The sequence below is a fragment of the Geotrypetes seraphini genome, chromosome 4 (assembly GCF_902459505.1).
Source record: "Geotrypetes seraphini chromosome 4, aGeoSer1.1, whole genome shotgun sequence".
In the NCBI taxonomy this organism is placed as follows: domain Eukaryota; kingdom Metazoa; phylum Chordata; class Amphibia; order Gymnophiona; family Dermophiidae; genus Geotrypetes; species Geotrypetes seraphini.
Window position 1 is genome coordinate 185,336,690 of NC_047087.1, and position 576,716 is coordinate 185,913,405.

The 576,716-nt window shown below is 43.8% G+C and overlaps 3 protein-coding genes across 7 annotated transcripts; 2 read left to right on the forward strand and 1 right to left on the reverse strand.

The window, feature by feature from the left end:
• Positions 1-272: 272 nt before the first annotated feature.
• SGPL1 (sphingosine-1-phosphate lyase 1) lies at positions 273-205,771 on the forward strand. Of its 2 annotated transcripts, none has more exons than XM_033940957.1 (14): positions 273-609; positions 57,755-57,920; positions 70,279-70,346; positions 101,193-101,340; positions 118,305-118,384; positions 128,920-129,048; positions 135,766-135,854; positions 141,776-141,884; positions 147,541-147,639; positions 150,172-150,318; positions 159,748-159,986; positions 165,052-165,198; positions 191,989-192,109; positions 204,486-205,771. In XM_033940957.1, exons 1-14 carry the CDS (start codon positions 598-600, stop codon positions 204,624-204,626), a joined length of 1,695 nt encoding a protein of 564 aa, XP_033796848.1. In that variant the 5' UTR covers positions 273-597; the 3' UTR covers positions 204,627-205,771. The 2 variants fall into 2 exon arrangements, with proteins under 2 accessions (XP_033796848.1, XP_033796849.1); XM_033940958.1 differs by lacking the exon at positions 273-609 and adding an exon at positions 798-943.
• Positions 205,772-226,321: 20,550 nt separating this feature from the next.
• On the forward strand, positions 226,322-431,496 carry SEC31B (SEC31 homolog B, COPII coat complex component). 4 transcript variants are annotated; one of them, XM_033940950.1, is made up of 26 exons: positions 226,322-226,687; positions 230,483-230,564; positions 234,679-234,802; positions 240,081-240,276; positions 245,119-245,214; positions 255,799-255,939; positions 256,073-256,215; positions 265,945-266,044; positions 268,912-269,073; positions 299,133-299,282; positions 311,350-311,571; positions 313,644-313,718; positions 324,264-324,356; positions 329,678-329,771; positions 330,038-330,216; positions 335,651-335,777; positions 357,239-357,384; positions 363,834-364,007; positions 374,705-374,884; positions 398,963-399,158; positions 406,373-406,717; positions 416,083-416,141; positions 418,851-418,985; positions 422,997-423,113; positions 426,554-426,625; positions 430,762-431,496. In XM_033940950.1, exons 2-26 carry the CDS (start codon positions 230,486-230,488, stop codon positions 430,939-430,941), a joined length of 3,585 nt encoding a protein of 1,194 aa, XP_033796841.1. In that variant the 5' UTR covers positions 226,322-226,687; positions 230,483-230,485; the 3' UTR covers positions 430,942-431,496. The 4 variants fall into 4 exon arrangements, with proteins under 4 accessions (XP_033796841.1, XP_033796840.1, XP_033796839.1 ...); XM_033940949.1 differs by having other exon boundaries at positions 226,325-226,489; positions 416,080-416,141; XM_033940948.1 differs by having other exon boundaries at positions 226,326-226,687; positions 416,080-416,141.
• Positions 431,497-463,756: 32,260 nt separating this feature from the next.
• On the reverse strand, positions 463,757-504,025 carry LOC117359729 (protein Wnt-8b-like). The gene is made up of 10 exons (XM_033942946.1): positions 504,005-504,025; positions 503,430-503,463; positions 502,716-502,769; positions 479,874-480,005; positions 475,115-475,315; positions 473,156-473,160; positions 472,075-472,213; positions 470,469-470,594; positions 465,452-465,594; positions 463,757-464,323 (listed from the first exon to the last, which is right to left on the reverse strand). Exons 1-10 carry the CDS (start codon positions 504,023-504,025, stop codon positions 463,757-463,759), a joined length of 1,422 nt encoding a protein of 473 aa, XP_033798837.1.
• Positions 504,026-576,716: the final 72,691 nt, after the last annotated feature.

Genomic DNA, 576,716 nt, shown 5'->3' on the forward strand with positions numbered 1-576,716 from the left:
AAAAAAGCAAACAGAACCTCAAACAAAATAAAAATTATGTAAATGACATGGGAAAGAATACAAAACGAAAATGTTTGGGCTGCACACTTCGATAAATAACTCCCTGCTGGAGCTGCATAACTGCAGCCCTGAGAAAGGCATACAATACAAGCTTCAGGTGCTGGTATTGTTATTTGCTCGATCAGGTGTCTGGTGTTATAGGTGCTCCCTTTCCTATTTCCCCCCAGGATTACACAAAGCTTTTCTTATTCATCAAGTCTTGGAGTTCTCCTCGGTTTTAGGTTCCCAGAGGGAAGGGAGAAGGCCGCAAAGGAGGGCCTGCGCGCAATTGCTCCCTAGTCCTTGCACAGTCTAGCACCCCCGCCGCGCGTGAAGTGAACGCGCCTACAAGGGAGGCGCGAGAGGCGGGGCGAAAGGAGCTTGCGGCGGGCAGATAGCCGCCAGGAGGAGGGAGATAACGCAGCGTTTCCGGCCGTGATTGCCCAGGACACTGAGTGAGCTTCAACCAACAAAAATCAATCGGGGCAAAGAGTGTGAAAGCTGGCATTAAGCACCAGTGGTTCTCTGTCGCTCGAATTCTCAGGGGCTCCCTGCAAAATGGATCTGTGGGTGAGTGTTAGTTACAGTCCGCTTCTCCCTTCGTTGACCGCTTGGGGTGGGCATCTGTGTCCCTAGGGTTCCTTGAGAGCCGGAGAGATGAGTTGGGAATGAGGGGGGGGTGAAGGGGGATGGCAGTGGTGCGTGCCAGTCATGTGCCCAGAAACTACTCTGAGAGGAGAGTAAGAAAGTGCCAGCGACATTTTGGCAGGGTTTGTGAGGAGAGCCGCTTTTCTCTTTTTTTTTCTGGCGCGGTGAAGCGAAGCGCTGCGGCTGCCTTCGACATGTCTGATGCGGATGGGTAGCGGGACGATCAACCTGTTTTCTTGAATACACTTCCGCCATGGTGAGTCCGGCCCCGGGATCATCTGATCAGGCATCTGCACAGAAACTGCACCAGAGTTCTAGACACAGTTTGCTCTTGTGCAAGAGCTTGATTTAGAAAATGACGGGTTTGAAGATGCTGTAGTTTCCATGCCCCCCATAGTCGTACCGATGAAATACCATCCACTTTTTCTCGGGCTTTTCATTCATCTTTTTTTCTTTTTGGAATTCACTATGTTACTGCTGTTTTTTGTACGATCATGAGATTCTAGTGACGTTGCTTTATTGTAAGTGAATCGAGCTTGTCAAACTCAAAGGCTGATATGGGCCAAATAAGGTTTTAGTTTGTGGGCCGCAAAAAAAGTAAAAACGTCATTTTTTTCATGGAAACTTAGGTTTATTTCGAAAAGTACAGTATAGAAAAAGAATAAGAGCAACCATAAAATTAATGTTTTCTTCCTGACACTTGGTATCTCTTCTCTGCTACTAGTTTTCCTATTTCGGGGGACATTTTGTCCGCAGTGATTACTTTTAAAACTGACCCAAAGTGAATGTTGGTAATTCTGGATCTGATAAGACTTATTTCCTTTCATAAGTGTAAATAACTGCTAGCACCCATAAGTACTTAAAAACATGGAAATAATTTCATATGCAAATTTTTGAGTATTTTTAAACCTGGCTGGCAAATATTTGTAAAATTCTAGCAAGCCAACTTCACTGTATTTTGTCTTCAAATCTGAATTGCACTTGATCTCAATTACTTCCATTTGCATATGATTAAGTACTGAGTCCCAGATTCTGTATCAGTGACAATCTTGACAATTCTTTCTTAGTAGTAGATAAGTATGCAATGTTACAATAATCTAGGAGACTCAGTAGTAAAGATTGGACCAGTTCTTGGCTATCTGCTGTCCCCTGTCTGCTGCCACACAAGGCTAAGGAAAGTGTGGGCTTGTGATCTCTTAAATTTTTGGCAGCACATATCTCGGCTCTTGGTGATATACCATTGTGTTCAGTTAACCTGCCCCCCCCCCCCAAAAAAAAAGGGTTAATTATAAGGCTCATCCCCCTCCCCTTTTACTAAGATGTGGTAGAGGTTTCTACTGCGGTCCAGGGCACTTAGGCATGGATTCTGTTTAGGGCATCCGGTCTCAGAAGCTGCCTAAGCGGCTTTTGAGAATTGCACACGGGCGGCCTATAAAGAATCGCCCTAAGCCGCCTAACCACCACGATTATCTAACTGGTGCCCATTTTACAGGTTCTGGTTAGAGAATCGTGTTGCTGCTGAGCTGATTGTGGCAAGGGAATCGGATCAGTTTAGCCAAGATCAGTTTAGTGGCCGCTGCAGGGATTCCGTACCACCCACGAAGACGGTGAACAGGAGGGATGCCCAGTCCCTCCTGCTGTAATCCCCCCCACGAAGATAATCAGCAAGAGGGATGCCCAGTCCCTCCTGCTAGAACACACCCCGAAGGGCATAATCCCTCCACAGTAGCCCACCCAGCCCACAAAATACCTGATATTAAGTTGGCTGGCTGGATGCTTCCTCCGGCGGGCGGGCCCCCTTTCACTGAATGGCGGACCTACCCCTTCCTGGAGCATCATGGGATGCACTGGGAAGGGGCCTAATGCCCTGATTTTCCCAGGCGCTTGGGAGGGGCCTTAGACACCTGGGCCAACCGGAATCTTAGGCCTCTCTCACAGCATATTCTGGGATGCGCTAGGAGTGGCCTAAGATTCTGATTGGTTAGATCCCGTAGGCCACTCCCATGGGGGATGGTATAAGGGAGTTGACCAATCGGAATCTTAGGCCACTCCCAGCGCATCCTAGAATGCGCTGAGAGAGAGGCCTAAGATTCCGATTGGCCCAAGTACCTAAGGCCCCTCCTATGGGAGGGACCTTAAGCGCCTGGGACAATCAGGGCATTAGGCTCCTCCCCAGTACATCCCATGATGCTTCAGGAAGGGGCAGGCCCGCCATTCAGTGAAGGCGGGCCTGCCGGCCAGCCAGAGGCAGCATCTGTCTATCCAACTTAATATCAGGTATTTTGTGGTCTGGGTGGGGGGGGGTCTGCCCCTCAGGGTGGTATGCTCTTTGGTGGGGGTTCTGGCAGGAAGCACTGGACATCCCTCTTGCCGGGGGATGTCTTTGGGGGTAGCAGCAGGAGGAATTGGGCACGCCTCCTGCTGCTGACATTCATAGGTGGGGGATGTCTTTGCTCGTCCTGGTAGGAGGACTGGGCATCCCTCCTGCTCACCGTCTTCACAGAGAGGTACGGGTTCCCTGCTGCGGCCGCTAAACTGATTGCTGCAGGGAGATTCCTTTGCCATAATCAGTTCAGCGGCTGCGTCTACTTGTAATGTAGGCCAGCATTTTGCTGGTCTATATTTCTGGTGGCTACCGTAGGCCTAGGGAGGTACCTAGGGCTGCCTAAGCTCTCCTAAGGCCTCTTCCTGGTGAAACCATGCCTATTCTTGGGCGAGCTTAGGCGGCTCTACGCACCTCCCTAGGCTCGCGGAGGCATCTGCATTTTAGGCGGCCTGCCTCGGGATGATTTTTTAAAAAACGTGCATCCCAATTGGCTGATAGACAGTGGTAGGCCATCTAAAATCAGGACACCATTTATAGAATTTGCCCCTTAATGCTCTGAGCTAATACCGTGTTTTCCTGAAAATAAGACCTAGCATGATTTTTGGGGTCGATCTTAATATAAGCTCTACCCCTGAAAATAAGCCCAAGTCGCCGTCGGCAGCAGCAGCACTCCCCCGCAACACTTCCACTCCCACCCATCTGAATCCCGACCCAATACCAAAATTCAGCACCTTATAACAAACCGCATTGTCGGCAGCACAGGCCCCATTGCGGCTTTCTCACGCCCGGGCGTTCCTCTGACGCGTTACTGATGACATCAGCAATACGGCAGAGGAACGCCCGGGTGTGAGAAAGCCACAATGGGGCCTGTGCTGCCGATGATGCGGTTTGTTATAAGGTGCTGTATTTCAGGCTCGCAGTCAGGGTTCAGATGGGTGGGAGAGATGAAAGGGTCATCAGGGAGAGGGGGGGTGCGCGGCGGAGATGGGAGGGATTAAAAAATGCTCCACGGGGGGATGGGAGGAAGGGAGGGATATAAGCTGCAAGGGGTTTGCTGCACAAGGGGAGGGAGGCATATAGGCTGCAAGGATTCTGCTGCACAGGGGGATGGGAGGGAGGGGAGAGGGATAGAAAGATACTGCACAAGGGGATGGGAGAGAGGGGAGGAAAGATGCTGCACGTGTGTGGGAGAGAAAGGAAATAGGAAGAATTGAGTGGAGGAGAGGAAGGGAGATATAATCATTGTACAATACATGAAAGAAAATAAGACCTAGTGCCTTTTTTGGGCCCAAAATGAATATGAGTGTCTTATTTTTGGGGAAACATGGTAGGTTCTATAAGCGTTGAAGCATTTAGCGCTCTGGGCTGTGGTAGAAACCTCTTCTGTGCCTTAGTAAAAAGGGGGGGAGGGGACAGTAATATATGTGTTTGGAAGTGTTGCACTCCCTTGGGGCATAGACACTGTTTGTGTTGGATCTTAGCATAAAGGGATTGGCACATTAAATGCAAAGAGTCAGCATATTAAATGCAAACATAAATAATAATAATAACTTTATTCTTCTATACCGCCATAGTCGTGAGACTTCTAGACGGTTTACATTGAAGAGAGCTGGACAGTCAGCGAGTTACAATATGCAGAGATAAGAGAAATACAGCATGCAGAATCTTAAAAAAGGCAGCAAAATACAATATACAGATAGTTAACAGATGTTAGAAATTTTAGTCTTATACGCAGGGGTGGATATGTTTGAAATATTAGAAATTGATTTAGTGTTTTGTGTAGACACTTTTTAGGTGATATTTCTGTCGAATAAGGCAGTTTTTATGGCTTTTCTAAAGGCGTCGTAGGTCAGTCTTGCTCCATTAATGTAGTTGTCTAACCAGTGGTGGTGTTTGTTTGCTTGTTACATAAAAGTTCTATCCAGAAAGGTTTTGTATTTGCAGCCGGTAATGCTTGGGTATGCTAATAGATTGCTGTTTCTGGTTTGTCTTGTAGGGCTGTATAGTACGAAGTGAGGTAGCAGGTAGGTAGGAGCTAGTCCCCAAACCAGCTTGAAACATATGCAAGAGAACTTAAATATTATTCACGCTTCCATTGGCAGCCAGTGAAGCAGTTTGTAGTAGGGGCTAACATGGTCGCTTTTCTTCAATCCAAATATCAAGTGGACCACTGTGTTTTGAACAATTTTAAGTTTCCTCACTGTTTTTTTGGGTATACCCATATAAACGATATTGCAATAGTCCAGTGTAGAAAGCACTAGCGATTGCACTAGTAGTCTAAATGATAATGGGTCAAAGTATTGGGAGATTGCTGGAAGACACCGGACTTGAGAGAGACTTGGGTGTGCTAGTGGATCCATCCATGAAACCATCCGCACAGTGTGCAGCAGCCTCGAAGAAAGCCAACAGGATGCTGGGCATCATCAAGAGGGGCATATCAACCAGGACGTGGGAAGTCATCATGCCGCTGTATCGAGCGATGGTGCGCCCACATCTGGAATACTGCGTTCATATTGGTCTCCGCACCTCAAGAAGGACATGGCAGTTCTTGAGAGAGTCCAAAGGAGGGCAACGAAACTGGTAAGAGGGCTGGAAAACTTCCCATATGCTGAGAGGCTGGATAAACTGGGGCTCTTCTCTCTGGAAAAGAGGAGGCTCAGGGGGGATATGATAGAGACCTTCAAAATACTTAGGGGCATAGAGAGGGTGGACAGGGACAGGTTCTTCAGACTAAAAGGGACGACAGGTACGAGGGGGCACTCAGAGAAACTGAAGGGAGATAGGTTCAAATCAAATGCAAGGAAGTTTTTCTTCACCCAAAGGGTCGTGGACAAATGGAATGCGCTCCCGGAGGAAGTGATCCGGCAGAGTACAGTACAGGGATTCAAACAGGGATTGGACAGATTCCTGAGGGAAAAGGGGATCATGGGGTACTGAGGGAGGTGCTGGGGTGTTGCATAAGTATAGACAGCTCACCAGGTCGTGCAGGTGCAAGGCCGGAGGGTTAGGACATTGATGGGAAGATAGGACTTCGATGAGAAACCTAGGGGGCAAGGGGGCCCCTTCTGGTGATTAAGGCAGGTCATGACCTGTTGGGCCGCCGCGGGGGCGGACTGCTGGGCGGGATGGACCTCTGGTCTGACCCGGCAGAGGCACTGCTTATGTTCTTATTTTTTGATGGTCTTTAACTTCCATAATGTCAGGAAACACTTTTTTACCACTATGTTCGTGTGTTCAATATAATGAAAACAGCTGTTCGCAAAAAAAAGTTTCTCAAACATCGGTTGGTACAGTGTATGGGACCCAGTGACATGCGGTGAGGACTTTCAGGGGATTCAGTGAATCCGCAGCTCTACAACCCTGCTTTTCTGTTTACTTTTTGCTTGATGCAGTTTGATTTGTTGAGTAGGCAGCCTGCTCAAACAGTCAAATTGCATCAAACAAACATTGTCATATGTGTGTGTAATGTGACTCCCAATATTTTTATTGTTTTGGTAATCGGGTAGTCGCAATCTTATTAGGTCTTAGGCATATTAAATGCAAATATAAATGGTCTTATTAGGTCTCAGTGGCGTGCAGTCAGGGGATTCACCCCACCCCCTACAGGCCCTAAGGGCACTGCTCTGAATTTTATTGGTTGAACATGCAACAGGCAGATGCTGCTCAACCAATCAAATTAGTACTGTCAGGGCCTTTGGTGGTGGTGGTGGGGGGGGTGTTTCACAGAATCCCCAGCCCAAGTGCTCTGCTTTTTCTTTTTTTTGGGGGGGGGGAGGGTTACTTTTTGTTTGATGCAATTTGACTGTTTGAGCAGGCTGCCTACTCAACAAATCAAACTGCATCAAGCAAAAAGTAAACAGAAAAACAGGGTTGTAGAGCTGCAGATTCACTGAATCCCCTGAAAGTCCTCACCGCATGTCACTGGGTCCCATACACTGTACCAACCGATGTTTGAGAAACTTTTTTTTGCGAACAGCTGTCTTCATTATATTGGGCTGTTTATGTTGCCTTTACATGAGGGATCTTCAAAAAGTTTCCATACTTTTATTTTTTGAACACCATTTATTAAATAGCTCAAAAACAAATTACATCGCTTTTCCACATAATCACCCTTTTTGCGATACATTTTTCCCAGTGTCCTACTAACTTCTTAATTCCATCAGAAAATAATGGTTTTGGTTGAGTGCGAAAATATGAAACTGCGGAAACTTTTTGAAAAACCCTTGTATCTTGCAGGAAATGTTTGTAATGCTACCTTTTATTTTGAAAGGATTTGGGGAATATTTATAATGTCTGTTGTGATTTAGAATATGATTTAGGACTTTTCTAGCAGTTTGTCATAACATGGGTGAAGAGAAGGTACAGTGACAAGCATTCCATTGCTTCTCACATGTGTATTGTCTTCTGGTTTCTTCTTTGGGTTATCTTTGGTGTGTTAGTGCATTGGCTATGAACTTTGTATATCCTTTTCCCATAATGTTTCTGATATCATTTCGATTTGACTTTGTACTATTTAATATTAATGATGTCTTGACGACACATTGTGTCTTTCTCCCTTTACATTTTATTTTAGGTTTACCTTATTTCCTGTTCTTATGATGTGGGTTGGCACCTCTTCAGGCAGCAGCCATGCAGATTAGTCAGTATTTCTCAGATATTCCTTTCTTTCATTGGGAATTATCTGTTGTTGACTTTTTTTTATTGTTCCTGGGGTCTGAGATTTTTTTTAATGGTCTGATGTAATGGTTCACTGTAACTTTTTTAATGTTATTTAACCACTTTGGTACAGGTTAAGAGTCATAGGCCAGGGATATAAAAATATTTAGAAAAATGTCTTGTCAACAAACAGGAATGAGTCAAGCACACAAGTGGGTGATATCACCCAACAACATAAGAACAGAACAGCTCTCCCTGAACTCAGACCTTTGTGTAGAATTCTGAACATGCTGGTTCTTCTCACATACAGTGGTCTCCTCAAGGCCTCAGTTTTGTTTCTTCCCCTTAGCCAAATGGACATTAACTGCATCAAACAAAAATTCTGAGTGCCTTTGACTTCTGGCTCTCCTTCTTCCTGGAGCCTTCATCCTCGGCGACTTCCATATCTATGTCAATGACCCCTTCAACTGCTACACTTCCCGGTTCCTTGTCCTAACATCCTCATTCAATCTCCAGCTGTGCACCACCACCCCAACACACCAGAATGGGCACTACTTGGACCTGAGAGATAAGGTGAAGCAGACATGTGTGCAGGTGGTATTCTCGTTCATCCTCCCTATCGAGGGTAAAGGCCATGACAGAGAAGCTCGCATCCAGGAGATGAATGTGTGGCTATATGGATGGTGTCGTAGAGCGTTTTGGCTACCTGGACCATGGGATGATTTTCCAAGGGCTGCTGAGTAGGGATGGTGTGCATCTATCAAAGAAGGGAAGAAGTGTTGGCAGCAGGCTGGCTAATCTACTGAAGGGGGCTTTAAACTAGAAGTGATGGGGCAGGGTGATCAAAGTCCTCAGGTGAGTATACGAGCCCTCTGAATACCTCTACACAGATCAGTGTTCTCCCCAGAAAGTTTTTCCAGCCGGGTGGCATGAAAAAGTAGCCGGATGGGGTGGGGCAGAACAGGGAAATTTGGTGGCGGGAAAAATTAAATATGTACTATTTTTATTAGTTAATTATTATTATTTTCCAATGCTCAATATGACTTCCTTTTTTAAGGTTTGACACTTGTGCCAGAATATTTTTATTAAATTTAAGAAGCATCCAATTCTAGAATTGAATAATTAGATATTCACCCTCTTTCAAATGGTATAGAGGTTTAAAAAAGGGAAGTGCGTTAATGAAGTCATTAGGTTCAATCTAGCCATTTATTTCTGCATGAATTTAAACAACTAAAAAAAAAAAAGATAAATATAGCTCATCCAGTCATACAAGAAACTGCTCTACAGCACCTCTAATAATGTTTTGATCACTAGGGGCTCCTTTTACTAAGGTGCGCTAGTGTTTTTAGCGCGCATTACATTGCCATGTGCGCTAACCCTGCGCTATGCGCCAAAAACTAACGCCAGCTCAATGGAGGCGTTGGCGTCTAGCGCCTTGCGTGTGCTAAAACCGCTAGAGCAGCTTAGTAAAAGGAGCCCTAGGTTCCTTCCTGAGGTCTCACTGAGGATATGATGTAGATGCGATCCCCACTTCCAGACCTCTTCCACATAATTTATGGAGAGATGTCACTGAATCTTGAAAGAGACCTGTGTGATTGCACTACAGCAAAATAAAAAAGTAGCAGATAAAGATCAAAGTGAGAGCTAGGGCAAAACAGTTTAGGTAAAGATGCAGGTAATACTTAGCAATGAATTTAAAATATTTTATTTTTATTTGCTTATAATGTCATTTTAAAGCTGCTTAATGTTAATACAACTTTAATTTAATTCTTTATAGTGTGTGTGGGACAACACCTATGTCAACAGTAAAGTTAGAATAGGGTCATTAAATCCAGTGGCGTACCTAGTATATATGACAGCCAGTGCTGATCATTTTTTAACAACCTCCTCTATATAAAAAAAAGTTATTTTTAGTAATAATCCATGAGTCACACAACAAGGGTGCACCTAGGAAAAGGCAACATCTTAAACACTACAGTAAACACTAGAACACCAACACACGCATTGTAAAACTAAACAAGCCAGATCCTGCACAGTCAGTTGATCTTGTACAGTCGATGCTAACAGAAAGCCATGTCCTTTTCATACACACAGAACAGAGATACACCCTCGTCCAATATGGAATAATCACAAACTAAAAATAGAAATATGTAGACAAAAGTTAAATTGAACCAAGAAACCAAACTGTGCATACAATACAACACCACAGAAACAGTGACACGTCCCCTAATACTGTGCAAAATATAAAGACAGATGTAAATTTGAAAAAAACTGCTACATAACAATCACCACTTTACAAATTAACAAATAGAAATAAAACAAATAATGAGAAATAAGAAAATACCATTTTATTGGACTAATCCATTTTTCAATTAGCTTTCAGAGGCCAAATCTTTCTTCAATACAGTACAGTATACTGCTGTTATGGAATCCTTTCCTGACCTGAGGAAAGGGGTTTAGTCTCCAAAAAATTGCCATATTTCCATTTCCTATTTATAAACTTTAATCAATACAATTACAATATTACTTGATTCTATGTAAAGCAACAAAAAAATTTGTTCTACCTTTTGTCGTTTCTGCTTTAATCATCTTCTCTTCGCTCTCTTCTTTCTATTCAGCATTTGTCCTCGCTCCCTTCCATGCAACATCTGTCCTCCCTCTTTGCCCCTTCCACCCAACCTCTGCCCTCTCTCTCTCTCTCTACCTCTTCCATCTACTGTCCACCCTCTGCCCTTTCCATCCAGTGTTTGCCTCTCTCTGTCCCATATGGCATCTTCCCTCTTTCTATCTCCCTTCAATAAACTGTATATTCTGTTCCCTTTCTCTCTTTGTACATGATTCATTTCGGCTTCACCCCTTCTCCATTTTTTTTTGCCTCCACACCCTCCCCTATACTCTGACATCTCTCTCTTCTCCTTTCCTTCCTTCCTTCCCACTCCACCCCATGGTCTGGCATCTCTATCTCCTTCTCTTCTCTCCCTCCATGCCCTGGCATCTTTCTCCTTTCCTTATCTCTCCCTCTCCCAACTTTTTTGGTACCTCCTCTCCTTTCTTTCCCTCTGATCTGGCATTTTATGTCTCTTTAGTTTCCCTTCCCTCCCCAAACCCTGGCATCTCTCTTCTCTCCTTCCTTCTCCCCCCTCCCACTCCATTTTCTGGCATCTATTCTCCTTCCTTTCTCTCCTTCCTTCCTGTCATCTGGTCCTGGCATCTGTCTCCTCCCCTCCCCGGTCTGGTAGCTCCTTTCCTTTCCCTCCCTCTCATGGTCTTGGCATCTCTTTCCTCTCCTCTCCCTTCCCTGGACTTCCTTATCCCCTCCATCGCTGACCTGTCTCCCATCTTAGCTTATAGCTAACTCATGCTCCGGGGCTTTAACGTGTGTGTGCCGGCTTCCCTATTCTTCTCTTTCCCCCCCCCCCCCCCGGACGTAACTTCTGGTTTCATAAGGAAGAGAAGGGAAGCTGGCAAGCACACATTAGAGCCCCGGAGCATGAGTTCAAGTTGCTTGCTGGTGTTTAAAAAAAAAAAAAAAAAAAGTCAGGCTGTGCCGAGTCAGCCCAGGAAATCTCCAAGCCGGTAAGAGGGTTTTTTAAAAAAAATATTGAGCAGCAGGATTCACGATCGAGATGACAGCCGGGCGGTCATCTAAATTAGCCATGCGGAGCGCCCAGCTAAAAGGCCCTAGGGAGAACAATGCGGATTGGAAAAGGGGGTAATGTCTGGAAAGCAGTATATACTAATGCTTGAAGTATGGGAAACAAGATTCTGGATCTAGAAGCTGTGATGGAAGAAGATGTGTTGACGGCCATCTTTTGTGCTTTGAGACACCGGTTATCGTGTTCTTTTTGAAAGCTCATAATCGGAGGTTACACCCTGAGGCAGCATTATATGAAACGCTAGCCATCATTGGTGTTCCGACTGAGCTCATGACCAAAAGATAAGTTTTAAGTCACTTTCGGTGACTGTTTTTTTGAGTCAGTACATCTTTAAAATTTGACCCAGCCATTGAACTTCACTATTTATTTATTTACTTACATATTTATATAACTCCACGGGAGGTTTTTATGCTGATGAGGTTTTCCGCCTGAACACCTTAGCCACTGCTGTGGAGGTGGGAGGGCCCTGTCTGAGGCTTTTCCTTCCCGTAGGGGCTGTTTTAGCTCACATTGTAGTAAATTCTTACTTCCACTAAATCGTTAAGGGAAAGTGTGTATTGCTGAAGGGGGTGCTCCAGGACAGAGTTGAGAAACACTGGTTTAGGGGGTAAAGAATTTATGTGCACGACAGAAGAGGGGACTTGGGTGTGATTGTATGTAATGATCTTAAGGTGGCCAAACAGGTTGAAAAGGTGAAAGCTAGAAGGATGCTAGGGTGCATAGGGAGAAGTATGGCCAGTAGGAAAAAGGAGGTATTGATGCCCCTGTATAAGACTTTGGTGAGACCTCATTTAGAATATTGTGTACAATTCTGGAGGTCGCACCTTCAGAAAGATATAAAAAGGATGTAGTCGGTTCAGAGGAAGGTTACTAAAATGGTATGTGGTCTTCGTCATAAGGCGTATGGGGGACAGACTTAAAGATCTCAGTCTGAATCCTTTGAAGGATTCATCATAAGGTGTGTGGGGACAGACTTAAAGATCTCAATCTGAATATTTTGGAGGAAAGGCGGGAGAGGGGAGATGAGATATAGAGATGTTTAAATACTTACGTGGCATAAATGCGTATGAGCCGAATCTTTCATTTGAAAGGAAGCTCTGGAATGAGAGGGTATAGTCTGAAGTTAAGAAGTGATAGGCTCAGGAGTAATCTAAGGAAATATGTTTTTACAGAAAGGGTGGTAGTTGCATGAAATAGTCTCCCAGTAGAGGTGGTGAAGACAGAGACTGTGTCTGATTTCAAGAAAGCCTGGGATAGGCACTTGGAATCACTTGGAGAGAGGAAGAGATAATGGTTACTGTGGATGGGCAGACTGGATGGGCCATTTGGCCTTTGTTTGCCATCATGTTTCTATGTTTCTAATCCTTCCTCCAACTGCATGTGACCACCAAATTCTGCAATGCCACCCTTCCCCTCTTTGACCATCATCTTGACCATCATCTGTTAATGTTCATAATTTATCACCCCTGTCCCCCAGATCAAGCCAATCTCCATCAACATGTTCAGGAGCTTTCAGGCTATTGACCCTAGAGCTCTCTCCACTGCGTCTCATTCCTCTCCTTAACTACTATATCACAAGACTGCCAACAAAGCTGTTCTCTCCTGCAATACCATCATCTCCTCTGCTCTAGATACCCTTGCTCCTCCAATTTCATGCCCTGTTTGGCATGCCAAACCCCAACCCTGGCTGACCAACTCGCATCCGCTACCTGTAATTCCTGCATTCTGTTGAATATCTTTGGCTTAAAAACCCATGCATCACGCTGACTTCATACACTTCAAAGTCATGCTGACATCTTTCCAGTCTGCCCTTCTCGCTGTCCAAACAAGAAAGCACAGTTACTTACTGGTAAAAGTGTTATCCAGGGACAGCAGGAGAAAGGCTATTCTCACATATGGGTGACGTCATCCGACAGAGCCCCGATGCGGACGCCTCACAAGCAGCCTTGCTTGAAGAAACTAGAAGTTTCGAGTCGCCCGCACCGCAATGTGCGAGTGCCTGCCCACCCAGTGCACAGGGCGCGTCATCCTCAGTTCAGATAGCTAGCAGAGAAGCCAACCAGGGGAGGTGGGTGGGTTGTGAGAATAGCTGGCCTGCTGTCCCTGGATAACACCTGGTACGGTAAGTACTGTGCTTTATCCCAGGACAAGCAGGCAGGTATTTCTCACATAGTGGTGACCTCCAAGCTAACTAGAATGGGAATGGTGGAGTGTTGGCAACTTAGGAGAATAAATTTTGTAATACTGTTTGGCCAAACTGTCCATCCCGTCTGGAGAAAGTATCCAGACAATAGTGAGAAGTGAAGGTATGAACTGAGGACCAAGTAGAAGCCTTGCAAATCTCCTCAATCGGTGTCGATCTGAGGAAAGCTACAGGAAGCGCCATTGCTCTGACTTTATAGGCTGTAACTTTACTGTGAAGTGGTAATCCAGCCTGGGCATAGCAGAAAGAGATACAAGCTGCCATCCAATTAGAGATGGTGCGTTTAGAAATTGGATAGCCCAACTTATTTGGATCAAAAGAGACAAAAAGTTGAGGAGCAGTTCTGTGTGGTTTGGTGCATTCCAAGTAGAAGGCCAAAGCACGCTTACAGTCCAGAGTATGAAGAGCGGATTCTCCAGGTGAGAATGAGGCTTTGGAAAAAAACACTGGAAGTACGATAGATTGGTTGAGATGAAATTCTGAGACCACTTTAGGTAGGATTTCGGATGAGTACGAAGAACCACCTTGTCATGATGGAACACAGTGAATGGTGGATCAGTAACCAAAGCTTGCAGCTCACTGACTCGTGGAGCAGAATGAGGGCAATGAGAAACACCACTTTCCAAGTGAGATATTTCAAATGAGCCTTATCAATTGGTTCAGATGGAGGCTTCATGAGTTGAGAAAGGACAACATTGAGATCCCAAACCACAGGAGCGGTTTGAGAGGAGGTTTGACATTGAAAAGTCCTTCATGAATCTGGAAAATACCGGATGAGCAAGAGGGGTTTTCCCTTCAATAGGCTGATGAAAAGCTGCAATTGCACTGAGATGGACTCGAATGGATATAGACTTGAGTCAGAGTTGGATAGGTGCAAAAATAATCCAAAACAGATGATAAGGAGGAATGTGTGAGGCTCCTTATGATAAGAGAACCACCATGTAGAAAAATCTGGTCCATTTTGGTGATAGCATTGTCTAGTTGTAAGCTTTCTAGAAGCTTCTAAAACATCTCTACAGATTGAGAAAACTGAAAGGTACCAGGCTGTCAGGTGTAGAGACTGCAGGTTGGGATGAAGCAGAGATCCTCGACTCTGTGTAAGCAGAGAAGGATAAACTGGTAGAAGGTATGGTTCCCTGCTTGCTGAGTTGAAGTAGAAGAGAGTACCATGGTTGTCTCGGCCACCGAGGAGCAATTAGAATCATGGTGGCATGATCGTTCTTCAATTTGACTAGAGTCTTGAGAATGAGAGGGAATGGAGGAAATGCGTAGAAGAATAGATTTGTCCATTGTAGGAGAAAAGCATCTGCCTCGAGGTGGTGAGGAGAGTATATCCTGGAGCAGAACTGAGGCAGTTTGAAGTTGTGGGGATCTGCAAAGAGGTCTATCTGAGGCATTCCCCCACTGTGAGAATATGTGATGAAGAGACGAGGAATGGAGAGTCCATTTGTGAGGTTGCAGAAGACGACTCAAGTTGTCCGCCAAGGAATTCTGAGCCCCTTGAATGTAGACAGCTTTGAGGATGAGCTTTTTAATGATGCATTCGATCTTTTACTTACAATTCCATAATTTTTTTTTTCTTTTTTCTTTTAATATATGGAGCAGATTTGGCACTAAATTTTCCCTCCCTTTTGTTCATTCCTTTATTGTTTCTCTTTCTTTCTTTATCAAGCATTGTAACTTTTCCCTATTTTTCCCTCACGATTCACGTTAGTTTAACCACAATGTCACTGTCATTTGTACGTCAGCACCTGATACTTATTTGTAACCTTTTATTATATTGTACATCACTTAGCAAACTAAATAAGTGGTTTATTAAATACAAATAAAAACTTGAAACTTGAAGGTATTGTGACAGATTGCCCAGTCCCAAACTTCCAGAGCTTCTTGACAAAGGGAGGCAGACCCCGTCCTTCCCTGTTTGTTGACATAATACATGGCAACTTGGTTGTCTGTGCAGACGAGGACTACTGTGTCGTGAAGGAGATGTTGAAAAGCATGGAGAGCTTTGAGGATCGCTCCGAGTTCCAACTGATTGATATGGCACTGACAATCCGTACTGGTCCAGAGGCCTTGAGTACGGAGACCATCGAGATGAGCGCCCCAAACGTAGGTCGACGAGTCTGTCGTGAGGACCTTCTGATGAGGGGGTATGTGAAAAATCAAGCCTCTGGAGAGATTGGAAGAGAGCATCCACCAATGGAGAGACTGCTTCAATGAAGGAGTGAGAAAGAGGGTTTGCAAACCTGCGTCCATTGAGATGCCAGGGTCCACTGAGGAATTCTGAGGTGAAGTCTGGCAAAAGGAGTCACATGTACTGTGAGGCCATGTGACCCAGAAGTACCATCATGTGTCTCGCTGAGATGGAAAGAACAGGAAGACACTGTATGACAGAGTTGAAGAAGAGCTTCCAGACTTTGTGGAAGGAATGCTGAATTGGACAGTGTCCAGAGCAGCTCCAATGAAATTGTAGATTCTGAGAGGGTTGAAGTTGAGATTTGGGGAAAATTGATTTCGAATCCCAAACTTTGTAGAAACCAGGTAGTCCGTTGGGTCGCTACAATAACCCCTTGAGAGGTGGAATCTTTGAGCCAGTTGTCGAGGTAGGGAAATACCTGAAGACCATGATTCCGTAGAGCTGCCGCTGCCACAACTAGGCACTTGGTGAACACTGGGAGATGAGGCCAGGCCAAAGGGTAGTACTCTGTATTGAAAATGCAGATTCTCCACCCGAAATCTGAGATACTGACAGGAGGCTGGGTGAATGGGGATGCGAGTATAGGCCTCCTTGAGATCCAGAGAGCATAACCAATCGTTCTGCTCAAGAAGGGGATAGAGAGATGCCAGGGACAAACATGTGAAACTTTTCTTTGACTAAAAATTTGTTGAGAGCCCTGAGATCCAAAATGGGTCGCAGATCGCCCGTCTTCTTCAGAAACAAGGAAGTAACGGGAGTAAAACCCCTGTTCTGCTGTTCCATAGGGAACTGGTTTGATGGCATGGAGATGAAGCAGAGCTTGAGCTTCCTGAAAAAGGAGACCGGTTTGGGACGGAATGGAAGGATACTCTCTTGGAGGAAGCTCTGGAGGAACTTGATTGAAATGAAGAGAGTATCCTTCCCTGATGATGGAAAGGACCCAGAGGTCTGATGTTTATGACCGTCCATCTGTTGTAAAAAAAGATGGAGACGACCTCCTTTAGGTGGAAAAGGAGTCAGAGACAGAACGATGGATGTTATGCTCTGGTGTAAACAGTCAAAAAGGCTGAGAAGCCTTAGGTGGAGCAGAAGGTTGAGGCTTCTGTTGCTTCTGAGGTGGTTGCTTCTTCAAAGGAGGGCGAATGTAAGGCGCTGGCTTTGGAGGAAAACGCCTCTGGTAGATAACAGGAGGACGTGTAGGTCTAGAAGGAGCTGGCTTAGGCTTAGGTCTGACTATAGAGGCAAAAGATTTAGCATGGTCAGACAATTTTTTGGTGGCAGCCTCGATGGACTCATCAAAAAAGTCATTGCCTTCACAAGGGATGTTCGCCAGGCGATCCTGGAGGTTAGAGTCCATGTCTATGGTGCGAAGTCAGGCTAGACGACGCATGGCCACAGAACAAGCCGCTGCTCGGGCAGAGAGCTCAAAGGCATCATAAGATGATTGCAAAAGATGGATACGCAACTGAGAGAAAGAAGCAATGACTTCTTGGAACTCAAAATGCATGCTATCATCTAAGTAACTCAAAAATTTCGGCAGAAGAGACAAAAGAAATTCAAAATAAGTGATAAAATGAAAGTTATAATTGAGGACCTTCGAAGACATCATAGCATTTTGGTAAATGCGGCATCCAAACTTATCCATGGTCTTCCCTTCCCTGCCAGGAGAAACTGTGGCATACACTCTGGAAGGATGGGATCTCTTTAAAGAGGATTCCACAAGCAAGGATTGATGTGACAATTGGGAATTGTCAAAACCTTTATGATGCACTGTTTATATCTGGCATCCAACTTTCCTGGAACTGCTGGAATGGAAAAAGGAGTCTCCATGCATCTAGTAAAAGTCTGATCAAGAAGCTTGTGTAATGGCAGTTTGAGAGACTCAGCCGGAGGTTGAGGAATATGCATGGTCTCGAGGTATTCTTTTGAGTACTTAGAACCAGTCTCTAATGGAACGCTCAAGTCGACAGCCATCTGTCTCAAAAATGAGGAGAAAGATAACTGATCTGCAGTAGCACGGCTTCGAGAAGGACTCAAGGACGTCGAGGCAACTGGAGTCGAAGAAGAAGATGCCTCGACAGGAAACCATGGTACAAAGGAATCGGGAGACTTGGACGAAGCACTGGACATCGGGATATCCTCCAGGGCCGGCATTGGAGACTTGGAACGAGGAGTTGAAGGTCTCGTCAAGGCTGGAGAAGACCGAGGCTTTGAGGAATGATGTCTCGAAGAATGCCTCAAAGCAGGTCTCGAGTGATGTCGAGAACTGTGTCTCGAACTGGATCTCGAAGATCGAGCAGAGGTTGCCTCGGAAGCAGTTGATCGAAGATCTATAGGCGTGGAGGAGCCCTGAAGCAACTTCGAAGACTGGACTTCCCTTGGTAGAATGGGAGGTATCCTGTCGATGCACTTGCACAGACTCTACTCTATGCATTTCGTGCTTGGAAGCCCGACCAGGACACTCACAGAGACTCCGCTCCCTGCATCGAGGGTGGAGGATCAGACCGGGGCACAGGCGGCTCGACCTCGGCGGGAGACTTCTGCATGCCCAGGCTGAAGCAGATTAAGCAGTGTGGTCCTTGTTAGTGAGGACCTTAATAATTTGCCTCCTCCAAAGAGGGCTGGGGGTGTAGCCGGCAAGGAGGGTACCGCGTCTGAAACCGCCCACCTGCCTGGCTGGAGATTCTCGCACAGTGGTGTGAGAGTGTTTTGACGTGGAAGGCTTTCGGAAAGTTTAATCACCGAGTGCGGAACCGAGTGCTAGAGCTATCTGACCTGAGGAGACAGGAGAAGATATGGCAGCTGAGGACGTCGAAGCAAGAGCCGCTCCAAAAGACGAAGATCTGATGAGGCTCGAGGTGGAAGCAGTAGAAGGAGAGGCGTCGACCGGGGCCGATTCCGAAGACACCTTGATGCCGAGAGAGTAGAAGACTCCATCTCGAAGAGGTTATCCACCAGAACGCAACGACGCTTAAAAGCACGAGGCTTAAGTGTTGGCAAGGCAGGCACGAGGTAGGATGATGTTTCGGCCCAAGGCACTTGAGGCAGCGTCCGTGAGGGTCCGTAAGGGAATATCGTGCGCTTGCACTTGCGACACCGTTTGAAACCGGTAACAGGCGGGCATAGACAAAAAGACAGCCGACGCAAAGTCGCGGGCCGCGGCCAAGCGGCCTGTACTGGACGAACGGACGGAAGTAAAAAAAATTTTTTTTTAAAGAAAGAAAAAGACTAACAGCGATTCGTGAGAAAAAAGAAACAACCAAACCGCGGTGAGAGAAGGGCACGAACGATGAAGTTACCTGAGAGAGCCAAAAAGATGGACTTCTCAGCTCCGCGGAAAAACTAAGAACTGAGGAGATGCGCCCTGTGCACTGGGCGAGAAGGCACTCGCGCATGCACGGTGCGGGCGACTCGAGACTTCTAGTTTCGTTCAAGCAAGTCTGCCTTGTGAGGCGTCCGCATCGGGGCTCTGTCAGATGATGTCACCCATATGTGAGAATACCTGCCTGCTTGTCCTGGATAATACTATATACTCACTTAACACCTCTCTAGCTCCAATCCTCGCTGTGTCTTCACCACACTAAACTCCCTACTCAAAGTAACCCTCACCTCCCTTCAAATTACTCTGCAGAATATGGCAGAGGTCTTCTACAATAAGATCCAGAATATTATTCTTGAGCTCTCAACCATGTTGCCTGCCCCTTTCCCTTCTGCTAACCTCCCCTCAACAGCTGCCCCCTTTTCTCCTTCTATGAGGAGGAGAACCGCACTAATTCTCTCATCCTCCAAAACCCACTAGCTCCTCTGATCTGATTCCTACTCGGCGCTATCTCGCCTACTATCATCCCTCCTTTTCTGTCACATCTCAACCTATTGCTCTCCCCCTGCAACTGTCCCTGAGGCCTTCAAACATGTCATCGTCACACCCCCTCCTCGATAAAACCCTCACTGGACCCATGTGCCCCTCCAACTATCGCCCCATTTCCCTCCTCCCCTTCTTATCCAAGTTACTTGAATTTCTGCTGTTTCACACGCCATTGCATGGATTTCCTTTCATACCAAGCTATTCATGATCCGCTTCAGTCAGGCTTTCACCTGCTGCATTCCACAGAAACTGTCTTTCTAAAGTTTCTAAATGAATTGTTCTTGGCCAAATCCAAAGGTGTCTACTCTATCCTTGTCCTTCTCGATATATCTGCCGCCTTGTTACTGTTGATCACTACTTACTCCTCGATACGCTGTTCTCACTGGGATTCCAGGGTTCTGCTCTCACCTGGTTTTCTTCATATTCTCTCCATTGCACCTTCAGTGTATGCATCGGTGGTTGGTGGTTATCCCAGGTCAAGCAGGCAGCATATCCTCCCAGGTGGGTGACGTCATCCATGGAGCCCCGGTAAGGACAGTTTTAAAAGTGTATTGCCACCTTAAGAACTTGAAAAGAGTTTGCGAGCTGCCTGCACACACATGCGTGAGTGCCTTCCCACCTGACACTACTCCTTAGTTTTTAGTTTTCCACAGAGCTAAGAAGTCATGTGTTTTTGAACGTCGTTCAAATTTTTGTTTTTGTCTTTCTGCTCACGTGTCTCCTTTTTTTTTTCTTCTTGTTTTTCTACTTTTCTAGTTTAATTCTTTAAAAGAAAAAAAAAAGCAGAGGACATTTTTTTTTTTGCTGTTTTCACCTTGGGGGCTTTACCCAATGAGGCCGCTTCGTTTCCCTCAGCCATTGATTTCAATTTGGCTGAGGCGTTTTTTTTGTCAATGTCCCGGCCGCTAACTGGTTTAAAAATTATCGCATGTGCCAACGGCAGATTTCCATTACTGACCCACATAGTTGGTGCTTACAGTGCCTTGGACCAGAACACCATGGTGTTCTGCCCTGCAAAAACGTACCATCAAGTATCGAAAGCTCCAACAAGAAAAGTTGTTTGGCACTGGTATGGACACCGAGGAAACGTCGCAGCCTTCCACGTCGAAAGCATCTACTTTAACGTTGGTGTCGGAAGACATTACTCCATCGGGTAAGCCAGCTAAAAAAAATGCCAGCTTCCCAACAGGTCTCGCAGGTCAACATTGCATCGAGTCCCTTGATGTCGATCAAGCGATGACCGCTTTTGCATCTGGCCTCTCCTCCATCGAGGTGTGCATCCTCTTTCAGGTCACCCTCTCTGAGGCCAGACAAGGCACCAATGGTACCGGCAGAATGCTAAATGGTACCGGTGCTCTCGTACCATGAAAAGCTTGAGGTGCTTTTCCAAGTCAGTGACATGTTCAAACTCCTTACTCCAACACTGTCTCCATTGGTACTGGCCCAGCCTGAGCATAAGGCTAACAGATCCTGTGGTACCGATACTGTATCTCCAGTATAGCATCGACGTTCCATGCTCAAGCAAAGCTCATCTGATTGCAGAGCTTGTTCTCCATCACTGTGTCGATCTAGTTCTTCGAGGCATCAACCCCTTCCCAAAGTGCATGAAAAATGTAAACATGTTAGCTGCATCGTCAGCAGGCCAAACATCATTAGTGCAGTAGCTCTGATACATGTCCAGTGCAGAGTCACAGACACAAGGCCTGTTCAGTGCAGATGGTGTTCTCCCAGCCCTGACTTTGCCTAGCCTGTGGCAGATCTTTGTAAAAGCCTGATTCATCAGCCGTGGTTGTTGGTTACAGATGGCGGATGAGTCGTCACCATCAATTTTGCTTCTTCTGGATCAGCCACATTCCTTCCTGCTAAAGATGTTTAATGTATTTGTAAAAGGTTATTGCAAGGACCTGTCAAATGTGCAGTACAAAGAAACCCTGGTACAATACCTTTTTACTCAACAAGTGTAACTCCAGCCCAAAGGGACCTGATCTTCTCAGGATCTTGTAGTTTAGAAGAAAATGTTTGTGCCTGTAAACTATTGTGCTAATAGGTAACTGATCTAGATTAGATTGCATTTTATGCCTTTGAATCTGCATATCTTGTTTAAACCAGTTGGCACCTGATCCCGTTTTACTCTGAAGGAACGTGTCTATGTCCCTGGAGCTTAAAACCAAATTCTGTTTGTGTTCTTGTTGAATTGTAGCTTATATATGCAGGCGTCCCTCAACCTGATGATATCAAGTTTGTTGCTCATAGCAGTGTAATTTACTCTGTTCCTTCTTCTCTTGTTTGTTGTTGAATTTTATTGCTGTATCATCACTTCACATTTTTTCTGATGTTTTTCTTCTGGAATTCCTCTTTTTTCCATCTTCTAGTCTGCTCGTACTGCCTCCCTCCCCCACCCCCCGTTGCTTTCTGTTTTCCATCTTGTATCTTCTCTATCATGGGCTTATTCTTTCTTTTTGTTCAGCCTCCTTGTTGGTAATGCTCGTGGATCCACCCTTAGTCTTTTGTTTATGTTGCTGTGCTTTGTAGGTTGCAGAACAGCACAGAATGTTCTCCTTGTCACTGTATGAGACCTTGTCTGATTTGTGAAATGGATGAGTGCTGGCACATGTGCAGACTTAGAGCTAGCTGTGTCATCCTATAGTGCCAATTTCTTCAATGCTGCAGTTCCTGTTCTTCCATTACTTAGGGTGTTTCTCGGCTTCATGATTTTTCTGAAAGTTTGGTGTGTAAAAAAGATTTCACCTTGTATGTCTCTAGGACCTTGTATGTGCTGATAACATATTGTAAAGTTATAGTTTTCAGAAGTGCCAGTGTAAGTGAAAGACAGTACTGTACTTGATTTTGCAGCAGTCATAAAAAGCTAGAACATCTAATTTGCTGCATGCAAACCAATGGACACAAGTTAGAGGAGGACTACAAGGCGCACACAGTGAACAAAAGCCTATCACAAAATCTTGATTATATTACATTACATTACATTACATTACGGATTTCTATTCCGCTTGTACCTTGCGGTTCTAAGCGGATTACATTGGAAGATAACTGGGCATTTCCAGGAAGTTACATTACATTGGGAGATAGCTGGACATTTCCAGGAAGTTACATTACATTGGAAGATAGCTGGACATTTCCAGGGAAGATACATTGGAGAAAGTTGGACATTTCCATGAAATTACATTGCATTAGAAGGAGTTGGTTTCAAGTTACATAGTGAGGTTTCAGGTTATTTTGTGACATAGAGAAGAAGATTCCAGCATGATGGAATTCATGTTAGGTTAGGTTAACCGAATATGTTTTTTGAATAGTAGTGTTTTTATTTCTTTTCGGAATGCTTTATAGTCTGTTGTTGTAGTCCAATAGGTTGGATATGGAGGGGTCAAGTTTCGCTGCTTTAGTAGCTAGGAGGCTGTCGTATAGTTTTTTGCGTTGGGTACCTTTTAGTGCTGGGTAGGAGAACGGTGTCTGGGTTCTCCTAATTCTGGGTGAAAGGATTCGATTTAGGCGATTGAGGTAGGTAGGCGCAGTTCCATTTATTACTTTGTATAATAGAATGAATAATTTGAATTGGATTCTGGCTTGCATGGGTATATGTAGTTCAGAAAAATACCGCCATTTATATGTTAAAGCTTTTTCTGTGCACTATTTTACTAAAGGTGCTTCAGGCAAGGTACAATAAAAATGCAGTGGTTCAGAGGCATAAACTGCCAATTAAGGCCCCTTTTATCAAGCTGTGTTAGGGTTGGGTTTTTTTTTTTTTTAAATCGCGGACCACTGAGGTAAAAGCTCCGACACTCATATGAGCGTCAAGAGTTTTTACCACATCGGCCAGTGATTTAAAAAAAAAAAAAACCCAACCCTAACACAGCTTGATAAAAGGGGCCTGAAAGGGATTGGGACTTGTATACCACCTTTTTGTAGTTACACAACCACACTCGAAGATATTTACATATATACAGGTACTTATTTTGTACCTGGGGCAATAGAGGATTAAGTGACTTGCCCTGGGTCACAAGGAATAACTAAAATAAATGGCAACTCCAAATTAGGTAATGTATTATTTTCATTCATATACTGGGGCAGACATGGAGGAAGCCACTTCTTGCCCTGGATCAGTAGTATGAAATGTTTCTGCTGAGCTAGATAGACCATTTGTCTGACTCAAAAAGGCTAATTCTTATGTTCTTATGCACTGTTGGTGCCAGCCTTTGTGCTTAGCATTGTGCCAAATGGACATCTCTTTTGGGGTTCAGCAGCTGTAATATTTACAGGCAGGATTTCAAGGTGCACTGGAAGGTTTTTTATTTTTAATCTTATTTAGGCCAGTGGCATCCAAGACAACTAGAAATATTTCTGTATCTTAATGGCACATTTTCGTAGACTAACTTTATTGCTACTTCAGAATGTTCTGTCTCTGTGTTCTGTGTAATAAATAGTACAAAAGGAAGATAGTGTTTTAACCTACGTATATTTCTTTTAACCTGCTTTTAAAGGTAGAACCAACTTCAGGTCCAGTATGAGCAATAGATGACGATACATAAGAGAAACATGATGAGCATTCTGATGACAGCCTTCAAGAAAGGGTGGTGGGGGAGGAGGTTGATGGGTAATCGGAAGATAGCAGCATACATTTATGATTTACAATGTGATAGGAAACCCAGATTCTTGTTAAGCCCTGTCAGGTGAGTGTCTGAATATTTCATTATCTTAACTCCAAAGGTCTTAATGTTCCTGGATTGTTTTAAACTTATCTCTTAGTATTCTGTCCATAAAATGAGGAATGTAAGACCTTTAGAGTTAAGATAATGAAATATTTAGACACCCACCTGGCAGGACTTACCAAGGATCTGGATTTTTCTCTGAGGTACATGAAGAGTAAGATTTAAGTCCCTCCCCCTCTCCTTTGGGCATAGAATGGTAAAACAGCCTTAGTAAATCAGGACCTAAAAGTGCTGTCGTAGGGTAGATCTTGGGAGAGAATCTCTGTACCCTTCCCCCAACTCACTCTTCAGATTTGGTCAGAGACAGTGGGGGGTGGTTTCAGCTAGTGGCTCATATACTCAAAATTTGCTAAGACTTCTCTTGGAGGAAGATGGTGAAGGTATTGCAAGCGAGGTGGTTTAAGAGGTGGGGAGTGAGGTGGTATGAATGGTAGAGGAACCAAGATAGAAGGAGAAAGTCTCTCATCCTGATCCTGGGTCTGTCAGCTCATACCTCCTCCTTACATTGAGCTCTTCTCACTTATTCTTTACACTACTTTTACTGTAGCCCTCTCTGATCTCAATTGCTGTGCTCTCTCCCTCTCTTGGCTACAGGAAGAAGAATTCATAGCAATTTGATACTTCAGGCTAGAGAATGACACGGGGAAAAAATGTGTCCCCCATCTCCACACTGTCCCTGTGAGCTCGTCCCTGCCCCATCCCTGTGAGCTCGGTTCCCCTCTTGTTCCCGCAAACCATCTGATCCCATCCGCACATTTTCCCCATTTCTAATATCTCCCCTCTATATCTGTATACTCCCTCCTGTGTCCGCATTGCCCCCCCCCCCGTGTCCATATACCATCTCCATGTATCTCCCCTTTATGTCTCTGTCCCTATGCCTCAATGCACATAATTCCCCCCATTAAGCTTCCCTTTATGTCTCTGTTCCTATGCCTTGATGCACATAATTCCCCCCCCATGTATCTCCCATTTCCTTAGCAACAGCAGCAGATAATCCAGAGACTAATGGGATAGCACACATCTACCAGCAGGTGGAGATAGAGAAACTGATTAACAGGTGGTCCTATTGGCTGGCATGCCTCTTGTATCTTCAGTATGCTCTTATTTCCCAGCAGGTGATGATCGCTATTCAACTAGCTCCTGAATTCTGGCTGTGACTGGGCAAGGCTATTTCTCCTGTTGAGATTTCTCTTCAGTGAGTTGGTAGTTTAGTTCTCCTGTTGAGGTCGCTCTTCAGTGAGGCAGGGGCGTCCGGCTGAATTGTGCCAGCTTTAGGGGTTACACTTGGGCCCCCCAGGTCCCTGCCTTACCCTCCCTCCAATGATAGAAGGTCTAACTTGGTCTATCTCTATATATTTTTCTTCTTTCCCATCATTTAAAAAAAAAAAAAAAAGGGGGAGACCAAAGTTCTTGTCTGGGTTCTCTGCCCTGCCAGTACTGAACAACCAGCTGCTACAACAGATGTGAGTTGCTCAGCTTTGTGAGTATATTGGCTCTGCCAGTACTGAACAACCCAACACGCTTTCATAAGATTTTTATTGAAGTGAAAAATAAATTAAACTTATTTTCATACAGTTTTTCTAATTAGAGGGTTGTGCTCAGAGACATGGAGGAAAAAGGGGAACGAGTTCCCCCCAAAACCTCAGCACCCAATCATTGCTATACCCTCAGTTAAACAATGAATTACTATTGTGCAAAGCATCAAAAAATAAACATGAACTTATCTGTTAAATAATGTTCTTTGGCCTCGACGTGCCACGTTTCATTATTTCTTCAGGAAGCCAAACAGAAGTTTCAAAAAGCTGCAAAGTCTTTCCTATGGGTGTCAGTCTCTGAAACACAAACCAAAATATAATCAAATTTTAAAGAAAATATAATACTCAAATAGCACTCATAAACACAAGCATTACATTAAATCACTCTTAGCATAATTGGAATAAGGAACAAAAATGGATTTACAAGTTAAACACCCTATCTCCAGTTGGTTTGAACAATGAAATTGAGTGGCAAGCCTTTTTGACATTATAAATTCATTGTCACTTTGTTTTTCATTACTCAGAGCTTTCATTTACAGTGGATTGTAGTTTTAGCGTACTTGCAGTGTTTTCTGCCTGAGAGTGTTTTTTTGTTATCCACTGTGGATATCCTTAGGTGTAGTACACGTTTTTTATGTCATGCGTCATGACGTTTTTTACGGGTTTTTTTACGGGAAGTTTTCCTTCTTAAACCGTCAGCCGGCGTTCCTCCGCTGTTGCGAGCTGACAAGTGAGATTTTTTCCTTAAAACTTTTTGAGCTCTAAATATATTCTTCTGATTATGCTAAGAGCGATTTAATGTAATGCTTGTGTTTTTGAAATTTTTCCAGGTTACCTATAGGCTTGATCTTGAAGGGGAATGGAGGCTGGTTTTCTCTACTTGGTACTGCTTTTAGAATCAGGGCAGGTATTCTGAAATTAACAAAGTTATATAAAAAGCTGGATGGGTCACCTTATTTCTGGCATTCTCAACCCAGCCTTTGGGACAAACCTAACCAGTAATTTTCTACAATGAATATGCAATTCCTTCATTCTGTACAAATCTGTATCATACATTTCATTATGTGTATCCTGAGAACTCCTGACTTATGTAAACCCTGATCCCTTTCCTTAATGTGGCTTAAACAATATGCTTATTTTCTCCCCTCCCCCACCCCTCCCCCTCTCTCCCCCCTCCCCTGGTGCCCTTAGGCAGGATTGAAAAGATCAGAGGAAGAGAAGGTTATGTCACAGCAGCACCACTTTTAAAAAAAATTAAATTTAATACAAAATGGGGTTCATAATCGAAAGCGAAAAACGTCCAAAAACCAGCCTAAGTCGGCACTTAGACCAACATTTCTCAAAAACATCCAAGTGCCGATAATAAAACCGGGTTTTGGACGTATTTTTAAACAACCTAGGCCTTGATAGTGATGCTCAACGTCCAAAGCTAAACGGAGCGTTTCGGGAGGCGTGTCAAGGGCGGGATGTGGGCCTTAGTCGTACAGCATGTATAACCGAAAGTTTAACAACAGAGCCTAGACGGAACTTGGACGTTGTGATTTAGACCATGTAAAACATGGTCTAAGTCACAAAAACCCACCTAAACTCACCAGATAAGCACTTCAAACACATAACACAGACCCCCACACACTACCCCAGTGATCACCAACCCCCCCATAAAAATTATATTCACAACTTTAAATTTCAGCCTCCAGACCATCATCACCTGGCCGCCTGGCATAGGAAAGCCTCGTCGTCCAGCCCAGAGGCAGCTTAAGTCATCTTGGGGGTGGGTTAGGGACCCATAGAGAAGAGGACCCATGCCCATAAGCCCCTGTTTCACTGTATTGATACTTAAACATGTGCACTGCCCTATACACCCCCCAAAACTTTTTTTGACTGGCATATAAGTGGATCCTGCATCCATAAGGGCTATTGGGGTGGTAGAGAAGTGGGTCTAGGGGATTCTGGAGGTGGTTTGGGGGGGCTCACCATCACCTATAAGGGAGCTGTAGTGAGGAGAAGCCATGGCACCCTTTTTGTGAAGTTCACAGTAGTGCCCTGTAAGGTACCCCACTATTTAGGTGCCATGTCTGGGTGTTCAGTCCATCACTTTGCAGACCCCTCCCACGTCCAACAGGTTGGATGTCTCTTTTTGAAAATGTGTCTTAGGCTCTTTTTAACTTTGGACGACTTGCGAGATGGACGTAAACGGACTTAAAACGTCCCTTTCGATTATGCCCCTCCACGTTTTTACACATATGAACAAGCAAATCAGGTAACTCAAAATTCCAAAGGAAATATAAAATAAAAACTCACATACATATTGTGAAACAGTCATGAGAGATAAAGATAAATTAAATCATCACTAGAAATAATATAAAAATAAATATACAGGATAATACAATCCTAATTGTTTAGTGCCTATTACCTATCCAGACCTTTAATAAACCCACCCATTCTTTTGCTGAGAAGATTATATCTTACTTTCTCCTGAAAGAAGATTCTCCAATTGATCAGGTTCAAAATATATATAACTCTTACCTTCAAAGGTGGCTAAACACTCACAAGGAAACTTCAAATAAGATGTTCCACCTTTTGAAATTAGCTGAGGTTTCAGAGCCAAAAAGGCCTTATTTCTCAGCTGAGTCCTTCGAGCTACATCGGGAAACAGTTGAATTTTTTGACCACAAAAGTTAGCATCCTTATTATGAAAATATGCTTTTATTACCAAAGTTTTATCTAAATCAGATAAGAAAGTCACCATTAATGTAGCCCTTTTAGAGATAATATCCTGGAAATCTTCCAGAAACGTGAGATTAGGGGTTTTGGACCACTCAGAACATCAGTGGTTCCTTTAGCACCTACTATTTTAGTCTTTAAGGAAATATAATATATTCTAGAAATCAGTATTTCTCCAGCATTAGGAAGTTCAAGGATATCAGAAAAATACTGTCTCAATAACACTTCAAAGGATAATAAATGAGTCTTAGGAAAGTTAAAAAAATTTAAATTTTTCACCCTAATTTGATTTTACATCATTTCAAGCTTCCTATGAACTAATAAACTATCTTTTATAGCAGATTGACTGGTGGCTTTCAAGTGCCTTATGGTCTTCTCGGCAGCTACCTTGGTGAAGGAACATATTTGGATACATTGTCTCTTAGCATGGTTTCAGTTCTAGAAACAATACCACATTTCTTTTATTGTTCAAATATATTTTATTGAGCTCAACAAGCAAAGAAAGGAAATACACAAGATGAAACATAAACAAGCTTTTGGGAGCAACACTATAAGTTGGTCTTTCGTTTGTACAATTCTCCTAGGAGGGCTTATCTCTCTGGCTTTCGTGAGACAGCGGCCTGTCTTAGATGCCAGGCCCCTGAAGTGAGCTTGGGACATATGTTCTGGACTTGTTCTAATATTCAATATTTTTGGAATGTCATCTTTCATTTTCATTTGGAACATTACAATTCAACAATCACCTTTGTTCTTATTTGGAGCTGTTCACCACATTTCTTTTAAAGATACAGTATATCAGAATCCATAGCTTTAGCTGAAGCCCCAGATTGTGAATCCAATAAGACAACAGGCACGGGTATATGTAAACTCTCGGGGGGAGCTAATTCAGGGACTTATTCCCTTAGTTCCTCCACCAAAGAATATTTAGCTTCTCCATTCCTTATAACCACTTTGATAATGGGAGAAGAAACTAATGGATGGGGGAAGTTGGTCTTCCTCTCATAGTAAAGGAGGGGCCTGATCCTGGAAAGGAGACATTAGATAATTGAGTGTTCTCAGCCATTGAGATTAGATGTTTATCCATCAAGCCTGTTATCTTTTGGGAAGAAGTTTGAAAATAATGTAACTTAGCTTTACGCTTTTCCATCATGAATCCAACAATTCCTCCTTAGATCTCCTCGGGTCTCCAAGAAGTGTGTCCCTTAGGTCATGCCCCTTCGGGCACACCCCAATGGCCATGCGCAGTAACCAGTGCTTGCTTTTGAGTCAGCTGGTAATGATGTCAAGGACTGGCATCCAATCCTGGAGCACAGTTCTTATGGGTAACAGGCAACATTTTAAGCACTCAAGTTCTCTTCGCTTCCAACGCTTTTGTTACCGGCGCTTGCTTTTGAGTCAGCTGGTAATGACGTCTAGGACTGGCGTCCAATCCCGAATAGCAGTTCTTACAGGTAATAGGCAGCACTTTAAGCACTCAAGTTCTCTTCGCCTCCCACAGCAGCACCACTTTGACTTGCTTGCATTTAAAGCAAAGGGGAACAGGCCCTCTTAGCTGGTATTTGATGCCCTCCAAACTTGGGATCCTGGGTGTTGCTTAAGCCTAAATCTGGGCCAACCCCTACCCCCTTTACTAGGTTTCTAAGGAATAAACTTCATTATCTGAGTATCAACCAATAGTAAAGTAAGAAGCTAGGCAGATTAATCTAACTTGAGCTAAACCCTTGCCCCCCAAAATTTTGAAGAATATTGGTTTTCATGGATGAGCGCCTATGTTCTCTCAGCTGAGCACATGAGCAATCACTCATAAATTCTAGTAGCGTTGCTCACAGATCTTACATGGTCACTCATAATACTTGCAAATTTAGAAAATTGTTGATTTTTAGAACTTGTTGCTCACATGAGAAAAATTTGCACGTACCTTAGAGCAGGGGTGCTCAAATGGTCGATCACAATCAACCAGTAGATCGCAAAGGCAATGCGAGTCGATCGCGTTGCCTTTGCAATCTTTTTCTCATGTTGCTTCCCCAAGCCAGGCCTGGCGCATACAAGCGCCGGACTTACAAAACTTCACCTCCAACATCAATTCTGACGTTGGAGAGGAAGTTCTGGGCCAGCCAATCGCTGCCTGGCTGGCCTGGAACTTCCTCCCCGATGTTAGAATTGACGTTGGAAGTGAAGTCTTGTGGGCCTGGCGCTTGTATGCGCCAGGCCTGGCTCGGGGAAGCAGCAGGGAGAAATCACGCTGGTAGCTTGGGGGGTAGGGAAAGAATTGGGGAAGTGGAGAAATTGGCATGATGGCTTGGGAGGTAGGGGGAAAGAGAAAGAAAGGCAGAAATAAAGAGGAGGGGGGGCCAGGGGGAGAGAGAAAGAAAGGCAGAAAGAAAGAAATATTGGCTTTACAGAAAAAGGAAGTGCAACCAGAGATTCATGAAATCACCAGACAAAAAGGTAGGAAAAGTTATTTTTTCAATTTAGTGATCAAAATGTGTCCGTTTTGAGAATTTATATCTGCTGTCTATATTTTGCACTATGGCCCCCTTTTACTAAACCGCAATAGCAGTTTTTAGCACAGGGAGCCTATGAGCATCGAGAGCAGTGCAGGGCATTCAGCGCAGCTTCCTGCGCTAAAAAATGATATCATGGTTTAGTAAAAGGGGAGAGGGTATATTTGTTTATTTTTGTATAGTTGTTACTGAGGTGACATTGCATATTTTATAGTCATCTGCCTTGACCTCTGATAAAAACCCCGAATACAAATAATAATTAACGTTTTCTCTGCGTACATGGTGCTTTGTGTTTTTGACTTGGTCATTTTAAAAGTAGCTCACAAGCCAAAAAAGTGTGGGTACCCATGCCTTAGAGGGAGCATTGAGAAGCGCCATTTAGTGAAGGAAATTACTTTGAAACAACAGCTTATGCCTTAACTGTCAATACTTCTCAGTTTTGATGTTCAGTTTCTGATTTATTCCTTACATTCTATACACCTTTGCTAATATTTCCCATTTGCTCCTTTCCTGCCTGTCCATACATTCTTGCCAGTACATATTGGTTCTGACTCTAATGTCTCTACTCTTGTCATTCTGTTGGGGTTTTATTTTTTAACATTGTTATCCACTCATTAATTCTTGACCTCTGTATCTGTATAAAGTAACTGTAATTCCTCATCTAATTCAGTTTTCTTTAGCAAATGAGACCTAAAAAAAAAATACTAGGAAGAAAAAAAATGACCAAATTCAGAGGACCTGGTTTAGCTCCTGGCTCATATTTTTTTATTTACTAGGCTAGCTGAAGACAACTCAAGGCAGTGTTCATCACCTTTGTCATCACAGTGGGACACCTGCATATTTTGTTTGCTTCTTTGATATCATATATGCATTTCCGAAAACTATTAAAGACATCTCTTTTTGTAAAATTCTTAGGAAAGTAAGGAAGATGATATTTCTTTTGTATTTCATTGTGATGTACAGTCTCTTGATGATTTAAACCGCATCGATCTGGAAGGTATTGCGGTCTAGAAATGTATTTTAATGTAATATAAGATTAGTTCAAGTAATTTTAAAATTTACCCATACAAAATATTTGCATCTGAAATTCTCTCCTTTTTGATGGATTATAGTGTTCTGTTGCCAAAAGGTCAGTGGCATTCTGAGGTGTGGTAAGAATTTAACTGGATTCCTTTGGGTTGTGGCAGAGGCAAAATTAATTGGTTAATCAGTGATGCTGAACACTTGAATATCCGTGGATTTAGTCAAGGAAAATCTTGCCTCACCAATCTAGTGCATTTCTTTTGAAGGGGAGAATGAACACATGGATAAAGACGAGACAGTTGATGTTGTATATTTGGATTTTCAAAAGGCATTTGACAAATGTAACCCCCTTCTTCTCAGACTGGGGTAAAAGATATCCCTCTTGAAATAAGATTTATTTTGTAGTCATGAACACTGAGGGTTAAATTGACACCTTTTCCCATTTAAAAAAAAAAAAAAAAAAAAAAAAATATATATATATATATATATATATATATATATATATATACACACACACACAGTGGAACCTCGGTTTGCGAGTAACCCGGTTTGCGAGTGTTTTGCAAGACGAGCAAAACACTCAGCAAACTTTTGACTCGCAAACTGAGCACTGCCCTGATAAACGAGCACTTACAGTCAAGGAAGCGCTGCTTCGGGGGGTTCTTCTTCCGGCCAGCCTTCCACGTCGGGTGCCTTCCACAGGTTGAAGGACCTCTGTCTGGGCCTGCGCGGCCGGGTGCGTTGTGCGTGTCGTGCGCAGTGTGTGGGTGGGGCGGCGCTCAGCTGCGTGGGATCGGGTGGGGGCTTTCCAGCATGCGAGGGGCATCCGAAGTGGAGGGCTGGCCGGCGGATGGAGGAGGCATCCTTCTAAAGCGGCACTGCGGGGTTCTCCGGCGGAGGCATCCCCCCGAAGCGGCACTGTGGGGTTCTTCTTTGGATGACGGACGGAGGAGACGGCGCTGCAGCACCCGACAGGTACAGACTCCGGATTCTGGAACGAATCGTTGCTGTTGCCACTATTTTCTATGGGGAACTTTTGCTTTGATAAACAAGCATTTTGGATTACGAGCATTCTCCTGGAACGGATTATGCTCATAATCCAAGGTACCACTGTATATGTATATGTGTGTGTATATACATATACTAGTCTTTAAGCCCATTACATTAACGGGTGCTAGAATATATGTCTGTCTGTCTTTCTACCTGCCCCTGTCTTTCTTTCTGTCCTTTGTCTATGTCTCTCTCCCTGCCCCTATCCCACTTCCCTGTGCAGCAGCATTTCCCCCCCCCCCAGCTTTCCTGTGCAGCAACAGCAGCGGTATTTTGCTTTCCCTCCATATCCCTGTGCAGCAGCAGCATCATTTCCCCCTACCCCCCTTTCTCTTCGCACGGTCTGGTCAGCTCCCTGACGCCCCCCCCCCTTCCCTTGCCGCGATATAGCATGCAGAATTAGTTTTAATCTCTGGCCTCCCTGCTCTCCACCTCGATTGTAGGAAAACCGGCCCTACCGGCCGAAGTTTATTTTTAAGTTTAAATGTGCCATGGCGGCCCCTTTCACGATCGCCGCCTGCGTCGGAAGCCTTCTCCGATGCAGTTGCGGCTCTTGAGAGGAGCCGCCGCAGCAGCTTTTTTTTAAGTTCAATCAGTTTTATTGAATTTTAGAAATGTACAGAATACAAAAACAACGAAGAACAAAACTGTGTATTGCAGATATACAAATATATTCATAAATAGTGCAATCACAACTTATACACTGAGCAGGAAACATAACGAAGTATGTAATGCAAACCAGTAGCATGAGGGAAAAGGCATAGAGAGAGGACAAAATGAGAGGCAAAACGGCTATGTAGAACCACAATATGACAGAACAGACGACCACACTTTACTATAAGAATGATAGGAATTAGTCTTTTCTGCAGCTATGAGCTCATATTTCGAGTATAGACATACAGTATTCCACCAAGAGTTATGATGCAAGGTTGAGAAATCTTTCCAATTGGACAAAATGGATTTAAGTGCAATGAGTAATAGACATTTGAGCAATCTAGTTTCATACTTGTCCAATTGATTCTTCTGAAGAGCATCAGCCCCATATATGACGATGGACAAAGAGATCTTTTCCATGATGGGGAGTATCTGACATATGGTGGCCCATACATCGGTCCAAAATGAGGACAGTAAAGAACAGTTAAATATCATGTGATCTAAAGACCCCACTGCTTGCATGCATGACCAACATTTATTCGAAACTGAAGATCCTATTTTCGACAACTTGAGTGGTGTCCAGTATGCTCGATGGTACAGAAATAAAACTGTATGCATAATGTTGGTCGATTTGAAAGCCTTAAACGATGTTAACCATATATTTCCCCAATCACCAGCTTCAACAGGCATTGAGGTGTCTCGGGTCCATATATCATAAAGAACAGTGGATGGTGCAAATTTCCTCTTATGTAGCAATTTATACCAAGCAGAAGCTTGACCCGGTTGAGAGTTGATCAAAGTCGACCATTGTAGGATAGTGGGGAGATCAAATGACAACTTAGTTTTCAGAAGATAAGTCGACACGCAATGTCTCAGTTGTAACCAGTTAAAATGGTGGGTAGAGTCCAATCTATAATTCGCAGAGAAGACAGGATAATCCATAAATGTGTGATCGGAAAGTAACTGTCCAATGGACCAAATACCCTTCTTGCGCCAAGACTTCCACTCCATGTATTGACCCTGAATTTGTAGAAGTGGATTACGCCACAAAGGGGAACTAGTTGTAGAGTTCCAGGGCACAGGAGCAATACTGTCTAACTCTTTCAGGGCTGTTTTTCTAGAGGTCAGGATGATGTTAGCACTGATAGCATTGTTAGCAGAAGTGAAGGGGATATACATTAGTGAATCATTAGGGAGCATGGCGCGTTCCAATTTCAACCATGCAGGTAGTAAGACAGGATCAGAATCACTAAGCCAATGTGACCCTTGTCTACATAAAAAGGCCAGATGATATTCATAGAAACTGGGAAAATTAACCCCTCCATTATCTTTGGTACATTTCAGTTTTTTCAGAGCGATGCGCGGAGTTCCATTCTTCCAGAGGAATTTGACCATAATGGATTCAAATTTCTTGTATGCAGCGAGTGGAAGAAGAAATGGTAACATAGAAAGAACATAAGTAATTTTGGGTGCGTTTTTGTCATATTTAGTTTGTACCCCGAGATGGGCGAGTAGGCATCAATGGTGTGAATAACAGCAGGGAGGGACTCCAATGTAGTGTAAATTTGAATATCATCCGCATAAACAGACAATTTAACGGTTACGTCATTCAGTTGAAATACACTGATGGAGGAGTTAGTTCTAATGGCGATCAACAGAGGTTCCAACGCTATGTTGAATAACAAAGGGGATAGTGGGCAATCCTGCCTGGTACCCCTTGATGGTGAAAACATTTCAGAGAAAACTCCTGTTGATACGAAGTCTACTGAAGCCAAACCAGGCCAGTACCTTAAACATATAGGACCATTCTACCCGGTCAAAGGCCTTTTCAGCATCCAAGGCCATGGCCACATAGGAAGAGTCAGCATGAGAAGCTTGTGAAATGATATGTGAGAACAACCGGGAATTGTTGCTGGCCAGTCTGCCTTTCATGAAGCCATTTTGATCAGTGTGGATTAACTTGGGAAGGATTAGTTGTAATCTGGAAGCCAGTACTTTCGCATAAATTTTAGCGTCCACATTTATTAGAGAGAGTGGACGATAATGCTGAACACATAATGGATCCTTATCCAGCTTCAACAGAACAATGATTACCGCTTCTGTAAAGGATCCCGACGCAGATCCTCGGTCCATAAGATGATTAATATAACTCAACAGTATCGGTAGAATATGTTCTTGGAAGGCCAGGTAAAATTCCACTGATAGGCCATCAAGACCAGGAGCCTTGTTTTTAGCCATCGACTTTAAAGCTTCAGTAAGATCGCTTAGGTCCAGTGGAGAAGACAGAATCTTGTTATCATCGTCATTTAGTTTAGGACCATCCAGAGACAGCAAGTAGTCATCTATTCGTGAGAGAGATGGGGACTCCGTGGTGTAGAGATTTGTATAAAAAGAATGAAATTGATGACAAATATCAGGAGTATTCGTTAGAATCTCATCTGAATCTGATTTAATCGCTGGAATGTTCAACTTTTCAGATTTCAGCTTCAAATAATTAGCCAGCTGATGACCAGCTTTGTTTGAAGTAGCATAGTAATGAGATGCTTGGAGCAGAACCTCAGATGCAGCGATCTTGCTGAGGTGCAGGTTATATTCGTACCGTAGCTTATTCAAGCTGAGTTGAGTAGTCATGTCAGACAGATCAGAAAAATGTAAGGAGTCTAATGATGAGATCTTGGACTCCAACGAACGAAGAAGTTGCTTATGATTTTTTTTCTTACTAGCTGAATAGGAGATGATGATTCCCCGTATAAATGACTTGAAAGCATCCCAGGTGACTTGCCACAAAGTCTCAGTCACCCTGTTGAGAGCGAAATATTCCTGAATGTGAGCAATGATATGTTCCAGAAACAGAGGATGTAATGTAATGTAATTTATTTCTTATATACCGCTACATCCGATCTGCCAGAAGTGTGGAATTGAATCTCCAGGCACCGTGCGGGCTCCTCGGTGCGATGTCCTCTAATGTGAGCGTAATCGAGGTGTGGTCAGAGACTGTGATGGGTTGGATTTCAGCTGTGACAAGCTTTGGTACCAAAGCATAGCTTATTAGAAAAAAATCTATGCGGGAATATGAAGAGTAGGGAGGAGAGAAGAACGTGAACGCCAGGTCATCTTTATGTAGTAGTCTCCATGGATCTACCAGTTTCAGTTGATATAACATATCTTGCAGACAGTGCCAAGATTTAGATTTTTTAAAAGAGGCTTTGGACTTCCTATCAACCACCGGGTTTAAAATCAAGTTGAAATCTCCTCCCAGAATAACAGGTTGAGAACCGACAGTGCTGATGTCATCTGCCAGGACTTCAAAAAAAAGTAGGACAATCCAAATTCGGAGCATATTCATTATAAACATGAATACAAGAGTCACCTATAGCTAGGGAGGTTCTGAGCCAACGGCCTTCAGTATCATGTGAAGAGGAGACAATGCGTAGATCAGGACGTTTACGTATCAAGGTGATGACTCCATTCTTCTTCCCTATGGAAGGCGAAAACAGAGGGACACAGGCCCATTTAGGGGCAACCTTGAGAGCTTCAGCAGCATTGAGATGCGTCTCTTGAAAAAAGGCGATATCTGGGAGAAATTGTTCAGAATATCGCAAGAGTTTGAGCCTCTTCACTGGATTGTTAAACCCTTTCACATTTAAGGAGAAACAATTTAGTGTCATGTGGTTGAGAAAAGAAGGGTATTCAGCAAGTTATCAGGTTTAAAAGAGAAGGTTCAGTGTGCACCACAGTTGACCTGAAGGAAGCCACTAAGTTCCTGCAAAGAAAAATTAAAGTAATTGCACAAAAACAAGTTAAGGAAATCTGCATTAGCACACATAACTGTATTAAAAAACAGACTAACACCATGGGTCAGTGAGCTGGTAGGAGAGGAAAACCTGAACCACACAAACTCCAGCAACTCATATTTGAGTAAAAGAAAACATCATTACAAGAGAACAAATTAGGTCTTTCGGCTGAAAGTATTATGGCAGGTAAAATGAAATAGCAATCACCAAATTGGCAGCTAGAAGCACAAAGTTAGTACAGAAACTGAGAAAAAACAAGAAAATCCATCAGGTTTTATCGATTGTAGTGGGTTTCACACTTTCAATGAAATCAGCTAAATCAGCAGGGTTGAGGAAATCTTTGGTATTGTTGTTAAAGGTGACCCTCAGCCGTGCAGGATATAGCATACCAAACTTGGCCCCCATATTCTTAAGCTGTGGTCTGTATGAGAGTAAAAGTTTCCTCTTTTTAGCTGTTTCTTTGGCCAAATCAGGTAGGAGAAGAATCTTATTACCCTCAAAGGAGATCGGAGAATGCAGCTTGGCATGTTGCATGATTTTTAGTACCTGTTGGTGTCTCAGCAATGTGACCAGGATAGGCCGCGGATATTTTTTTATGAATGGAGTCAGGCTGAGGCAGGCGGAAAGCGCTATCAAAGTCCAGCTTGGTGTCATCATTCATCTTTAGAATTTGGGGAAGGAGGACAGCAAGGAAGTCCACTAAGTCGCAAGCCTCCCTGCCCTCCGGGAGACCCAGTAAACGGAAGCTGGTCCGCGTCTTCCAGGGCACGCTCCAGCACTGCCACTCGAGTGGATTGTTTGATCAGTTTCTTGATCGAGGTTTCTGCTGCACCCGTTCTGGCATCCAGAAGATCGACCCGGGATTGCGCCGCAGCGACGTCTGCTTTTACGGCCGCAACGTCCGATTTCAGGTCGGCAATGTCCTGCTTGGTATCAATAAGGAGCTCTCGAATATAGCAAAGCTCACTCAAGATGGCCGCCGTAGCAGCGTCGTCCGATTTCGCCGCATCAGATTTTGATGGAGATGAGGGCTCCACGCTTTTCCTTTTATTAGGTTTGCCAGAAGCCATGCTAGCGAATTTCAGTCGTAAGTACAAATCAAAATAAATAAAAGTATGATGTTTATTTGGGGCTAATTTGAGGCTGAATCGCTGGAGCTCGTGCACACGGTGACCTAACCCATCGGGCTCGCTAGCGCCCCCCTTGGCAGCAGCTTTTAACTTAAAAGTAAACTTCGGCCGGTAGGGCCTTTTTTCCTACAATCCATTTTGGTGATGGAAGGCTGCGAAAAACACCGGGGTCACCGTTGCTGCTGCCGAGATAAGGAATTGGGGGAGCGGTACCACTTACAAAAGCCTAGAAGAGTCCGTTTGAGAGAAGACGGCGAGGCCAGCGGCAGCACTGCAAAGCGCTTTGCGGGCGGGTGAGCAGGCAAGAGGGAGGAGGGTGAGAAGAAGATGCTGGCAGGTGCGCCTGGTCCCCCCCTCTGAATCAGCGGCAGCAGTGAGGCAGCACTCTGGCAGTGAGTAACGGTGAGGGGGGAGTTGCTCAGTGTTCTGGCCTGCCTCCGTGTTCGAAAATCGAATTCGGTACGGAGGCACACCTCACGGAGCCAGGAATCACAAAGCTCTAAGTGCGCATGCGCGCTTAGAGTTATATTATATACATTACATTTTTTACATTACATTACATCATCGTCATCAGTGACGCGACAGAAGGACTCAACTGCAGGAGAAAGCTGCGAAGCAGCCTGTTTAGCGTGCTGCGGCTGCTAACGCTGGAGGGAGGTTTGTTAAGGTCATGTCACATGGGAGGGAGACATCAGAGAGTCACCGGGGGTTTGGCTGGGAGGGTAGAGAAGCGTCTGCCTCGGGTGCTTCAGGCAGCAGCAGTGGACCCGCCAGAGAGGAAGACCTGAAGCCGGCAAAAGCAATGAATTGTGAATGCTGCTGCCCGATGAAGTTCAAGGAGGAAAGGGAGCAGAGGAGGAGAGAATGGCTTGGAGGGAAGAAGACATGGCAGGGCATGGAGGGCAGACCAAGGGGAAAGGAAGGAGGAGATGCCATATGGAACAGAGAGAGAGGGCGGACACTGGATGGAAAGATAAGAGAGAGTAGTGAATGGAAGGGGCAAGACAAGAGGGTGAACAGTAGATGGAAGGGGTAGAGAGAGGGAGACAAATACTGAATGGAAGTGTGGGGGACAGGGGGAGCAGACGTTGGAAGGAAGTGGAGAGGAGAAAGAAAAAAGGGCACATGCAGGATTGAGGGAAGAGGATAGAGTTAGAAATAAAGGTAGAGAGACAGGGGGGCCAGGGAGAGACACAGACAAAAAGAATGATAGATAGCGTCCAAGGAGAGAGACAAATAAAAAACAAACAAACAGACAGACATCTACTCTAGCACCCATTAATGTAACGGGCTAAAACACTAGTGTATATATGTGTGTGTGTATATATATATATATATATATATATATAAATAAAATATATATATAAAAATAAAAAAATGTAATGTAACCTGGAAATAAAATTGTTAATTAAACCATTAATAAAATAGATATAAAGAAGCACTAAGGACTCTAAATTTAAAATAGAAATAAAATTTAATAAACAAATGCTGTGTAACAAGTCTAGGCAATGAAATCCTTCTTCCACGCGGTATAGCTTTCTTCTTTTCTCAGGTTAGTATATTTGAGGCTTTTTGTCTTTTCTGTGTAGGGGTACCACGTTAGCGCGCTGTTGCTAGCAGACTCTCTCTTCCTGAAATCAACCTACTACTCTAACTAAAACCAAATCAATAAGAAAAGACCCCATCCTAAATCTATTAACCCCACAGATACCTAAAATATTATAAGCTAGAGAAAAAACAAACAAACAGATAATTGATGTTCCCTATACTATTTCCCTCCCCAAAATTTCCTATATATAATCACAAAACTCATCCTTCCTCTAAACATTTCATGCATATAAATCTTTTCTCAAAATCCCAAAAATCTTTACAGAAATTATTTTAGAAAAAGATTTCCAAGGCAGTTTCACAACTTTGCTTCGCTAATAGTCTCTCACAGCATTCCACAGAAATCTGTCACAGGACATCTCATTAAGTTCTCCAGAAATCAGCACCACAGACTTATTACATAGAGACTGAAAATTTCTCTAGAAATCAGGTTTCAAAAGCAGTTCACAACTTTGCTTCACCAGTATTCTCTCACAACATTCCATAGAAATCTGTCACAGGACATCTCATTAACTTCTCCAGAAATCAGCACCACAGATTTGTCACTCGGAGAATCTCTCAAAACATTTCCCAGAAGATTCTCAGACTATTTCTAGCATCAAATAGTTTCACAGATAACACAATTATTCACATCAGCCAGAAAGAAATATTTTCACCCTTAGATAAATTCTAGAATCTATATATCAAACTTCAACTTCAACCAAAACCTCCAATTCCTATTCAAAATTCAATAAAACCAGATATAATTACCTTTCACAAGGCACAGAAACCAAAACACCTCTACACAGAAGCAAGTCACCCTCCCAACTGTCAAATCTGTCTGTTAGAATGTTCAAGCAGCTTTTGCTGATCTCTGCACTAGGACAGCAAACCTGTGCAGGAGATCAGCAACAGAATACCAAAACTGCACCAATATCAAAAATACACAACCCAAACTTCTCAAAATAGGAAAAAAAAACCACAGGTCTTGCATTCCAGATTTTCTTTGCTTTAAACCCTGTTTTTCTCACTCAGATAACTTTTTTAAACTTTTAATCCTGGTTACACAAAGCATCTCATGAAAGACTTCTGAAGAAATTAGAAAGTCATAAGATAGAAGGTAATGTCCTATGGATTAAAAACTGGTTGAAAGACAGAAAACAGAGAGTAGGTTTAAATGGTCAATATTCTCAGTGGAGAAGGGTAAAAAGTTGGGGTCTCTTGGAATCTTGAAAACTTAGCAGTAATTCTGTACCTTGGACAATCTTTAAACAAGGAGAAAAAAGCCTTGGATCCCCGTCTTCAGTCAGAATAAATCTGGCTGAAAGACTAGAAAGGGTAAATACTTCACTGGCTTGTAAAAAAACCTCCTTGTACCACGTTATGTGTAATTTTAGATCTCTAAATTAGCGTGATAAGACAGTAGCTTAGTTTAATACATAGCTCAGCATTGTAAACATAGTCACTAATGCGTGGCTTATGAAAGGATAACAGTTACTTATCTTGTGCGTGCTGAACTCAAAAATTTCTAATCCATAACACTTTGGCTTGGGCAGGGCTGTGCTCAACATCAGGGGTATCTTCCTCCTCCAACGGTGGTGACCAGCGTTTTGCTATTAGCTGCGTCGGGAGGGGGGATGGGAAGAAAGGATGTGTTCTTTGCATATCGGCATGCAACGTCAATGCTTAATTTCAGTGGCAAAGAAGTCCCATCCCCCCTGACGCAGCTAATAGCGAAACGCTGGTCACCATAGTCGGAGGAGGAAGACACCCCGGATGTTGAACACAGCCCTGCACAAGCCAAAGTGTTAAGGATTAGAAATTTTTGGGTTCAGCACGCACAAGATAAGTAGCTGTTACCCTTTCTTAAGCCACGTATTAGTGACTGTTTGCAATGCTGAGCTGTGCATTAAACTAAGCTAGTGTCTTATCACACTAATTTAGAGATCTAAAATTACACATAACGTGGTACAAGGAGGTTTTTTACAAGCCAGTGAGGTGTTTATCCTTTCTAGTCTTTCAGCTAAATTTATTCTGGCTGAAGATGGGGATCTGAGGCTTTTTCCTCCTTGTTTAAAGATAGTCCAAGGTACAGAATTACTGTTAAGTTTTCAAAATTCCAAGAGAATAGAGTTGGTATATTTATTATGTGCGTTGAATAGAACCTACTCTCCTGCATTTTGTTTGATAAATAGTGGGGTTCCCCAGGCTTCTGTGCTGGGATTGCTGCTTTTTAACATATTTATCAATGATCTGGAGATGGGAATAACTGTTGAGAGAATTAAATTTGCTGATGATACAAAGTTGTTCAAAGTTGTTAAATCGCAAGAGGATTGTGAAAAATTGCAAGACAGAGACTGGGCATTAAAATGGCAGATGACGTTTAATGTGAGCAAGTACAAAGTGATGTATGTGGGAAAGAGGAACTTGAACTATTGCTATGTGATGCTGGGTTCTATGTTAGGAGTCATTACCCAGGAAAAGGATCTAGGTGTCATTGTTGAGGATACTTTGAAACCCTCTGCTCAATGTCTGGCGGCTATTTGCTAAGAAAGCAAATAGAATGTTAGAATTTATCAGGAAAGGAATGGAAAACAAAGATGAAAATGTTATTATGCCCTTGTATCGCTCTATGGTACTGCCACACCTCGAATACTGTGTGCAGTTCTGGTCGACGTATCTCAAAAGAGATATAGCAGAATTAGAAAAGGTACAGAGAAGGGTGATAAAAATGATAAAGGGGATGGGACGACTTCCCATGAGGAAAGGCTAAAGCGGCTATGGCTCTTCAGCTTGGAGAAGAGACAGCTCAGGGGTGATATGATAGAGGTCTACTGAGTGGAGTGGAAAGCATAGATGTGAATTGCTTGTTCATTCTTTCCAAAAATACTAGTACTAGGGGGCATGCAATGAAGCTACTAAGTAGTATATTTATATTTAAATCAACCGGAGAAAATATTTCTTTCCACAATGTGTAATTAAACTCTGGAATTTGTTGCTGGAGAATGTGGTGAAATCCAGTTAACTTAGCAGGGTTTAAAAAATGTTTGGATAATTTCCTAAAAGAGAAGTCCATATGCCATTATTGAGATGGCTTGGGGAAATCCACTGCTTTATTCCTAGGATAAGCAGCATAAAATCTATTTTACTACTTGAGATCTAGCTAGGCACTTGGGACCTAGGTTGGTCACTGTTGGAAACAGGATACTGGGCTTGATGGACCTTCGGTCTGTGCCAGTATGACAATTCTTATGTTCTTAGTTTGACTTTACTTCTGCTGAATATCAGCCTCTCAGGATCTGTGTTTGTGGAAGTGTGAAAGTAGCCCTGATATATAGGACTCTGTTGCTGTGATGAGGGGGCTAGGTGATGGGATATAAAATAAGGGAGAATCTTCTGGCAATTGTGAATGAAGTATCATGCTGCCAGCTCTCGGCCCCAGTTCTGATTTTAAGCTTGAGCACAAAATGTATACACCGCCTGAAACCTAGCTGGTTTCCAAAAGAACTTGCAAAAGATAAAAGAAACAGTGAAGTTGCCAGCCCCTGTCTCACCCAGCTTCCCAAATAACCTTACATTTTTTGGGTGACACTATTTCTCTGAGGAGAAGTAGGATACAAATTCATATACGTTGGTGATTTCATCCATCAGAGCCCTGTGCAGGAACTTTCCCAGTCCTGAAGAGAGTTTTTAAGAGTGCTCAGCTTCTTCCTTATGTTTCTGTTACATGATACTTCATCTTTATTTTCTGAGGAGCCAATTGGATATGTTTTGAATCACTGTTGCCTCTGTGTGTGTGTTTTTCTGTAAAGTTTTGTTTCATATACCGTATTTTCACACATATAACGCGTGCGTTATACACGATTTTACAAACCGTGCATAACCTTGCGCGTTATACGCGTGAGCGCGTTGTACAAACTTTTTTTCCATAGTTCCCCCCCCCGACGTCCGTTTCACCCCCCCCCCCCGCAGGACCACTCGCACCCCCACCCCGAAGGACCGCTCGCACACACCCCCACCCCGAAGGACCGCTCGCACGCACTCCCACCCGCACCCCCACCCTGAAGGACTGCTCGCACCCCCACAGCCTCCTGACACCCCCTCCATCATGTAGAAACTCCTACCAGTGTCCTGCTGCTTCCTCTTGGCGGTCCCGGCCCTTCTGTGAGCCCTGCGCCTGCGCTGCTTCCTCTTCCGGCGGTCCCGCCCTTTCTCTGACGTCAAGCCCTCTTGTCCCGCCGACTCCCCGACATGATCGGGGCAAGAGGGAACTCAAGCCCTCTTGCCCCAGCCAACCGCGGCACCCCCAACACGATCGGGGCAAGAGGAAGCTCAAGCCCTCTTGCCCCCCCGACTCCCTGACATGATCGGGGCAAAAGGGAGCTCAAGCCATCTTGCCCCAGCCAACCGCGGCACCCCCGACACGATCGGGGCAAGAGGGAGCTCAAGCCCTCTTGCTCCCCGACTCCCCGACACGATTGGGGCAAGAGGGAGCTCAAGCCCTCTTGCCCCCCGACTCCCCGACACAATTGGGGCAAGAGGGAGCTCAAGCCCTCTTATCCCAGCCAACCGCGGCACCCCCGACACGATCGGGGCAAGAGGAAGCTCAAGCCCTCTTGCCCCCCTGACTCCCCGACACGATCGGGGCAAAAGGGAGCAGAGGAGAGGAGAAGACCAGCACCAGGGTTCCCGTTGTCCCGGCCGAAGAGAGGAGCAGCGTCAGGCCAAGCACAGTAGGGGAAGCGGCGAGAAAGGAAGCAGTAGGCTCGGGGAAGCGGCGAGAGTTCACTCCGCCCACCCCTACCGCATCAGAGGCTGCGCCGGACTCCTCCTTGAAAGGGGAGGAGCCAGCGCGGCACACGCGGCAGAGGAGAGGAGAAGACCAGTGCCAGGGTTCCCGTTGTCCCGGCCGAAGAGAGGAGCAGCGTCGGGCCAAGCACAGCAGGGGAAGCGGCGAGAAAGGAAGCAGTAGGCTTGGGGAAGCGGCGAGAGTGCGCTCCGCCCACCCCCACCGCGTCAGAGGCTATGCCGGACTCCCCCTTGAAAGGGGAGGAGCCAACGGGGCCCAGCCATTCGGCGCGCAGCGAAGGCGAGCGGCAAAGGTGCTCGCCTTAGCGAGAGCGCCTTTGCGAAGGGCCTCAAGAAGGGCCAAGTTACTACACCAAGAACATCAAGAAAGGACTGAAAGGTAAGGAAGAAGCGGGCGCAGAAGGAACAAACAAACACAAGCAACAGTAAGAAAATCTAGAGCAAAGGCAGCACACACAAGACAAAGGTAGCACACACAAGAAGGTAGAACACAGGCAGCACACACAAGAAGAAGGTAGAGTAAAGGCAGAACACACAGGAAGAAGGAAGCACACACAAGAAGAAGGTATTACAAAGGCAGCACACATAGGAAGAATAGGCAGCACACACAAGAAGAAGGCAGGAAGCAGGTGCTGAGGGAAGCAGGCACAGGAGGAACAAACACATAAGCATAAGTAAGGTAAGGTATAGCAAAGGCTGCACACACAGGAAGAAGGCAGGAAGCAGGCACAGAAGAAACACGTAATCTTAACTGTTATCTTAAAGCAGGAATGACAATGGAAGCAGAGGGAAGATGAGCTTTCCAGTGTTCTGCACGGACTGTCATATGTATGACTACCTCCCCTCGGGGAGACAGTCATACGTATGCGGTCGGTGCCAGGAGCTGAAAAGCTTGAAGAAGGAAGTCAAACGACTAGAGGACAAGATACAGGCGCTAGAAGAACTCTACACCATGGAGGACCCAGTCAAGACAGCTGAAGACTTCATGAGAGAGACACATCGAAGAGGAAGTTAGAGAACTCGAGAATTTCATTGAGGAGGCATACAGGAGGAGGGTGGAAGAGGATAAACTTCAGATGAAAGATGAAGATATACCAACACCAACACGGAAGGGAGAACAAGAAGCAGATGACCCCAAAGAAGACACCCACAGAGGAACACCACAAGAGGGGGAGAAATTGGCTAATCGATGCCCAGAAGAGGAAAGAGCGAAGCACACCGGGGACATTGACCTGAGACCGAAGCGAAAATTGAAGAAGGGAAAGTCAGCAATCCTAGTGGGAGACTCGATCCTAAGGCATGTGGACAGCCACATAGCAGGAGGGAGAGAGGATCGACTGGTGACCTGCCTCCCAGGAGCAAGAGCCAAGGACATCGTGGACAAAATTGGGAAGATCCTGGAAGGAGCGGAGACGGAAGAGACCGCAGTGATGATCCACATCGGGACTAATGATGTCAGCAGGAGAGACTACAGAAGGAGCACGCTGATAGAACAGTTCAAGATCCTGGGAATGAAGCTGAAGATGAGGACCCAGAAGATAGCGTTCTTAGAGATCCTACCGGTACCGAGGGCAGATGTGAAAAGGCAGGAGGAACTACAATCAATAAATGCATGGATGAGGAAATGGTGTGAGGAAGAAGGATTCCACTTCGTGAGGAACTGGACAACGTTCTGGGGCAAGAGCAAGCTCTACAGGAGAGATGGACTGCACCTGAGTGCGGAGGGCACAAGACTTCTATCAAACAACGTCAAGAGAGGAATAGAACAGGCTTTAAACTAAGAGGAAGGGGAAAGCCGACAGTCGACCTAGCGTCGATGATTCGGAAGAAGGTATCACGTGATGATACTAAGGGAATGCAAGGCTCGGAAGAAACAACGGACAAATTACAGGAGTCGACTAACCCAGAAGAAGAGGTTAGAAGGAGTGTACCAAAAGAGAAGACATTAAAGACCAAAACACAGGGAAAGGAAATGAAGACACTTAAATGCCAGGATCTAAACTGCATATATACTAATGCAAGGAGCCTAGGAAACAAAATGGGGGAATTGGAAGCCGTGGCCAATGCAGAAGACTTAGACATCATTGGAATCTCTGAAACATGGTGGAATGAGGAAAGCAAATGGGATACAACACTGCCGGGATTTAAGCTCTATCGCCAGGACAGGTCAGGACAGAAAGGAGGTGGAATAGCCCTATACATAAAAGAAACCATACAATCGACAAGAATAGACACAGCAGAGACGACCAACAAGCTGGAATCGCTATGGGTTAAAATACCAGGTAGAAAGGACATGAAATAAAAATGGGCCTATACTATCGTCCACCCAGGCAAACCGGAGATATCGATAAAGAAATGGAAGCCGAGATGAAACAAGAATGCAAAAACGGTTGCACAGTTGTTATGGGAGACTACAACTACCCCGGGATAGACTGGAGTCTTGGAAACTCAAAATGCGCTAGGGAAACAGAATTCCTGGAGGCTACACAAGATTGCTTCATGGAGCAGCTTGTTAGAGAACCGACGAGAGGAAATACCTCTTTGGATCTAATCCTAAATGGGTTAATGGGACCTGCAAAGGAAGTGGAAGTAGTGGGACCGTTGGGAAACAGTGACCATAACATGATTAAGTTCAAGGTTGAAGCAGGAATACCAAAAGGAAAGAGAACCATGGCAACAACTTTCAACTTCAGAAAAGGAAACTATGAAGCAATGAGGAAAATGGTAAGGAAGAAACTTAGGAACACTTCCAAGAAATGGAGGATGGTAGAACATGCCTGGTCTTTTTTCAAGGACACGGTGAGCAAGGCGCAAAATCTGTACATCCCCAGATTCAGAAAGGGGAGCAAAAAGAGTCGAATAAAGGACCCGATATGGATGACTAAAATAGTGAAGGAAGCGATAAGTAATAAGAAAAATTCATTCAGGAGATGGAAAAAGGACAAAACTGAAGGAAACTGGATAGAGCACAGGAAGTATCAAAAACAATGTCACCGTGTGGTTCGAAAAGCCAAAAGAGAGTATGAAGAGAGGTTAGCCAGGGAGGTTCGAAATTTCAAACCATTCTTCAGATATGTTAAAGGGAAACAGCCAGCTAGGGAGGAGGCGGGACCGCTGAATGATGGAGTCAGGAAGGGAGTAGTGAAGGAGGAGAAAGAAGTCGCAGAAAGACTGAACATGTTCTTTTTGTCTGTATTTACGAACGAAAACACAACCAACATACCGGAACCTGAGCAATTCTTCAATGGAAATCAAGCAGAAAAATTAACATTCATGGAAGTGAGCCTTGAAGATGTGCGCAGGCAGATAGATAAACTAAAAATTGACAAATCTCCAGGTCTGGACGGAATCCATCCAAGGGTTCTGAAGGAACTAAAGGAGGAGATAGCAGAACTACTGCAGCAAATATGCAACCTATCCCTGAAAACAGGCGTGATCCCGGAGGATTGGAAGACGGCCAACATCACGCCCATCTTTAAAAAGGGATCAAGAGGTGACCCGGGAAACTACAGACCGGTGAGTCTGACCTCGGTTCCGGGAAAAATGGCGGAAGCACTGATAAAAGAAAACATTGATGATCACTTGGAAAGAAACAAACTTTTGATAACCAGCCAACATGGTTTCTGCAGGGGGAGATCGTGCCTAACCAACTTACTACACTTCTTCGAAGGAATTAACAAACAGATGGACAGAGGTGACCCCATAGACATCATATACCTTGATTTCCAAAAAGCCTTTGACAAGGTGCCTCATGAACGATTACTCCGGAAACTGAAGAACCATGGGGTGGACGGAGACGTACATAGATGGATCAGAAACTGGTTGGCAGGTAGGAAACAAAGGGTAGGGTTGAAGGGCCACTACTCTGACTGGAGGAGGGTCACGAGTGGTGTTCCGCAGGGCTCGGTGCTCGTGCCGCTGTTATTTAATATATTCATAAATGATCTAGAAACAGGGACGAAGTGTGAGATAATAAAATTTGCAGATGACACCAAACTATTTAGGGGAGCTCAGACTAAAGAGGACTGTGAGGAATTGCAAAGAGACTTGAACAAACTAGGGGAATGGGCGACAAAATGGCAAATGAAGTTCAACGTTGAGAAATGTAAAGTATTGCATGTGGGAAGCAGAAACCCGAGGTACAACTATACGATGGGAGGGATGTTATTGAATGAGAGTACCCAAGAGAGGGACTTGGGGATAATGGTGGACAGGTCAATGAAGCCGACGGCACAGTGCGCAGCAGCTGCTAAGAGAGCGAATAGAATGCTAGGTATAATCAAGAAGGGTATTACAACCAGGACAAAAGAAGTTATCCTGCCGCTGTATCGGGCGATGGTGCACCCACACCTGGAATACTGCGTCCAGTTTTGGTCGCCATACCTTAAGAAGGATATGGCGTTACTCGAGAGAGTTCAGAGAAGAGCGGCACGTCTGATAAAAGGGATGGAAAACCTTTCATACGCTGAGAGATTGGAGAAACTGGGTCTCTTTTCCCTGGAGAAGAGGAGACTTAGAGGGGATATGATAGAGACTTATAAGATCATGAGGGGCATAGAGAGAGTAGAGAGGGACAGATTCTTCAAACTTTCAAAAAATAAAAGAACGAGAGGGCATTCAGAAAAGTTGAAAGGGGACAGATTCAATACAAATGCCAGGAAGTTCTTCTTTACCCAATGTGTGGTGGACACTTGGAATGCGCTTCCAGAGGACGTTATAGGGCAGAATACAGTACTGGGATTTAAGAGAGGATTGGACATTTTCCTGCTGGAAAAGGGAATAGAAGGGTATAAATAGAGGATTACTACTCAGGTCCTGGACCTGTTGGGCCGCCGCGTGAGCAGACTGCTGGGCAAGATGGACCTCAGGTCTGACCCAGCAGAGGCATTGCTTATGTTCTTATGTAAGCCCTCTTGCCCCAGCCAACCGCGGCACCCCCGACACGATCGGGGCAAGAGGGAGCTCAAGCCCTCTTGCCCCCCCCCGACTCCCCGACACGATCGGGGCAAAAGGGAGCCCAAGCCCTCTTGCCCCGCCGACTCCCCAACTCCCCGACAATATCGGGCCAGGAGGGAGCCCAACCCTCCTGGCTCTGGCGACCCCCCCCCCCCCGCTAGTTGTTCGGGCCAGGAGGGAGCCCAAGTCCTCCTGGCCCTGGCGACACCCCCCCCCACGCTAGTTGTTTGGGCCAGGAGGGAGCCCAAACCCTCCTGGCCACGGGGGCCCCCTACCCGCACCCTGCACTACATTACGGGCAGGAGGGATCCCAGGCCCTCCTGCACTCGACGCAATCCCCCCAACGACCGCCCCCCCAAGAACCTCCGACCGCCCCCCCCAGCCGACCCGTGACCCCCCTGGCTGACCCCCACGACACCCCCATCCCCCTTCCCCATACCTTTGTGTAGTTAGCCGGACAGACGGGAGCCAAACCCGCCTGTCCGGCAGGCAGCCAATGACGGAATGAGGCCGGATTGGCCCATCCGTCCCAAAGCTCCGCCTACTGGTGGGGCCTAAGGCGCCTGGGCCAATCAGAATAGGCCCGGGAGCCTTAGGTCCCTCCTGGGGGCGGGGCCTGAGGCACATGGGCCCAACCCGACCATGTGCCCAAGGCCCCGCCCCCAGGAGGGGCCTAAGGCTCCCGGGCCTATTCTGGGATCGCCGGAAGAGGAAGCAGCGCAGGGCTCACAGAAGGGCCGGGACCGCCAAGAGGAAGCAGCAGGACACCGTAGGAGCTTCTACATGATGGCGGGGGCGGGAGGCTGTGGGGGTGCGAGCGGTCCTTCAGGGTTCGGGGTGCGGGTGGGAGTGCGTGCAAGCGGTCCTTCGGGGTGGGGGTGCGGGTGCGTGCGAGCGGTCCTTCAGGGTGGGGGTACGAGCGGTCCTGCGGGGGGTGAATCGGACGTCGGGGGGGGGGGGCATCAGGCTTTCAGGGTGGGGACAGGACTTCAAGGGGGAGAGGAGAGTCGGGGTGGCCAGAAGAGAGTCGGGGCGGGCGAAAGGAGAGTCGGGCGGCGACGGGAGAGTCGGGCAGCATGCGCGATATACGGGTGTGCGTTGTATACAATTTTTTTTTAACATATATTTCGGTTTCCCGCGCGCTATACCCGTGTGCGCGTTTTACATGGGTGCGCGTTATCTACGTGAAAATACGGTAAGTCCTGTCAACCTAGTAGTTTTCCTTGGTTAGGCTTTGCTAGCTGTTTCCAGGCCTTTTTTTTAAATTATTTTTTTCTTAACAGTTCCATATAGATCTAATTAGGTCTCGAGTACCCATTCAGGAATTTTTCACCATTAAGTGGTTTTATTTTGCTGTGACCATTTTTCTGAACAATAAACAAGACCTCTAATGCTTCAGAAGAGGTTTCTGATGCAACATGACAGTTCAGTTATGGATATCCATAGTTTTGTTATAGATACACAGGAGTCCATACTGTAGCTGTTGATTCCCATTTCCTGCGATCTGCAGAAGGATATCACTTTAAGAACTTGAAACGCCTCCCCTGTTCCAGTGGAGCACAGCACCCTTCTCAGTTATTCCTTTTGCAAACGAACTCAGAAGATGTGTTTTGTTTTGCTCTGCTCTGCTTTTCGAGAGTTTTTCTGTCAGATTTTGATATTCTTCATGGCTTCGGTGCTCAGAGTTCCCCTGCTCCGGCATACTCTGCTAGGGAAAGGACGCAGCCCCACAAGGGAGGTGCTGCTCCCAGGCTAGTCTCTCAGAGTATCTGTGGAGCCAACCTGCTTTGGGTCCCTTCAGGAGCTTGGGGTCCGTCCCTCTGGGAGCAGCCTACCTGCTGATTTTATCAGAGGATTGAGGCTGTGTGGCGCCTGAATAAAAACCCTAGAGGTATCAGGAAGCTGGCTGTGTAATTTTGCCCCCTGTCATTGCATGAGGAGTCCCGGGGGTGGGAGTCGGTGGTGGTGGTCTGGTCATCCGGCAGGCAGAAGATTTCCTTTGATAGCTGAGGTCTAAGCAATTTCTGAAGCAGAAATCCTTTCCCCTGCAGCCAGGCTGATTTAGACAAACAGGCACCAGAAATCACAGTGAGTACTCTCATTATTCCCTATGGGGAATATCTGGGGAGTCTGGAGTTTTGAGTTTTAGTGATTTCTGGGTTAGTACTTAGTCCCCCTCATCCATAACCCTAAAGTCGCTATTTTTTATTTTTGCATTTGTCTCCAATGGCCTGTTTTTGGTGCAATTTTTTATATGGTACCTATCTTGGATTTTTAGGAATTTGATTTTAAACTCCTTTTTTCTACTTCAAAACCACTTTTGATGGATGCCCCAGAACACGGGAGCAAGAGGCGTGAGCTTTGGGCTCTGCCTCCAGTCAATCCTCCAAAGCCTTGAAATCCCATAAAAATCTGGTCCAAGTGGAAGAGATCCTGCTCTGATGAACTGAGCAGCAATGGGATGAAATGCAAGTGCATGAGGGGGGATGATACAGCTCCTCTTTTCCAATCTGGGGTTGTGCAAGGAGGCTCAGATCCCCTAATGCAAGGCTTCTCAAATTTTTGTCAGCTTTTTTATGGAAAGCCTATTTAATGGGACCAGGAAGCACTATGCTGCCTGCAGGCATGCCTACTCCACCTAAGAGGGATCCTTCCCCATCTCATACTACGCTGGTTCCCAGTGTCAGCAACCCTTCAGAGTAAGACCGGGATGGTTGGAAGTCAACTTTCCATGCCCTTGTTACTGCAGGGTTTTTCTACAATGGTGGATGATTTGGGATCACTTTCAGCGTCCAGTAACCAGGGGGCAGGAGTGGTGGGCGGTTCATAGTGATGATCTCCTTGCATCGCCTTTTCAGGTCAACCTCAGTTTCCCATGTAATTTCTGGCATCCTGTCTAGTGAAGCTCGATGCCCACCTGTCATCCACCTCACAGTGCACCATCATGTGCGGCACTAATATACAGACAAACTTTTTTTCTGGCTCACTCAGATCTTACCTCTTTGGTCACTGACCAGAGGGAGAATCCTGAAGGCTCTCTTAAGGTGGCCAAAGCTATTTTGCAGTTCTGTCCTTTGGCTCCGGACTTCCAGCAGTTGTTTGTCCAGCCGAAGGGACACTCCACAGTAGCGCATGTTACCAAGCACACCTCCCTTCTAGTGAAGGTGGAGTGATGCTGAAGGATGCACAGAACTATAGAATGGCTGTGGTCCTGAAAAGACAGTATGAAGTGCTGGCTTTGGGTATCAAAGCTGCAGCGGCTGCCTCTTTCGTAGTGTGAGCCTGTCATACCAAATTGTGGACTAGTCCCTCAGAGCTTAAGGTCTCCTGTCTCCACATGTTTAAGGAGGGCATGGATTATGTGGCTGATGCTCTTTATAACATCATTAGAGTCCTGGATAAAGTTCAGCTTACTCCATTTCTGCCCGCTGGATGCTCTAGACCAGACAGTGGGTGGGCAACAGCCTCAGAGGCCACACTCAGCAGATTACCCTTCAAGGGGCATATGCTGCTTGGCAAGTTGCTAGACGATCTCATGGCCCTCCCAGATAGTAGGAGCCATTGACCTGCTGGAGGCAATATAGGCAATTTTTCATGTGTCTAGGAGATCTCACCAATTTTCTTTTGGCTACTTCTCTGAGGCCCTTTCAGGGGCCCAGACAGAGATTTGGCAGTTATCAGTGCCAGTAATCCATGGGTTCCTGCAGTGGCTTGCCCTCAAAGAAGCAGCAATGTTGCCAGGAGGACGGCCGATCCTCCTCATATCAGAGGGTGGATGTCGGCATTCAGGGACAAGTGGGAACAGATCTCATCAGACCGCCGGGTGCTGGACATTATCTGGGAAGGGCATGAGATAGAGTTTTATCAGACTCTCCAGGTCTGTTCCTCGACTCTCCAGCTGGACAGCTGGAGAAGGAGGTCAGAGCCCGAACGACTCTGCAACGACTCTTAAACATTCAGTTCCTGAACAAGAATCGGGCTTAGGCAGATACATTTTATACTTCATAGTTCCCAAGAAAGGCACAGAAGATTCTGGATTTGAAGTCTGTAAATGAGGCCCTGAAGGTCTCCCGCTTTCACATGGAAATGGTCTGCGCCCTCATAGCGGCTGTGGCTCTGGGAGAGTTCTTTGCCTTTCTGGATTTGATGGAGGCTATTTTCACAACTTCATCATTTTGGCTCACAGGAGATATCTGAGATTTCATATGCTTTAGCGCCACTTCCAGTTTGTGGCACTCCCCATCGGTTTGACCACAGCTCCATGCACCTTTACCAAGGTGGTGGTGGTTATAGCAGCCCAACTTTGTCAGATGGGGGTCCAGGTGCATCCTTACCTAGAGAATTGGCTGATCAGGGCCCCCTCTCTGGTAGACTCTGGATTTGAAGTCTGTAAATGAGGCCCTGAAGGTCTCCCGCTTTCACATGGAAATGGTCTGCGCCCTCATAGCGGCTGTGGCTCTGGGAGAGTTCTTTGCCTTTCTGGATTTGATGGAGGCTATTTTCACAACTTCACCATTTTGGCTCACAGGAGATATCTGAGATTTCATATGCTTTAGCGCCACTTCCAGTTTGTGGCACTCCCCATCGGTTTGACCACAGCTCCATGCACCTTTACCAAGGTGGTGGTGGTTATAGCAGCCCAACTTTGTCAGATGGGGGTCCAGGTGCATCCTTACCTAGAGAATTGGCTGATCAGGGCCCCCTCTCTGGTAGACTCTGGATTTGAAGTCTGTAAATGAGGCCCTGAAGGTCTCCCGCTTTCACATGGAAATGGTCTGCGCCCTCATAGCGGCTGTGGCTCTGGGAGAGTTCTTTGCCTTTCTGGATTTGATGGAGGCTATTTTCACAACTTCACCATTTTGGCTCACAGGAGATATCTGAGATTTCATATGCTTTAGCGCCACTTCCAGTTTGTGGCACTCCCCATCGGTTTGACCACAGCTCCATGCACCTTTACCAAGGTGGTGGTGGTTATAACAGCCCAACTTTGTCAGATGGGGGTCCAGGTGCATCCTTACCTAGAGAATTGGCTGATCAGGGCCCACTCTCTGGTAGACTGCAAATGTGTGGTTCAGCGAGTGATGAACTCCTTACAAGACTTGGGCTGGATTGTCATCTTTTGAAAAAATTGTCTTCAGCTAACTCGGTGCTTGGATTAGCTGGGAGTCTGCTTCAATATGGCAGAGGGCTATGTCTTTCTTTCCGAAACATGCAAACAGAAGCTCAGGGCGCAGATCCTAGCGATCTTGTCCCTCCAGAGCTCCACGGCCTGGCAGTATCTGCAAGTGTTGGGCTCGATGGCAGCCTCCTTGGAAATGGTGCCCTAGATAAGGGTGCATATGAGCCCTCTCCAGCACTTTCTCTGTCCAGATGGTGCCTTAAGGAGTAATATGAGAACTCCTGCTTTGCAATGAACCTTAGGAGAATCTCTACCCACCATTTTTGAAATTTAGCATGTTCTTCAGAGGATAAAGGTGCTTCCTGTAATACTGCAATGTCTACCTATCTGTTTAATGTTTGCAGAATATTTTGCCTCTTGATTGGAGATGTGACACCTCCAATATTCCAAGAAGGTTTCTGAAGAGAGCACATAAACCCATTAAGTTGTATTCATAAAAATGTTTTAAAGTAATTTCTCTTTGAGGAAGTATTAAGGAGGCTGTACCATGTGGGACCTTGTCGAACACCTTCTGAAAATCCAGATATACAATAATGACCGGGTCACCATTGTCTATCTGCCTGTTTACTCCCTCGAAGAAGTGCAGTAAGTTTGTCAAGCAAGATCTTCCTTTGCTGAAGCTGTGCTGGCTGGTCCTCATCAGATTGTGTCCGTCAAGGTGATCAATGATGCCCCTTAACGCTCTAGCAATTGAGCACTACTTGATATTCCACATTTTAAACAAATTAGACTGGAGATGTAGAGAGATTTGATCTTTATGGCTGTTATGGAATACTCCTCTGAAAGAATTGAGAATGATGGAGTCCCTGAGCATATTGTGAAAGTCTTTAAAAACATATCTGTTTTCACAGGTATTTTTATGAAGCAGAAAAGAGGTACTTAATTTATTGTTCAGGTTTTTTGATTGCTGAATTTGTATTTGTATTATTGAATGTTTTAGAGACACATTTTGTTTTTGCATTTGAAATGCTGAATGTGTTTTTTATATATATGTTGTAAACTGCTCAGATTGTAGATGTGCAGTAAGATAAGAATTTTTTTTTTAAGGGCTTTATTCTAAATAGGTTGTCTACTTTAAGTGCCACTAGGCACCCTAATCTTGTCTAATGATACCTAATTTTTTTTATTTGCTTAATCATGTGGTAATTGACCATGCTGGTTTTCATCCAGTCAAAAACAAAAATCATTAATTAAATAATTTAAGAGTTTGGCGCCAAACTTTTAGGGCACCTAATGATGCCTAAATGGAGGCACCCTCCCCATGCCTAAAGATACCTACCGACCCCTATCTGAAAATGTATGTATGGTTAGGGATAGAGAATAGGCGTCCTTAAATTAGGCATTTAATGTAGGTGCCGGTAAATTGGGTCAATAGAAACCTGGCCTAAAGGAGTGGAACCTACCTTTTAGGACGCCTAGTGATGCTAAAACCACTTTGGCGCTGCTAGGCATGATTCTGTAAATGACGCCTAGCAGTTGATTGGCAATCACGCTGAATGGTGCCTAAAATGTGGCGTCACTAGACACCGTTTATAGAATCTGGACCAAAATGCCCACACAGGTGAAAGCACACTGCAGAATTTAAATTACAGGACTAAAATCTACCCAGATTGTTTGTTTCTATTGACCCAAAAAGGATGGAAAACTTTGTTGAATGAGAGGGCATAGGATAGTAGATGCATAGAATAGTCCCACAGTAGAGGTGGTGGAGATGAATACTGTGCTTAAATTCAAGAAAGCATGGGACAGATACATGGGACTTCTTAGGAAGATTAGGAGATAGTGTATGCTACAAATGGGCATTAGGCCTTTTATCTCCCATCATATTTCTATGTTTAAAATGTAATATTAGACAAAGGAACCTGAGTAAATGCATCACAGTTTTTAAAATATTTCATTTTGTTTAAAGATCAGCAACCTTTCAGTGTGAAATACAATATGTACAATAATAGGGGAAATCAGGCGGAGGAAAGAACTTTCAAATCACTGTAGTAAGTTCTAGACAAATTGTATGGTGGTGGGAGGAATTTTTAAGCTGATTATGTTGTGAGCATGCCATTCCACACTAAGGTAAATATAGAATTGGTTAGACCAGGGGTAGGCAATTCCGGTCCTCGAGAGCCGGAGCCAGGTCAGGTTTTCAGGATATCCACAATGAATATGTATGAGATGGATTTGAATGCACTGCCTCCTTGAGATGCAATTCTATCTTGTGCATGTTTATTGTGGATATCCTGAAAACCTGACCTGGCTCCGGCTCTCGAGGACCGGAATTGCCTACCCCTGGGTTAGACAGACTGGCAACCATGACTAAATCTTGATGGGTTATAGTTAAGGATATTAAACAAAATTTTAAATGATATGGTCAGCCAGTGTTGTTTTATCCGGAAAAGGGGGAGTAGTAATAACATGGTGAAATGTTTTTGTTCCATTAGCAAATTGACTGCTATATTTTACAGTATGTTTGAAGTTGGTATGCTTTTTTGTTTCAACAGAAAACTTTGGAAATCTACAGAGAGATTGGCCTGAAATATCTGTATGAAATAAGGGCATATGTGAATGGTCTTTGCAGTGGGATGGAAGCATGGCAACTTATCACAGTTACCTTTGTAACCACGCTGCTGGCAGTATGGCTTTATGAATTCCTCTTCCAGTCTGAGAGTAAGTATAACTAATTCTAACACAGGCCTTCATATCTAGGATGGAAATATGGGATTATTTTCCCAGCAATAGAAATAATAAAGGCTAAGGAGTAGATAACCAACGGCGCTCAGCATTTTGCTGACCACTGCTAGCATTATCTCTGGATCTGTCATTGAATTTCCAGGTATATAGGGGTAATGAAAGCATAGCTGGTTAACCCCCCTCTCCCTTTTACTAAAGCACAGAAGAGATTTTTAGTGTCAGCCGCCCAACCCACACATCTCATAACCCCAGCAGCGGGAGAGATGCCCATGTCTCCCACCTAACTGACACCCCTCAGCAGTGGAAGAGATGCCCAATCTCTCCCGCTGCCAACCAACACCCCCCCCACCAACTCCCCTCGGCAACGGGAGAGATGCCCAATTGACACCTCCCCCTCGCAGCAGGATAGATGCTCAATCTCTCCCACTTCCAACCAACATGCCCAACTCCCCTTGGAGTTGCCCACACTCTCCTGCTGCCACGCAAACCCCCCTTCACCCCCCCTGGTGATTCAGACAACCCCTGCCCTCTCCCCTTTACATTATTTTCATATGGCTGGCGAGAGGGATGTATACTCCCTCTGGCCCACCTCTTCAAAATGACGGTCCTTTCCCTCCCCAGTGCTTCCTGAGATGCACCAGGGAGGGGCCTGAGGCTCTGATTGGCCCAGGTTGTTTAAGGCCCCTCCTATGGGTGGGGCCATATGCATCTGTGCCAATCGGAGCCTTAGCCTTTTCACAGTCCATATCTCTTCCCTTAGCCTCTTTTCTTACAACCTATCAATGCTGGCACTGCTTTTTCTTTTCCCTGCTTCTCTATCATTTCCTCATTCCTTTCTCAGTGTCTCCCTTAGCACTTCTCCCCCTCTCTATGGTACACTAAAGGCAGTAAGCCTCTCCAGGGTTGCCAGATAGCAAAAAATTTCCAACCAAACTCATGGCAAAAAGTAGCCCAACTTGGAGTGGCTCAAAAATAGTCCAAACAGTTGCCACTGGGAAACCCCTCTAATTACATATACAAATGTTTGTTTATATACTGCACATATTCCAAATAGTCCATAATGGTGTACAAAACACCAAAACCCAAATACAAAACATTCATTCAGGAAAAAACACAATAAAAACAAGCACTTAACGTAAAAGTCTTTCCCAAAATTAAAAGCTCTTAAAATTTCTGGACCTAATGAGTACAAAACAGCAGCAGATTTATTTTACCAGTGTTAAGTTTCAACATGAACACAATAGCCCACCGCTCCATCTTTAGAAAATAGTGAAACCTGTGGAAATTTACCTTTGGATATTGACTCAATATGGACATAGCACCATGAAAAGTTTATGAGTGGATAAAATGGGAAGGGAGGTGTAACCAACAAAGATTGTTCTGGTTGCCCATCAACTGGTTTGGACTTATTTAATTTTCATTGGTTCATCGAGGCACAATGGACCAATCACAAATGACCTCAGAGTCCCTGAGTTCATGTATGGTTGACCTGTTGTGCTGCAGCAGAACCAATGAAAGAAAATTGGGAAGTTTTCCAGCACTGCAGTGTGGAGAGGAGAACTGATGATACAACTAGCAAACCCACCCAAAAAACTAGCCCAAAAAAACCACCATCTTTCAAAGCCCTTTACTTCTCGCCACAGGACTTGAAAACTAGCCCAATTTGGCGAAAAACCTACCCAACTTGCAACACTGAGGCCAGGATTTTAAAAAAACCCGCGTTAAAAAGCGATGGTCTTCTTATGCAGCCATTTCGATACTGAACCTTAAAATCCTGATGCCAACTACTAGGGAGACAACTAATATTATTCTGTGACGAATGAACTTTCTTCACATTAATGTCACAGCTCTATTTCACGTCCATCAATCATTTAAAAGTGAAGTGTACCACCTATTGTCCAATAATTCAGAGTTCAAACACGCCGTGGGGTAACAATGGGACCATCAAAAGTCTGCCGTATCCCTGTCTTACTCCTGCCGTAGTTGAACCAATGGCAGGAGGAATAAAAGTTTATAACTCCGGCGGATTTTAAATACTGTGCAAATTAGTGCAAACTTGTGCAAATCGTGCAATAAAGTGCTTGAATACATGCTAGTTCAATGCCTGGCCCCCCGACTCGAGTTTCGTACTCTTCATCAGGAGGGGACTCTGCATAGACGTTCTGAACCGGGGACAGCACCGGACCAAAGACTGAGATATTCTTAAAAAATCATGTATGCAAATAAGATCGGCCGATAGCAGCAAAGATTTCCTACATTTGCATGTGCCCATCGCATCGCTGATGGGCACATGCGCAGAAGAAAACCTGTAAAAAACCAAAAACACTCTCTTCCGCTGTCCCTGTGTTGTGATGCAGCGGGAGAGATGCCATTTCTCCGCTGCATCACAACACCATTCCCTAACATCCTGGCCACGATCCCCGGCAGCAGGAGAGATGCCCACTCTCTCCTGCTGCACTAAACTATCCGTCCTGACTAGTAGTGACCCCCCCCAATCGCACCCCTCCCCCTTACTGAACAGGGAGATGGACATCCTTACCGCAGCTGCTGCTGCGTTGTCTAAACTGGGTATTCCCCTCCCCAGTGCATCTTGGGATGCACCGAGAAGGGACCTGAGGCTCCGATTGGCCCAGGTTGTTTAAGGCCTCTCCTATGGGAAGAGCTTTAGACAACTTGGGCCAATCAGAGCCTCGGGCCCCTCCCCGGATGCATCAGGAAGGCTCCTAGGGCTCTGATTAGCCCGGATGCCTAAGGCCCCACCTATGGGGTGTCCGGGCCAATCAGAACACTAGGAGCCTCCTGATGCATCCGGGGAGGGGCCTGAGGCTCTGATTGGCCCAAGTTGTTTAAGGCCTCTCCCATAGGAGAGGCCATTCTCCTCTTGTTAAATTCCTTTACCATGCTTGAGAAGACTGTGAGGTTATATAGCTTACCAAGTGAGGACTAAATTAAATGAATTTATTATGCATGACTTGTCCAAACACAAAACCAAATCTGCCCATAATTTATTTTTTTTTAAAGCTTCTGCTTGCTTGCTTTTTTTTTGTGCTATGTATCCGTGCTTGCCTCTGAAGCATATCTGATTAATTTTAGTATATTTTCAAATATTCATTAATTAACTGACCTAATCATATCTACTGTGTTGTGTAGTGCACTTACATCTTTACTTTTAACATCACAAGGATACATTTGTGACTGCAAACAACAGCAGGTATTTTTGTACAAATGTAAGTCATTGTGTGTTTACAATTCCAAATATCACTCCCTCAATGAATTTAACTTTTTTTCCCTCATGAAGTTCATCTCACTTCTATTGATCTGGCCCAGGGGTGGGGAACGAAGACTGCAATCCAGGTATATTTTCGAGATTTCCCCAATGAATATGCACGAGATCTCATGCATATTCATTAGCATTTTGGTTATGGGTCTGAGCACTAAAAGTGTTTTTTTTAACATTTTTAAGTTGGACTGGTGTGTTGTTGTTTTTTTTGGAGGGGGGGTTTCATTATAGAATGTATACAAGCATTGTTGATTGTAGAGAATGGCACGGGGAAAAAAATTTGTCTCCGTTCCTGCAAATTCGGTCCCCATTCCCGTGAGCATGGTACCCGTCTCCGCAAGCTCGGTCCCCATCTCCACAAATCATCTTATTCCTTCTGCACAAGCCTCAAATAGTTTTATACTGAAACTTATGTTATTAAAGTATAAAAAGAAACAATATTCTGTACAATTGTCATTTTATAAATCAGAGCTAGAGGAAGAGATCCTCTGCTGGCAGGGCTTTGTTTATAAATGTTTATCAACACGGCTACAATTCTACTTTATCCTAAAGCAGAAAATAAAAAATATATAATTTTTTTTTTTCTATCTTTGTCGTCTGATTTCTGCTTTCCTCATCTTCTTGTCATTCTCTTCCTTCCATCCACTGTCTGCCTTCTCTCTGTCTCTTCCATATGGCATCTGCTTTATTTATTTATGGCATCTGCAGAAACTGTCTGCTCTCCCTTCCATCTCTCCCTCCCTCTCAATTGGTCTGGCACCCATCTTCTTCCCTCTGCTCCCCCCATGGTTTGGCATCTTCTTCCATTCCCTCTCCCAGGTGGTTTTAAGCATCTCTCTCCTCCTTTCCTCCCCTCAGATCTGTATCTGTTTCCCCAATCCAGCATGTGCCCTTTTTTCTTTACCCAACTTCCATCCAGTATTTGCTCCAGTATGTTCTTACCTTCATTAGTTCTCTCTTCTCATAATGATTATAGTTCATCCCCACCTACCCTTCATGTCTGGTCAGTTTTAAATTAATGTGTATGTATCTTAGCCTTGTACAGTTTTTATTTTGCATTTCGCCTAGAAATTTTTGAATAGGCAAGTATATCAAATTTTAATAAAACTTAAAAACTTGAAACTCTCTCCTCCCCACTTCCCTTCAGTGTCTGTTCCACTCTCTCCCTTCTTCCATCCAGTATCTGTGCCTCCCTATCTCTCCATTTCCCTTCAGTGTCTGTTCTCTCCCCTTTTCCTCCTCTCTCTCTTCATTTCAGTGCCCTTCGTGTGCTCCAGCAGCTCCCCCTCCTGATCACCGTTGTCCTGGCATCTCCCTTCCCCTCACCTTCGCTGGCGATTTTTCAGTTTTCTCTCTCCGAGCAGCCTGAGCCTTTTCACAAGTCGCATGTGTGGCTGCTCTGAAACTTCTCTGATGCAACTTCCTGCTTCCGCCTGGGCGGCTCATATAAGAGAAGAGGTTTCAGGGCAGTTGCGCACACGACTTGTGAAAAGGCTCAGGCCGTTTGGAGAGAAAACTGAAAATTACCAGGGAAGGTGAGGGGAAGAGGGAGGGAGGGAGATGCCTGGACGAGGGGAAGAGATGACTGGACTGTGGCGATCGGGAGGGAGGGTCTGCTGGACTGCGTGATCATGAGGGCTGCTGACCGGGAGGGGTGAAAAGTGAGGCAACATGTGCAAGATAAACAAAATAGAAAATAAAATTATTTTTTCTACCTTTTGTTGTCTGGTCGTTTTGCTTTTGGTTCCAGTTTCTCTTTCAGATTTTGTCTATCTTCTAATTCTCTTTCCAGTGTCTGCTATCCATTTTTTTTCTCCTTTTCTCTCTTGCTCCAGGTCCCTGTCTCCAATATATTGATTTTTCTCTTTCAACTTTTCTCCTTTTTTCTTTTCTGCTTCTGTCCACTCAAATCTCGCCCTCTTTCTCATCCTTCTCCTTATTTAAATTTTCAGCTACCTATCAATTTTCCATCTTCTCTTATTCTGTAGCTCTCCCATTTCCCATCTTAACTTCTTTCCCAGCCTCCTATTATCCCAGGACAAGCAGGCAGCCTATTCTCACATATGGGTGACGTCATCCACGGAGCCCGGATGCGGACAGCCTTGCAAGCAGACTTGCATGTAGAAACATAGAAGTTTCGAGTCAGCTGCACTGCGCATGCGCGAGTGCCTTCCCGCCCAGCGCAGGGTGAGTCTCCTCAGTTCTTAGTTTTCCGTGGAGCCGAGAAGTCTGTCTTTGACACTCTGTGCCAAACTTTTCTTCTTCGTGCCTTCTCTTACCGCAGTTTGTGTTACTTTTCGTTGCGAATCGCTGTGTTATTTTTTTTCTTTCAGTTAAAAAAAAAACAACCAAAACTAAAGACTTTATTTTTTTTTTCTTCGTTCGACTGGTGGGGCAGGCCGCTTGGCCACAGCCTGCGGGCTTCGATTTCGCTGCGGCCATTTTTCCTCCTATGTCCCAGCCAACAACGGCTTCAAGAAGTGTAGCCAGTGCCAACGTGCAATTTCACTCACGGACCCACACCGTTGGTGCCTCAAGTGCCTCGGGCCTGACCATAATCATAAGTCGTGCGAGCGCTGTGCTACTGTTCAATCTCAAACCCTTAAATGTCGTCTGATTTTAGTGGAGAAACTGTTCAGGATGGACTCTTCTGTCACACCTTCGACTTCGAGCGCGGCCTCGGTCCCATCTTCCAACGAGGGTCCTCCTGCTTCCACGACTCCAACATTGAGCCTCATCAGACCTTCCTCATTTGGGACGTCTCTGCCTTCGAGTAAACCTGCTATCTCTTCCCCTGAGCTTCCCTCAGATCAGAAACCTAAGCAGAAGGTTCCGGTGGTGGTCCTCAAGCTTTCCAAGACTTCTAAGTTGAAGCACATCTCCACTGCCACCTTGGAGCCTATAGCCCAGCAAGTGGTCTGGTTTCAGACCATCTTTGCCAGCATATCATCTTTGCCGGCTTCCCTTCAGACCATGTTAGAGCAGCAGTTTGTTCAGTTACTGACCAAATTTGGGCTGACGCTGTCTTCTCTAATCCAGCCTGGGCAATCAGCAGTCTCCCGTGCGGTCGAGCCTCTGCCTATGCCTCGAGCTGAACCTTTACACTCTATGCAAGGAGCAGAGTTTTTGCAAGTGTCTGATCTGGCATCTACGCACTCTATGCAAGGAGTAGATTCTTTGCGAGTGCCTCGACAGAAATCCTCACACTCCATACAAGGAGCAGAGTCTTTGGGAGTGCTTTGAGATTCCTCCATCAAACTTCCTGGGTTTCGATCTACTGCTTCTAGCCCTATCCATTGCCTACTTTCATCTCTAGGGCGAAGTCTCCTCGATCCTCGAGACCTGCTTCCACAGACCACTCTCGTCGTCTATCGAGGCCTTCATCGAGACATCCATCCAGGCATAGGTCTCCTTCCAAAGAGCAACCTTCGTCTAGGCCTCATTCCAGACCTTCCAGCTCTTCCAGACCACGAACTCCTCGATCGAGGTCTCTGCTTCCAAACCTCGAGGACTCAGCTGCTTCCATTACCTCATCCAGTCTCCATATTCTTTTGATGGTCATTTCTCCACCTCGAGGTCCTTGAGTCCCTCTTTGGGCAAGGCTTTGGTGGATCAGCTGCCTTTCTCTGCTTTTTTTCACTAGATGGCTGATGACCTAGAACTTCAATTAGATGCTGGTTCAAAGTACTCTAAGGAGTATCTCGAGGTCATCCATCTCCCTCAACCTCCTGCAGAGACACTTAAGCTTCCTCTTCACAAGCTTTTGTCTCAGACTTTCACACACTGCCTGGAGACTCCTTATAACATTCCTGCTGTTCCAGGCAAATTGGACTCCAGGTATAGAACTCTACATTGTAAAGGATTTGAGAATTTGTAGTTGTCTCACCAATCCCTTCTTGTAGAGTCCTCTTTAAAGAGATCCTATCCTTCCAGAGTCTTTGCTACTGTTCCTCCTGGAAGGGAGGGGAAAATTATTGACAAGTATGGACGTCATCTTTATCAAAATGCTATGATGTCCTCCAAAGTCCTTAATTATAATTTTAACTTCGTTACTTATCTCAAGTTCCTCATTGATCTCCTTCCCAAATTTCTCAATTTCCTGAATACACAGAAGCACTTCGAATTCCAAGAAGTTATTGCTACTCTGTCACAACACAGATTGCACCTTCTTCAATCCTCTTATGATACCTTTGAATTGTCAGCCGGGCCACTGCTTTCTCTGTAGCAATGCACCGCTTGGCCTGGCTTCGCACCATTGACATAGACCCTAATCTTCAGGACCGCCTGGCTAACATCCCTTGTGCAGGCAATGACTTCTTTGATGAATCCATAGAGACAGCCACTAAGAAGTTGTCTGAACACGAAATATCTTTTGCTTCCATTGTCAGACCAAAGCCTAAGCCAGCTCCTGTGAAACTTTCATGCTCTGCTCGAATTTTCCAGAGGCGTTATACTCCAAGGGCGGCTCCTTACAATCGAGTGCATCCCAAGAAACAACAGCAACAGAAACCTCAGCCTTCTGCTGCACCTAAGGCTGCGCAGCCTTTTTTACTGTTTAAAACAGAGCATAACCTCCATCGTTCTGTCTCTGTCCTCTCTTACCCCCATAGAAGGTCATCTCCATCATTTTTATCACCGATGGGAGACCGTTACATCTGACTTCTGGGTGTTGTCAATCAGGGAAGGATACTCTCTTCATTTCACTCAGGTTCCAATAGAGCCTCCTCCAAGAGAGTATCCTTCCAGTCCATACCAGACCACCCTTCTTCAGGGAGCTCAAGTTCTGCTTCGTCTCCGTGCCATCGAACCAGTTCCTTTGGAACAGCAGAACAGGGGGTTTTACTCCCGTTACTTCCTAGTTCTGAAGAAGACGGGTGATCTGCGACCCGTTCTGGATCTCAGGGCTCTCAACAAATTTTTAGTAAAAAAAAAATTTTGCATGTTGTCTCTGGTGTCCCTTTACCCCCTTCTAGATCAGAACAACTGGTTATGCTCTCTGAATCTCAAGGAGACTTATACTCATATTCCCATTCATCCAGCCTCACGTCAATATCTCAGATTTCGGGTGGGGAACCTGCATTACCAATACAGAGTGCTACCCTTTGGCCTGGCTTCATCTCCCAGAGTGTTCACCAAGTGCCGCGTGGTGGTAGCAGCAGCTCTGAGGAACCATGGTCTTCAGGTTTTCCCCTACCTGGACAACTGGCTCATCAAGGATTCAATATCTCAGAGGGTGGTTGTAGCGACTCAAAGGACTACGTGGTTCCTACAAAGCTTTGGATTTGAAATCAACTTTCCCAAATCCCAACTTCAGTCCTCTCAGAATCTACAGCTCATCGGAGCTGTTCTGGACATTATCCAACTAAGAGCATTCCTTCCGCAACAATGTCTGGAGGCTCTTCTTCAACTCTGTCATGCAGTGTCTTCCTGTTCTTCAATCTCAGCGAGACACATGATGGTACTCCTAGGTCACATGACCTCCACAGTACATGTGACTCCTTTTGCCAGACTTCACCTCAGAATTCCTCAGTGGACCCTGGCATCTTAGTGGACGCAGGCTTGCGACCCACTCTCTTGACACATCACAGTCACTCCTTCGTTGAGACAGTCTCTCCGCTGGTGGATGCTCTCTTCCAATCTCTCCTGAGGCATGCTGTTTCAAACGCTCCCTCACCAAAAGGTCCTCACAACAGATTCCTTGACCTACGCTTGGGGGGGGCTCATCTTGATGTTCTCTGTACTCAAGGCCACTGGACCAGTACGGATCGTCGGTGTCACATCAATCTGTTGGAACTCAGAGCGATCTTCAGTGCTTTCAAAGAACATAAGAACATAAGCATTGCCTCTGCCGGGTCTTACCAGGGGTCCATCGTGCCCAGCAGTCTGCTCCCGCGGCGGCCCCCCAGGTCCATGACCTGTAAGTGATCCTTTACCTAAAGCTTTTATTCCCTAATCATTTAATATCCTGTATAGTAATCCTCTATCTATACCCTTCAATCCCCTTCTCCTCCAAGAAATCATCCAATCCCTTTTTGAAACCCAATATCGTACTCTGTCCTATCGCCTCTTCTGGAAGCGCATTCCAGGTGTCTACCACCCTGTGAGTGAAGAAGAACTTCCTAGCTTTTCAACATCTTCACGACCAGGTAGTCCTCATTCGGACGGACAACCAAGTCGCCATGTACTATGTCAACAAACAGGGGGGATGGGATCTCCCTCCTTTTGTCAAGAAGCTCTGAAGGTTTGGGACTGGGCAATCCTCCACAACACCTTCCTCAAAGCTGTCTACATCCAGGGGCAAAAAAGTGTTTGGCAGACAAATTGAGTCGTCTCCTGCAACCTCACGAATGGACACTCAATTCCTCGTCTCTTCATCGCATTTTTTTCACAGTGGAGAACGCCTCAGATAGATCTCTTTGCAGCTGCCCACAAACTGCCGCAGTTCTGCTCCAGGATATATTCTCCTCATCGCCTCGAGGCAGATGCTTTTCTACTGGAATGGACGAATATTTTTCTATATGCATTCCCTCCATTCCCTCTCATTCTCAAGACTCTTATCAAGTTGAAGAACGAGCATGCCACCATGATTCTGATAGCTCCTCGGTGGCCAAGACAACCTTGGTACTCCCTTCTCCTTCAACTCAGCAACAGGGAGCCATACCTTCTACCAGTTTTTCTGTCTCTGCTTACACAGAGTCAAGGATCTCTACATCATCCCAACCTGAGGTCTCTACACTTGGCAGCTTGGTACCTCAACATAACTCCTCTTCAGTTTTCTCAACCTGTAAGAGACGTTTTAGAGGCTTCAAGAAAGCCTGCCACTAGACAATGCTACCACCATAAATGGACTAGATTTTCTACATGGTGCATCTCTCATAATAAGGAACCTCAAGATTCCTCCTTATCTTCTGTTTTAGATTATCTTTTGCACTTATCTACCTCTGGCCTCAAGTCTACATCGATCCGAGTCCATCTCAGTGCAATTGCTGCTTTCCATCAGCCTATTGAAGGGAAACCCCTCTCTGCTCATCCGGTGGTTTCCAGATTTATGAAAGGACTTTTCAATGTCAAACCTTCTCTCAAACCGCCTCCAGTGGTTTGGGATCAAAATGTTGTTCTTGCTCAATTGATAAAGCCTCCATTTCAACCAATGTCTATGGCTCATCTGAAGTATCTCACTTGGAAAGTGGTGTTTCTCATTGCCCTCACATCTGCTCTAAGAGTCAGTGAACTGTTGCTGATCCACCTTTCACAGTTTTCCATCATGACAAGGTGGTCCTCCGTACTCATCCTAAATTCTTACCTAAAGTGGTTTCAGAATTTAATTTCAATCAATCTATTGTACATCCAGTGTTTTTTCCAAGGCCTCATTCTCATCCTGAAGAATCAGTTCTTCATACTCTCGACTGTAAACGTCCTTTGGCCTTCTACTTGAAATGCACCAAACCATACAGAACTGCTCCTCAACTTTTTGTCTCCTTCGATCCAAACAAGTTGGGACATCCAATCTCTAAGCGTACCATTTCCAACTGGATGACTGCTTGTATCTCTTTCTGCTATGCCCAGGCTGGATTACAACTACAGAGTCGAGAAACAGCCCACAAAGTCATAGCAATGGCAGCTTCAGTGGCTTTCCTCAGATCCACACCTATTGAGGAAATTTGCAAAGCTGCTACCTGGTCCTTGGTTCATACTTTCACTTCTCACTATTGTCTGGATGTTTTCTCCAGACGGGATGGCCATTTTGGCCAGAGGGTATTACAAAATTTATTCTCCTAAGTTGCCAACGCTCCCACTATCCCATTCTGGTTAGCTTGGAGGTCACCCATATGTGAGAATAGGCTGCCTGCTTGTCCTGAGATAAAGCGCAGTTACTTACCGTAACAGTTGTTATCCAGGGACAGCAGGCAGCTATTCTAATCTACCCACCTCCCCTGGTTGGCTTCTCTGCTAGCTATCTGAACTGAGGAGACTCGCCCTGCGCTGGGCGGGAAAGCACTCGCACATGTGCAGTGTGGCTGACTCGAAACTTCTACGTTTCTACAAGCAAGTCTGCTTGCGAGGCTGTCCGCATCTGGGCTCCGTGGATGATGTCACCCATATGTGAGAATAGCTTCCTGCTGTCCCTGGATAACAACTGTTACGGTAAGTTACTGTGCTTTTCCTTCTATCTCTCCTCTTGGTCCAACATTTTGCTCCGTCTCTTTTTTGTTGTTCTTCTTCCCTCCCCCCCTTGATGCTGAACAATGAGATGGAAGAAAGAAAAAAAAAAGAGATGCTGCATCTCTCTCTCCCTTCCACCCCCTAACATTTCTCCATCCTCTTCCATTTCCAGATTCAAATTCTCTCCCTTTCTCTTCCCAGCTGCCCCCCCTATCCAATCTCTCCCCCTGTCTACTTGCCTCCCTCCCCCAGGTCCACCATTTCTCCCTTTCTCTTTCCAGTGGTTCTCCCTCTTTCTCCACACTACCCCAGATCCAACCTTTCTCCCTTCATCTCGCTCTCTTCATAGCCCGTCGTGCCTTTCCCTCCGACACCAGTCCGATGTCGCTGCCGGGCCGGGGAATCTGCCAGCCTCGGCGATTCAGGAGTGCTGTGGTTCCTCCTCCTGCTTTTTGCCTCCACGTTCTGTCTCCAATGACGCACAACTTCCTGTTTCGGCCCAGGTGGACGGCGGCGGTCGGAGGGCAGGAGGGGGAGCCATGAACAGCACTGCTGAGTTGCTGCCCAGGCCGGCAGACCTTCTGGTGTGTTGGTCTGGCGCGGAGGGGAGGACATGCTGGGCTCAAAGGAGAAGATCAGGAACATAGTCGCGGGCCACATTAAAAGGCCAGGCGGGCTGGTTTCGGCCTGCAGGCCTTGTGTTTGACACATGTGCTCTAGTTGATAGATTGTACTCCTAGTGAGGCTGTATACATATTCATTGATGAAATTCTGAAAACCCTACTAGATTGAGGCCTTCATTCCCCACCACTTAATAAGGTCAGATGTGCTGCAAGGCTAGAAAACATAAGAATTACTAACCTATTAATTTTTCTTACCTTTCTCTCTTAGGTTTAATTTCAAGATTTAAAATACAATGTATTAAAATATCAAGAAAATTGCCCTTCATTGGTGTTCAGGTAAGAAACGGGATTGTGAGAATTAAGGTATTCCCACTGGAACACTCGCAAAAGATACCCAGGAAAGCAGAAACTGATTTTATTTTACTCTCTTTCAAGAAAGGGTGTCATACATGCAGAATAGGCATATTATACATTATATAGAATAGGTATTTATGCATTATATAGTTAGTTCACATATTTCTGGTCCTTCCTGTCTATGTACCTATTGGTCAGGGTATAGATAGCTAATTTTCAAACAACCTATCAACTGTCACTTTCTGTACTTCTGTTTTCCCAGCCTCTGTTTATTTCTCCTCTTACTCTCATTATCCCAGGACAAGCAGGCAGCCTATTCTCGCATGTGGGTGACGTCAACCACAGAGCCCGGATGCGGACAGCCTCGCAAGAAGACTTGCTTGTAGAAACTCAGAAGTTTTGAGTCTGCCGCACCGTGCATGCGCGAGTGCCTTCCCACCTCAGTTCTCTGTTTATCGCGGAGCCGAGAAGTCCATCTTTGATGCTCTGCTCTGAACTTAGTTCGCTATGTGCCTTCTCTCACCACGGCTCGTGTTTTATTTTCTTATTACCGGGTCGCTGTGCTTTTCTTTCGGCATTGTTAAAAAAAAAAAAGAAACTTAAATTTTTTCGTCGAGTTACAGCGGGACCTGTCGCATGCCCTCAACTTGCAGGCTTCGACTTTGCAGCGGCTATTTTTCCTTCTATATCCCGGCCGGTCACAAGCTTCAAGAAGTGTAGCCAGTGCCAGTGTGCGATCTCCCTCACTGACCCACACCGCTGGTGCCTTCAGTGTCTGGGGCCTGACCATTGCCCGGAGTCATGCGTTCGCTGTGCTACTCTTCAACCTCGAGCTCTCAAACATCGTCGAGTTCAAGTGGAGAAGATTTTCGGTATGAACATCACTACTACACCCTCAACCTCGACATCAGATTCGGTCAGACCTGCTGCGGGTTGTCCTCCTGCCTCCATGACTCCAACATCGACTCTTATCAGACCTTCCTCGTTTGGAGCGTCCTTGACCTCTAGGAAATCTGCCAAGTCTTCTCCTGATCTTCCCTCGGGTCAGATACCTCAGCAGACAGTTTCAGCGGTGGTCCTCAAGCTGCCTAAGCATCATTCCTCCAAGTCGAAGAATACTTCTCTACCATCTCGGAACCTTTAGACTCAGCAAGTAGTCCAGTTTCAGACTCGGATCCACAATTGTAAGCTACTATCCAGACCATTTTGGAGCAAGAATTTATTCAGTTACTGAGCAAATATAGCCCTGCCTCGACTCTGCTTCCTGCAGTCCAGCCTGGGCACTCAGCAGTCTCACAAGAGGTTGAGTCCTTGCCTGTGCCTTGAGCTGAATCTACACACACTATGCAAGGAGTCCAGTCTTTGCGAGTGTTTGGTCTGGAATCTTCACACTCTATGCAAGGAGTCGAGTCTTTGCGAGTGTCTCGTCTGGAATCCTCACACTCTATGCAAGGAGTCGAGTCTTTTGCGAGTGTCTCGTCTGGAATCCTCACACTCTATGCAAGGAGTCGAGTCTTTTGCGAGTGTCTCGTCTGGAATCCTCACACTCTATGCAAGGAGTCGAGTCTTTTGCGAGTGTCTCGTCTGGAATCCTCACACTCTATGCAAGGAGTCGAGTCTTTTGCGAGTGTCTCGTCTGGAATCCTCACACTCTATGCAAGGAGTCGAGTCTTTTGCGAGTGTCTCGTCTGGAATCCTCACACTCTATGCAAGGAGTCGAGTCTTTTGCGAGTGTCTCGTCTGGAATCCTCACACTCTATGCAAGGAGTCGAGTCTTTTGCGAGTGTCTTGTCTGGAATCCTCACACTCCATACAAGGAGCTGAACCTTTGGGAGTGCTTTGAGATTCCTCGATTCAAACCACAGAGTCTAAGGACTTTGATCTATAGCTTCTAACCCTATATCCTCATTTAAAGCATTGCCAGTTTCGAGGCATAGGGCAAAGTCTCCTTGGCCTCGTACCAGACCTGCTTCCAGGCAGCACACTCACCGCTGTTTGAGGGCCTCATCGAGGCGCAGGTCCTCCTCCAGAGAGAGAAGCCTTCCTTGTCCAGGCCTTCCAGCTCTTCAAGGCCTCCAACTCCTCGAGACAGGACACCGATAGCAGAACCTGAGGGCTCAGTTGATTCCAGTGCCTCTCCCCAGTCTGTTTATTCACTTAGATATCAATACTCCAGAGAGGTATCACCTTCATTTTCTACTCGAGGCGCCTCGAGGTCATCGATTCCTTCTCGAGGCCATGCTCTGGTGGATCAATTGTCCATTTCCTCCTTCCTCTGTCAAATGGCTGAGGACCTGGATCTTAAATTCTACTCTGGTTCTAAGTACTTTAAGGAGTATTTAGAGAAAATGAGTTTGCCGCGACCTCCTGTGAGTCTCTCAAACTTCCTCTTAATAGGCTTCTTTCTCAGACTTTCAAACGAAACCTAGAGATGCCTTATGCCATTCCTGCCGTTCCAGTCAAGTTGGAATCGAGGTATAGAACTGGGCATTGCAAGGGCTTTGAGAACTCACAACTATATCATCAGTCCCTTCTTGAGGAATCTTCCTTAAAGAGGAGTCATCCTTCCAGGGTCTATGTTACTATACCTCCTGGTAGAGAGGGCAGGACCATGGACAAGTTTGGCCGTCGTCTTTATCAAAATTTGATGATGGCCTCCAGAGTTTTAAATTATAATTTTATTTTAATACTTATTTCAAATATTTTATTGATATACTCCCTGGTTTTTCTAAAGACCTTAGTCAACACAGGCTTTTAGAGTTCCAGCAAGTCATTGCTATATTGGCACAATTCAGGTTGCACCTTCTTCAGTCATCTTATGATGGCTTTGAACTTTCCTCGAGGGTCATTTTTTTCTCAGTAGCGATGTGCCGCCTTGCCTAGCTTCGCACCATTGATATGGACACCAACATTTGGGATCGTCTGGCCAATATTCCTTATGAAGGCAATGACCTCTTTGATGAATCTACACAGGCCGCCACTCAAGAAGTTGTTTGAGCATGAGAAATCTTTTGTTTCCATCATCAGACCAAAGCCTAAGCCAGCTCCTGTTAAGCTTTCTAGACCTCTTCCATCCTATCAGGCGTTATCCTCCCAGGGCAGCTCCTTACACTCGAGCACCCCCCAAGAAACAACAACAGCAGAAGCAACAGAAATCTCAGCCTTCTGCTACACCAAAGGCTTCTCAGCCTTTTTGACTGTCTCAAACAGCATAATCTCCATCTGTCCTCCCCTCTTCCCATAGGAGGTCGTCTCCATCATTTTTACCATCGATGGGAGACCATTACATCTGACCTGTGGGTGCTGTCAATAATCAGGGATGGATACTCTCTTCATTTTGCTCAGATTCCTCCAGAGCTTCCTCCAAGAGAGTATCCTTCCAATCCATCCCAGACCGCCCTTCTTCTTCAGGAAGCTCAAGCTCTGCTTTGTCTCCGTGCCATCGAGGAAGTTCCTTTGGAACAGCAGAGCAGAGGGTTTTACTCCCGTTACTTCTTAGTTCCGAAGAAGACGGGCGATCTGCGGCCTGTATTGGATCTCAGGGCCCTAAACAAATATTTGGTCAAAGAAAAGTTTCGCATGTTGTCCCTGGCATCCTTATATCCCCTTCTAGATCAGAACGATTGGTTATGTTCTCTAGATCTCAAGGAGGCTTACACTCACATCCCCATTCACCCAGCCTCCCGTCAGTACCTCAGATTTCGGGTGGGGAATCTGCATTTCCAATACAGAGTGCTACCCTTTGGCCTGGCATCATCTCCGAGAATGTTCACCAAGTGCCTGGTGGTGGTTGCAGCAGCTCTGAGGAACCATGGTCTTCAGGTTTTCCCCTACCTGGACAACTGGCTTATCAAGGATTCAACATCTCAGGGAGTTATTGTAGCGACCCAAAGGACTACGTGGTTCCTACAAAGCTTGGGATTTGAAATCAACTTCCCCAAATCCCCCATTCAGTCCTCTCAGAATCTACAGTTTATTGGAGCTGTCCTGGACACTATCCAGCTCAGAGCATTCCTTCCTCAGCAACTTCTGGATACTGCAAAGAATTTAGAAAAATTTTAATCATATCTTCAGATTCACTGATTCAGCAGTATAAAGCAATTCATAATAGAGAATGACACGGTGGTTGTTACCCGCGGCCTTCATGGGGGGGGGAAAGGCCTTCGGTGGGGGAGCCCGAGTGTAGAAGTATACGGAGGGAGGGAGGGAATAATAACAGTTTATATACCGCAGGACCGTGAAGTTCTATGGGGTTTACAATGGTCAAAAGATGTTACAAATTAATTAGAATTAACAAGGTTAGAAGCTAGTTATTAACAGCGCTAGAGATCAGTTATTGTGGGGTAGGATTGTACAGGTTAGTTGCCTAAATACTTCAGGAACAGGTATGTTTTTAGTGTTTCCTAAATTCCCCATAAGTAGTATGTATGAGCAATTGTTCCAGATCTTTAAGAACATAAGAAGTTGCCTCCGCTGAGGCAGATCAGAGGTCCATCTCGCCCAGCGGTCCGCTTTTGCGGCGGCCCATCAGGCCCACTGCCTGAACAGTGGTCTCTGACTAATTTTACCATTTACCTCTAATCCTATCCCTATAACCTTACCTCTACTCTTATCTGTACCCCTCAATCCCTTTGTCCTCCAGGTACCTGTCCCATAATGCCGCTTGATGTGAGAGAAGATGTGGATGGTATTTTTACAAATTTACATCCTTTAACCGGTGGGGAAACAAAATTTGAGTGTGAGCTTCTCTTATGTCTGTTGTTTGAGAAAAAGAAGAGGTCAGTTATATATTTAGGGGCTAAATCGAATAGTGCCTTAAAGCAAAAGGGAGGGAGGGAAGGGGAGGGAAGGGGGGTTCAAAGAGACGTGCATATTCCGGACTTTGAAGGGAAGAAATATTAGGTCTAAAAACAGGAGATGGAGAGATGGTGGACAATGGGATTTAGGGAGGGAAGGAGCAGAAGGGGAAGAAGTTGGACACAAGAGATGGTGTGGAGGGGGGATAGAGGTACTGGATAGGAGGGTAGTTGGAAAAAGAAAGGGAGAGATGGTGAACCCTGGGGTGGTGGGGAAGGAAGGAGAGATGCTGGATGAAAGGGTAGTTGAGAAAAGGTGGATCTGTGGATGGAGACGAAAAAAAGGAAAGATGCTTCCCCCCTTCCCTTTAATTAATTTGTTTTTAATGATGTAATTATTACCTTTCCCCTCAAGCTTTAGGAGGTTACACCTGGGCCCCCCCCAGGTCCCTGCATCACCATCTTCTGGGATACATCTGTTCACCGCAGGTCCCTTTCCCTATCTGCCGTTGTGACTTATTTACTTCTCCTTTCCCACGGTTAAAAAAAAAAAAGGTCACTTATGAGGAGTACCGGCTTTCAACAGCGGTTTTCGTCCTCAACAGCTTAAGCCCCCTTCATGCTAACAGCATGTGTTCCTGCTCCTTTGGTTGCCCTTCATTATTGATTGCGGGTGAGTGTTTCTTTTTCCCTTTCGTGGTGTCAGGTTTTCGATGTGGTTGGCGTTTTTGGCACCTGAAAGATCTGACAAGGGCTCGGTTGAGCATGGCCTAGCTCCACCATAATTCAGGCGGGAAACTAGGCTGTCTTCGCTCCTCTATAGAGGGTTCCGGCAGGAGAGGTATGTGAGCTTTTCCCACGCAGGTGAGCTGAGACCGATTTTTACCTCAGGCATTGGCCGCCATTTTGGTTTGCATGCAACGGCCGCATGGAACACATATTGTCTGCTGTTCACTGAGTTGTTACTGCTGCTTTCCTATGTAGTGTTCCTGCCGGGTTGCTGTGGCAGTTCACTTTTCAAGGCGTACTCGATGTACAGTGGTTGGAACGCTGGATTGGGTACTCTAGGGAGCCGACGATCACCAAGTCTTATCTACCAGCAGTCGGTTTTCAGCACGCTTCAGCGGCGGTTGTACCTGTGCCCTGACCAAGCCGCATAGTTGTCTTGTTATCTAGGTGATTTTCTTCCTCGCAGGGGAGTTACTTACTCTGTTTATACCATCCCTGTAATTCTACCGGGCTGGAAGTTTAATTTTTGTTTTTAATATTCTTCCCTGTTTTGTAAACAAGGGTGGTATTTTTCCTTTCTCCTGTGGAGGTCAGGTGCTGTTTTGGAGTCTGTGTGTGTGTGTTCACAGGTGGCTGGGGATATTTACGTTGTATGCCTGGCCTACTGCATATTCTGCCATTTTACTGATCTGCTCAACTCCTTTTCAGTTGTTGGGCAGGGTGAACCTGTGGCTGACTTTTATGGTACTGTTTATCATAATATGGGCAGGGTCCGGCTATAAGGCCGGTCTAATGTGAAGACTATTGCCTGGTCTGGCCTTGATTGAGCTGCTTTCTTTCAGCTGTGATGTTTGCAGCTTGGAATGATGGATGGCAGCAAATGGCCGGTTGTCCTAGAGTGGGGTACTTTAACCGGGGCACCATGGTGTTGTGTCTCTCAAGTAGATGCATTGCGGTGCTCTGTTTGCTTATTTCTGTTAACACAGTCAATAGACCAGTTTCCACCAGAGGTTGCTCTAATTTAGGGCTTTCTACCAAGCGAATCTTTGGCCGTTTCAGGGGACATGGCTGTTTTCTTGTCCTTGCGGTTGTTGGCAGGGCTGGCTTGTAAAAGTGAGGGATATGTAGCTTTAACATCCTGGCACACCACTTGTCGATTGACGCTAGCAAGTCTGATTGTGTCTATACTATGGGTTAATCTAATCTAATCCTTAGGTTTGTATACCGTATCATCTCCATGTTCGTAGAGCTCGATGCGGTTTACAGTAGGAGAAATAGGAAGGAATTACAACATAGGGTTAGAGGTAGAAGTGTGAAGAAAATTTAGAGGACTTGGGATGCCAAGATACAAGAGTTTCCTTGATTCCTAAGTTGGAGGGAGACTTACATTTTTTGAGAAAAGCCAGGTTTTCAGATGTTTGCGAAAAATTTGGAGAGACCTCAAGTTCCGAAGAGGGGAGGTAAGGTTGTTCCAGAGCTCAGTGATTTTGAAGTGGAGGGAGGTCCCTAGCTTTCCTGTGTGGGAAATGCCTTTTAGCGAGGGGAAGGATAGTTTTAATTTGTGGGAGGATCTGGTGGTATTAGGGTTTGAGGAATTCCAAGAAAGAGGGATAAAGGGAGGGAGGATACCATATAGGATTTTGAAAGTTAAATAGGCACATTTATAGTGGACCCTGGCGATTATCGGAAGCCAGTGGAGCTTGGCCAGGAGCGGGGAGACATGGTCAAATTTACTTTTAGTGAAGATGAGCTTGGCCGCGGCATTCTGAATCCTTTGGAGTCTGTGGAGATTTTTCTTAGTTAGGCTTAAGTAGATAGAGTTGCAATAGTCCAATCTGGAGAGGATGATGGATTGGACAAGGAGGGTAAAATGTTTTTGATGGAAGCAGGATCTAACTTTCCTCAGCATGTGAAGGCTGAAAAAGCATTTTTTTTTACCAAGGATTGGAGGTGGTCATTGAAGGACAATGTGGAATCAATGATGATGCCCAAGACCTTGCTCGAGAACTCAAGCTGCAGAGAGGAGCCAGAGGGTAGTGGGATGGAGGTGGGTAGGTGATCTAGTTTTGGACCGAGCCAAAGAAGTCTTGTTTTGGACTCATTCAATTTCATTTGCACAGGGTTAAGCTTTCCCTTTGGTATTAGTAGATTGAGGCACTGTTTTGGGGGTTCTAATATTTCATGTTTTCTTTCAGACACGTAATCCTTAGGGACTTTGGTGGATCCCTTTGCCCACAATTACCCCGAGCACGCAGAATACCCGGCTTCTGCAGCTGTGCCCACTTAGATTCTCTTTTAAGCTATGTGAGCAAGCTTTTACTATTTCTAGCTCTCGGCACCTTGACGTATACTCTCACCTTTAGTCTTCTACACATGGTTGACGGTGTCTATCTTTCCATAGGGGTTTCTTCTTTATGATTTATGGGGCTATTTTCCTTAGAGTCTTGAAGTAGAGAATGGGTTGTGCCTATGTGCTGGTTTCATATTCTCTAGTTTCAGCATATCACCCTTTCTCTGGCTATATGATACTGCTCCTATATAGACTAATGGGTTCTAGAGCTTAGTCAGGCTACCCTATCAATATGGCGCTGAAATATCACAGCCTCAAGCTGTGGACATGAAAAGTATGCCAAAGAAACCTAACAGAAAACCTGACCGCCTAGCACAGGTGGTGTGACTCTGTGACATGAGAATGTCATCATACGAGAGGAGAAAATAAAAGCACCTGTTGCGGTGTACCATAATACAAATATATGCCTCGATTACATAATACCCCGGATTTCAACTTATTTTGCCATGCTTTGCTTGGTTTTGGGGTGTTCTGTCTTCCTACTTATTCATTGCATTTGTTACCTCCTGTCTTTTGGATAGTTTTCTAGATGTCATGGTTCCCATATAGAGGACTCTGAGTTTGTTTCTTTTCTCTCGCATTGACACAGGTCTCTGTCTTTCTTTGATTCTGACTAGTAGAATGTTCAAGCATGTTAGTCAGGCTGTTTTCACCTCTTGGGGTCTGGCTTTAGGTTCTGTCCTTATCTCGGTATCACCTTTCTATTCTACCCTTTGGGTATTGGGTATACCCTTTGGGTATTGGGTATTCTACCCTTTGGGTATTGGGTTTGGTTGTAACTAGACTCTCTTTTTTTCCTGTGCTTGCAGTTGTTTCTTTCTGGCAGAATTATTTCTCTGTTTGAGTGTCTGGGGCTCAAGCAGCTGCAATTTTGGTTGGTTTGTCGAAGGGAGGCTATGGGAGTTTCATATTCGGGGAGTCTTTATTGAGATATCTGTTACGAGCGCTGGATTTGAACAAAGCATTTGCTACCTTCTTTTTGCTTGTTTGAAGATAAGTGTTTTTTCATTTCTTCTTGACAATTATTACTGTATAAGGAAGGTTTAGGGACTGTGAGTGCTATGATGGTCCCTGTTGTACAACCGGCGCTTGTACTTTTAACGGTACTTTATGCACGGATCGGTTGGTGACTGAGCACTTCACTTATATTAATGAATATTTATTACTATTACACTGCATATTGTGTTTTTTAGATATATATTGGTATTTTCATTAAATTGACTTATTAACACAAGTAATTACTATTTAACTCTTAATATTATTGAGTTTGGTTTGTCTACTAGCCAGTTCTTCAGCAGCCATAGGGGTGCATCTGCACTTGAGCACATGAGGTACAACTGGGATTTAGTGGCTGGCGATGACCTTTTTAGCCTACTGTCTGGGAAACGCTTTCCAGTTCCTCCTTTTCCTATATGTTGCATCTCATATGTCAATCTAGGTGGGTGCCTCGTTTATCCATTTTGGGATACGAAGGGGATTCTCTTGATGTTGAGTCTCATGTGCCAATCTAGGTGTGATGCCTCATTTATCTATTTTAGGATATGAAGGGGATTCTCTTTACGTATCATGTGTACATTTTCACGGAATGCCTGCTGTGCAGGCAGGCACAGGGATATCTAATCTAATTTAATCTAAACCTTAGGTTTGTATACCGCATCATCTCTACATTCGTAAAGCTCGACACAGTTAACAAGAGTTAGGGTAGAAAGGAACTCCAGTGGAGGGAAGAGGCAAAATGAAGAGAAAATTTAGAAGACTAGAATAACCAGAGAGGGAGGAGGAGTTACATTTTTGAGAATAACCAGGTTTTCAGATGTTTACAGAAGAGTTGGAGGGAGCTGATTCCTAAGAGGGGAGGTAAGGTTCCAGAGCTGAGTGATTCTGAAAGGGAGGGAAGAACCTAGTTTTCCTACAAGTGAAACGCCTTTTAGAGAGGGAAAGGAAAGTTTCAGTTTTTTGGGTGGATCTGGCAGAATTGGGGTTAGAGGAGTTCCAAGAAAGAGGAATGAAGGGAGGGAGAATGCCTTGTAGGATCTTGAAAGTGAGGCAGGCACATTTGAAGTGGACTCTGGAGATAATCGGAAGCCAGTGGAGCTTGGATAAAAGCGGTGAGACGTGGTCGAATTTGCTTTTTGCGAAGATAGGTGCTGCATGTAAGATTTTGCTTGTCCTGTCATGTTGCAGGCTTGCACTCCCTAGGCACAGTTGAATGGGGAGGCAGCCACTCTGGATGTTACACATGTCGGTGGCTGTAGCTATTTGTTTTTGATCTGTCTTGGAGATCTTCTTCATGTCATGCTCTACTGGTTCAGTTTGCCATCTTTTTTCCCCGAATACTCTGTTTTTTTCATAATTTTCCATCGCATTAATTGTAGGTTAATGCATTTTGCTCAAATTTTTCTTCACATTGAAACTTGACCTTGTTGGCCTACCCTAGGGGTGGACAGAATAATCCAATCTGAGTTACGTGATGGCTCTTTGGTGAGAGAACACTCAGGTGGTCTGGTGTCTTGCTTAGGTAAAACTCCATTCTCTTTCTCAATCCAGAGGAAGTCACCGCAAACACTGTCACTTTGGCCATCATAAGTGGGGCTGTCGCAAGAAAAATGGGACTGGCCTGAATGGGAGCTGCCGGCCACATAAGGGGAAAAGGAAGATATTGTTATTTCTTCTGCAGCGGTTGGGTTACGTTTATTCTTTCCGTACCTTCCTGGTGGGCTCATCTTTAACGGCACATCTTCTGAACCCTTTTCCACCAAACATGGAATACCGCAGGGATCCATTCTATCACTATTGCTTTTTAACATCTTCTTATCGCCCCTACTGACGATTGGCCAATCCATCTGATTCACCACGTTTGCATATGCGGACGATGTGCATTGCAACTAATTCACCCTATCGACCTTAACAACATAGACGAAGTTGCCTCCATTAATCACAAATTAGAAAAGATAAAAACTTGGTTAGACTTGAATAAACTATCACTTAACATAAACAAATCAAAACTCACGATTTTTCCATTAAAAGAAGGAACATCACTCCAGGCTCCCCTGAAGTTCGATTTGCTCTCTATTAAAACTGTTCCAACGTTAAAATTATTAGGAGTCACCTTCGATTACAAATTCTCTTACCATCCTCACATTAGCACAGTTGTTCAGAAATGCTTTTATCGCCTTAGAATGATACGTTCTCTTGCCAAGTTGCTTGAACCGGCCTCTTTAAACACACTGATCCATTCTTTAGTAATCTCCTGCATAGACTACTGTAACGCCCTTTATAAGGGCATTACAAAAAAGGAAATCAGGGGGCTCCAAATTGTGCAAAATACTGCTATTAAGATTATTTGCGGGGCAAAGAAATACGATCACGTCTCACCTCTTTTGTTCAACGCACATTGGTTACCAGTTGAACATAAAATTAGCTATAAAATCCTACTTCTATCATTCACAACAAAATAAAACAACCAACCTGATTTAATCAACAGACATTTAATTCCTTATAATACATCAAAACCTCTTCGTTCGACATCACAGAATCTCTTCGCTATACCTTCCTTAAAAATGATTAATACATTGCGCTCTAATAATTTTGCCATCACAGCCCCTACTCTTTGGAACTCGATGCCTAATTATTTGCGTAGTGGTGAACTAGACCTAAACTTGAAACTTCATGTTATGTATTTCTGGTCCGTGAGTCTGGATGGGTCTCCATTTTCTCTGAGGTTTGGGTTGATTACCCTTGGTACCAGCATACCTGTTACTATTACAATATTTTATATTGCCCATACTGTAGTGAGGGTGGTAATTGCAGACTTTCTCGATAACATCTAGTTTGTCTCATATGATGGCCTCCTCTGCTGAGCAAGGTTTCTCTGTCTGCATTTTGTCCCTTCATTTCTGTGTATTTTTGCAGCATAGCCGATGTAGGTGGACTATATTCTACCCTCTCACTTCGCCTATGATCTAGTTAGTCCATGCGACTCTACTTGGAACTGAATTTGTTTCTCTCCCATAGTATCACGTATTCACATTTCAGTTGATTTGGTTGCTCTATGTTCCTCCAGCTTTCTTCGTGATTTCTGGAGTCTAGCTTCATTGGGCCTAAGCTGATTGAGGGTGGAGGCTGGCTTTGTCCATGCCTCTTTTGTAGCATTCTGTGTGTAGGGGTTTGAGTCATTTCCTCTCTTAGGTGAGGAGTTCTTCTTACATTTGTTCAGCAATATGACTCTTTTCGGAGTACTATTGGCTTACTACTTTGAGATGGCTCTTCTTTAGGTTGTGATCCTTTTTGTGTTTACAAACTCCATTCCCTAGAACCTTGCAAGGGGAAGGGGATTTGTTATATTGTGCTTTTTCCTGAATATCATGGCTTTCCAATGGGCTCAGGGCATTGCAGGATATGGCGGATTCAATCCTCGGTAGTTTCTTAGATATTCTTAAGAGTTCCGACAGTTTGGTGCTCTGCACTCATTCTATTCGTAGTGGGACATGGCATGGCCGATTTCGGGGGTGGGTGCTGTGGATCACAGGATTTCAGCGAGGCCTGCTGGCTCAGCTAATCGGGGATTACCTTGCTGCAATTAGCTACTTTTAGGTTTTGAAATGTAGGCCTGCATTTTGCTGACCTACATTTCAGACATCTGTTTCGGCTCTAGGGAGAGACGTGTACGGATGCTTAAACTCACCCAAGGCCACTTCCGTTCAAAACCATTCCAATACCTAGGCTTGGGCGAGTTTAGGTGTCCCTATGCATTTTCCTAAACCTACAATAAATGCCTACAGTGTAGGCAGCCTGCCTCAGGTAGCTTTTTGGTTTTTTTTAAACCCAACGTGTCCTAATTGGCTGCCAGATGGCTGCCACTACCTACAATCAGGATGCTCATTTATAGAATCAGCCCCACAGTAAATAAGGTTCATTACTTAGGAATAGTGCACAAATCCCAACAGCAGCATGTGAGATTTTTGATATAATTTCTTTAGCATTGGGACATCGATGTAGAGAATGATACTGGAGCATCAAGGAGGAGGAAGGGTTATTAATAGAAGTCCCCAAGTGAACCTTTGTTTGACACAGATTTACACAGGTTCTTGCTTTCTTCATGTATATGAAGTATCCAGTGTCCTTTTTATACAGTTGATAAGATTTTAGTATCTAGATTAGATAAAATAAGTGAACTATTTAGTTCAGGGCAAAATACAAAGTTACAGGTATGTTCCACGAGATTTACTGAGAGCCAAGCTGGGGCTTTTTCCCATGAGCTACATATTTCAAAGAATGAAAAAATCTGATTTAAAAATGTAACAATTGGACATATTTAAACACAAGCAAACTTTAGGTCTGATGTAGAAAGCTTCCCATACAGTTGCCATAGGTTTAACATTGTTTTACTGTGGGTTAGCAATGCAGAAATGGTTTCAGCGCGGGTGTTAACTCACATGGAAACCTTACTGCATACCACGTTAAAATGAATGTAAAAGTGATTAGCCATTCTGAGGCATGCAAAACAACAAAAGCAAAAAAAGTCTTGGATGCACAGATGATAATAGGAAACATTTCATCAGGACTGGGGCAGCGAAGAAGAGTTGGTTGAGAATAGTGGGTTTCTACCACCATTCTCTCTCTCCCCCCCAACCCAATGACTCTGCCCTATACTTTTTGACATCACCCACCCCTTGTGCTCTAGTGGCTCTCTGATGACCCTCCTACTCACATTTCAGAACATTGTCCCTGGTGTCTAGTGGCATCCTCCCTCCCTTCTCCAGATCCTAACTGCCATATTGTAAGACAGGAGGCAGAAGAGATCCCATTTCCTTTAGTCCAGGACGCCATCTTGAAAAATGGCAGGTCTCTGCCCTGCACAGTACAACCAGCTACAATGTTTGTAGTTCCCTTCTTGTATTTAAACTGTAGATTGTGCACTGCCTTGCTCTGCTACTGTAGTTAAAGGTGGTATAATAAATTTGAATTAAATTAATTTGAGGATGCACTGGGCAGGGTCAGTCAACTATGCTGTATAAGGGAAAAATTCCCTTATGTGGCAAAGTGACCTACCTAGTGCATCGCGCTGCTAGAGGCAGGAGTAAATGTGAAAGGTCACTTTTGGTCAGCCATTAAAACTCAAGAGATGTGAAGAAAGGAACAGGCTTTATTCAGTATATGCAGAATAGACCTCAGAGCACCAATATGGCAGCTTCCGAAGTGCCGAGAAACAGGATGTTCAGTGACTCTTAAATATTTCCTAACTAGATAGCTGCATGCTAACTAAAGTTTCTATTTGCTGTTTTCCTTACATCTCTTACAAGCCTGCATTTATTATTGGGTCAAGGGGTTCGAGGGGTTCTGTTTCTACTGTCCTATGGGGAGCATTTCTATCTTTCTAAGTCTTGCAGTTTCGTTATTACATGTCCAGGAGGGCAAAGTACATATATGGTCATGTTTTTCAGCTTACACAGGATGCAGTTACTGCACATAGCTTTTAATTCAGGCATAATGAAATGAGAGAAGTCTAATAAGTAAAACACAAAGCAGTCTTCAGGTTAAGGAAAAACTCAAGGTCATGACAAGGTCCTTCATTTCCCCTTTTCAGGCTAGCTGACCGAAGGAACAGGCAAGCCTGACAAAGTTCAAGAAGGAGGAGAGGGGTTGAGGGTCTGTGGTAGGGACTGGTTGGTATTTGGATAGGGCCAGAGCCAAAGCAGCAGTAGACCGATGGACAGCAGCATCAACCGTACGGTGCAGCAGCTTCATAATCACAGGGATCAGACAGGGCAGACAGCAAAGTAAGAGAGAGAACAGGGTGGCAATCAATAAGATGGTCTTCAGAAGGTAACCATGAGCCGAAGGTGCTAGAGAGCCAGTCAGCAGTGAGGCCACGCCAGGTTTGGACAGGAACATGAGCCACATTAAGAGTCTGGCCTATAATTTTCAGCAAACTGTATAAACAGATTTCTAGTGTTTACAGGAATATCAATATCTACTTTCATATTTTCATAAAACTGGGAAAACATCACAGAGTGGTAAACAGGGGCACGAGGGCGGGACACAATACGGACATATACTACAGTATCTGGGTCTAGTCCTTTACCATCAATGTAGAATCCCATGCGGCCTCTGGCCTTCTGGACTTGGACATTGGCATTCCAGTTATGTGGGTTAGTGATAGTGAAAACCAGAGGATTGTAATGGCCTGTAGTACCAAGGGGCCAGCGCTAGGACCTAAAGTAAGGGAGGCAGAGGGGGTATAAGGGGAATATTTGTGTGGGTTCTTGTAGGTGGCCCATGAGACACATTCCCACTCAGGACAAGCTCCACCATTAGTGAAAGTTTCCTCATAGGCATTGCTTAAAAGGCATTACAGACAGATATACTTAGCACACTTGGTGTAATAATGCTGCCAATCTAGGGAGCCACACAAAACTGTATTAGGGGCAGTACCATGACCTTGAGCAACATCAAATAACACACATGCATCAAAATACAGAGACACCGGGCAAAATTGGCAAGGTCCGAAGCAAGGGCAGTGCTGAACAGGGTGGAGATATTTTTAAAACCTTGAGAAAGACGAATCCAGGTGACCTGTGAGGTTTGACCAGTGGAAGGATTTTCCTATTGGAATGCAAAAATGTGCTGACTAGAAGGGGCTAATCAACAACAAAAGAAAGCGTCTTTGAGATCCAGTAAAGTAGGTAGCCCTGGGAGGAACTAATCCCAACAGGGTATAGGGATTAGGAACAGTAGGATGAATGTCCTCTACAAGACGGTTGACAGCGCGTAAATCCTGGACAGGGCGGTAATCAGGTGGGTCTCCGGGTTTTAGGACTGGGAGGAGGGGGTGTTTCAGGGTGATTTACAAGGAACCAAAAATCCACAGGCTAGTAACGAGACAGGTGGACATATATTCCCTGGAAGGCAGACTGAGGTATACGATACTGCTTGATAGAGACCGGGTTAGCAGAAGTCTTGAGGGTAATGACAAAGGGTGGGATGTTGCATGCTAGTCAGGGGACCCAGACTCAGCCCAAACAGTCGGATCAAGGTCCTCAAGAAAATCAGGTACAGAAGGAGGGGATTTATCGGCTTTGGGTTCTGATAATAAGGAACAGAGAAGGCTTGGTGAGGGATCAGACGAATGGTTAGATGGGAAGGTGAGGTTTGCAGAGGGGAGGTCCATAGTTAGACCGCCGGAAGAGAGACGAATAGTAGCTCCCAAGCGCTAGAGCAGGTCCCGACTGAGGAAGGGGGACAGGGCAGGAGGGCATGTACACAAAGGATGTGGCACAGATTGGCCGCCATTGCGGACCGAGACAAGTTCAAGGATAGGAACAGAATCAGAGGACCCAGTTGCACCAATAATAGAGATAGATTTGGAAGAACGCTTGCTGAGCAGACGGGTCAGAACAGAATGCTGGGCACCAGTATCGACCAGCATAGAGACGGAGTGGTCCCCTACACGTACATTGACCAAGGGCTCGTGGGAACCAAGTGAGTAAGTCGGGAACAAGTTTCAAGTTTATTAAGATGTGTTATCTACGCAATATCATATATTTAAATGCATACAACAATTTGTTAAAAAAAAAGGGGAGGACAAGACAAGACATTCAATACAAATTATATACATTCTGAAACAAACTGGTACAAAATGCAAGAGGGATGAACTACAATCTTTAAAGAAAGAAAAGAAACATTTAGGGAAAAACGTGGTGGGAGCACATAAAAAAAAGAAGAAGAATTATTTAACAACCTGCTCGAAAGATTGATGGCGATCTACTCATAAGATTGAAAAAGGTCTAAAGGTTTAGTAATTGGTGAGTTTTGCTGTCTATGTTTTGAATGCGTCCTTATACAGAAAGCTTTTTAAGAAGCACTTGAATTTTTCTAAGGAAGGTTCATTACGCAGATATAGTGGTAAATTGTTCCAAAGCTGAGGTGCTATGACCGAGAAAATGATAGATCTCCTGGTCCCTATTATTTTTAAAGAAGGAATAGTTAATAAATGTTGTTGTGTTGATCTAAGTGCCCTAAGTGGAGAATATGGTATCAAAAAACGATCCAGGAATATTGGATTGTTGAATTTTAAAAGTTATTCTATGTGTGACTGGTAGCCAATACGCAGCTTGTAAAAGTGGTGTAACGTGGTCATATTTTTTTTGAATTTATAATAATTTTTATTGCTGTATTTTATTTCATCTGTAGCCTTCTTATTTCTTTATTAGTTCTGCCATGGTATAAAGTATTGCAATAATCTAGCCTAGAAATGATTAATGAGTGGATTAGGATGTTGAGAGCTTCAGGTTTTAAAACTTTTGATAATGATCTGATGAGACATAACTTATAAAAACAATTTTTAACTACTGAACTAATTTGGTTATGACAAGAGAGTTCCTGATCTGGTGTTACACCCAATATTTTTGTTGTAGTTACTATTTGGAGAGGGATGTTATTTAGGAGTATCTGTGATGAAAATTTAAGATAATTTTTCCATGGGAAAAACATTACAGAAGATTTTGTTGCATTTAGGGCCAACATATTGTCCTTGAGCCATTGGTTTATTTGTTTTAACTTGTTATTTATAGTTGTTATCTCCTTTAGGTCTACAGAGTTTAAAGGGTATAGAAGTTGGATGTTGAACAATCCTGAAAGCCCCTGATACTCACTGTGAGCTGGTCTGTCTCAGTTTCAGAGTCAGAGTGGAAGGATGCCAGACCAATAGTAGGTTGGTCCTTAGTTTTAGTCTGGCGGGTACAGGATCTGCTTGGACATTCGTTCTTCCAGTGACCAATCTCCTTGCAATAGGCACACTGATCCCGCTCCAAGTCCTTGCGGGGTCCTGTCCTATCAGGTCGGGACCCAGTTGGTTTTGAGGAATCAGTGGAATATGGGGGACGTTTGGAGGATCGGGGCTCAGAGTTTCTTGGGTACAGGAGGGAAAAGCCAAAAAGGCTTAGTAGAAACTAGGTCTAACTAACTATCTATATATATATAAGGAAATTGGTCAGGATGGCCAGTCATAGGGTGGTTTATTGCAATAAAGACCGGATGGGTTATGGCCTCGTCCAGAGAACCAAAGGGGACCATCCCACACTGAATGTCGGCCATTCTAACTGGCACAGATGAATGAAGGTTGATTTCTTAAGTGTGGCCCCATAATCGGAGCCAAATTCCTTCTCAAAATTAACTAATATTGTATCCAAAGGATCCCCATAAGTAGACTGGCCTCCCCTCATCGTGCAATGGAGGACAAAAACACTTCCCTATATTCCTGGCCCTGCCTGTCTCTGGACTAGGGAAACACAGTACTAACAGGTCCGCACTCGCTTCGTCCACATGGACGTCTCAAACACTCTTTCACAGACAAATACACAGTAACTTCAACTCAGTTGTCACAGACAAATACACAGTAACTTCAACTCAGTTTTTCAATCAGAGAATAACAGGTCTGAGAATCCCTCCCTACTACTTCAACAATTGATCAAATAGTTTACTAAGACAGGGAGAAGAAACAAGGCAGAAGTGATCAATTTCTGAACTTACCAATTCAGTGGCCAACCAGAGAAATAACAGACAAATACCAGGTCCTGCTTTCAACCAGGACCAGAGTAATCAGTTGAGCCGGTCCAAGTCTCGAGTACTACCAATCTCAAGAGGAGATAGCCGGCTTGGCAGACAGGTCAGTTCTCAGACCGGACACGAGTGACCAATCAAGTAGCCGGCGGTCAAAAGACCTTCAAGTCCCTGTTTGGACGCCAAATGAAAGGTCACTTCTGGTCAGCCACAAAAACTCAGAGACGTGAAGAAGGAACAGGCTTTATTCAGCATATGCAGAATAGACCTCAGAGCACCAATATGGCAGCTTCCGAAGTGCTGAGAAACAGGATGTTCAGTGACTCTTAAACATTTCCTAACTAGATAGCTGCATGCTAACTAAAGGTTTCTATTTGCTGTTTTCCTTACATCTCTTACAAGCCTGCATTTATTATTGGGTCAAGGGGTTTGAGGGGTTCTATTTCTACTGTCCTATGGGGAGAATTTCTACCTTTCTAAGCCTTGCAGTTTCGTTATTACATGTCCAGGAGGGCAAAGTACATATATGGTCATGTTTTTCAGCTTACACAGGATGCGGTTACAGCACATAGCTTTTAATTCAGGCATAATGAAATGAGAGAAGTCTGATAAGTAAAACACAAAGCAGTCTTCAGGTTAAGGAAAAACTCAAGGTCATGTCAAGGTCCTTCAAATGAACATTGTTCCTGCCTCTAAAGATATGAAGGGGGGAGGGGTTGAGATGATTTTTTTTTTTTTAGTTGGGCGGTGAGGGTGGGAAGGGGATTACCATAACATTACGGAATTGGGGGGCATTAAGTTTTTTATTAATTTAAAGGAGATCAAATAGCGTTTTTTGAGTTGGGGAGGTTAAGTTATGTGGGGAGGCGGGTTCAGGAAGGGAGGGAGAAGGGCTGATATAGATGCTGGCTACTTGTATAATATTGCTTTTTAAATGTTACTCTTCCTGCTTTTAAATGTTACTCTTCCTTGCCTGGGCAAATCACCACTTAGGCACTGACAGGAAGGGTGACATTTGCAGTGAGCTGCAGGTTATAATACTGATGCAATCTTAATCCAGCAGTAATTTTCATTCTCATTGTTGTAGCATGCCATTACAGTTTTGTATCACTAATTTCACTGTAAACCATGGCTCTGTTCTGATGTTCTTTGTATAGGTCCCTTTAAATGGTATTTCTGCTCCAGTTTCATTTGCTGTTATGGTTTGCTGTTTCCTTTTCAATAATTATTACTGAATGTACAAGTACTTTTTGTTCCTATCTTATATTCTTAAAAATATCACAGTCTACTATTTCTTGCATCCTAATTTGTTTCTGTTGAAATAATAAATGAATGTAACCTTCCCCACTTCCCTGCCTGAGCTTTAAACAAGTTACATGGAGGTTAGTTCTATTAGGGAACACCTGGATTTAGGTGGTAGGAAAGTGCCTGTTTGAAGTCTTTTGTATAAAGATGAATAGTAGTGTAAGTGGCCAAAGATTCACCTGTATTTAAGGCACAGACACAACAGTCATAGAGCTGAAGTAAATGTTGCACCTAGACTGCACATAGAATATAACAGTGTTTTTCAACCTTTTTTGGGCAAAGGCACACTTGTTTCATGAAAAAAATCACGAGGCACACCACCATTAGAAAATGTTAAAAAATTTAACTCTGTGCCTATATTGACTATATATAAAGTAATTCTCTTGAATAGGAATCAAATAAACACAAAGAAAGTATTTTATAATGCTGCCACCGCCACTGGGGAATAGGCTGCCACTGCCGCCATCGGGAACAGGCCGGCACCGAGTTCTCCCTGCTTCTCTTCCCCGCGGGGCCGACCAACTCTCGCCACCCGTCGTCAATTCTAACGTCGGAGAGGACGTTCTAGGCCAGCCAGGCAGCGATTGGCTGGCCCAGAACGTCCTCTCCGACGTCAGAATTGACGCGAGTGGCGAGAGTTGGCCGGCCCCATAGGGAAAAGCAGGGAGAACTTGGTGCCGGCCCGTTCCCGATGGCGGCGGTGGCACTCAAGTGGCTAAAGAGCCGCAGTTTGCCGGCCTAGGGACAACACTGGAGGGTGGCCAGCTGTGCACCACCTTGGGACTTAAACCCGGGGTGGGGCAGACCGCCCCCCCCCAACCCTGGTATGCCACTATCTGTACCTCACTCCCTCCCTATGACCAAAAATTCTCCTTTCTTCTATTCCCCGTGTACACAACCATCTCTTTCCCTCCCTTCCTCTCTCCAAAGTCCATGCCTTCTGTGTCCAAACACTCATTCCCTCACCCACCTCAGCATCTCTTTCCCTCCCTTCCTCTCTCCCAAGTCCATTTCTTCTGTGTCCAAAAACGCATTCCCTCCCCCACCTCAGCATCTCTTTCCCTCCCTTCCTCTCTCCCAAGTCCATTTCTTCTGTGTCCAAAAACGCATTCCCTCCCCCACCTCAGCATCTCTTTCCCTCCCTTCCTCTCTCCCAAGTCCATGCCTTCTGTGTCCAAAAACCCATTCCCTCCCCCACCTCAGCATCTCCTTCCCTCCCTTCCTCTCTCCTAAGTTCATGCCTTGTGTCCAAAACGCACTCCCTCCCCCCTTTTGTGTTCCGTGTTTGCCTCCCAGCCCATCTTTGCAACTTTCTCAGCAAAACGAAGCTCAAGCCGCGAGGCTTGTCTTCTGCTTCCTGCCTGCCCTGCCGCGCACAAATAGCCGAACGGAAGTATTCTCCGACGTCAGCGCTGACGTCGGAGGGCAGGCTTTGCTTAAGCCCTCACTCCGACGTCAGCGCTGACATCGGGGAACGCTTGCGATCGGCTATATGTTAGCTGCAGGGCAGGCAGGAACAGAAGACGAGCCTTGCGGCTCGAGATGTATTGAACTCCGCGGGTCCCCCGTCCAGCTCTCTCCTGTCCACGTGGGGCGGACCGCCCCTCTCCCTAGACTTGTGGTACTGCCCTGATGGCGGCCCTGACCGTATGGCACACCAGGCAACATCTCGCGGCACACTAGTGTGCCACGGAACAGCGGTTGAAAAACACTGGAATATAAAATGTTATGATCTACACGCATAATTCTGTTACATCCATTCCAGATTCCATAAGCAGGTGTTCAATCCCAACCTGCAATCCGGGAGTTGCAGAAATCCAACACTTTTCTGAGCACATGCTCCACCACCTTAGCCTGAGAGCTAGAAAACATATCCAGTTACAATTTCTGCAAGCAATCCGTGCAGAAGTCTTTTGCAGTTGCGTTGCTCTGCTTTTTTTTCTTGTTTCAGTGCCTTGAGACCCCTTTTTGGTGGTCCCCTGTCAGAGGAAATGATTCAGTTCCGCGGTGCCAGACTGGTGCTTCACAAAGAAGCTCTGGTGGATCTGTAGAGCCAACCTTCTGATTGCCACCCTTTCTAAACTTGGGGTTCAGTCCCCTGGGAGTTTGATGGCCCATTGACCTTGTCAAGGGTTTGAAGCACAGGCTGTATGCATTTGGAGGGAAACTCACCCAGGTTTTAAGGCGGAGGCGTGGTGAGGATCCATCGGAGTGGACGTCATAGTCTGTGTCCAGCTGACTGGCAGTCCATAGATCTTCATCTGTGGTTGTTTAGAGAAGTTTCTGAGACAGAAAATCCTTTCTCTCTATTCAGCTGCTGTTAAAAATGCTGACAGAACTGAGTGACACCTTCATTATTTCCTAAGGGAACTTTGGGGGTGGCTGATTGAACTATTTAAAAGTAATTTTTCACAGTTTCTATGGGTAGGGTTCAAGTCCCCCAGACCCCAAATCTCTATTTTTTTATTTTCAAGTTTTGTTTATGTTTGCCGTTTTTGGAACAAATTCGCTGGCTGCAGCCTTCTTGGATTTTTTTTTTTAATGTTATTTAAATTTATTTAAATGTTATTTAAATGTTTATTTAAATGTTATTTAAATTTATAAGTTTTCAACAAATATACAACATAAATTAAACAAATATAACAATAGCTGCATTAATAGTATAGATTGCAAATGAATACATAGCAACCTCGAGAGTTAACAAGGTCATTGGGTACAATAAGTGTCTAAGATGCTCCAGTTTCTAATAAAGGATGATAAATGATTGTGTTTTAATGCTATAATTTCTTCATGCTTCCTATATGCACATAGGTTATTCTGCCATTCATGATAGTTAACATGTTGATTATTCTTCCAATGGAAGATCATACTATACAGAGCCAAAGCTATCATAAAATCAAATAACCTGGAACTAGTGGATGTAATATTAATCTTAGGATTAGACGATTGTAATATAATAATATCATATGATAACAGAACAGATATGGATAATACATTACATATAGTATGACATACTTGAGACCAATATTGTGATAAATTAGTAGAAAAGAAAATCATGTGAGATAATGAGCCTACTGAGTTATTACAAGACCAACAGTTATTGGATGTTTTACGTGGAAGCTTAGCAAGTTTTACAGGAGTCCAGTAAGCATTATGCAAAATAAAATAAGAGGATTGTAACAAGGTTGTAGACAAAGGACGACAAACTGATTTGGACCAAAAAACTTCCCATTGTAATGGGGTCAATTGTAAATCCAGTTGTACATTCCATTTGCAGTTTTAACTTCAAGCTGGGTCTTATTAGCCTAGAGCAGGGGTGCCCAACGCGTCGATCGCGATCGACCGGTAGCTCAGGAAGGCAACGTGAGTCGATCGCAGAGCCCATCCCGGGCTCTGTGATAGACTCGTGTTGCCGTCCCGATCTACTGGGCCTATCAGCCTTCCTCTCCCCAACGTCAAAGACGCCGACGCCGGGCATTAGGCTGTTTTTGTCATTTCGGGGGGGGGGGGGGCGTGGTGGCGTGGCGACAGCAGCAGCAGCCTGAAAAAGAGAAATCATCCTGGCCGGGGTCGGTGTCATGCTCCGGAGCTTCTACAGCCTTCCTATCTCCCTCTCCCTTCTACCTGCTTCCGGCCACACCCCCTGCTCCGCGGCTCTCTTCGGCAACTCAGCAGCAGCGATCGAAACAAGCTTCTGACGTCGGGGCCTACCCTCTGCGAGTCCCGCTTGTTTCAACTTCCTTTTTCCACAAAGGCGGGACTTGTAGAGGGAAGGCCTCGATGTCGGCAGCTTGTCTTGATCACCGCTGCTGACGAGTTGCTTAAGAGAGCCGTGGAGCAGGGTTTTTTTGCCAGGTGCAGGTAGAAGGGAGAGGGCCAGATGCAGGACTCATGGGTGAGGGAGCAGAAGAGAGAGAGAAAGAGAGGGGAGGGAAACAAAAGGAAATATTTCATACTGGGTTGGGCCGGAGTGGAGGGAGGGTGGAAAGATTCTGGCTACAGGGTGCATTAACAAAGGAAAAGGGGGGAAAGCTGAAAATGGAGATAGTGACACAAAGAAGAGAAAGAGTAAGCAGGACCTACTGAATAAGGATAGAGATACAGAGGGGACATGAAGAGGAGGTGAAATAGAGACATAGAAGTAATGCTGAAAAAGTGTGTGTGGGGGGAGATAAAGACATTGAAAGGGCAAATGGTGAACATGGGATAAAGACAAGGACAGAGACAAATGAAGATTCTGAAAAAGTGGTGAGATAGGGATATAGGCGAGATGGACACAAAGAAGGGTGATGCTGGAAAATAGGTGGAATGGTAATTCTGACAGACACAGAAGGGAAATGCTGGATCAAGGAGAGATGGGGCTCAGGCTGGATGGAATGAGGAGAAATGCCTTGTTGGCCCGGAACTTCCTCTCCTATGTCAGAATTGACATCAGGGAGCAGAATGCTGGTCAGCGCGATGCTTCTGCAGGGAAAGCTTGGGACGGCGGTGGCTTGGGGGCTGTTCCCCGATGGCGGTGGCAGCAAACCGAGTGGCTTGGGGGAGGGCACGGAGGGAGAAAGAAAGAAAGGGGGCAGACAGGGAGACAGAAAGAAAGGGGAACAGGGAGACAGAAAGAAAAAGTTGGAGGAGAGAATGAGGTCTGGAGGAGAGGAAACATACAGGAGGCTGAAAGAAAGGAAGAAAGATTGGATGCATAGTCAGAAGAAGAAAGTGCAACCAGAGACTCATGAAATCACCAAACAGCAAAGGTAGGAAAAATGATTTTATTTTCAATTTAGTGATCAAAATGTGTCGGTTTTGAGAATTTATATCTGCTGTCTATATTTTGCACTATGGCTCCCTTTTACTAAACCGCAATAGCGTTTTTTAGCGCAGGGAGTCTATGAGCATTGAGAGCAGCATGAGGCATTCAGCGTAACTCCTTGTGCTAAAACCTACTATTGTGGTTTAGTAAAAAGGGAGGGGGTGTATTTGTCTATTTTTGTATTTTGTTACTGAGGTGACCTCTTTGAAAAAACCCGGAATATGAATAATTAACATTTTCTCTGCCTTTCAGTGTGCTTTGTGTTTTTTTTTAATTTTATTGTTGGTAGATCATTTTGACTTAGTCATTATAAAAGTAGCTCGCAAGCCCATAAAGTGTGGGCACCCCTGGCCTAGAGAATTTGGTATACTTTAGTTGCTGTTTATGCAGATTGGAAAAGAAAAGCACAAATGGAAGTAATATGTGGACATTTAGGGGCTCATAATAAAAAAAAAAGTGGCTTAAATCGATATTTGAATGATCAAAAAGACAGATCATCCAAATACCGATAATCAAAGCTGGTTTTAGACTTATCTAAAACCAGCTTAGGCCTTTTATCCTGCCTCTGAACGCCTAGAGCGAAAAGAGGCGTTTTTAGAGGAGGGAAAAGGGTGGGCCGACCTAGAATTAGTCGTACTGCAAGTATAACCAAAAGTCTTAGAGATCGCCCAGTCAGAACTTATATGTTTTGACTTAGACCAAGTTAAAACAGGTATAAATTCTGAATAGGGACCGCTGAGCTGATTGCAGCTCCCACGATCAGCTTGGCAGCCCCAGTAACCTGCCTAACCCCCACTGCAACGATCACTTCTATTGTGATTCCCCCCCCCCAGACAAAACTACAAACTGGCAGGACGGATTCCAAGCTCTCCTACTGGAAGGCAAACCACCAACCCCCTCCCCCCCGACAATACCAGCAGGAGGGATCCCAAGCCTTCCTGCTGAAGACAGCACCCTGAACCCTCTCCATGAATACCAGTAGGATGGATCCTAAACCCTGCCGGAAGGCGAACCCCTGACCCTCCCTGACAATACCGACAGGAGAGATCCCAAGCCCTCCTGATAAAGACGGCATCCCGAAACCCCCCTAATACTGGCAGGAGGGATCCCAAGCCCTCCTGCCGAAGGCGGCTCCCCCACCTCCCACAAATGCCCCCCCCCCCACTACTCTAGAACCCTCCCAAACTAACCTTTCAGTTGGCTGGACAGATGGATGTCCGGCTGGTAGGCCCACCATCCTTGGAATGGCAGGCCTGCCCCTTCCCAGTGCATTGTGGGATGCACCGGAGAGGGGCCTAGGGCCTGATTGGCTCAGACACCTAAGACCCACCCATAGGAGGGACCTTAGGCAACTGGGCCAACTGGAATTGGCCCAGTTGCCTGAGGCCTCCCTCTATGGGCGGGGCCTTAGGCACAAGGGCCAACCCATCCCATGTGCCTAAGACCCCGCCCATAGGAGGGGCCTCAGGCAACTGGGCCGATTCAGATTGGCCCAGTTATCTAAGCCTCCTCCTATGGGCAGGCCTTAGGCGCCTGAGCCAATCAAGCCCTAGGCCCCTCCCCGGTGCATCCCACAATGCACCGGGAAGGGGCAGGCCCACCATTCTGGGGACCCGTCCATCTGGCCAACTGAAAGGTTAGTGTGGGGCGTTTCTGGGTAGAGGGGGGTCAGGTTAATGGGGGGAGTTTGGGGGGTTTGCGGGGTGTGGAGGGCTTGGGATTTCTCCTGCTAGTATTGTCAGGGGGGGTTGGTCTCCATCCTGCCCGGTATTCACAGGGGGGGGAGTGCCGTCAGGAAGGTTTGGGATCCCTCCTGCCGGTGATCACCTTTTTGTAGGAGGGTGCCAGCAGGAGAAATTAGGCATATCTCCTGCCGCGATCGTTGTGGTGAGGGGGGGAGGGGTCAGCTACAGGATTCTGTAACCGGTATTTTTTTTTTTTTTTTTGACAAACGCCGGTTACAGAATCCTGCTTTTAGGTAAAGGACTGGCCCCTCCCAAGGCTGCCTAAGGAAATCACTGCTGCAGGCAAGTACTGAGAGCTGCTGGAAGGAGAGGAAGCCACTGTTGGAGGCTGGGAAGCTTCTGGATAAAGAGAAAGCTGCTACTGGACCTGGAGGGAGTTAGAAGGAGAGATGCTACTGGGAGGAGAGGAGGGAAAGGGATGGGAAGAGAGTTAATGTTGGATAGGGGGGAGGAGGGAAGGGAGAAGGAAAAAAGGAAGGAAACAACTAGCAGGGAGATGGGAAGGGGGTCAGGGTGGAATGGAGAGATCAGATGAGGGAAAGGGGAGAAAAAGAGGAATGAGAAAGTAGAGAGAGATTGATGCTGGAAAGGGGGTCAGCAGAGAAATGAGAGACATAAACCTCCATCTAGAAGACCACACCTCCAAACAAATTGATGGTATACTCTCTTACCTCAATGCACTATCCTACCAAATTCTTAACCCCCAACCCACGCACGAAAAAGGCCACCAACTTGATATTGCCGCATGCATGACCCAACACTCCCATACACTAGATATCCTCATCTCTAATGGGGCCTGGCACCCCTCCCTCTGGTCAGACCATTACAAATACACCTTCGACATCAATTGGGCTCAAAGCAATAATAAACCCGAACCCCACAAAATTTCCTTCAAAATCCATCAAAAACTCGAACCCACCACATTCTGGGACAAAGCAGACCTCGCAATCATCTCCATAGACCCTAAAGAATTCATATGCCATTGGTGCACCTTAAGCGAAACAATCCTGAATGAGCTAGCCCCAATAAAATCAAAACACAGAATCTGCAGGCCGTCTGACAAATGGTTCGACACCGAACTTCTCCAACTAAAAAGACACTGCAGACATCTCGAAAGAGTCTGAAAAAAAAAAGAACCAAGAACACACCAAAGTAGCATGGAGAAGTCTAATTAAACAATACAAGATCAAACTTAAGGAAAAATGAAAAGCTTACTACTCCAAACTAGTTGGCATCGAAACTCCAGACACAAAAATACTTTTCAAACTAGTAAAAAACCTCACTGATACCAAGCCACTCCTAGCCACACAAGGAAACCACCCACCAAAAGCCACCCAACTAGCAGATCACTATAAAAGCAAGATCGCCAAATCAGATCCACCTTCAATAGCCCACTAATCCACCTTGACGAGATAACAATAAACCCTACAATAGAAGAAGCCATAGCAGCCGACAGGACCTGGACCAACTTCCCAGCAGTACAATGGTCTGACATGAACCGACTCTACAAAAAAATACAGCCAAGCATCATGCGACCTAAACAACTGTCCCTCATATCTGCTTACAAATGCCTCCCCCAAATTTAGAGCCAGCATCATGCAATGGATACAAACCACACTCACGGAAGGTCAATTCCCACAAGAACTAGGAGAGATCATAAAGGTCCAATAGATGCCCCCTCCAACTATAGACCCATCGCTTCAATTCCATTATACGTTAAATTAATAGAAGGTCTAGTTGCACAATACCTCACCAACTTCCTGGAAGACCACAACCTACTTCACCCCTCACAATCAGGGTTCAGAACTAACCATAGCACAGAGACACTACTAGCAACTCTACTAGACTCAGCCCGTCAGCACCTCGGTAAAGGAAGAAGGATGTTGATAATTCAACTCGATCTCTCTGCCGCATTTGACCTGGTAGACCATACCATACTACTTCAGATACTAGAAGCCATAGGGATCTCAGGTGGGGTATACAACTGGTTCCAAGGATTCCTTAAAACAAGAACATACAGAGTAAAGACAAACGACCTTAAATCAGACCCCTGGTCTAACCCCTGTGGAGTACCACAAAGGTCACCACTGTCGCCCACGCTCTTCAACCTCTTCATATCCTCCCTCAGTACCACTCTAGAGACCCTAATAGTAACATCATTCACCTACGCAGACGACATAACCATACTCCTCCCCTTCGACACACCAGATCCCACTTCAATAGACAACTTGAAAAAAACACTAGAAGCAATGGAAAAATGGATGATAGACCACAAATTGAAGTTGAACTCGGACAAAACAAAATTTCTATTACTTGAAAAGGACAAAACCCCATCCATAACAGAATTAGAAATAAATGCCACCAAATACCCCATACAGTCCACTCTCAAAATCCTAGGAGTGACGATAGATAGATGCTGCACAATGCAGGTTCAAATCAACAAGACTACTCAAAAAGCGTTTTTAACCATGCGCAATCTACGAAAAATAAGAAAATTCTTCGAGAAAGAGCAATATAGGATCATAGTCCAATCCCTTGTCCTAGGTCTAGTGGACTACTGCAATATCCTCTACCTACCATGCCCCACAAACTTGATAAAACAACTACAGACTGTACAAAATACAGCCCTCAGACTGATCTATTCACTTGGAAAATTTGACCATATCACCATTGCCTACCTAGACTCACACTGGCTACCTATACGAGCTCAAATTCAATTCAAATTATACTGTTTATTATTCAAAGCAATAAACAATATTGCACCTGCCTACCTAATCTCAAAGATTCAACAACTTCAATCTTGTAATAAGTTTGCGGCCTTTGATGTTGTCCACCACGATATCCTAATTTACCAACTTTCTGATATAGGCACTAATTCCACAGTCTTAGAATGGTTTTCAAAATTTTTACTATCCCGCTCTTACACTGTTAACATGAATGGAACCATGTCTTCTCCTTGGAGACCACTATATGGTGTTCCCCAGGGATCACCCCTGTCCCCTCTTCTTTTCAACATTTATAGGTCTTCTTTGAAATTCTTCCATCTATTTCCCTTTGAAACTCTATTTACATATGCAGATGACATCTTTGTCCTTCTTGAGATAGATTCTAACCTCACCGAAAATATAACAGCTTGCATAACGAAACTGGGCCCTCTCTGTACAAATGAAGCTGAATGAGTCCAAAACAAAACTACTCTGGCTTGGCCCAAAATTAGATGTTACCCACACTCATTCCACTACCTTCTGGTCCCACACTGCAGATTGAATTCTCAAGCAAAGTTTTGGGCATCATTATTGATTCTACACTTTCCTTTAATGATCATCTCAACTCTCTGGTTAAAAAAAAAAAAAAAATTTTTTTTAGTCTTCACATGTTGAGGAAAGTGAGATCCTGCTTCCGCCAACAACATTTTGCTGTCCTTGTACAATCAATCATTCTTTCCAGACTGGACTATTGTAATTCCATCTATCTATGTCTAACCAAGAAAAATCTTCAAAGACTTCAGCGGTCCAGAACACTGCGGCTAGGTTGATCTTCGCAAAAAGCAAATTCGATCATGTTTCCCTGCTTCTGTCAAAACTTCACTGGCTTCCGGTGATTTCTAGGATTTAAATGTACCTGCCTAATTTTCAAGATCCTACATGGCATTCTTCCTCTCTTAATCCCACTATCCTGGAATTCTTCAAGACCCAACACTACCAGATCCGTCCACATACTCAAACTATCTTTCCCCTCGTTAAAAGGTGACATATATGCAGGTAAATTAGGGAAATCCATTTTTTTTTAATTCACTGAGCTTTGGAATAACTTCCCTGCCCCACTGCTGAACCTAGGCTCATTCCAATTATTCCAAAAGCATCTGAAAACCTGGCTTTTCTCCAAAACATAAAGCTATCTATTTAAAATGTAAAGCTAGCTATCTTCTTCATAACCTCTTATTTCTTATTATGTCCTTCCCTCATTTATTGAATTACCTGTAAACCGTATCGAGCTCTATCTTTATGGAGATGATGCGGTATACAAACTTAAAGTTTAGTTTAGAAAACGCTACCAACTTTCTCATTGCCAACTTTTATTATGTATGTAAACTTATAACCTGTTCTGGGCTCTTCTGGGAAGATGGGCTAAAAAAACCGAATAAATGAATAAATGTTTTATTTATTTATGTAAAAAATTTATGAATTGCTTACATCTAAGCGATGTACAAAACATTTTACATCCACAATTTCAAGCACAAACATACATTATAACATGTAGTAAACAAATAAGTCTTCCCCACAAATTTCTTCAATACAGAATTCTTTAAATCTAAAACAAATAACCACAGAGTTAAAGAAAGGCATCCACAAATAATTGTGTTTTTAACATTTTCTTAAGACACATGATCTTTGCATAATCTCATTATACCTGGAATTGAAGTCAAAAGATTCTTACCAGCAAGTGGGAAAATCATTGTTAGATACTCAGCACCAACTTGCAGGTTTTCTTTTCAACCAATGTGACATACTTCCTTTTCATGTACCTTTCCACTAGATCCAGAAGAAGTTGGATAAGGCGGTGGATGACATGATTAGTACAATGTTGTGTTTGAAAGATGGAATAAGCTACGTGAAGGCACTGCCAGCAAAGGGCTTGGAGCAGGCTAAGGTCTTGCAGAAGGTAAAGGAGTATAACTCTCTGGGTAAGTATGGCTATGTACCAACTGCCTAATGTAAGACTTAATAGATTTTGTGTGCTAGGTCAATCGGGCCCTCAGGATTTCATGACCCTGAATGTTTTTCTTTTGTGGTACTGCCAAAAACACAGAGGATTCTGACTCATGATTTGGCTCTCTATAAGCTACAGCAGCCTATACAGGAGCTTGAAGGGAGGAAGTTATCAAGGTGTCTGTCATGCAGTTGAAGGTATGCTTCAAGAAGGTAGACAGCTGGCTTCTGGCAGTGATGTGCAGTAGTGTACCTTTAAGGGATGCTGAACTTTAGTTATTCATAGATAGAATGAGAACAGAGCTTTGGTAATGAGTTCCTAAAAGAGCTTTTGCTAATTTCTGAGATTCACTCCTTTGCCACCGCAACTTCACTGAGAGCAATGATAGGATGAGGAGGTGAGAGTTTTGGGGTTGGCTTTTAGATTCAACAAAGACTTGTTGAGGCCTGGTCTGATGTACACCTGAAGATATATAGTGATTTATGGGGAGAAACATATTTTAGAAAATATGCACTAGCCTCCTCTAACCGTTCTTTTAATGGCCTTTTCTCCCACTTCTTACATTCTACAGCTCAGTGGCTTCTCATATATTGTCTGGCCTAGGGGCCTCCCCTTCTAAATGTCTATGGTCTTCTGCCTCTTAGGCTATAAGTGGTATATAAATACAAATTAATTAATTAATTGTTCTTTCTGGCTTCTGGGCTATATCTTGCTCCTGCTATGGCTACCAAAGCTGTTTCCAGTCTGTAGCCACAGCTGATAATTCTGCTCTGTTGCTGATGCCTTTTCTGCCCTAGCCCCTCTTTTTAGCTTAGGCTAGTACATTATGAGTCTGGCCAGGGATAGCCAGTGCTTTTCGCCTTTCTGGCTTCTCCAGTAGGTGCCAGCTAGTATTTTTCAGGCAAACTGACACACTGGTTTATTCCATCATCTTAGACAGTACTGGTGAGGAGCCAGCTATCTTGGTACTTGTAATTAATTATCAATGACATAGGAAGGTGTAGGAGAGACATCAAATTTAGGCTCTTGGGTAGAAAGCTGAAGAAAAAAAAACAGTTATGGTGGAACCCAATAAAGTGAAAATACAGTAGCAAACTCAGTCCATGATATCATATGACTAACATTGTCAACTCTCAACAATATAACTAGTAACAAAGTACTTTTTGCCCCCCCCCTCCCCATGGTTGGCCCTTATCTAGAGGGATTTAAGTACGTATATGTGTGTAGTAGAGAATGACGTGACAAAATTCATCACCGTCCCCGTGGATAACCGCGGGAAACCATCTTCATGTCATTCTTTAAGGAGAGAGGGAAGAATCAGAGTATGAATGGCCACAACCACTGACCCACAAGCTTTGCTTGGAAGAATGCTGGTGTAGAAGGATTGAGGTTGAAATAGACACTAGAAAATGACATGGGATTATTTCCCACGGTTATCCACGGGGACGGGAACGGTGATGAATTTTGTCACTGTGTCATTCTCTAGTGTGCAGTGTTTTTATTCCTTTTTATTCTTCCCCAAATAAAAGCTTCACACTTTCCAATTGCACATTCCAATCGCACCCTTCAGCTTCATTCATGTCATTTATAGCTGATGGATATAAGCTTTGAAATTTAGCCCCCAACTGCTTTGGCCATCCATATTTTAAACACTTCCATCTTATTCATTACGGTCAGCCGTGCATTATTTGGGGGAGCAGCTTCTTGAACCCATCTCCAGATCACTTTATGTACCAGCAACAAAGCTGTGAGGACAAATATTTTTAACTATTTCAAAGGCAATCTCCCTTGGTCTCCTAAGTCCCAGCTGCTCAACGTTAAGAAACTGTGCAGTCCAATGGATTGCTCACAACTTCCTTCAACACCTGAATTAGAGGCCGACTGAAACTGGGATTCTCGGTTTCAACCAAAACTGAATCAGCAGCTGAAATTTGCTGATTGATTTCAGCTGAAAATGAAAGCAGCACCTCTTCCCTCGTCACAGTAGACAGCATGTCCTCCTGGGCTGCTGGCACTCCCCCGTCCACTCTCCCCCAGGTAGCTTTTCACTGGGTTGCTGTTGCCTTTTCCTCTCATGCCTCTCCCCTCGGCAGAGATAAGATCCTGCTGGGCTGGGCCGGCCAGCCGGCCCACCCTACCTTGCTGGAAGAATTGGTGCTGACAAAGCAACAACCCCCCCCCCCCCAATCACCTGAAGGCCTTCCCTAGGCCTACCTTTAACTGCCCTGATGGTGTAGCTGCCTCTGGGGCAGCAGCTGTCCCAGTTGCTCATGCCCCTGCTGGTTCCTCTATAAAAATGGTTGCTAAGAGTTCCTGCGGTAGCTTTGCAGGTGGTTAGGAGGGGGTGGGGTGGGGTGGAGGAGGGGCGGCTTGGTGAGGCTTGATAGCACTTATTCACTTCTGGCAGGGGGAGTGCCTGGCCTGGTCCAGCAGGATCTGGACTCTGTGGGGAAGGGGAGTGGTATCAGTGACCTGGCATGGGTGGGGAGGGCTGTCTGTTTTCAGCCGAAAATGCACTTGCATTTTTCAGCTGAAACCCAAACTCAGATTTCAGGCTGGTTTCGGTGCCAAAACTGAAATTCAGTCTGCCTCTATCCTGAATGACTGTGGTCTATAGTTCCTGCAAAGCTCTACATTCCAAAAACGAATGTATCCACAACCCCTTTTGTCTCTTGAATTTGTTACATCATCTATCCAAAATCTCATTTGTATTCCCATGGCCTGAGTAATATAGATCCTATACAAGTTTTTAAACAATGTTTCCTCTAAGTAGGCATTTCCATTTCTTCATGCTTTAGTTAAGTCTTATATTGTCATTTTCTAGCATAAGTCCTTGTTCCACTGGGCAGCTAGGCTCTTATAGTGCTTTCCATCTGCCTTGTTGCCCATCCCAGGTTATTACATTTAGGAAGGAGTGTGGCAAAATCTCATCCATTTCTCTAACCTGCAAACTGTTTATTTTCTCTATACGTGGTAATGTGGTGAAATAATGTCAGATTTGCTGTTTTGTTGGACTCTCGTCCTTAGGCATCATATCTTTCTACTAGTTCCTCCTTAACATTTGCAGATTGGCTGATTTGTTGTTTTTTTCATACTTGCGGATATTGCAGTAAATGTTCATTTGGTCTTTGTCACTTACATTTAACTTGCTCAAAGGATGTGAATTCACCTTGCTGAATCTGAATAGATCATACATACGTGCACACCTTTAACAGCCCAGGCTCAAAACTAGGATTCCCAATCGGTGCTAGAAAGGGTGTGATCCTGGGTAACACTATCTGAATTTGTCTCCACTAGTGGAGACTTTCCATGATGGGGTCGTAATAAATGGCAGGTGTGGCACCAGGGTTAAGCAGTAGTCAAAGGATCACAGAGTCTGATCAAAATTTTCCCTGTATCCAAGTTCACATTATGACTACATGACTCTTGCATCCACCTCATAAGTGATAGAATATAATCAAATGCCCTGATTCTCCTGTGATCTTGGAGCTTTACCAATCTAGCCAGACTTATGGGAATTCTTCCTTTTACTTAGAAATTGTCATAGGATACTTTTTATTTGCTTTTTAGCCAAAATGGTGCCATTTGGAGAAGTTATAATTGTTTAGCTGCTCCAAGCAGTGGCATTACTGACCTCCTCTGGCCCTTCCTAAAGTGGGGTAGGGGTGGGACAAAATGGAGCAAGTAAAAATCCTCCTTGGGGTGGAGGGAGTCAACACCTGTGTCTAGTAAAAGGACATTGGGGCACTGTTGAGCACAATGAGAGAGGATTCTGTTGCAGATACACAGGAGTCCATACTTGAGCTGTTGATTCCCCTTTCCTGCAAACTGCAGAAGGATATCTCTTTAAGAATTTGAGAACTCCTCCCCTAATGCACTGGAGCAGTGCACCCTCCTCTGTTATTCCTTTTGCAAGCAAACTCAGGTGTGTTTTGCTCTGCTCTGTTTTTGCTTTATTTTTTTCCCATCAGATTTTTGAAGTTCTTCGCTGCTTCAGTGCTTGCAAATAAGAAGAAACTCATGCAAATTAGACAGCGACGCGATTCATCAACCAAATATTTAAAACCGACTGGGCTGGCCGATCAACCCAAGAAGCGACTGCTGGAGACCAGTCAAAAACGTCTTTCCGACTCTCCAACTCCATAGAAGCCCTGCTCTGCCTCGATCTGTCTCCTGCCTGCTCGCCCCGATCTTCCAGCCCTGCTCTGCACCATGTCTCCTGCCTGCTCACCCTGATCTTCCAGCCCTGCTCTCTGCCCCGAAAACAAGACATGCAGCTCCTGTCTCTGCCCCGATCTTCCAGCCCTGCTTTCTGCCCCGAGCTCCTACTCTCTACTGCCTTCCCTGCAGTGCGAGCCCACGGGTTTAAAGCGGGGCTGCATGCTGCAGTGCAGCCCCACTTTAAACATGCGGGCTTGCACTGCAGGGAAGGCAGCAGAGAGCAGGAGAGTCTGGGTGGCAAGATTGGCTGAAGGGGAGAGCAGGAGAGCCAGCCCATGCGAAGGAAGAAGCTGCTGCCACCGGGGATAACAGGAGGAGAGTCGGGCCCGAAAAAAAACCAAACAGTAAAAAAACCCAAACAAACAGACACAAAATGCATGCGCATACCATCTGCATGGAAAGCAGATGGTTTGCACATGCGCGGGGATCGCACACCAGTGATCCGGGCAGGCAGATGGGGGCGTTCCTCCGATTGCCCCCATCTGCATATTTTTCTTTAGTGAATTCGTCGGACCTGCCCAGATCAGGCCCGGATAGGGCCCAATTGGGCAAGTTAGTGAATCTGGCCCGGGTTCTGAGTTATTCTTGCAAGTGTTTGCTATTCTAATCAAATCTAATCTGAGATTTGAGTTACACTATGCCTAATTAGGTTTAAGGCAACTTACAGTACAATTTAAAGAAATACAGTTTTGTACAGTACATTTAACTTGTTAAATATTTCTTGCTCATTGTTCTATTTTCTAAGTTTCAAAGCAGAGTGGAATGTGTTTCTTCCCTGGTGGTTCCCCATTCCTATCCTTTCTTTTCTTATGTTTCAGTGGAGTTTGATTGCTTTGATACCAACTGAGGAGGGTGCTGTGCTCCACTGCAAAAAGGGAGGAGTTTTCAAGTTCTCAAAGAGATATCTTTCTGCAGTTTGTGGGAAGTGGGAATAAACAGCTCAAGTATGGACTCAAGTGTATCCTAACAGAACCCAAGGTAAGAACCTAATCTGTCAATGCTTACTCTGGGGAGGAGTATATAGAGGAGAGAGGAATATGCTTGGGGAAGGGGGATGAGGAGGAGAGAGAGAATGATGTTTGATCAGGGAAGGGGGTTGGGGGGGGAGAGAGAGAAGGATGTTTGATCAAGAGAGTGGATAGAGAGAGGGGGGAATACTTGATCACAGGAGGAGGATAGGTGAGAGAGACATGCTTACTCCGGGGAGTGGGGATAGGGAAGAGAGACATGCTTGCTATAGGAGGGGGTATTAGGGGGAGAGAATGCTTGCTCTGGGGAGGATAGTGCAGAGAGGTAAACTTATGAGCACAACTGTAAAAGACAGACAAAAGCTTTTTGCATTTTGATTGTTGATTATGTGCTTTGTAGTTCATTAAAAAGAGCTGAAATGTTTACAAGTATTGATTTTGTAGTTCTTGTCAGCTGTATCAAGTGTTATGTGAAGATTTTTATCCTGGTACTGTGTTAAATACTTTTTTTTTCTTTTAATAAAAGATGTTTCAATACATACAGTACTTTTAGTTTTATTACAAGTTGGGGATTGAAAATAAGTGAGTCAGACAAGGAATTTACTACTACTACTACTATTTATTATTTCTATTGCACTACCAGATGCATGTAGCACTATACATTAAACAAGCAAGAGAAGGGTCCCGCTTAAAAGAGCTTACAATCTAATTATGACAGACACATAAGACACAGGACAAAGGGTGAATCAATATATGTTCATGAAGGGAACTATAAAGGAATGTAGAGGTAGAGAGGGTAGGGGCTTCAGGGGAATGAGAAACGGATATAGTGTAGTATAAGTTGGAAGGGTTAGGACCTAAACGCAGCTTTGAAAAAGTGGGCTTTGAGCCTGGGTTTGAATACTGCCAGAGATGGAGCTTGGTGTATTGTTTCAGGCAGGTTGTTCCAGTCAAATGATGCAGCAAAGCAGAAGGGGAAGTCGATATTTGGCATTAGAGGAGAAGGGTACCGACAAGAGCAACTTATCTGAAGAACGGAATTACCGGGGCAGGGTGTAGGGAGAGATAAGAGAGGAGAGATTTTGAAGAGCCGCAGAGTGAGTACATTTGTAGGTCAGTAAGAGGAGTTTGAACTGTATGTGGAAGTGTACAGGGAGCCAATAAAGCGACTTAAGGAGAGGGAGAACATGAGTATAATGACACTGGTGGAATATAAGGTGCGTAGCAGAATTCTTAACAGATTGAAGGGGGGTTATGGGTTAGCGAGAGACCTGCGAGAAACACATTGCAATAATCCAGGTGAGAGGTGATGAGGGCATGGATAATGGTCTTGGCATCGTGTTCAGAAAGGAAACTAGATTTTAGCAAAGTTGTATAGAAAGAAGCAACAAGTTTTGATGGTTTGTTGGATATGCAAAGAGAGGGATAGAGAGCATTATCTACCGAAACAGAGATCATAGGGAGAGGAGGTACAGGTTGAGGAGGGAAGATAAGAAGTTCATCTTGGCCATGTATAACTTTAGATGGTGGTGAGACATTCATGTAGCAGTGTCAGACAGGGAGGTGTAGGCAGATTTATGGGTATAACTAATTAGTGCAACATAAACAAGTCACATGCAACTCTTGTTTCTAGGATATCCCATAACTGCACCCAAGGATTCAGATTTTTGCCAACTTATACGAATATAGAGACCAAAGCTATATGAAATATTTTATTATAGATATAAAAATATAATTCACAAGCCAGCAGTAAATAATAACTAATTATTGTTCACAATATATCTGAATAAATACATATATTTCAGCACACAATTATTATACAGTAATCACTAAGTAAATTGGTAAATATGACTTAATTCTTACACACAATTATAATTCCTTACAATACTAAGTCCTGATAATGGCAGCAATCTATTATAGCTTATCACCAAGGGACCTAACATTCCTATCCATAACCAATACAATTCTAGCTAGCCCAGCTGAAAGAAGAGATAATTCCTTTTCTCACCCTTTAGATTATGCCTCAGCAGATCCGGGAGATGGAATTCTTCTGTTTCCTCAGCGTAGCAGATGATAGAACTTCTTCTGGTTAGAAAAGTCAGTTTGTCACTGGTAAAGCTGTAATATATCTAAGCTAGAGTTCCTTTTGCAATAGAAACCAGATCTGTTTAAAAGACAGTTCTGCATCTTCACTCTCGTCTGAGAGCAGGCCACAGTTCTTATTATTGCGGTGTAGTGTACATAGAAACCTAAGTTTAGATCCGAGCTCCCTCACATCCATACATAGTCTAAATCCTCACAAACACCTTTCTCCTTAGGTCGTGTAAGATGACCCCCCAGGACCAATCAAAGCAGAACAGCAAGAATGAATAGTCGTCTTGTGCAGAGGCCTTGGAAGGCGCCATAGATGATAAGCACAAAACATAGATCATAATGTAGTTTATAACTACTCCAGGTTCACAGGAGCTGGGCATGTACGAATAGGCAGATGTCCTTGACTGGAAACACACAGTTCTTGTAAACACGTCCAGAATGCATCAGGCAGCAAAGATGGTTCAGGCTTGCTTGACATGAGTGAGGCCTAACCTTAGGTGTGAGGCAGGAATCACCCCTACAGAGGCTGAGACTCAGGCCTGGATTGTCGTAGTGGTGATGGTGGTGAACAACACTTTCAAGTAGTTTAGATAAGAAGGGGAAGAGGGAGGGGCAGGTGGAGTACAGTGAGGGTTTCTTGAGGAGCGGTGTAACAATGGCTTCTTTGAAGGCATCGGGTACAGTCCCAGTAGAGAGGAATAGGTTGAGGATATGGCAGATAACAGGGATGATAGTAGGAGAGATGGTGAGCAATAGATGGGAGGGGATAGGGAGGAACAGATGGTAAGTTTGGAGGAGGAGAGAATATGTGCAATTTGCTCCTCTATGAGATCTGTGAAGGAAGAAAAGGTGGCATGGGTTGGCGGGGTGGATGGGAAAAGGGAAAAGCGAAGGCAATTTGGTCGAGAACTCAGTTAATCTTGTTGACCTTGTGATGGAAGTATTCGGCCATGGTCTGGGAAGAAAGTGAAGGAGGAGTCAGAGGTAAAGGCACTTTGAGTAGAGATTTAAGTGTGGCAAAGATGGTGAGAGTTGGATCCAAGAGAATCAGTCAAGCAGGCATAGTAGTCTTGCTTTGCAAGTGAAAAGGCAGATTGGAAGGAGGTCAGCAGGAATTTGAAGTGAACAAAGTCAGTGTGAGCATGAGTTTTTAGCCAGTGATGTTCCGTAGATCGGATGCAGGAATGTAAGTAGTGGATCTTTGAGGTCAGCCAGCACTGGGGTTTGGTGCATCTTATAGGATGTAAAATTGGAGTAGCAAGGGTATTAAGGGCAGAGGAGAAAATAGTATTTTAAGAAGAAACAAATTTGCATAGCATAGTGTTTGAGAAAAGGGGGGGTGGAGATAGTGGCAGAGAGAGTGAAGCCTGAAGTTTCCTGAATGTATTTGTGAGGATCAGTCGGAGGGAGGGGGGGAAGGGAGTTGAGTCGTGAAGATTATCAGATGATGGGCAGAAGAATTGAGGTGGAGAAATTGAGGTGTTAGAGAAGCGGACAAGGTCAAGGTAGTGGCCATTCTGGTGTGTAGGGGTAGTGGAGCACAGCTGAAGACTGAATGAGGATATTAGAGCAAGAAACTTTGAGGAGTAGGAATTAGATCCTCAGCATGAATGTTGAAATCACTAAGGATAAGGGAAGTAGTTGACGGTTCGTGAAGGATGGATCACATCACCCCTTTGTTACAAAAAGCCCACTGGTTGCCTGTTCTATATAGGATTGCATATAAAAATGCCCTCTTGACCTTTAAAACCATGCAAACTAATGCCCCGGCATTCATAGATAAACTACTGATCCCCTATGACTCCCAGAACCTTAAGATCAACTTCTCAGCATTCCCTTAATGTCCCATCCCTAAAGATAATTGGTACTCGTCGTACCCTCATTTTTTCAGTTACCACCCCTTTAATTTGGAACTCTCTCCCTCTATACCTTAGAGCTGAATGAAACTTGCAGAAATTCAAAAGCAGCCTAAAATGCTTGCTTTTTAAAGATGCCTATAACGGATTTTTATACACGTATCTACTCCAGCAATTTTTAACTTTTTCCCTTTTCCTATTGTATTTTCCTTTTATGTATTCTTTCTATAAAATTGTAGTTATTCCCTCTTTTCCCATTGTTTTCAAGTCATAAGTATGTTTGTTTAGTTCGTGTATGTCTTAATTAATTTAAAAATGTTTGTCTCCCAGCTATTTAGTTGTGTATGTCCAATAATTTAAAAATGTTCGTCTCCCAGTTATTTTTAAACACTTTGTACAACGCTTTGTACTTTTGGATAAGCGTTTAATCAAAACTTAAATAAACTATGAAACTATGAGAGCCAGGAGTCAAGATCAGTGAGGAATGAAGAAAGGAATTTATTAGGAGGTCGATAAATAGCCATTATTCAGAGAGGAAGGGGAGCAAATAGACAGATGGAGTGGACTATGAAGGAGGAGAAACAATGAGACTGGGGTAGGAGAAGAGGTTAAAATTTACAGGAAGGGGAGGAAGTGACGTCATCGTGGCTGATGGCAGCCTAGAGCGATAGCTCCGCGGACCCCCGTGCTGATTTCTGCTATCTTCGCGCGATTTTGCGTGCCTGCACTTTTCACTTCCTTCAGCTTGTTTGTAAAGCTGATTTGCTGCATCTCGATGGCGACGCGAAAGAAACAAACGGACATCAAGGCATTCTCCTCACCGTTCCCGAATGGGCCGCCTAAAGCTGGTTCTAAAATGGCGCCCGATCCGACCGCGGCTGCGGAGGGTTCACTTGCTGATGCAGCGTTGCCGACTTTTCAGCTGGAGATGCGTGGCTGGTTCCAAGAACTGAAATCTGAAATCTCTGCGGTTCGGGCTGATATCCATGCTGTTGTTGCTGAGTTAAAACGTGAGGTGGGTGAGATCGGGAGTCGAGTGGGAGAGACAGAGGTTGCAGTGGAGGCACATGGCTCAGAATTAACACAGTTGAGAGGCAGGATTGCAGCGCTGGAGGAGAAAGCTGATGTGAGCACCCTAAAGCTGGAGGATCTGGAGAATCGTTCCAGACGATGCAACCTTCGCTTTCGGGGTGTGCCAGACACTGTTTCTGACTCTCGCTGTATGGAGGTGATTGATCATATATGTATTCAGGCACTAGAGACTGCTGGCTTACCTGTGGAAGTGGGAAAACCATTGCTTGATAGGGCTCATCGCATCCCTGACCCTCGTGATGTGAACCGCCCTCGTGATGTTGTGGCCTGTTTCCATCGCTATATGGATAAGGAACATGTGCTTAGGGCGGTGAGGCGTTCTGGGGGAGCTGTTAAATGGGAAGAAGCGGACATAGATGTTTATCCTGATGTGGCTCCAGCAACCCTGGCCCGCCGTCGCACATATAGAGACTGTACCCGTATACTGCAGGAGCGCAGTGTTCGATATAGATGGATTTATCCTATTGGACTGGCTTTTACACATGCAGGCAAGAACTACACTGCAGTGTCTGTGGCTGATGTTCAATCTCGAATGGTGGAAGCAGGTTTGATGACGGCTTCGGAAATGGCTCCACTGCCTCAGAGGTCACCTATACCCAAATCAGGAAGAGGGCTGGGATGGCAGAGAGTGGCTAGGTCGACTACAACCCGTCGCCCTTTGGAAGTGGCCACGTCTTCATCCCTTTGAACTGTTGTATTTGTGGGATGTGTTCCTGAACTTTTGTGCTGTGTATGTTTCTTCTTATTTTTGCAGTGAGGCTTCTGTCGCGAAGGTTGTTTTTAGGGCTTGTTCTGGGGGTCCCTTTGTGAGCTGTTTCTCTACACTTCCTGTACCGTGGTTACCAGGTGCTTTGGTAGCTGGACCATGTGGGGTGTCGTTGGGGGGTTGGGGGGAGGGGGGGAGTGTTGGTGTTGGGAAGGGTTGTGACCGAGTGCTCTTTTGTGTGGTTGTATGGGAGTATGTTTGTATATTGTTTTTCTTAAGGTTGCGATTGCAGGGGTTGGTTGACTTGGCTGCTTTGGAACATGGTATGGGTTTGGTGATGAAGTGCTTTTTCTTCTCTTGTATAAATGGATAAACTTACTTTGCTGTCTTATAATGTACATGGTTTGAATTCTCCACAAAAGCGACGCTTGTTATTTAAGGAATTGAGCCGCCTGAATAGTGCTGTTGGATTCATTCAGGAGACCCATTTTCAATCTCACTATGAGAAATTGCTTACACACAATAGCTATCCTCATGTTTTCCTTTCCTCTAATAAGATCCGGAAAAAGACTCAGGGGGTGGGTATTTTAATCCATAAACGTGTCCAGGTGGTATTGAGAGAGGTGGTGCGGGATGTTGAAGGCCGCTACATTCTGGTCAAGGCTGAGTTGGATGGCACCTTATATAGTTTACTGAATGTCTATGCCCCAAACGCTGGTCAGGGGGCCTTCTTTACGTTGTTAGAACGTGTGCTGTTGGACCATGTAGAAGGTACTCTCCTTGTAGGTGGAGACTTTAATCTTACCTGCTATCCTCAGGAGGATAATTCCAATTCTTCCATCCGCTATGCTAGAAGTGACAGAAGGGCTTTTTTGCGCTTTCTGCGTCGGCAGGATTTGATAGATGTGTAGCGTTATTTACACCCTGGCGCGCGGGATTACACCTTTTATTCATCAAAACATGATTCGTATACTAGAATTGATATGTGGATGCTGCCTCGTGTTGCTCTACCCCGTGCCCTGGCCTCCAGTATTGAACCCCGTGTGTGGTCTGATCATGCTCCCTTGACTTTGGAGTTACAAGTTGGACTGGTTAGAGGTGGTCGTCGTTTGTGGCGTATGAATGATTCTTTGTTGAAGGATCCCAGTACCTTGACTTTGTTAGAGGCTGATGTTAAGGAGTTTTTTGTTTTTAACGATGTGGCCGGCATTAATGTTGCGATACTATGGGAAAGTTTTAAGGCCACCCTTCGGGGTTGTTGTATTTCGAGAGGGTCGTATCGTAACCAATGTCGAGTTGCTCGTAGATTAGAGCTGGTGTCCCGCCTCCGACGCTTGGAGAATGCTCATAAGAGAGCTCCGTCGGTGGCTGGTGGTGTAGCGCTGACGGAGTGCCGGAGGGATTTACAGGAGCTTGATTTAGAGGGACTGGCTTGGGCCCTACAGAGACGGAAACAACGGTTTTTTGAATGGGGTGGTAGGGCGGGTCGCTTGTTAGCTACACAGATCAGGCAAACTCAGGCGCAACATTCCATCACTCGGATTCGTAATGGGTTGGGACAGCTTTGTGCAGATGATGTGGCCATTCACCAGGCTTTTTTATCTTTCTATCGGACTCTGTACTCTCCGGAGATTGAAGCCACGGAGGGGGAGATAGATGCTTTTCTATCTAATGTAACCTTGCCTTGTTTGGCGGAGGTTGATGCGGAGTGGCTCTCTTCCCCTATTCAACCCGCTGAGGTGGTGGCGGCTATACATCATTTAGCTGCTTCTAAAGCACCGGGTGTTGATGGTTTTTCGCCCCTGTTTTATAAGAAAATGGAGGCCCATATAGTCGCTCCTTTGACTAGACTGTTTAATTCTTTTTTGGAGGGGGATTGTTTGCCGTATTCGTTTCGCCAGGCTGCGGTCTCTCTTCTTCTTAAACCCGGGAGAGATCCCCTCCTTTGTGGGTCCTACCGCCCTATTTCGTTGTTAGGAGTTGATTATAAGCTGTTTACCCGTATTTTGGCAGTCCGGTTGCAACGTTTTTTGCCTTTCCTAGTTCATGGTGATCAATGTGGTTTTATTTCAGGGAGGCAACCTGGTGATAATATTCGAAGAGTGTTAGATCTTATTGGAGTGGCCCATCGAGATTCTGTTCCAGCTGTCTTGTTATCAGTAGACGCTGAAAAAGCCTTTGATAGGGTTTATTGGCCGTTTATGCTAGCAGCTTTAAAGAAGATGGGCATTTCGGGAGCTTTTCTACATTGGGTGACCTTATTATATGCTGCTCCGGAGGCTTGTTTAAGGGTTAATGGAAGATATACTGCTAATTTTATGATTCGTAGAGGAACTAGGCAAGGGTGCCCTTTGTCACCGCTGATTTTTGCGTTGGTTATGGAGCCTTTAGCAGCTGCTATACGTGCGAATGCTGATATTCAAAGGATTGTGGTGGGTGACGAAGAACATAAGATCTTACTGTATGCTGATGATATTTTGTTTACCTTGACCCACCCACATCATTCTTTGACGGAGGTGCTTCGTGTTTTGACTATGTTTGGTGTGGTGGCTGGCTTTAAAATTAACATTGAAAAGTCTGAATTGCTTAATGTTTCCCTTCCGGACTTGTTGGTAACGGACTTACGTGCTAAATTTTCGTTTCGATGGGCGGCTAAATCCATTAAGTACCTTGGTGTGCGTATATCTCGAAGACTATCTGACCTTTTTGAATTGAATTACCCTCCGTTGCTACGAACTGTGTTTGCAGATCTGGATCGCTGGGAAGGATTGAGGTTGTCTTGGATGGGTAGGATTAGTGCTTTGCGTATGAATGTGCTGCCTCGTTTTTTATATTTGTTTTCCTGCCTGCCTCTCTCAATTCCTAAGCGGTTCTTACTTAGGCTACAACGGCGGGCCTTTGCTTATATTTGGACACGTAAGCCTCCTAGGGTGCGGAGGGAACGTATGTATTGGGACAGGTTACATGGGGGAATGGGTGTCCCTGATTTTTCTACATATTATTATGCGTCCCAACTGCAAGGGTTGTTTCATTGGGCATATCCCTCCCAACGCTGGGTTTCTCTGGAACAGGCTCTACAGCCAACCTACCCATTGGCAGCATTGCCTTGGCTGTCTTTTGATATCCTTCGGGATTTGCAGACTGGGACTTCTTATGGGATGGCGTGTACCTTGCAGGCGTGGAGCCGGGTTCGACGAGCTTGGTTCCCACGTCAGCGCTATTTTTATGCTACTCCCATTAGATTTGCCCCTGATTTTTTGCCTGCTAGGGATACTGTGATTTTTCGGCGTTGGGAAATGGAGGGTCTTCGGGTCCTGGGTCAGTTGGTAGTGGGTGGACATCTAGTATCCTTTGCTGCCTTGCAATCTTTATATGACCTCCCCTCAACTGATTTTTTCGCCTATGTACAACTTCGGGATTTTATGGTGAAGAGGGTGATTCCTGAGTGGGAAGGGGCAGACTCTGCTGTCCTTCAAGTTTTTAGAATGGGATTTGGAGTGGGCCTTATTTCACGTCTTTATAAAGCTCTTCTATACACTAGGCCTCAGGCTCGCACATACGAACATCGTTGGGAAATCTTGTTGGGAAAGACCTTTGATTATCAACAATGGGACCGCCTTTATGGTACATTACTAAGAGTTTCTTTAGCGTCCCCCTTAGTTGAGCAGGGGTATAAGATGCTATTTCAGTGGTACCTTACGCCGGAAAAGGTACACCGTTTCTATCATTGTGGAGATGGGCACTGCTGGCGTAACTGTGGGAGTCTGGGCACTTTTGGGCATGTTTGGTGGGATTGTGTTATGATTGTACCTTTTTGGAAGATGGTTCAACAACTGATGATTGATGTGTTACACTTACCCATTCTATTGCGTATGGAAGTATTTTTACTTAACTATCCTTTGGGGAGTTTGGATGTAGATCAGAATCATTTTGTGGCCCTAGTTGCTACGGCGGCTAGACTTACTGTGGCTACATATTGGAAGCGTGCTTCTTTGCCTTCTCGTACTGAACTGTTAAATAAGATTGACCAAATTTACTTGATGTCTAAATTGACTGCTTTAAATAATGATTCCTGTGGTACGTTTCATCGTCAGTGGTCTCGTTATGGCTCCTGGCGGGGTCTTTTTTGAGTTATCCTCTTTTTCATCTTCCTTTGTTTCAGGCTTATGCTGTATCACTCGGTTGGGGGGTGGGGGGGTTATGTTATTTCCTATGGGCAATGTACTTTTGCTGTTGGCATGCTGCCTGTGTACTGTTTTTTCATTTTGTTGAATAAAATATTAAAATATTTATTAAAAAAAAAAAAAAAAAAAAAATTTACAGGAAGGTGAGAGTAGCAGCAGTTATATGGTGGGGAAGGTTTGGTAGAGAGTTGTGGTGTAAGGCTTGGTATAAGTGTGCTTCTTAGATATAAGTAAGAGAGTGAGGATGGATGTCACTGACACATGCTGGTCAGTAGTATTGCAGGCCCATATAGGAAAATGCTTGGTGTCTCTCCTTCAGCTCATTTGGATCCAAAGTGTCCCTTGCGCAAAATCTAGCAAAGAGCATTGCTCTAAGCTGCAGATTTTTCTTATATAGGATATGGTTATTCTAATTTGTCAAAGCTGTGGTGGAATTTTTTTCTGACTCCTAAAATTGTATGAATTAAGCTTAAGCAGTTTATTTGGTGATAATAAAATAGTTTGCTTGCAAATGCCTACAGCAGTAATTACAGCAGGAAGAAAATGATATAGGAAGCAGAGAGACATGCTAACAGTTACCCCTGCTTGTCAGCTCCTAGTTCTCAGATTACAGCTTCCCTTGCAGAAAGAGAAACTTTTGATCCATTCTGAATGAAACTGGCAGGCAATTATTAATAAGCAATACCGTTGCTTTGCATATATTGTCTGGCCTTCGCTGCTCTTTATGATCATTAAATTGGAAACAGGGATGAAGTGCGAAGTTATAAAATTTGCGGATGACACAAAACTCTCCGGTACGGTTAGATCTGTTGAGGAATGTAAAGAACTCCAAAGGGACCTGAACAAACTGAGTGAGTGGGCAAATAAATGGCAGATGAGCTTCAATGTAGAGAAATGTAAAGTCATGCACATAGGGAAAGGAAACCTGATGTACAACTACACAATGGGGGGGATGATATTGGGGGAAAGCAATCTAGAAAAAGACTTGGGGGTTTTGGTGGATAAAACAATGAAACCAGCGGCACAATGTGCAGCGGCCTCAAAAAAGGCGAACAGAATGTTGGGCATTATCAAAAAAGGTATCACTACCAGAACCAAGGAAGTTATCCTCCCGCTGTATAGGGCAATGGTGCGACCGCATCTGGAGTACTGCGTTCAATACTGGTCACCGTACCTTAAAAAGGATATGGCTACACTCGAGAGGGTCCAGAGAAGAGCAACAAAAATGATAAAGGGCATGGAGAACCTTCCTTATGCTGAGAGGCTGGAGAAGCTGGGGCTCTTTTCCCTAGAAAAGCGGAGACTTAGAGGGGATATGATAGAAACTTACAAGATTATGACGGGTATAGAGAAGGTAGAGAGGGACAGATTCTTCAGACTTGCGGGGGCAACAAAAACTAGAGGGCACTCAAAAAAATTGAAGGGAGACAGATTCAGAATAAATGCTAGGAAGTTCTTCACTCAGAGGGTGGTGGACACCTGGAATTCGCTTCCAGAAGAGGTGGTAGAGCAGAGTACGATTTTGGGTTTCAAAATGGGATTGGACGAGTTCCTGAAGGAAAAGGGGATTGAAGGGTACAATTACTATACAGTACAAAATGCTTGGAGCATTAGTTCACTTACAGGTCATTAACCTGGGTGGCCGCCGCGGGAGTGGACTGCTGGGCATGATGGCCCTGTGGTCTGTCTCAGCAGAGGTGATTCTTATGTTCTTATGATTCCTGAATTGCATAACATTGACTGTTAAAATGTTTGCTTGTAAAGTCTGAGGAGAACTTACTAGTTCCTGTTTGTTTGGGGGTTGGTTTTTTTTTCAGGAAATGTGCCATGGGATAATGGAAAGATTTCTGGAGCTGTGTACAGCGGAGAAGAAAGACTTACTGAATTGTTTGTGAAGGTAAATAACACAATGTCCAGTGATGTGGTATAAACCTAGTATATGTGTTTGAACAGTTCTGCATATATTATTAGTGTACTGTATGTAAGCTTATCCCAACTGTTATCAAATATCCATTTTGATAGTCTGACAAAGTGGACTTTAGTCTTCAAAGCTCTTGCTTCACTAAATTGGTTGCTCTGTAAGGTGCCACCTGCTTCTGTCATTTTTGTTTCACCATACTAAATTGGCAAGTCCTCTGAAAATTTTAATAATATTGACGGTGCTTGTTGATAAAATAATATTTGTGATTCTGCTCGGTGAATTTTAATTTTAAACCATTTTTATTGGACTGAATACAACTTAGAGAAAAAATTGAACAATGGAGACACAATAATTCAATATTTTATAATTTTCTTCCCATACTCATTACCCCTGCCCCCCACAAATGTCCCTACTAACAGCCATTTCACCCCCAACAAGCCATAGTAAATGAAACTCTGGAGCACCTGGTCTCTTATTGGCTTCCAAACTAGTAACATCACCAACAGAAAATACCTTCCACTCAATGTGTAGGAGCTGTGTAACCAATAAGGCAAACTCCCAGTCCACACAAAAGTTCCCAGGAAGAGGCCCAAAGCATACAAGTTTCCTAATCATTCAAACAGAAAACCATGTTTTTAGTTGTTTTTTTTTCTTCCTTGTTCCAAGATCTCCTCATCTCAACTCTGCTCAGTGAATTTTAAACCAAGAAGCAGAGAAATTATGGATATATTTCTGAAAGGAGAATATTATAGGTTACTAAGCTCTGAAATAACTTTTTGTGAATCACTATTAAGTTTTATTTTTTATTGTAATTTCAAATATACTGAAAGAAATCCACTTTATACAGAAATCTGACACACACACACACACACACACACAAAATTTAAACAAGAAATAGATTTTATAATCCCTTAAATCATTAGTCATTAGGCACAGTAGTCCACAAAAAAAAATAGATGGGGTCATGATTGAAAAACAGGAGAAGCTGCCTAATAAGAAATAATACTAAACAAAAAAAATTGTGCTTGGTAGGAGTGTTGACCTCACTCCCTAAACCAATATAAACCAGCTTAAAGTCAACTTGAACCATAAGATGGTAATTTCTATTTCAGAAACTACAAAGTTGCAAAGAATCAAAAAAATGCCACCCAAGGAAGTAACCTCTTATCTTATTAAAAGAAGCTTTATTTCCCCCTTTCTTGTGTTGATTTTGATACATTTAGAAACAAGAGAACTTATCATCCTTCTATCTGGGGCAAATTAAAGCCCATAAATGGTCCACCCAGCTTTTTGTTTCTTTTGATCCAAACTGGTTAGAGGTAGCCATCGGTAAACATGCAATTTCTAATTGACTAGCAGATTGCATTTCCTTTTGGAGGTGATGTGAAGGCACAAATTAGCTACACACGAAACAAAAAAAGCTTATTTCACTGCTCTACTCTCCAAGGTCCCAAGCAGATTGAAGGCCATCTTCTCATTAACAAAAACCCTATTCTCCTCATTCCAAGGTCAAATGCATTCCCAGAAAATTAACCTAGACAGCGAATCCCTCTCCACCTTCTTCCATGACAAAATATCAAAGATACACGCAAACCTGGACTCAGAGGCCAAAGCACTCACAAACATCCCAGAGACCACTCAAGACGACAACCCACACAAGACGGAAACCTTGGAACAGTTTCAAACCGATCTCCCGCAACGACCTTAAAACCATAATAAACTCTGTATGCCCCATGACCTCGATCCTGGACCTATGTCCATCCTCTACACTCCTGGATACAAACGAGGTATTCCGGTGGCAAGTCAAATGTGCGCAAGACAAAAGCACGCGTACAATTGCACGAAGACAACTGAGCGCAAGACAATTGCAGACAAAGGCAGTCAGACTTCTCAGACAATGCGACAGCAGTAGTATATGTCAGTGAGCAAGAAGGTACCGGAAGTGCCCCATTGCACCTAGAAACTTAACTCCTTCTGGTGGACAGAAGCTCTCTTGCAAGCTCTCTTGGCCGTACGTGTAGCAACAAGGAAAATGTGCAGGTAGCCTCTCGACCCAGGGGATAGGTATACTGTTTACACAGGCATTCAACACCAAAATTCGGTGATGGGGACCTCCAGGAATGGATCTGATGGCCAGGAATGGATCTGATGGCTTCAGTAGTTAACAGCAAGACATCTTGTTTTTACAAGTAAAGATTTGAATTTGAAAGAGAGGAGTTGGATGCGTTAGTCCAACTGTGGCTGGAGAATGAGCTCTGGTAAGCATTTCCCCCATGGCCCATGCTCAGTTGAGTCATTTTCAGGATTGCGATCCCTCCTGGCTTGGAAGTTCTAGGGCTGCCCTATTGGCCCCGCAGACCATGGTATACAAAACTAGTCCATCTCCAGAGGGATGAAGGCCTCAGACTTTCAAGGATTTTTTCTCTCAAGGACAGGTTCCTAAAAATCTGGAACACTTTGGGTTTACAGCATGGTTCCTGAGCTGACAGCTCTGACAGCCAAGGGTTATTTGGACATGGCCGTTATGTTGCTCAGAGTGAGTTGGAAGCCTATGCTTAAGTCTGGAAGTCCTTTCAGTGCTGGTATGCAGTGAAGGATGTAGAGTCCTGATGAGCTCAGATTTTGGTAGTCCTGGATTTTTTGCAGGAGGGACTTCTGAAGGGGCTGTCAGTAGGTTTTCTAAGAGTGCATGTATCAGGCCTTTCCTATTTCCAAGCTTGGGGGAAAGATGATGATTGGCCTCTCATCCCGATGTTGCCCACTTCATTAAAAGGAGTCTACGGTTGCGCCCTCCAGTGCATATCCTTTTTCTTTCTTGGAACTTTAACATCCGGTTGCAAGGGCTTTGTATTGTTCTGTATGAGCCCTTATAGGAAGCTGGCTTTTTGGATCTTACAGTTTAGACAGTGTTCCTGGTGGCAATTATGTTGGTGAGATGGATTTCCGAGTTAAAAGCTCTTTCCTGCAGGGAGTCATTTGTTAAGATTATGGAAGCTGGGCTTTCCCCAAACATGGTTCTGTGTTTATTATTGAAAGTAGTTTTGGCCTTCCACATCAATTTGGAAGTCCATTTACCCATTTTTCACCCTTTGTGGTCTAAGAAAAATTATTTTGCATTTGCTGGATGTCAAACGAGTGCTTCTTCGGTACCTCAAAGTTATCATTGAGTTTCACCTGTTGGACCACCTTTTTATTCTGACCAGCCATGTCAAGAAAGGGAGGCCAACATCTAAAGCCTCAGTTTCCAGATGGATTAAAATTGCTTATGTGTACTGTGGTAAACAGCCACCGATTGCATTGAAAGCACATTCCACTAGAGGGGTTGCTGCCTCTTGGGTGGAGACTAGGTCTGTCTCACCTGAGGAGATATGTAGAGCAGCTACATGGTCTATCTTTCATACTTTTACTAGGTTCTATAGGGTGTATATAGGAGCCAGGAAAGACACCGCTTTCTGGTCCTCCGTTTTGAAGGTAGGCTCAGTGGCCCTGCCCTAGACTCTGGGAAATGCTTTGGTAAGTCCCTAGCTTTTAGGACCACTAGGAAGAAAGATTAGGTTCTTACTTCGGTAATCTTTTTCTTGTAGATGTGTCTAGTGGTCCTGAAGCCCCGCCCTCTGTATGGGCTTTGCTTACCATATGCCTTAGGATTTGAATAATTTTTCTGTCTCTCAGAGGAGCAATTTCTTAAATGGGTTAGTTTTATTAATACTGTGTCAGGGCATGTAGAATATGATCTTAGTCATTCACATTTATTTATTTATTTTTGTTTTATATCCCATCCTTCCCAACGAGCTCAAAATAGGTTACAAGTATATAGTATATAATGAAATGGGTTGCGTTCCAGGAACACCCGTGAATTTCACAAAACCGCAAATCCAATTTAAGGGGCTGATCTGAGGCAGGAGAGGGCAACTGGGGCGCCGGCAGGTGCTGAAAATAATTTGCTGTATTTTCCCACCGCCTCTTCCTGGTAGTAAAGTCAGGCTACACCAATCAGGAGTTGCTTTGACATGCCAGATAGTGTGTCAAAGCAGCTCCTAATTAGTGTAACCATGACTTTTAGCACAAGGAAGTGGCAGTTGAAAAATACCATGAATTACTGAGTCCGCAATTTGCGAACCGCAAACTCATGGGGGTTTACTGTACTGCTAACATTTGCCATAAAACTTGCATAGTACCAAAGAGAGTGTCCTGGAGCTCATAAGATGTAAACGTAGGCAACTTAATCAGGTGTGTTTGGAAATACTTTTTGTTCAAGTCTGTGGCACCCAAAACATTGGGAAATATTTCAGTATCTTTCTGCCACATTATTTTCATCTTGGACTACATTTCTTGGTACATCAGGGTTTTCTCTCCACACAATTCAGAGTAAGGACTGACACCTCTATGATTAATACAATTACAAGGAGCTCATTAGTATAAAATTAGTACTCCTTGTGATGCATAGAAAGGAGCACCCACCTCTTACCGAGGAAAATTTTCCAGCAAAACTAATCCGTCTCCAGAGGGATGAAGGCCTCAGACTTTCAGTCCAAGTGGATCTTTTCTCTCAGGGACAGGTTCCTGAAAATCCGGAACACTTTGGGTTTACAGCATGGTTCATGAGCTGACAGCCAAGGGTTATTTGGACATGGCCATTGTTATGTTGCACATTGTTATGTCCGCACGCCTATGGTCAGAACGCAGCAATTAGGCACGGGACATACACTCACATAACAGATGCACAACAGGTCTGTCCAAATCACTCTAAAACTTTCCCAGGATCAAACCCACAATCTCAGGGTGCTGAGGCAACCACTAAGCTACTCATTCACACTGTGCAGGACTGTGCTCACAGAGCTCTGGTAAGCAGCAGCAAAAAAACAAAACCAAAAAAATACTTCCAGTAGCAGCTGAAGTCTCTTTTGATATGGCAAGCTCACAAGTCTTTTTCTTTTTATACAGTTAGCAAAGTAAAATAGTTCTTTTATCTAAAATGTCAAGATTAAGAAACTTGCTTAAGATGGGTTGACTGGTGGGGGGAGGTAATTCGCAGATTACCGTATTTTCGCGGATATAACGCGCGCGTTATACGTGATTTTACGTACCGCGCATACCCCTCGCGCGTTATATGCCTGAGCGCGGTATACAAAAGTTTTTAAACATAGTTCCCACCCCGCCCGACGCCCGATTCACCCCCCCAGCAGGACCGCTCGCACCCCCACCCCGAACGACCGCTCGCACGCGCTCCCACCCGCACCCGCATCCACGATCGGAGCAAGAGGGAGCCCAAGCCCTCTTGCCCGGCCGACTCCCCGACGTCCGATACATCCCCCCCCCGGCAGGACCACTCGCACCCTCACCCCGAAGGACCGCCGACTCCCCAACAATATCGGGCCAGGAGGGAGCCCAAACCCTCCTGGCCACGGCGACCCCCTAACCCCACCCCGCACTACATTACGGGCAGGAGGGATCCCAGGCCCTCCTGCCCTCGACGCAAACCCCCCTCCCTCCAACGACCGCCCCCCCCCAAGAACCTCCGCCCGTCCCCCAGCCGACCCGCGACCCCCCTGGCCGACCCCCACGACACCCCCACCCGCCTTCCCCGTACCTTTGTGTAGTTGGGCCAGAAGGGAGCCCAAACCCTCCTGGCCACGGCGACCCCCTAACCCCACCCCGCACTACATTACGGGCAGGAGGGATCCCAGGCCCTCCTGCCCTCGACGCAAACCCCCCTCCCCCCCAGCCGACCCGCGACCCCCCTGGCCGACCCCCACGACCCCCCCACCCCCCTTCCCCGTACCTTTGGAAGTTGGCCGGACAGACGGGAGCCAAACCCGCCTGTCCGGCAGGCAGCCAACGAAGGAATGAGGCCGGATTGGCCCATCCGTCCTAAAGCTCCGCCTACTGGTGGGGCCTAAGGCGCGTGGGCCAATCAGAATAGGCCCTGGAGCCTTAGGTCCCACCTGGGGGCGCGGCCTGAGGCACATGGGCCAAACCCGACCATGTGTCTCAGGCCGCGCCCCCAGGTGGGACCTAAGGCTCCAGGGCCTATTCTGATTGGCCCACGCGCCTTAGGCCCCACCAGTAGGCGGAGCTTTAGGACGGATGGGCCAATCCGGCCTCATTCCTTCGTTGGCTGCCTGCCGGACAGGCGGGTTTGGCTCCCGTCTGTCCGGCCAACTTCCAAAGGTACGGGGAAGGGGGGTGGGGGGGTCGTGGGGGTCGGCCAGGGGGGTCGCGGGTCGGCTGGGGGGGAGGGGGGTTTGCGTCGAGGGCAGGAGGGCCTGGGATCCCTCCTGCCCGTAATGTAGTGCGGGGTGGGGTTAGGGGGTCGCCGTGGCCAGGAGGGTTTGGGCTCCCTTCTGGCCCAACTACACAAAGGTACGGGGAAGGCGGGTGGGGGTGTCGTGGGGGTCGGCCAGGGGGGTCGCGGGTCGGCTGGGGGACGGGCGGAGGTTCTTGGGGGGGGGCGGTCGTTGGGGGGAGGGGGTTTGCGTCGAGGGCAGGAGGGCCTGGGATCCCTCCTGCCCGTAATGTAGTGCGGGGTGGGGTTAGGGGGTCGCCGTGGCCAGGAGGGTTTGGGCTCCCTCCTGGCCCGATATTGTTGGGGAGTCGGCGGTCCTTCGGGGTGAGGGTGCGAGTGGTCCTGCCGGGGGGGGGATGTATCGGACGTCGGGGGGGGCATCAGGCTTTCAGGATGGGGACAGACCTTCAAGGGGGGACAGGACTTCAAGGGAGGACAGTGCACGGAAGTCAGGGGGGTGAACGGAGAGTCGGGACAGCGCACGGAAAGTCAGGGCGGGCGAAAGGAGAGTCGGGCAGCATGCGCGTTATATGCCTGAGCGCGGTATAGAAAAGTTTTTGTACATATCATCGTGATTTCTGCGCGCTTTACCCCTGTGCGCGTTTTACAATGGTGCGCGTTATATCCGCGAAAATACGGTAGATCTTCTGCTTCCTAAGAGCTAGATGCACTGATTGCCTAATGCAGTGTTTTTCAACCTTTTTTGGGCAAAGGCACACTTGTTTCATGAAAAAAATCACGAGGCACACCACCATTAGAAAATGTTAAAAAATTTAACTCTGTGCCTATATTGACTATATATAAAGTAATTCTCTTGAATAGGAATCAAATAAACACAAAGAAAGTATTTTATAATTACTTTATTATGAAATATTAAGTAAACAGAATAGTGAAAAATTATAAAATACTTTATTCAGTGCGAAACCTGGGCCTGTTTGGCTGAACACAAAGCTGATATTCTGGCTGGAATCGAAGAAAGACACACACGTAGCTCTTCGTCAACAGCTCTCAGTCTCTCTCTGTATTTGGTTTTTATAGCATACAAAAATAGACAAATATACCCTCCATCCTTTTTATTAAACCACAATAGCAGTTTTTAGCGCAGGGAGCTGCGCTGAATGCCCAGCGCTGCTCTTGACGCTCATAGGCTCCCTGCGCTAAAAACCACTATTGCGGTTTAGTAAAAGGTGACCATATTGTAAAATATAGACAGCAGATATAAATTCAGAACTGTGCATAGTAAGTGAAGGGAAGTTTTCATCTCTGGGAATTTACCCAGTTAACTATTAAGTTATTTGGGCAAATTCCTTTGAAAACTGTGGTAATACTGCCTCCATTTTGCTAAATTTAAAATAAAATCATTTTTCCTACCTTGTCTGGTGATTTCTGGTTGCACTTTCTTCTTCTGACTGTGTATCCAATCTTTCTTCCCTTCTATCAGCCTGTATGCTTTCTCTCCTCCACACCTCATTCCCTCCCCCAACTTTTTCTTCCTCTCTCCCTGACCTTTCTTTCTTTTTTTCTGTTTCTCTTCTTTCCTTCTGTCTCCCTGCCTGCCCCCTTTCTTTCTTTCTCCCTGCCGTTCCCCAAGCCACTGCCACTGCCGCTGCCATCGGGGAACAGGACCCACCAATGGATAACAGGCCCCAAAGCCGACGCCGACGCATGCTCTCCCTGACGTCAATTCTACAATCAGAGAGGAAGTTCCGCCCAGCCAGGCAGCGATTGGCTGGCCCGAACTTCCTCTCCGACTGCAGAATTGACGTCGGGGAGAAGAAGACTTATCGGCTCGATAGATTAGATCGCCAAGACAAAGTGAGTCCTGGGTGATCGACTCACTTTGCCTTGGCGAGCTACTGGCGCCCCTGCCTCGGGCCCCCTGTCAGCTCCGGGCCCGGCGGCCCTGCGGCACACCAGGCAACATCTCGCGGCACACTAGTGTGCCGCGGAACAGCGGTTGAAAAACACTGGCCTAATGATCGTCTCTAAACCAGTTTGACTGGTTTAGCAATCATCGACCTGTTGGTAACTGTGTTACTGATAGGTTTGCCTGCCTGTCATGCTGATGACCCCCCCCACCAAACAAACGACCCTGGTATTATAATATCAGCAGGAGGGATGCCCACTCCCTCCTGCCACCAGATGCCCCCATCTCCCCAAATCACCTTATACCCCCTCCGAACCTCCCCCGTACATCAAAAATAGATGACAGCAGGAAGGATGCCCTGTCCCTCCTTGCAGGCCCTCCACTCCAAAATGGTGGACCTTCCCCTTCCCAGTGCAGCCTAGGATGCACGGGGAGGGGCCTAAAGCCCTGATTGGCTCAGACATTTAAGGCCTCTCCCAGGGATACAGAGAGAGGAGTCTAAGGCCCTGATTGGCTTGACTGTAGAAAGAAGCATATGTGACTCCACCTGGTTTCAGTAAAGAGACTGTGCATGGTGATCATCATATTTGAGCTTATACCATATTTATGGATATTCCATTCAATGTGGTTTACACTCTAAATAGCACAAATAAGATTGAAAAAAGAATAAAACAGCCAAAGATTATAATTCTAATGGCTGAGTCGAATGCTGAGAGGAGAGCCTATGTGCTGATCCAGCCCATCTAGCTCAATATCCCATTTTCACAGAGGCCAATCCAAGTGGCAAGTACCTGGCAAAAACCCAAATAGTAGCAGCATTCCATGCCACCAATCCAAGGAAGTGGTGACTATCTATCTATTTTTTTTAATGTGGCTCTCCTATTAAGTCTGAATACACATTGGTTGGGAAACACTGACATTTGTAAATTAAGCGGAATGAGCTATAGTCATTGCTTAATTGTAATAATTAATGGCTGCTGAGAGCCCATGTAGTCTGCTGAAAGTCTTTCTATTACTTGTGTTCTTATTATTTTCTAAATCCAAGCTCAAAATGAGTTACATCTTTGCCCAAGAAGGCCTAAAATCTTTTACCTTGAAGTAATGACAGGTGAAATGATTTGCTGAGTTCACAAGGTGTTTTGGTGGGAGAAGTGGAATTTGAACTGGGCTCCCCTAGTTCCTCACCTGCTTGTTCTAACCAACTTGTTTGCTCCTCCACTATCGATTGCATACATAGTTTACTTCCATACTTGGTATGGTGGTATGTGCCTTCTAGAACATTGAGGTTGAGGAATGGCAACTTATAAATTGCAAATGAATCATGCACCCCGTATATACTTGAATATAAGTCGAGACCCCCATTTCCCCCCAAAAGGAGAAAAATGGTTGACTCGAATAAAACATGGGAGCTTAATATTCAAGTGCCATGCCCTGCCAGGATATGCACCCAGTGTCCCCTCCCTCACGTCCTCCCCTGCCAGGTTATGCACTCAGCCCCCCTCCCTGCTAAATTCTGCACCCAGCCCCCTTCCCTCCCTGCCCTGCAAGGCTCTGCACTTAGCCCCCTTCCCTACCAGGCTCTGTATCCAGCCCCCTTCCCTCCCTGCCCTACCAGATTCTAAACCCACCCCCCCTCACTCCCTGCCAGGCTCTGCAACCTATCTCACCTTCCTTCCCTTTACCCTCCTCCCTCTCTAGTTGTCTAGTAGTAGGCCAGGATAGGAGGAATCCCTCCAATGTCCCATCCCAGCCGATACTAACAATTATTTATACTCCCCTCCCCCGCATACCTTTTCCCTGGTGGTCCAGCAGCGTATCCCGTGCTAAGCCTCTCCTACCGATCTCGTGGCTAGCAGCCAGAGCCGGCACGCAGGTGTGAGCCCAGTCCTGTGCTGCTTCCTGAATGGCTGCCGCGAGAACTGGTGAGGGCCATGCAGGAGCTTTGAAAAGCTTGCCCCTGCCTGCCTGCCCGGGTGCGCTGCTGGCTGCTGGCCGTGAGATTGGCAGGAGGGGCTCAGCATGGGATACATCACTGGACCACCAGGGAAAAGGTACGTGTGGGGGGTTGGGGTAAAAAATTGTTAGTATCGGACGGGAGACGGGAGGGATCACTCCTGTCCTGGCCTAACGGCAGGCCTGCAGCAAGTCCGGGAGGGTGTCGGGTGGTCACTGGGTAATGACCTGAATATAGGCCGAGACCCCCATTTTGGGCCATTTTTTTGGCCCAAAAATCTCATCCTATATTTGAGTATATACGGTAATCATTTTCCAAAATGAGTTTTACAGTGTGTTCCTCCAAATGATTTTTGGCCTTCACATTTTCAGACCTGATAATTTTAAACTCTCTTCGTACTATAGGTATATGCAGAGTTTGCCTGGAGCAACCCTCTCCATGTTGAGTTATTTCCGGGGGTACAAAAGATGGAAGCCGAAGTGGTTAGAATGACCTGCACACTCTTTAATGGAGGACCAGAATCCTGTGGATCAGTAAGTAACCAAACAGTAATTAAAAGCTCAGAATTTGATACCATATTTCCTACATCTTTATCAGGGACGCGACTGACAGGTTATAAAATTTTGTTCCATTTTCTTTTGTTTGCAGTGCTATGCCATATGGGTAGCTCTCACAATGTTTTTTTGGTTTGCATGACAGTGATTTACACAAAGATGAAAAGGTGTGAGTATCTGCCCATCCTTTCTGAATGAGAGGATGGAATTGTGGAGATGAGCAGTTGGTATAGATAAGCAAATTGAAAAGCATGTATGGCCTTATGTGCCAGCACAGTAAATGATGGCATAGTGGGTTAATGGTGCAGGACTAGATATTCAGCCTGTGGCAGTAAGTAAGTAAGTGATATAATCAGGCTCGAGGAATGGGCATCAACATGGCAGATGAGGTTCAACGTGAATAAGTGTAAAGTGATGCATGTAGGTAACAAAAATCTCATGCATAAATACAGGATGTCCGGGGTTGTACTTGGAGAGACCTCCCAGGAAAGAGACTTGGGGAGTTATGATCAACAAGTCAATGAAGCCATCCACGCCGATCACAAACAGATCGGAGAAGGTTATCATGCTGCTGTACCAGGCCATGGTGCGCCCTCACCTGGAGTACTGGGTACAGCACTGGTCGCCATACATGAAGAAGTACATGGTACTACTCGAAAGGGTCCAGAGAAGAGCGACTAAGATGGTTAAGGGGCTGGAGGAGTTGCTGTACAGTGAAAGATTAGAGAAACTGGGCCTTTTCTCCCTAGAACAGAGGAGATTGAGAGGGAACATGATCGAAACATTCAAGGTACTGAAGGGAATAGACTCAGTTGATAAGGACAGGTTGTTCACTGTCTTCAAGGTAGGGAAAATGAGAGGGCACTCTCTAAAATTGAAAGGGGATAGATTCCGTATGAACGTAAGGAACTTCTTCTTCACCCAGAGAGTGGTAGAAATCTGGAACGCTCTTCCGGAGTCTGTCATAGGGGAAAACACCCTCCAGGGATTCAAGACATAGTTAGATAAGTTCCTGCTGAACCGGAACGTGCTCAGGTAGGGCTAGTTTCAGGCCATTGATCTTTGATCAGAGGGCCGCCGCGTGAGCGGACTGCTGGGCACGATGGACCACTGGTCTGATCCAGTGGCAGCAATTCTTATGTTCTTATGTTGTATGGTGTTCACAACTGTGGGCTGAATTTGACCTAGATATGTAGTGCCTGGCCAAATTAAGGCTCTGGCACTGAATATTTAGGTCTTGCTTCACTATTGGAAATTATCTAGATACCAGCCAATATTAGGTCCAGGTTCCTGGATAACTAGCCAGGCAAATAAGGACTGTTGTTTTCTGCAGTTGTACTAACTTGGATAGTTATCTGTGCACCAGTACTGAATGTCAGTGGTGTTCTGATAACTTCCTGGTCCGCCCTGGCATTAACTGGAGAGTGCCAGAGTGGTCAGAGCAGAGATTCAACAACACTCTCAGGTTAAGTACCACTGATTATCAGCTCTAGGAATGGTCACCACAGTAATGTTAAAGGTTTTCAATATCATGTACACGGTTTTATAGTTAAGTCAGCATTATGATCTTAGAAGAGGTGCTTGCTATACATGATATGTTGAGATCACCATCTATGTGGTAAAACATTACAAGATGGGCTACTCACTTCCTTCAATATTATGTTATTCAGAGATGTGGGTACATTACTTATAAAGGGATAGCCTGATACAGGGGTTTACCCATGGGCAGGCCTGGGCAGGAAATGGGATGAAGGGGAGAAAAAAGAGGAAGCGAGAGATACTGCAAAGCGGTGGAGAGAGGTAAGTAACAGAAAACATTGCATATGGGATGGAGGGGGAAATTGTTGAGACTTAGGGTTGGATGGGATGGAGAAATGGTGCATGGGGAGAAAGGTAGAAATGTTAGATAGTATGATGGAGACTGGAGAGATATTTGACCCAGGGTACAAGGGAGGGGGAGAGAGATGGTGGATATGGAAGAGAGGCAGAAATATTGAACATGGCAGTAAAAAGGAGAAAGGGAGATAATTCTGCATGGGGGAGGGCAGAAATGTTGGATCTGTGGTGCAAGGGAGGGAGAGAGAGAGATTTTGGACAAGGGTGTATGAGAGAGAGGGAGAGAGACATAGGTGGAGAGGGAAGAAAGAGGTAGATGTTGGATTCAAGAGTAGAAAAGAGTGATGGAGAGATGCCAGCCAGTGGGAGTGAGGGATGAAAGGGGGAGAAATGCTGGACCATGGGAGAGAAGGCAGGAGGGAAGAGAGAAAGGCAGGCTATGAGGGTGGGGAGGAGAGGAAGAGGGAGCAGATACTGAGCTAGGAAGGTAGATGGAGGAAGACACTGGGAATGGTGGAACCCTGTTGGAGAGGCTGGGAGGGGTGGCAAGGAAATGAATGTGTGGAAAGTGGTTACAAACTTCCCTTTTGAAGGTCAGCTGTTCTGAAAGGCTCTTTATATAAAAATAAATTCCAGAGAAAATGCTGTACTAGGCAGTGCTGAGTCTCCTTTAGAGGACTCCAGCTCAAGTCTTTTGGGTTCTGCGGCCTCTGTGCCCATACACTTAGGATGACCACCATTCTGGGGCTCTGAAAGGAATATAGCCCCAGCCAACGGGCTTCCCACCCGTTCATTGGCCCTAGGGATAAAAGGGGAGGCTAAGCTGATCACTGCTGCCCCTTCACGTGCTGCGCTACATTTGATGCAAGGGAACTCTTTGGGTACCCATCCAGTGCAAACCTGGCATAGATTAGAGTCAAAAGAGCCTGAGGACTCCATCCCTGCCAGTTATGAGGTAAAACGAGGTGATTTAGAGCTTCTGGAAAACGTTTTAAAAAGGGGGGAGGAGAATCCAAGATGGCTGACATGGCAGCATTTTGGCATCAAAAATGGCTCTAAAATGCTGAAATAAGATGGAAAAAACTAGTGATTTTAGGATGTTAGAGGTGGAGGAACAGGCAGAAACCTTTTAAATGTAATATTTACAGCCCCCCAACCTCCCCACCTTCGATTTTCCTCATAGGCTGTTATAGCCTTACTCACTGTGCCCTGTATTGGAAATGTGCTGCAGCCTACCTCAGCTCTAAAGGTAGCTGTTATGGGAGAAAAAATCATTGCCTCAAAACTGAATGTCCTCCAGTACTGAATCTTTGGGCTGCCAGTCTGACTAGTGTCTGACTGAGCCTCCATCTTCCAGCAGAGCCCTCTGGTGAATTAGGAGGGATTCAAAAAACAGAGTGGATTCCTTCTTTATCCTAGACAACACAAGCAAGCAGCATATTCTCACATATGGGTGACGTCAACCAAGGAGTCCAGTTCGGACAGTTTGATAAGTGAACTGTCACTTTAAGTTGAAAACCATTGCAACTGCCCACACTGCACATGTGCGAGTGCCTTCCCGTCCAATGCCAGCTCAAGCCCCTTAGTTCTTCATTTTCCATGGCACGAAGTTTGTTTTCATTGAACTCTGTTCAGTTTTTGTTGCCTTCCCACTTTGCATCTTATTTTCTATTCTATGTTTTTCTTTCAAGTTTAGTAATTCAGTTTTGTTTTTGACGGGTTTTCTAAAAAAAAATAAAAGAAATAAAAATGAAAGAAAGTTGCTCCAAACATATTTTGAAAAGCTCTCTATGTTAAAGGAATGCAGAATAATCTGGTGACACGCTCAGCAGATTTCTTCACCCACATCAGTGGACACTTTATTTTCACAACCTGATGTCAGGTGCTCTCTCTTCTGGGGAACTCCTCAGATAAACTCACAATTACACACTTCCTCACTTTGGTTCCAAATGACCCTCTCTTCATCATCTAGAGGTAGATGCCTTTCTTCTGTTTTTCCCAATCTGCAGTCTTTGTGCTTGGCAGCTTGGTAGCTCCTGGGTAGCATCAGCATTTTCTGATCTTCAGATCCTGTCAGAATCATGGGATACATCCAGAAAACTGCCTACATAGCAGTGCTACTCACAGAAGTGGACACGGCTTTTATCGTGGTATACTCTTCATCATCAGGATGCTTCATCCTTCTCCATATATTCAGTGTTGGATTTCCTTCTCCACTTATCCAATTCTGGTCTTAAAACCACTTCAGTCACAGTTCACCTTAGTGCCATCAGTGCTTCCCACATGCCTGTCAATAAAAATTCTCTGACTGCTTATCCTTATGTTCCCAGGGTTATGAAGGGATTTTCAATATCTAACCACCTCTCAAACAGTTTCCACTGGTTTGGGGTCTTACTTTTGTTCTCACCAGACTGATGAAACCTCCATTTCAGCCAGTGTCTTCTACTCATCTCGCCTATCTCACTTTCACAATGATATTTCTTAATTCCCATCACTCATACATGTCGAGTGAGTGAGCATCAAATGTTGGTGTCAGACCCCACCTTTTAAGCTTTCTACCAGGATGCAGTAGTTCTCTGCTCCCATCCTGAATTCCTACTGAATGTAGTCACGGGATTTTGTTGGAATCAATCATTTGTGCTTCCAATTTTTTTCCCCAATCCTCATTCTGACCCTGGAGAAACAGCTCTTCATATCTTACACTGTAAACAAGCCGTGGCTTATCACTTTCAATGAGCTAAGCCACATACAACATCTCAACCGTTTTTCTTCTTTGATCCTCACAGTTTGGGTTGGCCTGTAACCAAGAAAACTTGTTCCACATGGTTGGCAGCCTGTATTGCCTTCTGCTGTGCTCAGGCTGGGCTGCAGCTCGGGGGTCGTGTAACAACATAAGGTACCAGCTATGGCAGCTTTAGTTGCTTTCTTGCATTCCACTCCCACAGATGAAATCTGTAAAGCAGCTACTTGGTCCTCAGTTCGCATCTCACTACTGTCTAGAATCCTTTCCAGATGGAATGGTCAATTCGGCCAAGTAGTATTCCAAAATTTATTCTCTTAATGGCCAACATGCCCTCCATCCCATTGTAGTAAGCTAGGGAGTCCCACATGTGAGAATTTGTTGTCTGCTTGTCCTAGGATAAAGTACAGTTACTTACCGTAACAGGTGTTATCCAGGGACAGCAGGTGATATTCTCACAACCTACCCACCTCCCAGCTTGCTTACGGAATTGAGGTACCACGGGCCTACATCGGGCGGGAAGGCACTCATGCATATACGGTGTGGACAGTCACAAAGTATATTAAAACTTAAAGTGATAGTACATTTTTTATACTGTACGTACCGGGGCTCTATGGAAGATGTCACCCACATGTGAGAATATCTGCTTGCTGTCCCTGGATAACACCTGTTACGGTAAGTAACTGTGCTTTACTTACCATAACAGGTGTTATCTGAGGACAGCAGACAGATATTCTCACATCCCACCCACCTTCCCTGGTTGGCTTCTTCACCTGAACTGATGACCTCACGAACCGGTGTCGGGCTGGAAGGCATTCACGCATGCGTGGTGTGGGCAGTTTTAAAGCTTAAAGTGACAGTTTACTTTTACACTGTCCATACCGGGCTCCGTGGATGATGTCACCCACATGTGAGAATATCTCATATAACCCCCACTTTGAAAAGCCTTCATTGGCTGCCAGTCGAACAAAGAATTCACTGTAAAGTGTTATCTTTGGTTCATCAGATTTTATATCAATCTGCACCCCATTGATTTCAGTTCCTCTGGGAGGAATAGACCAAATTGGGCACTGCGGTCAGAGGGGGGCATGAGATTAATAGCAAAAAGCTGAGAATGTGAGGTATGTGGCTACAAAACTGAAAATGTTTTCTCTTGTGGGTATCTCTCGTTGAAACAAGCTGTCTGGTCACTTGAGAATTACGTATTGATCATTACAGTTATAGGAAACTGCTAAAAACTAAGCTGTTTGTTGATTCATATTTTTAAAACTACTGTATTTTTTGCAGCACTTTTTTTCCACCCAAAAGTAGGTGGAAATCTCAGTGTGTCTTATGAAGCGAAGATACAAAATTTGTACCCCCCCACCCCCCCCATATGTAGACCTGGAAAGGAGCTACGTGAATATTAGGCCCCCTAAGGAAAGCATATATAGTGAAATACAAGCATAAGAATGCTGTTCTGATATTTCAGCCAAAGATCTGCTAAGATAGAAAGCTTGCACTATGCCCCAGAAACCTATTAAGCAACTGCCATAAGTCTTAGTAGCTTGTTATGTAATCAACATGTCACCCTGATCATCCACAGGAAGGCAGGAAATATAAAATTAATTTATTTTAGGAACCGATACAACCGCCTCAGGGTGGGCCATCTTTCAGCCCTTTTACTTTGCTATGATAAACACCAAAACTCTGCTTATCCGTGCTAAATCTCATGTGATGATTCATAGAGGTTAACTTTAGTGCACTTCCTGACACCATAAAAGTGTCAGCCTTCCGGGGGATGCTATCACTGATCCTGTCCTTGCTTGAAGGTAAAAGGGTTTATATGACATTACGACCTTGTAATTTCTGGCTTGTGTAATGTGTCTTTTGTCCATGGACCATATGACTTACGGATTGCATCATGTGACCTATGTAATCAATACCTTTGCTTGTCATTTTTGCCTTCAAGTTTCTCAATAAAAAGAAGCAGATCTGTGTGCTAGAGCGAGCCATTTCTGAATGATAGCCCCAGATCCTAGGCGGTATATACATTTTAAAAATAAATAAATGTGAGAATACCTGCCTGCTGTCCAATATAACACCGGTTATGTTAAGTAACAGTGCTTTTTCTCTTCTAGATGACTTCAGGTGGAACTGAGAGCATTTTGATGGCCTGTAAAACTTACAGAGATCTGGCTTTTAAAAAAGGGATCAAACATCCAGAAATGTAAGTTCTCCCAACCATAATAGCCTTTCATTTTTGAGGAGGGAAGGAGAGAAAGATAGGAAGGGAAGGAAAAACATGGAAAAGTAGATTTTGAGAAGAAAGCTGAAAAATGGAAATTGAATGTTAAGTTAATGCCAAAGATGGATGCAAGGCAGAAAATGAAGGAGAGAAAACAATCAATGGCTAAGAAGGCACTGGAAACATAGTTAAAAGCACAGAAAAAAAAAAGTCACCAGAAAACAAAGATAGGTAAAATGATTTTATTTTCAATATAGTGTCCTCTCCGGCACTCTTCCCTGTTGGCACCCCCTGCTGGCATCTCAGGGCCCATCTGGAGGGCTTCTGCGTATGCACGGATGTCATCATGATGTTATCACGGCGATGTCCGCACACTTCTGGGTGCCTCGAGCCATGGCCACTACCAAGTTCATGTTTTATTAACATTTGATATACCGCTTAAGCATATTACAGATCTAAGCGATATATTCTTCCCCAAGGGACCCTCGGTCACAAGGGGGCACCCGTTCAAACTCAGAGGAGGGAAATTTAATGGTGACACCAGGAAGTATTTCTTTACAGAAAGGGTGGTGGATCAGTGGAACAAACTTCCGGTGCAAGTGGTCAAGGCCACCAGTGTACTCGATTTTAAAAATAAATGGGACATCCACGTGGGATCCCTACGGGGGTCGAGCTAGGGAACTGGGTTATTAGCACTCAGACTTGATGGGGTGGGTCAGAAGAGTGGGCAGACTTGATGGGCTGTAGCCCTTTTCTGCCGTCATCTTTCTATGTTTCTAAGCGGTTTACAATAAAACCGCAGGTACTTAGAACTTCCCTTTGAGAGACATTGACCTAGTATGACTGACATCTCTCTCTCCTTCCTCCCCCCCAGTAGTCCAAAATCTCTCTCCTTTTCTCCCAGTAGTCTGACTGTTAAAGATTATTATTAAATGAATGGATGTATTAGGATGAATCTCCACCAATAAAATATATCACTCTCTGACTTGGAGAAATATATTTTATAAAGAACTTTAATTTGGGGAAAGAATAAGAATATATATATATATCTCTGCCTGTTTCAATCCTATCTCTATAATAATAATGTATTAAGTATAATATATATATTAAAAAGACCAAGATTCAAAACATTTGCAAACAAATTAGAATTTTATTTCTTATAGAGCAGAATTAATTATAAAATCAAGTAGGTAGAGGAAGTGACGTCACGCCACGGGATGGTTGCTTGGGTTGGGATATCCGTCAGGACTGAGTGGTTAAATGTGCATAACAGCGTCCCAAAAAAGTTGCATTGCAGTGAAAAGAGCTTTGATAGATTCCTGAAAGAATGGAGACCAGGAAGAAGCTGGACAAATATAGATTTCTGGTGGTGCCAGGCGATAAATCGGCTGAATTGAATGGAGGAGCACAAGGGGGAGGAAAAAAGAAAATGGTGCCTGCACCTTCGTAATCCGAGGAGGAGGAGATCGCTAGTGAAAATCCTAGCGATGTGGATGTCACACCCCACACACTGCACTCCTGGTTCCGAGAGCTAAAAACGGAGTTAGTAGGAGTTTGCTAGGATTTTAAAACGGCCATGGCGGAACTCCAGTCAGAAGTAGCCGAGTTGGGCGGCCGTGTGTTGGACATGGAGGAACATGTGTCAGGGCTGACTCGGGACATGGCAAAGGTGCGTGCCGAGGCTGAACAGATGGCGTCCACCTTACGGGACTTGCAGAACCAGGTGGAAGATTTGGAGAATCGATCGTGCCGCTGCAACCTAAGGTATCAAAGGCATCCCAGATAAGGAGGAGTACAGAGACTGCGCTTCCCTGGTGTGCAAGATTTGCACGGCTTTGCTGACGGAGGTGGATGGTTCAACACCAGCACAGATTGTTATTGTGAGAGCTCATCGGAGTCTGGGGCCCGCTAGAAGTGCGGGACCTAAGGATGTCATAGTGTGCTTTGCTGTAGGCAGCTAGACGCAAGCAAAAATTCCAGTGGCAAAATGTGTCTGTGGGCAATTTTCAAGATTTAGCATGGGCTATCCTGCAGAAGCGGCACAATTTCAAAGATGTAACTCAATTACTGCAGGCTGAGGGTCACAGATATCATTGGCTCTTTCCCTTTGGGGTCTGGATCACGATTAATGGAAAATCTGAAAAGGTATGTGAAGTGGAGGAAGCTTGGGCAGCCTTGAAAGACCTGGGATGTAAAAATGTGCCGGACCTGCCTGCCTCGGAAGCTAGGAGAGCGGAGAAGAGGCCCACGGGCTTATGGTCCACCGTTGGATGCTCTGGTAAAAGGCCTTTGAAGGACATCACTTGATAGAACTTCTATCTGGCTACCGGGTGGTTTACCATTCAGAACTTTGGTGGTCCGGTGGGACTGTGCAACTCTTGGAGGAGTAGTTGCGACAGACTTTGATCTGTTGGACTGTGGACCTGGAAAATTTTTCATGGGGTGATCCGTAAGGATTGCTAACCAGTAGTTTTATGTTTTCTGGAGGGTTTTTGTATGAGTTTGTATAGTATTGGTTATGTTTACATTCTCAGGTTATGGGGGAACTACGTTTGAGTGAGGTGGGAGTGGGGCAGCTGCTGGTGGGGACCTTGAGCTGCCTTCTGGGGGGGACCTCACCTCTTCATTCTGACTGGTCGGACAGAGAGCCTGTCAGGTTTTTTTTGTTTGCGGGGAGGGAGGGGGAGTTGGAGGGCAGGGGTGTAGGATGGTAAAGGTAGGGGTAGGACTTGCTCTCTTTTGATAGGCTTGTGGAATGTTAATGGCTTAAACAATCTGGAAAAGCGAAGTATAGTTTTACGGGAATTGTATAAAATTAGATGGGATATCTGCTTGCTGCAAGAGACCCATTTAAGGCCCAGGGATGAAAAGTTTTTGCGTACTTCTACATATGATCAGATTTGGGTACACCAGGCACAGGGCCCACAGAGGGTGGGAGGACTAGCTTTTTTGATGCGTAAGGGAGTGGTGGTGGTGGTGGATGCTGAGGGTAAATGTATGGCTAACAGGGGCAGGATTCAAGGGAATTTGCTTACTATCATTAATGTTTATGGGCGTATTTCTGCTCAATCTCAGTATTATTCTGGCCTAACTGATGGCCTTGGTCAGTTTGCTAAGGGGGCTATATATTGTGGTGGGGACTTTAATGTATGCCTGGATCTTTCTTTGTATCATTCCAGAGGAGGTTGGGCCATTCTTGGCAAACATAGTAAAGCTTTTCTACGGTTTATACACCAGTTGGGGCTAGTAGATTGGAGACTTCTTCATGGCACTCAGTGGGACTATTCTCACTTTTCTCATGTGACTCACACATACACCAGAATAGATGGAGTATGGGCCCATTGCAATTTATGGGGAGGAGTTCAATGGGCGGAGATTGGGGGGATTCAGATTTTGGACCATGCTCCTGTGTGGATAGTATGTACGGGATTCAAGGTGCAGGTTGGTAGAAGATTTTGGCGTTTAAATGAATCACTTTTAGGGGACCCCAAAATTTTTCAAGAAGTGAGGGACACTATTCAGGACTATCTTAAGGTGAATGATACTGGAGCCCTGGGGGGACGGTGTACTATGGGATGCATTGAAAGTGGTGCTCAGGTTTTTTTTTTTTTGTTGTTGTTAAATGGGGGGCACATAAAAAATACAAGAGGGCATGGCGATCCATGGGCTTACAGGAGCAGTTGTTGGTTTTGGAATGGCAACATAAAAACGATTCCAACTTTCAGCTCTTTAAGGACCTCCGAAAAACTAGATTGGACCTCAATCAGCTGTAACTTGAGGATTTAGAATTTAAGAAAGCACAACTGAAGCAGGCTTTGTTTGAATCTGGGAATTGATCTAGTGCAATGATGGCTCATTTTTTTTACAAGCGAGTAGGGTATCCACTACTGTGAGGAGTGTACGTAGTGAGGTAGGGGTCTGTTATTGGGCAGATCAAGATATTCACATGTTGTTTGTACAATAGTTAGGCTCTGTACAGCAGGTTCCGTCGGTTAGTGTGGCGGAGAAACAGAAGTTTTTGGATTCAGATAATCTTCCTAAGTTGTCATCTTTGGAGAAGGAGTGTTTAGACTTGCCAGTCACGGAGGGGGAAGTGGTGGGAGTTATTAAACAATTGAAGGGGAGTAAATCTGCAGTGGGAGGGTTGTAACTGGTGTTATTTAATAGAGCAGGGACTGGATGCTTGGAGAATGTGATAACTTTTAACTGCCCAATGTGAGCTGTAAACAGTATATAGGCGATATGAGGTTTTAAGGCATTATGGTCTTAGATATGCTGATTTGTTGGAGGCAAGGGATGGCAAAATGTTTTTGTGCTTAGTTTTATAGTTTATCTGTAGCAGGTTAGTACAGCATGGACAAGGATGCCTGGCGTAGACAAGTGCATTAGACTATGACATCTGTGTTTTGAATGGTGTACAAAGTTGTAACATGGAAGGATGGGCTGTTGAGGGAGACAGAGGAAAAACTGTAAATCCTGAGCATGTTTTTTGAAGGATGTGTTTTGTTGGTTTTTTTTCTGAGTACCATGAATAGAACTAGGGTGCATCTTTCTACTCTGCTACACCTGAATGAACATGTTTTCTCCTTAGTATCCTTTGACTTATTCAAGGAAGGTATTGTTTTCCTGGTATGGTAGTCCTGGGGTTATCGATGCAGTTGCAGTGCTGTAGAGAAACACTTTTCTAGATTATACATCTTATTGTTTGGGGGTGTATTGGGGGAGGCTTATCCTTGCTTTTAAAGTTGGACTTATAAATGTATTCTGCATTATTATTATTTTTATATTAATAGGATTTGTATAATTTTGACATTGGGGAGGAATATTTTAATGGTTGTACAGTAGGGTTGTGTGTACATGAAAAATGAATGGAAGAAATTGCATTACAATTAGTACTATTATAATGGGAGTGTGGTCAGGGACGGAGCTTGGACTGAGTTACTCAGTTGGTATTTGTTAGACTTAGGGGGGTACTTGGCTTGAAGAAGTTGAGAAGCATTGGTCTCTAGGTGACTAGTATGGAGTTCCCTCAGTAAGGGTCCCTTTTACAAAGCCACAGTAGCAATTCTCCCATGGCAAATGCACCAAAGTCCATTCAATTTCTATGGGCTTCAGTGCATTTGCTGTAGCAGAATTGCTATCACAGCTTTGTATAAGGAGCCCTAAGGCAGGAACTACTGTCTCTGTGCTGTGTCTTAAAACACAGATTGCCGGGGATGCAAAACATTAACTGATTCAACATGAGTTTGAAGTTGGTTGAATACCACTCTCAAGTACGGTAGTTTTGAAAGAAATGGAAGGTTTGATACTGGCCAGTAGTTATTCGGAATAAGAGGATCTGCATTACTTTTTATCAAGGGTGGCTTAAAGGCTACTGGAACACTGCCTAAGTGTCAAACCTTAAAAAAGAAAGTCATATTGAGCACTGGAAAATAATTAATAACAATTAACTAATAAAAATAGTGCACATTTAGTGATCTTTTTACTAAGGCGTGCTAGCTGTTTTAGCGCACACTAAACGCTAATGCATCCATATACTATAATGGACACGTTAGCGTTTAGCATGTGTTAAAATGTCTAGCAAGCCTTAGTAAAAGGACCTTTTCATTTTCCCCACCACCAAATTTCCCCATCCTGCCTCACCCGGCTACTTTTTCATGCCATCCGGCTGGAAAAAATTTCTGGGGAGAACACTGCATATATAGAACACCCAGAAACAAGGAAATATGTTTTAGCATGATTACTGAATATGTGATAGTGCTTAATAAGAATATACAACTTTAGATTACAAGGTGGTCTATCTACAGTTCCCTGTACACTAAAATTTCTTAAGGAAAGGAGAGCTCATGCAAGAATGTTTACTTTTTTTGTCTCCATTTTTGTTTTCTTTCATGTCTTTATAGACTGGCTCCAAACAGTGTTCATGCAGCATTTGACAAGGCTGCCCATTATTTTAGGATGAAGCTTGTTCACATTCCACTGGATAAGAAGACAATGCAAGTAGATGTTAAGGTACTGGTGCTGCATGGAGTGGCCAGGAGATAGGGTAACAGAGCTACAGATAATCCACACCTGCATTTTGACACATTAAAATAGAAAGGGACTTAAGGTTTGTATGTTCCCTTCCTGCATAAGTATTTTTGTGTATTTTTCCTGTTATATACTTATTTTATGAGTAGTCTTCCAAATATTCCAATAGCCAAGGAAATATCTTCAATCAACAAGAAAATACAATCCCAGACCGATAGATTCTTAACAATAACTTTTTGCAAATTTAAATATCAGACCTTAGTGATATATCCCATGATCCACCATTTAAGTTTCCATGGCAATCATTATACCTTAATTGTCGTCAGTCCATAAAGAACTTCTTTAAATATAAATATTTTACAAAGCTTTATCTTCAATAAGGTTCATATCTTTAAAAAAATTTCAATTTATAGTAAAATTACTCATCTAGATGTTAGATTATATTGGTCAGGGGCATCTTCCGACATGACAGTCTGACATATTCATCTTCTGGCTGTTTCAAGGAATGTCCCCTGCAAAAGACAAATAACATTATACACTGCTCTAAAATGTCAATTAAAATCACTCTATAAATAGTATCCAACCTTCAACTAACAAAATTGGATTTTTCAGCTGAAATCAATTCAACCTCTCAGTTTAAATCTTGAAATTGAATGGACGTCTTTAGTCTAAACTTGGAGACTGTTCTGTGATTGGTCTACATCAGGGCTGCCCAAGTCTTGTCCTTGAGATCTACTGGCATGCCAGGTTTTCAGGATATCCACAATGAATATGCATGAGAGAGATATTTGCATACCAAGAAGGCAGTGCAGGCAAATCTCTCTCATGCATATTCATTGCGGATATCCTGAAAACCTGTCCTGCCAGTAGATCTCGAGGATCGGACTCGGGCTGCCCTGGCCTACATTATTATTATTTGATTGAATAAATAAGATATACAAACTGCTGCCATCTTTGCAAGGAAAAAAACATGTTTAGAGTATTGGGGTTGATAGTTGAAGGTAGGATACTATTTATAGAGTGATTTTTGTTGACCTTTTAGAGCAGTCAATAAAAAGTTATTTGTCTTTTATAGGGGACATTCCATAAAAGAGCCAGAATCTAAAACTAGATGAATATTTTTACTGTAAATAAATTGAATTTTTTTGAAGATGGAGCCTTTATATTTAAAGAAATTCTTTTTCTTTCTTTTTTATTTATAATTCTTTATTCATTTTTATAACTTACATCAAGTGCATCAAAAAGTATCAACCATTTTAACTTAAATATATCACTTGAAATTCTACAATTCTTCATATTAAATAGAATTATCCCTTTCTAGAAATTCTTTATTTGACCAATGATTAAGGAGGTGTAATGACTCTCATTGAAAACTTAAATGGGGATCCTGGGATATACCACTGAGGTCTATTTAAATTTGTAAAAGATTTTTGATAAGTATTTATCGGCCTGAGATTATATTTTCTTTTTTTATGAGTAGACCATGCCATAAAACATGAGAAGCTAAGAGGTGGCAGTACAGTTGAATGCAGATTTGATCTGTAGAAGAAACAACCTAGCTACTGTTAAAATATACAAATAAAGTGCTGGCACTTTACTTTGGCAGCTACAGTTGCTGAAAACCAGGCCCTGTATCTTAAGTTGTACTAAATATTATTGTGACTTCCATAAATGATTTGTAAACCATAGCATGAGATGGCAATAGCTTCATAAAATCCAAGTGTCTTTGCCTCTCAAACTGTTATAACTACTTTGTGTCAGTTTAAGCTGTATATAACCTTGTCTGCTTTCATGCAAGAGATAGTTCATGAATTTTAAGATTAGACTAGACATATTTCTTTGAGGATAAGTGGATTAATCAAGTTGCACAGCTGTATAATTTGATTGAACTCAGCATTGGATGGATGGAGATTTTCTGATCTTTTTGAAAAAGGCAAAAAAGTATTCCATTAAGCTTGTGCAGCAGCAGTGTATTTCCACAGCTTCCCTCAATTCATTTTTTTTTCTAAATCATACCTGTCAGATGGTATTCTTCCTATAGCTCCTCAGTTTCTCTCCAGAAAAAAAATTACTACTTTATTTTTACTGATTTTAGCTGCAGAAACATTCCTGTAGATGCTCTAGTTAGATTTTAAACTATTTCTTAAGTTTATTTTATTTTTCATGTCTGTTGTGGTTTCCTGCAGAAGGTCTTTTTCAACAACACTTCATTTGTAGACTATCTGGATAAATTTTTCAACTTTTCTTCTTTTTACAAAAGACAAATTTATTTTTATTAATTTTGGATTAACTATTTTCCTTGGTGCCCAAGAAACAGGCCAGTAACTTGAAGTTCTGGCCCAAATCTGGATAGAGGATGTTCATTACTGACTATCGGCAAATCTGATGCAGATGTCTAGGACAAGGCCATGAAGACATCTGCTGTGATATTATGCAAAGTTTTGGCTATGGTGATAGACTCAGGATTTTTTTTTTCTTGCCAGTAAATTAAAGCCAAGCTTCCTAAAGACCAGACACCTCCCCCCAAAAAACAAACAAAAAATCCATGCAGCCAACTGGTTGGCTCCTCCCTCTGACAAGCTTGGGAGTCAAGGAAAAAAAATATTGTTTAAACCGAGTCCAGAGTTTAGAACATTCAAGGAAAGAGTATAAAAGAGCTGGCAGTGAAACCTGTTTAGCAGCTATGCTGAATCGTTGTAGCACTTTAGTGTATGACTCAAAAGCTAATACAATAACAAAATATAATACAATGATTTGCTTTGACGAAAGTGACTGTATCTGGAGCTCAGCTGATGATACAGCAGTGGGAAGGCAAGGAAGTATTGCTCTGCCCTCAGAACTTCCTGGAAAGACCACATTTTTAAAACAACCTTGAATTTAGAAGGCAAGGTTTCCATTCTCAAATGAAGAAACAAGGAATTCCAGAATGATGGGATGAGAAATGCAAGATGGAACAGCATGAACTCTCACAAACACTAGAAAGAGGATGGATAGAAAGCAGGTGGATCTGGGATAAATTAAGTGTCTATGAAGGAATATATTGAATGAACCAGTCAGCTAAATAGGTGGATCAGTATGTAGTGCAGGTGTCTTCAAGGCCCACAACCCAACCTGATTTTCAAGATTTATACAATAATATGCATAAGATCTATTTTCATTCACTATTTTCATTGCATACAAATAGATCTCGTACATATTCATTGTGGAAATCCTGAAAACCAGAATGTTTTATGGACCTTGAAGCCTGGATTTAAGGACCCCTGATGTGGTGCATATTTATAACAAGGATTTTAAATTTATCTGGTAAGTAACTGGAAACTAATGCTGGTGGCAAGCAAGCAAGAGAATAACATTGTTAAACCTGTGAGCACCAGTACTTTGAATCAGTACGTCAGCAACACCAGGAAGGCTTTTATGTGAATGCATTAATATGTCCAATAATTCACAAAAGGCAAGTTTCATATCCAGTAGGTACTGTCTTTTTCGTTCCATAAGACACACTTTTTTTCCACCCAAAAGTGGGTGGAAATGTTGGTGCGTCTTATGCAGCGAAGATTTAAATTTCTACCCCCCCCCCCTGGGTTGGGCCTTTTAAAAACACCCTCAGTACCTTCTTAATCCTTGTTATGCCCATGGCTGGCCAGGGCATGGCAATTGGCCACTTTGGCTATTAGGTGTGAATCTTCATGTCTGCTTGCTTTTTAACTGCAATCCTTGCCTTACTTCTGTGCCAGACATTTAGGCAGCCTTTCCGTGAGAGCAAGTTGTTTATCAACTTGTATCATATCTCTTATACTGTTTCATGTCTTGCCGAGGAAAGTTTCTCATGGTACTGCAAATAGGAAGGGCCTGAACACATTCCATCTGTGATAAGGGAGACACCTATTGTTACTGCAGAAGCAGCAGTGTCTGAGAAAGAAACAGCCTGGTAAAATTCAGCACTTTCTAAGAGTCACATCTTAGAATTTGAATTCAGCCATGGCCCTGGGAACTATGTACTGTACCGACCTATTGATCGCTCAAATTCCCGATCAGGATCAGGCGGAATGTGGCAGACATAGTGAAGTATTCTATTTGGTGTATATAGATATTCTCTGCTTATATCCTGTATATTATCTGATGTCTGTCTGCATTATTTGACATTATCTGATGTTTATGCAATAAAGAATCATATTACTCTGAAGCTTTGTTGGAGGTAACTTCTACATACCCTTGTTAGATAAACACGTGGCAGAACAATCCTTGTCCCTTTTTAAAACACCCCCCGCCCGGTCACGTCCCTCTTCAAATCTCGTCCATTGCCTGGTGGTCATGCGGTGCATCGATCGGCAGGTGCAAGCCCTCCCCCCACCTGGGCTCACGGCTGCCCTCTGAATGGTATTTCAGTGTCGGCCAGCAGGCGCAAGATTTCTGTGCGCCTGCCTGGGCCAGCACCGCTCTCCGAATGGTGCCTTCAGTTCTCGCGAGAACTGAAGGCACCATTCGGAGGACGTCGCTGGCCCAGGCAGGCGGGTGGAAAGCTCACGCCTGCTGGCCGACACTGAAAGCACCATTCAGAGGGCGGCGCTGACACCGCTGGACCACCAGGCAATGGGAGACCTTAAGGAGGTGCAGAACAAGATGGGAAGAGGTGACGCGGGCCCAGGCATGCGGATGGAGGGCTTGTGCCTGCCGGCCGATGAACCGCTGGACTACCAGGCAATGAGGGAGATTTGAAGAGGGACGAGATGGGGGTGGTTTTAAAAAGGGACACAGGTTAAAAAAAGGTACTAGAGGTGTTTTCAAAAGGCCCAACCGGGGGGGGGGGTCTTAAAAATTTATATCTTCGCTACGGGACGGGACAGGGGTTAAAAAAGGTTGTTTTTAATTTTTGTTTCATTGTTCTGCATACTGGAGGTTGCTCCCTGCTTTAGGAGGGGGTGGGGGTTCATGCTGTGGTATTCTTGATTATTGTTCCAGTTTTCTTTGGGACTTGTTTCTGTTTTGGGCTATGCCCTGTTTGTAATTTATTTTGCAAACCAATAAAAAATGTACCATAAAAAAGAGAGGGGGGATTAAAAAAGGTACTGGGGGGCAGGTTACAGGACAGGGCAGTACAGTGGGACAGGGTACAGAGCCTGACAAGGAGTGTAGGGTTGGGTGCAGAGCCTGGCAGGGAGAATTTGTGTGGGGGGGGTTTTCTTGTTTTCCTCTAAATTTAGGGTGCATCTTATGGTCAGGTGCAGCTTATGGAGCGAAAAATATGGTAGGTAACTGATGGTGCAGATCATTTAGATGGTATAAAAGGAAGATCTAACAACTGAGAAGATTTGGGGCCCAAAAGATGGGAGGTATTTAAAAGGACATCCAGAGTGAAAACTTACTCATAGTAGGGTGATGAACACTCTGAATGCAAAGAACTGAAGGAAGCTATGGGTCTGTTACTGTGCAAAACTACTGCACAAGTGCAATGAGAAGATTTTGCCTTTTTCTGGAAAGCGCTAGAAGTTTGACCTAGACTTTGGTCATATAATATTATAATCCACTTGTCTAGCTTGTGAACTTTTCTTTAGATAACATCTGTTATGGGTTAGCACCAGTACCATATTCCCAAGCAATGCTTTGGTTTCACTTTATTTTTCTTTATGCTATTTTTTAGGCAATGGCAAAAGCCATTTCCCAAAATACAGCAATGCTGGTCTGCTCGGCTCCTAATTTTCCTCATGGAATTATCGACCCTATAGAGGATGTCGCAAAGGTATTTACTTTGGAAATGTGTTACTTTAAAATGACCTAAGAAAAGTAGAGGGACATTGTCTTTTCTAGACAGAAGAATTTATATAGGCAATAGATAGGACAAGCTGGGTTTTCTAGGGGAGGGGAGGGTGGTTGGGCGGGGGGTGGAAAAAACCAAAATGAAATTTCTGCACATCACAGCTATCCCTATTCCAAACACTCAAGAAGTTTGCATAAGGGGGTATCATGCATATTAACTGTGGATATCCTAAAAATAAAAACCAACAAGCATGGGATCACCGTAGCATGACTTAAGCATGGGAAAGTTTCCTGTACAGCTTCATGTGTGTGCACATGCACATTTGGAAATGCTATTTTTGTTTTGTTCTGCAGCATTTAAAGTACGGGTAGTTCCCGGATTAAGAACGAGTTACGTTTTTAAAGCTGTTCTTAAGTTGGATTTATATGTAACTCAGAACTTATAGATTTTAAGATTCTTGCTGCTTGCTGGTCTGTTCCCAACTGACGAAAGGGCCAACTGTCCCTACCAGAATTCCGTCTAAAGTACAGTATGCACAACCACACACTGTTCTTAATGTGGTCATGCATCATTCCTGAATCTGCTATAGGAGAAGTGTAGGAATCTATGCCACTGGAAATACTGCCCAGTGAAATGAAATTAAGCCACAACTGCGTTCTTAAGTACGAGTCGTTCTTAAGTCGGGCGTCTGTAACTTGGGGACTGCCTGTACTTTCATTAAGTGTTGAGTATTAGAATGGGATTTATATCTGATTTACATAAGATTCTAATGTGGGAGGTGGCCTTTTAATTTTTCTTTTCTGCTTTGCCTCTTTCTTTCTTCATTCTTCCCTTTAGTTCATTCTGTAGTTTGTATAAATGTGGGGTTTTTTTTAACCTTTTGACTGTCTTCCTGAGAAACTGAATACAAACAAGAAAAGGTGAGAGATATTCCCAGGTGCCTAAAACTTTGCATCTTCCCCTGGCTTAGGCCCCAAAGAACCTCTGTGGGTAGTACTGAGTCTTAAATGAGCTGTCACTCTAGCCTGGCCTGAGGTTGCTCTTTGCCTTCACAGGATAGAAGTTGGAAGAGAAGGGAGGAACCAGAATGAAAACAAAATAAGCAAAACACTAAAAATAGAAAATAGAGGGAAAAAATCCAGCAAAATAAAAGATAAGACAAAAAAGTAAAAATTTAAAAAATCTATAATCTAGACAAAACAATGGCAAAATAAACTATTTAAAAATCTAACCCGAAAAGACAAAAACAACAACAACCCTGAGCAGATATTTTACTGGGAGGTAACTTATTTAGGCTGGTAATCAAGTTTCAAAATATACTTCTATCCCTGCATAAAAGTACAGAGAAATTGAAAATGTACTAAGAATGTGTTAGTTATAGGTATACAACCAAACAAGATGTTCTAAAACAGTTACTTATTAATACAAATAATTGAATGCCATAAAAGTCTAGGGTTTAGTATCCATCATACCTGACGAGTCTTTCTATGAAAGCCACAAGTCTATGAATAAAGACCTATCTTTGTAGGGACTGCTCAGAAGACCTGTCTTACAAAGATAAGTCCTTATTCATAGACTCGTGACTTTCATAGAAAGATTTGTCAGATATGATGGATACTAAACCCTAGACTTTTATGACATTTGATTATTTGTATTACTAAAGTAACCGTTTGGTTGTTTTAGGACATCTCGTTTGCCTCTTCTTGGTTGGTTGTATTGTTATATTTTTGAGGCAGATTGCTTCTTTCTCCTTTTTTTTTTTTAGTTATAGGTATTGTAGGGTCATGAAATGGTTAACTGTTAACCATTTCATGACCCTACAATACCTATAACTAAAATATTGCTATTGTTTAAAATATTGCTCTGGCCTACATAGCTGAAAACAGTGAACAATCTACTGACCTCATCTGCCTAAAATGTATGTCCCTACCTTACCACATTGTAAGCTAAATAGATAAAGAGTTTGAGCCATGATGTACCCTACCCTCCTGTACATGTAACATTTAGAACTGTAAGATTTAGATAAGCAGAGAAATGAGCTAGTTTCCTATAGGACTATAAGTTGTAGCCCTGAACCTATCATAAGTGCTGGCTTAGGACCAGTAATAATTGTAGAAAAGTTATAGAAGTAACAAATGAGAAGTTGTAGTTTTTGCATGTATTAGTTTGCATATGTTTAGTGAAAAGGGCATAAAAGTCCGTGCATTTCCTGATTCTAACACTCTAGTAAGCAGGCTGTTCACTGTACTAGAGTCCGGCATGCTGTAATAAACCTCTTGTACTTTCTTCACACCTCTGACTTTGTGTGTCCAAGTGACCTTTCAGTATGACATACGAGAGTTATAGTTGAAAAAAAATTTCTTCAGGCTTTATGAGTATGCAGTTGCTAGGAGTGGCCAGCAGAAGGTTGTTTTTGTAGGTATGCATGAAGAAACAACTGGGTGGTTTGGGTTTTGTATTTTTCTTAATACTTGTAAGAGTGTCATTTAATTGGAACCTGTCTCTTGATTTCAGTTAGCAGTAAAATATAAGATCCCTTTTCATGTGGATGCTTGCCTAGGTGGTTTCCTCATTGTCTTTATGAAGAAGGCTGGCTTCCCTCTTCAACCATTTGACTTTGGAGTTAAAGGTGTGACAAGTATTTCTGCAGATACACACAAGGTGAGACAGCAAAGTAATCTAGTCTAAGGAAAATATGTAACTTCAGAAAAATTTATATTTAGTTTGGGGATTGCAGAAAATATATTATCCCAGGACAAGCAGGCAGCCTATTCTCAACCTGTGGGTGATGTCATCATGGAGCCCCGATGCAGACAGCCTCGCAAGCAGACTTACTCGAAGAACTTGAAAAAGTTTGCGACTGCCGTACCGCTCATGCGCAAGTGCCTTCCCACCCAGTGCAGGGCGTGTCTCTCCTCAGTTCTCAGTTTTCGTGGAGCCAAGAAGATGTGTTTCGACGCTCTGCGCTAGACTCAGTTCTACTTCATGCCTTCTCTCACCGCGGCTCATATTTTATTTTTTTCAGGGTCGCTGTGTTTCTGTGCGTTTTATTTAAAAAAACAAATTTTTTTTGTGTGTGCCAATGTTGGGCCTACCGCGATCTCAGCCTGCGGGCTCGATTGTGTAGCAGCCTTTTCTAGTCTAGGGCTCCGTCCTGCCTTTTCTCCGGATGTCGAGTTTTGGTACAGCAACTTGGGCGGTGTGACTAGGCCTTTCCATAAGGCCCTTATCCCGACTTTAATCCTGGTTTTGACTAGTCAGGTCTCCTGCGGGGATTCCGTCCTGTACCTCATCCTCGAGTTTACTTCACTTTTTCTTGATTGGAAAGTCCTTGTCCAACTGCTATGCCTTTTTCTGAGGAGCTATTTTCTTTTTTGTCTCCCTCAGATCTCATAGCTCAGCAGCCTCCTCCGACCATGCCACTATTAGAGCACGTGGCTTCAATGCTGCCTGTCTTCAACTTGAGGCTTCATCCTTCCTTGTCTTCGGAGTCTACCTCCGCACGATATGTACCAGTTTCCCTGGTCGCAAAGCCAATTTTGCAGCATATACTTCAGTCCATTCTGCATCAGGAGTTCGGCAACATGCTTACCCACTTTATTCCTGCCTCGACTCTGCTTCCTGCCGTCCAGCCTGGGCACTCAGCAGCATCACATGTAGAGTCTCTAGACTCCCTCGTGCTGAAGTTCCACACACTATACAAGGAGTCGAGTCCTTGAGAGTGCCTCGAGATCACTCTACACACTCTATACAAGGAGTCGAGTCCTTGAGAGTGCCTCGAGATCACTCTACACACTATATACAAGGAGTCGAGTCCTTGAGAGTGCCTCGAGATCACTCTACACACTCTATACAAGGAGTCGAGTCCTTGAGAGTGCCTCGAGATCACTCTACACAAGGAGTCGAGTCCTTGAGAGTGCCTCGAGATCACTCTATACAAGGAGTCGAGTCCTTGAGAGTGCCTCGAGATCACTCTACACAAGGAGTCGAGTCCTTGAGAGTGCCTCGAGATCACTCTATACAAGGAGTCGAGTCCTTAAGAGTGCCTCAAGATCACTCTATACAAGGAGTCGAGTCCTTCAGAGTGCCTTGATCTCTACACTCTATGCACGGACCTTAGTCCTGCAGAGTGATTCAAGACACCTCATCACAAGGTCCTGAATCCTTTTTGGTGTCTCGTCCTCGACTTCCAATTGTTAGCCCTTCTTCCTCACATAAGGCGTTGCCCTTTTCGAGGCATATGGCGAGGTCTCCTTGACATTCATCTTCCAGGTTTGACCTCCCTCGATCATGAGACCATGATTTGAGGTATCGCTCTCCGCATTCTCTGTTGAGGTACACATTGAGCCCCAGGTCCTCCTCTCGAGACAGGTCTCGATTCTGCAGGCATGGAGGCTCTTCAAGGCTTCCACCTTCTTTGTTGAGGCTATCTATTGTGCCTGCGAGGCATTCTGTACATTCTTTTCCTGATTCAGATCTCAGGTTATCAATGCTCCAAGGAGGCTTCTTCCTCGCTCTCAGCGAGGCACAACGGCTCAGTCACAAGCTCCTCCTTCTTCAGACCGGGCTCCTATTCTTCAGGATCCGGACATCTTGTTGCAGTCTGATTCCAAACATTCCAAAATGTATTTGGACGACTCTTGTATGTCTCCTTCTCTCAAGGAGGCTTTCATATTGTTCATTTCTGGTCTTCTTCCTCACACATTCCACGGGCATTTTGAGTCACCATATTCCATTCCTGCTGGGCAGGCGCATTCGGAATCTCAATCCAGGATGGTCCACTGTAAGGCCTTTGGGAAATCTTTTTCTGTGGCCTCTTCTTTAATCAGATCCAGTCCAGTTGATGTTTTTGCCACAGTCCCTCCTGGCAGTGAGAACAAGCCCTTGGACAAGTGTGACCATCATCTCCATCACAAGTTACTAATTTCACGCTGCAATTTGCCCACTTTTCTTTGCACTTTTTATCCTAAGTTGCATATTATGCCTTGCCTCTCTTCTCTGGAATCATTGCCTTCTCAGTGGCAATGTGGTGTCTTGCCGGGCTCCACTTTTTAGTCATGAACCAGCTGCTACCAAAGCATCTGGTCTCTCTTCATTGCCACAGTGATGAATTCTTCATTGTTTTCTCACAGCAACTACCACTGCTTATTTGAGCATGAGCAATTGTTCTTTCTACATTGTCTAAGCCTTCTATGGCCTTCAGACCTACCAGACATTTTTGTTTTTCCTCAGAAGGTGCCTCTTACTCACCTCTTAGTCTTTCCTCTCCCATGGGGGAGTCGTTTTCATTTTTTTTCTGACCATTGGGAGTTCTTTCCATCAGATCTCTGGGTCATCTCTCTGCTCATTGCAGATTATTCTCTCCATTTCAATCAGGGCCACCAGTCCTTTTTTCAGGAGAATATCCTTCCAATCTGTCGCATTGCCACCGTCCATCAAGCATGTTCCTTTATAATGTTAGAGCATAGCAATTTTTTCCCATCCTTCCGTATTCCGAAGGAGTCGTTGAATCTACAACCTATTTTGGATCCAATTCTTTTTTCAGACCACTACTTTCGAATGCTGTCTCGGGCATTCTATTTCCTTCTGACTCAGCTTGCTTCATTCTGTTTTCTGGATCTCACGAGGCTTACATTTCCCCAGCCTCTCGCAGTTCCTCAGATTTGGGTGGGATTAGAGTACTCCCTTCGGCCTGGCTTCATCTCTAGAGTGTTCACCAGGTACCTAGTTGTAGTGGCTGCAGCTCTGTGGAGCTATAGTTTTCAGGTGTTCCTTACCTGGATGACTGGCTCATCACAGTGTCATCTCTCAGGAGGTTTTTTTGTAGAGATCTAATGGACTTCTTCGTACCTACAATGCTGTGGTTCACAGCTCATTTTCCGAAGTCCCAGTTCCACCCCTCTCGGACTCTGCAGTTCATCGGAGCTGTCCTTGGCACTGTGCCACTCAGAGCCTTCCCTCCTCATCAACGTCAGGGGGCTCTTCTTCAACTCTGCTGCAGTGTGTCTTTCCTCACTTCGGTTTCAGCCAGTCACATGATGGTTCTTCCAGGTCACATGGCTTCTGCTGTTCCTTGACTCTTTTTGCCAGATTTCGCCTCAGAATTGCTCAGTGAGCCTTGGTGTCTCAGTGGGCTCAGGCTTTTGACTCCCTCTCAATGCATTACAGTGACTTCTCTGTTGAATCAGTCTCTTCGCTCGTGGATACTTTCTCCCACTTTCTCTAGAGGCTTGCTGTTTCAACTGACCCCTCATTGGCTAGTCTTCATTACAGACTTTTCAAACTCTTCTTGGGGGACTCGTCTTGATGGTCTTCGTCCTCAAGGTCTTTGGTCCACACGGATCGTCCGTGTTACATCAATCACTTGACACTCAGAGCGCTCTTCAATGTTCTCCCTCTTTGCCAAGCAATTCTTCAGATTTGGAATTGGGCAGACCTTCATGACATCTTCCTGACAGCTGTCTACAATCAAGCAGTGTGAAATTGTCTAGTGGCTCCTTTACTCGCCTCTTCTTCATATTTTTTCTCAGTGGGAGACTCTTTTGATGGATCTCTTTGCGTCTCCCCACTATACTGCCTCAGTTCTGCTCCGAGATATACTCTCCTCACCAACTGTAGGCAGATACTTTCTTGCGGGAATGGACGCTTCAGTTCCTCTATGAGTTTCCTCCATTCCTTCTTATGACATTCAACCAGGAACGTGCCACCCTCATTCTAATAGCTCCTCGATGGCCCAGGTACCTTTGGTTCTCCCTTCTCCTTCAACTCAGTAGCAGGGAGCCTTTTCTTCTACCTGTTTTTTCCTCTCTGTTTTCACAGAGTCAAGGGCCTCTCCTTCACTACTTGCAGTCTATGCACTTGAATATCCTACTGTCAGAAATGCACTTGCTTTCTGTTTGATCTACCTCTCATCACAAGGAGCTTCAGTCTACCTCCTTGTGTTCACTTTTAGATTATCTCTTCCACTTCTCTGCCTCAGGTCTCAACTCTTTCATTCGAGTCCATCTCAGTGCAATTGTTGCCTATTGAAGGGAAACCCCTTTTGCCTCATCCTGTGGTTTCCAGATTTATGAAAGTACTTTTCAATGTCAAACCTCCTCCAGTGGTTTGGGATCTCAATGTTGTTCTTGCTCAATTGATGAAGCCTCCTTTTGAACCAATAAATTTGGCTCATCTTCAGTATCTCACTTGGAAAGTTGTTTTTCTCACTGCTCTTATGTCTACTCGCAGGGTCAGTGAGCTCCAAGCTTTAGTAGTGGACCCACCTTTCACAGTATTCCATCATGACAAGGTGCTCCTCCATACTCATCCTAAATTCTTACCTAAAGTGGTTTCAGAATTTCATCTCAATCAATCCATTGTACTTCCAGTGTTTTTTCCAAAGCCTCATTCTTATCCTGGAGAAACAGCTCTTCATACTCTGAACTATAAGTGTGCTTTGGCTTTCTACTTGCAAAGAACTAAGCCACACAGATCTGCTCCTCAACTTTTTGTCTTCTTCAATCCAAACAAGTTGGGACATCCAATTTTCAAGCGCACCATCTCCAAATGGTTAGCGGCTTGCATCTCTTTCTGCTATGCTCAGGCTGGACTGCATCTACAGAGTCGAATCACAGCCCATAAAGTCAGAGCCATGGCAGCTTCAGTAGCTTTCCTTAGATCTACTCCTATTGATGAAATCTGTAAAGCTGCACTTGGTCCTCGGTTCATACCTTCACCTCTCATTATTGTCTGGATGCTTTTTCCAGACGGGATGGCCATTTCGGCCAGGCAGTGTTACAAAATTTATTTTCCTGAATTGCCAACACTCTCACCATCCCATTCTGGTTAGTTTGGAAGTCACCCACATGTGAGAATAAGCTGCCTGCTTGTCCTTGGATAAAGCACAGTTACTTACCGTAACATGTGTTATCCAGGGACAGCAGGCAGCTATTCTTACAACCCACCCACTTCCCCTGGTTGGCTTCTCTGCTAGCTATCTGAAATGAGGAGACGCACGCCCTTGCGTGGGCGGGAAGGCACTCGCACATTCACGGTGCAGCAGTCGCAAACTTTTTAAAAGTTCTTCAAGCAAGTCTGTTTGTGAAGCTGTCTGCATCCGGGCTCCGTGGATGACGTCACCCATGTGTGAGAATAACTGCCTGCTGTCTATGGATAATACCTGTTACGGTAAGTAACTGTGCTTTAGCGTCCCTCCAGACCGGCACAGAACAGATGGGTTTACATTCCTCTGCCAGCAGGTAGAGACTTAAATGCTATGTATGATCTCTTGCGGACATCTGCCAAGTCGATGGCCCTCAGAGTAGCTACTCGCTGCACCCTGTGGCTTTGGGATTGGTCAGCAGATGCGGCTTCTTAAGGCTAAGCTCAGTAAATTTCCTTTTTGGGGTTCTTTCCTCTTTGGAGAGGAGTTGGATAAGTTTGTTCAGACCTTGAGTGACTCTGAGGTGCCTCGGTTTCCAGAGGACTGACCTCGCCAGGCATTGCGGGGTGGCATCACTTGTGGGCATGTGCATGATTTTCGTTTGTATCACCCTGGTCGGGGCTCAGCTTCTTTTCCTTCCAGAGGATGCTTCTTTCAGCACATAAGGTCCTTTTGGGGAGCCCGCCTGGGGGGAAGGGGTTGGGGACTCCGCTGGTGGTGCCTCCTCCACCCATCAGGCCCAATGACTCGCTGCGAGTCCTTCCTTGGTTCCGGTGGGAGCCCGGTTGCAGGAGTTTTACTGGGGATGGGCCAAGCTCACAACGGATCAGTGGGTCCTAGAAGTGATTCAGGACGGCTATGCTCTTGAGTTTTTCCAACCTTTACCAGATCGTTTCCTCTCTTCTCCTTGTCAGGTAACTTGGAAGAAGCAGGCAATTTCTAAGGTTGCTAGACCTCAAATTGGTGGTCCCAGTGCCTCTTCAGGAGATTTGCACCAGCAGGTACTCCATTTACTTTGTGGTACCCAAGAAAGAGGGGTCTTTGCCTCCCTGAAAGTAGTCATGTAGGCTCAGGCCCTCTTCAGGATGCGCTTCTTCTGTGGTGGTTGCCACAGATTCATGATCTGGACTCTCCCGTCTGTCTTTGGGGGTTAGTTCATTACAGCCAGTGCTTGTGGCTACAGTCTTCCAATCTGGTTCAAGAGGTGAGTCTAGATCAGCCCCAGTGGACAGTACTTCTTACAGACGCCAGTCTCCTCAGTTGGGGAGCTCAATGTCTTGGACACTCGGCTCAGGGCAGTTAGTTGCTGGTGGAGGTTTCCTGGTTGATCAATATTCTGGAGACCAGAGCCATTCAGTTGGTGTTATTGGCCTTCCACCATTGCTGGAGGGCAAGTCTGTTTGGGTTCTCTTAGACAATGCCATGGCGGTGGCTTATGTCAATCATCTGGCGGACTTCCTCAGTCGTCATGTACTGGATCCCGGCAAGTGGTGTCTCTGGCTAGAAACTTTTGAGTTGATTGTTCAGTCCTGGGGCAGGCTGGTCATGGACCTCATGGCCACGAGTGTCAACGCCAAAGTGCTGAGGTTCTTCAGTCGGCACAAGGATTGCCAGGTTGAGGGGCTGGATACTCTGGTGTAGCTGACGGTCGGCCTGTTGTATGTCTTTCCTCTGTGGTCTCTGGTGGACAGAGTGCTTCTTCGCATTGCCCAGCACACAGGCCGCATGATCCTGGTGGCTGTGGACTGGTCGAGGCGCCTGTGATATGCAGATCTGGTTCAACTTCTTGTGGCAGATCCTCTTCTGTTACCCCTCTCACCTGATCTTCTGACTTAGGATCCCATTCCCATGTTTGATCCGGGTCCCTTTTGTCTTATGGCTTGGCTCTTAAAAGGAAATGCCTAAGCAAGAAAGGATGTTCAGATAAAGGTGATCTCCACCCTCTTGGATTCTCGGAAACTTTCCATCTCTTGGGCTTATGTGCACATTTGGTGTCTTTGAGGAGTGGTGTTCTGCTCATGATGTGGTTCCCCTTCGCGCATCTTTGCCTCACATCTTGGAGTTTTTGCAGGATGGCCTGGAGCAGGACTTTGCCTGGTCCTCGTTCAGGGCTCAGATTGCGGCTTTGTTGACTTTTTGTGGTCTGTTGCAGGGTTGGCGTTTAGTTTCTTCTCCTGATGTGATTTGATTCTTGAGAGCGGCAAAATTGCTCCAACCTCCAGTTCACTCTTCAGTTCCTTCCTGTGATCTCAATCTGGTTATTTCCATGCACGTTCATCCTCGTTTAGAGCCACTCGGCCCCTGCAAGTTAAAGGACCTTACTCTTAAGGTGGTATTCCTAGTGGCCATTACTTCTGCAAGATGCATTTCTGAACTGCAGGCCTTTTCGTGTAGGCCTCCCTTCTTGGAGTTCTTTAGGGAGCGAGTCGTGCAGCGATCGGTTCCCTGCTTTCTTCCGAAGGTGGTTTCACCTTTTCATATCAACCAGTCCGTGGTCTTTCCGGTCATGGCTAGTTGGGAGGGCTCTTTGGCGCAGAGACAGTTGCACAAACTGGATGTCCGTGGGGTCTTTTGTACTTATGTTCAGTGTACCCATGAGTTCTGTTAGTCAGATTGTCTTTTTGTTCTGTTAGCAGGTCCTCATAAAGGGGGTCAGTACTTCCCAGGCTACGATTGCGTGCTGGATCAAGGAGGCTATCACTTCGGTGTATCTTCTTCAGGAGAAACCTGTTCCAGATTTTCTCAAAGCTCATTCTACTCAGGGTCAGGCGGCCTCTTGGGCTAAGAGTTCTCTTGGGCCTCTGGTGGATATCTGAAAAGTTGCAGTTTGGTCTTCACTCCATCCCTTTGTTTGCCACTACCGTATGTACATTCAGGCATGTCGGGACACGATGTTCCATAATAGGGTTCTTGTGGCGGCCCTTCGGGGGTTACCCATGATGGGTACTGCTTTGGTAACATCCCATCCATTCTGTGCCAGTCTGGAGGGACGCTAAAGAAGGAGAAATTAGGTTCTTACCTGCTAATTTTCTTTCATTTACTCCCTCCAGACTGTCAATTTTATTTGGTGTTTTTCACGAAGAGTACGTGGTGTTCTGCAATATATTTTGTCTTGGTTGTTGGGGAGTGTAATAAGAGCAGCAGCATTTGGTTCGACTGGTTTAGCTCGCGTACTGTGGAGACGTTTTGAAGGTTCTTGTTCTGATCAATATCCAACAGTGTTTTGCAGATCCGATCCGGACATTTAATTTGGCTTCTCCATGTGAGAATGGAGTTGGTTTGTTTCTTGTTTACAGTTCTTAAGTTCTTTGTTCTGCTTGGCTATTTGTCAGACTGATTGTAGATGGGACTGCACAGCCCACTTGTACTAATGCCAAAAGTCAATGTGTCTCGGTCTCCACCTGCTGGCAGAGGAAAGTAAACCCATCCATTCTGTGCTGATCTGGAGGGACTAAAAGAAAGAAAATTAGCAGATAAGAACCTAATTTCTCCTTGTACTATTTGGCCAAATATGAATAATGAAAAATATTCAGCTGAATACAAATAATGAGCATTGAGCTTTAACATAACCAATAACGAAAGAAGCAACGTGAAATTAGAGATCACATGTTTAGTTTAGTAGGATTTAACACAGTAGAGTCCCGGATTATTTGTATTCGAATTTAAATCAATATTTGGCCAAATGCGAATAATGTATTCAGTGCACTATTTGAGGCTGAATCAAATAGAATACGAATATTCTCTACATCCCTAATAAAGATCCAGTATATAAATTACAAATTCATGAATTTGAGGATCCAGTGAAAGCCAAATAGCTAAGTATGGTGTACCAAAGCCTTTAGAGTCCAAGGATATCTGATGTGAAATAAGGCATTTGGATTCTTTTAAATTGCATTTAATATATAGATGTGGCCCTACCATGCCATGTCCAAGGAAATACTGAGTTCTTAGTGGATGGTTTAGCTTCTATGTACCATGTCATGATCTCAGGTCTTCAATCTAAGCATTAGTCATCGCTGTTTGGTCATATTTTGTACATTTTGGTGAATTAAATTTATTGTATCAATAATTTTAAAAAAAAATCGACTTTCTTTGGCACCTGTTGTTTTAGTAGCTAAATTGTAATTATTGTTCAGGATCTCTGATTTTCTTTTTCTTTCTTGCAGTATGGCTATGCTCCAAAAGGCTCATCTGTGATAATGTACAAAAATGAGAAATACAGGCATTACCAGTTCTTTGTTGCTCCTGACTGGCAGGGAGGGATATATGCTTCCCCTACAATTGCAGGCTCACGAGCCGGTGGTATCATTGCAGCATGCTGGGCAACAATGATGCACATAGGGGAAGATGGCTATGTGAAGGCTACAAAGAAGATTATTGAAACAGCACGCTTCATTGATTCAGAGTATGTGTAAAGATCTTTTTCTTTTTCTCTTAATCAAGGATGATATTACATTCCCAAACACTTGGGAAAACTTTTTAATTTATATGTTCAGACCTGCTTAACATGGAGAATCACAGACCTGTAAACAAATTTTGAAAAGGAAACACTTATGATTCTTATGATATGGCATTCTGGATATCAGCCCAAATATAGCGATGTGCAGACTCTCATGGCTGCATGTCTCTTACTTGGACCCAACTGACAAACAGAGACTGGCAGATGTCACTTGCCGTGAAGATAACCTTTTTGGAGAGAAGGTGGAGGAGGTCATAGACCTTATCAAAAAGCATACTGATGCCATTGACACTCTCCCAGTGAATGCCTTCTGCATCCTCCTCATCCAGTAGGTTTCAGGGCAAGTCAAAGTGGGCATCCTACTACTCATATAGGCATAGGTGTGCTCCTTCTTCTTGCCCCTCTCAGCCAGTTCAGCCCCAGTACACTCATTCTCATCAACAGTGTGCTCAGAAGTCCCAGTTACCTCCCAAATCAAAACAAGGGACAAATTTTTGACTGGCTGCAGTCACAGTAACAGTTCTGGATGACCTACTATTGGGGGGGGAGGCTGAGTTTTTTCAAAGAAAGGTGGCCCCTTATAACATCCAACCAGTGGGTTTTACAAATAGTCTGCTGAAGTTACATATAATTGGCGAGAATAACCTCCAGATTGCCCCCTCCAAGAACCACAATGTACAACCCTGGAAACAACAAAGAAATACTTCTAAAAGAACCCTCCACCCTTTTTAGGCCATTGTGATCAAACCCATTCCACTAGGGGAAGAAGGGCTGAGATTTTATTCCAAGTACTTCCTTATTCCAAAAAAAGACAGAGATGATGTGTCCCATCCTAGACCTAAGGACCCTGAACAAATAGCTGGTCAAAGAAATGTTCAGGATGGTTTCCCTTTTTCCCAGATTTTGGGTAGGAGCACATCCCTTCCAGTGCCACATGTTGCTTTGGCCTTTGCGTTAGCTGTCAAGGTCTTTACCAAATGTCTAGCGGTAGTCACAGCATCACTACACAAACTGACTGAATCCTCTGGGAGTCCATTTGTTTCCCTTACCTGAATGATTGGCTGGTGAAGAGCATGTCGAAGGATGGTGCTCAGGAGTCAGTGCAGAGAACAATTCAGTTTAGAGGGAAATACTTTTAAAACCAATAGGAGGCAATATTTTTTCACTCGGAGAATAGTTAAACTCTAGAACACATTGCCAGAGGTTGTGGTAAGAGCAGTTAACGTAGCTGGTTTTAAGAAATGTTTGGATAATTTCCTGGAGGAAAAGTCCATACTGTTGTTGAGACAGACATTTGGGGGGGGAGGGGGAAGCCACTGCTAACCCTGGATTGGTAGCATGGAATGTTGCTACTGTTTAGGTTTTTACCAGGTACTAGTAATGTAATGTAATTTATTTCTTATATACCGCTACATCCGTTAGGTTCTAAGCGGTTTGAAGAAAATATACATTAAGATTATAAATGAGAAGTAAGAAGGTACTTAAAAAATGATTGGCCACCATGAGGACAAGGTACTGGGCTAGATGGACCATTGGTCTGACCCAGTAAGACTATTCTTATGTTTTTATGCTTAGAGCTGCTAGGGTTTGTTTTAAAGTAACCCAAGTTTCATCTGACCCCAATCCAGCAATTGGAAATCATAGACACAATGCAAGGGTAAGCTTTTTTTTTTTTTACTGACATCCTGGGTATTCGATTTCGCATATGCCAGCAGGTCACGGCTCAACAGATGTTGAGGCATCCATAGTTCATGTCACTTCCTTGACACTTCTACACATGAGAAAGCCCAGTGGACCCTAGCTTCCTTCTTTGGTGGGCACTTCAATCCAGTTTGGCTGTGGGACTCTCATTCCAAATTCCTCAGCATCACAAGGTACTGACGATGGGTGCATCCAACATGGGCTGGGGAGCTGTAAAGCAGGGCTGCCCAAATCCGAGATCTACTGGCAGGCCAGGTTTTCAAGATATCCACAATGAATATGTATGAGAGAGATTTGCATACCAAGAAGGCAGTGCAGGCAAATCTTTCTCATGCATATTCATTGTGGATATGCTGAAAGCCTGGCCTGCCAGTAAATCTCGAGGACAGGACTTGGGCAGCCCTGCTCTAAAGTCTCTCAGAGATCAGTTAGTCAATGAAATTGTACAAATTTGAACAGACAACAAAGTTGCAATGTATTACACCAACAAGCAAGGGGGAATGGGGTTCTGCCCTCTGTATCAGGAGGCTGTAAGCATGTGGAACTGGGCTTTCTGAAATGGGATGAGTCTCAGAGCCACATATCTGGCAGGGAAGTATAACAGACCGAGCAGAGTAATGCAATAATATGGACATTACCTTAGAGATCTTCCCAGAGTAGGGCACTCCCTCGATGGATTTCTTTGTCACTCCGTTCAATCAGAGAGTCTCTCTGTACTGTTCCAGGCTCAAATCACTTGACAGACTAGCGCCAGATGCCTTTCTCCTACATTAGGAGACAGGCCTTCTGTATGCATATCTCCCTATACCTCTTATAGGTCATACTTCGCTGAAACTCCATCAGAGTAAGGAAACCATGATTCTCAGTGTCATATCTGGTTCCCTCTTCTTCTGGAACTTTCTTCTGAGGAACCATGGATAATGGACTACTGTCTGACACTCATCACTCAGGATGAGGGGTGTCTTCTACATCCCAACCTTCAGTCTCTCTGGCTCTCACAGCCTGGATGTTGGCTTCCAGGAAAGATTCCACTAAGAAGTGTTATTCTTTTAAATGGAGGAGGTTTGCCATCTTGTATGAGGGCAAGGCCCTAGATCTGTTTTCATGCCCTACACAGAACTTTTTTGATCTAGTCTCAGTACAATTAGGGCTTATCATTCTCATGTGGAAGGTAAGCCCATCCATGTCTGGACTGCCTCTAATTATTCAATTTCATGAGAGATTTGCTTTTGACAAAGCCCCCTATCAAACCTCTGACAGTGTCATGGACCTCAATATCATCCTCAACCAACTGATGAAAGCTTCTTTTGAGCCACTGGATTCCTTTGTACTAAAGTACTTGACCTAGAAGGTTGTGTTTTTGGTGGTAGTTACTTAAAGTTGTAGAGTCAATGAGCTTTAGGCTCTAGTGGTGGATCCATCTTACACTAAGTTCCATCACAAGAGAGTAGTTCTCTGCAGATACCCTCCTTCCTAGGTAGTGTTGGAGTTCCTTCTAAACCAGTCGATTGTCCTGCCAACATTTTTTCCCAAACCTCATGCCCATCCTAGTGAGAGCACTCTGCATACCTTGGACTGCAAGCAAGCCTTTTATACTGAATAGACTAGGCCCTGCAGACAGTCCACTTGGCTTTTTGTATCATTTGACCCCCCAACTAGATGGGATTGCCTTCAATAAATGCATAATTTCCAGTTGACTAGCAGATTGCATCTCTCTTACTTATACCCGGGCTGGGCTCACTGGAGGATCAACTCAAGGCTCATAATGTCAGAGCCATGACTACATCGGTAGCCCACCTCAGTCAGCCTCCATTGAAGAGATATGGAAAGCTGCGATGTGAGCTTCAGTCCACACATTCACATTTCATTATTGCCTTGAACAAGATACTGAGAAGGGAATTCAAGTTTATAAAAGATAGACTTCAGCCCCTTTTCTCTCTTTCTTTTTTTCCTCCTTCAGCCTCTTCACACCTACACGCCCACCCATTCAGGCATATCATTCATTCAGGCAGGACATACCCTTCCTGCTTTCTATTACACACACCCCCTCCAGCCATTTACAAAAGGGCAAACATATTTTCCTTATATAAGCAGCTTTGTAACCAAGTTATGCTCTATATTTTGTAATAATAAGCTTATTCTATATAATATACTTTTTCTGCACCACCTGGCTATTGTCTCATTATTTTACTTCCCACTGTCTGATACCCAGGACCCAAGACTACACATAAGATTACAGATACATGGTGGGACACCATCTCAAGATTTTTAAAGTAATACACACACTTTTTAAGCATCCACACTGGGGCTCCATGGATCTTGTCACCCAAACGTGAGATTATTGGCCTGCTGTCCTCAGAGAACACCTGTTTACAGTCACTACCTCCTGCTGATCACATAAATGCTTTTGAATACTGATTGAATAATTTTCACTAAGATATTTTTCTAGCGAAAAAGCTGCTAGTACACAAATACCAGGTCATTCTTCAGAAATGCACTCAGGGACCCACCCCTCAGTAGCCAGGTTCTTTGCAACCAGCCATAGAATCCATGAAAAGGCAGTACTGAGAACCATGGTTCATTTTTATCAAGTAATAGAGGTGCCAGTATTGAGTACCCCCTCCAAAAAAAGCCCTGGTTGTACATCATTTTTGTCTTGGTTTCCTAAGGGGAAATGGATTCTAATAAAATTATCTTGTCTCTCTGTCCCTGCCCTGACCTCATAACTATTGAACACTATCCCAATTTCATTCATATTGCTGCCACAGATTGTAGTGCGCCCAGTAACCGCTCAGTCCATGTGTTTCATGTGTCTCTCTATACTTGCAATTGCAGTTGTTTTTTTTAACTTTTGATTTCTAGGGGGAGTCCCAGGGAAGTCAGAGTACATTTTGATATGATCAAACTGTCCTCTTGATTAGTGCTTCATCGTATAACTTGACAGAGAGACAACATGATAGACATGTCAACTCTCTTAAGAAGAAAAAGAAATTGTTAGAGGCTAGTTCATATTGTGATGTCATTAAGGATTTTGAAAGCTGCATTGCCATTGGTTAATAGTCTTAACCATGTGCAACTATTTAGACCTAAAAAGGAATATTTGACACTGAAATATTCATGCATTTCTTTGTTTGCAGATTATAAATTAGTTGTACTATCTATAACAGAACAATATATATTAAAGAGTTGTTTTGATTATTGAATAGATTGCTGTAACAAATCCCAAGCAATCACAGAAGCTGACAACTTGAGAGAAAATTTACCTGCCTAAAGAGTTTGTGTTGACGTTTACTTTTTCTTTTTTTCCAAGGTTGCGGAAGACAAAAAATATCTTTGTGTTAGGCAAACCTCAGGTGTCGGTCGTTGCTATTGGGTCTGACTCATTTGATATTTTCCAACTTTCTAATTCATTGAGCACAAAGGGATGGAACCTAAACAACTTGCAGTTCCCATCTAGGTGAGCCTTATATTGATTGTGGACTTATTTCAGTGGTCCAAATTAGTGATGAAATAAGCTCCAGTGAAGGATAAATTGCTTACCTTTTCCTTGACCTATGACCAATGTTATGTTTTTCCAAGGCAGTAATTTAGAGGGGACTTGCTTAAGGAAAAAGTTTACTGAGAAATTATTATGACATTTGCTTTGGATAACTTGTTTACTGATAAATTTATCTTTATTAATTATTGACAAGCCGACCAAAATGGTTTACAATGAACATGCAAGTTATTTAAAAAACAAGAGAATATAAAACATACAAATTACCAATGAACATAAAATAATTCAGGGGTGTGTAGGTTATTGTTCCAAAGGTGTATTCCACCAGCACTAGAAAGTTGAAAAGGCCATAAAAAAGAAATACCGTATATACTCGAAAATAAACTGAGATTTTTGGGCCAAAAAAATGGGGGCCTCAGTATATATATTCGAGTCCACCAGAAAGCTGACACTTTTGTACTCCCTTTACAATGACTGGCACTGCTCTCCTGTATGCCCCCTGGCGACCAGAGCTGTTGTCCTGCAATCTCTCCCACCATGACTGACGCTACTTTTCTGTACGCCCCCTCTCCCCAAAATGACTGTCACTGCTGCCCTATCCTCCACTCTACTCTGCCACCATCGCAGCTTTCTCCTTACTAGTAGAGAATGACACGGAGACAAAATTCATCACCATTCCCGTCCCCGCGAATAACCGCGGGAAATAATCCCATGTCATTTTCTAGTGTCTATTTCAACCTCGGTCCTTCTACACCAGCATTCTTCAAAGCAAAGCTTGCAGGTCAGTGGTTGTGCCCAATTATACTCTGATTCTTTCCCCTCTCCTTAAAGAATGACATGAAGATGGTTTCCCGCAGTTATCTGCGGGGACGGGAACAGTGATGAATTTTGTCACCGTGTTATTCTCTACTTACTAGCTCTGGCACTTAATAAAGACCTCCAGTAGCTGTTCAGCTAAGCCCTCTCTCCACTGACATCAATGCTCTGTCCTGGGCCAATGCATCTGCGCATGCTCAAGACAGCTCCTGCCCTCCTCTGGGAATCTCAGAGAAGGTGGGAACCGGTGGGGTTGGAGACACCTCAAGGGGCTCCAATGCCTGTACGCCTCCTTTTACTGCCCTCAAGCCGCATTTGCTCCTCCACCAAGCAGCGTGTAGCGCTCCAAGCACGCCATCCGTAGCTGACCCAGAAACCTTCCCTCCGATGTCAGAGTTAATGTCAGAGAGAAGGCATCTGGGTCAGCCATGTGATAGTGTCCAAATATCTAAAGGTGAAAAAACCAGTTTGACAAGGCAGTGGCTTCTGCCAGAAGGATGCTGGGCTGTATAAAGAGAGGCGTAACCAGTAGAAGAAGAAGATATTGATGCCCCGTACAGGTCGTTGGTGAGGCCCCACTTGGAGTATTGTGTTCAGTTTTTGGAGACCATATCTGGCGAACGACATAAGAAGACTTGAAGCAGTCCAGAGGAGGGCGACAAAAATGATAGGAGGTTTGCGCCAAAAGACATATGAGAAGAGACTGGAAGCCTAGAATACCCTAGAGAAGTGGTCTCAAACTCGCGGCCTGCCAGCATACTATTTTGAGGCCCTCGATATATTTATCATAATCACAAAAGTAAAATAAAAAAGTTTCTTGATCATATGTCTCTTTAGCTATAAATTACAATTATTATTAAGACTTAGCCAAAAGGAAAGATTTATAAATTATAAAGAGTTTTACCTCATGCAAAATTGTCATTTCTTTAATAAGACATTAACAATTTTTTTTAATGTGGCCCTCCAAGTACCTACAAATCCAAAATGTGGCCCTGCATAGGGTTTGAGTTTGAGATCACTGGGGAGATATGATTCAGATGTTCAAATACTTGAAAAGTATTAACATAGAACAAAATATTTTCCAGAGAAAGGAAAATGGTAAAACCAGAGGACATAATTTGAGGTTGAGGGGGTTGCAGGCTCATTCTTCTTTACAGAGGTGGTGGTCAATGCCTGGAATGCGCTCCCGAGGGAGGTGGTGGAGAGGAAAACAGTGGCAGAGTTCAAAAAAGTGTGGGATGGATCTCTAAGAAAAACCAAGGCCAGTACTGGGCAGACTTGCATAGTCTGTGTCTGTATATGGCCATTAAGTTGATGTGCTGGGGTGGGCATCAACGGCTGTGATAGTTTAGATGGGCTGGAGTGAGCTTTGACGGAGACTTCAGTAGATGGAGCCTAAGCACAATATCGAGAAGAGCTTTGGGTTCTGGCCCAGAAATAGCTAAGAACTAAGAAAAAAGGAAAATTTTAATTAAATCAGTAATTTAAAGACAGGGCAAGGTTGAGCAGACTGGATGTACCATTCGGGTCTTTAACTGCTATAATTTACTATGTTACATGCTGGATCTGGTCTGGGGATTAGGGGGAAGCGAAATAGGTGCTGGGCCCATGTATGGTGGGGGACTGGAGCTGGAGGGGAGAGGTGCTAGATCTACACCTAGGCACTGAAGGGAGGGGATAGAAATGTTGGACCCATGGGAGCGGGGTTGGAGGTAAGGGAGAGAGGTGCAGGATCTGCAGAGAGGAGGAAAGAGAAGGGAAAGAATGAAGCTGAACCAAGAGGATGAAGTTAGAGGGAGTGAAATATTGAACATAGTGGAGGGGGAAGAAAGAGAAAAGGTGAGAAACACATTGTTGTAATAGAGTAAGAGGGGCTGGTCATAGGGAGATATACAAAAAGAGGGGTGATGGTGGGCACGGTTGGAAGCATGGTAACAGGGACACAAAGGGGGAATGCTGCATGGGAGTAGTATATGGATACGGGGGGGGTAATGCCAGACACAGAAAGGTATATGGACACAGAGGGAAGATGGCTTATCATGGGGGAGAATAAGAATGCAGAAGGAAGATGCTGGACTTAGGGGGACATAGGGATATAGAGGTGTGATACTGAACACAGGGGGAGGGATCATAGAATGGTGATGATGATGAAGACAGGGAGATGGGCACAGGGGAAATACTAGAAAGGGATGTATAGGAGACATAGAGAAGGGAGATGTTTGAACATGGGGAACAATACATATACAGAGATAGAAGATGGTTGGTGAGCATGAAGAAAGAAGAAATGTCAACATAACCTAGCATAAAATCAACTTATAGACCGCGTAACCATGAGGATCTATGTGGTTTGCAAAAGATTAATCTTTATTACATATAGAACTCTGAAGAGAAAATTACCCCAAAATCTAGAGACTAGAAAGTCTTCAAATGTCTTCTGAACTCCAAATATGGCATAGATAATAAGAATAGTTGCTTACAATCTTTATCCCAAAGAGCGGCCTGATAACAAAGTATGTTTGTGATATGTTTTAAACTTGCAACCTTCAATGACGGGTAAGTGAAAAAAGCACAGACTTTGCGAGAGTATTTTGGATTGGGGACTGTAAATACATCTAAAAGATATATTGACCTATTATGATTCTATAATAAATACAACCAAACTTAAAGATGATGCGGGCTTCTATGGGTAATCAATGCAATTTGCGATAGAAGAGAAATACGTGATCATATTTTTTTTTTCAAACCATAGATTAATCTCACCGCTGTGTTCTGTATTTTCTATTTTGTGATTTGAATATATCAGATTTGAAATCTGGATCCTGCCAGAGTGGGTGTTAGATATAACTGGGGACCACAAAACCCACTACCAGGCTGTGCTTTCTTCAGCTTGCAGCGGACTTAGGGCTCTCTCTGGCCAGGAGGCAGTTGCCCTAGTTGCACTCCCCTAATACAATTCCTGTCATGTGTAATTTTTGTTTTGCACAATGTAGGTGGAAATGGATCTTTCTACATTACATTAGGGATTTCTATTCCGCCATTACCTTGTGGTTCAAGGTGGCTTACAAAATATTTATAAGCGGAGGTTACAATGGGAGAACAATTGATTTACTAGAGTGGTGTGGCTTCTTGGGGTTTTGGTTTAATTTACTGTATGTTTATCATTTTTGGTCAACTATTATGGATTTGGCATTTGTGTTCTGTGTGTGTGACCAAGGAATTTTCTTAGCATAATTTTTCTATGTAGAATTCAGTAGTAAAATGGTTAGTACTTTTACAATCCCCCTTTATTCCAGGACCAGTGGGTTGTGTATTCATTGCCGCCAGGCACTGTAGGAAGCCTCAGATGATTGAAGTCTTAATTCCTCCCTCTGATAGCATGCCTCCTTGGATACCAGTATTGTCTTCCTACAAGCCAGCCTGTAGGAGATTATCTTTTCTGCTCATGTTTCCTTTGGTAGTTTTCAGTGTTTTCTTTCACAGTTTTGCCCTCATGCTGTGGAGGTTCCCTGCGGAGACATCCTTGCGGCGGGAGATCGCTGACTGTTGGAGAACATCTGCTTCTGGGAGGTTCCCTGCTCTGCAGTAAGCCCCCTGGCCAGCCTCAAATTCAGATCAGGGCTCCAGGATTAGAACATAAGAATTGCCGCTGCTGGGTCAGACCAGTGGTCCATCGTGCCCAGCAGTCCGCTCCCGCGATGGCCCCTAGGTCAAGGACCTGAGCCCTAACTGAGTCTAGTCTTACCTGCGTACGTTCTGGTCTAGCAAGAACTTGTCTAACTTTGTCTTGAATCCCTGGAGGGTGTTTTCCCCCATAACAGTGTTCCAATTTTCTACCACTCTCTGGGTGAAGAAGAACTTCCTTAATTTTGTACAGAATCTATCCCCTTTTAACTTTAGAGAGTGCCCTTGTTCTCTCTACCTTGGAGAGGGTGAACAACCTGTCTTTATCTACTAAGTCTATTCCCTTTCATTATCTTGAATGTTTCAATCATGTCCCCTCTCAGTCTCCTCTTTTCAAGGGAGAAGAGGCCCAGTTTCTCTAATCTCTCAATGTATGGCAAGTCCTCTAGCCCCTTATTTTAGTCACTCTTCTCTGGACCCTTTCGAGTAGTACCGTGTCCTTCTTCAAGTACGGCAACCAGTGCTGGACGCAGTATTCCAGGTTGGGTCGCACCATGGCCCGGTACAGCGGCATGATAACCTTCTCCGATCTGTTTGTGATCTCCTTCTTAATCGTTCCAAGCATTCTGTTCGCCCTTTTCACTGCCACCATGCATTGCGCGGACAGCTTCATCGATTTGTCAACCAGGACAGCTTCATCGATTTGTCAACCAGTACTCTCAAGTCTCTTTCCTGGGGGTCTCTCTGAGTACTGCACCAGACATCCAGTATTCGTGTACAAGATTTTTGTTACTGACATGCATCACCTTACACTTATCCATGTTAAACATCATTTGCCATATCGCAGCCCATTTCTTGAGCGTCTTTGTCCTGTTGCAGGTCTTCGCAATCTTCCTGCGTCTTTACTACTCTGAATAACTTCGTATCATCTGCAAATTTAATCACCTTGCTCGTCGTTCCAGTTTCCTTGTCGTTTATAAATATGTTAAAGAGCACAGGCCCAAGCACCGAGCCCTGCGGCACTCCAATGGTGTCGCTTTTCCAGTCTGAGTATTGTCCATTTACCCCCACTCTCTGTTTCCGATCAGCCAACCAGTTTTTGATCCACGTGAGTATTTCACCCTCAATCCCATGGCTTGCAATTTTTCAAAGTAGTCATTAATGCGGGACCTTGTCAAACGCCTTCTGAAAATCCAGATATACATTGTCGACCGGGTCATCTTTGTCTATCTGCCTGTTAACTCCCTCGAAGAAGTGCAGCAAGTTTGTCAATCAAGATCTTCCTTTGCTGAAGCCGTGCTGGCTGGTCCTCATCAGATTGTGTCCGTCAAGCTGGTCAACGTTGCGGTCCTTATCAGTGCCTCTACCATCTTTCCCAGTATCAAGGTCAGACTCACCGGCCTGTAGTTTCCTGGATCTCCTTCGAACCTTTCTTGAAGATTGGCGTAACATTCACAACTTTCCAGTCTTCCGGAATCCTTTCTGATTTGATCAACAGATTAGTTATTAGTTGAAGCAGTTCAGCTATAACCCCTTTCAGTTCCTTGATTACCCTCGGATGGATGCCATCTGGTCCAGGGGATTTGTCATTTTTAAGCCTGTCAATCTGTCTGCAAACCACTTCTAGACTGACCGTCAACCCAGTCTGTTGCTCGTCTTCATTTCCTAGGTATAGCCTGTCAGCTTCCGGTATGTTGTGTATATCCTCTTCTGTAAACACAGATGCAAAACACGTGTACAGTTTGTCAGCGATGGCTTTGTCCTCTTTTAGCACTCCCTTTATTCTACGGTCGTCCAACGGCCCCACCTCTTCCTTCGCAGGTAGTTTCCCTTTAATGAATCGAAAGAACGGCTTGAAGTTTTTTGCCTCCTTGGCAATTTTTTTCCTCGTAGTCCCTTTTGGCCCCTCTTAACACCTTATGGCACCTGCTTTGATGTTACTTGTGCTTTTTCCAGTTTTCGTCCATTTTTGACCTTTTCCATACTTTAAAAGAAATCTTGTCTCTGATTACTTCTTTCACCGCTACAGTGAGCCATGCCGGTTCCTTGTTCTTTTTCCTCTTGGATCCCTTGTTGATATGCGGTATATATAGATTTTGTGCCTCGGTGACTGTGTCCTTAAAAAGGGACCACACTTGCTCTAGCGTTTTTACAGCATCCTCTTCTTAATCTTCTTCCTCACCATGAGTCTCATCCCTTCGTAATTCCCTTTTCGGAAGTTCAGCGCTTGGCCGTTATTCTGGATCGTTGTTTCGCCCCCGTGTCCAGGTTGAAGCAGACCATATTGTGATCACTGCTTCCAGCATCCCTTCTACATCTTGCGCCGGTCCTCGTAGCCCTAGGTTCGTCCACTAGTGGGTGTAGCGCAGGCTGAGTAGTTCCATGGATGCACGCCCGGGATTGAAGCCGGACTGCGTACCTCAGGGAGGTGTTTACACCATGTGTCCAAGGGTGGCGGAGGTCAGTGGCAGTGGTGGTTGAGCCAGTGGGGCAGGCAGAAGACTTGAAATCCAGCTTTCCAGCTTCTTGAGGCTTTAGATCTTCCTATATGCTATTTCCAGCATTGCTTGTAGCTTCTCTCATACAGCACATGGAATACTGAGTAACATAATGACAGCCAGTTTTAGTGATTTTGTGGGGTCTTCAGGAAGGATTTTGAGGTGGTTTCTTTACATGCCTTACCCCTCTCCACCTCTAAAATCCCCAAATCGTTTTTTAGGGATTCCTGTTCCTTTCCCAGGCTGTTTTATTGGATTTTTCCTGATTTGAATAAAACTATTGTTTTTCATAGTTAGGAGCTTCATTTTTGCTCCAAACCTCGCAGACGGCCTCTCCAGGACAGGATGGATTTATCCCTCTTTGTGGCGGATAGTTGTTGGAGGCGCATTCGTGTTCTACATGCGCTGCAGCCTGCAAGGGGGGTGAGGTTTGCACAGATGCGGTGCCTTCTACCTCCGAGGAGTCCCTGCATGAGCCTTCTGCCCCAATTTCCATGAAAATCGCATCCAGGGGCCCTTAGGAGAGCGCAGATCGACAAAGCACAAGTGCAGTTCCGGAGAAAAGCCTCATAAGTCTTCCAAGCACTCCAAGTCTGAGTCGCACAAGGTGGCTCTCACCGCAGCGGCTCATGATAATGTGTTTGCTGCATCGCATAGCAAAGCACAGGGGCCAGTGATCCTAGTGATTCCCAATTGGCCGAGGTAGCTGTGGTATGTCGACCTAGTTCAGCTACGGCGGGGTTGAAGGCTGCTGTTCCCTTGTCACCCTCGTCTCCTCATGCAAGAGCCGATCACTCTGCAGGACCCGGGGCTATTCTTCTATGGTGATTGCTGTGTTGCTTCATAGCAAACGCAAGTCCACGGTAGCGGCCTATGCAAAAGCTTGGAGGTGCTACCAAGCATGGTGTGACAACTGACATGAGGATCCTTCTTCCTTCTCAGTTCCTCAGGTGCTGGAGTTTCTGCAGGATGGGGTGAAAAAGGGCCTAGCAGTGGCTTCACTACAAGTTCAGATTGCAGGTCCTGCATGGGCTCTGTTGCCTTGAGGGGCACCTTGGTGAGTCATCCGGACATGTCCCATTTTTTACAGGAAGCGGTTCGACTGCGGTCTCCTTTGCACCTCCCTTGTTCCACATGGAATCTGAATCTGGTTCTCCACTCCCTGACTCGCCCACCTTATGAGCCTCTGGAGTAGGCATCCTTGATAGATCTCACTATCAAGATAGTATTCCTTGTGGCTGTCACTTCGACTCAGAGAGTTTCAGAGCTCCAGGCTTTTTCTTGTTTGGATCCTTTACTGTATATTAAGGATTCTGTGGTGCTCTTGCGTAAGATTCCTTCCTTTCTTCTGAAAGTGGTGTCTGTCTTCCATGTGAATCAGTGTTTGTGCCTTCCAGCTCGAAAACCCTGGACTGGGTACTGTGGTCCCTGGATGTGCGCAGGCTTTTGTTGCGGTATTTGGAGGTTACCAACGAGTTTCGTCTCTCAGACCATCTGTTTGTCCTGGTGGGTCCTGCACATAAAGGCAGGCTTACCTCTAAGGCTACCATTTCGAGATGGATTTGAGCAGCCATTCCTGCAGCTTATATGGAAGCAGGAAAAGAAGCTCATTCAACCAGAGGGGTTGCCTCCTCCTGGGCTAAGTCATCGGTTGTGTCTCTGGATGAGATTTTAGGGCACACCTTCACCAAGTTTTACAGGATTGATATGGCGACCAAACAGGTTGCCACTTTTGGTGCCATGGTGTTAACAGCAAGCTCATCAGTCCCACCCTGATGTTTTCAGGACTGCTCTGTTACTTCCCACAGGTCCCGGAATAAAGGAGGATTGTTCAAGAACGAAAGATTAGGTTCTTACCTTTTCTAATCTTTCTTGTAAATCCTCCCTTTATTCCAGGAACCCGCCCTATATCTGTCTGATTCGCTGATTGCCTGCCTTGAGGTACTAGTAAGTTGGATTTAGGTTTCAGACCAGCCTTTATAAGAGTGCCATCTGACAGGATCTAGCACTAAATTTTTTTTTTTTTGGGGGGGCCCTAGTTCAAGTGCCCCCTTTTTCACAGTGCAGGCTGTGTTTACCTATAGCACTGTTTTGTCATTCGGGTTTCTGAGCATGGGGCATTGACGCCATTTGTGAAAGCTTCAGGTTTGAAAATAATTCTACATGCAAAATGACACCAGCGCAAGGTTTTAAAATTATAACCAGGATTTATTGAATTATTGGTTCTATTTTCCCATTATTAGATCAAAAGAATAGCATAATTGCTTACGTTGCGCTCATGGGAGATCATCATCGTGGCCAAAGGCTGGCCTTCTCACAATGGTCTCGTTTTTCTATCTCATTACAGTCTATTATATAACTTTTGGTTTAGTGACATCATCAAGTTTGACGACCAATAACATTTCTCTGGGTGGTCTCAAAGTTTAGACAAAGAAACATTCCTCCATGTTTAAAAGTTAGTCAAAGTTTCAGATGATTTCTGAATTAACATTAACATTCAAAAGAATTCACAATTATTAACATGGTAAATTCTCAGTCCTTCCATGCTGACAAGTTCTGAGCCTTAAAGGAAAAAACAAACTCCTAAGCTGACAGTTTCAAATTGCACAGTCTTACACAGAAATCTTACTCAGGAGGAAAAGGGGGGGTTAAATCCCCCTCTCCTCTTCCTGAAGCGTGTTTATGCTTATAAAACCATTTATATATCCACAATCATATTTTACATTCATGTCACCACATATCACATTCAGGGGCCCCAAACATTCATAATTTCATTCATATCTTGGCCATTCATACTTCATACATTTTATATCTCAGTTTGGAATATGGAATCTAATATGCTTTTTCTAACTGGTCTAAGCACATCTGTTTTCAATTAGAACCACGAGGCTAAAGGCGGGAAGCTGAACAAAGAACAGAAACTATTCACTGGCACAAGATGCTGGCCTAAGACAGGACAGTTATAGCACATACAAAGAACCTCCATGTAATCATGTAATCATGATTTCCACCATGATTTCCACCATGATTTAGTTCAACAGCAAAGTACACAAAAAAAAACACCATTCTTTTCCTTATATTAATCTTTAGTGTGTTTTTTTTCTCTGGCCTTAGCTACATTATATTTAAATGTTTTATTCACCTGTTTTTCGTACGCTTCTATTTGGGCGCAGTCCTTAACTAACACAGATGTTTGTCTAACTAGAATTACCCAGAATCATATGAAAAAACTGGTGCTACAAAAATACTGCACTATCATGCTTCTGACCTCAATATCGTCCCATTAAACAGCACCCCCTGCTGGCCACGAGCCATGCGCCACGACTCAGTCCCCTCTTGAATATTTCTGAATTTATGAAGTAATATTCAGAATTGAGCTCGTGGTCTTATCTGTGGCGCTGGGGTTCACTCTGGGTACGGTTCTTCTCATGGATCAGTGTGTCTGTGCAAGTATATTCTTTTAAATGCCAATTAGATAGCAAAAGCCAGAAAAATGTACTACCTAGGCCTGCAACGGCAGGTGCCTAGAAGATCTTACCCAAAGCTTACTTGAATTCTCTAGTGAGAATGCAAGCAAATCCCATCCACTATTCTAGATAAAACCCATCTAAGTGTACATTTATGTAAGTTGCTGTCTAAACCATATCATATAGGAAACTTACCATTCCAGTGGTAGTTAGACAGTCAGTGTCTGTTCTAGGTGCAAGTACAGTCCTAGAGCAGAGACGTCTGTTGTTTTATTCATAGAGGTATTCATGAAACTCCAGTACTTTTGAAGTTTAAAAGTCAGAAAATTTAGAGAAAGTATAGTTAAAGAGAAATAGAACCCTAGATTTCCCTAAGATAAAGAGAACCTCAGTATTACCTAATTTAATTAGTCCCTATGCTCAAAAGTGTTATGTTATAAAATCTTGGAATTAAATCAATAAAGTGTAAAATAATGCACAGTGTTAAGAAAACCCAAATATATGCTTAATATGGAAATGTACTCATGTGCAGATAATGCATGCACATCAGATATAAGTTTTCTTTTTCTGTGTGTGTTGCAGGAACTCATTTCTCAAATTAAAATCATTAAAAGGACTGATGATATCAGCTGTTAAACCCAATTAAACAATATTGTGGCACTGTGTTACAGCTTAGAAGCTGCCACTGTGTATAGAAATACAGTCATATGAAATAAAATTTAAAATACAGGATACACAAAATATTTTCTGAGAACAATGCATGAAGACAATGATAAAGAAAATACAGTTATTAATACAATATCAGAATAAGTCTATGAAATTATGCAAAAGCATAATTAAAGTTCAGAAGCCTAATTCAAATGAAGTGATTTAAAGTAACATGGTTTAAGATAAAGTCTGTTTTTTCGTTCAAAATTTTTATATGAGTCCAGAAATGTCTTTTGCAAATAATTTTAGCAACTTGTAAGGTCGGAGTCTCTAAATTAATTTCAGTGAAATTTAAATCATGGCTTTAAGAAGTTCATGCTGCAACGTTTTCATAATTCAAGCTTAGCTTTTCTGTAACTGAAAGCTTGGCTTTTCTGTACAACTGAAAGGTAAGCACAGCTCATTAGTTGAAGACAAAGGAACACTGAAATTCCCGCCGAAAATTCAGCATCGGAATTTTTTCTCTGTGTTCTCCACAGCTCTAGTGGTGGAATGTGGTACTGCTGGTCAGTGTAAATCCTGGAAGGAAAGCACATGTTCATTAACAAAAGAACAAAGAAAAAAACACATAGCACTTTATCCCCTCTGCAAACTGTACCAATTCTTGTATTGCAGAGTTACAGTTTCTGTGTTGAATTGTTGAAAGGATTCAAAGAAGGTTCTTAACTGAAACACAAAACATACAGATTAAATAGACTTTTTTCAGGGTCCTGTAGTACCAAAATTGGCCACAGGAAAATTTAAACATGCAGACACATTCTCTACATGGTAAAATTAGACTTTCTTTTTTTCTAACATCAGGGAATTATTCTCAATTCCATATTTTTTTTTAGGTTCCTATCCTGAAGAGCTTACTTGTAAAAAGTAAGCAAAATTTCAATTCCGAATTCATCCACTTACATAAAAGTGTATTATAATTGTTCTTTTCCGGTAACAAGGTTAACAAGCCTTTTGTTTCACATTTATTTCGATTTTCAAAAAATATAGGTACTTAACCTCTATTTTTCTTAATCTTTTTATTTTAAACTTCCCAATTTAATTTTAAAATGCATTTAAATTTAATTACTCCCTAATCATACATTTTGGACAATGCACAAGTTTAAAAATACTTTATAAACCATGCAGGGGTACAAAAATTCATATTCAAAATTAATTTGAACCCTGAGATAAAAATATAAAGGCAGGGATTTTATTTTTCCCTTATGCACACTTGCCTGCTTTTAAGCATGGTATCTGTTTTTTGGAATAAATCTTTTTCTTTTCCACAAAATTATCCTTTCATTGTTGAATACCAAGTCCAGCAGAATTCTTTTCTTTTCTCCCATCTTCCCTATCGAACTTCTCCATATCAGATCCCTTACAATCAGGTCATAATTCATAGCACATCCTTCCTTAACACGTCTCACAAAACTTTCTTCCACATTCTTGTACGTTCGTTCTACAAACTATCTCCCTGCTTTGAAACAGCCAAACATTTAATTTTCTTTTCCTTTTCACTTATGGCAAAATCCACCTTGTTTAAATATCACATTCTGACCCAACATTTCTTTTCTTGCAACACTCTTATAACTCTTTTAAAAAATAAAGGAACAAGGGAAAAATTCAAGCTACATAACGTCTTTTTTTTTTTTTTTCTTGTACAGAGCCCTTAGGCTACAAACAGCTTCTGAAACTCTCCCAAAGTACCTCCATTGTTCCTAACACCGCAGGGATCACTTAGCTATGTAAACTCTGCTTTCCCAATACACTGCAAGCCTTTTTGAACTTAAATCAACATATTCAACTTCTCGACATCAAAACAATTGAATTACATGCTAGTGCTTAGTTGGTAAAGTTATATTCACACTACATAAGCAAATACCTGTTGGAAATCTGTAGCCCTGAGACAAAAGAACTCCATTGCTGTTCCATTCCCTCCCCCTCTTTCCTCACGTGATAGCTCTGTGGAAGGCGAGGGAGGATAAAGGTGGGGGTGAAAATCCCCCATTTGCAGCCCGCTCTTTCAAACAAAGGAACAGCATAGCAAGGGAACGGGAAGCCATTAACTTTATTTTTCTTTTTCCAGAGACAAGAGAAAAAGTTAGGGCAAAGCAAAAAAGACAGAGAGAGACAGAACTGGAGTTTAGAAAGACAAAGCTGAGAAACACAGTTTCTTTTTTCTTTTCAAAGTAGTTACTTCAGATAGGCACTGAAAATGCACAGAGGGAGACAAAGAAGGAGGGGGGGTGCCCTCAGCCCGTTTTTTCAAACAAAAAGACGGGACAGAGGGAAACTTTTCAAAGTCAGATTAAAACAGACAGTTTTCTTTGTCACAGAGAGAAACAAGTTAGTTCAGAGACAAAGCTTAGACACACAGCAGGAAAGAACAAATTTGTTTTTTTCTTCAAACTTAATGACGCATTTTCAAACAAGCAAAAACTTACGTTCACAGAGGAGACCTGCTCAGATGGAAAAATGCCAGCACTGCAAGGTTTTTTCTTTCTTTTCACAACATTCTTTCTGTGTTACTTTTATTTCTAATTTTTTCTTTTTCTTTTTCCATTAATATTTAATTTCCACTAACTTCATATCATTATGTACAGATATATACAAGCATGCATGCTCCTTACTGTTAAATAATTTTTTTTTTTTATTATTATTAATTAATTTTTTTTTTCTTTTTATTATTTTTAAATTTTTTTTTTTTTTATTATTATTTTTTTCTTTAAACAGGCGTAATACTCACAATTTTCCAGTTTTCCGGTCCCGTTTTATCTCTAATTTCCGCCATATTCCTGCGCAGCCAGTCAACCTGTGACCACCTTTTGTTACACAACCATGCGAAATCTCCAGAGCTCCTAGAGTTTCCATGAATAACCTATAAGCTTTTTCAAGACGTCAAATTAGTTAGTTCCCGGGTTTCGGCACCAATTGAGCATGGGGCATTGACGCCATTTGTGAAAGCTTCAGGTTTGAAAATAATTCTACATGCAAAATGACACCAGCGCAAGGTTTTAAAATTATAACCAGGATTTATTGAATTATTGGTTCTATTTTCCCATTATTAGATCAAAAGAATAGCATAATTGCTTACGTTGCGCTCATGGGAGATCATCATCGTGGCCAAAGGCTGGCCTTCTCACAATGGTCTCGTTTTTCTATCTCATTACAGTCTATTATATAACTTTTGGTTTAGTGACATCATCAAGTTTGACGACCAATAACATTTCTCTGGGTGGTCTCAAAGTTTAGACAAAGAAACATTCCTCCATGTTTAAAAGTTAGTCAAAGTTTCAGATGATTTCTGAATTAACATTAACATTCAAAAGAATTCACAATTATTAACATGGTAAATTCTCAGTCCTTCCATGCTGACAAGTTCTGAGCCTTAAAGGAAAAAACAAACTCCTAAGCTGACAGTTTCAAATTGCACAGTCTTACACAGAAATCTTACTCAGGAGGAAAAGGGGGGGTTAAATCCCCCTCTCCTCTTCCTGAAGCGTGTTTATGCTTATAAAACCATTTATATATCCACAATCATATTTTACATTCATGTCACCACATATCACATTCAGGGGCCCCAAACATTCATAATTTCATTCATATCTTGGCCATTCATACTTCATACATTTTATATCTCAGTTTGGAATATGGAATCTAATATGCTTTTTCTAACTGGTCTAAGCACATCTGTTTTCAATTAGAACCACGAGGCTAAAGGCGGGAAGCTGAACAAAGAACAGAAACTATTCACTGGCACAAGATGCTGGCCTAAGACAGGACAGTTATAGCACATACAAAGAACCTCCATGTAATCATGTAATCATGATTTCCACCATGATTTCCACCATGATTTAGTTCAACAGCAAAGTACACAAAAAAAAACACCATTCTTTTCCTTATATTAATCTTTAGTGTGTTTTTTTTCTCTGGCCTTAGCTACATTATATTTAAATGTTTTATTCACCTGTTTTTCGTACGCTTCTATTTGGGCGCAGTCCTTAACTAACACAGATGTTTGTCTAACTAGAATTACCCAGAATCATATGAAAAAACTGGTGCTACAAAAATACTGCACTATCATGCTTCTGACCTCAATATCGTCCCATTAAACAGCACCCCCTGCTGGCCACGAGCCATGCGCCACGACTCAGTTTCCTAATATTTTATACCCTATTTTCTCATTTTCATTGTTTTGCATATGTTAATATGAGCAGAATTGAGTTGTCTGGTGGGGAGTTCCCCGTTCCCCTCTCTCTGTTTCTTATCTTCTGTAGATGTTCCTGGCTGATTTAAGACTGATTGTTATCCAAGGGGCATGCTCCCAGGATATGCTATCAGAGGAAGGAGTTAAGACATCAATCATCTGAGGCTTCCTACAATGCCTGGCGGCAAGGGATGCACAACACACTGGTCCTGGAATAAAGGGAGTATTTACAAGAAGAAGGTTAGCAAAGGTAACAACCTAATCTTTCGTTCTGGTTTCTCAGTAGTAGAGGGGATATTGGTGAGAGGGAAGGGAAGATGGGTTTTTTTGATCCTTGTTCTTTATATTTGTCATTTATAAAATGACAGTTGTAAAAAATATTGTTTCTTTTTATACTTTAATAAAATTATATCAATATTAAATCATAACTATTCAAGGCGTGTGCGGATGAGATCCGCCAGAGATTGCTGGGCAGGGCAGTAACGGGGATATTGCTCACAGAGACGGTCAGTGACAGGGATGGAGCTTGCGGGGACAGGGTGGTGATGGAGACAGAGCTCGTAGGGACGGTGGCTGTTACCCAATGCTAGCCTGCCGAAATGGGGAGAGAAAAATAATGGTCGCCACGGGGACAAGGCCATTCACCACCCCGTGGAGCAGTGAATGGTCTTGTCTCCACAGTGAAGTAAGGGAACGCGTGTGGTCCAGCATCCCCCTCCAACCCAATTGCCACCATCTGGCCATCTCCCTCCCTCCCTTCCCTCACCTTATGTGGCGAATTTCATTTTTCTTTTCCCAGCGGCACGCTTTCAACAAGTTGCGCGTGGCTGCTTGAGTTGAATCTTCTCCTCTGACGCAACTGGAAACAGGAAGTTACATCAGAGGAGAAGATTCAAGCAGAAAATAGGAACACAGAAGGGAGATGGTTTGTGCAGATGGGATCAGATGGTTTGCGGGGATGGGACGGGGACAAGCTCACAGGAATGGGGCGGAGACGGGGACAAATTTATTTTTCTCCGTGTCATTCTCTAGTGACATACAAATCTTTTCCCCTCTTGTTTAGTTCTCTAGAACATAATGGTTTGGGTGGCTTTTATCTTGATGCGATTAGATCACTTTATTGTAACCCGAGGGCTTCCCTTTTGATTAACGGGACCAGGACTGATTCTTTTCCTATTTTTCGAGGTACTCGGCAGGGTTGCCCCCTTTCCCCCTTACTTTTTCTGATTGCTTTGGAATCGTTGGTTTGTACTCTTAGGGGCTTTGCTGCGGTTCAGGGCCTCCGAGTAGGGGGGGGGATCGAGCTGAAGTCTCTTGCTTTTGCCGATGATTTGTTCTTAATCCTCACTCGACCTGAGGTTTCTCTGCCTACTGCGTTAGATCTTCTTTCTGAGTTTGGTTTTTACTCTGGTCTCTCACTTAATTTAGATAAGTCCTTTGCTTTGCCCTCTTCCCCCGGTCTTCGTCACTCTTGGAGGGGGGGTGTTCCCCCTTCGATGGGCTGATTCTTCTTTGAAATATTTGGGAGTGCTCCTTCCTTTAGATTTGTCTGTTTTATATCGCTTGAATGTCGAGCCCTTGTTTCTGGCACTTCAGAATAAGTTGCAGCTTTGGGGAAACCTACCCTTTTCGCTTTTGGGCCGTGTATATTTGTACAATATGCTTATTGTTCCATGTTGGCTCTATGTTTTTCAGGTCCTTCCTTTGTTTCTGACATCTCGGGATGAACGCCGATTAGAACGTATAGTCCAACGATTTCTTTGGCGAGGGAAGAGGCCACGCCTTCCTTACAAACGGGCGGCGACTCCATGGTACAAAGGCGGATTGGGTTTATTGAACCTTCGCTATCTAACTATTGGTTGTGGCATGCGCCACATAAATTATTTTTTCAGAGGGACATCTATATTCACTGCTTCCCACTTGGAACTTTCTTGTTTTCACTATACTCATTTTAGTGCTTATCTCCACTCGCTTACTTCTTCTCAGCCTGAGTCTCTCTCAACGAAGGTGCTACATCGTCCCTTGCGGAAGATTTGGCGCTGGGTCTGTAAGTTTCATTCTCTTTCTGCCTCAGTCACTCCATTTCTACCTATACGTTTTAATCCCTCCTTTTTACCAGGGATTGATGGGTTAAGTTTTGCTCGGTGGGAAACAAGGGGCATTCATTACGTATTTCACCTGGTTGATGATGATGGTAAAATTAAATCCTTCGCCAGATTGAGCGATGAATTTGGTCTCCCACCTACTGATTACTTTGCTTATATGCAGGTTCACCATTATCTTTCTTCGTTGCCTTCCAGATTTTTATAGGCCTCTTGCCATGAATTACTGTCCACGGCATTTACCATTGGTTCCCAACTTTCTGTTCCCCTTAAATTCCATCATCGCCATTTGAAAGATGAGTCCCCCATGTTTGATTTCACCGGCCCGCGAGAGGCTTGGGCTTGGGATCTTGCCATTGCCTTGCCTGATGATGTGATTCACCAAGCTGTCCGTAGATTACCTGCCTTTAGAAAATATACTACCTTTTGGGAGCAACACTATAAGCTGATTTTTCGCTTGTACATCTCTCCCAGGAGGGCGTATCTTTCAGGCTTCCGTGAAACTGATACCTGTCCCCGCTGCCATGTTCCTGATGCAGGCCTAGGTCATATGTTCTGGACTTGTTCTCACATTCGGACCTTTTGGCAAGCTGTTCTTACATTTGTGGAGCGTATTTGGAACATTTCAATTCGATGCTCGCCTTTACTGTTGTTTGGAGTTATCCCTCATTATTGCCCTCGTCCGAGGGGGGCTGCTGCCTTTCTTAAGTGGACTGTCCTTGTTGCCCTGAAGTGTGTTTTACTGAAATGGCTTGAGGGAGAGGCTCCGGATTACTCTATTTGGCGATGCAGAATGATCACTCTCTTGATGTGGGAGCGGCGTGATGTACAGGACCTTTCCTCCCTCCCAGGTCGTACTTTCCAATGTGTCTGGGAACCATTTTGGAATACTATGACTCCAGTGGCTCGTAGCCGTCTGCTTAATAGCTAATTTTTGTCTTTGTTTTGTTTCATGTACCTGATATGCCTGATACCTTGGTTTCTTCTCTGTTTCTGATTGTCACAATGTGAAGGAGGACCCTCCAGGGGAGGGGGGTTTGGGAGGTTGGGTAGGGGGGTCGGGAGGGGTGGTTCAGTTGGGGGGTGGGGTCGTTGCTATGTTTATACCAAAATGTGAGCGTATCTGCTGTTAACTCTGTTTCTCTGGTTGTTGTTTCTATTGAGCTCAATAAAAAATATATTTGAACAAATCTTTTCCCCGCATCATTCTCTACTTACAAGCAGTATCCACTGTGTTGTAATCAAATTTGTATGTGCTCATGAGACGGAATGTAAATGTGGAATTGAAGTTCTCATCATTTGTTAGATATTATCTCCAACCAGTGGTGTAGTGAGGGAGGTTGACTTCTGGGGCAGTGGCACTCGGCATTGCAGCGCGATGCGCCCCACCCCTCCCCTACACACTCTTCCCTGCTGAATGAGGACAGCAGGAGGAAGATGCTGCTCGTGCCTGTGAATATTTAAAGAAGTACAGAAATGCTGGCACCCCTCCCCCCGCAAAGACTGTACCTGGGGGCGGTCCCCCTTCCTACACCACTGTCTAAAACATCTCTCTTATAGTGTCTATTAATGCTGTCCGATTCAGGAAAAAAAATTTTGATTCGATTCAGTCTATTGAATCGATTTTTCAATTCAATTTTCCTGCCCAACTGGGTGGGATTTTATTTTTATTTTTCTTTCAAGCATCCTGGTGGGTTTATTTTATAGTCTCTTCACCCCCTTTGCCATCTCCTACCCACACTGGCGCTGTGGCGTTAACAAAAAAGACTTTTCCTCTCTGTTAAATCCTAGCTCAAATTCATGGTCTAACACCAGCTCTGGCAGGATGCACATTTCAAATCTGACATACTGTAATCACAAAACAGAAAATAAAACTATTTTTTCTATCTTTTGTTGTCTGGTCATTATTCAAATTATGTTGGTCCCAGGCTCTGGTTGTCTTCTGATCAGGGTCTCCTTCTTTCTCTGTGCTAACCATCCATCTTCCAACTGTGTCCTCCCCTTCCATTTCCCTTCCCTCCCCTGGAGGTCTGGCATCTTTCCTTTTTTTCATCTCCATCCCCACAGCTGGACTCCCACCATCTCTCCTGTCAAAGCTCAAGTTTAACAAAGCAATGGGGCCGGACAACCTGCACCCCAGGGTGCTTAGGGAGCTGAGTGATGTCTTGGCGGAGCCACTGTCCGCGCTCTTCAACCTCTCCCTTAGTACAGGCAGCGTCCCGTTGGACTGGAGGACGGCTAACGTCATTCCACTCCACAAGAAAGGCTCAAAGATGGAGACAGCAAACTACAGACCAGTGAGTCTAACATCGATAGTGAGCAAACTAATGGAAACTCTAATCAAACACCAATTAGATAAGATCCTGGATGAGGAGAATCTACGGGATCCCCGACAACATGGATTTACTAAGGGGAGATCCTGCCAATCCAACCTGATCAGCTTCTTTGACTGGGTGACGGGGAAGCTGGATATTGGGGAGTCCCTGGACATCGTGTACCTGGACTTTAGCAAAGCATTCGATAGCGTACCACACCGCAGGTTACTGAGCAAGATGAGTTCTATAGGATTAGGTAACACATTGACGAAATGGGTTGGGAGCTGGCTTGGAGGTAGGCTCCAAAGGGTGGTGGTGAACGGCACCCCCTCCGAAATGACGGAGGTGATTAGTGGAGTACCACAGGGCTCAGTCTTGGGCCCAATCCTATTCAACATCTTTATAAGAGACTTGGCAGAAGGGCTTCGAGGTAAAATAACATTATTCGCCGATGACGCCAAACTGAGTAATGTAGTGGGCAAATGCACAACAGACGAAGATTCAGTGCCCGACAACATGATGCACGACCTACTCCTACTGGAGCGATGGTCTAGGACATGGCAACTCAACTTCAATGCCAAAAAATGCAAAGTTATGCACCTGGGCAGCCAGAATCCATGCAAGTCTTATACCCTTAATGGCGAGATCCTAGCAAAAACGGTAGCAGAACGAGACTTGGGGGTAATCGTCAGTGAGGACATGAAGTCTGCCAATCAAGTGGAGCAGGCTTCGTCCAAGGCAAGACAAATCATGGGCTGCATACGAAGGGGTTTCGTCAGTCGTAAGGCGGAAGTCATTATGCCATTGTATAGATCCATGGTGAGGCCCCACCTGGAATACTGTGTGCAATTCTGGAGGCCGCATTATCGCAAGGATGTGCTGAGACTGGAGTCGGTGCAAAGAATGGCCACCCGGATGGTCTCGGGACTCAAGGATCTACCATACGAAAAACGGCTTGACAAATTACAGCTATACTCGCTCGAGGAGCGCAGAGAGAGGGGGGACATGATCGAGACGTTCAAGTATCTTACGGGCCGCATCGAGGCAGAGGAAGATATCTTCTTTTTCAAGGGTCCCACGACAACAAGAGGGCATCCGTTGAAAATCAGGGGCGGGAAACTACGAGGTGACACCAGGAAATTCTTTTTCACTGAAAGAGTGGTTGATCGCTGGAATAGTCTTCCACTACAGGTGATTGAGGCCAGCAGCGTGCTTGATTTTAAGGCAAAATGGGATCGGCACATGGGATCTATTCACAGGGCAAAAGTAGGGGAGGGACATTAAGGTGGGCAGACTGGATGGGCCGTGGGCCCTTATCTGCCGTCTATTTCTATGTTTCTATGTTTCTCAACTACCCTTCATCCAGCATCTCTCCCTCCTTCCCCACCACCCCACGGTCCACCAGCTCTCCCTTTCTCTTCCTAACTACCCTCCTATCCAGTATCTCTATCCCTTGTGTCCAACTTCTCTCCCTTTCTGTTCCTTACCTCCCTAAATCCCTTTGTCCACCATTTCTCTCCCTCTCCCTGTTTTTAGACCCATTATTTCTTCCCCTCTCCCTCCCCCAGTCCGGTAAATGCACGTTTCTTTGAACCCCCCCTTCCCTTCCTCCATGTACTTCTACACCAGGGCCCCCCTCTCCTGAAAGCCTGCCCCCCCGAAGGCCTGCATGTTCCTCCAGCTTCCCCACTCTTACTTTAAGATAATACAGCAGCCTACAGGATCGCCGGTGCTGAAGCGATCCTTGCAGCTGCCGTCGTCCTCAGCAGCACGTTCCCTCTGCCATGATCCTGCCCCTGATGTCAGAGGAGGGGGCGGGACTGCAGCAGAAGGAACGTGCCACTGAGGACAACAGCAGCTACAAGGATCGCTACAGCACCGGCGATCCTGTAGGCTGCCGTATTATCTTAAAGTAAGAGCGGGGAAGCTGGAGGAACATGCAGACCTTCCCAACTGATCCTCCCCCTTTGACCCCTAAAGCAGGAGTGGCAGTAGATGGCCATCAAGAGGCAGCGCTGCTGCTCCTGCTTTAGGAAGGCACGGGGAGGAGGGTCAGTCACCGAATCGGGAAGCCAATTTTTTTTTTAAAAAATTTTTATTGAGTCGATTCACCTGATTCGAATCGGGAATCAGGCAGCACTAGTGTCTATAACTTTGATTGCCAAATGTCATATACAGCTACACTACTTTATAGTAGCCATTTGCCATAGATAAAACATCTTACATGGGGAAAAGACTTTATAAAGGAAAGGGTAATTTTAAAAGGGTGCCTATGTTGCACATTTTTTATAAAGACAATATGTATAAATATGCCTTTGTAAAAGTCCCAGAAAAGCTGATACATGCTATTGCATCAGCTCTGAAGCAGGAATAATTTGTGTATTAGCTAGTAAGAATTAGTGCGTATGTGTTCATTTTATAAAATACAAAGGTTAAGTGCCGGTTTCATTCCTGTTCTACCCATGCTCTGCCCTCGGAAATACCTACACAGTATTGCATGAATATAGGTGCAGTTAAATATGTGCCTAGGTGAATGTGTAATCCAACATTCTGCATGCTCAGGTTGCTGATAAAATTACTCCAGGGTATATTTGTATCCTAGAGCAAATGCTTCCTACTGTAAATGGACCAGAATTTTCCTACAGCTTATTTTAAAAAATAATTCCACATTTGAGTTATGAAATCGTCTGGGAAAAACAAAGAAAAAGGAAGTTTGATAATATCATGTACAATATTCCCTGCTGTCAGAACAATTGTCTTCTTAGAGGGCAATAGTTCCTGCTACATTTGATCTTTAAACTAACCAGAAGCCCTGTTTAAAAATCAAATTTTACTAAAAATATTGATACTGTTCCAGCCAAAAGGCCAGCTACAGAGACATCCTGGTGGCCTAGCAGCAGCACTGCCAAAAAGGAAACCTGTGGTTTCCTGTTTCTGGTCCTCAGGTCGGCTAGATTTGGGAATTCTTGTTGCCCCAGTTAGTACACAATAGCACCATTTATGAGTAGGATTGAAGACAAATGCATAGTGTTTCAAAAGTAACTCAGGTCTGTGTTTCCTTACTAAGGGATCTCATTGTAATGGCTAGGGATCTAGATAGTGGAGAATGAATTTGAACTTGTGGTTTTGGTAGAGGCAGGCCCCCTCTGATAAAAGACAGTGGTACTTCTAATTTAGAGATCACCTCTTCCCCATCACAAACATATTTGCCAACATTTCAAAATGATTGGGAATACCCAACACAACACAAATTACATAAGAACATAAGAATTGCTGCTGCTGAGTCAGACCAGTGGTCTATCGTGCCCAGCAGTCCACTCCCGCGGCGGCCCTTAGGTCAAAGACCAGTGCCCTAACTGAGTCTAGCCTTACCTGCATACGTTCTGGTTCAGCAAGAACTTGTCTAACTTTGTCCTGAATCCCTGGAGGGTGTTTTCCCCCATAATAGCATTCCAATTTTCTACCACTCTCTGGGTGAAGAAGAACTTCCTTACATTTGTACGGAATCTATCCCCTTTTAACTTTAGAGTGTGCCCTCTCGTTCTCTCTACCTTGAAGAGGGTGAACAACCTGTATTTATCTACTAAGTCTATTCCCTTCATTATCTTGAATGTTTTGATCATGTCCCCTCTCAGTCTCCCCTTTTCAAGGGAGAAGAGGCTCAGTTTCTCTAATCTCTCACTGTACGGCAAGTCCTCCAGCTCCTTAACCATTTTAGTCACTCTTCTGGACCCTTTCAAGTAGTACTGTGTCCTTCCTCATGTACATTGACCAGGTGGAGGCATACCATGGCCCGGTACAGCGGCATGATAACCTTCTCCGATTTGTTTGTGATCCCCTTCTTAAACATTCCTAGCATTCTGTTCGCCCTTTATGCCGCCACCATGCATTGTGTGGATGGCTTCACTGACTTGTCGACCAGTACTCTTTCCTGGGGGGGACTTGTCGACCAGTCTCTTTCCTGGGAGGGTCTCTCTGAGTACTGCACCGGACAACCTGTATTCGTATATAAGATTTTTGTTACTGACATGCATCACCTTACATTTATCCACATTAAACCTCATTTGCCATGTCGAGGCCCATTTCTCGAGCATATTTATATCACGTTGCAAGTCTTTGCAATCCTTCTGTGTTTTCACTACTCTGAATAACTTCGTATCATCTGCAAATTTAATCACCTCGCTCGTCGTACCAATTTCCAGGTCGTTTAAAAAATATGTTGAAGAGCACGGGTCCAAACACCGAACCTTGCAGCACTCCACTTGTGACGCTTTTCCAATCCGAGTATTGTCCATTTACCCCAACTCTTTGTTTCCGATCTGCCAACCAGTTTTTAATCCACATGAGTATTTCACCTTCGATTCCATGGCTCACAATTTTTCGAAGTAGTCGTTCCTGCAAGACCTTGTCAGATGCCTTCTGAAAATACAGATATATACTGTCGACCAGGTCACCTTTGTCTATCTGCCTGTTTACTCCCTCGAAGAAGTACAGTAGGTTCGTCAAGTAAGATCTTCCTTTGCTGAAGTCATGCTAGCTGGTCCTCATCAGATTTTGTCCGTCAAGATGATCAGTGATGCGGTCCTTTATCAGCGCCACTACCATCTTTCCCGGTACGGATGTCAGACTCACCAGTCTGTAGTTTCCCGGATCTCCCCTCAAACCTTTCTTGAAGATCGGCGTAACATTCGCCACTTTCCAATCTTCTGGAATCCTTCCTGATTTGATCAACAGATTGGCTATTTGTTTAAGCAGTTCAGCTATAACCCCTTTCAGTTTCTTGATTACCCTCGGATGGATGCCATCCGGTACCATGGTTTTATCGTTTTTAAGCCTATCAATCTGCCTGCATACCTCTTCCAGACTGATCATCAACCCTATCATTTTTCCATCTTCGTTTCCTGCGTATAGCCTGTCGGCTTCCGGTATGTTGTGTATATCCTCTTCAGTAAATACAGACGCAAAAAATGTGTTCAGTTTGTCGGCGATGGCTTTGTCCTCCTTTAGCACTCCTTTTATTCCATGGTCTTCCAACGGCCCGCACCGCTTCCTTCGCGGGTCGTTTCCCCTTAATATATTGAAAGAACGGCTTGAGGTTTTTTGCTCCTTGGCTATTTTTTACTCGTAGTCTCTCTTGGCCCCTCTTACCGCCTTATGACACCTGCTTTGATGTTGTTTGTGCTTTTTCCTGTTTTCGTCCATTTTTCACCTTTTCCATTCCTTAAATGAAGTCTTCTTGTCTCTGATTGCTTCCTTCACTGCTACAGTGAGCCACACCGGTTTCTTGTTCTTTTGGCAGCGTCCGTTCTACTTCTACACCTTTCGCCGGTCCTCGTAGTCCATTAAGAGTTAAGTCCAGAATTGCATTTCCTCTCGTATTTTCTTTGACAAGTTGTTCCAGGAACCAATTGCCTACAGCATCCAGGAACTTGGTCTCCCTACTGCAGCCGGAGGTGCCTAGGTTCCAGTTTATCCCTGGATAATTGAAGTCACCCATGATAACTGCGTTGCCTCCCTTGAAGTTGCGTTTAATCTCGTCCGTCATTTCTCCATCAGTTTCTTCGGACTGCTCTGGGGTTCGGTAGTAGATGCCGATCTTCATTTCCGTTCCATTTGGCCTGGAATTTTTGCCCATAGAGATTCTACCTTATTTTTTGTTTCCAGCGTGTTCTCTCTGGTAAACTGAATTCCCTCTTTGATGTATAGGGCAATACCCCCACCTTTTTAACCTACTCTGTCTCTGTGGTATAGCTTGTATCCAGGTAGCACAGTGTCCCAGACATTTTCCTCGTTCCACCATGTTTCCGTGATGCCGATGATGTCAAGGTTATCTTTTTGTGCCATAGCTTCCAATTCCCTCATCTTATTCCTTAGGCTCCTTGCGTTTGTGTACATACACTTGAGTTTGCGGCCTGTTACTTTCTTGCGTCCCTTTCGATCCGTCAGGATTTCTGTCTTGACTATGATCCGGTGAGTCATCCCCGCAATCTTCCTGCATGGTATCCTCTGGGTATACTGTTTATTGAACCAGCAACTCTTGGTCTACTGTCGGCTTTCCCCTTCTTCCTAGTTTAAAAACTTCTCAATTTCTCGCTTGATGTTGCTTGCAAGTAGCCTCGTTCCATCTCCGCTGAAGTGGAGTCCATCCTTCCTGTATAGCTTGCTGTTCCCCCCAGAATGTCATCCAGTTGCGCACAAAGTGGAATCCTTCTTCCTCACACCAGCACCTCATCCATGCGTTGACTGCTTGCAGCTCTGTCTGCCTCTTCTCGTTGGCTCTAGGTACCGGCAGAATCTCTGAGAATGCTACCCTCGGCGTTCTGGCCTTCAGCTTCCCTTCTAGCATCTGGAACTGGTCCTTCAGTGCTTCCCTGCTGTAGTTCCTGTTGCTCATGTTGTTTGTCCCCATGTGTATCACCACCGCCATATCTTCCTCTTCCACATTGTTGATGATCCTGTCGATGCAGCTCACTATATCATCTACCACCAACTCAAAGAACTGGCTCTAGTAATCACAAAATGGCAGTGAATGGGGTTATAACTGGATTGGTTACTCAGATGTAGAGAAGATTGATCCTAATGAATGATAACCTTTGTGAAACATTGAGTATTTTATTATAAAAGTTTTAGGAAGTTACTTTGGCTACAGAATGGCATGTGGATCTGGAACAACACCTTAAGTGACCTTATCCTGAACTCTCTAACATACCATTCTTTCAGAAAATTACTAAAAACCCACCTATTCAACAAATTTACCTGATCCCTCAAATCTGCGCTACACCCACCTCATCTTACACATTCCTTTCTCCTACCCTATGCCACCCCATCTCATAACTGTCTATCTACCCCTTCCCTAATCTAATTGATGTTACCTCGCTGTCCTTACAGCACCTTTTATTGTATACCGTCTTGAACTGTAAAGGTATGATGGGATATAAATAAAGCTATTATTATTATTATATTCTTTCACTTCCCATTCATTCTGTGCTTAAAGTAGTTTTGTGACTGGAAAACTGTTATCTTTGTTTCATTCCACAGCATTCACATGTGCATTACCCTGCAGCACATAAAGCCTGGATTTGCAACACAGTTCATAAAAGATGTTCGTGAATCTATAAATGAAATCATGAAGGATCCTAGGGCTAAGACAACTGGCAAGGTACAGATTCTTTGCATTTTCTAAATTAAATATCGATTAATACTGCATCTAAAATAGTTTAGCAGAGAGATCTCAGGTTCATCTTGTATGCTTGTAAGATTTTTAGGAGCTCCACCTACCAGGGCAGGATTTAAAGGTAGGCTAAGTAGGTACATGCCTTAAGCCTGAAGAGTACAGGCGGGCCTGTAGCACTGCCTGCTCTGATGATGTAAGTATACCTGCCTCTGGGCCTGCTCCAGATGTCCAAGTATTTCTTTCATCATTATTCAGTGCAGCAGAACTCAGTCTTCAAAAGGCCATGGGCAGCGGTTCCTACACACTGCCCACAGCTGACCGAGAAGCCTTTCTCTGACACTGGGATTTTACATCAGAGGGAAGGTTTCTGGGTCGGCCTTGGGCAGCCTGTAGATACTGCTACCTGAGGCCTTTTGAAAACCATGAGTTTGGCTGCACTGAATAATGAAGGAAAGAGAAGGTGCTATTGGACTTCTGGACTGGAGCTGAGCCTGGCAGCACACTTTTCCAGGAGTGAGGCCAAGGAGGGGTAGAGGTGAAGAGGAGTGCCCATGTACTTGAGTGCCTAGGGTGGGGGTGGGCAAACTTTTTGACTCGTGGGCCACAATGGGTTCTTAAATTTGATAGAGGGGCCAGACCAAGAGTAGATGGATGAAGTGTTTGTGTGAACTAATATAAATTAAATGTAAATGTCATAACATAAAAGGTTTTGGTTTTTAAAAGGTAACAAAGCATAAAAACGTAAGGCTTATTGTACAAAATGAATGTACATGATCTTCTCTCCCTTCCTGTCCTTCACCCCAATTCTTCCTCTTTCCTTTTTCTCCCCCACATGTGCAGCATCTTTCTTCCTCTCTCACCCTTCCCTCTACAGCATCTTTCTATCCCTCCCATCTATCATGCAGCAGAACCCTTGCCCAGCTTCCATCCTTCCCTCCCTCCTTCCCCTTGTGCAGCCAAACCCTTAAGCACCCGCCCCCGCCACGCAGCCGAACCCCTGCTGACCCTCCATCCTTCCCTCCCATCTGAACACTGCCAACCGTGAGCTCTACATACTTCCCTCCAGAGCAGCTTCAGGCCGGCAGCACTCTAAACAGGCTGCTTCGCGGCCTTCTCTAGTCGGAGCCTTCCATGTGCCATGTTACTGATGACATCATCAGTGATGTGGCAGGGGAAATTCCCCGACGAGAGGAGGCCACGAAGCAGCCTGTTTAGAGTGTTGCCGGTCTGACACTGCTTTGGAGGGAGGTGTGTAGGGCTCATGGTCGGCGGGCCAGATTAAAAAACTAAACGGGCCGTAGTTTGCCCATGTCTGGCCTAGGGCCCAATGAAGAATTAATCCTGCCCTGCCCCCTAGAACAGTGCATTTAGTTTTCTTTTCTTTGTGGAATGAAAAGCATTTCAGTGCTTGGATAAGTTTATGGTGTATCAAGTAAAAGCTGTGAGACCAGTTTGATTCTGATAACCATGTACAGTTGGTGAAAAGGAGATGGAGGAAAAAAATGACAGGAGATGGTCCAAAAAGCTTTATAGGACTTCATGTTTGTTCATGATTTTGATTTTACCATACCACCTTTCATCCTATATAATAAAAAGCTATCCGCGCATGCGCACTCCTATTTGCGTGTTCCGTGCGCTGTAGGTCTGTGGCCACAGGAGTGCGCATGCGCGCCTACCTGTGACAGTACCCGGCACTCTTGGACGCAGGCCTTCCTGCTCTTCAACTCCTCCGAATCAGGGAGACCGCACCACCCGTCGTGGCCTCCCCCGAGGTGAGGCCGAGCTGCGTACTGACCTCTCCGACAGGTCGTGCCGGTGCGACAGCCACGTGTAGGTCTGTCTCTGCAGCAGCTTCAGCACCGAGGTCAGCATCATGGCACGCCAGGCATGTCCTTGCCTCCCCCGCTGCTGGGCTCGGGCTCCTGGGGGCCGGCGGCGCGAGCCGCCTGGCCGGTGCTTAGGCCCCGCTTCCACCCGACACGGCGCCGCCAGACCCGGACAGCTTCACACGAGTAAATAACATTACGGCCCGACACTCACAGACCCGCGGGCAGGGTTGCCATGGAAACCCAGCCGGCATAACAAGGCAGCAAGACCGGTCCTGGAAGAGAAAGGGAAAGTGAGGCAGAAAATGGGTGAGAAAAGGAGAGCAAACCAGTGAGAGGGGGCAAAAGGGGAAAGGGAGGAAGAATGGGAGAAACCCCGGCCAAAACCAAAAATAAAAACAACCACTGCCACAGAGGGGGGAAAGGGACGCTTCCATTTGGGGCAGGGAAGGGTGGGGCTTCTCGGTGGATTAAGAGGCTCCAGGGACATGGGAGAAAAGGGGGCTGGAAGCTGAAAGGAAAAAGATGGGAGAAGAGGGCTGGGGGGGGGCTTAAAAATGAATTTGGAGCTGGGGCTGAAAATAGGGGACATGTGAGGGAAGGAGGCTTTAACAGGCTTAAACACTAGAGGGGATCAGGAGCGACATGCACAGCAGGGGCTTAGAGGGCAAGAGAGCTGCAGTTGGAGAGACTGAGGAAGGGAATGTTCAGATAAAGAACAGAGACTGAAGAAGGAATAAAATTAAAAAAAAGAGACACCTACAGGGAAACACAGGATCAGGAGCATACAGAGAAAACAGAAGTTTGAAGGAATCAGGAACATATACAAAAAGGAGAGCAGAGACCCCTGCAAGAAGAGAAAAAGAGCAAAGAGACTGGGGATGAGAAAGAGAGCCGAGATGCTTGCAGGGAGAAAAAGCTAGGCAGTAATGTTACAGCTTGACAGTGCAGAGTGAGGAAGAAAGCAGAGACAGCGCTACACAGGGAAATGGAGGGAGGAAAGAGACAGAAAGAAAAAGACAGACAGACATATATTCTAGCACCCGTTAATGTAACGGGCTTAACAACTAGTACCAATATAATGAAACAATTTACAATCAGAAAGAAAGGAAAACAGAGAAGCAAAAAGAAGACCAATAGGATAGATAGTACTGCTCATTGTTTGCAAACTTTATTCTTTGTTCTTTTTATAAACTGGTTGTCAGGATATTGTCAGATGCAGAAAACAGTGTGATAAAATCAGGTCATCAGCTGCACACACAATGGAGGAAACCAGGGGAAAAAAGTTATAAGGCATATTTTCAAAGCACTTAGACTTACAACATTACATAATAATTCTATAATTTCCCCACTTGAGCACTGTGTATAGATGCACCTTCTTGTCCAATTTTTCTGTCTTAACTAGATTGTAAGCCCTTTTGAGAAGGGATTGTCTCTTCTATGTTTTGATGTACAGCGCTGTGCAACATAGTAAATGATAGCAGATAAAGACCTGAATGGTCCATCTGGTCTGCACCAGCAGAAAGAGAGGAGGAAGGAAGACCAGACCAGACCAGTGTCCCTCCTCTTTACTGGCGATCCACTCCCCCAAGTGCCGCTGCCGAGAAGAGGCCTGCCCACCTACTCCAGGCCTTCCAGCAGCCCAAGGGACAAAGCAACACCCATACACCACATTCATTAGCAGAGAGAGGAGTAAGAAGACCAGACCAGCGTCTCTCCACCGGCGATCCATTCCCCCATGTTCCGGTTGCCAAGAAGGAGCCTGCCCACCAACTCTGGGCCTCCCAGCAACCCATAAAGGGCTGCATGTCAGGTGGGCCTCTACCGCTAGCAGGCCATGCCAAAGGGTCCTTTGTGTAGCTCTTCGTGTGGATCAAGAGGACAGGGAGTAAAAATATAAATACAGTGTTCCCTCGGTCATTTGCGGTCGGCGGCTCACAGTCCTGGTCATTTGCAGTATTTTCCAACCATGAACTGCCAACCAGGAGAGGACAGCTGGAGAGGCAGGAGATAGCAGCTGAAGTGCCAGTGAGTGAAGGAAATCGCTCGCTGTATGCTCCGACCGCCTCTTCCTGCACTAAAGTCGGGCCTTACCATTCAGGAACTGCTTTGACATGCAGCATTAGTGCAGGAAGAGGCAATCGGAGCATACAGCGAGTGATTTCCTTCACTCGCCGGCACTCCGGTTGCTCTCTCCTGCCTTTCCCGCTGCCCTCTCTAGTCTCCCCCACGAAAAACCGTATTTGCGGTTTAACAAGATTCGCAGGGGTTCCTGGAACGGAACCCCCGCGAATATTGGGGGGGGAGTACTGTAGTAGTTAATTGATTTTACAATAGAAGTATGTGCTAGAAAGGATTGTTTGTAGTAATCTTTCAAAACCTGTAATTATAGTGCTCCCTAGAACAAATAGTCCTGTAGATGTTTGTGCAAAATTGATGGCTTAAAGTATATTGTTTACTAGGTGTAACATTGACTATAGCTAGCCTACATGGACCTCACACAAACTACCTCAGACTAGCAGAGCACTATGCCTAAATCCCCCCAGAAACTTTACCAACCAACAGAACCATAGATAGTTAGATTAAGTCCAACAAACAGGAAAATTATGTGCTTTCCCATCCCAGTAATTACAGGTCAGGGTAGATATGGGAAGCTAGAGAACATCACCCACACGAATACAACAAAAACTAGGACCAACTACCTTCGAAAGATCCCCACAAGACCCCAGACATGCATATTATCTGCTGCTTTGGTCAATGCCAGATCAGTGAATAACAAAGATGTTATAGTAACAGATGCCTTTATAGATCAAATGGGATACTTTTCTGATCACTGAAACATAGGTAAAAGACAATGATGGTGCTACCCTGGGTACACTATAGCCCCCAAGCTAACAAGCACTTGCTTGCTCCTGCCCAAATAAAAAAGGTGGAGGGGTAGCTGCCATTATTAAATTTGGCACAAATTCTCGACTCATTGATTCGGTAGTACTACTTGCCCTGGAATGCATATCTTCTAAATAGGGCATGACAAGAAAATTATCTTTGTACTAATCTACCAGGCACCCCACTCATCTGGAACAACTATTGTCTATCGTCAGTAAGCTGGTGATATCTTATAAACAGATAATAGTCCTAGGAGATTTAAACTTTCAAGACTATCCTGAAGTTATGGGAGCTTTGCTGGACTTTACGACAACACTTATCAGACCTAGGCTTTTCCCAGCTGGTGAGCTCACCCACACATTCCTCTGGTAACATACTAGACCTGATTTTCAGCCTAGATTTTCTTCTGCAAGACCAAAAATCAGCCAAATGCACAAATATCCCAGTACCATGATCAGACCACCACCTTATCATATTTGATCTACCAACTAGAGTTAAACCGACCAGGATCAAGGAAAAATCCAGGGTCAATCCTGATTTGGTCAATCTGAGTCATTTTCTCTTGGCATTGCCAAACTGATTAAAGATCTGGAACCTCTTGGAAACTCCCTAGAAGAAACAGCCTAAACTTGGCATAAAGGAGTTCAAGCTTGTTACAAAACACTGGCAAAAGCTAAGAAAATCAAACTCCACATCAAAAATCATTCCCCATGGATCACCGAAAATCTGAGGATGAAGCAGAGAGGTAAGAAAAGCCAAAAAAAGCTAAGAAGACAAATCCCTTTGGAAAAATCTCCTAGATGACTACAAACCGACTATCCTTGAGACCAAAAAGCATAGTTACTTACCATAACAGGTGTTATCCGGGGACAGCAGGCAGATATTCACACATATGGGTGACGTCTGAAAAGTGAACTATCACTTTAAATTTTAAGAGCTTTGTGACTACCCGCATGCGCATGACAACTGCCTTCCCGTTCGAAGAGGCTCGTGGTACCTCAGTTCTGTAAGCAAGCTAAAAAGCCAACCAGGGGCGCTGGTTGGGATGTGAAAATATCTGTCTTCTGTTCCCCACTAACACCTGTTACGGTAACTGTGCTTTATCCTAGGACAAGCAGACAGCATATTTACACATATGGGACTGAGTTGCTTACTGCAATGGGATGGAAGGAGAGTTGGCCATTAAGAAAATAAATATGGGGAGGGGGCTTGGCTTGGCTACAATACAAGATGGATGGGTGATTCTACAGCTCTTCCCTCAGCAGCACTATTCAGCTCATTTGTCAGTAAAAGAGGTCCAATTTCCGCTCTTAAAGTGAATAATTTGCTTATTAAAATCTTCTGCAGCAAGTATGGCTTCTGGAAGACAGATCAGATTAGAGACAGCATTTGGTGCGGGGGCACAGCTAAACCGGCCCCACCAACTCCATCAAAAGTGCCTCTCCCTAAAGATACCTCAGAAATGTTTGAACAAGTGATAATGGAGCTGAAATCTATAAGAGAACTGCTTCAAGACAATACTACTAAGCTAAATATAGTACAAGAAGAAGTCACACTCTCTTTCAGCAGTTGAAGATATGTGATGCCAGGACTGAGAAGTTGGCAGATGCTAATAACAGAAATAGGAGGAACAATATCAGAATATTGGGGCTCCCAGAAAGGGTAGAGGGCTCAGATGCTATATCTTTTTTAGATAATTTCTTACCTAAATTGCTCTCCCTCAATCTCTAGTATCTGTTAGAAATAGAAAGAGCAAATCCTATTCCATCACATGCATCTACCAGGCAAAACAATCCCAAGCCCATAATATTCAGGGTGCTTTGTTTTCAGCAGGCTTTGGACATTTTAACTACTGCTAAACAAAGTAAGTCGCTGAAATGGCAAGAAAAGAAAATCCATCTTCTGCCTGATTTCGCTAAAGCTACTGCTGGCTTGAGGAAGCAGTTTCTGCTTCTCCAACCTCAGCTGCAGCAGTTGGGAGCTAAGTATGGGCTGCTGTATCCAGCAGTTATGAAGATAACATTTAACAACAAAACTAGTCACTATGATGATCCGATCAAACTGCAGGAATACATTAATCAGCACTTAGATCCAATGACATAGGAAAGAAACAAGGAATGATTTATTCTATAAACTTTTATTTAACTTGGCTTTTCTTATGGCCATTATATAAACTTTTGGACATGGAGTGGATTTGAATTTATTAGAATTTAGTCCTTTTTCTTTTTTTTTTTTTTATTCTTTAACGAAGGTGTTTGGTGGAAGTTTTAATAGATTGAATGAGAGCCAGTGAAAAACGAAATAGTAAGTGAAGGATCGGAACTTTTTTTTATGTAAACAAAGTGGAGACGCCTGCTATAGTAACTGTGGCTGTGTGTGGCAGGTGAGCTTTCAGTTTGAATCGGGCTGCAGTGCTGCTGAAGAGGTATGGACTTTGGTGACAGGGAGAGGTGGGAGGGTAGAGGTGCTTGAGAGTGGGCGAGATGCTCCGAAGTTGCTGAAGGGGTAAGAAGATCTCGCCGTGATGGCAATTTAGTAAAAGGGGGCCATAGTGCAAAATATAGATAGCAGATATAAATTCTCAAAACGGACTCATTTTGATCACTAAATTGAAAATAAAATCATTTTTCCTACCTTTTTGTCTGGTGATTTCATGAGTCTCTAGTTGCACTTCCTTCTTCTGTAAATCCAATATTTCTTTCTTTCTGCCCCTCCCCTTTTCTTTCTCTCTCCCCCTGCCTGCCTTTCTTTCTCTCTCCCTCTGCCCCCCCAAGCCATCACACCGATTTCTCCACTTCCCTGATTATTTTTCTCTCTCCCTGCCGCCCCCCCTCCCCCTAAGCCACCATGCCAATTTCTCCCTACTTCCCCAAGTCAGGCCTGGCGCGTACAAGCGACAGGCCCACAAGCCTTCACTTCCGACATCCATTTAGAAGTTGGAAAGGAAGTTCCAGGCCAGCCAGGCAGCGATTAGCTGGCCCAGAAATTCCTCTCCGACATCAGAATTGACGTCAGAGGCGAAGTCTTGTGGGTCCAGCGCTTGTACACACCTGGCCTGGCACGGGGAGGCAGGAAGAATAAGATCACAAAGGCAACGCGATCGACTCGCGTTGCCTTTGCGATCTACTGGTCGATTGCGATCGACCATTTGGGCACCCCTAATATAGAGCATCAGCTACATAATCCACAGTAGATAAAAGTAGCTGAGGAGGAGGTTCATCTCCCTCACTCTCCAAAGTATGCTGCTGAGGCAGTTTTGACTCCCAAAGCCACTGCCTCGAAAAGTTTCCTGAGAACAACATCCAGTTGGCAGTCCTGCATATCCTTGAGTACCACACTGCCTTCGCTCGGAAGAGAGGTGCTCTTAGTAACCTGTGCAACCCAAGGAATCTACTTTAGGCTGGCTAAAAAGTTGCTGACACTCCTGTGCAATAGGATACAGCCTTGACATGGCTCTCACTACTTTAAGAGATCCTTCAGGAGAATCCCACTGCTCCGAAATCAAGACATTAATGTCTGGATGCCAGAGAAACACAGAGGACTGAACCCTCACTCCACACATGAGGGAGGAGGTGGTAGAAGGAGCTAGCTGTGTGTCCAAATTCAGCTCATACAGAGACTCTGAAATGAGATCCGGTAAAGCAGTAAACTTTTGCACAGAATGTCACAGAATGGTCACTATTTCTAGGCTCCCAAAACAGAAAAGGCTGCCCTAATGTGTTAGCTGCCCTTTTCGTCAGCTGAGCATGCAGAGGAGAGGTTAAGCTGGCTGCTCCCACCTCTCCGGTCCATGCAGTGCTTCATGTGACGCAATCCTGGCATGCATCTGGGATATAAGAGGTCAAGGATTCCATCCCAACCAGTTTTGATGCAAAAATTAGAGTTTTGGAAGTGCACGGAACTTTCTTTTTTTTTTTTTTTTCTTTTCAAAAAATCAATCCAAGATGGCCGCCATCAAGATTTTCGTGCCTAAAATCACTCAAATAACTGACTTAAAGTTTTAAAAAAACAAAAACACAAAATGCCAAATTTAGGATTTTTGAGGAGGAAGGAGCATGTAGGAACTCTCAAAAACCTGATTTTCAACCCCCCACCCCCACCCCGATTCTCCTCAGTGGCTGTAAAAGCCTTACTCACTGTTTTAACCTCTAAGCTCATTTTATTTGTTTATGAATTGTAATTAAACCTGTCTTCCTCTTATGTCCTGTAGGGTCATATTTTTAACAATTGTGTGGGGGTTTGTTTGTTTTTCTTGTCCTGATTTTATTATTTGTAAATCGCATTGGATTAAGATATTGCGATCAAATCAAATTTTTAAAGAAACTTGAAACCTGTGCTGGCAATGTGCTGCAGTCTACCTCAGCTCTTTACAGTAGCTGAAAAGGAGAAGAATCATTGCCTCATGCTGAAAATTCCTCTTCAATGCTGATCTTGGGCTGCCAGCCACACAGTGTCTGACCACACCCCTACTGGCCAACGGATGCGCTACCAGAAAGAGGGATGGGAAAAATGCAGCTGGCATCCTGCAAGACACAACTGAGCCTAACAGCCTGCATTCAAACCCCTGCTAAGCAGTAGGTGAGGGAAGGTAAGCGGTGATGGTCCCGAGCTCCAAAATACTTGTGCAGGCTAGCCAACTGGTACCACCAGGGATTGGCTTGTCAGCTGCAGACTGAGCTGAAACTATAGGCGCTAAGCTCTGAACACTTGAAAACACCAAATAAAATAAGAAAAAGGAGAGAGAGGAACAGAAACACTCCTTCCGACTTGCGTGCAGAAGAGAAAACTGCAGGTGGCAGTAGAGTGCCCGGTGATGTAGGGTGGTCACAGAAAATATCCGGAGTGGATTTCTTCTGCTTATAGCTCGCATCTATGGGGAGATAACCCACTTGTCCAGAATGACACACCTATTGCACTGAAAAGCGCATAAACCTGTACAGTTCATACAGCTTCTTGTTTCCTTTGACATCAATAAGATGGGGACAGTCAATGGTAAATGCACTCTATCCCAGTTGCCTAGCAGACTATTTCCTACACTTATGTTCATGATGGGCTGACTCTTGCTGATTATGTCATGGCTCATGTTGTCAGAGCAGCGGCTGTATCAGTAGCCAACTTGAAGTCAGCCTGCAACATGATTTTCCATCTATACCAGGGGTGTCAAAGTCCCTCCTCAAGGGCCGCAATCCAGTTGGGTTTTCAGGATTTCCCCAATAAATGTGCATGAGATCTATTAGCATACAATGAAAGCAGTGCATTCAAATAGATCTCATGCATATTCTTTGGGGAAATCCTGAAAACCTGACTGGATTGTACCCCTTGAGGAGGAACTTTGACACCCCTGATTTATACATTTCCATCTTATTGCTGTTAGAGCAAGGTTCCCAGTGTGGCCATCTCTTTGGTCAATCAGAATTTTTTTTAGGGTCTAGAATCCAACTGCATCCCCCTTGGCCTTTCTTTTTTTTTTTTTTTCTATTCCAGGCTATTTACAAAAAACAAGTATTTAGAAAAACTTTTTGTTCTAGGCCTTAGCATGTTGCAGGTATTGTTTCGACCTTATCCCCCCTATTTGCATTTTGACTATTTATTTATTTATTTATTTATTTTTTATATATATATATATATATACAGTTATAACTTTTTTTATAATTTTTATTTTTTATTATTGTAAACCGACCAGATATTTGTGATGGTTGGTATATCAAAATATTAATAAACTTGAAACTTTAAGAACGGCCCGATAGTTAGGGATTCCCATTTATACAAATCTGATGTCCTGCACATCCTTAGAGAAAGCATAGTTACTTACCTGTAGTGAGTGCTCTCTAAGGACAGCAGGACACACATTCACAAATCCCGCCTCTCTCTCCTAGGAGTTGTATACTATTAACTTTCTAATAGAGTGGCTGGTCCTGTGTGGTGAGGGTAGGGGAAAGGCATGAGCAAATGCATGGTAGAGTTTCCAGAAACTTCTAGAAAAGCAGGCTCTGTAGGATGATGTCACCCATCCCATGTGAATGTGTCCTCCTGTCTTTGGGGAACATCTGCTACATTTTATTGAAGGACATTAATTTGGTGTTGCTAGTTTTGACAAGTTTCATGTTAATTTGATATACTGCCTATCAGTAAGTCTAAGCGGTTTACTGTAGATTTAAAATAAATATACAGTGGTACCTCGGTTTACGAGTGCACCGGTTTGTGAGTGTTTTGCAAGACGAGCAAAACATTTGCAAAATCAGTGCCTCGGAAACCGAGCATGGCTCGATTTACGAGCGCCCTCCCCCCCCCGCAATCCGGCACCCTCCCCCCACGATCCGGCATCCCCTCCGACGCGATTGGGCAACCCCCCGCCACGATCCGGCACCCCACCCAACGCGATTGGGCAACCCCCCGCCACGATCCGGCACCCCCCCCCCCGACATTATTGGGCACCCCCCTGCTGCTTCTTACCCTCATCTGGGCACCGGCATGTCCTGTGCTTGATGCCGGTGCCCGAAAATCGGCTTCCTCTTCTGCTGGGCCTTGAGCATCTGAGCATGCTCAAGGCCCAGCAGAAGAGGAGGCCGATTTTCGGCACATCAAGCACAGGACATGCCGGTGCCCAGATGAGGGTAAGAAGCGGCGGGGGAGTGCCTAATCACATCAAGGGGGGGGTGCCCAATCGCGTCAGGCGGGAGGGTGCCGGATCGGGGAGGGGTGCCGGATCGTGGGGGGAGCAATGCGGGTTCTCGTGGGGGGGGGGGGGCGAACGCATCAAAACGAGTTTCCATTATTTCCTATGGGAAAACTCGCATTGATAAACGAGCATTTTGGATTACGAGCATGCTCCTGGAATGGATTATGCTCGTAATCCAAGGTACCACTGTATAATAAAAAGGTATTAAAAACAGACAAAAATGTATAATATATTCTTAAAAAAAAGGAAAACACAGATGGGAAAGAAATAAATTGAGGGCTCCTTTTACGAAGATGTGCTAAGCGTTTTAGCGCCCACACCGGATTAGCGCATGGTAGCCGAAAATCTACCGCCTGCTCAAAAGGAGGCGGTAGTGGCTAGCGCGCGCAGCAATTTAGCACACGCTATTCCGCGCATTAAGGCCCTAACGTGCTTTCGTAAAAGGAGCCCTGAATGTTTCTTGTTTGCTATCATTGACTAAATCCTCAGACATTGCAAGCGTCTTTAAATATGAATGTTTTAAGATTTGCTTTGAATTTTGGTATTAGAGTTTTCTTGTCTAAGTTGATTGGGTAAAGCATTCCACAAAGTTGGTGTAGTTACAGAAAAGATAGTTTTACGCGTGATGTAAACGATGACAGGTTGATGGGATTGAGAGGAAATTTTGTTGAGTGGAGAAGAGTGATCTAGAAGTAGTATAAAGAAGTAGCAATCTATCGATAAATACTGGGAAGTGTTCTAATTTTGCTTTGAAAGTGAGAAGATTTTGAATGTTGTATGGTGAGATATGGGAAGCCAGTGAGTGTCTTTTAAAAGCGGGGTAACATCCTTATATATCATTTTTACAGCTGTAAGCTGAAGTCTTCTGATTTCTTTTTGAGTAATACCTTGATAAAGAATTACAGTACCTTGGTATACCACTTCCTCAGTCTTTCGCTGTGTAGTAATTTTTGTTTTCCTTCAATTCCAGGGTGCAATCTATGGCATGGCACAGTGTATTCCTGACAGATCCATGGTGACAGAGGTTGTTCAATGTTACTTGGACTGCCTCTACAGAACAGATGATGCTTCAAATAATAAGCACTTGAATAGTCCTCCTGTACCCCCCTAATGCTGCTTGACTTCAGTGCCTTACTCTTAACAGTGCTAAAGTCCTGTTCCAAGGCATTCTTTTAAAGAGGGAAGGGACTCGCTTTTAAAGCTGCTCTGTTATTCCTGTGGTTTTAACGTGCAAAAGGCAAGAACCCTGACATCCTGATCATTCTGTGTTATCTCCTGGTTTAACCTGTTCTTCCACTGGACATTTGCATGGTTGAATCTTGTGAATTTATCTAGCCCAATCAGAAGAGCAATAATAAGATCTTAAATATATTTTGTAGCTTAAGCTTTAATTGTTGTCTGTCTTGCCAACTCTGCTGTAGGTAGCCAGTGTGTAACCTCTGAGTTACTAGAGGCTGCAGTCAGATTTTTTTTTTCCAAACTTTAGAGCTCTTGACTCTGGTTTGTTGAATTGGTTATACAGTACAATATGTTTAAGAACTGAGCACTAAGACACCCTGATTTTGTGAATATTGATTTGTTGTTAAACCGAGAGACAACATTTCTGCTCTGGTCCAAGGGATATAAGAAAATTGAATGATCTTACTGCCAAGGATTTTGCTTCTCTTCTGCTTAAATAGCTTTACATTATCTCAGTAGATTTGGTGAAAATCCTTGTTACTTCTGGTACAACTACTTAAAGTCATAGAAAGCACAAGGTACTAACCTAAAAAGTCAGAGTTGATTTCTGATGACAAAACTAGCTTTATTTTTCTAGATTTCTATTCAAGGTTTCTTTAAAAGTCATGAAAATATAGTTTTCTTTTTAAATGGGTCTATTTTTAACACAGTAGAAGTAATCTAAAATAAGAAATGCTCTCTTTATCAACATAAAACTAGTGACCCCTATATGCAGTAGTGCTGCTATGTCATAAAATGTTGAGAAAAAATTGATGGAATTTGCCAATGAATAAGATAAAGCTCTGTAAAGGAATTGGTGCCTACCAGGTACCCAGTTATAGAATTACCTCCTCTGTTTCCAGCTTCACTCACCTGAACTATAAAATAAAGCTGCACAGAGTAAAAACATCAAATAGCAATGCTCTGTCAATTAAAACCATACAAAAAACAGTGGTAACGGACAATGAATACTCTGCGTAGGGTCACTGGTGTAAAAGAGTCTTGTTTATTCCAATAAAAGGGCATATAAAAACTATGGACCCGACACAGCACTGTGTTTCGGCAAATCAAAAACACCTGCATCAGGGGTCACTGTGATATTGTAATCCACAACCAGCAAGTCCTTTGTCAGTACAAGGCTGGATGAAACAAACACAGAAAGTTGAACATTGCTGCAAAGTTTGCTTTTCATTTAAGTTGTTGCCTTGGGAGCAGTCATATTTGAAGGAATATCAGTGTTGTTGCCTTGGGAGCAGTCATATTTGGAGGAATATCAGTGTTACAAATTACCTTATGTGGGCTAAGATACCACCCCTCTCCCATACTGATAGTAACCCTGCTCTGCAAGAACAGCCTAAAGAAAATATATACTGTATACTCGAATATAAGCTGATCTGAGTATAAGACGTGGTACCCTTTCCCCCAAAAAAAGGAGGACAAAAAGGTTGACCCAACTATAAGATGGGGGTGTGTGTTAATATTCATGTGCCCTCCCTCCCCTGCAGCCCCCCTCCCTCCCTGCTAGGCTTTCCACCTTGTCTCCCTGCCCTGTACTCTGTCCCCCCTCGCTCCTGATGTCTTGCAGGTCTCCACTGGACCTGCCGTATGACATGCTGGGCTGGAACAGGAACGATCCCTTCTGTCTCAGTGGACTCTGCCAATGTTTTTACCTCCCTCCTGCCTCCCCCCACATACCTTTTTGAATCTCCAGTGGTCCAGTGGTGTATCGTACAGGAGTGAGCTTTCCACACTCCTACCCCATGATGAGCCCTCCCTGAATGGCCACCTCAAGTTCTCATGGCCCAGCAGTGTACCAAGCATGAGCGATCTTTCAGCACAGAGCTGAAGCGAGGAAAGCTTGCTCCTGGCCGGTACACCGCTGGACCACCAGGGATTCAAAAAGGTATGAGGGGGAGGCGAGAGGGAGGTAAAAAAAAAAATAGAGTCGGAGCATCCCTCCTGTCTCTGCCAACCCCACCAAGCCATATGGCAGGCCCTGCGGAGGCCTACAAGTTCAGGAGGGAGGGCTAGTGGGTGATGACCTGAATATAAGCTGAGACCCCCATCTTTTAGGGCCATTTTTTTGACCCCAAAATCTCGGTTTATATTTGAGTATATACAGTATGCCTTAAAGTTCTTTGGTAGAATCGCGACGTGAAGCTGATGATATGTTCCATTCCAAAGAAGAGGGGTGAAAATATAAAATCCATTCTCTGGGTACCATACAATCAAGATATGCCTGAAAAGGAGAAAGTACAGTCAGAATGGAGCACATCAGATTTCACCTAGAGGAAGTAACTTATTGAACAAAGCAAGCTGACTTGTATGAAGAACATTAAAATTTTGGTCATAGTTTTTAAATTGAACTCTGTAGAAAAACAATAATTAGGAGTAGTCACATAAATACTTTTTTAAAAAATAAACTGATAAAATGCTGGTTAAGAATGATTAATATTTGTTTTGTATACCTTTTAGTGTTACTGCATACAGAGAAGGTACAGCTCTTTTCAACCATGCTGTTATTACAGAATCAGGTTAAATCTACCTCCCCTGAGTTATTTGTGCATTTAAAAATTCACTGTGGTGCCCATATATGTAGGCAACATTTTTCTGTTTCATTTTAATGTTGCAATGTTTTTTTTTCTTAAAAATAATTTAAAAGGAGTAATTCTGTAATTGCCATTCATGAAAGTGAAAATAATTTGCGAACCAACTAAAAACATCTGTATTCAGTGGTATAGCCAGAAAGCAATTTTTTAGTGGGCCAACTGGTCAGATGGGCAGGCACTAGAGAAACACCTGCCACATGATACACCCATGCCTCAACCCTAGCCCTTTTCCAATAACTTCAAGGAGGGTAGCAGTGCAAGCTTCAGTGGCTGAAGGCCAGGTTGACGGCTAAGAGAATTACAAGAGGCAGTGCACTTCATTCCCCATTAAGCCACTGTCCACCAACATACATATGCTTCCCCCAAGTATTCTACATCCAAAGAAGTTCCTGGCCTTTCCCCAACAATGGATGCACAGAGAACACAAAATGCCAAATACAGAATAAGTGACCACAAACCATACACATAAAACCACAAGAAGCTAGACCTTGCATGTAGTACACTACCAGAGAAATAGAAAGAGATGTTTTTCCTCCTATACTGTGCAAAATATAAAATAATACATGCCAGGGATGGTGTTAGGAGAGTGCAAATAGGGCAACTGCTCTTGGTCCCCTGATTAGAGAGAGCCCCCAAGCCTGCTGGAAGCTGAACAAGGTACAGCCTGGTAGTAAGTTTTGGGGTCCCATCCCAGATTTCTGCCCTGGGCCCCAGCCATGTCTAGCATTGGCTTTTGCAGGATGCACATTTCAATTCTGAAATAGAAAATAGAAAATTACAAATTTTTTCTACCTTTTGTTATCTGGTCATTTTAATTTTTCCAATCAAGTCCTAGGTTCTGGTTTCTATTTCCCTCACTCACCAAGGTCTCCTGCCATTTGACATGTCTTCTCTCTCCATGTCTACTGTCTTTCATTTTCAGCTTCTCCTTTTCTCTCTGTCACTATATGTCCCTGTCCAGCTTCTCTCCTCTCTTCCTCCCCTGAGCATTGGAGTCTCCAGCCATTTTCAATGCACCCATAGTTGACCCAAAAAGTTTCTCGTATTGCAACTTCCTAGCTTTAAGTGACTTCTTCTGTAATTCTGAGCAAAGTGTGCAGGATGGCTCGGTGTTTGGGCCCGAGGCACTGGACACACCAAATATGTACCTGAAACGGTCCTGTGGCCCCCAAGTGCACCATTTGAAATCACTAGGAACCTTGGACACTGTAGGAAAAATAGCTGATGTGAGATCAAGGACTCTATGGTCCGGGAAGGTTGAATAAATAAAAATCCAAAAAATGTGGATGCTAACAGATGAAAATCAGGCTGACAAAAGCCTGAAGGCTCGAAGAAGAAATTCAATAAAAACTGAAAATTTTTATACCAAATAAAAGAAAATAACTAAAAAAATATGACTAAACGGAAGGGGGGGAAAAAAAAAGAAATGAGAAGGCACAAAAAAACACAAGTTTGACGCACCTAGAGAAACTCTTAAGAAACAGCTCAGAACTAATAGTCCTGCAAGCCAGGTGGGAAGGCACCTGAGCATGCTGTACTGGTGGTTTTAAAGTGACAGTGCACTTTTTGACTGTCCGTGCCAGAGCTCCATGGATGACATCACCCACATGTGAGAATATGCTGGCTGCTTGTGCTCAAATAACGCCTACTACAGGTCTTTTGCTTTTTTAGTCAAATTACAATTAAACCCCGTCCTTTACTAACCCGGCAGCGGCAGTAACTGCTTTAACGCTCATAGAATTTGGCTGAGATGGAATTGCCACATCCACCAAAGGACACCATGAGACTGTTTCAAGTAGTCTTGAAAAAGACCTTTAGTAACGTACTGAAAAAAGTACTGACAGCCAGACTTTTAAAGAAACTTGTCAAGGAACTCTCAGTGAATCTCGGATTCAGAGATCAGCTGGACTCTCCGGTATGCAGCAAACTGTTGGGAACCCAACTAAGAGCTGCCTATGGTGGTCTACCAACATCGGGCTGTCAACTCAGATGCTTAAAAGACAACTTGCATCTACCACCTACTAAGCCAGGAGTGGAGGAGTAGTGGCAGATGAGCTGCTCTTGGAGTCTGTTGAGTCTGAATGGGATTTATTTTGTATTACCTTTCTTTTGTAGGGTTGCCTAATTTTGTCCTTTCTTTTGTTTTCTACTTTTTTATTTATGCCTTGATACTATATTTTGTAGTTTCTTTGTTCAACCTTTTTAAATGGCTTTTTGTATCTACAGTACACTTCTCTTCATCTCTTTAGTAAAGCACGGTTACTTACCATAACAGTTGTTATCCAGGGACAGCAGGCAGATATTCTCAACATGTGGGTGACGTCATCCACGGAGCCCCGTAGCGGACAGCCTCGCAATCAGATTTGCTTGTAGAACTTTCAAAGAGTTTGCGAGTGCTGCACCACCGAACATAGTTCGTGCGTCTCCTGTGAGGTACCTCAGTTCAGATAGCTAGCTAAGAAGCCTACTTTGACTTTGCATCATTCAGATTGTTAGTACAATCACTAATCTTAAGCTCCCTGGACTACTGCAACATAATCTACCTAGGATCCCAGAAAAAAAACATAAAAAGACTGAGAATGATCCAAAACACAGCGTTAAGACTAATCTTAGAACTGAAAAAGTTTGACCATATCACCCCATATTTCAAAAAACTCCACTGGCTACCGATTGAAGCCAGAATTATCTTCAAGTTCGGGTGCCTATGTTACAAGACACTCTTCGGCACCTCACCCACCTACCTCCTGAGACACTTGTCCTACAGGTTAAACCCCGCCTCTCTCGTAAACCATTACTATTCGCTTTCCCGAACCCCAAGGGATGCCAGTTCAAAAGATTCCTGGATAGAACTCTATCCTTCCAAGCAGGCATCTGGAACAACACCCTAAGTGACCTCCTCCTGAACTCCCCAACATACCAATGTTTCAGAAAAGCTCTGAAAACCCACCTATTCGACAAATTCATCTGAATTTCCAACTTCCTCCCAATGACTAAACCCCTAACATGCCCCCCTCTTTCTTTCTTTACCTTGCTCCCCTCCATCTATCCACACCCCAAACCCATGCGGTATTGTTACGATATGCCTGTACTCTCTACAAACTTGTAACTGAACCAATACCATGTAATCAAGCTGTTTGCTTCAACCGTCTTGAACTGAAAAGGTATGACAGGAAATAAATAAAGCTATTATTATTGTTTTGCTTCTCGCTGTGCTGGGCAAAGGAAGGCTCTTTTTTTATGTTGAGTTGTAACTGACCTACATCACATGTGCTTAACATGTCTGGCCCCTGTCCATAAGTTCTCTCTGTTTTCTTTGTTAATGTAGAGGAGAATCTAGAAAAGTTATGAAGACCTGCATATGAGACTTTATGGTATGCAGAAGTCCATTCTATCAAAATCAGCATTCAAGGCATCAATCCCCATGACTTCAGGAGCTTCACTGGCCACTGATGACTCACCAACATCAAGGAGGTCTCCTCCTGCCTTGATGTTGGGTGCCAGTAGAGGCCATTTGGGCTGAATATCATAGGACCATGTACTCCAAGGTCCTGTGAGGATTCAGTATCATCCTTGGCACTTAGGGACCACAAAGCTAGGCAGTGAGTGAAGGTGAAGAAGCATCTGCATTGATCCTCTTCGAACTATGCTGCCAGGATCTCTGGGGCACCAGCATTGCTGGTATCTGAGAAGCATTGGCACCTTGAAGACTGCTTCCTCTCCATGGCGGTGGTGCCTATGCACTAGTCTCCACGAAGCCAGGGCCCCACCACAGATTCAGCTCCAACATCTTTGAAGGCTGTCTCTATACTGGCACCAGCCCCACATTTACCAATGCCTGCCCTTGAGGAGTGGCTCCGAGTCATGTTTGGATGCACCCCAGCTTCTCCTCTCTCTTGGCTTCTTTCAGTTTCACCCAGTAGACCTTTCGGCACTCCTCTTCTAGTTTTTTTTTTTAATATTTCAGGAATGCCAACTCTTTTGCCTTTATTTTCTCTGCCATTAGTTTGGAGAACTATATCGGTTTCCTTTTTTTCTTGTTTTTATTTAATTTCTTCACATAAATGTCTGTAGCCATTTTTTTTTTTTTTTTTGCTACTTTCAGCTTAGACCACTGTTTTTCCACTTCTCTTATGTCCTCCCATCCTAACAGCTCTTTCTTCAGGTACTCTCCCATTTTATTAAAGTCTGTACGTTTGACATCTAGGACTTTAAGTATCGTGCGGCCATCCTCCACTTTACCAGTTATATCAAACCAAAATGTTTGATGATCGCTACTTCCCAGGTGAGCACCCACTCGAACATTAGAGATACTTTCTCCATTTGTGAGGACCAGATCCAATTTTGCTTTTTCCCTCGTGGGTTCTGTCACTATTTGAGCAGAGCCTCTTGAAAGGCATCCACAATCTCCCTACTTCTTTCCAATTCTGCAGACGGAACATTCCAGTCCACATCCGGCAGGTTGAAATCTCCCAACAGCAGCACCTCCTCTTTACTTCCAAACTTTTGGATATCCACAAACAGACGGTGATGGAGTTCAAAAAAGTGTGGGATGAACACAGAGGATCTAGAATCAGAAAATAATAGTAAATATTGAACTAAGGCCAGTACTGGGCAGACTTGCACAGTATGTGTCTGTATATGGCCTTTTGGTCAAGGATGGGCTGGAGAGGGCTTCAATGGCTGGGAGGGTGTAGATGGAGTGATGTTTGACAGAGACTTCAGAAGTTGGAACCCATGCACAGAACCAGGTAGAGCTTTGGATTCTTGCCCAGAAATAGCTAAGAAGAAAAAATTTCAATTGAATCAGGTTGGGTCTTTATCTGCCGTCATCTTCTATGTCAAGACATAGGGAAGGATTAATTTGTCAAGGGCCCCTAGGCACACAAGTCAACTGGTCACCTGCCCCACCCCACTCCCTACCCCTCTCTGTTATTTTATTGAACAAAAAACTTTCTTCATGTCAGTAAACTATACTGCTGTTACAGTATCCCTGCCCTGACCTGAGGAAAGGAGTTATGGTCTCTGAATTACTAAAAAATGTATTAAAATTAGTGCAATAAACAGGATCACCTTATTTCCATTTTCTATTAATAAACTATTATTAACACAGCTACAATAATACTTTATCCTAAAGCAAAAATAAATAAAACAAATAGAATTGTTTTTTCTACCTTTGTCTGATTTCTGCTTTCCTCATCTCATCATTCTCTTCCTTCCATCCACTGTCTGCTTTCTCTCTGCATCTTCCATATGTCATCTGCTCTCTTTCTATGCCTCTTCCAGAAACTGTCTGCCTCTCACTTCAATCTATCCCCCCTCCCCCCATTGGTGTGGCATCTGTCTTCCCATCTATCTCTCCCTCCCAGCAGATTTTAGCATCTCTCTATCCTCCTTTCCTCCCCTCAGATCTGGTATCTGTCTCCTTCCTCCTAGGTCTGGTATGTCTCCTTCCCTTCCCTTGCTCTGGCATTTCTCTGTCCACGCTCTTCCTCCTGTTCTTCTCTGGTCTTCTTTCTCAATTTTATTGTCTGCCTCTGTCTAAATTCTTTCTTACTATTCAATCCTCAATTTCCCTCTTTCATTGTGTCTACCTATAGCTTGCCATCTCTTTCCCTCACCCCTTCTATTATCTAACTCTATCCTCTTCCCCCAATCTAGCATGTGCCCTTTTTTTTCTCCTCCCTACTTCCTTCCAGGGTCTACTCCCCTCTCTCACCCCCCTTCCATTCAGTGTCTCTCCCCCCTATCCCCTACACTTCCATTCAGCATCTGTCCCCCTTCTCTTTACCCCTTCCATCTACTGTCCACCCTCTCTCTCGCCCCTTCCATTCACTGGCCTTTCCATCCAATGTCCGCTCTCTCTCTCTCTCTCTCTTCCATATGGCATCTTCCCTCTTTCTATGTCCCTTCAATAAACTGTCCTGTGCCCCTTCTCTCCTTTGACTAAACAACACAATAGTTCAAGTAAAATTTTCTGTGAGATTATAACCCAAACTTCAGACTGGGAGGGATATGTACTTTCTTACCCCTCCTAACTCTCTTCACAGTACATGATACAACGTTTATAGATCCTCAGAAGTACCACCTAGCACTCATACAAATTCATTGTGTCAGGCTATTTCCTCACCGGATCTTCCATACTTTGCTAATAAATTTATAAATACTTTTTTCCACCTTAGTATATAAATAGTTTAAATACTTAGCTTAAAAATTGCAGTCATGCTTTCAGGGATTTATACTGCCAACATGTTTCACCCGAAGGGGTTTTATCAAGGCACCATATGCCTAATAAAATCAAAAAACGTTTTAGTGTTCACATGTCTAAACTATGTTATTGTGTTAGACTTAATTTACTACCATATCCCACCACTGTGGGAACACTTTTTACAGATGTCTCTTATATAGAAATGCACAAAGACATTCAAACTAGAGAATGGCACAGTGATAGTTATGCCAAAATGGTGGTGGGGGGGAGAAATGCTCACTGCGGGCACGGGGACAAGGCCATCCACCGCCCCGTGGAGCGGTGAATGGCCTTGTCCCCGCAGTTAAGGGAGGGAAGGCGCGCGGTCACCAATCGCATGCAGCCCCCTCCCTTCCTACAGCCAAATCTATCTCCTTCCTTCCCCCTTACCTTCACGGCGCTTTAGTAAAGAAACTTACTGAAGCCGGCGAAGCCTGCCTGCCTGCAGTTGCATATGTGTGGGCGGAAGCTTCTCCTCTGATGCAACCATAAGTTGCATCAGAGGAGAAGCTTCCGCCCACATACATGTGACTGCAGACAGGTAGGCTTTGCCGGCTTCAGTAAGTTTCTTTACTAAAACGAGGCGAAGGTAAGGGGGAGGGAGATTCTCGGGCCGCTGAAGGGCGGGAGGTGGCGAGAGGGAAGGGTTTGTGCTGCGGGGACAGGGCGCTGAAGGGGACGGCAGGGACAGGGCAGTGAAGGGGACGGTGGTCCGGGGACGTGACAGGGACAGATTTTTTCCCCCATGTCATTCTCTAATTCAAACCTTTCAGCTTATCTTTCTAAAGCATAACGCCGCTGTAACCGACCACTGAATAGTTAATTCAAAATGACCGTGGCTTGTTCCTGCCTCTCTTTAATACACTCACCCAGCCTGGACTGCTGATGATGACATCATCATAGGTGCAGCACCAGCATTTAGAACAGGGAAGGGAAAACTGACTTAGAAAAACTTGATTACAAAGTATTATATTATGCCCTCCATAACAACTTGCCCCAGGACATTAAAATCCCGAGTTATTTTAACCTGAGACTCACCCAGCTGAAACCTTTCATATCAATGTAGTCCATTTGAGTTCCAAATTTAGCCCCGAAGGGATCACCGTATTGAGCCAGTAGATCCATCTTTGTTCAATAAAGTTAAATTTTTCTTCCCAGTTGCCACCCACCCTCCCTTCTTGTAAATGTTCAATTATTCTCCATTGTAACTGGTCTACTGTATGCTGGTATTATCTAGTGTTGGACTAGAGGAGCTTGAAGAGCTCCTGTATTAATACGAGATTTATGTTCGTTTAATCGAATCTGAATGGGTCTTTTGGTGCAGCCAACATACATCAATGAAAAAGGGCAAATGATGACATATAACTACTTGTTTTACAAGTAATCATATTGCGAGCTTTAATGATCCATTTAGTTTGGGGGTCTTGCCATTGGGGTCCCTCTATAGTCATGTCACACCACTGGCAAAGCTGACATTTTGAATGTACTCCATTTGCATCCCCCTCCCTTCTCTTTTGTTCCAGGACCTGTCTTATAGACCTCCCTTTGGTAAAAGCAAAAACAGGGGGGCTCGCTAAACCCCCTCAATGACTGTACAATGTGCCAATGATCTTTAATAAGAGAATAATCAGTTTAGTGGCATCTGAATATGATAAAACACATATCAGTCTTTTGTCTTCCAGCATGTGATGACTGGAGGAAGACCTCTCTTTTAGCAATAGTTCACTTGCATATCTGGCCCGTATGTACGCTCTTTGAATAACTTTTTCAGGATATCCCCTTGCTCGAAAGCGTTCCTGCATTTCACCTGCCACTATCTTGAACTCCTTGATTGTAGAACATACTCTTCAAGCTCTCAGAAACTGACTAATAGGAAGACTATATTTTAATTTGTATGGATGAAAACTAGAAAAATGTAGGCAGATATTACGGGCAACCGGTTTTCTGTAGAGAGTGGTGTCCATTTGGTTCCCAGATTTACTGATCAGGATATCCAGAAATTCAATACTATCTTTACTATATGTACTGTAAAATCGGATTTCTGGTGTTAATCCACTGTATGAATCCCTCCAATTCCTGTACAGTGCCATTTCATAAAAAGAAAACATCATCCAGGAAGCGTCTCCAAAGAGAAGTGTGAGTTTAGAAATCTAATGAAGGGTATATCTCCTGTTCTTCAAATTTCCCCACATATAGGGTGGCCACTGAGGGAGCTAACGTAGCTCCCATTGCCACCCCTTGGGTCTGCTGGTAAAACACCCCTTCATAAATAAACTAGTTTTCACAAATCACCCATTTTGCCAGCTTGACCAAAAATTCAGTAGAGATCCTTTGTTCCCCATGTCTTGCCCATAAAACCTCCTCTATTATCTGGAGCCCCTTCCTAGGGGATCTTTGTATCTAGGGAAACCACATCCAAAGTGACCAACCATGTGCTTTCAGAAACATTAGTATCCTCTAAAAATAATATCAAGAGATGAGAGGAGTCCTTTAGAAAGGACCATACTTTCATTGCTCCATCTTTCAGAAAAACATCAAGGAATTTTGACAGGGGTTCAAGTAAACTATCCCTAGTGTTGACAATAGGTCTCCTTGGTGGTCTTACCAGACTTTTATGAATTTTTGGCACAAATTGGATTCTTGGCATCCTAGAAAACTTTTCCAACAAAAATCTATATTTTTTCGCTGTTAGGTGGCCTCCTTCATAATAGTGTGCAATGTAATCAAAAATTTCTTTCATCAACCTCATTCCAGGGTCCTCAGAGCATACTCGATATGCTTCCTGATCGTTTAATTGGTGGAGTGCTTCTGTCTGGTACTCGGCCTTGTCTAAGATGACTGTGGCTCCCCCTTTATTGGACTTATTGATAATCATACCATCCATTGCTATCAATTGGATTAGTGCCTGAAGATGGACATAAGACAGATTATAATCACATTTAGTCCTTCTGTAATTTTTCTCCAGCTGGGTAATGCCTGTTAGCCCAGATCACGAAAAGTCATTAAAGCCGAGTCAATGGGACCCGGGGAGATCCAGCTCGAATTCCTTTTACATATTGAAGGGTCCTCCTGATGTTCCACATCACAATTTTCTTGAAAGAATATTTTAATCTGGAGTTTTCTGATAAATTTATGGATTGCAATCTTTAAACGGGAAAAATCTGAATAATCCTGTATCACAAATCCCAAGCTAAGCTGCAATACCTCCATTTGGGACTGAGTAAGTTGGGTGGTGGAGATATTAACTACCAGATAATTTATTTGGTCTTCACTCCTCTGCTCCAGGGCACTCCCCGGGTTCTGGATCTGGATCGGGCTCCCCGCTGGTCCTCGTCCCCCGACACCTTGGCTGAGGAGGCATCCGTAGATTCACCGCTTGTAGCTTCTGACTCATCTGAAGTAGCTCCAAACACTACTCGTTTCTTTGTAATATTAATAATGATCTTTTTGTTCCGTGTATATACTTTCCCCATCTGGTAGTCGCGCTCATCACGATTCATTTCAGCTTCACCCCCTCTCCATTTTTCTGTCTCCACCCCTTCCCCTATGCTCTGGCATCTCTCTTCTCCTTTCCTTCCCACTCAACCCCATGGCCTGGCATCTCTCTCCTTTCTGTTTATCCCTCCCCCTCCATGCTCTGGCATCTCCTTTTCTTCCTTTCCCTCTGGTCTGGCATAAGTCTCCTTAGTTTCCATTCACCACCCCACCCCCCCTCCCCCCATGCCCTGGCATCTTTATGCTCTCCTATGAATCCCTCCTCCATTATCTGGCATTTTCTCTCCCTCCCTCCTTTCTTGCCCCTGGTCTGGCATCTGTCCCCTTCCATGGTCTGGTATCGCCTTTCCTTCCCCTCCATGGGCTGGTATCTTCTTTCCTTCCCCTCCCTCCCATGGACTTGGCATCTCTCTTCTCCTTTCCCTTCCCTGGTCTTCCTTATCCCTCCTTCCCTCTCTCCCCAATTGGGTGCAGTAGCATTTATCCCCCTCCCCTCCCACTTCCTGGTGAGGTGATATCAGCTTCCCTCCCTTACACTCCCTCCTTGCCCTCTTGCCTACCGTCCGCAAGTGAACTGAACCCAGGCCACGGGACTCTACACTGCGCATGACAGCTTCCCTTCGCGTTCAAAACAGGAAGTTACATCATTCCTGTTTCAGACGAGAAGGGAAGCCAGCATGCGCAGTGTTAGGACCCCCTCCCACCTAGGTTCAGTTTGCTCTAACACTGCATGTGCCGGCTTCCCTTCTCCTCCCTCCCCTTCATGACGTAAAGAGAAGGGAAGCCAGTGCATGCAGTGTTAGAGCGAACTGAACCTAGGTGCGGGGGCCCTTAACACTGTGCACGCCGGCTTCCCTTATCGTCCGAAACAAGAATGATGTAATTTTCTGTTTTGGACAAGAAAGGAAGCCGGTACGCGCAGTGTTAGAGCCCCGCGGCCTGGGTTCAGTTCGCTTGCGGGCAGTGGGTAAGAGGGCAGAGAGGGAGTGGAAGGGAGGGAAGCTGACCTCACCAGGCAGATGAGGGCCCATTTCCTCCCCCCTAACGCCAGCCCTGGGGCACCCCTGATATTTTCGGGCCCAAGGCATGTGCCTACTGGGCCTACCCTTTAATCCTGCCCTGTCAAGACAGCAAAGGCTGCAGCACTGACTGTGGTATTGCTCCAGCCCATCATGGAGTCCCATGCTCTGTTGAGCGTTCATTGACATCAGAGCCATCACCAATTGATGCAGTGCTCCTTTCAGACCATCAAGGTCAGAACCAACCCTGGAGTCCAGGAAGGGGCTGTTGCCTAGTGCTTTTTCATTCATCCAGTGGGCTGAGGTTGGCACAGACTCAGACATCCCACAAGGAATACTTTGCTGAGTCAGAGCTGGTCCTCTCCTAATTTGAAAAACATATTTCTATAAAAAGTAGGCACTTAGTCCAAAACGCCTACCTCAAAGGGGGAATAGTTAGGGGTTGATAATGGGTGTGTTCTTGAGTTAGGCTACTTGAGTTCTCAACCAGGCTGCTTCCCCTCCCTCCATCTGCCCCTTCTGTTATCCTCCCCTCAATACCTGCCACCCTTTCATCTTTCTCTGAGATCACTAAAGAGGAAACCACACATCTGTCATCCTCCAATCCGATTCCCACTCACCTACTTGGCGCTATCTCACCCTCTGTCATCCCTCCTAACTGTCAAATCTTCAATCTATCGCTCTTCACTGCAACTGTCCCTGTTGCCTTTAAAACATGCTGTTGTCACTTCCCTCCTCAAAATACCTTAGTGGCTTGCACTATAGGGCTTTGTAAAAAAGGGGGAAGATGTATGTGTTGGGGTGAGGTGGGAGAGTTTGAGTTCATAAGATGCAGAAAAGGATGTTTTCTCATCCTGGGGCTGAAATACAGCCTTTAACCAGATAATAGAGCACCATGCTCAGAATCACTTAAGACTGTGGCTGTACTTCACATTTTAATAAGCAGAAATATATTCAGTCATGGTAACTGACTTTAGTTGAGTATTTGCTCAGTTGATTTTTTTTTTAACTATTAACACTCAACTGCACTGAGGAAATAAAATATAAAACTGCCCTGGCTTAAGCCCATATCTAATTGAAACTACAGGTTTATTTTCTTAAATTATGGACGGCCAAGAGTGTTTCTGAAAACTATATCTACCTGCTTGCTGGGTTAATAGAACGTGCAGATACCACACTAAACCCAGCAACTAAAAACAGGAGAAAGGAATGCTCATATAACTCATCATCTGTTAACTGAAACAATTTGACAAGAATCTGTGGATTAACTTGAACGTGCAATGAATCAAGTAGCTCAAGACATCCAGAACCTGCTCATTCTTAAGAACAGCCATACTGAGTCCCATTGGTCCATCTAGCCCAATTTCCTGTTTCCAGCAGTGACCAACACAAGTCACAATATCTGGCAGAAACCCAAATAATAACAACGTTCCAGGGAAAACAGTGACTTCCCCATGTCTGTCTCAATAGCAGACTATGGACTTTTCCAGATAGGAACTTGTCCAAACCTTTCTTAAACCCAGCTACATTAATCACTGTAACCATGTCCTCCTGTAACAAGTTCCAGAGTAGAGAATGACACGGGGAAAAAAATCTGTCACGGCCCCGGCCCACCGCCCTGTCCCCGCCATTCCCTTCACTGCCCCGTCACCGTCCTTGTCATCCCCTTCACCGCCCCGTCACCATCACTGCCATCCCATTCACCGCCCCATCACCGTCCTCGCAGCATCCATATAAGCCTTAGTACTGCAATATTTAGCTTATTCCTTTCTTATAAATCAAAGTTCTGGCTGCTGAACTAGAGAAAGAGATGTTCAGCTGGCAGGGCTTTGTTTATAAATTTTTATCAACACAACTAATATACTACTTTATCCTAAAGCAAAAAATAAATAAATAGAATTTTTTTTTTCTACCTTTGTTGCCTGGTTTCTGTTTTCCACATCTTCTCATTCAATTCCTTCCATCCACTGCGTCTTCCATTTGCTGTTACTGTGCCTCTCCCTTCACACCCCCCCCCCCCAATTGGTCTAGCACCCATCTTCTTCCCTCCGCTCCCCCATAGTCTGGCATCTGTCTTCTTCCCTTCCAGCGTCTTCTCCCCACTCTGTCTTCCACATTTCCCTTCAGGGTCTGTTCCTCTCTACCCTCTTTCAATGTCTGTTCTATTCCTTTCTACCACCACCCTTCCCTCCCTCCTTCACCATCTGTTCCTTTCTACCACCCTTCAGCTCCTCTTGCGTGGCTTATCTATCTACCTCCCTCCTTATTTTCATGGCACGTTACAATGTAATTTGTGCAAGCCGCTGGAGCCTGCGAGCTCGGTCCCTGTCCCATCCCCACAAACCATCTCGCTTCTGTGTTCCTATTTTCCCCATTTCTAATATCTCCCCTATGTATCTGGCATTGCCTCCCCCCCGTGTCCATATACCATCCCCATGGCATGTCCCCTTTATGTCTCTGTCCCTATGCCCCATGCACATAATTTCCCCTCTTTCTGTTAGGAAGGTAACAGAAAGAGGGGAAATTATGTGCATGGGGCATAGGGACAGAGACATAAAGGGGACATGCCATGGGGATGGTATATGGGGGCGGGGGGAGGCAATGCCAGATACATAGGGGAGATATTAGAAATGGGGAAAATAGGAACACAGAAGCGAGATGGTTTGTGGGGATGGGACAGGGACCGAGCTCGCAGGCTCCAGCGGCTCCTTCCTGTGTCCAGATTTCCCCTATCTTCCTCTTCCATAGCAGTGTGTCTCTCCTTTTCAACCCCATCTAGCTTCTCTCCCTCTTTCTTCCCGCCCCCCCCCCCCCCCTGCTTCCAGCATCTGGCTCACTTGCCTGTCCTCCCCTTTCTTTCCTGCTGTGGGTTTCTTTCTTTCCCTCTTCATCCCCTTGGCCTAGAGTCTTTTTCCCTTTCACTCCCTCCTTCCTAGTTTGAGTCGGGAACACACGCGATTGCACGGTCCAGCAGTCCCCACCCGCCCGATCGCAGCGTTTAGCCAGCTCCCTCCCTCCACCTCACCTTATATGCTGTTTGCCGGCTTTCTTTTTCCCAAACCGCACACGTTCAAAAAGACGCGCATGCGCGGCTGCGCGAGTTGATCAATCTTCTCCTCTCCTGCAACTTCCTGTTTCCGGTTGCGTTAGAGGAGAAGAAGGACCGCGCGATCCTTGATGCCTCACTGCGGAGACAGCAATCCCCGCAGAGACTACTAATTTTCTTTCCCCGTTTTGGCAGGTTACCTGCAGCTACTCGCGGCTAGCCGCGGGTAACAACCACCGTGTCATTCTCTATTCCAGAGCTTAAGGGGCTCATGATCGAAACTTAAACATGTCTAAAAACCCACCCAAGTCGGCATTTGGATGACCTAAAAGACAGGTCATCCAAATACCAATAAACTGAATGCGTAAATGTTTCCCTTTTTTTTTTTTTTAGTTTAGATAAGTTTTTATTCTTTTTTTTTAACTTTTACTACATAATATTGTAAACCGTTTAGATGCCTGTATGATTAACGGTATATCAAAAATAAAGAAACTTGAAACTTGACTTTTTAGGTCTCCGAATGCTGCTATGCACCCAGAGCTGAAAGGGGTGTATCTGGAGGAGTGGTTAGGGCAGGATGTGGGCCGACCTAGACTTAGTTGTCCTGCAGGGATAACCGAATGTTTCACGAGACTTCCTGGACGAAACTTATACGTTGTGACTTAGATGATGTAAAAGCAAGTATAAGGGGCAAAAAGGTATCCAAAGTAACTAGATAACCACTGCAGAGACAACGTAAAGACCCACACACACTCTCCCAGTGACCATACTGCCACAAATATCAGAATAAAAAATAGTACATGCCTGTCTCCAGAACATCGACACTTGCTATAGGAAAGCCTAATAGAGCTGCATACAAGTGTCTTAAATAATCTGAGGGGTGGGCTACTGAACCATAGAGAGGAGGACCCAGGCCCATAAGCCACTCTAACCACTACATTCATGGTGGAAAATGTGAGCCCACCAAAACCCTACTGTACTGCCATATGGGTGGCACCTGCAGCCATAAGGGCTATTGGGGTTGTAGACAGGTGTGTGTGGTGCAGTGGTCTCAAACCCTTTGCAGGGCTACATTTTGGATTTGTAGGTACTTGGAGGGACTCAGAAAAAATAGTTGTCTTATTAAAGAAATGACAATTTTGCATGAGGTAAAACTCTTTATAATTTATAAATCTTTCCTTTTGGCTAAGTCTTAATAATAATATTGTAATTTATAGCTAAAGAGACATATGATCAAGAAACTACTGTGATTATGATAAACATACCGAGGGCCTCAAAATAGTACTTTGCGGGCCGCAAGTTTGAGACCACTAGTCTAGTGTGTGCTTTTGGGGGGGGGGGCTCATCAGATCCTATAAGGGAGTTCTGGTGAGATGTTTATGTGGCACTCTTTTTGTGAAGTTCATAGCATTGCCTTATAAGGTACCCCACTGCTCTGTTGCCATGTCTGGGTGGCCAATCCATCACAATGCTGGCCCTCTCCCACGTTCAAATGGTCTTGTTCTGGGCATTTATGAGAATGCAACATGCAAAAATACAGAGGCATTATTCCCATTCTCCTGCGTAGTGACCAAGTGTAAAATTGTTTCAACTAGGAAAGATTTAAAGACTGTATACTTATACTTAAATTATTCTAATGGGGACACAGTAAGGAAAGAAATCCCAGAACTTACCTTTTGTTTATTGATTCAAGTTTCAAGTTTTATTATGATTTTATATACCGCCTATCAAGGTTATCTAAGCGGTTTTACAATCAGGTACTCAAGCATTTTCCCTAGCTGTCCCGGTGGGCTCACAATCTATCTAACGTACCTGGGGCTACAGAGGACTAAGTGACTTGCCCAGGGTCACAAGGAGCAGCACGGGGTTTGAACCCACAACCCCAGGGTGCTGAGGCTGTAGCTTCAACCACTGCACCACACACTGGTCCCCTCTTTCCCATTAATAGAGAGAATCCATTTATACAACATACTTTGTATCCTATATAATAAAACGCTAGCCGCGCATGGGCACCCCTATCGGCGTGCTTCCATGATCAGTAGGTCTGTGGCTGCAGGAGTGCGCATGCGCGAATCCCCAGCACCTACCTACACTCGCCTGAAGGACTGGACCCCAGCGCTGGACATCCTGCTCTCCGGTCAGCTCCTCTCACGAGCTGCACCAGCGTTGGAGAAGGCTTCCGATGCTGGCAGGGATCGAGAGGAGCCGTGGCGACACCTCAAGGGGCGGGAAGGGAAGCGCCAAAAAAAGACTCCAGCCGCTACTTTCTTCGCGGTCCCGACTCCAAACGCCGATTCAAGCAGCGTGTGCAGCACTCTACACATGCTGCTTCGGGGCCTTCTACTGCCCTGATTTGCTCTGCTGCGTCTCTGATGATGTCATCAGGGATGTGCCAGAGTAAATCAGGGCAGTAGAAGGCCCCGAAGCAGCGTGTGTAGAGTGCTGCACACGCTGCTGGAGTCGCAGGTTTGTCGGCAAAGGGGAGCAGGAGACCCCATACCCTAAATCAGATTTCCCTTTGCCCCATTTCCCACCAGCTCAGCTTGATCCCAAGTACAATACCAAAAGGCTACTACTAGGGGTCAAGAAATACTACTTTGAAAGTGACAGTCTATGAAGTAGGAACAACTATGGATCACTTTTTAACCCTCCCCCCCTCCCAAAGGGCAAGAGAGCTGCAATTGGACAGACTGAGGAAGGGAATGTTCAGATGAAGAAGAGCTGAGACTGAAGAAGGAAAGAAAATTGAAGAGACTGAGGTAGGAAATGTTCAGAGAAAGAAGAGCTGAGACTGAAGAAGGAAAAAAATAGGAATAAATACCTACAGGGAAACACAAGATCAGGAGCATACAGAGAAAAAAATACAGCATAGAGGTTTGCAGGAATAAGGAACACATAGAGAAAGTAGAGCAGAGACCCCTGCAAGAAGAGAAAAAGAACAAAGAGATTGGGGATGAGAAAGAGAGCAGACATGCTTGCAGGAGAAAAAGCGAGGCAGTAATGTTACAGCTGGAGAGTGCAAAGTGAGGAAGAAAACAGAGACAGTGCTACACAGGGAAATGGAGGGGGAGAGAGACAGAAAGAAAAAAAGACACACATATATTCTAGCACCCGTTAATGTAACGGGCTTAAAGACTAGTTATATATAGTTTTATAAATATTTAATTCATTCAAATTGCAGATAAAATAAACATATATATCTATGCAATATCCAGTGGACTAAAATAATAATATAATAAAAATGACACAAAAAACTCTTAATAATCCACACTTCTAAGAATACAAACACAATCCTCAATGCAAGCACGATCATCAGTAAGAACAAAAATTCAAACAAACAAAACTTATCTGAAACAGATCGCAAAATCAGTGATGAGTCCAATGTTCATTAAAGTTCTAATCCAAATAGAAGTGGGAGATGAGTAAATCTCAGTCAAAGGAAACAAATTAGATCCAACTGGAGCAACTTAAATCCACGTGCTCACACATCCCAAAGCAGTTAAAGATGACAAGTGCAAGTTCATTGTGTTAATAATACAAATTTATGCATAATCAGTTCATAACGTATTTGACTCCCTTAACACGAGTCGTGTTTCGAACATCTCTTTGTCAAGAGGGAAAAAATCACTGAAGAATGAAAAGCACATAGAAATACATAATCATGCTTGCATTGAGGATTGTTCTTGTATTCTTAGAAGTGTGGATTATATATATATATATGATACAAAGTCTGTTGTATAAATTGATTCTCTCTATTAATGAATTTTTCGCTTGAGTATCCTATTTTTGAATTATTGTCTCTTATTTTTAACCTCTTTTCCATACCACAACTACTACTATTTATCACTTATGTAGCACTGAAAGGCCACAGCACTGTACATTTTGATATTCAATATACAGTCCCTGCTCAGAAGAGCTTACAATCTTACTTGGACGGACAGGCAGACATGAGGATGTAGAATCCAAGGTGAGAAGAGTTAGGAGTTGAAGGCAGTCTCAAAGAGGTGGGCTTTGTTTTTTTAAATTATTAATTTTATTTGTAAATTTTTCAAAATATAAATAACAAGCACAATAACCACAAATAGCTGCTATATTACAATGTTCAAATATCTATAAACAATTAGAGTTCACAAAAGGAATAGGAATATAGTATTATCATGTTAAGAATGAGTACAGTATGTATGCATCCAAGACTCCCCATGTTTTGATAAAAGTGGCAAATAATTATGTTTTAAGGCTATAACTTCTTCATATTTTCTAAAAGCACATTGAACACCATTCGTGAAAAGAAACACTGATTATTTTCCCAATAAACTGCAATGATGTGTGGAAAGCTTTTAACTTGAACACTGCCAGAGACATAGGGATAGGGATTCGGGCAGTTTGTTCCAGGCATAAGCCACACAGCAAGATGGGATGAAGTCTGGAGCTGGAAGAGCATCCGCATATTGATTTCATAAACCTGGTTTTGTTTTGCTTCGTGATATTGGATTTTGTTAGCCCGTGAGGAAGAAAGATGCAGGCTTAGCATGAAAAATAGGAGGGCACAGATGGATTGCGCTGGCATTGCTGATCGTTTCAAACAAATCTCAGCAGCCTTCCTTTACTTTTTTTTCTCCTAGGCTGCCCTGAAGAACTGAAACCACCGCATTAACCCTTTCAGGACCAAGGGACATATTTGTCCCATAACTTTAAAATCCTATAAATTTTGATTGGGATAGTCTACAGTTCTAAATTTGATATGTACGGATTCCATATGATACTGCCTTTATGTAAACAAACTGGTTCCGACATTCATTCATTAGCGTCGTTGCCAGATTGACGAGAAGATTCACTTGCCACACTGTCCATAAGCCAGAAGTGTGATTTTTTAAATAAAAATAATGATATTTCACAAAAAAAATCAATTTTTTGGCATCTGCAAGCCCTTTTTACCATAAAAATGTCGTCAAAACCACAAAAATTGGCCTACGATCCTTATGGTCCTGAAAGGGTTAACAAACTCTACAAGAACCGGGAACAAGAAGATTAGTTCCCTGCTAACACGGAGGACATTTTTAAGACGAACACCACCGAACAAGAAATTGCATTGCAACCAGGAACAAGAAAGATTGGTTCCTTGCTAAGATAGATACTTTGAAAGAGGATCACCGTTGAATAACAAACCGTACTGCAACAAGGAACTACTAGACAGTTCCCTGTTAAGGCGGGGAACACATTTAAGAGGACGCCGCTGACAGGAAGAAGTTAAAAATAAAACCCAGAGGGGGAGCGACCTGTGATAGAGAGGAGCAAAGAAAAACAAAACTGCGGAGCATAGAGGAATTGTGATCAAGGAGTGTGGTAAGAAGATTTCCAGTGTAACTTAAGCCGGGAGGAGAGCTGAAAGAATAGTACCAGATGCTGTAGGAGGAAAAGAAATCATGTACCTGTATGCACTCGATGAAATCGGAGGTGGGGTGTGATTGTAATCCTTGCTGCTGGGGATACAGGTTCAAAATCGGGGACTTCTAATAACTCTGGGATTGGATTTACTCATAGGTAAGGATTATAAACGGTAGCAACTGCCTGAGTTACTGTGCGCTAGTTTAAGAAACACTGACCACTTAGGACATTAATCTTAGAGGCTAGCTTGTATGCTGGTTAAAAGTACAACAGAATGAAGTTAGCTTAATTCTACAAGATTCTTTTTTTTAATGCCTGTTTAATTGAAAAATAAGCGCTTGCTACTTCCTTTCAAAGTGTTTTGGTAGATCCTACGTTTTCCTTAAAAATTATTTCTGTCTTTTACATAAGAATTATATCTGCCAATTTTGGATTTGAAACAGGTGAGTGGGGTATGGATTCTAAGGTTTCAGATGGAGCCTTTAAAGTTGGTGATAGTGAATCTTCATGATGTCTAGCAGTTACAAATTGAGTTCATGCCAGATATTTATGACTTGGGTTGGCCACTGGAAACAGGATACTGGGCTAGATGTACCAGTGGTCTGACCCAGTATGGCTGTTTTTATGTTTTTGTTTTATCTGGTTTAGACCCAAGATCTATCAAGACCAGTTTCTTGTTTTAGCAATGGCCAATCTATACTATAAAGATCTTACATCCCACAATTTTTCAACAAAGATTCAATGCGGCTAACAAAAGACTTTGTACAGCGATTAACAATAAGGAACAGTTAATGAGGCAATAAAGACAACAAATGAGATCAAAAGTACCTGATGGGTTAAAAAAAAAAAAAATCCATACTACTTATCTCCAGAATAAGTAGCAGCATTTCCTAAATCTGCCTGGTTAATAATGTACTTTTCCTCCAGGAATTTGTCCAAACCATTATTAAATCCAGCTATACTAACTGCTTACATCACTTGACAACAAAATCCAGAGTTTAAACACAGAAATATAGAAAAATGATGACAGATAAAGACTATATGGCTGTCCAGTCTGCCTATCTGTGTCATATACTATTCCTTACTCTCTCTTAAAGATCATATACCTGTCCCAAGATTTCTTGAATTCAGTTACAGTTTTTGTTTTCACCATATCCACTGGAAAGCCATCCTATATAATAAAATCCTAGCTGCGCATGTGCACTTATACCTGCGTGCTTCTCTGCTCTCTGATCCGTGAGATGTAGGTCCGTGGCTGCAGGAGTTCGCATGCGCTAGTCCCCAGCCTTACAGCATCTACTTACACTCATCGGCAGGACTGGCCACCAGCACTGGACTTCCTGCTCTCCAAAAGATCGCGGTGTCGGCTCCTCTCATGATCCGCACCTGCGTCGGAGAAGGCTTCCGACGCTGGCGGGGATTGAGAGGAGCTGCCGTGACAACTTTAAAACTTTAAAAAAAAATTAGCCCAGAGCAGGCCAGACTGCGGGGCGGGCAGGGAAGCGCCAACAAAAAAGACTACAGCCGCGAGCCGCTCAACGGGACCAGGCAGGCAGGCAGGCATTCAAGCAAGGGAGGGCAACACAATTTTTTTAAAAAAGTAACGTGCAGGAAGAAGCTGGACCTGCCTGCAAGGAACGCAATAAGGGAAGGGGAGCCCTTGGAGCAGGCTAGACCGTGGGAAGGGAAGGGGGAGGGGCCAAAAGGAGCAGGCCACATTGTGGTAAGAGTAGGGAAGGGAGGTGGGGGAAAATGCTGCTACTGGAGGGGAAGGGAAATACCACTGCTGCACAGGGAAGTGGGGGGGGGGGAAGGGAAATGCTGTTGCTTCTGCACAGGGAAATGCAGGGAAAAAATTACAGACAGCAGGAGGGAGGGAGACAGAAAGAAAGGAAGAAAGACATAGGGGCAGGGAGAGGGACAGAAAGACAGAGAAAGGGGGCCAGGGAGAGAGAGAGACAGTGGGAGGGAGAGAGAGAGAAAGAAAGAAAGACAGACAGACAGACATATATTCTAGCACCTGTTAATGTAACAGGCTTCAAGACTAGTGAAGAAATATTTTATCAGGTTACTTCAAGGTCTATCCTCTTTTACTTTCATCCTAGGTCAGTGATCGGCAAACCGCGGCTCGTGAGCCGTATGTAGCTCTTTAGCCACTTGAGTGCAGCTCTGCTAGAGCAGTGTTCTTCAATCGCTGGTCCGCGCAGGGCCGGCGAGATCGACGCGTTGAAATTTCCTGCCGATCCACGCAGGGCCATCGAGATCATGAGGAGCCTCCGACAGTGGCTTTCTCCCCTCCCAACATCTCTCATACTTGCCAGCGCAGCAATTTACTTAGGCAGTCTTGGGGCTTTTGCTGAGTTGTGGCCGCCTCTGATGATGCAACTTCCTCTTTCATCAGAGGTGGCGTGACCCATCAAAGGACCCAAGGTTGCCTTAGTGAATCGCTGTGCTGGCAAGTACTGAAAGCTGCTAGGAGGGGAGAAAGCTATTGTCGGAGGCTGAGAAGCTGCTGGACAAGGGAAAATAAAGGGACAGCTCAAGGGAGGTAGAAGGAGAGATACTGCTGGAAGGGGAGGAGTAAAAAGGAAGGAAACAGCAGGGAGATTAGAGGAGGGGAAAGAGTCAGGGTGGAATGGAGAGATCAGATGAGAGAAAGTGAAGAGACTGAGAAATAAGAAAGTAGAGAGAGATTGATGCTGGGTAGGGGGTCAGCAGAGAAATAAGGAGAGGGAAAAAGATGCTAGATCTGATGTAGGAGAGATAAAAATGAAGAGAGCAGTGTAGCTGGAATTAATCATGTAAAAAGGAGAGAGGGGTGAGAGCTGGTTGGAAAGGGGTATAGAAAGAAGGCAGATACCATATGGAAGGGGGAGAGGGAAGACAGTAGATGGAAGGGGCAGACTGGATTCAAGAGACAGAGAGGGCAGACCCTGGAAGGAAGAGAGTGAAAAGAAGATGAAAGCAGAAACCAGAGACAAAAAAGGTAGAAAAAAAATAATTTTATTTCTATTTTGTGATTAGAATATATCAGATTTGAAATATATATCCTGCCAGAGCTGGTGTTAGACATAATTGCGGACTGCAAAGCCCAGGCAATGCTTCTTTAGCTTCCAGTTGGCTTAGGGCTCTCTCTGACCAGGGGGCAGTTGTGGCCTTGTTGCATTCCCCTAACACTATTCCTGTCATGTGTGACTGCGGTATTCTGTTAGCATGATATTTCTGTGTAGCATTCTGTAATAATTTGGCTTATTCAGTTTTCTTGATAGTAGAGGGAATATATGTGAAGGGGAGGGGAGACAGGGGTTTTGTTGATCCTTGCTCTGTATTATTTGTATTTATAAAATGACAGTTGTACAGAATATTGTTTCTTTTTAACCTAACGGATGTAGCGGTATATAAGAAATAAATTACATTACATTACATTTAATTAAAATACGTTCAATATTAAATCATAACTGAGGCTTGTGTGGATGGGATCAGATGGTTTGCAGGTCTGAGCTCGCGGAGATGGGGTGGAAACGGGTTTTTTAATTTCAGTCTTAGTAGTTTGCTGGTCATTAGTAAAAGGACCCTTATGTTTGGATTATTTTTATGACTGACTTAAATTTTCTAGAATTCTTATCTTTTTTACATTTTATCCTGAGGAAGGGGGTTTTAACTCGCAAAAACTAGTCATAAAACATATTGAGAGTCCAATAAAAAGGTTTTACCTTGTAATGACTTCTTGAGGGAGGGGAGGGAAGAGGGGAGGAAGTGTTTGTTTGTTTTTATTAATCTTCAAAAGGGTACCAACATAGCAACCACTTTTAATTTGTATCTGAGAAATGTTTAGGTCATTTGTATTTTTAGGATGCCTGTTGCTTCGAGCATTGTTATCAGACTTCAAGTTCTCAATTTCAACACACAAATGCTTCAGTTATTTGTTTCTTTTTTTTTTTTGTAATACAGAAGATGAAGCTGAAGGAAATTGAGCGAGCAGCTGTTCAAGTTTGGAGTCCAGCAAGCCACTATCCACTGTACCTAGCAACAGGTATTGTAAGCCATTTATTTAAATAACACTATCTAAAGCCATATTTTCAATGTGCTGCTGGAGAAAAAAAAACCTGAACAAGAAATGGAAATGTATAGAATTGAGCGCACTCGCATTATTTGCTCATCTCTTTTCCTTCAGTTTTGCAAAACTTAAGATCTTGTAAGGAGAAGAAAATTGGTGAGACTCTGCAACTGCAGTGAAAGCATTTCTCTTTTTTTTTTTTTAAATAAATCTTTATTCGTTTTCAAAAATTACAACAAGTGTACAATAATCCATCAGAAATATATTACTTAATCACTTGACAATCTTATTTGTAATCTTCCAAATACATAAATATAAAAGAATCCCACCCCTCCCTCCCATATACTAATAATTAACAATTATCAATTATTATCATTCATACTCCCACCCTCTCTCTATCTTGTCTAATACTGAGGTGTTTAAGATGTCTGATCATTAGAATAAATAATCAATGGCCCCCAAATCTTTTTAAACTTATTATAATTACCTTGTTGTATAGCAAGCATTTCTCTAATTGAAGTGGATGGAATGTACTTTGTGACAAAGCTGGTTCAACAGGTTTATCTGTTTTGTAATTTAAGAGTAAGAAATTTCCAACAATCTTTCATCTAAAAGTGTATCATTAAAGCAATATCCCAGTACCAATCTTTAGGGCTCCTTTTACGAAGGTGCGCTAGCGTTTTTAGCACACGCACCGGATTAACGCGCTAGCCGAAAAAAATACCGCCTGCTCAAGAGGAGGCGGTAGCAGCATGCGGCATTTTAGCGCACACTATTCCACGCGTTAAAGCCCTAACACGCCTTCGTAAAAGGAGCCCTTAGTTTAGTTTATTCATTTGATAATGATGCCTTTTTGCAGAAAAAAAATAGCTTACATATCGAGATATAAAATTTGAAAATAGAATAACACCAACTGACTAAAGAGGGTAGGAAAGAGATAAAAACTAAATTACAATTAATTGAGAGGAGCTATAGGGAAATTAAATTCAGAATTGCAAACTAGGCAAACATAATAGAAAAAGTTATGCTAGGCTGTAATAGAATCAAGTTTTAAGACATCTGTTAGAGTAGGTGCAGTTTGTCCATAGGTTATGAGGGATAGAATTCCAGAGCAAAAGAGTCTGATAGCTGAAGATAGTATGACAAGTGGGGGAAGGGATTTGATATACAGTATTCTCCCAATATTCACGGGGGTTCCGTTCCAAGAACCCCCGCAAATCTTGAAAAACCACGAATATGATTTTTAGTGGGGGAGGCAGGAGAGGGCAACCGGAGAGGCAGGAGAGAGCAGCCAGAGCGCCAGCGAGTGAAGGAATTCACTCGCGGTATGCTCCGACCGCCTCTTCCTGCACTAATGTTGGGGCCTCACCAATCAGGAGCTGCTTTGACACACAGCTCCTGATTGGTGAGGCCCAACTTTAGTGCAGGAAGAGGCAGTCAGGGCAAACCGTGAGTGATTTCTTTCACTCGCAGGTGCTCCAGCTGCTCTTTCCTGCCCAGTCATTTGCGGTCAGAAAATTCCGCGAATGACTGAGACCGTGAATCGTCGACCGAGAATGACCGAGGGAGCACTGTACTGCCTTTCTGTGTAGTCTCGGTGAGTTCTAGAGGGAGGCATAAGTGTGAGAGGTCAAATTTAGAAGAAATTGAGCAGTGAGTTAGAAATAAGGATTAGGATCAGCTAGATGTTTAGAAGAATCCTGGAAAGGAAAGTTTTTTTTTTTTTTGAACTTTAAATTTTATCCAGTAGGTAAAGGGAAGCCAGTGATCAAATTTTAAGCGTTGTACACAAATTTAATGGTAGTTGCACCAACTAAGAACCAGTGAGTATAAAAGCAGCTTGAGTTGCGTTTCTCCCAAAATAGGTGCAGTGAGTGAATGTTGCAGAGAATGAAAATATTTCTTTAAGGAGGACATTCATAAGTGACAGTAATCTAGAATGACCATAGTTTTATTTTTCTTCAAAGAGTTTAGATGCCTAAGATAGAAGGGGCTAATGCAGGGGCTAATCTATAAAGCTTCAAATTTTTGCTGATACAGTTTATTTAGAGAACTAGTTTGCAACAAAACCAGAAAAAAATTAAGTTTTAAAAGATTGGAGACTCTAGGCTGAGTATGTACCACTAACTAGAGTAGATGTTAATTAGCACAGAAGTATCTGCGCTCCATGGGTAGTTTTGGATTTCATTCCTGTCCCTTGACTTTTTTATTTCTTTGGTTGTTCCTTGTTCGGTTATGGTTGCAGCACTTACATGCACTTCAGACATAACCTGAAAGCCCATTTAGTTCTTAATAGAACACTGATCTATGTATCCTATATAATAAAAGACTAAGCGCACATGCGCACTTAGGATTTCGTGTTGCCTGCCGCTGTGGTGTGTGATCTGTGGCAGCCAACCCAGCGGCAGGGAACATTCTGGCCACTCCCCTCCTCCCGCCCTCACTCACCCTGGAAGCTAGGCAAGCTCTCTCCCTGCCCGCGTCCTCGGCAGGGAACACACCTCAGCCCTCACTCGCTGCCGTCGCTGCTGCTGCTGATCCTCCTGTAAAGAGCAGCCTGCGATGGTGGCCTCGCAGGCCGCTCTCCAACACGATCCCGTGTGTCAGAGGGAACGTGCTACCGAGGCTGGAGAGCGGCCTGCGAGGTTCGCTAAAGCCGGCCACCATCGCAGGCTGCTCTTTACAGGAGGATCAGCAGCGTGAGAGGAGCCGCCGCCAGCACTTTTAAAGCTTAAAACAAAAACCTTCGGCCGCAGCAGGCCAGCCTGCGGGAAGGGAAGGGGGAGGGGCCGAACGGAGCAGGCCAGATCGCAGGGAGGGGCCGAATGGAGCAGGACAGCTCAGGTAAGAGAAGGGAATTGCTTCACAGGGACCTGGAGAAGGGAAATATCACTGCTGCTTCTGCAAAGGAAAGTGGGGGGGGGGGAGAGAAGGGAATGGGGGGTGGGGGAAAATGCTGCTACTACTTCACAGGGATCTGGAGGGGAAGGGAAATATCACTGCTGCTTCTGCAAAGGAAAGTGGGGGGGGAAGAGAAGGGTATGGGGGGTGGGGAAAATGCTGCTACTACTTCACAGGGACCTGGAGGGGAAGGGAAATACCGCTGCTGCTTCTGCAAAGGAAAGTGGTGGTGGGGGGGAGAGAGACAGAAAGAAATACAGACAGACAAAGGAGGCCAGGGAGAGAGACAGACAGAAATAAAGACAGACAGGGGATCAGAGAGACAGACAGACCAGACAAAGGGTGCCAGGGAGAAAGAGAGAAAATTAGCAGGAGGGAGAGAGACAGGAAGAAAGAGACATAAATAAAGAAAGACAGACAGGCATATATTCTAGCACCTGTTAATGTAACGGGCTTAAACACTAGTCTATGTATATTTCCCCAACTCTGCCTAGCCTTTAGATCACTGTTCTTGCACTATGTGGGGCTCTAGGTTCCTGTGGAACTTAGTAAGTCCAAGAGCTTTGAAAATACACTTCTGTGCTGCTTTTGTTCACCCTTCAGATAATTCTGTTAACCACATTGAACTACCAGGTGTATAGTGGTATATAAATAAAGGGGTCCTTTTATCAAGCGCGTAATACCGCGCGTTAAACCGTCTAGCCGCTAACGCCTGCATTGAGCAGGCATTAGTTTTTTAGCCGGCCGCGGGGGTTAGCGCGTGATGAAATGTCTGACGCGCTAACCTCGCTAGCGCAGCTTGATAAAAGGACCCCAAAATGTTATGTTATGGAGCATTCACTTTCTGAGTGGAAGCTAATATACACCATGATGCTGATGCTGGTTGACATGAGCAGCACTGGATGCTACTTAGAGGAAGGCTTCCTGGTGCCATTTAGTGGAAACCAGTGATCTGTTCTGGTTTTTCTCTTCCCTAGCACCCACAAGTCAAAAATTGACACTTTTTTTTTTTTTTTTACTTTATTAGTAAGACGAGTTTCAGGTATAGCAGGGTTCTGTGAATTTTGACTCTGATTGTCTTAGAAAAAGACCTTTAAGAAAATGTAAAAAATATGTATACTTTCCTCTCTGAGACAAAAAACTAGTGCTTTCTGATGTTATCCTTTCCTTTTCTGTACTCTTTACTTAGGTACATCAGCCCAGCAATTGGATGCCTCCTTCAGTACCAGTGCCGCCCTAGAGATCTTTGAAGTGGATTTTGGGGATCCTTATCTAGACACAAGGCATAGAGGAAGCCTTCCATCAGCGAGCAGGTACAAAGCCCATGTGTCTTCTAAGTTTGTTGGTTGGTGGCTTCGATGCTACTTGTCTAACTGTCCTAACTTAGTGGTATGCCTTATTGCATTTTTTAGCTTTTTTGCATAGCTGTTTTCACCTTCCCTGAGTAAATCTTCTTTTCTGTCAAGCTGTTTTTCTGCTTTGTAAAAAAATGGTCAAAAGAGTTGTTCTAAAGGCAGCAATTTATGCAACAGATCCTTTTCTTTGTATTAAATCAATGAAAACCAGTTACAGGATGGTCTGCTAGTCAGTGCCAGGGTATAAATATCTAAATGATTAGCCAATTAGATTACTGGACTGACTGATTTACTGTTCTAACTCTTATCTATTCTGCAGTTGTGCTTTTAAGCAGTGGATTCTTCACAGAAACATTCCACTGTCTGAGATATGGAAGGGCATTTTCTTCTAAAGCTGTTTAACAAAAGCCAGAAATAAAATGAGGGGGTACTAGTCAGCTCGCGGTGGTAAGTGATTTCAAAACTGCTTCCAGCCGCGGGCTGAACTAACCCTGAATATTCAATACCAGGGCATATACAGCTCCTGGCATTGAATATCAGGGTATGGGCACTAACCCAGAAGTTTACCGAGCACAGACTGATATTCAGATCATTGCTTGATTAACTTGGCGCATAAAGTTAGGGAAGTCTTTTTGCAGTACTGATTTCATCCACTTAGCTCAAGTTTTTCTTGTAAATAAAAGTGGCTAAAACTAGTCTTACTTGCAAGGAAGCTCTACTTCCTATGCTCGAAAGGGTTCTTTGGAACTTCTGTTGATTTAGGAGTAGCAGTCACCGTGAACCCTATTCAGAAGCATTACAAGGAGCTCATTAATATTTAAATGCACATTCCTTGTAATGCTCAAAAGGGTAAAGAAGGGCATGTCCACCTCTTACCGGGGATTTTTTTTTTTTTGGCAGGTCTGGAGCTGCCGTAGCTATTGTGTTTGTATGTATGAGTATATGTCCTGTGTCTGTGCCTGACACACACACTTGCACAACACACTCGGAAGAACAGCTTTAAAAAGAAAAAAAATTACACAGTTGAGTAGGCAGCCCTGCCCTTGCTCTGCCGGCTCATCTGAATTGTGATCAGCTTAGGCTGCAAGGGAAACCCTGAACAGCTAAGCTGGCAGGACTCATCAGAGCCACTGAGCTCAGCTGATCACAGCTCTGCTCCCCCTTTGCTGCCTCAGCTGATCAGCTGCTCCAGTGAGTCCTGCCAGCTCAGCTGATTGCGGTTCCAAAGCCCCAATCAGCTGATCTGCTGGGGGAGAGCAGCAGCAGCAGGAGAAGGAAGAAATCCTGACAGAGGGGATAGAGGAAGGATCAGGCACTAGGCACAGTTCCTTTTTTTAGCAGACTGCTCTGCACAATTAGTATAAGTTTATAAATATATCAGGTTGCAAATATGTAGATACGTACTTAAATTGTAATAGGTCAAACTGAGTACTATATACTGAGGTTCAAGGTTTTATCCTTAGACAAGCAGGCAGCATATTCTCACATGTGGGTGACACCATCCATGGAGCTGCGGTATGGACAGTGGAAAGCGTAGTATCACTTTAAGCTTTATCAAGCTTTTAGACTGCCCGCACTGCACGTGTGTGTATGCCTTCCTGCCCGATGTCGGCTTGCGAGGTCGTCAGTTTTTCATTTTCCATAGAGTGAAGAAAACGTATCTTTTTTGTTTCTCTGTCGAGTTGCCTTCCTGTTTCTCTTTTATTTAAATCTTTTCAAGGATTTTAAGTTTGTCTTCTACTGCTTTTCTTCAAAATTCAGCAAACTAATACTCCACTATTCTTACATCAATATTTAATACCATATTCCCCAGCTAGATCTCTAAGATCAACAGATCAGCATTTACTGATCATTCCGTCATTGAAAGTAATAGGCACCAGAAGAACTACAATCTTTTCTATCTTGGGACCCCAGCTTTGGAACAAGCTACCAACCTATTTACGTGCTGAAAGATCTTTAGGTAAATTTAAAAGCAAACTAAAAAGTTACCTATTCAAGGATGCATATGAGTCTTAGATTAGATAATTTTCTATCTTGGGACCCCAGCTTTGGAACAAGCTACCAATCTATTTACGCGTTGAAAGCTCTTTAGATAAATTTAAAAGCAAACTAAAAAGTTACCTATTCATGGATGCATATGAGTCTTAGATTAGATCATTTTCTTTTTAGATCAAGTCTTATCTTTAAATTTTCTAATAACCCGTCAGATGTTGTCCTTCCCTAAATGTTTTTCTAAATCCTTTTTTTTTTTTAACAATTGTAGTTTATCCCTCCCTTCCTTATGTATCATTAATTAATTATGGATATGATTGTATGTTCATTGTTTTAAATGGTTTTATTTGTCCCCTCAATTTATTATTGATACTGCGTTTATATCAAAATTTTAATAAACTTGACAAAGAAAAGTAGAAACGGAAAAGAAATTTTGGAATTTCCTCAAACTTCTTTTACTTAGCGGCCTTCACACAAATTTCAATTCTGCCTTTCTCTGTGATAATCGATGGATTTTCAGCTTTGTTTCTACTCCAACCCGGCTTGCCCTTTCTGACCGTATCTGGCTCTGTGGCTATAGATTGGAAGAAGGAAAACACTATTGATTAATGTCAAAAGTTGTTGGGTTTTTTTCTTATTATTTATTTCCACATATAGATCTGGAATCGGACTTCCAGTGACTGGGACTGGCTGGTACCAGAGGACATCGATGCTTCCATCTGTGATATATTAGCATCGTGTTTCCTTGATCAATGCAGCTGCATCACAGCTGACAGAGCCCTGCCATTAAGCATCGAGTCCTCTTGATGAATGGCCTTTGGGGCGATAAAGGTTGTCATTTCTGAAATGCATCACCTTTTCAGGCACTCGCGCTTCGATGCTTCTGATACTTTTAATACCATTGATGTTACATCCTCATGGTACTTCCTTAACGATGGACATCGATGCTGATTAAGACTTCATGCTGTTCTACATCGGTGCTATTTCTATGCTGGAAAGGCATATCCAACAAAGGTACTTTTCCACCATTGATACCCATTCAGTAAGGTATCGGTACATGATCTGAGATTGCTGGAGGTTGACTGTAGACTAATCTCTACTTCACTGTCAACAACCTCATCGATGCCAATCAGTCTGAGCACAGTTCTTATAAGGCGAAAGGTACTGCTTTGGAGTCTATCCTCAAACGTCACTCTACTTAGTATCAATGTTCTTCAAGTCATCATTGATGTCATCTTTAGAGCATCGGTATGTATCTGTGGGTACAGTGCTGCATATGGGTGTACATCGTCAAGGCACAACTCCACATTGACTTTGGTGTCGTCCTTCTGTGCAAGTTGTGTTGCTTACTAGGTGTGCATCATCTTTGAGGTGTCCCACCCCTCGACACCCTGCGGCACCATTGATAACCGCTTAGTCTCGGGTATCGGTGCAGGATATTTGTTCCAGGATTGATGACTTTCTCCACTGCTTCACATCGGTTATATCGCTATGTCCTGCTTACTTTTGACAGAGCATCACATCAGCTGCAGTTTGAGGGACTGTTCCTTTTCATCGGAGTGGTACCGAACACACAAATTATTGACACCGTCCATGATTCTCTTCATTGGAACATTGATCACCAGTAAAACCAGTAGATGTTCTTCACATTGAGGCTCTGCATGACACAGCATTCCATCTCTAGTTTCTTATTTTCCTGTGAGCTCCGCTGCGCAGACTCGCATAAGAAGGGAATTTGATGTTTTTTCACAGATGGCAACGCTACTTATCTTGTAGCATCATTCTGGGCCCAAAAGACATCAACGTTTTGTTCACGTTGATGATGATCTTCCACATACGACTTCAATCATCTTCAAAGCATCTTCATATTCAATTCAGGAAGGCAGAGAGGATGGTCTGCACATGCGTCTGAATCGCTCTGCAGCGATCCGTGCGATCGCTTGTGGGCATGTGGCTGATCAGATCGTTTGCATGGGGACACTTTAGTGAATCGGTCACCTGGCAAGACTCGGACATGGATCGCCCACGGATCGAATTGGAAAGGTGAGTTTAGTGAATCTAGGCCTATCTTCCTTATTCCATCCTTCTCCTCTTTCTACCTTCTCTCTGTAAGTCGCCTTGAGCCTGCATAGGTAAGCACGACACACAAATAGAAGATTAGATTAGATTTTTAAAAAGTAAGAAGACAAGCAGTGTTTACTTTTGTGCTTATGCACTATCAATGGACTTTCTCTATATTAACCATTGAAGCAGATTGGTTCTCTCCTTTACCTTCAAAGCAGGACCAACCAGGTTTTGTTTGTTTGGTTTTTTTGGTTTGTTTTTTTACTGAAACAAGCCCTCCACTGTACCATCAATGTAACATTGCGGGGATGATGAAAAATTTGTCCCTGTGTCATTCTCTAGCAGAGAGCTTCCTGTTTGAGTTCTGTTATCTCCTTTTTTCTCCTCTTCACACTAGGAGAATGAACAGGCTCATTCTCACCCTTTTAACTCCTTCCATCTAGATTTATATCTAAAAGATCACCAACTCCGTTTTTCCATAACATTTTTAAAACTTGTTGGAACATAATAATTTAATCGAAAGAGAGCTTTTATCCAGAAGAAATGTTTGAAGTGTACAATTGGTATTTCACAACAGCAAAAATAGTTGAACAGTAAGGAACTTTTTTTAAAAAAAATCACAAATTATTGTTGTGTAACTGTTTTTCAAGCTTTTCAAGCTTATGTTTTTTAGGAAATAACCCTTCACTAAGGTTTGCTTCCAAAGATTTAACCTCCTCCAAATGATTTTGAAGTGTCCATATATTAAATAGCTCTAGACTTCAGTGCAATTATTTTAATTACTCTCTCCCTAGTGAACTAATCTTATTGTGGCAGACAACCAAACACAGCTGACTCAATTTTAGCTATCAGTCTTTACAATTCCAAATGGATAACTTCCTAAAGGAGTTACACCATCAAACCAATTCCTGGTTCCAAAGTACCTGAGAGAGACACTGTTATGAGGGCTAATCTAGCCATGGTGTTATCCAGTCTTCAAATAGCTGTAATGTGTGCTACTCTTTGGTATTGGACTTTGGATGACATAAATAGAGGTAGCCATCACATCTGTTGTTTAGTAAGGTTTGAACAGTAAGCTGAGGCTGTATGGGATTCAAAGGTTTCTATGTGGGATGACAGGACTTTGCAGTAACATTAAATTTGTGCACAAGTGCTGAGATGGGTTCCTTTTTCTCTTTAGGTTTCACAAGCTGATCTGGGGGAGCTTTGGAGTGGGGCCCTCTGATTTCTCAGGGGTGATTGTAGGTGGAGGGGATAATGGAGTGATAACTTTGTACAGTGCATCCCAGATCCTAACTTCAGGGAAAGAGCCTGTGATTGGACAGAGTCAGAAGCACACAGGTCCCGTGAGAGCTCTTGACTTGAATCCTTTTCAGGTACAGCATGAGTTCATTGTTTAAAGAATGTGCACCACTAACCATAAAGAGGTCCTGTCTCACTGGGGTAGGGGGGCATTGATTTGAAATAATAGAAATATAAGATGCCTAAGTGTTTAGTATATGGTGGTGGTGGTCATTGTTCCTCAGTATTCAGTCTTAGCAGGAAATCACTTTTTCATTAATTGTGCTTAAAACAGCAGTACTGTAATGATGATCAATTTTTGTGTTAGAAGACAAATAGTATATTAAAGCTAGAACACACATTATAATGTTCCTGCTAGAGATGATCCTCAAAATATCCACTGTTTTCTAGACCCAGTTCATCCTAAATGTTTATTTCTAGACTTTCATTTTGTTTTGTCCTAAGACTACATAGCATATTTTTTTTAATAAAGTTTTTTGGAAGAGACTTATGCACCTCTTTTGTGAGTATCCCCTCAAGATTTGAAACCTGTACTTGCAAGATCTTTATACTGTAGATATATTATAGTGGCAATGATATTGTTTTTGATGCCTGTTGACATGGCAACACTGCCTTTTCCAAGGACAAGCAGGATTAATCAGCCACAAGAAGTTACATCTGATGGCACTGATGCAGAACTTCCCAAACTTTTAGCTAATGTGATCCCATTTTAATGCTAGAAAAAGTCACACAACCCTCCAGATGGTGATCAATATAAATTAGCAGGGGGGAGGGTTTCCCTCCTCAAATACCTCTCTCCAATCTGAGCTGATCCTTTCTCATGGTAGTCCTATTAGGTTTCAATTTGCTGATTTTGAGTTTACCTTGTGAATTATATTTGGTCATTTTACTACTATGCTGTTAACAAAATTGTAAGATTTATGTTAAACTGTACCTGCTGTATACAGTGTTCCCCCCCATGAATTTGCAGTTCATGAATCGCAGACTCACTAATTCACGGTATGCTCCGACCACCTCTTCCTGTACTAAAGTCGGGCTACACCAATCAGGAGCTGCATGTCAAAGCAGCTCCTGATTGGTGTAGCCTTACTTTAGTAACAGGAAGAGGTGGTTGGAGCATACTGCGAGTGATTTTCTGCATCCGCTGGCACTCCAGCTGCCCTCTCCTGCCTTTTGACAGGCACACAGCTGCTGCTCCTCCATCATCTCTCAGCCCATTCCCTCTCGCGCTTCTTCAGCTAAATTGCTCATGCAACAACTCCTCATGTGTGCCTCAGTAGATCTTCCATTATAGCTAAACATTCTCCAGCAGAACCCTTTTCCATAACTTCTTTCAAGCTAATTCCACCCTCAAAAGCTTCCTCCAAGAGTTCCATATTTAAACCCCCCACCCATGGTATTATTTTCCTTTTGAAACCTAAATCTGGAGACAGATTACAATTGGTAGGAAGAGAGGACAGGCTGACAGGGGCAGCGAGTCTTCTCTTGCATAGGCTACAGCTACTCTCCTCCAGCTGATTCTGCACTCAACAGTGATCTGCAAATAGTAGTAGTAGTAGGGTTACCAGATTTTCCAGAACTACAATCCGGACTTATGGCCCCACCCCCAGGCTCGCCCAGTTCCGCCAGTCACGCCCCGCCCCGCCCCCTGAACCTGTTAATTTGTCAGGAGGGCATCTGCACATGCGCTGGTGTGACACGATTACATTGCACGGATACAAGTGATGTCACCGCGTTGCATCTGCCCATGCGCAGATGCCTTCCCGACGTCACTCCTGGCTGGAAGCTTTTCAAAACCCGGACAAAGTGCCAGGCTTTGAAAAGCTGTCCGGACGCCCGGACATATACTCTAGAAGGAGGAAATGTTCGGGAAAATCCAGACGTCTGGTAACCCTAAGTAGCATTATTAATGAAATCAGGAAAGGGGATATAAGCCAGTGCAAGCTTTCAGGCCATTTGTCCTTGCAGGTTTTCTATTACTACAGAATCCATGTGAGTGGAATTACTGCAGGGCCTGTGTAAACCTGCTGGTTGACAAGCCCCATGTTAACTACCAGTAGTAATGCTGCTGGCTCCCGAACGGTTCTGCTGTGTGAAACACTTGGGATGATAGAACGTTCATATGGGGTCTCATTTGGGGGTGGCAACCCTCAAATTGAGTAGCCCTGTTCAACATAGCTGTGGAAAAGATTTCTAGACAATTTATTTTTAATATTCCACATATCCTACAGTTCTATGCAGATTACAAATTATTCAGGTACTAAATCATTTTTTCTCTATCTAATGTACCTGGGGCACTGGGGGATTAAGTGACTTGCCCATGGTCACAAGGAGCAATGCGGGATTTTGAACCCACAACCCCAGGGTGTTGGGGCTGTAGTTCTAACCACTGCACCACACACTCCCTTTGCTCAGCCTCAATAGGTTTTCCCTAAATTTCTTATCTTCAAACAAAAATTATACCCTTCCCTTCTCCCTGTCCTTGATCAAACACCTCTCCCTCAAACGCATACCTCTCTCTACCCCCTATCAATTGCATGCCTTTCCTTCTCCAGTGCCCCCCTAGTGACCACAGTTATGAAATTAACACATGGTGGGCTCAAACACAAAGAAAGATTTCTTCCCTTAAAAGTGCTGCTGATTCTTCGCATAGGCTGTCAACAGTGGAAGCAATGTGAATATTGGTACAAGCGAGAGTTCAAGTTTTCAAGTTTTATTAGGATTTTATATACCGCCTATCAAGGTTATCTAAGCGGTTTTACAATCATGTACTCAAGCATTTTCCCTATCTGTCTCCGTGGGCTCACAATCTATCTAATCATCAGGCATTCCCCTAGTCTGCAAGGCACTGTGGAGAAGGAGCTCATTTATCGGCTTGTTTCGTGTCTAGTCCGCTTGTAGAGACTTCAGACCTTCTCTTTACAGCTTTTGAATACTACCATTGCATTTGTCATCCCGTTAGTGTCTATTTAAAATGATTTTCAGTAATCCCTTATTACTTTTGTCCTTCTGTGGTTCTATTTTTTTCTACTTTGCTGATGACAGAGACTTTGGCTCGGTCCCTGACGTTGGCCTCAGCCCTTGGGTGACACAGTTCCTGTTCACTGGCAAAGGTCCAGTGCAATCTCTGCATGCTAGAAATCTCGCAAGACTATGGCTGGTCACGGCTATGGGAGCGTGATGATCTCATTTTGACACATTCTACAACCCAGAATGGCACAATTCAGCGTGGCTGTTTCAGTATGGCTGTGGTGAAACATCCCACGATGAACTGGTCGCAATGAATCGTTCCATTCTGGCATCTACCATCTTTTCTGTAAAAAAGTACTTCCTGATGTTAATTTTTAAGTTTCCCTCCTTGCAATTTCATTTTCATGTCCCTTAGGTCTATTGCCTTTCCATCTGTGCAAATGTTTCCATGCTATGTTTCAAGAATTTAAATGTCTATATCTTCTCTATCCCTCCTCTTCTTCAAGGTATACATATTTAAGTCTTCAATTCTCTCTTCAAATTTATTTAGTATTTATATACCACTTATAACCTAAGTGGTTTACATTCAAGTATTCAAGCATTTTCCCTATCTATCCCAATGGGCTCACACTCTACCTAATGTACCTGGGGCAATGGAAGATTAAGTGACTTGCCCAGGGTCACAAGGAGCAGCGTGGGATTTGAACCCACAACCTCATCTTTTGATACAGGCCACATAACATTTTGGTCACTCACTTTCATGTGAATGGTTTGGAGTCAGGTGTTGAAACTGGATGTGTTAATACACTCATTTCCCTTACCATAATAAGAAAATATGTTTAGTTAGTTTGTTCTCTGAAGCCTCTGAGGGGTTGAATAGTTTTCACCCTACAAAAGTTGTCTCTTCTGTCCATTGGCAGCAGTGTTGCTGCAGTTCTGTTGTTGGAAAGTAGTTCTTAACTAGGTTTTCCTACATGTATGGCAGACTAATCCTGTTCTTTCTCGGAGAAAAGAACATTATTTATCTGTAGCCGATATAATGTAGCTGATAATCTTGTAGACAACAGGTTATCCTGCATACTCCCCTTCCATGCAAGGCGTTGGCTTGCTTAAGCTTGAAATGATTGAGCGCACCTTTTAGGTTTTTCCTGAGCTGTGTATTCTGTGTTGGCATGGACAGATGACATCACCCACTTGTGTGCCAGCTTATCCTTCTTGTCTGAGATACAGGTAAGCAACTTCGTGTTTCCTGTATCTAGGATAGAGGAAGTGGCTACGAAAGAAAACGCTTTCAAAAACAGCACGTTTCCTCTTCCTCCCCAAATAAAAGAAAATTCAGCCATAGGGGAAAAATGGTGTGTATTCCAACTTCTTATTGATGCAATTTATTAAAATATGTAGGTAGTACTGCTTCTTTAGTACTGTACCATTATATTCTATACAGTTTTTAAAATATGTGTATATACTGTGGTATAATCACATTTTCCTTCATGCTTAGGAGATTCCAGGTGAACTGAGTGAGTCTGACTTCTAAACATCCCTCACCTTCTCCTAAATACACTCTTTCTTTTGTAAATGTCAAGGACCTTCTCAGTAATCCAGCAATTGACTGGTTCTGGGTTTATGTCATTAATAATTGTACATTTTGAAAGAAAAACTAGTAAAAGCTGTCAACATGGAGGGATGCAATTTTATGGTGAACGCTGTGATTGGGACACAGCTTTTGAGCTGGTGCTCGGAAACCACTGCCCTTCAATATGGTATGGATATTAAGTCCGTTGGGATTCATTCTTAGCATTATTGCTTCCCTCCTCTCTTTAGATATGTGTACTTGATCTTGTAAGTCTTTAAAATGACATACATTGTTTTCATTTTGTTCCATTTGACAGCTTCTAGATCAAAATATTTGCTTTTTTTGTTTCTGTAACTGCTATTTATTTTCCTAGAGTAATCTTCTGGTCTCTGGTGCCAATGACTCTGAGATTTACATCTGGGACTTGAATAACTTCAGTGTGCCAATGACCCCAGGAACTAAATCCCAGGTAAACTGCACTCTTATCCTAACATTCACACTTTCTTTATGTATCAAGCTTTCTTGTGTGGCTTGCATTGCGTTAACAAAAGCAATCGAGGTTGAGCTTTCCCATTTAGAGTGTCTGCTGGGATGCATACATCCAATGCGTCCTGTCCTTAGGATTACATAGTTGTCTGGAATGTGACATATGTAATGGGGAAATTCTGGGAACTACCATGTTTTCTGATGATGATCTACATTCAGTGACTTGATATGTATTGGTGAGTTTATGGTTAGATTCCAGGTGACAGATGTCTGTCTATAAGGCTAAGTACTGTCCTTATGCTTAGGATTAGCATAAGTTTACAGACTCACAGGGGCATTTATAACCCAAACAATATTTTTTTCTCATTTTTAATTGTGCTGTCAGAAGATATGAATGAGGCACATTAGAACAGTGAGTGTGAAAAGCTTCTACTGATGCTGCATATGCTGGTTCAGCTCTGTGATGGTTCAGTGAATATGGACATTGTAACTATTTCCTTTGCATCTTCATTACTTCCACTACTACTAATAATAAGAACATAAGAATTGCCGCTCCTGGGTCAGACCAGTGGTCCATCGTGCCCAGCAGTCCGTTCCCAGGGCGGCTCTTAGGTCAAAGACCAGTGTCCTAACTGAGTCTAGCTTTTCCTGCGTACATTCTGGTTCAGCAGGAAATTGTCTAACTTTGTCTTGAATCCCTGGAGGGTGTTTTCCCCTATAACAGCCTCCAGAAGTGTGTTCCAGTTTTCCACCACTCTCTGTGTGAAGAAGAACTTCCTTACGTTTGTACGGAATCTATCCCCTTTTAACTTTAGAGAGTGCACTCTCGTTCTCCCTACCTTGGAGAGGGTAAACAAACTGTCTTTATCTACTAAGTCTATTCCCTTTATTATCTTCAATTTTTGATCATGTCCCCTCTCAGTCTCCTCTTTTCAAGGGTGAAGAGGCCCATTTCTCTAATCTTTCACTTTACGGCAACTCCTACAGCCCCTTAACTATTTTAGTTGCTCTTCTCTGGACCCTTTCGAGTAGTATTGTGTCCATCTTCATGTACAGCGACCAGTGCTGGACGCAGTATTCCAGATGGGGGCGTACCATGGCCCGGTACAGTGGCATGCTAACCTCCGACCACAAAGCAAATGAGGAAGACAACAAGGCAGCAGAAAAGGATACCGTGGAAGAAACAGTAGATACTGCTAAGCTTAAAAAGTCCAAGAAGGTAACACAAAGGGAACTCAAATGTATGTATACGAATGCTAAAAGTTTGGGAAACAAAATGGGAGAGTTAGAAGCAATAGCAAAAAACGATGAACTGGAAATCTTTGGCATAACAGAAACATGGTGGAATGACGAAAACAAATGGGACACAGTACTACAGGGATACAAACTGTACAGAAAAGATAGAGTGGGGCAGAAAGGTGGAGGTATTGCCCTATATGTTCGGGAAGGATTAGAATCCGTGAGAGAGACTATGGCGGAAGAGAAAGAGAAGCTGGAATCTCTCTGGATCAGGATTCAGACAACGATGCTGACATAAAGATTGGCCTTTACTACCGACCGCCGGGACAGAGGGAGGAGACAGACTCGGAAATGATAGAGGAAATTAAACAAGAATGTAAGACAGGTAATGTCATAATCTTGGGGAATTTCAGTTTCCCGGGGATAGACTGGGACCTGGGAACCTCCAACTGTGGCAAGGAGGCAAAGTGCCTGGAAGTGCTAGGGGACTGATTCCTGGAACAGATGGTAGGAGAGCCGACGAGAGGAAACGTCACCTTGGACTTGGTCCTAAATGGCATTTCGGGTCCGGCAAAGGAAGTAGAAGTCACGGTTCCGCTGGGGACGAGCAATCACAACATGATCAACTTCAAACTTGATGTTGGGAAAGGGAAAGGTACCAAAACCTTAACCACGACTTTAAACTTTAAAAGGGAAGATACGACAGCTTGAGAGCCATGGTGAAAAAACAGATCAAGAAAAAGATGGGCAAAGTCATAACGGTGGAACAGGCATGGTCCCTACTGAAAAATACTATCACGGAAGCACAAAGCCTCTACATTCCGCGGATGTCCAAAGTAAAGAAAACCAAAGGCAAAAGAGAGCCGGCATGGCTTACCAAAGAGGTGAAGGAAGCCATAAATGAAAAGAAAGACTCCTTTAAGACGTGGAAATGCACGAAAACATCCAAAGCTTGGAACAAACATAGAGATGATCAGAAAAAATGTCACAAGGCGGTGAGGGTTGCCAAAAAGGTCTACGAGGAGAAAATAGCGCGAGAGGCAAAAAATTTCAAGCCTTTTTTTAGATACATAAAAGGGAAAAAACCGCATGGGAGGCGGTGAGACCGCTGGATGACCTGGGGGGAAAAGGGTGCATCAAGGATGACAAACAAATTGCAGACAGACTGAATTCCTTCTTTGCGTCTTGTCTTTACAAAGGAAGACACTGCAACAATACCTGACACAGTGAAAGTGTTCAAGGGAGTCATACAGGACAGCCTCACCACAGTAGAAGTGGACTTGGACCAGATTTACCACCAGATCAACAAACTTAAAAGTGATAAATCTTCTGGACCAGAAGGAATTCATCCGAGAGTCCTAAAAGAATTGAAATTTGAAATCGGAGAACTATTGCAAAAACTTGCCAACCTGTCAATCAAAACAGGACAGACACCGGACGACTGAAAGATAGCGAACGTCACACCGATATTTAAAAAAGGATTGCGAGGAGTGTCAGGCAACTACAGACCTGTGAGTCTCACGACTGTCCCTGGAAAGATGGTTGAGGTGCTGATCAAAGATAGCATAGTCTGGCACCTAGACACACACGACCTGATGAGAGCCAGTCAATATGGATTCAGGAAAGAGAAATCGTGTTTGACGAACCTACTTCAATTTTTTGAGACAGTGAATAGACAAATTGATAGTGGAGAACCAGTGGATATTGTATACTTGGGACTTTCAGAAAGCGTTTGACAAGGTTCCACATGTAAGACTTCTCAGGAAATTACAAGGCCATGGAATAGAGGGAGATATACTAAGATGGATAGGCAAATGGCTAGAGAACAGAAAACGAGAGTGGGCATAAATGGGAAGTTCTTAGAATGGGAAAAAGTGACTAGCGGTGTACCCCACGGCTCGGTACTTGGACCCATCTTATTTAATATTTTCATAAATGACCTGAAAGAAGGAATATCCAGTGAAATCATCAAGTTTGCAGACGACACAAAGCTATGCCAGGCAATCAGATCGCAGAAGGACAGCGAGGCACTCCAGAGTGACTTGAATCAATTGGAGAAGTGGGCAAATTAATTTTAATGTGGAAAAATGCAAAGTGATGCATTTAGGCAGAAAAAATAAAGATCACAAGTATAGTATGTCAGGTGTAACTCTGGGAAAGACCGAACAGGAAAAGCACCTGGGTGTACTGATAGATAGGACCATGAAACCGTCGGCGCAATGTGCTGCGGCGGCGAAGAAAGAAAATAGAATGCTAGGCATGATAAAGAAGGGAATTACGAGTAGATCAGAAAAAGTTATAATACCGCTCTACAGAGCCATGGTCAGACCGAACCTGGAATACTGTGTCCAGCATTGGTCTCCCATACCTAAAGAAGGATATAAAACTGCTAGAGAGGGTGCAGAGACGAGCAACGAAGCTAGTGAAAGGTATGGAGAACCTGGACTACGAGGAACGACTTAGGAGATTGGGGTTGTTCTCCCTTGAGAAGAGGAGATAGCGAGGGGATCTGATCGAGGCTTTCAAAATACTGAAAGGATTTGACAAAATGGAGCAGGGAAAGCAGTTATTTACAATGTCCAATGTGACACGGACAAGAGGACATAGACTGAAGCTAAGAGGGGACAGGTCCAGGATGAATATCAGGAAGTTCTGTTTCACGCAGCGAGTGGTGGACACCTGGAATGCTCTCCCAGAGGAAGTAATTGCAGAATCCACTGTTCTAGGATTTAAGAGTAAACTAGATGCACATCTTCTTAAGAGTGGCATAGAGTGATACAGGTAAGGGTAAATTAGATGCACATCTCCCTTGAGAAGCATACAGTGATATGGGGACTAAAACTATGCCAGAGTAGACCTGGCGGGGCTTCCACGTGTGCGGATCACCGGACTTGATGGACCCAGGGTCTGATCCGGAGATGGCAATTCTTATGTTCTTATGTTCGTGATCCCCTTCTTAGTCATTCCTAGCATTCTGTTTGCCCTTTTTGCCTCCGCCGTGCATTGCGCGAATGGCTTCATTGACTTGTCGACCAGTACTCCCAAGTTTCTTTTCTGGGGGGGTCTCTCAGAGTACTGCACTGGACATCCTGTATTCGTGTATAAGATTTTTGTTACCGACATGCATTATCTTACACTTATCCATGTTAAAACCTCATTTGCCATGTCACGGCCCATTTCTCGAGCGTGTTTATGTCACGTTGCAGGTCTTCGCAATCCTTCTGTGTCTTCACTACTCTGAATAACTTCGTATCGTCTGCAAATTTTATCACTTCGCTCATCGTACCAATTTCCATGTTGTTTATAAATATGTTGAAGAGCACGAGTCCAAGCGTCGAACCCTGCAGCACTCCACTCGTGATGCTTTTCCAGTCCGAGTATTGTCCATTTACCCCCACTCTCTGTTTCCTATCCACCAACCAGTTTTTAATCCACGTGAGTATTTCACCCTCTTCCGTGGCTCGCAATTTTTCAAAGTAGTCGTTCATGCGGGACCTTGTCGAAAGCCTTCTGAAAATCCAGATATACAATGTCGACCGAGTCACCCTTGTCTATCTGCCTGTTAACTCCCTTGAATAAGCGCAGCAAGTTCGTCAAGCAAGATCTTCCTTTGCTGAAGCCGTGCTGGCTGGTTCTCATCAGATTGTGTCTGTTAAGTTGGTCCATGATACGGTCCTTTATCAGCACCTCTACCATCTTTCCCAGTACTGAGGTCTGTAGTTTCCCGGATCTCCTCTCGAACCTTTCTTGAAGATCGGCGTAACATTTGCCACTTTCCAGTCTTCCAGAATCCTTCCTGATTTGATCTACAGATTGGTTATTAGTTGAAGCAATTCAGCTATTACCCCTTTCAGTTCCTTGATTACCCTCAGATGGATGCCATTCAGTCCAGGGGATCTATCATTTTTAAGCCTATCAATCTGCCTGCATACTTCTAGAGTGACCGTGCCAGTGTGGATAGGAAAGGGCAAATGGGGTGGGGTTGGGTGAAAAGGTTATAAAATAAACCCACCAGGATGTTTGATAATAACACCCAATTGGGCAGGAAAATCGAATCGAAAAATAGGCTGAATCAAATCAAATTTTTTTTTCCTGAATCGGGCAGCACTAGTATTCAGTTCTCACTGCAGCTTCTTGATTTTCATATAGGCTCTCTATCAGCTGAGTTATTTGTTTGGGTATTCCCATTTGCACTAGAGTTCTCTATATTTTATTTTGATCCACACAGTCAGAAGCTTTGCTTTAGTTTTGGGGGGGTTTGGTATTCTGTGCTCTTCTCCAATATCAATGTAACATTGGCAATAACGTCTCTTGTTACTTGACCTTTTCTAAAATCAGCCTGAACTTCGGGTAGATCTTGCTCAACATATGATTGGAGTCTATGTTTTATTTTCAGCAATATTTTGCTGGCATATGGAATTAATGCAGTTGTTCTATAGTTGTTACAGTCCTTGGCATTATCTTTTTTCGGTATAGGTGTGAACAGTGATCTTCTGGCCATGTATTTTCTTCCAAATCTGTTGACATAATTGAGTTAGGGCCATGATAGCACCTTCTGAGCCTTTTATTAATTCAATTGGAATACCGTCGATACCAGGTGACTTGTTTTTCGATGAAGCCTGCTGTGGTGATTCCACCCAGAGATGATGGCCAGGAGGATGCCACTCCTCAGAGTCTTGGATGATCTTGACAACAGATGCCAACCTTTACAGCTGGGGAGGTCATTGCAAGGGTTATCCAGTACAAGGAAAATGGTTGCCCTCTCAAAAATAGTCAATCAGTTGGCTACAGCTGAGAGCCATCTACCTAGTGCTTCAGATGCTGGAAAGAAGTCTCAAAGTAAGGTGTTCAGGGTCTTCTCAGACAATGTTACAGTGGTGGCCTATGTAAACAAGCAGGGAAGCACCAAAAGTGCCCCCCCCCCATAACATTAGAAGATCACAGGTTATTTCGTTGAATGGAAGTTCACCTACAGTCTCTATCAGCAGCTCATGTTGCAGGAGTGGACAATGTTCAAGCCAACTATCTGAGCTGGCAAACCCAGTATTCCAGGGTGTGGTCCCTATCCCAGAGAATGACAGCATTGTACGCTGCTGGTTTGTGGCCAACTTTTGATCTCACGGCAACAGCAGCTAACAAGAAAGCAGTAAGGGTCTTCAGCCAAAGATATGAATCCGGAAGTGCAGGCATGGACAACTTGGTGCAATAATGACCCAAGATAGACCTGTTGTATGTTTTTCCTCAATGGCCCTGTTACATGGATCTAGTGTGACTACAAAGGGACAGTAGCCTCAAGCTACCTCTGCATCCCACTCAGTTGCCAAATGAACCATTTCAGGAAGCATCACTCATAGACCTTGCCATTTTTAGGGGTAATTGCATTGACCAGAAGAGTCTCTGAGCTGCAGGCCTTGTCCTGCAGAGGCTGTTTCTCAGGTTTAGTGACATGGGAATATCAGTATGCACAGTGCCATCCTTTTTGCCACAGATCATTTCGCTTTTCCATGTAAATCAAAAAGTGTGCCTGCCCTCATTCAGACTGATGGGGTTCAAGAAGGAGGACATGACCTTGCAGTTGTTGGATGTCAAACAGATCCTTCTATGATATCTTGAAGTGATCAATGAGTTTCGTCTGACCGATCATCTGTTTGTCTTGATGAACCCCAGCCAGCTTCTAAGGTGTCCATTTCCAGATGGATTCGCATGGCCATATCTGCAGCGTACATCGGGAGTGGACAGTGATCCCTGATATCACTGAAAGCGCACTCGACTAGGGGATGTAGCAGCTTCCTGGGCAGAATCTCAGGCATTTCCACCTAAGCAGATTTACAGGGTAGCAACATGGTCTAAATGTAACACATTTACGAAGTTCTATAGGGTTGATATGGCGGCTCACCTGGACACTGCTTTGGGTCCTCAGTGCTGGCAGCAGACTTATCTGGCACGCCAAGGACTCTAGGTGGGCCATATGCTTAGATAAGTCCCAACTGTTTAGGATCTCTACACCCATTGCACTGGAAAGAAAGATTAGGTTTGTACTTCAATAATCTTCTTTTTTGTAGGCTGATGTATGTAGAGGTCCTGAAAGCCGCCTGTTAGTATTTCTTTCGCCTGCTTGTAATATCCAGAACGATGCTACAATACAGTAGACAATCTGCCTCAGTCAAGTATGTCTTTAAGAGATTGCATTAAACTATTTTAGCAGGGTTACAAAGTGAAGAGGTTTCTGTAATTCAGGAGCCAAACAAGAGTTGACATAAAATGCCTTAATTGTTAGGTCAGGTTGCTCTCAAGTAGGTGGCTTGTTTGAATCACCTTGTTTTTAAGTTCTAATTTTTCTGTCACATGTGTTAAGCATGTTACTTACAGAGCAAAACAGAACTTAATTTTTGGGGGGAGCTTCCCTGTTTCCCCTCCTTTCTGTTTCGATGATATTAGGTTGCTTTGGTAGAAACAAGCTACAGCACAGCTCACTGGGGAAGGAGGCGGAGCCAAAGAAAATGATTGCTGCTTTCTGCAAAAACACACAGGGGTCACTACCCAACTGTTCATTACCCCTGCACCCATCTACAAGAGAGAAGATTATCGAGGTAAGAACCTAATCTTTCTAATCAATAATCACAACACATAATAAGAGTGGTTTAACTTCTGATGGTCCTTCTGATATACAAAATATGTATTCATTTAGAAAATATACATTTACCAGAAGTTAAAAGAGGTTATGAATTAAGTTATCAACACGTCTGTGGAGTCGGTACAACAAACCTTTGACTCAACTGTGATGTCTCTATTTGTCTGATGTTAAACTTAACTCGGACTCCTATTGGAATTGAATTTTAAATCCTTTTGTTCTGGAGTACTAATAAATATAAGTTATATCAGTACTTTAGATTCAGGAAAAAAATATGTACCATATATACTCAAATATAAACCCATCCAAATATAAATCAAGGTCACCTTCCCCCTACCCCAAAAAAAGGGAGGAAAAAGATTGTTTCAAATATAAACCGAACTTGTGGCTAGAGAATGACACGGGGAAAAAATTTGTCCCCGTCACCGGCCGACTATCCTCTGCACCTGAATCTAAGGCTATATGCTACCATTCTGTAATGGAACCTGGGAGCCCATTCACTGCTATAGAATAGGCGTTCCCTGTACAGTCTCAGGGTGCCTACGAGGAAGAACCCACTTGGAAAATTGCCCCTTATTTTTTAAGGATTATAAAAATAGAAGCAATAATATGAAAAACAAAACCCAGCCTTAAAACAGGCTGAATTAATTTGTGAACCATTATTTAAAGGATACTCAGAAAAAAATATTGTTTTCCCTTAACTTAAATGAAATAAACATATTCCTATCCATCATTTGACTATAGCTAAGGGCAAAAGAACCTCATAGAGCTGCAGTGAAATAGAAAAGTGATTTTGTTTTACTGTAATCTCTGCATTAAGTAGATTTGCACACCCCAAGCTCCTTAAATCTTGATGCACTTCTAGCTTTTCCTGTATCAGACTTTGCAAGATTAATAAATTATTAATAAATAAATAAACAGTTAAAGGATGAAAAAAAAAAAAAGCCTATAAAGTTCAAATCACAGCTTGACTAAACTCAAACTTTTTTGATTTCATTCTTCCTGGCTGACCACAATAAACACCAAGGTTGGGGAAGGGGTAAAACGCGGACCTCACAGACCTGACGGACCTCGCAGATCTAAACCTGTACCGCCTTAAAAATCTGAGGTCCGTGTCGGTCCGTGTCCGTGGCGAGAGCAAGCAGAATCAGGTCCGATGTCCGTGCGTTTTTTTTTTTCCCTCAAATGGTATACCACTACACTTGCTGCTTTTACTTTCTTCGGGCCTTCCTCGTTGCCGGGACCTGCCTACTTTCTGTTTCCGCGAAGGCAGGACCCGGCAGCAAGGAAGGCCCGAAGCAAGTAAAAGCAGCAAGTTGTAAGCTTCCCTCCGGGGCTCTATTGTGTGCATGCTGGCTTCCCTTCTCTTCCCTCCGAAACCAGAAGTAGCGTCCCGGGGGGGAGGGGGGGAAGAGAAGGGAAGCCGGCACGCACACGATAGAGCCCCGGCCCGGAGGGAAGCTTACAACTTGCTGCTTTTACTTGCTTCGGGCCTTCCTCGCTGCCGGGTCCTGCCTTCGCGGAAACAGAAAGTAGGCAGGATCCAACAACGAGGAAGGCCCAAAGCAAGTAAAAGCATGCTGGCAAAAAAAGGCAGGCATCAAACAAAATTTTCGGCGGCGAGTTAGCACAGGAAGGAGCATCGGCGGCAGCAGCAGGATTAGCTGGGTGGTCATCTAAATCAGCCGGGGAGAACACTTACTTGTACCTGACGAAGTGAAACGAGTGAATCCAAGCGAGGCAGCGACTGCAAACAAAATTCAAATCCTGGGCTCGGCTCCGAAATCCAATCGCTACTGCTGCGCTACAACCCATTAAATATCAGGTGTGGCAGTAGCGATTGGTCCTCTTCTTTGAGCAAAAAGAACTGACCAATGAAGAGCCTGTATATTAGGGGGCAGAGTCAATGCGGCAACGTGCAAGTCGGGTTGAGGAGACAGACCACGCGGAGACAAACATGGCCGCTGGAAAAAATCTGACACCCGGTCCCGAACCAAAGACTCACGGTGAAGACAAGGTAAATAACGGTACATAGAAGGGGGTACATTTGCCTGCGGGGACAAATCTTTTCACCGTTTTTGCGGGCGGTGAAAACTTTTGTCCACGTGTCTGCGGCGATTTGGCTATGGAGTCTCCATAGCCCGCAGCCAAACCGCAGCCACGCCGCGGCTCCCTGCGGGGATCGCTCCCCGTGTCATTCTCTACTTGTGGCAGTCTCGCAAGGTTACTGTGGGAACTCGCATCGGCCATTTTGAGTAGTGAGATCTCACAGGGCAGAGCATAGGAGGATTGCTCTTGCCCTGACTTGCCACTGGATCAATAGGGCTTAAGGTAGGTCTAGGGAGAGGCCCATGATGGGTCTGAGAGGAGGAGGACTCAAATATAAACAAAGACCCGCATTTTGGGGCCATTTCTTTGGTGCAAAAATCTAGTTATATTTGAGTATATAAAATTTGCCTTTAAAAAAAAATAATAATAATTTTGAAGCTGTAATTAGTTCTAACTCCACCCAAAATTGCTTCTACTTAAACTTCACAGCCCTGGTTATTAAGTCTGATCTTTTGTGGGTTCTTAGTTCTGAGTGCTTCAATTTTGCATTAGAGTGTTTAGCTGCTATCCCTTGTCAAGAGGGAGTAAGAGAAATCCCTAGATTGTAAAGTTGCCTTGTACTACACCCTTCCACTTCTCACTTTGCAGCCTCTAGAGGACATCAGTGTGGTATCTTGGAACAGTCAAGTACAGCACATCCTGTCTTCAGTACACACCAGTGGGAAGGCCGTGTTGTGGGATCTTCGGAAGAATGAACCCATTATCAAAATTGGTGACCACAGCAACAAGGTGAGCAAAGTGCAAATAAATGGGAAAGGAAGCGAGCATGGTTTGGGGAAAGGGGATTAGGGGAAGCTGGAGCACAGTATCAGGGGATGGAATAACAGTGTAATTTTTTTCTTTTGCTTTCCTGCATTGGTAGATGCATTGCTCAGGAATGATGTGGCACCCAGAAGTAGCCACCCAGTTGGTGCTTTCTTCTGAAGATGATCGCATGCCAGTTATTCAACTGTGGGACTTGAGATTTGCCACCTCTCCTCTGAAGGTGCTGGAGAATCATACAAGGTAAATTTTTAGCTACTGTTTTTACAGGTAGAAATGTGGCCCTTTTTTGTCATAACATTAGGGAACCCTTCAGTAATGGGGGGGGGGGGGGTGAATGATGATGAAGAACTGAAAAATTTTAGGTTTGGTTTCCGTTATGAAATTTATAGTATGCAGGCTGGGAACACATAAATAGGTGTGGGTAAGCAGCATGTTGGGTTAGACACAAGTGGTCAGGTTCTGAGGAGATAGATATATAGTAGAAAATGTGAAAAGGAGATGGCCATGTATCTTTGCAAGATACATTTTGCCCAAAGCAAACTGACCAATGTTTTCACATATCAAAATAGTTAAAGTTTCACAGATATAATAATAATAAATGATATTCAGATCACTTAAGTAAGGATCCGGAGTTGGTGATGAGTCTTGAAACATCAATTGCTTTTTTTCACACATTTCATAGAGTCAGAAGAAGGCAGGAGGTTCCATACCATTCAAAATAGTTGCATGTGGACTTGAGCATTGCTTCCAAGGTATAGATGCTGTAGATACCAGAGATTCAGTTGATGATCAACAGCAACCTCCAAAGAACAGTAGAGGACATCCAGGATCCTGCAGAATTAAACTCAGTGCTCTCTTCAGTGGTTTATGAGACTGAGTTGGATAGGAAGATTGCCAGTGTTTGCTTGATATATCAACAATGTCCAAGTCCAAGCACTGAACTTTGTTCAGAGGATCAGGTGATACTTCTCAGTATGAGGTTGACATGAGACATCTTGCTGCACAGGTTACTGAGTTCTGAAAGGGAAATGTCTCTTTCTAATTCTATAATCTCTCTTGGTCTGAGTCCCAAGGATTCAAGTATTAGACTAATGGTCTTCAGTTCTGGAGCTGGCTTTTTCTTAGGTGTATTTAGAATCCATTGTCTTGGACTGTCAAGTCTGAAGAATCCAAGGCCCTTCTTACCTGTCAAAGGAATACTTTTCTGAAGTATAACATTCAGTTGACTTTGCATCAGTGCTCTCTCTATCCCATTTGGGCTGCAAAAATCAGAGGAAGTGGTATAGTTTAGGGGGTGAAGAATTTTTGTGCAGAGAAGAGGAGCAAGACTTGGGTGTGATAGTATGTGATGATCTTAAGGTGGCCAAACAAGTTGAAAAGGTGATGACGAAAACTAGAAGGATGCTAGGGTGCATAGAGAGAGGTATGGCAAGTTTGGAAAAAAAGAGGTATTGATGCCGCTGTATATGACTCTGGTGGTAGATGGCATGGAATAGGCTCCTGGTAGAAGTGGTGGAGACAGACTGTGTGAATTCAAGAAAGTGTGGGATAGGCACTTGGGATCTGTTAGGAAAAGTAGGATATAGTAGATTCTGCAGATGGGCAGACAGGATGGGCCATTTGGCCTTTAACTGTTGTCATGTTTCTATGATTAGGTATGTTTCCACCTGAAGATGCATCTTAATTTGATATTCAAGTTGCAGATTGAGAATGATGCCAGGCCATCTCTCTTTTTTGAATGCCCCTAAATAGCTGGTGGCTGAGACTGTTCACTCTTCTTTTCTAGGATGTATTCAGTATAATGTGGGAGACCACACATTTCCTACTGAGAAACGGACACATGTTAAGGTTGCTAGGGACTGGAAGAATTTGTTGGCACACAAGAGCATGGTAATCTAATCTGCTGTGAAAAAGGACAAGAAGTTTCTGGATCGTCTTCTAATACCATATTCTCCAGTTAGGACACTTAGATCAACAGAACAGCATCTGCTGACTATCCCCTCTTTAAAAGTAATAGGCACTTAGGAGATCTACTATTTTTTCAGTTATAGCACCCCAGATCTGGAACAACTTACCAATTTATTTACATGGTGAATCCGCACTAGAAAAATTTAAAAGCTCTTTAAAAAGTTACTTGTACAGTGGTGCCTCACACAACGAACTTAATTGGTTCCAGGAGCAAGTTTGTTATGTGAAACGTTCGTTATGTGAAACGCGTTTTCCCATAGGAATACATGTAAAAAAAAATAATTCGTTCTGCAGCATAAAATATGCTAAGATGACATAAAAAAGATAAATTTTTGGTTATTATTTTTATTTAGATACATCTAAAAACATAATTGTTTTTTAAAACAACACACATTTTTTAAATTTAAAGACAGACTAAGTAGAGTCTAATTTTACAGTGAGAGGGCAGAGTCTCAGCGGCAAAAACTGGGACTTAACTGTTCATTTTTTTTTTTTTTCTACCGTGTTTCCCCGATGATAAGGCAGGGCCATCAAATAAGACAGCCCCCCCTTTTTAGAAAAAAATGTAAAATAAGGCACCCCCCCGCAAATAAGCCACCCACCGATACCTGCGCTTACCCGAATCGGGTGGTACGGTGGGTGACTCCGTGTAGTCCCTGGCACCCCCGACACGATCGGGGCAAGAGGGAGCTCAAGCCCTCTTGCCCCCCCGACTCCCCGACACGATCGGGGCAAGAGGGAGCTCAAGCCCTCTTGCCCCCCCGACTCCCCGACACGATCGGGGCAAGAGGGAGCTCAAGCCCTCTTGCCCCCCCCGACTCCCCGACACGATCGGGGCAAGAGGGAGCTCAAGCCCTCTTGCCCCCCCGACTCCCCGACACGATCGGGGCAAGAGGGAGCTCAAGCCCTCTTGCCCCCCCGACTCCCCGACACGATCGGGGCAAAAGGGAGCCCAAGCCCTCTTGCCCCGCCGATTCCCCAACTCCCCGACAATATCGGGCCAGGAGGGAGCCCAAGTCCTCCTGGCCACGGCGACCCCCTAACCCCACCCTGCACTACATTACGGGCAGGAGGGATCCCAGGCCCTCCTGCCCTCGACGCAAACCCCCCCTCCCCCCAACGACCGACCCCCCCCCCAAGAACCTCCGACCGACCCCCAGCCGACCCGCGACCCCCCTGGCCGACCCCCACGACACCCCCAACCCCCTTCCCCGTACCTTTCTGTAGTTGGCCGGACAGACGGGAGCCAAACCCGCCTGTCCGGCAGGCAGCCATCGACGGAATGAGGCCGGATTGGCCCATCCGTCCCAAAGCTCCGCCTACTGGTGGGGCCTAAGGCGCCTGGGCCAATCAGAATAGGCCCGGGAGCCTTAGGTCCCTCCTGGGGGCAGGGCCTGAGGCACATGGTCGGGTTGGGCCCATGTGCCTCAGGCCCCGCCCCCAGGAGGGACCTAAGGCTCCCGGGCCTATTCTGATTGGCCCAGGCGCCTTAGGCCCCACCAGTAGGCGGAGCTTTGGGACGGATGGGCCAATCCGGCCTCATTCCGTCGATGGCTGCCTGCCGGACAGGCGGGTTTGGCTCCCGTCTGTCCGGCCAACTACAGAAAGGTACGGGGAAGGGGGTTGGGGGTGTCGTGGGGGTCGGCCAGGGGGGTCGCGGGTCGGCTGGGGGTCGGTCGGAGGTTCTTGGGGGGGGGCGGTCGTTGGGGGGAGGGGGGGTTTGCGTCGAGGGCAGGAGGGCCTGGGATCCCTCCTGCCCGTAATGTAGTGCAGGGTGGGGTTAGGGGGTCGCCGTGGCCAGGAGGACTTGGGCTCCCTCCTGGCCCGATATTGTCGGGGAGTTGGGGAATCGGCGGGGCAAGAGGGCTTGGGCTCCCTTTTGCCCCGATCGTGTCGGGGAATCGGCGGGGCAAGAGGGCTTGGGCTCCCTTTTGCCCCGATCGTGTCGGGGAGTCGGGGGGGCAAGAGAGCTTGAGCTCCCTCTTGCCCCGATCGTGTCGGGGAGTCGGGGGGGCAAGAGGGCTTGAGCTCCCTCTTGCCCCGATCGTGTCGGGGAGTCGGGGGGGGCAAGAGGGAACCAGGCGGAGAGAGGGCAGTTAAGCGCAGTGCCTGCGCGGAAGGATGCAGCTCGGGCGACTTCGTTGTGTGAAACGAAGTTCGTTGTACGGATCAAGACATAAAGTTCTTTGTGCGCAGCGTTCGCTGTGCGAGGCGTCCGTTATGCGAGGCACCACTGTATAAGAATGCATTTGAGACATAGATAGCATAATTCATCTATCATTAATGCTTATGCTCTAATCAGACTTTACGTATAGGTCGCAATCTCCTTTACCTTCTCCTCTAGGCTTAGCCATGCTTTCAAGATTATTTCTATTACCCTCCAGATGTTTTTCCCTAAATGTATCTCTATTTTCTTTAAATTTTGTAGTTCACCCTCCTTTCCTTTTGTACTGGTAATTATTTGTACGTATACACTGTACGTTTATTTGTTTAAAATTGTTTTATTGTTTGTCTCCTAATTTTAAACTGTCATACACATTGAAGTATTTGACATTGCATGTGCAACAAATTTTTAATAAACTTGAAACCTAAATTTTGATACACTCCTGGATGGAACTTTTTCTGAAAAAGCATTTTTAGAATGATTGTTCAAAAAAGCGTTCAGACAAACACTTTTTTAGGTTCAAAATTTTTCTTGGAGGCTAGAATTGTCATAGCTGTTTCACTGCATGGGAGAATGCAGCAATTTTTCTGCGAGGTATCTCTGATTTGCAAAGAAGACATAAGCAGCCCAGCTAAAGAGGCTTGGACTTATTCCTGAAAAGAGAAACATTCCATCTGGTTACCCTGGGCTCTTTAATTCCCTTCCTGAATGAAGGAAACTGTCTGTTCGTCTGTCTGTTTGCTCTCTGCGAATCTAAAGGAGATGCACATTCACATAGAGATGCCTCAGGTGCTCAGTTTTTTTGTCAAAGTATAGCACCTCTAGTACTGTAAACTGTTTTTTGGTGTAACCCTAGCATGCCTGGTAAGTTAAAAATATCTTGCATATCTGCGCAGACTGAGGACTGTTTGGCCTGATATTCAAAACAATTTAAATGGTCAGGAGAGGCCTTTGATATTCAACCCTTAAGTTTCAAGTCAAATTTCAAGTTTATTAAAATAATTTTTAGACCGCTTATTCGAGTTTCTAAGCGGTTGACAGTGTAAAATTACATAAAAACGAGTTATAAAATAACAATAAAACACAAAATGGGAGATACAGACTAACGTCTTAACATACAGACCGCTTTGATCAAAAACATGCAAAATGAAATAATAGGATAGTGGGAGAGAACTACAATTGATATAGGAAAGGAGAAACATTAAAGGATAAAACAATAGGTTAGGATAGAAATGACAATTGATTAAAAATTTAAAAAAAAAAAACAAATTTTTTTTTTTTTAAACTTTGCCCTTAAAAGGACAGTTGTTAACCAAAGGCGTCTTGGAACAAAAATGTCTTTAGTTTTGATTTAAATTGTTTTATATCGGATTCATAGCGCAGGTGGTTAGGCAGCGAATTCCATAGAGTGGGAGCAGTGACCGCAAAGTTATTGGAACGCAGTGTATTTATCAATTTTAAAGAGGGTATGACTAAAAGATTCTGAGAAGTTGAGCGGAGAAATCTTGATGTATTATGCGGAATTAAAAGTCTGTTAATAAAATCCGGTTGATTATTTATTTTTGTTGTAAATGTTAAAAGTAAAATTTTATAGCTAATTCTATGTTCCACTGGTAACCAGTGAGCATTGAACAGCTAAGGCTGTGGAAGCACATTTGTGGTTTGCAGCAGTACATATAGATGATCACATAAAAAGCACTTCTGTCTTTGAGGTTCCTCATTGCTATTTAAGTGCTGAATATTGCATTTAACTGGCTTTGTTTTAGTTGGCACTTGGAGAATGTGTTTAACACAGAATATGGTAATAGAATCCACTTGTGTTTATGGTGTTGCACTAACTTAAGAGAGTTCTCGTGCTTTTCTGATTAATTTTGATTCTGTCATGAAATGTATCTCTTTGAGGAGTTAAATTTTAGACTTAGACTTTCTGGTTATCTATGCAGGAAATAAATGTAAAAGTGTCCAGAATGCATGTAGATAAAAATGTTTGGCCTGATATTGATTTTTCCCCTCAGTATCCTGTGAAGATACTGAGGGGAAAAATGGCTGGGAAGAAACAATGGATAAATTGCAGGAATCGACTAACCCAGAAGAGGTTACAATGTTTACAGCAAAAGAAAAGAAATTAAGGACCGAAGCACAGGGAAAGGAAAGGAGGACAACAAAATACCAAGATCTAAATTGCATATATGCTAATGCAAGGAGCCTAAGAAACAAAATGGGGGAACTAGAAGCCGTGGTCGATGCAGAAGACATCGACATCATTGGAATCTCTGAAACATGGTGGAATGAGGAAAGCAAATGGGATACAGCACTGCCGGGATACAAGCTCTATCACCAGGACAGGGCAGGACAAAAAGGAGGTGTAATAGCCCTGTACATAAAAGAAAGCATACAATCCACAAGAATGGACACAGCAGAGACGACCAACAAGATGGAATCTCTATGAGTTAAAATACCGGGAAGGAAAGGGCCTGAAATAAAGATGGGCCTATATTATCGCCCACCTGGGCAAACCGGAGATATCGATGAGGAAATGGAAGCCGAGATGAAGCGAGAATGCAAAAGTGGCAACATGGTTGTTATGGGAGACTTCAACTACCCCGGGATAGACTGGAGGCTTGGAAGCTCGAAATGCGCTAGGGAGACAAAATTCCTGGAAGCCACACAAGATTGCTTCATGGAGCAGCTTGTTAGAGAACCGACGAGAGGAAATGCCACTCTGGATCTAATCCTAAATGGGTTAAGAGGACCTGCAAAGGACGTTGAACTAGTGGGGACGTTGGGAAACAGCGATCATAATATGATCAAGTTCAAGGTTGAGGTAGGAGTATCAAAAGGCAAGAGATCCATAGCGACAACCTTTAACTTCAAGAAAGGAAACTACAAAGCAATGAGGGAATTGGTAAGGAAGAAACTTAGGAGCACTTCCAAAACATGGCTAACGGTAAATCATGCCTGGTCCTTCTTCAGGGACATGGTGAACGAGGTGCAAAATCTGTATATCCCCAGATTCAGGAAGGGGTGCAAAAAGAATCAAACAAAAGACCCGGCGTGGATAACCAAAACAGTGAAGGAAGCGATAGGCAATAAGAAAAATTCATTCAAGAAATGGAAAAAGGACAAATCTGAGGGGAACTGGAAAGAGCACAAGAAGTATCAAAAAGAATGTCACCGTGAGGTTCGGAAAGCTAAAAGAGAGTATGAAGAAAGGCTAGCCAGGGAAGCAAGAAATTTCAAACCGTTCTTCAGATATGTTAAAGGGAAGCAGCCAGCTAGAGAGGAAGTGGGACCGCTAGACGACGGAGACAGGAAGGGAGTAGTGAAGGAGGAGAAGATAGTGGCAGAAAGGCTTAACATGTTCTTCTCGTCTGTATTTACTAACGAAAACACGTCCAACATGCCGGAACCTGAGCAATTCTTCAACGGAAGTCAAGCAGAAAAATTAACATTCATAGAAGTGAGCATTGAGGACGTTCGCAGGCAGATAGAAAAACTAAAAACTGACAAATCCCCGGGTCCGGATGGCATACATCCAAGGGTTCTGAAGGAATTAAAGGAGGAGATAGCGGAACTACTGCAGCAAATTTGCAACTTATCCCTGAAAACAGGCGAGATCCCGGAGGATTGGAAGATAGCCAACGTTACGCCCATCTTTAAAAAGGGATCAAGAGGTGATCCGGGAAACTACAGGCCAGTGAGCCTGACTTCAGTTCCTGGGAAAATGGCAGAAGCACTGATAAAAGAAAGCATTGATCAACATTTTGAAAAGCACGAACTTCTGATAGCCAGCCAGCATGGTTTCTGCAAGGGACGATCGTGCCAAACAAACTTATTGCACTTCTTTGAAGGGATTAACAAACAGATGGACAAAGGAGACCCCATTGACATCATATATCTAGATTTCCAAAAAGCCTTTGACAAGGTGCCCCATGAACGCCTACTCCGGAAACTAAAGAACCATGGGGTGGAAGGAGACGTACATAGATGGATCAGAAACTGGTTGGAGGGTAGAAAACAAAGGGTAGGAGTGAAGGGCCACTACTCCGATTGGAGGAGGGTCACGAGTGGGGTCCCGCAGGGCTCGGTGCTCGGGCCGCTACTATTTAATATCTTCATAAATGATCTAGAAACAGGGACGAAGTGCGAGATAATAAAATTTGCGGATGACACTAAACTATTTAATGGAGCTCGGACTACAGAGGAATGTGAAGAATTGCAAAGGGACTTGAACAAACTAGAAGATTGGGCGACGAGATGGCAGATGGAAGTTCAACGTTGAGAAATGTAAGGTATTACATGTGGGGAGCAGAAACTCGAGGTACAACTATACAATGGGAGAGATATTATGGAATAAGAGTACCCAGGAAAGGGACTTGGGGGTATTGGTGGACATGACAATGAAGCCGACAGCACAGTGTGCAGCGGCCGCTAAGAGAGCGAATAGAATGCTTGGTATAATCAAAAAGGGTATTACAGCCAGAACGAAAGAGATTATCCTGCCGTTGTATCGGGCAATGGTGCGCCCGCATTTGGAGTACTGCATCCAATATTGGTCGCCGTACCTTAAGAAGGATATGGCGTTGTTCGAGAGGGTTCAGAGGAGAGCGACGCGTCTGATAAAAGGGATGGAAAACCTGTCATATGCTGAGAGATTGGAGAAGCTGGGTCTCTTCTCCCTGGAGAAGAGGAGACTTAGAGGGGATATGATAGAGACTTATAAGATCATGAAGGGCATAGAGAGAGTAGAGAGGGACAGATTCTTCAAACTTTCGAATAATAAAAGAACAAGAGGGCACTCGGAAAAGTTGATAGGAGACAGATTCAAAACAAATACTAGGAAGTTCTTTTTTACCCAACGTGTGGTGGACACCTGGAATGCGCTTCCAGAGGACGTGATTGGGCAGAGTACGGTACTGGGGTTCAAGAAAGGATTAGACAAATTCCTACTGGAAAAGAGGATAGAGGGGTATAGATAGAAGATTACTGCACAGGTCCTGGACCTGCTGGGCCACCGCGTGAGCGGACTGCTGGGCACGATGGACCTCAGGTCTCACCCAGCAGAGGCATTTCTTATGTTCTTATGAGCTGGTAGTGATCAGCAATTTGCTATCTGCCACTGGCATTTAAACCCAAAAATTCAATGCCAGGTCATGTCCAGGGCTTCTGGAGCCAGCTAACCCATAGCTGGTTAAATGCTATATTCAGCACTAACCACATAAAGATAGGACTGGTTAAATGCTATATTCAGCACTAACCACATAAAGATAGGACTGATTTTATTTATGTGGTTCTATATATGCAGTTAACCTAGTCAGTTAAGTGCTGAATATTGGCACCAAATGTCGACTCTGGCCCTGTAATGTCCCCAAAATAGCCAGTTTTCAGTTTGGTGCTAAGAGGCTATTTTCAGTGGTTAAGTGCCACTGAAAATTAGTGGTTAGCCCCCAAACAAGTGATTTAACCAGCCAGGAGCCATTTTAATGGCTGGTTAAATTGCTTTCACTATCAACCTTGTAATACGTATCTTGAGTGCTCTTTATTTTTTTAATGATTTCTGAACTCCTTCGCAGACATTCCTATGGTTCATTTATTGGATCTTCTCAGCTTCTCACCACACCTTTTTTTTTAGAATTGACCTGGCCTCTTTCCCAGACTACTGCATGCTTCATAATTCTGGTCCACAGTGCTTGGCAGTGAATCTAGTTTTCTCTGGCCAAATTGCATATTGGTACTTTTGCGCCACTAGTTAAATGTTGAAATTTGTTTTCTATTGATTATTCCTTTAAGTGGGAAGGGAACCAATAATGAATAACATTTTTTCTGACCTCTTTCAGAGGAGTTCTGTCTATTTCATGGTGTCGGGCAGACCCAGAGCTGTTGCTCAGCAGTGCAAAAGACAACCGTATTCTATGCTGGAACCCCTGCAGTGGAGAGGTAGGTAGCAGGTTCCTCTGGAGTGCACTGAGAAGGGTCTGGACCTATTGGTATGCAAGAAAATACATGTGGCTTGACAGAACATTCCAGCCCAGATCACAGTAACAGCTCCATAAACATAGCTGGGATCTAGCATCAGCATTCATTCACAAGTATCAGGAGATTTTTTTTTTCTCCCATATTTTCTGTTTCTTCCCTTTCGATGATAACTGAAAAGCTTCATTGATGCCATTCTATCCCTTTGGCAAAATGTTGTTATTGTTTTTCTTGTTATCTCCTTACATAGAAACATAACGGCAGATAAAGGCCAAATGGTCCCTCTAGTCTGCTCATCCACAGTAACCATTATCTCTTTTTTTCTCTGAGAGATCCCACCTGCCTATCCGAGGCCCTCTTGAATTCAGACACAGTCTCTGTTTCCACCACCTCCTCCGGGAGATTGTTCCACACATCTACCATCCTTTCCGTAACAATGTATTTCCTCAGATTATTCCGGAGCCTCAACTTCATGTTATGCCCTCTCATTGCAGAATTTCCTTTCAACTGAAAGAGACTTGACTCATGCACATTTATATTATGTAGGTATTTAAACAACTATATCATATCTCCCCTCTCCCGCCTTTCCTCCAAAGTATACAGATTGAGATCTTTAAGTTTGTCCCCATAACTCTTATCACGAAGACCACACACCATTTTAGTAACCTTCCTCTGGACCAACTCCATCCTTTTTTATATCTTTTTGAAGGTGCAGCCTCCAGAATTGTACACAATATTCTAAATTAGGTCTCTCACCAGGGACAGAGACATCGATACCTCCTTTTTCTACTGGCCATAGCTCTCCCTATGCAACTTAGCATCCTTCTAGCTTTTGCTGTCACCTTTTCAACCTGTTTGGCCACCTTAAGATCATCACATACAATCACACCCAAGTCCCGCTCTTCCGTCATGCACAATTACGGCACGATGAACGACAATGGCAAAAATATATAAGACAGGGGTTTTGAAAGAAAAATTAAAACAGGAAAAACAATTCTACAATAAGAAATTAAAGGAAATTAAAAACAAATTCTTTAATGAATTAATTTGATCTAGTGAACATGATACTAAAAAATTATATTCCATCTTTTATTCATTGACGAGCAATAAAAATTCTAACCTAACTAAAATGATGCCTTCCCCAGATGTCCTGGAATAATTTTTTTAAAAGAAAATTATCCCAGGACAAACAGGCAGCATATTCTTGACTGATGGGTGACGGCACCGACGGAGCCCCAGTACGGACAATTTTAGAGTGATTGCACTCTAAGAACTTAGAAAGTTCTAGTTAGGCCGCACCGCACTTGCGCAAGTGCCTTCCCGCCCGACGGAGGCGCGCGGTCCCCAATTTCTTAATTTCCGCGGAGCTAAGAAGACGCGTTTTTTTTCAACAGCCGTTGAAAACCTCTTTTCACCTTCCCGCTCGCGCGGTTTTTGTCTTGGAAGACTTTCTTCTTCATTTTCTTTAGTTTTTCTTTTTAAAAAAAAATCTTTATTTTCTTTTTTCGGATTCGCCCCGGCGGGGCCTGTTGCCATCATCGAAGCCTCGGCTTTCGATTTGGCAGAGGCCGTCTTTACTTTCATGCCCCCTCAGCCGGGATTCAAAAAGGAGGTATCTGGGATTCTCCGCTGACCCAGAAAGCTTCCCTCCGACATCAGCTCTGACATCGGAGGGAAGCCTTCCAAGTCGGCTTCAGCGAAGGGGGGAATGCAGCTGGAGGGCAAGAAGGAGGGCATGATATCCCCAGTTGGACAGCCCTGAAGGATGGAACTTGGATCCTCTGCTGACCCAGAAGGCTTCCCTCTGACATCGTAAGGAAGCCTTCTGGGTCCACTTCAGCAGAAGGGGCAATGCAGGTAGAGGACACGAAAGCGGGCATGGGATCCCATTAAGAAGGAAGGGGACAGCAGTGCCACGTACCCATGCGGGTACACATATTTCATGTTGAGAAACTCTGTTTTAGAGGACATTTCAAAATCTTTCTAAATTCCCTGAATATCCTGGGATGTTTGTCCTCTGGCCCCATAGCTTTGTCCACTTTCAGTTTTTCAAATTTCAAGGTACCTGCCGGCACCAATAGGCACCTAAGTTAAGTGAAAAAATGTAGTTTAAAACACTATTTTAAAACATTTCAAGGCACCTGCCGGCACCCATAAAAATGGTGCCAGACTCATACCTCCGAAGGTGCCTACCAGCACCTAACACAACTGCAGGCATGGCTTACGCCAGAAGTGACGTTGGGAACCAGTGGGCACTTCCTGAAGCGTGATTCACATCAAAGATAGGTGCTGGAAATGTGGGCCTTAAAAACCCTGGCCTATATGTCTGGAGCCTATCTTTACTGGAGATGCAATTCTCTAAATCGTGCCATTGCATGATTGACACACAATCAGTGGCCATTTTTAAGGCGGCCACCAACAGCGGTATCGTTTAGAGAATCTGGGCCTAAGTGCATAATTAAGCTATGAAATTTGTTTGAAGATTCTGTGGTCAAGGCATTTTGGTATAGCTGAGATGAATTGGGGTTTGGAGAAATTCCTGGAGATAGCTTCCATAATAAACCAGGTAGACTTGGGGAGGTACCTCTTATTTCCAGGCATAGCAACAAGATACCACTGTTAAAGGAAAGATGAGCTTGATGGTGCATCTTAAGGTCTTATTCTTTTATCCTAGGCATTGATTTTGCCTTCTTTCTCTTAATATACCCCAAATTATTCCTGCTATTGTTCTGTGTTTGCTATACCTAGTAGGTTTGTCTAATGATCAAAGATAATATGTGTAATGTTTTAATTGTGGGGTTTTTTCCAAATTATTTTGTCTCCTTTGTTAGGTGGTTTATGAATTGCCCACAGGGAGCCAGTGGTGTTTTGATGTTCAGTGGTGCCCCCGTTACCCATCTGTGTTCTCTGCTGCTTCATTTGATGGCTGGATCAATGTTTATTCTGTTATGGGTGGAAATTTGGACACTCATCAGCAGAACCAGTGTGACAAGGTACAGCTATGTATGGCTTAAGGAATCTAGAAAATATATGTTAAAAGAATTCAGGAGAATTTTCAGGGAAGCAATATATAATTTGTGGTGGGTATTTGTGTAATATGGCATGAGTACAAGAGGTAGAGCTGCCGTGTGTGCCCTTGTGCATATGAGATAGAGTTTGCAAGAGGACGGATCCTTAGAAGAGTAGCCTAATTGTTAGTGAAGTGAGTTGAGACCCTGAGGCACTGGGTTAATTTACCACTGCAACTTCTTGTGACACTTGGCAAGTCTCTTAAGCCCCCTCCCCCCACACCTCAATTGCCGCAGGTACAAAAAATGCCTTAGATTGTGAGCCCACCAGGGACAGAGAAAGTACTTCCATATAACACGTACAGTGCTGCATTTGTATAGTACTGGGGTAGGCAATTCCTGTCCTCCAGAGCCACAGGCAGGTCAGGTTTTCAGGATATCCATAATAAATATGCATGAGATGGATTTGCATCTCAAGGAGGCAGTGCATGGAAATCCATCTCATACATATTCATTGTGGATATCCTGAAAACCTGACCTGCCTGTGGCTCTCAGGGACCGTAATTGCCTACCCCTGGTCTAGTAGCACTGTAGAAATGATTAGTGTTTGTAGTAGTGCCCACTACAAATGCTATTCCTGGATTATGCGCAAAACACAGGGGAAACAAATCCACAACAGATAGAATAATAGGGACAAGTGGAATTGTCCAATAAGAAAAGGTGCAATGAATAAAGATGTCTTTCAACTCATCTGAATAATCAGGTAATCCTTTATTCTTCCAAAAATACTCGACCCGACATGTACATGTTTCGGCCCTACGGCCTGCGTCAGGAGTCTATAGGCAATGTATAAAATCATATGAACATATATAAAACCATATAAACTATGTATTAACACATTCAAATTACTAAAAATATATTATAAAAGAAACAGCAATATTAATTAACCAATGCACATAACCATATATTTTAATACACCAAACATAAAAAAGTATAAATAACTTATATCATATAAATGTATCATCTAAAAAAACATATATAAATTTAAAATAAACCATAAATAAACAAATAACAACAAAACAATCAATCAATGCATCAATGTATTTTCTGGAGTAAAAAAATAACAACAACAATAAGCCAAAAAACAAATCAATATGTTTAAACACTATATACTCAATAACCATAAACTAATGAAAGTGTATCTACATACTGAAAATATATAAAATATATTAAAAAATATTATAATAAAATCACTAAAAGAGCAGATATCAATATTAAAAAAGGATGTAATTAAACCAAAGACAACTAACCCAGCAGACGTCAATATTAAAAAGGATATAAATAACTAGAATAATAGTAATAAGAACACTGCAGTACCTTAGAGATCTTTGGGTATGAAATAACCTGGTGTATGGACCACTCTAGAAAACTGTATTTATCTAAAAATGGAAAAGGTACATCTACTGAAAGATAGAACAAAAAAATATATATATATATAAACTATACCGTTATAAAATTGAAAAAAGGAGTGAAACATAAATCTATGGTGCCACAATTCAATATACAAAAATCACAGAGATGAAAAAACATTTGTCAAAACATCGTTGTATGAATGCTGGCACATCCAGTTGAAAAACGCATAGATAAAGTGACTATAGTGCCACAGCCCAACGGTGCTGTGAGTAAAAAGCAAATAAAAACACAGTGAAAGTGGCTAAAGTGCCACAACCCGATCGTAACTGTGATTGAAAATCAAAGGCAAATAAAAAGCACAGTTGAGGATAATACAAAAAATATATATAAAAAATGGTGACTATAATACCCCAAACGCTACTGAAGATAAAACTAAAAAGGCAAAGTAGCAAACGATACTAAAAATAAAGTAGCAAACGATACTAAAAATAAAAAGCAAGGTAGAAAATGAAGATAAAAAAGGAACGCTTACCAAGACGCCGTCATACGAATGCTGGCTGTAAAGTAAAATTGAAAATTGTGCAGGTCGCAAAAAGGCAGTGAATAAAAAGCGGAAAAAACGTGATGACGTCAGAAACGTGATGACGTCATCAGTATCTAAAGAGAAACGTGCCATGAAGCAAAAAGATGTAAAAAAGAGGTAAAAAACGGTAGGAAAATAGAACATAAAAAGAGAAACACAAATACAAATCAATGTAAGAACATAAGAAAAAATATATATATTTAAAAAATGACAAAAGTGCTCAAACATAAGAAAAAATGAAAATAAAAATAAAAACAGATAAAAATGAAAAATGGCAAAATATAAAGAATAAAAGAATAAAAACAATAAAAATAATAATAAAATTGCAAATATACTCATCATAAAAAAAATATATATATAGGGGGCTCACATACAAGATCTCAAATCTAATTCCATGTTAAGACCTTGTGGACTGATGGTATTAAAATTGTGTATAAAGCGTTGTTCCTCCTTTATAAGGAAATTGTCCGAATTACCACCTCTCCATCTGGTTTTAACAACTTTTAAAACAAAAAACTTTAAATCCGTAATGCAGTGTCCTTTATCGTACCAATGTTCAACAATCGGAGCAGATTGTACATTTCTGCTAATACAGCTCCTATGTTCAATTAATCTAGTTTTAATCATACGTTTTGTTTTTCCAATGTACCATTTATTGCAAGGACAAATGATAGCATAAATCACTTGTGATGTCTGACAATCACTATATTCTGTCAAATTTATTTTGACCCCCGTCACTGGATGTTCATAACCAGTCACCGTCATACTATGCTTACATACAGAACAATGTCCGCAAGGTATGTGTCCTACGGGACCTTCACTAACAACTGGGGATCCTGGTAACGCAGATGGTACTAAAATGTCCCTTAAATTTCTATTTCTTGAATATGCTATTACTGGTTTGATCCTTTCAAAACAAGCATGGGGCTGTAAAATGTGCCAATTTTTTCTAATGATATACTGAATATCACTAGAGAGGTATGAAAACCTCAAAGTACATACCAATTCAGGTTTTGATCTAACTGCAGCTTGATGTAACAGGTCATCTCTATGTTTTGTAAGAGCTTTTTGATAACATTCATCAACGCACTTTTCAGGATATCCCCTGGCTATAAAATTGTATCGCATAGCCATTTTTAGGAAAGACACTGATAGGAACTCCTATCTTCATTTTACAAGTTTTCACAATAGGAGTCTTAAGAAGAATCTTCCTTTTTCACAGTTTTTAAGATTACGTAGACTTTGCACAGACATTGAAGAGTTTGAAAAACAGGCACCGGCTATGCGATACAATTTTATAGCCAGGGGATATCCTGAAAAGTGCGTTGATGAATGTTATCAAAAAGCTCTTACAAAACATAGAGATGACCTGTTACATCAAGCTGCAGTTAGATCAAAACCTGAATTGGTATGTACTTTGAGGTTTTCATACCTCTCTAGTGATATTCAGTATATCATTAGAAAAAATTGGCACATTTTACAGCCCCATGCTTGTTTTGAAAGGATCAAACCAGTAATAGCATATTCAAGAAATAGAAATTTAAGGGACATTTTAGTACCATCTGCGTTACCAGGATCCCCAGTTGTTAGTGAAGGTCCCGTAGGACACATACCTTGCGGACATTGTTCTGTATGTAAGCATAGTATGACGGTGACTGGTTATGAACATCCAGTGACGGGGGTCAAAATAAATTTGACAGAATATAGTGATTGTCAGACATCACAAGTGATTTATGCTATCATTTGTCCTTGCAATAAATGGTACATTGGAAAAACAAAACGTATGATTAAAACTAGATTAATTGAACATAGGAGCTGTATTAGCAGAAATGTACAATCTGCTCCGATTGTTGAACATTGGTACGATAAAGGACACTGCATTACGGATTTAAAGTTTTTTGTTTTAAAAGTTGTTAAAACCAGATGGAGAGGTGGTAATTCGGACAATTTCCTTATAAAGGAGGAACAACGCTTTATACACAATTTTAATACCATCAGTCCACAAGGTCTTAACATGGAATTAGATTTGAGATCTTGTATGTGAGCCCCCTATATATATATATTTTTTATGATGAGTATATTTGCAATTTTATTATTATTTTTATTGTTTTTATTCTTTTATTCTTTATATTTTGCCATTTTTCATTTTTATCTGTTTTTATTTTTATTTTCATTTTTTCTTATGTTTGAGCACTTTTGTCATTTTTTAAATATATATATTTTTTCTTATGTTCTTACATTGATTTGTATTTGTGTTTCTCTTTTTATGTTCTATTTTCCTACCGTTTTTTACCTCTTTTTTACATCTTTTTGCTTCATGGCACGTTTCTCTTTAGATACTGATGACGTCATCACGTTTCTGACGTCATCACGTTTTTTCCGCTTTTTATTCACTGCCTTTTTGCGACCTGCACAATTTTCAATTTTACTTTACAGCCAGCATTCGTATGACGGCGTCTTGGTAAGCGTTCCTTTTTTATCTTCATTTTCTACCTTGCTTTTTATTTTTAGTATCGTTTGCTACTTTATTTTTAGTATCGTTTGCTACTTTGCCTTTTTAGTTTTATCTTCAGTAGCGTTTGGGGTATTATAGTCACCATTTTTTATATATATTTTTTGTATTATCCTCAACTGTGCTTTTTATTTGCCTTTGATTTTCAATCACAGTTACGATCGGGTTGTGGCACTTTAGCCACTTTCACTGTGTTTTTATTTGCTTTTTACTCACAGCACCGTTGGGCTGTGGCACTATAGTCACTTTATCTATGCGTTTTTCAACTGGATGTGCCAGCATTCATACAACGATGTTTTGACAAATGTTTTTTCATCTCTGTGATTTTTGTATATTGAATTGTGGCACCATAGATTTATGTTTCACTCCTTTTTTCAATTTTATAACGGTATAGTTTATATATATATATATTTTTTTGTTCTATCTTTCAGTAGATGTACCTTTTCCATTTTTAGATAAATACAGTTTTCTAGAGTGGTCCATACACCAGGTTATTTCATACCCAAAGATCTCTAAGGTACTGCAGTGTTCTTATTACTATTATTCTAGTTATTTATATCCTTTTTAATATTGACGTCTGCTGGGTTAGTTGTCTTTGGTTTAATTACATCCTTTTTTAATATTGATATCTGCTCTTTTAGTGATTTTATTATAATATTTTTTAATATATTTTATATATTTTCAGTATGTAGATACACTTTCATTAGTTTATGGTTATTGAGTATATAGTGTTTAAACATATTGATTTGTTTTTTGGCTTATTGTTGTTGTTATTTTTTTACTCCAGAAAATACATTGATGCATTGATTGATTGTTTTGTTGTTATTTGTTTATTTATGGTTTATTTTAAATTTATATATGTTTTTTTAGATGATACATTTATATGATATAAGTTATTTATACTTTTTTATGTTTGGTGTATTAAAATATATGGTTACGTGCATTGGTTAATTAATATTGCTGTTTCTTTTATAATATATTTTTAGTAATTTGAATGTGTTAATACATAGTTTATATGGTTTTATATATGTTCATATGATTTTATACATTGCCTATAGACTCCTGACGCAGGCCGTAGGGCCGAAACATGTACATGTCGGGTCGAGTATTTTTGGAAGAATAAAGGATTACCTGATTATTCAGATGAGTTGAAAGACATCTTTATTCATTGCACCTTTTCTTATTGGACAATTCCACTTGTCCCTATTATTCCTGGATTATGACCATAGTCACAGGGGCAAAACCTTGTTATATTCTTACCACTTTAAGAGCTGGTACCTGGTACTGTTGAATTTCAGTTTTAAAGAAGAGTTAATGATCCATGATATTAGATCGTGATCAGATCTAATAGTATAACCAAAGTCCTTTCCAAAATCCATTCATTTAGTACAGAACCTTCACTGAGGAGAAAATTTTAAAGTTAGAGATCCACTCCAGATGCTTGTGAACAAGGCTGAAATTGATAAGATACTAATCTGAATCTCATAGTTAATATCTCGTCTAAAATGTATGTATCTATATCTATTCATTTATTTTTATTTATTAATGTTTTATGAATAAAACATTCAAATCATCATGAAAGCAAAGGAAATAAGAAATATAACATATTTTTCCATCAAGTAAAACTAGAATTAGATGTATAAACCTTAGTCCACAATAGGAGGGACTGCCGGGGTACAAGCTCTACAGGAGGGACAGGACACACAAGAAGGGGGGAAGCATAGCAATATATATAAAGGACTCTATCTACTCGGTCGGGATAGATATGGCAAAGAAGGCAGAGGGGCTGGAATCGCTATGGGTCAAATTGCCGGGAAACAAGGGTGCAGTCATAAAACTGGGGCTATACTATCGCCCACCTGGTACACCGGAAGGAGTCGGACACGACTTGGAAGCTGAACTGAGACAAGAATGCAGGACTGGAAGTGTAACAGTGATGGGGGACTTCAACTACCCGGGGATTGACTGGAGTATGGGTCACTCCAACTGCACTAGGGAAACAGGATTTGTAGAAGCTGTGAGGGACTGCTTCATGGAGCAACTAGTCAGGGAACCGACGCGAGGGAGTGCTACTCTTGACCTAATCCTAAACGGATTAGGGGGGCCTGCAAGAGGGGTAGAAGTGGGAGGACCACTAGGCAACAGTGACCACAACGCGATCAGATTCACATTAGAAAGGGGGACACCCACAGGAAGGAGGACCGCAACGACTGCGCTCAATTTCAGGAAAGGGAACTATGTTGCTATGAGGGAAATGGTGGGGAGGAAGCTCAGAAACATCCTTAGGATGGAGACTGTAGGAAGCGCCTGGACCCTATTCAGGGACACCCTGCAGGAAGCACAAAGAAAGTACGTCCCCAGTTTCAGAAAAGGCGGCAAGAACAAGCGGTCAAAGGACCCGGTTTGGATCTCAACAGAAGTAAAGAGGGCAATAAATGACAAAAAAGTATCCTTCCGGCGATGGAAAAAGGACCCAACGGAGGAAAATCACCAGGCGCACAGGAAATGCCAAAAGGAATGCCACCGAGAGGTTAGAAAAGCAAAAGGGAAATATGAAGAGGGGCTGGCCAGGGAGGCGAAAAACTTCAAGGCATTCTTCAGTTACGTAAAGGGGAAGCGACCAGCGAGAGAGGAGGTGGGGCCGTTGGACGATGGGGATAGAAAGGGAGTGATTAAGGAGGATAAACAGGTAGCTGAGAGGTTGAACACGTTCTTCTCGTCGGTTTTCACGAGAGAAGACACATCTAATATACCGGACTCAGAGGAACTCATGAGCGGGGAACAGGCTGAAAAATTGGAACACATAGAGGTAAGTAAGGAGGATGTCCTCAAACAGATAGACAGGTTAAAATGCGGCAAATCGCCGGGCCCGGACGGGATCCACCCAAGGGTTCTGAAGGAACTAAGACAAGAAATAGCGGGCACAATCCAGCATGTTTGCAACCTATCCTTGAAAACTGGAGAGGTACCAGAGGACTGGAAATTGGCGAATGTCACACCTATCTTCAAGAAGGGATCGAGGGGTGACCCCGGGAACTACAGGCCGGTGAGCCTGACTTCAATTACAGGGAAGATGGTGGAAGCTATGATCAAGGACAGTATTTGCGAGCACATCGAGAGAAATGGCCTACTGAGAACAAGCCAGCATGGATTCTGTAAGGGAAGGTCATGCTTAACGAACCTTCTGTACTTCTTCGAGGGAATAAGCAGTCGGGTGGACAATGGGGAACCTATAGACATCATTTACCTCGATTTTCAAAAGGCTTTCGACAAGGTGCCACATGAAAGGCTGCTTAGGAAGCTGTGGAACCACGGGGTTGGAGGGGATGTGCACAGATGGATCAAGCACTGGTTGTCGGGTAGACTGCAAAGGGTCGGAGTTAAGGGCCAATATTCTGAATGGCAGGGAGTCACGAGCGGTGTGCCACAGGGATCGGTGCTGGGGCCGTTACTCTTCAACATATTTATCAATGACCTGGAAAAGGAGGCAAAGTGCGAGGTTATAAAATTTGCAGACGATACCAAATTGTGCGGTAGAGTTAGGTCCAGGGAGGAGTGTGAGGACCTGCAAAGGGACCTGGACAAGCTGGAAGACTGGGCAAACAAATGGCAAATGCGCTTTAACGTGGAAAAATGCAAGGTCATGCATATAGGGAAAAAGAACCCGTTGTTCAACTACAAATTGGGGGGGGCATTGTTGGGAGACAGCAGACTTGAGAGAGACTTGGGTGTACTGGTGGATGCATCACTGAAGCCATCTGCACAGTGCGCAGCAGCCTCGAAAAAAGCCAACAGGATGCTGGGCATCATAAAGAGGGGCATAACAACCAGGACGCGGGAAGTCATCATGCCATTGTATCGAGCGATGGTGCGTCCACATCTGGAATACTGCGTTCAGTACTGGTCGCCGCACCTCAAGAAGGACATGGCGGTACTTGAGAGAGTCCAAAGGAGAGCAACGAAACTGGTAAAGGGGCTGGAACACTGCCCATACGCCGAGAGATTAGATAGGCTGGGGCTCTTCTCTCTGGAAAAAAGGAGGCTCAGGGGAGATATGATAGAGACCTTCAAGATCATGAGGGGCATAGAGAGGGTGGATAGGGACAGATTCTTCAGACTGAAGGGGACAACAAGTACGAGGGGGCATTCGGAGAAACTGAAGGGAGATAGGTTCAAAACAAATGCAAGGAAGTTTTTTTTCACCCAAAGGGTCGTGGACACATGGAATGCGCTACCGGAGGAAGTGATCAGGCAGAGTACGGTACAGGGATTCAAACAGGGATTGGACGGATTCCTGAGGGATAAAGGGATCGTGGGATACTGAGAGAGATGCTGGGATGTAACACAGGTATAGAAAGCTAACCAGGTAATAAGTATAGAAACCCAACAGGTCGTACATGTGCAAGACCGGAGGGTTAGGACTACGATGGGAAGATAGGACTTAAATGAGAAACCAAGGTGGCAAGGGAGCCCCTTCTGGTGATGCAGACAGGTCGTGACCTGTTTGGGCCGCCGCGGGAGCGGACTGCCGGGCAGGATGGACCTATGGTCTGACCCGGCGGAGGCACTGCTTATGTTCTTATGCATAGAAAATAAAATATATTATCCCAGGACAAGCAGGCAGCATATTCTCACATATGGGTGATGTCATCCACGGAGCCTAGTACGGACAGTATGAAAAGTGTACTGTAACTTTTTAAGTTTTAAGAAACTTCACGACTGCCGGCACAGTGCCTGCACGGGTGCCTTCCCGCCAGATGCCCACTCGCGGTACCTTAGTTCTTCATTTTCTGCAGAGCGAAGAAGTCTCTTTTGGACTGACTCTGTCAGTCAACGCTGCCTTCCTGCTTTTGCGAGTTTTCTCTTTTTGATTTTCTTTTATTTTATTTAACTATTCAAAAAAAAAAAACCCCCAGGAAAAAACTACTTTTATTTTGTTTTAGTCATCAAGCTTCGGCCCTTCAGTTGTTTTTTCCTCAGCGAGTTTTTTTTTTGTTTTTGTTTTTGTTTCATCATTGAATTCAATCTCGCTGATGAGATTTTCCCCATGTCCAAGCCTGCGATGGAGTTTAAAAAATGCTGTAGATGTTGGGAGTCAATCACTGATCCTCATAGTTGGTGTATTCAATGTTTAGGCCCTGACCACCAAATAGAGTCTTGTATTTGGTGTTCCACCCTGAAAAAGCTCTCCATTAAAGCCCATCAGATTCAGCAGGAGAATCTTTTTGGCTCAAGAATGGCCAGAATTTCAGAGCCATCGTTATTGATACCTCCTGCATTGACATTGGCGTCAGGGAGTCTCTTTTCACCGAGGAAGTCCACTTCTAAGGATTCTACTTCCCAACAAGTGTGAAAGGTCTCTACAGCATTGAGTCTCTTGATGCAGGCCACTTATCGACACCATCGTTCTACATCGCAGGTTGGCTCCTCTTCTAGATGTGCAACCTCGTCAAGGTCATCCTTTCCGAGACGACCTGCTGCACCCAAGGTACCGGCAGATGAGCCTTCAGTACCGGTGCATGCTGCTCCACAGTTGTCGCAGGCTTTGGCATTGAGTTCCTTGATGCGGGCCACAAGACGATGCGGATCTTCCAGTTGTCTCTCCTATATGGTGTGCATCTCATGTGGATAAAGGTGAGCTGGTTGATAAACCGCCTAGAACTCACCGGGTATGGCGGTATATAAGAATAAAATTATTATTATTATTATTATTATAATATAGTGTGTCTAGATTTTCAGAAAGCTTTTGATAAAGTTCCTCACGAGAGGCTCCTGAGAAAATTAAAGTGTCATGGGATAGGTGGCAAAGTTCAGTTGTGGATTAGGAATTGGTTATCGGATAGAAAACAGAGGGTAGGGTTAAATGGTCATTTTTTTTCAATAGAGGAGAGTAAACAGTGGAGTGTCGCAGGGGTCTTTACTGGGACTGGTGCTATTTAACTTATTTATAAATGATCTGGAAATTGGAACGACAAGTGATGTGATTAAATTTGCAGATGACACTAAACTGTTCAAAATTGTTAAAACGCATGCAGATTATGAAAAATTTCAGGTGAAACTTAGGAAATTAGAAGACTAAGCATCCAAATGGCAGATGAAATTTAATGTGGACAAATGCAAAGTGATGCACATTGGGAAGAATAACCTGAATCACAGTTGCCAGATGCAAGGGTCCACCTTCGGGATTAGTGCCCAAGAAAAGGATCTGGGTGTCATCATAGACACTACGATGAAACCTTCTGCCCAATGTGTGGCGGCGGCCAAAAAACAAACAGGATGCTAGGAATTATTAAAAAGAGGGATGGTTAACAAGACTGAGTGTTATAATGCCCCTGTATCACTCCTTGGTGCGACCTCATCTAGAGTATTGCGTTCAATTTTGGTCTCCTTATCTCAAGAAAGATATAGTGGCACTAGAAAAGGTTCAAAGAAGAGTGACCAAAATAGTAAAGGGGATGGAACTCCTCTCGTATGAGGAAAGTCTAAAATGGTTAGGGCTCTTCAGCTTGGAAAAGAGACGGCTGAGGGGAGATATGATTGAAGTTTACAAAATCCCGAGTGGAGTAGAATGGGTACAAGTGGATCAATTTTTCACTCCATCAAAAATTACAAAGACTAGGGGATACTCAATGAAGTTACAGGGAAATACTTTTATTATCCCAGGACAAGCAGGCATGATATTCTCACATGTGGGTGACGTCATCTACGGAGCCCCGATGCGGAAGCATTTTCAAGCAAACTTGATTGAAGATTTAAGTTTGCTCTGCTGCTCCACGCATGCGTGCCTTCCTGCTCCACTAGGGGGTGCATCCCCTCGTGGTCTCCAGTTCAAAATTTTCCGCTGAGCCTAGAAGTCGTGTTTTTTCAGGCTCTGCCCCAACTGCCTTCTAGCACCGCAATTTTTCTTGATTTTCATAGTTTAAGTCGCTGTGCGCGAAATTTTTTCTTCTTCAACTTGATTCCTGCTTCGTTTGACCGACCCGGAGGCTTCCGGGTCCCCATGGCCGCGTGGCTACTCGAGCCGCGGCCACTTTCGATTCTATGTCCTGGCCTTTGACCGGCTTTAAAAAGTGCACCCGGTGCGAGCGGCTTCTTTCCATCACAGACCCGCATCGCCGGTGCATCCTCTGCCTGGGGGCCGCTCATCCAACCGACTCCTGTCCCCAGTGCGCTACTTTCCAGAACCGGGCCCTCCGTTGAAGGAAAGCCCGCATGGCGGATCTTTTCGCCCCAGACCAACCTTCTACCTCGGCCTCGAGGTCGGCCCCGGCCTCGGCCCCAGCCTTGACCTCGGCCCCGAATACCTTGGTATCACCTCGAGACTCGACTCCGAAGTCCTCGGGACAACAGAAAGCCTCGGCTCCGGGTAAGTCCCTTCTTCAGGTTCTGTACCAGCGAAGAAACCAACCTCGGGGACACCGGCGACGCATGGCGGAAGTCCCATGCTTACAGCCCCGACGAAGCCCTCCAAGCCTTCGGGCCGTGCCTCCACCACACGGGAATACTCTGATACGAGGTCGCCCCCGGTGGAGTGCACCGAGGCAGGGGACATGCCTTCGATGCTGTCCGTGCCCGTCTTCCAGCAATGATCTCGTCGGAGCTGTCCGCTGCAATGGCCCATCTACAACCAGCCTCTGCCTCGACCTCGACCCCGCATGTGTCAGACCAGCCTGAGCCTCGCGTCGAGCCACCTCGGGGAAAAGTGCGCAAACTTCGCCGCATCTCATCCTCCTCGGACTCCTCGCTGAGGCACCCGAGGCGCTCTCCCTCCACAGACCGCCACAGGGCAAAACGTCGGGCTAAACCAACAGAAACCTCGAACCGCCGTACCTCTAAGAAGGCCCGGGGTTCCCCCACTCTACGAGGCCGTTCACCTACACCTCGTACGGGACCGCTGAAGGTGGCAGAGTTATCACTCTCCAACCCACGTATCCTCCGAACTCCCCCTCGGACCGGGGCTCCGATCCGAGGTTTCGGGCTTTCACCAAGGGAGTCCGGGTCGAGGTCACCGATTCGATATCGATCGGTACCCCGAACCCCGGCATCGTCTCTGAGGGGCTCCTCAAGACGTCGGAGATCCACGACCCCGGAACACTTTCACAGTACTTCCCCGGTCTCGGAGCTTGGATCGGAACAGGAACCTCGCTACTCGAGGGAAGCCTCCCCTTCCTTCTCCACCCAACGGAGGTCTCATTCACCGACCCCCCCACGGGGCCTCGGGAACATCCCGACCATCCTTCTCACGCTTTGTCCAGGACATGGGCCACGCTTTGAATTTAGACCTCCAGTCCGACTCCAGATACTCTAAAGAGTACCTAGCGGAACTGGATATGCCATCACTACCCAGAGAGTCCCTTCGCTTACCGCCTAACCCGATACTCCAACAGGCTCTCTTCAGGAACCTGGAGACCCCCTATATGGTCACAGCCGTGCCCTCCAAAATGGAGACCAAGTACCGTACAGTACCCTTTCCGGGATTTGAACAACCACAGCTCTCCCACCAGTCGCTGTTAGTAGAATCCTCCTTAAAAAAGGCTCACCCCTCCCGGGTCTCAGCGGCAGTCCCCCCAGGCCGAGAAGGCCGAACCCTAGACAAGTTCGACAGGAGACTATATCAAAATGCGATGATGGCATTGTCATATTGAAATTGGGACATTAGACCATCTTTTATTCTTTTGTCCATTTATCCTATCATTCTGAAAATCAATTTGGCCCCAAATTAATAGAATGTTAGAAAATCCGGTAGCCTTGACATATGATACTATATTATTTGGAACAACCATGAGAGCAAAAAGCCAAATTTCATCAAGTAATAACAAACTTTTATTTATTTTAACTGGAATTGCAATACAACAAATCACATCCAATTGGAAACAACATGATAGATTGAATTATATGTTCTGGTGGAATTCGGTATGCCACATATACAAAATGGAACTCGCTATTGCAACACACAAAGGATACATGAATAAATTTCAAAAAATATGGGGACCATTAACAGATTTCTGTAAGGAATGATAATTTTTCCTATAAATAAAATTTGGAAATATCTGAAGACCGTTAACATGATTTCTCTAATGAAAAATCAACTTTTCCCATGATAAGATATTTGAAAAAAGGGGAACGGGGTGGGCTTTTTAATTTTGATTATTACATACTAAATTAATATTTAAAGAATATACAATAAAGTTGATTTATGTATTACTGGTTGGGAAGGAGGGAGGGATAGGGGATTATTATATTAATGTTAAAATTGATATTAATATATGAGTTAGTCAAGTGTGTATTCAAGTTTCTATTGAGTTTATTTGTAACACTTGTTGTAACACAAAAAATGAATAAAGATTTAAATATAAAAAAAATGCGATGATGGCCTCTAGGGTGCAAAGCTACACTTTTACCTTCACATCCTACCTCAAACACCTCATTGGACTACTGAGAGCCTTTGAGACTGACCTACCGGCCTCCTGCCAAGGAGCCTTTAGCCTGCTTTTGGAATCCCTCTCCAACCTACGCCTCCATCTATTCCACGCGGCCTACGATGGCTTCGAACTCTCCTCCAGAGAGGCAGCGTTTGCTATCGCCATGCGCCGACTAGCTTGGCTACGCCTGGTCGACATGGACCCCAACTTACAGGACCGGTTGGCTAACCTCCTCTGCGTGGGAAAAGAACTGTTCGATGACATTATCGAGGCTGCTACAAAACGCCTCTCCGAACACAAACGCTCGTTTGCCTCCCTCGTCCGACAAAAGCCCAAACCGCCCGCGTCCAGGCCGTATAGGGCCCCTCTGCGCCGCTACCCACAAAAATCCACTCCTGCCTTCTCGCGGCCTCCACCCAGGCGTCTGCAAGCCCACCACTGGGCCATGCCCAAGTCCCAACCGCCTGCGACTACCAAACCATGCCCGTCCTTTTGACGGGATACGCGGAAGGGGGCGGGCCCCCTCCGCCATAGTCCCAGGCCTCCTTCCCATTGGGGGTCGCCTCAAAGCCTTTTACCCTCGCTGGGAACAAGTCATGTCGGACGCATGGGTCCTTGGCGTGATCTCATCAGGATACTCTCTCAACTTTCAGATCATTCCTCCGGAAAACCCCCCAAGGAATTGCCCTCCCAACCGGACGCAGCTACCCCTACTCCTCTCCGAAGCTCGAGACCTGCTTCGCCTGAGAGCAGTGGAGGAGGTTCCCCCCGACCAACAGGGGAAGGGCTTCTACTCCCGTTACTTCCTGGTACCGAAAAAAACGGGAGACTTACGCCCAATACTAGACTTGAGACGCCTCAACAAATTTCTGATACGAGAAAAATTTCGGATGCTTTCCCTACAGACCCTCTACCCCCTGATCGACGAGGGCGACTGGCTCTGCTCCCTCGATCTGAAGGAGGCGTACACACATGTCCCAGTGCACCTCGCTCACCGCAAGTTCTTGCGTTTTCAGGTAGGGGACTGGCACCTACAATACCGTGTCCTTCCCTTCGGCCTAGCATCGTCACCTCGGGTCTTCACCAAGTGCCTCGTGGTGGTCGCAGCAACCTTACGCTCCCAGGGCCTCCAGGTATTCCCCTACCTGGACGACTGGCTGATCAAAGCCCCGTCCAGGGAAGCGGTTATCTCAGCGACCCAACAGACTATTACCTACCTACAAAGTCTGGGGTTCGAGATAAACTTCCCCAAATCCCAACTACGCCCCTCCCAGTCCCTACAGTTCATTGGGGCCACGCTGGACACGGTTCGCCTCCATTCCTTCCTCCCCCCTCCGCGTCTAGAGGCATTAGTAAGCCTGAGTCGAAGGTTTTCCCTGCTGACCTCGGTATCAGCTCGGCAGATGATGACTCTTCTGGGCCACATGGCCTCCACCGTCCACGTCACACCCTTCGTCCGCCTCCATCTGAGAATTCCTCAATGGACCCTGGCCTCTCAATGGCGTCAAGACCGGGACCCGATCGACCGCCCCGTGACAGTGACGCCTTCTTTGCAACGATCGCTCCGCTGGTGGGCTGACTCTTCAAATCTTTCCAAAGGTTTGCTCTTCCTCACCCCACCCCACAGCAAGATACTCACCACGGACTCGTCGGAGTACGCTTGGGGAGCCCATCTGGACGGCCTACGCACTCAAGGGATGTGGTCAGTAGAAGACCGTCGCTGCCACATCAACGTGCTAGAGCTTCGGGCCATCTATCTCGCAGCTGTAGCTTTACAACATCTGCTCCACGACCGAGTGGTTCTCATCCGAACCGACAACCAGGTAGCAATGTACTACATAAACAAACAAGGGGGAACAGGGTCTTGGTCCCTTTGCCGGGAAGCCCTGCGCCTCTGGAAATGGGCAATCTCCAACAACACCTTCCTTCGAGCGGTGTACATACAAGGAGAACAAAACTGTCTGGCGGACAGACTCAGCCGCCTCCTCCAGCCACACGAGTGGTCACTGCACTCTCAGATCCTACGACAGGTGTTCGAAAAGTGGGGGACGCCTCAAATAGATCTATTCGCATCCCCCCACAACCACAAGCTGCCTCTCTTCTGCTCCCGGATGTACTCCCCGGACCGGCTCGAGGCCGACGCCTTCCTCCTCGACTGGGAGGGAAGGTTCCTATACGCGTTCCCGCCGTTTCCTCTGATACTACGGACGCTTGTCCACCTGAAATCAGTACAAACCACCCTGATCCTGATTGCTCCTCGCTGGCCACGCAAGCCTTGGTTTTCCCTTCTACTTCAACTCAGTGTCAGAGATCCACTGCCTCTGCCTCTGTTTCCCTCTCTACTATCACAGGGTCAGGGTTCGCTGTTACATCCCAATCTTCAATCTCTTCATGTGAATGCTTGGTTTCTCTCCCCCTGACTGCTCTCCCCGTGTCTCAATCAGTCAAGGAGATATTAGAGGCCTCTAGAAAGACCTCGACGAGAACCTGCTACTCACAAAAGTGGACCAGATTCTCAACCTGGTGCTCCTCCCACAGCCAGGACCCGGTGTCGGTCCCTGTCCCTCTGGTCCTTGACTATTTACTTCAATTATCTCATTCCGGCCTAAAGACCAACTCCATTCGAGTACACCTCAGTGCGATTGCGGCTTTTCATCAGCCCCTGGAAGGGAAAGCCCTCTCGCTCCATCCCTTAGTCTCTCGCTTCATGAAGGGTCTTCTGAATGTCCACCCTCCTCTCAAACCCCCTCCGGTGGTTTAGGACCTCAACGTGGTTCTGGCTCAACTAATGAAACCTCCATTTGAGCCCCTAGACAAATGCCATCCAAAATTCCTCACTTGGAAGGTAATTTTCCTGCTTGCGCTCACTTCCGCTCGGTGGGTTAGTGAGTTACAGGCTCTGGTAGCGGACCCACCCTTCACGGTATTCCATCACGACAAGGTGGTACTCCGCACCCATCCAAAGTTCTTGCCTAAAGTAGTGTCTGATTTTCACCTCAATCAGTCCATTGTCTTACCTGTGTTTTTTCCCAAGCCCCACTCTCACCCCGGAGAGGTGGCGCTCCATACTCTTGACTGTAAGAGAGCGTTGGCCTTTTACCTTCAACGTACTCAGTCACACCGGAAAGTCCCACAATTGTTTTTGTCCTTCGACTCAAACCGGTTAGGTCACCCAGTCTCCAAGCGCACCTTGTCCAACTGGTTGGCCGACTGCATCTCCTTCTGCTACGCTCAGGCTGGTCTCACGCTGCATGGTCGAGTAACAGGACACAAGGTCCGAGCGATGGCAGCCTCCGTAGCATTCCTCAGGTCCACACCTATTGAGGAAATCTGCAAGGCTGCCACGTGGTCTTCGGTTCATACCTTCACCTCCCACTACTGTCTGGACTCGCTGTCCAGGAGCGATGGCCGGTTCGGCCAATCGGTTTTACGAAATCTATTTGCTTAAATTGCCAACTTCCCTCCATCCCTTTTCAGTCAGCTTGGAGGTCACCCACATGTGAGATTATCATGCCTGCTTGTCCTGGGATAAAGCACAGTTACTTACCGTAACAGGTGTTATCCAGGGACAGCAGGCATATATTCTCACAACCCGCCCACCTCCCCGAGGTTGGCTTCTTTGCTAATTAAGTGAACTGGAGACCACGAGGGAATGCACCCCCTAGTGGAGCAGAAAGGCACGCATGCGTGGAGCAGCAGAGCAAACTTAAATCTTCAATCAAGTTTGCTTGAAAATGCTTCCGCATCGGGGCTCCGTAGATGACGTCACCCACATGTGAGAATATATGCCTGCTGTCCCTGGATAACACCTGTTACGGTAAGTAACTGTGCTAAACCAATAGGAGGAAATTTTTTTTCACTCAGAGAATAGTTAAGCTCTGAAACGCATTACCAGAGGTTGTAGTAAGAGCATAGCTGGTTTTAAGAAAGGTTTGAACAATATCCTAGAGGAAAGACATAGGGGAAGCCACTGCTTGCCTTGTATTGGTAGCATGGAATATTGCTATTCCTTGGGTTTTGACCAGGTACTAGTGACCTGGATTGGCCACTGTGAGAACGGGCTACTGGGCTTGATGGACCCTTGGTCTGACCCAGTAAGGCTATTCTTAGTGTTAATCCTCAATACCAAATAGGGAGTCGGCCCCTTGACTCGAGTTTCGCTAAAAACAATCTTCCTCAGGAGGGGATGCTGAAATATAAAAATAAAACCAATAGCTATGTTAATAAAACCTATTTGTGCATATCCAAGTGCTCCACCACCCACTTGATTTATCCAATACTCTCTTATCACAATCCTATCATAATTATTAACAACAAAACCTTTTTACCTCTAGTTTGGCCTGTAATCCCTAGGAGACTAACAAACTGTTGTCTATTTTTCACAGTCTGTACTCATTCTTCACACTCATTTTATACACTCGCTTCACTCTCATTTCTAAAGAACTCTGATGTCATCATCCCTCCTGTTGTTCAATTGGCTCCCACTTCCTTCACTGTGCCCCATTGGCCAAACAGTACCGGCTCCACAAATCTCACAATTGAAACCATTCAATCTTGGCGTTGAGGCCTCTGGAGCACAGCATTTGCCTTCAGCTCTCAGTACTTGCCTGCAGCAGCGATTCACTTAGGCAGCCTTGGGGCTTTTGCTGAATTGCGGCCTGCCTCTGATGATGCAACTTCCTCTTTCTTCAGAGGCAGGTGCGACCCATCAAAGAACCCAAGGCTGCCTAAGTGAATCGTTGTTGCAGACAAGTATTGAGAGCTGCTGAGAGGGCAGCAGAGGGAAGGGGAGGAAGCCACTGTTGGAAATAACAGCACCACAATGCTCAACACCAGGACTGGAGAAGAAAATGTGGAAAAAAAGGAAAGAAAAGAAGCTATTAATAACTTATTTAATAGCTTGCCTATCAAGGTTTGCACTTGCTCTCAGGTTAGTGTGATGTCTAAATGCCTTGTCAACCACCCAAAAATATAAAACCATCTTAAAATAGCTAACAGGCTTAGGGACCATCTTTCAATTAAAATAATGAATATATATATTTTTTTTAAAAGACCCTAATAGAAAGCTGCAAAGCTCTGTATCTCTTGCAAATGGAGCACCAAGGCAGATAAATAGCTGTAAAAATCATTTTAAACTAAAAACATACTAACCTGCCATTCCATACATAAAATTCATAAGAATATAACTAAAGCTAAAGGAAATTAACAAAATCTATGTGAAAAAGCACTTTATTAGAAACAGTATGGCAGATCAGTGAAAACAATGCAGACATAGTTTATAGCAGTGTTCATAAACCGCCGGTCCACAAAATAATTATTTTATTTCCGTCGGTCCATAGGTGTAAAAAGGTTGAAGAACACTGCTCTAAAATACCTAACTTGGAAAGTGGCGTTCTTAGTAGCAGTTAATCAAGAAGGGTATTACAACCAGAACGAAATAAGTTATCCTGCCGCTGTATCGGGCAATGGTGCGTCCACATCTTGAGTACTGCGTCCAGTATTGGTCACCGTACCTTACTTACGTTACTCGAGAGAGTTCAAAGGAGAGCGACACGACTGATTAAGGGGATGAAAAGCCTTTCATACGCTGAGAGATTGGAAAAACTGGGACTCTTTTCCCTGGAAAAGAGAAGATTAAGATGGGATATGATAGAGACTTACAAGATCATGAAGGGCTTAGAGAGAGTAGAGAGGGACAGATTCTTCAAACTTTCAGAAAATAAAAAAACAAGAGGGCATTCGGAAAAGTTGAAAGGGGACAAATTAAAAACAAATGCTAGGAAGTTCTTCTTTACACAACATGTGGTGGACACCTGGAATGCAATTCCAGAGGACGTTACAGGGCAGAGTACGGTACTGGGATTTAAAAAAGAATTGGATAAATTCCTGCTGGAAAAGGGGATAGAGGGGTATACCGTATTTTCACGCAAATAACACGCACCCGTATAAAATGCGCACACGTGTATAGCGCGCAGAAATCACGATGATAAGCACAAAAACTTTGGTATAACGCGCTCACGATTATACCGCGCATGCTGCCCGACTCTCCGTTCACCCCCCTGACTTCCGTGCACTGCCCCGCCTCTCCGTGCGCTGTCCCGACTCTCCGTTCACCCCCCCCTGACTTCCATGCACTGCCCCGACTTTCCGTGCGCTGTCCCGACTCTCCGTTCACCCCCCCCTGACTTCCGTGCACTGCCCTGAATTTCCGTGCGCTGTCCCGACTCTCCGTTCACCCCCCCTGACTTCCGTGCACTGCCCCGCCTCTCCGTGCGCTGTCCCGACTCTCCGTTCACCCCCCCCTGACTTCCGTGCACTGCCCCGCCTCTCCGTGCGCTGTCCCGACTCTCCGTTCACCCCCCCCCTGACTTCCGTGCACTGTCCCCCCTTGAAGGTCTGTCCCCATCCTGAAAGCCTGATGCCCCCCCCCCGACGTCCGATACATCCCTCCCCCCGAAGGACCGCCGACTCCCCAACAATATCGGGCCAGGAGGGAGCCCAAATCCTCCTGGCCACGGCGACCCCCTAACCCCACCCCGCACTACATTACGGGCAGGAGGGATCCCAGGCCCTCCTGCCCTCGACGCAAACCCCCCCCCCCCCCACGACCGCCCCCCCCCCCAAGAACCTCCGACCGCCCCCCCAGCCGACCCGCGACTCCCCCTGGCGACCCCCACGACCCCCCCACCCCCCTTCCCCGTACCTTTGGTAGTTGGGCCAGAAGGGAGCCCAAACCCTCCTGGCCACGGCGACCCCCTAACCCCACCCCGCACTACATTACGGGCAGGAGGGATCCCAGGCCCTCCTGCCCTCGACGCAAACCCCCCTCCCCCCCATCGACCGCCCCCCCCAAGAACCTCCGACCGCCCCCCCAGCCGACCCGCGACCCCCCTGGCGACCCCCACGACCCCCCCACCCCCCTTCCCCGTACCTTTGGTAGTTGGCCGGACAGACGGGAGCCAAACCTGCCTGTCCGGCAGGCAGCCAACGAAGGAATGAGGCCGGATTGGCCCATCCGTCCTAAAGCTCCGCCTACTGGTGGGGCCTAAGGCGCGTGGGCCAATCAGAATAGGCCCTGGAGCCTTAGGTCCCACCTGGGGGCGCGGCCTGAGGCACATGGTCGGGTTGGGCCCATGTGCCTCAGGCCGCGCCCCCAGGTGGGACCTAAGGCTCCAGGGCCTATTCTGATTGGCCCACGCGCCTTAGGCCCCACCAGTAGGCGGAGCTTTAGGACGGATGGGCCAATCCGGCCTCATTCCTTCGTTGGCTGCCTGCCGGACAGGCGGGTTTGGCTCCCGTCTGTCCGGCCAACTTCCAAAGGTACGGGGAAGGGGGGTGGGGGGGTCGTGGGGGTCGGCCAGGGGGGTCGCGGGTCGGCTGGGGGGGCGGTCGGAGGTTCTTGGGGGGGGGGACGGTCGTTGGGGGGGAGGGGGGTTTGCGTCGAGGGCAGGAGGGCCTGGGATCCCTCCTGCCCGTAATGTAGTGCGGGGTGGGGTTAGGGGGTCGCCGTGGCCAGGAGGGTTTGGGCTCCCTTCTGGCCCGATATTGTCGGGAAGTCGGCGGTCCTTCGGGGTGGGGGTGCGAGTGGTCCTGCCGGGGGGGGGGATGTATCGGACGTCGGGGAGTCGGCCGGGCAAGAGGGCTTGGGCTCCCTCTTGCTCCGATCGTGGATGCGGGTGCGGGTGGGAGCGCGTGCGAGTGGTCGTTCGGGGTGGGGGTGCGAGTGGTCCTGCTGGGGGGGTGAATCGGGCGTCGGGCGGGGTGGGAACTATGTTTGAAAACTTTCGTATACCGCGCTCACGCATATATCGCGCGAGGGGTATGCGCGGTAGGTAAAAACGCGTATAACGCGCGCGTTATATGCGTGAAAATACGGTAGATAGAAATTTACTGCACAGGTCCTGGACCTGTTGGGCCGCCGCGTGAGCGGACTGCTGGGCGCGATGGACCTCAGGTCTGACCCAGCGGAGGCATTTCTTATGTTCTTATGTTCAGTCAAGTAAGTGAACTTCAAGCTGTTGTGGCAGATCTGCCTTACACTAGGTTCTTTCATGACAGGATTGTCCTCCGGACCCACCCTAAATTCCTAAGTCATGCACTCATACTGGAGAAGCAGCACTCTGCACCTTGGACTGCAAGTGTGTTTAGGTGTATTTTCTGGAACATACTAAACCTCATAGGAAGCCCTCTCAGCTTTTTGTATCCTTTGACCCTAACAGATTGGGAATTCCCATCGCCGAGCATACCATCTTGAATTGGCTGGCTGACTGTATTTCTTTCACTTTTATGCTCAGTCTAGGCTGAACCTTCATGGCCATGTTACTGCTCATAATGTAAGGGCTTCAGAAGTCCACATTTGCTCTGCCTCCACTGAAGAAATTTGCAAGGTGGCAACATGGTTCTCTATCCACACCTTTACTGCACAGTAGTGCTGCCCGATTCACGATTCAAATCGATTCACTGATTTGAATCAAGTAATCGATTCGAATAGATTCAATTTTTTAAAAAAAATTGGCCTCCCGATTCAATGAACGACTCTTCCCCCGTGCCTTCCTAAAGCAGGAGCTGCAGCACTGCCTCTTGCTGGCCGTCCACTGCCGCTCCTGCTTGAGAGGGGAGGGTCAGTCAGAAAAGCCTCCCCCAGCTTCCCCGCTCTTATCTTTAGCCTAATACAGCAGCCTGTAGGATCGCTAGTGCCATAGCGATCTCTGCAGCTGCCCGTCGTCCTCATGGCAGGGGGGCAGGCCTTTGCGGGGGAAGCAGGTCCTCGCAGCGGAGAGCAGGCTGAAGAGTGCTTTCACGGAAGGGGGGCAGGCCTTTGCGGGGGGAGCAGGTCTTCACGGCGGGGAGCAGGCATTCACGGTAGGAGGCAGGTCTGTGCAGAGGGAGGAGGAGGAAGGAGTAAGGGAGGGGAGGGGAGAGGAGATGCCAGACCTCCCAGGGCGTGGTGAAGTGAAAGGAAGATAGAGACCGAACCAAAAAGAGGGGGAGGAAAGCAAAGGAGAGGTGCTGGACTAAAGGAAAGGAGAGAGGGAGAATAAATGCAAGACCACAAGGGGAAGGGTACAAGAGGGACAGATACTGCTCCAAAATAGGTGGGCAGGATGCAGGATGGCAGGAGAGATAATAGGAGAAAGCCTGTACCTGGGGAAGGGGATATAGGAAGTAAGGAAGAGAGCAAGAAGAAGCAGGATATGGGGAGAGATGGGCATGGAGGGAGCATAGGAACAGAGATACAAGGGGGACAGTACTGGAGAGGAGAATAGGGGCATGGACACAGAAGAGAGATGCTGGATGAAAGAGTAGTTGAGAAAAGGAGAGATGGTGGATCTGTGGATGGTGGGGTCCATTGCTGCAGCTGCGGGGGGATAGAGATGAACAAAAGGAAAGATGCCAGACCTCCGGGGGAAGAAAGGGAAACAGAAGGGGTGGACAGAGATGGAAGATGGATGGTTAGCACGGAGAAAGAAGAAAGAAGGAGAGCCTGATCAGAAGACAACCAGACCAACACGGTACCAAAATGATTTGAAAAATGATCAGACAACAAAAGGTAGGAAAAATAATTTTATTTTCTGTTTTGTGATTACAATATGTCAGATTTGAAATGTGTATCCTTCCAGAGCTGGTGTTGGACCATTAATGTGAGCTAGGATTTAACAGAGAGAGGAAAAATATTTTTTGTTTGTAGGAGAGGGCAAAGGGAGTAAAGAGGCTATAAAATAAACCCACCAGGATGTTTGGGAAAAAAAACCACCCAGTTGGGCAGGAAAATCAAATTGAAAAATCGATTCAATAGGCTGAATTGAATCAAATTTTTTTCCCCTAAATTGGGCAGCACTACTGCACAGTAATGTCTGGAACAAGCAATCCTACAAAATCTGTCCTTTTTTCATCAAGCTCTTTTTCTACTTCATTTACCAACTTGATTTAAAAATGTGTGAGCCTGGTAGCTAGCGAGTCCCATATATATTCACACCCATTTCTCCTCCCCTTGGAGTTGTCATCTTAGATTTCTTCCTGTACTGCTGGACCGGCGCTCAAGCGTCAAACAGGAAGGCACCTATGCATGCACAGTGGGGGCACTGCCCAAAGATTTGAACTGACAGTATACTTTCAATGTCTGCACCAGGCTCCATTAGATGATACCGCCCATATGTGGGAATATATGCCTGCTGTCCTTGGAGAACACCTGCTTACAGTTAAATTTCTTTTGCTTTTTTTTTTTTTTTTAGAAGATGCTGTTGATCAATCTCTACCTATGCCAGAAAGGCAGCGATAACTGAATATGCATACAGACAAAAAACTTACACTTTTAATCTAGAGACTTGTAAGCAATATGTAGGCATTCCATGTAAAGGGATGGATGTTCTTGTTATCCTCTGATAGGCTGCAAGCTTCCAAGGGCCTTTTCAGTGGTTCAGCTTCAGGAAATTTGTAGAATTTGTCATATCTGAAAATAACCATGCAGGCTATTTTCTTTATGCAAATATGTTATGCCTTTAAGATTGAATGACCCAAGGAATCAACAAAAATATGCAATACTTTTTTGCTTTTGTGTTTTGCATATTTTATTCAAGCAAAAAGCTTTCTTCCCTTGACCCCAGTGTATCCTTTGTGAGTCACCTTCAAATTCAGCTACCACTACCTCTCAGCTGTGTACATTACCTTCCATTGGCAAAGATGGGAGAACGTTTGTCACCCTTGCTCTTGGTTAAAATTACAGAGCCAGTATCTTCTATTGTGGTGTTCCTTTTACACTTGAATATAGAGGATTGAGAAAGTGGTATAACTTGAGAACAGAACAAAATAAAAATAGGTTATTAGGCCTGATATTCAGCTCTCGGCAGGCCATAGCTTGTAAGTAGCTCACAGCCACAGGCTAAATTAACCTTAGGTATTCAGTTCTGGGGCATGTCTTGCCTTCAGTACCCAGCTTGGAATATCCCTAGTACCTCTCCTACCTAGTTAAACCCCATTAAATGTTTACCCCAATGTCTATTGCATTTAGTTTTTTGTTTGTTTGTTTTTTATTTCTTTATTCATTTTATAATTCACAACAAGTGTACAGCCAAATATTAAACAATATATAAGACAATAACACTTGAAAATCCACCATATTATACAACAGAAAAAGAAATATCTCCCATCCCCCATCCACATCCCTATACATCAAAAGAAAAACCACAGGAGTATATTGTCTTATCATTCATATGTAATATTAATAAAAATCCAAACCCCTCCTCCCCATTCCATATGCAAAAATTAAAATTGGGAAAAGTGTAAATCATTCATTATAATAATTTAAAAATGGTCCCCACACATCCTTGAATTTCTTATATCCCTTCTGAACTGCTAACGCTCTTTCCATTTTAAACACATGACACACTGAATTCCACCAAAAGCAATAGTTTAGCTTTGTACAATCTTTCCAGTTATATGTTATTTGTTGAATGGCAACCCCTGTCAATATCATTAACAGCTTATTATTATTTGCAGATATTTGAGGCTTAGCTCTCATCAACATGCCAAATATAATTGTGTCATATGATAAAGCTACATAATTTTCCATTAATTGATTTATTTGATCCCAAATAGAGAACCAAAAATTTTTAATGAAACCAAACTTCTTATACAATCCCACTTTATTCTGGGACCAGTGGGTTATTTCCATCTACCCGCCAGGACTTTGTAGGAAGCCTCAAACTTCAGAGACTTAAACCCCAGCCCCTCTTACCTCATCACTGTCCCTGTAAGCATCAGTTTTCCTTCCTACAAGCTAGGCTGTAGGAGCTTGTCTTTCCTGCTCGTGTTTTATTTTGTGTAATTTCGGTCTTTACGTTCGCGGTTTTGACCCTCGTGCTGCTGAGATTCACTGCAGGGACAGCTTTGACTGTGGGAGATTGCAGACCTTTAGAAAAGTCTGCTTCTAGAAGGTTCCCTGCTTGTCAGTAAGCCCTCTGGACAGCATGCACATCAGATCAGGGCTCAGGGACCATGCCCTTGGGAGCTTGCTCACCCCAGCTTCGTCCGCTAGTGGGTTGAGCGCAGGCTGTGTAGTTCTGTGGAGGCACACCCAGGATTGGAGCCAGACTACGTTACTCTGCCAGGCTTCTCCATGATGTGTCTGAGGGTGGTGGAGGACAGGCTGGTAGGGTAGTCATAAGACTCGGAGTCCAGCTTGCCAGCTGTTAGAAGCAGAAGATCTCGTCAGCTCTGTCTGCAGAGTTTTCCAGTCAGTACATGGTTCTGTGAGTAAAAGGGGTTTTAGGTGGTTTTCCTGCATGCTCTACCCCCCCCCCCTACCCTTAAAATCCTAAAATTGCCGTTTTTGAGGGTTCTCTGTGGTTTTCCTGGGCTATTTTTAGTTAAAATGGGCACCCTCGGTGGCTATCTTGGATCTTTTCCTGATTTGATTTTAAAGTTAGTTTTTATACTTGCCAGCTTTGTTTTTGAAAGAAAACCACATAGATGACCTCTCCAGGGCAGGATGTCATGGATTCATGCCTCATTTGCAGTGGATGGCTATAGGATGCATAGTCATGTTCCATGTGCAACTCAGCCAGCGAGGGGTGGGAGGCTTGCCTGAATTTGCTGCCTTTGACCTCCAAAGAGGGTCTTCTAGCACCTTCTGTTCTGACTCATGAGAAAATAGCATTAGGGGTCCTGGGGAGTGCGCAGGTGATGCAGCGATGAAACACAAGCAAGTCTCGGGAATCCTCCAAATAGTCCAAAACTGGTATGCAGGTGTCAGCTCCCACCGTGGAGAATGGGTTTTCCCCAGATTTTATTAATATGCTTTATCAGGCATACTTGGTTAAAAAGTCTCTGCCCATTTCCCTTCCACCGGCCTTTGTGCTGGTCACAGGAACCCCTGCTCCTGTGGACCAAGGTCTTTTCTCATGCCTCTCCTTGGAAGTGCTGACAGGTAAAGCTGGTAGTACCCGCAGTTGTGCCATATACCCTTTCCATACCTCTGCTTTCACAGGGGGGCACTGCGGATGTACTGGATCCGGATCAGTGCGGGAGCCCCTGATTTGGGGAGGATCACACTGTGCACATATTTTTCAAGCACATGCATCTTGTGGATTTGATCTCTGAATATCTCCAGGAATTAAAGCTACAGTCTGAGCAACCTGTCACTGAAGAATGTTCGCTCATGATTGACCAGAGGCCATAATTCTCCTCTTTTCCTGATCATCCTGACCTCGTTTGGGTTCTTACAGACATCTGGGAGACTCCTGAGGGTCCCTTGAAATGTGCTCAGTCCATGGCATGGTTTTTCCCATAGCAGATGCCTTTAACAAGCGCTTTACTTCCCCAATGGTGGATTCATCTTTTGCGCAGGTCACCAAACGCATGTCTCTTCCCAGTGATGGGGGAGTGGTCCTGAAGGATGTTCAGGACTGACATGTGGATTTTGTCTTTAAGTATCTATTTGATTTTAAAGTTTGCTGGTGTTAAGGGTGGCATCAGCTTCCTCTTTCATGGCCCAGGCATGTTATTCCGAGCTGTGCCATGATCCTGACACTGTGGTGCTTCGTGACTTGGATTTCATAATCTCAGGAGTGGATTATATGGCTGATGCCTTGTATGACATCTTGAAAGTCTTTACTAAGCTTTCTGCCTATTCTGTTTCGGCTCGCAGGATTCTTTGAATCTGACAGTGATCTAGTGATTCATCTTCTAAAGCAACCTTGAGCCGGTTGCCCTTTAAGGAACAACTTCTGTTCAATCAGGGTCTGGATGACCTTATGGCACAGAACAGCCTTGCCTGGTGGCTGCGACCCCTCAGGGGCCTTCCCCTCTGGATATTGGATTGGGTGATTCTGTCTATGGATGTGAGTCTCAAAGGCTGGGGAATAGTATGTATGACCATCCCTGTTCAGGGCCAGTGGGTTCCCTCAGAGCGCAAGTGGTCAAATCAATCACCTGGTGCTTTGGGCAATTCAGCTGGCTCTCCTGCACTTCGAGGGTCATCTCTGTCATCGATCAGTCCACATTTTCTCAGACAATGCCATGGCTGAGGCTTAAGTCAGTCAGCAGAGGGGTATGAGAAGTCTATCCCTGAATGTGGAGACTCAGCTTCTCTTCTGGTGGGCAGAGCGACACAGTGGCAGGAGTGGATAACATTCAAGCAGATTTTCTCAGTTGTCAGACTCTAGACCCCGTGGTCTTTGCTTCAAAGAGCATTCTATTACATAGTAGATCAGTGGGGGCATCCCACGCTTCTATATGTCTTCCCTCTGTGACCTATAATAGGGCTTGCAACCCATGGAGGTTTGGTGATCTTGGTCACACCCAATTGGCCGAGGTGGCCATAGTATGCCAACCTGTTTCGGATCCAGCAGGATCAGAGGCTCCGGCTACCTTGTCATTCTCGCCTCCTCACACAGGGTCCAATTATGATGAAGAATCCAGCCCACTTTGATCTTACGGCATGGCTCTTGAGTTAGCAGCCTTAACTAGCCATGGCTATTCTTCAGCTGTGATTACCATGTTGCTTTACAAGAAAAAGAAATCCACCATGGCTGCCTATGCGAAGGCTTGGAGATGTTATCAGGTCTGATGCTTTCTGAGGCAGGTGGACTCTTCTGTTCCATCGGTTCCTTGTGTCCTGGAGTTTCTTCAGGATGGCCTGAAGAAGGGCCTAGCGGTAGCTTCTCTCCGGGTGCAGATTGCTGGTCTTTTGTGTTTGGGCCCTCCTCTGAGGGGCTCATTGGCCACTCATCCGGACGTGGCCTATTTTCTACAGAGTGCTCTGCGATTTAGGCCTCAGTTGTGCCTTCCCTGGTTCTTTGGCTCATCCGCCATATGAGCCTCTTGAGCAGGCATCCCTTATGGATCTTGCGATCAAGATGGTCTTCCTGGTGGCTATTACCTCATCCCGTAGGATTTCAAAGCTTCAAGCTCTCTCATGCCGGGATCCTTTTCTGCGTATTACAAATTCAAGTATGATGTTGTGCATTGTTCCTTTCTTCCCAAAGTGGTTTCCACTTTCCATGTGAATCAGGACGTTCAGCTTCCTGCTTTGGCTTCCTCTGGTTTGAGGGAACATGACCGGATGTTGTGGTCATTGGACATGCGTAGAATCTTATTGCAGTACCTGGAGGTCACCAACAAGTTTCGCTTCTCTGACCACCTGTTTTTTTCTGGTGAGTCCTGCCCATAGGGCCAGCTTCTAAGGCTACCATTTCTAGGTGGATCTGTATGACCATTTCTGTGGCTTATGTGGCAGATGTAAAGAAGTGCCCTCTCATGGTGCAGGCTCATTTTACCAGAAGTATTTCATCCTCTTGGGCAGTCATCGGCTGTTTCTCTGGACAAAATTTTCAGGGCCGCTACTTGGTCCTCCTTGCATACATTCACCAAGTTTTACAGGATCGATGTGACAGCCAACCAGAATTCTGCTTTTGGTGTTTCTGTTTTGGCAGAGGGCACAGTGGGCTCATCAGTCCCACCCTGAGTTTTTGGGACTGCTCTGTTACATCCCACTGGTCCCGGAATAAAGTGGGATTGTACAAAAACGAAAGATTAGGTTCTTACCTTTGCTAATTTTCTTTTTTGTAAATCCACACTTTATTCTAGAAACTTGCCTTAAACCTTGCTGATTTGCCGATTGTCTGCCTTTCCAAGTACCGGTAAGCTGGATTTCTGTTTTCTGACCAGCCTTTATAAGTGTGCCATCAGAATGGGTTTAGCACTTAGTTTAGGGGGGTCCCTAGTTCAGGCGCTCCCTTCTGACAGTGCAGGCTGTGTCTCCTGTTAGCACCATTTTGTCATTCAATGACCTGTTCTCTCGTTTTTCATTGTTGTATTTGTTGCTATGAACAGAATAGACTTATTTGTCAGGAAGTGCCCCCATTCCCCTTGCTCTCTTTTTCTTATCCTCTACAGATGTTCCTGGCTGCTTTAAGGACTAACTGATGCTTACAGTGACGGTGATGAGGTAAGAGGGGGAGGGATTTGAGTCTCTGAAGTTTGAGGCTTCCTACAAAGTCCTGGCAGATAGAAGGAAATAACCCACTGGTCCCAGAATAAAGTGTATATTTACAAGAAAGAAGATTAGCAAAGGTAAGAACCTAATCTTTTGGTCTCATATTTTGAACAATTTCAGATTTCTGCATCTTTTAACAATTTGGACCCATTTGGAACAGGACAGCTGCTTCCTCCTTTGCAGGTACCACAGCAGGTCCAGGCCACAGTGATCCCACCAGTGATGAAGCCTCCACGTTGGATTTGCAGACCTGTAGGAGTTTCATTTGCTGTAAGTGGATCTCTTATGAACATTATTATTTTGGAATTTTTCATTTTCAATACAGTGAAGATGAGCGAATTCTCATTGTCATTCTTTGAAAGTTTCTGAATGAGCTTCCTTATTAAGTATAGACCCATAGGAATAGTTAACTAAGAGTTGCTTGTAATGAAGTGGCATTAATAGTAGAGGCTGAAACTATAATGGGCTTGACAAAGGCATCAGTTAAATGGAGGATCTTTTTTTTTTTTTTAGTTCAAAATATTTTTATTGATTTTATAGGTATAAAATAAACAACAATAGGCTTCCGAGAAAGCCCAACAAGAAAAAGAAGTGACAGCTCCTTTCGTGTATATCACCACAATAAGATAATATATCGGTAACAAACATATAAGCATCAAATAATACAATACAGTCTTCTAGCCACAATAAATAGCAAGACAGAGAAGTTGGTAGGGCAATGGATGTGCATAGGAAACCATAATTTAAGCAAATATAGAAAACATATAGCTACAAAAGCTATGTAAAACCAATTATCATAAATGTTGAAGGGGCCACTAATGAGTCCTGAGAATGCAGTAGATAGTAAACACCAATTAGAAATGCAATTGAGTAAATCAATTAGATGAATGATATTATGCTGGTAAAGGTCTAATAGATATTAGTTCAAAGGTCTTGAGTGCAGTACTCCAATAGTATCGACCATGTTTTATTATAAGTGGATAGTGATTTAGAGCGTTCTGCCAAATGTCGTTCATATTTAACATGAAGACAAACCGAATTCCACCAATGAGTGAAGCTGAGATTAGAAAAGTCTTTCCAATTTTGCAAAATTAATTGAATAGCTAGAAATAACAAAAGGGTCAAAAGGCGGTCATGATACAAAGATAAAGGTGAGGATAGTGCTGAGGATCCCAGAATTAACACATCTAATGTAAAGGGTTCATTAATAAGAAAAATTTTGGTAATCACATTCCAAACAGAGGACCAAAAAATCTGTAAATGGGGACAATCACATATTATATGTCGTAGAGAGCCTTCTGAGGATTTACAAGTCCAACAGGAGCTATCTGAGGACCTCTTGATTTTGGCTGTTTTGGAAGGAGTCCAGAAGGCTCGATGGAATAGAAAAATTGTGGATTGTCTATGGGAGGCAGAGTGGAGCGATTTAAAAATTCTGGTCCACAGTTCCTTCCAAATATGATCAGTTAATGGAGACTGCAACACCATATCCCATTTAGTCAGGGAAGCTGGGATTGCAGAGAAACATTTAGAATGCATAAATTTGTACCAATTAGATGATTGGCCTTTGGAGGCAGTGAAGGAAAGAGCCAGAGAGTGTAATTCTGAGGTGGTATGAAGAGATGCTGTGGAAGGGTACCTTGCAGTAAGACAATGGTGGAGTTGAATCCATTTGAAATATTGAGAAGGAGGAATTTTAAATTTGGCCATGATATCTGAAAAAGTGATCCATTTGTCATTATGCAATAGATGGGAAATATGCCAAATTCCATGCTGATGCCAAGTTTTCCATATGATCACCGCATTGTCTATCTTAAGTTTGGGGTTATGCCAGATTGGTGCAAAAACTGAGTCTATCAATTTCTTGTTTGAGAGGGAGTCAATATGGTTGTGAGGTAGATAGGCCGCTGTCTAGGCCTACCTCGAATGAGACCTCGAACACTATATACTGGCTTCAATAAGTATATATTTATTTAATCATTCAATAACAGCTTACAAGAATAGATCATATAGTATATAGTGTAACAGAAGGTGTTACAGAAGGTGACCTCTAGGCCTAGAGGTCCTCTGATGTCTGTTCTGACCTCTGGCTCCTAAAGGCCTGGTTTTTATACATTTCTTAGTGGCCAACACCACGTTGGTTTACATCACATGATACATCCTTATTGGCTATTTACTTCCTAACTACATTCATTTATTGGCTATTCTTACCTACGTCATGTTACATGTCTACTCTGTTTTCCGTAAAGTCTACCTTTTCCCCGAAATGCCTGTTTCCCCACCATATTAGTATTTCCGAGCACAAGCCCCCCTCCCAACTTTAAACATCTCCGATACTTTCTATTAGATGATATTTCTTGTGAATTCTCTCTTCTGAGAATTCTGTCTTCTGACCACGGTCTGTTTATCTCTTCATGGTATCTGGCTGGGTGGGCCTTGGTGTAAAACCACAGCTAGCCCACAACCTCAGGACCTGTTGCTTTTTCTCTAGTTTTATTCCTACAGTAGCTAATTGAACTCATAAAACAGCGTATTTCTCCATCTTTACATGCTCTTCAGTTAATGGTGAAATATCTTTCCATAGTTAATCTACTGTTTCTATCATCTGCAGAGATAGATAAGGTAGATGTCAGTTGCAGGGGTTGAGGGCAGTTTTTCTGTAAAGAGAAAAGTGATCTTTGTCTTTATCCCATCCCCCTTCACCTGTCCAATGCCAGGACTTATCTCGGGATGTATCTCACTTCACCTGGCCAATGCCAGGACTTTATCGGGATCAGAGCTTCCATGCTCTATCCTTCTCCCTCTCTCATCCCCTCTTCAAAGCCCCTCCAGGTGGCTTTGACCCCTGTTCATTCGGTGAGGAGTTAGTTTGTATCAGAAACTGTTCATTAAGGGCCGGGGCTATGTGCTAGGAACTACCCATGGAAAAGGAAAGAGACAAGTACCCACCCTTGCTATGCTATCGAGGACAGAGCAGTATAACATGTCGCAGTGTACTTATTGCTTATAATACTAGGCTAAGCAGTCAATGATTCAGATTTTTGTGTAAAGCAGAAATCATGTAAGCATTTGAATGCTGCATTAAAATTTATACCTGCCGGGCTGTGATAAAAACATCAGCATAAATTACTGATGTAGCGGGGATAGGTGGTGACTCGTGGGAGGGGAAATCAGCTGCTGGTGTTTCATAGGGAGGTACATTAAAAATCAGCCAATTCAAGATTATCAAAAATGTTGTGTATGGGTCTGTGTAGGGGACTCTATTTCAACATTTGGGATAGTTCGGGCAACCAGGCATCTGCAGGGGTTCATAATTTAACCTGATACATTTTAATATATACTCTCTTTATGGCTTCATCCTGTTATGAGCATATTACATCCAAAAGGGATGGCGGGATAAATTAACAAGTTAGATTATTTCCATGCTCTTCCAAAACAGCTGGGATCAGTGCAGACTCGGCTGGGTCCAGACGCCAGGGGTGAAAGTCCAGGTAACCACATCAAATCTTAGGTCATCATCCTTCAGCTGGGCTCATCATTTCTTCTTCACTGCAGTTCTCCTCAGCTTAGCAGCAAGAAAGAGAATGGAAAGAATCCAACTGGAGGGGAAAATAACTAGGGAGCTATTGTGGGAGTCAAAACAGGATGAAAATGCATAAAGTCACAATCAAGAAAAGCACATGAACTTGCAATAGGGCTGTTAGAAATAATTATGAACACATGAAAATATATATATGTACTAATACTGCATGAGTCCATAAAAGAGTTAAAGTGCAAATTAATAAGTCCATAATTAAAGCTGTAAAAGTTCAAGGTCATAAAGGTCATCCCGTCTTTGGTAGCAACAGTCAGGAAGTCTTCGCTGGTAAGTCTCGGCATTTATCCAGTTTCTTCTCCGGTAGCAAGATCCTTCCGTTGGGGCTCATCCGTCATCGGGGTTTCCTACGGCCGAACATCTTTCTTCCAACGATGATATTTCAAATAGCATTAGTCCATAATTATGCAAATAAGTCCTTAATAGACATTAAAAGGATGTAAACACGGATTCTCATGTAGCATACAGCTTCCTTTGATAGGCAATTGTCTTTGTGTAGTGATCCATAATTAATAAGGCAAAAATATCTGTACTGTATATATCATTTAACTTGTTTCCAACAATACCTGAGCAATATTACTAACAGGATAAGTACAGCGTTAAAAAAATGACATACAAAAGAAAACAAAAACTTATCTGCTTTAATTCAGATAGGCTAAGGTCTAATATATGTATTGGCTGAATTATATTTGTCAGCCTAAGGGAGTTATAGTTACAATGGCATATGATGTTCAAAGGACAGGAGTAATATGCTAAACATAAATATGAATTAGCAAAGAGTCAAACCCAAGCAAAAGGATGGCTAAGATATAGCCTTAAACATATTAACACCTAGGTTATATTGAAACATACTAAAATAAAGAGGATAAACCCTAAAAATTAAAATAAAATAGGATTTATGGGAAAAATGTCCTTCCCATGGGATTCTATTAAATCATGGGTTCAATTTTGTTTCTTTCACTAATATTCTGAATGTCAATCAGCAAAAAGACCTAAACTACAGTATTTTGAATTCCAATCAATAGGACTGGATATTTCCTTCACCAACTTATTAGAAAAGTTCTTAAACAACAGTTAGAACCATTTTTTTTTTTTTTTATAATAAAGCCAAACGCTAATTGCATTGTGTTAAACCAAAAAGTATTTCTGCGTGTATCAGAGAATATGTAAGAAAAAGAAGAAGTAACATTTCTTTTACAAGTTCCAAGAAAAGGCAGAGAGAGAAAAACTGCTAGAAGTTTGTTTTTTTTTTTTCCCTAAACTGTTATGATAAGTAAAGGAACAATAATTTCCCTTTTATATTGCTGTTAACCGTGCAATGGGTTAACAGTACAGTACATGAAGAAAGCAGAAGTTACTTTCGCTTCGGTGTGTTAGCATGACATTAATTAATATTACCATTTGGGATAGAAGCGGATCATAAGAACCCTATGCAATATGTTCCAGCTATTGTAGAGACATGAGTAATGAAAAAACAAAAAGAAAATAGCAACTAATAATTTCAAGTTAAAGAAATAGAGCACTACATTTCCCAGTGTCCTTAAACATAGACACATCAACCAGGAAGTAGCTCGATATGTTTGTGTAACGGGAAAAAAAGAAGAAGAAGCATAACTCCTTTCTTAAACTTTGATCACAGACAAAGAATAAGGTTTGAAATGGTTGTGGTGAGTAGTAAAAAATTAAATCTTCTTTCATTATATTGGTAATTATAGTGAGCGCTCATAAATGGAAATTCACTCGTATTTCCATAAACACTGAAGTTGACACAGGGCACAATACAACAGATAATGACTCATAGTAACATAAAAGACTGTAACACTGAAAAATAGACAGACATTAATTGCTAGCAAGTATTAAAGGAGACCCCCTCTTGTATAATTTATTTCATTTTATTTCTATTTAGAGTATTAGCTTTAGGTGTTCTCTTCGAGTGCACTGTAGTTTTTCCTAACTCTAGAAAACAAATGATCGTTAGTAATGGGAAAAAGTGAGGTGATGGGAAACGCCCATAATAAAAATCCCAGACCTAGAAAGACAAAGGGTGCATTTATTTTTATATTGTCAGTTATACTTAATGCCTGTCAGTTATTTGGTTAGACATAAACACTTGTCACGAAACCTTCCTATCTACGTACACTATCTCTATATATCTATTGACTTTCGATATTTGTCTCACATCCCTTCTTTCCAATACTGTTTGTATTTATATATAAAAACAATAGTGATCCAAACATTTCTGTAATTTCGTTCTTCTCTTTGTCAAAAACAATCCTTTATAATCCAGCAAACTTATATGAAATAAATAATTGTTTAATGAAAGCTTATGGTAACATTGAAACGCAGTCAAAAATATATACTTCCTCTTTCAGTCTCATTCACTCTCATCCCCCTCACCTCCCCATTTTTTTTTTTTTTTTTCTCTGGTTCGTGACCACAAAAGAACAGGAAACAAAAACTCACGAGAGCAATGCTTTCGCTGTCTCACAAAGCGCCATATGTTACACAGGTCAGTACACAAGCGACAGCTAGCATAAACGGAAGAATAAAGGAAGCCTGTAGACAGCATGACAAGCTGAAAATATTACAGTAAAACACAGACTCAGAGCTATGCCAAGGCGAGAAGACCCCTCTTGTTAGTAGCAAAGAAATAAACCCATAAAAACAGAACTAAGAAGCCAAAACCCATACAGAATAGTGGCCATACATGATAAAACTAGACGCAATAGGAATTTCAGGTAAAGTTCATAACTGGTTCCAAGGCTTCCTTAAAACTAGAACATACAGAGTCAAATCTAAAGACATTCTATCAGAACCATGGTCCAATCCATGTGGAGTACCACAAGGCTCTCCCCTCTCTCCCACACTTTTCAACCTATTCATATCCTCCCTAGGCACCACCCTAGACACCCAAAATATTACTTCTTTCAGCTACGCAGACGACATAACCATCCTCCTTCCATTCGACATACACAACCCAATCTCCACAGAACGCCTGAAAACTACATTAGAAACAGTGGATAAATGGATGACAGATCACAAGTTGAAGTTGAACTCTGACAAAACCAAATTCTTATTACTAGAGAAGGACAAAAAACCATCCCTAACAGAACTGGAAGTAAACTCAATCAAGTACCCTATACAGAACTCCCTTAAAATCCTAGGAATACATTTAGACAGATGCTGCACAATGCAAACACAAATCCTAAAAGTCACCCAAAAAGCATTCTTCACAATGCGAAATTTAAGAAAAATCAGGAAATTCTTTAACAAAGACCAATTCAGAATCATTGTCCAATCCCTTGTGCTAAGTATTGTCGACTAGTGCAACAGCCTCTACCTACCTTGCCCGACCAACACAATAAAAAACTACAGACCATCCAGAACACAGCCCTCAGACTCATATACTCACTCAGCAAATACGACCACATTACCAATGCATACCTAGAATCTCACTGGCTACCAATAAAAGCAAGAACACAATTCAAACTCTACTGTCTCATTTTCAAAGTAACCCATGGCACGGCACCCAATTACCTAATTAATCGTTTCCATCACTATCAACCACCAAGAAGAAGGAGAACACAGAACCTTTTCACCTATCCACCACTCAACGGAACTTGTCGTAAGAAACTATACGACAACCTCCTGGGGACACAGGCAGCAAAAATAGACTCTGACATCTCAAAATTACTGACCAAAACAACAGACATAAAAGAGTTCCGCAAAGAAATAAAAAACACTACTGTTCAAAAAAATATCTCCCATCACTCTAACCACCACCCAATGAGTTCCCAACCAACGACTTCGGAAACACCCATCTATACTATCTCTTTGTCTGTGACCTAAAATGTAATGTAACTCTTCTACTGTACACCCGATTTAAACGATCGAGTTGCCATGTATCACCTCTGCAAAATACACTATCTTCTGTTATATGTAATAACTTATATGACAAGTATTATCTTCTGAGAACTTGAAGTATCATAACTCTTTACTGTTACTGTAATATACTCCTATCCTGAAATGTAATTCTACTGGAAATGTCCAGATATCTTCTATAATGTAATCCGCCTAGAACCGCAAGGCACAGGCGGAATAGAAATCCCTAATGTAATGTAATGTAATAATACTACATCATAAGGGGCTAGGTAACACAAAGCACAATACAGAGAAGAGGTGTATACTTTCGGCTCAACAATGGTAGGAAATATGGGGGCAAAAGGAGGAACAGGATTGTCTAAGCAACCGCTTAACAGAAGATCCAACGGGAACAGACAAGAGAAAGAGAAGCTAGGGCCAGGGGCACAAGACAAATAACTCTGGCTAGCACTGGCAGCCAGAGAAGTATAAGACAAGGGGATTCCTAAGGTCAGCAAGAGCAGGGGGCGAAATCAGACATAGCGGGCTCCGAGACAAAAACACTACTTAAGCACAGTTTCCTGGAAAGTGGGGGAAGGTGGGGAACGGGGTGCATTGCTGTTGAATAGTTTCACAGATATCATCTAATGCCTGAGAGAAAGTGGCCCACGGGACAGGGGAGTAACGACCAGTATGTGTTGTAAGAGTGCGATCTGCTTGCCATTGCACTTGGTGTGCAACGGAAGGTGGAAAGATAGGACTAGGGTTAAGAGTATATGCTGCGGAGAGCAAAGGGGCAGTGAACAGTGGCAGAGAGCAATACAAACAGGAGGACTGAGACGCTAGCATAAAAAGCGGAGAAGCAGGAGAAGAAGGGGGCGGGAGACTGCAGGAGCAGGCAACATGGGAGAAATAAACAATATATCCAACTACAAAGTGTACAAACTAATGAGCCTAAAAATAAAACTAATAAGAATACTTACAAAATGATGCAATGTGATCACAGAAGAGCAGGTACCTTCGTAGCAATAACTCAGGTGTGGCCAGAGACCACAGAAACAGCATAACCACCAGTCAAAGCTGGTTCAACAGTCACACCATAACAGTGATAGTTTGATATAGCAGAGGAAATGTCAGGCGTGGCCCAAGACCACAAGAAATAAAGAAAAGAATTTAACCAGCAATCGAATCAGTGTCTGTACCCAAAAAGAAAAATTAAGGAGAGTAAAAAAAGCATATAACGGAAGTGTTAGTGGGTGACCACACAGCTGCGCTGAGACTATACCTAAACACTGGCTACACGACCCACCGGTAATTGATTAACTGCTAATTACCTACGTATATATACATCAACTACGCCCTAAACTAGAGGCTGACTACACAACCCGCTAACCATTCTGACTCCTATCCTATTCTGACTCCTATCCTAACCTATGGACTGACTACCACCCACCAGTCATAAACATATATACATCCTAATTCCTTAACTATTCCTAAGCTATGGACTGGCTACCACCCACCAATCAATTCTTAAACAATTCCTAAACTATGGACTGGCTACCACCCACCAGCCTAACTATATATACATCTATCCTAATTCTTAAACAATTAATTTTAGACTGACTATCCAACCTGCCAGTCTATACAGGACCCGTAGGACAGCTAGGGATGGTAGCCCGGTCCCAGGTGAATAGACATGAAATCCTGCACCAGGGTCCGGGATAGTCCAAAGCTGACGCCACAGGGCCTGTGTAACGACAAACAAACAGGATTAGTAAAAAAAAAAGAGAAAGCAGTGTTTAAGGCAGACCACATTCCATTGCTGGCTTTAAACTAGAAAAAGAAAGAAAAAAAACCGCATAAAAGGGGAAGTAAAATAACACAGCAAATCTGCAAGAAAATAAGGAAGTTTAGGTAGAGACACTGCATAAGTACAAGCAGGCAACCCAGAAACACACTTGTGGCCAAAAGTAATGGAGAGGCAATCTGACAAGCAGAGTATAGGCCTTCAATCCAGAGAGGTCTCTAAAAGGGGCATGTTCCCTTTATTTCAACGTCGGGGTTCACCACTGAGGTAGATAGGCCGCTGTCTAGGCCTACCTCGAATGAGACCTCGAACACTATATACTGGCTTCAATAAGTATATATTTATTTAATCATTCAATAACAGCTTACAAGAATAGATCATATAGTATATAGTGTAACAGAAGGTGTTACAGAAGGTGACCTCTAGGCCTAGAGGTCCTCTGATGTCTGTTCTGACCTCTGGCTCCTAAAGGCCTGGTTTTTATACATTTCTTAGTGGCCAACACCACGTTGGTTTACATCACATGATACATCCTTATTGGCTATTTACTTCCTAACTACATTCATTTATTGGCTATTCTTACCTACGTCATGTTACATGTCTACTCTGTTTTCCGTAAAGTCTACCTTTTCCCCGAAATGCCTGTTTCCCCACCATATTAGTATTTCCGAGCACAAGCCCCCCTCCCAACTTTAAACATCTCCGATACTTTCTATTAGATGATATTTCTTGTGAATTCTCTCTTCTGAGAATTCTGTCTTCTGACCACGGTCTGTTTATCTCTTCATGGTATCTGGCTGGGTGGGCCTTGGTGTAAAACCACAGCTAGCCCACAACCTCAGGACCTGTTGCTTTTTCTCTAGTTTTATTCCTACAGTAGCTAATTGAACTCATAAAACAGCGTATTTCTCCATCTTTACATGCTCTTCAGTTAATGGTGAAATATCTTTCCATAGTTAATCTACTGTTTCTATCATCTGCAGAGATAGATAAGGTAGATGTCAGTTGCAGGGGTTGAGGGCAGTTTTTCTGTAAAGAGAAAAGTGATCTTTGTCTTTATCCCATCCCCCTTCACCTGTCCAATGCCAGGACTTATCTCGGGATGTATCTCACTTCACCTGGCCAATGCCAGGACTTTATCGGGATCAGAGCTTCCATGCTCTATCCTTCTCCCTCTCTCATTTGAGCGACTGCCACGTACTCAACAATATTGGGTTTTGTTTTGCCAACTGGGGAAGAGGGATAGCAGGAGCATGATGCAAAATATAAGAATCAACGATAGCAAACTCCAAAGGTAATCAAGTAGGAGCCATACGCATAGACTCCAAATTCAGCCATAAGGAGCCCTGAGACATCAAAAATGCATAGTGATATTCGCGAAAGCTGGGAAAATTGACCCCACCCTGCTCCTTTGAACATTTCAATTTACAGAGTGCAATCCGAGGCTGCTTGCCTTGCCATAAAAAGGAAGAGAGTAATTGTTCAATGCGAGAATAGACCGAATGGGGAAAAAGAAAGGGGAGCATACTAAGAATGTAATTGATTTTAGGAGTGATCATCATGCGTATTGTAGATAGTCTACCCCACCAGGAAAGATTAAGGGGGGACCATCTAGAGGTGCAAGAACGAATAATAGAGAAGATATAGTCTGAATTAAGTCGTGAAGTGGATTCAATAGAGGGCCCAAAATACAGACCGAGATATTTGATCTTGGAGGGGGACCAGATGAAACCGTATTGGGAGGAGTCAGATTGAATGTCGATACAATTCAACGGCAACAGTTCAGATTTATTGACGTTCAATTTGTATCCAGAAACAGCTGAAAAGCGGTCAATTTGTTCAAGAACAAAGAGGAGAGACTCCGGAGTGACGTAGAGAAGAACATCATCAGCATACGCCGATAGTTTGACTGAAAAGTCATTATAGTGGAAGCCATCAATCCGAGAATCATTCCTAATGGCAGATAAAAGTGGTTCAAGGGCAAGATTGAAGAGTAAGGGAGATAGGGGACAGCCCTGCCTCGTGCCACAGGACGGAGAAAAGGGTTGTGAAAGATGTCCATTGATCATAATACGTGTTGTCGGGTGAGAGTACAGAACTTTAATCATAGATAAGAAGGAATCAGGGAAGCCATACCAACGAAGGACATGAAAGAGGGCCATTCAAGACGATCAAAGGCTTTTTCGGCATCTAGGGCCATAAATTAAGAGTCTTTCTGAATGAGATGTGGAATGATGGATAATATGAGACAATAGTCGGGTATTATTAGAAGAGTAACGATTATTTAGAAAACCAGATTGATCTGGAGAAATGAGAAGAGGGAGAACAGATTGTAGACTGAAGACGAGGATCTTGGCAAAAATTGGAGGATCTTTAATAGCAAAAAAGTGAAGAGCTGATGTATGACCTAGAAGCACATGTTTAATATTCAAGAATGATTCCATGAGAAGTGTTGGGGTTTCCAGAATAAATGGCAAGATGAGTTACTGTATATGAAAATGTTTTTCTTGGTGGAAAATAGTAAGCAACCATGTTATAGTACTAATTAAAAGTAGACATGCTTAGATTGTGAGCCTACTAGGGACAGAGAAGGCACCTGTATATAATATATCTAAACCGCTTTGATTGTACCACATAAAAGGTGACATATCAAATCCCAGTCCCTTTCCCTAATAACTTAGGTTTGCTGTTATCTGGGTAAGTATATCAAGTTGGTGCTTGGAAAGGCCAGAGGAGGCTGGGTATTCAGGTTTCTGTCATACAAATATTGGTAGATAACAAGGGTCCAGCCTGGTATGAAGAGCTAAAGTAATAGCAATTGACATATTCTAGCCAAAATTCCTATTAGAGTCTCACCTTATGGCATAAAAGAGGGATGAAAGTTTCTGAACAGCCTAGAATTTGGGAAAGCTTATTCGATTGGCATATATTAAATGATCCATGATGTAAGATGCCTATTTTGGGAGGAAAAACAAAGCAGTTTAATATGGTATTTAGTTATTCCCTAGTAGTAATAGTATGTGTACTTGTTTAGATTAACAATAATCACATTCTTTTTTTATCTTGCATCTCAGTTTGGAGGGAAATTGGTCACTTTTGGCTTCTTAAGGAACAAACCACAGGAACTCTCTCAGTTCCAAGTGTTCATCAGCCAAGTCACCACTGAGAAGGACTTCCTTGTACAATCAAGGGAGCTACAGACAGCCCTAGCATCAGGAAATCTGCTTCCCTACTGCCAAAGCAAGGTTGAGAACTCAGAGCTACAATCTGAAAAGAATATATGGAACTTTTTGAAGGTATGGTAAAGTTCTGTCAGTTTTTTAGTCTGGGTAGTTGGACACATACTGTATAAGTTTCCATACTTATACCAGTATCTCGTCTGATATCATTTATCCAGTGTCTCAACCATGGTTCTTAGCTCTGCCCTCTGTATCACTTCCAAATGCATTTAATTTCTGTTGCAGCTACTTCAGTCCCTGTCTTCCTGTTTGCTGCCTCAACATCTTACTACTAAACTTTTTAATAATTTAAACTGTTTCTAAAACTACTGAGACATTCAACCATCCCACGTTTCTTGATAGGGTTTACAACTGTGACCCTACTATGTAAGTTACCCATCTTTCTTGGAAGCTTGAAGTAGCTTCTATTAGCTTGTATTCTACCCCTTCTGGCATGCTAAATTGCCATGTGACTAAGCAAACACTCAAGCCTCCTTCCATACTTCTTCTTTCTGTTAACCCCTTCCTACCATTTCCATTGCGTTCTGTAAATGTCCCCAAGCATGCATAACTTCACTTCTGTTCTGAAGCATTCTATTATGTTCTCCTTTGATAAGTAGGAAGATGCAGATATGTTTGATGATGTTATGGATCAGGTGTGTGCTGCCCTTCTCTAACTCAGTGAACTCCTTTATGCAGTTCCTCAAGCATGTGCCAGTATTCCTACACTGGCAGTTGCTGCTTCTCCTCTTCCTCTGGACAATTCTGTGCTAAGGGTAGCTAGAGTCACAAACAGGCCTGAGCTGATAAATTGTGCATAAGAACATAAAAATAGCCTTACTGGGTCAGACCAATGGTCCATCTAGCCCAATATCCTGTTGTCACGGAGGCCAATCCAAGTCACAAGTACCTGGCAAAAACCCAGATAGCAGCAGCAGACTATGGACTTTTCCTCCAGGAATTTGTCCAAACCTTTCTTAAACCAGCCACATTAACTGCTCTTACCACATGCTCTGGTAACACGTTCCAGAGCTTAACTATTCTCTGAGTGAAAAAATATTTTCTCCTATTGGTTTTAAAAGTATTCTCTAAATTTGAGTGTCCCCTAGTCTTTGTAAATCCTGACGCAGTAAAAAAAAAAAAAAATCAATCCACTTGTATCTGTTCTACACCACTCAGGATTTTGTAGACTTCAGTCATGTGTCCCCTTAGCCGTCTCTTTTCCAAGCTGAATAGCCCTAACCTTTTTAGTATGTCCTCATATGAGAGGAATTCCATCCCCTTTATCATCTTGGTCGCTCTTCTTTGAACTTTTTCTAGTGCTGCTATATCTTTTTTGTGATAAGGAGACTAGAACTGAACGCAATACTCAAGGCGAGGTCGCACCATTGAGCAATACAGAGGCATCATAACATTTTAGTCTTTTTAATCAGCCCTTTTCTAATAATTTCTATCATCCTGTTGCCTTCTTGGCCATCACTGCACATTGGGTGGAAGGCTTCAGCGTATTGTCTATGATGACCCCCAATCCTTTTCTTGAGCACTGACCCCCAAGGTGGTCCCTTGCATCCGATAACTATGATTTGGATTATTCTTCCCAATGTGCATCACTTTGCATTTGTCCATATTGAATTTCATCTGCCATTTGGGCGCCCAGTCTTCCAATTTCCTTAGGTCTACCTGCAGTTTTTCACAGTCTGCGTTCATCTACAGCTTTTCATCTCGCTCTCTCTGGTCCATTTCCCTTCTCCATGTCAAACATCTCCTTTTTCCTTCCTTTCCCCTATCTTCCTTTTTTTCTTCTTTTCCTGCTGCTGCCACATTATTTCTGTCCTTTACCCGAGGTTGCTACTGCTGCAAAAGAAAACTGTATGGCAATGGCCCTTCAGGCACCCATATGTGCTCATAAAGTCCAACTCGCCTCTGATACAAACTTGTTGGAAGGGGCAAGCATGGCAGGCCTCAAGTGCATGCGTGTACTCGAACACCTGCTAACAGCAGCTTAAGTGCTAGAGTGTTGCTGTCCTGTTGGTATCATGTGCCTCCCCACTCCCCTTGCTGGTAGGCCTGGCCCATTTCAAAAGCCAAACAACATATATGCTTTCTTCACTTATCTCTTAAAATAGCTTTTTTTTGTTAAATGTTTTCAGGTAAATTTTGAGCATGATGCAAGAATTAAGTTTCTGAAACTGCTTGGATACAGCAAGGAGCAGCTGAATAAGAAGGTAAATTTATTTTCACTTTGTGTGGGTATGTTGGGGTTTTTTTTTCTTTTTTTCTTTTCATTTTAGTTCATACATTTTATAAACTATTTTGTTTTCACTGTTCTTGTAGTCAGAGCTCATGCACTGGCAAAGCGCAGCTTCTATTTTACTAGCTCTTTTAACATTTCAGTACTCAAGCGTAAGAGAAGGATCTTTAACTTTTCATACCTGATTTGGTATACTAGCCTATGTGATCCTTGCATGTGCCTGATCAGTTAGATCACAATAATTTCTGCATTAACTAATACAGAAGGGTGTAAGGAATGGACTGATTTTCACCTTACAGTTTAAATGGTGGAGGTCTGGAACACTCTCCGGGGGCTGTTATAGGGAAAGCACCCTTCAGGGATTCAAGACAGGGTTGGATAAGTTCCTACTGGAACAGAACATAGGCAAGTAAGGCTAGACTCAAATAGGGCACTGGTCTTTGACCTAAGGGCCGCCACGTGAGCGGACTGCTGGGCACGATGGACCACTGGTCTGACCCAGTAGCGGCAAATCTTATGTTCTTATCTCAATGGCTGTACCATTAATGTGCATCAAAACACTTTTTCTCTATTAATGCTTGGGAACACTGATTCCAATTCAGTTAACACAACACAATACAGTAGACATCTGGGGACTTCTGAAATACTGAGGAGCCTCAAAATTAAGACAAAAACCTGAAAATAAACTGAGAGCAGATTAGAAAAACACCTTCAACTTGTGTATAGAAGGAGAAATGGAGAAGTAACAGCACAGTGCAGAGATAGAAGAGGCGCAGTTGAAAAATATAGATGACATCTTCTACACAAACTCGCGAGTAGAGGTAAATAATCCACTGGTTCAAGACTTGATTGCCTTTTGCACTAGAAATGGTTTTCAAGGGTGACCATGCAGAGGGACTAAAAGAAATATCAGTTTCAAGTTGACAAGATAAAGAATAATAAATCACCTGGTCTAGATGGTATACACCCCAAGGTACTGAAAGAACTCAAAACATAAAATTGCTGATCTGCTGTTGCCTGTCATTAAAACAATACGTAATACCTGAAGATTGGAGGGTGGCCAATGTAATGCTGATTTTTTAAAAAGTGATCCTGGAAATTACAGACCAGTAGTCCTGACTTCAGTTCTGTGTAAGATAGTGGGAACTATTATAAAGAATAAAATTATGGAACACGTAGACACCCATGGTTTAATGGGTCAGAGTTAGCATGGTTTCAACCAAGGAAAGTCTTGCCTCACCAATTTGCTTCATTTCTTGTGAAGGTGTGAAGAAAATGTGGATAAAGGTGAGCTGATTTATGTAGTTTATCTAGACTTTCAGAAAGCTTTTGATAAAGTTCTTCTTGAGACACTCCTGATAAAATTTATAAAGTCATGGAATAGGAGACAATGCTCTGTTGTGGATTATTAGTTCTTAGACAGAAATCAGAAGCAACGATTAAATAACCATTTTTCTCAATGAAGGAGAGTAAATAGTGGAACTCTGCAGGGATCTGTACTGGGACCAGTGCTATATAACATAAGAACATAAGAAGTTGCCTCCGCTGAGGCAGACCAGAGGTCCATCTCGCCCAGCGGTCCGCTCCCACGGTGGCCCATCAGGCCCATTGCCTGAGCAATGGTCCCAGACTATCCCTATAACCTACCGCTACTCCTATCTGTACCCCTCAATTTCTTTATCCTCTAGGAACCTATCCAAACCTTCTTTGAAGCCTTGTAACGTGCTCCGGCCTATCACAGCCTCCGGAAGCGCGTTCCATGTATCCACCACCCTCTGGGTGAAAAAGAACTTTCTGGCATTTGTTCTAAATCTGTCCCCTTTTAATTTCTCCGAGTGTCCCCTTGTACTTGTGGTTCCCCATAATCTGAAAAATCTGTCCCTGTCTACCTTTTCTATACCCTTCAGGATCTTGAAGGTTTCTATCATGTCTCCTCTAAGTCTCCGCTTTTCCAGGGAGAACAGCCCCAGCTTTTTCAGTCTGTCAGTATATGAGAGGGTTTCCATATCCCTTATCAGTTTAGTTGCTCTTTTCTGGACTCCCTCAAGTACCGCCATGTCCTTCTTGAGGTACGGCGACCTGTACTGGACACAGTACTCCAGATGCGGTCGCACCATTGCACGATACAGTGGCAGGATGACCTCCTTTGTCCTGGTCGTGATACCCTTCTTAATGATACCCAACATTTTGTTTGCTTTTCTTGAGGCTGTGGTGCACTGTGCCGACGCCTTCAAAGATGTGTCTAACATCACTCCCAGGTCTCTTTCAAGGTTACTTACCCCTAGCAGTGATCCCCCCATTTTGTAGCTGAACATCGGGTTCTTTTTCCCTACATGCATGACCTTGCATTTCCCTACGTTAAAGTTCATTTGCCATTTCTTGGCCCATTCTTCTAGTGTCGTTAGGTCCCTTTGCAGATCTTCGCAGTCTTCCATGGTTTCAACCCTGCGGTAGAGTTTGGTGTCATCCGCAAATTTAATAACTTCGCAATTTGTTCCCGCCTCCAGGTCATTAATAAATATATTGAACAGGAGCGGTCCCAGCACCGACCCCTGCGGAACTCCGCTCGTGACCCAATGCCAGTCTGAGTAATGTCCCTTTACTCCAACCCTCTGTTTCCTGTCTGCCAGCCAGTTTTTGATCCATCGGTGGACCTCCCCTTGCACCCCTTGTTTCCACAGCTTTTTAAGCAGTCTTTCGTGCGGTACCTTGTCGAAGGCTTTTTGAAAGTCAAGGTAAATGATGTCAATGGATTCTCCTTCATCCACCTGGCTGTTTACCCACTCAAAGAAGTGCAATAAGTTTGTGAGGCATGACCTACCCTTGCAGAAGCCGTGCTGGCTCGACTTTAGCTGTCCATTGTTTTCTATGTGTTCACAGATACTGTCCTTAATCAGTGCTTCCATCATCTTTCCCGGGACCGAGGTCAAGCTCACCGGCCTGTAGTTTCCCGGGTCCCCCCTTGAATCCTTCCTGAAGATGGGCGTGACATTTGCAATTTTCCAATCCTCCGGGATCTCTCCAGTTTTTAAGGATAGGTTACATATTTGGCGAAGTGGCTCTGCTATTTCATTCCTTAGTTCCTTGAGTACCCTTGGGTGAATGCCGTCCGGACCTGGCGATTTGTCGCTCTTTAGTCTGTCTATCTGCCTGAGGACATCCTCTTGGCTTACCTCTAGTTGGACCAGCTTTTCATCCCGATCCCCATTTACGATGTCCTCCGGTTCCGGAATATTGGATGTGTCCTCCCTCGTGAAGACTGACGTGAAGAACTTATTTAACCTGTCAGCTATCTCTTTTTCCTCCTTTACCACTCCTTTTTTGTCTCCATCATCCAATGGCCCCACTTCTTCCCTTGCCGGTTGCTTCCCCTTCACATATCTGAAGAACGATTTGAAGTTTGTTGCTTCCCCCGCCAGTCTCTCCTCATATTCTCTTTTAGCTTTCCTAACTACACGGTGACACTCCCTTTGGTGTTCTTTGTGCTCCTTTTGGTTGTCCTTTGTTTAGTCCTTTTTCCATTTTTTGAACGATGCTTTCTTGTCACTTATCGCTTTTTTCACTGCAGTTGTTATCCACGCTGGTTTTTTGGTTCGGTTTTTTTTTTTTGCACCCCTTCCTGAATCTGGGGATGTACAGGTTCTGTGCCTCTTGCACTGTGCCCTTGAGTAGGGACCAGGCTTTTTCTACAGACTCCATCTTCCTCGCGCTGCCGTTGAGTTTCTTTCCCACCATTTTCCTCATGCCGTCATAATTCCCTTTTTTGAAGTTGAGTGCTGTAAATTGGAACAACAAGAAATGTGATTAAATTTGCATATGATGCTAAACTGTTCAGAGTTATTAAAACATATGTGGTCTGTGAAAACTTGCAGGAAAACCTTAGTAAATTGGAAGACAGCATCCAAATGGCAGATGTAATTTAATGTGGAATTATTAAGAAAGGGTTCATAAGTAAGATAAAATATATTATCCCTCTGTATCGCTCCATGGTGCAGCCTCACCTTGAATATTGTGTTCATTTCTAATTGCCATATTTAAGAAAAGATATAGCGGAATTGGAAACGGTTCAAGAAAGAGTGAACAAGATGATAAAGGGGATGGAACATCTCTCATATAATAATAATAATAATAATAATAATAACTTTATTTTTCTATACCGCCATAGTCAGGCGACTTCTAGGCGGTTTACATTATAAGAAGGCTGGACATTCAGCGAATAGCAAAAATCTTAATACAATACGGTGTCATAGATCGACTTACGATACAATATAGTGAGTCTAAATACAATAACATATAATACAGTCTAAATACAATAGTATAGAATACAGTGAGTCTAAATACAATAGCATATAAAAGTCTAAATATAATACCGTACAAGGAGTCTTAATGCAGTACGATAGTCTGGATGGGAAAGTTGCGTGTTAAATTGGAGATCTGTGGGCAAAGAGTATCTGAGAGATTTAGGACATCCATCAGATGGAGTCCTAAGGGTAGAGGAGATCAGAAAAAGAGGGGCTTCTTGAGAGAGAGAAAGGCGTTTGTTGGGGAGGGGAGTCCTAGTGAGGGAGGGGGCTGTTTTAGTCAATGAATTTTGCGAATAGGGCGGTTTTGATCGATTTGCGGAATGCACTATAAGTCGTATTGGGTTCGTTTATGTGGTTTTTCAGCCAAATTTGTTGTCTGTTCGCTTGGAACTTAAAGGTTCTGTCCAAGAAGGATTTGTATCTGCAGCCTGTAATCTTTGGGTAAGCAAAGATGTTTTTATTTCTGGCTAAAAAGATTAGGACTCTGATAGATAGCTGAGGGAAGATATGTTAGAAGTCTACAAAATCCTAAGTGGCGTAGAACGGGTACAAGTGAATCAATTTTTTTTTTTAATTCTTTTTGTGTTTACTCTTATCAAAAATTACAAAGAAGTTACATGGAAATACTTTTAAAACCAATAAGAGAAAATATTTTTCACTCAAAGAATAATTAAGCTCCGGAACTCGTTGCTGGGTAGTTAATGTTGCTGGGTTTAAAAAAGGTCTGGACAAGTTCCTGGAGGAAATGTCTATAGCCTGCTGTTGAGACAGACAGAGGGAAGCAGCATGGAATGTTGTTACTATTTGGATTTCTACAAGGTAGGGTGGCCTAGATTAGTTACTGTGAAAACAGGATATTGGGGTAGATGGATCATTGGTCTGACCCAGGATGGCTAGTGAGAGACAAGAGTGGCCAAATCCACCATGGAGAACAGAGCCCAATGCTGGACAGGCTTTTACGGTTCTGTGTCCTGCATGTGACAAGAGATGGGTGGATGTTCGATAACTTCAGTGTGTTAAACATTTTATTCTCACAGCTTAGGAAGAAGGGAAGACATCTTTACTGGTGTGTGGTGTATTGCTGACAGTATTCAGCTTATCATCCCCATCATGGTTGTCATGGTGGTGACTTCACAGCCAGCGCTTAAACATGGGTGACCTGGGCCTACAAAGTGGTGGGCAAGGCTCTGGTCACCTTATTGAGCAGAGTAGATGGGCCATGAGTCTTTTTCTGCCATCATTTACAATGTTACTGTGTTAACAAGGGGGATACTCTTTCATATTTAGTATATCTAAAAATCATCCACGCCATAGTATTCTGAAGTAATTGTAACTTAGTAACTTTTGAGGAGTTCAGATAAAGGCCATTTTCCATCTGGAATGAGGGCAAATGCTTAGAAGTAAAACTCCAGTGGAATCTTGGTTTGAGAGCATAATTCGTTCCAGAAGCATGCTCGTAAACCAAAGTGTTCATATATCAAAGCACATTTCCCTATAGAAAGCAATGGAAACACGGGCGATTCATTCCACATCCCAAAAAAGACCCCCCCCCAAGGCTACTGGCGTGCTTCCACCCCACTACACCACATACACGGCATCGCCCGCCCAAATACTTACTACGATCGGGCAGAGGCACACAGCACCAACCCACAGGACGTGCTGGTGCTCAAAGAGCCTGACACTTGCTGCTGATTCTGCTGGGCCTTGAGCATCTGCGCATGCTCAAGGCCTTCTGGCTCCCGCTCTCTCCGAGATTCTAATGAGATTCTTGGAGACACTGAGAATCTCATTACAATCTTGGAGAGAGTGAGAGCCAGAAGGCCTTGAGCATGTGCAGATGCTCAAGGCCCAGCAGAATCAGCAGCAGGCTCTTTGGGCACTGGCAAGTCCTGTGGGTTGGTGCTGCGTGCAGGTGCCCAATCGAGGTAAGGGTTCAGGCCGGGGGGGGGGGGGAGCGATGCCTGTTCTCGGGGGCGATGCCTCACATATCGAGTCAACACTCGGTTTGCAAGGCAAGATTTGCGAATGTTTTGTTTGTCTTGCAAAACACACAAACTGCGTTACTTGCAAACCAAGGTTTGACTGTACTTGAGTACTTTCTATATATCTGGTTATAAAGTTCACCTGATACAATTTGCACTCCTCATAGCCTTCTAGAAGTTAATGCATGGTAAATTGTGTATTAACTGCAAGGCGGTCCACACTCATTTCGGCCCCATTTCATCGGAATTAGTACTCGCCAAGAGCCTAGATCCTCCATTAACAGCATATGCTAATTCCAGCATTAACTGTTAATGCATGCCAGTATAAGGGCCCAAAGGCATGGAAAAAATGTATTACCTTTTGCAGGAAGTTTGTGTTTTAATTGATATGTACCTGTTGTCAATCATTCTATATAAGAACATAAGAATAGCCTTACTGGGTCAGACCAATGGTTGATCAAGCCCAGTAGCCCGTTCTCATGGTGACCAATCCAGGTCACTACCCTGTTTCCCCGATGGTAAGACACTGTCTTATTTTTTTTGAAAGGCCAAAATATGCTCTAGGGCTTATTTTCGGGGGGATGCCTTATTTACCCATGAAGAAGACTGCAGTACACAGTTATTGTTGAAAAAAAAACAGAATTTTATTACCTGTATTGGATGTTCTGGCCGTGAACAAACTCCTGCAGTCTCCGTTAGGGAGGGATGAGGGAAGCTGCCTGTGTTTCCTTACGCGGAGTCACGTGCGCGCGCTGCAGTCCTGTCACTTCCTCCTCTTCACTTCATGACGAGGCGCGGCACGCAGCCATGGAGGCAAATACGATAGACGGAGGGACCACACGGAGTCACCCACCGTACCACCCGATTCGGGTAAGCGCAGGTATCGGTGGGTGGCTTATTTGTGGGGGGGTGCCTTATTTTACATTTTTTTCTAAAAAGGGGGGGCTGTCTTATTTGATGGCCCTGCCTTATCATCGGGGAAACACGGTAGTACCTGGCCAAAACCCAAGGAGTGGCAATATTCCATGTTACCAATCCAGGGCAAGCAGTGGCTTCCCCCATGTCTTTCTCAATAACAGACTATAGACTTTTCCACCAAGAACTTGTCCAAAGCTGTTCTTACCACGACCTCTGGCAATGTATTCCAGAGCTTAACTATTTCTGAGTGAAAAAAAGTTTCCTCCTATTGTTTTTAAAAGTATTTATTTCCCTGTAACTTCATTGAGTGTCCCCTAGTCTTTGCAATTTTTGATGGAGTGAAAAATCGATCCACTTGTACCCATTCTACTCCACTCAGGATTTTGTAGACTTCAATCATATCTCCCCTCAGCCGTCTCTTTTCCAAGCTGAAGAGCCCTAACTGTTTTAGTCTTTCCTCATACAAGAGGAGTTCCATCCCCTTTATCATCTTGGTCGCTCTTTGAACCTTTTCTAGCGCCACTATATCTTTCTTGAGATAAGGAGACCAAGTTTCAAGTTTATTAAAAGTTTGTTGTACACGCAATATCAAATACTTCAATGCGTATGACAATTTAAAATTAGGAGACAAATAGAAAACAATTTATACAAATAAACATACAATGTATGTACACAAGTAATTAACGATACAAAAGAGAAGAGGAATGAACTACAATATTTAAAGAAAGTAAGAGTATATTTAGGGAAAAAACCAACATCAGGAGGATGATGAATGTTTTAAAAATATGGCTAAGCCTAAAAAAGAGGATAGGGGAAGATCGTGACCTATACATAAGGTCTGGTTAAAATTAGGTATTTGAGCCTGGGATTAATGATAGATGAATTATCCTATCTATGACTCAAATGCATCTTTGTACAGGTGGCATTTTAATGTGCTTTTAAATTTTTCTAATGAGGTTTCTCCACGCAGAATTGAACGCAGTACTCCAGGTGAGGTTGCATCATAGAGCGATACAGGGGCACCATGGAGCGATACAGGGGCATTATAACATTCATAGTCTTGTTAACTATCCCTTTTTTCATAATTCCTAGTATCCTGTTTGCTTTTTTGGCTGCCGTCGCACATTAGGTGGAAGGTTTCATTGTATTGTCTACGATGATACCCAGATTCTTTTCTTGGCCGCTAATCTCCAAGGTGGACCCTAGCATCCAGTAACTGTGATTCAGGTTATTCTTCGCATTTGTCCACATTAAATTTCATCTGCCATTTGAATGGCCAGTCTTCCAATTTCCTAAGGTCTGCCTGCAATTTTTCACAATCCGCATGTGTTTAACAACTTTGAACAGTTTAGTGTCATCTGCAAATTATTCACCTCACTTGTCATTCAATTTCCAGATCATTTATAAATAAGTTAAATAGCACCAGTCCTAGTACAGACTAGAGGTCTGCACGGGAACGGGGATCGCAGGAATCCCGAGATTCCCGTGGGGGTCCCGCGGGAATCCCCCCCTAACCCACAGGACCCCCCTCTGGCCCACAGGACTCCCACTGGGACCCCCCTCTAGCCAATGGGACTCCTTCGGGGATGGAAGGCTTTGGAAGCAGGGTTCGTCCATATAATATAATGGACACGTTAGCCATAGTAAAAGAGGGGATTTATAAGTTAATTACCTGAACAGAAAACAAAAAAAGGGTTCCACCAAAGAGATTCCACAAGGAAAACAGCAGCGCAAACACAAAAGAAACTGGAATTGATGATCCTGTCAGAAGTAATTGCTGCTTTTTATGGGGACGGGTGGGGACGGAGATGATCCTGACGGGGACGGGTGGGGACGGAGAGGATCTTGGCGGAGATGGGTGGGATTTCTGTCCCCACGCAACTCTCTAGTACAGACCCCTGCATCACTCCACTGTTTTCTCTCCTCCATTGAGAAAAATGACCATTTAACCATACCCTCTGTTTTCCATCCAATAACCAATTCCTAATCCACAACTGAACTTTGCCACCTATCCCATGACAGGAGCCTCTCGTGAGGAACTTTATCAAAATCTGTATGTGTCATAGTGCTGCCAGACATACCTTTTTAGTAGGTGCTCTCTGAAAGCAGCAATGTAGTTTGCCATACAACCCACTTTTCTTTGTCTTAGGAGTTATTCTTCACAATTTTACTGTCTAAAGCTTAGCTTATGATAAACTAAACAACTTCAGTTCTAGTCATGTGCAGGACCACACATGCTTAGATAGCTTTCCTCCCATGTCCCAACATGCTCCTCCCCCCCTTTCTCTATTTGTCCCAGATCATGTCCCCTTGTTTGAGCCACGCTCGCTTCTTCTTTCTTCAGCAAAACTTGTTGGGGGGATACGTAGGCAGGGGTTTACATGCTGCATGTTGCTCACTCACAAGCCTTCCCTCTGACATCAGCTATGATGTCGGAGAGAAGGTTTACGGTTCAACTACATGCAGCATGTGAACCGCTGCCTGTGTGTCCCTCCCCCTCCCCCAACAAGTGCCAGAAGGCATTCTTCTGACAGGCTGGAAGGAGGGATCCTCACTGGCGGCTTCAGCGGATGGGCAGGCAGTATCCTTGGTGGCCAGTGCCACATACCCCCCAGCAAGCGGCTCATGTACCTCCAAGGGTCTGCATACCGCTTGTTGAGAAAAACTGCTATAGAGCTTTGAAATATCCTTCACACTAGTACAAGAAGTATTACATGTTCGATCAGCAGACAGTTTATATTGGTGTCACCAGAAATCAGCAATTCAAAGACTTATTTCAAAAACCTGCCATTTTAGTTGCATCAATAAAATGGAAATGAATCTTAATTTAACTTAGCTGCAGGTGAAGAACAGACACACTTTTGATCTTAGCAATTAATTGTTTTGATAGATAATATCCTTTGTTCATATGAAATTATAGTTTATATTTTTCTGTCAAAAATGGGCTTAGTAAGTTTTGGAAATAAGTCATTCAACTACAGATTAGTTTTTAATGAATTGGAGTAGAGGGTGTGCATGATAGTTATCAGGTGAAAAGGCACATAAGAATTAGAAAGTAATAAATGAGGCTAAAAAGACAGAAGAAAAGTTTTTTTTTAAAAAATATTCTTTATTCATTTTCATATTTTACATCAAGTGCACAAAATATGACAGAAGAAAAGTTAATATCGCATGCATATTTGATAGAAGCTAGGTTCCTTAAAGAACTTTAGACTCAGGCATTGCAAACCCTTTAAGCAAAAGAAGAAACATGAAAACTTACATCTGCCTCTTTCCTAGCACTAACTGAAGTACCCAGTGTCTCCTCTGTCTTAGATCTCCTCACTTTTGGGTGAAAATACCTTGGGTAAAGATTTACCATTGGAAGTAGGTGACCTGGGCCATCACATTCACTCAGTATCTGGACAGGTATGGATTTCCCTCTTATTTTTTGTCTCTGGATGTAAACTGCAGTTTCTGAAGAGGGTAATAAATTAGTAGTAATAATAATAGTCATACATGCTATGCAATAATATGTACTTGGGTGAATTTTAAGAAAAAAAAACGGTCAGTAACTTAATCCTAATAAACAAAGCAAAAAAATATCCAACTTCTTTAGCACTTCTCCAGACTGGTACAGTTCACTGATGGGTAATAGCTCACCTTGACCAGCAGGCGGAGACTGAGATAAAACCTTTTGGCTGTAATACAAGTAGCTGTGCTTCCCCTTAACATAACCAGTCTCTTCTCAGTCTCAAGCAGGTGTGGTAAGCTGTTGCCAGTCTTCCCTTGGTTAGTGCAGGGCTGTTGGAAGTTGTTTAGTGGCCTTCTTGTCCCTGTCTGATGCCTGACTGAGCTTGGAGGGAGCCTTTCGGGGGTCAGTCCGACCTCAGGGGTTTTGCATTCGACGGGTCCCGAGTTGAGTCCATCTCCCCATTTCTTCCACCTCCCCAAACTTTTTCTAGAGGTGCCTCAGCTGTAAGCCTTGCTGCTTATACCAGCAAGGCATATGGCTTAGAGAGCCAGTGGAGTCTATCTTGACAGGGAAAAAAAATCCTGAGGCAGTGCCAGTCTGAAGAGAGCCTTCAATTGTCTATAATTGATTTAATATTGTTAGCTGGCACTTTTCTTTTAGCTAGGTCGCGTATTGCGCAATGAGCACTTTTTTAAAGGGAAAAAGTGCTCATTGTGCTCCAGATGTGAGGTTGATGCGGCCGGCCTGTGCTCGCAGTGTGCCAGCCGTTGCAAAGGGGAATCCTCATCGGCTTTGAGTGGTAGCATCCAGGGATCCCCTTCGTGACCGCCTCACACGCTGGCAGCGGGGAAGCCCGGGCTTCCCTCGCCGCCCAGACAAGGATTCTCCCAGCCGCCGATGGTCAGGGAAATAAGGTTTCCCTTACCATTGATGCTTCTGGGTAGAGAATGGCATGGTGGCTGTTACCCACGGGTAACCCGCTGAAATGGGGAGAGAAAAATAGTGATTGCTGCAGGTACGAGGACAAGGCAAGTCACTGCCCCGTGGAGCGGTGAATGGCCTTGTCTCTGCAGTTAAGTGAGAGAATGTGCTTGGTGCTCCTTCTAATAGCCGCCGTCCGGGCATCTCCCTCTCTCCCTTCCCCTCACCTTTGTGGCAATTTTCATTTTTCTTGTCTCCCAGCGCCACGAGCCTTTTAGCTAATCGCACCTGGCTGCTTGAAACTTCTCCTCTGATGCAACCGGAAACAGGAACATAAGCAGTACTTCTGCTGGGTCAGACCAGAGGTCCATCATGCCCAGCAGCCCGCTCACACGGTGGCCCATCAGGTCCAGGACCTGCATATTAATCCTCCTATCTATACCCTTCAATCCCCTTTTCCTCCCCTTTTCCTCAAATCCTTTCTTGAAACCCAATACCGTACTCTGTCCTACCACACCCTTTGGAAGCGCATTCCAGGTGTCCACCACCCTCTGGGTGAAGAACTTCCTAGCATTGGTTCTGAATCTGTCCCCTTTTAATTTATCCGAATGCCCTCTCGTTTTTGTAGTCTTCGAAGGTTTGAAGTATCTGTCCCTCTCTACTTTCTCTATGCCCTTCATGATCTTGTAAGTCTCTATCATGTCACCTCTAAGCCTCTGCTTTTCCAGAGAAAAGTTTATCCAATCTTTCAGCATAGGAAAGGTTTTCCATACCTTTTATCAATCTCATCGCTCTTTTCTGAACCCTCTCGAGAATCGCCATGTCCTTCTTAAGATACGGCAACCAATATTGGACGCAGTACTCAGATGCGAGCGCACCATTGCCTGATACAACAGCAAGATAACTTCCTTCGTTCTGGTTCAAATCCTTTCTTGAAACCCAATACCATACTCTGTCCTACCACACCCTTTGGAAGCGCATTCCAGGTGTCCACCACCCTCTGGGTGAAGAAGAACTTCCTAGCATTGGTTCTGAATCTGTCCCCTTTTAATTTATCCGAATGCCCTCTCGTTCTTGTAGTCTTCGAAGGTTTGAAGAATCTGTCCCTCTCTACTTTCTCTATGCCCTTCATGATCTTGTAAGTCTCTATCATGACACCTCTAAGCCTCTGCTTTTCCAGAGAAAAGTTTCTCCAATCTTTCAGCATAGGAAAGGTTTTCCATATCTTTTATCAATCTCATCGCTCTTTTCTGAACCCTCTCGAGTATCGCCATGTCCTTCTTAAGGTACGGCAACCAATATTGGACGCAGTACTCAGATGTGAGCGCACCATCGTCTGATACAACAGCAAGATAACTTCCTTCGTTCTGGTTGTAATACCTTTCTTGATAATACTAGCATTCTGTTCTCCTTCTTAGAGGCTGCTGCGCACTGTGCCGATGGTTTCATTGTATTGTCTACCAGTACCCCTAAGTCCTTTTCTAGGCTACTTTCACCCATTACCAGCTCTCCCATCGTGTAGTTGTACCTCGGGTTTCTGTTTCCTACGTGCAAGACTTTATATTTCTCTACATTGAACTTCATCTGCCATCTTGTCGCCCACTCCTGTAGTTTGTTCAGGTCCCTTTTGTAAATCTTCGCAGTCCTCTTTAGTCCTACCCCATTAAATAGTTTGGTGTCGTCTGCAAATTTTATTACTTCGCACTTCGTCCCTGTTTCTAGATCATTTATAAATACATTGAATAGCAGCGGTCCAAGCACTGACCATTGTGGAATACCACTCGTGACCCTCCTCCAGTCCGAGTAGTGGCCCTTCACTCCTACCCTCTGCTTCCTAGCCACCAACCAGTGTACGTCTCCTTCCACCTCATGGTTCTTCAGTTTCCGAAGTAGGCGTTCATGGGGTACCTTGTTAAAGGCTTTTTAGAAGTCTTAAGTATACGATGTCTGTGGGGTCCCCTTTGTCCATCCGTTTGTTAATTCAGAGAAGAAGGCTCGGGCAGCCGCACGCGACTTGATGAAAGGCTCGGACAGCTGGGAGACAAAAAAATGGAAATCATCAAGGAGGTGAGGGGAAGGGAGGAGGGATATGCCCGGACTACGGTGATTATGAGGGAGGGAGGGGGCTGCTGGACTATGCGAAGGTTGCTGAAGGGAAGTGGAGAGAGAAGGTGAGGGGATAGAGGAACAGATGCTTCATGGAAATGGATAGAGGAGAGAGAGGGGAACACGCTGCATGGAAATGGGTAGAAGAGAGAGAGGGGAACACGCTGCATGGAAATGGGTAGGAGAGAGAGAGGGGAACACGCTTGAAGGAAGTGGAGAGGGTGGAAGGGAGGGAGGATCAGATGCATGTTAGTGGGTAGGAGAGAGGGGAGAAGGTTCATGTTAGTGGGTAGGAGAGAGGGGAGAAGACTCTAAAGGAAAGTGGGGAGGAGAGAGAGTGGAACAGATGCTGAAGGGAAGTGGGGAGGAGAGAGAGTGGAGCACATACTGGATGGAAGGAGGGGACAAAGAAAAAGAGCACATGCCGCATTGGGGTAAGAGGATAGATTTAGTGAGATACTGGAAGTGATGAGGGAAAGAGGTGGCAGGCTGTAGGTAGACACAATGAAAGGAAATTGAAGACTGGAAAGTAAGTACACAAGAGGTAGAAAACAAATTATGAAGGAAGAAAAGAAAAGGGAGCGAGAGATACCAGAGTATTGGGGGTGGGGGAGGAGACAGATACCAGATCTGAAGGGAGGACAGGAGGAGAGAGATGCTAAAAACCACCTGAGGGAGGGAGGGAAAGATTGAAGGGAAGAAGACAGAGATGCCAGAGGGAAGAAGACGGGTGCCAGACCTATTGCGGGGGGGGGGGGAGGTGGAAGGGAGAGAGACAGTTTCTGGTAGAGGCATAGAAATAGAGCAGATGCCATAAGGAAGAGGCAGAGAGAAGGCAGACGGTAGATGGAAGGAAGAGAATGACGAGATGATGAGGAAAGCAGAAACCAGACAACAAAGGTAGAAAAAAAATTTCTATTTCTTTTTTGCTTTAGGATAAAGTAGCTGTGTTCAGTATGAAACTATTTGAGGCTTGTGTGAATGGGATCAGATGGTTTGTGGGCCGGGGGCAAGGTGGGGACAGGGACCGAGTTTGCGGGGATGGGGCGGAGACGGGGACATATTTTTTCCCCTTGCCATTCTCTACTTCTGGGGTCTCCCTTACTGCTGCTGCTGGCTTGCCTGCTTTATCAACTGGAGGGGGTTCAGGCTTCTCAGCCGCTACAGGCCTCAGGGGTGTTTTTCTCAGCGGGCTTTGCTCTGTTTTTGGTGGGAAGCGCCTCCATTTTGTCTGCAGCCTCAGATGACCTTCCCCCTGTATTGGAGAGACAGGGGCAGGTTTCTGCTGGGTCCTCTACTTTGACAGTGAGTCCCATTGGGCCGCCAGGGAGTTTTTCCCCTGATTTTGTTTTAGCCTTGTACAAGGCTTATCTTCAGGCGGCCAGGGGTCCTGTTTCCCCCCCCCTAACCACCCCACCCTCCCAGACACCCCCGCTAACCTTTAATGATGGTTGGCCAGCTGGGTCTTCCCACCGGCCGTCCAGCAGGCCCACTTCCATCGAAATGAAGCTGGCCTGCCCCTTCCTGGTGCATTGTAGGATGTACCGAGGAAGGGCCTAAGACCTACTTGGCCTAGGTGCCTAAGTCTCCTCCTATGAGCACCCTCCTGCCAGTTTTGTTTAGGGGGTTCTGGTAGGAGGGATTGGGCACTCTCCTTTCGGGTTTGGTGGGGGTGGGGGGTTCCGGTAGGAGGGATTGGGCACCCTCATGCTGGCGATCTACAAGGGGGATGGGGTTGTTCCAGCAGGAGGAATTGGGCATCCTCCTGCTGGCAATCTTCAGGGGGGTGGGGGTGTTTTGGGCAGGAGGGATTGGGAATCCCTCCTGCCGTGTTCGTTCGGTGAGGGGTGGGGGGACTGGCGGCCGCATCCACAATAACCCGATTCCCTAACTGGCGTCTGTAACATGGACGTCGGTTTACAGAATCGTGTTTATTTTAGGCGGCCTTAGGCCCGATTCTATATAGGACGCCCATCAGCTTCTGAGACTGGACATCCTATACAGAATCCAGCTCTTAGTGTGTAAACTGCTTTGACCTGTCTACCAGAAAATGTGGTATAGCAAGCATGTCTAATAAATAATAAACAACTACAATTTATGCTATGATCTGTTCTCTGTCTCTACAGACCAATTATAAAAGACAAGAATGTTTTGCTTTGCCTCTAAGAATCCTATGACATGTTGGATCTTACATCATAAGATTCATTACTGTGAATCACTCTAACTTTTAACTTTTCCATTTATACAGGGATCAGATTGCTTTACAGGACTGGTATCTTCTTCAGAGTTTTTCAGCTGCCTTCCACAAAATACAGCCAAATTTGAGATCCCCATCACAACAGGTATATTGTTTGTAAAACGAAATTAGCAAGATTTGTGTGTTTAAAAAAAAGTTTTTTAATTAAAATATTCTAGAATTGATACTACATATTTGTTCAGGTTACAATATTCCTAATACAGTCATGTTTTCTGGACTGAACATATGTGGTTTTATATGACAAAATATGCAATAAACAATGCCAAGAAGTGAGTTGCAAAGCTTCTGTGATAACAGAATATAGTTTGAATTTATATTTCAATTTGTCTTTTCTCCTGCCTGGAACTCTAGATACAGATGGCCTAATCAGTCAGGCGCTTCTGATTGGAGATTTTAAGGGAGCTGTAGAACTGTGCTTGAATAGTGGCCGCTTTGCAGATGCCATTATCCTTGCTATTGCTGGAGGGGAGAAGCTCCTGGCACAAACTCAGCTGCGATACTTTGCCAAACAGAAAAACAGGATAACCTCAGTAAGTTGTTTTTTTTTTCATTTGTCTTTATGTATTTACATTCATGTGTATCTGTGTAACGTTCATCTGTTTGTGTATGTGTGTTGAGCAAGGGAGGCTACAGCCCCTGCCCAACAAAAATACCCCAAATCAAAAGTTTGTTCAAATATATGTATTTCTAATCAAAAATATTTTTTCAATATCTATCAAAAGCCAATTAATTACAAATGCAGCCTTTTAATAAAAATCCCATGATATAGTTGTGCAAAGAAGTCTCGTAGAGAGTATTACTATGGAACTGTCTGTCCAGAGTTCTCAACTTTATTCTGGCTTCATCTTCTTATATACTGTATGACATCATTTCCCAAGCTTCACCCAATTGGTCAAAAAGCATAAGTTTACTTTATAATTTAAATAACAGCATTCTTGCTTAACTCATTAAAACTTAAATGTTTATATTTTATTGGGTTATTGTTGTATAATCAAAGGGTCACAATATAGTATACCCTGAAATTCAACATCAAAATTCATCCTGCATTTTCTGCCTGTGCCACAGCACAGCATACAGGGCTCCTTACAGAAAACCAGCAGTCATGTCTATGTAGCAAAGATAAGACAGGTCTCTGCCAAATTCTTGCACACACCCTTTTTACATTTGAGAGCAACCCTGTTTGAATGCTGCCAAAAATATTTTCTAAACACATGCACACATGTTGGGGGCCCCAAGCATGCATACTTCAAACAATCCAATCCTATATAATTATTGTAAGGAGAGAATATCAAATAAGCAAAGCTTTTAACTCTAAAATTTAACTAAATAGTTCGGAGAGCAAAATGAGAAAGCAACAGAGAACAAAGCCAGAAAGCCTGGGCTCAGCCAACATTCCCAGGATATAAAGGGAGGGGGCAAAATTTAGATTTCTACCTGCAGATTCTAGTTATAGTTTAATTCAATTTTTATTATCTGTATTCCATTAATAGTCCAACAAAGACTCACATATTTTTTTTCACCCTCATTGCTCATTCACAGTTTTTCTGGCCATCTGCTTGCTACATACTTCTTTTTACATATAAAAATGTTTATTATTTTCTTCATGTTTGCACATACCAACAATTTGCTTCCTTACACACTCTCCAGGCCTAGAAAGGTTTGCTGTTCCCTGCTATTTCAGCCACAGGGCCAAGTCAGTGTGTGTGTTTTAGTTCTATAGGCTCATTTAATCTGACCGATTGCTTGTGTTTATGTAGTCTTATTTATTATACTATCTTTCGCAAAATAAAATCAAGGCAGTTTATAAAAACATTCAACAATAAATCACAAAGGGAAGGCGAAATGAGAATCGCAATAAATTCCTGATTAGACATACATGAACCATAGATATATGAGGTTTATTCTCTATGAATACCCACCCGAACTCCAAAAAACTGAAATTACAAACACACGTATTAAATTGAGACATTAACAGATTGTTTAAATAGTCAAATTTTCAGGCCAGTTTTAAAATTTTTAGTTTGTGGTTTCTTGCCTTAAGGGATTTAGTCATATCTGTAATGCAGATATACATTGGCCCTCTCCACACTAAAGTGAGGGCAGGGAATAGTTAAGCTCTGGAACACATTGCCAAAGGTTGTGGTAAGAGCGGATAGCATAGCTGGTTTTAAGAAGGGTTTGGACAATATCCTGGAAGAAAAGTCCATAGTCTGTTGTTGAGAAAGCCACTGCTTGCCCTGGATCGGTAGCATGGAATGTTGCTACTCTTTGGGTTTTGGCCAGGTACTAGTGACCTGGATTGGCCACCATGAGAACGGGCTACTGGGCTTGATGGACCTTTGGTCTGACCCAGTTAGGCTATTCTTATGTTCTTATGAAAGTCCTTTACATTAGGTTAGAGCAGGGGTTCTCAACCCAGTCCTCAGGACACACCAAGCCAGGATATCCATAATGAATATACGTGATAGATTTGAATTCAAATCTATCTCATGGATGTTCATAATGGATATCTTGAAAATCAGACTAGTTTGGTGTGTCCTGGGTTAGCTGGATTAGCTGGGAAGCTGTGTCAGGGCCAAGGACTCAATTGCACTATTGGCGTTTGTTCCTAGCGCTCACACTAGCATTTGCCACTAGCCTTAAACATTGGCAGGGGACTAGAGACACATCGAAGATGAAAAACTACAAAAAGATAAGTTTGCCATTTTATATCTGTGCGAGTTGAACTGTCAGTTATCAATGTTTTGGATGCACTGAATGTTTTGAATCTCCATGCACAGACGATGTTAAAATAGGGCTTGTTTTATTTTTTTAAGCTGATGAAGTAGCTTCCCTTTCAAGTGTAGCCTGCATAGGTTACACACTGGTGGCATAAGGGGATTTGAGACTTTTTTTCTCCTATCCTTGGTCACCCAAAGACTGTCATTTATTGGTAACCTTGAAAATAAATATTAAGCATACAACCTAGAACAGAGGACAGCAGATGAAAGTGAGGGTTATCATTTTGATGCTTTATTGAAAATTATTGAATGATTCATCGAATGGGAGTACCGTATTTTCGCGGATATAACGCGCACCTGTGTAAAACGCGCACAGGGGTATAGCGCGCAGAAATCACGATGATATGTACCAAAACTTTTCTATACCGCGCTCAGGCATATAACGCGCATGATGCCCGACGCTCCTTTCGCCCGCCCTGACTTTCCGTGCGCTGTCCCGACTCTCCGTTCACCCCCCTGACTTCCGTGCACTGCCCTGACTTTCCGTGCGCTGTCCCGACTCTCCGTTCACCCCCCCTGACTTTCCGTGCACTGTCCCCCCTTGAAGTCCTGTCCCCCTTGAAGGTCTGTCCCCATTCTGAAAGCCTGATGCCCCCCCCCCGACGTCCGATACATCCCCCCCCCCGGCAGGACCACTCGCACCCTCACCCCGAAGGACCGCCGACTCCCCAACAATATCGGGCCAGGAGGGAGCCCAAACCCTCCTGGCCACGGCGACCCCCTAACCCCACCCCGCACTACATTACGGGCAGGAGGGATCCCAGGCCCTCCTGCCCTCGCCGCAACCCCCCCCCCCCCACCGACCGCCCCCCCCCAAGAACCTCCGCCCGTCCCCCAGCCGACCCGCGACCCCCCTGGCCGACCCCCACGACCCCCCCCCACCCCCCTTCCCCGTACCTTTGGAAGTTGGCCGGACAGACGGGAGCCAAACCCGCCTGTCCGGCAGGCAGCCAACGAAGGAATGAGGCCGGATTGGCCCATCCGTCCTAAAGCTCCGCCTACTGGTGGGGCCTAAGGCGCGTGGGCCAATCAGAATAGGCCCTGGAGCCTTAGGTCCCACCTGGGGGCGCGGCCTGAGGCACATGGGCCAAACCCGACCATGTGTCTCAGGCCGCGCCCCCAGGTGGGACCTAAGGCTCCAGGGCCTATTCTGATTGGCCCACGCGCCTTAGGCCCCACCAGTAGGCGGAGCTTTAGGACGGATGGGCCAATCCGGCCTCATTTCTTCGTTGGCTGCCTGCCGGACAGGCGGGTTTGGCTCCCGTCTGTCCGGCCAACTTCCAAAGGTACGGGGAAGGGGGGTGGGGGGGTCGTGGGGGTCGGCCAGGGGGGTCGCGGGTCGGCTGGGGGGGCGGTCGGAGGTTCTTGGGGGCGGGCGGTCGTTGGAGGGAGGGGGGTTTGCGTCGAGGGCAGGAGGGCCTGGGATCCCTCCTGCCCGTAATGTAGTGCGGGGTGGGGTTAGGGGGTCGTCGTGGCCAGGAGGGTTTGGGCTCCCTTCTGGCCCAACTACACAAAGGTACGGGGAAGGCGGGGGGGGGTGTCGTGGGGGTCGGCCAGGGGGGTCGCGGGTCGGCTGGGGGACGGGCGGAGGTTCTTGGGGGGGGGCGGTCGTTGGGGGGAGGGGGTTTGCGTCGAGGGCAGGAGGGCCTGGGATCCCTCCTGCCCGTAATGTAGTGCGGGGTGGGGGTTGGGGGTCGCCGTGGCCAGGAGGGTTTGGGCTCCCTCCTGGCCCGATATTGTCGGGAAGTCGGCGGTCCTTCGGGGTGGGGGTGCGAGTGGTCCTGCCGGGGGGGGGGGGATGTATCGGACGTCGGGGAGTCGGCCGGGCAAGAGGGCTTGGGCTCCCTCTTGCTCCGATCGTGGATGCGGGTGCGGGTGGGAGCGCGTGCGAGCGGTCGTTCGGGGTGGGGGTGCGAGCGGTCCTGCTGGGGGGGTGAATCGGGCGTCGGGCGGGGTGGGAACTATGTTTAAAAACTTTTCTATACCGCGCTCAGGCATATAACGCGCGAGGGGTATGCGCGGTACGTAAAATCACGTATAACGCGCGCGTTATATCCGCGAAAATACGGTATTCAGTAGTCATAAATAGTGGGGTTCCCCAGGGGTCTGTGCTGGGAGTGCTGTGTTTTTAACATATTTAACAATGGCCTAGAGATAGGCATAACTAGTGAGATAATTAAATTTTGCTGATGACACAAAGTTGTTTAAAGTTGTTAAATCGCAAGAGGATTGTGAAAAATTGCACCAGCCTGTGCTTTCACTTGTTTAGTATCAAGACATTGTCTTAGTACATCTGTATAGACGTTGTAATTTACAATTAGATGGAGTCATCTGTTAAAGTTTTTTTTATGTTACAACCATTTAAGTTTGCAATTTTAGAATGGTTTTACACATTTTCTTTTAGACCAAGGTTTGGTTTGTCATCAGCCCACAATGTTAGTCTATGTGCAAAGCTAGCTGTACGTATATTTTTTTAAGGCAACTAGATTTTTTATTCTGACACTCAGTGGCCAAACAGACACCTTTTCAATAAATGCACAAATCAAGATTAGTTATTTTATATCAGATCACATCCAGTCCTCCTATGTGTCTCTGCAGCACTATTAGCATTCACAACATAGGAATATTCATGATGCATATTTGTTTACTTGTAGATTCCATTCTTTTCAAGTAGATATATGCTGCACATCATGTCAAAAATTACTTAAAGTGCAGTGCGGGCCAATCAACGCGGCTCAGCGCGCTACAAACTGCTAGCTCAGTTTGATAGAATCCTTTATCATCAATCTCAAAATTTCTCAAGTAAAGGTTTATCTTTTAGGAAATTCTCTAATTGAGATGGATCCATTGTCTGTACATTTGCCACAGTCATTTGTTCACCAGTATGAATTTTTATTTATTTTCTCTGTAAATATTAGTGTAATCCATTTGTACATGGCTGTATTTTTATTCATATTTTTATTAGAGATATTTGTGCTAAATTTGTGTGTGCATTTTGATTTTAGAAACTATAGCCCTAAGTTTGTCCTATGTTTTTTCCTATTTAGCATTTTGTATTTGTATGTTTTGTTATGCATCTCGTATATCGGATTATATTGTACTCATATGTTTGTACATAGATTCAAAGTTGTATGGTTCTGGATTCCCATTATAGAACTGAAGTTTTGTTTCCCTTTTACTGCAGCTTCTTTCTTCAGTGGTTCAGCACAAATGGAAAGAAATAGTGCTCAATTGTAACTTAATGAATTGGAAGGAAGCTCTGGCCATCCTACTGACCTACTCGAAACCAGACGAATATGCCAAATTCAGTGGTATGATGAGGTTCAACTCTGTACTTTCCCCTCAAACATGTTATTGTGCATTCTATTCTAAACTCTATTTAAATATCCTATTATTTTTTTTTATTTGAGGCAAATATTCTCAAGTACACTAACTCTTAGGGGTCCTTTTACAAAGCCGCGCTAGCGGTTTTATCGCACGCACCGGATTGGCGCGCTTAGCCGGAAATCTACCACCTGCTCAAAAGGAGGCGGTAGCGGCTAGCGCGTGCAGCAATCTAGCGCACGCTATTCCGTGCATTAAGGCCCTAGCGCGGCTTTGTAAAAGGAGCTCTTTTTAGTGATATACACTAGAGAATGACACGGGGAAAAAATTTGTGCCCCATCCCCGCGACCACGTCCCTGTCCCCACCCCGTCCCCACGACCACTGTTCCCGCCCCATCCCCGTCCCCGCAGTATCCATACAAGCCTCAGTACTGCAATATTTAGCTTATTCTTTCCTTATAAATCGAAGTTCTGGCTGCTGAACTAGAGAAAAAGATGTTCAGCTGGCAGGGCTTTGTTTATAAATTTTTATCAACACAACTAATATACTACTTTATCCTAAAGCAAAAAAAAAAAAAAAAAGGAAATAAATAAATAGAAAATTTTTTTTATACCTCTGTTGTGTGGTTTCCGCTTTCTTCATCTTCTCATTCAATTCCTTCCATCCACTGTCTATTTTCTCTCTGCGTCTTCCATTTGCTCTGTTACTTTGCCTCTCCCTTCACCTCCCCCCCCAAATTGGTCTGGCACCCATCTTCTTCCCTCCGTTCTCCCCATAGTCTGGAATTTCTCTCTTCCCCATTTCCATTCAGCATCTGTTCCTCTCCACCCCACCTTCCCCAGTTCCCTTCAGCGTCTGTTCCTCTCTAGCCCACCTTCCCTTCAGGGTCTGTTCCTCTCTAGCCCACCTTCCCCAGTTCCCTTCAGCATCTGTTCCTCTCTAGCCCACTTTTCCCAGTTCCCTTCGGCGTCCGTTCCTCTCTACCCCACCTTCCCCAGTTCCCTCCTGCATCTGTTTTTCTCCACCCCCACCTTTCCTCCCTTTCTCCCTCCCTTCCCCTTACCTTCGCAGCAGGCAATTTCTAAATGTGTTTCCTACTTCCTACCAGCAGCTGGAGCGTTGAAATCACATGTGGCTGCAGGTAAGGTCGTCTCTGATGCAACTTCCGGTTGCATCAGAGATGACCTTTACGGCAGCTGCATGCGATTTCAACACTCTGACTGCTGGTAGGAAACACATTTTGAAATTGCCTGCCGCGAAAGTAAGGAGCAGGGAGGGAGATGATCATGCGGCAGTGGCGGCGATCGGGCTCAGGCGGCAGCAATATGGAGGGAGGGAGATGCTTGGGCGGTATTGGCAGCTATCAGTATGGAGGGAGGGAGCGCGATCGTTCCCTCCCTTCACTGCGGGAAACAAGGCCATTCACCGCTCTATGGGGCGGTGAATGGCCTTCTCCCCATACCCATGGCGACCACCTCTTTTCTCTCCACTGTTTTGGCTGGTAATAGCCACCGTGTCATTCTCTAATATACACATACAAATGGAATTCTTTAGGAGAAAGTATAATTATCTTCTTTTAATTTTTCTCTAAAGATTAGTATTTTCAACATTTTATCAAATGCCCAAGACAGATTGGATAATATAATAAACGTAACTGCTTCATAAATCACAATTTAAAAGTAAATCTAAAGGGAAATCAATAAATACAAGTATATGCGTTGTGGTTAGGTGAATGTATTCCTAAATTCTTTACAATCTGGCCTTTGGGCTAGATTCACTAAAGCCAGCGATCGTCGCTAAACCTGCTAATCGACCCGATTCACTAAACGGCCCACCGCATGTTTTTCCCCTTGATCGCCCATTTTCCAATACGGCCATGCAAATTAGTAAAACCACATGCAAAATAGCCAAGCAATTGATTCACTTACATCGCTTGGCTATTTAGCATCGTGTTTTACCGATTCTAAAACCCGATTGCTGTAGACCTGTCAGTAATTGTGTTATCGACAAGTCTACCTGGGGGGGGGGGGTTGTGTTTTTGGTTTTTTTTTTTTTTTTTTTGCAATGGCAGATATTTTGCATGTATTTCAAAGGCAAAATATCTGCCCAATAAAAAAAACAACCAGCCCTTCCCAATGACCCACAATAAGCGCCCCTCCTGCTTCCGTCTTAAAGGTATCAGGGAGGAGGGGAGGTCGATGAGGGTGGCCTCCGCTGGCAGGAGGGAGTGGGCATCCCTCCTGCCATATTTAAGTTTGGTAGGGAAGAAGGGTCTGGTGCCAGGAGGGAGTGGGCATTATCCCAGGACAAGCAGGCAGCATATTCTTGACTGATGGGTGACGGCACCGACGGAGCCCCGGTACGGACAATTTTAGAGTGATTGCACTCTAAGAACTTGGAAAGTTCTGGCATGCCGCACCGCGCACGCGCGAGTGCCTTCCCGCCCGACAGAGGCGCGCGGTCCCCAGTTTCTTAGTTTCCGCGGAGCTAAGAAGACGCGTTTTTTCAACGGCTGTTGAAAATTTTTTTGACTTGCCTTCCCGCTCGCGTAAACCTTTTTGGCTTTTGCCTGTTTCTTTTTTCTTTGATTTTTTGTAAAAAAAAAAAAAAAAAAATCTACTTTTTTTTTTTTGATTCAATTTGGCTTTTCCCCTGCAGGGCCTTCTGCCACCATCGAAGCCTCGGCCTTCGATTTGGCTGAAGCGGTCTTCACGTTCATGCCCCCTCAGCCAGGTTTTAAAAAGTGCCAGCGGTGTGCTCGGCCCATATCTCTCACGGACCCACACAACTGGTGCTTACAGTGTTTGGGTCCTGAGCATCAGGCCTCCACCTGCACCCGCTGTGCCACACTTAAAAAACGAACATTAAAAAATCGCCAAATACAACAGCGATTACTGTTCGGTGCCGAGATGTCCGATCCCGTTCCATCGACTCCGACTTCGGCACCAGTTCAGTCGGCACCCTCTTCTTCGACGCCGCGAGACACCGCGCCGGCATCCCAACATGCAGGTAAGCCGGCTAAGAAGCCTTCCCCGCTGGAGCGTCCTCCGGTCTCGAGTGCAGTGAGTCCAATCCTGCCGACTGTGAGGCGCCAGCGGAAGCGCTCTGCTCCTATCGAGGTGGGTCCCTCGACATCGGGCTCCTCATCTCCAGGGCGTCGAGCGGCACCGCAGGTACCGCAGAAGAAAAAAGCGGTACCGGTGCCATCCCTTGATGACCGTATTACGGCCATTCTCCAGGCACAGCTCAAGGAGCAATTACAACAGCTCCTTCCAGCTATCCTGGCACCGAACCTTCCGGTACCGGTCCGTACTGAGCCGGTACCGATAGTGGAACAACCTATACTGTCGGTATCCACTCCCTCGGTACCGATTTACTCCACCTCATCGGTATCGATGCCAGTCCTTGCGCCGGAGCCGAGAGCTCAACATCAGTCGGTGCAGACTTCGGCTCCGGTGCCACCGATTACATCGCCTGGGTCGGTATCGATGAGATCGGTTAAATCGGTGCGCAAAACCCGGCATGTAGAACCATCTACCCCAGAATCTCGGGACCGTTCTCCCCATGTCAGGGATCCTGATCTGTGGGGAGATTCAGAAGAACCCTTTCTCTCTGAAGGAGAATGTTCCTCAGATGAGGAGGAGTCTGCTGTACATGACCCGTCCTCTAAGCATGACACTTCATCTTTCTCCAGTTTCCTGAAAGATATGTGTGATTCTCTGTCCATTCCTTTGGAGGCTGAGTCCAAAAAGTCTAAAGCTTTTTTGGATGCCCTGGACTTTGACCAACCTCCAAAGGAATTTTTGAAGCTCCCTCTTCACGACATCTTGAGGGAGACTTTTTACAAGAATTTAGAGACTCCCTTAACGGTTCCAGGGGCCCCACGTAAGTTAGACTCTCTATATAAAGTAATTCCCATTCCTGGGTTCGACAAACCGCAACTTCCACATGAATCTTTACTTGTCGAATCCACCCTTAAAAAATCTTCGGGAGCCAGTGTATATGCTTCTGTACCTCCTGGCAGAGAGGGTAAAGCCATGGACAAATTTGGTAAGAGGCTCTACCAAAATGCAATGTTGGCAAATAGAGCTGGAAATTATGGCTTTCATTTTTCTTTCTACCTTAAACATCTCCTTACCACCATGGCTTCCTTTGAGAAATACCTTCCTCACCGGAAACAACAATCTTTCCACCATTGCTTGTCATCTCTGTTTCAGCTGCGTAAGTTCATGGTTAGGTCCATTTATGACACCTTCGAACTTACATCCAGAGCGACAGTAATGTCTGTAGCAATGCGTTGCCTGGCCTGGCTTCGGGTATCTGAACTTGATGTTAATCATCAAGATCGGTTAGCCAACGCCCCATGCCTAGGGGATGAGCTTTTTGGGGAATCCATGGACTCGACTACTCAAAAGCTGTCTGCTCATGAAACACGTTGGGATACCCTACTTAAAAATAAGAAAAAGCCTCCCCCAACAAGGCCTTTTAGACAACAGTCAGCCTATCAACGCCGCTTCACAGCTCGGCCATTGCCAACAACTGCTCAGCAACCCAGGCGTCAACGGCAGCAACAGCGTCAGCCTCCCAGGCAACAACAGCAACAGCAGCCTGTGAAGCCAACTCCACAGCAGAAGACACAGCCCTTTTGACTTACTTCTCCAAAGTATAGCCAGTACTCCTATATCTGTTCTCCTGCCTCAACCTATAGGAGGTCGTCTCTCCCTGTTCCTCAGCCGGTGGGAAGTTATCACTTCGGACCAATGGGTCCTCAACATCATCCGCTACGGCTACTCTCTCAACTTTCAGACTCTTCCGTCCCAAAATCCGCCAAAAGAGTCTGCTTTGAACAGTCCTCAATCTGCCCTCCTTATTCAGGAAGTTCAATCCCTCCTTCTTCTGAACGCTATAGAAGAAGTTCCTCTAGATCAAAAGGGGCAGGGATTCTACTCCCGTTATTTTCTAGTCCCCAAAAAAACAGGAGATCTCAGACCAATTCTAGATCTTCGCGATCTCAACAAACATCTGGTAAAGGAAAAATTCAAGATGCTTTCCTTAGCCATTCTTTATCCTCTTCTCAACCAAGACGACTGGCTATGCTCCCTCGATCTCAAAGAAGCATACACTCACATACCGATCAATGTAACCTCAAGACAGTATCTCCGTTTCATGATCAATCATTGTCATTACCAATACAAGGTGCTGCCCTTCGGTCTTGCTTCCTCTCCAAGGGTGTTCACCAAATGTCTCATCGTGGTAGCTGCTTTTCTACGCTCTCACCACCTTCAGGTATTTCCTTACCTGGACGACTGGTTAATCAAGGCCACATCCGCTCAAGCAGTACTCCTGGCCACCAACCAAACCATCCAGTTTCTACAAATATTGGGATTCGAGATCAATCTACCCAAGTCTCATCTCATTCCCACTCAAAGACTCCAATTCATTGGAGCGATATTGGACACACTCCTCATGAGAGCATTCCTACCATCCAACCGTCTTCAGACTCTTCAGTCTCTATGTCAGCAGGTGCTTCCTCAACATTCCATCTCTGCCAAACAAATGATGATACTCTTGGGTCACATGGCATCCACAGTCCATGTCGCACCCCTCGTACGTCTTCACCTGCGCACTCCTCAATGGACCCTTGCTACTCAGTGGTCCCAAGCGACGGATCCTTGCTCACGACACATATCTGTGACATCATCTCTTCGTCAATCTCTACAATGGTGGTTGGTATCCTCAAATCTATCCAGAGGTCTTCTGTTCCATCAACCTTCTCATCAACTAGTCATCACCACCGACGCCTCTCCTTATGCATGGGGAGCTCATTTGAACGAGTTCCAGACTCAAGGTCTTTGGACAGCCCAGGAAAAGAAGCATCACATCAATTTCCTGGAACTCAGAGCGATGTTTTATGCCCTCAAGGCCTTCCAACATCTTCTCTTTCCTCAGGTCCTTCTGCTGTGCACAGACAATCAAGTGGCCATGTACTACATCAACAAGCAAGGGGGGACAGGCTCTCGCCTCTTGTGCCAGGAAGCTCAGAAGATCTGGTCTTGGGCCATAGATCACCATCTCTTCCTGAAAGCTATCTACATTCAGGGAGAACAAAATTCCTTAGCGGACAAGTTCAGCAGAATTCTCCAGCCTCACGAGTGGACACTCGATCCTGTAACTCTACAGTCTATCTTCGCTCAGTGGGGCACTCCTCAGATAGACCTCTTTGCAGCTCCTCACAATCACCAGCTGCCCCTATTCTGCTCCAGACTCTACTCTCCTCACCGTCTGACAGCGGATGCATTTCTCCTCGACTGGTCAAATCTGTTCCTGTACGCTTTCCCTCCTCTGCCTCTCATGTTGAGAACCTTATTCAAGCTCAAGAGGGAACGAGCCACCATGATTCTGATTGCTCCGAGGTGGCCCAGGCAACATTGGTTCTCCCTTCTACTTCAACTCAGTTCCAGGGAACCTTTTCTTCTTCCACTGTATCCTTCTCTGCTTACACAGCATCAGGAGACCCTTCTACATCCCAACCTCCAGTCTCTACACCTGACAGCTTGGTATCTCTCGGGCTGACTTCTCATGATACGCTTTTGTCTCAGCCTGTTCGTTCCATTCTAGATGCCTCCAGGAAACCAGCCACTCTGCAATGTTACCATCAGAAGTGGACGAGATTTTCTTCCTGGTGTCTTCTTCATCATCTTGACCCAACTTCCCTAGCAGTGGAGACGTTGTTGGATTATTTGCTTTCTTTGTCTGACTCTGGCCTTAAGTCTTCTTCCATCAGAGTCCACCTCAGTGCCATTGCTGCTTTTCATGAGCCGGTCCATGGAAAACTTCTCTGAGCTCATCCCCTAGTGTCCAGGTTCATGCGGGGTCTTTTCAATGTGAAACCACCTCTTAAAGCCCCTCCCGTTATCTGGGATCTCAATGTGGTTCTTTCCGCCTTAATGAAGCCTCCATTTGAACCTTTGGCTACCGCTCCTTTCAAGTTTCTCACTTGGAAGGTACTTTTCCTTATTGCTCTTACCTCTGCCAGGAGAGTCAGTGAGCTTCATGCACTGGTTGCAGATCCACCTTTTACGGTCTTTCACCATGACAAGGTGGTTCTGCGTACACATCCAAAGTTTCTCCCTAAGGTTGTCTCTGAATTCCATCTCAACCAATCCATTGTTCTGCCTGTTTTCTTTCCAAAACCTCATTCTCATTCTGGGGAACAAGCTTTGCACACTTTGGATTGTAAAAGGGCTCTAGCTTACTATCTAGAGCGTACAAAACCCCACAGATCAGTTCCCCAACTTTTTCTGTCCTTTGATCCAAATAAATTGGGACGTCCTGTTTCTAAACGTACGTTGTCTAATTGGCTGGCAGCGTGCATTTCATTCTGTTATGCTCAGACCGGACTGACACTGGAAGGTTCTGTCACGGCCCATAGAGTCCGAGCAATGGCAGCATCTGTAGCTTTCCTCCGTTCCACGCCTATTGAGGAAATCTGCAAGGCTGCTACTTGGTCCTCAGTTCATACTTTTACATCTCATTATTGTCTGGATGCATTCTCCAGACGGGATGGACACTTCGGCCAATCTGTTTTGCAAAATTTGTTTTCCTAATGGCCAACCTTCCCTCCATCCCTCTTTTTGTTAGCTTGGAGGTCACCCATCAGTCAAGAATATGCTGCCTGCTTGTCCTGGGATAAAGCACAGTTACTTACCGTAACAGGTGTTATCCAGGGACAGCAGGCAGATATTCTTGCGTCCCTCCCACCTCCCCGGGTTGGCTTCTTAGCTGGCTTATCATAACTGGGGACCGCGCGCCTCTGTCGGGCGGGAAGGCACTCGCGCGTTCGCGGTGCGGCATGCCAGAACTTTCCAAGTTCTTAGAGTGCAATCACTCTAAAATTGTCCTTACCGGGGCTCCGTCGGTGCCGTCACCCATCAGTCAAGAATATCTGCCTGCTGTCCCTGGATAACACCTGTTACGGTAAGTAACTGGGCATTCCTCCTGCCATTTTTTTTGTTCGATGGGAGGGGCAGTGGCTCGGGGGGCATGGCACTGCATGGTAGGGGGATGCACAGCCTAAGCAATAACAGGAGGCTGCTTTCCCTGTCACTGCTGTTAGGGCTGTGCGCCTATTTCAGTCGTTCACTGAGCGATTGAATCAGTCTTTTTTTGCATGCAAATGATTTGCATGCAAACTTGATAGTGAATCAATCGCTGTTGGAGAATCGGCCAGAGAACTGGCCAACAGCAACTAAGTCGCTAACTTTAGTGAATCTAGCCCTTTATCCCCTATCTCAATATTAGATTTAAGAACTAAAGAACTGGGCTTTTCAGAGGGTAACTTCTTGAATAACGGATGACATTGGATCCATTGGTAATGTTTTTAGAAATGTTACTTTTGTATCCCTGTTGGTGATTATAATCCTTGAACCAAGGCTAATATAGGTATTTTGGGGGGTGACTTAATGGCACTATACAGCATATAGAGGACCTCAGTTTGATTCCCTGATGTGTTTTGTAAGTCAGCTGAAACCAGAGGCATAGCCATGGATGGGGCTGTACCCACCCATTTTCAACCAGGCTTACCAAGATGTGACACATCCCAGCTATCTGGGGTCTGGCATCCCTGTCTTCCCCCTTCCCTCTTGTGGGTCTTGCATCTCTGTGTCTTGCTTCCCACTGTCCTCCCAATCTAGTTTATTGGCACAGGCAGTAACTCATAAAGACCAGCTCCCAAACCTTCCCTATATCTCATCCCAATCATGCATAAACAGGAAATTGCATCAGAGGAGTCCCCCCCCCCCCAGGCCTACCTATCATCCATTGTAATCAAGCTCTCCATGGTGCAAGAATTCCCACTCACTTCTGCCTTTTGGAGTTCCTCAATTAAAATAACTGCCATGACCTCTCATGTTAGTACCATGAGACTACTGATAGATGTTGTGACAGGCATTTTGGTTGAGGAACTGCGAGTGGGGTTCACTCTTTTCCCATGGACAACTAGGTCACCAGAGATTATAAGTAGACCTTTGGGGAGCTGCTGGGTCTTGGAATAGGGGTGGGAAAGGTTTCTGGTGATTAGGGAGGTGGGGGGGGGGAGGATGGATTTGTGGGTCCCTGCCAGTATGAATATTGGGGCCTAATTATGCCTACAGCAGTCACTGTATGAAAACTGCTGACTGCTGCTGGCTGAATATTGACTGAACAGATTCCTTTTCAGTGTCATTGTTTGTCTGCTCCTAGTCTAATATTTATTTATTAAAAAATACAACTATGCGGTTTCCATATCACATACATAAAATCTTGTTTCTTTACGATTATCACATATAACATAAACGTGTCTAAACAACATCATTATAAGCTGAGTACTGGGTATTAGTATAAAAACATTTGCTGGAGAATTGGCTTGGTGACTCAGTTATTGCTAATAAAGGAAAAAAATAAAATTTTTGCATAATTTTAGTATGTAAATAAAATACATCTTATAACTAAATATAAAAAAAAATCTATTTAATAATTATGCAAACATATAAATCAATTTATAAACCATGCGATAAATGATACTAAACTCAGGTACACAGCTGTCTCAGATGGCAAACTAATAGAAGAACTACCGTATTTTCACTCGTATACCACGCACCCGTGTAAAACGCGCACACGGGTATAGCGCGCGGGAAACTGTAATTTATGTAAATAAATTTTTATATACCGCGCACACCCGTATACCGCGCATGCCACCCCGACTCTCCCGTCGCTGCCCGACTCTCCTTTCGCCCGCTCCGACTCTCCTCTGGCCAGCCCGACTCACCTTTAGCCCGCCCCGACTCTCCTCTGGCCAGCCCGACTCTCCTTTAGCCCGCCCCGACTCTCCTCTCCCCCTTGAAGTCCTGTCCCCCCTTGTCCCCACCCTGAAAGCCTGATGCCCCCCCCCCCGAAGTCCGATTCACCCCCCCGCAGGACCGCTCGCACCCCCACCCCGAAGGACCGCTCGCACCCCCACAGCCTCCCCCCCCCATCATGTAGAAGCTGCCTACCATCGTCCTGCTGCTTCCTCTGCCGGCGGTCCCGCCCTTTCTCAGATGTCAGAGAAAGGGCGGGACCGCCGGAAAAGGAAGCAGCATAGACTCAGGGCTTAGAGAAAGGGCAGGACCGCCGGCAGAGGAAGCAGCAGGACGACGGTAGGCAGCTTCTACATGATGGGGGGGGTGGGGAGGCTGTGGGGGTGCGAGCGGTCCTTTGGGGTGGGGGTGGGGGTGCGGGTGCGTGTTCGAGCATGAGCGGTCCTTCGGGGTGGGGGTGCGAGCGGTCCTGCGGGGTGAATCGGACGTCGGGGGGGGGGGAACTCTGTAAAAAAAAAAAAAAAAGGGGATAACGCGCTCACATGTATAACGCGCACGGTTATGCACGGTTTGTAAAATCGTGTATAACGCGCGCATTATATGCGTGAAAATATGGTAGTTCAAGAATAAACTCCTGACATGGCCATATTTCTATACTAAAATCAATTCTATAATCTGGGAATCCACATTTACACACATAGATATCTAGAATATAAACACTTGCACACATAAGTGTACATTTACCCTTAAAAGTAGTAGGGCACCTATGTGTTCTTCTGCTTAATGTGTATGTGCAATGGGGTGTACATATGGGCAGAGCATGAATAGGATATAGGCAGGAATTAAGTTATGCATGTCCCTGCTGCATTTAGGTACCCATATTTCTACCAGCTCTAAGGCTGGTGTAACCTTAGGTATGTAAATGTTAGCACAAGTTTCAAGTTTTTCAAGTTTTATTTAAAATTTGAAGTACACGCATTGTCGTCATTTCAAAGCGTATTACAAATCTTTTTTTTATATATAAATCTTTATTGAGTTTCTAAAGCTAACAAAAATGCAATACAGTATCTATACAAATAATATTAATCATATATGCATTTGTAATCAATCAAAATCCATACAACAATTAAAAAAAAAAAACCCCACCCAACCAACATTTCATAAGGGAATAGAACCATACAAAGAAATACCCCCCTCTCGCCCTCCCTCCCCCTGGAGGTGTGTGCAATATACCAGCAGGAACAAAGGAAAAAACAATTACAATGAATCCATAAAAGATATCAAAGGGCCCCAGATTAACTTAAATCTCTTAGAGTATTACAAATCTAAAAGCAGGGGAGTAATAATATACATGTACAAATCTGATACAAAAGGAGGAGGGGAAGAAAGAAAGAAAAAACAAATAAGAAAGAAAGAAAAAACAAATAAGGGAAGCACAACAGAGCAAGTAAAAAGAAGTAGAAGAACATCTAAGGAGGGGCTTGGTCGTTCGAGGCTAAAAAATAATATGAGGGGAGAGATGCTCAAATTTAACGAAATTAAGTCTCAAAAGCATCCCTATATAAGAAGGTCTTTAGGGAGCCTTTGAATTTATCCAATACAATTTTGCTACGAAGATAACCTGGTAGGGCGTTCCAAAGCTGGGGACCTGTCACAGAAAAAATTGCAGTCCGCTTTGTGCCAATTATTTTCATAATTTTCAGAGAGGGTACAGTAAGCAGATTCTGTTCTGTTGATCTTAGTGTTCTTGGTAAAGTGTAAGGTATGAGAAGGCGGTCAAGGAATATTGGAAAATTTGTAAGTCGGATTTTAAAGATCAGTAGTGCTATTTTGTAGGTAATTCTATAAGATATCGGAAGCCAATGAGTGTTTTTCAGGAGGGGGGTCACGTAGTCGAATTGAATTTGTGATGATCTTTATAGCTGTATTTTGTGTTGTTTGTAATCTTTTAAGTTCTTTCTGGGAAATAGCTTTGTATAGCGAGTTACAATAGTCTTGATATTATAAGGGAGTGGATCAAAATGTTTAAAGCTGCTGTGTCTAATATTTTTGATAATGATCTGATTAGTCGCAATTTGTAAAAACATGATTTCACTACAGAGCTAATTTGATCATGGTAGGAGAGTTTGTGATCGAGGGTTACTCCTAAAATCTTTGTGGCCTTAACAGTTTGTAGTGTGATTTTATCTAGAGTAATTTGAGGTGAAAATGTAAGGTCGTCTTTCCATGGGAACAACATTGTCGTTGATTTTGATATGTTTAGTGCCAGCATGTTGTCTCTGAGCCATTGAATGATTTGTTCTAGTTTGGTGTTTGTTATTAATGTCAGTAAGGTCTTCTGAATTCAAGAGATGCAGGAGTTGTATGTCATCAGCATACGTGTATACCGAGAGTCCTATAGATTAACTCAGTCAGTAGAGGAGTAGAAAAATATTAAATAAAAGGCGAAAGAATAGAGCCTTGCGGGACCCCATAAGGATTTGTGTAACAGCTTGAGGTGGAGTTGTTAAATGTAACCTTTGCAAAACGATCCGAAAAGTAGGAATGGAACAAACATAATACCTGGTCTGAGACACCAATCTACTATAATAAAACGCTAAGCGCGCGTGCGCACTCCTACCTGTGTGTTTTGTGATCCTTATGTCCATGGCAGTCAGGAGTGCGCATGAGCACTTACAACAACCCCACACAATACTTCAACGGGTGAAATGCCCTGCGCTCTGCTGCACCTCTGATGATGTCATCAGGGACGTGTCAGAGTAAATCAGGGCAGTAGAAGGCTGCGAAGCAGCGTGTTTAGAGTGCTGCGGCTGCTGCTGGAGTTGGGAAGTTTATCAGGACTGCGGGAAGGGAAGGGGGGTAGGGGAAAATGCTGCTGCTGCACAGTGACATGGAGGGGAAGTGAAATGCCACCGCTGCTGCTGCTGCACAGAGAAGTGCAGTGGGAGGGAAATTCTGCTGCTGTTGCTGCACAGGGAAGTGGGAATAGATGGGTAGGGAATGCGGATGCTGTTCTAAAGGGAAGTGGGGGAGGGAAATGCTTTTGCTGCTGCACAGGGAAGTGGGGTGGGGGGAGGGAAATGCTGCTGCACATAAAAATGGAGGGGGAGGGCATGCTGCTACTGCGGCTGCTGCACAGAGAAGTGGGGGGGAGGGAAATGCTGCTGCTACACAGGGAAGTGGGGTGGAGGGAGGGAAATGCTGCTGCACAGGGAAATGGAGGGGGAGGGAATGCTGCTGCAGTTGCTGCACAGGGAAGTGGGGGGAGGGAAATGCTGCTGCTGCAGAAGAAAGCCATATGGCCTTGGTAAAGGACAAAGGGGAACACAAAGGGAAAAGATGGCAAAAGGGGTGAAAAAGGGTCAGAGAGAGATGGTAGAGGGTGTGAGAGAGGGAAAGGGCGTGATGATGGTCTAAAAGGTACAGAGGACTAAGGAAATGGTGAAAGGTGAGGTGGTGGGACTGGGATCAATGGGAGGCACGATCCAGCCATGTTATCCCAGGACAAGCAGGCAGCATATTCTTAACACAGGGGTGACGTCACCGACGGAGCCCTCGGTACGGATCTTTTTAACTAGAAGTTTCTAGTTGGCCGCACCGCGCGTGCGCGAGTGCCTTCCCGCCCGACGGAGGAGTGCGTGGTCCCCAGTTTCTTCGTTTCCGCGGAGCGAAGAAGACGCGTGTGTTTTTTCAACGGCCGTTGAAACCACTTTTTTGCCTTCCCGCTCGCGCTTTTTTTCCTTATTTTTTCTTCCTTTACCTTCGGGTTTATTTTTCTTTGATTTGCAAAAAAAAAAAAAAAAAAACTTTGCTTTTTTCCCTTTTTCTTTCGTTTTTGCCCCGGCGGGGCCTGTTGCCAGTATACAGGCCTCGGGCTTCGATTTTGCGGAGGCTATCTTCCCCTTCATGCCCCCGCAGGTCGGTTTTAAGAAGTGCCAGCGGTGTGCACGCCCGATCTCCATCACTGACCCACACAATTGGTGTTTGCAGTGTCTGGGTCCGGAGCATCGGGCGGACTCCTGCACCCGCTGTGCTACTCTTCAAAAAAGAACCCTTAAAAACCGAAGAATTCAGCAAACTCTCCTCTTCGGCACCGAGTCGGCGATGGACTCCTCACCTTCAACAGCGGTACCTCAAAAATCGGCACCGTCGTCCTCGACACCGACCGACCCCGCATCGGCGTCACTGGCGCCAGGTAAGCCGGCTAAGAAGCCTTCCTCTTCCCTCGAGCGCCCTCCGGCTACGGTGGCGACACCGTCCCTACCGGCATCGCACCGGTCCCGCAAACGCTCCACCCCGATCTCGGTGAGTGCCTCGTCATCGGCCTCCTCATCGCCGGGGCGTGGAGCGGCATCTAAGGAACCGAAGAAAAAGAAAGCGGTTCCGATGCCACCCCTAGATGACCGTATCTCGGCCATCTTAAAGGCTCAACTCCAAGAACAGTTGAAGAAACAACTTGAACAACTGTTGCCCACTATCCTGGCACCGCTCCTTCCGGTACCAGACCGGCCCGAGCCCCGTACCGAGCCCCCGGTGTCCACCCCTTCGGTACCGGTGAACACATCCATGCCGATCCTTTCGGCCCAACAACTTCAAGGCGATCCAGTGGTTCATTCTCAGGCCACATTGGATCCTCCTCGGCACCAGGCGGTACGGCATTCTTCTCGGGACCGAGATAGACGCCGGTCGTCCTCCCCTGGTACCGTTTCGGTGCGCTCTGGAAAGTCCTTGTCCAAAACTCGACATACCGCGCCCTCCACCCCGGTGTCTCGACCAGAAGTCAGGGACCCTGACTTATGGGAGGAAACTCCTCTCGGTACCGAGGAGGATCCCTCCTCATCTGATGAGGAACCATCGGCACCCGATGCCACCTCTAAACCAGAGCAGTCCTCATTTTCTAAATTTTTGAAAAAAATGTCTGCTGCCCTATCCCTTCCTCTGGAATCGGACTCAAAAAAGTCTCAAGCCTTTCTAGAGGCTCTAGACTTTGAACAACCTCCTAAGGAGTTCCTCAAGCTTCCCGTGCATGACATTCTACGGGAAACGTTCTACAAAAACTTGGAAAATCCCCTCACGGTACCGGGAGCCCCCCGTAAACTGGACAACCTTTACCGTGTCATTCCCATTCCTGGATTCGACAAATCTCAATTGCCCCATGAGTCCCTTCTGGTTGAATCCACCTTAAAAAAGACTCAGGGCTCCAGTGTCTATGCCTCTACCCCTCCTGGCAGAGAAGGTAAAACCATGGACAAGTTCGGCAAGAGGCTTTACCAGAATGCCATGCTTGCAAACAGGGCAAACAACTATTCTTTCCATTTTTCCTTCTATCTCAAACATTTGGTCCAACAACTGTCTGCCCTCCAAAAGTACCTTCCTGAGCGCAAGGTCCCGCTATTCCAACAGCACATCTCTGGCCTTCTCCAAATGCGCAAGTATATGGTCCGCTCGATATACGACTCCTTCGAGCTCACCTCTCGGGCCTCTGCCATGGCCGTAGCCATGCGTCGCTTGGCCTGGCTCAGAGTCTCCGACCTGGACATCAACCACCAGGATCGTCTGGCCAACGCCCCCTGTCTCGGGGATGAGCTTTTTGGAGAGTCACTGGATTCCACCACCCAGAAACTCTCTGCCCATGAGACCAGGTGGGACACCCTGATCAAGCCGAAAAAGAAGGCACCGCCTACCCGACCTTATCGGCCACAAACATCTTATCAACGGAGATTCTCAGCCAGACCACTCAACCCGCCTCCCCAGCAATCTCGGCAGCCCCGTCAACAGCAACATCATGCTCAGGCTCGATCTCAGGCCATTCAACCCTCTAAGCCTTCTCAGCCTGCTAAACAAACTCAGCCCTTTTGACTCTTCTCTCCAGGGCATAGCCAGTCATCCACCCTTGCTACCTCTTCCACAACCCATCGGAGGTCGTCTCACCATTTTCTCCAGCCGTTGGGAAGTCATCACGTCGGACCAGTGGGTCCTCAACATCATCCGCCACGGCTACTCTCTCAACTTCCAGACTCTACCTCCGGACAACCTTCCCGTAGAGTCTGCTTCAAACTCATCTCAAACCCCCCTCCTCCTGAGGGAGGTTCAATCCCTCCTCCTTCTCAATGCCATCGAAGAAGTACCTCCAGATCAAAAGGGTCAGGGATTCTACTCCCGCTACTTCCTGGTCCCCAAAAAGACGGGAGACCTCCGTCCCATTCTCGATCTAAGGGACCTCAACAAGTGTCTAGTCAAGGAGAAGTTCAGAATGCTCTCCCTTGCCACGCTTTACCCTCTTCTTTCTCAACACGACTGGCTATGTTCCCTGGACCTCAAAGAGGCCTACACTCACATCTCCATCAACCAGAATTCTCGCCGCTACCTACGGTTCCAGGTACTGCACCACCACTATCAGTACAAGGTGCTACCGTTCGGCCTAGCTTCCTCACCCAGGGTCTTCACCAAGTGCCTTATAGTGGTAGCGGCCTTCCTCAGGTCTCACAACCTCCAGGTGTTCCCCTACTTGGACGATTGGTTGGTGAAAGCACCTTCATCTCAACTCGTGCTACAAGCCACTCATCACACCATCTCTCTCCTCCACCTCCTGGGGTTCGAGATCAACTACCCCAAGTCGCACTTGCTTCCCACCCAGCGACTTCAATTCATTGGAGCAGTTCTGGACACCACGCTAATGAGGGCCTTTCTCCCCTCCGATCGCCAGCGGACCCTGCTCCATCTCTGCCGTCAGGTACTCATGCACCCCTCCATCCCTGCCCGACAGATGATGGTCCTACTGGGTCACATGGCCTCGACGGTGCATGTCCTTCCTCTGGCACGCCTCCACCTTCGTACGCCTCAGTGGACTCTCGCCAACCAATGGTCACAGACTACGGACCTTCTTTCTCATCCCATCTCTGTGACATCATCTCTTCAGCAATCTCTCCAATGGTGGTTGAACTCCTCAAATCTTTCCAGGGGTCTGCTTTTTCATCTGCCCCCCCACTCTATGATCATCACCACAGATGCGTCCCCCTACGCGTGGGGAGCTCACCTAGGAGATCTGCGCACCCAGGGACTTTGGACCCCACAGGAGCGTCGTCATCACATCAATTTCCTGGAACTCAGAGCCATGTTCTATGCCCTCAAGGCTTTCCAACATCTCCTCTGCCCTCAAGTCCTCCTCCTTTGCACGGACAATCAAGTCGCCATGTACTACATAAACAAGCAAGGCGGCACCGGATCTCGCCCCCTTTGTTTGGAGGCTCTGCGCATCTGGACCTGGGCCACGGACCGCAATCTTTTTCTCAGGGCGGTCTATATCCAGGGCGAACAGAACTCTCTGGCCGACAATCTCAGTCGCATCCTTCAACCCCACGAGTGGACGTTGGACCCTCCGACTCTGCTCTCCGTCTTTGCTCGATGGGGCACTCCGCAGGTGGACCTCTTTGCAGCACCTCACAATCATCAGCTGCCCCAATTCTGCTCCAGACTCTTCTCTCCTCACCGTCTGGCCCCGGATGCATTCCTGCTCGATTGGAGGGATCGGTTCCTGTATGCCTTCCCTCCACTTCCTCTGATGTTGCGGACCTTGTCCAAACTCCACAAAGACCACGCCACCATGATTCTTATCGCGCCTCGGTGGCCTCGCCAACACTGGTTCTCACTCCTGCTCCAGCTCAGCTCCAGGGAACCTATTCTACTTCCTGTGTTTCCTACTCTACTTACGCAACAGCATCAGTCTCTGCTACATCCCAATCTGTCTTCGCTCCACCTGACAGCTTGGTTTCTCTCGGGCTGACCTCTCCGGAGAATCTATCTCAACCGGTCCGCCTCATTTTGGACGCTTCCAGGAAACCGGCCACTCTCCAATGTTACCATCAGAAGTGGACCAGATTTTCCTCCTGGTGTCTCCGGCATCATCAAGAACCCACCTCCTTAGCGGTGGAAACTGTCTTGGAATATTTGCTTTCTCTGTCCAACGCTGGCCTCAAAACTACCTCCATCAGAGTCCACCTCAGTGCCATCACTGCGTTTCATGAGCCTATTCTCGGAAAACCCCTCACGGCTCATCCTCTGGTTTCCAGATTCATGAGAGGACTCTTCAACATCAAACCGCCTCTCAAGCCTCCTCCTGTCGTCTGGGACCTGAATGTGGTTCTCTCAGCTCTCATGAAACCTCCGTTTGAGCCTCTTGCCACAACTTCTCTCAGGCTTCTTACCTGGAAGGTGCTTTTCCTAATTGCCATCACCTCTGCCAGGAGGGTTAGCGAACTGCATGCACTGGTTGCCGACCCACCTTTCACTGTTTTTCACCATGACAAGGTTGTTCTGCGTACCCACCCTAAATTCCTTCCCAAGGTGGTCTCAGCTTTTCACCTCAACCAGTCCATTGTGCTGCCCGTCTTCTTCCCTAAGCCTCACTCGCATCCTGGGGAACAGGCGTTGCACACACTGGATTGTAAGCGTGCCCTTGCTTACTATCTTGATCGTACCAGAGCTCACCGAACAGCCCCTCAGCTCTTTTTGTCTTTCGACCCCAACCGTTTGGGTCGTCCTGTCTCCAAACGGACACTTTCAAATTGGCTTGCTGCCTGTATTGCTTTCTGCTACGCTCGGGCCGGTCTCTCACTGGAAGGAACTGTCACGGCCCACAGAGTCCGAGCTATGGCTGCTTCTGTGGCTTTCCTCCGCTCCACGCCCATCGAGGAAATCTGCAAGGCGGCCACTTGGTCCTCAGTTCACACGTTCACTACTCACTACTGTCTGGATGCGTTCTCCAGACGGGATGGACACTTCGGCCAATCTGTGTTACAAAATTTATTTTCCTAATGGCCAACCATCCCACCTCCCTCTTTGTTAGCTTGGAGGTCACCCATGTGTTAAGAATATGCTGCCTGCTTGTCCTGGGATAAAGCACAGTTACTTACCGTAACAGGTGTTATCCAGGGACAGCAGGCAGATATTCTTACGTCCCACCCACCTCCCCGGGTTGGCTTCTTAGCTGGCTTATCCTAACTGGGGACCACGCACTCCTCCGTCGGGCGGGAAGGCACTCGCGCACGCGCGGTGCGGCCAACTAGAAACTTCTAGTTAAAAAGATCCGTACCGAGGGCTCCGTCGGTGACGTCACCCCTGTGTTAAGAATATCTGCCTGCTGTCCCTGGATAACACCTGTTACGGTAAGTAACTGTGCTGTACAAGTGGGGCATGGGTGGCTTCAGGGTATATATAGGTGGGGCTATTCTAGCACCCATTACTGTAACGAATGTAATGGGCTTAAACACTAGTAGAAGATAATCTATTAATTAGTAGATGATGATGATCAATGGTATCAAAGGCCGAAGATAAGTCTAGGGAAATCAGAAGAACAGATTTGTGATGGTCTAAGAAGTAATGGATACTGGTGGTTAGGCCTAACAAGGAATGTTCTGTCGAGTGATTGGTTCGAAAGCCAATCTGAAATGGGTGTAAAACATTAGTTTTTTCAATTAAGTCAGTTATTTGATTAAAAACTACCTTCTCTGTTAATTTAGCCAAGAAGGGAATGTTAGCTATTGGATGGTAGTTTGCTTCATCTGCAGCCGATTCACCATGATTCTTAATGATGGGGCGAATTAATGATTCTTTCCATTCTTGAGGAATGGAGACCGAGATTAGACTATTTTTGATCAGAGTTTGGAAGTATGGTCCAAACAAAGAGAGGTGACGCTTTAAGAGAAAAGGAGGGATTGAATCTGTGTTTATCCCTTTGGTGTTAAGGGTCTGAAGCAGTCTTTTAAGATCTTCCAAGGATGGAATGTTGAAGTTGGTATTTTAAATGATTACCTGGGTGCCCAGATTTTGGTAGAGAATAGGCTCCTACTGTCAATTCTCAGGGCATCTAAATGGAATCACCCAGTTATAGAATTGCCCCCTAAAAACCTGCTCCTGAGAAATTCTTAAACATTATTGAATTTCTTAGTAAAAGATCCCCATCATAAAGACTTAAGACTACACTGAAGAAAATTCAAATTGCCCGTATCTTTAGATTCTTGGGTCTTGTATAGTTAAAAAACGCTCAGCCTGTTTGTGATGGATTCTGTTACAATGCAAATTTCAAGCATTCTTGTAGTGGACTTAGGGATGATAATGAAATAATGTATCATTGTATGAAGATAATCTTATAAAGCATTTTCTGCATATAAAGCTTGTTTTACAACTGGAAATGAGCTCTTGTAAAACTACATGGCTAAATATGTGCATCCAAATATGCATGCCAACAAGATGGCATGTAAAGTTCTTGAGACAGCAGTTAGATTGGAGAAGAGGTTGACTTGTGTTGTATGAATGTACACACAGCAGATAGAACATGAATAAAGCAAATAAATAAACCACTAAGGGCAATCAAGTATAAGATAATCAAGAGTACCTCATTGGTGGATCCAACATGAACTGTGTTTCAGCATCCAAACGGTATTCCCAATGCAGGAATTTTGATGCCAAATCATGGTCGTGTTGGGGTCCACTCGTAAATAACTCTTGATTATCCCATACTTGACATCCCCTAGTGGGGTATTTTCCTTGTTGAATGTACACACTTATACACTTGCTTCAGAGCAGCCTTGTGCAGGGGCATTTGTGCACAATTGGGGCTGCTTATGGGTGTTTATATTGTAAAGGCACATAGGTGCCTATATTGCCTTTGTATAATAGGCACCTTTTTGGAACTTTGACATAGGCACCCTGTTATAAAATTACATCCTACATGTATAGAAGTCTAAAGTGTTCAGAGCTGTTACTTATAAGACTTGCACTGTTCATCTAATTGACATTTGATCTTTTTGATGGAACTCCATATCAGAATCCGCCTCATATTTTTTTCAGAAGTGCTGCACTTTTTCTTATGTGCTTTCTTTTACAAGGTGATAGCACTGCTGCCATACCAGCGATCAGGGTTGAATTTCCTTCTTCCTGTCTTTCTCCTCCCTGTACTACCTAGGCACAGACTGGCCTCATTCTTTTTACTTCAGCTAGTACTTGCTCCTTTTTAAGTGGTGGGGTTTTGGATCCCTGCTTCCTATGGCCTCAATCTACACCACCAGGTGGCAGCCACTTCTGTGGTAGAAGGGAGTGGAGGCAGGTACCAGGCCTGCTGAATTTACCATTGTTATACAAGTGTCTTCTCTTAATTTCTGTATATGAATAGATAGACACCCAACCCTTGACAAAAGGTACCTTTGCTTGTGCAAAAATGCACATTTAAAATTGTTTAAAGACTACTACTGAACAATGTATTTTGGGGCCTGATTTTATAACAGGACACCTATATGAGAAACCCAAAATAGGTGCTTATTTAAGACGATTTTCCTTATCCTGCTAGGCCAATCCAAACTAGTAGGTTAGGTCCTCTTACCAACAAGTGGTAAGTATTAAGTTTTAGCATTAAGACCATTAGAGAACATGTTCCATAAAAAAGGGGCCAAATATGAAAAGAAGAATGTTACAAAGCTGCACAGGTATATATGGGATAAACATATCAGCTAAGTATTTGGGAGAGCCAGTAAAATAGTATTTGATGTTGGATTTCAAAGTTTAAGGACACCAGTTATCTTTGAGTTGGTAACCAGCCATGCACTTATCTGTGTAGATATTCTGGGTGGTCGCCTGGAGTCTGAAGATGATGGGAGGATGTCATCTCATGCCTGCCTTTGTTATATCACCTCAAGAAACATGGAAAAGTTGATAGCATGCTGGTCAAAGATCCACAAGATGACATGTCCTCTGTCACTGCAGGTACTGCATACTGTCATCTGAAGGTCTGAAGCCTACTCTCTTGAACCAATTTCTGTACTTTTCACTGGCTGAGCACCTCAAATACTTCTATTTGCAAAGTAATAAAAAAAAGTTGTAATTGGGTTGCTGTAAATGCCCAGTGGCAACCTAGCATATTCTAATGCATAGAAACAGGCCATATGGTCTAGAGAATGACAAAGGGACAAATTTTTCCCTGTCCCCACGAGTTCTTTTCCTGTCCCTGCCCCATTCCTGCAAACTATGTCCTCATCTGCACAAGCCTCAAACACTTTAAAATCATAAGTGTTCGAGGCTTGTGCGGTTAAGGCAGAGCTTACAGGAATGGGGCAAAGACATGAACAGGGACAAATCTCGTGGGGTTGGGGAAAAATTGTCCCCGTGTCATTCTCTAATATGGTCTTTATCTGCCTTCATTTTTCTACCTAGTCTACCTATCTATGCTATCTACTATTTCTTCCTCTCCCTTAGAGATCCAATGTACTTATCCCAAACTTTCTGGAATTCAGCTACATTTTTCATCTTCTCCACAGAGTTTCACTAGGTTCAGATATTGGTATCATCCGCAAAGAGGCAAACCATACCAGAAAATCCTTCAACAATATCACTTAGGCCCAAGAACTAAACCTTGCGGCACTCCACTAGTAACATCCCTTTCCTCATAGTAAGCTCCATTTACCACTACTCTCTGTCGCTTTCTACTCAACCAGTTTCTAACCCAGTTTGTCCTTTTGGTATCCATACCGAGGGCATTCATTTTATTTGACGCCTGTGTGGAAGAGTCAAAGGCTTTGCTAAAATCTAAATACATCACATCTAGCGCTCGCCCTCTATCCAACTCTCAGATTACTTAGTCAAAGAAATTGATCAGATTTGTCTGTCAAGATCTGCCTCCATTGAAACCGTTACCTTGGGTCCTGTAATCCATTGGATTCCAGAAACTTCACTATTCAGTCTTAAGTGTTTCCATTAATTTACTTATTGTCCTATAGTTCCCTACCTCTTCCTTCTGCTTTTGTGGAGCGGGACCACATCTGCCCTTCTCCAGTCCTCCGGTACCATTCCTGATTCTAGAGAAGCATTGAAAAGGTCAGCCAGCAGAGCCACTAGAACTTCCCTAAGTTCTTTCAGTACCCTCAGATGTATACCACCCATGGCTTTGTCATATTCAGTTTAACTAGCTCCATATGAACACAGTCCTCTGAAAATTGTTAGGGCCTACCACATTGCTGTTCTTATATGTCTTCTAAAGTCCTGCTTCCAGCCCTTCAGCTGTGAACACAGAATAGAAATATTTATTAAGTAATTTAGCCTTATTTCCATCAGCTTCTACATATTCCTCCTTCACCATTCATTGCCTTGGTGGGTATACCTTGCCTTTGGATCTAACAGAGGCATACTTGCATATTCCATCTTTCTGGCTCACAGAAAATATTTGTGATTCCATATTCAGGACAAGCATTTCCAATTCCGTGCTCTTCCCTTTGTCCTAGCAACAACACCCTGACCCTTTACCAAGGTGATAGCCGTTGTGGCAGTGCACCTCCACAAGGCAGGGATTCAGTGCATCTGTACATGGATGATTGATTCATAAGAGAACCCTTGAGAGATGAGGGAGTGACAATGGTAGAGCAAGTGGTCCAGCTCCTATAGATGTTGGGCTGGGTATCTCTCTTGTCACACATGCTCCTCCCCAGATGTTCTTTTAATGTACCTCCCACAACATCTTAGAGTTTTATCAAATTCCCCTTTAATTGCTCAATACATTTTCTCTATCTCTTCAATTACCAAAGATCCAACCTCATGGCCTCAGCATCCAACAGAAAAGTGTATCATTTCTTCAGCCGAAAGTATGAGGCCGGAAGTGCCGGGCTGGACATTCCAGTCCAAGCCTCGCCTGCAGAGGAGTGTGTTCTCCCTGTGGTCAATGATAAGCAGAGTGCTTCAACAGGTCAGAACTCACCTAGTTCAAGTGATCCTGGTTGCTCCAGATTGGTCAAGGCAGCCTTGGTATGCAGACTTAGTACATCTGAAGAAGGATGAGTCTCTCAGACTTCCTTGTCATCCAAATCTTCTCTCACAGGGTCCCATCACCCTGGAAGATCCAGAGCACTTTGGTCTTACAGCATGGCTCTTGAGCATGAAGCCTTAGGGCATAAAGGCTATTCACCTGAAGTTATTGCTATGCTTCTGAGGTCTAAGAAGCAATCCACATTAGCGGCCTATGTGACAGCCTGGAAGTGTTTTAAGAACTGGTGTGAGTAAAAATGCTTGGACCTGTTGACCACAAGTTTCGGTGGTGCTGGACTTCTGCAAGATGGTCTAAAGAAAAGGCCTTGTGGTTGGCTTTCTCGAGGTACAGATAGTTGGACTTTCCTACTTCAGAGCACAGGTTAGCAAGCGCTAGTTGGCATCCCATCTGGATTTATCCAGATATTTGAAGTGATCCTTAAGAACATAAGTAGTCGCCTCCGCCGGGGCAGACCAGAGGTCCATCCTGCCCGGCGGTCCGCTCACGTGGCGGCCCATCAGGCATATTGCCTGAGCAGCAGTCCCTGACTAATTTTATACCTACCTCTACACTTATCTCTAAACCTTCCTCTGCTCTTATCTGTACCCCTCAATCCCTTTGTCCTCCAGGAACCTATCCAGGTCTTCCTTGAAACCCTGTACTGTGCTATTTCCTATCACGGCTTCCGGAAGGGTGTTCCATGTGTCCACCACCCTCTGTGTGAAAAAAAATTTCCTTGCGTTTGTTCTAAACCTGTCCCCCTTCAATTTCATCGAGTGCCCCCTTGTTCTTGTGGTTTCTTTCAAATTGAAAAATCTGTCCTTGTCAACCTTTTCGATGCCCCTCAGGATCTTGAAGGTCTCTATCATACCTCCTCTGAGTCTCCGCTTCTCCAGGGAGAACAGCCCCAGCCTTTTTAGTCTGTCAGTGTATGTAAGGTTTTCCATACCCTTAATCAGTTTAGTTGCTCTTCTCTGGACTCCCTCAAGCATTGCCATGTCCTTTTTGAGGTACGGTGACCAGTACTGTACACAGTATTCCAGATGGGGGCGCACCATAGCCCGGTACAGTGGCAGGATGACTTCCTTCGTTCTGGTCGAGATACCCTTCTTAATGATACCTAGCATTTGGTTTGCTTTCCTCGAGGCTGTGGCGCACTGTGCTGACGCCTTCAATGTCGTGTCTACCATCACTCCCAGGTCTCTTTCCAGCTTACTGACCCCTAGCATTGTTCCCCCCATTTTGTAAGTGAACATCGGGTTCCTTCTCCCTATATGCATGACCTTGCATTTCCCCACGTTGAAGCTCATTTGCCACTTTTTCGCCCATTCTTCCAGTGTCGTAAGATCCCTTTGGAGATCCTCGCAATCTACCGTGGTTTCAACCCTGCTGAATAGTTTGGTATCGTCTGCGAATTTGATGACCTCACATTTTGTTCCCGCCTCCAGGTCGTCGATGAATATGTTAAACAGGAGCGGTCCCAGCACTGACCCTTGAGGAACCCCGCTCATGACCCCTTGCCAGTCCGAGTAGTGGCCCTTTACACCAACCCTCTGCTTCCTGTCTGACAGCCAGTTTTTGATCCATCGGTGGACCTCCCCTCGCACCCCATGATTCCATAGTTTCCTGAGCAATCGCTCATGTGGTACCTTATCGAAGGCTTTCTGGAAGTCTAGGTAAATTATGTCTATGGGTTCACCTTTGTCCACCTGGCTATTTACCCTCTCAAAGAAGTATAACAAGTTTGTGAGGCACGACCTACCCTTGCAGAACCCATGCTGGCTCGACCTTAGCTGTCCATTTTTTTCGATATGATCACAGATGTCGTCCTTAATCAGTGCCTCCATCATCTTTCCCGGGACCGATGTGAGGCTCACCGGCCTGTAGTTTCCCGGGTCGCCCCTTGAACCCTTCTTGAAGATGGGCGTGACATTAGCTATTTTCCAGTCCTCCGGGATCTCTCCAGTTTTTAGGGATAGGTTGCATATTTGCTGAAGTGTCTCTGCTATTTCATTCCTCAATTCCTTGAGCACCCTTGGGTGGATGCTGTCTGGACCTGGCGACTTGTCGCTCTTTAGCTTGTCTATCTGCCTGAGGACATCCTCCTGGCTCACCTCTAGTTGGATCAGCTTGCTATCTTGATCTCCATTTTCTATTTCCTCTGGTTCCGGAATGTTGGATGTGTCCTCCCTCGTGAAGACTGATGTAAAGAAGTCGTTTAACTTGTCAGCTATTTCTTTTTCCTCCCTCACTACTCCCTTTCTATCCCCATCATCCAAGGGCCCCACTTCCTCCCTCGCTGGTTGCTTTCCCTTTACGTACCTGAAGAATGATTTGAAATTTTTTGCCTCTCTCGCTAGTCTCTCTTCATATTCCCTCTTTGCTCTCCTAGCCACTCGGTGGCACTCCTTCTGTTTTTCCTTGTGGTCCTTTAGGCTGACCTGTGTTTGATCCTGTTTCCATTTTTTGAACGATGCTTTCTTGTCACTGATCGCCTTTTTTACAGCAGCCGTTATCCATGCTGGGTTCTTTATTCGATTTTTCTTGCACTCTTTTCTGAACCTGGGGACGCACAGGTTCTGTGCTTCTTGCACCGTACGCTTGAGCAGGGTCCAGGCGCTTTCTACGGACTCTATCTTTCTTGTGCTGCCGTTGAGTTTCTTCCCCACCATTTTCCTCATTGCATCATAATTTCCTTTTCTGAAGTTGAGCGCTGTTGTGGTTTTTTTCACCCTGGATGATCCCAGTTCTAGTCGGCACTGGATCATGTTGTGATCGCTGTTCCCCAGTGGGTCTAATACTATTACTTCCTTTGCAGGTCCCCCCAGTCCACTGAAGATTAGTTCAAGAGTAGCTTCTCCTCGTGTAGGTTTTGTGACCAGCTGCTCCAGGAAACAGTCCCTCGTGGCTTCCAGGAATTTGGTCTCTCTCTCGCTACTTGAGTGCCTGATACTCCAGTCTATCCCAGGGTAGTTGAAGTCCCCCATCATCACCACACTTCCATTTTTGCATACCTGCCGCAGTTCAGTCTCCAGGTCCCGGTCGATTTCTTCCGATTGATCCTTATATCTTCACTCTCCAGTGCCCCAGTCCTTTCCATTTTGGAACCTTAATCTGGTCTGCAGGCTCTTGTGAAGGCCCTGTATGAGCCTTTGGAGGAGGCGTCCCTGATAGATCTGACAGATAAAACAGATTTCTTAGTGGCTGTGGTGTCAGCAAGAAGTATGTTGGAGCTGCAGGGGCTGTCTTGCAGGAACCTGTTCTTCGCATCTCAGAGGCCAGCATCTTGATTCGAACGGTTCCTTTCTTCCTCGTGAAGATTGTGTCCAGTGACCAGGAAGTGCGACTTCCAGCCTTCAAAACCTAAAGGAATGAAGAAAGCAGATAGTGTTGAAAGTTCTGGATGTGTGATGAAGTTTGATTCGTTACTTGGAGGTAACAAGAGTTCCAGCTGTCTCTTTGTGCTTACGAATGGGGCATGTCAGGGGAGTCCGGCATCTAAAGCAACCATATCCAGGTGGATCAGGATGGTGGTTTCTTCCGCCTATATTGGAAGTGGAAAGCAGTCTCCAGTGATGATGAAGGTGCATTCCACTCATAATGTTGCATCATTTTGAGCAGAGTCTAGAGCAGTCTCATCTGCAGAGATTTGCAGGGCAGCTACTTGATCCAATCTCCACGTTTACTATGTTTTTACAGGGTGAATGTAGCAGCCAAGCTGGTCACCACCTTTGGGTGTTCAGTGCTGGCAGCAGGCTCATTTGTCCCATCCTAGGAACTGGGGACTGCTCTGATACGTCCCTATGGTCAAGACTACCAGTCCTGTTATGCAAGAAGGAAAGATTAGGTTCTTACCTTGCTAATCTTTCTTGTAAACGGGACTGGTAGTCTTGATGCCTGCCCTGTCTGATATATACTAGCCTACTTTCTGCTTCAGACATGCCTGCTTAGATGTCTTGTTTTTATCGCTTACCTGGTAGGGTCAGAAATGAAGAAGAATTCACTCATAAGAGCTACAGAACTATTGGTGCAGTTGGTACACAGGTAGGTGGTTCCTTTTTATTACCATCTTGTTTGTTTCATTTAGTTGTGGTTAGCTAGCATTATTCTTTAATGTTTGTGCATTTTGAGCAGACTTACGTAGTTTTGGGGAGTTTCCCACACTCCTCTCTTGTTTGCACTCTAGGTCTTGCTAGAAGCTTTGGTACTGACTGAGTGGGTGGAGCTCATCCCAGAGTGATGGGAGTTGTGGAGCATGAAAACAAACAATAGGCTATGTACAACCCTTGCAATTAATGGGGGTCAAGGCTATTATTCCTGTTTGCAAGAAAGAAGATTAGCAAGGTAAGAACCTAATTGTTCCATCATATTTTTCCATAGCAGTTTGTGAATTCCTGACATTTTCAATCAATTCTTTCAGGACTTGATCGAGAAAGTGATGGTACTGGGAAAGTCCATTGAGTTTCTGCAGGGGACAGCACCTCTTGTATATGGTCCTTTGTTTGCTGAAAAAATCACACAGTATGTCAGCCTGTTGGCTTCACAAGGCAATTTGGCGGCTGCTATGAACTTTCTTCCTGATAATTCAGAGGAGGTAGGTTGCAATGTAAGATTTCTTTTGCTAAAATATTGGTTTATGGTTGGGTCTTAACTAGAGGTTTCTATTTGACTACAGTAGTTTAAATGTCTGACAAACGTAACAGGGAACTTCACAAACTCTTCTCCCTCCTCTTCATCTTCTCTGTCCGTCAGATTCCCCACCTCAGCCATCATCAGCTGCTATTTATTTTCAGCTAGAGAGGCCTTGACTCCATGCCAACTTTTCTGTTCACTTCCTTCATTGCTACTTTCTGTTTAGCTGATGTCAGCTAATTTGTTTGCCAGCCATGTTATACAGAATCCCCTTCCCCCCAAAACCATGTTTCCTTCATTGGTGGGTCCTGGGCTCTCCCAATCATATAGTTCAGTGCCCAAGGTGCTACTCTTTGCAAATAGCAACCTACTAGCCCACCCCCAATAGTTGCTTCCTTACCCACAGGCCAGCCTCATGATCGGTCCCTCCAAAATAGCCATATACTGTATTTCTCTTTCTCCCTACATGGCAGACATGGGAAAAGCCACTACTTGTCCCTGGGATTGATCGCATGGAATTTCCATAGTTGGGATATGACCAGATATTTATGATCTAGACTGGCCACTGTTGTAGATACTGTTGTAAATACTGGGTAGATAGATCATTGGTTTGACTCAGTATGGCTCTTCTTATGTTCTTAATCCCACCAATCTGCCTTTTTCTTTTTTCCTCAAGGTCCCATACCCCCATATGCACCAAGTTGTTTTCTGCCTTATCCGCCCCCCCCCCCCCACCCCCCGTCTTTCTGTACCAGTCCTTTTTTTTTTGCTGTCTCCTTTGTAATAATAATAATAATTTTATTCTTATATACCGCCATACTGAAAAAGTTCTAGGCGGTCCACAAATAGGTGAGCTAATACATGGGATACAGATAAAATACAAATTAGAATAATGGACTTAAAAACAGATAAAGACAGATTGGTGTCCCAGACTCAACCCTGTCCCATTTTCAGCGGTCTTTCCCTCTCCCCCAGCCTACCTGCAGTGGTTTTTCTCCCCCGCCCCCAACTCTCAGCCCATCCTGAATCAGTCAGCCTAAATTTTTTTTCTTCTCTCTGTTTCTATCTGTCTCTCAGGATTTGGCTGCCTGCCCTTTATAGCAATTTCTGCCGAATGTGTTCCCCTTTTCTCCTCTTTTCTGTGTTGCAAGGGGAATCCCATCCATTGGTGCCAGAACAGGAGCAGGTCTGTTTCAGGGTATGCCTATACACCCTGATAATTACCAACAGATAGATATCAATCCTAAGTTGCACGCATTTTGGAGTTTTGTGTCTGGTCCATTTGCAGGGTAATTTCAAAAGCAGCATAATGAAACCCATGCAGGCAATTTTAATGTATGTTTGCGAGCATAATTCGTTCCAGAAGCATGCTCATAATCCAAAGCACTCGTATATCAAAGTGAATTTCCCATAGCAAATAATGGAAACTCGGACAATTTGTTCCACATCCCAAAGACTTTTATAGAAAATACAGTGCTGTACATACTTGTATTGCAAGATCTCACTCATTTCGAATAGTCACTACACTGCAGGTAAATTGGGCATGATGCTTTTGTTATGTTCAGCCACGCTCACCGTGAGATGTGCATATGTTGTGCACGTTTGAACTGAGGGTGCATGTATTACGTTCAGACGCAATCAGTAATGCGATGTGTATATATTGTGCATATTTGACATGATACATATATTTGCTCGTACTGCAAGACAACGCTTGTTTATCGAGTTAAAATTTAAGAAAATGTTTTGCTCGTCGTGCAAAACACTCGTAAACCACGTTACTCGCTATCCAAGGTTTGACTGTACTTTGCTTCTCAGAGGGGAAGCAGGATGGCATGTCCTCGTAGATGAGTGATGTCACTATTGGATCTCAAATGTAGAAAAGTGCTCCCATAGCCTTTCTAAAAGTAGAATTTTTAGTTTCACCACATGTGTAGAAGTTTGTGTCTTCAGTTCTTTAATAAGTTAGTTTATTTTTCTTAACTTCTTTTTCTGTCCTTTTAATTTGTGGGTTGCCTCATTTTTCCCTCCTAGGGGAGAAGTTATCAAGTTGCATTAGGGCTTTGTTGCATTATTTATCCCTTAATATGATTTAATGTAAGCCAAGCTGCATGAATGCTTAACATAGCAATATTTAAGTCACCGCAGGTTATTTGATAATGAGATGCAAAATATGCAAATGCATGTAATTCAGCTTGCTGTTATATAAATTCCATAATGTAACTTGTGATGAACATTGGGTGCAGACTGCAAGTTGTGTTATAGCCCTAAAGGTAATGAAGGTAAAGTATCCCTAGCTTTTAGCTGAAGTGGTTTTACTGCCCAGGAGCATTGGGCTGCCTGATGCTTCTGGGCAATCTCTCAAAGAGGTAGGATCTATAGATATAGTCCCCCCTCCCCCCCACTCTATCAAGGTCTGTCACTACCCTGAAATGTCCCTCCCCCATGATTTCCCCTTACCAGTACCTCAAATATCCATTGTGATTTAGGGCAGTGTTTCTTTTTGGTCCTGGAATACTCCCTTGCCAATTAGGTTTTCAGAATATCCACAGTGAATATGTATGAGATTCATTTGCATTCATTGCCTCCATTATAACATGGATCTACTGAAAACCTGACTGGTAAGGGGATACTCCAAGACCAACTTTAGAAAGACTGGTTTGGGGTACAGGCAGGAGCAATTCCCCAGTCTCGCGCCTGTCTTGCTGGCACAGTAAACCAAAATGGCGCTGGCAACCCTGAGAAGGTAGACTTTCCTTGTATAATCTTTTTCAGACTGATATTCTTCAACATTTTTTTATATACAGTGGAATTTCCCTTGATCCTGGCATAGTAGAGACACTGTGGTGACTACTTCAGGATAAGGTTCAGTATTCAATCGGTTGACTAATTATCAATTAAATTTAGTTCGTTGGTTGAGTAACTAAGGGGCAGTTACTTTTTCACATGGGTGGTATGGGTGTTGGATAATTTTGTTCTTTAAAAAAATGAAGTAATGTGTTTGCATTTATTATAAATATGTATGCATATGTATTGTAATATCATACATAACCCCAAAGAGTACAGTTTTCCCAAAAAACAGTTAGCAAGATAAATTGGTATTTGAAAACTGACCACCCTTGCTGCAGGTAGTAAAAGTGTGTATTGACGGTTCTCTCAATTAGTGCAATTGTCAGGATCTATTGTTTTGTGGTGATTACAGCTACTGTTTGCTGCCCCCCCCCCCCTCCAAAGAAGCTGCAGCCCTGTTACTGCTTAATGTTTCCTAATGGCTTGGGCTGGCCCTGCCTAAGGTCCACCTAGTCTGCCCAAATCTATTCTGATCAGAGAAAGTGATTGCTGGCTTTCAAAAGCTAGTCAAGGAAAGTATGAAATTATATTTTAACTGGACTATCAATTTTCATATATTTTCTGCTTTCAAATATTTTATTTACTTATTTATTATTAGGATTTATTTATTGTCTTTTTGAAAAAAATTCACCCAAAGTAGTGTATAGAAAGAATATCAGTCTTGACCAACGGGTATTTGCCATTTTTTATTGTGAAGTCTGTAGTGAGCCTAATTTACATATTCTTCAGCTCCTCCTCCTCCCACTCTGAGCTGTGCTAGATTTCTTCAGTCTTATCTCTACAATGACGTTCTGTTCTACTTGCTTTATGTTTTTTACTTTTTAGGATTTTTCTCCCATAATCAAAGCTTTTGGTGCTGCAGAGGTTCTCGGTTCCCCTGAGATATCTCTGACTGAGGTCTGTAGTCTGCAGGTACTTGATTTGCATATTCCTATATGGCTGGCCTGCATTAACAGTCCAGGGGCTCAGGAGCCGTTCCCTTGGGAGCAGGCTCACCCCAGGTTTCATCTGGGCAACTTGAGCAGTATTTCACTCCCGAATTCATACATACGATGTATGAAACTTTTTTAAGCTCTGAATCTGGCCTGGCCCCTTGGGGGTCTCAGCGAGAGTGGGCCCTGGGATTTTTCCATGAAGGGCATGGGGGTCCCCTAGTCTAAGCCTTGCTCAAGTGTCTGGGACCCAGGCAGTGTAGGATTCTGGCGAAGATAGATCTGAGTCCATGCCTGTGCTTTCTCAATCGGAATCCTCTGTGCATTTGAGTTTCAGCATCTCAGCTTGGTGGACTAGACCACTATCAAATGACAACCTTGGAGAGGACCCAATGGTGTGAAAGCTGCTCAAGCCATTCGCTCTCTAGGGACTCGTTACAGGATCCCTCCAGGAATTGAAGCTGGAGCTACCCCAGATCTCTGCCAGGTAGTGCTCAATCATGATCAGCATAAAGGTGCAGGCAACATGCTTTACCTTACATCCAGACATTACCAGGATGCTAACTGACTACTGGGAGGTCCCTGAGTGTAACCAAGTCTATGACAAAGCTCTACCTGATGGATTCCGAGTTCCAGTAGCTGTTTAATATGTCAGAGGTGGATTCCCTAGTGGCGCAAGTTACTCCCTACTCAGTGAAGGTGGGGTGACTCTGAAGGACTCCCAGGACCGCAGACTGGACTTTGTTAACTTTGGCTTTACAAGATAATTTGAGACTATGGTGCTAGGCCTAAAAGCAGCACTAGCAGTGTCATTTGTCACCCGAGCATGCCATTCAAAGCTCAGCCGGGCAGGAAATAGCAGTGACTCCCCCCCCGCCCCCCAGTTCCTTCTGGCAGGGGTTGATTACATAACAGATGATCTTTCTACGGTCTTCATAAAGGTCTCTGCATACATCATCTCCACTCACAGAATGCTGTGGATCAGGCAATAGTTTAGAGATTTAGCCTCTAAGGCGAAGAGCAAATTCCCTTTTAAAGGGCAATTGCTCTTTGGCAAGGGTCTCGACAATCTGATAGCCAGTGTGGTAAATTGTAAGCTGAAGTCCTTACCAGACAGTAGACTGCAGGCCCCGCAAGGGTCCAGTTTGGTGAAATTTTCAAGGCTCAATGAGTTGTTTTTTGTTGTTGTTGTTGTTGTTGTTGTTTTTTTAAAAAAATATATATGTGTTTATTAACAGTGAAGCAACACAAACAGCCAGAAGTCAACAATTCCAGAACAGACAATCAGATACCGCAAGGTATACAAAAGCAGCTGACATAGGCATAACAAACCAAAATACAAGAACCCCCGGTACAATCCTTCAACAGGAGATAATGGAAGTGTTCCCACCCTGAGCCAGTGCAAACCCCACCTTTTACATTTTCTCCCAAAGGTCCAGAAAAGCCATCCCCAAGACCCCACTCATAAGCCCACTCACACCATTCGCTCTCATCCCATGATCAGCAACATTCATTCCCTCTCACTCACCCAACCCCCACAGTCATCCCGCCCCTAGATAGAAGAGCTGCTAAAAAAAAGAAAAATGTACATGAAAATGAATGAGAAAGCCACCAAAAGAAACAGGCGGCTCCCGATAACCAAAAGTAATCCTCACCTTGCAGGCGGAAGCCCAAAATTAGGCAGGTCATTAAGGTACTGGCTCCAGAACAGAGGCAGATTGCAGCAAGCTAACCCACAGGGCCACGTAATATCTCCTATCAAAGCTAGAGGAGCCCCCATACCACTGTCATTCAAAAGTGGCCAATTCCCGCAATTTAGCATGCCACATCGCAGTAGTAGGAGAGTCCTCTGAAATCCAGCTAGATAAAATAGTTTTCTTGATTACAAGTAAGACATTATAAATGAAACGCCTTTGGGGACAGACAAACCCTGCTCCAGGAGTGGCTCCTGCAGCCCCAGCAGCAAGACTCCATAGTCCCACTCCACAGACTACATAAGGATAGCCTCCAGCAATGGCAGCACCTCCCTCCATATGGTGAGTTTGGAGCATACAAAAATGAATGGAGGTACGTACCCGGCTGGCATTTACATTTAACACAGAGGGCATTATCCCATAGTCCCAAGCTGGCTCCCCTCTGTCTAGTTAAGTAATAACGGTGCAGGAGTTTATATTGAGTGTCCTGATACTCAACAGATTTAGTGAATGCAAAGAGAGTAGCAAAACACTCCTGAAACTGATGCTCTGTAATAGACACTCCCAGGTCACCCTGCCAGGCCTCTCTCGCTGTAGAGATCCCGCTAGTTGGGCTCGAGAGCTTTAACAGTTTATATCAATGTGAAAGCTTGTTCAAAGAAGCTGGGGTGGTTAAAAATTGAGTGTCAAGCCCCCCAAGTGTCCACGCCCCAGGGGAACGTCTGCGTTCCGCATCCCAGTAGTGTCGAAGCTGAAAATACGAGAACAAAAGACGATTGGGGAGGCCCCACTGCTGCTGCACCTGGGAAAAAGATAGAAAAGAAGCGGGTACTATGTCTACCAATTGTGCCATGGTATTACAACCCCTAGATGCCCACCCCTGAAATACCGAGCTCCCCCCATCCCGGCTGGAAGTTGGAGTTGCCCAGGAAATGAAGAAAGGGAGAAACTGACAGCACACGAGAGTGTTGGCTTCCCAGAGACCATTTCAAGGTCTGACAGAGGTTCTGGAGTGCCAGGAACCCCTGGGTGTCCAGATCCCGCTCCACTGCAGCACCCAAAAAGCAGCAATGATGCCAGGCATGTAGCCCCTCCCCTCCCTCCATGGGTGGGGGGGGGGGGGGGGCAGGCAGGCAGAGTTTTCACATGCGGGATGCAGATCTCTTCATACCACTGGGTGCTGGATGTCATTCAGGAGCTGTACAAGCTAGAATTCTTTGACCCCTCCTGGATCTCTTCGTAAATTCTCCTCTGGGAAAGATGGACAAAGCAGCCAGAGTTCTGGCAACAGTACAGAGGCTCAGAGATCTAGGAGCCATAGAGACCATACCAGAAAGTGAATGGGACTCGAGCAGGTTCAATATACCTTATTTTGCCTAAAAGAGACTCAGACGACTGAATCTGGATCTGAAGTCAATCAATGCAGCCCTCAAGATCCCTGCTTCCACATGGAAACAGTCCAGTTAGTCATTGCCTTGGTGGCACTGGGGGAATTCCTTGCCTCCTTAGATCTGACAGAGGCTTATTTGCATATTCCCATCTTCCTGGCTCATAGAAAATTCTTGAGGTTCCATTTAATAGAACGTCCTTTCCAGTACTCTGCTCTTCCATTTGGACTAGCTACAGCACCACACATTTTCACCAGATAATAATGGTCATGTTAGCGGCACTCCTCCACAAGGCGGGGATGCAGGTGCACCCTTACCTGGATGATTGGCTAATAAGGGCATCGTCCGAGGCAGAGAAAAAAGCAGTGTTGGCCCAAGTGGTCCAGCTTCTGCAGAGCCTAGGCTGGGTGATAAACTTCAGAAAGAGTCACATGGCTCCGACACAATCCTTGGAATACATGGGAATTCTGTTTGATACAAATTGGAACAGGGTTTTTCTTCCGGAAATGCGCAGAGCAAAACTCAGGCACCAGATTCTGGCAATAAAGGACAGGCCAGCTCTGATGGCATAGCATGGCATTATCTTCAGTTACTGGTGTCCAAGGTGGCAACAATAGATGTAGTATCCTGGGCAAGAACACATTTTTGCCTTCTACAGGAGATACTGCTCTCCTGGTGGTCCCTGAAGTTGGATGCACTGGACTTAGCGCTGCCTTGGACAAACAGTTTTGCGCAGCCTGGACTAGTAGCCACGGTCCCTATCTATTGGCTTTCTCAGCAGCATATGTAGCAGGAGTGTACAGTGTGCAAGCAGATTTCCTGAGCCTTCAGACACTATCCTGGAGAATGGTTTCTGTCTCAGGAGGCCTTTGACAACATTAGTAGTGGTATAGAAGCTTTCAATAAACAATTGTACAGCGCTGGTGTGACTGACATTCAATCTCATGGCATCAGCCAGGAACAAGAAGGCCTGGACACTCTGGTCAAGCCCTAGCCTCCAGTAGAGTTTCTGTATGTGTTTCCCCCATGGCTGCTGATAGGAAGAGTCCTCCGAGGGATAAGGACCCACAAGGGGTGAGTAATTCTGGTTGCCCTGGACTGGCTGAGGCAGCCCTGGTATGCAGACTGGTGCAAGGGGCAAGGAGCTCAGGCTTCTCTGTCATCCGAGACTCCTTTTGCAAGGCCCAATTGCCCTGGAGGATCCAGACTGCTTTGGTCTTATGGCTTGGCTTTTGAGTGTGAAGCGTGTGCAAAGGCTATTCAGACTTGGTGATAACCACCCTGCTAAGATCTAAGAAGCAGACCACTTTGGCAGCCTATACGAAGGCTTAGAAACATAGAAATAGACGGCAGATAAGGGCCACGGCCCATCCAGTCTGCCCACCCCAATGACCCTCCCTATCTATCTCTGCGAATAGATCCCACATGTCTATCCCATTTGGCCTTAAAATCTGGCACGCTGCTGGCCTCAATGACCTGAAGTGGAAGACTGTTCCAGCGATCAACCACCCTTTCAGTGAAGAAGAACTTCCTAGTGTCACCGTGCAGTTTCCCGCCCCTGATTTTCCACGGATGCCCCCTTGTTGCCGCGGGACCCTTGAAAAAGAAGATATCTTCTTCTATCTCGATGCGGCCCGTGAGATACTTGAATGTCTCGATCATATCTCCCCTCTCTCTACGTTCCTCGAGTGAGTAGAGCTGTAACTTCCCTAACCTCTCCTCGTATGGGAGATCCTTGAGTCCCGAGACCATCCGGGTGGCCATTCTCTGAACTGATTCCAGTCTCAGCACATCCTTACAGTAATGCGGCCTCCAGAATTGCACACAGTACTCCAGGTGTGGTCTCACCATGGATCTATACAATGGCATAATGACTTCAGGTTTACAGCTGACGAAACTCCTGCGAATACAACCTATGATTTGCCTTGCTTTGGATGAAGCTTGCTCCACTTGATTTGCAGTCTTCATGTTTTCACTGACAATCACCCCTAAGTGTTTCTACTGACAATCCACCCCTAAGTGTTTCTACTGCTGCTGCAGTCAGAGATACACAGATCCGACTAAAGCTCAAATTCTCATGGTCTTAGCCTTCTTCAGGAGGGGCTCAATAAAGACCTTGCAGTGGGTTCTTTCCTGCTTTAGAGGGCAGACCAAACAGTGAACCTTGACTTTTCATCCAGATGTGCCCAGATTTTTAAATGGAGCATTGCTTCTTCGTGCCCCTCCCCCCCCCCCCCCCCCCCCCCCATGGGCCAGCCCTTTCCATGCTGGAATCTTAATCTCATTCTGCGAGCACTAGTTTGGGTTCCATATGAGCCCTTGGAGGAGGCCTCACTCATGGACTTAACAGTCAAGACTGTGTTTTTATTAGCTGTAACTTCGGCTAGAAAGGTATCAGAATTGCAGGCATTATCCTGCAGGGAACCCTTCCTCAAGATTTTGGAGACTGGTATCTCACTTCAAATGGTACCTGCATGGTACTGAAGGTAGTTTCCAGTTTTCACTTAAACCGGGAAGTGTGTCTCCCTGCCATTTTGCCCTCCGGGATAAAGAAGGAAGATCCTGAAATGCCTGGACTTCTGAAGAGTTCATTATTTAGAGATGATGTACAAGTTTTGCCTGTCTGATCATCTCTTCATGCTCCTGGATGCAGCACGATGGAGACAGTCAGCATCAGGTGACCATTTCAAGATGGATTCGACTGGCAATTTCTTTAGCCTATATTGGGAGCGTAAAACAGTCTCCTGTGGGAGTAAAGGCACACTCCACCAAAGGGGTGGTGTTTTCCTGGGCAGAGGCTAGAGCTGTCTCACCTGAAGAAATTTGTAGGGCAGCCACCTGGTCTTGGCTTCACACTTTTACTAAGTTTTACAGAGTGGATATAGCAGCCAGAAGGGATGCAGAGTTTGATTCTTTGATACTGGCAACCGGCTCACTTGTCCCTCCCTAGGCACTGGGGATTGCTTTAGTATGTCCTGTTGGTTAAGACTGATATTCCTTTGCACTAGAATGGAAGATTAGATTCTTACCTTTGCTAATCTTCTTTCTTGTAAACAGGAATATCAGTCTTGATGCCTGCCCTGTCAGTTTATTAGCCTGCTTTCTGTCTCAGACATGTCTGGAGAGTCAGATGTCTTATTTACTTCCACTGTCCCTTAGTCAGGGAGGAGAAGAATTTATTACAGTAGTGTAAAATTTACAAATTGAGTAACTTTTGAAATGCTGATGGAGGTTACATGCAAGTTTCATTTAACCTCATTATGCATTGCAAAATGTTTTTGTTGAGCAGAGCAGACTTGTGTTATCTCAGGGAGAATCCCCCTGTCCCCCCTCTCTTTTTGTTCACACTCTAGGACTGACTCACTGCTTTGATATAGGCTAAGGAAATCTAGCACAGCCCAGAGTGAGAAGAGGAGCTGAAGAATATGTAAATTAGGCTATCTACAGACTTCGCAGTAAAGGAGGGTAAATACTCGTTGGTCAAGATAATATTCTTGGTTACAAGAAAGAAAATTAGCAAAGGTAAGAACCTAATCTTCCAATATAGTCAACAACAATTTTATAGCAGTAAAAATATTCAAACATCAGTACTTAGGATGGCATAGTTTGCTACTTAGATTGTCAGCACAATATACAGCCATAGTACTTGGTCCATGTTATTTATGGCTTTTCCTCAACTACATTCTACTTTTATCGTCAGATAAAACTTTTTTTATTTTGGTATCTCTTGAAGGACAATGTAAATATATTTTGTGTTCTTGCTTCAATTTTTGAATTCATTACATTTTTAATTTTTAGCTCCTGATTTGCCAGCTGCGGGACCGGCTATACCACGCTCAGGGAGAGGCTGTGATCGACCAGCAGGCTCCTGTTTTCCCCTATCCACGTGCTCCCATCACAGCTGGTAGCCATAAATTACCAGTGGCTAAGACTAGCACAGTGCCTCAAGAAGCAGCTGAGAATGTGGATCCCCAACAGGTACACCAACCACATCCCCAAGATATCGCAATTAACCACAGAATTCAATTTCTGTTACACAAGGCATACGAGTCCTGACAAGTGGGTTAAGTCCTCCAATAACAAGCTGTTGCAGAAGGAATCATGCTTTTTCTTCAGCTCCACCTCCTTCCTCAGTGAGCTGTACTGCATCTCTTCAGTTTTTTCTTCTGAAAATGAGCAAGAAGGTGTCTTTCTGATCTGCTTTGAGAAGTTTTATTATTTTGGGGTTTTTAAATCTGATTTTGAGGCTAGCGGTGCTCAGGATGTCTCCTGAGCCAGTGGCCCTGGGGCAGCTCTGCCTGGGAGAGGACGCAAACCTTCTGACGAGCTGACTGCTGCTGGCAGGGCAACCATAAAGGAACCTGTCGAGCCAGCCTACACTAACAGTTAAAGGAGCTTGGGGATCATTTCCCTGGGAGCAAGGATCACCCCTGATTTTATCAGGCACATTAATGCAAGCTGTTTTGCCTCATGGTGGTCTGGGAGAGCTTTGACGGGTGCCCCATGTTTGCGTGTGGTTCTGTGGGTATCTGAGGTCTCATTCCAGTGTCGGCCTGACTGACAGCCCTAAGATTGAAGGGTCCTGGACTGAAGATTTACTTTTGTTTGAGGCAAGAGTCTTCTCCATTATCCAGCTACAGTTAGAGCTGAAGTAGGGTATAGCACCAGCACAGCACAGTGAGGAAGGCTATTATAGCTTATGGGAAAATCAATGATCTCCAAAAGACAGTTTTGGTGGTTTCTGAGGCTAGATATAGAGACCCCATCTCCAAAAACACCTTCACTGAATTTTTTTGTAACTTGCTGTAGCTTTCTCGAGCCATTTTTTAGCACCAGATTTCCCAATTTTGATTTAAAAGCCTCTATCTGCCTCAAAATACCTCAATTTTACTTAAAATCAATTTGGATTCCCCAGACCTTTCTACCCCTGTATCATGTCAGGTTTGCACTTGATGGTCAACTGAGGAGCGGCCATGTGTCATGGCGCACTTGGGTTGGGGGCCTTCTGCTTAGTCCCCTCTGATACCTCTAGGGCTGGGGAATCACAGGGGAAAGGGATTTGGACTTGTATACCGCCTTTTTGTAGTTTTAACTACATTCAAAGTAGGTTTACATACAGGTATTTCAAGCATTTTCCCTATCTGTCCTGGTGGGCTCACAATCATATCTACTGTGCCTTGGACAGTGGAGGTTTAAGTGACTTGCCCAGGGTCATGAGCAGCCCGGTGTTTGAACCCACAACCTCAGGGTGCTGAAGCTGAAACCCTAATCACTACACCACACTCTCCTAGTTTGTCAAGCAGGAAATCCCTCCCGGACCCCTTGGAGAGAGATTTGGAGAAACACAAATGTATGGATGCCGGGGTCTGTCTGCACCTATAGAAGGCACACCTGTAGCTGCACAGGAGGGGCTTGCATCCTATGGTAAGACAACCTTTTCCATTATGGAACCTTAAACATTGTGTTAACAGGGTCTCAGTAAGGCTCCGTATGAGCTTTTACAAGACGCGTCTCAGCTGAATCCGACAGCCAGAACAGTCTTCCTAGGAGCTATCATCTCCGTGAGGCAAGTCTTAGAGTAGCAGGCACTTTCATACCGAGAGCCATTCCTCAAGTTTACAGAAGCAGGGGTCTCTCTGCATATGGTTCCTTCCTTTTTGCTGAAGGTAATTTTGACATTTCACGTCAATCAAGGGGTCATATTGCCTGCATTTAAGCCCACAGATTCAAAGAAACAGAATAAACTATTGAAGTTCCTGGATATGAAGAGAGTTCACCTCCATTATCTCGACGTGACAAATGGCTTTCGGCTCTCTGACCATCTTTTTTATCGTAACTAGTAAAACCAGGCTGAGCAAACCAGCATCTAAGGCATCTATTTCTAGATGGATTCACAAGGTGATATCATCAGCATACATTGACTGTAGTAAACATCCACAAATAGTTTTGAGAGCTCTTTCCACGAGAAGAGTAGCTTCTTCAAGGGCAGAGGCCCAGGCAATCCCGCCCAAGGAGATTTGAGAGCAACTACATGGTCCACACTTCATATCTTTACAAAGTTTTATAGAGTGGATGTAGCAGCGCTAAAGGATGCTGCTTTTGGGTCCTCAGTGTTAAGGGCAGGCTCATCGGTCCTGCCCTAGATTCCAGGGACTGCTTAGATATTTCCCACCTGTCAGGACTTGTGTAACAGAAGGAAAGATTACATTCTTACCTTGATAATCTTCTTGCTATTAACACGGCATACGAGTCCTGATGCCCCACCCTGTCAGTGTAATTATTTGCCTGCTTAATGGCTCGGACAAGTATATCTGTCCAGAATTGGAGATCTCCTCATGCCAGTCAGGTATTATGAATATAGTGCCAAGGTATTGTTGCAAATGCAGTTGAAAGTATACAACCTTATTACTGCTGGTTGTACTCAGGTGAATTGGTTATTCCACTATGTTTTATATATGTTTTGATTAACTTTGTTCATTATACTTGTTACAGAGCAGAACAGAAGTGTCTTGTCGGGAAAGTTCCCCATACCCCCCCCTTCTTATGTTTTCTATTATAGTGGTTATTGGCTGCTTTAGTACAAACTGAAGAGATGTAGTACAGCCCACTGAGAAAGGAGGTAGAGCTGAAGAAAAAGTATATAATTCCTTCTGCAGCAGCCCGTGACTGGGGGAGACTTAACCCACTTGTCAGAACTCGTATATCGTGTTAACAGAAGATTATCAAGGTAAGAACCTAATCTTCCCTTGTATCCCCAGCTCGGATTTGTGTTCAGATGTCAGAGGGCCCCTTTTATCAGGTCATACCTAGTTCATTGCTTGCTTTATTTACGCAGAAGTCCTACAGCCAGCAATCTTCAAAGATCAACATTTTAAATCTGCATTTAAACAGAAATTGATCTTCACAATGTTTAATCATGAATAATTATCAAAAGAACAATAAGATGCACAACAACAATAAGCAAAAGAACATTAAAAGTACGCAGTCACACAAGGGTAACCATCACCTGATGGTATAGACATAAATCATCTCCCAGAAAATTCTGGAAAGGCCTGTGAAAACTTTTCTATGCATGAATAGGATTTCTGCTATGAAGTTCTGAACATTTGGAATCACATGGGCAAGGCCTTGACTTTTAACTATGGATTCCCACATGGCCTTTTATCCTGCTGTCCCTTGGTGATAAATAACTTCAGTTTTAGCGATTCATAACTCTACCCTTTTGGAATTGTAATTTTCTAAGCCAGGGGTTCTTAACTTGTTTTGTTTCCTGCACCTTTAACTGATAATGAAACTCTTACACCATCTTCCAAAACCACAGGTCTACTAGTAACTACACTCATCTATATATGTCATTGTTAGGCATTAACATTGCTAACTGCTAACATATTGCTAATATTGCAGTAGTATACAGGTATTCTACCAATAATTATCATAATTACTGCCTTCACCGCTGGTTAACAACCCACAGCGTAAGCTATATTGTCAAACTGAGAAAGTTTGGTGAGGTGGTGACTGCACTGGGAAATTCTCTATATGACTGAAAAATTCAGTTCTAGACATTGCCTAATTGTGGGACATCACTCTCACATGCAATGGTTAAGTTTCAAGTTTCAAGTTTCAAGTTTCAAGTTTATTAGGATTTTATATACCGCCTATCAAGGTTATCTAAGCGGTTTTTACAATCAGGTACTGAAGCATTTTCCCTCTCTGTCCCGGTGGGCTCACAATCTATCTAACGTACCTGACATTTTCAGAGAGCACTCATTAAAGGTAGCTAGTTTTATTAAAACTGAATGTAAACTAATGGAAAATAAGTAACTAAAATTATGGAATCTGAAAGTTAAATTTGATCTTCAAAAATGTCTTCTTTTGGATATTTAAAAAGGGGGAAGGGTTCTTTAATTTCCAGAAATTCTTGCAAATAAAACCAATGGAAAACAGAAAAATGAATATATCATACAAACATAAAAAAAATGAAAATTCTTCCAAAACACCCCAGTTCACAGTGTATGTAGGAAAGAGTAGTTCACTGTTCTGTAGGAATTTCTCAAATAAAAAGGGCTGCTGCAGAGCAATTCCTTGTAATGTCCAAGGACTCCAAGAAACTGTGGATTGCCAGGAAAAGCAAAGGGAGTTGGTCTACAAGCTAGAAAATGTGCAAGATGTAGCAGGTCAAAAAGTTATATCTATCAGACTGCAATTTAATAACACATTTATATAGGAAATTCCTCACAGTAAGCATTACCTCATGGTGATTGGGTTCTGAGTACAGCCCAATGTACTCTATCAAGGGCAGTACTGGGCAACACAATATTGCATATCTTTACTTTGTACATAGTTGCTTAAGTTCAAAGGAAAGTGAAAATAATGCTGAATACTTGTTAAATGTAATTCTTTACAAGGAAGATGATCATATAGTTCCATGTCAAGGGAGATTAGGCTGAGCGAGTCCTGGTTTTACACTATTGTATGCATGGAGATCTAGTCCTGGCTCGGTATATTTCAGATGTGAAGTCATTTAGTTCTCCCTGCCTTCAGTAGAGTTTAGATATTCTCGTAAATCAATTATCAGATTGATGTTCAGTAAAAATGTCTTGGCAATAATTGGTCCAAGTCAAAGGGTGGACCAAACCTTAGTCACCCCTTTCGTGCCCTGGAGTACTCATAAGTTTTACCCCGATCCTCAGCGACACCACTTGGAGCTCAAAACACTCTCATTGCTCCAAGCGTTACGTGTCAAATCGTCACTGGATCGATCATTTATATTATATTATTTGTATTTTTCTTAACTTTTGTATTTTCTATATGTGTAAAGCTTCAATATTCATATTTAGAAATAGTTTTAAGCATATCACTTAGCTTAATCATGTAGTCTCTGGCAGGGGATTAACACCGACATGTTTCGCTATATAAGCTTTATCAAGGATAACCCCTCAATATGAATAACCGCCAAACTCTGACCACTATATCAAGATATAGCGAAACATGTCGGTGTTAATCCCCTGCCAGAGACTACATGATTAAGCTAAGTGATATGCTTAAAACTATTTCTAAATATGAATATTGAAGCTTTACACATATAGAAAATACAAAAGTTAAGAAAAATACAAATAATATAATATAAACGATGATCCAGTGACGATTTGACACGTAAAGCTTGGAGCAATGAGAGTGTTTTGAGCTCCAAGTGGTGTCGCTGAGGATCGGGGTAAAACTTATGAGTACTCCAGGGCACGAAAGGGGTGACTAAGGTTTGGTCCACCCTTTGACTTGGTCCATATTGACTGTATACCCTTGGTGAAAAGTAAATCTAGTGCTACTATAGAATTGGCAATAATTGGTAACATCTAATTTTAGATGTGTCAAATTAGAAACATAGAACATGACAGCAGAAAAGGGCCATGGCCCATCTAGTCTGCCCACACTAATGGCCCACCCCCTAACTACCTCCATGAAGAGATCCCACATGCCAATCCCATCTTTTCTTAAAATCTGGCACGCTGCTGGCCTCAATTACCTGTTGTGAAGATTATTCCAGCGATCAACCACCCTTTCGGTGAAGAAATATTTTCTGGTGTCGCCATGAAATTTCCCACCTCTGATTTTCAATTTCCTCTGCCAGTGACTCCCAAACATGTTATAATTTATATACACTGCCTTCTTGGAATGCAAATAATTAGCGATAGATAAGGGAAGAGGGGTGAACTACAATTTTTAGGAAAGTAGAGATACGTTTAAGGAAAAAAACATCATCAGGAGGGTAATGAAAAAATGTTTTACAAATATAGCTAAGCCTAAAAAGAGAATGGGGAAGGTTGTGACCTATACATAAAGTTTGGTTAAATTTAGGTATTTGGTATTTGAGCCTAGGATTAATGATAGAAGAATTATCCTATCTATGACTCCTGCGACGGCCCCCAGGTCAAAGACCAGAGCCCTAACTGAGATCAACCCTACCTGAGTACATTTTGGTTCAGCAGTAACTAGTCCAACCTTGTCTTGAATCCCTTTAGGGTGTTTTCCCCTATAACAACCTCCAGAAGAGCGTTCCAGTTTTCCACCACTCTCTGGGTGAAGAAGAACTTCCTTATGTTTATACGAAATCTATCCCCTTTTAACTTTAGAGAGTGCCCTCTCGTTCTTCCTACCTTGGAGAGGGTGAACAACCTGTCTATCTACTTATTCCCTTCAGAATCTTGAATGTTTCAATCATGTCTCCTCTCAGTCTCCTCTTTTCGAGGGAGAAGAGGCCCAGTTTCTCTAATCTCTCACTGTACGGCAACTCCTCCAGCCCCTTAACCATTTTAGTTGCTCTTCTCTGGACCCTTTTAAGTAGTACTGTGTCCTTCTTCATGTATGGCGATCAGTGCTGGATGCAGTATTCCAGGTGAGGGCGTACCATGGCCCGTTACAGCGGCATGATAACCTTCTCCGATCAGTATGTGATCCCCTTCTTAATCATTCCTAGCATTCTGTTTGCCCTCTTTGCAACCGCCACTCATTGCGCAGATGGCTTCATCGACATGTCGACCAGTACTCCCAAGTCTCTTTCCTGGGGGGGTCTCTCCAATTACTACCCCGGACATCCTGTATTCATGTATAAGGTTTTTGTTACCAACATGCATCACCTTTTAAGAAGCGACATCCTGTTTCCCTCTCGTTACTTCCCTCCCTTCCCTTTACCCTTCCTTTTATTTTCATTTATCATTGTAATTAAAACTTCCCTATCCCCCAAAACCTCTCGTTTCTAATCAGTCTTAATTCGTTATAGTTATAGGTTTACCCTCTTTTTATTTTACCCCACCTAAATCACAAATAATATTAGACCTTTTAAATTTTTTACATTGTAAACCGCCCAGATATTTGTGATGGTCGGTATATCAAGCCATGAATAAACTTGAAACTTAAAAACTTGAAACCTTACACTTATCCACGTTAAACCTCATTTGCCATGTCATGGCCCATTTCTCGAACGTGTTTATGTCCTGTTGCAGGTCTTCGCAATCCTTCTTCGTCTTCACTACTCTGAATAGCTTCTTATCATCTGAAAATTTAATCACCGCACTCGTACTAATTTCCAGGTCATTTATAAATATGTTGAAAAGCACCCTGAACCCTGCGGCACCCCACTCGTTAGGCTTTTCCAGTCCGAGTATTGTCCATTTACCCCTACTCTCTGTTTCCTATCCACCAACCAGATTTTTTATCCACATGAGTATGTCACCCTCGATTCCATGGCTCGCAATTTTTCGTAGTTGTTGAACGCCTTCTGAAAATCCAGATATACAATGTTGACCGGCTTGCCCTTGTCTATCTGCCTGTTTACTCCCTCAAACATTCAAGGTACTGAAGGGGATAGACTTAGTAGATAAGGACAGGTTGTTCACCCTCTCCAAGGTAGGGAGAACAAGAGGGCACTCTAAAGTTGAAAGGGGATAGATTCCGTACAAACTTAAGGAAGTTCTTCTTCACCCAGAGAGTGGTAGACAGCTGGAACGCCCTTCAAGAGGCTGTTATAGGGGAAAACACCCTCCAAGGATTCAAGACAAAGTTAGACAAGTTTCTGTTGAACAAGAACGTGCGCTGGTAGGGCTAGTCTCAGTTAGGGTGGTCTTAGACCAGAGGGCCGCCGCGTGAGCGGACTGCTGGGCTTGATGGACCACTGGTCTGACTCAGCAGTGGCAATTCTTATGTTCAAAGAAGGGCAACAAATTCGTCAAGCAAGATCTTCCCTTGCTGAAGCCATGCTGGCCGGTCCTTATCAGATTGTGTCCATCAAGGTAATCAGTGATGCAGTATTTTATCAGCGCTTCTACCATCTTTCCTGGTACCGAAGTCAGACTCGCCGGTCTGTAGTTTCCCGGATCTCCTCTCAAACCTTTCTTGAAGATCAGCGTAACACTCGCCACTTTCCAGTCTTCCGGAATCCTTCCCGATTTGATCGACATATTGGCTATCAGTTGAAGCAGTTCAGCTATAGTCCCTTTCAGTTCTTTGATTACTCTTGGATGGATGTCATTCATTCCCGGGGATTTATCATTTTTTAGCCTATCAATCTGCCTGCATACCTCTTCTAGACTGACCGCCAACCCTGTCAGCTTCCCGTCTTCGTTTCCCGCGTATAGCTTGTCAGCTTCCGGTATGTTGTGTATATCCTCTAAGGTAAATACAGATGCAAAAAATGTGTTCAGTTTGTCAGCGATGGCTTTGTCCTCCTTTAGCACTCCCTTTATTCCATGGTCATCCAACGGTCCCACCGCTTCCTTTGCGGGTCGTTTCCCCTTAATATATCAAAAGAACGTCTTGAAGTTTTTTGCCTCTTTGGCTATTTTTTCCTCATGGTCTCTTTTGGCCCCTCTTACCATCTTATGGCACCTTCTTTGATGCTGTTTGTGCTTTTTCCAGTTTTCATCCATTTTCCATTCCTTAAACGACGTCTTCTTGTCTCTGATCGCTTCCTTCACCGCTACAGTGAGCTGTGCCGGTTCCTTGTTTTTTTTCCTCTTGGAACCCTTGTTGATATGCGGTATATATAGATTTTATCCCAGGACAAGCAGGCATGATATTCTCACATGTGGGTGACGTCATCTACGGAGCCCCGGCGCGGACAGCTTTTCAAGCAAACTTGATTGAAGTTTCAAGTTTGCACACTGCACCACGCATGTGCGTGCCTTCTCGCCCACTAGAGGGCGCATCCCACCTCGTGGTCCTCAGTTCAAATTTTTCCGCGGAGCAAGAAAGCCCTGTGGATCTGAGCTCCAGTGTTTTTGCCTTCTAGCTGCCGCGTTTAGTTTGTTTTTCCCTTCGAATTAGTTCGCGGTGCTGTTTTCCTTTCGTTTCTTTTCAAAAAAAAAAAAAAAAAAAGTCTTTCGTTTTTTGTCGGGCTCCGGGGGCTCCCGGAAGCCGCGGCCGCGGGACGTCGGTACGTTCCCGGCCTTCTTCTTTTTCTTCGTGGATGTCCCGTCCTGTTACGGGATTCAAAAAGTGCAGCCGGTGTGAGAGGTTGCTTTCCATCACTGACCCTCACCGGTGGTGCATTGTCTGTCTTGGGCCCGAACATCCGACAGACTCGTGTGATCGCTGTGCTACCTTCCAAAACAGGGCCCTCCGTCGCCGTAAGGCAAGAATGGCCGAATTGTTCGCCGTCGACGCGCCGCCTAAGGCCTCGACGTCGGCCTCGGCTTCGGCCCCGGCCTTGACCTCGGCCTCGGCGTCCTCGGGGGCCTCGGCCTCGCCCCGGCCCTCTTCCTCGAAGGCGTCGTCAGTGAAGCAAGCTTCGGGTAAGTCCTCTGTTCCATCCCCTTCAGCAAAGAAGCCATCCTCGAGTCAGGCCAAGGTGGGTGGGTCGACCCCGGCCCCGCATCGGACCTCGACTCCGCACACCCCGAGGGAATACTCGAGACCGAGGTCGCCCTCCAGGGAGTGTGCCCCGGACTCGGAACTCCCCACCTTCGTGGGGATTCCGGCCTTCCAGGATCTCCTCCGAGCTCTGATCTCATCGGAGCTGTCGGGAGCCCTGGAAGTGTTGCAGCGTGCTGCGGTCCCGGCGGCCTCGACCTCGGCCTGGGCGCCTTCGGTCTCGGAGGCCCCGGCCTCGGCTCCCTCGGGAGCCCCGGCCTCGGCGACCTCGGTCTCGGGTACTGGGGCCCCGTTCACCTCGGTCTCGGCCCCGCCCCGGACCTCGACCTCGGGGGAACCCCCTGAGCGGAGTGTAAGGCCCAAAGAAAAGTTGCGCAGAGTGCGCCGTCTTTCCTCCTCTTCCTCCGGGTCTTCCAGACACGCCTCGCCCTCGACGCGACCTCGGACGGGGCGTCGATCGAGGAAGTCTAAGCGGCCCCGAGGCTCGCCTCGGCGCGACCGTTCCTCGTCGTTCGGGGGCGAGGCGCTGCAGGTGTCGGAGTTGCGCCTCGACAACCCGAGGCTCCTCCGCTCACCCCATGGGAAGTCTTCCCGGGCCGCCTCGCCGAGGAAACGGGAGAGTGTCCCACGAACCCCGGGGTCCTCACCCAAGGGTTCTGCGAGGAGGATAACTTCCCCTTCCCCCTCGAGGGCCCTCGAGAGGGGATCCTGGGATTCGGGATCGGTTAGGGATCCTCATTATTCCCATGAGGCCTCCCCCCTCTCCTCGGTGGGGCGGTCGAGAACCCCCTCTCCCCAGGCTAGGCCGTCCTCATTTTCATCCTTCGTTCAGGACATGGCCCAAGCCCTGGGGATTGACCTGATGGTAGGCTCTCGGTATTCCAAAGAATTTTTGGAGGAACAGGACCTCCCCACTCTTCCTAGGAAGGTGCCTAGACTCCCTCTCAACAGTGTCCTTCTGCAAACCTGGCTGAAGAACTTGTCAAACCCTCTTACAGTCACGTCTGTGCCTTCAAAAATGGAATCGAAGTATAGGACGATTCCCCCTAAAGGGTTCGATAAGGCGCAGCTCTCACACCAGTCTCTTCTGGTGGAGTCTGCTCTTAAAAAATCACAGCCCTCACGGGTTTCTGCGGCGGTTCCACCAGGCAGGGAGGGGCGGACCCTGGACAAGTTTGGCCGTCGCCTCTATTCAAATTCCCTGATGGCCACCAGGGTTCTAAATTACGCCTTCACCTTTTCCTCCTATTTGCGTGGTATGGTGAAGGACCTTCCTCAATATCGAAACTCGTTACCGGACTCCCAAAGAGCAGGATTCGACAAGTTTATGTCCAACCTGTCTCAATTGCGGTTGTACCTATTCCATGCAGTGTACGACACCTTTGAGCTGGTTTCGAGGGTGTCGGCCCTCGCGGTGGCCATGCGCCGCTTGGCCTGGCTTCGCACCCTCGACATGGACCCAAACCTGCAGGAACGCCTGGCAGACTTGCCTTGTGTGGGGTCCGAGTTATTCGACGAGTCATTGGATGCGGCGACCAAGCGCTTGTCGGAACAGGAGCGCTCTCTAGCATCCCTGGTCCGCCCCAAACCTAGGCCCCCGCCGCAGAAACCCTTTCGGCCTCCGCCGCGCCGATACCCTCAGAAGTCGACCCCGGCTTTCTCGAGACCGCCTCCGAGACGTCCGTCTCAGCGAGGCAGAGGGGGACAACCCCAAGCCCCGGCGCAGGGCCCTTCTAAGCCAGCGCCTTCCTTTTGATGGGCTGAGCGGACGGGGCGGGTTCCCCTCCGCACTTTCACAGGAACCCCTTCCTATCGGGGGCCGTCTTCGGTCCTTCCGGGAGGCATGGACCGGGATTACCTCAGACGCTTGGGTGCTCCGGATCGTCTCCGAGGGCTACTCGCTCAACTTTGTGTCCTCGCCGCCGGACAGTCCCCCAAGTTTAGTCCCCTGCAACCGTTCGCAGCTACCGACCCTTATAACCGAAGCCAAAGCCCTCTTGAAGCTTCGGGCGGTCGAGCCGGTCCCCAAGGACCAGTGGGGTACGGGGTTTTACTCCCGCTACTTCTTGGTCCCAAAAAAGACCGGGGACCTGCGCCCCATACTGGACCTCAGGAAGCTCAACAAATTCCTGGCCCGGGAGAAGTTTCGAATGCTATCTCTCCAGGTTCTGTATCCCCTCTTGGAGGAAGGGGACTGGATGTGCTCCCTCGACCTGAAGGAAGCATACACCCATGTTCCGGTGCACCCCGCCTGTCGAAGATTCTTACGATTCCAGGTGGGGGACCTCCACCTCCAGTACAGGGTACTGCCCTTCGGCCTGGCCGCGTCCCCACGAGTATTCACGAAGTGCATGGTGGTGGTTGCAGCAGCCCTCAGGTCGCGTGGACTTCACGTGTTCCCTTACCTGGACGATTGGCTCATCAAAGCCCCGACCAAGGAGGGGGCTATCTCAGCGACCCGACAGTCTATTGCCTTCCTGCAAACTCTCGGGTTCGAGATAAACTTTCCAAAGTCTCAGTTGAGGCCGTCGCAGTCTCTTCAATTCATAGGTGCGGTGCTGGACACGGTGCGCCTACGCTCCTACCTGCCGACCCAGCGGTTGGAAGCCCTGGTACGGATGAGCCACCAGGTCTCTCAACTGTCGAAGGTGTCGGCCAAGCGCATGATGATGCTGCTGGGCCATATGGCCTCGACGGTACATGTCACGCCGTTTGCGAGGCTACATCTGAGGATCCCTCAGTGGACCCTCGCGTCCCAGTGGCGTCAGGAGTGCGACCCGGCGTCTCGCCTCATTTCGGTGACTCCGCCCTTGCGGAAATCGCTGCGTTGGTGGACAGACTCTTCAAATCTGTCCATGGGGCTATTGTTCCGCACTCCGCCTTTTCGCAAGGTCCTGACCACGGACTCCTCGGAGTACGCGTGGGGAGCCCACCTCGACGGTCTGCGCACGCAGGGCCTGTGGTCGGCAGAAGACCGTCAGTGTCATATCAACGTGCTAGAGCTGCGGGCCATCTTCCTAGCACTTCGAGCCTTCGTTCACATATTGCAGGACCAGGTAGTCCTCGTCCGCACGGACAATCAGGTGGCAATGTATTATGTGAACAAGCAGGGAGGAACGGGGTCATGGCCCCTCTGCTCCGAAGCTCTTCGCCTCTGGGAGTGGGCGGCCTCCCGGAACATCTTCCTCCGGGCGGTCTACATCCAAGGAGAACGGAATTGCCTGGCGGACAAACTCAGTCGACTTCTGCAACCGCACGAGTGGACTCTACACTCAGCAGTTCTACGCGAGGTTTTCGCTCGCTGGGGAACGCCACAGGTGGATCTGTTTGCCTCTCCGGAAACACACAAACTACCACTATATTGTTCTCGGATGTACTCGCAGGACCGTCTGGAAGCGGATGCCTTCCTACTCGACTGGGTAGGGAGGTTCCTGTACGCATTCCCTCCGTTCCCTCTGATCATGCGAACGTTGGTGCACCTAAAATCGTCCACGGCCACGATGATTCTCATAGCACCTCGGTGGCCGCGTCAGCACTGGTTCTCCCTGCTGCTCCAGCTCAGTGCCAGGGAGCCTCTCCCCCTGCCTGTCTCTCCTTCTCTGCTGTCTCAGAGTCAAGGATCCATGTTACATCCCAATCTGCAGTCATTGCACCTGACAGCCTGGTTTCTTGTTCCCTGACTCCTCCGGACCTGTCTCAATCGGTGAAGGAGGTGTTGGAAGCCTCCCGCAAGATCTCGACGAGGCTTTGCTATGCGCAGAAATGGACCAGGTTTTCCACCTGGTGTTCGTCTTTTCACCTGGATCCGGTATCAGTCCCGGTATCCTCGGTTTTAGAATATTTATTTCATTTGTCGCGCTCCGGCTTGAAAACCACTTCGGTGCGGGTTCATCTCAGTGCGATTTCTGCTTTCCACCAACCTCTGGAGGGACGCCCCCTGTCACTCCACCCCTTGGTGACACGCTTCATGAAAGGGTTACTCAGGGTTTGCCCCCCTCTTAAGCCTCCGTCTGTCGTGTGGAACCTGAATGTAGTTCTGGCTCAACTGATGAAACCCCCCTTTGAGCCACTCAACAAGTCCCTCTTGAAATTTCTGACTTGGAAGGCGGTGTTTCTGATTGCCCTCACCTCCGCCAGGCGGATTGGGGAGTTGCAAGCCTTGGTTGCGGACCCTCCTTTCACCGTCTTTCATCACGACAAGGTGGTTCTCCGCACCCATCCTAAGTTTTTACCTAAAGTTGTTTCGGACTTCCACATCAATCAGTCCATTGTCCTTCCTGTGTTCTTCCCGAAGCCCCACTCCCATCCTGGCGAGACGGCGCTTCACACGCTTGACTGTAAGAGGGCGTTGGCATATTATCTTCAACGCACCAGGTCTCATCGGAAGGTTCCTCAATTGTTTTTGTCCTTCGATCCCAATCGATTAGGGCACCCAGTTTCCAAGCGCACTCTGTCTAACTGGTTGGCCGCTTGCATTTCCTTTTGCTACGCTCAGGCTGGCCTTCCTCCCCCGGGTCGAGTCACGGGGCACAAGGTCCGAGCAATGGCAGCTTCGATAGCCTTTCTCCGATCCACTCCGATGGAGGAAATATGTAAGGCTGCCACTTGGTCTTCGGTTCATACATTCACCTCTCATTACTGTCTGGACACTCTATCCAGGAGTGACGGCCGGTTTGGCCAGTCAGTTTTGCAAAATCTGTTTTCCTAAATTGCCATCCTCCCACCTGCCCTGTTTTGGTTAGCTTGGAGGTCACCCACATGTGAGAATATCATGCCTGCTTGTCCTGGGATAAAGCACAGTTACTTACCGTAACAGGTGTTATCCAGGGACAGCAGGGATATATTCTCACAACCCGCCCGCCTCCCCGGGGATGGCTTCCTTGCTAGTTATGGAACTGAGGACCACGAGGTGGGATGCGCCCTCTAGTGGGCGAGAAGGCACGCACATGCGTGGTGCAGTGTGCAAACTTGAAACTTCAATCAAGTTTGCTTGAAAAGCTGTCCGCGCCGGGGCTCCGTAGATGACGTCACCCACATGTGAGAATATATGCCTGCTGTCCCTGGATAACACCTGTTACGGTAAGTAACTGTGCTTTGTGCTTCGGTGACAGTGTTCTTAAAAAGAGACCATGCTTGCTCTAGTGTTTTTTACAGTGCATATCCTCTTCCCCACCATGAGTCTTATCCCTTCGTAATCCCCTTTTCAGAAGTTCAGTGCTGTGCCGTTGTCCTGTATCGATGTTTCGCTCCTGTGTCCAGGTCGAAGCGGATCAAATTGTGATCACTGGTTCCCAGTGTCCCCTCTACTTCTACATCTTGCGCCGGTCTTCGTAGTCTTCGAGTAAACAAGCTTACTATATAGGTTCACATGCCCCTTGGCACATGTAGACACACTCATTTATCTTTGCCACTGGCATGGTGTAAATGGTCATACCTATACTTAGAGTAAGAAGACAGCAAGGCAAGTAGTCTGCTAAATCTAGTGTGGAGAAAGTAGTAGATCTTTAGAATCACAATAAGTCTTTTTTGTACACTACATACAAAGTCCAAGGGATTAAAATCTGATGCCTGATACGGCCATGTTTCGCCATACACAGGCTGTGACAGGGGCAATGAAATCAGCAGTTGTAAAAACTACAAACTTCAACTGGCAAGCAATGTTTCCTCTTCTGGGTCAAAATGTTCAGCTGAACGTTGTTTGCCAGTTGAAGTTTGTAGTTTTTACATCTACTGGGTCACTCTGACTTTTAATTGCACTGCATCAGATGCATCAGTGAAACAGGTAGGTTTGGTTGTTGAAACAAGCCTGCCAATAGCCACATTCTCTTGCAGTTACATATTAAGGTTATAGGATACCAACTAAGTGCAGCTACATGTGTTACTGCAATTCTCCGAGGACAAACAGGTATTATATTCTCACATGTGGGTGACGTCATCCATAGAATCTGGTACGGATAGTCAAAAATGTACTGTCACTTTAAATTTTAAGGACCGCCTATAACGTGCTCCCCGGTGCCTTCCCACCCGATGTCGGCTTGCAGGACCTGCAGCTCAGTAAGATGGCTAAGAAACCAACTAAGGGGAGGTGGGCTGGTTGTGAGAACATATGCCTGCTGTCCTTGGATAACACCTGCTACAGGTAAATAACTTGCTATTAGCACCAATTATCACCAATAATTGGTTTAGTGCCAACTAGCAGCTAATTTGTCAATAGAGTTTTGGTTATGTTTATTTAATATTTGATATATCGCTCCTGCATTTTACTGACCTAAGCGGTTTACAAAGTATCAATCTAAAATGAAATTAGATACTTGAGAAAAACTACCTTATCTCTCCTGAAGGTTCACAATCTAGTTAAAGCACCTGATAAAACTAAAAATATGTAATAACAACATATAATACATTTCCAAGATCAAATATCAAAGCAATAGAAATAATGAAAGAAGATAAAAAATTAAAAATAAAATTAAACAAATTTAAGAGATAGAAAAGTCTCTGAAGCGGCCTGATAGCAAACAGTTATATTTTAGTGCAGGTCTTAATAAAATTCCTGGCACAGCACACTTCACAGATCCGCCACTGGCAGAGCTTGAGAGCATCAAAGAAATTAACATTTCTAAAACATATCCACTAAAACTGTTATTTGAAATAAATAAATCCAAATCAGCACAAATCAGTACAAATTAAGGCAGATTGCAGTCCCCATTCCATTATTCAATTCAAGAGAGCCATTTGAAAAAAAAAAAAACCTTGAACTTTAAGTAGTCTATAATCTGCGCTAGGTATAAATTTGGGTGTGCAAGATTACAATTCCATACAGGGCACATAAAATGTGTGCACTTAGTATGAATTCAATAATGGTAATTATGCATGTACCGTATTTTCACGCATATAACGCGCGCGTTATACGCGTTTTTACCTACCGCGCATACCCCTCGCGCGTTATATGCGTGAGCGCGGTATACAAAAGTTTTAAAACATAGTTCCCCCGCCCGACGCCCGATTCACCCCCCCAGCAGGACCGCTCGCACGCGCTCCCACCCGCACCCGCATCCACGATCGGAGCAAGAGGGAGCCCAAGCCCTCTTGCCCGGCCGCCCCCCCGACGTCCGATACATCCCCCCCCCCCGGCAGGACCACTCGCACCCCCACCCCGAAGGACCGCCGACTTCCCGACAATATCGGGCCAGAAGGGAGCCCAAACCCTCCTGGCCACGGCGACCCCCTAACCCCACCCCGCACTACATTACGGGCAGGAGGGATCCCAGGCCCTCCTGCCCTCGACGCAAACCCCCCTCCCTCCAACGATCGCCCCCCCCCAAGAACCTCCGACCGCCCCCCCCAGCCGACCCGCGACCCCCCTGGCGACCCCCACGACCCCCCACCCCCCTTCCCCGTACTTTTGGTAGTTGGGCCAGAAGGGAGCCCAAACCCTCCTGGCCACGGCGACCCCCTAACCCCACCCCGCACTACATTACGGGCAGGAGGGATCCCAGGCCCTCCTGCCCTCGACGCAAACCCCCCTCCCCCCCAACGACCGCCCCCCCCCAAGAACCTCCGACCGCCTCCCAGCCGACCCGCGATCCCCCTGGCGACCCCCACGACCCCCCCACCCCCCTTCCCCGTACCTTTGGTAGTTGGCCGGACAGACGGGAGCCAAACCCGCCTGTCCGGCAGGCAGCCAACGAAGGAATGAGGCCGGATTGGCCCATCCATCCTAAAGCTCCGCCTACTGGTGGGACCTAAGGCGCGTGGGCCAATCAGAATAGGCCCTGGAGCCTTAGGTCCCACCTGGGGGCGCGGCCTGAGGCACATGGGCCCAACCCGACCATGTGCCTCAGGCCGCGCCCCCAGGTGGGACCTAAGGCTCCAGGGCCTATTCTGATTGGCCCACGCGCCTTAGGTCCCACCAGTAGGCGGAGCTTTAGGATGGATGGGCCAATCCGGCCTCATTCCTTCGTTGGCTGCCTGCCGGACAGGCGGGTTTGGCTCCCGTCTGTCCGGCCAACTACCAAAGGTACGGGGAAGGGGGGGGGGGGGGTCGGGGGGGTCGCCAGGGGGATCGCGGGTCGGCTGGGAGGCGGTCGGAGGTTCTTGGGGGGGGCGGTCGTTGGGGGGGAGGGGGGTTTGCGTCGAGGGCAGGAGGGCCTGGGATCCCTCCTGCCCGTAATGTAGTGCGGGGTGGGGTTAGGGGGTCGCCGTGGCCAGGAGGGTTTGGGCTCCCTTCTGGCCCAACTACCAAAGGTACGGGGAAGGGGGGTGGGGGGGTCGTGGGGGTCGTCAGGGGGATCGCGGGTCGGCTGGGGGGCGGTCGGAGGTTCTTGGGGGGGGCGGTCGTTGGGGGGAGGGGGGTTTGCGTCGAGGGCAGGAGGGCCTGGGATCCCTCCTGCCCGTAATGTAGTGCGGGGTGGGGTTAGGGGGTCGCCGTGGCCAGGAGGATTTGGGCTCCCTCCTGGTCCGATATTGTTGGGGAGTCGGCGGTCCTTCGGGGGGAGGGATGTATCGGACGTCGGGGGGGGGGGCATCAGGCTTTCAGGATGGGGACAGACCTTCAAGGGGGGACAGCGCACGGAAAGTCAGGGCAGTGCACGGAAGTCAGGGGGGGTGAACGGAGAGTCGGGACAGCGCACGGAAAGTCAGGGCAGTGCACGGAAGTCAGGGGGGGTGAACGGAGAGTCGGGACAGCGCACGGAGAGGCGGGGCAGTGCACGGAAGTCAGGGGGGGTGAACGGAGAGTCGGGCAGCATGCGCGGTATAATCGTGAGCGCGTTATACCAAAGTTTTTGTGCTTATCATCGTGATTTCTGCGCGCTATACACGTGTGCGCGTTTTATACGGGTGCGTGTTATTTGCGTGAAAATACGGTAGTTGCCATTATAGAATAGTGGTATAATAGGCACCAGCACTTAAGCTAGCTCTATGGTAGATGTAAATTCTCATGCTTAAATCTGCCAATTACACATGCAATCAATAGTGTTCTAAAAGCTTAACACCTAAGTGATCAGCAAGTCCTTGCCCTGTCAATGCCACTCCCTTTTCCACCCACCTCTGGCAGTTTTGAGCTTACAGGATTTAGGTGCTTACAGAATTTAGGTGCTTACATTATAGAGTCGCACTTAAATGCAATTACCTGCATGACCATCTAGTTATTTATTGGGATTTATTCACTGCTGTTCAAGAAGAGATTCACCCAAAAACGGTTTACAATACATTAAATAGTAATTAGCTTGCTAGTTATACAGAAATGTAGTGTATATTACTTCCGTATTAGCAGACTTAAGTAGTTAAGTGCAACTTTTTAACTGTTAATGTTGGAAAATTGCCTTCCTCGATTTGTTTGAAAACTATTCCTATAGCCTTTCACCACAGAAATATATTTACATTGGTGTAATATACAGGCATCCTTCACAGATGGAAAAAGTGGACAGAGTTTTAATAGTAGACATTCAGAATATATCTAAAAAAGGGGAAGTTTTACTAATAGGTGATTTTAACATGCCGGATATTGATTGGGGGTATCCCTATTGCAGGGTCTTCTAGAAGTAGGGAGATCCTGGATTCTGTTCAAGGAGAATTGTTCCAGCAGTTGGTAATGGAACCCACGCACAATGGGGTCATACTGGACTTAGAGCTTACAAACGGGGAAAGCATTACAGTGGGTGATAATCTGGCATCCAGTGATCATTGCATGGTATGGTTTAATATTAAGATGGGTATAGAGAGGGCTCATTCAAAAGTAAAGGTTCTATGCTTTTTAAAAAAACTTTGTTCGGTTGGGGGATTACATCAAGGAATTGTCTGGATGGGAATGTCAAGAAGGAGTAGAAATGCAGTGGGCAAATCTGAAATGAGCTATTGTTAGGGCAACAAACCTCTTTGTGAGGCAAATAAGTAAGAGGAAAAGAAGGCCACTTTGGTTCTCAAAAGTAGTAGCTGAGAAGGTAAGGAATAAGAGGTTAGCTTTCATAAACTATAAAAGATCACAGAAAGAGGAAGACAGGCAAAAATATCTGGAAAAGTTAAAGAGAGGCTGGTCAAGTAGTCAGGAAAGCAAAGATACAAATGGACGAGAAAATAGCAAACACGGTGAAATGAGGAGACAAAACATTTTTTAGATATATCAGTGATTGGAAGAAGTGCAAAAGTGGCATTGTGAGACTCAAAAGTGAAGAGGAGAAATATATAGAAGCCGATAAAGAAAAGGATGAATTGCTTAACAGATATTTCTGTTCTGTGTTCATGGCTTAAGCTCTGGGAGCAGGACTACAGAAGACAAACACGAATAGGGATGGAGTAGTGGTAGACCCTAATCGATTTTCAGAGGGTTGGGTTCGTGAGGAGCTGGTTAAATTAAAGGTAGACAAAGTGATGGGGCCAGATGGTGTACATCTGAGGGTGCTGAAGGAACTATAGAGTCGGGAGTGGTGCCGGAGGACTAGAGAAGGGCATATGTGGCCCCTCTACACAAAAGTGGAAGTAAGGAAGAATTAGGGAATTACAGGCCATTAAGTCTGACCTTTTGTGGTAAGCAAATTAATGGAAATGCTTTTAAAACAGAGAATGGTGAGGTTTCTGGAATCTAGTGCATTATAGGACTGGAGACAACATGGATTCACTAGAGGTAGGTCTTGTCAGATAAATCTGATCAATTTCTTTGCATGACCAGAGAATTAGATAGAGGAAGTGTGCTAGATGTGGTGTATTTAGATTTTAGCAAAGCCTTTGACAGTGTTCCACACAGACGTCTAATAAATTAATGAAGTGCCCTCAGGATGGGCCCCAAAGTGACAGGCTGGGTCAGGAACTGGTTGAGTGGAAAATGACAGAGGGTAGTGGTCAGTGGAGATTGCTCTGAGGAAAAGGATGTTACCAGTAGTGTGCCTCAAGGTTCTGTTCTTGGGCCTGTTCTAGTTAACAGTTTTATAAGCGATATTGCAGAAGGGCTTTTTGGGTAAGATTTGCCTCTTTGCAAATGATACCAAAATCTGTAATAGAGTAAACACCCCGGATGGTGTGAGTAACACGAAGAAAGATAAAGCGAAGCTTGAAGAATGGTCTGAAATTTGGCAGCTAAAATTTAATGCTAAGAAATGCAAGATCATGCATTTGGGCTGCAAAACCCCCGGGGTAACAGTACAGTTTAGGGGATGAAGAACTTATGTGTATGACAGAAGAGCAGGACTTGGGTGTGATTGTATGTGATGTTGTAAAGGTGACTGCAAAATCTAGAAGGATGATAGAGATGTTTCAATATGTGGTGTAAATGCGCATGAGTCGAGTCATTTGTAAGGAAGCTCTGGAATGAGAGGGCATAGGATGAAGTTAAGAGGTGAAAGGCTCAGGAGTAATCTATGAAAATACTTTTTTACAGAAAGGGAGGTAGATGCATAGAACAATCTCTCAGAAGAAGTGGTGGAGACAGAGACTGTCTGAATTCTAGAAAGGCACGTGGGATCTCTTAGGGAGAGTAGGAAATAGTAGATGCTGCGGATGTGCAGACTGGATGGGCCGTTTGGCTTTTATCTGCCATCATGTTTCTATGTAATACAGCTAAACTTGTGCTTAGTGAATCCTAGGCATACTTATAGCTAGATTAAGGAAGAGCAAGTTTCAGACCTATTTCCCAAAGTAAATCAGTATTTAGCTGTATGAATGGCTTTAAAAATTGCTTTCTCTCTTTGGCTGATATCACTATAACTACAGCAATGTTTCAGAAGGTGATGAAAGTCTTGCAACTGATATAAAGAAAAAAAAAATGCTAGTATAATTGGTATGTGGAGGAACATAAGAAGTTGCCTCCACTGGGTCAGACCAGAGGTCTATCGAGCCCAGCGGTCCGCTCCCGCGGCGGTCCATCAGCCCCATGAAGTGGTTTCTGACTATTCCTATAACCTACCTCTACTGCTATCTGTACCCCTCAATCCCCTTATCCTTTAGGAACCTATTTAGTCCCTCTTTGAACCCCTGTAGCGTGCTCTGGCCTATCACAATCTCCGGGAGCGCGTTCCATGTGTCCACCACCCTCTAAGTAAAAAAGAACTTCCTAGCATTTGTTCTAAACCTGTCCTTTTTCAATTTCTCCGAGTGCCCCCTTGTACTTGTGGCTCCCCACACTCTGAAGAATCTGTCCCTGTCTACCTTCTCTATGCCCTTCAGGATTTTGAAGGTTTCTATCATGTCTCCTCTAAGTCTCCGCTTTTCCAGGGAGAATAGCCCCAGCATTTCCAACCTGTCAGCGTATGAGAAGTTTTCCATACCTTTTATCAGTTTTGTCGCTCTTCTCTTGACTCCCTCAAGTACCGCCATGTCCTTTTTGAGGTACGGCGACCAGTATTGGACACAGTACTCCAGATGTGGGCGCACCATTGTCCGATACAGCGGCAAGATGACTTCCTTCGTCCTGGTCGTGATACCCTTTTTAATGATTCCCAACATTCTGTTTGCTTTCTTTGAGGCTGTCGCACACTGTGCTGATGCTTTCAATGTTGTGTCCACCATCACCCCCAGGTCTCTTTCAAGGTTGCTCACCCCTAGCAATGATCCCCCCATAAGTGGAAGTTCTTGCTGTTTTTCAGTAAAGTGCTACTTTGCTGGTAATTTCTCAGACAGTAACTTTTATGGAACTTCATTATAGCAGGAATGGAGTTTTTTCATTTGAATTGCTGCAGTTTGAACAGAAGGTGGCAGTACCGTGTTGCAATACTGTAATTAAATAGGAGTATGGATTTGCATCAAGGCTTGCTTATTTAGCTAATGTTTTTGAATGGCAATAAATTCAATTCAGTTCAGTTTCTCATTTAGTATATCAAATAGTTGCCTAAAAACTTATATCTATCAGACGTCAGATTGGTCAGTAAATACAAACTATATATATATATATATATATGGAAAACTTATATATATATATATGGAACTTATATATATATATATATATATATATATATATATATATATATATATATATATATATATATATATATATATATATATATGGAAAACTTGCACCTTAAGTGTTCAGCGGTCACATTCAGGTATATTGCCTGCCTCACTGCTGTAATCTCATGCAAGCGCTTTCCTGCGTCTTTATGCGATTGTCCTCTCCACTCCACCTCACAATCACGTCCAGACGCAGGAAAGCGTTTGCTTGAGGTTACAGCAGTGAGGCGGGCAACGTTCCAGAAGATAAGGTAGCCACTGTAGGCAGTGCAGCTTGTGTGTGTGTTTGGTGCTGGAGGAGGTGAGAGCTGAAGACGGTTGCGGACGCAACCACCGGACACTTAAGGCATTGTAAGTTTTCCATAAAGAATCATTCTTTATAATTCCGAGGGCCTCAAAATAGTTGGTCCAAAATCTTGTCTCTTTCAATTCATACTTTGATAGTTTCTCACTTTCTGCATGTTGCACTGCTGTGTATAGCTGAAATTATCAGAAGTAATTAAGGAAAGATTTATAGTTTATAAATATTTCCTTAATTGCTTCTGATAATTTCAGATGATCCACATTTTGGATTTGTAGGTACTTACCTCATTCAAAGTTGTCATTTCTTTAATAAGACATGAATTATTTTTTCTGCGGCCCTCCAAGTACCTACAAATCCAAAATGTGGCCCTGCAAATGGTTTGAGTTTGAGACCACTGATCTAGGGGGATTCCCAATTTAAGTGACAATAGTGAATGTTAGGCCTCTTGGGAGTGTAAGGACCATGGGTAAGCTGATTTGTTTGGGGATGTCCTCCACTAAGGTGGTTTTAGATGACTCATCCAATAATTGCAATGTAGGAGGTACAGGAGAAATTGGGTTGTGTAATATATAAAGACCAACAGCCCTTTACACTAAGCAAATGGATTATTTTGAGAATGTATGGACATATTTTCTGCAATGGGAAAGATACCATAAGTGACTGTGGGGAGAGATGAAAGGGATATAAGAGCTTGGGGATTATATATGCTTTGTTGGGTTACATTATGAAAAGTAAAGAAATAAAATTTAAAGATGAAATGTTCTTGGAGAAAAGGTCCATAAGCCATTATTAGCCAGGTAGATAGACTTGGGAAGGACACTGCTTAGTTCTGAGTGTTAGTAACAAGAAACAGATCTGTTAGAAAGAAGCTGCTGGGCTTTGAGACTTTTGCTATGGTAAAGAATATAATTTGTTCTTATGTTTGCAGCAACTCTTCTGAATCCCTGATGAACAATTTGGATTCTCAAGGGTGTGGTTGTAGGTCCGGGCATGAGGCTGAAAGCAAACCCTTCCAGGATTGCTCAGCCTTTGCTTAAGGAAGCCACACCATGGCTCAGATGCAGAGCTGCTGCTCTCCTGTGAAACAGCCCTCAATACAAGCCATGGCAGAGCTCTCTTTGTCCATAAGCCCAGTCTGTTATGCTCTATGTTTTCAGTACTGGGCAGACTTGCACGGTCTGTGTCTGTATATGGACGTTTGGTGGAGGATGGGCTGGGGAGGGCTTCAATGGCTGGGAGGGTGTAGATGGGCTGGAGTAGGATTTAACGGAGATTTCGGCAGTTGGAACCCAAGCACAGTACCAGGTAGAGCTTTGGATTCTTGCCCAGAAATAGCTAAGAAGAAAAAATTTAAATTGAATCAGGTTGGGCAGAATGGATGGACCATTTGGGTCTTTATCTGCCATCATCTACTATGTTCTTCAACTGTAATTTGTACATCCTGCTTTTTTCAGGGTTTTTACCATCCCACTGTCAACCCTCCTGTTCCATCAGTGCCACCTTTGTTTCCTCCTCAACCACTGCCAGCATTTTTGAGAACTCCCCAAGGCTTCTCTCTAAGTACCACAGGATTAGCCAGAGCAGCAGCACTACCACCACCACCACCATCACCCACCTATCTCCAGCACCCTGCAACAGCAGTGATATCAGGTAGAAGTTTGGGAAGCGCGACTAAGAATTTTTGTCATGTTCTTTCACCAGGTTTGGACTCTAGGAACTTTGTGAAGATGTGGGGTTTGAGAGACATGATTTCCACATATATTAGTGCACTGATCTGTTAAGGGGTTTGTTTTTTTTAATATTAGAAACTTTGTTATTGATAGATATTTCCTGAGTCTGAGGACAAACAGGGCATCAAACTATTGCACCTAGGTGATGTCATCTGATGGAACCCTGCACAGAAAGTTTCTGCAGCACTGAAGACAGAACTTTTGAGATTGCTCAACCACATATGTGCCTTTTCCTGCCTACTGCTGCAGTGTGGGACCTCATTAGTTTTTTGTTTTACACGGAAATGATCAGATGTATCTTTGTCACAGTTGCTGCAGCACTGTTAGGTGGTTTGTTTGGGGGGGGGTTGTTTTTTTCATTTAAACTTTGGTTTCTTTGTATAAGTCCTATTGCCATCCACATTTATTAAGAAGATTGGCCTATAATTTGCTATCAGCAAAGGATCCTTATTTGGCTTTGGAAACACAATTGTGAGAGCCTCGGCCATGGTACCAGTTATTTGTCCCTTTATCAATTGATTGTTTTGGGGTTGGGGCTTTTTTTTTTTTTCATTTAAATTTTGGTTTCTTTGTATAAATCCTATTGCTGTTGTACAGTTCTTTTCCCCAGTAGTTTTTCTAGTTAGGATTAACTGATTTGATTTTAAATTTCCTTTAGTTTTTCTCATCAGCTCATCAGGTTTTTTCATCATCAAGTTATTTGATTTTTCTGCTGCTTCTTCAGAATATATTCACAGTACAACATAACCGTATCACAGAGAGAACCATTGTTGATGTCTGCAGTGCTTGGGACCAAACCATGATACATAAGAATAGCCTTACTGAGTCAGACCAATGGTCCATCTAGCCCAGTAGCCCGTCCTCACTGGCCAATCCAGGTTACTAGTACCTAGCAAAAACCCCAAAAGTAGCAACATTCCATGCTGCCAACCCCAGTAACCGGTGCGTATAGTGGCCAATCTAGGTCAAGTGCCTGGCAAAAAACCAAATAGTAGCAACATTCCATGCTACCGATCCAGGGCAATCAGTGGCTTCCCTCAATAACAGACTAATGACTTTTCCTTTCATTGTTTTCTGTATTCCCAGATGCGAATGAGGGAGCTTTGTGGTAATGTCTTTTTAGTACAAATAAGGTTAATGTATTGATGTCTGCATTGGAAAAGCAGTTTCAATAAGTCCTGGAGCTTCATCAGATGCTGGTAATACATTAGCATAAAAAATGTCTTTGTCACCCTTGGCATAGAGTATTTATAGACATTTAACTGCTCTCAATGGCCTCTGATTCCAACCCGAAGAAGAGGAAAAATAAATTCTAGATTTCATTGATGCCAGTTGTCAAGTGGCGGCTGAAACAATTTGGCATCACCTCTCATCAGAGTATGGCACCAATGTCACCAGTGTCCTTTAAGAGCCCTTGACATAAAGTCTTCATATTCTCCATGCATTAGAGAAGGTTTGATTGCCTATATGGACCAAGACACCACACTCCAAATGACTCAGAAGAATGTGGTAATTTCTGTGATGCCCATGCCTTTTTTGATGGCTGTCTTTGAGGAGCAGCATAAAGGAGAGGATGGAGTGCTGGTTTGATTGAAGTAGGGCCGCAGCTTTGACGTCATTGATGTCAAGACCAGAAGTGGTCTAGCCAATTCTTAAGACCCATATCCTGCCTGCAGGAGTACTGGAACCTCTCTGAGTCAATGTTGGCCACAGCAGTGTCAATTTCTAGTACATTGATAAAACTTCACTGGCACATCAGGAATCCACTGTATCTCAACACTCTCAGCCAAAGTCTGACCTTATATGCTCAGTAGTGTGAGAGAAGCAGATATTCAAACATCTCTAGGGCAATTTTTAGTCTAATTCAGAATGTTCCTAGGAGTCTGAGAAGGAATAAGAGAAGGAGTGCCAGGTGTCTCTTCAGATCCCTCCCCTTATAACAATTGTATGTCCCCACCAAAAAAGTGTCCATTCATCAGTTTTGAAAGGAAGATGGCACATGCCATTCCATTTAAGATAGAAATGAAAGAGGAGCAAGGGCAGAAGTTCAAGTTTAGTTTAGTCTTTATATACCACACGTCAGAGCAGGGATCTCAAAGTACCTCCTTGAGGGCCGCAATCCAGTCGGGTTTTCAGGATTTCTCCAATGAATATGCATTAAAAGCAGTGCATGCACATAGATCTCATATTCATTGGGGAAATCCTGAAAACCCGACTGGATTGCGGCCCTCAAGGAGGGACTTTGAGACCCCTGCGTCAAGAGTATCTGTGCGGTTTACATAAAATCAATTATGTTGGATAGTAAGAGAAGGGATAGAGACTGATTTATGAAGCATTGTGTCTTCCAATTTCTAACTTTAGTTGAGAATGTGGGAGACACTTCTCCCCTGTTTCTCGAGAAGGCTCAAGGAATGGGCATCAACAAGGCAGATGAGGTTCAACGTGGATAAGTGTAAACTGATGCATGTAGGTAACAAAAATCTCTTGCACAAATACAGGATGTCCGGGGTGGTATTTGGAGAGACCTCCCAGGAAAGAGACTTGGGAGTTATGATCGACAAGTCGATGAAGCCGTCCACGCAATGTGTGGCGGTGGTGGCGAAAAGGGCGAACAGAATGCTAGGAATGATAAAGAAGGGGATCACGAACAGATCAGAGAAGGTTATCATGCCGCTGTAACGGGCCATGGTGTGCCCTCACCTGGAGTACTGCATCCAACACTGGTCGCCGTACATGAAGAAGGACACGGTACTACTCGAAAGGGTCCAGAGAAGAGTGACTAAGATGGTTAAGGGGCTGGAGGAGTTGCCATACAGTGAAAGATTAGAGAAACTGGGCCTCTTCTCCCTTGAACAGAAGAGATTGAGAGGGGACATGATCGAAACATTCAAGGTACTGAAGGGAATAGACTTAGTAGATAAGGACAGGTTGTTCACCCTCTCCAAAGTAGGGAGACCGAGAGGGCACTCTCTAAAGTTAAAAGGGGATAGATGCCATACAAACATAAGGAAGTTCTTCTTCACCCAGAGAGTGCTAGAAAACTGGAACACTCATCCGGAGTCTGTCATAGGGGAAAACACCCTCCAGGGATTCAGGACAAAGTTAGACAAGTTCCTGCTGAACTAGAACGTACGCAGGTAGGGCTAGTCTCAGTTAGGGCGCTGGTCTTTGACCAGAGGGCCGCTGCGGGAGCTGACTGCTGAGCACAATGGACCACTGGTCTGACCCAGCAGCGGCAATTCTTATGTTCTTAACAAGAAGGTCAATTGATCTGCACTATCCAGAAGATTTCCAGTTTTTAGAACTAGTATGATGGTTTAATATGTTTTCAAAAGAGCCAAAAGTTCCAATTCTCACTCCTTTGGCCCTCTTGAGAGGAACTTCATGCATTGGAGTCCTTTGTAAGAAAAAGTTTTCAGAATGCTATGCTAGTGGTCCCATATAGCATCCTACTAGCTCATCGGGGGCATGTACTCAAGAATGTTGTGCACAGTGTAGCAGAACTACTAACACTTTTCATATGGAAATGGCCAAAAAACTCTGCAGGATAGTAGCCAGAGGGCAAGGTGTGTGGAAAATTCAGTTTGCTAGCAGATTATGCTTCCTTGCTTATGCCTAGGTAGGTCTGACGCTAGAAGGTCATGTCATGGCTTATGTCTGGTATAATAATGTCTTGTTGAGATTGGTCTTCGCGAAGAGGTTTGCAGGACCGCTGCATGCACTTCTGTCTAGGTATTCACCTCACATTACTATCTAGAACAAGACTCCTGCTGCAATACTAAGTTTGGCCAGACCATCCTCTGGAATCTGTTTGGGGTTAGAATCCAGCTCCATCCTGCTCCCATACCACTTTTCTCAATTCCAGGCTACCTACTAAAAAATAAAAGGTGTAATACACATAAGACTTTTTTGCTACTATTATTCTCCATTTTTTTTCCTGTTAAAAATAGTCTGTAGCTAGGAAGTCCTATGTCATGTATTCTCAGAGATGTTATTTACCTTTGGAGGTAATGTCAAAGGACAGCAGGACATAAATCATCACAAACTTTCCTGCTTGTAATGGATTGAAGAAGTTCCATGTGATAGTGGCAGGCAAAAGAAGAAGAGGATGCACATGCAAGGTTGATTGATCTCAAAAGCTCTTTCAGTGCTATGGCAAGTTTTCATGCAAGATTCAAATGATATCACCCAAGAATGAGAATTTATGGTCTGCTGTTCTCAGAAAACACCCTGCAGCTGGTAAGCTACTGTACTATAACCAAATCTTGATTTAAAGAATAAGATGTAATTTTGAACCAACTTTATCCAAATGGTTTTGCTCATAGGTAAAAGAGGAGGTGGATGCTTTTGTTTATGAAAAGTAATGTACATTTATCACAGCAGTCAAATTCAGGTTTCTAGAGCTGACTGTCTTCTTGTAAGTTAAATCAATTAAGTTGAAGGTGTTCATAATCTACCAAACCCCTAAATATTTGGGGCACTAGATAATTTGTTGGGCCTGTTTTCTAATACATTGATGATAAATTCTAGAATTTCCTTGTTACAACAGAATCCATTGTACCTGTTGTGCAACCCATTTCTATGTAATGAAGGGTGCTGCTAAGCCCTTAATGTGCAATTAGTGCGTGAGAATAGGCTACTATGTAAATGTGTTATAATGTGCAATATTTTGCCTGTTTTGGCATGCTAAACCATGCAATAATTTTGTAAATACACTTCCCCCTCAATATTCGTGGGAGTTAGGGGCAGAGACGGCCCGCAAATATTAAAAACTGCAAATAACTTTTAGAGCCTGCTCTGACCCGCCCCTGCCTCCCTCTTGCGTCCCGGACCTTCCCCAGACCTTACCTGGTAGTCTGGCGGTGACGAGGGGCAGGTTCGATCTTCCTATGTTCCTGCCCCCTGTAGAACCGTCATCAAAATGGCTACCGTGAGTTCCCGTTGTATTCTCGAGACTACAACGGGTATTCACGGCAGCCATTTTGATGACAGCTCTACAGGGGGCAGGAATGTAGGAAGATCGATCCTGCCCCGCGTTGCCGCTAGACCACCATGTAAGGTCTGGGGAAGGTTTGCAGTAGAGTGTAACCCAAACCAAACTAGCTATCAAAATTTGTTGGTTTTTTTGCTGAACATGAAACCACTAGCCGTCCTTCCCTCGTGATCACACTCTGCATCTGTGCCTACCCACCACCACCCTCCACCTATCACCCAAAGGCCCAACCTGGGCCTATCTTTAAATCCTCAGTCATTCTTGCCCCTGCTGGTTCCACAGCCAGAATGGCTGCCGGGACTTCCCATAGTAGTCTCACAAGAGAAGAGAGCTCTACAAATATCAATTAACTCTGATTGTATTCCATTTCCTCTCTGGCCCACACCCATTTTCAGTAATCCTTATGGGAACAAGTTCTCTTATGCTCCTCCTCCAAGACTATAGATTTCCAGACTTCTTGTAAAGTTCTGAGTGTGCATGGCCCTTTCCACATATTGCATCTCCTCAGCTCCTCAATTTTGCATCCATTCAACTGAGTGGAAAGAGCAAAATAAAGCTCTCCCATTTTGTTTTTTACTTAATTTTTGTCATGTTTGATTTGATTTATTGTTCTTAATACTGCTATATTTACCCTTTTGGGTTTATTGAGTTACAACTCTGCTGTAGGAGCTAAGTGCTCTTCCCTAGACATGAGTTGTGAAAACTGAGGGCCCTCTCCCACTATATATTTGATTATATATTTTCTTTGTATTTAGTGTTTCGCTGCTGTCATTCATCTTTTCCTATTGGGTTTCATATTGATTAAACCTTAATAGTGCTATGACATCAGTATTAAGTAGTTTACAATACTATAATCTAGTAGTTTACAAGGATTACACAATACTGCAATTCAGTGGTCTACATAAATTACACAATACTCAAAGCAACAGCATAAGTTAATATCAACATCATTAGATGTTGCTGAAGAGAGGATTTTGCCCATGCCTGAAATGTAGCAGGAAAATTCAGAACTTCAGTATATACATTGAATATCTCTTATACCTCAGCCTGGACTATGATCAGAAGGATCATAAGCATTGTGCTCAAATGTCACCAATAATATCATGACGGGACTAAACTATCTCAGAACATTTCAACAAAAAATGAAACTGTTTCTGCACAGAAACCTTCTTGTGTGAGTCTTCTCAAAGATCAGTCTATCTCTGTGCAGACTAGTCAAGAATCTTCCATGGGGAAGCTATCGACCCCTAGATGCAGTGACTCTAAGAGTCCAATTGCTTAAAGGGCAGAGAAACCCTTGAGGTATCCAGGCTCACTTTTGGAACGCCTGCAAATGCCTGAGCAGATGCTGCTTGTATCAATTCTAGCTAAAGAGTTGCTTAAGCACAAGCAGATCAGTTCAGACTTTCATACCAGTAAAAAGAGGAATTCTTGTATGCTTTCCACATGGAAATCAGTGCAGTACAAGAACCTCTCCAGTGCAACCATTTGGTAGAGCAAAAAATCACTTCAGTGTGGACTGTTCTGCCACTGCGTAATCCACTACCTGCTATGTTGATATTGGTTAGGATAGCAAATGAATCTTTCACATCTTTTCAGCTAACTGAACGTTCCTACTCTTTTCTACAAAAGATGTTCACAGACTTTGTGAGGCGCTATGTGGAGAATGCCTTAAATGTTCTTTAACCAACACTACCAATGAAGCCTTCTCACTCTTGTTGTCTTAATCCTGTGGCATGAGCAATCTGCTCTGATTCATTTGTTTCTTTACTGTTGTCTTCAGACCTGGAGATCATCAATAGCAGGGGAAGCAGTTATGCATAGAGGTAAAAAATTTAGCGATTTTTCTAATAAACACACCTCCTCCCAAAACGTATTCTTGTTGATGAATCATTTGAGGAAGAAAGTATTTCAAGGAGCTATGCTGTCTGTAAGAATGGCTGCTTTCCATCCCTAAATGATCACCAGTACATATGATTTTTTTTTCAAGGTCATTTTTGTATATACTTGTATAAATTGAATTCTATCTGCTTATCTGTCTCTTGAATAGAGATTGAGGTGAGGTTCCAGAGAATGGCACATTTTTATATATGAGAAGTTTAACATGCAACTTTACTAACTAACTTCTGTTTTGGTTTCAGCATTTCCTCAGCCATTTAGACAGCCTCAGGAACCTCTGCCAGGGCCAGCTGCCTTTCCTCCTACCTCTTCCATGCCTTCAGGACCCCCAGGCTCTCCAGCTCCCTTGGGACCTTCCACCCTTGGATCTCACTTTCCAGCAGCTTCTGTTCCAACTGTACCACACATCATGCCACAGACTGCTTCCCACTCCTTCCCTATCCTGGGACAGCCATCCAAGCCTACCTCATTGACAACTGTGCAGTCTCCATACAGCTACCCATCAGGAATGGGCTACTCTCCAGGGGGGCCTGGCGCTCTAACGTTTAATCCCTTGGCCCCTTCCAGTCTTCCTCCACCTCCTACAGGTTAGTGAGTTTTGCACGGATAACCTCTAAAGGGAAGATATTGCTGTTTTCATTGGAGGGGGTCCAGTTTTAAAATGTGATATTTTTTTTTCTATTCCTTTTTGGTGCTCATGAAAAATATTGGATTAACAGAAGAGGCAACTGAAGTTGTTTTTTTTCTCCAAAGAATGACTATATTATATGCTTCTTCAAAACAAACATTTTTGCATACAGTCTTCAAAAAAGGTGCTGCAGGGATTGGTCCTGTGCACAGATTAGGTTTTCAGAATACCTAAAATGAATTTTTGTGCAATAAGTTTGCATAGATTTCATTAGTTCCATGCAATGCTATCTTATACAAATTGATTAGAGATATTGAAGATGTAATGTGACTATGTTTTCTTTAATGCAACGTTTCAAGCTGTCCTGGTTTCCATAAAGGAATTCAGTAGGAATAATTATAGTTTCAAATGGAGGTTTCCTATTTGGTGCTAAGCAGGTTTTTAAATCTATTTTATCCCCCAAATTTAAACTTAGTCTAAAAAAATCTTTAGCATCCACCCCATTAAATATGGTACATGGTTCCAGCATTGTGTACACTACTAATATAATACCATATTATTGCTATTGTATTTAATTTGCCTAACTCCAAGTTTACTCCATTCTCACATTTGATCTTTTTTACTATTATTATAGTGTTTTACTACATTGTAAAGTGTCTGCCACACTATACTTGCTTATTACTACATCAAGTGAACATCTTCATAGAAGATCTTCATAGAAGTGGTTAATCTTAGATAAAACAAAATAAAAAAAATTCTTGTTTCTTATGTATTTACGGTACTTGATATACTACAAGGGGTCCAATGATGCTGACTTTGTGGCTTACAATAAAATCAAAAGGGAGAAGAGAGGAGTAAGGAGGTTAAGAAGTGAACATAAGAATAGCCTTACTGGGTCAAATCAATGGTCCATCAAGCCCAGTAGCCTGTTCTCATGGTGGCGAATCCAGGTCCTTAGTACCTGGCCAAAACCCAAGGAGAAGCAACATTCCATGCTACTGATCCAGGGCAAGCAATGGCTTCCCCCCATGTCTTTCTCAGTAACAGACTATGGACTTTTCCTCCAGGAAATTGTCCAAACCTTTCTTAAAACTAGTTACGCAATCCGCTCTTACCATAACCTCTGGCAATGCGTTCCACAGCTTAACTATTCTCTGAATGAAAAAAATTTCCTCCTATTGGTTTTAAAAGTATTTCACTGTAACTTCGAGTCCTGCAAAAACTGGTGACAGCCATTCAGATAACGGCGCAGGCCCAAGCGGGAGTGCGGAAAGCTTGCTCCTGATTTTCGCTCTCCTGACCTGTGCACCGCTAGCGAGGGAGGGAAACACACTAGACCATTGTGTACTACAGCGGCGGTGGCCGGGAAGGTATTTTAAAAGAGGGGGCGGCGGGGAGGGAGGTGTTTTAAAAGTACTGGGGGGTACAGTGGAATGATTTAAAAGTACTGGGGGGATTCCTACAGGGCTGAGTGGGTGCCCATATTTTGGGCCTATAAGAGTCAAAGGCCCTGGGATGCTGCATTGGATCTTCTTTGAGGGCAATTCCTGAATCACTACAAGGGGGGTGGGGGGAAAGAACTGACAGATTGGGAGGGGGGAGGTTTCTCTGTATTAATGATGATATCTTTATTTACCGGTTGTTTCAGTTTCTGGCAGTTGTATGCTTTATTGTTTATTATGCTGTTTAGTTTTTTTTTTCTTTATCATCAATCAAAAATTGTTTACCATAAAAGTGCTGGGGGGGATGATTTAAAAGTACTGGGGGGGTGCAAGTGGATGATTTAAAAAGGTACTGGGAGATTAATTAAAGGTACTGGGGGGTTACAAGGGGATGATTTAAAAAGATACTGGGGGAATGATTTAAAAGTACTGGGGGGTACGAGGGGATGATTTAAAAAGGTACTGGGGGGGTACAAGGGGATGATTTAAAAAGATACTGGGGACATGATTTAAAAGTACTGGAGGGGTACGAGGGGATGATTAAAAAAGATACTGGGGGTGTGTGAAAAATTGTTAATCGTCAGGGACAGATCCCTCCTGTCCTGGCCTACCACTAGACCACCAGAAGGTAGACAGGGGACAGAGCATGGCAGGGAGGGGTGACAGAGCTTGGCAAGGAGTGTGGGTTTGGGTGAAGAGCCTGGCAGGGAGAATTTGGTTCAGAATGGGTTTTTTTCTTGTTTTCCTCTTCTAAATCTAGGGTGCTTCTTATGGTCAGGTGCGTCTTATGGAGTGAAAAATACGGTATGTTCTTACCTTGATAATATATTTTCCAGTAGATATTTCCAGTAAGACATTGTAGACTCCTGCCCTGTCCTTCCTGCGCCTGCCTACTATCTCATTCTGTTTATGCTTCTCCAAGTAGTTTTTGGATGCCAGTCAGCCCTTTGGAGTTTTGAAGAATTATATATACAGTACTCCCCCGATATTCGCGGTGGTTCCGTTCCAGGAAATCCCACGAATCGTAAAAAACCGCAAATACTTTTTTTAGCGGGGGAGACAGGAGAGAGTAGCCAGAGCGCCAGCGAGTGAAGGAAATCACTCGTGGTATGTTCCGACCGCCTCTTCCTGCTTTCACACTCTTCCTGCTTTGACTCTTCCGACTGCCTCTTCCTGCTTTGACACGCAGCTCCTGATTGGTGAGGCCCAACTTTAGTGCAGGAAGAGGCGGTCGGAGCATACCGCAAGTGATTTCCTTCACTTGCTGGCGCTCCGGCTGCCCTCTCCTGCCCGGTCATTCACGGTCGGAAAATACCGCGAATGACCGGGACTGTGAATCGTTGACCGTGAATGACCAGGGGAGCACTGTATATGTGTGTGCAGGGGTCTTTCCTGATCTCCTTTGATGCCTTTATTAGCTGTTTGGGAGTTGATGTTCTCATGTCCCTTTGTTGAGAATGTTCCCAATGGGATCCCTACTTCACATACTTTCCTTGGAGCTCTTTGTGCTTGGGTAGAACTCCCAGTGAAGTAGAAGAGCCACAGAAAAAAATCCAGAGTGGATTCCTTCTGCTTGTGGCACACAGCCATTGGGAAATAACCCACATGTCTAGAATATCTCACCTATCTACTGGAAAAGAAATTATCACAGTAAAAACATAATCTCCATCTCATAATCTCTTGAAGAAAGCCACAGTATGATGGCTGAAACATCATTTCCATTCACTGGGACCTGGCAAGATTCAGACAACCACAAAAAATTTATAATGGACCCTTATTTCTCTACAGTGAAAGATTCACTTGGGGCTTGCTTTAATTGAAATCTCCCATATAAAGCCTCCTGCTTGTTTGTGGAGTATCATGGTTCTAACATAGCTGATGTGACTCCGAATTTATGAGCTCAGCTAGTGACCTCTAAAATAGCTTTTTTTTTGGTTGTGATCATTTCAGCCCATAGACAGGGCTAGATGCACAAAACACGGTTAAGACCATGTGAATCGCTGTTGGCCAATTTCTTAGCCAACTCTGGAATAGCAATTGATACACCAACAAACCTCCATGCAAATTATTTGCATAGAGGTTTGTGGTAAACCCCGTCTGATCAGTCGCTCTGACAGCAACTAACACATTTGCAAAGCCAGTTTGAGGAAGCCTCAACAGCTGAGTGGCATCCTCCACCTCTCTCCAGCAGTGATAACCCTCCCCAAAGACTCCCTCCCCATGAACAGGTATCAGGAGACCCCCTCCCAAAGCAGCAAAAATTGGCCAGAGGGACACCTACTCCTTCCTGCCAACAGAGGCCTTACTGCGGCAGGCTCCCCCCGTGAACCATCCTCTATCCTCACCCCCCATAAAAGCAGGAGGAATACACACTCCCTCCTACCACTGGATGCTCCCCCACCCCCTCCCATACCTTTCTGAGAAGTTGAGAGCATGAGGGCTGCTTGGTTCATCCTGCTCCAAGGCCTGCCAGTCCAAAATGACGGGCCTTCCCCTCCCCGGTACATCAAGTGATGCACGGGGAGAGGCTTAAGGCCTGATTGCCCCTCTACCTCCTCTACCCCTTTTCCACCCAGTTTCTCCTTTTTATCTCCTCATTCTTTCATTTAGCATGACTCCCCTCTCTCTTTCCCCTCATCCTTTCATCCAGCAACTCCCCTCTACCTCTTCTGCTTCCGATCTGCAGCAGTAGTGGCAAGAGAAAGCAATGTGTGGGGCTGCTTTGCTCAGGTGCTCATTGTTAGCTGTGCCAGTCCTCTGCCCTGGAACAAGAACTGATGTCACAGGAGGCAGAGGACCACATGGCCGACAGCAAGCTTTTCTTGTCGCTACTACTACAGATCAGAAGCAGCATCAGTAGCGGAGATAGGACCATGTATATGCTGCAGCCCTGGAAGTGAGTGACTGTGTAAAATCTGTGAGTGCCGCTCGCAAAAAGTATGAGCAATTGCTCACATTAGAGGGAAACATAGGTTAAAATCTGTTGAGCTGATTGGGGAGCTAACCTGTTTTCAACTTGCTTAGGGAGCTTGGTTGAAAGAAAACCATGCTTTACTGTATAAATGGAATTGGAAAATGCTCAACAGGTTAGAGCTATACATTTTTTGACACTTTATACTGATTGCCATCCTATCAGAGGTTTAGGTGTGCTTGTGGTTTTACCTTTTTTAGGTTTCTTTCCCTGGCTGAAGCCACATCTTGATCCTGCAGGTAGAAATATAAACAACAGGTCCCCAATGGTTGACTAGAAGTGAATGCTTGAGACAGTTGGCCTGGAGGTTGACTGGGACCACCATGGAAATTTTGCTAAAGGATTGGCATTTAAAGCATGTGGATCACTGCTAATGGCTTGACTGTTACGTTGTATAGACAGTGTACAGGAACTTGCCTGTTGGATCTTGTGGACTACTGCTTGTAGACTATCAGGTTGAACAGGTAGCAGCTGCCAGAAGACTGTCATACTGTGCTGCTGGAACATAACTCCCATGGCATGCAGGCAGTTGTAGAGCTTTGCTTAAATTTATGCAACTACTAGTGAAAATGCAGGCTATGTGTCTTTTTGCCATTATTGCTACAAGCACTGTTCCCTCTAAACTGAGATGGAATCCTCCACCTGCATTCCTGGCAGGTGGGGGGGGGGGTAAAGCTTCAATATTGTATTTTCAATTGCTAGAGATAGGCAGGTTCCCTGGAGTCCTGTAATAATAATAATAATAATTTTATTTCTTATATACCGCTATACCATAAGTTCAAAGCGGTTTACAACAAGTTACATACAATGAGAGTAAGATGTTTACAACAAGAAGTAAGAGATGCTTACAACAAGATACATACAATGAGTGTATGAAATGTAAGGGGAACAGAAAAAGTACTTTCTGGGATACAAATTGCAAATGGAAGAGAACCAAGATGGTTTGAATCAAAAGGAAGTATCCAGTCAGAGATTGGGGTGCAGGGGAAAACAATTTGGGTGGAATACCTTTACAAATGGGAAGAAGGATGAGTTAATCTAAAATCAAGAGAATTGGGGATAGGGATGAGGATAGCTGAGGGGGATTGGGCAAGAATTGGGAATTAGAATTTGTTAAAGAGACGGGTCTTCAGTGATTTTCTGAAGTCGGCGTAAGAAGTGGCCTCGAGAATGGGTTTTACGAGCCATGTGTTCAGTTTGGCTGCCTGGAATGTCTGTCTAGGAACTTCTTGTAAAGACATGATTTCAGGGATGGGTAATTAAAGAGATTTATTCTGCGAGAGCTCTTATTAGAGCTGTTGAGGATGAATTAAGAGGTGAGGTAAGTTGGTAGCATTCCAAAGATAGCTTTGTAACTGATGCAGGCAAACTTGAAGAGTATTCTGGATTCCACCGGCAACCAGTGGAGTATCTGGAAGTATGGGGTGATATGTTCCCATTTTTTTAAACCAAAGATGAGCCGGGCCACAGTGTTCTGAATTAATCTCAGCTTGTTAAGTGTCTTCTTATAAGCTCCCAGATATATAATGTTGCAATAATCCAGCGTACTCAAGATGGATGATTGTACAAGTAATCGAAAGGATGAATCATCAAAGTATTTTTTAATGGTGCGGAGCTTCCATAGGACTGATATACTTTTTTTGAATATTAAATCTGTATGCTTTTTCAGGGTTAGGTGTTTGTCAAGGGTGATTCCTAGTATTTTTATAGTTTGGTCAATTTCATAATCACGGCCATTCACATGAATCGTGTTGTCTTTTATCTTTTCATTGGGAGATGTCAGGAAAAATTTAATTTTTTCTGTGTTCAGTTTTAGTTTGAAGGCCGTCATCCAATGCTCTATTTGCTTTAGGGTGTTGGTTAAGAGATTAATAAAGCCTGACGACAGACAGGTTAGTGGTAGCACTACAGTAATGTCGTCAGCGTAAATGTAAAAGTTGAGTTTTAGGCTTTGTAGCAGGTGTCCCAATGTGATAAGGTAGATGTTAAATAGAGTCAGAGATAGCGGGGAGACCTGGGGCAATCCACAGTTGTTTTTCCAGCTGAAGGAGAATTTGTCTTCTTTGAATACCTGATAGGATCTGAACTCGAGGAATTCCTGGAACCAGTTGTAAGCATTTTCTGTGATGCCTAAGGATTCTAAACAGTTCATTAAGATGGTGTGATCTACTAGGTCGAAGGCAGAACTTAGGTCCAGTTGTAGAATCATTGCACTGGTGCTTTGACTGAGAAGGGGAATGTAGGTGGTTTAGGAGTGAGGCCATAATTGTTTTGGTGCTGAAGCCGGGTCTGAAACCTGATTGTTGTTCTGCAGAAGGTTGAATTTGTCTAGGTAGGTATTTAGTTCAGCGTTTAACAGGCCTTCCATTAATTTAGCAGCAAGAGGGATGTTTGCGACAGGTCTAAAATTGGCTATGTTATTGGATGTTTCTTTGGTGTACTTTTTAATAAGAGTTATTACAATTTGACCCAAGTCCTCTGGAAACTTGCCAATGGATAGTTGTAGGTTGATCCATTCTAGTAGTTTGGCTTTGAAGTTGATAGGGGCCGCTTTCATCACATTTGGGGGGCAGGGGTCCAGTCTGCAGTATGATTTGGCATACTTGTTGTAGAGCTTATTGAATGTTTGCCAGTCAATCTCTTTGATGTTGGACCAACTCATATCGGCTTTAGATGCATCTGGGTCGTGGGGGAAGATGTAGTCCCAGTGGGAGTCTTGAGGGCTTGATAAAGCAAGTCTTCATTTTTTTATTTTTGAATTGAAAAAATCGGCTAGGTTGTCTGCTGTAACTGTGAGTTCTTCTACCGGGTTCGTGTAGGAGTGAGTATCGTACAGGTCATTGACTAGTTTAAACAGCTTACTGCTGTTTAAGGAGGTGTTACCTATTTTGTGGGCATAGAAGGTTTTTTTCTTCTCTTTAGTTATGTTTTTATAGCTTTTTAGCATTTGGCGCCAGGCGTCTCTAGTCTCTGGGGTTCCTGATTTTGACCATTTCCTTTCTAACCTTCTTAACTCTCTCTTTATCTCAAGGAGCTCTAGGTCAAACTAGCCTGTTAGGTTTCTAGGTCTAATCCTTCTTTTTTTCAATGGGGCCATTTCGTTTAGGATGTGGGTGCTGGTGCAGATCCAGGAACTCATGAATAGATTAAAATCCTCGTCTTGGTTGTGAATAATATCGTAGTGAGACCAGAATTCTATGGGGTTGATCTTGCCTCTGCTGGTGTGGAATTGTGTGGGTTTGTTCTTAACTTTCATTGTGGCAGAGGTTGTTTTCCATTGCCATTCAAATTCGAAATTACATATTTTGTGATCAGAACATAGAGAATCAGGCCAGGTTTCTGATATCCATCAAATAGTGGGATTTATTGAGTTTATTGAGGACAGCAATACCAGGACCAGTTGGTGGCCTTTTTTGTGAGTTGTTACCAGGGGTGGGTTAGGGAAGCCTGCCTGTCCCTCATTATTGGAAATGATCTTGAAACATCAAACCCCACTGTAGATGAAGGACCCCCACTTAGATTAGAGGGAACAGTGGGTCTAGACATCACAATATCCGACATATCCATTAACCTAAGAATTGATTTCAAGAAAGCAATTAAGGGATCAATATTCAGCATTAGTTAACTAGTTAGGACAATCTCGTACCTAGTTAACTAAAACTGATCTGAATCCCAATAGGATATTCAGTAACACATTACCAGATAGTGTTATTGAATATCTTGCCTTCAAATAATACAGAACACAGCCGTCAAACTCATTCACAGCGGTAAAAAATATGATCATGTTTCTCCTTTGCTGATCAACTCACACTGGCTTCCAATCAACCACCGTATCACCTTTAAAACATTACTCTTAGTGTTTAAAACCCTTTCCACCAGTGAACCACAATTTATTAATAGAATGCTTATTCCTTATAATACACCACGCTCTCTTCGGTCTACTAACCAAAAGCTCATAGTAGTCCCTTCCTTGAAAGTTATCGGAACTCGACGACATGACACTTTGCCTCAATATATGAGAGGAAAATGATCTTAGCCGTTTTAAAAATAACTTTAAAAGTTTTCTTTTTAAAGATGCTTTTAATCTTTAAATTTTACTTAAATCTTAAAGTAGTTATCCTCCAGGTTTATACTACTCCCTCCCTAATGTTTTTTCCATCTATGGTTCTTTTTTTTTTTTTTTTTCTTTAAAACACTGAATTGTCACTTCATCCCTCCATTCCTTGTGTATCGATTAGTCTGTAAGCCTGTCGTTCAACCTATCATTTTAAATTTTAAATAGTATGTCTAAATGTATGTTTACTTTTTTTTTTTTTTTTTTTATTGTAACTCGCTTAGCAAATTTCAATAAGCGATTCATCAAATTAAAATAATACTTGAAACTTGCCTGACTCTGTGGTACTATCCAGTTAGTGCTAGATCAGGGCAGAGCCAGGGGTTACCTGGGCACTGCCGATAATACGGTGGTGATACTCAGATAACTAAATGGTTAGCCTAGGACTGGAAAATATTGTCCTAAATTAACTGGGTAACTATCTGGTACTGCTATTGAATAATATACGGTACCAGTGTCCGCATAGGGATCAACATTGAATATCCAGGTCTAATTCAACTAGTAGTGGCAGTATTTTAAAAAAAATACTGACCACCACAGACTGAATATGGTCTCTTAAATGTCACTAGAATTTGACAGTCCTTCTTGCACGTTTTTTTTTTTTACCTTTGGCAGAAAAAGCTGCGTGCTCTTCTGTTGGGATTTGTATATATTGGATGTAGACTGTGTGGTACCTAGATGCTGCTCTGCTGTAGCAAAAAATACGATGTGTGGTATATAGGTGCTGCTCGCAACATTGATTGATCGGTTCTTGACTCGCTTATTGCTGTGATAACCTTTGCTTTCTTATATAGTAGGAGCCCCTGAAGTTTGGCACAAGCCCCTATCCGTCAGAGGAGTTCTTCAAAGAAAGAAGGTAATGATGTCATTTTGTTTACAATTACTGACTCCACGATCCCTGAAGTTACTTCTCTTTGAAAACATTGGAGCACTACAGAGGCAATGAGTTGTCCCCCCCCCCCCCACCACCACCAAGTTAGAGCTGTTACACCATTCCTTAAAAATAATCTTACTAGAACCATACAAGCAATAAGCTCCCTCATGGCAAAAGCTCCTAAAATATTTCCTGTAATGAATTTCTGTTAAGTCTGGCATAAACACTTTCTTCTTTGAATGGTATGTTCCCTTGCGATGAGAGCTCCTACATTATTCACCACAATGAATTTTGCACTGAGATTTCTACAGCAATTCCAGTGAGGTTTGCTTTGGTGATTTGTCCTATTTCATTCCCTATGATGACTCCAGCTTGGAGATGTTAAGATTAGAGGATCTGTAAACTTCACCTAGACATTTTTTTAAATATTCATTATAGTGACTATTATAGAAGAAGCTGATGATCTCACCGCATTTTTGTTTGTAGATAAAATGAAAAAATAGATATAATAGGCATCTCTGAGACCTGGTGGAAGGAAGATAACCAATGGGACACTGTCGTACTGGGGCACAAACCAGATCACAGTGATAGGGTAGATTGAATTGGTGGAGGGCCTTGAATCGAATGGACTGAAAATTCTACACGAGCAGAAACACCTTTTAGCATTCCTATGGATAAAGAGGAAAAGCAGTGTACTATGATCTGTCTGACCAGGAAGAACAGACAGATGCTGAAATGTCAGAAATTAGGGAAGCTAACAAACTGGGTAAAACAATAATAATGTCCTTTATGGATTAAGAGCTAGTTGAAAGACAGAAAACAGAGAGTGGCATCTCTCCTGCTGAATTTCAATTTGGTTTTTTAAAATTATTATTTTAATTTGCAGGGGGGGGTTAGCGGTGTTGGGTAATTGTGGGCAACTCTCCTGCTGATCTTCATTTTGGTTTTTATTATTATTATTATAATTTACAGGGGGGGGGATCTGAGCTGTCAAACCTTACTTTCCTGTCTGTGCCTGAGCCAATCAGCACTCAGGCACTGATCAGAAAGTGAGGCAACGACAGCTCAGAACTGTCGGTAAATTTTGGCTGCAAATGTGGCACAATAAGATTAGAGAATCACTCTGTGATCTTTTAATATTAATGACCTCGTTGTACTACATTGCATGGCAGTATTGGAGACTGCTAGAAAACTCAGAAAAGACCTCGGTAAGCCATTTTGATAATCCACCACTAAAATACATGCTCACTAAACCGGCTGGAACTAGTGTAGCAAGCACGTTAAAGGCAGATTTTAGTTTTGAGAATCTGCCCCTGAATGGTTTTAGTATGTAGTAGCTGTTAGGTATTTCCTACAGATCTATACAAGTGTATTGCTATGCTGTTGACGTGAGTTAGGACTAGAAAAGAAAATATCTCTCCCTGATCAAACAGGTTTTGGTATATTTTCACCATGAACATAAGACTATACGTGCACTAAGCAACTTGTTTTAGTGGGTGCTGCTGTTCACTGCCAAAAAAGAGAGATGTTAAATCCCTGGCTCAGAGCTTCCCATATTGTGGCTTGAGACTCCAAATGGTGTTACAAAACCTGAGTTTGGGATCATGACTTAGATGGACTCTCCATAGGTGCATCTTTATTCTGCACATAGAGCACTATTTGAGTTACAACAGTTATATCTTTCTAACCTGGTATTTTTATGCGCCTAGGCATTTATTAAGATCTTTGAATGATAACAAAGTAGCTGTTCCCCCTATTTCAAAGGCTAACCTTGCCTCGACTAGAAATTGTGCATTTTTTAATTTAGTCCCAATATTATGGAACAGTTTGCCTGTGGAATTGAGGAAGGAAGAATAATTTCAAAAGACATATTTTTCTCAAATGGCCTTTTTAAATGGATGAAATGATTTCAGGACTGCAGTCAGCATTTTTATAATTTTTAAATTTGTATTAATCAATTTTTTATTTCATTTGTTAATTTGGATGTTATAGGATATTATGTATTAGAAATTTTGTTCTTTTCTTTTTTTTCTCTTCTTTCCTATTTAAATGGAGTTCTTTTCATATATTTAAGTTATATTGTAAACTGCTTTGATCCTTTTTGGTTGTATATGCGGTATATAATAATTAATAAGCATAAACTTCCAAGGAGGGGTCGCACAATTTTATTTGGCCATAATTATGGAATCACAGCCACAAAAAGATTGGGAAGCACTGTCTTAGCTTGTACTCTTGGGCAGCCTTGAATTGGCACTCTTGTTGAAATAGTCTTGTTATGTTTAATCAGGATACTTCTGGGATATACAATAAAAGCTAGTTTGAGACGATGTTTCTCTTCTGTGAGCTGTGTCCAACATTTTGAAATTTGATAATAGCAGAGTAATAAAATGTGATTTTTCAGTAGCATTCTGAAGTTAGGCTTTTTGAATGCCAGTTTTAGTGAAGGCTTTAAATTTTGGCTGGGGGATTCTTGAATGCTGATCCTGGTCTTTAAGGGTAGAATTCATTAAAGGGTGTTAACTGATTTAGTGCATGCTAACTGCTAAGACAACCATAGGAATATAATGAGTACTTTAGCATTCAGTGCGGGCTAAATCATGCATCCATTGATGAATTCCCCCTTCAATCTCAGCTTGCTGGTCAAATTTCTAACCTTTAAAATGTCTAAAACATTTTTCTCATCTTCTGTAGATGCTAGATCACCATATGCCTCCAGTTCCAATCACTGTTCCAGTAATGAACCTTCCTACACAGCCAGAGATTTTTCTACCACAGCCAGCCAGCAACCAAGATTCTAGTCAGATACCTCCCGGGGCACCCAAAGAGGTAAACAGATGCAGCTAGTCATTGCAATGGGGAAGGTCATCAGTAAACAGGAAATGCAGAGTGGTGATTAGGCAGCTTCGGTGTAAAAGTGGTAAGAAACTAAAACAACATATTGGATATGACCAATGATATATCAAGCCTAGCATCCTGTTCTTGATATTGGCCAGTCTGCATAACTTGTAAGAAATATCCAACAGATTTTAACTGGGGAGATAAACCATCATCTTTTGGCAATGTTCCCTATGGCTGACTAGCCAATATTTGTTAATGGACCTGTTCTTCATAAACTTGTCTAAACCTTTTTTTTCAAAAATACTTATACTATTGGCCTTGTCTGCATCCTTTTTCAACAAATTCCATAGTTTGTGTAGTGGCTGAAAAAAATCTCTTGAGAGCAGCTGAAATTACCTGGTACACAGGTAGATGGTGTCATCATGCCTCTGTCTGCAACTTTTTCAAGAGCTGGCTTTGACACTTTACTGCTTCTGATCATTATTAGTGACTCCTGATATTGTGTAGAAGAGGAGGCTTGGACATGGGCAAAAGACAGAGGGATCCTCCTTCAGTGTCATCTTGACATTTCTGGTGCAAAAAGACATACGAGTCCTGAAAGTAGGTGATATTCCCATACTCGCGAGTTGATTGCAGAAGGATGAAATTTACATTCTTCAGCTCTGCCTTCTCCAGTGCTGCAGAGCCCCTTCATTTTTTTTCATTCTGCAAGGGAGTTGAGAAGGAGGTGATTCTGATCTGCAGGCTGGCATCTAAGGTGACCTGCTCCAGATGGATTTATATGGCTTTCTCATCGGCGTACATTGGCTGTGGAAAAGAGCCACCATTGGCCTTGAGAGCAAACTCTACTAGAAGTATGGTGTCTTTATGGGCAGAGACAAGGGCAATTCCTCCTGAAGAGATTTGTAGAGCGGCTACATATTCCACTCTCCATGCATTTCAAAGATTTAGGGCTCCTTTTACAAAGGTGCACTAGCGGTTTTAGCGCGCTAGTCGCTACCGCCACCTTTTAAGCAGGTGGAAATTTTTCGGCTAGCTTGCACTAATCTTGTGCGTGCGCTAAAAATGCTAGAGCACCTTAGTAAAAGGAGCCCTTAGAGTAGATGTGGCAGCGAGAATGAATACCGATTTAGGGTCCTTGGTGTTAAGGGTAGGCTCATCTGTCCCACCTTAGGAGACTGCTTTGGTACATCACCTCGTATGTCTTTTGCACCGGTGACAGGTCAAAAGCGCGCGATGACAAAGGCGCGCCGACAACCCAGCGCAGACAACTGAGCGCAAGGCGGAAGCGCGCCGAAGAAAAACAGTATTTTAAAGGGCTCCGACGGGGGTGTGTGGGGGGGAACCCTCCACTTTACTTAACAGAGATCACGCCGGCATTGTGGGGGGTTTGGAGGGTTGTAACCCCCCACATTATACTGAAAACTTCACTTTTTCCCTAAAAAAGAGGGAAAAAGTTAAGTTTCCAGTAAATGAAGGGGGTTACAACCCCCCAAACCCCTCACAACCGCCGGCGCGATCTCTATTAAGTAAAGTGGGGGGGTTCCACACCAACACCCCCCGTCGGAGCCCCTTAAATACTGTTTTTCTTCGGCACACTTCCACCTTGCGCTCAGTTGTCTGCGCTGGGTTGTCGGCGCGCCTTTGTCCATTGCAACCCCCTACCTACTTCATAGTGGATAATAATAGTGTTGCGCCTGGAGGTAGGCCTAAAACTGGCACCTTGCACTTTACATTTGGCCTGTACTTGACAGAATGATGGAAAGTGTTCCTCGCCCCACTCCATCAGGTGTCCCAATGAGCGACAGCTATTGTGTGCCCTTTCCTGAAACCTTGACCTTCCAAGACCTGGGGGGAAATCCGCATGTCCCATCAAATGGAAGAATGGGGATACCCCTGAGGACTTCTGCTGTCGTCTTCTCCAACATCTCCAGGCAACCCGGATTGGTGCTTTAAAACGAAGTTTGTGAGAGAGTTGCAAAATCTTGCCCCTTTTCATGTGTATCAGAGTAAAGGAGTATGTAAAGGAGTATGGAGCACTCTAGCACACCATCCACATTGTGGGCAGAAATTTGATCTGACCACGTATAGCCTCATAAATAAGCCGAATCTAGGTTGTATAATCTATCTGGGAGTCCCAATCCCCCCCATTTGTTTTTCCAGGTTCAACTTATGATAACTGATTCTAGCAGACTATTTCTCCATATAAAAGATCCCACTATGGAGCAAACATAACCATTTTCACCTACGCTGTTCTGCCCCAAAGTGTTGGAGGAACATCCTTCCACTTCATACAAGGAGTCCTGATTTTGTCAATATGATCTAAGACATTGGCTTTATACATGGCTTTTGAGAACCCATGCACCATTTTAGTGAAGCCAGTCCTTACTGGCACTGTCAGATGAGTGATCTGAAGCTACCAAGTGCTGTTGCCGTGGGGGCAGCACTTGAGCAGCAGAGCATTCAGCAAAGCCTGCAACACCGCTGAAATTTTCCATTCTTGGGACATCTTGGTGCATGTGAGAGGAGTCATTCGCATATAATCAATATGAAAAACCAAAGTTGAATTCTGACACCAGAAGATAAACGGCATCATTTGAAAGCTCTTAAGACTATTTTGGGATGAGTAAGAGGATCTTAATCTACAGTTCATATGCACTCCCACAAGAGAAAAGAATGCAGGTGAAATAATTACAAAGTGATAATGATCAGAGGGAGAGGGCTAAAAATAAATGGCAGAAACCCATGAACTTAGAATTAATTACAATTTGTTTTACCTCCTTGTCTGTTCAAGTTTCAAGTTTTTAATTGAATTTGATATACCGGTACTACTTGAGGAGCAAGCCATCTAAATGGTTCACAATAAGTTATAATAGCAAAGTAAAACAGAATACAATACTAGAAAAATAGTTTAGGTGAGAATGAAAAGAGAAAATCAAGCGTGGAGAAATCCATTAATTATAGAAAAGAGTAGGTAAATTGATGTAAGGAAAGAAAGGCCCTGAAGCCCGTTCTGCATGGCAGATCCTGGCTTTGTAGGAATCGACTGAGGGGGGAAAGAGAAAAAATCCAGTTAAAGTGAGCAGTTAGTCCAGGAAAGTATCTTGAAAGAGGAAGGCTTTGAGTTAGTTACAGAACAGACAATGAATCTAATGATTTCAGATGCAAGGGAAGTAAGATTTTTGTTTGGATAGAGTTGTGCACTGTCTGGTATAAGGATGGTACATGTAGGAGATTAGATTGAGAGGATCATAAAGATCTAGTTGGAGTGTATGGGATGAGGAGCCTAAAGAGATATAAAGGATTACCAGTGTGGAGGGTTTGTATACACTATGAAGAGAATTTTAAATTAAATCCTACAAGAAATGGGTAGCCAGTGTTCTGCTTTGAGTAAGGGTGTCACATGGTTAAATATTTTTCACTCTGATTATTAGTTTTATGGCAATATTTTGACTAATTGTGGATGATGAGTTTCTTTTATTGTTGGATCCTGAAGTAAGCTATTGCAATAGTCTTTCATATACAGTGGTACCTCGGTTTACGAGTGCACCGGTTTGCGAGTGCTTTGCAAGACGAGCAAAACATTTGCAAAATCGGTGCCTCGGAAACCGAGCATGGCTCGATTTACGAGCACCCCCCCCCCCTGCGATCCGGCACCCCCCGCCACGATTGGGCACCCCCCGCCACGATCCGACCCCCCCCACCCCCCGACACAATTGGGCACCCCCCTGCCGCTTCTTACCCTCATCTGGGCACTCTTGAAGATCGGCCTCCTCATCTACTGTAGAGCCTGTTTGTTGGACCAGCATAAGTTTTCAGAACAACATTGTCTGGAAAAGTACTAGATAGAGTTTGAAGGGGAAAAAACAGACAAGATAGCATCCAAGGTCAAGTTTAAATGGAAACTTTAAAACACAAATAACAGTGAGGCCTACCCTGACTGACTGTGGGGAACTGACTTTGATTTGCTTTACTATCTACTGCTTGTTTGGTCCCTAGTTTCTTCAGATGTCTGTGGAAAGAATTGAGAAGAAAGCGTTACCAGCAGAGCACCATCTACTTAAAAAAACCTTAGATGAGCTGGTACAACGATGCTCAGTAGCTGCAATCGACCCAGTAAGTACATCAACAGCTATTGCTTGTATACTTTGGTCCCAAAATACAGAAAATGCTGAGGTCCTAAATTATGCCTTATTTTCAAACAAATAACTTTTGAGCTGAAAATTGATCTTAATTTAGGAGCTTAAAAATTATATTCATAAATTTAGGCCTGTCATTCATTTGCCTAGATTTATGAGCCTAATAATGAAATTTTTCTATGTAACATGATTTTTGTTCCTGGGCAGTAAGTGTAATTTCCTAATTGCTCATGCCTAAAAGGTATAGGAAATGTCTGTTATTTCCATAAAATTTTGTTTTTCTGAACAGGATAGTTAGATTTTGTAATTTACCTATTTAAAATGTGAAAACGCTGAATTTTCATCTTTTCATTCTTATAAAGTCATAAAAAACAACATATGAATCACAATTAACATTTGTTTATATTGATGTTATACAAAGATGACCACAGAAGATTTAGAAGTGAGTAGTTTCTAAAGAATTGCAATTTTATACGGGTTTATACATATCAATATATATTGGGTTTTAGAAAATTTTTCAGTGAAATACATGGAAAACACTTCGATATAATGAACCAAATAGCAATCCATGAAATGTCCCACTCAGGTTCTTTACTGGAGTACAAGTTATTAGATTATCTTATAACTCTGTATAATTAGTAGTCAGGCATTGAATAATCAACTGCTTGCATATGGTGTTAGTTGAGACCAAAGGACTCCCTGATTTTTTAAACTTCTGCCACGACATGTGTCCATGTCCACAAAGTTGCAACATTCCAGGGAAACCTGGGCAATCATTAGAACCTTCCAGTGTGAGAGATGTGAAGTTGCGGTTTGTAGTCATGCCCATAGTATAGTTTTCTTTCTCAGGTTTTGTGCCTCATCGGCGGGTTTCACTTGGTTCATCAAGCCATTTGTTATTCCACATTTGCAAAAGGTTGTGTATTCAATATCTCAGATCCCCAAGGAAGGCATGTTTTGCTGAAACACTGCCTATGTTGGGTCCTCCATGACAAATGTGGACATTGTATTTTAAAGGATTAACTGAATAAAAGAAGCATCAAGAACAGTGAATTTCCACAGTTTTGTTTGTTTGGGTTGTCCATTTTCTCATGTGGAAATCTGGATCTTCTCTTGTTGTGACTGAGCCACAAAGACAGACATGCCTTTTGACTTAGGTGATGGTATTGGCAAAGAGCCAAATAGAACTTGCATTTGGAGTGTTCAACCCCATCTCCATATATTGTATGTGAAAGTACTCATTGCATTCCAAAAAATTAAAATCCTAGGGCATTGTCAGAACATATGATCCAGTGAAGCATAAGGTTGAAGACATTTAGGGCATGCATGAGTGGTTAGATCTTGCATTCAATATACTCTGGTAGGTGAGATGTACATTCTCATTAAGAATTCCCCAGAGTAGCACATTTGCAGAGAGCTGTGAAGACATTTTAAATGTTCGATGAATCTGGCACTCAATAATTTGTACTTGTAAATCTTCCAATCAAGCTTCTTCCAAAGCAACAAAATTCACTGCAGGTAGTAATTCATGTAACGCCATATGATGGAATCTCAATGGTGTATTTTGTTGTGCTGCGAGACTAATAGTCTCACGTTTGTTCTTTTCAATGGCTTTTGATGTAATGCCAGAATATAATGCCTCAGCTGCAAGTAAGGAAAAAAGTCTTGAGCAGCAAAGTGATATTCCTTGCTAAGTGATTCAAAAGATTGTACCATACCATTATCTACAATAATACAGTGGTACCTCGGTTTACGAGTGCACCGGTTTGCGAGTGTTTTGCAAGACGAGCAAAACATTTGCAAAATCGGCACCTCGGAAACTGAGCGCACCTCGATTTGCGAGCGCCCGCTCCCCCTGCGAACCGGCACCCTCCCCCCGGCGATCCAGTACCCCACCACCGTGATCGGGCACCCCCCCCGCCACGACCTGAAGTCCCTCAGAGCCCTCTTCTTACTTTAATGTAGCACCGGCATGTTGGCCTCCTCTTCTGTGCTGGCCTTCAATGTCTTTTTTTTTTTTTTTTTTTTTTTTTTTAATTTATCTCTGGAAAAGAAAGTGATGTAATTGCAGGTAAACAACAAAACTTTTCCTTGATTTACTCACGAAACAAAAGATATGAAAACTGGAATTTCACCATTGTATTTTGCCACTATTAGACAAAAAAAATGCAGTGTTTTGGCCCTCCAAATGTTACAAAATATAAAATGGGACAACCTGGGTTAGAGCAACAGACTGAGAACCAGGAAAGCCTAATTTGACTCTCACTGCTATTTCTTGTGATGACAAGTCACTTAACCTTTCATTTCAGGTAGAAACTTAGAGCTAGATTTACTAAGGTCATGAATCGGATTCAATCCGTGAGGGATATGATCCAATCCGTGTCCAGGGGGCTAATTCACGAATCCGGATTCATGCCCCCAACCAACCGCCGGAATCGCTCTGAGATGGGCTGCGCATTCGTCGAAGAGCAGCGACCTTTTTTTAACTTTTACTAGCCCAGCGAGCCTGTGGTTTTAACCCACTTTAAACCTGCAGGTTAAAACCACGGGCTCACAGTGCAGGGAAGGGCAGGAGAGTCAGGGCGGCAGGAGAGATTTGGGGCGAGAGCAGGGTGGCGAGTTGGGGCGGCAGGCAGGAGGAGATACGGGGTGAGAGCAGGGCGGCAGGCAGGAGAGATTCAGGGCAAGAGCAGGGCGGCCAGAGCAGCAGATTGGGTCAGAGAGGACCAGGAGATCGGGGCAGAGAGCAGGGTTTTTACACAAGCAACTGGTCCTGAGCAGTCGCTTGTTTCTTGATCGGCCAGCCCAGTCGGTGTACCTGCTTTTTGTTTGTGAATCACTGCCCTTCCTACTTTACATGCCGTTTCCTCTCGTTTGCATATGCGGATCGGAATCGGATCAGAGGTGATCGGCCCCGAGGTTAGTGAATCGGGTCGGAGGGAAATTAGATCGCAAACCGATCGGTACACAATTGGTTTGCTTAGTGAATCTAGCCCTTAGACTATGAGCTCTCCAGGGACAGAAAAATACCAACTGTACCTGAATGTAACTCACCTTGAGCTAAATCCAAAATCCCCTTCTTTCCCTTTCATCCCTTACTCCAACCAAGACTTGTCTTCTCTTAATGGTGGCTTTGAACACTTTTATGTTGTTGTGGGAACTCCCACACATGGTCAGTTGAACATTCTGGAAAGCAGCTGAGCTTTGTTTACATTCTCTCACCCTGAGCTCTGTTCAATGAGGTCATCCACTTGTGAGGACTGATATCCTGCTATTTTTGTGATAAAAGTAAACAACTTCACTATGCTTCAATTAGTATCAATATGACTTTAGCTGAAGAATAGGACATGACACAGCATGAGGCTTTAAGAATTTGAAACAACTAAGTTAACACCCAATATGCTCTTTTCATGGCAGAAAACTAAAAGGAAACTGGAGGATGCGACGCAGAGACTTGAATACCTGTATGACAAGCTCCGAGAGCAAACTGTAAGCACATGTAAATCAGCCAGGTCTCACTCTTGATCCTTTCCATTAGTGATCTTTAAAGCACAAGCTACAATATTTTCCCCATCTGTACAGGCTGACCATCAGGACTTCTGTGACTGAAAACAAGAGATTGTGCTCAAGTTATTTCAGATGCTGTCTTAGCAGTCACTACCTCCTTCCGCTTGAGAAGCAGAAACCTAGGCCACAAATCAAACCCAATTCTGTTCAATAGCCCACCCTGGGGGAGTAATAATAACTTTATTTTTATATACCACAATACCTTAACAGTTCAAAGTGGTTTACAGCAAAAAGAAACTGCATACATACAACGAAGTTACATCAAACATAGTTTGGTAGATAAATCATTGAAGTTATGTAATTAAACAAATTTATCAAATAAGGTCACGTAAGCTTTTGTTCCATTTACCTGCTTGAAAGGATAAATTCCTAGCAAGAAATCTCTTGTAAGTACAACCTTTCAAGGTTTGAAAGGCAAATAAGTGAGTTCTGCATGCATGGCCGGTAATTCCTGAGAGATCAAAGTGATTCAAAAAATAGTTTGGAGTAGAACCTGTCAGTGTTTTATAATGTAAGCAGGCAAATTTGAAAATAATTCTAGCTTCCACTGGTAACCAATTTCATTTTTTTGTAATACGGTCTTACATGGTCAGATTTTTTTCAAGTCAAAAATCGGGTGTACTACTGTGTTCTGAATGATACTCTCTTAATGATTTTCTTATAAGATCCCAGGTAAACAATATTACAATAGTCTAAGATACGTATGACCAGGGACTGAACTAACAATCTGAAGGATGAGAAGTCAAAGTAATTTTTAATAGTACGAAGTTTCCAAAGTATAACAAAGCATTTTTTAGCCTAAGAGTCAATTTGAGCTTCAAAAGTTAGAGAACAGTCCAAGATAACACCTAGGGCTCTTTTTATCAAGGTGCACCACGGGGGTTAGCGTATCGGACATTTCATCACGTGCTAACCCCCGCGGCACACCAAAAAACTAACGCCTCGTCAATGGAGGCGTTAGCGACTAGCGCAGCAGGCGGTTGAATGCGCGGTATTCCGCGCGTTAACCGCCTACCGCAGCTTGATAAAAGGAGCCGCTAGTATCTTAATACTGGTATTTATTGGATAATCCAAACCGGTACCACAAAAGCGACTCCTCCGCTTCAGTTTCCCCGCTCCTGAAAGGCTGGAACCAAACACTTATAGAATTCCGCCCTACCCCACCCCCCCACCCCCTTCTACCCATCTCGATCCATGATAGGAATTTTAAGGGAACTTTTTACATAAGATATAATACTTTTTATCAGATGAATGTTTCACTGAATTCAGTTTTTTTAAAAATTTTAGGATCCTATCTCTGCATTTGTGTGTGTATATATACATATCTTGTAAATGCAAAACAATGTATACATGCATGTATAGAAGCCAGTATTCAAAAGAGCTTATGTGTTCAGCAACTGCTTCTTAATCTATAAGTCTTCCTCCTTTAACATTCGGTGACGTTATGGCCTGCATTCTATAAACAACACAAACGGCAGCTGCTGTCTTAAAAATGGCTGCCAATCACGTCAATTTATAGAATCGTGCCTTCAGGGAAGGAGACACTGGAAATGTACGCCAGGGTTTTTAAGGCCTACATTTCTGGCACCTACCTTTCACATGAATCGCGCCTAAGGAGGTACTTTACAATGACTAATGCCACCTCCAGTGTTAGCCATGCCTACAGTATTAGGCACTGTAAAGTGCCTCTGTAGGGGCAATACATGCACATTTTTTAGGCCCCTTGAATTTTTTTTTAAATGGTGTTTTGCTCTTAACTTAAGTGCTGGTAGTGTGCCTACCGGCGGCTAAGTTAAGGTGCTGTTTATAGAATATGGGCCTATAAGGATAATACCAGGGCAGACCAAAGGCGTTCACCTAAGTATAAGGTTAGTGGCAATAATCAGCTGCTATCCATAATAGCTAGGTAATTTAAATTTAGATCAGAAAAAAACCTATCCTTAATTAAACTAATAATTATGCAGAGAGCACTGAATATCTCTGCTGTCCGTATAGGCACCAGCAACAAATACACTCTTATCACCTTATATTGGGACTGCTTATATTATTATTTTTAATACAGCATCTATTGTTTAGAAAAAGAGCAAAGGCCAGGTTTGAATATTGACATAATTTTTTTTTTCTATCAAGGAAAAAACATGAAAGGTTTCTATACCTAAATGTATACAGGTAACGCATGTCACCACGGAAGAGCCACTTATGTGCTCTTCTGTAAAACTGAACTTATCCACACATTCCAGATTATATAAACCTTTAGATGTTTTTACAGCCTCAGCCCCACCACTCCACCACTAATACAAATTTATAGGGTGAAGAATTATGTGGACTTTCATCATCAGCCATAAATTCATATTTTCTATCATCTCAGTTAATATTTATTTGTTCTTTATAAATATATAAATTAATTTCTTTCAATAAAGGTGTTTAAAAACTTTTCAGCCACTTATCTTAACAGCTGACATGACCCGGGAGAAGTAGACCCAACATGTTTCGCACCCCATGCTTTGTCAAGGGTTCCCCGTGGCCGGTCTTGTCATCCGACTTACAAGCAGATTTAGCAAATTTGTGTTAGCGGTGGAGTGGTAGGGCTGAGGCCTTAAAAACATCTAAAGGTTTATATAATCCGGAATGTGTGGATAAGTTCAGTTTTACAGAAGAGCACATAAATGGCTCTTCCGTGGTGACATGCCCACACTTTTCACACTACCCACAGGCGATACACTACAGCTCGAGTTCTCATGCAAGGTCCTTGGTATCACTATCGATTCCTCTCTCCCTCAATGACCACCTCAACTCCTTGGCAAAATCATGCTTTTTCAGCCTTCACATGCTGAGGAAAGCTAGATCCTACTTCAGCCAACAACACTTTGCCATCCTTGTCCAATCCATCATCCTCTCCAAACTAGATTACTGCAATGCCATCTACTTAAATCTATCAAAAAAAGTATTCTAAGACTCCAGCTAATCCAGAATACTGCAGCCAAACTGATCTTCTCAAAACGCAAGTCTGACCATGCCTCCCCACTCCTTGCCAAACTTCATTGGCTCCCAATAATCTCCAGAATCCATTTCAAATGTTCCTGCCTGGCTTTCAAGATCATTCACGGAATCCTGCCTCCTCTTATCCCACTGTCTTTCAACTCCTCCAGTCCCGACTCCTCCAGAACTGCCCAAAGGCTTAAACTAGCCTTCCCCTCTCCACGTGGCATCCACTATTCAGGCAAACTGGGAAAATCCCTTCTCTTCAAAATCACAGGTCTTTGGAACGACCTCACCACCCCGCTGCGGAACCTGAGCTCCCTTCAGTTATTTCGCAAACAACTGAAAACCTGGCTTTTCAGCAAATTGTAGCTCTATCCTTCCCCCCTTTCTCTCCCCCCTTCTACTCATAAGTTCATGTAATCCTTTTTCTTCTTCTCTACCCACTATTTTAAGTTCTTGTAAACCGTGTCGAGCTCCATTCTCATGGAGATGATGCGGTATATAAACTTAAGGTTTAGATTAGATTAGATTAGATAATCCGGAATGTGTGGATGAGTTCAGATATATAGTGGTGACTGTTCTGGAACACTAATAGTTATAAAATTTTACATCACTTTTTCTCTTCTATAAAACGGCATGTAATTGCTATAGTGTATAACTGCAAGGGGGGGGATATAGGTGAGTCTGCCACTTACATGCATAACTTACACACAGTTCTCACTGCACTGAGGCACTCCCATTTACACCTGCCATATACCTGGCATAACTAGGCTTGCCTATGTTTTAAGTGCACCAATGCTGATATATACTAATTTCCATAATAGAATCGGGGCAACCAGATGCTGTTATAGAATAAGTGTTCCCTGCATAGCTTTTGGAGTGCCTGTTGCCCTTTTGGTGAATAGGGCTCGGTCATTTATAGTTTTGTGGCTTGTCCCTTGTTTCCTCTTTAGTGTAGCCTCCTGACTCTCCCTGCCCTCAGAAGCTGTGAATGCAACTTTTGTACTAGTTTAGCTGTTCCTCTGCGATTCAAGAGCCTTTGCGGTGCGAACTGACTGTTTGTTCTGTGCCTGCAGCTTTCCCCTCACATTCAGGCTGGACTCCATGAAATCTCCCGCTGCATTGAAGCTCGGAATTACCAACGGGGTTTAGTCGTGCACACACAGGTGGTCAGCAGTAGTAACTTCAGTGAGATCTCCAATTTCATGCCTGCCCTCAAAGTCCTCATGACAGTAGCCAGCAAATTGGGTGTGTAAGACAAAGATATGTGCTACGAAGATGTGGCTCTTTATTACACTACAAATGAATGTGTTGGGTGTTGAATTACCCCTCACAGCTTTAACTTTTGAATATGTTTGTAAAATAGCACCAGAAACAGACCAAAGCAGGTGTGTATTTGTGGTTTTTTGTTGGTGGTATGGTTTGTTTTTTTTAACTACTTGTAAACCTCTGTGTAGGTAAGAAACCTTCACTGCTATCCAGGCTTTGTAAGCTTGTCCATGCTGCTGTAACATTACTTTGGGGTTCTTATTTGTTTCTTCAGAGAAGAGAAAAAAGCATCTTTCTAGAAATGAATGTGACAGTGCAGTTTCTGTGCCTGCTTTCCTCAACTGCCTTGCATTTGTTCTTCATATTCCTGTTTCTCTTTCATGGATTGGAAGATTCACTACTGAACTTGCTTCAGAAGATCATATTTCATTAGTACAGTGCTCCCCCGGTCATTCGCAGTATTTTCCGACCGCAAATGACCGGGCAGCTGGAGTGCCGGCGAGTGAAGGAAATCACTCATGGTATGCTCCGACCGCCTCTTCCTGCACTAAAGTCGGGCCTCACCAATCGGGAGCTGCTTTGACATGCAACTCCTGATTGGTGAGGCCCGACTTTAGTGCAGGAAGAGGCGGTCGGAGCATACTGCGAGTGATTTCCTTCACTCGCCAGCGCTCCGGCTGCCCTCTCCTGTCTCCCCCACTAAAAACCGTATTTGCGGTTTTTCAACATTCGCGGAGGTTCCTGGAATGGAACCCCCACGAATATTGGGGGAGTACTGTATATTGGTTTTCCCCTACCTCACTTAGAAAACTAGTGTTCAGTTCTTCCCAGATTGTTGCTGAATCTCTGTCTTACCGTATATGGCATCTCTGACATTTTATGGGCAGGTATAATGCTGTCTGTTCTAGGAACTTCACCATAAAAACTAGAGATTAGGAGCTTCCCTGTACACATGCCTCAAAGAATATAGTATGCCAGTTGCACATTTTTTCTCCAAAGCAGCAACGTGGGAGTAAGATTTTATTAATGTTGTATGACTTGTAATAAATCCTGACACGCACATACACACTAAGTTAGCAAGGGAAAAAGATTATTCTAAGGCCTATGGCATCATAGCCATGACTTTTAAAATGAGAACAGAGATTACTATGTATAAGTTAAGTTAAGAAAATTTACTTTCTTGTCTGCTGGGTTTACAATATTTACCTCTATGTGTCTTCATCTTTCTCTGTTTTCTGTTGTTTCTGTGCCTTCTGAACTTCTCTTTTTTTAACTTCTAACCTTATTTTTGTGTTAGCTTTGTATTTGCAGGTTTTCTTAGCCTTATTGGTCCTGAATAAAGTTTTGCATCACAGGGCAAAAATTCACAAACTTCACTATGTCAGATATTGATCAGAGGGATAACCCCAGAAATTCCTCAACTTAATTCTCTGGCTGGTGTCTCTAGTGAACCTGCAGTTGATTAAAATACAGAATTTTGGACTGCTTCTTCCATTTCTTCTTCTTCCATGTTCATTTGTGTTGCCCCTTCCCAACTCCATTCCTCTTTGAGAATTGAATCATCAGAGTGTGTGGAGAATTTGGTCCTGTCCTGGAAAATAATAAATTGTAGCCTGGGGGTCATATGTAAATGCAAATTGAAATTGTCGGCTAGGCGTTGTCCTAACTTTAAAGTATTATTACAGCCAACCATCTCCTAGGGTCACCACAAAGTGCCTTATTCATGCTATTATGAAATGCTGCCGTTTTAGCTATTTTTGACTGCACTGAAAATGTCTGTCCTTATTAAAATTAAAAGCACTTTTCTCAAGAGCAAGTGTGTGGGATATTTTTTTCTTCTTCATTCTAAAGCCAATGAGTCTGACGTGGCAAACAAATTTTCTCTAAGAACAACACATAAGATTGCAACATCAACTATGGCCAAGACAAAATCTTCATAGAAAGTTTTCTTTGTTCCATGTGTAGTGCATGCGTTTGTTGTCCTGCATCAACAGTGTGTGGAGGCCCTCCTTCAATTTGTTAATATTGCTAGGTTAGAAGCCAGTGCTAAGGTGGGGTGGGAGTAGGGGTTAATGTCATGCCACATTTGTAGATTTGTATCATTTTACTGCTCACAATCACACTAGCCCAATCCATTACAAACTTGTGACCAAATTACTGGCGAGAATTTAAAGCTCATTGTCAAGCTTACATCCTGATGTGACACAATTACTGGATATGATTTCTATCTTGGAAAACACAGAACATGAAGGCAGAAAAAGAACACAAGGCCTACAATATCTAATCTGCCCATCGGCACCAAATATTAAGCTCTACAATGCCTTCTCCATCAGAGATTCTCGGTGTTTCTCCACACACTACCTTGAATTCTGCTATTGTTTGAAATGGTTTTATGAAATCATAAGAGCGGAAACATCTAGGCAGGCACTATCAGATTATTCATATAGGCCCCCTTTTACAAAGCAGTGCTAGCAAGTACCGTGCGGCAAAAGCCCCAAAGCCCTTTAAATCCCTATGGACTATGGGGCTAAAATGCTTTGTAAAATGGGGATCATGTTCTGGAGTCTTTCAGTAAATAATGAAAACTTATGCATCTTAAAATCACCCTGGTTGCTTCGGAGAGCCAATGTAACTTGAGATACAACAGCGTAAGCCTCTCTTACCTTGACGTTGAGAAAATCAACCTAATCAAAACAATTTCTGATATGTTTCAATTTTCTAAGTATATTAAAAAATCTTGTTAGTAATTTTGTAATTTATCTTTAAAATCCAGCAAGGTACTGGAAGACTGGGTGGCCAAAGTTATGCTAATTTTTAAAAAGGGCTCCAGAGATGATTCAGGAAATTAAAGACTGATGAGTCTGAATATGCTGGGTAAAATAGTAGAGACTTATAAAGAACAAAATTACTGAACACATGGATTAATGAAACAAAGCCAACGTGAATTTAGTCGAGTGAAATCTTGCCTCACCAATCTAATACCTTTAATAAAAATATTCAAAGGGGTAAATAAAGATGAGGAAAAAGGTGAGTCGGTCGATATTGTGTATTTGGACTTTCAAAAAGGCATTTCACAAACTACCTCATGAAAGACTTCTGAGGAAATTAGAAAATTGTGGAATAGGAAAGGTAGTGTCCTATTATGGATTAAGGACTGGTTAAAAAAAAAAGTAGGGCGAAATAGTCAATATTCTTAATGGAGAAAGGTAAATAATGGGCTTTCCCAGGTCTCTACTGGAATTGCTGCTTTTTAACAATGATCTAGAGATGGGAATAACTAGTGAGATAATAAAATTTGCTGATGACACAAAGATGTTCAAAGTTGTTAAATCACGTGAGGATTGTGAAAAATTACAAGAGAACCTTGCAATACTGGAAGACGGCATCAAAATGGCAGATGACAATTAATATGAGCAAGTGCAAAGTAATACATATAGGATAGCAGAATCCGAACTATAGATAACGTGATTCAGGGTTCCATGTTAGGAGTTACCATCCAGGAAAAGGATCTAGGTGTCATCAATTGAGGATATGTTGAAATTCTTAGCTAAGTGTGCGGTGGCAGCTAAGAAAGCAAATAGAATGTTAGGAATTATCAGGAAAGGAATGGAATGCAAAACAAACTTGAAAATGTTATAATGCCCTTGTATCGCTGTATGGTGTGGCCACATTTTGAATACTGTGTGCAATCCTGGTCGCCATATTTGAAAAAAGATATAACAGAATTAGAAAAGGTACAGTAAAGAGTGACGAAAATGATAAAAGTGATGGGATGACTTCCCTATGAGGAAATACTAAAATGGCTAGGGCTATTCAGCCTGAAGAAGAGATGGCTCAGGGGAGATATGATGGAGGTGTATAAAATACTGAGTGGAGTTGAACGGGTAGATGTGTATCACTTGTTTAGTCTTTCCAAAAATACTAGGACTAGGGGGCATGCGATGAAGCTACCAAGTAGTAGATTTGAAACAAACTAGAGAAAATATTTCTTCACTTAACATGTAATTAAACTCTGGAATTTGCTTCCAAAGAAGCAGTTAGCAGGGTTTAAAAAAGGTTTGGATAATTTCCTAAAAACAAAAGTCCATAAGCCATTATTAAGAAGATGGACTTGGGAAAATCCATTGTTTATTCCTAGGATAAGCAGCATAAAATCTGTTTCACCCCTTGGGATCTTGACAGGTATTTGTGACCTGGGTTGACCACTTGATGGACCTTTTGGTCTATCCCAGTATGGAAACTCTTATGTTCTTATCTTTGGTTCACATTTTGTATCTGCTTAATTATAGAAAAAAAAATCTGTCCACTATCACATCCAGTATTTTCAGCTGAGATTCTAATTTTAAGTTCTGTTGTCTAAAATTAGTTGTAAACCTGCATACAAAATAAAGGGGGAACTTACAAAAAAAAAGTTTTATTTTTATTTAGCTTTAAATGGTTGCTACATGTTCAATCATCCACCAATTAGTTGTCCTAACAATATTACAAGTATGTTCAGCAAGTGTGATTGACACAAAGTGTTCAGTTAACATGGAGTGTCTATGTAGGAATTTGTAGTAATAAAATTCACCAACAGGAGAATCACTCTACAAGATGATATCACACAGTCTTGGCTATTTCCAATTTGTGAATAAATCTGTCGCCAATCAAAATGTCAATGTATGCCCTTAAATAAACCATTTGCCAAAGCTCAGGAAAATGCTTAGATCAGTCGGCATTGGCTGACTACGAGGCAGCTCAGGTAGGCCGAAACACGATTGTGTCGAGTCTTAAAACCAACAAAGTATATCTTCTTGGACATCTCTACTGTTTTTTTTTCTGTGTGGAGTCTGTAGTAATACATTATTCAGTTTTCCTAGCAGGTGCATGGATGTTCCAGAGCCTATTGCAATATTTACAGTGCTGTGTCTTTCTGGATAGGTCCCTTGTATAAGTTCTACTGCTGAGTGACTTCTATAGGGTTTATATCATGTCATATTAAGTCTGGTACTGGAGAGGTTTTATGTTGCACTAAGATGACATCAAATTCAGGCATTTTATATAATAAAACCCTAAGCGTGCATGCGTACTCCTACCTGCGTGATCCGTAGGTTCGTGGCAGGTAGGAGTGCGCATGCGTGCGTCTGGCCGTCTCCCTTACACTCCCTGGCTGAAGTTAAGGTCCGTGGCAGGTAGGAGTGCGCATGCAAAGTTATTTTTAAGTTCAAAGCCGCCGCTGCGGCTCCTTTCACAAGCCGCACCTGCATCAGAGAAGGCTTCTAATGCAGGCGGTGATCAGTCCTAGCCTACACATATATATATATATTATATATATATGTATATATAATACATATATATATATATATATTAAAGTCCTAGCCTACATAATTTAACTGCTACAAGTTTTGTTGCGTATAACCATAAATTGCAAACTTTTCTTTGTCATTTTCTTTTTGGTCTGTGTGATGAGAAGCCCTCTGACAAGCTCCGAGGGGGCACTCCTTTTTGATACCATTGAGTACAAAGTGTTCTATTCCTTCCCCCCCCCTCCCCCCCGGAAGTCTTATAGAAACATGACGGCAGATAAAGGCCAAATGGCCCATCTAGTCTGCCCATCCGCAGCAACCATTATCTTTTTCTCTCTCTGAACCATACCATGTGCTTATCCCAGGCCCTCTTGAATTCAGACACAGTCTCTGTTTCCACCACCTATTCTTGGAGATTGTTCCACGTATCTACCACCCTTTCCATAAAAAAGTATTTCCTCAAATTACTTTGGAGCCTATCACTTCTTAATTTTATCCTATGCCCTCTCATTGCAGAGTTCCTTTCAAATGAAAGAGACCTAACTCATGCACATTTATATTACGTAGGTATTTAAAAATCTCTATCATATCTCCCTTCTCCCGCCTTTCCTCCAAAGTATACAGATTGAGATCTTTAAGTCTATCCCCATACGCCTCATCATGAAGACAACACACTATTTTAGTAGCCTTCCTCTAGACCAGCTCCATTCTTTTTATATCTTTTTGAAGGTGCGGTCTCCAGAATTGTACACAATATTCTAAATAAGGCTTCACCGGAGTCTTATACAGAGGCATCAATACCTCCTTTTTCCTACTGGCCATACCTCTCCCTGTGCACCCTAGCATCCTTCTAGCTTTCGCCGTCATCTTTTCAACCTGTTTGGCCACCTTAAGATCATCACATACAATCACACCCAAGTTCTGCTCTTCTGTCGTACACATAAGTTCTTCACCCGCTAAATTTTACTGTTCCTTTGGGTTTTTTGCAGCCCAAATGCATGACCTTGCATTTCTTAGCATTAAATTTTAGCTGCTAAATTTCAGACCATTCTTCAAGCTTCGCCAGGTCTTTCTTCATGTTATTCACACCATTCGGCATGTCTACTCTATTGCAGATTTTGGTATCCGCAAAGAGGCAAATCTTACCCGACAACCCTTCAGCAATATCATTTATAAAATGTTAAAACGAACAGGCCCAAGAACAGAACCTTGAGGCACACCACTGGTAACATATTTATAACATAGCTCCCCCTCCCCCTCCAAAAAAAAGTGTTTAATATTCTCACTTCTAGAATTTTAGTGTTGTGGTCACTTCCTGCCATGAGCAATGAATTATCTGTATTGTACTCTCATAGGTACTGAACCACCCCTGTTTACCTGTATAAGCTTTACTACTAGTGGTCTTGTCTCCTGCAAAGACCTCCCCTTTCTCTCAGCTGAGCTTGATTTCTTTGTCTATCTGCTGTTATTTCCTGATTACCTCTACTAAGTGAAGTAAGAAGTAGCCTAATGTTTAGTGTAGTGGCCTGAGAACCAGCAGAACCAGGTTCAAGTCCCACTGTAACTTTTTTTGACTCTGGGCAAGTCAATAATTCTCCATTGTCCTAGGTTCAAAATAAGTGCCTGTATATAATATGTCAACCACAGCAAAGTGGTATATCCGATCCTACTCCCTGTCCCTTCGAAGCTTCTAACTAGCTAATGACTGCTTGAGGTACTCTCCCATCTATGACCAAGTTAGTTTTCCTGAAGTCTAGGACTTGTGCTTTTGAATGAAGCATCACTATGCCTTGATACTGAATCACACAATCCAATGATCACTGGGTTCTGCATGATCATCCATTATGACATCGAATACTCTCTCCCTTTGTAACCCCTTGTTTTAATATTACTTTCTCTGGTACAGGTTCCATTATGAGCTGCTGGCAATATCCCCTTATAGAAAATCTAGGATGTTCTTACTGTTTCAAGGACACTGCAACCTGGATGTCCCACTCAGCCTCCAGCAGATTGAAATTGCCTAACAATAGCAATTCTCCTTTCATAGAGATTTAATTGTAAACTGCCTTGATGTAGGCCATTTGATGGTATATCAAATGACAATAAATCAAATAAACAGTCACAAAATTGCTATCTATTTTTTTTTTCTGTCTGTGAGGAAGGGCTCTGTCACACCATTATAAATAGATATTCAATTTCTTCTTTCCAGATTAAACTCGCAGTTCTTCCTTCTTACCTCATAAGTACTGCAATTGTTACTTTAATATTTTTTTTTTTACATATGGTTCCACCACTCCTCCCTTTTGTTTTTACCCTGTCCTTCCTGAATAGAATATAGCCTAATATTAACTACATCCAAGTCATGATTCTCAGGGACTGTCTAACCGACTGCTGCAGCCTCTTCCACTACAACCTCTAGATCCAGACTTTTATTTTCCATACCATGGACGTTAACAGACTAAGAGGCTCATTCTCAAAGCACTTAGACACACAAAGTGCCATAGTAACCTAAGGAACTTTGTATGTCTAAGCGATTTGAAAATGAGCCTCATAGATTTCTAGATGTAGCTCTTTTCTCCCATTTCTGAACAAGTGAGCAGCATCTTGGGTGAATCCCTTTGTAAAGGAATAGAGCTGAGTCAGATATGAACTGGTGATCTAAAGTTGAAAAGTTCTGATGGTTGTTATAACTCCCTTGAGCAGACTAGTCCCCACATTTAAACTTTTAAAGAATTCTGATGAATAATAAAAGTAGCTTATTTAATTGGTGCTAGTTAATTTATATGAAATAATATTGTATTTGTCTTGTGAATGATACTTCTAAAACTGTTCTAATTATTAAAGGTTCCATGAAATATTGAAATTTATTTTACCTGAATTCTAATAATTCTGTAAGTTGTCCAATATCATTAGCATGGTGCACCAAACTTCTACTAATTATTATAAGGATGAAAAATTCCTGTGGTTGGATAGCTTAGACTTGTGCATTACGATGCAATAAACTGAGCCATGAGCTAAAGATGGTTTCTTCTTGGCTCGCAGGCTAAGAAGTCTTACAATATTGGGGGGGGGGGGGGGTTAACACCCTGCTACACAACTCCGTATGTGACATGAAACCATTTGGTCCCTGGTTAAAGTAGGAGAATTAAACTTTCGTAAATATAAATAAATAAAGAATGCAGTGTGAAGGAGGCCTCTGGCGGTGTTGGCGGGCTCTGTAGATGGCTGCTGTAAAACATCCCTATGCAACAGAATGGCAATGCTATTTCACACACACACATGAGGAAGGGGTCTTCAAGTTTCAAAAGGCTTGAGGGGAGAAGAGGAGGGGGTGATGTTTTCGGATCCACTGCATTGAGAGATCAACAGCTTAATCCTGTTGTAGATAACATCATGTCTGGGGGCCAGAAGGGTTCCTTTTTGTGTCTGTGTTTGTGTGTATGTGTTTGGGGGGGAGTTTGGGACATTGTTAGGCAGCATTTGTCTGCAAAGGCACTTGCTCTGGGGATAATACTTGCACTAACTTCTATTGAGGAAGCTGTGCGAGTCCCCACTAAGTCCTTTTCCAATGTACCTTTGAAGCCAAGAGCCCATTGAATGGTATAAAGGAAGGCAGAGAGGATTAGCTTGTTCAGCAGCTGTGAATTTCAGTGGGAGGTTGATGAACTCTAAAGTCTTTGTTTAAGTAATAAAAATAAGAAGAAAGAAAGAAAAAAGAGGAAGAAAAAAGCTTTACAGAAGTGAGAAAGACATGGGGTGGGGGAGGGAGGGTAACTGAACCTAAAACAAGAAGAAGCCAAGTCTCAGAGTAGGGCCAAGAGCTGTTCCCAAACAGTTTCGGAAAAGGTGTTGTGGAAGAATGTGTGTTTGGGGTAGGGAGCCAGGATTAACATGTCAAAGAGTTCTCAATGACCCTGCTTTGGTAGGGGGGGTTGCGGGAAGAGGTTTTCTTGAATGTATTTTGTTCACGTAATTCTTATACACTACTTCTTCCAACCCTATTATGGTTTTCTAAATTTTACAAAGGTTGTTCTCCCTGGGGGGTAGCTTCCACCCAGCACAAAGGCGACGCTCTCCAAACATGACCCTGGTCTTGTAGAAGTACATCACCCTCCCTGACTTGCATGTCATGTTTGTTCAGTTGATTAGACCTGGTGTATTCTTGCAGGTCTAAGCAATCACAAAGCACACCAAGCCCAAGAAAAATAAGGACTAGGAGGAGGTAATTCACTACATCCCTGTTACCGAGTTTCACCCATTCCCAGTTCAGACCCTTTCTCAGAACTTCTTTTTGGGGGGAGAGATGCCTATATTTATCTAGTAGAGTAAAACCTTGGTTTGCGAGCATAATTTGTTCCAAAAACATGCTTGTAATCTAAAACACTTGTACATCAAAGCAAATTTCTCCATAAGAAATAATGGAAACTCCACTTCCCCAAAAGTTTAATACAAAATGCTGTATGTACTCGTATTGCAAGTCCTTGCTTGTTTAGAACAGTCACTACACTCCTGCAGTGTCAGAGAGAGAGAGAGAAGAACCATCAGCTCAGTTGTGATGATGTAATGTGTGTATACTGTATGTACAAGACCTTGCTTGTATATCAAGTTAAAATTTAATAAAATGTTTTGCTTGTCTTGCAAAACACTTGAATCCCAAGTTACTTGCAATCCAAGGTTTTACTGTACATAAGAACATAAGAAATGGCTTCACCGGATCAGACCCTAGGTCCTATGGCCGGCGACCCACACTCGCGGAGGCCAAGCCAGGTGTTCCCTGTTGAGAAATCTTGTTTACTCGTATCCCTCAATGTGATTTGCGAGAAGGTGTGCATCCAACTTGCCCTTGAATCCCGGAATGGTGGTCTCCATCACGACCTCCTCCGGGAGTGCGTCGTCCACCACTCGTGTGAAGCAGAATTTCCTGATATTTGTCCTGGGCCTGGTGCCCCTCAGCTTCAGTCCATGACCTCTTGTCCGAGTCACATTGGACAAAGTGAATAACGATGTTTCATGCTCTATTTTGTCGAATCCTTTTAGTATTTTAAAAGTCTCTATCATGTCCCCTCGCAGTCTTCTCTTCTCGAGGGTGAACAATCCCCCCCTTTTTACAAAACCGCAGAAGCGGTTTTCAGCACAGGCGCACTCTTGAGTGTCAGGCGCAACGCAGAACATACTGTGCTTCTGTGGTTTTGTAAAAAAAAAAAAAAAAAAAATGGGGGGAGTAAAATTGCTATTTTTTTTGCAACCATTAAATAAGTTTCTAGAAGACATTTCTTAAATTTCGTTTTTTTTCTCTCTCCAAAGAACATGTCTCTAGAACTGGAAAGCTGTGACATTTCTGATCAGACATGATTTTTTTTTTATGGGGGGGTTTAATCCTCTTGCTTTGGCAATAGTTGCTATATCTTGTCCCCAGTGGGGTCAGGGGATAGGTTGTTAACAATCCCCTCACCTGCATTTTCTGTAGTTTTTCAATTGGTCAGAAGGGTAAGAGGTAAGGGTAATAGAATTTGATTTACTGCTAATCAAAGTGGTTTACAATTATTATTTGTAGGTACTTTCTCTGTCCCTAATGACCTCACAATCTAACCCCACCTTTTACAAAGCCATAGTAGTAGCTGCTGCGCGGTAAACACTTCACCCATTAAATCCCTGTGGGCATTGGAACGATTACCGCTGGGTTGTCTTTGTTACAAAGTTGCGTATGGTATTGCTCCAAACTATAGGACCGATAGATTTTTCATAGCATTCCATAAACATAGGAGAGAATCACATGCATTGTTTAATTTTCCGTCTGCTCAAGGTTGTAAGAGCAAGTTATCCTTGGAATATACACTAGCATTTCAGTCTGCTTTCTATGACAGGGAATTTAGGCCACTGTTGCGTAGTGCTTGCTCTTACAAGCACTTTCGAACTTTATTGAAAACTCATCTTTTTTCAAAATATTTAGCAAACTAATTTAAATCATCCTTAGGTTATTTTTAATCTTTTATTCGCCGCATTGAACTTACGGTTATGTGGTTTATAAGTGCAATGTTATGTTGTTATGAACCCTAAGTATTTTACCTGTGGCAATGGAGGATTAGCGCCAGGTAAAATAGCCTAGCTTATAGCTCAAACTGGTTCTAGAATTGATCTTAGCCAAAATGTGTGTTGAAGCTGCTGTCATATTAGCAACATCACACAAAACCACTATGAGGCCTAATGCAACCAAAATAGTCTGTAACAATTACATTAGGAATTAATTTTTTTTTTTTTTTCAACAAATGCTGTATAACAGTGGTTGTTTTAAAAAGCTGTAGTTGTGCATGAAAGAAGATTTTCCTGGTTTAATGCCACCCATTTTTCTTTAATAGAAATGGTCTTGACATTAAGAACATAAGAATTACTGCTGCTGGGTTGGGGGGGGGGGGAGTTATCAACATGAGCTATGTTTAAGTCAGATTATTTTACAAGTCAAGTTATTTGATCACAGAGTTCCATTTTATGCAATGAGACCCTGTGCTGAAATAATGACAACACCTCCACCAAAAAACGATGAGTCGGGGCTTCAGCAGTTGGAAAGCCCAAGCTGATATCTGTCCTGTCTGGACTTTTGCCATTGAGATTATTTAAAATATGCTGAGGCAACAGAGCTGAATCAGGAAATTGGACTTCTGAAAGACATTTGATTTTTTTTCCCCCCCAGTTTATGAATTATTTTAAATTTTATTCCATTGTTTTCACCCCTATTCTTTTTATTTTATTAATTGGATTTCCCTGAATTCTATTGTTTAACGGTGCCTCCCTTCTATTCCTTTTTACATATTACTGTAATTCATTTAGATATCATTTACACAGATGGGGCTCCTATCTGTAAAGTTAGGAATTTCTATGAAATATTCTACGTGCTTCTCTCCTCTCCTCTCCTCTCCTTCCTGCCCTCCATAGTGCTCCCTACCCTCTTTTAACCCCTTCCTCTGTAATGTCGCCTAGAGCTTGTATAGGTATGTGCGACACACAAATGGAAGAAATAAAAATAAAATAAATAAAAACCAAACCACCCCTAATGATGATGTAGAAAAGCAAAATGTTTAAGAGAAGTACTACTTGATTATCTGCGTAATGAAATTACACAAATTAGGATGGTTCTCAGATCAAATATATACCTGCTAGGTATTTATTGTGAGGTTAATATTCAAGAATTACCTGGACAAAATTTTTTTTTTTTTTTAAATTCTGCTCTGTGTCCTGCTGAAATATTTATCAAAAAAACTTGTTATCTGGACAAAACTTAATTAGAAATAGGACAGGTTAAAGGTGTGCAAAACTTTGGATATCGCAGATAAACATATCCAGGTTTAGGCTGAGTTGCAGAAATACCTGCTTTACCCCTTTTATAAAACCTAGTGTGGTTTTTAGCACTGGCCATAGAATTCCTATGAGCGTCAGAGCTGTTACCACCGCGGCCGGCGCTAAAAACCATGCTACAGTTTTGTAAGAGGGGTTTAAAATAATAACTGGCAACGCTATCTTTAATTAGGTATAGTCAGCTGACTGCAGCTTATTCAAATACCTCATTAATGATAACTTTTCTGGTTCAAGATTGACTTCACTGTAATCAGGCCTTTATATACACATTTGTTGTTTTAACTCATCTCTTATGTCATGTTAACTTGGATTTTGCATACACCATTTTTAGTAGTAGCTCAAGATAAGTTAAATTCAGCTACGCAACACATTTCCCTATCCCTACATGGCTTACATTGTTCCTGAGAAAGGGAGGGTTAAGCGATTTGCTCCTGATCACAAGGAGCCACAGAGGGATTTGAACCGGAAACCCCCTGCATGCCAAGCCAAATGCTGCAACCATTAGGCTACTCCTGACATGTAATGTGTCTACACCACCGATTTAGGGGAAGTGTTGAATATTCAGTTGCACATACAATACGAGAGTAATTTTATAATTGAACGCACTTTTCCCTGTATTGGTCTTATACTTCAATTTTGAAAGTTACCCCAGGGAATTTATAGGCATACATTTATATCTCCTGTTTGGCGCACACAACATTTCTGGATGAAGTTGGATGAATACAAAGAAACTTTACAGTTTAGGGAGTGAAGAACTTTTGTGCACGAAAGAGGAGTGGGATTGGGTGTGATAGTATGTGATGATCTTAAGTGGCCAAACGAGTTGAAAAGGCGCCGATGATAGCTAGAAGAATGCTTGGGTGCATAGCATGAGTAATGGCCAGTAGGAAAAAGGAAGTATTGAGACCCTTGTATAAGACCCTGGTGAGACATTACTTCTTTGAAGGTGTGATTAAACATGTGGATAACGGTGAGCTGGTTGATTTAGTGTATCTAAATTTTCAGAAAGCTTTTAGTCTGCTTTTGAGACAGACATGGGCGAAGCAACTGCTTGTCCTGGATCAGTAGCATGGAATGTTGCTACTATATGAGTTTTTGCCAAGTATTTGTGACCTGTATGATATCGCTGCTCCTGCCCTGTACATGTGAGGATGCCAAAATAAGTGCTACCTGTTGGAACCCTTGAAAAAGCCTGTTTTGGCGAAATGGGTCCTGTCGGGCATACAATTGTTGGGGCAAGCAAATTATGCAACAATAAAGGATAAGTAAAAATTTCAACAGTTGATTGTCTTCATGGACTTTTGAATTATAGAAAAGAAATCAATTTTACAGATCGGTGATTTAACCCTGATTGGTGAGGGCGTTCTATATTGTGGAGTTTTCCAGATAGCCTCACTTTCTGTCTTCTACATTTTGCAACCTGTATGGGCCACCATGAAGACGGAAAACTGGGTTAGATGGACCATTGGTATGACCCAGTAAATCTATTCTTATGTTTAGTAGACTAGCCACACAGACATCTTATCAAGAGCAGTGGAGAAGCCTAAGGGGGGAGGGGGAGCACACATAAAAAAACTCAGCTACATATCTTACCATAACCCCTTATATTGTATGGTGAGGCCTCCAGAACCAACCAAACCCCACTGTACATCATACCAATAGCCCTTATGTCTGCAGGTGACACCTATAGGTGGTTACAATGGAAATAGGATGGGATTTGGAAGGCTCACATGTTTTTACTACAGGGTAATGGTTAGAGTGGAGTATACTGTCTGCTCTACTAGGACTTGTCATAACATCTGAAACTGTCATACAGGCAGGTATGTACAGTGTTCCCCTGCAAATTTGAGAATCGCAGACCCGGTCATTTGTGGTCTGCTCTGACCGCCTCTTCCTGTAGTAAAGTCGGACTACACCAAGCAGGAGCTGCATGTCAAAGCAGCTCCTGATTGTGTATCCCGACTGTACTAAAGGAAGAGGCGGTTGGAGCAGACCACGAGTGATTTCCTTCACCTGCCGGCTCTCCAGCTGCCCTCTCCTGCCTCTCCAGTGCCCTCTCCTGTCTCCCCTGCCTAAAAACTGCATTTGTAGTTTTTCAAAATTCGGGGGGGGGGGGGGGCCTGGAATGGACCCGTGAATTTCAGGGGAGTACTGTACTGTTTCATTCATATCTTATGAGAGTGGGGATGGGGTAGGTGGGAGGGAGAGACCACTGGAGGAGTGTTGGGGGAGGGGGGTCATGGTTACATCCCTCCACTGGTCATCTGGTCAAGTTGAGCACCTTTTTGGCACTTATTTGTTGTTAAAACAGGTCGACACAAATATTTAAATTGTGCCCTAGACATATTCTGAAATGTTCAATTATAGCAGAAGTATGTTCAAGTCATAAGCCCGCCCTAGTCTTACCCACATCATGCCTCTAACGCGCCTCCTTGAGGTTTAGATAGACTGTAGATTAACAGCCAAAGATAGCCTTCTAAACTAAACTAAACTAAGCCTTAGGTTTATATACCGCATCTTCTCCACTGAAGTGGAGCTCGACACGGTTTACAAAGTTTTAAAAATATGGAAAGAGAGAAAAGAAAGAGTTTACAAAGCATAAAAAGAGGGGATGTAATCAGGAGAAGAGATTATTATATGCTAGAGAAAAGCCAGGTTTTCAGTTGTTTTCGGAATAGTTGGAGGGAGCCCAGGTTCCACAGCGGGACAGTGAGGTCGTTCCAGAGGCCAGTGATTTTGGAGAGGAGGGATCTACCCAGTTTATCTGCGTGGAGGATGCCGTGTAGAGAGGGGAAGGATAGTTTATGTCTGTGGGCAGATCTGGTGGTAGTTGGTGTCGGGGCGAGGAAGGATAGAGGGATTAGGGGCGGAAGGATGCCATGAATGATCTTGAAAGCCAGGCAGGAGCATTTGAAATGAATTCTGGAAAGTACTGGGAGCCAGTGAAGATTGGTAAGTAGAGGGGAGATGTGGTCATATTTGCGTTTAGCAAAAATCAGCTTAGCCGCAGTGTTCTGGATAAGTTGGACTCTGCGAAGACTTTTTTTCGTTAGGCCTAAGTTCTAGAAAACAGGTTTTGAAAATAGTGAACTAGAAGGATTTGGTGAGAAAAATGTCCATTTGCCCCTTTATGCCACTTTTTGGATGTCATTATTTTTTGAAAATGAGCCCCACAGTTGTTTTTTAACAAGTTGCAGTTTGTCTACATAAGCGAGAGGAGACACAGCAAGAAGGAGGAGGACCTGTGGCCAGCAGCAAAACAAAGTTAACACACTAAGGCCCTGATTCTGTATAGGACGCCCGGGAGAGGTGTCCTATTCAGAATCGGGCCTACACTAAACCCCGATTCTGTAACCGGCGTCCATGTTACAGACGCTGGTTAGAGAATCGGGTTAGATTAGACACGGCCCGCTACACTTATCGCGGCAAGGGATCTCTCTGCCGCTATAAGTATAGCGGGCTGCGGCTGCCTGTCCGATTGCCGGAAGATGCCCCCCCCCCGATACTACCAATCGCTGGCAGGAGGGTGCCGCCCTACTGCCGCCCCCCCCCCCCCCCGACACTACCGATCACCGGCAGGAGGGTGCCCAATCCCTCCTACCGGAAGATGCACCCCCTCCGCACCCTCTCCCCCCCCCCCGCGCTAACAGCCCCCAAACCTCCCCCCCACCAAACTAACCTTTTCTTGTTGGCCAGACGGGTCTTGCCTATCCAGCCAGCAGGCCCGCCTCATCAAAATGAGGCGGGCCCGCCCCTTCCCGGCTCATCCCGCCGAAGCCTAAGGCCTGATTGGCCCAGGCTCTAGAAGCCTGGACCAATCAGGCCTTAGGCATAGCAGGTCCGCCCATCCCCACTTAATCTAAGGCCTGATTGGGCCAGGCCCAGTGAAACCACTGAAAATCCACAAATATTAGACAGATATCTGTTTGACTATATACCTGCTATTTGTTTGGTGTCAGAAAGGTGTTACTGTCATAGCAAGGTTGTCTTTATTTCACAAAATGTGTTTTCAAAGTAGCTCTAAAAATGATAAAGGAGGCTTTTATATTTAGAAAAGTTCATTTTGTCTACTTTTTTTTTTTTTTTTTACAGTTGTTAAAAACATCAGGCACAAGAGTTTGAGGCATGTTCATTACACCAAAATTAATGTCTTTATTTTATCTAAAACCGTAACATGGTGTATTTCACACTTACTGTACAATTAATTGGGTTTTGGGGAACCTGCTAACTACTGAATTTTGTACAGCACATCACATTTATTATATCAGTACTTATAGGCTAGAGATAGCATAATCTTTTATCATCTACCTACAAAACGACCTGAAAGTAAAAAAAAATATCATAATTTTTAGTGTTGAACACTGCAGATTTTTGTTCCATTAAAAAAAATTGCTCCAAAAGGCAAGGGTTAAGGATCAAACATCCTTAAAAAAAAAAAAAAGGAAATCGGGGACATTGGTTAAATACATACACCTAACCTCTTTCCCCCTCAAAAATCCCCAAACAAAATGCTCATGAACAAAAAATCATTTAGTTCTGTATAGAGTCTCAAAGTGATGATGTCACATCAGTCATTAGGATCTTGGTGATGACTGTTGAACATAGCACTGTACAGTTTAATGGCTACCATGCTGAAAATGAAGCTGCCTTTTCAAAGGGACCAAAGGTTGATATAAGACAAAATCACCTGAATTCTATAATTGCCATGCAAATTTCTGCACCTGCAACTAAATTAGCTAACAAGCCAATTAGCATTAATAATTTGGGTGCTAACAATCAATTGATGGCAACAGTCTGGATTTGCGCAAGCATCTTGCTATGTGCTATTCTATAAAGATCTGCACACAAATCTTATAGCATGCAACTCATGGCTGTGGGTGGGGTATGGACAGGTCAGGGTGTTCATTAAAGATGTGTGTAGTATTACTAAATACCAGGTATCTACACTAGAGAATGAGACGAGGAAAAAATTTGTCCCCGTCTCCTCCCCATCACCGTCGCGTCCTGCAAGCTTGGTCCCTGTCACTGTCCTGTCCCCGTGAGCTTGAGCTTAGTCCCCACCCCCACAAACCATCTGATCCCATCCCATCCACACAACCCTTAGCATGGTCCACTCGCCCACCACGGTCCGAGCATCTCCCTCCCTAAATAGGAAGTTGCGTTAGAGGACGACTTTCCAGCAGCCGCACACAACTTCAGGGCTCCGGCCGCTTGTTATGAGAAAATTAAAAGAAGCCAGGGAAGGTAAGGGAGGGAGGGAGATGCCCAGACTGCATCACCGTTAGCATCCCAGGGAGCTTGGTCCCCATCACTGTCCCATCCCCGTGAGCTTGATCTCGATCCCTGCCTCACCCCCACAAACCATCTGATCCCATCTCATCCACACAATCCTTTGGGCGGTCCAGCAGCCCCCTCCCATCCACCCACTCGCTCACCACAGTCCGAGTATCTCCTTCCCTCCCTCTTCCCTTCACTGGCTTCTTTTAATTTTCTCTTAACAAGCAGCCAGAGCCTTGAAGTCATGTGCGGCTGCTGGAAAGTCCTCCTTTGACGCAACTTGTATAGAATAAATATTATTTCTTTCCCTCTTGTTCATACAAGTCCAGGGTGGGGTGGGGGGATGGGAATATTTTATGATTTCTTATGCTTATGAATAATTGTTGGGTATAAGGGAGGGGGGATATTTGATGCGAGTTAGAATTTGATGATATATTAAGTGATGTTAAAGTATAAAATGATTGTATCTTATGTTACACTTATTGTGAGTTTTTAAAAATGAATAAAGATGTATAAACAAAAAAAGAGAAAACTAAAAGAAGCCAGCGAAGGGAAGAGGGAGGGAGGGAGATGCCCGGACTGTGATTGGGAGGAAGGAGGGATCTGTGCGCGTTTCCTCAGCTAACTGGGGGGGGACAATCCATTCACCGTTCCACGGGGCGGTGAATGGCCTTGTTCCCGTTCCGTGCAGCGACCATTTTTTTAATGTCCCCATTTTGGTGGGTTACCCATGGCTAGCCGCGGGTAACAGTCACCGTGTCATTCTCTAATCTACACCTAAATTACATGCCAGGATTTACACCATGTTTCAGTTGGTATACACCAGGTTTCCTAAATCCTTGTGCCCAAAGTTTGGCGTGGAAATTGGCACTAAGTGCTGTTCTATAAGTGCCACCCTTCATGGCGTGCCGTTTATAGAATAGCATTCTGCACAGATTTTTTTGAGCACCATTTACTAGACCTAGTCCAGCGTAAATGTGTTTTCCTAATCTACAAGATCTGTACACTGACCGACATTACGCTATTCTTTACATCATAGTAACTGCACAATAAATTAAAACATCAAAGTGCATAACTTTCTATTTACAGCTCAGTTGTATATTACAAACTCTATTCTAATGTTAATTATTCTAGGAGAAGGGTGTTAGGTACGAAGTGGTGCTAAAAAGTTCTCAGCCCAACCAAGAAGAGAATGACGTGGCTATGGTTCAATCGATGATCTGAAACAATGTCGGAAAATATAGAATTTTGTTTCTGCGGATTGGCACTTAACGAAATAAGATAACATTTTTTTCAGCTACAGTGGCAAAATAATGCTCAGAATTTAGGAGATTGGTGGGTTGGGCTGAGAACTTTTCAGCACCCCCTCGTAGTTTTCTGGGTTAGTTACAATCATGATTCTCAATAATATCTAGCAAACCTAGAAGGGGAAAACCTTTCTTGGTACCTGTGATGTCTGACTTAAAATGGTGTTCTGAAGTGTTGGAGAACGCCTCCAAATTCTAATTACTGCTTCATGGGACCAGATGAGTTTTCAGAAGTCTTTGTTTTTATGATTTTCATTACAAGACTTAAGTGGAACAAAAGGTCTGTTTTCAAATGTGATGAATTTTTGCATTTGAGAAAATTTTACCTTACCATGATGCTTAAAGAATTCATATGACAAACAGTAATATGGCTTTACCAGAAATTCAACATTATGTGGTAATGTAGAATCTTGGGGCCTGGTTCATTAAGAGATTTCTCACATTCTGTGACTGAGAAAAAACCTTTGAAGAATTAGTCCCTTATTAGATTGTGATAGTCTTTTAAGTACCAGCACAAAGTGTTAATGTACATTAATTTTTAAAACCATACAAGAAGCTTTAAGTTAATGATGTAGGCTAAACTAAAGGGTTTCCTGCTAGCTTTGTTAGGGCAAGTCACAAGAATGGGGGTAATTTGTGTATACACACAAAGGGGAAATGAGCAACTATAAGCTTATATAGTAAATCCCTTGTCTTACAATCAACACTTGTATTAATACTTTTGATACTTTGAATTATTAGTTGTCTGGTATATGTTCGGAGACCTGGAGGTATTTAGCTTCATTTTCGGTCTAACCCAAAATTTGAACGATTCATATAATCACTTGATTCACAGACTGTGCAAAGGTAGGCACTGGAAATGTACGCCAGGGTTCAATGGCATAGTAAGGAGAGGGTGGGGAGGACAGTTCGCCCCAGGTGCGGTCTTGGTAGGAGTGCCAGCATCAATCCTCTCCGCCTCCCCCCACCCCGCTCCTTCCAGAACCCTCCCCCCGCACATGTGTGCCTCTTTGATTTTCCCTGCGTGAGCAGCATTACAAACTTGCTGCCTGTGTGGTATCGCCTCTCTCTGATGTCACTTCCAGGCCCCGGGCCTAGGAAGTGATATCAGAGGGATAGCCGACACGACGTGGGCAGCAAGTTCATGATGTTGCTCTTTCTTGGAAAATTAAAAAGGTACGGGGGGAAGTTGAGCAGGGGTGGAGAAGAAGGTGGGGAGGGGCATCACCCCCCCTCCCAGATGCCACTCACCCTTGCTACACCACTGACAGAGTTTTCAAGGCCTATATTTCCGGCACCTACTTTTGATGTGAATCATGCCGCCGGAGGCACCTACTGGTGTAGGGTTACCATATCCGAAGCAAAAAAAAAAAAACCTGGGTGCATGGCCCCACCCTATTCCACCCCCAGCCCCACTCAGTTCTGACCCAAACTCCACCCTGTTCTACCCACAGCCCCTGCACCCATACAGCCTAGTCCACACATGGACAACTCCGGTCCTCAAGGGCCAGAATCCAATCAGGTTTTCCCCAATGAATATGCATTGAAAGCAGTGCATGTAAATAGATTAATTTACATTACATTACATTACATTAGGGATTTCTATTCCGCCATTACCTTGCGGTTCAAGGCGGATTACAAAAGGTTAATTAAAAAAGTAGAGTTACAATGATTAGCTAGAGAGGTAAGTTGTAGATCTTATAAACATTTAACGTGTTGTTGTGGGTGAGGTGGTTTGTAAAAGAATTAATATGTGGTCACAGTGGAGGTTCTTTTGTTATTATTAGTGCGGTAATGGGTAGATCTAATGTCAGTTTTAGAGTTACTAAGAGGTCGTGATGTTATTGCTGCTTCAGGAATTTCTTGAAAAGTATGGTTTTTATTTCTTTTCTGAACGTTCTATAGTCTGGGGTGGTCATCAGAAGGTTGGAGATCTGGTTGTCCAGTCTTGCGGCTCGAGTGGCTAGGAGGCCGTCGTGTAGTTTTGTTCTTTTGACTTCCTTGATTGGGGGGGATATGAATGGGGAGTGCGTTTTTCTGTGTCTGGTAGTGGGTGCTTGGATGAGGCGATTGTTCAAGTATGATGGGCTGTCTCCGTGTAGGGTTTTAAATAATATGCAGTAGAATTTGAATTGGATTCTTTCTTGGATTGGAAGCCAATGTGAGTTGATGAAGGCTTCAGTGATGTGATCATGTTTTCTCAATGAATAGATGAGTCTCAAAGCTGTATTTTGGATTGTTTGGAGTTGTCTAATCGTCGTTGCAGGGCAAGGAAGGAAGAGGATGTTGCAGTAGTCCAATATACCTAGTATTAGGGATTGCACTATAAGTTGGAATTGTGTTCTTTCAAAGAATTTTCGGACTTGTCTCAGATTTCTCATGATTGCGAATGATTTCTGAATTGTTTTATTTATTTGCGGTTGCATAGTGCCGCGTCTGTCTATGGTCATGCCAAGTAGTTTTATGGTGGTTTGGATGGGGTATTTGATTGCGTTTATATCTAGGTTGATTGTGGTTTGGACCTTGTCATTTTCGAGAAGGATGAATTTGGTTTTGTCTTGGTTGAGTTTAAGTTTGTGGTTTTTCATCCAGGTTGTGACTGTTTCAAGTGTTTGGTGAAGTTTGTCTGTCATGGTAGGTTTAGAATGATCGTATGGGATGAGGATGGTGATGTCATCGGCATAACTATAGGTGGTTATGCCTAGATTGTCCAGATGCGTTCCTAGAGAAGCAGTGTAGAGGTTGAAGAGGGTAGGGGATAGTGGAGATCCTTGTGGTACGCCGCAGGGGTTTGACCAGGATTCTGACTTTTCTTTGTTAGATTTTACACTGTAGGTTCTGAGTTTTAGGAATCCTTCAAACCAAGAGTATACTTTATCTGAGATGCCTATTGCGTCTAAGATCTGTAGAAGGATGTTGTGATCCACTAAGTCGAATGCCGCAGTTAGGTCCAGTTGTATGAGCAGCATTTTTTTCCCTGTACTAAGGTGTTGTCTGACGGTATCCATAAGGGTGCCTAGTAGTGTCTCTGTACTGAAGTTTGTTCTGAATCCTGATTGCATGGGGTGGAGTAGGTTGTGGTCATCTATGTAATTGGTGAGGAGTTTGGCTACTAGGCCTTCTATAATTTTGACATATAGCGGAATTGAGGCTATAGGTCTAAAGTTAGATGGGTGGTTTTGTGGTGCTTTTGGGTCTTTTTGGATTGGGGTGATGATGATTTCCCTGAGGTCAGCAGGGAATGTGCCTTCTGTGAGCGTGAATTGAATCCATTGTAGAATTATGGTGCGGAATTTTACACTAGAGGTGGTAAGGAGATATGAGGGGCAGTGGTTGAGGTCACAGGAGGCGTGACTGTATTTTTTGTATAATTTGTTGAATTCTGACCATTGTATGTTGGGGAATTGAGTCCAAATTCTGTCTGCAGCAGTTGCCTCTTTTCCTGAAGGGTGGATTGTGATTGTGTTTTGATGGGATGGGTTAGTGATGAGAGTGGCTCTGGCGTTTGTAATTTTGTTCTTGAAGTGTTCTGCTAAGAGGGTGGGTGATGGTGGAGGGGTGTTCGTGGTGGTTGTGTATGGTTTGGTGTCTGTTAGTTCTTTCAGGATTTGGAATATTTTTTTGGAATCTTGGGTTTCCGTGCCTATGAGATTAGTATAGTAGCTTTTCCTCTTATCCCTTAGTAGATTTTTGTATTGTTTGTTGATTTTTTTCCAGTCGATTTTTGTTTGATCTTGGTTCTTTTTTCTCCATTTTCTTTCTAATCTTCTACACTGTCTTTTGAGTTGGAGTAGTTCATTATCAAACCATTGGTCTGATTTCCTGCTGGTTCTAGTTTTGGTTTGTAGGGGGGCCAGATCATCAAGGATGTTGGTGGACACTTTTTTCCAGTGGGAGATGAAGTTTTTTGGGTCGCAGTCTTGGATAGTTTCGTCTACATTTGACCAAAAAATGGTTGGGTCGATATGTTTGCGTGTGGTATATGTGGTTTTTTTAGCTTGATGTGTGTGTTTGGTCTTGGTCCAGTTGATGTTGAAGTTGTATGTGTAGTGGTCTGACCATAGGGATGGAGACCATGTTCCGTTAGGAGTTTGGATTGCTGGATTGGATGGTTGGTGAGTCATGAATGCAGCAATGTCCAGTTGATGACCTTTTTCATGGGTGGTTTGTGGGTTTAGGATCTGGAAGGATAAGGCATTGAGGAAGGATAGACAGTTATTTGCTGGTGTGGAGGTTGTGTCTTCTAGGTGCAGGTTTAGGTCTCCTAGGATGAGGTTATATTCTGCTGTTAATGAGTTTTGGTAGATGAAGTTTTCAAATTCAGGTCTTACTGTGGTCCAGTTTCCTGGTGTTATGTAGCAGAGCAAGCAGTTTAGTGAGTTTTTTAGTGTTGGGTTTGTGAGGTGACACGCTAGGAAATCCATTTGCGGAGTGGATGTTTTTTCAAGTATGTTTATAGTTAGGGAGTTCTTGAATATTATTGCTAGTCCTCCTCCTCTTTTTTTTTCTCTGCAGGTTACTGTTATTTTATATCCCGGCGGGCAAACTTCTTTTATTCTAGGGTCTGTGTCTGAGGTTAACCAGGTTTCAGTGAGGAATAGGCAGTCAAGTTTTTCTGTTTTTATCCAATTTTTTATGTTTTCTGTTTTGGGTCCTAGTGCTCTGATGTTAACATAGGCACATGTGAGGGAGGTCGTGTCAGTCTGGGGTATGTGAGTTGTTTCCGGATATATGAGTGTTGTGGGAGATGGATGAGATTTTGTTTTCGGAAGTGTTGATCTTCTTCTCCAGGTAACAGTGATGGAGTGTTGAGTGCTGGCGTGGTGGTTCGAGTTTCTTGATGTGAGTATTCTTCTGTTGGGAAGTTGGAAGTTGGTTGTACTGGAGGATGTGGTTGTGGTGGGTAAGTTGTTTGCTGCTGCTTTCCAACTAGAAATGAGGAGGATTATCAAAAGGGAGGCTAGAGTGTGTGTTTGCAGGGAGAGCTTCATTTTTGTTGTCTGGTTGGGAGTGTTAAAATAGAAGGAATGGTTCTCCCTTTGAGTCCTGGCTGGATCGGGAGTGGCAGGTTTTTTCGTGCTGGGAGGAGGGGGAGGAGCGGGGAACTTACGCTCCTTACCTTATGTTGGAAGTCGGCGGGAGGTCCTGTGGAGTGGTATTTGGGGCGTAGGTGTTCCTGGTTCCAAGGTCCGCAAGTGCTCCTCTCAGGTGCTGCGCCTTCGTCGGCACGCCGAACGGCAGCGCGCCGTTGGCGCTGGGTCGTTTTTAAAAGTAAGATGTCCTCCTGCTGGATCGGGGGGGCGGAGCAGGGCTCCCACGCCGGCCCGATCTGGCTGGCTTCTGTGTAGTGTGGCGCTGGGTCGTTTTTAAAAGTAAGATGTCCTCCTGCTGGATCGGGGGGGCGGAGCAGGGCTCCCACGCCGGCCCGATCTGGCTGGCTTCTGTGTAGTGTGGCGCTGGGTCGTTTTTAAAAGTAAGATGTCCTCCTGGGGAAATCCTGAAAACCCGATTGGATTCCGGCCCTCGAGGACCGGAGTTGCCCATGACTGGCCTAGTCTTTTCTTTCCCACTGGATCTAGAGCAGTGATTCCCAACCCTGTCCTGGAGGAACACCAGGCCAATTGGGTTTTCAGGCTAGCCCTAATGAATATGCATGAGAGAGATTTGCATATGATGGAAGTGATAGGCATACAAATTTGCTTCATGCATATTCATTAGGGCTAGCCTGAAAACCCAATAGGCCTGGTGTTCCTCCAGGACAGGGTTGGGAACCACTGATCTAGAGAGCCTCTGAGCATACATGGATGCATGTGATGTCATCTGCGCATGCTCAGAGGCCCTCCAGATGCGGCGGAGATTTCCAAAACCCAGACTAACTGCAGGTTCTAGAAAGTCTGTCCAGGCACCTGGACATGTCTGGGTTTTCCCGGACATCTGGCACCCCTATACTGGTGCTTAATGCCACTTCCAGTGTTAGCCATACCTACAGTGGTGTTAGGCACAACTCTGGTGCCTTGGAATTTTACGTATGAACATATGTCCAATGGTCCATCAAGCCCAGTAGCCCATTCTCACGGTGGCCAATCCAGGTCACTAGTACCCAGCCAAAACCCAGAGTAGCAACATTCCATGCTACCGATACAGGGCAAGCAGTGGCTTATCCCGTGTCTTTCTCAATAATAGACTATGGACTTTTCCTCCAGGAACTTGTCCAAACCTTATTTCAGCACGGTTTGAAACAATGTTTCCCTCTTAACTTAGACGACTAAGTTAAGGCACCGTTAATAGAATTTCCTCCATTGTGCATGTACAAGCATAAATGCCAAAATTCTGCCTAAGTGCTTTTCTGTAGATATACAAGTATCTTATGTAGCATGTATTTCACAGGTAGATGTACACATGGGTGGATTGCGGGCAGGGCACAAAATAATGCATGTAACTTTAGAATACCATAAGTTATGCACGTATCTCCAGCAGCTAGGTGCGAACATTTCTACCCGCTCTATGGCATACGTGTTCGTGCCTAAGTACGTGCATGTGTATGGACCTGGTTACATTAGTATTCTATAAAGGAAAATAGATGCCTACATTCTAGGACTACATTTCAATTAAAATTTTAATCAGAATTGAAAAGCAGCCCTAAAAAAATTAAAGAATAAAAAGCAATGAGAAGAAATACACAATTCAAATTGAAAAATTATAAATTAAAGAATGAAAAACAGCATGAAGAGTAGCTGTAAACAGCCTTACAGTTTTCCAGGCCTACTTCAGAAAAGCAAACCTATTACAGTCCTTTATAGAACAGGCACACTTTTATGGAATTGACTCCATACTGTGGTATTCAAGAATTGTCTAGGAAGGTTAATTTAGAGCATATACAATTGGAATAAGGGCATTTACACATATAAATAGAATACATAATGTATGTAAAGGCTGATCTTACCTCAATGCCATTAGTTACACATGTAGATGTCATAAGACCCATAGATTCTAAGGGGTTTGCTCTGGGTATGATTTGGGTAGCTAGAAATATTACACTTGTATATCAATTTTTCATGGGAGTACACATAAGGGAGACATCCAGATAACTCAGACATGTCTTCTTTTTGGAGGACTGGCCGGGCTCCTGGATAGACTTTCCAAAACCCCGTGAGTTCTGGCCATGTCTGGAGGACCTCTGAGCATGCATGGATGTTGTCACACACATCCGCGCATGCTCCAGGCCTGCTAGACGCAGTTGGAGCTCGTCTGGAAGAAGAGAGGAGGCTTTGTGGGGGTGGGGCTGGGGGTAGAATGGGGCGGGGTCATGTGGCCAGGTTTTCCCGGAGAAAAATCTGGTAATCCCCATGTGTGTCAGCAAGCGGTTCATTTTGGACAGGATTTAGAAGAACATTGAAGAGGCAGCTGTGCCTAACTCTCTGTACTTGAATATTTTATAAAATACATGGATACGTTGAAACTCTGCCCCTGCTCCACTCAAATGAATCTCTCTAGAATCTCTGCACCTAACACGGGGTAAATTCTATAAATGGTGCTCAAAATTTGCACTGAAAGAAATTGTCACTGAATGTTGTTCTTTGATGGGTGTTGCAGGATTGGCACCCACACAGGGCCAGAATTTGCACTCAGCTTTGGGCAGGAGTTACACCAACTGAAACCAGTTGTAAATCGCAGTGCGCAAGTTGTCACTATAACACTCTGTGCTTTTTAAGGGAATGCCTGTTGCTTGTCCATGCCCCTTTGCAATCCACATAGAACCACGTAGACACTATTCTATAAATGGGCGTGTAACTGTGTTTTCATCTTGATTTGTCAGTTTCGCCCTGTTTCAGTGCCTTGCATCTGTTAGAATGATTTTCTGTGCTGAAAATTCAGCACAAATGTTCAGAGCCATTCATAGAATTTCCCCCATGTGTGTAAGTATAATTAGAGAGGCTTGTTAGAGAGGGGACCTAGCTGTGTACATGGAGGGGGCATGTACAGAATGCACCCACATTGGTGGTATTTTAGCCACTTACATACAGATGTGGCCAAGTGTGCATAAAATACTTCTAATAAAACACTGACAGATGCAAAAGTACACACTTTAAAATGATGGTGTGGACTTTTTGCACCTAGCAGTGTTTCTTAAGAGGTTATTTATGCATGTATGTGACCACATTTGTACCACTTAAAGTACATTCACCCTCCATATACATGCAAGTACCCTCACTGGTGCAGAAAGCTTTGATGAATGGAGAATCTTCTCATCTTTAGCTTTTCAGGGGGGGGGCAATTTTAAGAACAAAAGAACTACCAAACTGGGGCAGACTGAAGGTCCATCAAGCCCAGTATCCTGTTTCCAACAGTGGCCAACCCAGGTCACAAGTACCTGGTAAGATCCCAAGGAGTAAAACAGATTTTATGCTACATATTTTAGGAATAATTAGTGGATTTCCCCAACCCATTTCACTAATGGCTTAAGGACTTTTCTTTTAGGAAATTAACCAAACCTTTTTTAAACCCTGCTAAGCCAACTGTTTTTCATCATATTCTCCAGCAACAAATTGCAGAGTTTAATTACACAGTGAAGGCCAGATTCTGTATAGGATGCCCAGTCTCAGTAACCATCTAAGCAGCTGTTGAGAATCGCACAGAGGTGTCTTATATAGAATCGCAGGACATATGCCTAACCCCGCCTAACTATCCCAATTCTCAGGCGCCAGTTACCGAATCGTGTGGCTGCTGAGCTGATGGCAGCAAGGGAATCTCTCTGCTGCGATCAGCTCAGCGGCCGCGGCAGGAAACTCCCTAGCTGCGAAATCAAGCAGCAGGAGGGATGCCCAGTCCCTCCTGCTGGAATCTCTGAAGCCCCCCCCCCCGAATGTCCATGGCAGGAGGAGTGCCTCCATTTCAGGCATCTATCGCGGCCCTAGGGAGATGGCAAGCGCTGCCTAAGCTCACCTAATGCAAAATCACGCCCATGCCTAGCTTTGGGAGAGCTTATGAATCTCCCTAGGCTCATGAAAACACCTACAACAGGGGTGTCCAATGTCGGTCCTCGAGGGCCACAATCCAGTCGGGTTTTCAGGATTTCCCCAATGAATATGCATGAGATCTATTTGCATGCACTGCTTTCATTGCATGCTAATAGATCTCATGCATATTCATTGGGGAAATCCTGAAAATCCGACTGGATTGCGGCCCTCGAGGACCGACATTGGACACCCCTGACCTACAATGTAGGCTGCCTGCCTCAGGGTGTTTTTATTTTTAAACGTGCATCCTGATTGGCTGGTTAGACAGCGGTAGGATGCCTACCGCCACCTACAATCAAGACATCGTTTATAGAATTTGCCCCTGAGTGAAGAAATATTTTATTCGATTTGTTTTAAATCTACTACTTAGTAGCTTCATCGCATGCCCCCTAGTCTTAGTATTTTTTGAAAAAGTAAACAAGCAAGTCATATCTACACTTTCTACTCCATTCAGTATTTTATAGACCTATCATATCATCCCTGAGCCATCTCTTCTCCCAGCCGAAGAGCCCTAGCCACTTTAGCCTTTTTTCATTGAAAAATTGTCACATTCCTTTTATCAATTTAAAAGTCATTTATGTAGGGGTGGAGTTGAATTGTATCCATGTATTCAAGTACGTGTGTAAAGAATATCCACATAGTATTTACACTTGCTTTGGACCAAATATGAACATGTGTGTGTTTGGGCATGTAACACATTATTGGGGCTGTTTTTTGGTACCTACTTTATAAATATCTCATTATAAAATCAAGCCTGCTGAGACATTCTTTGTTTCAGGATCAACACTGAGAAAACCCCCCCAGAAAGTTGACCGTGAGAGACCACAGAGCAAACACAGATAGACGCATGCACACAGTATAGAACTGGAGCTGCCAACTGCTGAAATGGGCACATGGGCTTACAATCTATGGTACACCTGAGGCAATGAAGACTAAAATGTGTTGTCTAAGCTCACAAGGAAAGTCAATGAGGAAGAAGGATTTGATCTCCATGCATATCAAGGACAATTTTATAACCAAGTGCCTGAGGTCAGTCCCCCCTTTGCATTCAAAAATGTATCACTTATTCACCTTAGTACCCTAAGCATTATTCTATAAGGGTGCGTGCAAATGTAAGGGGGGGGGGAAGGCATGGGCAGGGTTCCCACATGTAAATTATAGTACTGCAAGTTATGTAAGTCCTTGCTGCATTTAAGCACCCATTGGCATGCCCGGCCTATGGCTGCTGTAACTACCGTATAAGCACCTAAATGTAAGGAGTGATGATATTGCATTATGTTGGAAGTCTATAATGGAATCTGGATGGCCAGAAACCATGAAAGAGGCTCTCAGTTCACAGCATTATGACACCTACAATGTGATGCCTACTCATACACTGCAGCTCTGCCCAGGCTATGATCCTGGGAACACTTGTGCACAGATTGTATTCAAGTAAGAACACAAGAATTGCCATACTGGGACAGACTGAAGGCCAATCATGCCCCGTATTCTGATTCCAGCAGTAACCAACCACAGTCCCTTGTACCTGGCAGAAACCCAAATAGTAGCAACATTCCAAAGCTGAGATTGTGATGTCACAATGTCTCATTACACCAATGCCTAAGAATCAAACTCATCAGTGATGTCACAATGGCTTGATTGTCCTGTACTTGGCTCACATAAGAACATGATTTTCGGGGTAGGTCTTAATAAAAGCCCTACCCCAAAAATAAGTCCTAGTTGAAGCGCTTATTTTTGGGGTAGGGGAAAGTCCACTGCTGATACCGGGATCTTCCTAAATGCCACAGCAGACCCTTCCATCTCTCCTTTCCCACACCGAATGTGAGACTGACATATCATTATCTACTTCCAAAAGGAATCGTCGCGGCAGCAATCTAAATGGGCTGCTTTAGGCCTTCTCACATCTAGGCGTTCCTCTGCCACATCACTGATGATGTCTTCAGCAACACGGCATTGGAACATCCCGACATGAGAAAGCCCGAGGCAGCCCTTTTAGATTGTTGCCGCGATGCTGCCTTTTGGAAGTAATGATATGTCAGTCTCACGGTTGACCTGGGGAGGTAGAGATGGAAGGAGAGGGATTGAAGGATTGTGGGGGGTTCGGCTGCATGGCAGAACATAAGAATTGCCGCTGCTGGGTCAAACCAGTGGTCCATCGTGCCCAGCAGTTCGCTCACGCGGCGGCCCTCTGGTCAAAGACCAGCGCCTTAACTGAGACTAACCCTACCTGCATACGTTCTGATTCAGCAGGAACTTGTCTAACTTTGTCTTGAATCTCTGGAGGGTGTTTTCCTCTATGACAGACTCCGGCAGAGCATTCCAGTTTTCTACCACTCTCTGAGTGAAGAAGAACTTCCTTATGTTCGTACGGAATCTATCCCCTTTCAATTTTAGAGAGTGCCCTCTCATTCTCCTTACCTTGGAGAAGGTGAACAACCTGTCCTTATCTACTAAGTCTATTCCCTTCAGTACCTTGAATGTTTCGATCATGTTCCCTCTCAATCTCCTCTGTTCAAGGGAGAAGAGGCCCAGTTTCTACTTTTGGAGCCCAAAAATAATATAACAGTGACTTATTTTCAAGGAAACACGGTAGATCACAGCTGCCCCCTCCCCCACCTTTTATTGTATTAATATTTTGCTTATAGAGCATGCTTTCAACAAGGCATATGCTTTATAAAACACCTCCATGTGTTTGTGTGACTATACCGCCAACAAATTTCATAAGAGCTCACTTCAGCATGTAAAACACTATTCTGCATACTGAAATCATTTTTAAAATTGCACACACCCCCTCTCTCTCACCCCAGCGGACAGTTTTCAAAAGGATTCTCTTTGGCTAACAAAACAGATGTTTACCCATGGAAAAGCCTCCTTTGAAAACTGTTCCCCCTAACACCACATGGGGAAGGGCTTGTGCTGTTAATAACCTGTGCATTTTTCCCTGAGGAGAAAAGGGGTAGTGTTAAGGCGAGTCTTCTAAAGAACGCAGAAGTTATTCATGTTGAGATTCCTGTCTATTCTTTACTCTTCTTCACTTTATGCCATTTGAACCTGAAAAGTATGTGCACCCGCTGCCAAGGAATTTTTAAAGGGAAACGCTGCAGGGAATTTTGTGTGTGAAAATTAACTTGCAGGCCTATAGATGCAAAATACCCACAGATCTGTGAACACTGCAGGGAGGCTGAAACCTGAGTGTAAAACATTCCATAGCACACATCTGTTTCCTGAACCTGTATAAAATGTACCCACAGGCAGTGGCTTAGAAAGGGTATGTGGCACCCCCCTCCCCCGCTCCTTCCCAACACCCCCTGCCGCCTATGCGCCCCTTCCTTTCCACAGTACCTTTTTAATTTTCCAGGCGAGAGCAACAGCATGAACTCACTGCCCGTGTCATGTCGGCTATCCCTCTGACGTCACGTCCTAGGCCCGGAAGTGACAGAGGCGACACCGATGCGGGCAGCAAGTTCATAATGCTGCTCGCTCAGGAAAAATTAAAGAGGTACGAGGGATGAGAAGGGGCGCACATGCACGACGGGGGCGGGGGGGGCTGCCTGTGCTTTACGAAGACCACACCTGGGGTGGATTGCCCCCCACCCCCACCCCCACTGCCCTTACTACGCCGGTGCACACAGGAAATCTGTCATCTCAGTTCTAGACTGCCACTATACTTTCCCACAGAACATCTTTCTGACGTAAGCCTACACAATCCCTATATGTTTCGGTAATGTCACCTAGAATCTCTATTTGACCCATCATCCATTACTACAATTCCTTAGAAATTACTGGAGTCAGGGTTGTATTACTGGAGGCTGAGGATGTGGTATGAGGAAAGGATAGCTATTAGCGAGAAGATCCTGGCAGACTTTTCCCATGAAATCCCAAGATTAGGACTCACTCAGCCTGTCATGCTGACCCAAACCTTATGCCAATATAACTCTGGATATGGGTTTGACATTTCTATGGCAATGCTGTGGGACAATACCAGCTTTTTTTGCAAGTAACCTTGAGTCATCTGGTAACTAACCGCAGCAAGGCAACTAGAGTAGGTATCAGATAAAACACACTAACGTGCCCTTACCTTGCTCCCTGCAGAAGATTTTAGTGCAGTGGTTCTCAAACCTCTCCTGGGAGACCACCCAGTCAGTTGGGTGTCAGGACATCCCTAATGAATATACATATGAGAGATTTGCATATAACAGAGGTGATAGACATACAAATTTCATGTATATTCATTAGGGATATATTGAAATCTGACTGGTTGGTGACAACCCCCCCCCCCCCAGGAAAGGTTTGAGAACCACTCCTCTACTAGACACACACTAAGTTCGCATTATGTTTTGCTCCTATGGACCATCCACAAAAGATGCCTTAGAATGGTTGTAGTTTATGGTACTCTGAATGAGGGATTCTCCTACACCCTCTCTATCTGATTAGTTATCTACCACCAGCACCATCTCAGCAATGTGCTTTCAGAATAGAATGAACTATTGCTAAAACTATCTGTAGTGTTACTGGACCCAGGCAGTGAGCAGGAAGGAAGGATGATGGAGCAATGCATGGAGAGATTTAAGGCTTCTTCTTCAGCCTCAGATCTTTCTTGCGAGAGATCCCACCACCACTTCTTTCCCGCTTCTCTTTTTTGACACAGAAATATTTGGTGACGCTCTTACGACACTGCTCACACTTCACAGCACAACACCAATGGAACTTGCAATTGCAACTGGACACCATCTCCGCCCTGCGCTCCTCCACAGTCAAGCCACAGTCCCCACACAGCCGTCGACAACTTCTCTTTTCCCACTTGCTCAGTAATTTGCCCCTCTTTAGGCATTCCCTGCCTTCGGTGCCCAGCAGCCCGAGGGTCTTGTTCTCCAGGCAGTAGTCTGGTGAGTCCTCCAGGTGAACCAGCTCTTTCTTGGAGATGGAACTGAAGGTCTCAGCTATCGCCCCCCTGCTGGCTGCACTGTTTCCAGCTCCTTGCAGTAGGTCCACTTTCAGAGCCCGATGGTACTTTTCCTTTAGATAGGTACCCACTTCTCGAAACTCAGGCAGCTGAAGCCAGCAGGTCTGCGTGGTACAACTGCCCGACACCCCATGGCATTTGCAGGTTCGCTTCATAGTACCTTTGACAGCCTGAGAACAGAGGACAGAATGGGGTGACAAGAATTAAAATCCAGTACATTGTCAAATCACAGATGCACAGTCCCAGGACTTTAAGTCCATTTTAAATAGAAACATTTCCATATACTCAGATTTGAAGATATGTTCATGATTGCAGAAGTAATATACGGTAATTTTAAAATTCCTCTCTCCCCCGCACCTCCCCAAACCCATGGCTAAGGTTCTCTCCCCTGTCCAGGCCCCAACCCTTTAATCTTCCTCCCAAACCCACAATTCCCCCCAGGCCAACTGAGGTACCTGGTGGTCCAGCAGCGGTCTTTGTGGCAGGAGCAGGCCCTCTCCTCCTGGACCCTCGAGGCTGCTTTCTAAAATGACTGCTGCGACCTCTCACAGCAGATCAAGGTACTACAGGAAATGCAAGCAGCTGTGAGAGGTCTCGGCAGCTATTTTAGGTGGCAGACACGAGGAGGCAGGAGCGAGAGGGCCGCACTCCCGCTACAAAGACCACTGCTGGACCACCAAGAACCTCAGTAAGCCTGATGGGGGGGGGATCATGGGGTAGGGAGAGAGGTTAAAGAATCGGGATCTGGAGATCGATTGCATCAGGCAGCCTCAGGGCCTTTGCTAGAATGACTGCCTATGAAGAAAGAGGAAGTTGCATCATCAGAGGCGGGCCATTAGCAAAGGCCCTGAGGTTGCAGCCTGGTGGAATCACTACAGTAACGCTAGCGGTAGCTGTATGTGGAAGTTAAGAACATAGCTGCCGCTGCTAGTCTGGAAGGGCTGGGGAGAGAAAACGATGGTGGCATATGCAACGGCAGAAGGAGGGTGGGACACTTCTCGTGCTGCGCCACATATCCCGTGACAATGGTGCGTGGACCCCCTCGAGTATGCGTACTGCATTTTGAAAACCTCTGGTATAAACCACCATAACCTGCACATCAAATAAAGCACTGTAGAAAGTGTAATAATAAAATATATGACTTGTATTGGGAGTCTGTATTGAATTTTCATTGTTGATTTTTCAGCATTGTGTATGGTTCTGTATTGTTTTAATTTTTTACTAGCTGCGCTGTTGCTTTGAAGTATGACACTTTTTTCACTTCTGGATCTAGAGGAGATGTGACAGTGGTATCTCACCTTCCTCCCAGCTTCATTGTTATGGAGGTTCATAGCAGCTCTAGCATCCTGTCCCGTCTCAAGTGCATCCACAAATTGCTTGGAAATAGCTTCTCCAAACCCCACATTGTCACTGCAGCCCCCCCAGAGCCAACCTTGGCCCCCTGCAAAAGTACAAGATAACGATTAGACATTCCTTTCTTTTTAGTGATCGCAGAACAATGCTTGTGTGGAACAATTTTTCCAGAAAAATTAGTGCAAACAGTACATGCATTTCATATTGGCAACATCTAGATGCATTCAGTAACATGAGAGCCAGATAACTGCAACAATCATGATTTAAATGGGTCTGCGCACTCCAGAGCTCCTGAGAAGAACATATTCATTAGTGTCAATGATTTGCTGGTTTCTGCCATTTATGATTTTTTTTTTCTCCTTTGTGCTCCTCAGTTACAGTTTTCCAAGCCATGCATGTACCTCACAAGGACACTCACCAAATCTGAGAGTCATTTTCAAAGCCATTTTCATGGGTAAACCAGAATGCTGGAAATGAAAACCTATTACTTTACTTTCGATGCCTAATAGAATGGGGAAGCAGGTATTTATTAGAGACCATAAAGAATACTGGTTTAATGTAGAGATATGGAGACATGATGACAGATAAAGGCCAAAAGACCCATCCAGTCTGCCCATCTACAGAATCCACTATCACCTCCTCCCCCTAAGAGATCCCAGTGTGCCTGTCCCATGCTTTCTTCAATTCAGCCACAGTCTTTGTCTCTACCACCTCTACTGGGAGACTATTCCACGCATCTACCACAATTCATGTAAAACAGTATTTCCTTAGATTACTCCGGAGCCTATCACCTCTTAACTTCATCCTATGCCCTCTCATGCAGAGTTTCCTTTCAAATGAAAGAGACTCAACTCATGCACATTTACATTACGTAGGTACTTAAACGTCTCTATCATATCTCCCCTCTTCTGCCTTTCCTCCAAAGTACAGTACGCCTTATGATGAAGACCACATACCATTTTACTAGCCTTTCTCTGGACTGACTCGATCCTGTTTATATCTTTTTGAAGGTGTGGTCTCCAGAATTGTACACTATTCTAAATAAGGCTTCACCAGAGTCTTATACAGGGGCAACAATACCTTCTTTTTCCTACTGGCCATTCCTCTCCCTATGCACCCCTGCATCTGTCAGCAACATTGTTTGCAAATACGAGGGTCATTTCATAAATAATGCACACTATTTTTTATTTTTTTTAATTTACTTTTTTTTTTTTTCAAGTATTTATTTACAGTCCTTCAATATAGTCTCCTTGCTTTGCAATGACTGAGTCCCAACGTCCGGGAAGCTTCATTATTCCATCCAAGACATCTTTTTTGTTCAGTTGCTGAATGGCTCCGGTACCGGTGGGAGAAAGCTTTTCCAGAGATTACATTACATTACATTAGGGATTTCTATTCCGCCATTACCTTGCAGTTCAAGGAGGATTACAAAAGAATTATCCAAGATGTATTACAACAAGAACTTACAAAAAAAAAAAAATTGGTCATTTTCAAAAAGAGTAAGAAATGGGTAAGGTTATTTGTTTGGGGTAGTTGGCTTTAGTGAGAGGTAGAGTTTGAGACTTGCGGTATTATTTCTTTTTTCAGAGTTTTCTTGAAGAATATGGTCTTTATTTCTTTTCTAATGTCCAAACATAGTTTGTTTCAACTTTGGAAAAAGGTCGAAGTCTGGTGGACTCATGTCTGGACTGTAAGGAGCATGAGGTAACACCTCCCAGCCATATTCATGTAGTTTTTCTTTTTTTTCTTTTTTTTTAATAATTCTTTATTCGTTTTCAAATTGACCAGCAAGTGCACAGAAGAATATATTATACAAATTGTTGCACGATAGCACATTAATATCTACCACATAAAATCTAGTGATGCAATAACCCCCCCAACCTTTATAACATTTTAATAGGAATATACACATATTATATAACATATTATGTAAAATTATTCCCAACTCCCTCCCCCCTTTGGAAGGAGGAAATGCCATACAGTTTTTAGAGAATCTAATACCCAAGCTGCTACAGTTAGATTTCAAACAGCCTATAGAAATAGAACGTGCACACCGGATTCCAATAAAACGTTTGGATAATAAGGGGAGACCAAGACCATTAATATTTAAGATGTTACATTATCAACAGGCAATAGACATTTTAAATGCAGCTAAACGTGATAAAAATTTAAACTACAAAGGGTCCAAAATATGTTTTTTGCCTGACTTTGCTAAAAATACAGCAAATACTAGGAAACAATTCCTCACAATGAGACCTCAATTAAAGGAAAATGGGTATAAATATGGTTTATATTATCCAGCAAAAATGAGAGTCTCTTGTGGGGATAAATCTTTATATTTTGTTGACCCGGAGAAGTTAAGGATCTTTCTCTCAAAATCAGAGCCTATGGCATTTTAGAGAGTTGTTTGGTGGATTGGTGGACTGTAATGACATTAAACAAAGTTGACAGAACTGATCCATGAGACTCAAGTTTTGATTAATTGATTAAAGAGACAAATATGAAAGATCAGACAAATTAATAAACTGATAAAAGGGAAATAGACAGTAATGGAAAGATAAGAAGAAGGAAGCAGGATGGACCGATTACAGACACTGCATTTGTGTAAGAGGAATGAATGGCAGATGATATTAAAAAAAAAAAAACCTACGAATATGTTTGCCTATGCTAAGATAAGGAGAAAGAACTAAGAAAGTTGTTGAAAGTGATCTTAATTTAGCAATATGACTTACAAAATTAAGAAAATTGCTAAAGGCAATGAACAACAGTGAAGTCATGTTTTCCAAATGGAATAGGGTTTGAAGGAGAATGGAAGAAGAGCACCTATGGAAACATGTGAAAAAAGACTTACAAATACAGTATGAAGGTCTATGAATGATGCATGGATAAGTCCAGCGGTAGTGGCAATTTCTGGATGCATTTAGATGCATGCAGAAGTAAAGAGAGAAATAATAATATAAAGAAAATAGATATACAATAGAAATTCATAGAGAGTTATTTGCAGTGAATGCTTATCTGATTATTTTTAAGTTTCAGTTATAAAAATGGTACTTTTGTAAAAGAGAGCCTGTTCTTTTTGTTTGCTTTCTAATATAGCTTCAAATGGATTGGATTTATATTGGAATCCTAGAATTTTAATAACATGGTAATTATATTATACGTATTCATGTAGTTTTTCAATGATGAGTGGGGAGTTCCATCTTCCCTACGACCACAAAAATTTTGATGAGCTCAATCAAAAGTCAAACAAATGATGATTTTTGCTTATGATCATGAAGGCATCATCATCACAGACGAAGTTCCACGTGGAAGAAGTGTCACAGCAGTGTATTATCGTGATTTTTTACAAAAAATGTGCAGAAAAATGCACAAAACCCGACCTCAGTTGCTCTTGGCTGGGCCACTCATTCTTCACGACAACGCTCACCTGCACATAGGGAATGTCATTGAAAAACTACATGAATACGACTGGGAGGTGTTATCTCATGCTCCCTATAGTCCAAACATGAGACCACCAGACTTCGACCTTTTTCCAAAGTTGAAACAACCTATGTGTGGACATCAATTTGCATCTCTGGAAGAGCTTTCTTCCGCCGGTACCCGAGCCATTCGGCAACTGAACTAAAACGGTGTCTTGGATGGAATAATAAAGCTTCCTGGATGTTGGGACTCGGTCACTGCAAAGCAGGGAGACTATATTGAAGGATTGTAAAGAAATACTTGAAAAAAAAATAAAACATGTAAATTTTTAAAAATAGTGGCATTATTTATTAAATGACCCTTGTATATCTCATGCATATTCATTATGAATATCTTAGAAACCAGACTGGCTTGGTGTGTCCTGAGACTTGGGTTAAGAGCCCCCTAATCTAAGAAAATATTTCTTTACAGGAAGGATGATGGATATATGAAATGGCCTCCCAGTTGAAGTAGCAGAGACAAGATAGTATTGAATTCAAGAAGGCAGGGGACAAGCACAGAGAGTATTTGAGGGAAAGCAGTTGTTGTGGATGGGTTATTGTTAGATAGGCTGTGTGATCTCTTTAACTAGGTTGTGTGGTTATACCATACAAAAAAAGTCCAACAGGACAAAGAACCCTTGGGTATAAAACAGTACAAAAGGAAGTGGGAACGGACAATGAACGCTCCACTGAAGATCACTGATGTAAAACTAACTTGTTTATTTCATAAAAGGACACAAGCAGAAGCTGTGGACCTGACACAGCACTGTGTTTCGGCGTCTGAGGAACGCCTGCATCAGGGGTCACCTTTTTGAAAATGCTTCCATAGCCTTTCAGTGATTTTGGTTACTCTGGCATGTTAGTTGGCCCGAGCTTTGTTTTATCCCAGACCTGCCATCTGTGAACATATACGGTACAGTGATCCCTGATGCAGGCTTTCCTCAGATGCCGAAACACAGTGCTTTGTCGGGTCCACAGCTTCTGCTTGTGTCCTTTTCTGAAATAAACAAGTTGGTTTTACATCAGTGATCTTCAGTGGAGTGTTCATTGTCCGTTCCCACTTCCTTTTGTACTATACCATGCAACAAGCATCCAAACTCAACTCCATTTATTCTAATTTTACAATGTTTTCAAGTTTAGCAAAATGTTTACTTTTTATTGTATTAATATGCAGTAGGGGATATCTCAGTAAGCTATTTTTTATGAAAGGAGGGAAAAGAAGACCCCTGAACATTACTTTATGGAAGGTGGGATATCAAGGGTTCCTTTTACAAAGCCGCACTAGGGCCTAAACGCGCGGAATAGCGCACGCTAAATTGCCGCAGGCGGTATATTTCCGGCTAGCGTGCGCGCTAATCCAATGCGTGCGATAAACCCGCTAGCGTGGCTTTGTAAAAGGAGCCACAAGTATTTGAAAACAAATAAATATTGAAGGCCTGTTCTTTTCCTGAAAACACCGGCTACATATAACCTGAGAATTGCACTTGTTTCCATCACTTACCCAGCTGCCCGTTACGGGAGTCGTCACAGCCACAATTATCAAAGTCCCCCAAGCTGCAGTTTCTGGTGAGTGTGTACATTACTCCCGCTGAGCTGATGGCATGAACAAACGCTGTCTCCCGGTTAGCTGAAACAGAAGGAAACATAAAGGTGTTGCTTGATGAATTCCCCCCCAACCAGCTTCACAATGTACCCCTAAAGTGGTTACAGGTGAAAGAAGAGGCAAGTGCTATCCATTAATCACTGGTAAAGCTCTCAGTTCCCTATGTCTAGAAGAAATCCAGATCGTTGAGAATTTTTTGATATTTAGGACAAGATTATGGTGAGACATCCAGTCAGTTAGTTGACTCAATTGGTCATTAAAATCAGAAATGATTAATTCTTGATTATAAGTCAACAAAAGTAACTGGATATCATCTACACAAAAGTGAAAATCAATTCCCCAAGTGTCTAGGAGCTTCACCAGTAGTTCAAGATACAAATTAAAGAGTTGGAGATATCAATGATCCCTGCAGGGCTCCAGATTTTAAAGACCCTTTAGGGGATAATTCACTTTTCCAATCAACTAAACAAGATGGCTGAGGGGAGATATGATTGAAGTCTATAAAATCTAGAGTGGATCAATTTTCCACTCCATCAAAAATTATAAAGACTAGGGGACACTTGATGAAGTTATAGGGAAATACTTTTAAAACCAATAGGAGGAAATATTTTTTCACTCAGAGAATATTTAAGTTGTGGAATGCGTTGCCAGAGGTTGTGGTAAGAGAGGATAGCGTAGCTGGTTTTAAGAAAGGTTTTGACAATTTCCTGGAAGAAAAGTCCATAGTCTGTTGAGACAGACATGGGGGAAGCCACTGCTTGCCCTGGATCAGTCACATGGAATGTTGCTACTCCTTGGATTTTGGCCAGGTACTAGTGACCTGGATTGGCCACAGTGAGAACAGGCTATTGGGCTTGATGGACCCAGTAAGGCTATTCTTAAGATTGATTGGTAAAGTAAGACACAAAACATTTTAGTACTGTCAACCGTAAAACCACATCTTTCAACCTTTGCAACAGCTTAAGATGGGAGACAGTATAAAAAATGGCTGTTAAATCAAGTTGGATCTAGCTACTTGGGTATCTTTAACCAGTTTCAGTCTTGCTGAATACTGGACTCTTAATTCCTATAATACAGTGAATGCTCGGGAACAAATCTTGAATAAACCAATATATTCATTCATTCATTCAATACAGGAAAACAAAAGATCTCACAGGCAATTAGATTACCATTGACATACTAAGCTCTGATGAAGCTTTCACTCCTGGCAGAATTCTGCACAAAAATATTCAAAATTTGCAAAATTCTGCATGTTTGTTTGACAACATTTAAACACTATTTTTGCTAATTATTATCCAAAATTCAGTACAATTCAGTATTTACATTAAATTATGCTAGAGAAAACAAAGAGCCTTCAAATTTTTCTCACTTAGCTCTCCTTTTATCAAGCTGCGTAAAGGCTTTTTATTGCAGACTGCTGTGGTATAAACTCTGATGCTCACAGAAGAAGAGAGCTCTGGCAGCGAAATCATTTAAAATAATTGTACCAAAAGGTTTTTCTTACCACTGCGCAAGCCACTGTGACTGGAGAGTTGCAGGGCTCTCTCTGGGCAGTTCCAGCGGTCCCAGGCAAACTGGTATTTACACTCTTCAATCCCACTCTGTGCTCCAGCTGCCACACTGCTAGAATAGATCAGGTATGCCTGCAAGCAAGAGCAAATTAATTTTTTTTTTTTTTTTACAAGCTTAGCTTCTTATTAATTTAGGAAGGATGCACAAATGGGACAGAGAGTGACACACATGGATGGTTACCATGGCCCCGCTCAGCTGGTAAGTCCCTCCTATCTGTGCCCTTCTCTTCAACTGCCAACTGCAGACTCCATCCTTTCTGCCTTGCTACACCATATGCTTGGAACAAGCTTCCCGAATACTTACAGCGGGCTCTGTCTCTGGCAGTGTTCAAGGCCTATATAAAAGTCCATCTCTTTGAGAGTGCTTTCGACTCCTAACTCCTCTCACCTTGGGTTCTGCATCCCCTACCCTCTATGTCATATCTTGTCTGTCCAAGTTAGATTGTAAGTTCTTCTGAGCAGGGACCGTCTATAAATGTCAAAACTATGAAGCTGCGTATGCCTTTTAGCGCTATATAAGTGATAAGTAGTAGTAGCAATTAATTTATTTAAAACATTTATATCCCGCACATCCAACAGGGAAAATTGCTTGAGTACCTGAATAAATAAATGTAAACCATTCTGAGCTCCCCTGGGAGAACGGTAAAGAAAATTGAATATATAAATAAATAAAAATCTATATGGGTTACAAAATAACATTCATAAGTCAAAATATGCAAACAAATCCTAACATTTAAAATAAAATGGGAGGGTGGGTTGGAATGTATTTTTCAATTCTCAATTTGAGTGTAGTTCTTAGATATAATTATGGGGGGTGATAATCTTTTTGTCATAGATTATAATTGTAATTGTATTTAAGTGCTTTTATAGAATTATATGATTGAATTTTATTTTGCACTTACTTATGGCTTTAAAATGAATAAAGAAATTAAAAAAATAAAATAAAAACAATACCCTTTAAATTTCTTAATACAAACTTTCTTACATATCTTTAAAACCAAAAAACAAACTTACATAAACTATTGAATAATAAAACAATGAAACAAAATGAAACAACAATTTCTCATCACAAAACCTAAAAAGCCTTTTGGGAAAAAAAAAGCCTTCAAACTCTTACGAAAGAGTAAGAAGGAAGAAATCTGACGAACAGTGTCAGGGAGAGCATTCCACAATTGAGAGCCCACCACACTAAAAACACAACGACTGGTTGCCTTAACTAGAGATCAAATTGACGGCACAACCAATAGTTGCTTAGACTGAGATCTCAAAGAGCAAGGTGTGTAGGTAGATTTATGGGTATAATAATTAGCGTAACATAAACAAATCACGTGTATCTTAGTTGCTAGGGAAACCATAAATACCTTGCCACGGATTCTGTAATTTTGCCAGTGTATACTAAGAAAGATACCAGGGCTATATGAAATATTTTATTATAGAAATAGAAAAATATAATTCACAAGCCAGCAGTAAATAATAACTAATTATTGTTCACAATGTCTCTGTACATACATATATCTCATTACATAATTATTACACAATAATCCCTAAGTAAATGAGCAAATACTAATTCTTACACACTAAGTAATTCCTTATAATAATAATTCCTGAATAGCAGCAGTATATTACAGTTTATCACCCAGAGTAATTAATGACTCCTTTCCTGATTAATCAATCAGAGATCTACCTAGCCCAGCTGATAAGGAAATATGATTCCTAGCTCACCATTCTTCAGGTCAAGCCCCAGGGAGATAGAATCAATCCTTTCGTGGCGTGGCACGATTTAGAATTTCTTCCGGTCAGGAATTCTTCCGTTATTTACTGAAGTGAGCTGTAAACGTCTGTCAGCAATAGTTCCTTAAGTGATATGAACACCAGGTTCCTTCTCTCCCCATAAGAGAGCTAATCACCAGAGGTAACTTCTCAGGTCTTAATTATTATAGAAGGTGCAGAGAATCCAATGTTAAGATGCAAGCTTCCTTACACCTCAGCAGAGAATAGCAATTAATTAGGCACCTTCTCCTTTGTTCTCATCAGATGACCTCTCAGAACCAATCCAGAAACAGAACTTGGATGAATAGCCTTTCTGTTTAACATCTCATACAGGCCTTGGGAAGAGGCGCCTTCATAGATAAGAACAGCATAGAAGCAGATGACTCCCACAGCTTCACACGGGCTGAACATGTAGGCATAGCCAGATGTCCTTAACTAGAGAAGCACACAGTTCTGGTAAACATACCCAGAATGTATTTGACAGGCAGCAAAGATGATTTCTTCTTTTTCTCTTCTTGCATGGTTCATGCTGGAAAGATTTCTTGCAGACAATGGTTTATGCTTTATGACGTCAGTGAGACTAACCTCCAGGTGTGAGGAAGGAATCACCCCTACAGGTGGCACATATGACTCTAATAAAAAAGTCACTACTTTCGGCAGAGATTGATGTAAAGCTTATACACTAGTACCAAAATCTTAAATTGAATTCTTCAAGCTACTGGTAACCAATGAAGCTCTGCGAGTATAGAGAAGACATGCTCAGTATGAGGAATGCTACCAATTACCCTTGCTGGAGCATTCTGTGCCACCTGCAAAGCTCTCAATGACTTTAAGAACATAAGAATAGCCTTACTAGGTCAGACCAATGGTCCATCAAGCCCAGTAGCCCGTTCTCATGGTGGCCAGTCCAGGACATTAGTACCTGGCCAAAATCCAAGGAGTAGCAACATTCCATACTACCGATACAGGGCAAGCAGTGGCTTCTCCCATGACTTTTTTGGAAGAACACACAAAAAAGCATTACAGTAATACCACAGTTACCAGGGTAATTTCTGCCATAATGGGGAGCACTTTGAAAATTCCCCTGGGAATACTGCAGTAATGGTAGACCCTTCTGCGGTAGTGCTGTGGGATTGTTAGCCCTATGTTTATTATGGCATTCCCACGGTAATGGAGAAGCCCTCCCCGAGTCCTCATGCTTACCAGCTCCACTCTCATGGTCCTGAGTCTCTGTTAAAGCTGAATGCATCCCCAGCAGTAGCAGCAATTCCCACAAGCTACCTGCTGCTGACCCAGAAGCTACTCCTCTGCTGTGAACTTCCTGTTTTGCAGCAGAGAGGAAAGTTTCTGGGTCAGTGACAGGCAGTGTATGGGAATCACATTGACTGCTGAGGACCCACTCAACTTGAAGAGAGACACAGGAGCCAAGTAGGAGCATTCTCTCTACAATGTCCCAAGAGAGAGAGAGAGGTACTCATGGGAGGGGGGGGAGGGGGAAGAGAAATGCTGCACCCAATTAGAGGTAGGGAGGTATAAGGGATAAAGCCACCAAATTGGAGGGAAGAGGAGGGAGAAGAGTGAGATGCCAGATCATGGGGAGGAAAAGGGAGAGAGAGGGAAGGAGGGAAGGAAAGGAGAAAAGAAGGGAGGGGAGAGATGCCAGAAGCTAGAGATTGGAGAGTGAGGGGAGGGGAAGGGACTGAGGGAGGGAAGGAAAGGAGAGAGGGGGGAGGCAAGAGATGCCAGAGGCTAGAGCTTGGAGAGGGAGGGGAGGGAGAGATGGAAGGGAAGGAGAGAAGAAGAGAGACTTGCCAGAACATGGGGGGGGAGAGAGAGATGGAAGGGAAGGAGACAGAGATACCAGACTTGGAGGGAGTAAAGGAAAGGAGAGATATGTCAAACCAACTATGGGGGGGGGAGGGTGGCGGACAGAGATACCATTTAGTGGGGTGGGGTGGGATAGGATGAGGTGGGGAAAGAGAGGCAGAAATGCTAGACCATGTGGTGGGAAGAAAGTAAAGAAAGGAGAGGAGAGGGTGCATGGAGGTAGGGAGGTGGAGACAATGAGAGGAGAGATAAAATGGAGAGAGGGATTAAATTGGAATGAAACATGTAAAAAAGAGAGAGGGGACAGAGGTGATGGAAGGAGGTGAGGGCAGTTTATGGAAGGGGGCATAGAGAGAGGGCAGATGCCATATGGAAAGGATAGACAATTGATAGAAGGTAGAGAGAGGGCAGACAGTGGATGGAAGAGGCAGAGAAAGAGGGTGAACAGTGGATGGAAGGGGCAGAGAAAGAGGGTGCACAGTGGATGGAAGGAGTAGAGAAAGAAGGCAGACACCGGATGGAAGGAAGAGTGAAGAGAAGATGAGGAAAGTAGAAACCAGAGATGACAAAGGTAGGAATTTTTTTTTTTTTTAAATTTAGGATAGAAACATAGAAGCATGATGGCAGATAAAGGCCAAATGGAGATTTGTATACCACCTTTTGCACTACATAGACATGGCAAGGGGCATGTTTTGTGAAGGGCTTGGTGGAACCAAAATCTTCAATTCCCATTTCAGAAAGGAAACACATGTGGATGCCTTAATATATTATTGCTGATCCTAGACATGTATAGGTTTTCTAAAAGTGCTCACTTTGGGCAGTCTTGTACAGGAGAGATTAAGAGGTCCTTTTACTAAATTGTGGTAATCATAATCACCACCATGTGCTTTCCACAACAAAAAAGGGCTTAGCTTGGGGCGTGCTCAGACGTCCCATGGTAATTTTTGCATGTACAAGTACTACCCACAAACTAAGAAACTGAAATTAATTTTTAGCGCTAGAGCATGTCTGGGGTGGAAAGTAGGCGTATTCTGCGCTAATCAGTTAGTGCAGCTACATTGGTGTGTACTAACCAATTAGCATGTGCTTAGTATGTGAGCCCATAGGGCCAGATTCTTTAGGGGCCGACTAGTTAGGTGTCGCTAGGTGCCCTAATTGTGGACACCTAGCGATGTCTAACTAAAAACTGCACACAACCCAAATTGTTTCAATTGGCATGGTAATTGACCACACCATTAAAGTTAATTGATACATTTTTTTAAAAACCCAAACAATTAAGAGTTTCGCACAGAACTCAGAGTGACATCTACCTGAAAAGTAGGCATGGTTAGGGGCAGAGAATAGGCACAATTGACGTAGGCATTGCAATGGATCCAAATTAGGTGTTGGTATATTATGCCCAATAAAACCTGACACCCTACCTCTATGGCACCTAGCAATGCCTGAGTCTGCTTAGGCACTGCTAGGCGTGATTGTATAACTGGCGCTTAGCAGTTGATTGATATCCACGTGGAGCAGCGCCTACAATGTAGGTGCTTTTAGGCATTGTTTACAGATCTGGCCCTTACTGGGTGAGTAATGGGCCCTTAATGGGTGAGTAATGGGAAAATTAATGTATGGCCATTCGTAGTGGAAATAGAAAAATCGCCCATTTCATCCCTGTGGTAAAAATGGCCTTAGCGTGTGCTTTAAGGTCACTTTTTAATCACAGTTTGGTAAAAGGGCCCCTAAGGAAGGTCTTCTAATTAATCCCTCGTTGGTATTTTTGCATTCAAAATTGAAAATATAGAAAGATTGAAGCCTCAGAATTTAATGAGGAGCATTTACATATGTGAAGGGCAATTTCAGAAACAGGCACATAAAGATAGGTGCCAATTGTATGTGTAAATGATAAAATAGTAGTACTTAATTGTGTGGTTGATGCCACTAATTGGCAAATATGTGTGTAAGTATTAAGCGCTATTCTGCTGCTGCTACTACTACTACTACTGCTACTACTATTTATCATTTATATAGCACCGAAAGGCGTCCACAGCACTGTACATTTTGACATTTAATAGATGGTCCCTGCTCAGAAGAGCTTTCAATTTAACTTGGACAGACAGACATGACATATAAGGTAGAGAATGACACAGGGACAAATATTTCCCTGTTCCCACAGGAACTCAATTTCCACATTCCGTCCCCGTAAGTTTTGTTGCTGTCCCTGTCCCTGCCCCATTTCTATAAACTCTGCCTTAATTGCACAAGCCTCAAACACTTATGATTTTAAAGTGTTTGAGGCTTGTGCAGATGAGGAAAGAGCTTGCAGGAATGGGGCAGGGACAGGAAAAGAACTCGTGGGGATGGGATGGAAAAATGAGTTCCCGTGGGGACATGGAAAAATTTTGTCCCTGTGTCATTCTCTAATATAGGATTAAAGTTGTGGAACCCAAGGTAAGAGGAGTTAGGAGATAAAGGCAGTCTCGGAGCCTGCCATTGGGATTCAGCAGCTTGTTCCAAGCATATGGCTTCAAGGGCCTGATGCTAGCATTCAGATCCTTGTACGACATGGCACCAGGCTACGTGACGACCAAGCTTCCTCCATATGTGCCAAATAGGTCCCTTCTCTCCCAGGGGGAAATACGCCTCAAAACGCCCCCGGCTTAGCATTTTTTTTTGTTACTTTAGCTTGTCTGCGGTGTTCTTTGCTCACATGTTTAAAGACAATAGACTGTTTTCAGTCCAATTCTTTATATGTGAGTTTGCAAACCATTGGACCCCTGAAACACGGACTGTGTAGGGTCCGGTTGGATTTTTATCACAGTATTTTTTATCATAGTATTTTTTTAATTGAATTTTCATGGTTTTATATGTCAGTGTTTAATAAATTATCTCCAGAACATCTGTATCCACAGTTTTTGTTTTCATCGGTGGATTGTTTTCACTGTGGATCATTGGGTCTCCCCAAAACATGAATAGGAATGGAGGAGTAATAGAACCTGATCGATTTTCAGAGGGTTTTCTTCATGAGGAGTTAGCTAAAATAAAGGTAGACAAAGCAATGGGGCCGGATGGTGTACATCCTAGGGTGCTGAAGAAACTTAGGGAAGTTCTGGTAGCTCTGCTGACTGACCTTTTCAATGAGTCTCTAGAGTCAGGACTGACGAAGGGTGGATGTGGTCCCTCTCCACAAAAGTGGAAGTAAGAAAAAGTAGGGAATTAGAGGTTGGTAAGTCTGACTTCTGTGGCAAGCAAATTAATGGAAACACTTTTAAAACAGAGAATGGTCAAGTTTCTGGAATCCTGTGGATTACAGGACTGGAGGCAACATGGATTTACTAGAGGTAGGTCTTGTCAGACAAGTCTGATCAATTTCTTTGACTGGGTGACCAGAGAATTAGATAGAGGATGTGCGCTAGATTTGGTGTATTTAGATTTTAGCAAAGCCTTTAACAGTGTTCCACACAGACATCCAATAAATAAACTGAGTGCCCTCGAGATGGGTCCCAAAGTGATGGGCTGGGTCAAGAACTGGTTGAGGGGAAGGTGACAGAGGGTAGTGATTAATGGAGAATGCTCTGAGGAAAGGGATGTTACTAGTGATGTGCCTCAAGGTTCTGTTCTTGGGCCTGTTTTTTTTAACATTTTTATAAATGATATTGCTGAAGGGTTATCAGGTAAAGTTTGCCTCTTTGCGGATGATACCAAAATCTGCAACAGAATAGGCACGCTGGATGGTGTGAATAACATGAAGAAAGACCTGGCGAAGCTCGAAGAATGGTATGAAATTTGGCAGCTACAATTTAATGCTGAGAAATGCATGGTCATTCATTTGGGCTGCAAAAAACTGAGGGAACAGTACAGTTTAGGGAGTGAAGAGTTTTATGTGCACGACAGAAGAGTGGGACTTGGGTGTGATTGTATGTGATTTTTAAAAAAGTTTTTATTAGGCATTTTATATACCGCCTATCAAGGTTTATCTAAGCGGCTTTTTACAATCCTGTTTGTCTGTCTTGCCTGTTTAGATTGTAAGCTCTTTCGAGCAGGGACTGTTTTCTTACTCTTTGTGACTCTGTACAGCGCTGCGTGTATCTGGTAGCGCTATAGAAATAATTAATAGTAGTAGTAGAGTGAGTTATATTATTGCGATTACTATTCCTGGTGGGATACACAAGATCTGGAGCCTCAGCCTGTATCTCCTCTTCTCCTTCATCTCCCTCTTCCTCTATTAGGTATGGGATGAGGTTGAGTGTATGATACTCATCCTCATTCTTGAGCTGAAACTCTACAAGAATACAAGAAAACCCACAAAGCAGTCGGAATCAAACCAATCAATCTGTACCGGAAACCTTATGCTCCTCGAAAACCACCCACCCAACTCCCCATTTTCTCCATTGCAGGACACCACTGATGTGTCTGTACCACCGAGCAGGCCCAAAACCTGCTAACACATGATGGTGTGCAATATATGCTGTTCCAGGTAGGGTTACCAGACGTTCGGGAAAACCCGGACATGTCCAGGTTTTGGAAAGTCACGCTGTGTCTGGAGGGCTTCTGAGTATGCGCCAATAATGTCACACGCATCCACGTATGCTCGGAGGCCCTCCAGACCCGTCAGAAAAGAAGAGACGAGGCTATGTGGGGGCAGATCTGAGGGGCAGAATAGGGTGGGGCTGGAGGCAGAACAGGATGGGGCTGGAGGAGGAAAGGGGCAGGGCCTTGCATCTGGGATTTCACCATTTCAAATATGGTAACCCTAGCTCCAGGTGATTGAGCCTCAGATCACACTGAACCCCCCCCCCCCATGCCTTTTCTGTGCTTCCATATCTTGCTGGTTTTCTCCTTCACCAAGATATCCTGCCACCAGTGCTTCCACTGTTGCACAGTGCACTTTTTCACCCCCACATTACTGACCTCCACAGCTATTTACTCCCACAGCTGGTTCTTCTGCCCCTGAGAGAGGCATAACTTTTTAAAAAGTCGATCAAAATCATTGCAGACATATTGCACCAGAAGCTCTAGCTCGTCTTGCTGAACTTCGATGCATGTGTCTTAGAAACATAGAAACATAGAAGATGACGGCAGAAAAGGGCCACAGCCCATCAAGTCTGCCCACTCCAACAACCCTACCCCCTTGAATTTACCCCCCTAGAGATCCCACATGTGTATCCCATTTCCTTTTAAAATCCTTCACGCTGCTGGCCTGAATCACCTGAGGTGGAAGTTCATTCCAACGATCGACCACCCTTTCGGTGAAGAAGAACTTCCTGGTGTCGCCATGAAATTTCCCACCCCTGATTTTCAGCGGATGGCCTCTTGTGGCAGAGGGACCTTTAAAAAAGAAGATATCATCCTCCACCTCAATACGGCCGGTGATATATTTAAACATCTCTATCATGTCTCCTCTCTCTCTACGTTCTTCGAGTGAATATAGCTGCAATTTATTCAGCCTTTCTTCATACGGGAGGTCTTTGAGTCCCGAGACCATTTTGGTGGCCATTCTTTGAACCGACTCAACTCTCAGCACATCCTTTTGGTAATGTGGCCTCCAGAATTGTACACAATACTCCAGATGAGGCCTCACCATGGATCTGTACAATGGCATTATAACTTCGGGCTTCCGGCTGATAAAACTTCTTCGGATGCAACCCATCATTTGTCTTGCCTTTGATGAAGCCTTCTCCACTTGATTGGCAGTCTTCATGTCTTCGCTAATGATCATCCCCAAATCACGTTCCGCCTTGGTCCTAACTAAGGTTTCACCATTCAGTGTGTAAGTTTTGCATGGATTCCTGCTGCCGAGGTGCATGACCTTACATTTTCTAGCATTGAAGTTTAGCTGCCAAGTCGAGGACCAATGTTCCAATAGAAGTAGGTCCTGCGTCATACTGTCTGGTAAAGTGTTCTCACTTACTATGTTGCATAGTTTGGCGTCATCGGCGAATAATGTGATTTTACCCTGAAGCCCCTGAGTCAGATCTCCCACAAATATGTTGAAGAGGATCGGGCCCAAGACCGAGTCCTGAGGCACTCCACTGATCACCTCCGACGTTTTTGAAGGGGCACCATTTACCACCACTCTCTGAAGTCTACTGTTTAGCCAATCACCGACCCATGTAGTTAACGTCTCTCCCAGTCCCATTGATTTCATCTTGTTCAATAGTCTGCGGTGCGGAACGCTATCAAAAGCTTTACTAAAGTCCAAGTAAACGACGTCTAGGGACTCACCCACATCCAGTTTCCTTGTTATCCAGTCAAAGAAACTAATTAGATTGGATTGGCAGGACCTGCCTTTGGTAAATCCATGTTGGCGGGGATCCCGTAGATTCTTCTCGTCTAGGATTGTATCTAATTTATGCTTAATTAGTGTTTCCATGAGTTTACTCACTATGGATGTGAGACTCACCGGTCTGTAATTCTCAGCCTCTGTCCTGCAGCCCTTTTTGTGGAGTGGGATTACATTGGCTGTTTTCCAGTCCAAGGGGACTTTTCCCGCCTTCAAGGAAAGATTGAAGAGCACAGACAATGGCTCTGCCAGGACATCACACAGCTCTCTAAGCACCCTGGGGTGTAGATTGTCCGGTCCCATGGCTTTGTTCACTTTGAGTTCACTAGGACAACATATGCTATTCCACCACAGGGCCTTGGTTCTCCATGTGCTGTCCCATTCCAAATAAAAGCCCTCTTTTTGTAAGGGCCAGAATGTTTAGATGAGTCATTTTTAGGGAAAACAAAATAGCCATCTTGCAGTTTCAAATATGGTTATTTTCCCAACCCGACTTTTGGACATCCTCGCAGAAACATCCAAAGTTGGATTTAGATGTCTTATCAAAAATGCCCCTCCTTCCACATCACTAAATTCAGAATTTTGTCCTTGCCTGAAAAGTGGCAGAAAAATCCAGATTTTTGACACTCATACTAAATGACCACTTATGCTTAGGGTTACCGGTAAGACGTCTGGATTTATCGGACATGTCCTCCTTTTGAGGACATGTCTGGGGGTCCAGATGGCTTTTCAAAATTTGGCTTCTGACATCGGGATGACATCTGCAAACTCAGTCACGCACAATGTCATCGCTTCACATCCGTGGATGCTGTTCTGATGCACAAACAGGTAAAGGGAGTGGGGCTGGAGGCAGGATGGGGCATGAAGCGAGCAGAACTGGGCGGGCCATGGGTCCGGATTTTCCTTCAGGAAAATCTGGTAACCCTACTTATGCCTGAGTCCTGACCACAATCAGAAGGATTGTAAAGAGTGAGTTCAAATGTCACGATGAGCATGAAAGCATCATCAATCATCTACATGGGCATTTTGAGAAGAAGCTGTCAGAAGGTGAACTTTCATTACTCAGGGCTTTATGCTTTAAAATCACCATTAAAATCCTGTGGGTATCTGTGGTATCAGTATCCAGATAAGGCCTGGCATTACATTTCCAGGTTCAATGCCAACCGCGAGAGTCAGCCTGGCTAACTCCTGTGGTCTGAATATTGGTCTCTGTGTATCTAATTCAAATTCTATTTTGTTAATCTGTCCTTCTTTTAAGAGTGCCCAAAAGGAACTCTTATAGGAACCACCCAAAGCATGGGGGTCTGCTGTCTGGCAGTGCCTTAGGATGACGATCTGCCACACTGGCTATGAGATCATCCAACCTTTTTCCAAAGAGCCCCTTACTCAAAGTAGCCTTAGAGGCATTGAATTTCTGGTCTATTTTTAGATACTTTTATGAGGAGCCATTGAAAAGTTCTCATCCCAACCAAGAAGAGCCATGAAACTTACAAATTATTCCATACTTTTCTTGATACTTTTTGTTTCAATGATATGAAATGAAATGAAAAGTGTCAAGAAAAGTGTGGAATTACTTGTAAATTTCATGGCTCCACATTATTCCCTTCTTGGGCTGAGAACTTTTCAGCACCCCCTCATACTTGTTGCAGCTATACAGCAGAACATATTTTATTTGGTTGGGGAGTTCCCTTTGTCCTCCTTGTTATTTCTCTTAAGATTTATCAACTGCTTTGGTATGAACTGAGGAGGAGGGACTTTGATGAGGAACAAGGAGGTGGACTGAAGAAAGCGAGTATGGGATATAAAAGCCTACTCGGGAGTATGGGATATAAATTCCACTGTCTAGACTACTATGCCCATTTACTAAAAAGAAGATTATCAAGATAAGAATCTACTCGAGAGGTATGGGATATAAAAGCCTACTTGTGAGTATGGGATATAAATTCCACTGTCCAGATTACTATGCCCATTTACTAAAAAGAAGCATATCAAGGTAAGAATCTAATCTTCCCATAGCAGTGTGGATTGTTTCTGTCTTTTGATATATATATTTTTTTATTTGTGCAGTGATATCAAGCCATATTGCACCAAGCTACTATTTTAGATATAGAGAAAGTAAAATGTTAATAATTGTGCAAAGTATGACGCCAGGCTTTTCCTTTATTTTTTAGTTTGTAGCGATTATAAATGATCGAAATACTCATCAAATCTATAACAATTTGCCAGTCCTTCTTTGCTTAGCTGACTTAAGGGTTTAAAAAAAAAAAATTTATGTTTATGTTTATTAAAACCTTTATATACCGCGTATATAGCCAAAAAGGCTCAAAGCGGTTTACAATATATAATTCAAACAATTTTGAAAAGAACTCCATTCAAAAATAGAAAAGAAAGAAAAGAAGAGAATTAAAAAAAAATATACATAATATTCTGTAACAATCAAATTATCAATAATAAAAATTAACTAATTAATGCAAACTAAAAATAAATACAGGGAAAGTACTACAGATTCCAGATACAATTATGGCTTTAGGCACATCATCAGACTACGGTACAAAGTGACCTTAGAGTCATTTCCACATACTAAAACCATTTTTACCGCTGGGATAAAATGGCTGATATTCCAATTTTTCATTAATAATTTATTACATTTCATGTGCTAATTTTCCCATTAGCATGTGCAGTGGCATAACGAGGGTGAGAGACATCCGGGGCTTTAGTACCCCTCCCCCACCCTCTTCTCTGCCCTCTGCTTCTTCCCCGATCCCCCCTGCCACGAGCACACCCCCTTCCCTTCCCCCATGCCACTAGTTGTTCACTGCTGCGAGCAATAAGAACTTCAGTATGCTCCTCATGACCCCATTGGCTCTCCCTCTGACATCACTTCCTACGTGCCTCACCTGGAAGTGACATCAGTGGGAGAGATGACGCAGTCATGAGGAGCATGTTGAAGTTGTTGCTCGTGGCGATAAATAACTAGCGGTATGGGGAAGAGAAGGGCGGTTGCGTGCATGGCAAGGGGAGGAGTGGGAAAAGGAGGGGGGCAGAGAGGAGGAAGGGTGGTAGCGCCCCCTCTAATATTGCACCCGGAGCGGTCTGCCTCCCTTTACTATGCCACTGAGCATGTGGCCATTAGTACATGAGCCATTTTCACCACCTATTTTGTAGGTGGTAGACATTCACGTTCTAAACCTACACTAATAAGTTACCTACCCTTTTACAAAACCGTAAAAACAGTTTTTAGCGCAGGCTGGCACACTGAATGCTCTGCGCTGCTCCCAACACTCATAGAGTTCCTATGAGCGTCGGGAGCAGCGCAGAGCATTCAGCGTGCCAGCCTGCACTAAAAACCGCTTTTGCAGTTGTGTAAAAGGGTGGGAGGTTAGTGAATAACACGTCCACTAACCACCCCAGGGCTACAAAATTATATTTTTTAGGGCTTGGGTAGCACATGCATATTCTAAAATTAGCACAGGATGCTGCAGCGCACACCATGATACACCTTTTTTTTTTTTTTTTTGCTACAGTAAGCATTAGTTAGCGCTTGTAAAAGGGCCCCTATGATTGTTACATTTTTTGGGGAGAGAGATGGTATAATGGTAATATATTTTTATTCATCAATAGGTACATTCTTAGATGTAAAAGTTGGCGCACTTTGTGCACTGGCCATCAATGCTTATCTTGCTTCCTGCTTGTATTCATGTGTTCAAAACTTGACCATTATTTTTATGTCATTGTCCATTAGCCTTCTGCTTTCCTCTGCCTCTTTAGTTGTTAATTATTTCCTTCAGTAGTAGACTAGCTAATTTGCCACCAGCATCTCTAAGCACATGACTAGTAAATCTCATTTTCCTTATGGCTAGGTTTTCTATGAGAGTTCTTCCACCTCCCCCCCATCTCTTCCACTCTTTTAGTTGGAATTCTGTCTTTCTAGCTAATTGTCAGAAGTCTTCCAGAATGCCATATTTCAAATGCCTGCATTTTCTTCATGATCTCTTCACTGTGGGGCAATTCCTATGAGTGTTGGAGCATTTACCTCACCAGCCTCAGTAAAAAGCTCTACTGCGGTTTGATAAAAGCTAGCGTTTGTTTGCAAAATCAGAAAACTGATATCAGATATAACTTAAAACATTTTCCTCCTAGATTTCGCATAAGCCAGATCATGAATTGTATCCTCAAATGATATGCTAAGCAGCTTATCGCTTTCTATGCACATGATGCTAAGTGCAGACAGTTTGTCTTGAGACATGGTTGCTCTCAGTTCATTTTTTATTCTCTTTAGCTGTGAAAATGTCCTTTCTCCTGAACAATTTATTACTATTAGACATAAAATTTTCAGAACCCTCCTCCTCCCCATAATTCTGAACTTTTGTGAGGCCCCCTAAAGATTGCGAGGCCCTAAGGGCTCCTTTTATCAAGCCGCGCTAGCGGGGGTTAACACGCGCGGCTTTTCATTATGCGCTAACTCCTACGCTGGCTAAAAACTACCGCCTGCTCAAGAGGAGGCAGTAGCGGCTAGCGCGGCCGGAGGTTTAACGCGCGCTATTACATGGGTTAAACCGTTAGCGCGGCTTGATAAACGGAGCCCTAAGTTGTAGCTTATTTAGTTTATAAGTAAATCCAGCACTGCCAATAAAGCGCTAGCCAGCTGAATATTCCAGATAGCACTGTTGAATATTCCCTCTGACTGCCTCAGTGCTATCTGGACATAAACTCAAAATGATTTCATCTGTATGCCACTTGTTCACAAACATTTAGAGTGTTTTCTTCACTCCTTAGTAATTATACAGCTATACTATTGTAACAGCCTTTTATACAGAATTAAATTCTCAGAACTAAGACAACTTCAACTAGTGCAAAATATGGCAATAAAAATGACTGATTATAAAAAAAGTGATCATGTAACACCACTTCTCCAAGAAAAACATTGGCTCCCCATTACCCCTCGAATCATCTTCAAAACCATTACTCAGAGCTGGATCGAGGACATATGCTAGATGTAATTTACTTGGATTTCAGCAAAGCCTTTGATACAGTTCCTCATAGGAGGCTGTTGAACAAACTTGAAGGGCTGAAGTTAGGACCCAAAGTGGTGAACTGGGTCAGAAACTGGCTGTCGGACAGACGCCAGAGGGTGGTGGTTAATGGAAGTCGCTCGAAGGAAGGAAAGGTGACTAGTGGAGTCCCTCAGGGTTCGGTGCTGGGGCCAATCCTGTTCAATAGTATGTGAGTGACATTGCTGAAGGGTTAGAAGGAAAAGTGTGCCTTTTTGCAGATGATACCAAGATTTGTAACAGAGTAGACACCGAAGAGGGAGTGGAAAATATGAAAAAGGATCTGCAAAAGTTAGAGGAATGGTCTAATGCCTGGCAACTAAAATTCAATGCAAAGAAATGCAGAGTAATGCATTTGGGGATTAATAATAGGAAGGAACCGTATATGCTGGGAGGAGAGAAGCTGATATGCACGGATGGGGAGAGGGACCTTGGGGTGATAGTGTCCGAAGATCTAAAGGCGAAAAAACAGTGTGACAAGGCAGTGGCTGCTGCCAGAAGGATGCTGGGCTGTATAAAGAGAGGCGTAGTCAGTAGAAGGAAGAAGGTGTTGATGCCCCTGTACAGGTCATTGGTGAGGCCACAACACTTGGAGTATTGTGTTCAGTTTTGGAGACCGTGTATGGCGAAAGACGTAAGAAGACTTGAGGCGGTCCAGAGGAGGGCGACGAAAATGATAGGAGGCTTGCGCCAGAAGACGTATGAGGAGAGACTGGAAGCCCTGAATATGTATACCCTAGAGGAAAGGAGAGACAGGGGAGATATGATTCAGACGTTCAAATACTTGAAGGGTATTAACGTAGAACAAAATTTTTTCCAGAGAAAGGAAAATGGTAAAACCAGAGGACATAATTTGAGGTTGAGGGGTGGTAGATTCAGGGGCAATGTTAGGAAATTCTACTTTACGGAGAGGGTAGTGGATGCCTGGAATGTGCTCCCGAGAGAGGTGGTGGAGAGTAAAACTGTGACTGAGTTCAAAGAAGCGTGGGATGAACACAGAAGATTTAGAATCAGAAAATAATATTAAATATTGAACTAGGCCAGTTACTGGGCAGACTTGCACGGTCTGTGTCTGTATATGGCCGTTTGGTGGAGGATGGGCAGGGGAGGGCTTCAATGGCTGGGAGGGTGTAGATGGGCTGGAGTAAGTCTTAACAGAGATTTTGGCAGTTGGAACCCAAGCACAGTACCGGGTAAAGCTTTGGATTCTTGCCCAGAAATAGCCAAGAAGAAAAATTAAAATAAAATAAAAAAATTTAAATTGAATCAGGTTGGGCAGACTGGATGGACCATTCAGGTCTTTATCTGCCGTCATCTACTATGTATGTTACTATGTCACATAGTCTAAGTGGTTTACATTCAGGTACTCAAGCATTTTCACCTTTCTGTCCTAGTGGGCTCACACTCTATCTAATGTACCTGGGGCAATGGGGGATCAAGTGACTTGCCCAGGGTCACAAGAAGAAGCATTGGATTTGAACCCACAACCTCAGGGTGCTGAGGCTGTAGTTCTAACCACAGCATCACACACTCAAAATTCACTATTCTGGCATACCACTTTACCTTTCCAATTATTCAAACCCTTACGTCTCATCTAGAACAGTGTTCTTCAATCCGATGCCGGTCCGCAGAAATTTTATGCCGGTCCACAGGGCTGGCATGTGCATTGGGACCAAGACAGTGTTCTTCAGCCGCCGGTCAGTGTTGCAATCGATGAAGCATAATCTTCAGTCTGGCTCCCTCTTCCTCACTGCTGCAGTGCACAAAGCCACAAACAGTGGCTCCTACACACGTCCTGAACTGGAAGCCTTCTCTGATGTCACAACATCAGAGTGAAGGTTTCCGGATGAGGCACGGGACGCACGAGGAGCCGCTGCCCACTGCTTTGTACACTGTGTCAGTGAGGAAGGGGGAGCTGGTCCAAAGATAACGCCGGGAGCGGCATAAAATGGTCAGACAGGAGCAGGCCAGAAGGTAAGGCACAGCATGGAGGGAGGGAGACAACAAAGGTAGGGGGAATGATTTTACTTTTAAATTTAGCGAAAGATTTGTGTCAATTTTGAGAATTTACACCTGATGTCTGTATTTTCCACTGTTCAGGAAGAAATGCATTTGTTTCTTTTTCTCTGGGGTTGTACTGCATCCAGAGTCTTGCATCTTAGGGTTTGTTTATATATATTAGTACTTTTAGTTTTTGGTCTCGTATTTGCATGGGGTTATCTGTTTTCTGGTAGGAATGAATGTTGAGAAGCATACAATGTGCTTTGTGTAGTTTAATTTTGTGGTTAACCATTATGTGTTAATAAGATTATATTGTGTGTGTGAATGTATATATGAAAAATGAATGGAAAAATGGTGTTATAATTAGTACTATTATGGGGCGAGGTCTGGGGTGGAGATTGGGCAGAGATGAGCAGGGTCTGGCCCACAACTTAGCCCAATGTTCTTCAACTGCCTGTCCGCGGCCCAGTGCCAGTCCACAAAATAATTATTTTCTTTACGCCAGTCCACAGGTGTCAAAAGGTTGAAGAACACTGATCTAGAACATTAAGATCATCTCAATCTAATTTATTAAACATCCCCTCACTGCATCATAGGTCCAACTCTTTGGAGTGCTCTACACCTGTAATTACAACTGATTAGGTCTTATACTGATTTTCTCTTTTGCAAGGCTTACAACCCTTAATCCTTAGATATTCTAAGCCCTGGAGACTCTATGGCCTTTAGCCGAAGATTCCTACATATTCTAATATTTTAGCTTTTTCCCCACTCTCAAAACTGCTATTTTAAATAGAGTTCTTTAATTTCTCTTCCTTGGATTTTTTTCTACTCTTGATTTTACATTTTACTGTATAAATCACTCTGGAAGTTTCACTTTATCAAATTTTAATAAATGCAAAACCTGTTTGTGGGTGGAGCTTGGGTAGAACTGAAGGTTATCCAGTTAACAATGATAAACAGACTGCTAACCAGGTAGGTAACCAAACAAAAGTTAAGAAGGCTGTCCCAACTTTATCTGGTTAGTCAACCAGTTAGTGATTTGAATGTTACTGCTAACCAGACGGCATTATTGGTCAATGCTTTTTCCAGATATTCAGTGTCAGCTGGCATCCAGATACTGGTGCTGCTATCAGGGCAGGATTAATTCGTCGAGGGCCCCTAGCCACACAAGTACACTGGGCCCCCTGCCACGCCCCACCCCACCATACGCCCAGGCGGAAACAGGAAGCTGCGTCAGAGGGAAGCTTTGGGCAAGCAGCACAGCTTGAAAAATTACAGTTCCCATTACCTTTCTTACCCGCGTTGCTTGTTTGTCTTACTTTCTGTCGATGAGGGGGGGTGCCGATCGGGGTGGAGCCCACGTTGCCAATTGGGGGGGCCCGCGTTGCTGATCGATGCTGGAGGAGCCCATCGCCGTTTGGAAATAACAATGTCGATACCTTCCTTCATCGGGCCCCCTAACCATTTCGGGCCCTAGGCACATGCCTACTTGGCCTATTGATTAATCCTGCCCTGGCTGCTATGGATATTGGTCCCTTACTCTCAGATTCTATAAAGGTCACTGACATGCTAAATTTTGCATGCCAAATTTTGAGTGTGATCCTGAGATGAATGCACAAAATAATTACTTAATAAACCAAATGACACCAATTTTTGGGGCATAAATTATGTGGATTTGTGCGTGTCGTACCAACATGCTATTCTATAAAGTTGTGTGCTGACATTGTCTCACATGAAACCCAAAAGGAGCATGGCCACGGAAGGGGCATGGGCAGGGAAGGGGCATTGCCATATTTTATAGTTTATTGATTTGTATCCTGCCTTACACAAAGTGGGTCACAGCAAAAACATACCTAATCAAAAGTATAACGATACATACATAGCAGAACAATCACAACCAATAAGAAGCAAATAAGCAACCAGCGCTCCATCATACAACCTAAACTTCAGGTCCCCTATTTCATCTTACAAAAAAAGGTGTCTTTTTAGTAGATTTTGGACATTTTCCAAAGTTTCCTGCTATCGTATATACATTGGAATCTCGTTATGATGTTATAGAATCCAGGGGTTGCACTCTCAACTGCGTGCCAGGATTTGCTTGGTATAAGTCCACTTGCCCGAAGTAAATTGCGGGACTTGGCACTAAGTGGTATTCTATAAAGGATGCTTGGGGCCGTATTCTACACACTGCGCTGTTATCGGCGGCTGTCTTAAAGATAGCAGCCGATCACGTGTCAATCACACAATGGCACTATTTGTAGAATCGTGGCTACCTCAAACTTAGGTGCCAGAAATGTAGGCCAAGGTTTTCAAAGCCTACATTTTCAGCGCCTATGTTTGATGTGAATAGCATCTATGGCAGCGCCTAAGGACGCCTAAGGTAATTTCTGGCATTAGCCACGCCTACTTCAATCTTAGATATCCTTAGGTGCCAACATAAATGCGATCTAGGTGCCAGTTTTGTAGGTGATGCTAGGCACCTACTTTTTTGGTTTTAAACATAAGAACATAAGCAATGCTTCCGCTGGGTCAGACCTGAGGTCCATCGTGCCCAGCAGTCCACTCACACGGCAGCCCAACAGGTCCAGGACCTGTGCAGTAATCATCTATCTATACCTCTCTATCCCCTTTTCCAGCAGGAAATTGTCCAATCCTTTCTTGAACCCCAGGACCGTACACTGCCCTATTACACCCTCTGGAAGCGCATTCCAGGTGTCCACCACTCGTTGGGTAAAGAAGAACTTCCTAGCATTCGTTTTAAATCTGTCCCCTTTCAACTTTTCCAAGTGTCCTCTCGTTCTTTTATTTTTCGAAAGTTTGAAGAATCTGTCCTTCTCTACTCTCTCTATGCCCTTCATGATCTTATAAGTCTCTATCCTATCCCCTCTAAGTCTCCTCTTCTCCAGGGAAAAGAGACCCAGTTTTTCTAATCTCTCAGCATATGAAAGGTTTTCCATATCTTTTATTAGACGTGTCGCTCTCCTCTGAACCCTCTCAAGTAACGCCATATCCTTCTTAAGGTACGGCGACCAATATTGGACGCAGTATTCCAGATGCGGGCGTACCATCGTCCGATACAGCGGCAGGATAACTTCTTTCGTCCTGATTGTAATACCCTTCTTGATTATACCTAGCATTCTATTCGCTCTCTTCGCGGCCGCTGCGCATTGTGCCGTCGGTTTCATTGTCATGTCCACCATTACCCCCAAGTCCCTTTCTTGGGTACTCTCGTTCACTAACATCCCTCCCATTGTATAGTTGTACCTCAGGTTTTTGCTTCCCAGATGCAATACTTTACATTTCTCAACATTGAACTTCATCTGCCATCTCGTTGCCCATTCCCCTAGTTTGTTCAAGTCTCTTTGCAATTCTTTGCAGTCCTTTTTAGTCCGAGCTCCACTAAATAGTTTGGTGTCGTCCACAAATTTTATTATCTCACACTTCGTCCCTGTTTCTAGGTTGTTTTTGGATGGCTTTGGCGCTTAAATTAGGTGCCTAACCTATGGCGCCATTTATAGAATATGGGCCTTGGTGAGAAGCACCCTTTATAAAATGAAATCTTTCCAATACCTATCTTTCAGCACCATTTACTGAATCTGGCCCTTAATGTTCACATAGGTGCTGTGGTATAAACTTACCTGCCACGTGTTTCATTTTCCAATCCTGCCCAAAACATATCCTTAAGAATGTGTCCTCTTAAACACAGTGAAACGCATATGCAGTTTGTGACCCTGTTTGTGCTTTTATCCATTTTGAAGAAGGCAATTCTCAATCAATTTAGGTTCACGAATCACTATTTATCCACGTAAATGGCTTTAAAAATTGCCCCAAATCTACATTTCTCATTTGTATCTTGTCGTTTGCACTCTGTAGCCTTTGCTTACCTCTAAATCTAAGTACAACCTAAAACAAAAGCATGCTAACAGTCCCAATGGTTGCTTTTTTGCATTCTTAATTCTTCTTTTCACTCCTGCTAGACATTTTCCACCTTCTGTGACCCGATAATTTATTATTTATTAGTTTTGTTCCATCATGATTTCTGTTTTTTGAATACTTTTAGCTCACGATTTCCATTTTCTGAGTTAAATCCCATTTCTAGATACAGGCTATGCAAAATATATTATCTCTTAAAGGACTTCTATCTTATTAAGATCTGAACACATTTTTGACCAGTTTAATACAGTATTAATCTCGTCTGTAAGCTTTGAAGGCTTTAAAAGGAAGATCATGTAGACAAGAAACTTACCAATGCAATTGTTTATGTTTATGTTTATTAAGAATTTGATATACCGCTCCCACATTTTACTGACCTAAGCGGTTTACAATGAAACAATTAAATACAGAAAGGAACTCCATTGAACATATTCCGATAGGAAAGGTAGAGATATATACACATCCTAACAAGTATCCCTTATGCGTGAAAACAAAAATTACAAAAATTGCTTTAAAAATAAATATAAAAATAAAATTAAAATAGGTTTAAGAAAATTAGAAAATTAAATATAGAAAATTTCTTAAAGCGAAAGTGTCACTAAGATTTAGGGCTCCTTTTACGAAGCCGCGTTAGCAGCTTAACGCGTGTAATAGCGCGCGCTAATATGCCGGCCGCGCTAGCCGCTACCGCTTCCTCTTGAGCAAACGGTAGTTTTTCAGCTAGCGGGGGTTAGCACGTGATTAAAAAGCCACATGCGATAAAGCCGCTAACGCGGCTTTGTAAAAGGAGCCCTTAATATTTATTAATAATAATAATAATAATAATAACAGTTCATATACCGCAATACCGTGAAGTTCTATGCGGTTTACAAAAGAATACAAGAGGTACAAAATGAGTGACCTGAAGAGAGAGGAGAGTGGGAAATAGGTCAAGAAAACAGTTGTTGAGAGTGGAGCGCGGGTCAGTTGTCTAGGCACTTCAGGAATAGGTATGTTTTTAGGCGCTTCCTGAATTCCTCGTAATTGGAGGGTGAGAGCAATTGTTTTAGGTCTTTACCCCATAATGCTGCTTGATGTGAGAGTAGGTGTTCGTAGTGTTTTTTTAATTTGCAACCTCTGACTGGAGGGGAAACGAAGTTCAGGTGTGAGATTCTCTTGTGTTTGTTGGTGGAGAAGGTGAAAAGGTCTGTTATGTATTTAGGGGCTAGACCATATAGTACTTTGAAGCAGATGCAGGCGAACTTAAACTTTATGCGTGCTTCTGTCTGTAGCCAGTGTAACTGCCGGTAATAAGGAGTTGCTTGTTCATACTTCTTTAACCCGAAGATAAGTCTGACCGCTGCATTTTGCACAAGCTGCAGACGTTGCATGTTTTTTTAGGAAATTGTTAAGTAGGCGATGTTGCAGTAGTCGAGTTGACTTAGTACGAGGATTCTGAATGCTATTTAAGATCACTCAAAATGAATGTATTGAGATTTCCACTGCAATAGGGGAGACATTCCAGACAAGTGATAGTATCCCAATAGCCATATGCCATCTGCAGAAGGAATTCCAAGTTTCCAAGTTTATTGTAAATTTGATTGAATGCTTATCAAATACTAAGGGTTCCTTTTACTAAGGTGCATTAGGGCCTTAACAAGCGAAATAGCGCGCTCTAAATTGCCATGCGCGCTAGACCTTAACACCAGCATTGAGCTGACGTTATTCTAGAAGCGTACCGCGCGCGATAATTTTGTGTTTTTTAAAAAAAATTATTTATTTCTTATTCAACAAAATTTACAAGACTACATCTTGCTACAATAAACACAGGGAGGCAAAAACAACACAGAAGTATTATAAACTCATACTTATAGAAATAAAAAGCATTTCTTTATCCCCTTCTTAGACCACAATCTTTGGGGGGTGGTCAATCAAGAAAATATATGAGAGAAAAATTAAAGAAGAATTTAATTAACAAATAGGCTTAATGTATCTAAGCACCAGCTATTAAAATTTCGTTATCCCTCAGTCCTTGACGATCTTCTTCACATCCAGGAATTCCTTCAGATGGTTTGGAGAAAAAAAAGTGTATTTGACTCCCAAATACCTAACCAAGCATTTGCAGGGGTATGCTAGAAGAAACGTTGCTCCCAAATTAATAGTATCTTGACGCATAGGTAATTTTGTGAGTGCGCTAAAAACGCTAGCGCACCTTAGTAAAAGGAGCCCTAAGCATTTTACAACAATAAAATAAGGCTAGAACACTGCCCATACGCCGAGAGGTTGGATAGGCTGGGGCTCTTCTCTCTGGAAAAAAGGAGGCCTTCAAGATCATGAGGGGCATAGAGAGGGTGGATAGGGACAGATTCTTCAGACTGAAGGGGACAACAAGTACGAGGGGGCATTCGGAGAAACTGAAGGGAGATAGGTTCAGAACAAATGCAAGGAAGTTTTTTTTCACCCAAAGGGTCGTGGACACTTGGAATGCGCTACCGGAGGAAGTGATCAGGCAGAGTACGGTACAAGGATTCAAACAGGGATTGGACGGATTCCTGAGGGATAAAGGGATCGTGGGATACTGAGAGAGGTGCTGGGATGTAACACAGGTATAGAAAGCTAACCAGGTAATAAGTATAGAAATCCAACCAGGTCGTGCATGTGCAAGACCGGAGGGTTAGGACTTCGATGGGAAGATAGGACTCAATGGGAAACCAAGGTGGCAAGGGGGCCCCTTCTGGTGATTCAGACAGGTCGTGACCTGTTCGGGCCGCCGCGGGAGCGGACTGCCGGGCAGGATGGACCTATGGTCTGACCCGGCGGAGGCACTGCTTATGTTCTTATGTTCTTAAGGGGTAAGCACAAAATTAAAAACAATAATAAACAGACCAATTTTACTCAGACAAACACAAAATTAATGTGCTAAGAACGAGCAGGAAAGGGGGAAGAACTACAATAAATACAGGAAAGAGAACGTATATGGGAGGAAAGCAAAAGCCTTTAGTACGTGCAGGCTAAACGTCATGCCGTTCCTTTTAATAAGAGATGTAGCGCCGTGCTTGCTTGTTTGCTCGGAACCGACATTGGCGTGTAAATCCTCAGACAACGTAATAAGTAACTTTTGTGCAATAGAGAATGTTTTTAAATAGCTTTTTTCTTTTAATCATTAATATTTAGCTCTTTTCTCTTAGCGTTGCTTGAGTTATATCCCTGAAGCAGCAGGGTGAAAAGTCTGTCCCGCCAAAACGCAGGCCTTGTTGTAAGACTGTAAAAATAAGCAACGGCCTTGGTTTCAAAAAGAGCAAAGTCGAGCTAAGTATTTTAAGCATTGAATAACACCTTTTACAAAGCTGCGTTAGCAGCTTTATCGCACGCACATTTTTAGTGCGCGCTAACCCCTGCGCTAGCTGAAAAAATACCGCCTGCTCAAGAGGAGGCGGTAGTGGCTAGCGCGGCCGGCAAATTAGTGCGTGCGGCTTTGTAAAAGGAGCCCTATATGAAATACAACTGTATGAATTGCAGTGGATTGAATGAACTGAAGTATTTATGGCACATAAGCACTTTTGATGAAGCACTTTAAAGCAGTAGTGTACTTTAAAAGGGAAAAGGTAAGTCAAATATTTTAAATAATTGAAGAAAACTGAATTGTACTGAATTGAATTGGATCAAATGAAGTGAATTGATTTGGAGCGTTTTAATAATAATAATAATAATAATAATAATTTATTTCTTATATACCGCTATACCCTAAGTTCGAAGCGGTTTACAGTGAAATTGTGTCTAGAGGGAGTACAGGGTTAACAGAAGGATACAGGATATTACAAAGTGAGCAGGTACTGGGTGGTTACAATAAGGTACGAAATATTAACACGAAAAAACAGTTACAGTATGTTTACAATGAGGTACAGGGTACTGGGGTGTTTACAGAAAGGTACAAGATATTAACAAGAGACCGGTTACAGGATGTTTACAATAAGATACAGGAAAGTATAAGGTAAGCGGGTACTGGGGTGATTACAGTAAGGTTCAGATATTGACAAGAGAACAGTTATAGGATGTTTACAATCAGATACAGGATGTTATACTAAGTTATAGGATGATACAATATGAACAGTTACTAAGGATCAGTGCTGTTTACAGCTAGATATATATGATAAGCGTAAGAGAGGTAAAGCATAAGACGTTGGGGGAGGGGAAAAGGACTTTCGATGTGGTTTATAATTGGTAGGGGGAGGGTTTAGGTGGTGTTGAAGAGGCGGGTCTTCAGAGATTTTCTGAAGTCCACGTATGATGTGGCTTCAAGTATTGGTTTTGCTAGCCATGTGTTTAGTTGAGCTGCCTGGAAGGAAAGCATTCTGTTTAGGTACTTCTTGTAGTGGCATGATTTCAGGGATGGGTAGGTAAAGAGGTTTGTTCTGCGGGAGGTCTTTTTTGGGCAGTAGGTGAGGAATTGGGAGGCTAGGTAGGTTGGTAGCATTCCGAAGATCGCTTTGAAGCTGATGCAGGCAAACTTGAAGAGTATTCTGGATTCTACTGGTAGCCAGTGGAGTTTTTGGAGGTATGGAGAGATATGTTCCCATTTCTTGAGTCCGAAGATGAGACGGACGGCAGTGTTTTGGATTAATCTTAGCTTTTGGAGGGACTTTTTGTATGCTCCCAAGAATATGATGTTGCAGTAGTCCAGAGTACTCAAGATGGAGGCTTGTACTAGTAGACGAAAGGATGATTCATCGAAGAATTTTTTGATGGTGCGAAGTTTCCATAGGGTAGAGATACATTTTTTGAACATTAGGTCAGTGTGTTTTTCTAGTGTTAGGTGCCTGTCAAGGGTAACCCCTAGTATTTTAATAGATTGATCAATTTCGTAATCTTTGCCATTCATGTGGATCTTGTTATCTTTTATCTGCTCGTTGGGAGAGGCTAAGAAAAATTTGGTTTTTTCTGTGTTCAGTTTGAGTTTGTAGGCCTTCATCCAGAGCTCAATTTGGTTTAGGATATTGGATAGGTAAGTGATGAAACTCGGAGAAATATCGGATAATGGAAGTACGACGGTGATATCATCAGCATAGATGTGGAAGGTGAGATTTAAGCTCTGTAATAGGTGTCCCAATGAGATGAGGTCGCTTTGCTCTTACAGCATGGCTTTTGCATGTGCAGTTTTAGCGCACACAGACTATTCGGAGGTAGCTATTGCTACGCTTCTCAAGTCTATGAAGTTGACTACTGTGCCTGCCTCTGCTAGGGCACGGCAGACTTTCCAGCACTGGTGTGACCAGGAACGAATGGAGCCATATTCCGCTCCGCTTTCAGTGGTTCTTGTATTTCTTCTGCCTGGTCTAACTACAGGCCTCACTGTGGCATCCCTTTGTGTCCAAGTGGCTGGGCTCTTTTGTTTCAGAGGCTGGAATCATCCTTAGTCTTGTCTGTCTCACCATGCCCATTGCCAGATTTCTACACGGGGCTTTTTCCATTAGACTGCCGATTACACCACTGCACCCTTTGTGAGACCTCAACTGTGTGCTGTTTGGCTTTACCGCAGCTCCTTTGGAGCCTATTTGGGATGCTTCCCTCTTGGCCTTGACTTTCCAGATTGTCTTTCTGGTCGCTGTTACTTCAGCGAGCCATGTCTCAGAACTTCAAGCTCTTTCTTGTAGAGAGCCGTTCCACTGATTCTTAGTGTCAGGTCTTCCTTGTGCACAGTTCCTTCTTTCCTGCCAAAGTTGATTTCGGCTTCCATGTTAATCAGGAGCTGCGTTTGCCTGTTTTCCAGCCTACTGGTTCCAGGCCACAAGATCATCTTTTGAAGAAACGTGATCTACGCAGGGTGCTTCTTTGCTACCTGGAAAACACTAACTACTTTCGTCTCTCTGACCTTCTGTTAGTGCTGACTCATTCTGTTGAGTGAGGCATCCCCGCTTTCAAGGCCACCATTTCCAGATGGATCCCTAGGGCCATTTTGTCAGCCTATATTCTGGCTGGGACTCAGTCTCTGCTCTCCGTTAAAGCGCATTCATCTAGGACTATGGCTTCTTCATGGGCTGAAGTTAATGTGGTGTCCCTTGAGGAAATATGCCTGGGAGCAACATGGTCCTCTTTGCAAAAGTTTGCCAATATTACAGAGTGGATGTGGTGGAGAGACAGGACTCTGCCCTCAGGTCCTCGGTTTTCCAGGTTGGCGCAGTTAGCCCGCCCTGGCATTTAGGGACTGTTTTGGTACATTCCATTTGTCTAGAATGTCTCCCCTATTGCACTTGAAAAAGAGATTATGTACTTATCTTGGTAAGCTCTTTTCCAGTAGATAGGGGAGACATTCTAGACTCCTGCCCTGTCCTTCTTGCACCTGCCTACTGTCTGCTTCTGCTTATCCAAGTTGATTCTTAGATGTTAGTCATCCCTTGGGCTGGGAAGACTCTGTTTATATGTTACTGTTTTATACAGGGGTTGTTTCTGAGCAACTCCGATTCATAGGAGGGGGGAAGGGGGAAGACAGATGTTAGACCATAGGAGAGGGAAAGAGAGGGAGGATATCATGCACAGGGATGGTAGGAGTGGGAAAAGGAAAAGAGATGGAAGAAATGCTGTTTATATATAGATGAGAATAGATGAGAAGAAAGAGGGAGGAGATGACACACATGGATGTGGGGAAAGGCAGAGAGAGGGAGGACATAGTGCACATGGGTAGATGGAAAGAGAAGACATGGAAAAGTAGACAGATTTGAGGAGGAAGCAAAAAAAAGGTAAGAAAGTTGAATGTTAAAAGTTAATGATGGATGTAGGGCAGAAAGTGAAGGAGAAACCAAAGGTGGTTGTAGGGCAGAAATGGAAGGAGAGAAAAACAACAAATGAATAAGAAGGCCCTAGAAAGAGAGTTAAGAGCACAGACAGAAGAAAGGGAACCAGAGACTGGGAAAAGATGAGTAGAAAAATAAAATCACCAGACAACAAAGGTAGGAAAAGTGATTTTATTTTCAATTTAGTGATTGAAATGTGTCAGTTTTCAGAATTTGCATTTGCTACCTATATTTTGCAATGTTCAGGAAGAAATGTATTTCTTTCTATTTCTCTGGTGTTGTACTGCATACAGAGTCTGGCATCTTAGGGTTTCATTTTAGTTTATGGCCTGTATTTGCATAGGGTTTATTTGTGTTCAGCATGTGTGATCATGGCCAGGTGTTCTGGTAGGGATGAATGTTGTAAAGCGCTATTGTTGTCATGGCCCCAAGTAGAAAGATATTTGTAGGTAGTTTATCCATGTTTTGGAAGGCCCTGAGCTCGGGGATGTGTCTGGAAGGCCTCTGAATATGCGTGGACGTTGACGTGAATGATATCACACCTATATACATATGAGCGTGATGTCATCGTGTCGACATCCACACATGCGTGGAGGCCCTCTAGACATGGCCCAGAGCTCAAGGAAGGAGACATGAGGTTTGTGTGGGGACAGAATGGGGCGGCACTGAGGACAGGACTGGGGGCGAAATGTGGCCAAGACAAGGACCTAATTTGGACGGGTGGGAGAACAAGAGGAGAGAGAGGGAAAGGAGGATTTTAATTACATTGTCTAAAATAAAAATAAAAGGAAGGAGAGAGGGGATGGATAGAACAAGAAGGGAAGGGGGATGTCACTTCTTAAAAGCGATTCTCCATTTATTGTTGTTTTTTTTCCATTTTTCCTTATTTTGGGTTCTCAATTGGAATTTTAATAGGCGTCTTTAAATAGAAATGTTTTAAAGTGTGTTTTGAACTTGTTAAGGGAATTTTCAGAGTGGAGGTGTGGTGGCATTGCGTTCCAAAGTGAAGGCACAACTGCGGAAAAAATGGTGTTTCTAGTCCTAAATAATAAAACCCTAGCCGCGCATGCGCACTCATACCTGCGTGCTTCCGTGATCTCTGATCTGTGAGATGTAGGTCCGTGGCCGCAGGAGTCCCCAGCATCTACTTACACTCGCCGGCAGGATTGGCCACCAGCACTGGACTCCCTGCTCTCCAAAAGATCGTGGTGTCGGTCCTCTCACGAGCCGCACCAGCGTCGGAGAAGGCTTCCGACGCTGGCGGGGATTGAGAGGAGCCGCGGCGACAACTTTAAAACATAAAAAAAAAATTTGCCCGGAGCAGGCCAGACTGCGGGACAGGCAGGGAAACGCTGACAGAAAAGACTACAGTAGCGAGCTGCTCAAAGGGACCAGGCAGGCAGCCAGCCATGCGACGGAGGGCAACACAATTTTAAAAAAGTTAACATGCAGGGACAAGTTGGGCCTGCCTGCGAGCAACGCAATAAGGGAAGGGGGGCCCTTGGAGCAGGCTAGACTGTGGGAAGGGAAGGGGGAGAGGCCAAAAGGAACAGACCACATGTGATAAGAGTAGGGAAGTGGGGTGGGGGAAAATGCTGCTACTGCTACACAGGGACCTGGAGGGGAAGGGAAATACCGCTTCTGCACAGGGAAGTGGGGGGGAGGGGGGGAGGGAAATGCTGTTGCTGCTGCACGGTGAAATGCAGGGAAAAAATGACAGAGTGAGGGAGACATAAAGGAAGAAAGACACAGGTTCAAGAAGAGGGACAGAAAGACAGAGAAAGGGAGCCAAGGAGAGAGAGAGACAGTGGGAGGGAGAGAGAAAGAAAGAAAGAAAGACAGACAGACATATATTCTAGCACCCGTTAATGTAACGGGCTTCAAGACTAGTATAGTATAAATCCTTGAATGAGGGGACTGTCAATAAGTTCTGATTAGTGGATCTAAAGGATATTTGTCTAGAAAGGCAGGCAGGTGGGAAGTTCCAATTTTGAAGATGAGAAGGAGGATCTTATAAGTTGTTTTATGAGAGACTGGTAGCCAATGAGATTTGTAGACAAGTGGGCTAGAAATATTTTAAAATAAATAAATAAATATGTGGAGGTCATGAGGGGACATAGAACAGTAGCAGGGTGATGCAAAAGTTTGTGTGCCCCTCCCTTGTGCTCTGACATCCCCAAAATCCGAGATGTCCTTTCTGTTGTGACCAGTCAGGCTCCGTGTCTGCCATGGTCCCTGTTGTTTACCTATTGTCTACCAGGGGAGCAAGAGAGAAGCAGGACCTGAAAGCAAGCCATGGTCCTATTATCTAGGCCACCACCGGGGGAGTCAGAGAGAGGAGCAGTTCCCTGTTGACTCAGGCGGATCAGGGCGTGTCCCTCCCCTAGAAAGGCCAGCAGTCCTCCACAAACTGGGAGGCAGGATAGGGAGAAAGCTGAGGGCTCTCTTCCCGTGGACCTCCCTGGCTCAAGCAGGAGTAATGGCTGTACACCCATGGAGGTGGAGAAAGCTGGAACCTCTCCAGAAGTATCTGTAGCTGATGAAGAAACTCCCATGGAACTACAAGGAGAGCTACCTGCTGAGGAGCTGTGTGTGTCTCCAGAACCAATGGATGTGGGAGTGGTGATCAGCTCAAACTGAACACAGACTGTGAGTGTTTTGTTCCTATTTTTATGGCTGGTTTCGTTTTTCTGCTCCCAGTCATTTTGCAAAGACTGTTTGAATTGTGCAATGGTGAGAAGAGTTAAGAGTGAGGTGGGGAGGGAGACATTTGCATACATCCAGGAGGGTTTTTTGAAAGCTGTTTTGTGCTTGTGGAAAGGCAAACTTATAGCACTCCTCTTTACCCAGCGCTGATATATTTAGGCTGGATGCTTTATTTTGGTGTTTGTGCTGGAAATGTTTGAGGGAAAACACATTATCCAGGAACTGATTTTGATTCTATGAACTGTGCTTACCTGAGTTCTGCTGTGGAGCAGACTGGGGAAAAGAAGTTAGAGATACCAGCCGCCCTGTGAAAGAATATCACAGGCAGGACTGAGCCATTGAGAAAAGAGATCATGAATCCTGGCAGGGTTTTTACCTCTGCCTTCTTTTTGTTTTTGGTTTGAACATTTATGTACTTCAATGAACTCGGAACCAATTTGATTGTTTGGACATTCTGACTTTATTTTGAATAGTAAATTTTCTTTATTGCCATTCTACAACTGTTGGTGGTTTCTGATTGAGGTCCTTAAAAATCCTGCAGGGTGACTCCAGTCTGAGTCACACGCTGGTGTACTTTTTGTTGGTGGCCACTGAAGGCGCTGCTGAGTCCCGGCCTAGGGCTCCAGTGTGGCTACACTGTGTAGCATCAGTGTGCCTAAAAGGAGGTGCTCAGCTGTAGAAGACCCCCTTGTGTTTCCTTTTCAGTTTGCAGTGAGAAGTGACACCAACATTTCAAAACTGAGTTTAGTTTTATTCTTGGGACACAGTCAATGTGTGACCCCTCACCAAGGGACTCAAACACAAGTTTATTTCCAGTCCTGTACCTATTTAACTTACAAGCTCTCCTGAAAACTTAAACATCACGGAGGGCTGAACCAGGGCAAATCTAGAAGGGACAGATGAAAAGCCTTACCCAGATATGTGACAAAAAATGAGAAAAATCACAGCAGAGGGCCTTTACTTACCTTTGGGCCTGTCATCAGAAAATTGTTCACTGACCTGAAAGAGAGAAAGACAAACCATTAAATGAGATGCAGGTGACCTAATCCTCTTCTCGCAGAACATATTTGGGATTCCTCCCTCACTCTCTTAAAAATTCCAGAAGAGAAAAGAAAATCTTGATTAACGATGACATTATTATTTGCATTTCAGAATATAAAGAAAATGTAGGTTTCTACAATCTTCTGCTGGTAATCAATTGGTGGAATATTTTTCTGTAGTGTTTTGGCAGTCCCCCCAGGACAGTATTACCTCTAGCTGTACAATTATTTCTTTTTTTTTTCCCATGAAAGCTTAGTGGGTAATTGAAGAGGTGAGTTCCCAAAACTGTTAAGTATGAAAAGCTGTTTTCTGGATAAATGCAAGTGTTTATTGTCAGGAATTCTATCCAAAATTCACCACTTTTTCACTGAATAGTGCATATCTTTCAATTAAATGTATTTTAGTGTAAATCTCACATCCCATGGCTGTCTTTAAAGGCAGTCTGTCTCATAGGAACTAATTTTTGAAGAAACTGCAATTAACAGGTTTTGGAACTTACCTCTTCAGTCTTAAAAGTCATTTAAGCACATACAACATGTTCACTTCAAAAGTACGTATGCTGGCAAGAATTAATTTCTTAGAAGGGGGCAAACTAATAACCAAACTAGAAAAAATATTACCCTTATCCAAACCAAAAACTTAAAAATAAACTCTGGAATAATGTTTTGATGAGCCATCAGAGTCACATAGCCCTTCATAACTTTCCCTTCAAAGCATAGGCACTACATTCGAATGCTAATTCTAATCCTGGGTTTATGGACTGCTTTCTCCCCCAAAGTGTCCAGAGCGTTTACAAAAAAATACTGAACTACAGTTAAATGAATGAAGATGAAAAAACATTTTTAAAAAATCAACCTTACTTCAGAAACTGTTGGAAGAGAAAAGGTTTAAGCCTTTTGCTAAAAGCATAATAAGAGGTCTGTTTCTTCACCAGTAAAGGTCTCAACTGCTATTGCTGTACAGTATATGTATATGTATATTAATTAATTGTTATACCATCCTTCAATACAAATTAATAGAGCGGTTTATAAACTAATCAAAGAAAGAAAGAAAGGAACTACAATGCAATAATAGGATAGAATAAATAAAGTACAGAATAACAAATGAAAAAAACTCTATTTGAAAACGATGATGGCAATATCTTTTTATATTGGACACTCTTTAAAGAGACAGATTAACAAAATAGAATTTGAATTAGACACACAGAGATCGATATTCAGACTGCAGGAGTTAGCCGGGCTGACCCCCGCAGTTAGCCGCGAACTTGGAAATTCAATGCCGGGCCCTATCTGGACACCGGTGTTGAATTTCTGGTCTATTTTTAGCTGTTTTTACGACGGGCCGCTGAAAAATTCTCAGCCCAAACAAGAGAATGATATGGATTCATGAAACTTACAAGTTATTCCACACTTTTCTTGACTCTTTTCATTTCAAGAAAAGTGTGGAATAACTTGTAAGTTTTATGAATCCACATCATTCTCTTCATAGTTGGGCTAAGAACTTTTAATCGGCCCCTCATAACCAGTAAGGGATGTTATAACAGTCAAAGATAGACCTGCAATTTATGAGGGTCTATCTCAGGGGTAGGGAACTCCGGTCCTTGAGAGCCATATTCCAGTCGGGTTTTCAGGATTTCCCCAATGAATATGCATTGAAAGCAGTGCATGCAAATAGATCTCATGCATATTCATTGGGGAAATCCGGAAAACCCGACTGGAATACGGCTCTCGAGGACCGGAGTGCCCAACCCCTGGTCTATCTGGTTGCTCAGTTTAGCTGATCAGTTTATGAATATTGGGGCTAACCAGCTATGTCACGCAATATAGCTGATGACCAGATTAGCTACTGATATTCAGCAGCCATCTCACGCTACTGAACCGGCCAGGAGCTGTTCCTGAGTGGTTAATAGAACTGAATATTGGCGTAGACATACTTTAAAAAATACAAATATATATTTAAAATAAGACGGGACATTTATGCATACCAAAATGGTGGGTGTAAATCAGAATCTGTGTGTGGAGGATGAGCTTAATGGTTAGTGCAGTGATCTGAGGACCTGGGGAGCTGAGTTAATTTCCACTGCAGCTCCTTATGACGCTGGGCAGGTCACTTAACCCTCCATTGCCCCAGGTACAAAACTTGTGCTGTGCTTCTTACTGTGGGTTGATGAGGTAAATGCTCCGACACTCATAGGAATTCTATGAACATCAGAGCATTTACTGAAATTAAAAACTATAGAAAAAATGAGATTGTTGAGGAATAGTAGCTGGAAAGTAATGACTACAAATGCCCGAAGTCTAAGCAACAAAGATCAGGATCTGCAAGCCCTGATATTAGAGGCAGACTTGGATATTGTTGCTATCACTGAGATATGGTTCAGTGAGTTCCATGGATTGGATGCCAACATACTGGGCTATAATCTCTTCAGGAAGGACAGAGATGGTAGAAAAGGTGGAGGAGTAGCTCTCTATATAAAGACAGATATCCAAGCAACTGAAATACAGGGCACCTAGGGAAAGGAAGAAGCGATATACATTGTTTTGAAAAGAGAAGATGGAACTTCTATCCACTGGGGTGTTGTCTACAGACCTCTGACTCAAATGCAACAAATTGACAAAGATCTGATTACAGATATACAAAAGTTGGGAAAGAAAGGAGAGATGCTGTTGCTGGGTGATTTCAACCTGCTGGATGTGGACTGTAAAGTTCCATCTGCGGAATCGGAAAGAAGTAGGGAGATCGTGGATGCCTTTCAAAGGGTATGAACCGCTATGTGGAGAGTGATGAGAACAAATACTTCTGTTCGGCATTCACAGATGAAAAACATGGAGAAAGACCATGATTGGATAACAAAATTACACCTAAGAATTGAGTGGATACCGCACCGTTCATGGATGTAAGTGTTTATGAACAACTTGAACAACTGAAGGTGGACAAAGCGATGAGATCAGATGGGATCCATCCCAGGATACTGAGGGAACTCCGAGAGGTTCTGGCGGGTCCTCTTAAAGATTTGTTCAATAGATCTTTAGAGATGGGAGAGGTCCTCTTCACAAAAGTGGTTGCAGAGATGAAGCGGGAAATTACAGACCGGTAAGCCTTACTTTGGTTATTAGAAAAATAATGGAAATGTTGCTGAAGGAAAGGATAGTAAAATTCTTAGAATCTAATGGATTATAAGATCCAAGGCAACATGAATTTACTAAAGGTAAATCGTGCCAAACGAATCTGATTGAATTATATGACTGGGTGACCAGAGAATTGGATCAAGGACATGCGCAAGATGTAATTTACTTAGATTTCAGCAAAGCCTTTGACACAGTTCCTCATAGGAGGCTCTTAAACAAACTCCATGGGCTGAAGTTAAGGCCTAAAGTCATGAACTGGATTAGAAGCTGGTTGACGGACAGACACCAGAGGGTGGTGGTTAATGGAATTCGCTCAGAGGACTAGTGGAGTGCCTCAGGGATCAGTGCTGGGACCGATTCTGTTTAATATGTTTGTGAGCGACATTGATGAAGGGTTAGAAGGTAAGGTTAGCCTTTTTGCGGATGATACCAAGATTTGTAACAGAGTGGAGGGAGTGTAAAACATGAAAAAGGATCTGCAAAAGTTAGAAGAATGGTCTAATGTCTGGCAACTAAAATTCAATGTGAAGAAGTGCAGAGAGATGCATTTAGGGGGTAGAAATCCGAGGGAATCGTATGTGCTGAGAGGTGAGAGGCTCATAAGCACTTATGGAGAGAAGGACCCTGTAGTGATTGTGTCCAAGGTTCTAAAGGCTTCTAAACAGTGTGATAAAGCGGTGGCTGTAACCAGAAGGATGCTAGGCTGTATAGAAAGAGGAATAACCAGCAGAAGAAGGGAGGTGTTGATGCCCCTGTATAGGTTGTTGGCGAGGCCGCACTTGAAGTATTGTGTTCAGTTTTGGAGGCCATATCTGTTGAAGGATATAAAAAGACTTGAAGTGGTCCAGAGGAAGGTGACAAAAATTGTAAAAGAAGTATGAGAAGAGACTGGAAGACCTAAATATGTATACTCTGGAGGAGAGGAGAGACAGGGGAGATATGATACAGATGTTTAAATACTTGAAAGGTGTTAATATAGAACAAAATCTTTTCCAGAGAAGAGAAAATAGTAAAACTAGAGGGCATAATTTGAGGTTGCGGGAGGAATGTTAGGAATTTCTTTTTCACGGAGAGGATGGTAGATGTCTGGAATGCCCCCCTGAGGGAAGTGGTGGAGAGGAAAACGGTGATGGAATTCAAAAAAGCGTGAAATAAACATAGAGGATCTCTAATTAGAAAGCAAAGAATGTAAATTAAAGAGCTAAGGCCGGTACTTGGTAGACTTGCACGGTCTGTATCCCATGTGTGATGATTTGGTGTAGGATTGGGCTGGGGAGAGTATCAATGGGAACTCCACTAACTTGGAACATGAGAATGTTACTGGCTAGACTTTATGGTAGATAGCCTGCAAACAGGATGGTTGGATAGGCTGGAGTAAGCTTGGACGGCAACTTCAGTATTTGGAACCTAGGACAATACCAGGTGGAATTTAAAGTCTATGACCCAGAAATATCAAAGAAGAGACATTGCTGAAACAAGGCTGCCCTGTGAACTTCTAAAAGCTAAGTTACTCAGCATTTCATATTCTGCTCTTTTCACTGGTTTTCAGCATTATATCTGCTTAATTTCTCTTCTCCTCCCTGTTTCTTACTAAAAAAAATATAAAAAAGCACAAAAAAATAAATCCTTCTCTTTCCTCTATTAAATCTTATTTCCTCTTCCTGCATTTTTGTTTAAAATACTGTGTTTTAGGTGGTATAGAGCCTATATTTCTGGTGCCTGTGGCTCAGGGTGACTAAAGTAGGGAAAATCCTGTTATAAATCCTGTGTTTTAGGGTAGCACTGATAGAACCTGCATTTTTGTTTAAAATACTGTGTTTTAGGTGGTATAGAGCCTATATTTCTGACTCACTAGTTTTTAGCCATTGTGTCTGATTAGGTGGAGAAGGGAGGGGCTCTGTTTTACTTCTAAGGTTAATTGCATTATCTTTGGGACATTGCTGAAACAAGGCTGCCCTGTGAACTTCTAAAAGCTAAGTTACTCAGCATTTCATATTCTGCTCTTTTCACTGGTTTTCAGCATTATATCTGCTTAATTTCTCTTCTCCTCCCTGTTTCTTACTAAAAAAAAATATAAAAAAGCACAAAAAAATAAATCCTTCTCTTTCCTCTGTTAAATCTTATTTCCTCTTCCTGCATTTTTGTTTAAAATACTGTGTTTTAGGTGGTATAGAGCCTATATTTCTGGTGCCTGTGGCTCAGGGTGACTAAAGTAGGGAAAATCCTGTGTTTTAGGGTAGCACTGATAGAACCTGCATTTTTGTTTAAAATACTGTGTTTTAGGTGGTATAGAGCCTATATTTCTGGTCACTTCACAACCAATCAAGATGACCTTTATTCTATGCAATCACTGTGGTGCTTTAATTCCAAGACATACTATTTGGAGGCTTAAGGCTTGCCCCATCTGTCTTCAACTTGCCAGTATTAAGGAGGAGCTCTGCAAACTTAAACAGGAATTGAATACAATTAAAGCAGCTTCCATCACTCCACAAAATCATACCAACTTACCACCTCTACCTCAAAGAATAAAACAGCCCAGGAATAAATGGGTCACAGTAGGCTCAGGAAGACTGCGACATGTAACACAGAAACATCCACCTTCACTAATATTACCTCTACAGAATTCCTTCGCTCCACTAGTGCACTGCGATACTCAGGAAAACAGAAGGGAGGTGGGACTGGAACCAATGAAGGTAACTCAAGAGAACAAGAGCACCCTAAGTACAAATAAAAAAGCCAAAAACAGAAAACTATTACTGTTGGGGGATTCCATCATCAGAGGCATTAACCTTGGAACACAGGGCGAGGAGACCAAAATAGTGAAATGTCTTCCAGGATCCTCAGCTACCAGGAGTTCCAGGCAAATACTGACTATAATTAAGGAAGAAACTAAGGATTTTAACACTGATGTTGTTATCCATCTGGGAACAAATGACCTGGCCAACAACTCCACACTTGCAGCACAGAAAGCTTTTCGGGAGCTTGGTGAGGGCGTGAAACCTTTTGTAAAGACTTTAGCTTTTTCTGAGATACTGCCTGCATATGGAAAAGGAGAGCAAAGAGTGAAAAACACAGAGGACTTTAATAGATGGCTCAGAGCCTGGTGTCATCAAGAAGGCTTCAGGTACATAGGAAGATGGGGAAATACATGGAAGGACAAGAAGCTATATTGCACTGATGGGCTACATATTACTACAGCAGGAAAAAGAAACCTTGCAGAGAAATTTAGACAATATTTTTCTAGGCATTTAAACTAGAAGGTGGGGGTGGTGTATGTACGAAGGACAATTATAGAGACCACCCCCGGCAAAAGAAAAGATGTGATAGTAGTAAAGGCTGCAACATAAGCAATATCAGCAACTCATTTCTTAGTATTGCAACGGAAAGTGAAATGACACAAAAATCCATACGAAAAAGGAGATTATCGCTGAAAAATAGCTGGAAAGCGATGACCACAAATGCTCGCAGTCTAAGCAACAAAGTTCATGATCTGCAAGCCCTGATATTAGAGGCAGATCTAGATATTGTTGCTATCACAGAGACATGGTTCAGTGAATCACATGGATGGGATGCAAACATACCGGGATATAATCTTTTTAGGAAGGACAGAGATGGTCATAAAGGTGGAGGAGTAGCTTTCTATGTAAAGATCAATATCCAAGCGACCGAAATGCAAGGGACCTGGGGAGAGGAAGAAGCAATATGGATTGCTCTGAAAAGAGAAGATGGAACTTCTATCTACGTGGGTGTAGTCTACAGACCTCCGACTCAATCGCAGCAAATTGATAAGGATCTGATTGTGGATATCCAAAAGTTTGGAAGGAAAGAGGAGGTTCTGCTGTTGGGAGATTTCAACCTGCAGGATGAGGACTGGAATGTTCCGTCTGCGGAATCGGAAAGAAGTAGGGAGATTGTGGATGCCTTTCAAGAGGCTCTGCTCAGACAAATGGTGACGGAACCCACAAGGGAAAAAGCGATATTGGATCTGGTCCTCACAAATGGAGAGGAGTATCTCTAATGTTCGAGTGGGTGCTCACCTGGGTAGTAGCGATCATCAAACGGTTTGGTTTGATATAACGGCTAAAGTGGAGAGCGGCCGCACGATACTTAAAGTCCTAGATTTCAAACGTACGGACTTTAATGCAATGGGAAAGTACCTGAAGAAAGAGCTGTTAGGATGGGAGGACATAAGAGAAGTGGAAAGACAGTGGTCTAAGCTGAAAGGAGCGATAAAAATGGCTACGGACCTTTATGTGAAGAAAATCAATAAAAACAAGAGAAAAAGGAAGCCGATATGGTTCTCCAACCTAGTGGCTGAGAAAATAAAGGCGAAAGTGTTGGCGTTCATGAAATATAAAAAAACCCAAGAAGAGGAGAGCAGAAAGGACTACAGGGTGAAACTGACAGAAGCCAAGAGAGAGATACGTTTGGCGAAGGCACAGGCGGAAGAACAAATGGCTAAAAATGTAAAAAAGGGAGATAAAAATTTTTTCAGATATATTAGTGAAAGGAGGAAGATAAAAAATGGAATTGCTAGGCTAAAAGATGCTGGGAACAAATATGTGGAGAGTGATGAGGAGAAAGCAAATGTGCTAAACAAATACTTCTGTTCTGTGTTCACAGAAGAAAATCCTGGAGAAGGACCGAGATTGTCTGGCAAAGTTACACGAGAAAATGGAGTAGATTCTGCGCCGTTCACGGAGGAGGGTGTTTATGAGCAACTTGAAAAACTGAAGGTGGACAAAGCGATGGGACCAGACGGGATCCATCCCAGGATACTAAGGGAGCTCAGAGAGGTTCTGGCGAGTCCTATTAAAGACTTGTTCAACAAATCTCTGGAGACGGGAGTGATTCCTGGGGATTGGAGGAGAGCGGATGTGGTCCCTATTCATAAAAGTGGTCACAGGGATGAAGCAGGAAACTACAGGCCGGTGAGCCTCACTTCAGTTGTTGGAAAAATAATGGAAGTGTTGCTGAAAGAAAGGATAGTGTATTTCCTTGAATCTAATGGGTTACAGGATCCGAGGCAACATGGCTTTACAAAAGGTAAATCGTGCCAAACGAACCTGATTGAATTTTTTGATTGGGTGACCAGAGAGCTGGATCGAGGACATATGCTAGATGTAATTTACTTGGATTTCAGCAAAGCCTTTGATACAGTTCCTCATAGGAGGCTGTTGAACAAACTTGAAGGGCTGAAGTTAGGACCCAAAGTGGTGAACTGGGTCAGAAACTGGCTGTCGGACAGACGCCAGAGGGTGGTGGTTAATGGAAGTCGCTCGAAGGAAGGAAAGGTGACTAGTGGAGTCCCTCAGGGTTCGGTGCTGGGGCCAATCCTGTTCAATATGTATGTGAGTGACATTGCTGAAGGGTTAGAAGGAAAAGTGTGGCTTTTTGCAGATGATACCAAGATTTGTAACAGAGTAGACACCGAAGAGGGAGTGGAGAATATGAAAAAGGATCTGCAAAAGTTAGAGGAATGGTCTAATGCCTGGCAACTAAAATTCAATGCAAAGAAATGCAGAGTAATGCATTTGGGGATTAATAATAGGAAGGAACCGTATATGCTGGGAGGAGAGAAGCTGATATGCACGGACGGGGAGAGGGACCTTGGGGTGATAGTGTCCAAAGATCTAAAGGCGAAACAACAGTGTGACAAGGCAGTGGCTGCTGCCAGAAGGATTCTGGGCTGTATAAAGAGAGGCGTAGTCAGTAGAAGGAAGAAGGTGTTGATGCCCCTGTACAGGTCATTGGTGAGGCCCCACTTGGAGTATTGTGTTCAGTTTTGGAGACCGTATCTGGCGAAAGACGTAAGAAGACTTGAGGCGGTCCAGAGGAGGGCGACGAAAATGATAGGAGGCTTGCGCCAGAAGACGTATGAGGAGAGACTGGAAGCCCTGAATATGTATACCCTAGAGGAAAGGAGAGACAGGGGAGATATGATTCAGACGTTCAAATACTTAAAGGGTATTAACGTAGAACAAAATCTTTTCCAGAGAAAGGAAAATGGTAAAACCAGAGGACATAATTTGAGGTTGAGGGGTGGTAGATTCAGGGGCAATGTTAGGAAATTCTACTTTACGGAGAGGGTGGTGGATGCCTGGAATGCGCTCCCTAGAGAGGTGGTGGAGAGTAAAACTGTGACTGAGTTCAAAGAAGCGTGGGATGAACACAGAAGATTTAGAATCAGAAAATAATATTAAAGATTGAACTAGGCCAGTTACTGGGCAGACTTGTACGGTCTTTGTCTGTGCATGGCCGTTTGGAGGAGGATGGGCAGGGGAGGGCTTCAATGGCTGGGAGGGTGTAGATGGGCTGGAGTAAGTCTTAACAGAGATTTCGGCAGTTGGAACCCAAGCACAGTACCGGGTAAAGCTTTGGATTCTCGCCCAGAAATAGCTAAGAAGAAAAAAAAAAAAAAAATTTAAATTGAATCAGGTTGGGCAGACTGGATGGACCATTCGGGTCTTTATCTGCCGTCATCTACTATGTTACTATGTAATTTAATCATGTATTTTTAATTGGTGTAACTAATGGACAGACTGGTTGGACCGTTCAGGTCTTTATCTGCCGTCATTTACTATGTTACTATTACTATGCACCGGCTCATGCTAAAAACCTGCAGTGCAGCTTGATAAAAGGGGCCCTTAGATTGGAAACTCACTAGGGACAGAGAAAGTTCCTGCATATAATGTGTGTAAACCACTTGAGTTGTATCAGAAATAGGCAGTATATCAGATTCATGACCCTTTACCCATTAGAGAACTTTATGCATATCCTTCCCTTTGGAATTTTGTATAATTTTTATGTAAATCTGTCACACCGCTGCCAGTCGCTAAGCCAGTTGGAAGGCTCAGTGACTCAAGTCTGAATCCTTACTGCCTCCTCGGACCCTACCACTCTCCTGCATCGACGAACCGAGACGGGACTGGGGCGTGGGAGAGAACTCCACCCCTCCCCATCACCACTAATCCTTGAGCCAGTTGGAAAGCTCAGCAACTCAAAAACACAAAATACCCGCTCCTTCCTCAGACCATCAACTCTCAACAAGCCTAGAAGGGAAATATCTTCCCCACCTCTACCCACTACTACAATAGTCACCACACTTAACACCACCATGATAACCACACTACCAAAATACCCACAAGCAATCCTACTGATAACCCTGCTCCTAACCAATTGGAAGGCAACAGCAATACCAACTATAGCAAATTCCAAGGGAATTACCCAACCAACCTGGTGACTCACATTAGACAGAAACTCAAACTATCAGAAATACACATACCAACCCACCTCACAATTAACAAGAAGAAAACTGACAAACCCATATAAAACCAAAACACAACCCCACCAAAGATCACTCATATATCCGAAAACAATTCGCAACATACCAACAGACTACACCACTCTCACATGTGCATATGTGAACATCAAAGCCATAGGCCCCAAAACAGAACACATAAAAAACTGGATAGAAGAAGAAAACCTGGACTGCCTTTTCCTCACAGAGACCTGGCTTACTTTGGACTCAGACCCCAGAATAACTGAAGTTTGCCCAAAGAGCCACAAGATAACAATGGTCTGCAGAGAAAATAAAAGAGGAGGAGGAATTGCCATCATAGCCAGAAACATCATAAACCTAAAAATACAAGACAAAACAACCAATCCTATATTTGGATCTACTAGCCTGTCAACTTTCAAGCACTTCTCTCAGAGGAACACTAACATGCATGCTCTGCTACATAACTCCAGGTAACTGGAACACAGCAAAACCAATATTTGAAGAATTTATATATCAAAACTCACTAACGACAACCTACAACCTAATCCTAGGAGATCTCAACCTCCACCTTGAAAATCAATCCTGCAAACAAGTAGAAACCTTACTATCATACCTCGAGGCCTTAACATGCAAAATCCTAGACCCTCAAACCACACACGAAAAAGGACACCAACTCAACATCGCAGCCTACATGTCCCAACAACCCACACAACCAGAGATCCAAATGTCAAATGGAAAATGGAACCATTCCCTCTGGTCAGATCACTACACTTACTCCTTTGAAATCAACTGGACCAACAACAAAAGCACTCCAATTACTCAAAAAATAACTTACAACTCATGCAAACATATCGATCCCACCATATTCTGGACAAAAGCAGATACCATAATCCAAGACTACACTCCCAAAGACTTAATTTCACAATGGAGCCAACTAAGTACAGCAACCTTGGATGAACTAGTCCCAGAACAACCCAAAACCAGAATCCACAGAAAATCAGACAAGTGGTTCGACAACAAACTACTCCTACTTAAAAGGCAATGCAGACAACTAGAAAGAAAATGGAGAAAAAGCAGCCAGGAATCCACAAAAACAGCATGGAGAATAATGAACCAAAAATACAAACAAAAAAGAAAGACATACTACACAAAGCAAATAGGAGAAGGACCCCAAGACACAAAAAAGCTATTCCAGCTACTAGAAGATCTCACAGTCTCCCTCCAAATTAGGAATCAAGGAAACTCTTTTATCTTGGCATCCCAAGTCCTCTAAATTTTCTTCACACTTCTACCTCTAGCCTTCTGTTGTAGTTCCTTCCTATTTCTTCTACTTTAAATCGCGCCGAGCTCTACGAACGTGGAGATGATGCGGTATACAAACCTAAGGATTAGATTAGATACCACACCCTACCTAGCCAACAGCAACTCCCCCCCTCCCTCAGCCACCCTCTTAGCCACATACTTCAAAAACAAGATCGCAAACATCAGAGCCACGTTCAATGGAATTCCCACACACATAGAAGAGATCTTAAATCCCCCCACAGAGAAAGAATCAGTTGCAGCAGACAGAACCTGGTCCCACTTCTCACCCATACAATGGTCAGACTTCAACAAACTATATAATAAATACAGCCACGCAGCCTGTGACCTTAACCACTGCCCCCCATACCTATTGAAAACCTCAAGTACACTATTCCGCTCCCTGCTCCTACAATGGATACAATTTTTACTCATAGATGGACTTTTCCCAAAAGACCCCAGTGAAATCATCATAACTCCGATACTAAAAGACCCCAAAGCAACAACGGACCAACCATCCAACTACAGACCCGTGGAGAGGCATAATAAAAAAAAAAGTCTAAGTCCCCTTGTGGCCTAAGGCCTTAAACGTTGAAAGTAGAAGCAGGGAAAATGTCCATAATAAAAAAAAAAACGTCCAAAAGGAGTTTTTTTTTAAATAATGGCCTGCCTCTACGTTCAGCTGTTTAAACGCCCAGACCACCACACTACGTCTAAACTTATACCCTGTAATGAACCAAAAAAACGCCTAAGCCCCAAACGTCCAACACAAGGGCTTTTAGGCAAAGGAGGAGCCAGCCTTTGCCTAAAAGCTTGATTCTGTAACTGGTATCTGTCAAAAACAACACCGGTTACAGAATCCACCCCCCTCATGACATCGGGGCAAGAGGGAGTCCAAGCCCTCTTGCCCCGCGGCACCCCTAACCTCCCCGAAGACATCGGGGTAAGAGGGAGCTCAAACCCTCTTGCGATCTCTAATCCCCCCCCCGAGTCCGATGGGGCCAGGAAGGAGCCCAAGCCCTCCAGGCCTCTCGCCCCCCACCCCCCTTCAAGATCAGACAGGATGGAGCCCAACCCCTCCTGCCCAGGCAGACCCTCCTGCCCAGGCGGACCCCCCTACCTCCCACCTCCCACTACAATATGGGCAGGAGGGATCCCAGGCCCTCCTGCCCTCGACACAACCCCCCCAAGACCACCCCCCGAACCCCTGATCACCCCCCCCCTCTGACCTGCTGACCCTCTCCCTCTTGCCCCGATGTCATCGGGAACATCGGGGTGACGCGGGGCAGGAGGGCTTGGGTTCCCTCCTGCCCCAATGTCGGGGGGGGGGGGGGGTTGGTGTGGATTCTGTAACCGGTGTTGTTTTTGACAGACACCGGTTACAGAATCCAGCTTTTAGGCAAAGGACTGGCTCCTCCTTCACCTAAAAGTCCTTGTGTTGGACGTTTGGGGCTTAGGCATTTTTTTTGGTTCATTATGGGGTATAAGTGTAGACGTCATGGGGGTATAAATGCAGATGTAGTGGTGGTCTGGGCGTTTAAACAGATGAATGTAGAGGCACGCCATTATAAAAAAAAAAAAACCCTCCATTTGGACGTTTTTTTTTGGGATTATGGACATTTTCCCTGCTTCTGCTTTCAACGTTTAAGGCCTTAGGCCATAAGGGGACTTTGACTTTTTTTTTTTATTATGCCCCTCCACGGGTCCAACTGCTACCACAAAAATAAAAATTGAAACTGAAGGGGTGTGGAAGGGTACAGGTAGTTACAGTAGAGAGAAAACATAGACCCAAGCAAGGAAAGCCACTTCTGTGACTAGTGTGGATGCCCCTATACCGGTCAATGTGTAATCAGAAGTTTCCCCTATAGCCTATCCGGTAAAGGAGACCACACTAAAGTAAAGGGAAAAGCCGACTTAAACAGCAACTGTCCCAATCAACTAACACTCCTAACGTTGATGTTATTCAAAGATATATAGTGTTTTTTTGGATATGTGTTCCTATGGTATTTCTGTGATTTTTCACTATTTATATTAAAACCATCACCCTTGCGTGCACTTCCAGCCATGCAACACTGCCAAGTGAACCAATAAACTTTAAACAGAGAATTTTTCTTTTCCAAGCAGGAGCTTGCACAAACACATCCATGCTCTCTGAAGATCCAGCAGCACTCTAAACCTGAAAAACAAACTGTAACCTTGGTACACCGGTTCAGTTTCTCACATCTGATCTAATACAACCAGAGGCATTTTCATCAAGGGTCTCCATACTTTTCAAAACAACTTGAGTGTTCCATTCTCCATCTTGAAATCCCCACTTTCCATAGAAATCAATGGAGAATTTCAAAACAGAGAAATCACACTCCAATTTAAATAAAATGATTTACAACCCACAACCCATTCCAGGCTGTCCCATCCAGGGTTTTTTTTTTTAAAAAAAAAAACACCCACAAAATTAAAGGACGTGATAGTGTATTTTTCTTTTTAAAAAATATCAATTAAAATGATTCAAAAGCCCAACATGACATGCTTAAAAGATAAAATAAAATTCCTGCTAACATATATGTCGATGTTAACAAAAAGAGATAGGAGGGAAGATAATTCAATGAATAAATGGAATGGTTGAACAATCCCGGTTCAGGGTTGAAATGCCCACAAAAAGAACAGGCATTGGGAGTTCTTTATCATAACATTGATGGTGGCAGGTTCCACCTTACAACAAACTAAGTGTTGCCTTCCTTTCTTTCAAATATTAGCCTTTTTTGCACATAATTTATTTATATTAAGAGATTTTTTTTAGGCATATGTATGTCTTAGGCACATGCATTTTAGTTTATCACACACATTCACACCCATATATTTCTCTTTATATTTCATAGTCAATCAGTTGAGTCTTTTATACCTTAAGGCAGTGTTCTTCAACCTTTTTACATCCGTGGACTGGCAGAAAAAAAAGAATTATTTTGTGGACCGGCAAACTACTAGGACTAAAATTAAAAAACCCCATTTCCGCCCCATCTCCGCGAGCTCGGTCCCCACAAATCATCTGATCCCATCCACACAAGCCTCAGTTATGATTTTATATTGAATGTATTTTATTAAAGTATAAAAAGAAACAATATTCTGTACAATTGTCATTTTATAAATACAAATAATTCAGAGCAGGATCAACAAAACCCCTGTCTCCCTTCCCCTTCACATATATCCCCTCTACTATCAAGAAAACTGAACAAGACAAATTATTACAGAATGCTACACAGAAATATCATGCTAACAGAATACTGCAGTAACACATGACAGGAATAGTTTTAGGGGAGTGCAACTAGGGCAACTGCCCCCTGGTCAGAGAGCGCCCTAAGCCAGCTGGAAGCTAAAGAAGCACTGCCTGGGTTTTGCAGTCCCCAGTTATGTCTAACACCAGCTCTAGCAGGATTATATATTTCAAATCTGATATATTCTAATCACAAAATAGAAATAAAATTATTTTTTTCTACCTTTTGTCGTCTCTGGTTTCTGCTTTCAATCTTCTTTTCACTCTCTTCCTTCCAGCATCTGCCCTCTCAGTCTCTTCAATCCAGCATCTGCCCCTTCCATTCACTGTCTGTCCTCTCCCCCTTCCATATGGTATCTGTCTTCTTTCTATGCCCCTCTCCCCTTTCCATCGAGCTTGTGCCCCCTCTCTCCTTTTTACATGATTCATTCCAACTTCACTGCTCTTCATTTTTATCTCTCCTACACCAGATCTATCATTGTTGTCCCTCTCTGCTTATTTTTCTGCTGACCCCTTCCTATCATCAATCTCTCTACTTTCTCATGCCTGTGTCTCCCCTTCCCCTCCTCTAATCTCTCTGCCAGCTGTTTCCTTCCTTTTTTCATTCTCCCTTCCCTCCTCCTCCTGTCCAGCAGTAACTCTCTTCCCTTCCTCCCCTCCCAGCAGCATCTCTCCTTCTCCCTCTCCAGTAGCAGCTGTCCCTTTTTTTCCCTTGCCCAGCAGCTTCCTAGATTCCTTTCTCTCCTCCCCTCCCAGAAGCATCTCTCCTTCTCCTTCTCCCTCTGCAGTAGCAGCTGTCCCTTTTTTTCCCTTGCCCAGCAGCTTCCCAGATCCCTTTCCCTCCTCCCTTCCCAGAAGCATCTCTCCTTCTCCTTCACCCTCTCCAGTAGCAGCTGTCCCTTTTTTTCCTTGCCCAGCAGCTTCCCAGATTCCTTTCCCTCCTCCCCTCCCAGAAGCATCTCTCCTTCTCCTTCTCCCTCTGCAGTAGCAGCTGTCCCTTTTTTTCCCTTGCCCAGCAGCTTCCCAGATCCCTTTCCGTCCTCCCTTCCCAGAAGCATCTCTCCTTCTCCTTCTCCCTCTCCAGTAGCAGCTGTCCCTTTTTTCCTTGCCCAGCAGCTTCCTAGATTCCTTCCCTCCTCCCCTCCCAGAAGCATCTCTCCTTCTCCTTCTCCCTCTGCAGTAGCAGCTGTCCCTTTTTTTCCCTTGCCCAGCAGCTTCCCAGATCCCTTTCCGTCCTCCCTTCCCAGAAGCATCTCTCCTTCTCCTTCTCCCTCTCCAGTAGCAGCTGTCCCTTTTTTTCCCCCTGCCCAGCAGCTTCCTAGATTCCTTTCCCTCCTCACCTCCCAGAAGCATCTCTCCTTCACCCTCTCCAGTAGCAGCTGTCCATTTTTTTCCCCTGCCCAGCAGCTTCCCAGATTCCTTTTTCTCCTCCCCTCCCAGAAGCATCTCTCCTTCTCCTTCTCCCTCTGCAGTAGCAGCTGTCCCTTTTTTTCCCTTGCCCAGCAGCTTCCCAGATCCCTTTCCCTCCTCCCTTCCCAGAAGCATCTCTCCTTCACCCTCTCCAGTAGCAGCTGTCCCTTTTTTTCCTTGCCCAGCAGCTTCCCAGATTCCTTTCCCTCCTCCCCTCCCAGAAGCATCTCTCCTTCTCCTTCTCCCTCTGCAGTAGCAGCTGTCCCTTTTTTCCCTTGCCCAGCAGCTTCCCAGATCCCTTTCCGTCCTCCCTTCCCAGAAGCATCTCTCCTTCTCCTTCTCTCTCTCCAGTAGCAGCTGTCCCTTTTTTTCTTTGCCCAGCAGCTTCCTAGATTCCTTTCCCTCCTCCCCTCCCAGAAGCATCTCTCCTTCTCCCTCTCCAGTAGCAGCTGTCCCTTTTTTTTTCCCTGCCCAGCAGCTTCCCAGATTCCTTTCCCTCCTCCCCTCCCAGAAGCATCTCTCCTTCTCCCTCTCCAGTAGCAGCTGTCCCTTTTTTCCCCCCTGCCCAGCAGCTTCCCAGACTCTGATAGTGGTTTTCTCCCCTCCCAGCAGCTCTTCTTACTTTCCAGCGCAGCGATTCACAAAGGCAGCCTCGGGTCCTTTGTTGGGTCGCGCCGCCTCTGAGGAAAGAGGAAGTTGTATCATCAGAGGCAGCCGCGACTCAGCAAAAGCCCTGAGGCTGCCTTCGTGAATCGCTGCGCTGGGAAGTAAAGGAGAGCTGCAGAGAGGGGAGAAAGCCACTCTCGGAGGCTCCCCAAGATCTCTCCGTCCCAGCGCAGACTTCGGATGTTGATCTTGCCGGCCCTGCGCGGACCGGCAGGAAGTTGAAGTCAGTCAGTCTTGCTGGCCCTGTGCGGACCAGCAAAAATTTCCTGCGGACCGTCACCGGTCCGCGGACCGGCGGTTGAAGAACTGTGCCTTAAGGTATTTTAGGTACATGCACTTTATGCACTTTAGAAAGCTTTCCAACGTTATAAATTTATTGAATTTTAATATAAAATAAATTTAGCACATTAAGATGAATTGCTAGTTTAGGTTTTTCAACAAACCGGTCCATTTATTTATTTATTAAAAAAAGGACATATTATCACAATAAAGTTACTCACAACAACAAGTAAGAGTGCGCATGTGCGGCTAGCATTTTATTATATATGATACAAGACAGGAACTTGTAATGGTATATATCATAAGAGGTTCCAAAGGTTGAAGTTTGTATAATTTATGATATGTCCACCACTGTTTTATTTAAATACATAATAGGGATTGTGATTTAATATTACTATTTTTATGAATATATTTTTAGAATTGATTGATCTAACTCTGATTTGCTAGACGCTATCATGGCCTCGATGTAGCTATTAATATTGTCAGAGTTGATTGTTCAACCATTCCATTTATTCATTGAATTATCTTCCCTCCTATCTCTTTTTGTTAACAATTACAGTACTTGATTTATAGGGTTGATACATACTTAAGGCCTTACTATATACGTCGATTAGACCTGTTTAATACAAAACGTAAAAAGGCCTATAACTCCCCAATTAATATTTTTTTAGACTTAGACCACTTTAAATCAGGTCTTAGGGATCCTCAAAGACCCTGGCAACAAAATTAAAATTTTGTTTAAATGACCCACCGTTACAGACAAAACAGAATAAAAACACCATTTAAAATAATAAAAGCCCAGGCCCATAGACCTTCTTACCAGACCTCCTAGATGATTTCCAGGCTAGTCACACCGTTCTTCAGGGTTCCGGGGACTCGTTGCAGCAAAATAAAAAAATCCACAATCACCATGGAACTATAGCTGGACAAGCACAAAATTGAGGCCCAGGCTTCGACTTGGACCTATCGGACCTCCAGGCACGAACTGAGCATGTGAAAACTTCGCACATGCTCAGATGTGACCTAGGCCAGGCCACATCCCTGGCCTATCCTATTCATTCCAAGCCAGTCAGCCCTCATTCCATGGCCAGACACCACCATAGCAAGTCGCGCCTTAGTGACTCTGCCCCCCTAGGACCAGAATGGACCTCGGGACAGGTCCCAATGTGTTCTGGGTACCGGAGCCAGATTTAAAAAAATCAGGGCCTGCTCAAAAGCACCGTAGCAGCCCGGCAAATCACAGCAAAGCCCCACATAAAAATGGACCCTAAAAAATGGGTCTTAGCTACTCGAGCCACATGGGAAAAGCATCAGGGGCTGCTCTGGTGCATCGAAGCAGCCTCAAAGAGTATGGCAATCCGCCAAAACCCAGGTAAAAACATTGGGGGCTGCTCTACAACACCGGAGCAGCCCCGAGAGGTAAAACTTTTAAATTTAATTTTTTTACACCCATTTAAATGTATCCTTTGGTTCCTCAAATGTCGTCCCAACATTTTCTGTATGTCCTTTATTTTTGTAACAATTTTACATTCATGTATTTCCATAGTAACTTTTCTTTACCCCTATATCATTTCCATTCCTTCAAATATATTTGACATTTTCACCACTGTATATAACTTCTCTGATCATTGAGTTCACATAAATTTTACAATTAGAACAATTGGTAATTTTCCATCAAATACTTAGGAGGTTGTCCCCTGTTTTCTCAATTAAACCTCTTTGGTGAAACTAAGAGAATGGTTATAGTCAATTTATTTTCTGGAACTGTTTCCTCTATGGTTGTATAGTCATTCCTTTCTTGGTCAATTGCATTTGTTGAATCGGAATCATTTACTAGAAAATACCAGATATCTTGATTGTCTTTAGGAACAACATCATTCACTTCTGTTTCACAGTTCACTTCTACTAAAGTGCTAAATTCAGGGGTTTGTAATAGTTTTGGACAATTTTTATGAACTGTTTTAGGGCTCCTTTTACAAAGGTGCGTTAGGGCCTTAAAGCGTGAAATAGTATGCGCTAAAATGCCGCGCACGCTAGCTGCTATCGCCTCCTCTTCAGCAGGTGGTAGTTTTTCAGGTAGCATGTGCTAATCCAGTGCGTGCACTTAAAAACACTTTGTAAAAGGAGCCCTTAGTGTTTCCATGTCTTTCAGAACATATTTTGATTAAATTACTGGAATATTCAACTTTTTCCACTATCTAAACTTCATTCTCCCAAAGATCCTGTATCTTACGTCTTTCTCTGAAACTCTATTTCTTTAATAATACTTTATCTCATTCTTTTAGTAAAAAAAAATCCCTTATTTTTTTAAATCAAAGTATCTTTTTCTTATTGTACCTTGCTTAATAGATGGCTGGGTTTCTATTTCCCTAGCCATCTCCAATTTATAATAATGTTCCTTGACCCAGTCACTCATATTTTCTGCAATGGAATCTATTTCTGGAAAATATAGATCAGTCAACATTCTGGCATTCCTCCCAAACATTAAATAAAAAGGAGAGTGACAAGTTGACAGGTGTATCTGGTTGTTATAAACTGAGCACAATTCAGGTAAATACTCCTCCCAATTTTCTTTTGCCGTTGAAGGTAAAGTTCATAACATCTCATGTAATGTGCGATTAAATCAGTCACATTGTCCATTCCCTTCAGAATAAGGGGTTGTATGACTTTTCTTCATTCCATATAAAGTGCAAAGCTCTTTTATAAGATGAGCTTCAAACGCTCGTCCCTGATCAGAATGAATTCTCTCAGGAGCCCCATAATGGAAAATCTAGTGCTTTAATAATGCTGTTACTGTAGTACTAGTGGTTTGATCTTTGGTTGGAACAGCAATTGCATATTTAGCAAATTAAGCAGTGATTATTAATATATTTTCCTTTCCATTCTTACTTTGCAACAGCACTGTAAAATCAATTGCAACTACTTCCAATGGATATGCAACCTAGAAATTACACAATGCAGCTTTTCTTTTTGGGAAAACATTTCGAGCTAGAATCTTGTTGTTGCAATTGTTTTTATTGTTTCAACAGTTAAATTGCATGTTTCTGGAAGCTGTTAATAAATATTGCATTGATACGGCTTTCTGTTTGAGGTAGTTCAATCTTTCTTTTACTTTTAAGCCTTCCTTCATCATAACATTTGTTTCCGATGAAATTTCATCTTCTTGTGGATTGGAAGGTGTCACATGAGAGAGAATGTCAGCATTTATATTCGCACGTCCAGATTCATACATTACTTCAACTGGCAGCTTTGCCAGCCATCGCTGAACCACAGCCTCCACAGTAGTTGTATCTAAATACCTCAAGGGGTTGTGGTCTGTTTTTACAACAAATTTTTGATACATGAAATATTCACAAATTTTTTTTCCAGTTATTGCCCATTTGAGAGCTAATAGCTCTAGCTTAAAAGGACTATAATGTTTATCATTTCTTTCAGTTTTCTTCAAACTTCTACTTGCATAGGCAATTATGCTCTCATGATCCTCTTGGTTTTGGCTCAAAATTCCTCCAAGACCATTCTTACTGGCATAATAGTAACTATGAAGGGTAAAGAGAAATTTGAATAAGCGAATATAGGTGGACTGATCAAACTGTCCTTCAAAGTTTCAAATGCTTTTTGGCATTCTAGGGTCCAAACAAAGTGTGGATTGTATCGTTTCTTTGGAGTTCCCATTAGATTATGTAATAGTCTAGGTAATTTAGCAAATTCTGGAATGAATCTTCGGTAATAACTCGAAAATCCAATAAATCTTCGCATATCTTTAGTGCAGGTTGGTACAGGCCAAGTACTACATCTTGCTCTAACACTACATGACCCAGAAACTTTATTTGTTTTCTAAACAGAGTGCATTTGGAGGGCTTAAGCTTGAGTCCAAACTCATGTAATCAAATAAATATATTCTCTGGTCATTCTAAATAGTGTTGAAATGTTGAAGCAAATATTAGTATGTCATCCAGGTATATTCACAATATATTGAATATATATTCATTCATGACTAACTTCATTAATCGAGAAAAAGTTGCTGGAATGCAAGACATAGTACGGGAGTTAACTGTGTTGGGTCCGCTTGGAAACAGTGATCATAATGTGATTGAATTTGAGCTGATACCAGGAGTAACTTTGCAAAAGAAATCTACTGTAGGGGTGTTTAATTTTCGAAAGGGCAACTATGATAAAATGAGGAAAATGGTTAAAAGAAGCTAAAAGGATCGTTTGCAAAGGTTAGGACTATAAACCAGATATGGATGTTTTTTAAAAATACCGTCGTGTAAGCCCAGACCAGATGTATTCCACATATCAGCAAAGGTGGAAAGAAAAGGAAACGAGAGCCAGCTTGGTTAAAAGGTGAAATGAAAGAGGCTATTAGAGCCAAAAAAATCCTTTAAAAGAATGGAAAAAGGATCTGAATGAAGAAAATAAGAAGAAACACAAGCACTGGCAAGTTAGATACAAAGCATTGATAAAGACAGCTAAGAAAGAATATGAAGAGAAACTTGCAAAACAGGCAAAAACTCATAGCAATTTTTTTAGGTACATCAGAAGCAGAAAACCTGTGAGGGAATCTTAGGGACTGTTAGATGACCAAGGAGCGAAAGAGGTACTCAGGGAGGATAAGGCCATAGCGGAAAGAATGAATGAATTCTTTGCTCCGGTCTTTACAGAAGAAGATTTAAGAGAGATCTCTGAACCTGAAATGGTTTTCAAGGGTGATGATGCAGAGGAACTGAAAGAAATCTCGATGAATCTGGAAGATGTACTGAGCCAAATCGACAAGTTAAAAGGTGAATAAATTGGCAGGACCATATGATATACATCCCAGGGTACTAAAAGAACTCAAACATGAAATTGCTGACCTACTGTTAATGATCTGTAACCTGTCACTAAAATCATCTGTAGTACCTGAAGATTTGGGGGTGGCTAATGTTATGCCAATTTGTGAAAAGGCTCCAAGTGAGATCCGGGAAATTACTTCGGTGCCAGGCAAAATGGTAGAAACGATTATAAAAAATAAAATTGTGGAACACGTAGACAAACATGATTTAATGGATCGGAGTCAGCATGGATTCAGCCGAGGGAGATCTTGCCTCACAAATTTGCTTGACTTCTTTGAAGTTGTGAATAAACATGCGGATAAAGGTGAGCCAGTTGATATAGTGCAGGAGTAAGGAACTCCAGTCCTTGAGAGCCGTATTCCAGTCGGGTTTTCAGGATTTCCCCAATGAATGTGCATGAGATCTATTTGCAGGCACTGCTTTCAATGCATGTTCATTGGGGAAATCCTGAAAACCCGACTGGACTACAGCTCTCGAGGACCGGAGTTCCCTACCCCTGATATAGTGTATCTAGATTTTCAGAAAGCTTTTGATAAAGTTCCTCATGAGAGGCTCCTGAGAAAATGAAAGAGTCATGGGATAGGTGGCAAAGTTCAGTTGTGGATAAGGAATTGGTTATTGGATAGAAAACAGAGGGTAGGGTTAAATGGTCATTTTTCTAAATGGAGGAGAGTAAACAGTGGAGTGCCGCAGGGGTCTATACTGGGTCCGGTGCTATTTAACTTATTTATAAATGACCTAGAAATTGGAACAACGAGCGAGGTGGTTAAATTTGCAGATGATACTAAACTGTTCAAAGTTGTTAAAACGCATGCAGATTGTGAAAAATTGCAGGCGGACCTTAGGAAATTGGAAGACTTGACGTCCAAGTGGCAGATGAAATTTAATGTGGACAAATGCAAAGTGATGCACATTGGGAAGAATAACCTGAATCACAGTCCAAATGCTAGGGTCCACCTTGGGGGTTAGTGCCCAAGGAAAGGATCTGGGCATCATTGTACACAATACGATGAAACCTTCCGCCCAATGTGTGGCGCGGCCAAAAAAAGCAAACAGGATGTTGGGAATTATTAAAAAAGGGATGTTAACAAGAGTAAGAATGCCATAATACCCTGTACCGCTCTATGGTGCGACCTCATTTGGAGTAGTACGTTCATTTCTGGTTTCCTTATCTCATGAAAGATATAGTAACGCTAGAAAAGGTTAAAAGAAGAGCGACCTAGATGGTAAAGGAGATGGAACTCCTCTCATATGAGGAAAGACAAATAGTTACGGCTCTTCAGCTTGGAAAAGAGACTGCTGAGGGGAGATATGATTGAAGTCTTCAAAATCCTGAATGGAGTAGAACAGGTACAAGTGGATCAATTTTTCGCTCCGTCAAAAATTACAAAGACTAGGAGACACTTGATGAAGTTACACGGAAATACATTTAAAAACAATAGGAGGAAATTTTTTTTCACTCAATTAAGCTCTGGAATGCGTTGCCAGAGGATGTGGTAAGAGCAGGTAGCACAGCTGGTTTTAAGAAGGGTTTGGACAAGTTCCTGGAGGAAAAGTCCATAGTCTGTTATTGATAAAGACATGGAGGAAGCCACTGTTTGCCCTGTATTGGTAGCATGGAATATTGCTATACCTTGGGTTTTGGCCAAGTACTAGTGACCTGGATTAGCCACCATGAGAATGGGCTACTGGGCTTGATGGACCATTGGTCTGACCCAGTAAAGCTATTCTTATATTAAAATGGTATTGTTACTGCTGTTTTCTGCCGATCTTTCTCTGCCATTGTGACCTGAAAGTACCTAGCTGTTAAATCTAGGGTAGAAAAATATTTAGCATTACCCAATGCATCAAGCGATTCCTCAATTCTTGGAAGAGGGAATGTGTCTATCACTGTTATCTGATTCAACTTTCAGTAATCAATGCAGAATCTGATCCCTTCACCTTTTTATACAGACGATCACCGCTGGAGAAGCCCAGGGACTATAACTTCTCAAGATTTTCTGATCAATTAAATCTTGTATATTTCTCTGATCAATTAAATCTTGTATATATGAGGTGACACTCACCTAAATTTCTGTTTATTAGGAATCGTATTACCAGTAGCAATATGATGTTATATTACTTGAGTATAAACAATGTCAGTATTGTTTTTTGAGAAGACATGTTGATATTATTTTAATAGATTCTCTTTCAGGCAATAACAATTGCTCCCAGTCCACTTTTACTTTGGGAATTTCAATATTAATATCCTATTTGTTATCAGTAGAGACCATACTATCAACACCCTCTACTTCAAATTGTAAATCGGTTTGGTTTAAAGACTGGATTTCTTCCAGCCTGAAGATTTCTGCTACTCTCACTCTAGATCTCAATTTGATACTTCTGCAACTGGTATTCAATATGAGGTTCATAATCGAAACAAAAATATGTCTAAAAACCCACCTAAATCAGCACTTGGACGACCTAAAAACAGGTCGTCTAAGTGCTAATAATTGAAATGGGTTTTTGATGTTTCTAAAAGCAGCTTAGGCCTTTTGATTGCCGCTTTGTTCCCAGAGTGAAAAGGGGCATTTTTTTAAGGAGTGGTTAGGGCGGGAAGTGGACGGAATGTGGGCTGATCAAACTTAGTCATCCTGCAGTGATAATCAAAAGTTTAACGAGACTGCCTAGACGGAACTTATACGTTGAGACTTAGGTAATATAAATCCACACAAGGTAAATCACTGAAAACATCAAAGTAAGTGAAGAAAAAAGGTCTCAGAACACCACACCAAGGATCATATGATTTTCTCCTTTGGTTATCGTGGTGATGGGTATCTTTCATAGACCAAAACCTTCACAGTTATTTATATTGTCAATTATCAGCTTATTATAAACTAACTTTTTTACTATTTCCCTTACTTTTTTTGGCTTTTCAATTCCTTTATCATTTTTAGGCTTTTCTAAGAAATTTTTTTTAATAACTTCTTTATTCAAACACTAAATGCCTGAACTATATATGTAACGGGGAAAATGTGAGCATATTACTGCCACTATTATCAAATGCCTTAACCGCAGTGCTGGTTATTAAAGCATAGAGATTTTACTTATCTTGAATTAGTAGCTTGATTGTTTAGTTGATTTACAGCCAGAACTGCATAGTTCTTCTTCATCAGAACAAATCCAAGCCTGCCCAAACTTTTCGGCTTGCAAGTAAATCCATGTCCAACGGGACCCGTTTCGCCACATCAAGTCGACTTCATCAGGGTTTAATTCGGGATTCTATCAAAAAATGCACATAGTTAGGGCAAAAACCAATTCAGAATCTTCAAAAATGAATAGAACAGTACTCCTTAGTGTTCAGGCTCTTTCTTTCCAAGCATACAAATACTTTTAAAAATGGTGCTTATATCGCAAGAACGCCAGTGCTGACCACTGATGACGTTTCAGTTCCCAATTGGTGTTACAGAGAACTTATTCATGTTTTAATACATAGACTTCGTGAATGAGATATCAAGAGTAAGAGTCACCCAAACACTGATCAATCAAAATTAGTATTGAGACCAAAAGGATGCATGCTCTGTAATTTATAAATCCAGCGTAGCTCTCTTTGCTTTAATCTTTTAATTCTATCTCCTCCCCTGCTTGATTTGGGCTCCTGATCAATTACAAAACAGCATAAGTCTTGAAACTTATGATTCTGTACTGTACAATGGTCAACAAATTACCTCCGAGCTGCGTTGACATTTAAGATTGGACTTACGCTCACGCATTCTTTTTTTCAGGTCTCTTCTGGACATTCCTATGTAAATTTTCTTGCATGGACAGAGAATCAAATAGACAATAAATATCGATTTGTAAAACCTGTAAGATCATATTGCACTCCATCATTTGGATTCACAAAAATTTTACACTGTAGAGTGACTTCACATATATTGCAAGATCCGCATTTAAAGTGACCCTTAACTGTACTGTCTGCATTAAGTGGAATCTTCTTGGATTTGATTGTAGAAGGACACAGAATCTCCTTTAAGTTCTTATTAAGGGAGAAGGCAATCCTGAGTTTTTAATTATTGAAAATTGAATGTAAATTAATGAGCTCCCAATTCTTCTTCAAGATTTGCACAACCACTCTGCTTTTGGAGCAGTATTTTGTCACAAAGGTTTCCATATCTTCTTCCATTTTATTCTCCTTTTTACTGTGAATCAGATGGTTTCTGTTAACAAATTTTGCTCGACGGCGTGCTTTATGTACCACTGACTTAGGGTACCCTCCCATTATTAATTTTGATTCTAAATTTAAAGATTGAGTCTTAAAATCGTCTATTGTTGAACAATTTCATCTGATTCTTAGCATTTGCGAAAATGGTAAACTTTCTTTAAGACTTCTTGGGTGGCTACTATCAAATCTCAAAAGAGTGTTTTTGTCCGTTTCTTTAATGAAAACTTTTGTTGTAGAACTGTTAATGTTCTGAGCGATATGCACATCCAAGAAATGGATAGATGTTCCGGACGCCATCATGGAAAATTTTAATTGAGGGTCACAGGAATTTAACCATATAGAAAAAGATGCTAAATCTTTCATGGAACCTTTCCACAGCAAAAATACATTATCGATATATCTATGCCAACTGAAAATATGGTTGACGAAAGGTGAGTGTTCAATCCATTCTTCTTCAAAGTTTATCATATAGAGGTTTGCAATGGACAGCGCAAACGTCACGCCCATGGCAACCCCAGAAATCTGTAAATATAATCATTTTCAAACATAAAAAAGTTTTCGCATAATGCTAATCTAGTGATTCTTATAAAAAAAAAAATCAGAGAGTATTAACTGAGGTCTTAGTATAGAATCTAAAGCTGATTTCACTATTTGGATGGCAGCATCTTGAGGAATGGATATATATAGTGACATTACATCGAACGTCACCATGATAAAAGGGAACTCTTCTGTAGATGTTTCTTGTAAAATTCTAAAAAAAATGTGCGGTGTCCTTAATGTAAGATTTACTTGTCATAACAATCTCTTTCAAGAAGAAATCCACAAATTTACTGAGTAGCTCCAATAAAGAATTCCGAGAAGATATTATAGGGCATCCAGAGGGAACTTTTATGGCCTCTTTTACAAAGCCGCGCAAGTGGCTGCTGCGCGGCAACAGCCCCGAAGCCCTTTAAATCTCTATGGGCTTTGGAGCCGTTAGTGCAGCGCAGCTTCTAGCGCGACTTTGTAAAAGAGGCTGTTAGATTCTTATGTATTTTAGGTAAAAAATATGTATTAAAAAATTTTGAATCTTTGCTGGTTAAATACCCTTTCATGCATGCCTTCCATAGTTAGTTTTCTTATAACACTTTGCAATCTTTTAGTAGGATCAAGTTTAATCAATTTGTATGTTTTAACATCCTATTTTATTTAATATTCTTTACTGTTCTCCCAAGGGAGCTCAGAACAGTTTACATTAATTTATTCAGGTACTCAAGCATTTTCCCCTGTCTGTCCTGGTGGGCTCACAATCTATCTAATGTACCTGAGGCAAATGGGGGGATTAAGTGACTTGACCAGGGTCACAAGGAGCAGTGTGGGTTTGAACCCATAATCCCAGGGGGCTGAGGCTGTAGCTTTAACCACTGCGCCACACACTCCTTTAGTTGTTTGTAAGCTTCATTCAAATAATCATCCTGATTCATGATAACCACAGCACCTCCTTTATCTGCTTTTCTTATGATAATGTCATCATCGTTTATTAAACTTTTTAAGGCATTTCTCATTTCTTTATTAAGATTATTAAAGCCTCTCTGTTTTTCTAAATTGTTTAATTCAATGTCTTTTAATATCTTTTGTTTGGAAATGGATAAAACATTATCCATGGGTCCCGGTGGGTACCAGTTTGTTTTGGGTTTCATGATCAATCTGTTGGGAATATTTTCATTCTCATAGAAAAATATTTTGATTTGAAGATTCCTAATGAATTTCTCAAGATCTATGTTAAATTGAAAACTATCAAAATTTTTCAAAGGCACAAAGGAGAGACCACAGTTCAGTTCTTCCTCAGATTTATTTAAATTCCTCCTTGATAAATTTATAGCTACAGATTGTTTTTCTATTGTTGATACTGGAGATCTCGTCTGCGGATGATCTCTTTGGTTCCATCTGTTTCCTGAATTTCTTGTATTGCCTCTTCTGCCTCATTTGGTTCTGGTGGATAAAAAAACTCCCTGAGCTGCTGCTATTATTAGATAATGATTTACTTGCTGAACTATTGTACTGAGAACCTATTACAGCTACAGTGGGGGTACTTGGAACTGAACCTTTAATTATATTTTTTGATGACCAAAAATATATACGTTGTTCCCTATAATCTTTTTAGTCTCTGAAATGTTCTTAATTTGTTTTTCTAAGTACCCAGAAGGTATCCAAAGTGACTAGATAACCACTGCATGGACAAAGTTCAGACCCCCACACACTTCCCCAGTGATCACTAACCCTCTTACACCGCCATAAAAATCAGAATAAAAACGTATATACCTACCTCCAGAATATCAGCACCTGGTACAAGAAAGCCTAGTAGAGCTGCACAGAAGTGGCTTAAGTAGTCTGGGGGGTGGGCTATTGAACCATAGAGAGGAGGAACCAGGCCCATAAGCCACTCTAACAACTGCATTCATGATGAAAAATGTGAGTCCACCAAACCCCCTCCAAACCCTACTGTACTGCCATACAGGTGCCACCTGCAGTCATAAGGGCTATTGGGCTGGTAGACAGGGGAATATAGTAGGTTTTGGGGGGCTCATCATGACCTGCAAGAGAGTTGTGGTGAGATGTTTATGTGGCACCCTTTTTGCAAAGTTCACAGCGGTGCCCTGGCCATGTCTGGGTGGCCAGTCTATCACTTTGCTGAACCCTTCCACGTCCAAAAGTTCTTTTTTTAGGTGTTTGGACTTTGATAATTTTTTGTACGAGAATACGATATAAAGATAGACCACTTGGCGGTCTGGACAATCAAACGGCTGGACATATAATTGGACGATTCTCGGGAAAAAAATATTTTGGACATATTTTTTGAGAATGGACTTTAGATGCTGCTGACTTTGGGCAACTAGCGCTCTAGGTCCAAAATGGACTTAGACGATTTTTTAAAATTATGCCACTCTATATGTGTTGGCAAATTTCCTCTTACAGCATTTGCAACTACTTTTGCCACCATCATGCCAGCTGGAATTGACATTTTCTCAGTGGGTTCTACTAAGACTGGGCACTTTTTAAGTTTCTTAAGTTGGTAACAAATTCCTTGTGTTAAAGTCTTTGACAGTGGAGGGATAATCAGTTGTTCAGCACCCAACAGTTTCACAAATCCTAAACGTCCAGGTTGTTGGAGAATTTTATAACATTCTTTGATTTCTGCTCTTATTCTAGTTATAATTTTCATTGCTATATTAGTATCAATTAGGATAAAATTTTGAAACAATCCAGGTAATTCTTTCAAGATATTTGTTCCAATTAGTCCTGGTATGTCTTCTCCCTCCTGTCCCGTCCAGACTTCATCACTGACCACAAAAATATAGGACTTTAGAATCTTATGACCGGAACATTCTACACTTGTTTCCAAGCAGCCAATAACTAGGATCTCAAGACCGTTAGCCGCTGTCAATTTATTCAATTGGCATCTTCGAGTCATTTCCTTTCTGCCATATTTTGGTAGAAGTACTTTGCGGAGATTGTACTAGCCTCTGAGCTAGTATCTATTCAACAGCGTACAGGTGCACCTCCCAATATATTTGGAATACTGGTCTAGGTCCAACTATGTCTGGTCTGACCAAGACTGCCTGGTTTTGATTAATCATCCTTACTGTTTGAATTCCCCCGGCAGACATGGAAGGAATTGGAGCGTTTGATGCCCCATTTAGTTGGTGCATTTTTCTTTTAGGAGTTTCTTCTTCTTCATCACTTTGACATTCTCTCCCTCCCATCCCAGAGATCTGACTTTCACTATTTTTCTTATTTCTATGAGACACATTACTGTGATTCATTGCCGGAATTTTCTCACATATGCATCTCTGCTGATGTGCCCGGTTCCTGACTCCTATAAGAGGTGAGTTACCCTTGCTCATTTCATGCAGGAACTCTTTAATTAAAATTCCTAAATCTCTTTTGCTGGAATTGTTTTGAATTTCCAAACTCCTGTGATCCCTCAGCTCTCTGAGGTATACAGTATATATTCATTGTTCCTTGATTTTTAATAACTTGAATTATCTTCTCCAACTTCTGATCCAGCTTCTGGTTGATCTGTTGAAAAACCTGTGTTGTAGGGTCCATCTCACGCATAGTCATCCGTATAATACTCTGTCCACATCGAGGAAGGATTTTAATTGCTGATTTTTTTTCCCTTTCATAGGCTACTTTCTCATTCTCCTTGGACCATTCTATAGCTAAGGTCAGAATTTGTTGAAAATTCAGTTAGGACAATCTTTGTATTTTCATTTTACTTCCTGATGTAAATTTTTGTTTGCCATTCCTGTTACCAGTTGCTGCTTCAAGACATCCTCTACTTCAGATATGGCTGTAGCCTTCCTGGCCAAGATATGATTCATCTTCTCATTTAGATCATAACCAGAGGACCTAACAGTTTCGCCTGGTAATTGTTTTCTTGAGTAGAATTTTTTCTTTTGGATATTCAAACGAACTCTATCCCCAAATTCTTTCAATAATTTATTAAACAATTCTTCTACATCTTGTTCTATGTCATTCCTTAACATTTTTATAACTTCTGCTGCTGGTCCTTTTAGATGGTTTTGCACCACTTCCCAATAAACCTCAGGAGGTACTTGGAGTATCTTTAGAGCTGATTTAGTATTTTTCACTCATTCCTCTACTGTTAATTCTGATCTTACAGGATAGCCTGAAAATTCCTAAATTTTTTTGTCTATAGGGAAATGATTTTTTTTAACTTCTCAAAAACTGTCTTTATCAACTCAGAAAGTTTCCCTTCTTTCTTCTCTGGACATTCTTAATAACTCCATCTGCTCTTGATGTGCTTTCTCTTGTCCTTCCAATTGAATTTTAAGTTTTCCATTTCAAGCCTTAAATCTTCCATTTTTATTGTGGAAAGAAACTGACTATAAAACACAACACAATTTTAAAGACTTTATTGCACAGCAACTGCAGCCTCAAAATCTGGGAAAAGAATTTTTAGTTACCTTTCAATAATATCCCAACTTCAATTATACCACCAAAATATACTTTTGAATTAGAATTCCAGAAATTCGAATCTTATATTGTGGCACCACTTTTATCTTCTTTTATAAGATTCTAAATTCTAATCCTGTCCTTGATGCCACTTTAGAATGTGGATACTGGTCAATGTATAATCAGAGGTTTCCTCTATAGCCTATCTGGTAAAGGAGGCCACACTAAAGAAAAGGGGAAAGCCGATTTAAACAGCAACTTATATAAAAGCAACTGTCCCAATCAACTAATTTATATTAAAACCATCAGATAATTTGATTCCAACTTATTTCTTTATCACCCTTGCATGCACTTCCAGCTGTACAACACTGCCAAGTGAACCACTAAACTTTTCTTTTCCAAGCAGCTCACACACACACATCCAAACTCTCTGAAGATCCAGCAGCACTCTAAAACTGACAACTAAGCTGAAACCTTGATAACACCAGTTCAGCTTCTCACACCTGACCTAATATAACCAATCAGAGGCTTTTTCATCAAAGGTTTCCTTACTTTTCAAAACAACTTGTGTGTTCCATTTTCCATCTTGACATCCTTACTTTCCATATAAATCAATGGAGAATTTCAAAACAGGGAAATAAAACATACAAATCACACTCAGATTAAATAAAATGATTCATAACCCACACAACCTATTTCAGGCTGTCCCATCCAGGTTTTCAAAAAAAATAATAAACACAAAAGTAAAGGACACGGAGGGGCATAATAAAAAAAAAGTCTAAGTCCCCTTTTGGCCTAAAGCCTTAAACGTTGAAAGTAGAAGCAGGGAAAATGTCAATTTATATATAAAAAAAAAAAACGTCCAAAAGGAGGTTTTTTAAAAATAACGGCCTGCCTCTAAGTTCAACTGTTTAAACGCCCAGATTACCACTACATCTACACTAACAACATATAATCAACCTAAAAAAAGCCTAAGTCCCAAACGCCCAAAACAAGGGCTTTTAGGCGAAGGAGGAGCCAGACCTTCGCCTAAAAGCTGGGTTTTGTAACCGGTGTCTGTCAAAAACAACACCGGTTACAGAATATACCCCCTCCCTACAATGATCCGGGCAGGAGAGAGCCCAAGTCCTTCTGCCCGGCGGCACCCCGGCTCGATCGGGGCAAGAGGGAGCCCAAGCCCTCTTGCCCTGGCGGCACCCCGAACCCCCGACTCGATCGTGGCAAGAGGGAGCCCAAGCCCTCTTGCCCCACGGCACCCTGAAGCACCCAGACTCGTTCTTGGAAAGAGGGAGCCCAAGCCCTCTTGCCCCAATCGTAGTTGGCGGGGTCAGGAGGGCTTGGGCTCTCTCCTGGCTCAATCGGATTGGGGGGAGGGGTGGATCGCTGCAGGAGAGATGGGTTATCTCTCATGCCGCTTTAGCGATCCCAAGTGCAGCAATTTGGTGGCACTTGTGGTATCGCTATTGCGGCAGGGGAGATGAGGCATCTCTCCTGTCCCGATGGTTGCGGTGGGGGGTGGGTAGGTTGCTGGGCCGCTGAGCTGATTGCGCCAGCCGCCATCAGCTCAGCGGCCCCTTTTTCGGCACTTATACCTGTTTTGACTTGGTCAAAGTCAAAACGTATAAGTGCCGACTAGGCAACCTATCAAAACGTTTGGTTGTACCTGCTGTACGCCTAGGTCTAGGTCGGCCCACCTCCAGCTCTTTCCCCTCCTCTTTTCACTCTATGCATTTAGAGGCAGGGGAAAGGCTTAAGCTGGTTTTAGATACGTCTAAAACAAGCTTTGATTATGGGTACTTAGATGATTAGGCTTTTTGATCGTCCAAGTACCCATTTAGGCCACTTTTTAGACGTTTGTTATTTTTGATTATGAGCCCCATAGTGTATTCTTTTTTTTTTTTTTTAATTATTTAAAAGCGCAACACGACACACTTAAAAGATAAAATAAAATTCCCTTTAACATATACGTCGATGTTAGCTCGGAAAAATAATCCGAAAGACCTGTTTTATCACAAAACACAAAGAGACCTATAATTCCCCAACTAATATATTTTATAGACTCAGATCATTTTAAATCAGGTCTGAAGGATCCTCAAAAATACTGGCAATAAATTAAAAAAAACAACAACAAAAAAAAAACAACAGCCCATCAATCACCATGGAATTGTAGCCAAGAAAGGCCAAAATCGAGGCCCAGGCTTCGACTTGGGCCTATTGGACCTTCAGGCACGAAGTTTGCGTGTGCAAACTTTGCACATGCTCAGAAGTGACCTAAGCCAGGCTGCATTCCTGGCCTTTCGTATTGATTCTGAGCTGGTCAGCCTTCATTCCACAGCTGGACACCACTGCAGCAAGTCATACCTAACACGGCTCTGCCCCCCCTAGACCACTAGGACCAGAACAGACCTCGGGACAGGTCCCAATGTGTTCTGGGCACCATGGCCACATAAAAAACATTGGGGGCTGCTCAAAAGCACCGGAGCAGCCACAAAAATCGTGGCAAATCCCTGCATAAAAATGGACCCTAAAAATGGGTCTCAGCACAACTTGGCCACTTGGGCCACATGGAAAAAGCATTGGGGGCTGTTCTGGTGCATTGAAGAAGCCCCGAAGAGTGTGGCAACCCACCAAAACCCAGGTAAAAACATTGGGGCTGCTCTACAACACCAGAGCAGCCCTGAGAGGTAAAATTTTTAAATTTAAAACTTTACACCCATTTACACTAGTAAGATATTCTCTATCCATGGAGAACAATGATTTTCAACCACTGTGCCTTGAATGATCTGCTGGTATGCCATGGGAATATGAAGGAGGGTCATTCAAAGCCTGTAGTGGGTCGTGGTATAGACTGAATTGAAAAACTGCCTCTCTGGCCGGCAGGGCCTTTCCTCTGCCTCATCATACTGTTATTATGTAACTTTCTGTGGGCAGGATGCAGAAGAGGAAGGCCCTGTCAGCCAGAGAGGCAACTTTTAGCACTATCTCTGCTGTGACCCCCTACAAAAGTGAGCCCAAGTTGTAGACATAGCCTGTAAAGCGTGGGCTATGACATGCAGAATAGAAGTGAAGGAAGATTGTGACAATGTTGTATAACAGAACTGTATAAGTTTCTTGATTCAAATAGATAGAGTACTCTTTGTTTCTGGTTTTGGATTTGCAACAGATCCGTATGACAAAACCAGTTGTGAAGGACATTCCTGAGATCTTGTTTGATTCAAATAATTGGCAAGAGCTCTTCCACAGTCTAGTGCAGTGGTTCCCAACCCTGTCCTGGAGGAACACCAGGCCAATTGGGTTTTCAGGCTAGCCCTAATGAATATGCATGAAGCAAATTTGCATGCCTATCACTTCCATCATATGCAAATCTCTCTCATGCATATTCATTAGGGCTAGCCTGAAAACCCGATTGGCCTGGTGTTCCTCCAGGACAGGGTTGGGAATCACTGGTCTAGTGTGTGCAATCTCTGGTTTTTTATTGATGAATGTAGAGGTGGGTAAAATACAGGTAAGCTGATAACTTGATTGAGATGAAATTGTGAAACCACTTTCATGAGGAATCTAGGGTGTGGTCTGAGCAGGACCTTGTCTTGTAAAATTTGAATGTATGGTTTGTAATATACTAATGCTTGAATTTCTCTGATCCATCGTGCAGAAGTAATTGTGATGAAAGGGACACAAAGGGAAACAGTGGAACTGATGATCTTGATGCAAATTTTATTCCAAAACTCATCATATACAAAGTGAAGTTCATAATCCAAAATGATACACAGTAGATATATTGTGGTGAAGACCCAACACGGTCTGTGTTTTGGTCAAAGATGACCTTCTTCCGGGGTCTGGTATGTTGAAAACCACAAAGGATGGTATGCTGGATAGCAAACAAAATACTGTGTATTGCTGAACGAGCGAAGCTGCCTAGTTGAATTACTTGGCCTGCAGGTTGAAATGTCTTTATAGCTAGTCTGACTGATTGTAGTTCTAAGAAGTTGATACTTTGGTCCATGCAAGGAATGTGGCACCCATCTCCGACCAACAAATTTTCCATATACTGTACACCTCCCAGCTTTGTTTTGATGCATCTGTTGTAAAAGTTGTGATGTTCAATGGGGGATGAAATGGAATTCCCTGTGTGAGGTTTCTCCAATGTAGCTACCGTGATCAGCGTCGACAGAGGTTGGAAGTAGGGATCCCATCTGTCTTTCAAAAACCATTGTAGCAGACATATGTTTAATCGAACTAAATAAAGAACCTGAATTTTGCTGCCATATGCCATAGGATGACTAAGAAAGTGTGAGTTGATATAGTTTATCCAGGCTTTAGTTGTTAAATAAGAAGTTGAAGTTTGCAAGCTTTCTGATGGGGAAGATAGACTGTTGTTTGAATTGTATCTATGTAGGCCCCAATGAATTCCATCTGTTAAGTTGGAGTAAACTGTGATTTTTGCGGATGTAACAGAAGTCCCAATTGATGAAGACGGTGTACATTTTTTCTTAATGCTTGGCAATTTTTATCTGGGGATCAAGCTGTAATTAACTAGTCATCCAAATATGGGAAGATTATTATTAGACCTTGTTTTCAAAGGTACACTACTACTGTTATTGTGCACTTCGTGAATACTCTGGATGCTGCTCAGATGCCAAATGGAAGTACCTTGTTCCAGTGGCGTACCTAGGGTATGTGGCACCCGGGGCCCATCATTTTTTGACACCCCCCCCCCCCATGTAAAAAAATTATTATTTTTTTTTTTTTTTTTTGCAATAACCATGAAATGGAATAAATGGTCAGAATAGAAACAGGCAGTGAAAATTTTATTTTATTGAACCTCATATATGTAACCATTATTCCAAACATAACATAACGCCTGTCCCTTCCCCTTGTAGGCCTGTCCCCCCCTTGAAGGCCTGCACCCCCCCTTGAAGGCCTGTCCCCCCCCCCCTTGTAGGCCTGTCCCCCCCCCTTGTAGGCCTGTCCCCCCCCCTTGTAGGCCTGCCTGCCTTTCCCCCCTTGAAGGCCTGCACCCCCTTGAAGGTCTGCACCCCCCCAAAGGCCTACACCCCCCCCCCGAAGGCCTGTCCCCCCTTGAAGGCCTGCCTGTCACCCCCTCCCCCTTGAAAGCCTGCTTGCCCGCCCGCCCGCCCCAACTTCCTGACCCCCAAACGCATTTTGCAGGGGCGACCTGCTTCCGCCCTCCGCCCCCTACCGCCGGGGCTCGCCGCTTCTACTTGCCTCGGTCTTGGTGATGCGATGCCTGGCCAGTTTCACTACGGCGAAGTTGCCCTTTCCCAGGGTGCGCTCGATGTCGTAGAAGCCCACCCGCACGGGCCCCCGTTGCAAGTGCCTCTGACCATCCGCCATGACCATGGCTGAGAGTCGGAGTGGGGCGGGGGAGGGGAGGAGGGACGGGGAACGGAACGGCAGCGGCAAAACGCGGGCAGAGGAGAGCTCGAGGACAGTGGGAGCCGGGTTGCACCGTAACTCCGCGCGCCACTCCGAGCCCGCCAGCCCCAGCCTCCGACGTCTGACGTCAGAGGAGGGGCGGGATCGTGGCGCAGGAAGCAGCGCAGGGATGCTGACGCTGACTTCGCGATCCTGCTGCGGCTGTTCATAGGTGGTGCGGGGAGGCCAGGGGGGCGAGCGGTCCTTCGGGGGTGGCGGGGGACTGAACGGCAAGGCCGGGAACACCCCCTTAGGGCTGGTACCCGGGGCGGCCCGCCCCCCCCGCCCCCCCCTAGGTACGCCACTGCCTTGTTCTAGTAATGTTGATTTTGGAATGTAAATCTGAGATATTTTCGATGAGTCTGACAATTGGAATGTGTAGATACGCATCCTTTAGATCTAGGAGATCCAAGAACCTTGATCTAGTAGGGGAATTATGGAAGAGAATGATATCATTCAACATTTTTCTCTTTTTATATATGTATTGAGTGCTCTTAGATCCAGAATTGGGCAATATCTTCCTGTCTTCTTGGGGACTAGAAAATACCATGAGTAAAAACCCCTACTGCATTGGTGAGAAGGGACAGGTTCTATGGTGTTTATGGTAAAAAGCTGATGGATCTCCTGCTGCAGCTGGAAGAGATATGATGAATGGACTTCCTTATGGATTGGAGGATGTTCTGGAGATGGAAATTGAAATTTATCCTGTATCCTCTATTATCTTGAGGACCCAATCATCTGTGGAAATTGCTTGCCAAGCATTGAGAAAAATTTGTAGACAACCTCCTACTGGTGTGTCTGGTTTTGGTATGTCATCAAAAAGCACTGTGGACTGAGTTTGTTTTTGGGGACAATTATCTCTGGTTTTTCCAAGGCATTCCCTGACCTCTGGATGTTTGTCTTCATCTTTGTGCATTATAAGACTTATAATTACTGTATGGCTTCTTGTTGTTATAGGATTTCTTGTTCGAGTAATACGGTAATGTTTTGTATGGTTATTTGGAGTGTTCCTATGTATCCTCCTTCAATGTATCTAAGGTCGTGCAATCTTGTTTGATCGCCTCTATCATGTCCTTAACTTTTCTCCAAATAAATTATCACTAGTGCACGGCGCGTCTGCCACTTTGTCATGGAGATCAGTATAGAGGCCCAAGGATTTTAACTAGGATAACCTCTGGGTACACAGAGCTACTGCAGTTTTTCTCATCGCTGTGTCATGTGAGTCGTGTGCTGCTCTGATCTTGTTCTTGGAATATTCTTTGATTTTGAATCATCCTATGTGGTTGTAGGCAGAGCCTCTCTCTGTTGGTGCAGGTTACCCATGATTGGGTATCGGGTGTAATGAAATTGATGAATGGCAATGCACCCAGACAGCATGATAGATTTTTAATCCCGTACAGTCCTTCGAAATCGCTTCATTCAATGTCACAGAACCTTCTCATCGTACCATCATTAAAATCAATCAACATGCTGCGATCCAACAATTTTGCCGTCACTGCCCCCTCACTCTGGAACTCGCTACCTAATCATTTGCGCAGTGAAGCTACTATAAACCAATTTAAATCAAAACTAAAAACATTCCTGTTCCAGGATGCTTTTGGACTATAATTGTCCTTTTAAGGACTACAACAAACTTTACAGCTTTTTACCCTAACCTATTGTTTTTTCCCCCTTTTTGTGCTCTTTCTTTCACGATTGTATTTCTCACCCTTCTTCCCCATTGTTTGAAATTAGTCTTTATGTCTTATTATGTGTCTTATAATCTATTCTGGTTTTGTCTAGTATCCCTAACTTTTACATTTGTTTTTATATAATTTTACTACTGTATACTGCTTAGAAACCTGATTTAAACGGTTAAAAATTAAAAAAAAATAAATAAACTTGAAACTTGAAACTTTTACCCATATTATCCATAGCTTTCATGTCTCTAGTGGGTGGGGAAAGAGAATTCTATAGAATTTTTCACATTTCTCATTGCTGATTTTACTACTAAAGATTGGTGGAATATTTGTGTTTTAGAAGAACACCAAATTCATCTGGTGTGATATAACATTAGCTGAGCTGATGTCACTGGCTGGTAATATTTATTGAATGATGGAGGGAGGGGGACAGAGGGTAAGGGGAATATATGAGGTGTTATCAAGGGTCTGTAGAATAAGGATTGACAATTTTATAAGAGGAAGTAAGAAAGGGTTAATAGACAGAGCTTGTAAGAAAGAAAAATGATTAGGGAGGTTTTTAAGGTGATGGGGTGGAGCAGTCACGTGATTGGTTGGATGTTGTGGCAGGCTGGAGTGAACTCTGTGAGGAAAGGGGAACAGTAGAGTAGTCTCTTCAGGAAAAGATTATTCTCTTCAGAGTATATTAATTCTTACTAAAAATATTATTTTTCATTGTGATTTTAATGTTAGGAAGTTTGGTTTATTTTGAGTAAGGGAATTTTTTGCCTTGTTAACCTTCTCTGTGTCTGTGTTTTAGTCACGGCAAGATATTTGTCTGTCAGGTGCTGGATTTGTTGCCTGAGGAAGCAGAGACTGCAATGGAGAGGAGCAGTTTGGGCTCTTCTGTGGAGGTTTAACAGCCTGGCAGTACAACAGTCCCCTGTGTGGAGCAGCAGTTAGCGCTGGGCTGCCATTTGGTGAGTTGTCTGCACAACTGTGGCTAGAGTGGGTTGGCTGTGAGGGAGATGGGATGTTTAAGGTGTTTGCTCTCTAATGTATGGTGTGTGAGAGGGACTTACCTGTTGGGGTTATTTTTGTGCGACACAGAGAGGTCTTTCTGTTGAGGTGTAATTTTGCCAGGTTGTTTCTTAGTAGGTCAGTTTGGAGGAACTGGCAGGTGGTTGGTCTTTAGTTCACGAGGGTAGTGACTGGCTGGTCTGTGTGCCACATGGTAGGGCACTTCTAGATAGGTTTGAGGCTTTGACTCTAAATTCTGGTGTTAGAAGGAGGGAGTTGGGAGGTGCCAATGCTGCATTCAGGTGTTTGTTTTTTACAGCTAGGCAGAGTTGTGGATTTGCGGCCTTCGCGGATTTGGTGTTCCCGTGTCTGGGAGCTGAGGAGCACTGGCAGCTGCCATTGCAATAGTTATGTGCTCAGCGGCTGCATGACTGTATGGCATCAGCATTCACAGTATTGTGATTTAAAATTTTGTTTGGAGTGTCAATAGGGGCCATCTTCCTAATTTTCCTTTTGTGCTGTGGCCTTTCTGGGTCTCTTGGATCTTCCTGTGTCTGCCATTCTTTCTGTGGTGATTCAGCATGGTGTCAGCTGTCCTGATTTGTTAGCTTAGCTGGAGATGACCTGTTCTTGGTGTTTCAGGTACATTCATATTATGTACTTGTGGTGTTTTTCTGGGTGTGTGATGTGTGTGTGTTAGGGTGAAATAGATTTCTTGGTGTCTGTCTCTTTGGAAAGGGAGAGGGTTCATTGTAGTAAAGTTGAAGGTTTGGTTTATTTGTGCTGGAGAAATTAAAGAGTAAAAGTTTTTATGGTGTTAGTGGGGAATCATCTAGGTAAGTGGTGAGCAAACCTAAACAAAGTTATTGTAAGGCAGTGGCGTACCTAGGGTATGTGGCACCCGGGGCCCATCATTTTTTGACACCCCCCCCCCCCCCCCATGTAAAAAAAATTTTTTTTTTTTTTTTTTTTGCAATAACCATGAAATGGAATAAATGGTCAGAATAGAAACAGGCAGTGAAAATTTTCTTTTATTGAACCTCATATATGTAACCATTATTCCAAACATAACATAACATAAATTATGTCTAAATTGTCATGACATTAGAAGTACATATGGAGTAGTTGCAGGTGATGCTTGGGACAGTTCTGATTGTGTTAGTTCGGTTTTATGTGTTTTTTGAATAGAAGGGTTTTTATTTCTTTTTGAAGGTTTTGCAGTCTGTGGTTGATATCAATTGGTTGTAGAGTTGGGGGTCGAGTGTTGCAGCTCGAATGGCTAGGAGGTTGTCGAACAGTTTTTTTCTTTTGACGTTTTTGGTTGGAGGGTGTGTGAATGGTGCACAAGTTCTCCTATGTCTGTTTGAAGTGGATTGAATTATTTAGCTGAAGAAATTAGTTACCCCCCATTCCACACACATTAATTCTCTTCCATTTTTGTTCCCATTATAAAAAACACTGATAAGTTCCCAGAAAAAAAATACATTAAAATAAGAAGTGAAAACAAAGGCCCCTACAGATGAGAACATATCATAAGAATAGCCTAACTGGGTCAGACCAATGGTCCATCATGCCCAGTAGCCCATTCTCATGGTAGCCAATCCAGGACACTAATACCTGGTCAAAACCCAAAGAGTAGCAACATTCCATGCTACCGATCCAGGGCAAGCAGACACTTCCCCCATGTCTTAATAACAGATTATGGACTTTTCCTCCAGGAATTTGTCCAAATCTTTCTTAAAACCAGCTACACTATCTGCTTTTACCATAACTTCTGGCCACTTCATTTTTAAGTTTAGATCTTTCCTTTCAAACAGAGACCTTGCTAGATGTCAAATACAGCACAAGGTAACTTCACATGGACTTAGCTGTGCAGGAAATGTGAATCTCCTCATACACCCACCATATAGTGCAAAAATGTGCAAAGGTCTGTTTTTTTCTTTCGATCACTACATAGCCTAATGTCACACAAGCAGCGCTGTTACAAACATATTCTGTAGGTCAATGCTAAGGATAACAAAGTTTCCTTCCTTGGACCAGAAGGAGATAAACCACTGGAAGAGATCCCAAAACAACACCCAAAGACCCACTCAGTGTGTGAATCAGTTGAGTGGAGTGGACTAACTGGGGGGTGGAAATGGGCCCGGAGTTTGCTCAGCAGAATTTCCCAGACCACCTCTTCCTCTCAATACATTGACACGCTGCCACCATCACCACTAGGAACACCTCACTGGGTAGGCCAGCTATGCTATAAACTTTATAAAACACATTATTATATTTTCTTATAAAGCACATATTTTAACTGACCTCTCTGACATCCTCAGCCTTTCCATTCACAAAAATAGAAGGAAGAAAAGTTCCCATTTCCTGCTGTCTCATGTCCCCGGCCTATACAATATTTTTTTTCTGCAGACCCTTCAAAAGTCTGACCAAATCCTCGTTTCACTTGCATTATAAAGTACTGAGGATGCCATCTCTCCCCAATCCCAGGTCCTAAAGTCTAAGACAGTAGCGCAAACTAATGCTGCCAGATACAGGAAAAAAAAATTTTGATTCGATTCAGCCCTATTGAATTGGTTTTTCAATTCGATTTTCCTGCCCAGTTGGGTGATTTTTTTCAAAACTCCTGGTGGGTTTTATAGCTTTTTCACCCCCTTTGGCTTCTCCTAACCACACTGGCGCTGTGGTGTAAATAAAATAAAGAAACAAAAAGGACTTTTCCTCTCTCTGTTAAATCCTAGCTCACGTTTGCAGTCCAACACCAGCTCTGGCAGGATACACATTTCAAATCTGACATGTTATAATCACAAAACAGAAAATAAAATTAATTTTTCCACCTTTTGTTGTCTGGTTATATTTCAAATCTTGTTGGTCCAAGGCTCTGGTTTTCTTCTGATAACTTGCTTGCCAGGGTCTCCTTCTTTCTGCATGCTAACCATCCATCTGCCAACTCTGTCCTCCCTTTCCATTTCCCTTCCCTTCCCAGGAAGTCTGGTATCTTTCCTTTTTTTCATCTCCCTCCACAGATCCACCTTTTCTTAAATACCCTTTCATCCGGCATCTCTCCCTCCTTCCCCACCATCCCAGAGTCCACCATCTCTCCGTTTCTTTTCCTAATTACCCTCCTATCCAGTATCTCTATCCCTCCTCCACACCATCCCTTGTGTCCAATTTCTCTCCCTTTCTGTTCCTTCCCTCCCTAAATCCCATGGTCCATCATCTCTCTCCCTCTCCTCTATTTTCAGACCCATTATTTCTTCCCCCCCCCAAAGTTTGGCATATGCATGTCTCTTTGAACACCCCCTTCCCTCCGTGTACTTCTAAATCATGGTCCCCCCCAAAAGGCCTGTCCCCCCTTAAAGGTCTGCCTGTCCCACCTTGAAGGCCTGCACCCCCCTTGAAGGCCTGTCCCTTCCCCTTGTAGGCCTGTCCCCCCCTTGAAGGCCTGCCTGCCTGTCCCCCCCTTGAAGGTCTGCACCCCCCGAAGGCCTGCACCCCCCCGAAGGCCTGTCCCCCACTTGAAGGCCTGTCCCACCCCCTTGTAGCTTCTCCCCCCCCTTGTAGGCCTGTCCCCCCTTGAAGGCCTGCCTGCCTGCCTTTCCCCCCTTGAAGGCCTGTCCCCCCTTGAAGGCCTGCACCCCCTTGAAGGCCTGCACCACCCCCCTCGAAGGCCTGCACTCCCTTGAAGGTCTGCACCCCCCCCCCGAAGGCCTGTCCCCCACTTGAAGGCTTGTACCACCCCCTTGTAGCTTCTCCCCCCCTTGTAGGCCTGTCCCCCCCTTGAAGGCCTGCCTGCCTGCCTTTCCCCCCCTTGAAGGCCTGCACCCCCTTGAAGGACTGCCCCCCCCCCCCCGAAGGCCTGCCCTCCCTTGAAGGTCTGCACCCCCCCGAAGGCCTGTCCCACCCCCTTGTAGGCCTGTCCCCCCCCTTGTAGGCCTGTCCCCCCCCTTGTAGGCCTGTCCCCCCCTTGAAGGCCTGCCTGCCTTTCCCCCCTTGAAGGCCTGTTCCCCCCCTTGAAGGCCTGCACCCCCTTGAAGGTCTGCACCCCCCCCCGAAGGCCTGCACCCCCCTGAAGGCCTGCCTGCCCCCCTTGAAGGCCTGCACCCCTTGAAGGTCTGCACCCCCCCCCCCGAAGGCCTGTCCCCCCTTGAAGGCTTGCCTGCCTGCCTGTCACCCCCCTCCCCCTTGAAAGCCTGCTTGCCTGCCCGCCCGCCCCACCCTGAAGGCCTGATGCCCCGACCCACCCCAAAGGACCGCTCGCCCCCCTGGCCTCCCCGCACCACCTATGAACAGCCGCAGCAGGATCGCGAAGTCAGCGTCAGCGATCCCTGCGCTGCTTCCTGCGCCACGGTCCCGCCCCTCCTCTGATGTCAGAGGAGGGGCGGGATCGCGGCGCAGGAAGCAGCGCAGGGATGCTGACGCTGACTTCGCGATCCTGCTGCGGGCTGCTTCACAGGTGGCGCAGGAAGGTCAGTGGGGCAAGCGGTCCTTCGGGGGTGGCGGGGGACTGAACGGCAAGGCCGGGAACACCCCCTTAGGGCTGGTACCCGGGGCGGCCCGCCCCCCCCGCCCCCCCCTAGGTACGCCACTGTTGTAAGGGTAACAACCTATTGTGTATGTCATGTATAGGATATACTGAATGGAGTGCAGTGAAAAGGGTTGATGTGAATCGCTTGTTCACTCTTTCCAAAAATACTAGGACTAGGGGGTGTGCAATGAATCTATTAAGTAGTAGATTTATAACAAACCAGATAAATATGTCTTCACACAACATGTTTGGAATACGGCTATTCAAACCACCTTAGATAATTTGATTCCGACTCAAACTAAAACCATCTCTGCCCGTAAATTTTGTAATCCATGGTTCTCTGCAGAACTTTTACTTCTTAAAAGACAATTAAGATCCCTCGAACGAAGATGGAGGAATAATAAAACACAAACCAATCTTACATCTTTCAAAGAACACTCAGAATTCTATAAAGCGAAAATAAATCAAACTAAAATGAAATATTACTCTGAGAAAATAGTTAAAGCTAAAAACCCTTCTATTTTATATTCCATCCTCAATAATATCACACCAAACAAAAAAAAACAATTTGATTTAAACAGTAAAATTCCTACTGCTCAGGAACTTTCTGACTATTTTAATGAAAAAATTACTAATATAAGAAAATCCTTCAAAAATTCTAACATTCAAATTGAATTAGATCAGAATAACCAAGATGTACTATTTTCAAAATGTTCAAAATTTAAAATACCTAGCCTTAAGGAGATTGAAATTACTCTTAAAACTCTGAATATCAAAAGCTCAAAAGCAGACCAAATACCACCATTTCTTCTCAAACAATACTTTGACATCTTTGGACCTTGGATTCAGGTATTAGTAACAGAAAGTTTAAAACAACAAACAGTTCCACTAGATTGGAAAAAATCATTTATTCGACCCATTCTTAAAGATAAAAATGCTAATCATGATGATTTGTCTAATTACAGACCAATATCCAACATTCCATTTTTAGCAAAGTTAACAGAAAAAATTGTCTTTAACCAGATTTCAGAGTTTGTTGAGCAAACAAATGTGTTACATCCCAATCAAACTGGTTTTAGACAACACCATAGTACAGAACATTCACTAATTGGTATGACAACTTCAATTCAATATTTCCTGGATCATCATCAATCGGTGCTTTTAACATCGCTTGATCTTTCGGCAGCGTTTGATACGATTGATCACCAATTACTCCTTGCTAGACTTCAAGCTATTGGGGTTACAGATGATGTTCTAGCATGGTTTACATCTTATTTCAGTAATCGCACATCTACAGTAATTTTTAATGATTCTTTTTCTTCAACTTCACAAATATCACATGGGGTTCCACAAGGATCTATACTTTCACCTTTACTTTTTAATATATTTTTGGCACCTCTATTGACATTATGTCAATCTATAGGATTTCATGTTTTTGCCTATGCTGATGATATACAGTTATTGTACCCCCTAAACAATAACAACATAAATGAAATTTTGACAATTAATGAAAAACTCGAGCAAATTCATCATTGGCTGGACAAAAACAAATTGGCCCTCAATATCAAAAAAACAAATATCATGCTTTTTCCTTGGAAGGAAAGTTTTTCTTTAGTTGCTCCTATTTTGATTCAAAATATTCCTCTTCAATTAGTTAAAAATACTAAAATTCTAGGAGTGATTTTTGATAATAAACTTAATTATCATGATCACATTAGTAGTATTGTTAAAACTACCTTCTATAGGTTGCGGAAAATTCGATCTATTTCTAAATTCCTCTGTCCCAAAGCACTTAATATTCTTATTCACTCTCTGGTGATGTCTAAAATCGATTATTGCAATTCATTATTTACAGGAATTGCTTTACAAGAAATTAAACGATTACAAATTATTCAAAATGCTTCTATTAAATTAATAACAAAATCTAAAAAATTTGATCATGTGACACCACTCCTTAAAAAGGCTCATTGGCTTCCAGTCATTCATAGAATTACGCATAAATTATGTACAATTATTTTTAAAACATTAGAAAATAAGACTCCAGCATTTTTATTTAGGTTACTTATCCCATATTCAGTTAAAAGAACTTTAAGATCTAGTGAACGGAACCTTTTATCAATTCCTTCGTTAAAAATTATTAGTACAAGAAGACAATTTATCTTCTCATGTACAGCTCCCCAGATCTGGAATGCGCTTCCCATGTTTTTACGGGAGGAGAAGGTGTTTGGGAAATTTAAAAGCGAATTAAAAACCTTTCTGTTTAAAGATGCATTTGCAAATTAATTAAATTTTATTATAAAGTGTTATTCTAGTGAATTATTCTGCTTTTCTTTTGTTTTTTCAACTTCCTTTTGTATTTTCCCTGTATGTTCTTTCTTTACTATAAAAAATGTATTTCATCCCCTCTTACCTTTTGTTTATATTATAATTAATTAAGTGTATGTAATGTTTTTGTTTCCTTATGGATGTATATTTTATTGTACATCGCTTAGAAATCCGATTAAGCGATTGAACAAGCCAATTAATAAACTTGAAACTTGATTAATCTATGGAATTCATTGCTGGAGAATGAGGTGAAATCAGTTAGCTTAGCGGGGTTTAAAAAAGGTTTGGGTACTTTCCTAACCGAGAAGGCCTTATTGAGATGGCTTGGGGAAATCTTCTGCTTATTCCTATGATAGGCAGCATAATTTCTGTTTTATTACTAGGGCATAGAATTTGGATTATAGGATCTCACTAGGTTCTTGGGTCCTGGGTTAGCCACTGTTGGAAACAGGATACTGTTCTTGATGGACTTTTGGTCTGTCCCAGTATCACAATTCTTATGTTCTTCTGTTCTTATAAGGTGCAAGGGGGGGAGGGGGTTGGTCGAGTAGTCTGGAAAGTAGAGATGGAGATGGAAGGATAAATAGCTGCCACGGTAATGATGGGGGACAAGACATTTTTAGATTTATTAGGGATAGGAAGACATGCAAAAGTGGCATTGTGGAACCCAAGGGTACAAGGGGCCAATAAGTAGCAGCTGGTAAAGAGATAGATGACTTCTTCACTAATATTTTCTGTTCTGGGTTCACAGCTGAAGTGTTTGGGGGGGAGGGTGTACAAACACCTCATGTGACTGGGGCAGGAGGTGTAATAAACCCTGATTGATTTTCAGTGGCTTGGGTTTGTGAGGGTTCGTTAGAACTACGGGTAGATACCACGAGAGGAATGGCTGGTACATCCAAGGGTACTGCAAGAATTTGGGGGTAGTTCTGGTGACTCTGCTGACTACCTTCTCACTACTTCTTTAGAGTCGGGAGTGGGTAATGCAGGAATAGAGCAGGGAGAATATGGTTTCCCTCCACAACAAATGGAGAAAAGGCAGCACTAGGGATATACAGACCGGTAAGTTTGACTTTTTGGTAAGTATCTCAATAGAAACACTTTTACAACAGAGCTTGGGGATTCACTAGAGACAGATTTGGATCAACAAATCTGCTTACTTTCTTTGGGTGATCTTGGCATTAGATAAGGGGAGTGTAGTGAATATGATGTATTTTGATTTTAGTAATTTTACCATTTTCATAGGCATATCGTACTCAGTGTTCTCGGTATGGGGGGCTCCACTGGTGGTCTGGGGCAGGAACTAGTTGGTCAGTAAGGTGTCAGTGGGTTGTGGTCCCAGGAAATGGTTATGCCAAGGGAGGATCTTATCGGTAGTGTGTTTGAAGGTTTGTTATTGGGCTTGTTCTTTTCACAATTATGTAAGTGGGATTGTTGTAGGAGGCCAAAGCAGTAATGGACCAGACAGTCCTGATGGTGTACCTAACGAGGATGGGCTTAAGTTTGTAGAATGGCTTCATATTGTGCAGCTCAGATTTCATGTTTAGAAATGCCAAGTCATGCATTTACATTGCTAAACCACAAGGGAATGGTGCGATTAAAGGGTGAAGACCTTGGTGTACGAATGAGGAGTGCGGGTTTGGTGTGATTGTATGTGATGAGCTTCAAGAGACAACCAGGTTGTAACAGTGCTAGCAAAAGCTAGACAGATGTTTGGATGCATGGGAATCAGTATGGCCAGCAGGACAATGGAAGTTTGCTGCCCCTCTACAAATTTTGGTGAGACCTCCTTGTGAATTTTGTGTACATTTAAGTTCAGTTCAAAGGAAGGCTACTACAAGGGTTGATGGTCTATGTCCTATAGGCATATGGGAACTGAGTTCATGATCTCCATCTGTATACTTTGAGAAGGGGCATGAGAAGGGAGATAATAGTGATGTTTAAATACCTATGTGGCCTCAGTATGCATGAGATGACTCCCCTTTTATTTGACAGCAAATCCAAAGTAAGAGGGCAGGGGATGCAATGCAGCAGTGCTGGGCTCTGCAGTACGGTATGACACTACTTTGTTACAGAAGGTGAGGTAGATGCATGGAATGGTTTTGGAATTCCAGTAGGTGTAGGAGTAGTAGATGCATGAAATAGTTTCTGAATTCAGGACGGCATTGGATAGGCACATGGACTCTCTGGGAGAGAGGAGTTAATTGTTGCTGTGGAGGGGTATACTGGCTGGACATTTTGGTCTCTATCTGTCCTTATGTTTTTTCTAAGTGGCTTTGCTTGTGTCCTCAGACTGGAGGAACTGCAAGGCGCTGGATAGGTGCTGAGAGCAAAACTGCTTTGTTTGACTCATTTTCTGCAATTTTGGGTGCCAGAGGTGCATTGCTCCTTTCTCGTATGGAGCAGCCGCATGTTCTATTAGTACTGTATTATTTGTTTGTAGGATGATTTTAGAAGATGGTTCACTGGACATTTGCTGGTGTGGGGAGTTTATGGAAGTTATGAAATTGGAAGTTATGAAATTGGTTGTGGGTGCGTGTGATCTGGTGTCCATGTGCAGGGTTTACTTGTTTGTTTGTTTTTTGTATGAGGGTTTAGTGACATTTGTTTGCAGTATTGCCTGATGTGTGCACTTCATGATTTGTAGTGGTGCTCTGGCAATTAGCCTTTTTGCAGCACTGGACAGATTATCGAGTGGGTAAACTGGCACCTTCTCGACCTGCTATTGTGTTCATGGGGTAGCTATCTGGAGATGTTGGGTTGACTGCAGGTTAAATGCAATTGCCTATTCCCCGGTCACCTTCTTGGAAGGATCAGGAATTTGGATTCTTTTATACATGTGTGTGGAGTAACGGGAATGTGCAGTATCTTGTGTACCATTCTATTGGGCTGGGGAGGATTGTCTTAGCTGTTTCTGAGTCCAGTGGGGCATGGACTATAGATTTTATGGTTAGGTATATGGAGCATTTGTTGGGAGTGACCCTTGCTAATCCTTTTCCAGCAAAGACAGTTTCCTAATCTTCTATTCTGCTTCACTTCTGATTCTTTTGGTAGGTTGTGACATTTGTTCAGCAAAGGGAGTGGATTTCATACTGCCCCTGAGGCAGGATCTGTTGTCTGCTGTCTGTGTTTTCACTAATGCCCCCACCCTTTTGTTTTGTTTGGTCATCTATTGAGTGTGTAAGGAGGATTGGGACATGGTTGCTATTGAGTGGGTTTAATTCTAAGCTTTTGGAGTTATGGATAGCATTTGGGGGTTTAGAGTGGTTTCTCATGAATTTGTTGCAGCTATTTTCCATGGACATTATTGTCCTGATGCTGTCTACCTTTCAGGCATAGGTTTGGCCAATTTTATTGGAGACTTGTTTTAAAGCTGTTGGCCGCAGCTTATGTGGTGGGGGAGCGGTGACAAGCTCGAGGCTGTCACCGCTTGTGGCAGAAAATGGGGTTTGGCCCAGTTGGATCTGGGAGATGAGCAGTTAATAAATAAATAAATGTGACACTCGTATGCGATACTGCTGCGAGGGGAAGCATGACCTTGCGTCACCATGGATCATGTTTGGGGGGAGGGGAAGCATGGCCTTGCGTCACCGTGGGCCATGTTTGGGGGAATGTTATAAATGTAAAGACTTAACGGGAGCTAGTTTCGACACCGAATAGCTCTCTTGGGGTGTGTGAAATATGCATTGGGGGTTTGTTGGTTTTTGGACACAGATTGTATTGTAAGTGAAGATAATATTCAGATAGATAATAAAGCTGCGGCCAAATATTTATTCCAATAAAACTGAGTTGTGTGATTATTGATTGATGGTGATTAGCTTTCAGTTGCAGGTGACGGGAATGCGAATGCTAATGTTTTGTTACTCTTGACATATATGGCATAGCTCAGAAAAAGAAGCCCTAAGTGTACTCTGAAAAGTATTTTATTTCAACATGGCTAAACATTATTTAAATCTATAATTTTTATTTTATGATTTTTTAATGTAAAGTTCTCCTTTTTATCTTTGTACTGTTTTTATTATTTTGTGTTTACAACTTTAACGTATTGAGGCAAACACTTAACTGAATCTAAACTACACATTTCAAATTATTCATATATTCAGCAGCAGGTATGTAGCAATATATTTTCATATAACGCTTCTAAATAAAATTACCCCATGGGTAAATGTACATAGGTTTAGTGTATATATGTTCTGGGTGCAGCATGGGTGAAGTCATGTTTTACGTTTTTTTAAATTGTATGTATTAATTAGGGTTTATTGAGATTTGACTGTTTTTATTAGAATTATTAGGATGGAGATGTTGATCGCTTAGTATTTTAGAAAAAATTTTTTTTAAAAAATTTTTCCTTTTACTCTTTGCTATCCTATTTTTAAATGGAGTTCTTTTCTTGAAGACTATGTATTATATATTGTACACTGCTTGGATCCTTTTTTAGGCTGTTATGAAATTTTTAATAAACATAAACATAAAATACACAAGATCATGTAATACAGTAAATGATGGCAGATTAAGACCCACACTGTCCATCCAGTCTGCCCAACAAAGTGGCCAGGGCCACACCCACTCTGCACGGTCCCAGTCACCCATGCTTAAGCACTGAGTATCAAGTCTCCATCAGGCCAATCATATAGGCAGCCAAACATAATGGAGTCTTATGTTTATACTGTATAACCACATATCATCCCCAAGTATTGCTGACAGTATTCAACTTATCAGTCAAGATATCTTCCCTCCCCCTGAGTTTCACAGCACCCTCCCTCACAGCATGTGACAATAAAGTTATCAAATCCAGAAAAGTGGAATAAAACTTGGTCAACAAAAAATATTATCACATACCGAACTGAGTCAAGTAAACTGAAACCAATCACACTGATATCGCTTAGATGTGGGGAATGAACTTCAAATATCCAAACACCCGCTATGCACTGGTGTCTTCACTGGGGTAATGAATATCATCATTGGTTCATATACACCCACTAAGGCTGTGCTTGATAAATTTAGGGCTTTTACAAAGGCGCACTAGGGCCTTAACGCACGGAATAGCGCCCGCTAAATTGCCACGTGTGCTAGCTGCTACCGCCTCCTTTTGAGCAGGTGGTAGATTTTCAGCTAGCGTGCGCTAATCCGGTGCATGCTTTAAAAACGCTAGCGCATCTGTGTAAAAGGAGCCCTTAGTTTATAACTGTAGTAAAATTAGGCCAATACTTAGCTTTCACCCAACGGGGGCTCTTGTCGTTTCACTATTTAAAGCTTCGTCTGGGCTTGAAGTTTTCTACAGTGCCATAGCTATTCCCAGCCTCGATGTATAAACACCACCTTTAATGACATCAAAATAATGTTTCTTAAAACCTGCGTTTTACATGTGTTATTGCCCAATCATCTTTAAAATATATATTTTTTTATTCCAATTTACTTTTGTCTAAACTTACCCCACAATCAACTGCTATCTTTTCTGAGTTTTTATCATTGTCGGCTTTCCTGGTGTGAATACAACAGGAAAAAATGGTGACGGCTTTTGCAAACAGACTCCTTCATATCAGCCAATCCCCTGGCAATACGTCATCTCTTGTTCTAACTCAGTTGACTCAAAATTTACCTGTCTTTATTATCTTTAACTTTGTCAAGCTTTTACATTAATTTCAAACTCCAATCCTTTAACATTGAATTATAATGCACTTATTTGAAGCATGTAAAACTTATTCTTACCACAAGAAGAAGCATTAGCAGTTGTGCGGATGAATTTGGAAGGGAGACCAAGCCCACATGCAGTACCTACAAAATTTATTACACATTTGGCAAGGATAGCCATGAAAGAAATCATTTCCTGTTTGAAAAGCAATTTTTGCTACAAATTAGAGGAGTGGCGATGGGCTCCACTTTTTTACCTTTAGTCGCCTGTTTATTTATTAATGATTTTGAAAATGAATGGGTATTCAATTCTCCTTTTTTTATTTTTTTTGAAAAAAATGCACTCATGGCATAGATTCATAGACAATATTTTTCTACTATGGACAGGGAGTATTGAAGAACTGAACAAATCTGTCCAATGGCTGAACACCTGTAATCCAGCTATACAGTTTACTCATACCTACTCTTATGAAAATATTTCATTTTTGGATGTCAACATTAGACAAGAAGAAAGAGTTTTCCACACTATAGAAAAAAGACTAACAAGAATACCATATTGAGAAAAGAGAACTGTCATCCCAAGCATTTAATTGAAAATTTACCGTATTCTCTATTAAGATACAAAATGATTTGTAGTGACGTGAAAGATTTCAAACATCAGGTGAATATATTGATGAAAGATTTAAAGAAGAGGAGATATAAAGAGAAACTGTTAAAGAGGGCATACAAGAGAGCATTGTAAGTTCAGGTTTATTATAAATTTGATTAATCGCTTATTCAAAATTCGAAGCGATGAACAAATCAGTAAAATTACAAATTTTTAGGGGGAAACAAAATAAACGCGTAGAACTAACCTAACAAAACATATTGAAACAAAAGGAAAGGATGAAAAGAGAAATACAAGTTGTTGATAGTAAGACACGTATGGGAAAAAACAATAGGAAGGGAGAGAGCAAATGCTTCAAAAAAGTTATGAAATAGGATTCAATTGAGGCTCCTAATAGCACAGTTACTTATCGTAACAGGTGTTATCCAGGGACAGCAGGCAGATATTCCCACACATGGGTGACGTCACCGACGGAGCCCCGCAGCGGACAGCCTCGAAAGCATCTTGCTTGAAGATCTCGAGCTTTCGATTGCTGCATCGCGCATGCGCGCGTGCCTTCCCGCCCAAACTAGGGGGCGCATCTCCTGTGAGGATCCTCAGTTCAGATACCAAGCCAAGAAGCCAACCAGGGGAGGTGGGAGGGTTGTGGGAATATCTGCCTGCTGTCCCTGGATAACACCTGTTACGGTAAGTAACTGTGCTTTATCCCAGGACAAGCAGGCAGCATATTCCCACACATGGGTGACCTCCAAGCTAAGTAAAAAGGGAGGAGGGAAGTTGGCAAATTAAGAAAAAAGATTCTGTAAAACAGATTGGCCAAAATGGCCATCCCTCCTGGATAAAGTATCCAGACAATAATGAGAAGTGAAAGTGTGAACTGAGGACCAAGTGGCAGCTTTACAAATTTCCTCAATAGGAGTTGATCTGAGGAAAGCAACAGAAGCCGCCATAGCTCTGACTTTATGGCCCGTCACTCGACTCTGTAGAGGAAGACCAGCCTGAGCATAGCAGAAAGAAATACACGCAGCCATCCAGTTGGAGATAGTACGCTTCGAGACGGGATGACCCAATCTATTTGGATCAAAAGAAATAAAAAGTTGAGGAGAATTTCTGTGAGGTTGAGTACGTTGAAGATAGAAAGCCAACGTACGTTTACAATCTAAAGTATGTAAAGCCGCCTCACCAGGGTGAGAATGTGGCTTAGGAAAAAATACCGGTAGGACAATAGATTGATTGATATGAAAATCAGACACTACTTTAGGTAAGAATTTGGGATGTGTACGAAGTACCACCTTGTCATGGTGAAAAACTGTAAAAGGTGGATCCGAGACCAAAGCTTGCAACTCACTAACTCGACGAGCTGAAGTGAGAGCAATCAAGAAAACAGTTTTCCAAGTAAGATATCGAAAATGAGCCAAGTCAATAGGTTCAAAAGGAGGCTTCATCAATTGAGCCAAGACCACATTAAGATCCCATACCACAGGAGGTGGTTTGACAGGTGGATGGAGATTAAAGAGACCCTTCATAAAACGAGAAACTAGAGGGTGTGCCGAGAGTGATTTCCCCTCCAAGGGCTGATGGAAAGCAGCAATTGCACTAAGATGAACTCTAATAGATGTGGATTGAAGACCTGACTGGGATAAATGAAGCAAATAATCCAAAACAGAAGCCAAAGAAGAAGAAGTTGGCTGAAGATTATGAGTGGAACACCAAGACGAGAATCTGGTCCACTTTTGACTATAACATTGACGAGTGGACGGTTTTCTGGAAGCCAGAAATACATCCTGAACAGACTGAGAAAATTTAGCAGAGTCCATCAGGTAGAAAGGAACCATGCTGTCAAATGAAGAGACTGCAGGTTTGGATGAAGTAAGGATCCCTGACTCTGAGTGAGCAGAGAAGGAAAAACTGGCAGAAGAAGAGGTTCCTTGATGCTGAGTTGAAGAAGAAGAGAGAACCAAGGTTGTCGGGGCCAACGAGGTGCTATGAGAATCATCGTGGCATGATCCGACTTCAACTTGACAAGAGTTTTGAGAATCAGAGGAAAAGGAGGAAAGGCGTATAGGAACTGACTCCTCCAATCCAGTAGAAAAGCATCCGCCTCGAGACGAAGAGGAGAGAAGATGCGGGAACAAAACAGAGGAAGTTTGAAGTTGTTGGGTGACGCACAAAGATCCACCCGAGGAGTCCCCCATCGAGTGAATACTTGACGAAGTGTGGGGGAGTTGAGCGTCCATTCGTGAGGTTGAAGCAGACGACTTAATTTGTCTGCAAGGCAATTCTGAATACCCTGAATATAAACAGCGCGAAGAAGGAAGTTGTGCGAAATCGCCCAATGCCACAACCTCAGAGCTTCCTGACACAGAGGGTGGGAACCCGTCCCGCCCTGTTTGTTGACATAATACATTGCTACTTGATTGTCCGTCCGAACAAGGACTACTTGGTCGTGAAGGATGTGAAGGAAAGCTTTGAGAGCAAGAAATATCGCTCTGAGTTCCAACAGATTGATGTGACATCGACGATCTGTGGCAGTCCATAACCCTTGCGTACGGAGACCATCTACGTGGGCTCCCCATGCGTACTCGGACGAATCTGTTGTGAGAACTTTCTGATGAGGAAGATGGTGAAACTGCAAACCTCTGGAAAGATTTGAAGAGAGCATCCACCAGCGGAGAGACTTATTTAAAGAAGGTGTCACCGTTATATGACGAGAAGGTGGATCTAGGGCTTGTTGCCATTGGGATGCCAGTGTCCACTGAGGGATGCGAAGGTGGAGTCTTGCAAAGGGAGTCACATGTACCGTAGATGCCATGTGTCCGAGAAGGACCATCATTTGACGCGCCGTGATAGTCGACAGGGAAGTTACATGATGACAAAGGTTTAAGAGAGTATACTGCCGGTTGAGAGGAAGGAAAGCTCTCATGCGAACCGAATCCAACACTGCGCCAATAAATTGGATCGATCGAGTTGGAACTAACTGAGATTTGGGGAAGTTGATATGGAACCCCAGACTTTGAAGAAAAGAAATAGTCTGAAGGGTCGCTTGCATAACCCCTGGAAGAGAAGGAGCTTTGATAAGCCAATCGTCGAGGTAAGGAAAAACTTGCAATCCCCGGGCTCGAAGGGCCGCGGCTACCACAACCAGACACTTGGTGAAGACCCGAGGAGAGGTTGCCAAGCCAAATGGAAGAACCCTGTATTGAAGATGAAGGTTCCCCACCTTGAACCTGAGATATTTGCGAAAATTTGGATGAATAGGAATGTGAGTATAAGCCTCTTTGAGATCCAGTGAGCACATCCAATCCCCTTGATCCATGAGGGAGTACAGAATCGGAAGAGAGAGCATGCGAAATTTCTCTTTGACTAGAAATTTGTTGAGAGCTCGGAGATCCAGAATGGGTCGCAAATCCCCCGTCTTCTTTGGAACCAGGAAGTATCTGGAGTAAAACCCCTGGTTGTGTTCGAGAGGAGGAATCTCCTCCACCGCTCGAAGGCGAAGAAGAGCCCGAGCCTCCCGAAGAAGAAGGGGAAGTTGCGAGGAACTGGAAAGACACTCTCCTGGAGGGTGATCTGGAGGCACCTGAAGTAGGCGCAGAGAGTATCCCTCGCAGATGATCGTAAGGACCCAAAGGTCCGATGTAATGGTTTCCCAGACAGATGAAAAAAGGGAAAGGCGACCTCCGATGGGTAGGGAGGAATTTGGATGTAAGGAGGTTGGAATGCTCATCATTGGACCGTCAAAAAGACGGAGCTGTTTTGGTTGGAGCAGGTGTCTGGGGCTTTTGAGGACGTTGTTGTTGTGGCCGTCTAGGTGGAGGCCTAGAAAAAGCCGGTGTGGACTTCATGGGATAACGACGAGCTGGAGGTCTGTAAGCTCTAGTCACAGAAGGTTTTGATTTCGGATGAAGCAGAGATGCGAAGGAGCGCTCATGCTCAGAAAGCCTTTTAGTAGCTGCTTCAATAGAGTCATCAAAGAGCTCAGAACCTTGACACGGCAGGTTTGCTAAACGATCCTGTAAATTGGGATCCATATCTACTATCCTGAGCCATGCAAGACGCCTCATGGCCACTGCAAATGCCGAGACTCTGGAGGACAGCTCAAAAGCATCATAAGATGCCTGCAACATGAATAGACGCAATTGAGATAGAGATTGAAGAATATGTTTGTATTCAGAAAGGCGTTCTTTGGGCCAGTCTGGGCAAAAGGATGACAACTGCTTCAAAAAATAATTAAAATATGAAGTAAAGACATAGTTGTAATTCAAAATTCTATTTGTCATCATTGAATTTTGATAAAGTCTGCGCCCAAACTTGTCCATAGTTCGCCCTTCGCGTCCTGGTGGAACTGTTGCAGACACCTTAGATGGGTGAGCCTTCTTCAGGGAGGATTCCACCACTAGAGATTGATGAGAAAGTTGAGATTTCTCAAAACCTTTACATGGAACAGTACGATACCGAGACTCCAGCTTCGATGGAATAGCTGTCACGGAGTAAGGAGTCTCCATGTTACGTAGAAAAGTCTGCTTCAGCACCGGTGTCATGGGTAGACGTAAAGTCTCCTTAGGAGGATGAGAAAGTTCCATATCCGCCAGATATTCAGGCGTGTATTTTGAATCGGAATGTAAGTCAATATTAAGTGCCTGCCCCATGTCGAAGACAAATTTCGCGAAGGAAGAAGACTTCGAGGTCGAGGCTTCCTCAGGAGAGGCAGAATGAGAACGAGGCGCCACTGAAAAAGATGGAGAAGCCTCGCGTGAATACTGAGATACAGGCTCCGATTCAAGATGTAAAGTGATGGATGATGCTCCACTGCCTGTCAGAGGGGGAGTGGCTGAATGCTTCCGCTTAAGGCTCCGAGTTGGAGAGGTGCGCGGAGTACGAGGCTTAGCCAGAGGAGATTTATCTCGAGACAAATGCCTCGAAGGTGGCGTCCTCGACCTCGAATGCCTCGATGAAATTGAAGAGGCAATGGTAGTATGAGAGCGAGGTACAATTTTGGAAGTAAGATCAGAATGCCTCGAGCTCTTTGTAGAGGTAAGCTTCGAAGATCGAGACCTGTGTTTGGATCGAGGCAATGATTGCTTAGCCCCATGTTCAGATGAGGAGTCCGACGAGGAAACCCTGGATCGAGACCTGCGACGAGGAGATCGTCGACGAGGTGCAGATTGCTGCTCAGGCTGGAGTTGCGAAGACAGAGTCGAGGTCGGTACCAACTGAGCCACTATTGAGGAAATTTGTGTAGTCAAAATTGACTTAAGCATATCCTCAAACATGGGGACGGAGACCAAAGGACTCGGAGTCACAGGAGGTCTCGTGCGTTCCAAGGAGGGCGACCTCGATCGAGAGTATTCCCTGGACTTGGAAGCACGTTTTGAAGGTCTAGAAGACGGAGTCAAACCTGGGGCCCCAGGTTGGATGGATGTAGACTCCGTCGGCTTCTTAGGGATGGTACCTGAAAAGGAAGCAGGAGACTTACCCCCCAATCCAGGCTTCGAGGACACCGTCGAGGCCTTCGAGGCCGAGGACCCGGAGGTCTTCGAGGCCGAGGCTTGTCGAGGAGGCGAGGTCGAGGTTTTAGCACTCGAGGTTGGACCCGAAGTCGAGGATTTAACAGATGCCTCGACCGAGGCCACAGCTTTTTCAGGCTCCATGCGAGGGAAAAGTTCCAAAAACCTGTCGCAGCGGCGCTTGAAGGCACGAGGTTGAAGAGTGAGGCAGCGAAGACAATCTTCAGGGCGATGAGTCGGCCCGAGACAGATCATACACCGACTATGTGGATCAGTGATGGAAATAGTCCTGCCGCACTGATAACACCTTTTAAACCCGGTAACAGGCCGGGACATAGAAAGGACAAAGTCCGTGTCGAGAACAGGGAAGAGAGGCCTAGGCCTCAATCTTCCAACCCGACGCCAAAGAAAAACAAAAAGATGTTTGTTTTTTTTTTTTTTTAATAAAATAAAATAAAATAGGATTAGTATTAGTACACAGCGACCGAAAACAATAAAAGGTACTCAGCCGCGGTGAAGAGAAGGCACAACGCTATGGGAACCAAGTCGACAAGTCTTCTCGGCTCCGCGGAAAACGTTGAACTGAGGATCCTCACAGGAGATGCGCCCCCTAGTTTGGGCGGGAAGGCACGCGCGCATGCGCGATGCAGCAATCGAAAGCTCGAGATCTTCAAGCAAGATGCTTTCGAGGCTGTCCGCTGCGGGGCTCCGTCGGTGACGTCACCCATGTGTGGGAATATGCTGCCTGCTTGTCCTGGGATAACAGGCTTTCTAGCTATCAAATGCATTTTTAAAAAGAAAGCTTTTTAACTTGCTCTTAAATCTGTCTAGATTACGTTCTTCCCTTAAATAAATAGGGAGGGAATTCTGTGTATGGGGGCTCTGACAGAAAAGATGAATTGCCACCGTGTATTAATGATTTTGAGTGACCGAGAATGGTTATTAAATAAATAAAACAAAAAGGAAGATATCCAAAAGTGACATACAGCAGTACAATCATGCAAGCCTGGTGATAGGTAAAATTTAGAAAAAGCAATGGGAGCTAGTTCAGACAAATCCCATTTTTCAAATCACTGAATTAAGGTTAGCATGTAAGAGAGGTAAAAATTTGAAGGAAACTAAGCCCATCATACTTTCCAAAATGTGAGTTAAAAACCAATATGAACAGGGTAGGACACTACAAATGTGACAGTTTCAAATGTTACAAGGTCAATGTACAACTGAGAATGTTTATCAGTCCCGTTGACGACAAAACATATGATTTGAGATCTTATAGTAACTGTAAAGGTGAATATGTAGTTTAGGCAATAAAATGTTCTTGTAATAAGATCTATGTAGAAAAAATCAATAGAGCATTTAAAATTTGATTGAGTGAGCATAGATCATGCCTGAAAAATAGAAAAACAGAGGCACCATTAGTTGAACATTGCCTTGAATATGAACAGTTTTGACAGTTTACAATGCTGGACGATCGACGTGATAAATAGAAGTATCAGAGGAGGTGATAGGGATAAGATCTTACTCATCGTCTCTCCTATAAAATACTCCTCACTTTTAAAACAAAAAACTCTAACCAACCAGCGTTCATAGATAAACTTTTGATCCCTTATTCATCATCAAGGACCCTCCAATCAAATAATCTAAATCTACTCGAATCATTACTATATTGATAATGTGGGATGTATCTCGTAAAATACAAGTGCTATTCTTATACTTATATCTGTCCATAGATGGAAGAGGAAGAGGAATATTTTCAATCAAGTTTTTTTCAAATTGGATCCATCTTGGGGAATTAACGTTAAAGATCCTTTAAAAAAAACAGAATTTTGCTTATGACATCTGAAAAGCCCAATGATATAATTTAAAATCTGGCAAATTTACGCCTCCTAGAATAAAGGGCATTTTGAGTTTTTGCAATGCAATGTGTGAATTTCGACCACTCCATATAAATTTAGGGCCTGTTTTACAAAGCTGCACTAGTGGCTGCTGCGCGGTAACAGGCCCGAAGCCCATAGAGATTTAAAGGGCTTCGGGGCTGTTGCTGCACAGCAGCCGCTAGTGTGGCTTTGTAAAACTGGCCCTTAGTTATTATTATATCAATTTTCTTGTAAAAAGAATTTGGAAATAATATCAGAATCATGCTAGGAATAAAGTTAATTTTTGGTGCTAAGACCATTTTTATAGTTTCAATTCTGCTCCACCAGGATAGAAAAAGGGGAGACCATGTATGAAGGTCTGTGGTTAATTTTAAGATAACTTCACTACTAAATTTAAGTGTATCTTTTATGTTGGTACCAAACCATACTCCCAAGTATTTTAATTTGCGTGGTTCCCATTTAAAAGGATATTGCGCAATATGATGACGTAGCACTGTCCTTGAGAACGGCATTACAGCTGATTTTGTCCAATTAATTTTATAACCTGAAATCTGAGAAAACGTATCTATGCAAGATAACAAGTGAGGTATAGAATCTAGAGTAAGATATCATCTGCATAGATAGCTTGTATTGATTAACTTTATTCAAGATACCTATTATGGAGGGGTTATTTCAAATATCAATCACTAGGGGTTCTAGAGCAAGATTAAAAAGTAATGGAGAAAGAGGGCATTCCTGCTTTGTTCCTCTATGAAGAGTAAATTTAGGTGAAATTATATTATTTATGAGGACTGTTGCTTGTGGGGACTTGTAAAGTAAACGTGTCAGGTTAATGAGTTCCAAAACCATACCATTTAAGGACTTTAAACAAAAAGGGCCACTCGATTCTATCAAAAGCTTTTTCAGTATCCAATGATAGAACAACACAGGGGTCATCCAAATTCTGAATCTTTGAAATTATATTCCAGAACAACCGTGAATTATCATTAGGTAATCTTCCCAATTTTGATCTCCTTGTATTAGTGGAGGCATTATATTGGAGAGTCTATTAGCCAATAATTTAGCAAATATCTTATTATCTATATTTATCAAGGAGATTGGTCTATAATTTGATACCTTAGAGCAGTGGTCTCAAACTCAAACCCTTTGCAGGGCTACATTTTGGATTTGTAGGTACTTGGAGGGCCTCAGAAAAAAATAGTTAATGTCTTATTAAAGAAATGACAATTTTGCATGAGGTAAAACTCTTTATAGCTTATAAATCTTTCCTTTTGGCTAAGTCGTAATAATAATATTGTAATTTATAGTTAAAGAGACATACGATCAAGAAACTGTTTTATTTTACTTTTGTGATTATGATAAATATACCGAGGGCCTCAAAATAGTACCTGGCAGGCCACATGTGGTCCCCAGGCCGCGAGCTTGAGACCACTGCCTTAGAGGGGTCTCTGCCAGGTTTAGGTATGACTATTATTTTAGATTCCATAAAGGAACCATTAGATACAATATTATCATCTATTTGTGCTAACAAAGAATGATAAAGAGTCAAAAGTTTTGGAGCAAGTATAGTAGAAAACACTAAATAGAATTCAGCGGGTAAACCATCATTGCCTGGCATTTTGTTTTTAGGTAGTTGTTTCATGCGTTTTAATAAGATTTTTAACATGTTAGAAAACACATTTATTCAAAAGTAGAGAATGACACGGTGAAAAAATTGGTCCCCGTCACCGCCCCGTCCCCGTCTCACCATCCCCGTCACCGCCCCGTCCCCGTCTCACCATCCCCGTCACCGCCCCGTCCCCGCCTCACCATCCTCTTCACCGCCCCGTCACCGCCACTGCAATCCCATTCACTTTTCTTTATTTACGTATAAAGGAAACATTCTTTAAAACTTTAAAACTTAGTTAAATATTAGTTAATAACTATACAAAAACAAAACACGCAGAGAAAAAATTAATTAATATAAATTCTCAAAACTGACACATTTTGATCACTAAATTTAAAATAGTTATTTTTCATACAGTTTTTCAATCACTAATCTTCCACCACCCCTGGGGCTAGCAATGCAAAAACAAACACGACATGTACTTTAAATGCTTACAATGTTAGCCTATATGGTAATTAGACGCGGCCGCTGTACCTAATCGCGGCAAAGATCTCCCTGCCGTGATTAGCATAGTGACCGCGGCTACGGCTGCAAGTCTCCCCTCCCCCCAGCGATCACGGCAGGAGGGCACCCAACCCCTCCTGTAGACCCCCCCAACGGCCCTCCCGACAATCGCAGCAGAAGGGTACCCAACCCCTCCTGCCGGTCCTCCCAATGGCCTCCCCTAAGATCGCCGGCAGGAGGGTACCCAACCCCTCCTGCTGGACCCCCCCCCCCCAACGAACCCTCCCACCCCGGAACCCCCTTAGTCTTACTTTCCAAGTTGGACCGGACGGCTCCTCACACGTATGGCCAGCAGGCTTGCCTCCGTCCAAATGAGGCGGGCCCGCCCCTACCCTGCCCAACCCACAGGATCCTAGGGCCTGATTGGTCTAGGCACCTAAAGCCACTCCCGCTATAGGAGGGGCCTTAGGTGCTTGGGCCAATCAGGCCCTAGGATCCTGTGGGTTAGGCAGGGGAGGGGAGGGGCGGGCCCGCCTCATTTGGATGGAGGCAGGCCTGCTGGCCAGACGAGCGAGGAGCTGTCCGGTCCAACTTGGAAAGTAAGACTAAGGGGGTTCCGGGGTGGGAGGGTTCGTTGGGGGGGGGGTCCAGCAGGAGGGGTTGGGTACCCTCCTGCCGGCGATCTTAGGGGAGGCCATTGGGAGGACCGGCAGGAGGGGTTGGGTACCCTTCTGCTGCGATTGGCAGGAAGGGTTGATCTGACAAATGAGGAGCACGGTGAAACACAGGTAAATAGCGGTTCCTAGAAGGGGGTACATTGGCCCGCGGGGACAAACCTGTTCACCGTTTCCGCGGTCGGTGAATGGCCTTGTCCCCGTCACCGCAGCGACTGCTAGTTTTCTTCCCCGTTTTCGGCGGTGACCCGCGGCTTAAATGCGGTGGCCGCGGGTAAACCGTCACCGTGTCATTCTCTATTCAAAAGCTAACGTGTTAAATTGAGTTAGAATGCATAACATTTTCAACATGCAACAACACTTAGAAATGCACCCTCCTTAATGGTTCACTCCCTCCTTAACAATCATTCCCAAGGAAAGAGTAATAAATGCTCATAAGTTCATTAATTTGTTCGTGATAATAATAGGTACTCTGTAAAAACTGTGTGTGTGTGTCAAGATTCCATAAAACAATAAAAAGGAAGTTGTAGGGAAAAAAAATCCCCAAGGTGGTCTTAGCTGTTTCATGATATGGGAAATCCGAGGTCCTTCGCAAACTCAGATCTCCTGTGGAGCTACTGGGCCAGCCTGGGTATCGGAACAATCAACCAGGAACAAAGCCCTCTTCAATAAGGAGGTGGGGTTTTTTTTGCTGTTGTGCAATAAACACACAAAGGAAGAAAAACCTTGGGGAATGAAAGCTCCCAATGTTTTCCCTGCCACTTCACCACCTTATCAGAACAGATTATGTACGGAAGATAAGAGGTGAAAGCAGAAACTGATACAAGGCAAGGATCTTTTTAAATTTTTTTTTTTTGTTCATTTACACTTTATGGCATTCCTCAGGGAAACCCTGTGAGGTAGTTTCATTCATTTCAGACAGTTGGCATCCGGCAGTTTTGCCCTTATGTCTCAGGCTAAGACAGCTGTTAAGCTATAAAGCATGTGGGAAACATGCAACTGCTAATTTCTCTTGGCAAAATTGTCCAATATTGAGGAAAATATAAAAGAATTTAGAAAGAGTTATACATGTGAAAATGTTCAGAGATTTTTTTTGAGTACTCGTTTTTTCTAAATAACATTTTAAATTGTAGGTTTGTCTGTTTCATTCCTTCTCATTGTGTGGTAGAGTTGACCCATGTTCGCTGTGTGGCTCACATACTTGTCAGAAACGTTTAAAGCAGTCTACTGAATGTAACTGAGGTGCGGCTTGGTGTGAACCAAGCTACATTGGTTAGTACTTGTGTACATAGGAGACAACTTTTGAAAATGATTGGGGGTGCTGAACTCATAATTCACAACAAATTTCTCTCACAGCAAAGTAAAAAATAAGAAAAAGAAAACCAAAATACATTTGATAGTGAATGACCAGCCTGTATCTAAATGGCAGGAGCAGGGCAGGTAATGTGTACAAATCAAAGCTAGAGTCCTGTCACTATCTCCTCTCTCTGGCAGCTTATCAGCATCATTCTCTCTCTCCCCCCCCCCCCCCCATTCAAGCTATTTATAGCACTTTTCTCCAACCAGTCCCTCTCTTCTCTCAGCCCATCTATATCACACTGTACTCCCCCATTTTTTCTTTTCATTTCTATTTTCTTCTTCCCCTTGCTTCTCCTTGCCCTCTTCCCTCTCCTCCTTCATAGGCACAATTTTAAGTTTTATATTTGGAGACAAGGAATTTAAGAGCTCTTTGCGGTTTCCACTCCCTATATCTTTTTAGTCTGTTCTGTTTCCCATTTTTTCTTGACCCAGCCTTCTATTTCCCTCCGCTCCCCAATGAACTGCAATGCACTTTGCCCTAGCTAGTTGCTATTCCATGCAGGCTTGGCTCACCCATCACTTTACTGATTCCCACTTCTCACTCTCTACAGATGAGACTTCCTTTTGTTTGTAGATTTAACTCATCTTCAATTTCTAACTTCCCATTGGATCATTTCTCTGTTCTGCTCTCCCTAACTCCAGGTACATTCCTGTTTTCTGGAACTGGTTCCCCATCCCCTTTTGCATCCCTCCTGGCACTCTTAGATTCCAGGCCAGTGGCTACCTTTCCTCCTGTAGAATCCACATCGGATTCTTTACATGTTCACCCTGAGATCTGAAAGCCCAGCAAGGCTCACAGTTTGAAACCTGAGTAGGACAACATGATTTAGAAGCCCAGGGCATAGCAACATGCACTCATACTAAGCCACTGTGTCAGAGCTGCCTGCAGGACATTACTCCAGTGGCCAAGGAGCAAGCATCCAGCTCATGGAGTCAGTATGAGATCTGGGATACGGCTGCAGAGTTTTACCAAGAGCAAAGAGGGGAGCAAAGATTCAACAATTAAGCAAGAAGAAAGCCAGGGCGCCAAAGCAGGAAATACACAGAGTTTATAAGACAGCATGTCCCTTCTCCCCCATCCACAATACTGGCAATGGTCTTCTGCCACTCTTCCTGCTGCAGTTGCTGTTTTACTTCTTTAGGCTCACTTAGCCCAGAGCCCCCACCATTTCTACCTCCTGTGGGTTGGAATTAGACTTGCCTGAAAGCAGGAGACTCCCGTTTTTGCAGGTCATCTTCTGCACTCCTGCTGAGCAGCCAGGATTTCAAAACTGAGCAGCCTCTCCTTCCAGCAGCAGCAGGAGAGGACTTCCTAAAACATCTTCTCCTACTGCCACTGGTCCCGCTTCTTGACAAGTATGAGGCCCTGCTTGGAGTATTGTGTTTAGTTTTGGAGACTGTACCTGACTAAAGATGTAAAAAACTTGAAGTGATTCAGAGAAAAGCAATGAAAATGGTACAGTGTTTGTACCACAAGATATAGGAGAAGAGACTTGATCTTGAAGATGTATACCCTAAAGCAGGGGTGTCAAAGTCCCTCCTCGAGGGCCGCAATCCTATCGGGTTTTCAGGATTTCCCCAATGAATGGGCATGAGATCTATTTGCATGTACTGCTTTCATTGTATGCTAATAGATCTCATGCATATTCATTTGGGAAAGCCTGAAAACCCGACTGGATTGCGGCCCTCGAGGAGGGACTTTGACACCCCTGCCCTAAAGGAAAGGAGAGATTGGGGTGATATAGACATTTAAATATTTGAAACCAATATTTTCCAGACATGAAGGTGGTAGAATTGAGGTTGCAGAGGGGGGGGGGGGGGGGGGGGGGGGAGAAACTAAGAAATAACACCAGGAAGTACTTTTTCAAAGAAAAGGTACCTGGAATGTCCTCCTGAGGGAGGTGGTAGAGATGAAAATGGTAAAGGAATGAAAAAAATACATTAGATAAAATCTATGGAAAGAGAGTGAAGCCAAACAAACTTAGTAGTACTTAGTTGAGAACTCCAGTAATTGGGAAACAAAGCCAGTGCCAGGCAGACTTGGATGGGCTGGAGTGGGGCTTTGATGACCGCTTCAGTAGTTGGGAAACAAGGCCAGTGCTGTGCCCTAAAAATGGCAAGGACAAATCGTGGATAAAAAAAGGGTACACCTGGATTGATACAAGAAAAATAAAGAGATATAAAAAAAAGGTGTAAAAACTGTTTTTTTGAAAGCAATACAAAATCTATGTCATATTGATTGCTACAAGAGAGCTACGTGTTCTTAATACTTTGTGTGCCCACACACCCTTCAACATCTCAAAGTCATATGGACTCCTGAGGAAGGCCAAATGTCAAAACACAGATCTTGTTGGATCCATTTATTCATATGTCATAGATTTTGCATCATTTTGAATAAACTTTTTATACTCCTTTTTTGATATCTCTTTATTTTTCTTGTATCAATACAGGTACATCTCTCTTTTATCCACTGTTTTTTTTTTATGCCTTCTATATTGTGGATTCCTTTCCTTTTTTATTTGGTTAAGGATAAATCAAGATCAAGTTTGCATATGTATCTTATCATACCTTATGATATGTGTTATCTTGTTGGGCAGACTGGATGGATAATACTGGTCCATATCTGCCATCATCTAATACGCTACTATTTTCAAATCTTTAGCAGGTTTCAGCTTACATACTTTATCTATATGTATATATCCATCTTAATCATCTTTATTATTTATTTAGATATATAAAGACACTGCCACAAATAAATGGAATGGATCTCTTATACGTAATTTGTTCACATATGGTTCCAGAAAAAGTAAGATAGATGATAGATGAAAAAAAGCCTCTAGAGAGAATGGCTCCCCCCCAAAAAAATGAAAACTAGGGAAAAGAAAGGATGGCAAAAGTAACCCATACTGTTCTGAAATCCTTCATATACAGATCCACTTTGTCATTGTGAGGCAGATATACTAAAGGGATTTTCTCATTTTGGGGTCTTTTTTACCAAGCTGTGAGAAATGTTGGCCTTAACATGCTCTTATGCAGGTTTTTTCCATGCATTAAGACCATTTTTCCCCCAGCTGGAAAATGGTTGATTTTCTATTTTGTCAATTAAAGGCCGTGTGCCAATAGTGTGCAGCCATTAACAAATATTAGTGTATGGACACTTACTGCCACCCATTTTGTAGATGGTAAGGGCACATGTGATAATCCTGTGCTAATTATTTTGAGTCTGATTCAGGAAAGATTTTCTGACGTGTGTCTATTAGGAAAGTGCTTAAAGTTTCCTATGTTTGTAAATGGTTCTTTCATATGAGTCACCAGGTCCATGTGTTTATAATACTTAGCTGTGTTGGGCATAAGTGTGGACCTTCACAATCAGAGAATAATGTGTTTCATGCTCTGTAAAGCAATTACAATCTATCTCTTGTTCTGTTGATCCAAATTTTGTATGTCTGGAAAATCATTACAGGATACCAACATGTGGAATCTATGCTAGGTTCACTCCTCCCTCCCCTCCTCCGTGTTTCTAGGACCTCACAACTAGTTGGGTTTTCAGGATATGCACAATGAATGTGCATGAGATGGTTTGAATGCACTGGTGACTAGCAAATGTTCAGGATTATATTTGACAAGAACCTTTCCTGGGAGGCACAAACGTGAACATTAACCAAGAAAATATTTGCAACACTGAGAAAACTGAGTCGATTTTGGCATTGCTTCTCCAAAGAAAACTTTCAGATCTTGGTTCAGTTTCTGGTACTATTCCAACTAGAATATGGCAACGTTCTTTAAGTAGGATGCAAATAAAATATATGGACAAAACTGCAAACCATTCACAATGTAGCTGCAAGACTAATTTTCTCAGCAATTAAATATGACGAAGTGACACCCTTGTACCTCGAACTACATTAGCTTCAAAGCGAGGTGTATTTTTAAACTATGTATTCTGATATTTTTAATCTTCCAAGATGAAACACCAGTCTACTTGTTGAAGTTAATAGAAATACCACCCAAAGACAAATACCACCTTGTCAGCAACCATATGAGAATAAGATTCCAATTCAATCATATAACTTATTCACTCTACCACCTTCCAATGGTGGAATCATTTACCAGCACACTTAAGGAATCCCCCCTCCTACCAGAACTTTCATAAAAGCTTAAAACCTACCTACTTGGAAAATACCTTATCCCCCCTCCCCCCCGAACAACAGGCTATGACCACCAGAAACCAAACAAGATATAAATCACCTCTCCTACCTCAATAGATGATAAAGCTCTCTACTTACCCATCATCCCCAAATCGAGAAAATGACACCCATAACAGAACCTGCAATATCAAGGCCACAACACCAGATATAGCCAATCTTCTTTCCAAACCATATACCATAAACATACACCTACTCAAACACAAAACAAATTTTCTGTGTCATGAACCCTTATGAAATAATGCAATCCCTGAATATGGTCAGGCTCTTCTAAATTGTAAATTGGATTGAACCCCTGGGAGATATTAACAATCCATAAATACTAATGTAATGTAATTGATCTGCATACTCATGGTGGATATACTAAAAACCTGACTGATGATGGGTCACCAGGACAGGTTATATTAAAATGTCTTTTTTGTTATTTCTGGGCCATAGAATTGTAGGGGGCAAATTCTGTAAAGGACGTCTAACTTTAGGCATCCACAATGTGGACGTCCATTGACTTAGGCATCCAAATAAAGTGGATAATAAGCCAAATTAACAACTTAGACGTCCAAACGCTGGATGTGATTTTCAAAATAGATGTTCACAATTTTGTGGACGCCCATCGGGAAAAAAAGTCACGCCTAACAGGATAGGCATGGGCATGACTTCGAAATTGACGTCCATTTACTGAATCACATGCCGCTGAGCGTGCTAACACATCTACCTAATGCCTAAAATGTAGGCGTTGCACAAAAAAGGTCTACTTTTGAGCATGAGCTGGGCACTAGGTAGATGCGAATTAGGTGGACATTACTTAGGTGTCAGTTAGGTGTGCCAGAGGCATCCACATATAGGTGAACAAGGCTTTATTTTGGGGGGCTAAAGAGGACTCCAGTTTGATATAAAGCTCAAAATATGTTTAATAATGCATTAATTAAGCAAAGCACATGATAAAATATATATATTGGTTACTAAACCTTCAATTATTTTTGGGGTAAAGAAGACTCCTATTTGATAATAGAAAAAGATGTTTAATAATGCGTTACTCAAGCAAAGCAAAGCATATTGCATACTAAACCTCATTTCCAAAAGGTTAAGAAAATATAGATACCCTACTTACAATGGCTGTAGTTCAGAGCAAGTGCACGTGTCTGATGCACAATCTTGATATCATTGTGACATCATCAATATGCATTTATATGGCTGAATGTCACTAAAAAATAATAGGAATATGTGCTGGGGTTCCTGACCATACTAGAGATTTGAACCCACTACCTTGGAAAGATGAAAGAAGTGCGTTTAACTACTGAGCCACAGAAGATTTTTTTTTAGGCAGGGGCTCCAGCATTGTGAGATGATATCTTAGGAGATCATAGCCATCTCAAGAAAAAAATAAGTTTGCAACCTGGAAACGACAGAGTGCAAATGTAAATAGCAAAGTCCACAACCCATACTCTCTTATGAGATCAAAAAGAAACTGTGGGGGTGTGGATTTGAACCCATGATCTGTAGAAGATAGAAGTGCCTTTAACCACAGAGCCACAGGTGTTTCCTTTTAGGTAGGAGTTCCTATTATTTTTTAGTGACATTCTGCCATCTAGGTGCATATTGATGTTGTCACAATGATGTCAAGACTGTGCATCAGACATGTCCACTTGCTCTGAACCACAGCCATTGTGAGTAAGGATTCTCTTCTTTTCTTAGCCTTTTGGGAATGAGGTTTAGTATGCTATACAGTATGCTATTTATATTTCATGTGCTTTGCTTAAGTAATGCATTATTAAACATCGTTTGACCTTAATATCAAACTGGAGTCCTGTATACCCCCCCCCCCCCAAGACAGAAGGTTTAGTATGCAATATATATATATTTTTTTCAATGTTCTTTGCTTAAGTAATGCATTATTAAACATCTTTTGACATTAATATCAAAAAGTCCTCTATACCCCTCAAAACAGAAGCCCCTATATAAGGACGCTTCAAGCACAGCTAAGTGACGCCTAAGTCGCATCCACCTATCTCAAGCCTATCTAGCGCCCAACTCAAGCACAAAAGTAGACCGGCTTTTGCAAGCAGTCCTATTTTTTTTTATATACTTTGAGGAAAATAGAGGCCAGAAGAGGAATTGGACAAGTGTTGAAGGTACATGTTTGATATTTATCCTAGAGAAATGACTGCTTGTAAATCAAGAGGATATAAGCTTGGCTTTGGAACTGACATACAGTTTACTATCTGAGTGTGTGGTGCCGTGGTTAGAACTACAACCTTAGCACCCTGACTTTTTTGGTTCAAATCCCCCACTGCTTCTTGTGACCCGGGGCAACCAGAACAGAAAAGAAATATGATAAAGTAGCCAAATGTAAATATCACATATGATATAAGTGGCATATAAATAATTAAAAGATAAAAAAAATATAATAGTGGTGCCAGCATAATGTAAACCATTCTGAGCTCCCTTGGGAGAAAGGTATAGCAAATTGAATAAATAAATAAATTTTACTGCATACAATTTTAATGTAAAAAACAGCATAAAATCACCATTCTAATGACATCACAATACTAACACATGATAACGTCATAGACATTATTATGATATCTATGCAATGCCTAAAAAGCGATTCTGCAAAGAATGTCTAACAATACAGATGCGCTTAGATTCGCTCAGTGCTGCTGAGCGCGATTCACTATAGCGTGTCTATGCATTATAGAATCACGCTCAGCATTCTGCTCCTGGATGCCTAATTTTTAGACGTCCCCCCAGAATCTGCCCCCAGAAGTCTACCCGATACTGTTCTTAGGATCCAACCACTGGAGTTGCCATTGAAGCTCACTCCAGCCTATCCAAACCATCTCATTGATTGCGAGATTGAGACTGTGAAAGTCTGCTCAGCACTGTTCTCATGTTCCAAATTCCTTGGGCTCCCATTTAAGCCCCCCAAGTCTATCCTAAACCGAATTTCCTGGTCCTGGCCTTAGTTCTTCAATTTATACCATTCATATTCTAATTAGAGATCCTCTGTGTTCATTCCATGCTTTTTTTGGGATTTCATCATTATTTTCCTCCACCAATTTCCCTTCTCTAGAAATGATTTGGTCCTATATTGATACCTATCATATCACCCCTGTCCCTCTAGAGTATAAATGCTCAGGTCTTCCAGTTTCTTCTTGTACATCTTTAGGCACAAACCCCCTACTATGTTTTGTCACCTTCTTTTGGACCGCTTCAAGTCTTCTTATATCCTTAGCCAGATACAACCTCCGAATTGAACACAGTACTCCAAGTGGGGCTTAGATGGTTTTAAGAAGGGTTAGGACAATTTCCTGGAGGAATAGTCCATAATCTGTTATTGGGAAAGACATGGGGCAAGCCACTGCTTGCTCTGGATTGGTAGCATGGAATGTTGCTACTCTTTGGGTACTATTGACCTGGATTGGCCACCATAAGAAAGGACTACTGGGCTTGATGGACCATTGGTCTGACCCAGTAAGGCTATTCTTATGTTCTAATTACCTGTAAAGGGGCATCAACTCCTGCTGGGTACTCCTCTCTCTATACAGCCTAGGGACTAGGAGGAACGATGGGACTAGGAGGAACGCTGACAGCATGGGTAGAAGACTGGCTTAGCGACAGACTTCAAAGGGTGATGGTAAACGGTACTTTCTCAAAATTGTCAAAAGTGACCAGTGGAATGCCACAGGGCTCAGTCTTGGGCCCAATGCTATTTAATATCTTTGTAAGGGATCTGATTCAAGGACTTCGAGGCAAAATTGCGTTATTTGCCAACGATGCTAAATTATACAACGTTGTGGGCAGAGCAACTAAACCAAACAGCGCAACCGCGCAAAACACTATGGAACAAAACCTACTTTTGCTTGAACAATGGTCCAGTTCATGGCAACTAAACTTTAATGCCAAAAAATGTAAGGTGATGCATCTTGGCAGCGGGAATCCTTGCACTACATACACCCTAAATGGTGAAAATTTAACAAAAACTGAAGTAGAAAGGGACTTAGGAGTAATCATCCATGAAGACATGAAGGCTGCATCAGAAGAAGCTTTATCAGCCGAAAGCCCGAAGTTATAATGCCATTATACAGATCCATGGTGAGACCGCACCTGGAGTACTGTGTCCAGTTTTGGAGGCCACATTACCAAAAGGATGTGAAGAGAATTGAGTCAGTTCAGAGAATGGCCACTAGGATGGTCTCAGGACTTAAAGATCTTTCATATGAAGATCGTCTGAGCAGTCTGCGCTTATACTCGCTCGAGGAACGCAGAGAAAGCGGGGACATGATAGAAACTTTCAAGTACATAATGGGCCGCATCGAGGAGGAGGAGGAAATCTTCATTCTTATGGGTCCCAAGGTGACAAGAGGACATCCGCTAAAACTTAGGGGAGGAAGATTTCATGGGGACACCAGGAAATACTTCTTTACCGAGAGGGTGATTGATAGATGGAATGGTCTTCCACATCAGGTAGTCGAGGCTAGTAGCACGCTCGACTTCAAGAGACGATGGGACAAACATGTGGGGTCGCTACAGAGGTATGATAGGAGATAGTTTCTCGAGGGTGGAAGGGATCATGATTGGGCAGACTTAGGCCTTCGGTCCTTTTCTGCCGTCGTATTCTATGTTTCTAGCATCCTTTGGCTACAGCTACCGCCTTATCACACTGTTTTGTTGCCTTCAGATTCTCAGACATTATCACCCCAAAGTCCCTCTCCCCATCTGTGCATATCAGCCTTTTACCTCCCAGCAAATACGTCTTCCTCAGATTTCTATTCCCCAAATGCATCACTCTGCATTTCTTTGCATTGAATCTTAGTTGCCAGACATTAGACCACTCTTCCAACTTTTGCAGGTCCTTTTTCATGTTTTCCACTTCCTCCAGGGTGTCCACTCTGTTACAAATCTTGGTATCATCCACAAAAAGGCAAACCTTACCTTCTAACCCTTCAGCAATGT

Coding starts and splice junctions, on each gene's coding strand:
- SGPL1 (XM_033940957.1), top strand. Junction 118,385..128,919: donor TTACTGAATTGTTTGTGAAG/GTAAATAACACA, acceptor TTCGTACTATAG/GTATATGCAGAGTTTGCCTG. Junction 159,987..165,051: donor GCACGCTTCATTGATTCAGA/GTATGTGTAAAG, acceptor TTTTTTTCCAAG/GTTGCGGAAGACAAAAAATA.
- SEC31B (XM_033940949.1), top strand. CDS start 230,486: ATGAAGCTGAAGGAAATTGAGCGAGCAGCTGTTCAAGTTTGGAGTCCA. Junction 269,074..299,132: donor AGCAGAACCAGTGTGACAAG/GTACAGCTATGT, acceptor GAACAATTTCAG/ATTTCTGCATCTTTTAACAA. Junction 423,114..426,553: donor CAGTAGCTGCAATCGACCCA/GTAAGTACATCA, acceptor TTTTCATGGCAG/AAAACTAAAAGGAAACTGGA.
- LOC117359729 (XM_033942946.1), bottom strand. CDS start 504,025: ATGACTTTTAAGACTGAAGAG. Junction 465,595..470,468: donor CTCCCGTAACGGGCAGCTGG/GTAAGTGATGGA, acceptor GTACTTTTGCAG/GGGGCCAAGGTTGGCTCTGG. Junction 464,324..465,451: donor ACAATGAAGCTGGGAGGAAG/GTGAGATACCAC, acceptor CTCTGTTCTCAG/GCTGTCAAAGGTACTATGAA.